We start from the raw sequence: 459,703 nt of genomic DNA, 5'->3' as shown, positions 1-459,703 counted from the left end.
CGTCCGCATCCGCATCCCCGCTGATAGTAACCGCCAGCTGAGTGTCGTCCGCATAGGAAACCATATACATGCCCCACTGCTTGGCGACATCAGCCAGCGGTCTCACGTAGAGATTGAATAACGTGGGACTCAGCGAGGAACCCTGCGGCACCCCTAGGTCCAGAGGATGGAATTTGGACTGATATGGAGGTATAGCAACGCAGAAGGACCGGTCGGCAAGAAAGGAACGGAACCACTGAAGGGCTAACTCACCAATGCCAATCTCCTTCAGGCGATGTAAAAGGATACGGTGAGAGACAGTATCGAAGGCGGCGCTCAGATCTAATAATATTAGCGCCGCCGTCTGTCCCCCATCCGGTACTGAACGCAGATGTTCAACCATGGCAAGGAGGGCTGTCTCCGTGCTGTGCCCAGCTCGGAACCCATTCTGGGTGGCATCCAGAATATTGGCACGGGTGAGATGGTCTACCAGAACCTGGTTGACATGGGCCTCCACCAGTTTTGCCGGCCAAGGAAGCAAAGAAATGGGCCGGTAGCTCTCCAGCCTTAACGGATCCAAAGAAGGTTTCTTCAGGATAGGAGAGACTACTGCACGCTTCCATTTAGCAGGAACGATACCCGTAGCCAGCGAGATGTTAATCAGAGCGCAAATCGAGGACCGACCCACAAAAGACTGATCCCTGAAAAGGGCAGAACTTGCCGGGTCCAGGGGAGATCCAGATTTAACCTTCTGGGCCAGTTTATCAAAAACCTCAGGGAGGAGCAGAGGAAAAGAATCCAACAAATGAGAGGCGGGAATAGTGCCCAACGACTCCGGGGGAGACTCCGTGCAGCGAAAGGCCTGATAAATGCCCTGCACTTTTTCCAAGAAAAAGGATGCCAAAGCCTCGCAGTGAGAAATAGAAGCTATAACCGGAGAAGAAATTTGTTTTGACAGAAGATCTTTAAGAGCCTTGAATATGGTTTTAGATGGATTCTTACTGTTGCGGAATTCCAAAGAGTAGAACGCCGCACGGGCTCTGCAGATGGCACGATGATAGATCTTCACGGAGGCCAAATACACCGCCTTCTTAGCCGTGTCATAAGACTTCCGCCATTCCCTCTCAGCCCGCCGGCAATTCCCCTTCAAAGCACGTAAGGCGCTGTCATACCAGGGATTCGACCTTCTAGGGCTCAGTTTACTTGTAGTGATCGGAATCAAAGAGTCAAGCGCCCTGGTCAGCCATTGACAAAACCGGTCATAACCCACTTCAGCGTCATCCAAGGATCCTAGCGGATCGATAGCCAAAAGATGGTGCAGGTCCTCTAACCTGAGTTTACTCCAATGCCTTCTAGGGACTGATCTAACCGGAGGAGTGAAGGGGCTAACAGGCAAGGGGGCCCGAATATCCACCAGGAAGAGATCAGTCCATCCTACAGGATAAAGGTATTGTGTTGTAATGCCTGCGTTGTAAAGAATGTACCCCTTGTCTCAGGTGTTGCTCAGTCATTTGAATCTGGGGGTTTGGCTGCTGAACGGGAGCTCTTGTCAGCTAAAAGTTGCTCTTTAGGCAGAGCAAAGGCTATTCAGCAGTCCAATAGGCGTTTACACAAAAGAATTACAGTAGGCATTAGGCAAAGTTTTGAGAAATGGGGTCTAACCAAGTGCTTACAGGCTTTTCTTTGTAACCCTGTTAGGATTTTGGATTACCTGCAGAATGGTTTCAGGTTGGGGTTGGTAGAGTCTACTATTCAAGCTCAGTGGGTGGAAATTCAGGTTTCCGCAGTGAAGTTACAATAAGACTGGCCCCATTAGATTCACGTCTATTAAGGAGTTTATTTCTTCAACTTCCTTCTGTTCATTCTCCGGTACCTCCATTAGATCTTCCAATGGTTCTGCAGGTTCTCTCTCTTCCCCCAATTGAACAATTAGATTCAGTGGATCTTAAATTATTAACACAAAATGTTGTCTTTTTGGTGGCCATTTTTTAGGACGATGGTTTGGAGACCTGGATGCATTATTTTCAGTTTCCCATTCACTAGTTTTTTCCTAGACAATTTGGTCCTGCATCCTAGCTCTTCTTTTTTGCTTATGGTCCCATCCTCCTTTCATTGTTCTGAAGATAATGTTTTTCCTGTGTTTCTTCCTAAACCATCATCCCCTGGGGAAGAGGCTCTTCATAATTTGGACTAGCATAGGGGACTATCTGTCTGTTAGGTCAGTAAAACCCCATTTGGGAAAGTGTATACATTGTTTGTTATCTTTGGTTTACCAAATAAGGGTTCTCTTTCTTCCATGTCAACACTGTTTAGATGGATTAAGTCCATCATAATCTAAGCTATGGATTGTTGCACACTCCTCTTCTATCTTTGATTGAAGGTAGATCCACTAGGGGGTTGTTTGCTTTCTGGGCATCCTTTTGGGGGTCCTCCTTGTGGGACATTTTCTGTGCCGCTATGTGGCAAACTAATGACACTTTCCTTTACCATTACAACATTCAGTTTGGAGAAGGCTTTTCTACTTCTTTTGGGGGTTGTTTCCTATCGTCTGTATCAGACGTATGATTTGTGCCAGTGTTATGAATAATCACCTTTATTAAACATTTAGATTTGCATCAATCATTTAGGGGTCTATTAGGATGGCGGTCAGAAAACCAACTCGACCGCCATGGTAGCAGAAATCAACCGGCCGCTGGAACCGCAGCAAACCCGGTGGTCCAATTAGGATCAACCGCCCAAAAAATCAGACCGCGGTGGAACAAGGCCACCAAAGACCACCCGTAGCGGGTGGAGAAGGCAAAAATCCATCCGTGGTGGTTGGATTTGTGGCGGAAACACACCAAACCACAGCCAGGACAGTGGAGACACCACACGGAAAATTAGGATATGTGACCCCGGTATGTTCCGCTGTTTCCGCAAACATTGATAAATTGGATATCTTGCGGAAGGGCTATAGCATAGCCATGGCTGCGGATGCTCCGTGAAAAAAAAAGGTAGCCGACTAAAAGAAATCACAACAAGGCCACCAAATTAAAAAAGTACCAATCCCAGGACAACCCACGCAACACACCTGACAGCAATACTCCATCTTGACATACCCACATAGCTGAGCACAACACCAGCCTCTTCCCTGACCAGAATCCTTTGCAATACTCCACAACTGAAGGGCCCAACGCCAGAGCACAAAGAAGAGGCAAACCTGCAGACATCATACCAGCACAACACACCCCCACACCACCTACACCACCCCCACCACCCTCACAACTGTACCCTAAAACATTAGCACATTACACACCATGGCACCACACAAAATGCCCAAATTCACAGAGAGTGAGTTGTCAGTCATGGTAGATGATATAATCACAGTAGAACCACAATTGTTTGGTAACCTGGTCCAACAGATACCATTAGCCACCAGAAATCAAATGTGGGTAATGATAGTTGACAAGGTCAATGCAGTAGGGACCACCCCGAACAACAAACAGGAAATCATGCAGCGGTGGCATGACCTAAAGAGTTTTGTTAAAAAGAAGAGAACAAGAACCATGAGCTGGCTCATAGGACTGGCGGTGGCCCTCCCATTCCACCAAGAACATTCACTGCATGAGAGGAGATGGTGCTTGGTGTCATGCTTCATCATTGACCAATCTTGGCCCTCCAGAAACTCGGTTTGGTGGAAGGCAGGCATACACCTGACGACAGGGATGTACTTCTAAGCTAAGTGTGGGCCCGTGTTAAGTGAGTGAAATTTAAAAACCATTCTAGTTACCAAATTAAATTTAATGTGACTGGCAGCTATATGGTGTTACAATCTGGTGAACGGTGGAGTGGGGAAATTATTGTCCCCCCACCGTCATTGGTGCGGTCGATATGTTTCTGCCGTGTGGCCCGGTCAGATTCGTGGCATTCATCAGGATCGAAAATAAATAATGGGCTCCCATTTATCAAGGTTGTTCTGTTTGTGTGTGAGAGGCCTGCACTTCCACTCCCACCATGCACCCTTGTTCCCCAGCTCATCAAGATTGAGCACTCCCTTACACCCAGATGCATGTGTCAGCCATTGCATTGTACACTTCAAACTAACAGGTAGGCATCCATCTTCCCAGGGAGGGCTGTTTGAGGGTGGGAAGCCTGCCCCACAACTCCCACCAGGCCCCCTGTCTCACCCCTGAGCAGGATGGAGCACTCCCCCCTCCCCACAGAAGCATGTGGCAGCCATTGCATGGTACACCTTCACCTAACAGGTAGGTAGCCATCTTAACAGGGAGGTGTGTGTGTGTGAGGCCAGCACAACAACTCTCAACAGCCCCTCTTGTCCCACCCCTGAGCAGGATGGAACACTCCTACACACAGAAGCATGTGGCAGCCATTGCATTGTACACCTTCACCTAACAGGTAGGTAGCCATCTTATGCCCTCCACCACACACACAGTGAGATGTGTCACAAAATCCAACCAAATTTGAAAACAGAACAGGTAAGTAGACCGTACATTCACCCAGCTATTCCTCTAAAAAAGCATGGTGTTATATGACAACACCAACCCTCTCATCCCACAAAAATTCACACAGATCCTATTGCCACTTACAGTGTGCAGACAGCTAAGCGAATGTAACTGTTATAGCAACCAAAGTGTGACTTACCAATTCACATGTTGAAGAAAGTCTGTGCACAATCATGCACAGCACTGAATGCCATGTGTAAGTGCCATGGGGCCAAAGCATCAAGGACCAAATGCATGGTTGGTAGTACAAATTGAGATTTGCACATGACATGACCAAGGTATGCATGAAATAACGATGGCTAGTTCATGCTCAGATGTAATGTCTACCAGGCAGAGTAATCAACAAAGATGCTTCACATAAAATCGTCGTGGGGCTAGTTGTTAGATGACAACATGTCCTTGTAATCACAAAATATTCACATGGCCCATGGTATGTATTGACATGTCACACCATGGACAAGTATTGCATGTCCCGCAACATCATATCAGGATGCACAGAAGTGTGCAGACAATAAATGTGACAACTAGTAAACTGTGTGGTGTATAACCTGTCAATAAGATACATCTAACACCAAGCTTGAGGGGTGCACTTCAATGACCATTTCCCCCTCTGTCCCACAGGTGACCAAGAACTGACTGCAGAGGACAACAACAGCAACCTGCAGAGCCAGTCTCTCCTCGGAACATGGACTCTCAGATGTTGACTCCTGAGGATGCGGAGCTTGAAGCCGGCCATCTGGTGTGCCAGGGCGCAATAGGTCCCAGGACCCCATTGTCTCCCCTCCACATCTGCAGCAACTCCAACTTCTGTGCAGACCCCTGCTGTAACAGCCTGTGCATCCTCCACCACCACCACCACCACCACCAGTGCTGCCTGCAAAACTCTTCTGGCCCGAGAGGATGACCACCCCACACCACCAACTGAGGAGGGCATGGAGAAGATGGATGTGCCTACAGTGGTAAGGCAACTGGTCCGTTGCAGCAGGGCAGGTGGGAGGGCAAGGGTCAGTCAAAGACAACTGGACACTGGGACTGAAGCCCTGGACAACATCAACAGAGTCCTTGGGGCCGATGAACGAGCCCAGAGACGAAGTGGCCGGGCTGAGGAAGATTCACGCAAGCTCCTCCTGCTGATGAGGTCCATGGACACCCACATGGGCCAAATTGTGGACCTCTTGGGCCAGCTAGTGGCGGTACTGAGGGACAGGCCTGTGCCACAACCAACACTTCCACCTCCCTCTGGTGGGCTGCAGGATGACAGTTCACCATCCTGCCCTGCGAACACAGCAGAGGCCCCCCCGCAAAACGATCAAGGGGCCGTCCCAAGAAATCCCAGGGAGGATCACGTGGCAAAGCACCTGCCAAACGCCAGTCAGGGAGCCAGCCATGATGGCAACACTCTTCAATACTGCATTGACCTTTTGGACTGTCCTTACCCACACTGCCTTGTGAATGGCATCTGTCTGTTGGACTCAGTCACTACATCAATGTGGTGACCACTCGATTGTCTCATGTACCATAACTGACAACTCACTGCTTCAATAATCACCTTCTTGTAATATTCACCCCCTCACACGTCCCCATTTAAACAAACACTCCTTACATACACACATGTCATTGTGTCTGCTCCGTGTTTATTCCAGGAAGTGCAGTCTTCACCATGATTACAATGTACCTGGAGTATAGAATGCATGTAGGCAAGGAGAGGCTGACGGGACCTAGGAAAACACAACAGAACAATATTCACTAGTCAGGCGTTGGCTAAGGGTGGGCGGAATTTGCGTAGTCATGCTACGCAAAGCTCTTCGAAACTGTACAATATCTCTGCGAGCACGCAGAAATTTCGCGAACACGCTGAATTACTTGTTCGCGATGCTCTTTTCCTGTGCACGAACTCTGTTTGCATGCTCGGGGGGAAATAGCTTGTGAACTCGCATTTTGAGAACGCGAACAAGCAAAGAATTCCGCGACGCCGTAGAACGCAAAATTTGGGGCAATTCCGTGCTCTCAGCGGAACACGAAATTACCCAAATTCGCAAATTCCACGAGTGGAACGGAATTTACCGCCAAGGCCTAGTGTTGGCATCACAGCCATCACACAACACTTGTCATCAAAGTACTCCAACCTGCACACATTACAATGAGCAACAGTGCTGACATAAACATCCTGTAGATGTGCCAAACTACACTGTCCCAGAAAAATCGGCAGCCACCACTGAGTCAACAACCGGCTGCAGTCATAAAGCTAACATACACCTTGCCAACAACACCAACATCATCAGATAATGGGTATACTATCACTCACCTTCAAGTAAAGTAGAGGTTGATGAGCTGTTGACGCAGGTCTACACCTTCCTCCTCTCCACTATCCTCGTCACTGGACATGGGTTGGTTTGCAGGCCAGGGTCTTGGCTGCTCATCAGCATCCAGGAGCAGGGGGATCTCCTTGCGCAAGGCCAGGATGTGGAGCATGCAGCATGCAACTACAATCTGACACACCTTCTTGGGCGAGTACATCAGTGCACCTCCTGTCTTGTTCAGGCAACGGAAGCATAACTTCAGGAGACCGACAGAACTCTCCACCACACAACGTGTCCTCCATAGGCATCATTGTAGCGGACTTCAGCCGGTGTCCTGGGATCCCGCAGTGGGCTCAGCAACCAAAGAAGGTTGGGATATGCTGAATCACCTAGGTGTGAGAAACACAGAGAAACCTTGTAATGTAACTGTGGCAAAGGACAGTATGCACACACACAGCATGCTACTAGATTCTTCGTACTCACCCACAATCCATGCATGCTCTGGAAGCAAATTATCCATCAGTCGTGGCACAATGCTGTTACACATGATGTACGAGTCATGGGCTGAGCCAGGGACTTTGGCACAGACGTGTGAGATGATCATATCTGCCTGGTACACCACTTGCACATTGATGGAATGGAAATACTTCCTGTTCCTTTAGTAGGCTCACGTGCCTGGTGTGGAACCAGGCCAACATGTGTGCAGTCAATGGCACCAACAACATTGGGGATTTGCCCAAGGGCATAAACATCTCCCTTCACACCTGCCAATTCATGCCTCCTGGGGAAATGGATATATCTGTCCTTGTAGTCCATCCTAGGAGACAGGACATCACGTAGCGCCATGTTGAACATAGGTTGCGACATCCCACCTGCGCTGGACACCATGTGCTGGAAATATCCAATAGCAAAGAAATGCATGGCCACCATAACCTTAGACGTTGGTGTGAAAGCCGTCGGATATGTTCTGCGAGGCTGCAGGTGGGGGTCCAATATAGCACATAGGTCTTGTGGGGTGACTCGATCCAGACGGAATTTCCGTATGACCTTCTCATCCTCCATGTGTGCCAGCACTGTGTAGGGACGATGCACATTTGGTCTCCTCCTAGGTGAGATGAAAGCAGACACAGGTCAATGCAATCCACCAGGAGATGTGTCCGAAATCTTACGTTTTGACTGACACAACGGCAACAATGACTAGCATCACAGTCCAGCTTACAGCACAACTTACTTGTAGGGACACCTTTAGCTACACCATATGTACACCTGTCCACTTTTCACACAGCTAGCATCTCACAAACAACATCTGACTATGTGAATGCCCAAAGGGATATGGCCACATCTTGCATGGGCATCCCTGAGAGTAGTACCAACAGCATACGTGTGAAACTGGCATACTACTGTCTCCTACCTAGCTGCTGTACCTGCCACACCTTCTTGCGTAAGTCACACAGGGCACACATCAACCACACAATGACCCAAGACTGTGCGTTCATTGACAAGTATGTGCATGAGCCAACAAAAGTAGACAGTCAAATCTGCACATTGTGTAATAATACATTAATCACTGTGAGTTGCATAGCCCTTTCACACATTGACATGTGTACCCATTGAAGAGTTCATCACAACACTGTTCTGCGTACATGCCCAGCTAAATCCCAAATGACATGTGAGTGAGTACATGCCATTGTTTCTAATCATATACAACAACATGGCATGTGTAGTCAGAAGTGGGGTAAAGGTTAAATTGGCATTGAGTGCACAAACTTGTGCCATGCATCATGTGTCTACTGTGCACTGTTGCGAACTGGCCATTGGCCATTACCACTGCATGACGTGTCCATAGGTGCTGTCAAGGTGATCTGCCACCCAAATCATGGTAATTCATAGCAATGTATGGCACACATGTCGCTGTAGCTACCACCTGGCCCCTGCGGTGTGTCACCGCCAATGCCCAAAACACAATTACGGCAATGATAGACATATACACATCGTCAAATGGCTGTTGACATGCTCCTCCACCCAAATCACGGTCATTCATAGCAATTTATGGGACACATATGGTGGTAGCTACCACCTGACACCTGCGGTGTGCCCAAAACACCAATGCCAATGCCCAAAACACAATTGTGGTAGTGATAGGCATATACACATGGTCAAATGGCGGTTGGCATGCTCCGCCACCCAAATCATGGTCATTCAGAACAATGTATGGCACACATATCGCGGTAGCTACTGCCTAGCCCCTGCGGTGTGTCACCGCCATGGCCCATGCCCTTACAGCCAACGGGAACCGCAATAGCGGTAGACTAATGAATTTTTAAAATCGCAGTAGGCGTGCTCCGCCACAGGGGTGCCGGTCATAGGATGCAATTGAAAGATGCACGACCGCCGTAGCGACCGCCTGGCCCCTGTGGTATTGTGGAAATATGGATTTTTATGATCAGTTATGTCCCCTATCTTGGACCCCAACGGTTTCATGTATAAATCACAAGTACATGTATGTTCCCTCCAGTTCCAGTTATGAAGACGCAAACACTTGTGCGTCCACCGTCAACATGTCCTCTTTCAGATCCGCCATGAATGGGCCGGATATTCTATTTCTAAGTATGAAAGGCCACCGGCTTTATATGGTTCATTTATCCCATTTTTCAGTCCAGGCGAGTAGGCCCTGATTCTGCCGTTAAGCCTTTTCCTGCCTTCTGCCTCTGAAAGCTCCAGTCTGAGCTCGCATCTGTATCCATGAACTTTGTCCTATTCCCTGCGCGGCTAACGGTGCCTGACTCCAGCCTGTTGCCTGCCAAAAACTGTATTTCACCTTCGAGATTATCTGCTCCGCTCCCTACCCAATGCATTCCTGTCTAGTAGTTTAAGTAAACATTCTTCCAGCTATCGAGCAAAGGGCCCGGCTTCTCTGTCTTTATGCAAGTAATTCATAGCCCTGTTACTATGGAAGATTTCTGCCCTCGCATCTAGTGTAGACACTTAGACGCTTGTACACGCACTCACAGTCAGTATAGAATAGATTTTGTTCGAGAGACCTTTCTTTTTGGATAACATAGTTCTTTAAACATAGGATGTTAGATATGATTTGGGATTAGGTTGACATAACCCCAGACTTTTGTCTCCACATGTAGAGCTAAATGTCAAGTCCCTTTTTCCCTCTAGTTGCACGTCTATCACACGTCATGCGACTGCGCACGCATCTCTGCCAAATATTTCTGCTGACATTGCAGGATTCTCCAGGTATCCACCCACACATGACAAATTACCCATTATCATCAAGTGGACGCCCACATGGACGCCCACCTTCACGCCTACTTACACGCCCACATGCTCTTATCTCATTCTCTCTTGCTCTTTTGCTTACGTACAATTGAGAAATGTATATATACTGTACTCTGTGAATAATGTTTTGAGAATATTGAGAATACTTTTGAGTCCCTTTCCAGATCCTTTTTTGGTGATGGTAATATTCTCCCTTTGACTCGAGTTATTGGAATAAAGCCCTTTTTGAACCTGATACCACAGACTCAGCCTCTTGCTTTATGTATGATCCTATTGATATTCTGAAAAATTCTGAGAGCGTAATATTTTATTTACCACATAATGGCGCCCGAACAGTTTAATCTCTTTCCCCACACGCCGGAGATGAAGGTCCAGTTTTGCCCCCTTCCATAGCCGTGACGGACTTCAAGCGCGCACGTCGCGGGTCTTCCCGCCAACTCCCTCAGGCCAACGAAGGGGACAGACTGCGACCAGGCATCCATACGAGGAGGTGAGGAACGCAGATTGTCCTACCCAGAGCCCACCTGCGAGAGAGCTGTGTCCGAGGTATACAGAGGCCCACCAGATTCCGAAGTTCCGAAGTTCCGAAGTTCCGAAGTTCCGCGTCGAGTCCAGTCCGGTCCAGTCCAGTCCAGTTCAGTTCCGAGGCCTTCCGTTCCGAGCTACCCGGTGAGTACCATTGCCGGGGAGGCGTTCTGACGTGCACATAGGTTGTGCCGGTCAAGACGGGTTTGGGTACACAAATCCGGTCTGCACTGTTTCAGCAGTGTATCTGTACTGTTTAGCAGTATATCTAGTATGTCTAGTATATAATTCAGAATTACCTAGTTAGTGTCGAGTATTATGCTAAGTGATTAGTTCCCTAATGGCCATTGTTGTTCGTTAAATGTTAAATGTTAAATGTTTTAAATACGTTCTACATATTGTGGTGTGAATGACTGTTCATTATTGTGTTTATTGTATTAAGTGTGTTCAAGTAATAAGGTCTAAAAATGCCGCTCTTTTCAAAATTAAGACAGATCAAAACTAGAAAAGGGGTACTCGAAGAAGCTGTTCCCATTCAACCTAGGGACACTCTAGGGTACTTTATGTATCATAAGCATGGCCTAGATGCCGTATTATTTCTTGATTTATGGGTGAACTACACCAAGGATTTACCAGAAAGTCAGAGGTGGCCCGCAGTTGGGACATGGGATGCAGATTGCATCATGAGAGTAGAAGAAGAATTATGGAAAAAGATAGCCAGACAGTAACAGAAAGATGCCATTGAATTATGGCGTAAAGAATAGCATAGACGCACAGAGTAAGCGCTCAGAAAAGAAGAGAAAAGTAGGGAGGATTCAGACAAAGCCCGAGAAAACGTGTTAGTTGAGGAAGGTATCCGAGTAAAAGCAGAACAAGTAGATAGACAACGAAACACTCTTATGAAAGAGAAAATGTAGACCAGCTTGGAAGGATGCCATTGAGTTTTGGCGCAAGGAGTCACATAGGAGGTCAGAGTAAGTGTTTCACGAAGCAGAGAGAAGTAGACTGGAGTCTGGAAGAGCCAAGGAAAAGATGTTACAGGAGGAAGTGGAGCAGGTAAAATGAGCGCAGGCTGACAGAGAAAGAAATACTGACGTTGCTGGTATTTATCCCGTCCTTTCAGAGGACCTAGCAAGAGTGGCCCCAGTAGAAAGACCAGTTAGAGTGCCACCGCAAGTACCACGATACATATAATAATGATATAGTAGCCCAAAGGTTCTTGAGCCACCCACCAAATGAACAGCGCATAGCTGGTGTTTACATGGTCCAACATTTGACTACGTTGTCAATAGGAAATTGAGAGGGGTGTAGCTAGAGAAGGAGCAACACCTGTGATTTGATGACACCCCTAATGTACAAAGTGTTAACGAAAAAATAATTAGTGAAAAGTTTAGCTTGAAAAAAGAATTGTGGGTATTTCGAATTTGCAAATTGTTCAAGAATACAGGTTTGTGTTCTTGGTGGTCCAGTGAGCCAATGTGCTGGGTCAAGTCGGTAAGATTATGACCCCCTGAGTGCTAATTGTATGTAAAAATAATTTTTCAATTGGGCGAATTATTGCAGTTTTTATGGAATTGAGTAGTCTTTTTGCCTTTGACAGCTTCAGAGTGAGGAGAAGGTGGGGGCTGTGTAGAGCAGAATGTGATACAGAAATCGGAGACAGATTCTGACCTTGTAGCCAGTGTAGGTGGGGGCCGGTGAGAGGAGCAGAACAGAGGCACTGCTTAGAAAGCTTCTCTGACATCGCATCTGTGTAATGCCTGCAGCCGGAGAGCCTTGGGGGCCGGGAGTAGGAAAACAAAAAAAAGATGGCTGGCAGCCCAGGCTCAAGCCGCGCTGAGGGGCTATTTTTAGCTTCTCTGATAAGACAGGGCAGCTGAGAAATGTAAGTCGAGAAAGATTCCCTTGTTCTATTCTGTGCAAAACCAGTGCCCCGAGAAATGTCTATGGAGAAGATTTGTTTTATTTTTTAGCAAATGTTATATTGCTTCTGGCCAGAAAGTAAAATGTTGCTCTTGCTTGGAATTTTAAGGGCTATGTGCCTATATAAAAACGATTTTCAAATTCAGACATTTTTGAATTGTGGCCACAAGCTGCCACCAGTTGCATTGGATAAATGATCCAGTGGTTACGGTTCTGTGAGGAAAGATGGGAGATGCATCTTCGACTAGGACATGAGGGTACATTGTGTACAAAGATGCATAGCTCATTTTTTATAAAAAAAAAAAAAAAGACAGGTTTGTGTGTTCTTCATTTTTGATTATTGTTGCTGATCCTGTGTGTCAGACTTGACACGGTCATCATTGGGATGACCCACTGCCAGATGGGGTTGTATAGGGCAGGTAAATCAGTTATTGATTATAAGCCTGACAAATTAAGCAGGCCAGAATGTTCGCCTCTGAGCTGTAGGTACTATAATTGCGCATCGCTGCTCATTTATATATGTTAGTGTAATTGTCTATGCTTTCTGTGCTTGGTATACTGATGGCTTGGCATATGTATTTTATATATGTTTTGTTTTTGTGTTGTATTGACCAGTCTGTTTAGCGTTTAATACAAAGTTCTCCTGTGCAGTACCGAGATAGTCGTGACGACGGCGATCTTTGCACAGCGCTTGGCTGGAACTTGTTCACAATTACTAAATTTCACAGACATGATATTACCATTATCATGCTGTCAAAATAGGAGACAACACGTTATCAGTGTATGTCTAATTGGTGTTGGAGATGAATGAAACAAAAGAAAAAGGCTATGCAAGACTAAAATATTTTTCACATAACTGCCTTTCTCTTATAGACAGGCAGCCTCGGTCATATGTTTCCAGATTGGACATTAAGGAACGATTATGATCTGTGCACTCGCATCTTAACTCTTGAAAGGCCTGTTTTAAATAAGGACTGCCACCACAGAGTGACAAATGAGGCTCGGTATTTAGGGTAATGAGAAAATATCTGACAGGATTTCCTTTTTAAAGTTTGCTTTAGTAAGCTCATTCTTGTAAGTGGTGGCCCCAAAAGTTGACTTGTTTTTAAATTAGGCTGTTTATTGTATAGGTGGAAATTATTGCAGAATTACTGATTTTTTTTTTAGCAGATGAATTATTAATTATCAACATTAACAACTGTTCTTAAACTTGGTTTTCCGAATATTTAGGTAATTTAGCATTCCTATTAGGGCCTCCTAGCATTAATATTGACTTCAGGTTGGTGTAGGTTCATGTAATAGGGACATTTGCATATGAGATGTCATTTGGCCAGCTTATGAGCTAACACAATGAGGTTTGTACATTAATTTGAAGGATTTCTCGCCGTTTCTAATACGCTGTGTATCTCCTATAATTTTGCTTACGCCCAGTAGCTACACACAGGGATTAATAGTGTTGACAAGACACAGGGTTTGATAGTGTTTGACAGCAGTGAAATCTGTTTCAGATTTCCTCCTGTCAAAAAGGGGGGGAAGGAGGAGAATATTGGCTTTCTGCTGGCCCCTGAGGAGGTTCGCTTCCCGCTAGCCCCTTAAGAAATTAAGCCCCTTAGAAATTAGCCCCCTTAGAAATTAAGTCGAGGAAATAGGTATGGTGCTTTCCCCTTTTTCTCATGTTTTATTGTGATCTTTCAGGGGAATTAGTTGTGGACACCGGAACGTATTCAATTGATTTCTGGTTTTTCACAGCCCAAGACACAAAAAGACTAAAGTCCTCAAGAACACACTGTGGCATTTGAAGAATTAAAGAGAGCTTTATGTCAAGCACCAGTTTTAGCAAACCCTGATTACAACAAATCGTTTATGCTTTTTGTGACAGAGCGGGATGGAACAGCACTATCTGTCCTAACACAAGATCATGCAGGAAAACACGAGCCCTGTGCTTATTTTTCTAGTACATTAGACCCAGTAGCACAGGCTTTGCCTGCGTGCCTAAAATCAGTTGCAGCAACGGCCTTAGCCATAAGACAAAGTGACTCGATAGTGCTGGGCCACCCTCTGACAGTACAAGTACCACACGCAGTAGAGGTTCTCTTGAACCGGACACAAACACAACACCTGACTGTAGCTAGACTGACAGGCTATGAGCCAACGTTATTTCAACCACACATAGAGATCAGACGATGCAACATACTGAATCCTGCTACCCTTTTGCCCTCCAGTACAGAAAGCGTTTCACCACACGACTGTGTTGAAGTAATACATACCGTGACTAAACCAAGACAAGACTTGACAGACGTTGCACTCCCAGACCCCGACCTAACACTATAAGTTGACGGCTCATGCATGAGGACAGGGGCGGGAGAATTAGTGGCAGCATATGCAGTGACTACTGATACTGTAATAATAGAGACTAAAAGAATAGACATATTGTCAGCACAAGCAGCAGAGCTCATTGCCCTGACACAAGCGTGCATAAGAGCTAAGCACCTGAGAGTAAACATTTACACCGATTCTCTGGCGAGAAAGAGGTTTCTTGACCTCTCATGGGGCCAAGATACAGCATGGCCCCCATATTCAAGCCCTACTGGAAGCAATACATTTACCAACAGCCATAGCTATCCTAAAATGTAAAGCACATACTAGAGCCACAGATACCATTTCCCGAGGCAATGATCTGGCAGACCGAACAGCTAAACAGACAGCTCAGACCCCACTAGACATGACAAAGTTACAGGTTCAATAAGTGTCCAAAGCCATGACAGTTAGGGATCCTTCCAAGGATGTACAAGACATACAGACACATGCTACTATAGATGAATTGAAGAAATGGTCGGAACAAGGAGGGGTACTGACTGATCAGGGTTGGATGAATAAGGGCAAATCCACATGGTTTCTTCCTGATTCGATGGTACAAGTGATTATAAATACCGCACATAGTCCTGCACACTTAGGAGAGAAAGCAATGATAGATAGCTTACAGAATATATGGTTCAACAAGCACCTGCGTGCAGCAGCGAAACAAAAGGTCAGAACATGTATGATCTGTTGCCAATTCAATCCAGGTAAAGGCATTCCGATGGAACAAGGTGGATTCCATCCACCTGACCACCCTTTTGAAGTGCTCCAAATGGATTATATCCAAATAAACAGATGTAGAGGTTACAAATATGTCCTGGTACTAATGAAGCAGGTGTCCCTTCTGTTAGGGTATACCTGGAAATTCCATTGTGTGCGACATCCTGAAGCAGCAGGCCTTGTAGAAAGACATAATCAGACATTAAAAATTTGCGCAGACAAAGGTGTAGATTGGATGGTAGCCCTGCCGGTTGCCCTCTTTTACATGCGAATGGTAGCTCATTCTAGAACAGGCTTATCTCCCTATGAAGTGGTCTTTGGTAGACCACCAAATATGTGGGCACTCCAATGCCTAAAAGATTATTGATGTTGATAATAACATGCTGACAGATTACCTGGCTTCCTTGATGTCTGCACTACTCTCTTGTTGTTCGCAGGTTGCTGCCGCCTTCCCTGACAATACCCAGGTCAAAGAATACTCCATCGCTCCTGGATGGAAGGCGCCAAAGTCAGTGCTCTGGACCACGGGGACGGCCGTTAAAGTCAAAGGGCGGAAAAGATGGTTGCACCTTCACCACTCTTTTACAAAGGAAAAAGACTTTGAACTTGGATTTTGGATTTTGAACACCATTTTCTAGAGGAGACTCCCCAGCAGTTTCCACAAAGCTAAACTTAGATCTAAAAAGTCAGAACCCGTTTGATCAATTAAGTCCACTAGGTGGTGAAGCGGTTGAACATGTATTCTGGCTTGCATAAGATCTTGGACAATAATATTGATAAAAAAGAGCAAGATGTGCATCACGATAATATGTATCAGCTTAATACTACATGCTATTTTTCCTCCTATTGCCTCACTCTTATACTCCTCCACTAATGATACCATAAAGCACACATTTAGTGATCTGCCATCCTATGAGCTATCATATCGACTTGCCTTACGCAACAATACCTTTATTCAGATGCTGCACCATTCACATCAGACTAGCAATGCTACAGACTGCTGGGTCTGTGGCCGACTCCCCCCCTATCAGAACTATAAGGGAGTTTTGCCCCTCTTTCTCTATCCGTTCACACACAATGGCTCCTGTGGAGCATGGTTTAGTTTGATTAATTCCCTAGATTAGAATTCCGCAGTTTATCAACACAACTGGGTATGGGGAAACCTGAACTTAGTTTTGCTTAAAGTCTGCTACCCTAACAAGGAGGGACTTCCCAAAAGAACAGGAACTGATCTAGAAAATGAAGTATATGGATTAGGTAATTTTACACTTAACCTCATGATCCTGAACGTTGAATCTGAAGCTACACCAATCTTGCCCGCCATGTCCGTATTCCCAGTAATAGGGGAATTATGTATAAGAAAGAATGGCTCCATACACATGGGCCATAGTAAATGCACCACTGTAATAAAATTCAGTGATCAAGGCAAGTCTACATTTAGAGCTTCTCGTCATTCCTACTTTATATGTGGCCAGACCGCATATATACGCCTACCTCTAGATTGGGATGGTACCTGCTACATCGGATTCCTTTTGCCACCTGTTTTCCTAGCTCCTCCTGATTATCATAGAAATACTCATTTAGTACACAATAGAGAACGGAGAGATCTCCCAATAGTCGATTACACTGAGACAGCATGGGAAAAATACACAGATTTCAATAAAGGTCTCTTTCCCTATATAGGTACAGTTACCAATAGTAAGCTGATACGTAGATTAACCAGAACCCTTGAAGCAGTAGTGAACGAAACTATTTCCGCCTTAGGCAATTTAACAGAAGAGCAGTCTGCTATGCGGATTGTTGTGCTTCAAAATCGTCTTGTCCTTGACGTTATCCTGGCCGATAGGGGCGGAGCTTGTAGGGTCATCGGATCAAGCTGTTGCATTTTCATACCAGAAAATTCGCCATCTGTATATAAAGCCATAACTCGCCTTCATAAGATTGTAAGCCAGATACACCAGAATACAGGCACCTGGACTTGGTCCGGTTGGTTTTGGAGTATATTATCTACCTTTGGACGGAGGGTCCTATCCTTCCTAGGTATTGGCTTTCTCATACTATTCAGTTGCTGCTTATGCCTACAATGTGGACCAGCGATTTGTGGTCTGTGTGCCACATCGTGTATTCCACCACCAAAATTTCATTCATCCCAGAAGAAAAAAGAAGAACAAATGATGTTATATGAACAGATCAACGGATTGATGAAGATTGATATCTCTTAAGGGCAAGTAGGGGACAAGGAGGGAATGTGGAAATATGGATTTTTATGATCAGTTATGTCCCCTATCTTGGACCCCAACGGTTTCATGTATAAATCACAAGTACATGTATGTTCCCTCCAGTTCCAGTTATGAAGACGCAAACACTTGTGCGTCCACCGTCAACATGTCCTCTTTCAGATCCGCCATGAATGGGCCGGATATTCTATTTCTAAGTATGAAAGGCCACCGGCTTTATATGGTTCATTTATCCCATTTTTCAGTCCAGGCGAGTAGGCCCTGATTCTGCCGTTAAGCCTTTTCCTGCCTTCTGCCTCTGAAAGCTCCAGTCTGAGCTCGCATCTGTATCCATGAACTTTGTCCTATTCCCTGCGTGGCTAACGGTGCCTGACTCCAGCCTGTTGCCTGCCAAAAACTGTATTTCACCTTTGAGATTATCTGCTCCGCTCCCTACCCAATGCATTCCTGTCTAGTAGTTTAAGTAAACATTCTTCCAGCTATCGAGCAAAGGGCCCGGCTTCTCTGTCTTTATGCAAGTAATTCATAGCCCTGTTACTATGGAAGATTTCTGCCCTCGCATCTAGTGTAGACACTTAGACGCTTGTACACGCACTCACAGTCAGTATAGAATAGATTTTGTTCGAGGGACCTTTCTTTTTGGATAACATAGTTCTTTAAACATAGGATGTTAGATATGATTTGGGATTAGGTTGACATAACACCAGACTTTTGTCTCCACATGTAGAGCTAAATGTCAAGTCCCTTTCTCCCTCTAGTTGCACGTCTATCACACGTCATGCGACTGCGCACGCATCTCTGCCAAATATTTCTGCTGACATTGCAGGATTCTCCAGGTATCCACCCACACATGACAAATTACCCATTATCATCAAGTGGACGCCCACATGGACGCCCACCTTCACGCCTACTTACACGCCCACATGCTCTTATCTCATTCTCTCTTGCTCTTTTGCTTACGTACAATTGAGAAATGTATATATACTGTACTCTGTGAATAATGTTTTGAGAATATTGAGAATACTTTTGAGTCCCTTTCCAGATCCTTTTTTGGTGATGGTAATATTCTCCCTTTGACTCGAGTTATTGGAATAAAGCCCTTTTTGAACCTGATACCACAGACTCAGCCTCTTGCTTTATGCATGATCCTATTGATATTCTGAAAAATTCTGAGAGCGTAATATTTTATTTACCACAGTATGTCACCACCATAGCCCATGCCCTTACAGCCAATGGGAACTGCAATAGCGGTAGACTAATGCAATTTTGAAAATCGCAGTAGGCGTGCTCCGCCACTGGGGTGCCCGTCATTGGATGCAATTGAAAGATGCACGACCGCCGTAGCGACCGTCTGGCCCCTGTGGTATGTCACCACCATGCCCTTACAGCCAATGGGAACTGCAAGCGTGGTAGACTAATGCTATTTTGAAAATCGTGGTAGGCGTGCTCCGCCACCGCGTAGCCAGTCATTGGATGCATTTGAAAAAGGCTGACCTGGAATATCAATTGCAGCAGCGTAGAACCACTGAAATTAGCCCAGGGGGCTATATACGTGTGGGAGAGAGCCTCACATTTCCACAGCTCACAGAGCCTGCTGCCTGCCACCCCTCAACATCAACTGCTGCTGCTGTCACCAGGGTCTGCTGCCTGCCAGCCCTTACCACCAATTGCTGCTGCTGCTGTCTCCAGGACCTGCTGCCTGCCACCCCTCAACACCAACTGCTGCTGCTGCTGTCTCCAGGGACAGCTGCCTGCCACCCCTCACTGCCAACTGCTGCTGCTCCTGTCTCCAGGGCCTGCTGCCTGCCACCCCTCACTACCAACTGCTGCTGCTCCTGTCTCCAGGGCCTGATGCCTGCCACCACTCAACACCAACTGCTGCTGCTGTCTCCAGGGCCTGCTGCCTGCCACCCCTCACTGCCAACTGCTGCTGCTCCTGTCTCCAGGGCCTGCTGCCTGCCACCCCTCACCACCAACTGCTGCTGCTCCTGTCTCCAGGGCCTGCTGCATGCCACCCCTCACCATCCACTGCTGCTGCTCCTGTCTCCTGGACAGAGTGATGGCAAGGACTGAGATGATTCAGGCCAGTCCCTTCACCACCGAGGAGTTGGAGGTCCTGGTGGATGAGGTGCTCACACAGTATGCGAGGCTATATGGTGCTCCAAATGTCGTGGTAAGTCTTTCAGAGTGGAAGTGAGAGTGCAGGGGGGGCACACATGAAGTTGATCTGCTGCAGCATGTGCCTGAGAGTGTGGCGTTGTGTCATGCACTGCCTAGCATGCTGTCTCCAGGGGAAAGGGGTGTGTAGCCTATTTCACACGTTTCCCTGAATGCACATCAAGATTGGAGGGACATGTATTGTTTTGTCAGCCATACAGTGACGCAGCAAGTTGGTAATGCAGGAGTCAGGACAGTAATTGCTTGTGTGAATTGAAGTGGGGGCCCTGATGTCCTTCACAGGCTCATCTGTGGCCTTTTCAAGGGTTTACGTCCAGAGGGTTGTGATGGAATTGTGTCTGACTCAAAATTTGCATCATCCATGGCTCAGCGCTATGCTCAGGACTTCTATACCAGAGGGTGACACTCTTGGTGGTCATTCACCTATGACACAGCAGATTGTCGTACTTTTGTGCACAGCCCCTTCCATTTCCACCAGCATGTGTACTGACTGGCATGTGTAGGCACTGTGTCCGCTCTCAAATTGTCCCTTCATGTGACATTTCTGTTACCCCACTTTGGACCTCAGTGTGATCCCACCTGGCCCGCACCGTCACTGCCCAATCTGAAAAGGACACATCACTGAATGTATAGAGTGTAACATGTGCGTGGTTTGCTGGACTCTCCATCAAAGGGACATCTCAGTCCTGTAGATTGCACATGACAGGACTTGTGAGAAGGGTGTGGGATTGAAAGATCATGTCCCTCAATGTGACCTCCATGACACAGTGAGCCATTCACAGGGCAAGGACATTGTTGGCTGTGCAGTGTTGGACACAGTGAGTCTGCCCCTAAACATATATTGAAATGTAATGTATGTCTTGCTCACCCTCAAACTGAATAGTAGATGTGGGCAGCCTACAGATAGCTTTCTGTGCTGGCATCCTGCATGTGTATGAGATGGGCAGGTACTGTGTCCACCCTCATGCCTGCATGCATTTTCTTATGATTCTCCCATGCTAATGTGCCACGTGAGATGCAGTATTGTCTCTGCTTGACATATCTGTGAAGTTGGGCTGAGTTAGTATCATGCCCCTGTACTGAGAGATAGTGGTACATAAAACTGTGTCACTGATTCTTTACCCCTCTTGTCTCCCATGCCTGCAGCTCAAAGTCCACCAGCGTAAGGCCGCGTGGAGGGCCATTGCACGCAAGGTGCGGGCTCTGGGTGTCTCCAACTGACGGCACACACACTGTCACAAGAGGTGGGATGACATCTGCCAGCTGAGCAAAAACATGGCTGAGATGACGCTGTAGCTGCTCCCTCGGACTGGCAGGTTGGCGCGCAGGAGCATGACAACACTAATGGCCCACATCTTAGCTGTGACACAGCCTGAGCTGGATGCACGCTTGAAGGAGCATCAGCAGCAATCTGGGGTTGAGTATTCAGGGAAGGATGACTTTGGTTGTGAGTGGCTGCATGTTTTCACAGCCTGGGCCAGCGCTGGGCTCTGTGATGTTGGTAGTGTGCTGCAGTGGCTTGTAAGTGGCCTCTGTGTTGTGTGCAGCTGTCATGCATTTGCCCTCCCTGTACTTTCTCGTGTCATTGGAGTAATGGCCCTTGACATTGCATTCAGAGTCGTGGCCTTCTGACATCGTCTGCATTGGGGTAGTCAGGGACATCCCATGGAAGGGAACGGCAGTGTGCATCATCGGAGTGTGCTTTCATCAATGTGTGCATTGCCAGACATCAGAATTGTGAGGACTAGACATCTGACACCAAGCGGGAACTCTGCCTCCTCTTCCACCACACAGCATCCAGTGCCCACCCTCTCACCTACTTCCACTAGTGCTGCCCGTGTTTGCACCAGTAAGAAGGAAAGAGTGTCCTTCACCCCAGGCACCGCTGCCCCTGTCCCTGTCCCCCCTGCTGCCATCAGTGCTGAGTGTTTGGACCTTTTGCACCAGCTGTGTATGGGCCAAACAACTCTCATCAATGCCTTCCTAGAACATGACAAAAAGTTGGTACAGGTAGTTGCTTTCATGGAGGGCATTCATTCAGACGTGGGTGGTCTACACCGGACTGTTCAGTCTTTGTTCTCCGCAGTGACGGCAGTAATTCAACTGGCACAATCTCAGAGTCCTGACCCAGTCCATTTGGCCACCCCCCTGCAAGTGGCTACATCTGACGATAGTGACCACACACCACGGACCTCAAGGGCAAGATACAGCACACGCAGCACAGAATAGCAGCAGACCAAGCGGTCCAGGGTGGAAACACCATCCCCACTGAAAACTAAAGCCACCCCAGAGCGCAAAGGAAAAAGCCCTTCAGGCGACACCCAGGGCCCTAAAGCCAAGAAGCAGGCCTTAGGCTCACATGCCTCAGAGGCATCCCCAGCCAAGGACTCTCCTGTACCAAAAGAGTCTCGCAAAGACAAGCAGACTGTTGCCGTGCCCGCTGAGAACCTGGTGCCTGCTAAGAGTGTACATAAAAAGAGCTCCAAGGGGGATTCACCCATGACCTCAACTCCCATCCAGAGCCTTGTGAAGCAGGAAAAAGAGTGCACTGTAGGGGGTACACCTGGTAAACAGGGGATGGAGGGGCAAAGGCAAAGTCAGGCCAAGCGTACCGCTGGACCCAGCATGTCCCCAGAGGGAGGGCCACTGGCTGCACCTGATGCAACTTTGGTGGAGAGTGTGCCTGTTGTGTCCGCCCCACTTACCACTACTCCCAAGACAGTGAAGCCATTTAGAATCCCCAAAAAGTAGAAAGGCACCCCTCCACATTCTCCCACCCACACTGTATCTCACGGCAGCATGACTCCACCTCCACGTGTTACCACACCACCCGGTCCAAGCAGCCCTCCGGCTTCCAAAGCTACTGTTGCCTCTACCTCAGCTGGGCCTCTCTCTCCTCTGTCCAGTCCTCCAACTGTCCTCGACACTCAGCCACCTCCCAGTCCGGCTGACAGCCAGGTGTGAGTGGAAGTCCCCCTCACACACCTGTCTCTCCCACAGCGGTGCCTAGACTGCCCATTGTGATCCCTCTAACTGTGTTGCTGACCATGGCAGGGTACAGTCTCACCCAATCCCTGTGTAGGATCTCATGTACCTCATCTGCACTTTGTACTGGCCACTGGCCTTGATGTTCACTGATGTTTGCCCCTTCCCTGTGCAGGATCTCATGTACCTCATCTGCACTTTGTACTGGCCACTGGCCTTGATGTTCACTGCTGTTTGCCTCTTCCCTGTGCAGGATCTCATGTACCTCATCTGCACCTTGGACTGGACACTTGCCTTGATGTTCACTGCTGTTTGCCCCTTCCCTGTGCAGCTTCTCATGTACTTACTCTGCATCTTGGACTGGCCACTGGCCTTGATGTTCACTGCTGTTTGCCCCTTCCCTGTGCAGGATCTCATGTACCTACTCTGCACCTTGGACTGGCCACTGGCCTTGAAGTTCACTGCTGTTTGCCCCTTCCCTGTGCAGGATCTCATGTACCTACTCTGCACCTTGGACTGGCCACTGGCCTTGATGTACACTGCTGTTTGCCCCTTCCCTATGCAGGATCTCACGTACCTAATCTGCAACTTTACTGCCCCCTGGCTTTGATGTTCACTGCTGTTTGCCCCTTCCCTGTGCAGGATCTCACGTACCTACTCTGCACCTTGGACTGGCCACTGGTCTTAGTGTTCACTGCTGTTTGCCCCTTCCCTGTGCAGGATCTCATGTACCTACTCTGCCCCTTGGACTGGCCACTGGCCTTGATGTTCACTGCTGTTAGTCCCTTCCCTGGGCAGCTTCTCATGTACTCACTCTGCACCTTCGACTGGCCACTGGCCTTGATGTTCACTGTTGTTTGCCCCTTCACTGTGCAGGTTATCATGTACCTCATCTGCACTTTGTACTCGCCACTGGCCTTGCTCTTGTCTACTTTTGGTGCCTATCTGTGTAATATGTGAATAAAGACAGTTACTCCTGTAGTCTGCCTTGTCAGTGTCCTTGCTAAATGAGGGGTTTTCTGTGTGGGTATGTTTTACTGTGACACATGCTCTATATGCCATTTCAACATTGCCAATGGCTTGTTTCATTTTTTCAGGGTTTTACAGAGGTGACAGGCACTTCAGCTCTTATTAACTCTGAGGCTTGGGGGTGCAATGATGTTGGTTTGTGATAAACTACCGTTATCATAATCACGCTTTGGTAAGGTTAGCTATATTGTACACATGTCATATTTGTATGCACTGCCAGCAGAAAGTGGGATTCTATCCACCGTATTACAGGCTGGCTGGCCAGGGTCATCATGTCTGTGTGATCTTTCTTGATGTGTGCACAGCAGTGTTGGTTTATGCTTATCTTGTGACGGCCAGGCATCCTAGTCACATGGGTAAATTTCAATGTGTGCACTTGGGTGGTCAAGAAGTGTGAAGGGGTGACTTTGTTAGTAGTGTTGATATGTGTGTGCCCCTGCAATGTCAACTGCACACATGTGTCACCCAGGAGTTGAGTATCTGTTATTTGGATTGGATTGGTCAGCCCTGTGCTTGTGATTGTGTGGGAGTTGTAGGTTGTGCACTGTGCCGTGTTTTGGTGTGTCCTTGCACTTCTGGGGGACACCTACTTGTGTGACTGGCAAGTCAATGTTATGTTTTGTTGATCAGCCATGTGTCTTGATACTGTTTGTACTCACTGTGCAGACCTGCTCAGCCACACTGACATTGTGGGTGTGTTTTCTCATTCATTGCTGTCACTTGGGGCTTTGTTGGATCCATTATGGCATGTGGGGTGTGGAATCATACCATCCCCTATCTGTGCTTCTGATGCCTACCCATTGTGAGTCTGCACTCCATCTATTTTTGTATGGGGCACTCCTCACCTGTCCACTACTGACGTCCACGCCACTTCATTCTCATGTCAGCTGTCCCCTTGGGTTGCCAGTGTGTGTGCCTCTCCATCACTTCATTTGTTACACTATGCTTTGTGGTGCTGATCTGTGCACTCAGGACAGTTTCCCAATTGGTTATATGTGATTTTCTTGTCTTGTTTTGCAGCCATGGTTGCTCATATGCAGTTCAACTGTTTGTGCTGCACAGTCCTCTGGTCATGTTGTTGTCACCTGGGGGTCCCAGACTTGTGCATCTGTGGGTGTTGGGTTAGCTGTATGTGTGTTTGCTGAGGTACTGCTTCACTTCCTCAGTGTGAGGTTGTCTGTGTGCTGTGCTGATTAGTGTTCTGGGGGTTCATGGAGTGTCACTCATATCTGTGTGGAACTGGTATGTTTGGTGTGCATACACTGCTTGTCATGCATGCAGTGCTGTGAGTGTGTTTTGCCTTGTCCTTGCCTGGTGTGCACCCCCTGAAGTCCTGCTGTGTTCGCAATGTGATGGTTTGGCATGTGCATCTGTTGTGTGTTTGGTGTGGATGTGTGCAGTGTGTGGGCTGTGTTGTCTCTTGCAGCTGACAGATGCTTTGTGTGTGATGTTCTATTTGCATGTCAGTGTGTGTGCTTTTTAGTGTGTTGTGATTCATTCAGATGTGTGTTGCCAGTGTAGTGTGCATTACTTGTGTGTCTGTCACATGCACGTAGGGCTATTCTTGTTCCTAGGCTTGTTTTGGGTGCATCCTTTGGGTTTTCTCCTCTCATATGTGACCTGTTATTTGTCAGGATTGTGCATGTGCATGCATGTGGTACACTATAACACCATGTTGACTTGATGGGTGGTGTGGTATGTCTGTCTGTGTTTTATTGTAGGCTCATTGGCCCCAGTTTGTGTCCATGATTGTTTTGATATGATGCACTTCTTGTCTGTGTTGTGGTATGTTGTCTGTGCATTGTTCCTGACTGAAGAGGTTGTGTTCTCCAGTTCTGTCTGGGCTCCTATTGCCTTTCCACAGTTTTGCTGCACAGGTCAGGCCTGGTCTTGTTGTACTTCTGTGTATGTTGTTAGTAGGTTTTGTGTTTGGCTGTTGTTTTTGTGCCAGCATTGGTTCAGGCATTCCTGTGTGTGTGTGTGATGTTTGTGTATGCCCCCCAGGGAGTGTGATTGTTTGTCAGTGTATTGACTGGACATTATTGGCACCCTTCTGTGTGTTTGACACTGGTGTTGTGTGCTGCAGGTGTGAGGTTGGGGGAGGTGGGATGTCTGAAGGATCCTATTAGTGTTTGACAGTCATGGAGTGTAACAATGTCCCTGTATGTTGTGCTGCTGACATACGCCTGTCAAGTAGTGTGATGCAGATGTGTGGCTGTTCACTGTTTGACTTCAGAGACTTCCTTTTATCCCTGTGCCGATGCATGGTTTGCCTTGCTGTCTCCCTGAGTTGTTGCACAGAGGTTATTGTCTTTTGATTTCACTCACTGTGCCAGCCATACGTGATTTGATGGGCTAAGGGTGTTGTTATATTTTCCTTCTTTTGCATGTGATGTACACATGCTTAGTGGTTGGCTCCCTGGCCTTCCATTTGGGTGCACCTCACTTTAGCTTTCCTATTTCTTGTCCTCCATTGCTGCTGACATCTGGTCTGAGTATGTGTCTGTGTATCAGTATGGGGTATGTCGGTGTGACTTGACAGGCTGTGTGTCCAATTGAATGATTGTTCATATTCTGTGTGAATGTTTATTTTGTGCTTGGACTCAGTTTTCTTGCCATGAGTGTGGTGTGGGTGTGGTGTGAGGGTTGCCCTGGCCCTGAGCTTCTGTGCTGTGTGTTCCTTTGCAGCCTCACCTGCTGAAACTGTCTTCCTGGTTGTTTAGTTTGTGGTGCAGGGTGTGGGTTCACCTGGTTGGTTGTTGTGCATGGGGGTGCACAGGAGGGGCATATAGCATGTCTCTTAATGGGGGGGCCTAGTGTGTGGAGGGTAGAGGTGTGTCCCTATGATCTTTGTACACTGCCCATGCCTGGCACTGGCCCTGCCTTCTGCACTGTGCGCATGTTTTCCCATGTCTTCACCGCTGCGGTGACGTGACCGGGACATTGCATCAGTATCGCGGTTGGTGGGTGGCCTGGGTACGGAGGGGGGATTTTGTGACAGGTAGGACATGGGTGGGTACACTTGTGGATGTGTTCCTCTCCCCACCAGGGTGTCTGGTGTGGACAGGAACCCTATATCTGCCCAGGTATTGTGTGTTGTTGTTGTGTGCGGAGTTGTGTTATTGCGTACCTGCGGCATCGTCCACAACGGTGCATGACTTGCTGGTAGTGTATCAGGTACAGCACCAGGAAGACGTGTAGAGCTGGATCCATTGCAGTCAGGACCGGGCAGAGTGGACCGGGACTCTGGTTTCACGCTCCGCTGTCGTGCTTTCGCCATCTCTGGTTCGGCGGTTGCTCCCCTGCGGTGCAACTGGCTGTTTGGGGCATCCTGATTTGTACAGCGGACGGGATGTCATTCCGCACGGCAGTGGGTCTCCATTGGCTCCGACGTCCGTAGCGGCGGGTGCATTTTAATGGCGGTTCGCGTCGCACCGTGGCAGATGGAAAAATTGGCTATGTTTGGCCATACTAATATGGCGGGCGTGAGGACACCTGCTGCAGTGCGGAAAATGGCATTTTCCGCCAGCACTGTGCTGGTGCCTCTGCCTGCCATCCTAATGGGCCACTTAGTTTTTTCATTATGGGTTTCTATAATCAATCTGAGTCTGCTTGGGTATTTTCCTGTAGGTAAGGATTGCAGTGGAGAAGGTGGACGAGGAGGTAATGCCCCCTTACTTACTGGTAATCTTTATTTCTCAGAGTCCAAGTTTTTTCCGATCCAGCCCTGGTATGAAGGTGGGATTGGTTATGTGTATGTTGGTTTCTCTTGGGGAAGCTTGTAAAATGCACAAGATGGGATACAATAGATCCTCTCATTTCTACTGCCTGATGGGCAGTGGCAGCCATGTTGGGAGGATTTTAGAGTCGGCTAGGGAACAGGCTTTCAGGACATAGACGGTATCCCACAGGTAATGACTGTATTGGGCAAAACTTGGAGTAATGAAGATTTCCAGTAAGTGAGCATGGCATTTCATTCCCCCAAATTTTGACAAATGTTTTCTCATTGCTTCTTGACCCAGGCATCTGCGGTTACATCTGGGATTTGCAGTTGTGACGCCCTACCTGAACCTGGTCATTCTCACAATATTTCCAGCCTCAGAACTCATACCCTAGACTCCTTCCGCTATGTCCCTTTCTTTAGTGTTTTAATGTTGCTCCTATGCTCCCTCACATACCTCAATGGATGCTTCTAATTTCTGCTAATTCCTTTAGTTACTCTTGAGAGGATTTTAGTTCCAGTTCAGCCACCTTGATTTCCCGTTCAATACCACCAGCTTTAGGGGCTTATTAACAGGCTCCGTGTGCCTCCAGAAAGCCACTTGTTATGACATTCCAGCAGCTCAATAGGCTTACCCATATCTACGAGGCAACATAAAGCCACCCTGCGTGGCTTTTCATGGCCTGATAGATATGGTGTGAGGCATGCCATGGGTGTTACGGTGGGAGTTCCCATTTAACACCCATGCCATTTGACACATTCCCAGATTTTAAAAAAATGCTGTAAGCCTGGGAATGCGTTGAAAGCCTACACCTCCCCAGGGGTGGCATAATGGTTGTTTTTGTGAATGAAGTTGTCCCTTCCTCAACAAAATAACCTGTTGACACTCTTGCACCATGGTGCAAGGGGGCCTGTGTTGGTGCATGGCAGCCATTTGTGTGCCAGCGCTGGGAAGGAGGACAGTTCAGGTTGGACTGTTCTCATGAGAGACGGGGTCAAGACTGATTTCCATATGGCTGGGTCTGAACTGGGGTGGTGAAGTGAGCTAAAGAACAATGATGGATTCCACCCAGATCTGTGACTGGGGGTGAGTGTCTGAAAAATTAAAGAGCTCCGTCCATCATCTCCTTGTGTTTACTTTCCACAAAATATGTGGCACAGGTTCATACCCTGTGTGTTCACCATGGTGAGCCAGACCGGAAACCTCTACAGAAATTTCAAGGCCTGTCTTCAGCAAGATAGTTCCCCAGAATTAGGTATGGGATTACCTACTGGTCCACTAATGCCTGAGGTGGTGTCTCTGCATACAATTATGTTGAAAGCTGCAGAGACCTTGGAATTACAACTGTCTTCCACAGAGACTAAAACCAGTGTTCTCAGTGAGATTCTCTTGCCCTCGTCAGCTACTTCAGAGCCCTTGTCTCCCTTTAATGAGGCCCAACTGGCACCAGTCCCGGCTCTGGTGAGAAACATGGTTAGACTTGTAGACCCTCGTTACCATTTGGCACCAGGTGACCCACCATTCCTCTACACACATTCTTCACCAGAGAGCCTGGTCATCCGAGCTTCTTGTTCAGTAACACATTTGAGTGGTACCTGCCCTACTGTCCCCTTAGACAGGGAGTCAAAGGGGCAGATGTATCATCATTGTATTTTGCGAGTCCTTAATAGCGAATTTTACCATTTCGCTATTAAGGACTCGCAAAATGCAATGTATGTAGGTTTCGAATTTTAAATAGCGATTCCTACGCATTCCTTATTTGTGACTCGCAAATTGCAAATCGCAAACAAGGAACGGCTTCCCATTCATTTCTATGGGCCAAGAGGCAGGATGAGAAATGAATGGGAATTGCATGCGCAATTTGCAAGTACCCAATAGGTACTCGCAAATTGCGCATGCAATTTCAAGGGTGCAAGGGTACTAAAAGGACCCCGTGTTGCCCCCCTGAAATATGCATGCGTGTACACATCTGGCCCTAAACGTCAAGAAGCTTAGGGCAAAAAGGCCTTTTCTGCTGGAAGTAGGGCCTTAAAAGCTTTAAATGACAATTTCCCTATAGCCTGCTATACCCATTCCTTGTAGGACATGGCCCAAATGATGCTGCCGCACATACCTGCTGCCACAAAGGATCACTTTCAAGAAGTCCTAGTGGATGATCAGAACACATCTAGACACATCATTAAATCTCGGCTCAACAACGCAGACGCCTGTATCCGGGGAACTTCCATGTCAGCCCAACCTAATGCCTGTCTTTGAACATCCAACTTTTTATCAGATGTCTAAGTGAACCTCATGGATCTCCCCTATGTCAGGGCTTTTCAGAGATAAAGCATACTTGGCACTGGATGGGTTTAAAGATTCCATAGACCCAGCCAAACCACTGGGCCTTCAGCTCCTGCCACTAGCTAAGGACTTTTGATCCTTTTTCCACTTTCGTAGCTTCAGAAAAAGGCTCTTCCTTTCGACCCTGGAAACATCAACCACTCCAACAGCGGCCTCATCCCCTCAACTGTCAATACAGGAGCTACAGTATAGGAAGGGGCTGTGGATCTGCATTGCAACCCCCCTCCTCTTCATTTTCTTCCTTACCCGCACCTCTGGAAAGCAGGCCTAGTTTATTTCCCCAATCTCACATGGAGTCTGTGGGAGGGCAGATGTCCTGCATTCTTCCGGCCTGGATGGCCATTATTGTGGACCAGTGGGTCCTTCAAATTATAGATAAGGTCTACACCCTTCCCTTCCTTCAGGTTCTACACTCCATACCACCTCCTCTCTCCTCCTTGCCACAATAATTTGTCCATTCTACTGCAGGAGGTGGCAACTCGGCTTCAGAAAGGAGCGATGAAGCTAGTGCCTGACAAGAAAACAGGCCAAGGTTGTTATGCATGCTACTTCCTGGTGCCTACGAAGGACGGCAGTCTGCATCCAATTCTAGACCTCAAAAGCCTGAACTTCTTTCTAAAAAAGGAAATGTTAAAAATGCGGACCCTAGTTCTACTGGCATTGGAACTTAGATACCGGATGATTTTCCTTGGACCTGCAGGATGCTTACTTCCACATCACTATTAGGCACAGGCAGAGACCTCCGCTCGGCCAGCGTAGTGAGCGGAGATTTTCCTACTCCGCGCTCATTTGAGAACGCAGAGTAGGGAAAGAAACTCCCAGCAAAATTGCACCCCGCCTCCACCCCCGTAATAAAATAATAGTGATAACTTACTTGAAAAAAAATAAAGTCACATACTTGTATTGCGTCATCCCCGGGCTGCCCTCCTTCTTCTTGCCGGACATCTTGCACAAACTGTGCATGTGTGGGTGCGCATTTCTTTGCGAGAAATGAGCAGAGAAGGAGGAGGGTAGCCTGGGGATGCCGCAATACAGTTAAGTGACTTTATGTTTTTTTAAATTAAGTTATCACAATTATTTTATTATGGGGTGGAGGCAGGTGGCGGAGCGGAGTTTTCCCCCAACTCCGTGGACCTCCACATAGTTGCACTCCGCCAGCTCCACCCAGGGTTAATCACTATCCTGTAGTCTTATGGGAAGCTCTGGCGATATGTGGTGGGTTCTACACACTACCAATTTGAGGTACTTCCTTTTGGTTCGAGATCAGTACCTTGAGTCTTCACGAAGGGGATGACAGTGGTTGCCGCCCATCTCAGAAGGTTGGGCATACCTATTTTTTAATATCTGGATGACTAGTTCCTCAAAGCCAACTCGCTGGGGATGCCTTGTGCCATCTGCAGTCAATGACGTTTCTGCTGATTGACTGGGGCTTTTTGATCAACAAGCCCAAATCCCACCTCTGGCCCTCCCAGTGATTTGAGGTCATAGTGTCAGAACTGGACACCACCCATGTCTGTGTCTTTCCTCCTCCACAGGGAATCCAAGACTTCCAGGAGATGGTTCAATCTTTCTATCAAAGCGTGAGAGTCTCAGTCCTGTGATTCTTAGGTCTGCTGGCTTCCTGCCTTTTCCTAGTTATGTATACATATTGGCAAATGAGGGCCCTGCAGTAGTGCCTCAGCAGGCAATGGCTCCAGTACGGGAAAGCCCTGTGGACTCATCATTATCTTTCCCCAGCACAGACTGGTTGAAGTTGGAAATCAAGGCTGCTTTCCTACCTAAGGTGGTCACTTCCTTACACCTTTTCCAAGCCATCACTCGTAAGACTTTCTACCCTGCACCTCATCACACAAAAGATGAGAAATGGTTGCATTGGTTAGACCTTAGAAAGGTGGTTAATTATAACCTGGACTGCACCAAGGAATAACAGTCAGACGACCAACATTTCCTGGGCTATTGTGGTGCCAAGAAGATGAAGGTTTTTCAGAAGAGGACCCTTTCCTCTGTTCTATGTGTATGTCCACCAGCAGGGAGTAGTCATCATTCCCAAGCCAATTACCCACAGCTATGGCTTTTTGTAACCAATATTTCTGCTATGACTTGCAAGCAGTCTGGTGGTTTCCGATGGGCTGGGGGACCACCAGAAGTAGTGGGCACAAGGCAACCATTCCTCCACAGTAAACCTCCGCAGGTAAGCCATTTCAAGTGGCCAGCTATCCCTGCAATCCACTTGTCTCCAGCAGTTGGCAATGAAGTGTCACAGCTACTGTCTGGAGCTTTTCCTGTAACCCTTGGTATCACAGTCCGTTGCACCTGCAGGAGCCTGTGTGTGCTAGCCGCCAGTTTCCCCAAGCGGCAACGGCAGTGGGAGTTTCAGTGTTGTTTTTTGCTGTGGCAGCACCCCTGTTCGTCAGCACTCAGGGGCAGCTCGGTGGGATTGGCCTAGTGGCACTGATGGGCTGCGTTGGTGCTCCAATGCCGCAGCAATCTTGTGGGGGTCCGCCATATTGGATCTTTACCCTCGCAGCTGTGCTTAAAGCTGTCTTTCAGATCTTTAAGGCAATGAGGTCACCAATGGCTTCTCTCCGAGGCAGACAAGAAGGGCACACTCACCCACACCATTCTGGGGCTGAGGGGGCAGAATTGGTGTCAAGATGTTGCCAGGAGGTATTGCCTCACAGGGAGCTCCTTGGTGTCAGTTTAAAACTCTTCACCCATCCCAAGCATCCAGCTCTTGTGGCGCACGAGACTAATGAATCCAGTCCAGGAATGTGTGTTTGGTCTTATGGTTACATGGTTTGTATAACCTCTTCATCACTTTAATCTGTTACTTAGCACTGATGTCCTCTGTCATTTTGTTTGAAGTGTATTGTGAGAGAAAGAGTGGAAATCGTCTGGCTTCTTTGATTGATGTTTTACTAATGACAAAACCTATACCTGAAGCAACTGCATTCGATCTGTGTGCAGAATGTTCCATACAGATGCACTCTATGCCGTACATGTGATGTACACCACGTGTGCACGAACAGTCACACACACCATACAGTGTGTACAATTTTATTTCTTGAAAAATGCCTTGCATAAAAATTTACTCATCATTTCTGTGTGCATTGTATGACTGGCAAAATATGCTGCAGGGATCCTTCCGGTATATTGATATAAAAGCAGGGCTATTTCTGTCTAAGCTCTTCACAGCAAAATGGGACCCTGCAAATTGAATAATAAGAAACAGTTCTACTATTAAGGATGCTGATGTTATTCTCTGCGGCGCCAGTAACCTAAGGGAATACAAACATTGCAATTGATTTCATGTTCTAAGCAACAGTAAGTAAGCAGAGAGCATGATACTTTAGCAGAATCAATACCAGAACAGCTCCTGAAAGCAACAAGTTCATCATCAATCCCAACTAACCATTCCTAGCCCAAGGCAATATCAATTGGCTTTGCCAATGCTTGTTTTCTTTGTGAAAATGGCCAGCTCCATTGAATATAAGTAGCTTTATACATTTGCACACAAGAGAAAAGTAAAAAGGAATTTTCTTTATGACAACGAATCAATACAAAGATTTATGCATTGTAAAAAAAAATTGATTAGAAAATAAAATAGCAATATGATAAAATACAGAAGAGCATCTTGGCATTAGGTCACACTTGTGTGATTAAAACCTTAACCATCTTATGGATTATTTTGGACCCCAATGTAAAAGGTGAGTGCAAATAACATTAGTGCAAGCACCAAGTGTATTACTGGGCCCACTTTACACAAAGGAGTAAAAAATGAGAGAGAAATGCATTTTGTGAACATTTATCAATAGTTTGCCATGCTGTAGAATCACACAAAGTGATGCAAAGTCTCACAAAGTGTGGTTAAAGTATTTACTTGCCAGTGCGAAACATATTTTGCTCTGGAAAGTAGTCCTTAAAGTAATGCAAACACCTCAATGCAGTTCTTTAGTTGAAAGTGGATTTTCATGGGTGGTACATGTGTATTCCCACTACCAACTATGGTTTTTGATGGACAGTCATATCTACTAAAATCGGTAGTCAGGAGTTTGCCCCATTAGATAACAGCACCTCGACACAGGCGCTAACATCAAATGTTATTATTGCTCCTATCTTTTCTTACATTACATGTTTGTTGCACTGTGCAACACACATCAAATATGTGCAGAGTTTTAAAGTTAGTCTAAGCATATAATTTTGTACTGGAAGGGTACCCGTTCAGTACGGACAAATCCTTCTCTAATCTATAGGAAGGGCAGTGTTAAAAAAAATTGTAAAATACCCCTCACACACTGAAACCTGATTCAGTGTCATGCTTCATCATTGGGGTCTTCCCGCCCCTCCACGGGACGGGGTGTGCTACTACCTACGTAGACGCGGGAGCACTTAATTTAGTGATTAGTGTGTATGTGTAGTACGTGGGATCGTGAAACAATATATATATATATATATATATATGTGATGATTTTAAAAATTCCCTGGCTAGTGGAAAAAAATTCCACTGCCCTAATTGGGTACATGGAAGAGTATGTGTGACCAGCAGGCATATGCACACTTACAATATCACCCAGTGAGGTGCAATAGGGATGGTTCTGGTCCTGAAGAAGTAAGCCAAGGGGATGGGTTCTGAAACATGTCGACCCTGTAGAAAATGACCCATCAAAGTACACCATCTACACCTCCCCACTTTTACTAATCTCAGCTAGGGAAACCAATAAAGTGATTTTTTTCCTCTAGCCAGGGAATTTTTAAAATCATCACATATATATTTTTTTTCACGATCCCACGCACTACACATAAACACTAATCACTAAATTAGGTGCTCCCGCGTCTACGTAGATAGCAGCACGCCCCGTCCCGTAGAGGGGCAGGAAGACCCCAATGATGAAGCATGACACTGAATCAGGTTTCAGTGTGTGAGGGGTATTTTACAATTTTTTGAACACTGCCCTTCCTATAGAGTAAAGAAGGATTTTTCCAGACATCGTCATTAGAGCACATTAAAAACACCTGCAGTAAAACTAAGTATACACATATACACATACATATCTTTATGTAGATAATGGTAGAATCCCTTTGTTGAATTACGATATCACGAGGAGGCCGATTCTACTTTTTCCTCTTCACTCCCCCCTTTGATTTTTTGATTACCCGTTCAGTACAACATGAACACACCTGCTAGAAATCCCCTGCGTGGCGCATGTCAGCCCATGTGTGCGTCAGAGCAGCAGCGCCATTTCTTAATAAGTGTAGCTGTGTAATGCTCGCTCCCTCAAGCGCAACACAAAGCAGCAACTTTGTTTGCTAAGATCCTTTTCAATAAAGCTGCCCCATTGGTTTACTTGACTTGCATATCAGAATATTTTAATGTGCATTGTTACAGACTGCGAAAAGCCAAGATTTCGTATGTTGCTCCTCCTTTCTCTTGTGATCTTGCTGGTATTTACATTTATTTGTATTATATTTTGTGTGTAGTCTCCCACAGTCCTGTTCATCTGCGCAAATGCAGTCTATGTCACCCCTGGCAGTGATACTCCCACAACAGATCGTCAAGTATGGTTCGTCGACAGAAGAAGGGGCTAGCGTCTCACGGTTGCATATTCCACCATCTCCTCTCCATGAGAGTCATTCGGAGAGGTTTCTGGCCTCTGAAAGTGATGGATTGTGGCGTAATTGAGCTCCTCTGAGACCTTGTGACAAAAAACAGGAGGAAAAACACAAAATTAGAAAGAGTGTGTTTTTCTACATTTCATCAGCTATCTACATCATTTTACATGGGTTACACGTGATGGGTGAAGGATAGGGTATGGAAACAAGTTTTCTGCCGTTTTAATATTTTATTGACATGTCTAAACTTTTCACCTACTCAACAACACTAAGAAGCCTAGAATCAGTAATCGCCAATAAAAAGCTTCATTAAAACTTGAAATATTTCCCCATAAGATAAGATCTTTAAGAATTTAATTGAGTTACAGTGATACTTGCTAAATGAAAGAGATTGTGGAAAATTAATCATTGTGCTGTTTTGTTCAGTGGGGAGAGCCACAGATAAATGTAGCGGTACATTTTGGAGGTTCTACAATATATTCTACCTACTATTTTTTTAATAATTTATGTATATTCAGTGGTGTTTTCAGACTGCTACTTCTTTATGAGATTCTATATGAAGAATAACATTCCATTTGTCATTTCGTATGATTGTGAAATCATATCTCGAATATTGTGACCACATTATCGTAGGACAAAATATTGAAAGGCAGGTACACAGAGGGACATAACGAGCAATTTACAATTCTTGCATCCACATCTTTGTACCTTGGAAAAAAAAAAAATATTATCTAGGTACACATATGTGGAGTTAGCTATAGAATATGTATAGAAACTTACCGTACGATAATTTGTCCCTCGATATTGTTGTAAAGATATTGTGTCGCATTTATATACAGGATTCGATATTTCAAGACTATAATATTTCTTGTTAGATAGGAGGTGACATCAGTATTTCCATACTTTTAGGCTGGGCCTGCTTCCTTCTCTAAACACAAAGGTAAAAACCTTGGCTGGTGCCTTCATGCTAACTTTGCCCTTGTTTCTCAGCCACTTTGGCTACTCCCATTTATGCCTTTGGAATTCTTAACGAGAGATTAAATTGCCTAATACACTTATAGGATAATTTAGACCAATGTATAAGTGCAAAAACAACTAACTGTTTAACACTAGCGCCTTGCGCCCATTAAGAGCCTTTCACAAATAATGCTGGATGATTTTTTGGGGTAAAATATCTAAAATATGGGGCACCCAATATTCTAAGCGAAAAGGTTATAAGACCATAAGACACTGTAGGGCATATTATCAAGGACGGTGTTAAAAATTATCGCTAGTTAACGGCGGAAAACTGCCTCTAAAGAGGCGATAATGGGCTTGATAATATGCCCGTGAGAATTCCAATAGAAGCCCATGTTGACACCAGCACATGGGCTTCTATTGGAATTCTCAAGAGCATATTATGAAGCCCATTATCGCCTCTTTAGAGGCAGTTTTCTGCCGCTAAACTAGCGATAATTTTTAACGCCGTCCTTAATAATATGCCCCTGTGTTCCCCTAGGAACAATTCAAAATGTAGTTAATAAATAGTACAAGTGGCCAAATTGTTTGCGTGAAAGGCGGCGGCGGGCGCCATCTTGGGTGTGGGCCGGGGCTGCGCTCCAGTCGCGCCGGCCTCTCACCCTCCTCACGCCCCATATATTGGAACCATGGCCAGACGGCGCAGCGGGCTGGCGCAGCGGGCGCGCGCCGAAGCCGCGCCAAAGCCAAGCCCGTCTGCGTCCGTCCGCGGCCGGACCCGGCCCAGGGCCACCACCCCTGGTTCCCGACTGCTGTACACTCCCCGGCATCTACTAGAGCTAAATCCCGGTAAGCCATGTCAGGCCTGTACGAGTGCCGTCCTGACCGCTGCGATACCCACTCGCCCTTTTATGTGCCCAGGCTGTAGCTATCAATTTTCCCTAACTTGTCTACCAGCCTACTCGGATCCAAACCATGGCATACCATATGTCAGAGAGAATACAACTTCACATGGTTGTCGAGCTGCGCTTATCAATGCGCGCTCGCTCCCATGTCACAGTTTTTACATTAGTGAGTTTATTGTCACCCATGACGTGGATTTATTATTTGTCACTGAGACCTGGGCAGATGCCGGGTCAGGCCCGGATTTCTGCAACGCTACCCCGGCTGGATATAGTGTCGCCAGACATGACAGGCCTATAGGACGAGGTGGGGGCCTTGCAATTATTTACAAGGATAAATATCGCACCACACTCGATCCTATAAATTCGGTTAACTGTGAATCAGCGGTTTTTGCTATCAGTATTAATCCCAAGCGGGCACTAAAGGGTATAATACTCTATCGACCCCCTGGCCCCCGTAACTCTTTTCTCTCTACCCTCTCTGACCTGAGTGACAATGTCATCTGTTCAGATAAATTTACTATATTGGGAGACTTCAACTTCTTTTTGGAAGATCAGGACAACCCAGACACCGCCCAACTCACGACTGATTTTTCCAATTTTGGACTGCACCAATTAGTCAAGGGTATCACACACCAAGCTGGACACTCCCTTGACGGGCTATTTACTAATGATCCTGACATTACTGTATCAGGCATTATTCCAATTACATGGTCAGATCATAGGGCTATTATTTTTCAACTAGATACACGATTTTCTGCCTTGCCGCACCCCAGACCTCGCACTAAGATAGGTACCCGGGCCTGGAAAACTGCAGATCTCCCTCAGATGTTGCATTCCTTGGCCTCCTCCTGTCCTCAGGGAGGAAATAGCTTGTCACCGTCAGCTTCAGAGTTTCAGGACTGGATCCGAAGTGCCGCTGATCTAATGGCCCCAGAGAAATTCACGCAACCCAATAGAGTATCTCCTTCGGCCCCCTGGTATAATGAAGATCTCCGTCTACATCGCCAACATTGTAGGAATTTAGAAAGGCGCTTGTTGGAAGGCGGACCCCGAGGAGTCGGTGCGACCACCAAGGGGGGGCCCTCACACTGCACGAAGTTGCCGAGCGCTGCCGAGAAGTCCCCTGAGAGATCCTTCTCCTATCACGTCCTAGCACAGTAACACCACCACACAGGACTCAAGGAGGTTGTCTTGTGACAAGCAATTCTTTATCAGCAATAAAAAGGTTACGAGGGCAATATTTACACGAAGGGATCGAGGGATCCACCAAAAGTCTCAGTGTCTCTTTGGAAGGGTCGGGGTAGCGGGACAGTCTTTGGCAGGAATGCGGTACGAGGGTACCTGGGGCCCAGTTCTTATCCTCAAGCTGGAGGACCTCCGGATCTCGGAGGGGTTGAGCCGCGACGGCGTCAGCAGGGCTCTGGCGTACAGTTCGTGGAGAGCCGCGATCCAATCAGCAGGGCTCTCAAGATGGTTTCTGCTCAGCTCGAGCCGCGACGTCGTCAGCAGGGCTCCGAGGGAGGTTTCAGCGAGGTTGGGCCGCGACGGCGTCAGCAGGGCTCCGAGGTTCCAGGTGGTTCAGAAAGGGTTCACAGGAAGGAGCCGCGACGCAGTCAGCAGGGCTCGTGATGGTTCCGACAAGAGTTCTTCTCCGTAGGGTCAGCCGCGATTCAATCAGCAGGGCTCTCGACTCCAGGATACAACTGCCGAGCTGTGGTGGGGTCGCCCCAGATATAGGTCTGGAGCCCTTTGATGTCCGGACCTATGCGCCCGAGGGGGCGGAGTGGCCGGGTGGAGGTGGCCAGACGCCCAGCAGGAGAGGCGCCAGGCCCATGGGAGTTGCAGGGCGATCACACCTCGAGAGGGGAGGACAGTTGGGGGTCCCATCGATACTGTCCTCCGCCGGGGGCGATGAATGGTTCCTGCGGCACCCCCTGGCTAGTTCGTGGTGCCTCGATGTCGGGGCTTCGCTGGGGTCGAGGCCGGGTTGAGCGGGGTCGCGCCGGCTGGTGCACGGTGTGACGTGGATGTCAACAAGATGGCGGAGCCACGAGGAGTATGCGTCCACGTGCAGCTCCGGGTGAAGGGCCTTGGTGCAGTTCAGACGGGTGGCCCGTGACGGCCGGGGCGGGGAACGGGCACAATCCAGGGGGTTAAGGACCACGCCACGAGGCCGGGTCCAACAGCGCTGGAGGAAAGCTTACTGTCCCACAGCTAGACAAACTTATAAAGACGCTCTTATGATTTATAAAAAGGCGATCTTGGCCCGAAAAACAGTTTTTTACTCAGCACAAATCGAGACTGCTGCCAACTCTGCCAGAGAACTTTTCTCCGTCGTCACCACCTTGTCCACCCCCTCCATTGGGCCTGGAGTGGAGCCCTCACACACTTTCTGCAATGAATTGGCCATCTTTTTTACCACTAAGGTTGCAGATATTTACGCTTCATTTGAAAATGACATCAGAACTGAACATAGAGGTGACAGCAGGAAAGAAGTACTGTCGCACCCTAATTCTGACTCCTTCCCTTGTTTCTCACCTGTTTCACATCAGGACGTGATTAAAATCATCTCCACTATTAAATCAGGCTCCCCCTTGGACCCCTGTCCTCCGTCCGTGATGCAGAAACTCACAGAAGTGATCTCCCTCCCTTTGATGGAAATCTGCAATAATATATTCCTAACAGGCCAATTTCCTAGTATATGGAAGAAGGCTGTTATTAAACCCCTCTTAAAAAAACCTTCCTTAGATCCTACTGTTGTCGCAAGTTACAGACCGATTGCGTGCCTGCCCTTTCCTGCCAAAGTATGCGAATATCTGATGAATCAGCAGCTCTCAGAGTTCGTCGAGACCCACCAACTTCTCGACGAAACACAGTTTGGGTTCAGGAAAGGGCATGGAACAGAGACTGCCTTGATAAAGGCCTCTGATGAGATCAGGACGATCATGGATCAGGGAGGGGCGGCTGTTCTTATCCTTTTGGATCTGTCAGCAGCCTTTGACACGGTCGACCATGTCACTCTTGTCGACCGTGTCACAGCTCTGGGGATAAATGGTCGGGCCAAGGATCTTATTTCATCCTTCCTGGCAAACCGTACCCAGACAGTAAGGCTCGGAGACTTTTATTCTCCCATCTCTGCACTCCCTTGTGGAGTCCCACAAGGCTCCTCGCTAAGTCCTATGCTTTTCAACATCTATGTAGCGGACTTAGCGAGGATAATAAAGGCCTATGGGATACAGTTAACATCGTACGCAGACGATACCCAGCTGGTGCTGGGTATCCATAAGGATGGCCTTACTGTAGCAGCCAACTTCCAGAAAGCTATGCTCGAGGTCAGTACTTGGATGGCCTTGAATTGCCTCAGGCTTAACTCGGACAAGACCGAGATCATGACCTTTGGAAAACTTTCTCCTGAATGGTCCCTCGGTTGGTGGCCAGAAAAGCTCGGCCATCCACCTGTCCCAGTGGAAAAAGCCAGAAATCTGGGAGTGATTTTTGACAACAAGCTGGTCTTTGACCTCCATATCAATAAGGTTGTGTCATCTTCATTTTACATCTTGAAAAAGATTAAGAAGCTGCTACCATATCTCCCTCCGTCAGCTGGGAAGACTCTGGTCTCTACCTTAGTCTTCTCAAAAATAGATTATGGGAACGCTCTCTTCCTCCATACTCAGAAGCGTGTCATAACGAAGCTGCAATCTATTCAGAACGCGGCTGCTAGGATTCTCCTCAACATCCCTCGCCGCAAATCTACCACCCTTGGTATTCGTCAGCTTCATTGGCTGAGAGTTGAGAGCCGTGTTAAATTCAAGGCCCTCTGTATTGCTTATAAGGCCATACATGGCACTGGACCCAGATTCCTGATCGAAGCTTTTCAGTTCTATACCCCCAGAAGGCAATTAAGATCGGCCAATACCAGCCTTTTGCCGGTGCCACGTACAAGATCAGTCTCCTGGGGTGACAGGCGCTTTCTCGTGGCCACTCCAAAACTTTGGAACCTCTTGCCAATTGCCATTAAAGCCGCTCCGAATCTGATTAGTTTCCGTAGGCTTTTGAAAACATGGTTGTTTAACCAGTGAGAAGACGGTAGGATGATGAACTTTAGTTGCTCCACAGCGCCGAGACACCTTCGGGTATTTGTCGCGCTATAAAAGTTGCGTAAATAAATAAATAAATAAACAAATATCAGTGTATGATTATGATAATCAACACAGTTTTGCCAGAATTCAGTATTTTATGTTGAATAACAAAGTATCATACCACGTGTCCATTTGACAGTCAATATATTCGATAATCAGAACCAAGTAGGTAGTCCAAGTGACGGCGCAGTGTAAGTGCAAATATGTGAGCCAAACACAAACCAACATATATATCAGTGATAATCACAACATGTGCAATGATCCAGACCCATAGGACAAAGAAAATTCTTAGGAACCAAATGCTATAGACATTTGGGTTAATACAGTCCAACAATCAATGATGTGTGTGGAACCAAATAAGTTGAAGTTTCGACCCCTTAGACTGAGTTAATTAGGGTCTTCATCACGATGACAAATAAATTGTGGCAACCTAACCAAAGAAATTCAGGGGCATATTATCAAGCACGGCGTTAACATTATCGCCGCTTTAGCGGCAGAAAACTGCCGCTAAAGCGGCGATAATGGGCTTCATAATATGCCGCAGAGAATTCCAATAGAAGCCCATGTTGACACCAGAACATGGGCTTCTATGGGAATTCCAGGGGCATATTATCAAATACATTATCGCCGCTTTAGCGGCAGTTTTCTGCCGCTAAAGCGGCGATAATGTTAACGCCGCTCCTTGATAATATGCCCCTCAGTTTCCCTACCTACATTTTCTCATAGCTTGAACAATGAGGTAAAAACGCTGCATTACGGGCTCGCTGATAAGTATCAACTCAAGGCTCTGTAACACCTACTTCGTTTTGATTTTCGAATATGCTGATGGTCTATTTGACTCATGTTATCGTTACTTTTGTGTTCAACATAAAATACTGAACACGGGCAAACCCATGTTCATTTTCATTATCATACACTGATATTTGGCTATGAGCTGTTTATTAATCACATTTTGGATATTTTTGTGTAGACATTTACCACAACTTATATCTTGGGTCCATTATCCAAGTAAAATTTCAACAAGCCAACATGTGTGTTATAACATGTGCTATAAAGTGCTAATGAATACAAATACAAACATGCACATATGTTGTGTGCATGAATGAGCACTGCTTGTTATGATTTCAGCTTGATTCATTCTTCTGCTGGTGCATCATACCTTATTTCTCATATGTATGATTGGCCTCATATAACATTTTCTGGATTTCCATTGTGATCCAGACGATCGACCAATCAGTCAATCAGGATTTATACAGCGCAGCTAATCACCCAAAAGGTTATTCATGTGCTTGCAGGTCCTTGAGGCTTATTTGAACAGTCAGGTCTTGGATTCCGGGAGTGAGGTGTAGGTCCGGAGGTTTGTGGGGAGGCTGTTTCAGGTCTTTGTTGCGATGTGGGAGAAGGAGCGTCCTCCACGTTTGCTTTGGTAGATGCAGGAAGTATGGGCAAGTGAAAGGAAGGTTGAGCGTAGTCTTCTTGATGGTTGGTGGAAGTTCAGGCAGTAGTTAATGTAGGCAGGTCTTTGGTTGTGTAGAGCCTTGTGTGTGTGGGTCCGTAGTTGGGGTGGCCGGAGCTTGCAGAGTTGCACTATGCGGAATTCTGTGTAGTTGCATAGAAACTCTTTGGAATTCTTTGGAGTACTACTCTGCCCTACTTTTCAGCCCAGAGAGCTAACATTGTGGGGTGAGCTGCACACTGTGGGCAGAGGGCACACTAGAGAAGACACTGTAGTGTGGGGACGCGGGCCACTGTGAGCACCGCATCTCCAGAGATGGCGAAGCACAGTGCATCTTTGTGCAGGGCATGGGAGGGGTGAGCAGACATGCCCTTGAAGCTGGTAGTGCAAGGGGGCATTTGTGATGGCAGCGTGTGAGGCCCCAGCAGCTGGCCTTCTGCCTCTCCTCCCTGCTTGTATGTCCAAATGCTAGAGAAGGATCATCTGGAGCTTCATTTTCAGACCGCCATTAGGGCACCCCTGTGCATCTGCAGTGTCCAGCACCGTGACCGTGCACTCCAGTACAAGCAAGGTATACTAGAAGCACACCAAAAAGAAGTAGAAGGGACACTAGGAGCAAAAACACAGTTACACTGGGAGTGTGCCCCCTTACATTCCAGCTTTCCATCGGTCATGCAGCCCCTAAAGACGGTTTATTTAATGTGCTTCTTATATGGAGCCACCTTGACTGTACGATGGTTAAGGTACGCTCCAAGCATTCAGTGCTGGAGGGGGTGCAATAAACTATTAGCAAAAGCTTTACCTTTCAATGGGAAAGCGAATCACTGGAGCCATCTAGTCAGTACCTCCTGCAGCAGGAGGGGAAAGGAAGGCATAGTTGCTTCTGTTGCTCAGTGAAACAGGCACAGGAGGAAAGGGAGGCGGCAGGCTCCAGGAGGAAGACTGGGCACTCCTGGATGAAAAGAAGTCTGACCACCTATCAAAACAAGGCCTAGGACAGTCAAAATAGCAAAAGGAGCTGGATAGGCTAAAATGTGAATCTTCTCAAGCAGTGGGTACCGGTAAACTCTGCAATGCGTCGATTGACAGAGTTTTTGCTACACTCCGCGCTCCAAGCAGAGCACAGAGTGGGCAAAACTCAGCAAACTCCACCAGTGATGTGAAGTTTACTGCCTATCTCTAGTCAGCAGCTTGAATTAACATCTCTTCTGTATGTTGAACCAGTGGAGTTGCCTGAGGTGGGGTGTGATGTGGGTTCATTGGGGAATGGCAAGGATGAGGAGGACTGCAACTTTTTTATGGTCTGAAATCTCTGTAGGAGGTGTGTCGCGATTTCTATGTATGGGGAATGTTTCTGTAGTCCATTCGACTGGTGATGAGGGTTTGTGTCACATTGTGTCTCGTGTGTAGGGGTAGCCACTTCTAACGTAGCATGCGCAGATTGAGGACGCAGGCGGAGGAGACAGCATTGATCTGTGACTTCAGTGTGAGCTTGTTGTCGATGATGATTCCGAGGTTTCTGGCATGATTGGAGGGAGTGAGTGCGGGTCCTGGGTCTGATTGTCACCAGGAGTCGTTCCAATTATTGCTGCTGTTAGCAAAGATCAGTACTTCTGTCTTGTCTGTGTTCAGCTGCAGGAAGTTACTCTTCATCTAGTTGGTGACATTTATAATGCATCTGTGGAAGTTGGTTCCAGTGGTGGTAGGGTTGTCACTGAATGAGAGGATGAGTTGAGTGTCGTCTGCATAGGAAAATATGTTGAGAACATGGGATCGGACAAGGTTGGCCACCGAGGTCACATATGGGTTGAAGAGTGTAGGGCTGAGTGTGAGCCCTGGAGGACACTGCAGGTGATCTCCTTGGGCTCAGAGGTGAAGGGTAGAAGGTGGATCCTCTGAGTTCATCCAGTGCGGAAGGGGGTGATCCATCTGAGCGCATCCCCTTGGATGCAGATGTGGTGGAGTCTTTCGATCAGCATGTGGTGGGATGCAGTGTTGAAGGCTGCTGAGAGTCCCGGAGGATCAAAAGCTGCTGTTTTTCGTCAGTCAAGGAGGGTTTGTATGTCATCGGTGGCTGTGATCAGGCTGGTTTCGGTGCCGTGATTGCTGCAGTAGCTGAATTGGGAGGCATCGAGTAGCTGGTTCTGCTCCAGGTGTGTCATTAGTTGATTGTTGGTGACAGTGGCGGCTCCTCAAAGGAGTGCTGCGAGGCCGTGGGGCGGGGCGGGGAAGGGGCAGGGTGGGGGGTAGTAAACTCGGGCATACGGCCGAACAGAGTTAAGGTAATAAATAAGTAAATAGAACGAATTACATTGCGCGCGCTGCATCACCATTTGGCGCTGCAGCGTGCGCAATGTAATTCATTTTATTTATTTATTTATTTACTTAACTCCGTTCGGCTGTATGCTTGAGTTTGCCACCCCCACTCTGCCCCTCCCCCACCCCACCCCTCCCCCACCCCACCCTACTGCCTGCAGCACTCCCTCAAGGAGCCGCCACTGGTTGGCGACCTTTTACAATACTTTCATTGGGAAAAGGAGTAGGGAGATTGGCCGGTAGATTTAGAGTTCGCTCGGGTTGGTGTTTTTTTTTTTAGGAGGGGTCTGACTTCAGCATGTATCCAGGCATCGTGAAATGTTGCGGGGTGATAGAAATGGTGAGTAGGGTGGTGTGCTCCTGGCCGATCTTTTGGTTTCCGAGTCTGAAGATGTGGTGCAGGCATTGGTCTGTGGGAGCCCCCAAGTAGATGGATTTTGATGGTGAAGGTGGTGTCCTGGGTGGAGAGGATGTTCCAGGTGGTCAGTGTGTGGTTTGTGTTTGTAACGGTGGTGGATTATCTGTTGAGTCCATAAGTGTGTGTTGGGGTTCAAAGTTTCTGTAAATGGATGCGATCTTGAAGTGGAAGAAGTGGGCAAGGTTTTCACACAGCTCCTGTGAGGGTGTGATGTTGTTTTCGCTGACAGTGGGGTTGGAGAATTCCTTAACAATGGTGAAAAGTTATTTGGTGTTGTTGGCACTGAGTTTTGATGCATGCAGCAAGGGCTGTCTTCTTTGTTGCCCTCAGCAGGTGGTGGTAGAGGTTGGGGGATGTCTTGAAGGCTGCCCTGTCAGTGGTGTCCTTGATGGTGCACAATCTCTTCTCCAACTGTTTGCTTTCTTGTTTCAATGTTCTGAGTTCTTGGGTGTACAAGCTGGCCTCTTTGGAAGATTTTCTCTGGATGTTGCTCTTGATTGGGATGAAGCTGTCTGCGCAATTGGTGATTAAGGTGTTAAAGTTTTTCACTCCCTGTTCAAGGTTGGTGGCAGTAGCAGGGTTGGAGGGTTGAGAGCGTTCACTCAGCTGGTCTCTTTTGTTCCACCTCTGGTGGGGGGCGTTGTTCATCTTGGGGTCAGTGGTGCAGGGGCTGGAGATGCTAAAGTGGATGATGGAGTGATCAGTCCATGTGAATTCTGTGACATGGCTGTATTTGATGCAGTTGCTGGAGGTGAAAATGGAGTCCAGCATGTGTCCTGTGGTGTGTGTAGGGTCGTGGATGATCTGGGTCAATCCGAGGTTGCTCATACTGTCGCATAGGTGTGCAGTGATTTTGTCTTTTGGGTAGTGGGTGTGGAAAGTTAGGTTACCAAAGAAGATGGAGTCTAAGGCTGACAGTGCAATGAAATCTGCGATGGTGTTGCAGAAGCTGGAGCGTGGGCCTGGGGTTTGGTATGCGAGTGAGCCTCCGATGGTTGTCTTGTCATCCATGTGGAGCTTGAAGTTGAGATGTTCCATGGGGGTGGTTGTGTTGTCGGTGGTAATGGTACCCCATTGGGTGTCTTTGTGGTTGATGGCTGTTCCTCCTCCCGGCTTGTTGGTGCAGTTCTGTTGAGTGATTTTATATCCCTTGAGGATCGCTGTGACAGTGTTTGAGGCAGATGTGGTTTTGAGCAAGTTCTTACTGAGGAAGACAATGTTGGGCACGAGGGTGGCTATGAGGTCCCATAATTCAGGAGAATGCTTGCATAGTGAGCACATGTTAAGAAGGGTGCATCCGAGTTGGTTTTTTAGTTCAGGTGGTGTCTGTGGTATGTTCGGGGTGGGGCTGGTCAGTGGGCTGGTTTATGTGCAGCGGCAGGTGAAGTGGCAGTGGGTGCAGGTGAAAGGTTCTACCGGTGAGCCTGGGTCGGCACGGTGGCTGTGTTTGGTGCGATGTCTGGGGTTGAGGGTGTAGAGCTTGGTGTATTTTCAGGGGGTCGGGAGGGCAAGGGATTGTGGCACTCATTGCACTGGGCACTTTCCAGGCGTGGACAGGCACAGGCAGGCTTGCTTTTGGTGAGCCTCTGGCACGCCTGTGGCTTGGTCGTGCTGCGGTCTGCATTAACTAAGTCCTGGGGTGGGCAGGGCTTCTGTTGGCAGGAAGACCGGTGTATGGGAAAACCCAGTCAGCAAAACCCCAGCGGGAAAACCCAGGTGGCTGCGGTGTCACTGAATCAGTCTTGAACAAGCAGGAACTGGAGCTACAGGCAAGTGGCAAGCTAGGTGCACAGGTGCCTACTCAGGACAAATAGGTAGTTTTGTTTTTTCAGCTCTCATCTTCCTGAACCATTCCTATTTGCACTTGCATTGGGGCAGTCGGCCCTAATAAAAACTAATTGTTAGATACTGCTTTATTTTTCTGCTATTTCTAATTGCCCTTGAAGGATGAAAGTCTGAGGCAGTCAAACGTAAACCTTAGTTCACTCCTGTGTAGCTGCGGGACAGAGTAGTCAGGCTTGACTCAAAGGAAAACAAGTATACATCATTTATCAGTACCAAAACAGTCAATATGTAAGACACAAAACACAATAAAACCTCATTCCATTTTATAAAAATAGAATATATTTTTATTTTCAAACAGCCACCAAAACAGCATAAATCTGCTGAAGGTAACTAGATTTATAATTTTTGCAAGGTATTCATAAATCACTACTTTTCACTACAAAAAGTTTTCAAAATTATGTAAATCACAGCTTTTCACACTTAGCCATTGTCTGTGAGCCTCAAGCAAGTAGGTCCCGGACAAAGTCAAAGTTTCAGGCTGACCTCAGTGATAGTGGGGACGGATGCGGGGGCTAGATTGATCCCAGTCGAGATTTTATCTTTGCACTTACAAACTGGTGTTGGGTTTGATGTCGACGGATCGGCAAAGTCCACTGGTATGATAAAGAGCTTTAGTTCTCAGCATCATTCGAGGCTACCAACAATATAAAGTATCCTATGAGCCTTCGACTCTATGTTCAATAATGTTAGCTTTTTGATTTGGCTCATAAGTTGCAGTTTTGTTGTGAGAAAATACACTCTAGCACTAGCTGAGGGTCCAGGACCTGGGAGGCACCTCTTGGTGGCTCGGACTTGATCTCCCCACTACACCAGTGGAGTCCAGGACAGGTCTAGTGCAAATTGGTCAGCTAGGCACTTTGCAGGTGAAGGGCTTACCTACCCTTTGTGTCCATGAAGCTTAACAGGAGGCTAACCAACTAGCCCTTGGAGTTGTTACCACAAGTGGGGGCAGGTCCAGTCCTTGGGATCTCTTTCCATAGATTAGCAGTTCGAAATGTGCCCAACTAGGTTGCAATGGCAGATCTAGAGCCATGTTTTTCCTGTGTCACTGTGGTGGTGGCACAATAAGTGCTACAGTCCACTTGTGGCATTAAAGTACTAGCCCTGGGTAAACTTTGTAACATTTACTAAGGACGTATAGATAAGTAAAATATGCCAATCAGTTATAGACCAATTGCACATACATATTGGGGGTCAGAACAAATGGACTGGGGCCTGGTCAGCAGGGCCCAGTGCACTCCAGAGTCAAAAAACAGCAGCATCAGTCCAAATACTTAAGGTTTGATTGTTAGACCTGTCATCCTCAAGATGGTCTTGCCCTAAAGTTTTTGCCTGCTTACCTCCTCTTTTTGCTGTATCGTTGTGTTGCCCTTAGGAATCTGTGTACTTTACCAGTGCTGACCAGTGTTAAATTGCAGGTGCTTCTCCCCTAAACAAGGTAACATGGGTGTATACACAACTGGCATATTTAGTTTACCGATAAGTCCCCTGTAAAGAGGTATACCATATACCCAGGGCCTGTATTCTAAATGTTACTAGTGGGCCTGCAGCAGTGATTGTGCTACTCTCACAAGTAGTCTTTCAAATCTGTCTCAGGCCTGCCTTTACAAGGCCTGTGTGTGCAGTTTTCTGCCACTTGGACTTTGCATTTAAAACCACTTGTCAAGCCTTAAATCGTTCGTCCATCGAGCAGTCTCACTCGGCAGGATGGATCTCCCTGAGACCGTTGACCATCACCGCCTAAACTACAATGATCATGACAGGATGGATTAACCTCCGACGTGTGTGCGTCGCCTCGTCCAGTGAGCGATGTGCCCTGCTTTCCCATCAATTCCGAAACTGCTGTTGTGAGGAGGCCCCAACCGGGACTTACAGCCTGGCACCGGGCCCTGCTGTGAAGAGAGATTGGCCCTCTAGCCTGGCTCACCGACCCAGCCGGATTCTGCTGCTTTCAACAGGAAGAAGACTCGTGCCCACTGAGCGGGGGCGGTGTGCCTGCTTTCGCCTATTCCGAAGCCGTCACTTTGAAGCGGTCCAACAGCCTGGTCTCACAACCTCGAGCCGGGCCCTGTTGTCGGTGGAGGTTGCCCCTCTAGCCTGGCTCTGTGGCTGCTAGAAGGGCTCTGCTGTATGTGAGCCCCCTGCCAGTTGCCCCGATCTGTAGGCTGCTGAGGAGGTCTGCAGCCCACGGCCTCCCGCGCTGCACCGGCTCTGCTATTTGTGAGCCCACTGCCACAAATCTATCCAATCTCGAAGAGGACTGTAGGCCGCTGAGGTTGTCTGCAGCTCACAGTCTCCAGAGACACTCTGGCTCCCCTGTTTGTGAGCCCGCTCCCCTGATCTGTCTGTCGACGATAAGCACGGCGGCCCATGTCCTCCCACGACGCACAACGCATTGGGCATCCTGTGGCCAGCTTTATTATGTTTCCTTAGGCCCACTCAGTTGATAGGGTAAATGACACCCTGATCTCCAAATCTGGAGCTGGCGATACCCACCCCCCCTTTTTGGAGCATGGTCGGAGATATCTAACTATCTCTGCTGCTTAGCCCAGCCTGGTGAGACGTTCTTCTGACCAAAGACAGTGACAGAGGTCTCCCATTATCAGGCCATGGCTTTTCAATACACAAGGCCTGACTAGCTCAAACTTTTGTCTGGCCGATGCTGGGGTGGCGTCCATCTTCGTTCTTGCTCCCCTGAATATCCTTGACTGCCTGCCTATCACCTGCCATTTAGTGATTTTCTTTTTTGCTCTCACGCAAAATGGCCGCTCTTTGCTGAATACTTACTACTGGAATGTATTTCTTTAACTGGCTCTGTCTTTCCGGGCATGTACCCTGCCTATAATTGGCTCACATATCTCTGCTCCTCCTAAACCTTTGTTTATTACAGCAGAGGAAACGGTCTCTTGTTTTAAGCTTGAGCACCACCTTGTGGCCTCAATTAGTATTCTAAGGCTAGCCAGTTTTCTCGATTCCAGTTGATTGGTGCTTCATTGCCTGTGTTTTGAGGGTGATAATAAAAAATTAAAAAATTATTTGCTTTTGCTTGTGTTGATGTTTCTCATAATTCGTAGTCATAACTAATTGTGGCTGCCCTATTTTTAATTGCTGTATTCCTAGTTTAATGTAATTGTTTTCTTTTTTACGCATTGACTAGAGTATTAGACCTGTTCCCGTACTTTATGTCTCCCTGTACACTCCCCCTCCTTATTCGCCATCCTTCAAATGTTGTTGTTCAGGTTCGCAATATTGAGGTTATCTTATTTTAGATATTGTTGATACGTTCGCAATATTGATGTTCTCTTATTTTAGATATTGTTAACTGTTTATTGTTCGGACAATTCATCCCTCTTATCTCCCAGCATTAGACTCTCCTCTCTCTCAAATTATTTACTCAGGGAAATTCACTCCCCTTATACTGTCTCTATATATCCTTCCTCTTCTTTCTGTCCCACCCCCTATCCCCTTGTGCGTTTTGACCATATGCCTCCCTCCCCAATTTCCCCCGCACTCCCCCTGATCCTGCTTTCTCCAAACATGGGCCCAACTCATGAAACAACTTATACCCGTCTAATCTTTCTAAATATGCCAAGAAAAACTTCAAACATAAATTATTAATACGGCACCCTGGATCATTAATAGTTGATACCTACCACAGCCTGTCCTCTCCAATTAAAACAAACTTTATTTTCTACTCCAAATGCCCCACTAAATTGAAAAACACTTTCCTTCTCCACTTAACAATCCTGAAAATCAAGCAAAATTCCGTACAGATTCAAAATGTCAACAACACCATCCCCACCCTTTCTCTGTGAAATTGACATTTCCATAGTAAAACTGTGAACATTCTTATTCAAGCATTGGAATACCACCTTAACATTTTCAATAACCATTTCAGTTCCTTGTCCTACCAACTCTCCCAACTAGTTCTTAACCCTTCATTAACCCAATTGCCTGACGCTGATAGGTCGTCTCTCGCCTCCCCGGTTCACCAAAGTACTCTGGATCTCTCCCCCACTCGTACCATTGTTTACTACGCTCCTGCTCCTTCCATCCTCCCCGACTGTCCCCCTAACCCTTTCCCGACTCACCTGACCTTTCCCGTGCCCCTGCCGGTACTCTCCCCTTTGTCAAATTCTTCTCCACCCCCTTCTACTCAGACCATAAATCCTTTCCCTCCTGCCCCAACCACCTTCCCTGTCTCTCCCCTTAACTATCTACCTATTGTCTTACCCCCTCTGAGGACCCTGATGGTACTCTCCTCTTTGTTAAATCCTCCTCCTCCCCCTCCTACTCTGACCATCAGCCCTTCCCCTCCTGCCCCTACCACCTTCCCTGACTCTACAGTCAACTCTACCTATTATCTTACCCCCTGTGGGATCGTCCTCCGCACTCTCTGCTATAACTTACACCTCGACCTCTCCTCTTTCCTTTGACCGACTCCCCCCTGACCTTTCCATTGTCCCAGAATCTCCCTCAAACACTTCCCATACTCACACACCTCCCCCTGGAACACCGCTTGTAGGATTGCCTTCCCCTGTCAACACTAACCCTTCCTCATCCCCTTCGCCCGCTTCAACTGGTCTCTTCCCCAATCTTATAGCACAGACTCTTATCAACATAGAATCCAAACTCTCAGCTATGACTATTGAAATAACTTGACTTAGAGGGGATTTCAACTCCCTCAACACCGGGACCTTCCCCAATCACACTGATACCTCTTGCTCTTGCTCCCATAACTTTTCCCAACACACCCGATGATTGACTACACCCCTCTGCAGTCACACACATAGACCACTATGTACTGTTAGCTACCTCTCCACTTCTGACCTAATTAACCTATGTAACTCCTACCTACCTAAGCCTCCAATAACTAATACCCCCTCCCTTACTCCAACATCCTAGTTATTTTGGGCATTAACAGAGTCCCTGTCTCACCCATCTCACCTAGACCTCCAATACAACTTACCACCATCCACTCTCTTAAGCCCATCAATGACAACCCAAATCACCTTTCTTGCATGCTTGTCAACTGCAGATCGGCAGTCCTGACATCGCCTTCCTCACCGAAACCTGGCTAAAGGACCACTCAACGGCCATTCTTAACTTACTCACCCCTCCCGGCTACGCCATCATTAGGCAAAACAGACCCGACAGAAAAGGGGGTGGACTAGCCATAATCCATAAAAATGAACATCAACTCTCCCTTTTAAAGAACAGGGATCACTTAACTTTTGAATACCTTGGCGTTGAGCTCAGAGTCAATGGATCCTCTCCGATTAGACTACATAACATCTAGCACCCTCCGAGTGAACGGCTCCTCTTCGCCGCCAAACTATCCAGTTTTCTCACACACTCCTCCCTTTCAGACGCAAAAAATCTCTTTTTAGGAGACTTTAACATCCACTGGAATAATTTATTTGATCCTACTGTAATGCGCCTCATCAACCTTCTAGACATGAATGACCTCAAGCAATTATGCCACAATCCAACCCATATCAAAGGGGTTGCACTTGACGCGATCATCTCCAACACTGACTTGACCTCCCTTTCCAACATCATCCCCATTGACAGGTCTGACCATCACCTCATTCTGTTTAAGATCGTAACCAGTGCCCTACCCCCCCCAATAACAAATAACAAACCCATGAAGTGGACCAGAAACCTTAAACAAATCTGCCCTGGTGAACTTGAGTCTAAACTCCAAGCTCCATTTTATCTCACCCCACTCTTCCAAAATGCTGCAGAGCTCACCAAACATTTCAATCAGACGGTTAGTGACGTCCTGGACCAAGTTGCCCCTCTTAAACTAAAAAAACAAAGAAAAATCCAATCCAAATCTTGATTCAATCCTGAACTGAATAACGAAAGAGGACAACTTAGACTGGCAGAAAGAACATGGAGACAACACCCTTCACCCTCCCACCTTGCCCCCCTCAGATCTCCTAGGTCAAATTATAGGAAGCGCATTTTCAAGGAAAAGGCTTTGTTCTTTCAAGCTCAACGTAATCATGCCAAAAATAGGCCCAAAGAACTGTTTTATTATTGTTAGAAAACAAACATCATCTGCCCCTCCAGAGATGGCGGCGTCAATCAAGAGATGTGAGGAAATTGCCAACTTCCTCTCAGATAAAATTGCCAAAATTGCCCAATCCTTCCCTCTAATCCAGGACCCGCACAACCCCGAATATGCCTTTGACTCTGCCATAGACATATCTCCTTGGTTGGCACCACCCCTACCATCTAATACTACCAACCACCTACCCATTCCAACCTAGCCAGTTAACATCCTTCCTAACTTACAACTGAAAAATAATGCCTCCTGGCATAATTTCCGTCTTATGACCGAGCTTGCGGTCTTTAATATCATAGCTAAACTAAAGCCGACTTCGCACACCAAAGGCCCTCTCCCTTCTACCCTAGTTCACAATCTGAACCACATCATTTCATCTTACTGGACCAAATACATTAATACCTCCCTTGCCACTGGACGTGTCTCTGACTCCCTCCAACTTGGACAAATCACTCCCATTTTTAAAAACTCACAGCTGACCCCAATGATCCTAACAATCTCCGCCCTATCTCGAACCTCCCTCTTCTTGCTAAAGCCCTTGAAAAATGTGCTTTGCTTCAACTGGACAAACACATAGGCAATTTCAACTTACTTGACCCCCTTCAATCCGGTTTCAGGAAAGGCTGCAGTACCGGAACCACCATGCTGAACATTGTGGATGACATCCACAGATCCCTCGATATTGGTGAGGCTTACATCCTCAATCTCCTCAACCTCTCTGCAGCATTCGATACAGTTAACCATTCTTCCTTACTTAATTTGCTTAAAACTCGCTTTGGCCTTAATGGTGTGGTCCTCACATGGTTCTCTTCTTTCCTCCTACACAGAACACAACAAATCAAAATCAATGCCTGCCTCTCTAATGCTACACCTGTCTCCATGGGCATCCCCCAGGGCTCTATTCTCTCCCTCGCTCTTCAACCTCTTTATGGAACCCCTTACACTCATTCTGAAACAAGCTGGAATCAGCTATCACCTCTATGCTGACGACACCCAACTCTACTACAAAATTGGATATTCTTCATTTAAACAATACCCTGAGAAAGATCCAATCCTGGTTCTACTCCAACCATCTTAAAATGAACCCTAAAAAAAAAAAGAAATTATTCTCTTCTCACCAAAAAACAATCGGCTTCCCATCCAAGGCTGGATCACAGATCTAAATTCCCTCAATTGTTTGTTCTCCCTATCTGACTCGGCGAAAGCCCTAGGTTTCACTCTTAAGGACCACATAAAAACTTGGCAAAAGGAGCACTTTTCACTCTCCGACACCTTAAGAAAATCAAACCCTTCATTCCTTTAGATGACTTCAAATGGGTCGTCCAATCACTAGTCCTATCGAAATCGAACTATGACAATGCTATTCTCACAGGAACCCCCAAAGTTCAGCTAGCCCCACTTAGAGCTGTGCTCCACTTGGCGACCAGACTGATCACCGATTGTAAACAATTTGACCACATCGCCCCAGCCCTTAAAGCCCTAAATTGGCTACCCATTGAAGGAAGATGCTTTTATAAGACTGCATGCATCACGCACAAAAGTTCTACACCAACAAACCCAGTTGTACCTAACAAACAAACTCAATAAGGCGGGCTGTACCAGACTGATGAGAAGCACCAATGCGATCCTCATGTTCCCCCGCTTTAAAAAAAGAAATGCACCGAATATCGCTCCTTCTCCGGGAACGCCCCAAACATCTGGAATGCCCTCCCGCAGGACCTGCGCTGTAACCACTCCTACCTAAACTTTAAAAAAGACCTAAAACTTCACTTCTCAACCTATATTGGGGTCCATAATCTCTCCTTTGACCTTACTTTCTATTTCCCCTGCATTGGTTATCTTCAGTTTTTTCCTGACCCTCTCTTCACTCTCCCTCTTTACATATCATCCTCTCTTCTCTGACCTTAATTGCTACACCCATGTATATGATTTATATGTTCATTACCCACAACCACCTGGAATTTCTGCCTCACTGTACATGAGATGTACCAGCGTGTTTTGTTACCCAGAAAAATTGTTAAAGTGATTTTTGCCCCTTTTAACTTTATATGAGATGTACTTGCTTGTTTTGGTTTATCCTGGACAACTTTTTTTCTTGATTTCCTCTGTTCAAGTAAAGCGCTCTGATACCCCCGAGTTTAGCCAGAGCTATATAAAACCTTTCAAATGAATAAATAAATAAAAAACTTTTATTGCACATACGTAACCCCTAAGCTGGGCCCTGGGTAGCTCTAAGGGCAGGGTGTTGTGTAAGTAAAAGGTAGGACATGTTCATTTATGTTTTGCATGTCTTGGTAGTGAGAAACAATGAAGTTTGTTTTTCACTCCTATGAGGAAATGCTCCTATCATGGTTTAAATTTGTGAATTCCTTAAAATACTTTTTAAGCTATAATTCCTGATCAGAAAGTAGTAGTTGCATTACATTTCATATCTTTTGAATGGTAATGATAAGTCCCCTTTACTGGTAAAGTTGGATATATCATTACTTTTTTAGAAATGCCACTTTTAGAAAGTGGACATTTTTCTGCTCTTACTGCGGTGTGCCTTGCAACCGCTCTTCAATACACGCTTAGGTTGGGTGAGAGCTACATTTTGTGCATTCCCTCTAGACAGCCACAAACACAGGAAGTCTAGGTGTGGTTGAGTACCCATCTACATACAGCTGCATTCTGATGGCCCTTCCTGGACAAGAAGGGGCTGACACTTGCACTTCAATAGGTAGAAGCCTGACCCCACACGAATGACTGATTACGTGCCACTGATTGCCTGGCAGACAGCACTGGGTTTAAAGGATACTTGTGTACTTCAAAGACCACTCTTTGAAGTCACCTCCACTTCAAAGATACATTTGGCTTTAAGTACTGGGCCTCTGACCCTACCAAGACAGTACACTTCTTGACCTGTGAAGACCTCTGCTAAGAAGAAGGACTGCTGTGATGTAACAAGGACTGGCACTCTGTGGAACAGCTGATCTGGAAGAGCTGCTTTTCTACTCTGATGTGCTGCCGGTTGCCTGTTACCTCCTTCTCTCTACCCTGCTGTGGAAAAGGACTGGACCCATCCCTCTTGAACTCAGAGTGACTCTAAGGGCTTTCTGGCTTGCCCCCTGTTCTGAAGTGATGCGAAGCAACACAAAGTGTGGTTAAAGTATTTACTTGCCAGCACAAAGCATTTTTTGCTCTGGAAAGAAGTCATAAAAGTAATGCAAACCAAACAGCTCAGTACACTACTTTCGCTAAAAGTGGAATTTTATGGGTGGTACATGTGTGTTCCCACACTACCACCAATGGTTTTTGATGTACAGTCGTATCTATTAAAATTGTCAGTCAGAGGTTTGCAACAAAAGATAACAGCACCATCACACAATCAATGTGTGTAGAGTTTTAACCCCTTGTGTGCCACGCCCTTTCCCCTCCCTGTGCCGGCCGTTACATTAGCGGGCGGGGTTCATGACGAGCTGGACTCGTCATGGACACAGCGCAACCGCGGCCCATGACGAGTCCAGCTCGTCATGGGCACACAAGGGGTTAAAGGGACTTCAAAGGTTTCCACATTCCTACAACACCACCTGGAATCTGCCATCTGTGAGTCCTGCTCTGTTAAGTAGTGCTAATCCATTCCTGGGCCCTTGAAATGGAGCTTTTGCTGATCCAACAAAACCAACGCATCAACAACTTTGTACCAATAGGAACCAACACAAAGTGCTTCAATGCTGATTCTGTAGGACTGCGTGGCTCAACGATGCATCGCCTGCATCATAAAGGGATTTGTCGATGAGGTCTCATCGACCTGCATGAGTCCTGTAGCCGGCATGCGCTCCATTTTGGTCCACCGGTACTTTGGATTTACCCCGGTCGACCTCAAGTAACCCCTAAGTACTATTTGACTCTAACCACTATATTTTTATGTATTCTTTCGAAATTCATAACTTCTGTTCTGCTTACTGGGTGCTTGTATTTTACTCCTAAAATCAGTATCTATCTTTCTAAACCTGTGTGGAGAATTTTTTAGGTGTTTTAATCGTGCTACTGTGTGTGTGTGTTACACAAATTCTTTACACATTGCGTCTTGAGATAAGCCTGACTGCTCTGTGCCAAGCTACTAGTGGGTGAGCACAGTTTATCTTTTAATGTGTATCTATCTTATCCTGACTATAGGGGTAGTGCCTGCCTGGCCTGGGTGCATACCTCTGCCAACCAAAAACTCCAATTCTAACAGTGATTTTGCAAAGCATTCTCTTTCCTTACACACACACTAAGCACATTGGTCTAAATGTTTTTCTGTAGGCAACGATCGAACTGAAAAAACATCTCTTTGTTAGTGAAATCTACCTTTTGGCCACCACCTTTGAAATAGGACCTGCGCTACCCTCAACCAACTGCTAAGAATGTGCTGCCAATGAGGGGGAGCAGTATAGGGTGCTGCTTCAGAGCATGCCCTCCTGTGTTTATGATCAATTTATTACAGAAATTGTACTGGAAAATGACCATTATCCACAAATTTATAAACCTTTTTGGGGGAGGTGAGTACTCCCCCAGAGCCGCCAGGAAAACATGAAGCTTGTTTGTTAAACTTGCCTGCGCGCCAAAGTTTGTTAACTGGTTTTGCACATCACTTTCAAATTCCACCTGCCTCTACTGCAATATGGTAATATAGCTCTTTCTTTTTTCAGTGGCCAGGTAAAATAATACTCTGAGATTTTCAAGTCTCATTAGAAAGTTATCTAATATTTTTTTAACTTTATTTTTTCTTTGATGGTTGACATGCCATACTGTGGTAGCTTTGAAGCACCCATTCTTCTCTTTTATAGAATTGCATAGTTGGAGTTATCAATGATAAGGACAAATTATTTAAAGGAAGGGAGTCCAGCCTCAACAGAGCAACCCAGCTTACCCTCTTAACTTCCTATGTGAGGATTCCATTTTATTACAGTTGGTCCCGGTGTAGTGCTAGAGGCACTCTTGTGGTCTGACACCTTGTGGTGACCGTTGACTACCATAATTTTAATTGACTTTGATGTGTTATTTTATCCTGGCCTGAATGTACGACGTCCTGCATATGCCTTGTTTCTCATATTGCAGTCTTACAGTGGGAGCTGTCACGGAATAGAACAGCCTTGCCAAGAACAGAGCGTGTGGGATGTTCATTTGAAAGCATGAGAGAGAGAGAGAGAGAGAGAGAGAGAGAGAGAGAGAGAGAGGTGTGGAATTTTGGCCTCAAAGTGCAGTGTCATGAGCAGTGGTGCACAAATGTGCACTGTGTTGTGCATTGAGAAATGAAGTATGTGATGCTATAGACAGTGGTGCACAAACGTGCATTATGCTGTACATTGGGAAGAATTATGAAGTTCTTACTATTGGCTTTGACATGGCCTCATGTCATCCTGAATTCTGACACGCTTGAGCTTTTCTGTGCGCACAGACAGGTTTGCAAGTTGTTTGAGTTAATCATGTTCAAGGATTGTTTTGTGAGAGATTGTTTAATGTGCCCCGGAAGTCTTTCATTAGCTTCATTAAAGGTAAAGGCTGAAACATGTGAGAATGTAGAGGGAACTCCTTCCTGCCATAAAATGCTTGCCTGGAAGCTGGCCAGTTCCAGTAAGTTTCCTTGGCACAGAGGGGAAGACTCTTGAACCTTCTAGTGTGTGTTTTGAGATTATAAAGCTGAGGGTTGTTGACTTAGAAACCGGGATTTTGGAATCAGAATGGGGACGGATGCGTCTACTTTGGTACAGCGGAACCCTGGTTGCTGAGGCTCTTGTCCCTGGCTGTTAAATCCCCTGTCAGGAGTGGGCTAAGATGCAGTGTTTGCACCAGATGAAGTGTTGAGTTTTGATTATTGCCATTGTGATGTGTGGATAGTGGATTTGATCATTTGAGGTGTTTTCTTTGTGATGTGTGAATGAGTCAGAGTCCACATCCAAAGTAATCATTTGATGTGTTTAGTGTATATATCTTTCTTATCTCTTGCAGGACGTCCAATATACTTGCTTGAGTTTCATCTCATATTATTTGCTGCTTGTTTATTCATTAGTATTATCCATGCATTTAACTTTTGCGTTTACCAAGTGTGTTATTATCGCTTGCATATTAATAAATATATAATTCTTTTTTTTTTTACGGAAATGGAAACCTCATTACTAAAGAGAGGCATAAACTTCTGCCCAACAAAGAAAATGGATTTGGCTCAAGTGAGAATAGATTTATATCTATACATACGGAAAATTAAATTAGCAAAATTCTTTGAGGAACATAAAATAAAAGAGAAAACAGATAAATTGGAAGATACAATATCAGACTTAACAGTAAAAGATTCGGACAATTTCTTGACACTACTAAATCTGGACACGAATGAGGGGGAGGAAATGTCACTAAGTCAATTAACTAAAAATCTGGAGCAGGCTTAAGTGGCAAAAAATCCAAATCGTAGTTCTACCCCCAACTACCACCGGGAAATAAAGTAGACCTCTTCCAAGAAGCGGTAATCCAAGATCTGTATAAAATCAAGGGCTCAAATTATGAGGACAACTTAATAAAACGGGAAAGAGAAGCATTGGTGCATTTGGCATTAGATGACCAAATTGAAATAAAAATTGCCGACAAGGGCGGCAACATAGTGATTTGGGACAATGGGGCATATATTGCTGAGGCACATCGTCAACTAAGAGACACCAAATACTATGTGAAATAAAAAATGAACCCAACAGCAGAAAGAAAAAGAGAATTGGATAAGAAACTAAAAAAATGGAGAACAAATGATCTAATTGATGAAGAAGAATATAAATATCTAGTGGTATCCCACCCAGTGACGGCTACAATTTACTTCCTGCCGAAGTTACATAAAGATCAGAAAAAAACACCGGGGAGACCAATGCTATCGGCAAAGGGATCAGTACTAGAACCAATGGCAAATTACATTGACCATTTTTTAAGACCATATGTTGAACAATTAAGCTCCTACATACAAGATACTAGTGATCTGTTACGAAGACTTGAAAATACACCTTGGCAAGAAACCTATCAGCTAATCACAATGGATGTAAAATGTAAATGTAAATGTCAAGGTACTTATAGAGCGCACTGTCACCAGACAGCCACCTTGCGGTGTCGCCTTTGCGGTTTCCTGGCGCTGATACTCATACCGCTGTGGAACCCCTCCTGGCTTTCCCTGTGAAGTGTCCACTCCTGGTCAGCACCTCCAGGGTGAAGCCAGGCATCCTTAGCGCTGTTGGGGCCGGTGTGGAGGCTAAGCAAGCTATTGCCCAGAGTTGCAGCATGGGGCCCGTGATTAGAATAGGCACCGAGGCGAGAATAGACAGGTCCGAGGAAATTGAGCCCGAGCCCCGCCGAGGTGGGAATCGAACCCTGGTCCCTGGCCAGAACTCTGCTTCAGGGTCTGCCGCTCTAACCATTGAGCCACACTCCTCCACTATCCCTATATACTAATATAGGGAATGCTATGGGCCTACAGGCATGCAATTTTTTTCTACAACACCGAAATATACAATACAAAAACCACAATCAAATGCTACTAGACATGATCTTAATATGCCTAACAAAAAACATTTTTTTATTTGGTGAGCAGGTGTATTGCCAAAACAATGGGACTGCCGTGGGATTTCCATTTAGTCCCAGCTACGCCTGTTTGGCAATGGGATGGTGGGAAAAGGAAGTGGCATGGAATGCAGGAAATGATCAGATGACAAATAAAATAATCAGTTGGATATGATTTATTGACGATCTACTCATCATTTGGGATGGGTCAACTCTGGAATTCCAAGAATATTTTGAAATCATAAATAACAGCACGTTAGGTTTGAAATTCACCTATGAAATAAGCAACCAGCGAGTCATTTTCTTGGATACAGAGATTTACATCAAGGATAACCAGATCCAAACCACATTACATAGGAAAAGTACTGCAACAAATGCCACCTTAGAAGCAACAAGCATTCACCAACGCACACTTATCTCCAGCATCCCAAATGGTGAATTTCTTCGTATTCGAAGAATTTGTAGCGAAGAGACAGAATGGCAGAAACACAGTGAGGCAACAATAATAAGATTTAATAAAAGAAAATATAACAAAGGCAATGTTGAAAAATGTTGGATAAAAACAAATGAAAAAAACAGAGAGGAATGTCTAATTCGGCGAAATAAAAAGAAAGGCAGTGACCCAGAACCGATAAGGTTAAAAATGGACTACTCACAAGAAAGTAAAGAAATTGCCCAAATTCTAATAAAAAATTGGAAAATTTTACATTTGGATGAAACAGTGAGTAAAATAGTAGGAAAACATCCAACAAAAACTTATCGGAGAGCGAAAAATGTAAAAGATCATCTAATTCACAGCCATCTAAAAACAAAGAAAAAAGAGGAAACATGGCTTAAAACGAAAGGATTTCGAAAATGTCATGCATGCAAGATGTGTCAGATTGCCAAACAAACAAAGGAAATCAAAATGGCTAACAACAAAATGTGGGAAATTCGTCAACTAATCACATGTAAGACACAATACACCGTATATGTGGTAGAATGTCCCTGCCCGTTACTGTATGTAGGAAGGACTATCTGTGAACCAAAAAATCGAATAATGGAGCACGTAAGAGCAACTATTCACAAGGATAGATCAAATGCAATTGCGAAACATATGGAACAACATCATGAGAGCAATTGGAAATGTCTAACGTTTTATGGCATTGAGACAGTCCCAAAGAAAGATCGTGGTGGTGACAGGGAGAAACTTTTAAGACAGAAAGAATCCCGATACATATTAAAGCTCCGAACTCTAACTCCACATGGCCTAAATCAATCACAAGAGTTATATATTAATTTATAAAAGTCTTCAGTACAAGAAATGAACACAAAAGAAAACAAAAGAGAGATAACAAACTAATGGGAAGCATAAGGAATATCATGTAAACCCACTGGAGGGGTAAAGACTCTAATAAAATGGAGGCTTTAAAGATAAATAAAACCCCACTAGAGGGGTGGAAACAGACGTAAAGTTACGGCAAAAGAGGAAAGAAAAGGAAAAGGAAAAAAAGGAAAAAAAAGAAGAAAATCAAAAGTCGTCGTCATAGGATGAAATTAAATGAGAACCTGCTTCCTTTAAGATGGTTATGATGAATCACATTATTATTTGATTAAATCACATATATTTTTCATGTATTTTTAACAAAAAACTACAGCACCCATAGTCCATTGCGCTGCTCCCATCACCTGACAGGAAATGACGTAATTCCATGTCTGTAATGTTTTTTTAAAACGTTGGGGAGGGAGCGGTCACTTGATCGTGAGCAAGGTATCTGTGATACCGAAACGCGTAGATCATCACGCTTTTTTTGACCTATGAAGATTAAATAACGAAAGCTGTGCATAACTCCAGGAGTGCGTCCCGTTTTTCTTTGCAAAAGGAATATGGTGAAATGTTGAAGCGGCGTGGTTCTGCCGCAGGGAGTCGCACCCATGGTGAGCGTTGAGGAGTCCTGGTGAAACGGAACCGATGTGGGAAAATATATAATTCTATATACATTTGAATGTGGTTCATTTGGCCTCTGGGAAATCCTTTCTGTTAGAGAGCTTTGCATAAATAAAACCCCAAGCCTTATCCTATAAATAGAGTCATTGCATTTTGTAAAGTAAAACCCTTTCTAGGTGTTGTTGTGTTTTATGTCTCCTGCTCTGCCATGTATGAGCCACCATGTGTAAGTGGAATTTGTGGGAGATTCTGTATTATCTGAAAGGTGGAGCAAGACACCCAGGCCATGCTTTCAAGTGGTTGTCCCAAATGTGTTGCTTGTCAGTAGAGTCTACTTACTCTTGATCTTCGTCTGTTTGACATTGCATGCCCACTACAAGAACCTCATATTTTCAGTGACTTGAACTTAGCGGCTATGTACTGGCAGTTGTCCTGTTATATTATGGTCCCAGGGAGCAGATGCGGTTATGGTGTCCCTTTTAAGTGCAAGTGGGCTGAGTCGTTAGTTATTTTAATCTTAATTCGTCTATCAAAAGATAGTCATAAAAGTACATCATGCAAAAAAAAAAAAAAAATTGTATATAGGTACAATCAAAACCATACATCCAAGTTCATATTAGTACATCACCAAAAATTCAAGCCATAAAAAATCTAATACTAATATTCTAAAATTCCATGGATCATGTCATTTCCTTTCTGCTAGATACTCATAGTTTTTCTCATTTTAATAGCTTTCAGGATAAACAGGGCAACACACTAACAAGTCAAGGGATCACCCAATGTCACCAAGAATTTCAACGCTTCTTTATGTGACCTGATATGATGGGTGAGAAAAAGAGGCTTCAGATAAAAACATGTAAAATTCTTATAAATATTACAAAATAGCAAAAAATACATTGTACTCTGCTTACTCCTGTTGTCACATGGGAATGGCATATCTTCAGGCGGATGAATCTGCATAGTAGGGAAAGCTACAAGATAATGGGCAATGTCACATCTTAATCTAATTAGCACAAATAGATGATGGGTGTAGGTCACGTATGACAGATAATTTTTTGTGCTTGCCTCTATGCTATTTGGTATATACTGTACAACTATCGATTTGTCCTTTTCCGCCTTAGATCTCAGGTCCAGCCTAAATTCTAGAAAGGTGTTTTTAATCTCTTTCTTTGTGTTCATCAGTGTTTTAGAAATTTCTTACCATATTGTTACCTTATACATGTTTTCCAGAGAGGAATTAATATATGACAACCATGGTATTTTAAGTGCAGCATGCAATTTAAGACAATATAAAATAATTTATTTTGTAAAAGCAGTTTCTTCCCTTTTCCATACTGAGACCCAGTATACTAGTGGTTGTACCAATAGTAGGTCTTCAATGAAGAGCCACCTCATAATGTGCGATGGTGTTTGAAACAGATGGTGGTAAATAAAGCAAGCGTTTCAGGAAGAGGTTTTCTTGTATTTGCAAGACCTTATTATTTGTGTAACCCTATAGCCCTGCCCCATAAAGGGCTGTACTTGCACCTTTGGCTTTATACAAAGCTACCATCTCATAAATTGTCCGGCTCCCTAGTTTGGAAGAAAATTTTAAAATTCCCTGGGTTGCCCTGTTCATTTTGGCTCTAATATTAGTAACATGTTGAGACCAAGAGCTGTTATCCATAAGAAGAATACTTAAATAGCAAAAGGAAGTGACAGTCTGGATAGCTCTTTTTTCAATAAAAAAGGTTTTGAGCAGTTTAGGTTTATGCCCACAGATCATGGAGTATGTTTTGGACTTATTTATAACCATTTTCTTCTGTTCCATAAAGGTAGAGAATGTGTACTTCAGTCTCTGTAAGCCTATCGCGTTTTTTTCTAACAATACGGCATTGTCCGCTTATAATAAGACAGGTATTGGATGACCGGCCACCATAGGGGCGCCTGCCTGTATTGTCTGTAGGTGGTTATCTATTCCATTATTGCATAGAGAAAATAAAATTGGTGCAGGAACACAGTCTTGTCTTATCCCCCGCCCCAGTCTAAATTTGGGTGTACATTCTCCTTGAGGGCCAAAATGGACCTGACTAAATAACGTCTCGCACAGCCGGGAAAGAAACCCTACAATCGCCCTAGGTGCTCCCATTAAAATTAGGGTTGTCCAGAGCAAATTATGGACCACCAAGTCAAAAGCACTGCAAAGGTATAAGGAACCTGCCTTTGCCCTGGTGTTTTTGCCGATAAGCAGCGCTAGATTTGTAAATTGCTCGATAGTCCCTATTCACTTTATGAACCCATACTGCATCGGTGTTAAAATTGAGTATTCGGTGGCCCATTACTCTAATATTATCAACAAGACCCTACTCATCACTTTCGTAGATGTATCAAGGAGTGAGATCGGTTTTTGGGATCCTCTTTAGCCCCCTTTTTGAATATTGGTATGATAGTTGATTCTCCCCTTGACTCTGGGATTCTATCTAAAGCTGCTATATTAAACACCCTAGTTAGGATTGGTCCCCACAAGGTAGGTGCTGATTTGAACACATCCACTGGGATGCCATCCGGCCCGGGAGCATGACCTCCGGCACTTGCATGGATTGCCTCAATAACTTCCTCATTGGAAATATTCATTGGGAGGTTTCTACCTTCACTTTTCAGACCATCCTGTATCATCCTCTGCACCATATTACTATTAAAAAATCCGGGAAAATGATTTACCCATTTGTCCTCAGAGTTTGAATAGTGGACAATTCTCTTGGTGATTTGGAAAGAGCATGCTTCAAATCCCTAAGGGCTTTAGTGCAGGCACCATCAAACCACCCCTTCCTTTTACTACATGACGGTCTGTGGGTTTTAGTGAGGATTGCCTTCATCGATTGTGTAATGGTGCAGAAATTCTTGGCCAATAACACCGATGTAATTTCTTCCTGTAGACAGTATGCGATTTCCCTTCGGTTAGAATCCACTATTTTCCTCATCATTAAACATGGGTCAACACCTGACCATTTTATTCTAGTCCCATTTGTCCCCGCTATATTTATATGATGTGCTATATCATAAACATCAGTCTTTTTACCCCAAAAGAAAAAGGATAATTGAAACAAATTATGATCGCTAAATGGGGAAGAAACTACATTAACCCCTTCCCCGCTCATGACGGAACCACTCCGTCATGAGCCACGGTTGCGCTGTGCTCATGACGGAGTGGTTCCGTCATGCTGCAGCCGTTGGCCGCCGCTCCGCCCACGCGGTGCTAATTCCCCACCTGTGCGGGCGATTAGCGCAGTGGGCGGAGACGTGACGGAACCACTCCGTCATGAGCACAGCTCAACCGTGGCTCGTGACGGAGCGGTTCCGTCACGAGCACAGCGCCACCGCGCTGCCCCCAAACCCCCCCCCCAGCGCCGCGGCAGAATTCCTGCCGCGGCGAAGGGGTTAAGATTACCACACAAAACAACAGCAAAAACAGATACCAATACATGGTCAAAAGTGGGTTGTGCATTCCCTCCTATAAATGTTGAGTATAAACACACGATTGCTGGCCCCCTTGAGGAGTTGTAAATCATATTTGGCGATCATTTGATTAAGTGCTTCTCCATAATCGTTATGGCTAAAATGGTCAATTTCCTCACTGACATTTAGGCGACCACAGGGTATCGAGTTAGGTCCTCTGCATGCAACTAGATTAAAATCTCCAGTTCAAAATATAACATACTCTGTATTGACTAGGGACAAGAATATTTCTAAGCCTTGATCAAGGGCTGCTACCAGGCTGAGTCAAAAACTGCAAATCACGATGAGACAAACCTTAACTTGCAGCCAAGTAAAGCGATTCCCATACTTGCCATGTGTGGAGAAAACCCTAACTTTTATTATTCAAGATGTTTACATCCTAATGGAGATCACAGAATGTGCTCCTGAGTGTAAAGATATGAGGTATAGGTGAATTTGCTGCCTCCAGCTGTTTCTACCTCAGGTACTATGTTAGTTCCAAATGTCTGCTGCCTGAGATCCCCACTGAAGAGAAATGTACCCTCATCACACACTCTAAGCAATGGTCCTCACCTGCTCTTCCTGCTTTCTTCCTGGAAGCTGACTGTAACCTTCTTCTATATTGCTGCCTTTAGGGTCGGTGAGCTCAGGATACCTACAATAGACAAACATGCAAAAAACATTTGAGCACTGAGCTGTTTCCGCCATGAAGTATCCATTGCATTTTTGCATACATATGAGCTGGTTCACCCTGTGGAATTTGAGGAAATGTACAACATTCAAATCCAAGCCTTCTGGCCATCATAACTTATATGACACTATTGGATAAACATGAAAGGCGCGGCAAGTGAAAGGCATGGTGATTTAGATGCCATCAAACTGGAAATGATCTGACAACTAAGTTTGAGACGCATGGTGCTGTCAGTGTGGCTTTATTGAATCTGCAGCCTGACTTTAAAAAGTTTGAGATTATTTTAATAATGAATAAAACATCAGCTTAACTATTTCATGTCAACAGTAGGTAGGATTTTGTGCTCTCGGTCTTTTGATAGAGTTCATGGCTACAGACAATTGCGCCCGATTTAAAATTGGCAATTAAACCACCTTTTTATTACTCTACTGGCATCTTTTCAAAGGCTAATGCTCAAGGAAGACAGCCTCCCCTTGGTGAAGTAGCTGAATGCATGAAGGATAACACATTCTTACACTGTGATACAAGTGCATATGATACACACATACTCACTCCTGCATGGGTCTCCTCTGATCCTGGCCTCTCACATGGATGTAGTTATCTATGTTTCCATAGAGCTGCTCCTTCATCGGTATCTCTTCATGATTTTCAACATGCTGTTAAACAGAATAAACAGCCATTGTATTTCAGAGGAGATCATCCATCAAATACAATGAATAGCAGAGTATGCTGGGTATAAACAATGCAAGAATAGCAACATAGTTATGATACATGGGAGCACAACTTATAATGTAATCAAGAGTTAAAGCCTAATTATCCTGACAAAATAAGAAAGCATTGTTGTTGAAATAAACACTTCACAGAACACTAAGTTCACAATAGCCATGAACAAGCTCTTCCAAAGCCATAGGTCTGCCCTTTTTTAGGGAACCTGCATGGTAATACTTGGGCGACTTTGGTTATGGTTCCCCCAGCTTTCCTATAAAGACAATCCTATAATAAAGAATTAGCTTATGTGGAAGCTTGGTGTATAGTCCCTTTGCCAAAGAATACCCTAAAAGAAAATTCAGAAGATGAAGTTTGCATTGTAAATGGTGAATTTGAAAGACATAAATAGGGCAATATTGAATAGGAGATACACTTGACATAGTAAGTATTTTTCTGCTATCTTCAATTAAGCCTTTTTGTGCATAAGTGTTTGCTTTGTCAACACAAGAAGCTGAAAATTCACCTATGTATTATCATGACAGCAAACAAAAGCAAATGAATGTGTGGATGAGCAATACATACCACGTGAGGTTATGACAAGTTAATGCATCGAATCAGCATGCATATTTTAGAAAAAATGCAATAGACCAGCAATCAATCAAGCTTATCATATTATGTAAAGTAATCAATCACTTCAGAAGATGGTAGTAGTAGTTCCCCAAGGGGAAATTTACCACACTTGAACTATTGTTATAGTATTCTCAAACAAGTAATGTGTGAAATATTAAATCCAATTGAGGTGCTATATAGGTTTAGCCACCTTACTACCAGAAGATGCTGGTTGCAAATTAGATAACTAATATGCTAAAACAACAAATATACTAGAACCTTTTTTGTAGCTCTCTCTTAAGTTAAGCATAAGACCATTAAGACAAAACATGTGTCGGCTAAAGTTTGAATTTGTGCTGAAAGACTTGGGCTGACTATTGCTGGATACATCAAGGAATAATTAGTTAACGTTTTGCACAGTGGTATTTATAATAGATGATAGGCGCTTATGGTGAGTACACCTGATATATGTAAACTTCATAAATCAGTGACGGTGCTAGAGGGTAGGGGAGAACCACCAGCCTCCCTAAAAACTGCGGTCAGACCACATAGAATCAAGATAAGGGTACCCAAGCACACGTAAAATCAAGGTCAAAACAGTTAGAATATACATAAACAAATAACACAAGTAGATCTTCGTCTCTTTCTTTCGAGTTTCTTCGGTTTAATATTCTTTTCTCAGAATGTATTTCACAGTCTTCAAAATGGTTCCCAAGCCAACACGTGTTTCGTCGCCTTTAGTAGTTTTTTACATGCGACTTGTTCACGGCTGAATACGGTTTAATATGCAAAGTGTCTAGTATGACGATATTTCCAGGTCATACAAACAAACGACGAGGGACGGGGTGGTTGATGAATTTTTTCTGGTTGAAACGCTTTCACATTTCAGCTGTGCTCCAAATTTGAGCACCTCGTCTATATATATATGCATGAGTGAAAAGTCACGTGACCGGAATTCCGGTCACGTGACTTTTCACTCATGCATATACTTGCCGGTTAAACGCACACCAGCAACTCTAATTTGGAGCCAGACGCGGTTGGGGGGAGATACACTTCATAGAACGAGAGACGAGGTGCTCAAATATTTATTTCGGTCACTATGGACCATAAAAGATGCAAAGAAATACAATATCAATTTAACAATAAAACATGAACAATGATAAGCTCATGAAACAATCTTAAAACATTTAAAAATGTATTATTATCTAGACATAAGGCGATTACGAATAAACCATGCTGCAGTTAAAAATTTGGCTACAGCACATACAATAGGGGCAGGCAGATCAGATTTTAAAATTCTAAACGCGGGACGATATTCCCTGAAGCCTAGGTTCCTAAGAAGTGGGACAAGCCAATATTTGCGTGGATTATTGTATACAGGACAAAAAAAGATCATATGTAAGTCATCTTCTCGCATAAGAGGGCATACCTGGCAATTAGATGTAGTCTGCGTTTTAAGCCAGTGCACTGTGTGAGCCCTCAAAGGGAGTGTTCCATAGCGCCACTGCAAATACAATTTTCGTGTTAGTGGTGGGCCAACATCATCAAGGACCAGTTCCAAATGGTAATGGTCCTTAACAGCAATGAAGCGTCCAGACAGCGAGTCTTGGCAAAGAGATTCGATTGCTGCCTGTAACCTATACTCGCGGTATGCCTCCGCCAGTGATCTACGAGAGATCCCTGTGCAGGCACTCCGCGGGTCAAGCCACAACTCCGATTTCCCCATCATTTCAAAGGTGTTCTTAATATATTTGAACCAGGGTATTTGCAGCACCTTAGGGAGGCGCAAAATTTCTTCTAGTTCCGCTCTGTAACTAGATAGCTCTGGAGAGCTCCACACTCTGCGCCAATACATCAGGGGCTTGAGTCCCAATTCTTCAATAATTGGTCTCAGGCCGAGGTCCAGTCTCAGAGGGAGGAGCGGGGTACTTGACGGTAGTGCGGTCAATTGTCTAATGAAGTTGTTCTCGGTTATCTGCAACTTTTGACATGCTGCATGTCCCCAAATCTCACCCCCATAAGTTACTGCCCCTCTAGCCTGAGTTTTATAGATGTGAAGAGGTGGGCCAAGTGGCTTGTAGGAGGACCTAGATATCATCCTAGTTATACCACCTGCAAGTTGAGCAAGTTTCAGATTTGCTCTAGTAATGTGCGTGTCCCAAGTCAAAGATTGATTCAGGGTGACACCTAGATATTCAAATGTGGAAACCCGGTCTAGTCTTTCATGTCCAATCGTGGGATTTGGGCGGGTTGAAGGGGGTGGGTTAAAGGTCATGAACTTGGTTTTGGTTGCGTTCACTTCCAGACCACGAAGCTCGCAAAAATTAATGAATCCATCCAAGATTCTCTGGAGGCCCATCGGTGATTTTGAAAGCAGGAGAGTATCATCCGCAAACATAATTGCGGGTACCCTCCTGCCATTCAACACCGGGGCATCGATATAACTTAGCCCTGTCAGGAAGTCTATGACACCGTTCACAAAGAGACAGAACAGGGTTGGCGTGAGCACACAACCCTGTCTGACCCCCGTGTCAACGGGAAAGGCCTCTGACAGAGCACCTCCCTTTCCACATCTCACTTTGGAGTAATTGCCCTGGTGAAGCCTCATCAGCATAGATAAGATGTCACCCGGAACGTCTAGGTCTTTAAGTACTGTCCATAGTTTGGCGCGCGGCACCAAGTCGAATGCAGCTCGCAAGTCGACAAAGACTGTATACAGCGTGCCTCTGCCCATAGTCACAGTTTTCCAATATAAATAATTGAATCTGAAGATCTGGTCTATTGTGGAGACACCCTCTCTAAACCCGGCCTGATATGGGCTCAGTATGTCCCTCTCTTCAATCCATATATGGAGACGGTTCAGTAACAGTCTACCAAACAGCTTTTGTGGGACGTCTATTAGACTTATTGGTCTGTAATTGGAAGGGAGCAGAGGAGATCCCTTTTTAAATATTGGGACAATCTCTGCTCCCAACCAAGTTTTTGGAACCTCCATACCGCCCAGAATGGAATTGAATAAGCACAGCAAGTATGGAGCCCAGACGACTGGTTCATGTTTAAATAAGTCGCCAGGTAGGCCATCTAAGCCAGGTGCCTTGCCGGGAGCTAGTCTATCTATCGCCTCATGTACCTCCTTTAAAGTGAATTGGTGCCCTTTAATTTCATCAATATTAAAATTGATCGATTCCAGTATATTTGGTGTGCTATATAGAGATTTAAAATGATTTCGCCATACAATGGGTGAAATATTTGGCTCAATTGCGTCAGATAATGTTTCTATCCCTGAATTTACATGGCGCCAAAATAAGCGGGAGTCTCCTTGTGCTAATGTGATTCTGAGTTTCTCCCACCTATTGTGCTCCCATTCCTTTTGTGCAAAGCCAGTCATGCGTTTGTAGGCTGAACGCCTAGCCCTAATGACCTCAATCACTAGGCCCTCTTTCAATGCAGTCAGGAGGTTCAGTTTGGCCTTCCGGCATGCAGAATTATACCATCTGGGACTGAGTGAGCGTTTAATAGGTCCATCCTGTTTTGAAAAAAGGATGTCAGATAGTGTCAGACTTAGGTCTATATGGAGTATTCCCCACTCAAACCGATTATCGGAGTGGTCATCTCGATCAATAATTTCCAGAGCCTTTATCAGTATGGGAATTGCCCGGGCATAAAGGCTAGGAAGCTTGTCTGGATTTGAAAGTAGTCTTTCCCATCTCACTCTCCGTCTATTATTAGCTAGTGTTAGACCTGTCCGAAGGGACAAGGTCTGATCCCTCCTGGCCGCGCAATCGGGAAGAATATATTCTGCTTCAAGAGCACGGTGATCGCTATCCGCACCTGGCAAAACCCTAAAGTCTTTAATGGAATGCCAAGATACTAAGGGAACAAGAATATAATCCAGTTTGGATTCCCTCCCACCCCTACTGTATGTGTGTTTTGATGGGATGTCGGATTTTTTCCGGCCGTTGCAGGCTCGTAAGCCGAATTTTAAAGTTAATGTTGTAATTTGGACCGCTAGAGGTGTCCATGCTTTTGGTTTGGACGCCTGCAGAGGAGGTATGGACCAGAGCGCGTCCTCCTCTTCGGCCAATCCGTCTAGTAGGCCACAGAGGGGCTCATAGTGACAATTAAAGTCGCCGCCAATTAAGTAGGGAATGTCTACAGGGATTTTGCTTAAAACTAAAGCGAGTTCCTCTATAGTACGGGATTCCAGCCCGTTAGTTACTGGGCGGGAATAGACATTTACCAGCATAAGTCTGTTAGAGTTAGGCCATTCCAATAATACCACAAGGATATCCTCCATGGAGAGTGAATGTAGAACAGCACTGCATCCCAAGTCTGCTGCTAGCCATATTGCTAGTCCGCCCGATGGTCGTCCTTTTCCTCCCCATCTCGCTTGCATGGAAAAGGACGCGTATCCTGGAAACACCACCTCGTCGCAAGCCCAGGTTTCCTGGAACATACAGATGTCCTTACTCCTGACAAATGCATTCCATTCTGGGCAATGCAACTTATTAGTGAGGCCCGCTACATTCCACGATAACACTTTTAGGACGGGGGGGTTGATGTTACCATTAGTTTCAGCTGCAGCTGGAGTGCTGCACAACTCGTGCATTGGAGATGTACTCGTAGCAAGAGCAGGGGCTACGGGAATCACCACCTCGAGTGACGGGATATCCAAATGTACAGAGTTATAGTCTACCAGATTCCTGATCGCGTCCTTCACAGGGTTAAGTTCCTTGTTTGGGGAAAGTGAAACACATTCCTCTTTACTGCTTATCCAAAGCAGTCAATCCACCCAATCTAGACTCCCAAATCTATTCTGCGTGGGGAAGTAGTCAAGGTGAGATAGATCATTCATATAGGGGGTACCCCTTTTCTCATAGCTCCGCCTGCAGCCTTTGCTGCGTACAAATTCCCAATCGCCCTCTCCCTGTGCTTGGACTAGGGGTGGGTAGAAAAAGGATAACGGTAGAGCTTGGATTGTAGTTCCCCTATCACGGTAGGGCCAGTTGGATATATGGGAGACTGTCCTAGGGTCCCTAAAATTGACCAAGACACAATCTCCCTGTATAGATTTCTTTAAGCCACCCAGTCATGAAACTCTTCTTACCATCAGAACCTGACTACTTATTCCAACAGGTAGTGGTCTATTGATTGTGAGCCAATTGATAACCTTGTTTTTGTGCGATTCAACTGACTCTTGCGTTGGTTCTGTTAGGGCAGGGATACCTGCTAGAATCACTGTATATGGACTGGCCTCGGGCGGTAAATTAATGATCGTTTGTTTCCCGCTGTTACTATTATTCAGGCCCTTAATACCAGACACAGGCAAATTCTCCTTTGGACTTCTATTTGATGCCTGGTCAGTAGCAGGTGAATTAGATTGGAGAGGGGGGATGTAGGGTTTAGTGGGAATAGTGGGGGGGTTCAGGTTTATAGCAGGGGGTGGTATTTTGTTCGTCGCACCACTCGAGTCAATAACTGGGGCTGTGGTATCTTTTACACAGGCAGATGTTAAATTAGCCAATTCTTTTACAATACAATTTAGGGAGATTTCGATTTTCCCCAGGCGTGCTTCCAAGGGTTTGAGCAACCGCCTCGTCAAATTGTAAATGTCAGAAAGTGTGATATCCTCCTCCCCAGACATTGGGCCAGTGTTATCAGATTTCTGCGATAACACGATAGGTGACAAAGACCCTTTGGATTGTGATGGGATTTGGCGTTTGTTAGTTGTCCCGAGTTTCTCGGTCTGTGGTGCAGTTAGCAGTTTGATGTTTTTACATTTTTTCCCCCGTGACGTCTGAGGCTTCTTGCTATTTTTAGGTATAGCTCCTTCCCTTGCCCCTACCACGTTAGAATCTAGGAGCGTGGACCCTAAACTATTTCCCTCCCTGCCATGTGCAGTAGTGCTGGAGCCAGACTTAGGTTGACGGGGCTTTAGTGGAGGAAGGGACAATATGCTGGAATCTGCCTGAGATACAATAGTACAATCAATATTGGGAGTGCCTGGTAAAATGGGACATGACAGTCTGCCTAATTCAGACATTTCAGATAAACCCTCTCTCCCAGCCGTTTGTTGACTGCCAGCGAGTCTCTGGTCCAGGGTTGTTGCTACGGCTAAAGGGCCCAACGATGATCTCCTTACCCATTCGATTTCTTGGGAGATGCGTCGTTCCAGTGTAGTAATGTCCTCAATTAATAATGAACCAGCTTTGGAAAAATAAGTGTCCAGGGTGCATTGAGAGTTCCCAGCAGCCATCAGAGTCTTGCTTCGTGTCTCTCTCATGGCCATTATCCCGGGGCTGTCCTCGGGCAAAAGTCAGGGGGCGCGAGAGGACAATGTAGCAGGGTTGCAAACCGGAGCCGCTCTCGACCGTCCTCGAACGGCCTCAAACGGCCCGCTCTTTGCCCGGTCTTCGCCCCGGGCTTCGTTCCGCGCGCGTTCCGCTAGCGCGATAGGTGTGGCCGGTAGATATGCAGGGAAGTGCTCGAGGGGGAGTGGCTGGGAAGAGGACCCAGCTGCGGCGATGTTGCTCCGGCCGCTTGGGAAGCTGGTCCTCGCAGTCCCGCCCTCCTCTGGAAGCACTAAGCGTGGAGGCGTGGAGGCAGCAATCACCAACAGTCAGGGCGCACAGGATACTGCTGGAATGGGAGTTTTTAAACTCCGAGCGGCTCCCGCGAAGCGGGGGCCGCGAGTCGCTGCGTCAATCAGGGGGAGAGGCTGGGAAGAGGACCCAGCTGCGGCGATGTTGCTCCAGCCGCTTGGGAAGCTGGTCCTCGCAGTCCCGCCCTCCTCTGGAAGCACTAAGCGTGGAGGCGTGGAGGCAGCAATCACCAACAGTCAGGGCACACAGGATACTGCTGGAATGGGAGTTTTTAAACTCCGAGCGGCTCCTGCGAAGCGGGGGCCGCGAGTCGCTGCGTCAATCAGGGGGAGAGGCTGGGAAGAGGACCCAGCTGCGGCGATGTTGCTCCGGCCGCTTGGGAAGCTGGTCCTCGCAGTCCCGCCCTCCTCTGGAAGCACTAAGCGTGGAGGCGTGGAGGCAGCAATCACCAACAGTCAGGGCACACAGGATACTGCTGGAATGGGAGTTTGTAAACTCCGAGCGGCTCCCGCGAAGCGGGGGCCGCGAGTCACTGCGTCAATCAGGGGGAGAGGCTGGGAAGAGGACCCAGCTGCGGCGATGTTGCTCCGGCCGCTTAGGAAGCTGGTCCTCGCAGTCCCGCCCTCCTCTGGAAGCACTAAGCGTGGAGGCGTGGAGGCAGCAATCACCAACAGTCAGGGCACACAGGATACTGCTGGAATGGGAGTTTTTAAACTCCGAGCGGCTCCCGCGAAGCGGGGGTCGCGAGTCGCTGCGTCAATCAGGGGGAGAGGCTGGGAAGAGCACCAAGCTGCGGCGATGTTGCTCCGGCCGCTTGGGAAGCTGGTCCTCGCAGTCCCGCCCTCCTCTGGAAGCACTAAGCGTGGAGGCGTGGAGGCAGCAATCACCAACAGTCAGGGCACCACATAGTGGATGATGTAACAAAACCAGGACCAGACTGGACACCAGAACCAGCCCTGGAAAACTGCTCAGCGGGCCCCCCTGGGGTGAGGAGGGATGTGCAACCGAGCTGTTTGCTAGGGCCGGTTTGGCTGATTTTATTGCAGGGGGGCAATATTCCTGGCCTCCGGTGACAAATAAGGCCCCCCAGCGGCCCAAAACTGGCCCCCACCCTGGCAGCCCATGGTGGAAATGCCCGGTGCCCGCTACAGCCAGTCCGGTCCTAAACAAGACAATAGGATGTGGAGTGTAGGATGGAATGTATATTTTAAAACCCTGCTGGGTCAGTTGTGGTAATCCAGCATCCCTGCCAGTGTGTACAAAGATACTTGGTTCTGAAGGTAGAAAGATTCTCAAACATTTACCTCATCAAATTATGTGGGATGGTGACTTTGAGGATGAGTATGCATCAGCTATAAATATCCTAGATGTTAGATTTAAACCTCACAAGAATGTAACACTCGAATGGCAGCTTTATAGGCGTCATCAACTGCCTGGTGAATCGATTCAAAGATTTGTGGGTACTCTAAGAGGACTAGCTTCTACTTGTAAGTATAAGAATTTTTCAGGTGGAGATAATACGAGAACACATTTTTTAACATACCAACAATAAGAAATTCCAAGAGACATTGCTGACTACACCTAATCTTACTCTAGACAAAGCTGGGAAAGTTGCGATTGGAATTGAGAGTACACCGACTTACTAAACAGAAAGGTCTATTTCTCCTCAAGGGTCAACTTCTCAAGATATGGTGGCAAATATTGAGGGCAAAGTGAAAAATATGTTGGAATTTTCCAAACCTAAGACTCATGGACATCATTTAGGGGTGGCCAGGGCTAGCAGTTGTGATCCCTGGCTTGCCCTTTGCTACCCCTGGTACTGCCTTTGTGCCACCTGGCTTCAAAGACACATTTTCATTTAGAAATAAATCTGCTATATATGAAAAAGTAAATAGAACAATTGATGGACAGAATGTTGCACACTGTCAAACATCCCCCCAGTACTGAGATCTGGGCCTAAATCCATCATTATTTTACTCCCCATGCCATTCCAGTTTAAACCCAGCCATATGCAAATCAGTCTTGACCCTGCTCCCCATGGGGACAGTCCAGCCCAAACTGCCAAGCTCTGTAAAAAGCTGGAAATAGAAAGTGATGGAAAGAAAGGAATAAAAAGAGAAATAAAAGGCAGGGGAAAGATGTTGTGAGACAGATATTATGAGAAATAGTTAAGATCAGAGAGTGAGGCACATAGTGTAGAGACACAGAGTAGTTGAGTGCATGTGAGAGAGGCAGAAGTGAGAAGGCCAACAGCTAAACAGAGAGCCAGATATAGAGATAAAATGAGCCAGAAATACAGATAGAGAGAGATGGGAGAGCGAAGGAGGGTGATATGGGGAGGGAAGGGTAACAAAGCTGGAGAGATAGAAAGAACACAAGAGTGAGACAGGAGAGGGGGAAGAAAGACAGATGTGCAAAGGTAGAGAAGCTGCTCCCTGCCCTGTAGGTACTGCTGACCTCCTGCTGGAACACCCCTTGTTTGTTAACCCTCGTCTCTGTCTTTCCACTGCTCCTTGATTTAATAAAGCTCAGTAACATGTGTTCCCTGGAACCCTCATCCCAACACTTCTTCTGGAACGTGCTTCAGTGGGATTTTCGTAACATCACCGTCCTCCTTGTTCAATAAATATAAACAATGAGCATTGATTATACTGCATTTACGTAGCACTTACTGCCAGAAGTGTGCAGCTCACAAGCACTGCTATTATATTTTCAATTTGATGAAGGTCATGTTAACTGCTGGTAGGTATTTTCTAAACTATTATGCCCCAAGAAGTGATCATTGCTAGTTGGATTGAGTATTTTTCACTTTTCATCTGGATTCAAACAAGAATAAACTATCCTGTAAATGGGCAATAAGAGAAATCATCTAAATAAATTGTCCTTATTTACTTTCTAGGCATTGATGAACTCAGATGTATGATGTATGACTTATCTTTACCCCTTTTGCTGGTGAAAGAGTCCCTGTGCAGCCTCCATCTTCTTTGCAGGCCATTCAAAGGGAGGATTAGATTTAAAAATGTTATTAATAATTATACATCCACTTAATTAAAGTCAATTTTTGTGGCTCTTTCAGGGCCCAACATCACACACCATTTCCCAGGATGTGATCAGGTCTTAAGGTTATGTGATGTCACACGGGGTCAAAGGGCATTTGATGTTATTCCCGCTACCCCTTCCATTTTGGTGAATTGATTGCTAAGAATCTCAGATGTTATAGATGTGGGAACAAAAATCACTTGGACATTCTAAATTATGACAAAGTTTGCATGAAATGTAAAAGAAATTACAAGGTATGCAACTCTGGCAATGGTAAAAAATCTGGATTCAAACAAGAATAAACTATCCTGTAAATGGGCAATAAGAGAAATCATCTAAATAAATTGTCCTTATTTACTTTCTAGGCATTGATGAACTCAGATGTATGATGTATGACTTATCTTTACCCCTTTTGCTGGTGAAAGAGTCCCTGTGCAGCCTCCATCTTCTTTGCAGGCCATTCAAAGGGAGGATTAGATTTAAAAATGTTATTAATAATTATACATCCACTTAATTAAAGTCAACGCTTTTCCTTGTGGGACCTGCCTGCTGCCATTGTTACTTACCTGCCGTGAGGGGAACGGCTGCTCCAGCGAGGTGTCTCCTTGCCTCTTTCCTCCGCTGTGCTGGCGGACGCCTTCAGAGACGCCGTGAGGGGAACGGCACTTCGGAACTAACCATCCCGGCATCCCTTGCGAGCGGCGCTTGCGGTGACGACACCTGGCAGCGCCGGATCACTACTTAGGCCGCCAGGTGTCACCGCAGCGCGGGACGCTTTTCCTTGTGGGACCTGCCTGCTGCCATTGTTACTTACCTGCCGTGAGGGGAACGGCTGCTCCAGCGAGGTGTCTCCTTGCCTCTTTCCTCCGCTGTGCTGGCGGACGCCTTCAGAGACGCCGTGAGGGGAACGGCACTTCGGAACTAACCATCCCGGCATCCCTTGCGAGCGGCGCTTGCGGTGACGACACCTGGCAGCGCCGGATCACTACTTAGGCCGCCAGGTGTCACCGCAGCGCGGGACGCGCGCGGGCGGCGCCCGGGCGAAGCCCGGGCCAAGGGCGGGCCCGTCCTTGCCCGTCCCTGACCGGACCAGACTGGGCTGGGCCATCCCTCTAACGTTGGCTCAACGATTTTTGTGCACAAAAGGGGACTTGAGCGACGCCATCACTGTGGGCACAGAGGTTGAGTCAGGTTCCTTAAGGGAGCTTGTCTTCCAAAAAGCGCCAACGACTCTCGACGCAAGAGAGCGCCCTGCAGACGTATCAACCATCAAGTATTGTCTTCTAGTGGACTTGCCTAAACCCGTCAGAAGTTCGGGTAAGACTGTTTTCGGACACTCCTGTTTGATAATCCTTTTTGAATCTTCTAACTTGGAAGTACTATTGCTCCGACTGTTGTTCTACTGATTGCCACTTCCTATTTGGTGTTTAGTTATCCCTTCTCTGAGTCAGATCTGTCTCAGCTTATCCAAGTAAAGCAGCACAATGATGACGAGGGGTAGCAAAAATGGTCTAACACACGTAACAGGTCCAATTGACCAATATATCACCAGAGCGAATGAGGCTATCAATCAAGGCATATCACTTCTAGAACGTAGGGTGTCCCAAGATCTGGCCATGGCAAGACGCTCTTCTTTAGGTGCATTAGCTCTATCCAAGTCTCCTGTAAACCCTAGGGAGTCTAGGCCTTTAATGTTAGTACAGGCCGAGACACATGGAGTTCCGAATACCGTCGATCTCTCGGCATCTTTGATATCCTTAGACTCGCAATCTAGCATGACCCTCGCGAGGACGCCAGCCCTCCTTAGGAGCCCTGGCCAGGCGCCCCCGACTACCGATGTATCAAGGGGCAATGGGGAAGGTGCTATCCCTAAAACCAAGAAGGCTAGGGAGGCAAACAAGCGTAAACGCAAACTGGTCAAAAAAGCCCCTACTACTCGCCAACACAGAAATAGTATTCTCACACAGGGAGGACCGATGGATGCCCCAGTTTCCACCTTGAATTCAATCATACCTGGGGTATCTACAAGATTGGGAGAGGGGTGCAAGACTTGTGAGGCCAACAACTTTCTTTTGTCCAGAATAGATGAACTTATTAAATCTTATTTACGACCTGTAGAACTGTCACTTCTGAACATTGAAAAATTGTTGTCATCTAGGAACATATCTTCGTCGATTATCCCTCTTAATGCAGGGTCAGGAGGCGAGATGACTGTATCTAGGGAACCCATCAATCCACCCACTGGGACGGGTTTACTACCACCTAACAATTCGAATAAAAGATCTGAGCCACTTGTGGGTGAACGTAAGAAGGCTGTCGAATCAGCCAAACCCCAACCCCCAATTGTACACTTGAATTCCTTACCATCTAAATCTCCTGGGGGAATGAATAATCCTGACAACGATAGGGATTTGAATGGTCAGCACTTAAACTTACCACCTGAAGCTGACCCCTACGTTGTCATATTGACAGGTGTCCCGGGCCTAAGGTCTAATACGGAGGAACCCCTGGGCTCCCTAAAAAATAAGGTCCAACACTGGCTTACCCATAACAGACCGCTCCCGCCTTCTTGCGCAAGTAAAATCTTAATGGTACGAAGGGTGTCCTGGGTAGGTAGTGGAAAAAAACGGACCTGTGGGGATTGTGTTGTTGTAAATTTTGACAACCCATACACGGCGGAATTTATCTGCCGCCGTGGCTTAAGTGCCAAGCAGGATGGAATTGAGACAAGAAGGCTTTCCTTCTTTTATCCCCCCTCTAATCGCTACCTTGACTCAGGAAGGGATGGCCCTGAGGACTCCAATAGGGTTGGCAGTAGGGCGTGGGATGGCTGGCAGGATCAAAGGGGTAGGATGGTACCCTCCAACTTAGGCTGGAGTGACTTGCCTTTGACCAATAGATATAGTTGCCTGGATTTGGTGGATTGACCATCACCATCTATAAGACAGGGCATGGTGGCTTCTGACCATATCCCCCACAGCCATTCGCTGTCTACTGATGGCCTTCAAAATACTTTTACAGATATTAATCTCATCCCCTCGATCCAGAACCCTGCTATTTATGATCTTCCGCAGGTTCCACACATAAGTCCATGTTCAACTTCAACAGCTGTTGTCCCCATACCTTCCAATGATTGTCCTAGCTTCCCTAAAATTTATTCTTATCCTTTGGATACGATAAAGATCCTAAGTTGGAACTTAGCGGGCATTCAAAGGAAATTGTGTTTACCCGACTGGAGTGCTTTTGTGGAGTCTCACATGATCTGCCTGTTCCAGGAGACATGGTCTCTCGAACCGACCTATCGGGTTGGTTACGTTACATACTTTGTCCCAGCCAATCTCCCCAGGAATGGCAAAGGCCGACCATCTGGTGGCTTGCTTATATGGGTAAACATCGCCCTGAATTGTCGAATAGACAGGAAAAAGATTAATTCATCAGACATCCTAGGCATTTCTCTAAGAGGCCCCCATCTGGGTCCCAGCCTTGATTTGTATAATGTCTATGCCAGAGGCACTAAATATGGAGCATTGTCCCCGACAGTGGCTTCCCTTGAAGGGGAACTCAGGAACAACATAGCTGCAACCCAAATCCTGGTCGCGGGAGACTTCAATTGTACTTATGAGCCTCTCACAACGGATGATTCTTCTGACCCCGGTGAAGACGATGCTAGATGGGGTATTCCAACCCTATCTATCCCCCCGATTAGAAAATGGACACAAGCAGCAATCCAGTTGAATGCTCTTACTTTGGAGTTCGGTTTAAGAGCTGCTAATGGCCGCACAAACTCCGATTCCATGGGAGCGGTCACATACAACAGAGACAAGCATACCTCAAGAATTGATTATATTATGCTTGATTTCTCCCTCTGGAGCTTTGTACGGGACATGATAGTTTTGCCCACAATTGAAAGCGACCATAATTCGCTTTCCCTTTTTCTTAAGAATCCCTGGCCTAATGAAGCGACTAAATTATCCTCCAGGTCGTCAGATACTATCTCTGTCGCGCCGTGCGGGAGGCGCTTAAAGTGGAAAATGGTCGCAGGGGATGAAGCCAAGCTTAATTCTATTAATGCAATGCTTATGGCTTCTCAAATTGAACTGGACATTATTGACCCAGCCCCTTCACATATAGAGAGGACAACATCTATCTTTGAGGGAACTCTGGAAACTATTGGAAACGTTTTAAAAAAAAACTGCGTGGGGAAGAAAACTGTAGTGCGAAATTCTAGGGGTAAGCAGGAATGGTTCACACCTGCCTGCAGAAAGGCCAAAACTATTCTAATCCAGGCTGTCAAAAGCAAAATTCAAGCAGAGGTTCAGGCAGCCAGGAAAAATTATAATGCATTCCTGGCACACGCTAAAAAAGAATGGGACTCAGAGTATTGGTCTACGTTAAAAGAGGCTAGTTCCGGGAAGGATTCTAGACGCTTTTGGGAAATAATTAGAACCAGAAACAGACCAGACAACGAGCTTATAATTTGCAATATCACTAGCCAGGCTTGGACTACTCATTTTGCCAAATTATATTCCAACCATGATGGTGATATTGCCTCAACTCCGTCTCATCGAGAACAAGTCCAGTTGTTGGAGTGTATCAACTCTGTTGCCCCTTCTAGGGGATTCGATCATCCCGCCGGCAATTTATCCCCGCCTACTCCTTGTATTGCCCGAGGGCCAGAGCTGGTGTTTCATGCTTTTTCCATTAAAGAAATTGAACATGCAATTAGCTCCATCAGGCCTCAAAAAGCCGCTGGCCCCGATGGCATTCCTGGGGACCTGTTGCGCTTTGACATCAAGAAATGGGGGAAATTGATCCACACTCTCCTTAATGCCATCAACAGAGGTGCACCCATTCCCGCCTCATGGAAAGGTGCAGAGGTCGTACCCATTTTTAAGAAAGGGGCTAGGGATGATCCATCTAACTACAGACCTATAAGCCTCCTCGATGTAACGCAAAAGGTCGTCGGTAAGGTGCTGTTGGTAAGATTACTCCACTGGATTGAGGAAAACAGCATCCTTTCCGACCTCCAGGCAGGCTTCAGATCAGGTACTGGCACAATCGAACAGGCCTTTAGATTGTTGCTAGTGTACTGGAAGGTCGTGGTCCTGGCCAAGGGCAGTCTTTATCTCGCATTTATCGACCTGAAGACTGCCTTTGACCTCGTACCGAGAGCGACCCTCTGGAGAGTACTCACTGATTTAGGGGTCCCGTATTACCTTTTATCCATTGTCATCAGGATGCATGAAAACACCTATGCACAGATCAGATGGGGCAGAGATGGAGAAAAAACTGATAGAATTCCGGTGGAGAGGGGGGTTCGCCAGGGTTGTGTGTTGGCTCCCACCCTGTTCTCCTTGTATGTGAATGGTGTGGTAGAGCATCTGCTGAAAGATCCTGCAGACGAACCCTCCCTGGCTGGGGATCGTATTCCGACCCTCCTCTTCGCGGATGACACACTCCTACTCTCTAAATCCCCTATGGGCCTCCAAAAGTTATTAAACAACTTCCAGTCCTTTTGTGGAGAAAGGGGTCTAGTAATTAATACGAACAAGACAAAATTCCTTGTGATGAATCCACCCAAGAAACCTGTACGTCCTCCAAGGCTGAATAATGTACCTTTAGAGAGGGTGGATGTGTTTGATTACTTAGGCATTCGCCTCTCACACAACATGCTTTGGGCCCCCCATTTATGTAAAATGCTGTTAGCACATAAGAGGGTGACAGGGGCACTCCTAAAGGAGCAGCGCTCTTGCGCAATTAGACCTATAGCCCCTCTTATGGAAATCTATGCAGCAAGGGGCGTCAGCTCCGCCCTTTATGGGTCTGAACTCTGGGGTTCATGTAACTCTAGTGAGTTGGCAAGATCGGAGAGAAAGTTCTGTAGGGCCATTATGTCTCTCCCCCAGGGTACTCCTACGACCCCACTGATGCTTGATCTGGGCTGCCGCCCAATTGATGAGCTGGCGAAATTTCGCCCCCTATTGCTATGGGCCCGACTATGGCGTGTCCCGGAATTAGTAAAATACGCTAATGGCCTCTCTGAAGTCTTGTCACTTCCCGGATGGTACAAGATCAAATGGTTAAAAGACATGAAAACCCTCCTTTGCAATCTTGGTCTAAGTACAGCATGGGAAAGCAGGTCTTCCCCTCCGAAAGCTACGCTAAAAACTCTGTACTGGAACTGGATTGCATCCCAGCAGAATTCTAATCATGCCTTGGGCAGACTTACGGAGGATTTTCTGAGCTTCAAAGACCTGCCGTTCCGGGAACCTTACCTAGATGTTATAGAGAGACCGTTTGATAGGACCCTTTACTTTAAATTTAGAACTGGGACCCTCCCACTCTATGCCTTTACATCTGGCTGGAATTTCCCTGCACAGACCACAGAATTTTGCCCTTTCTGTATCAATAGACCTGAAACTGTAGCACATTTTCTATTTGAATGTCAGGTTTATGTACTCCCTAGAAACAGATGGCTCAAACATTTGTGCCGCTTGTTAGGCACCCGGAAGCACACTGAGGCCCTACGTATTTTAAGGTCTGACTCTCGGCCACTCTACGCCTGTGTCCTTTCCAAATATTTATCTTGGGCATGGCGTATCAGAATTAATAGGCTTAAAATAACTGTTTAATACGTTTTTACCTATTTATGACATTTCTCACTTTTTAATGTAAATATAATGATGATTTTTAAAGCTGTGATGAACAATTTTCTTATTGTAATGCTTTTATGATATATTTTTTATCGAAATAAAGCCTTGATTGATTGATTAAAGTCAATTTTTGTGGCTCTTTCAGGGCCCAACATCACACACCATTTCCCAGGATGTGATCAGGTCTTAAGGTTATGTGATGTCACACGGGGTCAAAGGGCATTTGATGTTATTCCCGCTACCCCTTCCATTTTGGTGAATTGATTGCTAAGAATCTCAGATGTTATAGATGTGGGAACAAAAATCACTTGGACATTCTAAATTATGAAAATGTTTGCATGAAATGTAAAAGAAATTACAAGGTATGCAACTCTGGCAACGGTAAAAAATAAAATAATTGTCAGTTCTGTTAGTGAAAATAACATGGCACAGGAAGTTTCTTATTCCAGTGATGAGAGTGTAATGTCGTGCATGGAAATGGATATGGTTCCTTTGGAAGTTTAGTGTGGGAAGGGACAAGTTTTACAACTGGGTTGCATTCCTTTAAGATGACTGTGTGAGAAGTGGAGATGTTTTTTGTGACTGTAATGGCTGATTCCGGCTCACCATTCACTTGATTGGAACAAATGACTGGAAAAAGTTCAAAAACGTCAACTTAGGAAACTTTCTTATTAAACCAGTTGCAAATGGGAAAAAAACATTGAAGTTTTGGGTGAATATGATGGCCAAGTATCTTTCAGTCACTTTATGTGTGGTATCAATTGAGTCATCATTATTAAAATGGCTGATGTAAAGGAATCTTGGCATAAGTATGGATCTCATCAATCATGAACAAGTACTCCTTAAGAAGATATGTATGGGTGTGGTCTGTGCAGACACTGGAATGGGAGATGACATTTCCCAAGGTGTACAATGATGTGGTAGGCAGGTTGAAGGGTGTTAAGCACAGAATACAACTCAAAGATGGTCCAAAACCTGTTGTACAAAAGCTCAGAAGGGTTCCCTTAGTGGTTAGACCAGATTTACGCAAGGAGTTGGATACGTTAAATGCTCAGGGATTATTAAAACTATTGAATGTTCAAATATTTGTCCCCTGTTATGCTAGCTCTGAGAGCTAAGGGAAGTTTAAGGATGTGTGTAGACCTCAGAAATCTGAACTCAAACATTTGGGGGGACAGGCACCCATTGACGAACATCACAGAGATGTCAACCAGGATAAAAGGGCAAGGGTTTTTTCTACTTTGGATTTGGCATATCACCAGATTGTGTTGGATGAGGAGTCCTGTCACTTAACATAATTTGTTACTCCAGAAGGGGTATTTCATTTTAAATAAATGCCATTTGGCCTTGCTTCAGCCTCTGCAGTTTTTCATCATTTGATGGATATGATGGTCAGAGATGTAAAAGACGAGTAATTTGTTTTCACGATGATTTCTTGATTTATGCTGAAGATAGGGTATCTCATGACTGAAGGTTGGAATTTGTCTCAGCTACGTTTGAGGAGAAAGGCATTAGGTTTAGAAGTGGAAGTTTAGAGTGTCCTGTGTTGTATACATGGGTAGAAATGTGTCAAAACATTGAGTTGAACCAAAGGATAACTTGCTGAATCCTATTGTAGGAGCACCTGTTCCAGAGAATAAGGATCAGAGAAGCTCATGGAATTTTACTCCAGATTTATTCCGAGTTGTGTGGAAAAAACTAATTCTTTGCTTAGTCTACCCAAAAAAGGGGAAATATTTGTCTGGAGGACAGAGTGCATAAAGGTATTTAGTGTAACAAAAAATTGTATTGCCAAGGTAATACCTCCTAAACCTTTTGATACTAATGATACTAGTGCAGTCGTCATGGATGCTAGTCACCATTGCCTAGCGGTGGTTTTTGTTACAAAGGAGGAATGGTAGAGAGGATGTGGTGGTATTTGCCAGTCATAGGAGTGCTTTTATTCAGTGGTGGAGTAAGAGGCTTTAGCATGTTGGTGGGACATCAATCATTTTCAGCATTACTCCTGAGGCACCATGTTTGTGGTTCGGGTGGATCACAAACACCTGGTTGGCATTTTCACTACTAAAGGAGCCGGCAAACCTATACCCAGGATTCCTAAATGGTAATTTAGGCTGTAGAAATCTTGTTATTGCATGGAGTAGATTCCGGTAAACAAAAAAGTAATGTCTGATTGTCTTTCAAGATTGCCTTTGAGTCAACAGGAAAGAGAAGAAGAGGATGAAGATGATGAAATGGTGGTCAGTGACCTATCAGTTATAACCAAATAAGCGATAACAGAACATGAGTGGTCTATGGCCATTAAAAATGATGTGATGGTAAAAGTAGTCATGGAGCATGTGAACAAGGGTTGGCTAAAATCTAAAAATGTGAATGAGGGTGTGGATGTTTTCTGGCAAGTAAGCCCACAACCGTCTGTGGTGAATGGATTGCTTCGTCATGGTGAGAACCTGATTCCATGGGATAAAAAGTTGTGGTTTTGGCTCATGAACGACACACACATCTGCAGTCATTGAGAAGGAGAGTAAATGACTTATTCTGGTAGCTTGGTAAGGATGGGCCATAGAGCATTATATGAGACAATATTGGTTTTGTGTAGCCACTGACAAGTTACCGTACCTATTGCCATGTGTCCAGTACCGGTACCCGACCAAGTTTGGTGTAAAGATCCCATTGATATCCTTGGACCCATACATGTTGGGAGCAGATCAATTATGGATTGGACTGATTAATAATTATTCAAAATGGCCGGAGGTGGCTTTCATGAACTCGGTCACTTCTAGTAAGGAGAAGGAGGTTTTGGAAAATGTGTTTTTCAGAGAAGGAATTCCTGATGAGATTGTAACAGATAATGGGCTACAGTTTGTTTCAAGATAATTTGAAAAGTTCTTGCATGATCTTGGTATCAAATATGTGACCAAATCTTTCTATCATCTTCAAAGATTAATAGAATGTGGATGGAGAAAAAACTGCTTAAAGATGTTTTGGCTGTTGTGCTTGAGAAAAGGAGGAAGGCGGAGAGGAAGCATACAAGACGAAATGGTCAAGGTTTGGATGTAAAGGAGAGAAATACAGTGAGAGTCAAAATATCTTTCAAAAGTGTGAGAGGTTCCTGGTTTTCGGAGCCTTTGACGGTAGTGAGAGTGTATGATCAAGCAGTGAAACTGGAAGATGGTAAATCTTGGAACAAATGTACATTTTCCCTGGTGCTTTATAACTCTAAAAGGAATATTCCAAACAAAGGTTTCACAAGAACTCCCTCTTACTGTTGATGGATGCCTGTTGGTGCTGCTCCTCTGCTGCATGTGACTAGTTTCATGTCGTATGGTCTTCTCCTGATCTGGTATTCTACTGCCACTCTGTGTGGTAGACTTTCACTTCACTAGCTACATTCCCTTTCGGGACTCTGCCAAAGTGGCTCCGTTACACAACTTTATGGACATGGATGACGTCTCCTCACATTGGCAGTGGTGTCTGTCAAAATCCTAATAGCGGGTAAAATATGTATCCTCTGCCATTGGAGTTCTCCCTTGGGCCCACTTCTCAGAAATAGTTCACAGAGCTGTACCAGTTGGCCATGTGTGAGCTGCGAGTCTATAAAATTCAGGATCTTTTACATGTGTTTGAGGAGGTGTGGGGTCCCTTCTTATGTCTGTCAGAAAGCCAGTTGGTCCAAGTGCCGTGCACACTTTAAATTGAAGTGCACACACCTCCTCCCTGTTGCCTATCAGCAGCAATAAACCCTCCCTCTGACTCAGCTGCTAGAATTAAAAATAAAATGGCAATACATTTGTTTTATTAAGACTTTATTTTTCATGCTTGCTGCTCCCACAGCGGAGGGGCGACGCTACTCCACCCTAATGTAAGAACAGCCTCTGCCTCTATACTAGGTCCTTTGCTTCTAACTTAGATATTTTGAATCAGATTCATCTTATCCACAATTATTCTAAACAACTAACACCTTGAACTTTCCTGACTTCCTTCCATCGCTATATTTCCTATTCATCCACTCCCTGACATAAAGCCATTTTCTGCCTCGCTACTTTCAAATCCCAACAAGAGCTAAGCACCCTTTAAACATGGAGATTTGCACATACACCAGTCATTTCTTCTTGTTCATAGTTTCTTCTGACATATTTACATACATCGTGTTCTTTTATTAGTGCTTCTAACTGATGTGCCTTTACCAATTGAAGTCAAAATATCTTTCAAAAGTGTGAGAGGTTCCTGGTTTTCAGAGCCTTTGACGGTAGTGAGAGTGTATGATCAAGCAGTGAAACTGGAAGATGGTAAATCTTGGAACAAATGTACATTTTCCCTGGTGCTTTATAACTCTAAAAGGAATATTCCAAACAAAGGTTTCACAAGAACTTTCTCTTACTGCTAATGGATGCCTGTTGGTGCTGCTCCTCTGCTGCACGTGACTAGTTTCATGTCGTATGGTCTTCTCCTGATCTGGTATTCTACTGCCACTCTGTGTGGTAGACTTTCACTTCACTAGCTGCATTCCCTATCGGGACTCTGCCAAAGTGGCTCTGTTACACAACTTTATGGACATTATGTTCTTTTATTACTGCTTCTAACTGACGTGCCTTTACCAATTGAATGAGAACATGCCAAATACATCCTGATCTTCCAACCTCAGGGCTTGCCAATGAAACAAAGCTAGCTTTGGCAAAACAAATTCAGACTCACATTGCGCTAACTATAGCAAGTAAGCCTGATACTTAGGATTTGTTGTGGTTCCTCCAAAGAATATTGAAGGAAAGTATCCTGGCAAATGATACATTTACAGCACAATTTAGAGCAGTGCTTTAGAATCTCTGTCAGCACCAAGGAAGAATTAGACTACATTTAACACTAAACATCTCATCATATATGTGCTGCAGAATCTCATTCAACATTTAGGCAGCTTTGTTCCCTGAGATTCACCACAGAGATTAAACTACTATGGTTCAGCATTTTCTATTTACTTATTTTTTTTTTTAAAACTTCTTTCTTTTGAATATTTTAACATGAACATTACAAACATATCTTCACATTGCTATAGTGTTTCTTATAGCAAATGGTGCATGTAAAGTTCATCTTAGATCAATTGCACAAATGCCCTGCTTGAGTAGCCTTTTGGTTATTCAGTATGTCTCAATGCTAGTGTCACTGCCTACAATGTTTTGGCTGTTGTGCTTGAGAAAAGGAGGGAGGCGGAGAGGAAGCATACGAGACAAAATGGTCAAGGTTTGGATGTAAAGGAGGGAGATACAGTGAGAGTGAAAATAACTTTCAAGAGTGTGAGAGGTTCCTAGTTTTCAGAGCCTTTGACGGTAGTGTATGATCAAGCAGTGAAGATGGTAAATGTTGGAACAAATGTACATTTTCCCTGGTGCTTGATAACTCTAAAAGGAATATTCCAAACAAAGGTTTCGCAAGAACTCCCTCTCACTGTTGATGGATGCCTGTTGTTGGTGCTGCTCCTCTCCTGCATGTGACTAGTTTCATGTCGTATGGTCTTCTCCTGATCTGGTATTCTACTGCCGATCTGTGTGGTAGACCTCCACTTCACTAGCTGCATTCCCTTTCGGGACTCTGCCAACGTGGCTCTGTTACACAACTTTATGGACATGGATGACGTCTCCTCCCATTGGCAGTGGTGGCTGCCAAAATCCTAATAGCGGGTAAAATATGTATCCTCTGCCATTGGAGTTCTCCCTAGGTGTCCACTCCTCAGAAATAGTTCACAGAGCTGTACCAGTTGGCCATGTGTGAGCTGTGAGTCTATAAACTTCATGATCTTTTACATGTGTTTGAGGAGGTGTGGGGGTCCCATCTTATCTTCACATTGCTATTGTGTTACTTATAGCAAATGGTACATGTAAAGTTCATCTTACATCAATTGCACAAATGTCCTGCTTAAGTAGTCTTCTGGTTATTCACTATGTCTCAATGCTAGTGTCACTGATACCACATCGATCATTCACTGAAATAAGTTGCGTGGCAGTTCAGCTGTGGGCAGAATGGTGGTGAAGAAGATAAACCAAGTAAAGACCTTAAAAGACTAAACGTGAAACTAGTGGCTGTGAAGTCATCTATTTAAGCCCAGCAGAGAGAGATTACAACGGGCAAAACAAACAGGTGACAGGCGATAATGGACAAGGGTATGGTGTAGAACTTTGATCGTCTAGTGTTTGCTGTAGGCCCAGCATCAAGAAAGAAAAGGGAAGGTGCAGCTTCAGGACATGTGGAGGGGCTAGCAAGCCGTCAATCTTATCCCAGCATGCCTACCCGCGCGTAATGGGGCAGCTAAACTGAACTGTTAAGGGCAGTACTCTATGATCACAGCGAGGGTATGATATCACTTCTACCATGCATTGCAGTGCTTCTGGGGGACGGCTGGGGTGTGGGTCATCCCTAGCATTGTTCCAGAAGGCAATCCGCAATTCATCTGAGCCCTGTGAAAGAGACGCTTCCTCTGGCCTCTTCCTGTCTAAGCTCTCTGGTTTCCACCTCCGCCCATGCCACTGCTGACTGACAGTATACTGAGACCTGGGTGTGCACTTCCTGTTTCAAGTGTTGGGTCGCTATGTCCTAAGCCCGCAATAAGGCAAAGTCAATAAAAGTGGCCATGAGTTTGGTCTTAGTGTGCCTAAACAGGCCTAAAGGGGTCCTCCAAGATGGAAAGGATCACCAATGGTCATGTGACTCGGTGAGAGCGCTTCTGCCATTTGCTAAACTGAGGTGAGGAATAAGCTGGTGCAAACATAGGAGTTTGAGATGTGAGCTACAGGACTCTTTTAAAGCAAGCATAGGCACTTCCTAACAGCGGACCCAGCAGCGTAGCTGTGGCCAAGACAGCCAGCAGCAAACCCACTGCGGCTGGGAAGCTAAATAATGTAGTCAAAGTTTGGCGCACCTAGACCCCCACTATCAGTGAAGCACCATAGATGGGCAAACATGATCCACCCTGCTGTGTCCGTAGCCCCAGAGCATGTCACCCAGAAGAGCGTTCAACATATGAAATGGGCAGCTTTTTCTAGGTAAAGACAGTGCAGCGTCAGCATCCAATAAGTAATATTTCAAACACTAGGGACGTATGTAAAACCTTACTGTCATGCACATTTGTGCATTACCCTATATATAAAACACAATTGCCAAGTGCATTTCCATGCTGTGCACCACAACGTTTGGGCATACCTCATTCTTCAACACTCCTTCACATCAACAGCAAGATAAAACGCATACCAGCAACTAATTACCCGTCATGTGAAAAGCATGTGAAAGGCTATGGAAAGAGAAGTTCCCAGCCTTATGCCCTCATTATGATATCAAGCAGACTGCTACTGGCAGGCTGTTGGTGGGGGTCCACCCGACATCTAGGGCAAAGGGCTGACTGCTAAATTACAATACCGGCAGTCAGAGCGCAGGGGTGGGACTGCTGCCTCCAACAGGCCAAAGGAGCCCGTCAGGGTGGCGGTTGGACAGTAATCCCTATAATGAAGGCGACGCCTGTGCAGGCACCACCGTAGGGATTATGATGTCCATTTCCCACAGCCTTTTCATGACTGTCTAACCTAGCAGGGCCCCCGTCACCCATGTGCCATCGCTATGTGGCCAGGATAGCACATGTGGTGCCCCCCAAAACATCCATGCACCTTGTGCCAGAGACCATGTGGTGCCTTGCACAGGATGCATGGATATTTGCAAACATGCCTTTTACTACTGGAGCTTGTGGTGCAGCCCGCCCCTTTGTGGGCTGCAGCACAAGCCACAATAGTAAAAGGCATGTTTCCGACCATCTACAGCAGTCTAGTCAAAATATGGTAGGGGAGACCGCCAACTACTTGTTGGATGGGGGAAACATATGGAACAACGAGGCCAGAGCCACGAGTTCTAGAAACCTGTAATCGTAACCACGCTTTCCCGAACAACAACAAATGCACTCTAGTGTTCGGAATGGGCGAGAAAGAGAAGCATCTGGAAGTGGATATGGACTGTTAAGTGGGGCTGGGGCAGGGTCTGGGGGGAGTTTGTGGAAGTTTTAAGGGGTGGTGGGGGTTCGAGATAGTTGTATGGGGTAGTGGGGGTTTGTGGTAGTTTTCAGGGGTGGTGGGGGCTCGGGGTAGTGTTCCAGGGTGGTGGGGGTTTGGGATAGTTTTCAGGGGTGGGGGGGTCAGGGTAGTTTTTAGGGGGTGTTTGGGGTTGTTTCCAGGTGTGAAGGGGGTTTGGGGTAGATTCAGGGGTGGTGGGGGTTCGGGACGATGAGCCCAGCCGCCATTGTGATGAGGCCCATAACGTGAGCTGTTCTTAGGTCCAACAGGACCCATGAAGGGAAACTGATTTAAGTGTTCTTTGTTGGTAGCTTGGCAGAAGCTGCAATGCCTTCCTCAAGGGAAAATGTGGATGCTTGTTATACAAGAAACACTCAAACTGCAATAAATATTAATAAACAAAGAAGTAGAGTGTTAAATACGAAAACAATCACCCAAATGATGGATAGGTGAAAAAATAATTATTAATAAAAGGTAAAAAAACATAGAAAAACATCAGAGAAAGGTGTTAAAGGTTATCCTTTGAAACGATGCAGCAAAATATGTAAGAAATAAAATCACAATGCATCTTCCATTTAGTTGACTGGGAGCTAAGCATTGTCTGGTGCTGACCTTATTGTGAACATGGATGGACAGAATTTGGACCTTAGTCCCGTTGGAGTTTTTATCCCTTAGAAATGTTAACCTTTCGAGAGGTCTGAAGTGTTCAATGTGTCAAGCCTGGAAGTTGTTGATTAGAAAGTTAGTTAAGTGATCCAAACTGTCCAGATCATAAAAAATGTATTATGTTAGGGTTGTAAAGGTAAGGTATTTTACTGTGGGATTTCCTGCTTGTCCTAGTCCTGACCTAATCCTTATGTTTTGGTAGTAGTTTTATCCTGCTAAAAAATGTAAGTTCCCAAATTTGCAGGACTAATTTCTAATACACAATTTCATTTTGCTGGCGGCATGAATCCCTAGATTCAGATTCTCAGGTCTGTCCTTTTCAAATAGGCCCACTTCATTTCTAGTAGGCAGGAAACCTTTTCCCTTATCTCAGGGCCTTTTGCACCATTTATCCACAGGAGGTAAGTTCCTAATTGCCAACCATCAGAAATGTCCTGTTCCAACTGGTCCACTGGAAGTCTTCCACACAGGCAGCTTCTTCCTCTTCATCCAGACCTTCTGACTTGCAGCAGTTGCAGGGGGTGTTGGGTTTAGGGATTAGGCGGTCCACCAGGCATCTATGTGAGCTAAAAACTCGCTCTCACTGTGCAAGAAACTGGCATAATATGCACCATCCTAGCGAGAAGCGTCAAGGACTCTACTGAACAGAGCCAGTTGCTCCTCTGTCTCAACACTGCATTGATTAATCATTGCTCAGAGAGTTCAATTGAACACCTTCGGATTCATGTGACTGTGCGAGGCCAGCACTGTACCAATGCCCGCTGCTTCGGATCCACTGCTGGCCATCCATTGAAGGACGGCTAAAGATTTCAAAGGTTGGGGACTCTGGAGCAGGTGACCTCTGAGCTTTGGGTTGTTCTCCCTGTGCCTCTTAGATGCATTCCTCCCCATCTGCCTTTAGGGAAGTCTTTGCCAACCCAGTTCTAGACAGGAGGCACATCAGGTACAGTGGTGTCAGAGCCTCGGGTATCAGGGTACCCGGGCACCCCAATTACAGCTACCATTTACCTGTCGCCCGGGCTAGGACAGTCCATTTTGTTTTCTTGCAGTGGGGCCTATGGCACCTTCCTACATTGCTGAGTCTAACCAAGGGTCAACATATCCTCACTGGGTGAAAGATGTGCTTAACACAGAACATATAACATAACACAGGATGATGTTGCTCTAACAACTTTGGATTGTTCTGTCCTGTTCTTTTGTTCAAGGCCTGTTCGACATTACGGTTGCTCTTTCCAGAACGGCTTGTGTATTATTTGCCTATATTCCTTTCTTGCTTTACAGGATTTTATTGTAGGGCTTTTGCAGGTTATTTACACATAAAAAGTGTATTACAGCATGTGTATAACACTGTGTGTAGTTTACCTGTACATATACAATTTACAATTATATGGAGTATTGTGGGTGCATGTTATCACATATGTACTTTATGAAGCCTCTATCACCATGCAACACTGAGGTCATATGTTATTTACCTAAACGATCATATGTTACAAAATATGCATGTATTTCTTTGAGCATATGTTATGTACCTATGCTGCATAAGTTATAACAGCTATCATAGCTTGCTTGATATCTATTGCATAAGAAATACTTAGCGCTTGGTAATGCGTACATTCTGAAATCTCTTTTATCAACACTTCCTGCTTTACTCCTTAAGACAGAGACGTCATAAATTTAGAATGTATAAAAAATAAACGGTTGTGACATAGTGCACACATTCAACTTATAATCAACCAGCGAATAGTTTGAAGGTATAGACTGCCTGATTTATTTGTAAACGTGAACATACAAATATTGACAAAGTCCATAGTTCTTGGCTTTTACATTCTGAGTTATTGAAGTTACCAATGCTAGTTGATAATGGCATGCAAACTGTCAATCTATTGAAGGAAACCCATTTTAAGGTGGTGGTCGATGCAAACGAAAATGCTTTGATGCATGCACATGACACATGGCAGCCATTTTTAATCTACTGATGAAACATGAACAGATATGTTAGAATGGTAAATTACCATGTGAAAAATTAAAAAGGGGTATCGAAGCATTAAAACAAAGCAAGCAGTCCTGCAACTTTTTGCAGCTATCTGATCCCTCCAAAATAAATATATTTAAAAAATGTAAACTCAAGTAGCACGATGGGGGGGGGGGGGGTCAAGATGGAAAGCAATAGGGAAGGGGGGGCAAACAATAGCAGGTTGGGAGGGGGACAAAGAGGAAAAAGATGGGAAAGCATGTGAAGTAATGCACACCTGTGGAGTCCTGAACAGTAGAAAAAATGTGTAAGGATACAGCTAATGCCATGAAAACTTTGTGAGGCTAAATTGCTCTTAGGAGGGACAAACACAAGAGTAGGAAAGAAAGTCGTCAAATCAAGAAAAGTCAATTGAGAGAGATTACAAATACATGCATTAATGAACAAGGGGGCTAACCCAAAGTCCACTCTATGGGCCAGATGTGGTAACCTATTTTCCAAATGTAAACGCCTTGATTTCAAAATCAGAGTGGTTGCAACAGCAAAAAATATTTAAGGGTGCATTCGGATGGCGGGCGGACTCTAGTCCGTCCACCACCTTAGTGGTGCTGGGACCGGCCGCCAGTGGTGCGGCGGTCCCACACCACCAATTTGGATGCGACCGCCACCATGGCGGTCGCATCCCACATATCCAACATTGTGGCAGGCGGTACTGTGAACAGCACCCACCACAATGTTGTAAATGCATGTTGTGCATTGGCATGCACAACGTGACAGGCACCGCGTGGTGCCTGCCACCTTGTCCATGCCAATGTTGGGGGGTACCATAGGTACCCTCCAAGTGCAGCCCAGCCCTGTGGGCCAGCAACGGGCCCCCGAAACGAAAACTGCATGCCTTTCCATGGCAGAGTCTCCGCCATGGAAAGGCATTGAAAATTCCACATGCTAATATAGATGGCGTTGCTTGCAAGGCACCGCCACCATATTATGGGCCTTTTCCGCCCGTTAGGCAATCGTGATGATTGACTACCGGCGAAAAGCAGTGGACGGTCTTTCCGTCTGCCGCAGTATCCCCCGCCATGCTAATGTGGCGTGGGGTAAAAGGCCGTCTGGCGGGGTGTTTTGGCGGGCGGATCCCACTGCCAGTCGGACGGTGGCGATCTGTTTACCATGATAATGGGCCCCTTAGCTCGCATTTTAGAAGTCAGCAAACTATTACCAACTCAAGAAATGGGTTTCTGACTGGTTACTGATTAACAATTTAGTTGGGGCATGTTGTGAGCATCTGTTGCAAATTGCAAATCAGTAGCAGTGACCGGAATTCCAATCTCTAACCACTGAAAATGTCATGACTCCCAAGTTGAGGTGGTAACCTATTCACAAAAGAGAAGGGGTCCACTTTGGACCAGGGCCGGACTGAGAATGCAAACCGGCCCTGGCAATTTATTCGGGCCGGGCGTGGAGGGGGTGGGGGTGCGCGTGGAAAACACTGCAGCTGCTTTTGTTACAGGGGGCCGATATTGCCAGCCCCGGTAACAAAAACTGCCCCCCAAGGGTCCAAAACCAGCCCTCACCCTGGCGACCCACCGGGGAAATGTCCGGTGCCAGCTATGGCCAATCCGGCCCTGCTTTGGACCATCTCCCATTCACAAATTAGGGCTAAAGTTTTATGGGGAATAGCAGGAGTTCAGGGGAATTCAGGGACCAATGAAACTTAAAAAAAAACAATCCATACCTTCTAATTAAATTGGGTTGCTTGAAAAAATAATCTTTTTTAAAAAAAACAATCACAGACATGGCGGTTTTCTGACCCTTACAGGCCTCCATCCCTGTGATTGTGACCAATAAGACTGAGTTCCAATATGTGACCCATGTAATGAATATTAATGAGGAAGGTCAGATTGTGACTGAATCTGAATCCTTATTTGGCAAATTGACCTATTAGTACATGGGTTCATTCACAAAAATGGTTTCTGGTCTGTTCACAAATTTTAGCAGCTTTTAGTAATCTAAACCTTAACATTTCAGGCCCTATGTATAGGCAATGTCATTTTATGAGTGGATTACTCCTTTGTAAGGAGCCCCTTCAGGTACCCTTCCTTCTCCTCACCTTTTCTGTCTTGCTCTGTGTACACAGCTCTGATGCTGCCTTTGTGTCTATTAGTGGCATGCAGCCTGAGAAGGACGCATCATTGCAGGATGGGAATGAATGTACTCACGTACGACGCATTTTAATATTAGACGGCTGTAGTTGTGCATCAGTGACACTGTCATTGATCCTGGTGCATCAGATCTGTAAAGATATCTGTGCCTCACCGTGCCTGTGAGGTATAGACACAATGGGGGAACCCTTTGTCCCTCATAACCTGGGTAAGTATATGTAAAGCTACAATGGCTCTATCGGGAAGAAGGCAATTACATCCCTAATAAGGACGAATCTTGTAAAGAGTACTTTATGTGACTCTCTGCGTAATCAATATGCCAGAGTGTACTACAAATGGGATAAACCGCAGCGTGCAAGAACACAGATATTGGAGCACAACAATACAGAATAATGACTCAAAATTGCTTGCAAAAATTATTATTATTTGTTACTTTTGAGTTTTCACAAAACATTTTTTAGAAACACATTTTGCAAGGGCTGTCAAGATGAGGCGCAATTATAAAGAGACCAGTGTTTCAAAGTGACAGTGGGTGCTCGGTGCTGGTAGTGCAGTGGATATATACAAGAGTGAAGCTATATACAAGTATGTACAAGTTGAAGAATGGTCAGAAAACCAACGGAAACAATATCTCTGGTTGTGGCAGGACCGTTCAATGATATACACCAAGGGCCATATTATCAAGGAATGGCGATAACATTATCGCCGCTTTAGCGGCAGGAAACTGCCGCTAAATTGGCGATAATGGGCTTGATAATATGCCGCAGAGAATTCCAATAGAAGCCCATGTTCTAGTGTGAACCTGGGCTTCTATTGGAATTCACAAGGGCATATTATCAAGCCCATTATCGCCAATTTAGCGGCAGTTTCCTGCCGCTAAAGCGGCGATAATGTTATCGCCATTCCTTGATAATATGGCCCCAAGAGATTTGTTAAGACTGAGCCATATATTATCGTCGACGTTTCGACGCTGATAATGTGTTAAGAGAGTCAGATAAAATACTCTTAACAAGATTTGTCCTTATTAGCGATGTAATTGCCTTCTTCCCGACAGAGCCATTGTCACTGTGCCTGTGAAGCCAATGTTTTAAATAACATTATACTAGCCAGTGTTGCCTGTTTGAAAATTGTGGACAGAATGACTGCTTAGAAAACATCTATTCTTTCATAATTTTTATCCCATTATGACAGACTTTGCAGAATTCAATATTTCTGGCTTCCCATCATGACAGGCAAAGCACCTCAGCATTTATGACAAATATACCATTTCTTTTTACCTAGTCTCAAAAAACTGAAATAACTTTCTTAAATATAGCTTTATGGATATGTTTGAACCGAATAAAGTAATTGAATTGAATTAGATATAGCTATTCTGGCATCTGCCATTTCTAAGTGAGCGATAGTACTATTATTCACTTTGTGGTATTTAATTGGTATTTTAGCAACTGCTTTTTTGAGAGAAATCTGGTCCTTGAGAGCAGATTATTGTAATCCTGTGGTGCCTCTAAGCCCGTTTCTAACCTCTCACATCCCCAGTATTCATTTGAATGTCATTTTTAACAAAATTAGACTGGTTTGCAACTTTGATAGTGTGCTCACGTCTTCGGAATTTTCTGGCGTGGGCTGAGAATGTAAGGAATAATTCTGCAAACAAATGTATTAGAGGATAGTTTGATGAAGATTGTAGGAAGTAAAAAAAGAACTAAGGAAATTAAAATCGTGAGCTTCTACAATAGAAAATGTAGTGAAATGCTGGAACTTATCCAGGCAGGGAATCAGAAACAATTTTGGGGTTTGGTGAATAATGCAACTGATTCACCTGCAGTACCTCCCTCTTATAGGATTGTGTTAAACATGTGTATAAACTCTATGGTCCTTCTCCATCAAAAGATCATGTAATATTATATAATATTGATCCAGATACTTTTGGATTATACACTGAAGAACAGACTAAAAATACAATAGATGGGTTGATGTTAAGTAGGGCCTCTGGACTGAACTAAATCCTAGCAATTGTATTAAAAAATGACATAGAGGAGTAGGCGGAGAATCTGGAGTGTCTGTATCGATGGATAGCTGAAACAGGACTTTTTCTGAAGTCCTGGAAGGGCTCCGTGATAAAACCACTTTTGAAGAAAGGAGATGGTATAAATATATCAAATTTCAGGTTAATTAGTCTTTTGGATGTGTCAGCAAAAATGTTTACCAAAATTTTGCTCCAAAGTTTTGAGGACTGAATTTTAGAAAATAAACCTTTGCCCATTAAGCAAGGTGGTTTCTGGGCAGGCTATTCCATCAACGACCATTGTTTTGTCCTTTTGGCTTTATCAAAAAAATCTGAAGAAATAATTCAAAGATTGTGCAGTTTGTGGACTTCTGTACCGTGGTGTAGAGAAAGAATATCAATATAAAAATATTGACTTGCACAAATGTCGAGGTAAAAATATCATGGGTCAGAAATGTCGTCTGAAAAAATATCGTGGTCAAGAATATCGATTTTAGGTAAGTAATATCGATGTTTAAAATATCGAAGTGTTTAATATCATTTGCAAAAATATAGTTGTTAAAAATTTCGATTTTTTCATCAATGTTATGTATTTTAGTATATATTTTATGACTGTGATGTATGTTTTTTCATATAAGAATTGTTTATATTTTTATTATGTGTTAAAACTTTAGTAGTTATTAATTTTTTTTAATTTTAATTTTGCATTTTTAGTACCGTAGCGGGTTGTGGGTTTATAGGGGAATAGAGTGGAAAGTAATTTAATTATATTAAATGTATTGATTATTTTTAGTAGTTATACATTTTTTTACATTAATTGAATATTTTTTTAATTAATATTTGTTTAATTGAGATGGTATAGTGTTAAATGTGGAAAGTATTTTTTTATGAATTAATAATTTGTTGGAAATAATTTTAACTTATTAATTGCCAATTCATTATGGTAATTGTGTAGATAATTGTAGGTGTGTGTTGTGGTATGTATAGGTGGGAAGTGTGGGAAGGGTGGGAAGTAATTTATATTAAAATGGTTGAATTAATAATTAGTTGTTAATGAATTTAAATTAATTCAAAAATAAATATGGTAATCGTGTAAATCATTTTAGGTGTGTGTAGTGTATATTATAGTTTTAAAACATGTGTTTTCCATGATTTTTTTATTATTAATAATACTTATTTAATTGATAATTAATTATGCTAATTATGGAAATAAATGTAAATCCATCTTTTTAGGTGTTTTTTTTATTGGTGTGGTGTTATAGGGTATGAAATAAAATAAAACATTTATGTTTTACATAATTATTTTGTTTGTTAATATTTGCTACTTTTAAATAATTATTGTTTTTAAATGTATTTATTAATTTATTTTATATCGTATTTGTAGCTTTTTCTTATATGTAATTTATATTATAATATGAGTTATTTTGATATGTTTCATATTTTATTTTTAAATGTATATTTTTTTAATATTGTTTATTTTTATTTATGATTTTTTTTTTCTTTTTTTTTTTTAAATGTTATTAGTAATTTTTGTTTGCAATCCAGCACTTTCCCTACTGTTGCACTCACTGGAGTGGGAATAGTAATTTTTTTACCTTCGCTATCCAGCACTTTCCCTACTGTTACACCCACTGGAGTGGGAATAGTGATTTTTACACCTCCACTATCCAACACTTTCCCTACTGTTGCACTCACTGGAGTGGGAATAGTAATTATTACCCCTTTGCTAGCCAGCACTTTCCCTACTGTTGCACTCTTTGGAATGGGAATACACATTTTTACCCCTCCACTATCCAACCAACATTTTCCCTACTGTTGCACTCATTTGAGTGGGAATAGTAATTTTCACCCCTCCGCTATCCAGCACTTTCCCTACTGTTGCACTCACTGGAGTGGGAATAGCAATTTTTACCCTTCTGCTATCCAACACTTTTCCTACTGTTGCATTAATTGGAGTGGGAATAGTAATTGTTTCCTCTCTGCTAACCAACACTTACCCTATTGTTTCTCTTACTGGAGTGGGAATAGTAATTTTTACCCCTCCGCTATCCAGTATTTTCCCTACTGTTGCACTCACAGGAGTGGGAATAATATTTTTCACCCCTCTATCCAACAGTTTCCCTACTGTTGCTCTTATAGTAGTGCAAAATGTAAGTTTTAATTTGTTTTAATAATTTTATGTTTTAATTTATTATAGAATTATATTTTTATTTAAAAATATTGATATATATTTAATTTGTATATGATTTTAAAGTTTACAAAGTAAATAAAGATAATAATAGAATAAATGCATGTGTATAAATTATTATGTTTGAGTGTTTATATTTTTTAACTTAAGTTTATTTGTCATATTTAGTTAAAATGTATATTACATTTAATTTAGTTTGCTAACAATAATATCATTATTTAATATATTTTAATTTATATATATTTTTAATTCAATATTTTTTACATCTATATTTTTTACTTTGATATTTTTGAATCAATATTTTTGTACTTACCTGTATAAATATAGGACACAATATTTATGCATTCTATATTTTTACTTTGATATTTAGAACATCGATGTTTGTTACATCAATATTCTATCAGTGAACCTGTACTGCCTTTGTTACAGTGGATAGAGGGAGTCTGGTAAACTAACTAAGAAAATAGAAATAAATATTGGCTCACGCCAAGGCTGTGTGTTAGCCCTGATCCTCTTTAGTGTCTCCATGTGGCTGTCCTTTCAGCTAGCCTAAATAACTCAATTATTTTTCTCTAAGAAAATAAAAGTAAATATTGGCTCCTCGCCAAGGCTGTGTGTTAGCCCTGATCCTCTTTAAGTCTCCATGTGGCTGTCCTTTCAGCTAGCCTAAATAACTCAATTATTTTTCTCTAAGAAAATAGAAGTAAATATTGGCTCACGCCAAGGCTGTGTGTTAGCCCTGATCCTCTTTAGTGTCTCCATGTGGCTGTCCTTTCAGCAAGCCTAAATAACTCAATTATTTTTCTCTAAAATTGGTTGCAACCCATATCCCCAGTCTGATGTATGCTGACGACCTCCTAATTTTACAATATGCTTCGAAGGGTTTCCGGAAGAAACTTGACGCATTGACAGCATACTGTGCATCGAATCACCTGAGGATCAATTTAGTTAAGACCATTTCTTAGTTTTTGGAAAAAAATATCCAATTTCAATTGGTATATCATAATAGCATGAAAGTAGAAGAAATTAATTCATATTAATAGGTAGGGCTGCACTTTGTTGCCAATTTGAAGTGGAACAAACAACTGAAGGAAATAAAATCTAGACCTCTATTACAGGCGGGTTCCTTGGTAAAGATCAATGAAATGTATGGGAGGTTGTCACACACATCACTCATAACAGCTTGTTTGCACCAAATCCCCCATTACCATCTTACAGGTCTCAAATATTCATTATAGGTAAAGGGGATATTTTAGACCCGGTGGAAAATGTGTATAAAAAGAGTTTTAAAGAATTAACTTCAGGAAGCTGCTTGGATTTTCTCCAGCCAAAATGATAAGTTTTACTTTGCTCAAAAACCCTTTATCGATATGGTGGCCAATTCAGAAAAGTATCCATATCTCTTTTATCTGTCAGACACTTTACTTCACTAGGAAGTTATAAAATTTAGAATAGGTCTTAATCAATTCATGGGGATTCCTATCTTGAAGGAGAAAATAGGGGAAATAAAGGTCAATGTATATGCACTTTTAAAAGAAAATGCTAAATTATTCATGTATTAATTGATTGGCCCCTCCTTTTAAATAGGCATTGCCATTTTTTATAACCTTTATTCTTACAATATGGTGCAGTGTTTCATCTCCTTACAATTGATGTTTTAGCCAGTATTCAATTTTGAGATTTGATGGTGGACCTGTGGCGCTTTTTATGATCTGTGAGAAATATGGACATTCATGAATTGGGTTTATAGCGGATAAATAGTCATTTTTACTGTATTTGATTTTAGAATGTGATTGGTGTTTAATTGTATTTTATTAGTTTTACGGTCAAATGTCTAAATAAACTGATTATTTAATTCTGATTCTGTTAAAGTTATGTACTCTTTGTCTACTGTAAGCGGCAGTATTTCCAAGATTATATGAAACTTCCTTCTACCTCTCAAAATGTGTACCCTCATGTGTGTTGGAAATGACAGCAACATTGGTTGCAAATCAGAAATGAAGCAAAAAGTGGTCCTCAGCATCATGTGGTTTATTAAAGTTAATTTTCACAAAGCTGTGCTGTCAACCTTAAATGCTAAGTACTAGATTTACGAAGATTCCCCCCAACGCAGTGTGATCAGACCTGCACAGTATTTACAAAGATGGTACAGTTTAATACTCTCCTTGAGATGGTTCACTTTGGGCTCCATTCCACCAATACAGGCACTTTGATGCCATGGAGCAAGGGTGCCTGTATTAAGTTTGGTATAGTTTTTGTGCAAGAAGGGGTCTCTTCCTGCACCAAAACTATCCTTTTGCATTCAGCATTCATGCAAAGTGGAAGTACCAAGTTGAAATAATGATATTTCTCCTTGTTATGCCAGCCTTGCGTAGTGGCACCAGTTCGGCGCAAACCCCTGTTTAGTGACTTTAGTAAATATGGGTTTACATCAAAATACATGAATGGCTGCACAGGAACGCCCATGCTTCACCCACATAATACCTCCCAGGCACAAAGTAACACAAGGCAATGTTTTACAATTTATTCTGAAACTTTTGGGATGAATGAAAAGTGACACCCGGACACATCTTCGGGTAAATCTTGGCCTAAAACTTTGCATGTTAAAAAGTGCACCACAATCAAGATATCTCAAAATGAAACCAACATAACTAAGTTAAAAACCAAGGCCAGGATCTGCAGTGCTTTTATGTGGCAGGAATGAAGTCTAAATAAACAAGCACAGCTCTGTTTTCAAAGCAAGCTTTAAAAATGTCTTAAAAGAATCACTGGAGCATGCTAACGAATTTCAAGGCAGCCTATCGTTGGAAATGACCCTGCTGAGTGTGGGGAGGAGAAACAATATGAAGAGCAAGAGGTAGTAGGAACAAAGAGAAGGCAGAAGTAGAACACGAGGGAGAGAGCAAGAAAACACATGCAATGGAGTACAAAAAGGAAATAAAAGCGATAGATCCTCTAATGCAAGCAATGTCATCATGTAAAGGATACAAATAAACTAATCAGAAAACCATGAGACTGAAATGCTCCTGGGTCAGCTGCACAAAAAAAGTGCGACAGAAGCCATTAAATTAAGAACAACCAATTGAGATAGAGAACAAAGCCATCCATTCATGAGCAAGGGGCTGACCCAAAGCCCACTATATATATATTATCTACTGGCGGTCGCCAGTAGATAGTTATAGTTAGGACCGTGTTTCCATAGGAAATCCGCAACATTCTATTTGGAATAACTTTGGCGCCGGTTGACGTATCCTCGCGAAATTTTCAAAATAGGTGGGACGCTCTGCTCCGCTCCTACCCTGAAAGTCTCGGGGGGATTCGTCAAGCGGGGGCTGAGAAAAAAGGGGGGTCCCAAAACACGTTTTCCCCATGCAATTTTCCATAGGGACCTTTAGTCCAAGGTACAACCCGAACGGCTGAACAGAATTACTTGAAATTTGGCAGAAAGGTAGTCATCAGCTCAGGGATGTGCCTTCTGCGTATATGGAGTCAATCTGTTCAGTAGTTCCTGAGAAAATTGCAGTTAAAAGCACATACATATCTATTGCCGCGCACCGTGCGCGCACCGTGCGAGCACCCTAACGTGCACGAGCGTAATTCTGATTGGTGGTTACATGTTAGTCAACGTTCGAATCGGTCGAAATCAGGAAGTGTCGGCCGCCATTTTGTTTGTTTTCAGTGCGAGAGTGAAAAAGGAAGGTGGCGAACGTGAAAAGGGGGCAGGGTAGAGAGTTCCTGACCCCCTAGCCTTTGTCAGGGGGTCCCTGAAGGACCCCGAAGGCAGAAAATAACATTTTAAATTTTTTTTTTTAAATCGCGGGGGTGCGCGCACCGTGCGCGCACGGTGAAAACCCCCCAAAAAATAATATATATATATTTTTTTTTAATACGTAGTTTATTGTAAAGTAAATATATTAAAAAAATAATAATGCATACATAACTTAGCATTTAAAAAACCGTACAAATTCACTGAAAAAACCACAGGTTTCACACACGTTATAGTTAGGATTTAGCATTTAGAAAAACCTTGCAAATTCACTTAAAAAACCATAGGTTTCACACATGTTATAGTTAGGTGGATATTTGACTCGTGAAAAACCAATGAAATTCCCCCCGTTATAGTTAGTTCAGATAACTATAACTCGCGCGGCCGCCACTCTATCACAAGGATGATGTCATCAGTGATGTCATGAGTGATGCCACTGGCCATGTCATGAGTGATGTAATATGGGACGTCATCAGCAGTGGATTGCGGGCGCGCGAGTTATAGTTATCTGAACTAACTATAACGGGGGAATTTCATTGCTTTTTCACGAGTGAAATATCCACCTAACTATAACATGTGTGAAACCTATGGTTTTTTAAGTGAATTTGCAAGGTTTTTCTAAATGCTAATTCCTAACTATAACGTGTGTGAAACCTATGTTTTTTTCAGTGAATATATATATATATATATATATATGTATATTAGAAACAACAAGTCTAGCCGACAGAGAGCTAAAACTGTCTGTAGCTGAGGCCTAACAAAACAACAGTTTAAGTGAGCTTCTATATACTGATAAGAAACTGTGGCTCTAGAATAATGCTCCCCATTATTCCATTTCACATGAAAATGGGGGAAACACAAGTGGAAGTGGCTAAGACATCACACAGGAAGTCCCACCCATGTTAAATGCTGCCTCCACATATTAAAGCTATTTGGCTCTGAAAAATAGGCTTGTGTAGCCATAGTGACAAGTACTTTATGAACTTTGGACCTGTAGTTTTATTTGACCTGACTAATGATATTACTATACAAGGACTCTACTACTCACTCTATTGTATCCAGTAGCTGCAGTAGGGTGTTTTTCTTTCACTGCCATTGTCACCTTTTTCTTCCTGTCCCTGATGAAGGAAGACACAGACATTGAGATGATGATGTTTATCCAAAACTAATGACACGGTTCCAAGTGTTCTGGGAGCACTGTACCTTATTATAATGAAAATCACGAGTAGTAGCAAAATAAGGAAAATGACAGCTGCAACACCTCCAAGAACACCAAAGGTTGAGATCAAAGAGGCAGCTGCAAAGACAGAAAAGGAATGTAATTCAGGTAGAAATCAAACTGATAAATAACTTGCAGACTGGGGAAGCTCAGTATGAGATGCCAAAATCAGTGAGATTGTCTGTGCTTTGCCAAACTATATACAATTATATTCGTATATCCTGACAGCAGCGCAAGTTGAATATAGAGATATTTCCTTTTGGAGTGTTATCACTTTTGCCCTCCCAATCATGTATTGACCTCTTCTCATGATGGAGCAGGCTCTCCCTAGATCAATGTGTTTTTTTCACCAAAAAGGTTTGGTTAATGTCTGTCATTAAACCTGGAAATGACTTTGTAATGCTGATGGTGGTACCATACTTATCTCATTCGGCACTACCGTTGTGGATTTAATGTTTTTAAAGAGTAGATGTCATAGAATTAAGTTAATTTGCCATATACTGTTCAGTCTAAATATTGGCATGCTCCATGTCATTATTAATTTGTATAATGCCTAGGTCAGCTAAGGAAATTTCAGAGCAGTAAAAGCAGCTGTCCAGTTTAGTGGATTTCCAAGGTCATACTAAACATGAAGGATCTGTGACCTCGTCACTTGAAGCCCAGCCTCTTGTTTCATCTACATTTGCTCTGCGTTTTGGTTTCCTAAGCACTATGGAATGCCAGCATCCAGAGTTCTCCATGTATTTTCAATTTCTTTTTCTATGTTTAATTATTCAGCAAGTACATGATCCCCCTATTCACTTACACATCTTATCTCTAGTTTCTCCTGTCTTTTTCCTCTTCTCTTTCTCTGATTTATCCTATTGTATCATCTGTTCCAAAATGAAGCTCTCCTATGTATGCCCATATACTAAATAGAATCTCCCTTGAATATTTTTGCCTCTCAGAACCAAGGGTCCTTTCAGGTATTGTGTCTGTGATTCTGTAAAACAATCAGTTAGTCAATTTGAGAGATTCTAGGGCCATGATGAATGAGACCTGTCACACTGCAGGAATTATCTGGAATACTTCTGGATGAGGTTCTTTCTTTCATCATCTGATCTCAGTGCTAAGGTTCTCACTAAAATCTACTATTGCATTAGCCTTTATCTGTGTCTCCTGCATGCAGCACTGAAGAAGCTGCAGAGGATCCAGAACTCTGCAGTCTTCATTGGTTACCAGTTAAAGTTGCCACCTCTATTTGCTGGCCTCCATGGAAAATACTAGCCTAGGCTGGTAAAAAATGGTTGATGTTGCAACCCTTTTACCAATGCATGTAAAGATTATCTTTAAGGTCCTCTGCCTAACGGCCTAAATCATCTATGGTCTTGACATTTTCTATCTGAGTGACTATTTTTCTCCCAGTAAACATATTACATCTCTGTGCTCTGAATTCTGCTCTTACCTTTTGTGTCCAAGAGACTAGGCCCTCCCATTTAGGTAGCCATTCTTGAACACATTAAGGTTAAGTGCTCCCATATTTAGTAAATCTTTGTAGAGCTTGGCCTGCCAATTCTGGCTTAATTGTTCCCATAAGGAGCAGAGTCAAGACTGATTTGCAAATGGCTGGCTCTAAAGTGATTTGGCAAGGTGAGTAAACAAACGAGGGGTTGGGGATGCTACCCTGAACAATTGCCAGTGGTAAGACAAATTGTAAGCAATGCTCGCACCACCTTTTATGTACTGCCTTCAGTGGCATGACTATGCCCAGACGTGGACCCCATGCTCACTGTGTCCCTAGAACCAAGCTGTACCCGGCTCACGAGCCCATAACTAGTTGGTCCTAGTTTGCTTGAGTTCTGGTACAGGGAGGACCTGGCCTGACAGTTTGAGCTGGACTGTTCCCATGAGGAGCAGGGTCAAGAATGATTTGCATTTGGATGGGTACAAACAGAGGAGGCATGGTGAGCAAGAGAACAAGGAGTTTGGATGCTATCCTGTACAACTGCCAGTGGTTAGACAAATTGCAAGCATTCCACCAATCACATTTTGTGTGTCTATTTAGTCCATGCCTCACTAGCTCAGCATCCACACCTACTAAACTCACAATTAAGCATACCTGTCTACAACATAATAAAACTTGCCACTCCACACTATGGGGCTCATTAAGATATTGGGCGGATCGCCACCGCCCATATGGCGGTGGCGATCTGCCCGCAGAAAACTACCGCCCGCATATGAATTCACCCCGCCACATTACCATGGTGGGGGGGGGCCCCGGCGGATGGGAAGACCGTCCGCCGGTTTTCTGCCGGTAGGCAATCCGCCCGATTGCCTACCGAGCGGAAAAGCAGTTAATATGGTGGCGGTGTCTGGTAGACACCGCCATCCATTTTAGTATGCAGGTGGGGTGTTGCCTTTCCGTGGCGGCGAAAGGCAGGCAGTTTTCGCCATTGGGGGCCCGTAGCGGGCCCCCAGGAATTCTGGGGGCTGAGGAGGTACCCCCCTGCCTTTCAATGAACAAAAATGCACAACCTGCCTTGGTGGCATTGCGGCAGGCGGTACTCTCTGCACCGCCCGCTGCAATGTTGCAGATGCGCCATACGCCCACCACACGGGGCGCATGCTAATCGGGAGTGAGGAACTGCTGCACCCTCAGCCGGCCGTCCCGTTTCCCGAGGGTATGGTGGGTGGACAAAGTCCGCCCGCCATACTATTGGGATCCTATATCTCAGTACACCGCACATTGATCACCACTTCTGATGTTTAAAATATCACACATTAATAAATGAGAGAATACATCTTCACATCCATAACAAACTATGCAACAATATATTCCACCACATTAGACCATAATTTTTCATCTCACCGTTTTATTCCACCACATTCCACCACACTTTTTTTTATCACAACCTAACATCACTTCACAACTTACCATAGCTCACAATCTAACCAACCTCATATTCCATACAACTTAATGACAGAACACACTATTCAACATCTCATAACTTAATGCAATTCGACTCCACCACAGGATACACTACATCCCTTGATAACATACCAGCCTACACACACCACACTATAACTATTCACACTGCACTACAACACACAATGCATACAATACAGCAAACCAAGGCACATCACATCGGATCACATCCTGAGAGAAAGCTTGTTACCAAATGGCATGATACAAAACACTACACTATCCAGTGGTACAACTGTGGGAGGCATGTTGCTAAAATATAATCACACTATAAAGTAAAGAAAAATTAGGCACTAATAGCAAGCAGCATGATAATAGCATGCAGCATGAATGCCAAGTCCAAGGCAGAAAGAAAGTCACGTCTGCCGATAGAGAAGCAAAACAGAAACTAAACCAAGCATTACGGGCCTACAGGAAGCTCCCATCCTCCAACTGCCGTCTTAAGAAGGTAGGGACAACCAAAGAAATTATGTAATAAGCACCTATGGAAGGACAGGGGGCTCCAAATAGACTCTTATTTGGCTAAGCTACTTCATGATAGTAACCCCATTAACTCAAAAAATCTCTGGAAAGAATTAAATGAAATCACAAGACCAACTTGTAACACAACCAACTGTAATATAACCGAAAATATTTGGGCTACCTACCTGACTGATGAATTTGCCAGAAGCTCACCATTTGCTGAAGGTACACACCAAAATCGATCCAATATGACGGCACCTCCAAGCATGAAATATAACCAAAGAACATCTTCAGCTGGAACTTTTGCATTCTACTGTTCCAGCGACCCAGGGGAGCCTCAGATAAAATTCAAATTTCATAAACTTGAAATCAAAAACTTATCAGAACGGGAAAGTGTGATGTTGCCTGGTATAAATAGCAAATTTGCCCATTTGCAAAAAAAAAGCCCCCAGTTTTGGCCTGACAAATTCACTATAATTTTTAACCATCTCTCCATTTCAGGAACAATTTCAGAAGGGTGGTGTGGTTCCATATTAAACCCAATATTTAAATGTGGAGATCGGTCCAAACTAGAAAATTGCCGCTTCATAGCCTTATTAGATATGGAGGCGAAATGTTTTGCGTCCTCTCTACTGGCTGAACTAACCTCTTGGTCATGCCCAATATAACATTGTTACACTAAATCTAACAGGGTTTATGAAGGGGTCAGGTACAAAAACCAATATTCTGGTCTTAGGGCTCACAATCAAAAAACTGAAAAAATAAAGCAACCCCTTCATCTATATTTCTTTTATTTTAAGTCTGCTTTTGATCACGTTAGTCAAAGCTTGCCAAATGTGATATGCCTCGACCCCTCCTGAGAGGGATACAACAACTGTATAATAACACTAGGAACTGAATAAAAATAAGCAATGAATCTTGTGTCTCAAGAAATATGTGGACTTATCAGGACCTCAACCAGGGTTATGTCCTAGCACCCTTTTTTCTTTAACCTTTTTCCAGCAAACTTGACTGAAATCACTTGATCTGATAAATTGTCATCCCCCTAGTCTGGGTCCACTCACACACAGTCATCTATTATAAGCAGATTATGTGTTCCTTTGCAGTCTATCTCAGGTTGGACTTCAGTGCCTTCTGGATACACTTTTTCAATGTGAAAATATATTGGAAATTAACAGAAAAAATAAAATTTCAAATCATAACAATTGTCTCCAAAAAATGGTCTCTAAAAGGGAAGCCTCTAAAGCACATGGTTGTATATAAATATTTGTCAATAAAGGAACCTTTTCACCACAAAAACAAGAACTTATAAGAAAGGGAATTGCATTAACAGCCGCCTTCCTAATCTTACATAACAACTTAAAAGTCCCCACACTCATGTCAATGCTGACAGTTTTGACAGCAAAACTTCTTCCAACCCGTACCTATAGCAGTGAGGCTTTGCGAGGTCGAGATACAGCCGTGCTTGAAGGAATAATAATGAAAATATATAGAAAGTATTCAAGATCCCAAGAACCTCATCACCGGCGCAGATCCACTTGAACTTCGGCCTTACAAAGGAAACTATTGCCAGACAGTGTGCTTTTATCAGGAGATGCTACAGACTGCTGCACTCAAATGAAATATCTATTAATAAAATACTGTGGTCAATAATTGCTATCTTTCTGCTGACGCCTTTAAAAGCCTATTCAGAAAAATCTATAGCCACTATGCAAGAACAAGCCTTATGGGACCAGTCATAGTATGCAGCATTTATAAAAAATAATTAATAAATGCATGAGGAAAAAGTAACTGCTAAAGGACAAACTAACAGCGGCTTAGGTATCTCATGCCTGGATATTGATCAACAACTATAACTTTCTGAACCCTGCACCTAATTTTGGATCCACCTATTCAGTGTTCACAAAACAGAAACGTTTGAATCTATGGTTGGGATTATTCCTGCCACTAGCAGAGAAACCACCCTGACTTGCAAATGAGGGAATTACCTGTGTGCTTTGTGAGGCACTGAAAGAAGACCTAATCCATTAGGTTTGCATCTGTCCACACTTAAAACAAGAAAGATGAGAACTATTGATAACCCTCTTTAATTCAAAAGGCATACGAACATGTAGGCAGACCATTATTGCCTGTCTAAACCTGAAGGATACTGAGCAGAACTGTCAATTTATTACATTTCTCACTAGGTTTTAATTAATTATGGAGAAAAAGATGTAATTAGACTGAGCAGCAGTTCCAATAAAATCTTAGTAAAGTATATATTAGCTTCACTTTTTTGCCTTTTCCTGTTTTAAATGAACTTAGCACTTTGTCTTCACATTTTTATTATTTTTATTGTGTGTGAAATGGTACCCACAAATGTAGAATTAATTGTGATGGCTCTAATTAACTAATGCAAATCAATATTCTATTCTATTCCACACTATCCAGTGTGAAAAGACATCCTACCACACCAAAAAATATCCCACCAACTTCATATCACATCATCGACCGTCATCCAGAACAAGATCCTCGCCAACTACAGCAACTCTAAGGAACTCTTCAGCATCATCCAGGAATTCACCAAACCCCCCCAAGCAAAACCACAGACATCACCCCAGGACCTCCGCAACAAGCTCGGCTCCCACTTCCATCAGAAAATCAAGGGCCTCTATGAAAACTTCAACGACCAGACACCATCCCCCCCAGCAACACCAGCCAGCCCACCATCTCCTCCTGGACCCCAGTCACCACCAAAGTTACTGCATCGACCATGAAAGGCATTCACTCAGGAGCCCCCATGGACCCCTGCCCCAACACATCTCCCACAGAGCCGCCGCCACCATCGCACCAGAACTACGATGCACTCTCAGCCCCTCCTTCAAAACCATTATCTTTCCCGATGACTGGAAACGTGCAGAAGTCAGACCCCTACTCAAGAAACCTTCAGCAGATCTCTAGATCTATCTGACCCATCTCTCTCCTCCCCTTCAAGGCTAAAGTCACCTTGAAGACCGCCAACATACAGCTAACAAAATTAATTGAAGAGAACTCCATCTTCGATCCCTCCCAATCCTGATTCTGCAGCAACCAAAGCACTAGGACCGCGCTACTCACTGCCACAGACGACATCCACATCCTCCTCGACCAAGGAGACACCGCAGCCCTGTTCCTACTCGAACTCTCTGCAGCCTTCAACACCATCCCCCACTGAACACTCACCACCAGACTCCACAACACTGCCCTCCACTGGATACATTCATTCCTCACCGGCAGAACCCAAAGAATCAGACTTCCACCCTTCCTCTCCAAACCCACAGAGACCAAGGATTGTCGCTCAGCCCCACGCTCTTCAATATCTACATGGCCCCCCTCGCTGCCATCGTCAGACAGCACGGACTCAACATTGTATCCTACGCCGACGACACCCAGCTCATCCTCTCCCTCACCAAGGACCCCATCACCACCAGACTCAACTTCCAGGAAGGAATGAAGGACATCGCATCCTGGATGAGCAGCAGCTGCCTAAAGCTCAACTCAGAGAATACAGAGGTCCTCATCCTCGGACCCTTCCCCTCTGCATGGGACAACACCTGGTGGGCCACTGCCCTGGTCAGACCCCTCACCCCAAAGACCATGCCTGAAACCTCAGCATCGTACTTGACTCCTCCCTCCCCATTACTTAAGGGGTCAATGCCGTCGCCTCCACCTGCTTCAACACCCTCCAAGACCTTCAAATGGATCACTCCCAAATCAAGGAAGACTCTCGCCCACACATTCATAACCAGCAGACTGGACTTCAGAAATGCCCTCTACACCAGGATTAACAAGTCTCTGCTGTGCAAACTCCAGCCCATACAGAACACCACAGCCAGACTCATACTTGGCATCCCTCGACACAAACCCATCACCCAACGCATGCGAAACCTCCATTGGCTCCCCGTCGAGAAGAGAGCAACTTTCAAGATACTCACCCACGCCTACACATGCCTTCACAATTCAACAATATCTCAACGATAGAATCTCCTTCCACGTACCCAGGAGGAACCTTCGATCTGCCAACCTTATACTCGCCGAACCCCCCGCATCTGCAGAGCAAGAACGGGTGGAAGAAACATCTCCTACATCGCGGCCAAGACCTGGAACGAGTTCCTGATCGACATCAGATGCGGCCTCACCCAGCATATTTTCAGGATGACCCTCAAGACCTGGCTCTTCGACTGACTGGAGCTGCCCCCAGCGCCTTGAGACCTTCAAGGGTGAGTAGCATGCTTAAAATTCCCTGATTGATTGATTGATCGACTAACACTTCACTCTACACTATTTAAAATGACCCAGTAGCATACCACAGCATCTCACACCATGTATGAAATAATAATATACACACATTTTACCTAGTTCTGTGACTACACAACATCCACACTAAGCATATCAAGATCCCATTGATTCATACCACTAAATATCATACCACATCATATCATAACTTGGGATATAATTGTTGGAGTCGAATCCCCATAATCCCTAGAACCTCGATATTTTTTCACACCAATATTTGCTAAAATATTTTAGCTGGAGAATCTCTAGTTGATCTAGTGGTTAGAGACTACACTACTGATCAGGAAACACAGAGTTAAAAGGAATAAAATATTGGAAGGATTAAGGACTGAGTTCCAGATCAAAAATAGGGCAAAACAATATTTATTACAGAATAATTAAAACTGCCATACAAAGGAAAAATGCATTGATTGCCACCAATGCCCAATACAGATAAATACAGAGTGTTAAAACTATATAATCCCTAGTTTGCATATTCTAAATAAAAACATCTAAGTATCAGACTCATAAAGAGCACTTACAGCATGCCAAGTTGCCTCCAAGAAAATGGCAAAAGAGTCCCGGGAAAAACAGAATAGAGGAGAGAGTGGAGAAGTGTGGCTCAATGATTAGAGCGGCAGACCCTGATGCAGAGGTCTAGCCTGGGACCAGGGTTCAATTCCCAGCCTTGGCGGGTCTTGGGCTAAAAAATTCCACGGACCTGATAATTCTCGCCTCGGTGCCATTCCAATCATGAAGTCCCACTCTGCAACTCTGGGCAATAGCTTGCTTAATCTCCACAACGGCCCCCACAACGCTAAGGATGCCTGGCCTCCACCTTGGGGGTGCCCAGGAGTGGACGCCTCACAGGGAAAGCCAGGATGGGTTCCACAGCGGTATTCGTACAAGCGCCTTGAGACCCTTGCGGGTGAGTAGTGCGCTATACAAGTATCGATTTACATTTAGGTTTAATAGACAAATCAAACAAGCCATTAATAGATTTTGTGTGCTATGAGTATAGTTAGGGTTGCATTTCACAAATCAGATACTCCAACATAATGATTGAAAAATATGCAATAATTAAGCATAACCCATTTCTTAAGGTAAGACAAATCTTTCACTTACTTCCTCAGCAGCTGCACGCCAGAGATGTATAATACAAATTAAACATATCTTAAACATTTGCCCATAGAACCAACACAAACCAGGTCTTCAACATAAATTGCAGTGAGGAAGTCTTTGAAATGCATCATGGAAGCCTTACTCACAATACACGCATTCTCACAAGTGTTAAACATCGCTAATATATTGAAGCCATTTACCCCATGCTCCATGGAAACAAGGGGAAAGGTGGCTTTGCAGCGGGACAGTGATTGGAAGGGGGAATAAGCAGGAGACGTTGAACAGGACTCATGAAACTGCATCCATTTCAAAATAATGCCACACTACATGAAAATGTGCCAGAACTATTCGTAGCATTGTTGTAAATTGATCTTTTTGCAGGGTTATCCCCAAACGTTTTGCTACTTCTTCCTATTTTTCCTGACCTGGTTTTGTTGGCTATAGGATTCAGGGCTCTTTACCACTGCTGATCAGTGCTAAAGGGCATATGCTGTCTGTGTGAATTATGATTATAATTTGTTATGAATGATTGTCATGTTTGATTTACTGGTAAGTCCCTAGTAAAGTGCACTAAGTGTGCCAGGACCTGTAAATCAAATGCTATGACTGAGTTTGCAGCACTGGTTGGGCCATCCACCTGAGTGGCCCAGTAAATGTGTCTCAGACCTACCACTGTAGTGTCTGCATGTGCACCCACTTCCCAGGCCCTAAACTTCCCTTTTTACATGTAAGACATCCCTCAGGTAGGCCCAAGGTACCCCCCTGTACAGGGTGTAGTGTATGTGAAAAGCAGGAAATGTACTGGTGTGTGTGACATGTCCTGAAAGGGAAATACTGCCAATTTCGTTTTTCACTATATAAAGGCTATCTGTCCCATAGGATAGAATGGGAGATACTTTGTAACATCTTACAAGTATAACTCCCCATTGGGAGAACATAGAAGTATAATGTTTAGGGTCTCTGAACTAAGGACTTAATAACACATATTTAAGTAAAGATGGTTTTTAAATTATGCGTTTGAAAATGGCAGTTTTAGAAAGTGGGCATTTTCTTGTTTAACCATTCTTTCTACCGCTGCCTGTTTGTGGATAGACTGTCTGGTTTTGGAGTGACAGGGGCTGAGGATGTGCATTCACTGTAGACAGCCACTGGGGTGGTGAGGTGTTCCTGGATGACTCAGAGCTGAGCTGAATAGACCTTGGCTGCATGTAGAGCAGTGGGAGGAGTTTTCCTTGCACCTGAATATGGCATGCCTCCCTTACACAATGCTGTCTCCACCCCCTGTGTCCATACTGCACCAGGACAGAACTGGTTTGGAATGGGATCAGAGACCCTTGCAAAAAGAAGAACAAAGACAAAATGGGGTATAAGTAGTGAACCTTAAACCCCGGAACATTAGATCACTTCTGGACTCAAGAGGAACCTTTGCCAAGGAGAAGAGCTGGAGAGGTATGATGGTGGAGAAGTGCCCCTTTGTTGTGTGCTGTGTGTGGTTGTCCTGCAGTTGTTGCTTCTGCAAAGGAAAGGACAGAGACTGGAACTTTACTGAGAAACCTGTTTGAAAAAGAATCTCCAGGGGGTTGTGTGTGCTGACCCCCTGTTCTAAAGTCTCAGGGACACAAAGACTTCACCCCAGATCCCCTGAACTCTATTGCTGAGAGTTCTGACCTGTCAGGGACCCGCTGGGGAGAGCAGACCACCAACGCAGAATTCCTTTCATGCTGGGAGGCTGAACCGAGTGCTCGCTATGGGGCACTTAAGGAGCTGTGGACTCCCACTGTGTGATACGTGCCACAAACAAAGCAGCAGCTATGTTTGGGCCACGAGGGAGAGCATACCACCAGCTTCAGAATTCCTTTCATACCAAGAGGCGGAACAAAATGCTTGTTTTGGTGCACTTAAGGAGCAGTGGACTCTTGCAGCGCGGTCTGTGCCCGAGCAAAGCCAAGGCCAAGGGCAGGCCCATCCAGCTCCTATCAGAGCCCGAAGAAGGCTCAGCCACCCCTCTTAGTTTTTGCTTTCGAGGTAACGTCTATTTTTTCAGTATTCTGTGTATATTCAACTGTTTGCTTTGCCATGAATGGGTTTGTTTGTCCACCTACCTGTTCCAATGGGTAAAAAAGAAACTTATTGGGCGCCAACATACCGTCACTCCCCCAGTGAAAAGTTCCTCCAAGAACCAAATGTTTGAAAATGCCATGGAGGTTATTAGTACCAAGATAGCTCTCACTGAGAGAAGGCTATCCCTGAACTTGTGCACAGCTACAACCCTACTCCCAATGAGTCTTTCATAGTCAATCCCCCTGGTGCCTTGTCTGACATAGCCCAAAATTCTAACACCGAGCATCTTATCAAAGCTGCCACTCCCACTTCAATTGTGTGTGATACTGTCAGCCCCAATTTTGCAATCAACCATAAAGCCAAGAGGGGAACCGACTCAGGAATAGAGTAACCCTGAACAAGATAAACCAGGAAAGTCAAACCCTGGTTATGGGCTCTGCGTCTCATGACCTTTTCCTCTCCTCTCCCTCAGCAGGATCCTTGGGAAGTTTTAAATTCCAGTTCTGCCTATATTGAACACTTCATGGAGGATTGTTGGGCAAAATTCAAAGCACTGCTTCACGATGAACTTTCCCCTCTAATCAATCATCTCAAATCAATTAAAACTCAGCTTGCGGGTCTTCCATACCATCTCTCACAAAAAGCTGCTGACATCAAAACCTCAGTCATGGAGAACACCCTAATATTTGCCCCCAGCCTCTCTCGTGCACTACCTTTACTTTGATCTTCTCTGGAACATGTGGAGGGACAATTTTAGGCACTAATCCTGTCAGTCTCCTTGCTTTGGTGCCTGAGGGCAACCTAGTTCTCGGGTCAGAACCTCTTCTACTTAGTGATTGAGGAAATGGTCTGCTGGGTAACTTGCCCAAGCCTGTACAACCCCCAAGTGAGCCACCTTCCAATACCAAGCAGATCTCTATCAACCTTCCTTCTGCTTCCTGCTCTTATGGGGCTTCTCCTATTGGGGTTTCTCGCATTCGCTGTGTACAGGAGTCCTGGGAGGAGCTATGTAGCAAAGTTCTTGACTGTCTTGCACGTCACAGAGGGTTGCCTTTTCCCTTTGCCAATGACATCTTGTTGACCGGCAGGTGTGGATGAATTGGTCTGGTCCTGTTGATTATGAGGGGATTGTGAGTATTAGATCTCCATCTTTGGTGCAAAGTCTTCTATTCGGGCATATGAGCCATATTGATGCAAGGAGTAACATCACTTCGGTTCCGTTGGGGTATTTACATAAACACAGTATCCCTTCCCGGCAAACAGGTAACCACCAATATGCAATCTTGCTCAATGATGAAGACAGGAGATGTGAGCTCAACTCCATCTTTGAATCTCGCCCCATTTGGCTAGGCTGGTTCCTGGTCCTCCGCACACTCAGGGGATCAAGCTCTCTTACACACAGCTAATCGCGATGAACTTCTATCCAGCTTAGGCTGACTTTTAGATGATATTAAAGCATCCATTCCTGCTGACGATTCCTTGGGTAACGGGGTTTCAAAGAAGGATATTCTAGATGAACGAACAATCTGTCCCTTCACACTTTTCGATAGAACACAGCTGGAATCAAAGACAAGATTACTAACCCCAAAAAGAACAATTGGTGGACAAAATGCAGAACAAAGTCTTACATTCACCCCACTACAGAGATCTGGGCCATCGTTTTTTTGCTCACCATGCCATTCCAACTTGGACCCAGACATATGAAAATCAGTCTTGACCATGCGCCCAATGGGAACTGGGGTGCCGTGATGAGAAAAATAACGATGGATTAAACCCAGATCTGTGACTGGGGGTGAATGTTTTGCCAATGTGCAACATTCTGTCTATCATCTTCTGTGTTTTGCTGTTCGCCCTATGTGGGAAGGGTATGCCCAGACGTGGGTCCCGTGCTCACTACGCCACAGGAGTCAAGCTATCCTGGCTGAAGAGGGGTGAAACCCCGACACCGGTCCTAGGATGCTTGATTCCGGTCCAGTGTAGACATGGCTTGGTAGTTCGGGCTGGACTGTTCCCATGAGGCACAGGGTCAAGTATGATTTGCATATGGCCATGTCTGAACTGGGGTGGCGTGGTGAGCAAAATAACAATGTATTAAACCCAGATCTGTGACTGGGGGCGAATGTTTTGCCAATGTGCAACATTCCATCCATCATCTTGTGTGTTTTGCTGTTCGCCCTATGTGGGAAGGGTATGCCCAGATGTGGGTCCCGTGCTCACTACGCCACTGGAGTGAAGCTATCCTGGCTGAAGAGGGGTGAAACCTCGAAACCGGTCCTAGGATGCTTGATTACAGTCCAGGGAAGACATGGCTTGGCAGTTCGGGCTGGACTGTTCCCATGAGGCACAGGGTCAAGACTGATTTGCATATGGCCATGTCTGAACTGGGGTGGCGTGGTGAGCAAAATAACGATGTATTAAACCCAGATCTGTGACTGGGGGCGAATGTTTTGCCAATGTGCAACATTCCGTCCATCATCTTGTGTGTTTTGCTGTTCACGCTATGTGGGAAGGGTATGCCCAGACGTGGGTCCCGTGCTCACTACGCAACTGGAGTCAAACTATCCTGGCTCAAGAGGGGAGAAACCTCAAAACCGGTCCTAGGATGCTTGATTCCGGTCCAGGGAAGACATGGCTTGGCAGTTCGGGCTGGACTGTTCCCATGAGGCACAGGGTCAAGACTGATTTGCATATGGCCATGTCTGAACTGGGGTGGGGTGGTGAGCAAAATAACAATGGATTAAACCCAGATCTGTGACTAGGGGTGAATGTTTTGCCAATGTGCAACATTCCATCCATCATCTTGTGTGTTTTGCTGTTCGCCCTATGTGGGAAGGGTATGCCCAGATGTGGGTCCTGTACTCACTACGCCACTGGAGTCAAGCTATCCTGGCTGAAGAGGGGTGAAACTCCGAAACCGGTCCTAGGATGCTTGATTCCGGTCCAGGGAAGACATGGCTTGGCAGTTCGGGCTGGACTGTTCCCATGAGGCACAGGGTCAAGACTGAATTACATATGGCCATGTCTGAACTGGGGTGGCGTGGTGAGCAAAATACCGATGGATTAAACCCAGATCTGTGACTAGGGGTGAATGTTTTGCCAATGTGCAACATTCCATCCATCATCTTGTGTGTTTTGCTGTTCGCCCTATGTGGGAAGGATATGCCCAGATGTGGGTCCCGTACTCACTACGCCACTGGAGTCAAGCTATCCTGGCTGAAGAGGGGTGAAACTCCGAAACCGGTCCTAGGATGCTTGATTCCGGTCCAGGGAAGACATGGCTTGGCAGTTCGGGCTGGACTGTTCCCATGAGGAACAGGGTCAAGACCGATTTTCATATGGCCATGTCTGAACTGGGGTGGCGTGGTGAGCAAAATAACGATGTATTAAACCCAGATCTGTGACTTGGGGTGAATGTTTTGCCAATGTGCAACATTCCGTCCATCATCTTGTGTGTTTTGCTGTTCGCCCAATGTGGGAAGGGAATGCCCAGACGTGGGTCCCGTGCTCACTACGCCACTGGAGTCAAGCTATCCTGGCTCAAGAGGGGTGAAACCTCAAAACCGGTCCTAGGATGCTTGATTCCGGTCCAGGGAAGACATGGCTTGGCAGTTCGGGCTGGACTGTTGCCATGAGGCACAGGGTCAAGACTGATTTGCATATGGCCATGCCTGAACTGGGGTGGCGTGGTAAGCAAAATACCTATGGATTAAACCCAGATATGTAACTGGGGGTGAATGATTTGCCAATGTGTAACATTCCGTCCATCATCTTGTGTGTTTTGCTGTTCGCCCTATGTGGGAAGGGTATGCCCAGACGTGGGTCCCGTGCTCACTACGCCACTGGAGTCAAGCTATCCTGGCTGAAGAGGGGTGAAACCCCGAAACCGGTCCTAGGATGCTTGATTCCGGTCCAGGGAAGACATGGCTTGGCAGTTCGGTCTGGACTGTTCCCATGAGGCACAGGGTCAAGACTGATTTGCATATGGCCATGTCTGAACTGGGGTGGCGTGGTGAGCAAAATAACGATGGATTAAACCCAGATATGTGACTGGGGGTGAATGTTTTGCCAATGTGCAACATTCCGTCCATCATCTTGTGTGTTTTGCTGTTTGCCCTATGTGGGAAGGGTATGCCCAGACGTGGGTCCCGTGCTCAATAAGCCACTGGAGTCAAGCTATCCTGGCTGAAGAGGGGTGAAACCGCGAAACCGGTCCTTGGATGCTTGATTCCGGTCCAGGGAAGACATGGCTTGGCAGTTCGGGCTGGACTGTTCCCATGAGGCACAGGGTCAAGACTGATTTGCATATGGCCATGTCTGAACTGGGGTGGCGTGGTGAGCAAAATAACGATGGATTAAACCCAGATCTGTGACTGGGGGTGAATGTTTTGCCAATATGCAACATTCCTTCAATCTTCTTGTGTGTTTTGCTGTTCGCCCTATGTGGGAAGGGTATGTCCAGACGTGGGTCCTGTGCTCACTTCGCCACTGGAGTCAAGCTATCCTGGCTGAAGAGGGGTGAAACCCCGAAACCGGTCCTAGGATGCTTGATTCCGGTCCAGGGAAGACATGGCTTGGCAGTTCGGGCTGGACTGTTGCCATGAGGCACAGGGTCAAGACTGATTTGCATATGGCCATGTCTGAACTGGGGTGGCGTGGTGAGCAAAATAACGATGGATTAAACCCAGATCTGTGACTGGGGGTGAATGTTTTGCCAATGTGCAACATTCCATCCATCATCTTGTGTGTTTTGCTGTTCGCCCTATGTGGGAAGGGTATGCCCAGATGTGGGTCCCGTGCTCAGTACGCCACTGGAGTCAAGCTATCCAGGCTGAAGAGGGGTGAAACCCCGAAACCGTTCCTAGGATGCTTGATTCCGGTCCAGGGAAGACATGGCTTGGCAGTTCGGGCTGGACTGTTCCCATGAGGCACAGGGTCAAGACTGATTTGCATATGGCCATGTCTGAACTGGGGTGGCGTGGTGAGCAAAATAACGATGTATTAAACCCAGATCTGTGACTGGGGCGAATGTTTTGCCAATGTGCAACATTCCGTCCATCATCTTGTGTGTTTTGCTGTTCGCCCTATGTGGGAAGGGTATGCCCAGACGTGGGTCCCGTGCTCACTACGCCACTGGAGTCAAGCTATCCTGGCTGAAGAGGGGTGAAACCCCGAAACCGGTCCTAGGATGCTTGATTCCGGTCCAGGGAAGACATGGCTTGGCAGTTCGGGCTGGACTGTTCCCATGAGGCACAGGGTCAAGACTGATTTGCATATGGCCATGTCTGAACTGGAGTGACGTGGTGAGCCAAATAACGATGGATTAAACCCAGTTCTGTTATTGGGGGTGAAGGTTTTGCCAATGTGCAACATTCCATCCATCATCTTGTGTGTTTTGCTGTTCGCCCTATGTGGGAAGGGTATGCCCAGATGTGGGTCCCGTACTCACTATGCCACTGGAGTCAAGCTATCCTGGCTGAAGAGGGGTGAAACCCCGAAACCGGTCCTAGGATGCTTGATTCCGGTCCAGGGAAGACATGGCTTGGCAGTTCGGGCTGGACTGTTCCCATGAGGCACAGGGTCAAAACTGATTTGCATATGGCCATGTCTGAACTGGGGTGGCGTGGTGAGCAAAATAACGATGTATTAAACCCAGATCTGTGACTTGGGGTGAATGTTTTGCCAATGTGCAACATTCCGTCCATCATCTTGTGTGTTTTGCTGTTCGCCCAATGTGGGAAGGGTATGCCCAGACGTGGGTCCCATGCTCACTACACCACTGGAGTCAAGCTATCCTGGCTCAAGAGGGGTGAAACCTCAAAACCGGTCCTAGGATGCTTGATTCCGGTCCAGGGAAGACATGGCTTGGCAGTTCGGGCTGGACTGTTGCCATGAGGCACAGGGTCAAGACTGATTTGCATATGGCCATGCCTGAACTGGGGTGGCGTGGTGAGCAAAATAATGATGGATTAAACCCAGATATGTGACTGGGGGTGAATGTTTTGCCAATGTGCAACATTCCGTCCATCATCTTGTGTGTTTTGCTGTTTGCCCTATGTGGGAAGGGTATGCCCAGACGTGGGTCCCGTGCTCAATAAGCCACTGGAGTCAAGCTAGGATGCTTGATTCCGGCCCAGGGAAGACATGGCTTGGCAGTTCGGGCTAGACTGTTCCAATGAGGCACAGGGTCAAGACTGATTTGCATACGGCCATGTCTTAACTGGGATGGCGTGGTGAGCACAATAACGATGGATTAAACCCAGATCTGTGACTGGGGGTGAATATTTTGCCAATTTGCAACATTCCATCCATCATCTTGTGTGTTTTGCTGTTCGCCCTATGTGGGAAGGGTATGCCCAGATGTGGCTCCCGTGCTCACTACGCCACTGGAGTCAAGCTATCCTGGCTGAAGAGGGGTGAAATCCCGAAACCGGTCCTAGGATGCTTGATTCTGGTCCAGGGAAGACATGGCTTGGCAGTTCGGTCTGGACTGTTCCCATGAGGCACAGGGTCAAGATTGATTTGCATATGGCCATGTCTGAACTGGGGTGGCGTGGTGAGCAAAATAACGATGGATTAAACCCAGATATGTGACTGGGGGTGAATGTTTTGCCAATGTGCAACATTCCGTCCATCATCTTGTGTGTTTTGCTGTTTGCCCTATGTGGGAAGGGTATGCCCAGACGTGGGTCCCGTGCTCAATAAGCCACCGGAGTCAAGCTATCCTGGCTGAAGAGGGGTGAAACCCCGAAACCGGTCCTTGGATGCTTGATTCCGGTCCAGGGAAGACATGGCTTGGCAGTTCGGGCTGGACTGTTCCCATGAGGCACAGGGTCAAGACTGATTTGCATATGGCCATGTCTGAACTGGGGTGGCGTGGTGAGCAAAATAACGATGGATTAAACCCAGATCTGTGACTGGGGGTGAATGTTTTGCCAATATGCAACATTCCTTCCATCTTCTTGTGTGTTTTGCTGTTCGCCCTATGTGGGAAGGGTATGTCCAGACGGGGGTCCTGTGCTCACTTCGCCACTGGAGTCAAGCTATTCTGGCTGAAGAGGGGTGAAACCCTGAAACCGGTCCTAGGATGCTTGATTCCGGTCCAGGGAAGACATGGCTTGGCAGTTCGGGCTGGACTGTTGCCATGAGGCACAGGGTCAAGACTGATTTGCATATGGCCATGTCTGAACTGGGGTGGCGTGGTGAGCAAAATAACGATGTATTAAACCCAGATCTGTGACTGGGGCGAATGTTTTGCCAATGTGCAACATTCCGTCCGTCATCTTGTGTGTTTTGCTGTTCGCCCTATGTGGGAAGGGTATGCCCAGACGTGGGTCCCGTGCTCACTACGCCACTGGAGTCAAGCTATCCTGGCTGAAGAGGGGTGAAACCCCGAAACCGGTCCTAGGATGCTTGATTCCGGTCCAGGGAAGACATGGCTTGGCAGTTCGGGCTGGACTGTTCCCATGAGGCACAGGGTCAAGACTGATTTGCATATGGCCATGTCTGAACTGGGGTGACGGGGTGAGCCAAATAACGATGGCTTAAACCCAGATCTGTTATTGGGGGTGAATGTTTTGCCAATGTGCAACATTCCATCCATCATCTTGTGTGTTTTGCTGTTCGCCCTATGTGGGACGGGCATGCCCAGATGTGGGTCCCGTACTCACTATGCCACTGGAGTCAAGCTATCCTGGCTGAAGAGGGGTGAAACCCCGAAACCGGTCCTAGGATGCTTGATTCCGGTCCAGGGAAGACATGGCTTGGCAGTTCGGGCTGGACTGTTCCCATGAGGCACAGGGTCAAGACTGATTTGCATATGGCCATGTCTGAACTGGGGTGGCGTGGTGAGCAAAATAACGATGTATTAAACCCAGATCTGTGACTTGGGGTGAATGTTTTGCCAATGTGCAACATTCCGTCCATCATCTTGTGTGTTTTGCTGTTCGCCCAATGTGGGAAGGGTATGCCCAGACGTGGGTCCCAGGCTCACTACGCCACTGGAGTCAAGCTATCCTGGCTCAAGAGGGGTGAAACCTCAAAACCGGTCCTAGGATGCTTGATTCCGGTCCAGGGAAGACATGGCTTGGCAGTTCGGGCTGGACTGTTGCCATGAGGCACAGGGTCAAGACTGATTTGCATATGGCCATGCCTGAACTGGGGTGGCGTGGTGAGCAAAATACCTATGGATTAAACCCAGTTATGTAACTGGGGGTGAATGCTTTGCCAATGTGCAACATTCCGTCCATCATCTTGTGTGTTTTGCTGTTTGCCCTATGTGGAAAGGGCATGCCCAGACGTGGGTCCCGTGCTCACTACGCCACTGGAGTCAAGCTAGGATGCTTGATTCCGGTCCAGGGAAGACATGGCTTGGCAGTTCGGGCTGGACTGTTCCCATGAGGCACAGGGTCAAGACTGATTTGCATATGGCCATGTCTGATCTGGGGTGGCGTGGTGTGCACAATAATGATGGATTAAACCCAGATCTGTGAATGGGGGTGAATGTTTTGCCAATATGCAACATTCCGTCCATCTTCTTGTGTGTTTTGCTGTTCGCCCTATGTGGGAAGGGTATGCCCAGACGTGGGTCCCGTGCTCACTACGCCACTGGAGTCAAGCTATCATGGCTGAAGATGGGTGAAACCCCGAAACCGGTTCTAGGATGCTTGATTCCGGTCCAGGGAAGACATGGCTTGGCAGTTCGGGCTGGACTGTTCCCATGAGGCACAGGGTCAAGACCCGATTTGCATATGGCCATGTCTTAACTGGGGTGGCGTGGTGAGCAAAAATAACGATGGATTAAACCCAGATCTGTGACTGGGGGAGAATATTTTGCCAATTTGCAACATTCCATCCATCATCTTGTGTGTTTTGCTGTTCGCCCTATGTGAGAAGGGTATGCCCAGATGTGGCTCCCGTGCTCACTACGCCACTGGAGTCAAGCTATCCTGGCTGAAGAGGGGTGAAACCCCGAAACCGATCCCAGGATGCTTGATTCCGGTCCAGGGAAGACATGGCTTGGCAGTTCGGGCTGGACTGTTGCCATGAGGCACAGGGTCAAGACTGATTTGCATATGGCCATGTCTGAACTGGGGTGGTGTGGTGAGCAAAATAACAATGAATAAAACCCAGATCTGTGACTGGGGGTGAATTTTTTGCCAATGTGCAACATTCCATCCATCATCTTGTGTGTTTTGCTGTTCGCCCTATGTGGGAAGGGTATGCCCAGATGTGGCTCCTGTGCTCACTACGCCACTGGAGTCAAGCTATCCTGGCTGAAGAGGGTTGAAACCCCGAAACCGGTCCTAGGATGCTTGATTCCGGTCCAGGGAAGACATGGCTTGGCAGTTCGGGCTGGACTGTTCCCATGAGGCACAGGGTCAAGACTGATTTGCATATGGCCATGTCTGAACTGGGGTGGCGTGGTGAGCAAAATAACGATGCATTAAACCCATATCTGTGACTGGGGGTGAATGTTTTGCCAATATGCAACATTCCTTCCATCTTCTTGTGTGTTTTGCTGTTCGCCCTATGTGGGAAGGGTATGTCCAGACGTGGGTCCTGTGCTCACTTCGCCACTGGAGTCAAGCTATCCTGGCTGAAGAGGGGTGAAACCCCGAAACCGGTCCTAGGATGCTTGATTCCGGTCCAGGGAAGACATGGCTTGGCAGTTCGGGCTGGACTGTTGCCATGAGGCACAGGGTCAAGACTGATTTGCATATGGCCATGTCTGAACTGGGGTGGCGTGGTGAGCAAAATAACGATCGATTAAACCCAGATCTGTGACTGGGGGTGAATGTTTTGCCAATGTGCAACATTCCATCCATCATCTTGTGTGTTTTGCTGTTCGCCCTATGTGGGAAGGGTATGCCCAGATGTGGGTCCCGTGCTCAGTACGCCACTGGAGTCAAGCTATCCAGGCTGAAGAGGGGTGAAACCCCGAAACCGTTCCTAGGATGCTTGATTCCGGTCCAGGGAAAACATGGCTTGGCAGTTCGGGCTGGACTGTTCCCATGAGGCACAGGGTCAAGGCTGATTTGCATATGGCCATGTCTGAACTGGGGTGGCGTGGTGAGAAAAATAACGATGTATTAAACCCAGATCTGTGACTGGGGCGAATGTTTTGCCAATGTGCAACATTCCGTCCATCATCTTGTGTGTTTTGCTGTTCGCCCTATGTGGGAAGGGTATGCCCAGACGTGGGTCCCATGCTCACTACACCACTGGAGTCAAGCTATCCTGGCTCAAGAGGGGTGAAACCTCAAAACCGGTCCTAGGATGCTTGATTCCGGTCCAGGGAAGACATGGCTTGGCAGTTCGGGCTGGACTGTTGCCATGAGGCACAGGGTCAAGACTGATTTGCATATGGCCATGCCTGAACTGGGGTGGCGTGGTGAGCAAAATAACGATGGATTAAACCCAGATATGTGACTGGGGGTGAATGTTTTGCCAATGTGCAACATTCCGTCCATCATCTTGTGTGTTTTGCTGTTTGCCCTATGTGGGAAGGGTATGCCCAGACGTGGGTCCCGTGCTCAATAAGCCACTGGAGTCAAGCTAGGATGCTTGATTCCGGCCCAGGGAAGACATGGCTTGGCAGTTCGGGCTAGACTGTTCCAATGAGGCACTGGGTCAAGACTGATTTGCATATGGCCATGTCTTAACTGGGATGGCGTGGTGAGCACAATAACGATGGATTAAACCCAGATCTGTGACTGGGGGTGAATATTTTGCCAATTTGCAACATTCCATCCATCATCTTGTGTGTTTTGCTGTTCGCCCTATGTGGGAAGGGTATGCCCAGATGTGGCTCCCGTGCTCACTACGCCACTGGAGTCAAGCTATCCTGGCTGAAGAGGGGTGAAATCCCGAAACCGGTCCTAGGATGCTTGATTCTGGTCCAGGGAAGACATGGCTTGGCAGTTCGGTCTGGACTGGTCCCATGAGGCACAGGGTCAAGATTGATTTGCATATGGCCATGTCTGAACTGGGGTGGCGTGGTGAGCAAAATAACGATGGATTAAACCCAGATATGTGACTGGGGGTGAATGTTTTGCCAATGTGCAACATTCCGTCCATCATCTTGTGTGTTTTGCTGTTTGCCCTATGTGGGAAGGGTATGCCCAGACGTGGGTCCCGTGCTCAATAAGCCACTGGAGTCAAGCTATCCTGGCTGAAGAGGGGTGAAACCCCGAAACCGGTCCTTGGATGCTTGATTCCGGTCCAGGGAAGACATGGCTTGGCAGTTCGGGCTGGACTGTTCCCATGAGGCACAGGGTCAAGACTGATTTGCATATGGCCATGTCTGAACTGGGGTGGCGTGGTGAGCAAAATAACGAGGGATTAAACCCAGATCTGTGACTGGGGGTGAATGTTTTGCCAATATGCAACATTCCTTCCATCTTCTTGTGTGTTTTGCTGTTCGCCCTATGTGGGAAGGGTATGTCCAGACGTGGGTCCTGTGCTCACTTCGCCACTGGAGTCAAGCTATTCTGGCTGAAGAGGGGTGAAACCCCGAAACCGGTCCTAGGATGCTTGATTCCGGTCCAGGGAAGACATGGCTTGGCAGTTCGGGCTGGACTGTTGCCATGAGGCACAGGGTCAAGACTGATTTGCATATGGCCATGTCTGAACTGGGGTGGCGTGGTGAGCAAAATAACGATGTATTAAACCCAGATCTGTGACTGGGGGTGAATGTTTTGCCAATGTGTAACATTCCATCCATCATCTTGTGTGTTTTGCTGTTCGCCCTATGTGGGAAGGGTATGCCCAGATGTGGGTCCCGTGCTCAGTACGCCACTGGAGTCAAGCTATCCAGGCTGAAGAGGGGTGAAACCCCGAAACTGGTCCTAGGATGCTTGATTCTGGTCCAGGGAAGACATGGCTTGGCAGTTCGGGCTGGACTGTTCCCATGAGGCACAGGGTCAAGACTGATTTGCATATGGCCATGTCTGAACTGGGGTGGCGTGGTGAGCCAAATAACGATGGCTTAAACCCAGATCTGTTATTGGGGGTGAATGTTTTGCCAATGTGCAACATTCCATCCATCATCTTGTGTGTTTTGCTGTTCGCCCTATGTGGGAAGGGCATGCCCAGATGTGGGTCCCGTACTCACTATGCCACTGGAGTCAAGCTATCCTGGCTGAAGAGGGGTGAAACCCCGAAACCGGTCCTAGGATGCTTGATTCCGGTCCAGGGAAGACATGGCTTGGCAGTTCGGGCTGGACTGTTCCCATGAGGCACAGGGTCAAGACTGATTTGCATATGGCCATGTCTGAACTGGGGTGGCGTGGTGAGCAAAATAACGATGTATTAAACCCAGATCTGTGACTTGGGGTGAATGTTTTGCCAATGTGCAACATTCCGTCCATCATCTTGTGTGTTTTGCTGTTCGCCCAATGTGGGAAGGGTATGCCCAGACGTGGGTCCCAGGCTCACTACGCCACTGGAGTCAAGCTATCCTGGCTCAAGAGGGGTGAAACCTCAAAACCGGTCCTAGGATGCTTGATTCCGGTCCAGGGAAGACATGGCTTGGCAGTTCGGGCTGGACTGTTGCCATGAGGCACAGGGTCAAGACTGATTTGCATATGGCCATGCCTGAACTGGGGTGGCGTGGTGAGCAAAATACCTATGGATTAAACCCAGATATGTAACTGGGGGTGAATGCTTTGCCAATGTGCAACATTCCGTCCATCATCTTGTGTGTTTTGCTGTTTGCCCTATGTGGAAAGGGCATGCCCAGACGTGGGTCACGTGCTCACTACGCCACTGGAGTCAAGCTAGGATGCTTGATTCCGGTCCAGGGAAGACATGGCTTGGCAGTTCGGGCTGGACTGTTCCCATGAGGCACAGGGTCAAGACTGATTTGCATATGGCCATGTCTGATCTGGGGTGGCGTGGTGTGCACAATAATGATGGATTAAACCCAGATCTGTGAATGGGGGTGAATGTTTTGCCAATATGCAACATTCCGTCCATCTTCTTGTGTGTTTTGCTGTTCGCCCTATGTCGGAAGGGTATGCCCAGACGTGGGTCCCGTGCTCACTACGCCACTGGAGTCAAGCTATCATGGCTGAAGATGGGTGAAACCCCGAAACCGGTTCTAGGATGCTTGATTCCGGTCCAGGGAAGACATGGCTTGGCAGTTCGGGCTGGACTGTTCCCATGAGGCACAGGGTCAAGACCCGATTTGCATATGGCCATGTCTTAACTGGGGTGGCGTGGTGAGCAAAAATAACGATGGATTAAACCCAGATCTGTGACTGGGGGAGAATATTTTGCCAATTTGCAACATTCCATCCATCATCTTGTGTGTTTTGCTGTTCGCCCTATGTGGGAAGGGTATGCCCAGATGTGGCTCCCGTGCTCACTACGCCACTGGAGTCAAGCTATCCTGGCTGAAGAGGGGTGAAACCCCGAAACCGATCCTAGGATGCTTGATTCCGGTCCAGGGAAGACATGGCTTGGCAGTTCGGGCTGGACTGTTGCCATGATGCACAGGGTCAAGACTGATTTGCATATGGCCATGTCTGAACTGGGGTGGTGTGGTGAGCAAAATAACAATGAATAAAACCCAGATCTGTGACTGGGGGTGAATTTTTTGCCAATGTGCAACATTCCATCCATCATCTTGTGTGTTTTGCTGTTCGCCCTATGTGGGAAGGGTATGCCCAGATGTGGCTCCCGTGCTCACTACGCCACTGGAGTCAAGCTATCCTGGCTGAAGAGGGGTGAAACCCCGAAACCGGTCCTAGGATGCTTGATTCCGGTCCAGGGAAGACATGGCTTGGCAGTTCGGGCTGGACTGTTCCCATGAGGCACAGGGTCAAGACTGATTTGCATATGGCCATGTCTGAACTGGGGTGGCGTGGTGAGCAAAATAACGATGCATTAAACCCATATCTGTGACTGGGGGTGAATGTTTTGCCAATATGCAACATTCCTTCCATCTTCTTGTGTGTTTTGCTGTTCGCCCTATGTGGGAAGGGTATGTCCAGACGTGGGTCCTGTGCTCACTTCGCCACTGGAGTCAAGCTATCCTGGCTGAAGAGGGGTGAAACCCCGAAACCGGTCCTAGGATGCTTGATTCCGGTCCAGGGAAGACATGGCTTGGCAGTTCGGGCTGGACTGTTCCCATGAGGCACAGGGTCAAGGCTGATTTGCATATGGCCATGTCTGAACTGGGGTGGCGTGGTGAGAAAAATAACGATGTATTAAACCCAGATCTGTGACTGGGGCGAATGTTTTGCCAATGTGCAACATTCCGTCCATCATCTTGTGTGTTTTGCTGTTCGCCCTATGTGGGAAGGGTATGCCCAGACGTGGGTCCCGTGCTCACTACGCCACTGGAGTCAAGCTATCCTGGCTGAAGAGGGGTGAAACCCCGAAACCGGTCCTAGGATGCTTGATTCCGGTCCAGGGAAGACATGGCTTGGCAGTTCGGGCTGGACTGTTCCCATGAGGCACAGGGTCAAGACTGATTTGCATATGGCCATGTCTGAACTGGGGTGACGTGGTGAGCCAAATAACGATGGATTAAACCCAGATCTGTTATTGGGGGTGAATGTTTTGCCAATGTGCAACATTCCATCCATCATCTTGTGTGTTTTGCTGTTCGCCCTATGTGGGAAGGGTATGCCCAGATGTGGGTCCCGTACTCACTATGCCACTGGAGTCAAGCTATCCTGGCTGAAGAGGGGTGAAACCCCGAAACCGGTCCTAGGATGCTTGATTCCGGTCCAGGGAAGACATGGCTTGGCAGTTCGGGCTGGACTGTTCCCATGAGGCACAGGGTCAAGCCTGATTTGCATATGGCCATGTCTGAACTGGGGTGGCGTGGTGAGCAAAATAACGATGTATTAAACCCAGATCTGTGACTTGGGGTGAATGTTTTGCCAATGTGCAACATTCCGTCCATCATCTTGTGTGTTTTGCTGTTCGCCCAATGTGGGAAGGGTATGCCCAGACGTGGGTCCCATGCTCACTACGCCACTGGAGTCAAGCTATCCTGGCTCAAGAGGGGTGAAACCTCAAAACCGGTCCTAGGATGCTTGATTCCGGTCCAGGGAAGACATGGCTTGGCAGTTCGGGCTGGACTGTTGCCATGAGGCACAGGGTCAAGACTGATTTGCATATGGCCATGCCTGAACTGGGGTGGCGTGGTGAGCAAAATACCTATGGATTAAACCCAGATATTTAACTGGGGGTGAATGCTTTGCCAATGTGCAACATTCCGTCCATCATCTTGTGTGTTTTGCTGTTTGCCCTATGTGGAAAGGGCATGCCCAGACATGGGTCCCGTGCTCACTACGCCACTGGAGTCAAGCTAGGATGCTTGATTCCGGTCCAGGGAAGACATGGCTTGGCAGTTCGGGCTGGACTGTTCCCATGAGGCACAGGGTCAAGACTGATTTGCATATGGCCATGTCTTAACTGGGGTGGCGTGGTGAGCAAAAATAACGATGGATTAAACCCAGATCTGTGACTGGGGGAGAATATTTTGCCAATTTGCAACATTCCATCCATCATCTTGTGTGTTTTACTGTTCGCCCTATGTGGGAAGGGTATGCCCAGATGTGGCTCCCGTGCTCACTACGCCACTGGAGTCAAGCTATCCTGGCTGAAGAGGGGTGAAACCCCGAAACCGATCCTAGGATGCTTGATTCCGGTCCAAGGAAGACATGGCTTGGCAGTTCGGGCTGGACTGTTGCCATGAGGCACAGGGTCAAGACTGATTTGCATATGGCCATGTCTGAACTGGGGTGGTGTGGTGAGCAAAATAACAATGGATTAAACCCAGATCTGTGACTGGGGGTGAATTTTTTGCCAATGTGCAACATTCCATCCATCATCTTGTGTGTTTTGCTGTTCGCCCTATGTGGGAAGGGTATGCCCAGATGTGGCTCCCGTGCTCACTACGCCACTGGAGTCAAGCTATCCTGGCTGAAGAGGGGTGAAACCCCGAAACCGGTCCTACGATGCTTGATTCCGGTCTAGGGAAGACATGGCTTGGCAGTTCGGGCTGGACTGTTCCCATGAGGCACAGGGTCAAGACTGATTTGCATATGGCCATGTCTGAACTGGGGTGGTGTGGTGAGGAAAAATAACGATGGATTAAACCCAGATCTGTGACTGGGGGTGAATATTTTGCCAATTTGCAACATTCCATCCATCATCTTGTGTGTTTTGCTGTTCGCCCTATGTGGGAAGGGTATGCCCAGATGTGGCTTCCGTGCTCACTACGCCACTGGAGTCAAGCTATCCTGGCTGAAGAGGGGTGAAATCCCGAAACCGGTCCTAGGATGCTTGGTTCCGGTCCACGGAAGACATGGCTTGGCAGTTCGGGCTGGACTGTTCCCATGAGGCACAGGGTCAAGATTGATTTGCATATGGCCATGTCTGAACTGGGGTGGCGTGGTGAGCAAAATAACGATGCATTAAACCCAGATCTGTGACTGGGGGCGAATGTTTTGCCAATGTGCAACATTCCGTCCATCATCTTGTGTTTTTTGCTGTTCGCCCTATGTGGGAAGGGTATGCCCAGACGTGGGTCACGTGCTCACTACGCCACTGGAGTCAAGCTATCCCGGCTGAAGAGGGGTGAAACCCTGAAACCGGTCCGAGGATGCTTGATTCCGGTCCATGGAAGACATGGCTTGGCAGTTTGGGCTGGACTGTTCCCATGAGGCACAGGGTCAAGACTGATTTGCATATGGCCATGTCTGAACTGGTGTGGCCTGGTGAGCAAAATAACGATGGATTAAACCGAGATCTGTGACTGGGGTGAATGTTTTGCCAATGTTCAACATTCCGTCCATCATCTTGTTTCTTTTGCTGTTCACCCAGTGGGAACAGTCCAGCCCAAACTGCCAGGCCAAGCCCTCCCTGGACTGGAAACAAGCATCCTAGGACCTGTTTCGGGCTTTCAGCCTGATGGAGCAACGACTCGTATGAAGGGAGACTTGCTCGGAAGCAATTCCCTCATAACTCCGTAATAATTGTGTTTGTAAGTACTAATCTGCACCAGAATTCGGACATTTGAATCTAGGGGAAGCTTGCCTATGTGTATTATTAACAAGTAACCCGTGTGTCTCTAAAATGGCTGCTAAACGCGTGAATCTGCATTGTGCATGCGCCTACTGCATCTATGCAGTCTGATGTACTATCGCTTGGAGGGAAAATCTTTGCAGCTGCGCAGTTGCTCTTAAAATGGCCGCTTGAAACCCACATGATAATGCATATGCTTTGCTGAAACTAAACCATGTAAGTTTACTAAAATGCTAATGCGAAAGATTATTATAAGTAAATGGGAGTAGAGTAGAGATAGGTGGTATACAGTGAAACAATTTTTTTTAAATTTTAATATTCTTTTCTTTGACCTCTCTATTAGTTCGTATTTGGGCCTCCAAGAGGGACTGAAGCTCGTGTATCATGTGACTAGTTCACATGTGCAGTAATGACAAACCAGGAACCGCGATGCAAAGCCTTGTATGGCATCCAAAAGAACACAACAACATGTCTTGGGAACCAGCATGATGTCCTGTGAACAGGAACCAAATAATATACAATGTATTAATTAAGATGTGAATACGGGGGGGAAATAAAGCATACGGGGGGGAAATAAAGCTTGGGAAAGTAAATTAAGGGGTGGGAACATTAGACAATAAGCTTTAGAAAAATATTAAAACTTAGCATGGTGTGATGATCATCTCCCCTTGCTTGTCCAATCAAATTAAGCGTTTCATGAACTTGAAACATTTATTGGTGTTGGTTACCATTAGAAGAGTATAATTGAGGTAGGTTAGTTAGTTAGATACTTCTCATGCTGCAGAGATGCTGAGAGACCGAGATGCTGTCCGAGAATTGAGCAGATTCTAAAGAAGAACCGAACTACAGAACTTAGAACCAAAGCTAAATTAGAAGAACATCGCGGAAGAATTGAGGAGGGAAGTAGGTAAAGAACTAGAAGAACATTGCAGAAGAATCGAGGAGGAAGAGAGTATCAGAGAGGGGTGCGACTCAGGCGTCAGATCTAGAAGAGATCACCTATCCTGTCCTAAATCCTGTTCTGAATTCTTTGGTCTCCTGACCTGTCCCAGGGAACCCACTACTGCTCCTAGGCCAAGGGGTTGGTTTCCACACCATTCTAGGTAAATATAATTCTGTGTAGTATGTCATTGTACTGCTCTCTCAGTTTTCTCCTTTTTCAGGTACTGTCATTTATTATAAATCTCTGACTTAATTTGATTTTCCTTCCTTAAAGAAAGATGTACTTTGTTTTTCTTTGATTCACATGAAATTTACTAAATAAACATTTAAAACTCTCTTTAGTCAGTGGGTATTTAAAGTACATAGTTGGATGGTATTACTCCTATACTGCTAACAACAAGATCCATTGATCAGAGGAAATTATATACGGACGAAGGGTTGGTAAGAATTGGCAAGGTAAATTTACCTCGCAGGTATCATCACACTAAATTGATCCGAGCAGAGATTACTAGCATTTGTATGAATGTTTATGGGCCCAGGTGAGTATGTGGATTGTGTGTGTATCTCTAGCTGGTAACCGCTCCACTCCATCAAGCCCTCATCAGCCAGGATAGCTTAACTCCAGTGGTATGGTGAGCACGGGACCCACGTCTGGGCATACCCGTCCCACTCGGGGTGACAAATGAAAAAAGAACAATGGATGGACAGAATGCAGAACAATGTCATACATTCACCTCAGTACAGAGATTTGGGCCTAAATCCATTGTTTTTTTTGCTCATCATGTCTTGGAAAGTGGGTTATTGGTAGGGGTGAATGTAGGTCTGCCACTGGCAATAAGGCCACTAACACATGATTGGACGCATCATAGCTCTTAGAAAATTATTCCTATGCTCAACCCTTGGTAGCTTGGCTGTGAGCAGGCAGGCTTAACTTCAAAGACCTGTATGTAAAGCATTTGAAAGCACCATTTCAGTAAATAATTAAGACAAAACACCTAATAAAAATCCAACACCAATTTATAAACATATGAAAACTTTTATCTTTAAAATGACACCAAAACAACAAAAATCCAATGAATTTTCAAAGATTTAGCAAAATATAGCACTTGGAAGATTATAGCAACATGTTGGGATACCTGCTCGCGATAGACCGGGCCAAGGTCAAAGTTTCAGGCTGACTGAGATGGAGCCCTGGGTGGCTACAGCTCGCGGCAGGTCCCGGTCTCAGTTTCTACCTTCGCACTTAGAAACTTTTCTGGAGCTTTTCTCCCCCAGGTCCCCCGAAGCTCCCAGCCAGTCTGGGTTCAGTGAGGGTTTGCCGGATTGCCTTTCGACGAGCTCCCGGTCAACTTCCCTGGAGTGGACTTAGAAACTTTTTCTTTAGCACTTCAGCGGGGCAACCCAGGAATCCAGGCCAATATGCGATGGAAGGCAGGTGGCATGGCGTTCCCGGTTGCTCCCGGTCACCTTTTCTACGAGCAGACTTAGAAACTTTTCTGGAGCTTTTTCTCACGGGGTCTCTCGATGCTCTTCATGTAGCCGGATCCGGTGAGGGTTCGCCGGCTTCAGATTTCTTCTAGTCCCGGTCAAACTCTGGAAGTTGGACCAATGGAGCTTTAAGCGGGACAAACCTGGATGGCTTGGACGGCTCGAGGTTGAAAGCAGGCGGCCTGGCTGGCCAGGTTGAGTCGGTCCCTCTATAGAGCTTTTTTCCAAAGTTGCTCCAAAGTTCTGCAAACTTCTTGAACTTCTTCCTGAAGTTCCTCAAGGGGTCCCAAAGTGTCTCAAACTCAACCCAAGGGTCTGGAAGCTCCAAGATGGTCCTTGAAAGTTAAGGACTTCGTTTCCCACAATCCACAGGTACAAAACCCTTACAAATCCACTGATGGTTCTCCGAGGTGCAGATTTAGTTGGTGATGTTCCAGATTAGCTCTTTTAACCTGTAGCTTTCAGGGAGTCCACAGGGCTGTAGTTTCAGATGGTGCAGTCTTCAGAGGTCAGGCCTTAGAAATCTTTACACAGCAATCTTCTTCAGCTTGGCAATGTCTTGCTTCAGTAAGTTTCAAGCAGCAGATCTGAGAGGCTCTGCCTCTCTCAGATACTTATTCCCAGTTCTCTGGGTCAAGCAGGAGGTCACTGCTGACCAATGGAAGCAGGCCAACTCCCCAAAAATATGACCACATCCTGTAGAGTGTGGCATTATTTTGTCCCAGAGTGCACCAAATCCTCCAAATTCATAATGGCTGATCTTCCAGCAGAGATTCAAGAGCTGGCTAAACACAACCCCTAGGATGGCCTATATCCATAGACTTTCCCCCTACCATCTGCACATACCTTCCCTAATCCTAGGTCTGGTTGGGGTCAAAAGTGTGGAGTGGAGACTGGCACTGAGGCCCTCCCTCTGCCTTTGAAGATCATGGTTTATGACTCCTCCCCCTGCTCTGGCATTCCTTAGTAGCAGCACACTGCCCTCCCAGCAGAACTGGTTAACCCCAGGGGCCCTTTATCACCTCTTCAAAGCAGCCTGGTTAATCCACTTAACTCTGCCCAATCAGGGCAGACCACTGGAAGGCTGAATTTGGACTTACAAACAAGAAATTCTTATAACTTCTTGTATATACACTTTAGGAGAAATTCAACAATATGTTATTGTTGGATGTATTAATACCATTCTGGGAAGTCTTTGAATGGTATTTCTAGCCTGTTCCTATCAAGAGTTATTAGTTACTAACCTCTTGTCATGTTAACCTATGTGGCATGGGATTTTCAATGGGGAAAATGACTTTGGCTGTTTTTCCAGCACTAGGGCTTATTAAAACATTTTATAAGTACTTCCCTGATTTCTACAGGACCCCCACCCCATGTGCATCTAGGGGAGAATTTAGGGGTTAGGAATCTGTAGAAATATTGCAGATCCTCCCTCCACAGTGCTCCTAGCATCAAAGTCGAATTTGAGCAGCACTTTACCTCAATGTGGGGAGTGAAATGTGAAATTTAACTTAACCCAGGGTATATAAAACTCATTTTATAAGGGTTTACCTTATAAATATCTGAACCCCCCCCCCACCCCTGGGACACCTAGGGGAGACCCTGGGGGTTCCTAATATGCCAACACGTTGTAGGGTATCCATTTTTAAGTCCCCCAACCCCCAAAGTCGACTTTGGGCACAATTTACTTTTTAAAAGCAGTCCTGGCACCGAGGGGTGCTTTTAAACTGACCTCAGGCTTCAGCAGTGCACACATAAAAGTGTAAAAAGAGCTGCTGGCCTCTAAACTGCCATGCCCTAGAGTACTAGGGACTTCTAGGTAGTTTTAATCCCCCTGCCCTATTATATACTAGGGGCTTATAGGGTAGGTCATGCCAATCACAGGGGTACCCAACCATACCATTGTGTACCCTAGTGTATGTAGGTGTTTTAACTGTATTCTAATGTGTTTCTTTCAGCGTAGCACTGGCACTGGGCCTGGTTAGGCAGAGCCCAGGGTCAGTGAGAGTCAGTTACCACCAGTAACAGTCAGCAAAAAGTTGGGGGGTGCCCAGGGCACAGGACGACTTTGCAACACAGCCCCCCCAAAACGAAATGTGATAGGTTACTAACCTACACCCTAGTAGTCATCCTCAGCTAAGTGGAAAAACCGGGAAAGTCATTTGCATGGGCAACCCCAGTTCTGTGTTCCACTGTAAAGTCCATTCCCTGTTGGGAAATGGACCACCTAAATAGCTTGGGATTCTCCCCTCTCATCTGCATGAGCCATCTGAGAGGTCAGTTTGAACAAGAAAGTGAGTCCCAAAAAAATATGGCCTAAACTTTTTCAGGGACCACACCACCGCCAAAGCCTCTCTCCCAATGGCACTCCACCTCTGCTCTCTGGGAAGAAGCCTCCTACTAATATAGGCAACTGGCTGATCAAGGCCCTATTCATTTAGCTGTGACAATACTGCCCCAATCCCTTGCTCTGAAACATCTGTCTGACCCACAAATTCTTTTGTGTAGTCAGGGGCCAGCAGTACTGGTGCTGAACAGATAGCAGCTTTCAGAGTGGAAAAAGCCTTCTGACACTCTGGGGTCCAATACACCTTTTTGGGCCTCTTCTTAAAAGTTAGTATTGTTAGGGGCCCCACAATGGTCCCATAATATTGAACATTCCTTCTATAATACCTTGTCAGTCCAAGGAATGCCCTGACATGAGTCAGGGTAACAGGAGCTATCCAATCCAAAACAGTTTGGATTTTCACTTGGAGAGGCTGTACATTGCCCACACCTACCAGGTGGCCCAGGGACACAATTGAACTCTGCCCTATTTGGCACTTACTTGTCTCAACAGTCAGACCTGCTGCTTGCTGCATGGCCAGAAGCACTTCCCTTAGGTGGTTTAAGTGATCCCCCCAGGTAGAACTGTATACAGCTATATCATCCAGGTAAGTTGCTGCATGGCCTGAAGCACTTCCCTTAGGTGGTTTAAGTGATTCCCCCAGGTAGAACTGTATACAGCTATATGATCCAGGTAAGCTGCACTGAACTGTTCCAACCCAGACACGGCCCTGTTCACCAACCTTTGGAAGGTGGCAGATGCAGTCTTTAAGCCAAAGGGCATTACCTTGAACTTATAATGTCCCTCTGGTGTGGCGAATGCTGACCTCTCCTTTGCTTCATCAGTGAGGGCAATCTGCCAGTAACCTGAAGTCAAATCAAATGTACTCATGTACTTAGCAGCCTCTAACCTATCAATGAGCTCATCAGCTCTAGGTATACGGTAAGCGTCAGTCTTTGTGACTCCATTCGGTCCTCTGTAGTCCACACAGAACTGTAACTCCTTGGGTCCCCCCTGAAGATTAGGTTTAGATACCAGCACCACTGGACTGGCCCATGGACTCTCAGGCGGTTCAATTACCCTCAATTCCAGCATCTTAGCAACCTCAACTTTAATGCTGGCTCTGATATGGTCAGACAACCTGTACAGTTTATTTTTGACAGGGAGGCTGTCACCAGTGTCAATGTGGTGCACACACCACTCAGTGATGCCTGGGGATAAAGGGAACAGGCCAGCAACTGCTCCAGCACTTGCTTACAGTCTCTGTGCTGCTGGTTGGTCAATTTGGGAGTGAGTACAATGTTGTATTAAAAAATCACTGAAAAGGCTTATTGATATCCTAAGATGTAGTTTATTAGGAGCGTCAGAGAAACATTGGTGTTCCCTGTCCAGCCAATAGACAACTGAGGGGCAGGTAACACAGCTATGTCAAGGTGCATAACAACACTAGAACATACAATGGAATGTAGTATTTAAAGCACCAGATACAGTAATAAAACCCACCTGAAAATACAACATATACTCTCTCCTTTAAATAACAATAAAATAAATAAATAAATAAATAAATGCATTACCATATACATTACCATATGAGAATTAATAGCATGCCACATTGACTTAAAAGTAAACAAATAAATAAATAAATACATTACTATGTGAGAATTAATAACATGTCACATTGAGTTATAAAAATATGAAATCTTTTGTGGGACAATAGGTTGACGGCTAAAAGTCTCCACATACATAGATTTGAAGATACCTGGGAGGACATCTGGTCCTTTGTGAAGCACCTCTATTATTAACCTCTCCTAAGCCATCACCACTGTCTCTTGAGTGATCACTAAGCGGTCTTCTAATAATCTCTTCATCACTCATGAATAAATGAGGATTGAAATTACTAATATTCTTAGACGTACTACTCTTCTCATGGTCACTGTTTTTTTTATATAACGCAACTCTCCTCAACTTCCAATTTTCACCATTGCACAAAGTAACATACCCTTTATGCTTCCATTAGTTCCTCAATCACAGCAACTGCACCCTCACTCTCATAAGATTCCACTATATTTTATCAACCTCATACCAAGGAAAGGGTAATCTTGACAGTCCATCCGCCTGACAATTTTTCCAGCCTGCAATATATTCAACCCTCTGTATAGCATAATACTCTATAAGCCCAAGAAAAGACCTAAGTTGGTCTTTGTCTACGGGTGCAGGAGCTTTTCTTATAGCCTCAATTAGATCGCGTTTAGGTTTAATTCCTCCAGCAGACAACGTGTCATCAAGATATTCTACTTCCTCTACACAAAATTTGCATTTTGCTTTTTTCAGAGTTAGTCCAGCATCATTCATTTTATTTAAAACTTCCTTTAGAGCTAAGTTATGATTTTATTTTGTGTCCCCAAATACTAACACATCATCTTAGAAATGCACAACATTTTTTGTACCTTTTAGGAACAAACCCATCATCCTTTGGAAGACTCTAGCAGCGGATGCTAAACCAAATGCATCCTGTTAAACTGGAATACCCCTCCTGTAGTTATGAATGCAGTTAATGGTTTAGACTCCTTATGTAATTTAATTTGGTGGTATGCTCTGAGAAGGTCAAATTATTTCGAAAAAAATATCTTCCACCTTTTAATGACAAAATGAGTTCACTTATGTTTGGTAAAGGAAAATTATCAACCTCAATGTTTTGATTCAGAGTGCGAAAGTCCACACAAAACCTGTAACTGCCGTCAGGTTTGCCTGTGATCACCACTGGTGAAATCCACCTGGAAGTTTCCATTTGTTCTATTATACCTTGTTTTACCATCTCCTCAAGCATACATTTTACGTCCTGTCTGGCAATAATGGGAACCTTTCTTACCTTATGCTGCATGGGAACAGCATTGGGTTTGAGTACAATTTTGTGCACATAACCTTTGAGCTCACCAATCTCCTCAGAAAATAGATTACCTACGCTTCCAACATTGGTATCAGTGGTGATCTCATCAACAACCATAACCTTATGTATAGCTTTGGGATTTATGATAATATGTAAATCATATTGGTGTGCCAAACCTAAAATTGGTGGTCCTTTTTCTGCTACATAGACCTTCCCTTTCACACACCTGTTTTGGGATGAAATTTCGGTTAACATATACCCAATAGTATCAATTATCTCACCCTGATACCCTCCAGGATTGATATCTTTGGGAAGTAATTCAGTAATCGGCCAATTATATTTAAACAACTCTTGAGGAATAATAGTATAAAATGAACCAGAATCCACCACCAACTCAATTTCTTTTCATTGTACCTTAAAAGTTGCTTTAGGTCTGAATCTCCTTCCAGGAGTGGATGTCATATCATCCTCATTGACACAGAGCATTTTGTCTTTACCTTCTACATCATTCATACTTATTTCTTTCTCCACATTTTGTACCACAACCACCTTCGGCTTATTGTATGTTTTACACATCTTAAAGAAATGACCCTTTCAACCACATTTTTTACACACTTTGTCAATAGCATAACATTTTCTATAATATGCTGTGTGATAGGTGCTACTACATCTAGTACACATTTTCTCGTCTGATTTACTATAATCTATATTCTATGTTGCAGGATTATTATACTTTTTACTAGGTATACTTTTCTTTCCAGAAGCATCACCACTTTTATTTGCATTTACTGCATTAACCTCATCTTGTTCTATACTTGAGATTCCGTATTGTCTTTTTTCTCCATTTCCTTCATGCAAGCATCTGATTGCTCCACAACTTTAGCTATTTCTATGGCATTACTCAATGTCGGGTTTTTCACAGCCAATAACCTTTCTTGCATTTTTTTATTACAACACTGAACTATCAGATGATCCCTGATCATTTCATCTCTCATCCCACCAAATTGGCATTTGATGGATAACTCACGTAAACATGTTACAAACTGATCTACTGTTTCATCGCTTCTTTGGGGCTGCGTATAAAACTTGTGTCGACTCTACACATGACTGAAAAAATGGAGTACGGTCGCACTCTCAAGTATCTGAATTTTTTTTGGATGAATTGTAATCTTGAAAAAAACTCTTTGGTGCTTGTGAGTACCACCTCCTAATCTCCTGAGGTTTGTTTCATATAAACGGCTAGCATCCTTTGGGGCAGAACGTCCTCACCTAGCACTCACTGAATAGCGATGGACTCGCTTAAATGAAGATCATTAATCCAATTTGTTCAGTTAAATGTAGAATTTAATCATCAATATGTAATCCTCATATGATAAATCTCATATGTTAGAAGTATGCGAAAAAATGATTGAATGTCGATGTGGTTCACATATTCAATATAAATGCAACCGAACAGGTATCCTGAATTCCCCGATGCATTTCGGGTCTAACCCTTCGTCAGGGGGAATTTCCTAAAAGCAATAGGAAAAATAGTGGATTGAGCTGAGATCCAAGAGCCCAGAAATGCAGAACAGAATATGGTGCACATATATCTGAAGTAGAATGCCAGGGACATTTTTGCCCGTCACCAAAATGAAAAAAGAATTCAGAAAAGACGATTTATAGCCAATGTTTAGTAAGAGTGAAAAACGGCGATGTACATATTACGAAGAATCGTGATAAAAACAGTTCTACGAACGTAAAAAGTGGTAAAGTGCCAAGGAGTCAGTAATCGTGTATACGTTAATATGAAAGATCACCGAAGGTGTGAGCATATGGAAACACCCACGAACACTAATAGGAACAAGTAAAAACAAGTGTTCGCAACATATCCAATGTTACCAAAGTTACAGAACGAGCGTGAAATACAGAAAAATGTTCCCACTACCATAAACTAATATACCAGCGCGCGCCTGTGAGTGCAATAAGAACGAGTGCTCTCAACATTAGCAAAGCAACCAAAGTTATCGAACGACGGTGAAATACGGAAAAACCCGCTACCATAAACTAATATACCAGCGCGTACCTGTGAGTGTGATAGGCCGGGTGTAGACAGAACCGTATCAGAATACTAATACCGCGTGTGTTGACACCAGAAATAAAATAGGAGGAAAACCCGGAAGTGTACGCGCCTAAGGTGCAGCCATGGTAAAAATACTATGTGAATGACAGGGATAGAAAAAAAAAACTAAATAAATAGAATATTAACGAAGACAAGTGCAAAATAAATTAAGAAGGATCCGTAATAATCAAAAGGAAAAAAAGAAAAAGATGAACATAACGCTAAAAGCAATAAATGTGTAGAAATAATGACCAAAATTGAAACGAAATGCAATGACAACCATGTAAATGAAACATGCAGAATACAGGGAAATAAAAATAGCACAGGTCACTGAAGAACAAAATTATAAATAACAACTGAATTCAAGGCGTTCATTAAGCCCCCTGGGGTGCACTGAATTAAGTTTGTTTATCCAATAAAGTTCACGTTGTAAAAGGAAACTTCTGTTATCTCTGCCTTGTTGCACAGTGATTTGTTCCAATACCATGAATCTAAGTTGACTGATATTATGGTTAGACTCAAGGAAATGTGCCGCCACTGTAGACTTGGTGTTCTTAGTCCGTATGTTACTTTTGTGTTCCTGGAGACAGGTCTTGATTTTGCGCTCCGTTTTACTCACGTATGGTAATCCACATGCACATTTTAATTGATAGACAACGTTGCTAGAGTCACAAGTGACCATGACGCGTAATTTGATAGGTGTACCTTTAGTGGGATGCATTATGATAGTACCCTTGATGATGGTATTACAGCTGCCACAATTATGACAGGGAACAGTACCTTTATGCTGAAGGTCAAATTGTGGAGGGCTCTAATTGAGGAGTTGTTGTAGATCATGAGTGCGTTGATAAGCAAAAATTGGAAATTGATGGAAAATACCCTTAAAATACGGTTCAGCTTGTAAAAGTGGCCAATATTTGCAAATAAAATTCTTGATTTTTACGCTTTAAGTTGAAAGGTTTGATACGAATGTCATTCTTGTGTCTTTGAAATCATTTGGAATTTTTGGTTTGAGAAGGTCAAGTCTGTTCTTAATCCCTTTGCATTGGGTTGGCTCAGGGCCTTCCCCCTCCTTGTGCAGGTTTTTGTGGGTCTTTGGAGGACTCCTTCTGGTTTTGACCTTCCTTTCCCAGGGCCTTCCCCTGGGGAGGGACCTGTCCTCCTTTCTTCTGGTCACACTCCTGGTGCTGAATGGAAACCCGGGTTCTCACCCACTCATCAGCTACTTCCCCCAGCTGTCTGGGGTCTGTCACGTTAGAGTCCACTAGATACTGGCGTAACTTCTCTTCTGCACAATGAGTCAAAATATGTTCTTTTCAAAAACAAATTATACAATCCCTCATAGGTGTCAACTTTGTCACCAACAATCCAGCCTTCCAGTGACTTCACTGAAATGTCCACAAAGTCTACCCAAGATTTTGAACTCTGGGTGCCTCTAAACTTCACCCTGTACTGCTCTGGAGTCAGACCAAATCTCTTAACTAAGCATGCTTTCATCTGTTGGTATGATTCTGCATCATCTCCCTTCAGGGTCAGGAGCCTATCCTTCCCAGCTACTGGAATCACACAGGAGTGCACCCCAATACCTAGAGTGGACCCTACTCATTCTAAGGGCCCTCTCAAAGCTGCTAGCCACTTGTCAATGACATCCTCCTCAGTGTACTTGGGTACTATACCCTTGGGAAGTTTGGGACCAAATCCACCACCCTTGTACATTTCAAAATATTCATCATTTTCACTGCCACCATTTCTTCTCACTTCCTCCCTCTTCCATCTCTTATAAGCCAACTCCAATTTCTCCTTCTTCAAGGCAATCAAAGCTAATTGAGCCTCAAGCTGTCTCTCTGCAAGGGACAGTAGTGATGCCTGAGTAAGGGACTCTTCCCCACTTCCACCATCTGGATTCACCTGGCTAACATTAGTCACAATGGAAGAGGTCTCACCCCCCCCCCTCTTGGGTGAGGTTGGGGGAACATCCTCCATCCCCCTAGGTTCTCCTCAGCTTCCCCTGCCCAGGCCTGTAGGGACTCAAGCAACCCTGCCTTCCTCATCTTCTTGGCAGCAGGCAGCCCCCTAAGCCTACACTGTGCCCTAAGATCAGCTATCTAAAACTGGGACAGTTTAGCCGGGTCCAGCTCCATGGTTCCCTAGTTTTGGGTCACAACAAATAGGCACAACAGACTTAGAACAATTTGGAAAAATCAAAACAATGGATTAAAAACAGTTTAGTTCAAATTCCAAAAATCACACTCAAAAGTTTTGTTCCAAGGCAATTTAGAGGATTTTTATAATCTTAATTCACTTACTGAAAGGTGTACTTTTTAAACACAAGTCCTCATCCACACTGCTAAGCACCAAATGTTGGAAAGTGGGTTATTGGTAGGGGCAAATGTAGGTATGCCACTGGCAATAAGGCCGCTAATACATGATAGGACTCAGCATAGGTCTTAGAAAATTATTCCTTTGCTCAACCCTTGGTAGCTTGGCTGCGAGCAGGCAGGCTTAACTTCAAAGACAGGTATGTAAAGCATTTAAAAATACCAATTCAGTAAATAATTACGCGAGAACACCTAATAAAAACACAACACCAATTTATAAAAATATGAAATATCTTTAATCTTTAAAATGACACCAAAACGACAAAAATCCAATGTAGGGAACCGGAGATATGAATTTTCAAAGATGTAGCAAAATATAGCACATAAAAGATTATAGCACCATATTGGGATACCTGTTCGCGATAGACCGGGTCAAAGTCAAAGTTTCAGTCCGACTGCGATGGAGCCCTGGGCGGCTACAGCTCGTGGCAGGTCCCGGTCTCAGTTTCTTCGCACTCTCCCCGAGGTACCTTGAAGTTCCCAGCCAGTCCGGATTCCGTGAGGGTTCGCCGGATTGCCTTTCGACGAGCTCCCGGTCAACTTCCCTTGAGTGGACTTAGAAATGTTTTATTATCGATTCAGCGGGGCAACCCAGGAATCCAGGCCGACATGCGATGGAAGGCAGGCAGCTTGGCATTCGCGGTTGCTCCTGGTCACCTTTTCAATGAGCGGACTTAGAAATTTTTCTGGAGCTTTTTCTTGCGGGGTCTCTCGATGCTCTTCATGTAGCCGGATCTGGTGAGGGTTCGCCGGCTTCAGATTTCTTCTAGTCCCAGTCAAACTGTGGATATTGGACCAATGGAGTTTTTAGCGGGATGCACCTGGATGGCTTGTCCAGCTTGCGGTTGAAGGCAGGCGGCCTGGCTGGCCAGGTTGAATCAGTCCATTTATGGAGCTTTTTTCCAAAGTTGCTCCAAAGTTCTCCCAACTTCTTGAACTTCTTCCTGACGTTCCTCAAGGGTTCCCAAAGTGTCTCAAATTCACTCCAAGGGTCTGGATGCTCCAAGATGGTCCTTGAAAGTTGAGGACTTCAGTTCCCACAATACCCATGTACAAAACCCTTCCAAATCCACTGATGGTTCTCGAAGGTGTAGATTTAGTTGGTGATGTTCCAGATGAGCTCTTTTAACCTGTAGTTTTCAGGGAGTCCACTCTTTAGTTCTTTTTTCAGCAAAATAATCCACAGGGCTGTTTCAGATGGTGCAGTCTTCAGAGGTCAGGCCTTAGAAATCTTTGCACAGCAATCTTCTTCAGCTTGGCAATGTCTTGCTTCAGTAAGTTTCAAGCAGCAGATCTGAGAGGCTCTGCCCCTCTCAGATACTTATTCCCAGTTCTCTGGGTAAAGCAGGAGGTCACTGCTGACCAATGGAAGCAGGCCAACTCCCCAAAAATATGACCCAATCCTGTAGAGTGTGGCATTAATTTGTCCCAGAGTGCACCAAATCCTCCAAATTCATAATGGCTGATTTTCCAGCAGAGAATCAAGAGCTGGCTAAACACACTCCCTAAGATGGCTTATTTCCATAGACTTTCCCCCTACCATCTGCACATACCTTCCGTAATCCTAGGTCCGGTTGGGGTCAAAAGTGTGGGGTGGAGACTGGCAATGAGGCCCTCCCTCTGCGTTTCAAGAGCATGGTTTACGATTCCTCCCCCTGCTCTAGCATTCCTGTGTAGCAGCACACTGCCCTCCCAGCAGAGCTGGTTAACCCTAGTTTTCCTAGCATCAACGTCGAATTTGAGCAGAACTTTACCACAATGTGGGAAGTGAAATGTGAAATTTCACTTAACCCTGGGTGTATAAAACTCATTTTATAAGGGTGTACCTTATAAATATCTGACCCCCCACCCCTGGGACACCTAGGGGAGACCCTGGGGTTCCTAAAATGCCAAAACATTGCAGGTTATCCATTTTTAGTGCCGCAAACCCCAAAGTCGAGTTTGGGCACAATTTACTTTTTAAAAGCAGTCCTGGCGCCCAGGCCGGCTTTTAAACTGAGCTTTGGCCTCAGCAATGCACACATGCAAGTGTAAAAAGAGCTGCTGGATCTAAACTGCCATTCCCTACAGTGCTAGGGACTTCCAGGTAGTTTCAATCCCCCTGCCCTATTATATACTAGGGGCTTATAGGGTAGGTCATGACAATCACAGGGGTACCCCACCGTACCATTTTGTACCCTAGTGTATGTAGGGGTTTTAACTGTATTTTAATGTGTCTCTTTTAGCATTGCACTGGCCCTGGGCCTGGTTAGGCAGAGCCCAGGGTCAGTCAGAGTCAGTTACCACCAGTATCAAACAGCAAAACGTTGGGGGGTGCCCAGGGCACATGATGATTTTGCAACACCATGCCATTCCAGTTTGGATCCAGCCATGTGCAAATCAGTCTTGATCCTGTGCCCAATGGGAACAGTCCAGTCCAAACTGCCAGACCAGGTCCTCCCTGGACTGGAAACAAGCATCCTAGGACCGGTCCCAGGATGGTTGTTTCCTGTCTAGAGAAGACATGGCTTGGCAGTTCGGTCTGGACTGTTCCCATGAGGCACAGGGTCAAGACTGATTTGCATATAGCTGTGTCTGAACTGGGGTGGCGAAGTGAGCTAAAGAACGATGATGGATTCAACCCAGATCAGTGACTGGGGGTGAGTGTCTGAAAAGTTTCAGCGCTCTGTCCATCATCACCTTGTGTTTGCCCTAAGTTGGCAGGGTATGCCCAGACGTGGGTCCCTTGCTCACTTCGCCACGGGATCCAAGCTAGCCTGGCTGATGAGGGCTGTTAGCCCGAAACCGGTCCCAGGATGCTTGTTTCTGGTCCATAGAAGACATGGCTTGGCAGTTCGGTCTGGATTGTTCCCATGAGGCACAGGGTCAAGACTGATTTGCATGCAGCTGTGTCTGAACTGGGGTGGCGAAGTGAGCTAAAGAACAATGATGGATTCAACCCAGATCTGTGAGTGTCTGAAAGGTTTCAGCGCTCCGTCCATCATCTCCTAGTGTTTGCTTTGTTAGCCCTAAGTTGGCAGGGTATGCCCAGACGTGGGTCCCTTGCTCACTTCGCCACGGGATCCAATCTAGCCTGACTGATGAAGGCTGTTAGCCCAAAACCGGTCACAGGATGCTTGTTTCTGGTCCAGAGAAGACATGGCTTGGCAGTTCGGTCTGGATTGTTCCCATAAGGCACAGGGTCAAGACTGATTTGCATGCAGCTGTGTCAGAACTGGGGTGGTGAAGTGAGCTAAAGAACAATGATGGATTCAACCCAGAACTGTTATTGTCTGAAAAGTTTCAGCGCTCCGTCCATCATCTCCAAGTGTTTGCTTTGTTCCCCCTAAGTTAGCAGGGTATGCACAGACGTGGGTCCCTTGTTCACTTTGCCACTGGATTCAAGCTAGCCTGGCTGATGAGGGCTGTTTGCCCGAAACCGACACCAGGTTGCTTGTTTCTGGTCCAGGGAAGACATGGCTTGGCAGTTCGGTCTGGACTGTTCCCATGAGGCACAGGGTCAAGACTGTTCTGCATATAGCTGTGTCTGAACTGGTGTGGCGAAGTGAGCTAAAGAACAATGATGGATTCAACCCAGATCTGTGACAGGGGCTGAGTGTCTGAAAAGTTTCAGCGCTCTGTCCCATCATCACCTTGTGTTTGCTTTGTGTGCTCTAAGTTGGCAGGGTATGCCCAGAAGTGGGTCCCTTGCTCACTTCACCACGGGATCCAAGCTAGCCTGGCTGATGAGGGCTGTTAGCCTGAAACCGGTCCCATGATGCTTGTTTCCGGTCCAGGGAAGACATGGCTTGGCAGTTCGGTCTGGACTGTTCCCATGAGGCACAGTGTCAAGACTGATTTGCATATAGCTGTGTCTGAACTAGGGTGGCGAAGTGAGCTAAAGAACAATGATGGATTCAACCCAGATCTGTGAATGTCTGAAAAGTTTCAGCGCTCCGTCCATCATCTCCTAGTGTTTGCTTTGTTCCCCCTAAGTTAGCAGGGTATGCACAGACTTGGGTCCCTTGTTCACTTTGCCACTGGATTCAAGCTAGCCTGGCTGATGAGGGATGTTTGCCAAAAAAAACTGCACCAGGATGCTTGTTTCCTGTCCAGGGAAGACATGGCTTGGCAGTTCGGTCTGGACTGTTCCCATGAGGCACAGGGTCAAGACTGTTTTGCATATAGCTGTGTCTGAACTGGAGTGGCGAAGTGAGCTAAAGAACAATGATGGATTCAACCCAGATCTGTGACAGGTGCTGAGTGTCTGAAAAGTTTCAGCGCTCCGTCCATCATCTCATTGTGTTTGCTTTGTTTGCCCTAAGTTGGCAGTGTATGCCCAGACGTGGGTCCCTTGCTCACTTCGCCACGGGATCCAAGCTAGCCTGGCTGATGGGGGCTGTTAGCCCAAAACCGGTCCCAGGATGCTTGTTTCCGGTCCAGAGAAGACATGGCTTGGCAGTTAGGTCTGGATTGTTCCCATGAGGCACAGTGTCAAGACTGATTTGCATATAGCTGTGTCTGCACTGGGGTGGTGAAGTGAGCTAAAGAACGATGATGGATTCAACCCAGATCTGTGATTGGGGGTGAGTGTCTGAAAAGTTTCAGCGCTCCGTCCATCATCTCTATGTGTTTGCAAGATTAGTAACCCAGCCTGACTTAATTGCATTGCAAAATTAGATTTTGTTGCTTTGCATGAAACCTGGGACTCATTTTCTCAATCTTGTGTTGGTTTTACCTGTTTTCCTTGTCCTACCACCCCCTCCTCATGTGACAGAGCCAAGGGTGGTCTCTCCTTTGGGTCAATCTGAGTTTGAAAGTGGAAGCAGCTTTCATTGATTCCGGGAGTTCTACCATTTTAGCCCAGTTTATTAAGGGTAAACTGACCCATTTTTATTTTTTATCTCATTAGTTTTTATATTAATGATTTTTTTAGCTCTTTAGGCAAAGGGACGCCCCAGCAAAGCATTACTGTTATGCAGTGTTTCAGGATTGGAAAGGGTCTTGCATTTCAGTGCTGTGTATCATCTGGAGGTAGAGGAGAGTCTCAGGGAACTACTCTGGGGCAAAGTACTTCACTCGCCACAATTTCAGTAACTTCAACAGAAGCATTTGATGCCAATAGGCAAAGGCTAGGTGGCAAAGCCCCAGGACCTGACGGGGTCCCTATGGATATCATTAAGTGGAATTCTGACCTCTGGTGCCTTTTGATTATGAACATATTTAATAATTCCTTAATGATTCCACGTTCATTGAACTTAGTTTCAAAAACGAGACTGCATGTTGCCCAAATGTTGTCGCGTCATCTGACTCATAGATAGTACTGTTAAAATAATTGGAAGGGTGTTTTTTAACTGTCTTACATCTTGGACAGAACATACCAACATTTTATGTCCCTTCCAATTTGGTTTCTTACCTGGGCTGGGTACAGAGGAACAGTGCTTGAAACTAAACCTGAGTATGGGCAAGTATACATCACCAAGCGCGGCCTACTGTACCTGGCCTTTATGGATCTTTCAGCAGCTTTCGATTGTGATAACAGAACCAAGCTGTGGTTGATGTTTTTGGATCTAGCGGTGCAGATGGCCAGGTTCATTCATGCAAAGGTTCATTTTGACCCGACAGGAGAAATGCTTGATGTTTTCCCCTTAGCCCACTGCTCTTTATTATTTACATCGATAGACTGTGTCCCTGTCTGACGAGTACTTAAATGGACATCCTGAAGATTGTCCACTCGCTGGTACCAGCGTTAATATACACAAGTGACGCGCTACATATGGTACAGACCTTGAGGGCTCTTTGTTCATTAGTGGAGTCTTTCACATCTTTTATGAGTAGTTTAGATTTAGTGACAAACAGCTTACAGCTCTAAAACCTTGAATGCACTGGGCTTACCCACTATGTTTACTGTTCTCTTCACTTTAAAAAAGGATGACAAGTTGAAGGTCGAGCAATGTTTTGCGGATCTTTGTCTATCACAGAGGTTGAGCAATGAATTGAGCAAAAGCTCTGTTAAAGATGACTTTAGGCCAGATGTACGACCGTTTTTTACTGTTGCAAAGGCGTTTTAGGCCCGTTTGCGACTGCAAAAAATGTGTGGCCATGTACCATCCCTATTTTGAGAGTCGCAAACAATTTGCATCTCACAAAATAGGGTTTACCGACTTGCTATTAGAAAGGGGAGTTACTTTCCTAATAGCGACTCCTAAAGCTATGTAAGAATATTTTGCAACCACAATTCCGATTGCAAAGCACACGCAGTTTACCACCCGTCTCAGAAGGGTGGTAAAGCACTCGCAAATGGGAGGGGGTCCTCAAGGAACCTCTTCCCTTTTGGGAATGGATGCACAAACATTTTTTAAGGGCAGGCAGGGATCCCAGGGACCACTGCCTGCCCTTAAAAAATGAAAACGAAAAGTTAAATTTTTATTTTTCAAATGCATCCCGTTTTCTTTGAGGAAAAATGGACTGCATTTAAAAAAAAAAAACTGCCCAGACATCGAGGTCTGCTGACCCCAGCAGGCCACCATCCCTGGGAGTGTCAGCCATTTCCAATGAGGTTGCAAATTGTGACAGCCTAATTAATATTCATGAGGAATGCAATTTGCGACCCTATTGGGAATCTCAAACAGTGTCTCTGACACTGTTGTACATTGATGATTTCGACTTTCAAATTGTGATTCGCAATTGTATGCAGTTTGCGAGTCCCCATCATCAACGATTGTACATCAAGCCATTTGTGTTTCAAGCACCTGCAGAACCAGTACTGGTTCTGACCATGGATCTTACACACTAGGTGGTCTCTTCTCTTCTGTTTCTGGACCGGTTGAGTATGATGGCTTTTGTGTTTTCCGTAGGTTTGTTGTCCCTTCGGAGGTTCTGTCCTGGATGCCAAGGTGATGCTTCGTCTGATCAAACACTGATGCATTCTATGTCTTTTTGTAAAAAATGTTATCTCCTCTTTTGTCTTTTTTAAGCCTATTTTAAAACTTTTAGCATATCCGAAGTTTAGGGATGCGCTATTTCACCTTCACTAGTAAGCAGCCACAATATTTTTTTTAGGGTGGGTTCTTTCCTTAAAGCAGATGTGCAGTGTAAGAAATTAATGGCGGGCTAGGCTTTCCGGATGAGGTTAGGGCTCTAAGAATGTGTTGCACCCTTCATAGCACCATCACGCCGGACATTGGTTGGAACTTTATTCTAGTGTGGTGTTTTTACCTCTGGGACCCAGCCGAATGGAGCATTGCGTGCCTTGGCTATTATCTTTATGTGGTTTATAATGATCTGACCCGCAGTGTATTAGACACTTGCAAGAATGTAGGTGGGTCTGGACCTGGTTTATACTTGTTGCAGGGATTCTGCTCATGCACAGAACTATGCGCAGGAAACCAGGACCTCAGTGAATTGCGGTGTGCCAAAAACTCACCTCAGTACCCAGAACCCCTATCCGACCAGTGTCTCATTCGCTCTTCATATCATCTCGAAGCTACCAATGATTAGACAACCCAGAACATGCGACTTAGAGTACTCTCAGGAATGGTGGGAATCAGAAATACCTGTTCGTTATTATTCTCATATCAGTCCACAACAAGAGTATTCGGAGACACAGTAAAGTTTAAAATGTTTATTTTATAAACTACGTGTCCTAAGATGCAGTACTTTGGCTAACATAAGCAGACAAATGATTAAAATTAAAACCATCAGCACTGTTACAATACCATAGAAAATGAAGGGAGAAATCATATTACAAATGATAGTGGAATACAACCACCCTCCCTTCGCTAGTAAGCTAGTATTATTAGACTAATAGAAGGTCTCTAGGTTTGAATGGGGAACCCCATACCGTAAAGATCAGCCTAGGTGAATCACATCACAGGATCAGCTTTGCTCTGCGCCTGGAAAAGTTTTTCTCCAGAATGTGTGTCTAATGCATGCAAACTGCAATATTAAAGGCTCTCGACTTTCAGATATTTGCAGCTGTGTGCATGTTATGGCTAGAGTGTGGGCCGATCAACCTGAACTCAAAAGCATACATTGTTTGTTGGCCCAGACTGTTTCTGCACACAATGTTCAGACCAAGGTCGCGGTGCACGTCTAGGGATGTGAACAACAGACCATTTTCATGTGAGGAAAAGGCAGACAAGCAGTTTTCAAATAATAACATCTATCTGCCGTGTCGTGTGCAAAAGCAGCAAAAAGTGGCAAGATGGCGTTTCTAACATCTAAGACGATTATGCTAACATAGCAATGTGTGCATCTAAAACTCCGCCTCCACTACATCCTTTGCGCCTTCTTATGTTGAACACACTTTACGTCAGCTGTACTTTGTCTGCACTGCTTTGACTCTTTGCTGCTTTGCAGGCTGCATTGTGTGATTTTATTTCCATGTTCAAACTTTTCATGTATCTTTTATAGGCACCTTTCGCCAACTAAAGTTAAAAATCATATTGCTAAGTTTTAAATTATTTTCAATATTAAAAGGTATGGATGAAACCATGCTCACGTTTGACGTTGACAGTCACAGGTGCAGAAGAGGTGCTGCCCATTGCATTGTGGGCCACACAGCGGTAGTCCCCGGCATCATCCATGGTTGTACTCTCAATCTTCAACGTATTACCATCCTGCTCCTGTATCACCTTCTCATTCTTATACCAGGTAAAATGAGTCTCTCTTGGGTTGCTGCTCTCCGTCGCACATGACAGTTCCATTGGTTTTCCTACCTGTGGGTCCTCAACTAGAACAGCATCTACACCTTTGGGAGCATCTGTGATAAAAGGGGAAAATAATTACATTGATGTCTGCAAGTCTTTCACAGTCTTGAATGATTGACTTTACTCTTACAACTCACCACTAGGATTTTATTTCTGGCCATCCTGTGCAAATACATTTTCAAGAGGTGATCAATCTGGGAATCTGTTTCGGATGAGCCTTGGTCTGCAGGGATCTTCGGCAGGCCTGCATGATTTTACTATTTACATTCATATGTTACATGCCACAAGCTTTCACTCAGGGCCCGATTCACATTTGTGGTGGAGTTTCTGCACCTGTGATGGAATCTCCCAATGAGAGTCTCTTTTCAGAGATTCTGACATGAGTGCAGAGACTCCGCCAACACGTTGAGGCTCCTTGTGAAACTGGCCCTCAACGCCTCAGTCATATTCAGTTGAATGTCAAAATACTAATAGCAAAAATATTGCCTGACAGATATTGAGTCCTGTTAGACCTGGCAGCCTTGGCGTGGGTTTCCCCTGTATTTTTGCCTTTGCCTCCTGTGTTTTTGCTGTTTGTTGAAATTCGTCTTGCTGGTCTGGATGCTTTGGGCACTTTGCCACTGCTGTTCAGTGTCAAAGTGCAAGTGCTCCCTCTGTAAATTGTTACGAAGGATTAGTGGTTGCATGATTGGTTTATTTGGTTTACTGTTAAGTTCCTAGTACAGTGCACTCTGAGTGCCCAGTGCCTGTAAACCAAATGCCTCTAGTGGGCTTGCAGCACTGATTGTGCCACCCACACATGCAGCTGTACAACAGAGTCTCAGGCCTACCAACGCGGTGCCTGTGTGCCATGGCCCTAACCTTCCCTTTTCTTACATGTGAGTCACCCCTAAGGTAGGCCCAAGGTACCCCTGTGGGCAAGGTGCAGTGTATGTGAAAGGTAGGACATGCCCTGATGTGTGTGACATGTCCTGATAGTGAAATACTGCCAATTTTGTTTTTCACTATTGAAAGGCTATCTGTCCCATAGGACAAAATGGAGTTCATTTATAACATTTTATAAATATAACTTCCTATTGGGACAAGATAGGAAGTTAACGTATAGTGTGCCTGAACTCAGAATATGAAGATGCATCTTTTAGTGATGATGATTTTTACATTCTGTGTTTGAAGATACAATTTTTAGAAAGTAGGTTTTTTCTTGCTTAGCCGTCCAGTGTGCCTCTGCTGGGTTTGTGTATTGACTGTCTGGCTTTTGAGAGACAGGGGCTGGGGATGTGCATTCTGTTCAGACAGCCACTTAGGGGTTTAGGTGTGTCCTGCCTTTCCAGGGTGAGTCAGTGCTGGGCTGAATAGACCTGGGCTGCATTCAGAGTAGGGGGAGGAGAGTTCCTTCACACCTAAATGGGCCTGGTCAGCCTTTGACAATGCTGTCTCTACCACCTGCCAGGGAGCTGCATCAGAGAGGACAGAACTGGTTTTGGCTGGGCAAAGAGCTTTGCTGCCACCAGAGAACAAAGGAATTTGTACTATAAAGAATTGGGCCCAGACCCCTGAACTTTAGATTACTTCTGGGATTCATGAGGAACCTTTGCCAAAGAGAAGAGCTGGAGAAACTGAGGAGAAGTACTGCCCCATTGCTGTGTGCTGTCTGGGGTTGGCCTGTGGTGTTTTTTTCTGCCAAGGAAAGGACAAGGACTTTGCAGTGTAGTGTGTCCCCTGCTTGAGGAAGATCTCCAAGAGCTTGAAGTAGAGCTTGCCTCCTGTTTGAAGTCTAACGGACACAAAGACTTCACCACCAGCTTCCCTGAACTTCCTTGCTGGGAGTTCTTAGCTGCCAAGAGGTGCCTGTTGCTGTATTCGGCCTCTGGAGGTTGTTTTACCGCTGGGAGCTGGAAAAGTAATGCAACTTCGAAAAGCGAGATGCATCCGCACCTGTTTCTGATACATCGCCGCAGAAACTGAAGCAGCGCCTGCCCGCGGCTCGAGAAGTCGCCACATGCTGAATCCCGTGCACTGATCTCCGATCACCACACCGATTCCGCCACAGGCCCTGCTGTGCGGCTGCAATAACCAATGTATTGTAGATTTTTGTCGTTTTGGTCTTGTTTGGTTTAGATAAAGATTACTATTTTTTTCTAAACTGGTGTGGTCTCCAATTGTAGTGTTTTCACTGTATTACTGTATGTGTTCACATATGTTTTCCACACTGCCTATGAGATAAGCCTGTCTGCTTGTGGCCTATAGGGTTCCACTGTCTAGCCTCTTTGACTTCGCTCGTGGCAAGCTACCAAGGGGGTGTGCAGGGGTTATTTTAGAAGTGTATCCCCCTTACCCTGACTAGGAAGAAGGGTCCCTATTTGGACAGAGATGCAAACCATTGCCAACTAGAGACCCCATTTCTAACACTGGTGGTCAGCGTTGAGGACCTGGACTTGCATTTGTATCTTACATACAGTGATTGGTGTACACTACTAGCATAGTGCAGACCTGTTGGAAATGGCCCTTTTTGCAGGGTCATCCCTAAACTTTTTGCCTTCCTCCTGTATTTTTTTCTGACTAGTTTGTGTTGATTTTATGACTCTGGGTACTTTACCACTGCTGATCAGTGCTAAAGTGCATATGCTCTCCCTTTGTAAATATGACATGTGAATTGGTATATCCATGATTGGCTTATTTGGTTTACCTGTTAGTCCCTAGTAATGTGGCCGGTGTGTGCCCAGGGCTGGTAAACCAAATGCTGCTGGTGGGCCTGCAGTGCTGAGTTGCGCCACCCACAGAAGCAGCTTGTAAAGTCTGTCTCAGACGAGCCACTGCAGTGTCGGTGTACAGTCTAGAACTGCCATCTTGGCTGTGAAGTGCACCCACTTCCCAGCCCCTGAACCTTCCCTTGGCATAATGTAAGCCACCCCTATGGTAGGGTGCGTTGTATGTGTAAGGTAGGATATGCTCTGATGTGTGTAGCATGTCCTGGTTGTGAACTACACCCAATTTTGCTTTTTACTACTGTAAGGCTACCTGTTCTCATTGGCCAGAATGGGCAGTTTGACTATTACACTCTATAGTCCTAACTGACCCCAGGAACATGGTAGAAAAACGAATTTAGTATGCCTGAGCTCAGAATATTAAAATACATCTTTTAATGAAGGTTATTTTTTATATTCTGTGTTTGAAAATACCACTTTTAGAAAGTAGGTATTTTCTTGCCTAAGCCTTCCAGTGTGCTCTGCTGTTATGTGTATTGGCTGTCTGGGTTTGGAGTGACAGGGCTGGGGAATTCCAGGAGACAGGGTGAGGTGTCCCAGTGGTGAATGGAGAGATCTGCATCTTGATGGGTGGGAGGAGTTGCACCTGGGACAAGAATAGGGCTGTGCCTTCCCTCCACAATGCTGGCTCCACCTCCTGTGGTGCGTCTGATGTCTCTGCCCTGCACCCTGAAAGGAAAGAAGCAGCCTGGTAAACAAAGTGCTCCAGGACTGAGCAGAACTGGTTTTGGCTGGGTTCAGTGACTTGTGACTCTTTAGAACAAAGACTTTTGGGGTATAAATATCTGTGCTGAAACCCCTACAATTTGTATTGCCCCTGGATCTCAAGACCAACCTCTGTCCGTGGAACTGAAGAAAGCTGCAGGAGAGGACTGTCCTGGTGTTGTGTGCTGTTCCCTGGATTGGCCTGCAGTAGTTTTCATTGGACTGGAAAAAGGAGGGAAAAGGAGCTGTAAGAGAACTTTTCAATCTTGAACCTGCAATCACCCAAGGGCTAGAGAGAGAGCTAGCCCCCTGACTGAAGTCTCAGGACCAGTAGACTTCATTTAGTCGCTAAAGCCTCAAAATTGTCGCTGAATCCTAAAAATCATCGCCCCGCACGTTTGTGGCCAGAAAATCATCGCTACAGCTGCTGAGCGTAAACAAAATCGTCACATCACTGCCGCTGAAGGCTCGCTGGCCTGATCATCGCCCTGCACGTTTGCGGCCAGAAAATCATCGCTACAGCTGCTGAGCGTAAAGAAAATTGTCGCATCACTGCCGCTGAAGGCTGGCTGGCCTAATCATCGCTCCGCATGTTTGTGGCCCGAAAATCATCACTACAGTGGCTGAGCGTCCGGAAAATCATCGCTAACCCCCGTTAGCGAGCGGCCGTGACCAGAGCGTGAGGAAAAACATCGCTAACCCGCAGGAGCGACATTTCTTGTGGATTATTTGCCAACATCTCAGAGCTGTGAGTAAGAGGGGTCGCAGAGACCACTGGCCTGAACTGAACTTTACCTTACCCATTGGAGCTATTTTTGAAGCATCCAGAGAGAACTATTTTTGTACAGTATTTTCCTCGTTATCTGGTCTTGTGATAAGTCTCTATAAATATAACTATTTTCTTGGATATCTACCAGTGTTGTGTCCCTTTGTAGTGTTCCTCACTGTATTTACTGTGTATGATCATAAACGCTTTACACACTGCCTCTGAGATTGGCCTAACTGCTCGTGCTACGTTACCACAGGGTGGAGCAGGGGTTGTCAAGGGGGTGCAGCCCTTCACTCTGACTTAGAAAGAAGGGTCCCTGATTGGACAGTGGCCATCCACTGCCAACCAGAGACCCCCATTTCTAGCAGGACCATTACGCAACCACATACTGTCGGTCAACTTTTCTTTTTGGATTTTATGCAACTTGAGAGCTAGCAATTGTTTTCATCATGACCAAGTCAGCCTCTATTGCATCTGTGGATATTAAATTTGAAGAGGGTAGGGTTAAAACATACCCTGTGCAACAATCGAAATCTTTCTGCAATACATTTTAAATCTCAGTAAGAGGCCTCACCAGGAAGGAGGAATACCAAAAGGCGCAGAGGGCCTGATTGCAATCAAGTAATGCCATTGAGCATACCGAGGAGCCTATGGTGGAGACAGAGAATTTAGATGGGCAGCATGATGTGCTATTGGGTCGACCTAGAGGGAGGGTACCTTCCAGGGGGAGTAGCAGTGTATCTTCAAAGGGGCTGTCTCCAGTGGAGCTGGATAACAGAGAGAGAAGCAGAGTGCATGAGTTAAACTTGCTAAGCTCAGGTTGGGGAAGGAGAGTGAAATGGAGGATAAGAAATCGGAGTTAGAGAGGCATAAACTGGTCATGGAGGAAAATTGGATGCTCTTAGAGGTTTGAAGGAGCTGGACATAAAAGCCAAGAGTGCAGAGTCCAGTTCCAATGGTGGCAACTTGTTGCCAGTGCCTGGAGAAGGGAAGGTATACATCCCGAAGGAAGTGATTAAGGATTTTGTAAAACATGAGGATATTGGTCAGTGGTTTAAGGCTATGAGGTAGCAATGAGGTCCCATAGAGTCCCTGAGAGAGACTGGGGAGTGGGGTTGTGGAGCTCCTTCATAACAGAAGGGAGGGAAACTTTGCTAGCCTTACTCAGCGAGGATCAGATGTCTTATACCCCCATGAAGGAAGTCTCAATCAGAAGGTAGGGTTTGAACCCAGAACGATACAGGCAGAAGTTGAGGGCATGTAAGAAGCTTGAGTCAAGCACTTGGGTGGAGTATGTTTCTTATGTTTACAGAGCACTGGATGGTTGGGTGAAATGTAGCCAGGTAAATGATTTTCAGGGGCTCTCTGATTTGATTGCATGGAAGAACTTGTCTGGTAGTTGTTTTCCAGAGCTATGGCAGCATTTGATTAACAGTAGGCTGACTGACCTTGGAAAGCTTGCTGTGAAGGCGGACCTTTGGATCAGTACCAGGGTCCACAAAGGTCCTGTGGGAGACTACACCAAGGGTGGGTGGGATCCCAGCAGAAGAGTGGGGGGGACAAGGGTTAATAAAAGGAGTTCTTAAAAGGGCCCCAAAGTAGTCCCCAAGGGAACCAAGGGAAATTTTCCCAGCTCCCAAGTGAGAAGAAGTCATGGGTCCCTACAGGTAAGCCTGCTCAGAAGGGGCCTCGCGCATGGTATGCTTGTGGTCAGGTGGGTTACTTTATAGAGGATCCTAAGTTTCCCAACAAGACTACCCCTGCACTCATAGGTGCACCACCCAGCCAGTTGGCTAGTGTAGCCTTGGGAGAAGAGTTGGATTCCCAAGGGTGGTGAGAGCCCTCAGAATTGATCCTGGTCTCGCTAGGAGACAGTGAGATGGTCTAAAGGGCTTATCTGCCTGATAACACTAAAAAATACAAGCAGTGGGTAATCATCAATGGCCATAGGGTGGAAGCTCTGAGAGACACTGGAGCCAGTGTGACAGCTGTCAGTTGTTGGCTTATGCCTGAAGAGCATATAGTTCCCAACGTCCTTACCCAGTAGTTGCAGCTGACAACTCAGAGTGCCTTTGCAAACTCGGGGGGGGGGGTTCAGGTACCTTGAAAGTAGTTGTAAGACCAGCCATGCATGTTGACTGTCTGTTAGGAAATGATCTGGAGAGTTCCCCTTGGGAGAAGGTGGAACGTAAGTCTCAATTGGAGATGTTGGGTCTGCCTGAGAGGGTGTGTGTGACCACTTGGTCTATGACAGCTGATAAAGGCAATAAAGAGGACCTGGAGCCTGGAAGAATGACCCAGGTGCCTGCCAGAAAGAGAGGAGGCAGGGGGCACGGGAAAATGGCCCCGAAGTTCCCATGTTTCAGGAGGAGGCAGACCTTAAGGAGGATGCCCTGGAACCTACAGGGGAACAAGTGGCCAAATTGGGGGACCTGCCTGAGCTGACCCATTGGCAGCAGGAAGGGAGGCTGTCCAGGGAGGAATTCTGCAAGGAGCAAGAGGAATTCCCCTATCTTTTTGGTTTGCAGCAGCAGGCTACAAGCCAGTCAGCAGGTGATCAGTCTGGGTCACATTGGATTGACTGGGAGAATGGTTTCCTATATAGTGAGCCTAAGGTTGCTGGCACTGGGTCACCCCAGTGCTTCAGGGCCTTCCTACTGGGTCTGGCTCATGATGTGCCTTTAGCAGGACATCTGGGGCAAGACTGGACATTTGAAAGGCTTTTCGCCCACTTTTACTGGTGCCGGATGCGCAAGGATTCTGACACCCATTGTAGGACTTACCAGACTTGCCAAGCAAGCGGCAACAGTAGGGGGCACTGTAAGGCACATCTCCAACCTTTCCCTGTCATTAGCACCCCCTTTGAGAGGGTGGGCATCGACATTGTGGGGCCTCTGGACCCCAAGACAGCCATGGGCAACACGTTCATTCTGGTCTTGGTGGACCATGCCACACGGTACCCCAAGGCCATGCCTTACTGGACTGTGACGGCCCTGTGGTGAGTCTACATTGATGGGTATATTCTCCCGTGTGGGATTCGTCAGAGAGGTGATGTCTGACCAGGCTACCAATTTCATATCTAGATATATGAAATCCCTGTGGCAGGCGTGCGGTGTTTTAAACCAGTTATATTATTGTTTTATTTTTCGGGTGGGGGCGTGGGGCGGCGCTTCTCCACCCTAATGGAGGGGCCGCCACTGAATTTTTGTTAATGTACAGCTGTGTGATTTACAATGTGAAACACTTCTGTGAATTAGTCAACATCAAATTTATACCGTGACTCATGCTGAAGATACGTTTCTCCTTCAAAGATCTGTTTAGGGACTGTGCAGTCAGAGACTCAGTCATCTGTCAGGGAGAAGTGATAAAATCCCACGCCTAGTCTAATCACAGTATTGCAAATATACCTACCTCGATGTTTTAAAAAAAATGCAAACATGTGAATCGAGAATGCCTGTGTTTTTTTACAATTCTGTGAGCAAAAAAATGGAAGTAGAGCAGTCAATTGGGTTTGCAATATTAACCTTTGGAAACAATGCGTGGAAATAAAAGGAGATGGTATTAAAATAAGAATGACTGTCAGATTCCATAGCTGGCAATTAGAACTTAAACATGATGCAATCCGTGGAAGTTTTATACCTTATGACTCATTATGTGAGCAGGTTGTTTCACTTTACTGTTGTTAAAACAATTGAACAGACCTATCCCGAGTGTTGTGTTTAGTGTTTGTGTAACTCACATTGAATGTTTAGATGCAGCGGTGGTGACTCTCCTGTCCCCACGTCATTGGTTGCGGTGCAGACGTAGGGTCCGCTGTCCCAGCTGATGTTCTTCAGGGTGAGTACCGACCAGGAGCCCAGAATGGGGGTCTTCTGTGGACTCTCGAACCAGCGATAGGTGTTCGCTTCTGGATTTCCTCGACTAGAACACGATAATGTCACGGTGTCCCCTTCTTTAATGCTTTGATGAGGATAATATTCAGCCGCGGTGGTGTTCCTAGGGGCATCTGTGTAACAAACATACAGCATTAAAACACTAAAAATGATCAGTCCTACCTGTGATGGGTGATATGTAGGGGCGATCTGTGTAAAGGATACAACCCTAGAACCCAGGAATGAAGCCTTCTATTGAGAGGGCTGAAAAGGAGGCCCGTGTTCTGCTGTGCCTGGTGGAATCAGGGCCTGTCACCTGGAGTGAGTGCTCGTAGAGGACTCAGTGCACCCCTCACACATTTGTGATCCACATTCTAAGGACACTTGTACTCGTCCTCTCTCTTCAGAGATCCCCCACCATGGAAACTTCATTATTGACTCCGCTGCTTCCCTTTTATTGTTTCCTTCTTTCCACTCTCCCACCCATATATATGTTTTCAAGCTTCTCTCTCTTTCTCTTCTCATAATATCAACACATTGTTTCTGTCACACTCACTCTTGCTATCACTCCCGCTTTGTCTCAGTATCTCGATGTGTCTCTGTATCTTTCTCTCCCCCTTCCATTCTTGCTTTCTCTCTCTCTGTGTCACCATGCTCTATCTGCCAGCCTTCCTATCTCCTTCCCTTTCAGTCCATCAGTGCCTGCTCTCATGCTCCTTGTTTGTATCTTTCCCTTTCGTTTGTATCTTCCACCTTTTATTTCACTACTCTATTGTTACGTTATGTGCTGTTTTATTGGGTCTGGCTTTCTACTCAGTGATTGTCTCACTCTCTTTCCAGTTAGTTTATTTAATCACTCATTCTTTCCCTTACACACCGCTTTTCTTACCCTAGCTTCTTACCTCGTTTCTCAATTAGTATGCCCAGAATATAATTAGAATTATACTTTGCTCTCATTCACTTCCCTTTGTGCAGCTTTGCTTATCTATTTCTTTCGTCATTTTTATTTAATTAATTTATTTTTTTAGTTCTACCATCACACTGTCACAAAGCAGTATTGTGATAACCGGCGCGCCGTGAGTGGTACTTTACCTGAGAATATTTTTTGGCAGCCTACGCAGCAACCCTACACACATACCTACTCCCTGCTGACGAGAGGCAACTACCTCGAAACACGTGTCCAGGGATGGCTAACGCGACACTTATTTTCATTTTAAACTTTTGGCATAGGCGTACCCGCCGACGCTACTTCATGGACCACAATTCTTTGGGGTAACACGCTGGTAGGACGAGCAGAGTGCGGCCAATCGGATTTTATCTTGATATTTGTATTAGATATTTTTTGAATCACTTTTGCTCCCCACTATTCATTACTTTGAAGGTTAAACAACACTTTGAGAGCATCAGGCAGACCAATGCCATTCCACCCATCCCTCCACACGACACACCCAAATGCTCACTTTCAAGGCATTGTCGTTTGTAGAAGTCAGAGACCTGGTTCAGCTCTCAACACAAACCCTCAAAAACACAATGTGATCCCCTTTAAAGCCGCAGCCATTCCCAAGGACAACGTGCTCCCTTCGAATTCCTAAAATCCTTCACCACTCATAAAGACAGTTTTCTCCCCTTAGTGCTGAATTTGTAAATGAATAAGTGCCAAGGCCCTCGACAGGAAGCTAACGCACCTTGCACCACCCACTGCACCTACAAGCGCTGCCAATGGCAATACCAGCACAACAAATAACTATCATACACCTATAAGTGTGACATTTTAGACTATTAAGGCCCCCAAATCTAGAAGAATGACTTGGGAGGCAGGTATCAGCAACTTTTAATGTCATAAGTGCCATTGTTGACACTGACGTGCTGGTGCCATGTACTGGAAACCACCAGCTCAAGTTAAGCACTGGCTTCCCCTGAAATTCTAAATTATTTCAGCCACTTATAAAGATGAAGTGCTTCCCTTGATATTCTACAATCCCTCAGCACTCATAAAGACAACCTACTCCTCTTGAAATTCCTGAATTGAGAACTACTCATCCCAGTTCCAAAAATAGAGAATGCCTTCTTCACATAAATGTCTTTCCAGATAACTGGATAAATTCCTCCACTAGAAGAGAAAGCCATTCTAGACCATGCTAGGATACTGCTATATAACCCATCGTACCATTCGTTGGAAATAATAGAGAAATAGCCAGATTTGTACATGGGTTCCCTGCTTCTGTTCAGGATACTGGTGCTATCTCACAATGCACTATCTAAGTACACATACATACATACATATCATCCAGTGACTAAGAGCAATCAATGCAAAATGACTTCCACCTGGCTGTGAATCCAATGACATAGGGAGTTACAACAGCATCCTCATCACATACAGTGACACTCTCAGAAGCTTTTAGCACATTGTTCGTTAAGCATTCTTTACTATGGTCTTGTGCTTGGGATTCACCAGCACCTCTATTGCCTGATTCTCATCAGACTTTTCAAAATGACACTTAAGCCAACAAGCATCTACCAGTCCTAGCAGCTACCAGTAACTTGCAGGGTTTCACAAGGATTCATCGCCTCTCCTGTGGTGTTGAATCTTTTCAATGTAAGTACAATGTCGAAGTCAAAAATCATACAATTAATTCAGTTTCTCTCAGTAATTCAATATTGAAAGCATTTTCTCTCTTAAGCTTTCTACATTAACTTTGGAAGAACAGCTAAGGAATGATAGAACTCGGTCACTTTATTAATGTTTGTGTGATATCAAAAGCCTCTTAATTGTATAACGAAGTGGCTCAGGAGAGTGCAGACAGGGGGATCCAACTAAATTCAGAAGCAGATAGAACTGGCAAGGGCCTCTATCGTAAAAGGCCATTGTTCATGTTCAATTGCCTAAGCAGGGAAGCCCATCTATGTATTGATTAGTCTCCCCTGGCTTCTGGCAGAAGACGGGTGGTCATGTTGTACTTGCAGGGTCCCCCCAAACGTTTTGCCTTCACCTCTCCTATTTCTGGTGAATTCATTTTTGTTGGCCTGAGGACTTTGTGAACTTTACCCCTGCTAACCAGTGCTAGAGTGCCTGTGCTCTCTCCTTTGAACATGGTTAAATTGGCTTACACCTGCTTGGCATATTTCATGTACTTATAAGTCCTTTGCAGAATATATACATATAGTCAGTGCCAGTAAATTAAACACTGCTAATGGGGCTGCAGCACTTACTGTGCATCCCACTTAAGTAGCTCCTTAAAACATGGCAGAGGACTGCCATTGCAGCCTGAATGCAGTTTTAAGCTGCCAATTCCATTTGCAATAAAAACCCTTTTCCAAGCCTTAAACTCTCCTTTTAATGTATACCCCTAATGTTGGCCCTGGGTACCTGTCGAGATCCACACCAAGACTGTTGTTTTTGTGCATAAAGTTTAATATATATCAAAAGACCCATACCATAATGCATCCTCTGCTCAATCAGTCAGCCATCAACTGACTTTGCACAGAATCCTCCCCACGCATCTTTCCACCTACCAAATCAAAATATTCACACAACCTCACAAGGCAGACTGACTAATGCAGAGTCGCAGCACAGCAAGAGCATACAACAATATACAACAGTTAATAACGTGAGGTAACACACTACACCTTTACACAAATATCCTGCCAGATATAATACCAGCATTTTCTTTTACCACGTCCTTGCCTCTTTCATGAGAAGATTTAAAATGAATTTGTCTCCTCAACCTATGATAAGTAGCACCACCTAAGACTTTTGTTACTCCATCACTTTCCTGTAAATGACTGGTACCACACAACAGACTCATTCCAATGGCCTTGTTATCTGACCCACAACACAAAATGTGTGCCTAGGAAGCCGTGATTACTTTATTCAAGTTCCACCAGCCCCTATCATTTAGAAACACTGAAACATTTCCCACTTTTTCAACAAGAAGAGGTTTTTGAAATTTGGAAAGGCCTTAAGGAGCCCTACTAGTCTTTTCTATCAGTACCCAATCCCCAACTTGAATGTTTTTACTTTTAATCTTGTATTTCTTTTCATAGTATGCCTTCCTCTTTGAGTGAATTTTCTGCACCTTGTTTCTCACTTCTAAAAGACCATTAAGTGCTTCATTTTTTTCAGAAGCCATTCATGGTGGAAATGTTTTTGAGAACCCTACTTTTGTCCGCAAAAACTCAAACGGTGTTACTCCTGTTGTTGAATGGGAGTATTGTGATAACTAATCTCGCGTTTCAAATATTTTCATACATCCAAATTAGCAGAGATAGTGATTTGAATCCCCTCTTTAATGATTCTTTTTGCCCTTTCCACAAGTCCATTCGAATGTGGAGAATAAAGATCAACTTTGTAATGAGCTATAAAATTAATTCTAAGAAACTCACACATTTTAGTTGATACTAGTTTTGGGCCATTGTCCAATACTAAGATCTTCGGTACCCCTTCCAAAAAAATCCACATCATCCAGAAACTCAATCGTCACATCAGGAGTGATCTCCGCCACACCTTTAAAATGTATCCATTTAAAAAAATAGTCAATCAGGACAATACAATATATCTGATCAGTTTGCGGTACGTTTTGTTGAAAATTCAGCCTTGCACCAGAGCCTGTAAGAAACGTTGTGCCAGATGTGATGACACCACACTGGCAAAAGACTGTGAGGAAAGGTGCTCATGAGGCAGAACAACACTGCACTTCCAATGGCCACACGGTGCTCGTGGAGCAGAACACAGACGGGGGCTTGCCCATAATAGCCACTCAGCGTATGCTGACTCCAGCTGCCATGCCGATCCCAGTAGGTACAAACGAAGGAAAAAATAAATTGTTCTCTGTGCCCGATCAGCAAGCCCCCATGGGTGTAGCACCCAATGGTTCCAAGTAAAATCCTGTAACAGGAAATCTGGTAATCTTCCACTGCACTGATGTGTAAAAACAGATAATGATCTATGTTCAAGGCTTCTATACAATGGTTGGGTCCAATCCATCCCATCCTTGTCATCAATAATTATGTAGAGATTCACACCGAGACTGTTGATGTCTTTGTGCGTAAATTTTATTTTATATCAGAAGCCCCATACCATACTACGTCCTCTGCTCAGTCAGCCAGCCATCAACGGCCTTTACACAGAATTCTCCCCATGCATCATTCCACCTACCCAATACAAACACTGACGTATCCCGACAAGGCAGACTGACTGATGAAGAGCCACAGCACTGCCAGAGCATTCAACAAAATGCAACAGTTAATACCATGCAGTGACATACTACACCTCATCCTACCACAGTATCCCATAGGACAGGACCCATTGTAAGTAAAATGTTGGACATACATTTTTAAATCTGAAATGCCCTGGTATTTGTTATTCATTGCTGCGAGGCCTACCACTCCAATAGGATAACATTGGGTTGCCTATTTACCTTTGATACATGCTAACTTCTGATTGTGAACAGGTAGTTCATGTTTGGTGTCTGAGATCTTTAAATTAAAAATCCTCTTTAATTATAAAGTTGGATTTTAAGTTACAGTTTTGAAAATGCCTCTTGTAGAAAGTTGGCATTTTTTGCCCTAACTATTTGGTGCCTTCAGCCTGTTACTGGGACACATGACTGGGCACATATGGCAGTTGGACTTTGTTTATTCCTCCCAGACAGCTACACATATAGAGGGATTAGGTGTGCCTGGATGGGCCATCAACTGGAAGGATGGGGTGCCATACTCGGAGAAGCCCCACTTGCAACTGAACAGGTTGTGCCCTGTCTTCATACAAAGGACTTTTCACCACTGCATTATTTGTGCAGAGAACTTGTAGCCAGTGAAGGGGAGGCAGGAAACTTCAAGAACTTTGAAGAGAATTCTCTAGAAACATGTCCTACTTCTAAGAAGACACCAGAAGAAATTGGATACTCAGACCCACACTCAAGTTCACCTTCTGGACCTGTGGAAGGAGTCTGAGTCTTCCTGCTGCTGTGGACTGCTGTGTACTCCAAAAGACTACTTTGCCGCTCCTCGAATGGCCTGCTTTGCTGTCTGGAGTCTGACTTGAACCCTCAAAGGCCTGCTTTGCTACTTGAGCCCTGTTCCACTGCTTGAACCCAGGACTGCCAGAGTGCCTCCAAAGGCTTAGTGGCTGGTCTTCTGATCAGAGCCTCAGGAACAGAAAAGGCTCCAACTATCTTGGACCCGCAATTGAACCCAGCCTGAATGAGTTCTAGCCCCCCCAAGTGGTGCCCCTTCAGTCCTGCCAGCCTCAGTCAGCAGAAGATTTTCGACTTTCAAAAAAGGTGTTTAGGGCCTGGTCTAGATCTTGGCGGTCTTATCGCCAGTCTGCCACAGCGGGGGTCCCAAAATACTCCATTGAGCTGACGGCAGTCTGCCCGCCATATTTAGATGTTGCGGCTAGAAACAGAAGACCGCAGTGGCAGCAGTCTTTTCTGCCGGCTCACAGAACTTAGTCTCCTCAGGCCAGAAGTATTGCGCCAAGCCAATTTAGATGTTCCTGTTTGTTTGGCGGTGTCCTGGTGGCGAGTCCTGATGGAGTGAGGATCCTTTGGGGGCATGGAGACAGGTAAGTACAACCTATTTATATCTCAATACACATATATGTTGTGTATATGTCAATAAGTACATGTAGTTAATGTGTACTGCCCATTGTTTTTACATATAGCATAGGACACCAACAACAAGCACACACCATTGACTATACACGCACATCCATTACAAAAGTTTACCTTAGAATCTGGCGAAAATGGGGAGGCTGAGCAACGAGGTCAAGTAGCAGCAGCACAGCGAGGACCTGGACAATGGTGTTGAAGACGGAATAGGTGGTGGGATCCCAAAAAATGATGAGTTTTCACCCATTTTTCTTAGTTTCTGCCAACCCAAACTTTAAGGTTTTTCGCCACTGTTGCTTCCACAGAAAGGCACTTCATAATCTGGATGGTGGGAATCTTTGCGGGAATGCTTCCAAAAGCCGCGTCAGCCTCTGGCGCCATCGATGGGGAAGACAGATCCTGGCTGAGTGGGATGGACTGCGGCAGTCCTCAGGTGCCCAGCCAACATCTAAACTGGGAGAGTGGACCGGCAAGGTGGCGGGTGCGAAGACCGCAAAAATTTCACAGCAGGACCGGTCGCACCAAGATCTCAATTTGGCCCAAAGTCTGAACTTGGAAATTTTCACAACATGATGATGACACCTCCTTCTCTGACACCACCTGCCACCTTGCCCCGCGGAACGTTACATTCTCAGAGAATTTTCCTTCAAATTGTATCCAACTAGCACTTCAATGCGGTTGGCCATATTTTTCGACTTTGACCTGGTCTTGCCTGACTAGATGTCTGTGGTTGATGCGCTTGTAGGCGCTAGTTTTTACCTTAAACTTTAGAAACTCATACCTCCAGTCCCACTGATTGGAATTTTGTTGTTTTGGTGTCAAATATTGTATTAAACTCTATGTTTTAGAATTGGTGTGAGATTTTTCTTGGGTTGTGTTTCCGCTTTATTACTGTCTGTGTGCCTTTTAAGTTAGGGCTGCCTGCTTCGTGCCAAGCTACCAGAGATTTAAGCGCAGGTTAATTAATTAATTAATTTCTGTAATTCACCCTGACAGGGATTGTCACTGTTGCTTGATCAGAATTAACATCGCACTCAACTAACAACCCAATTTCTCATGTTTGAAAAAATGAAGTTTACAAAATATCTATCTATCTTTCTATCTATCTATCTATCTATCTATCTATCTATCTATCTATCTATCTATCTATCTATCTATCTATCTATCTATCTATCTATCTATCTATCTATCTATCTATTTATCTATCTATCTATCTATCTATCTATCTATCTATCTATCTAATGTCATCTTTCCAGTTTATACCTCTTAAATTTCAAAGCCTGTGTTTTGGGGAAATATTATTTAATACTGATGCTCATACCTAATACTCATGTGCAACCCTCTCAAAATATTGCTTTGCCTTATATATGAAGAGAAAGACTGATAAGCGTTCATTTCATGAGCATCTTGAAGATAAGACCTGTTAATTTCTTGTTGTGGTCTTCACATACAGACTGTAAACGAACACACCAATAGAATAGGACATAGAGCCTCATTACGAAAAGGTTGGAGTAGTATTCTGTCGTGTTTTGTCTGCTTTTCCACAATAAAACTGCACCACTTGATACCGAGCATATTTTTACGACATACAAAAATAATGCATGAATTGAGATTTTGCTGAAACAGTAATTCCAGCCATTCTAAGTCACTTGGGCATGATACAAATGGGAGGAGATACCTTGGAAGCATCTTCCACCTCAAAATATGATAAATCATCGAAATCACACACACAAAATTATGAAAACAAACATGTTGCCCAATAAATCAATGCGTTTTGCTGCCTTGAAGACCAGTAGGTAACACATGAATATTATTAACCCTCAACAGGTAAGTCCAGGGGACCAGAGCAACACACACAGCAGATGTATTATGTTCAATATATGTACAGAATGCCATGCCTTCAACAAAAAAGACTCTCATTGGAAGTATTAGTTCCCACTGGTGCATACCATAACTTCTTGGGCCTGATGCATAACATAACACTGCCTGCTTTTCTATAGCTCCTCAGACTGAATATGTGTGTCTTGATGAATTTAGTGGCCCAGCACTTGCAGTCCTACAGTCAGAACAGGATTTCATTCAATGTGAGAATGAGAATAGGTTCTAGATACATACTGATCGTTGCTACCAGAGCCACAGAGCTAGTGTACCGATAGGTAGATGTATAGGTGGTTCGTGACACAAGCCTGACATTCATATATTGCTGTGCCAGGTTTGTAGTGTTCACTGTGATTCCATGATGCAAAGGACAAGCTGAAGACTTTACAGCATGGAGCTACACCAGATGCCCTGAAGGTGGCTTCTTGATGAGTACTTCAGCACTCCCTCCCTGAAAGAAATTTACATTATGGACTGATAGAATGCAATGGGTGAAATCAGAGTGTGACCACACTTCAAAGCATATTGACACTTGCCTGCTGTCATCAAAGACAACATTGTCACTACAAACTTTGAAATCACCAACAAACCTAATGTACTGTGTAATAATATATAACATATTGCACAAAAGGTTTGGGGCCCTATTCAAGAAGGGAAATTTACTCTGAGTAAATAAACTTGAGAGTTCACTCTTACACTTTGGAGTAACTGTACTACTTTGGGCTATTCAACATTTATGAGCGGAAAGCTATACGTCTCCACTCCCTGAAATGGTTATGAATGTAAAGGTATTACTACTAAAAAGGAGAATTGTAAGTCAGCCCTACACATGGCCAAACCATTGATACTACAAAGCCCATCCACAGAACATAATGGCGCAAGGGGCTAAATATAACATCCCATAGAAACTAATGTTAAATTAAATTAAATTATTTAAAATATTTCAAATATAAATACATTGCATTTATTATAAAACATATTTTTACTTTATTTCAAGATATTTTTATAACCCTTTTACATGTAAAATTATTATACCATTATTTTTTATTAAACTATAAATATAACTTAATTTAATTGTATACATCAAATTGAATAATGATTAATATATAAAACACATATTTATTTACTATAGATCTGATTTGTTTGGTAAGGAAATCTTTACAAGTAATTGTAATTTATATTTAATATAGTTACATTAATTAAATATATAATTCAGAATTAATTAAATAGTGCTGGAGCATTTTTTTAAATTATGTTCTATATTTACAATGAATATCATAAAAATATTTTAAATATTGTTTTCAAGTTTTATAATTGTTTCTATCCTCTAACCTCGATAATCAGGACCAGGAGGTGGAATCCCCGGGTGGTAGCTTCCCACGGCTAGAAGATATTCTTGCTTTGGACTTAGATACATTATATCAACTGTTCTCCAAATTTAAATCAGGCTTCCCCCTGGACGTTGCCCCCATGCACATGCTGCACAAGGTTGGGGAAATCATTCTAGCTGTACTATTAGAAGTATTAAATTCTTCTCTAGCAACGGGTCAAGTGCCCAGGTCATGGAAACATGCCATGATAAAAGCACTTCTAAAAAAAACCAGCCTTCACCCAGATGTTTGGGGCAACTATCGGCCGACTCACTCCTTCCCATGAACAGTAAAATCCTAGAGAAACATGTAAATAGAACCCTACTGGAGTACTTAGAAACCCACTCGATCTGCATCCATCCCAGACTGGCTTTCGACCAGAGCATGGAACAGAAACGGCCCTGTTAGCAGTAGTGGAGGAATCACGAAAAATCTTAGACCAGGGAGGCACGGTGGCAATCATCCTGCTTGACCTAAGCTCCGTTTTCGACACAGTTAACTACAGCATTCTCGTCGATAGATTAAGAATGATCGGAGTATCAGGAAACGTTTTCACCTGGATTAAATCCTTTCTGAAAGACAGGTCATACCAGGTATTTGAGGGCAACCATACTTCAAGAAGAGTGCCACTTACATGCCGAGTGCCACAAAGCTCCTCACTGAGTCCTACTCTATTTAGTGTATATTTAATACCCCTTGCAGAGTTAGTTCTGCCATATGGAAACCATATTATAACTTACGCAGATGACACACAACTAGGGGTGGCATTAAGCCATCCAAAGAAAGCACCAGCTAATCTAGAATCCTGCTTAGGAACGGTGGCCATGTGGATGGACCAGTTGTGTCTCAAGCTTAATGGAGACAAAATGGAGCTAATGATCCTGGGTAACTGCTTTAGTGCCATGGGAGGCCTGAGTTGGCCTAACTGTCTGGGACAGGTGCAATAGCCAAAAGTAAAGATTAAGAGTTTGGGTGTTTGGCTGGACAGGTCGCTTAATTTTGACCATCAAGCAGTACAATTAGCAGCAACATGTTACGGCATCATTAGGCAGATGCGAAAAATTCTTCCATTCCTTCCTGAATCAGCATGCAGGATCATGGTCCAGGCACTGGTGTTATCCCAGCTGGATTACAGAAATTCCCTCTACTTGGGGACTCCAAAGTCAACAACGAAACTACAAGTGATCCAGAATTGTGCAGGCAGGTTGCTGCACAACATCCCCAAAGCCAAGCAGGCATTAAAAGAGCTACACTGGCTACCAAACAAGGAACGCATAATGTTTAAGTCATTATGTATAGCACACAAAACACTCTGGGGTAGGGGCCCTAAAGTCAACCTCTCACTTCTAGCTTTCCATCGCCCCTCGAGAAGTCTGCGTTCAGCGAATTTATTTCTGGCGCATGTGCCGAAAATCAAGAGAGCACGTGCTGGAGGCCATATTTTTGCCTACAATGATGCAAAGCTTGAGAATATGCTTCCCATCGATCTCCGGTCAATGACCCACCACCTAAGATTTCGGAAACAGTTAAAAACGTGGCTGTTCCAGACAGGAGCGTGAACTGCTGAGATGCCTTAGGGTAGCCATGCGCTCTAGCAAATGTTAATTGATAATATTAATAATAATAATATTTTCCCTATTTTGTTATCGCAGAGAGAGCTGCGTTCCTTTGCTCTAGCTATGCATTGTGCTGGGTATACTGATTTGGCTGGTACAGGGGCAATTATGTTATGGCTATGTCGACTCTGAAAACCCTTGTGAGTGCTAAAGCCTGGGTGGTCAAAGTCCCTTCTTCTTCCTATCCAGTGTCATTTGCAAAGGAAGGTGTTTTTTATTAGGTCGAGCTTGACAGCGCAGCTGTCTCTCCGAGACCTGCAGTAATCAGTCTGTGTACTTCTAGTCCATCCCCTTTCTTGGCAATGCCTTTTATTTGTCTATGTCAGTGTCCTTTAAAAAACCCTGCTTGCTAGTGCTCAGTCCTGCCTCTGTGTTCCCCCTTTCTCTCTTCTGTTCCTCCCACAGAGCATGAACTTAGTACTGACTCTGCCATTAAATTGGATAACTTTAACAACAGCTTTTGTATTGTGCCAAGAGGCTCCATTGGGATGAACGTGTTTTTTTTTACAATTACACAAGTTCTGTTTTTTGCGTTAAATCCATTGTCATGACAATGCCTATGCAGGTATTATTTATTTATTTACTACGAGAGCTCAGTTAAGCTAAATGCAATAAGTGGCAATATCTGCTGCCCACCCGTTCATTCAAGCGCATCGAAATGTCTCCCGCCATAATTTAGCGATTTCCACATACTTGTGATTGGTGACTGCTGCTTCCCACCTTTACTCTATTCCTTTAACCCTTTCAGTACTCATGACAGAGTGGTTCCATCATGAGCCACGATGGGCGTGTGCTCATGACGGAACCGCTCCGTCATGGCACCCATGGGGGATGCGCTGGCGCTCCCCCCATGGGCAGCCCAACATCATGCCACAAAGGGGAATGGCAAGAAAACAACAATGGGTGTGGCTCTAATCAGTAAGGCTGAGCCCCTTTAGCAACAACAACAAACCTCCTGCCAATACTGATAATTAGTGATAAATGCCAAGTTGAAACGGCGCAAGAACAATAAATCAATACATACCGTCACTATTTATTAGTGTTTATTCAAAAAACATCACTTATTTTCTCAATTGTATTTTCTCTCAAAATCCTTTATATACAAAAACAGGACACCACTACAATAATACAAAAAGTTTTTTTTAAAAAAGAATATTTTTGACCACTTCGCACACATACATTACTGTCAAACAACGTCCGACAGTCATACTACATTCCACATTCAACAACCAACTGACATCCTACAAAAACTCACATGCCCACTCCTTAGGTCCTTTACACAATTCCCTACTTTATGGACCAAGGGATTTGAGCCAAACAAAGGAAAAATATCTAAGACAATTAGTTGTGCAGGCCTTCAAATCTCGCCACAATATCAAACATGAAAAACTCAGTTGTTTTTTGGGGGAAAGCACAACAAAAAGGACATATTTAACAATCCAATTGTTTGGTATTAAACAGAAGGTCTACGCGTTTCGAACCCACTTTATTAAAGGGTTCTCTTCAGGACCAAGACACTATTCATGTCTCACCAAATGAGGAAAGTACAAAGAACTTCTGGTGCAATTCTATTAATTGCCAGAAGTGTTACCAACAAAACATGATGCTGGCAGAAACTTTTGCAGGTAATGGCTTTTTCTTATATCCCAGGACTGGATGGATGTTGAGACACGATGTCTTATCAGCGTATTTTTAGCGTGTTTTTAGAAGTGCCCTTTTCTCTGATCAAGAGGCTGTTCCATTTTACTGGCGGTACAAGTCGCAGTACAAGTTGCGCGTTCGTCTGGTTTTGCGCGTTCGTCTGGTTTCGTAAACCAGACGAACGCGCAACTTGTACTGCGACTTGTACCATCAGGAAGCGCTGGGACGCCTGGAAGCCATTTGCTTCTAGGCGTCCCAAGGAGGAAGGGTGAGTGTTTCTGCTCCGATGGGGCAGGGGGGCCAGATCCATTGAGCCATTGGGGAGAGTGTTTCCTCTCCTCTGATGTCTCAATGCAGGGCATTCCTGCTGCGCGATCGCGCACAGCGTCACAATCGTGCAGCAGGAATGCCCCCACTAGACACCAGGGATGTCTTTTGTCATGAAAGGAAGTGCCCCCTTGGGCAAGGGTCGCTCCCTTAGGGGGATATTTAATTTGAAGACTTTTCTACCACCCCTGGGGACAGATTACCCAATTGTTTGGGTGTTTCTTGCCCCAGGTGGGCAGAAAAGCCCACTAGAGCCAGGGATTGTTTTTTAATTGAATTGGGAGCGACCCCTTGGGTAAGGGGTATATTTTGTTCCCATTTCAGAAATACATAGATGTCTTTCATACCGATTTTTCCATGTATGCATTTTCCCAGAATAATTGCTTTATACACGGTGCATAATAAAAAAACATTGCGAGTCGCTGCTCAGTTTTTGGCACTGGGTTCGTCGGGTTCTTGGTGAACCTACAAGTCCTATATATCCCCACAACCAATAAGATCCAGCGGATGTAACAGCATATTGCTTTCAAAGAGCTGTCATAATTAAAAGAAGTTACAGGTGAAAACATTGACATAAATAGCTGGTTTTTTCAACCAATTTTCAATTTTTCCTAATAGTAACTGCTTGTTTCTAATAAAGAAACCTTGAAGGATCTACACAAATGACCTCTTGCTGAATACAGAATTATGTCTACTTTCCTAAAATGTATAGCTTTCCAGGATCCATTATTTCTTTCATACCCATTTCTACCATTAACTGGAAGGAGTTTGAAAGCACAAAACATAGCAAAAATAGGCTATGTTCCAGAAAAATGCCAAAACTGTGTGAAAATTTTGGTTTTCTGACAAAAGCTTGTCATCCCTAAAAGCTGGGAAAATGGTGATTTCAGCCCCACAAACCCTTTTTTCATACCAGTTGCAGGGGAAAAAACAGACGCTTTAATTTGCAGCACTTTTTTCCCATTTTTCCCCCCAAAAACTAAATTTAGCTGTATTTTGGCTAATTTCTGGGTCCCCTCCAGGGGAATCCACAAACACTGGGATGTTTACAAACATCCCCATGATGTTGTAAGAAAAGGACGCAAATTTGGTGTGGATACCTTATGTGGTCAAAAAGTAACAGGGGCCTAAGCGCAAACTACCCCAAATAGCCAAAAAAAGGCTTAGCCTAGCCTAGCAGCGAAGAGGTTAATAGTCTTTAACCTCATCCAGGAACAGGTAGTATGCAAACAGCACTTCTTAGCCTTCAGCTGGATATAATGGGGACAGTGACAGAATGAAAAGCTCTAGCTTTCAGTGAATATTTTTTGTGTTAAGTCCATTGTCATAACTTGTGTTGTGCAGCAATCACACCACACTATTGTCAGCCACACGTGTAGGGCTTCAGAAGTCATATTAGGAACATGCTAAGCAGAGGAGATAGTGATGTTTGCACCGCTGCCTCATATGATTCCTAAAACAGATGATATTGCAAATTCACCAGAATCAAATGATGGAATATCCATGTAACAGGAGCATAAAGTATATTCTTCACATGTTTGCTTTAAAATCCTTTAATGGCCAATGCTGTTCATCAGGGTATGTGGCCTTTGTTAACCGCTGATGTAATTCTACCAAAGCCAATCCAGCCTTTCATCTTCCTGGTGTTGATATACTAACATTACACTGGACAACTCTAACACCACCAATTTGTAGCTTAATTCAACACATGAAAGTTATGTTGTGAAATTCTGTGCACAAATAGAACTTATTTTGATATGCTTAATACCACGTTGTTCAGTTATTGCAACCATAACTACAACTACCAAATGCACCAGTTTCTAAAGCACAAGGCTAGAAATTGTGTTTCCTGATGAAATAGAAACATATGGTAAACTTAGGCCACACAGCTTTGGATCAAATATGCACTGAGCTGCATACTCATGCGTAAAAAATAAATGGCATGCTCCTAGCTGTTTGCGCCACACAGGTGCAAAATAAAGGGAAAATGGGGAGGACAGGGGGCACCATCTCCTCTGGTAGGTGGCACTTTTGCCTCTATCACTACTCCAACCTGCCCATAAACATAATACCAAAGAGACCCACAAGGTCTCCATTTATATGTTCAAACATAAGTTTTTCATTATTTTTAACACCGAAAGAAAAAGCAAAGCTCCTACTTATTTGTTTTTTTGTCACCAAAAATACAATGCTATCCACACAGTTCCACACAACATAATGCAAATCCACACATTTCCAATCCACACCACATAATTCACCAACAAAGAACATAAATAAAATCAACACAACGATTACACTACTCCACACATACGCATGCCACAAAATCCCACATCATGCTAAACAATTCAACAACACACCACATAATTAACCTACATTGCATACCATTCCACAAAGCAAAATACCATTCCACATAATTACACTCCATAACACACAATCCCACTCCACATAATTGCAATACATTAAATACCACATAACTATCCACATAATTCCACAGCACACCATACCACATAATTTCACTATACAAATTCACTCTACACCACACATTTCCACACCACACAATTACACAACTAATACAATACAACCCACATAATTCTTCTACACACCACATAATACACTCCATTACACAGGGAAAAACCATTGCCATTTAGAATGGCAATAGCTCTAACTCAAACAAATGTGAGACCTATTGCATTTCCAATGCTTGTTACTATTTAGCTTTTGGACAGAAATCACAACCGCCCAGCGACATTTTACACTGTGGTCTGAATGCATAATGCATAGTACGCGGATGTTTCTTTGTGGTATAATCTGTGGTTTTTACTCACATCCTTATATGCTGTCCTTTTAATATGAAATCAGACACATTAATGGGACAGGTTGTTATCCAAAGTTAACCATTTGCCTATACAATGGCAAGTTTACTCCAGAAAATTCTGAAATTCCGCAAATGCATAGGTCTTCCATATATGGTTGCATGACGAACCCAGGGTGCATTTTCACCTCACTCACAGTACCCTGCCACATTCATACTACTCCTGCATCCCCAGACATTCCATAATCCCCTCCTACACAAAGCTGATTTTCTCATAGATCCTTTCACTCTCCTCACAAAATATGACATGCCCTCACCCTCCCATGCTTACATATTATTAATGACCCTTGGTATTGTCTGTTTTGATCACTGTTCCATATCTAACTCACATACATATATGTTTTAGACAGGCTGCTCAAATCTGGTAACACAGCCATTTTTCATATTCAAAGTTGTTTCCATTCTTTCCAATTCCAATCCTATCCGACCCACATGCCCGTTGGTGCATATGATAGCTTGGAAGAGACCGGATGTAGGTAAAACGTGTGTTATACATTAATGCCAATACATATTCTGCACCACACACTACAACGTAAAGGAAAGTCTGTTAGAAGGATGTAGTGTACTGTACGCTGACCCCTGGGTGATCTTGCTCAGCTCACACTAGGTGCCTTGTGATGTTGCATCTACATCATGTGGCCATGTAGTATATCTTTTGTGCACTTACTAGGCTGAGTGGTCCCTACAGTTTTAACTCTTTAAATGATAGTTATGATGCACAAATACTCATGAGATTCATGATGAAGCAAACTGCCTCCCACCAGAGTCACAAGTGTAGTTTGGAGGAGAGGTGACCACCCTCTAAAGACCATGATTTCATGCTTGTGTTGTCGCTCTGATCGAGTATCATCTGCTTGAATCTGTTAACCTCTTCTTGATGTCCTTGTTCTTGCAGGTGAAGACTGACATAGCACTAAACTTCTCAGTCACCGGCTGCCAGAGGCTTAGGGGGTCTTCATCATGAGAAGCCTGAGTGACCAATTCTTTTACTTCAACATCTTCCCAGTCATCTTGAACTCTTTATCAGAGAATGTCACCTTCCTCTACCTTCTGGACTCCATAATCTCAGAGGTTCTCTGCAAAGGGTAAAGAGGTAGAAATTGCTGTCTAAGCTTTAATACTAAATAAACCCAACAAAGGCCTAAATATCTGCAACTTTCATAAATACCAACTAGCCTTTCTAATCAAACAATCTCCCTGCTTGATCCACACTCATACCAAAGAAAAACCACTCTGAGTATATATGGAAGAATTTCTTGCTAAACCATACTCCCTAATCTCAATGCTAACTATGAAACTGAGTACACTACAACACTCCCATGCAATCCTCAAATAAACCATTGTTGTCCCTAAAACACTCGATAAAAAACTTCCAAACAAAATCCAACTATCAAAATAAACACCCCTTTGGAATTCTAAAATAAAAATCGATTGTATTTCCCCTTCATGGACATCCTGGGCAATGAATACCATCTTATACCTCAATGACCTGGGATTGATGGCATAACCTGAGGCATTTTCATAGTAACAGAAATCGCACAATTAAAATAATATTGACTTTAAATGTCCTTAAATTGAAGGTCACAGTGAAAAATAGCTTTGGCAACACAAATCGGACCTTAACCCCTTACTCTCAAAATGATTCACCCTTCCCCATGCAGCAGCCACGACATACAAGATTTTACACTCCCCAATATCAACAACAAAATCACTTCTGAAATCAAAAACAAATGGCTAGAAGCAGCGTCTACTCCCCAACTTAGAAAAAGATATGGACTTACGCCCCCCAAAACAAAATAACAACCATTGTTTCGCAATAAAGATATTGGATACTGCACAAAGTATATTGGACCCCCGGAAAACTCTCTAAACTAGGAATCCTGGAATCCGACAAATGCTGGAACTTCCAAGAGTCGCCAGATACCCTCAGCCCTATACTATTTAAATACAAGATGCTACACTCATTCTGGAATGAAATTCAAAACATAATTAATGCTGTCTTCAACATTGAGATCTCCCTCAACTTTCATTCAGTAACTTAGGACCTTGGGTTCACGTGCCTGCTTTAAAAGTAAACACAAGGGACCAGTCTCATGGATCTCCTACTAACAATGGGAATATAAAAGATTCATTGTGAATGGAAATCATTCCAAAACCTATCCCACCATAACTGGTGGGCGTTGGTATGCTTAGCAAGAAGTGGGAATAACACACTATCAAAAACAACTTCAATTGCCAGAAATCACATAGGCTTTGGGAAAGACTTAACCTACATATTAAAAAAAATTAAGCCTTCCTGAGCTACCCTCATTTCCACCCTGACATCCCAATTGAGGGACATTAACCACCTCTCAATACAATACAATTAATGTGTAATTTTACTCTACGCCACACCAAAATGCATCCTCTACTACAACCCAGCTTTAACCACTGACACCATACTACCTTTGAAATCACTCTCTTATCTTACCTCCATTCTCTTCCTTTACTTTCATTGGGATGTCTTCGTTTCGACCCCCCTTTACACCATTTTCCCATCTTTCCTCAATTAGAGCTTACAAGCAATAATGCTTTACTACATGCAACTGAGCTGTAGCTCTGTTCATACACTATGCATGTGATGGAGCAAGGACTTGTAGAAATGAGACTTTCTCAGACGAAGTCCGCTCCTTTAACCTACTAACATGTTATTAATTTTGTTTTGGGCAAAACTAATACACACCACACCAAAATGCGGGTTAGTGAAGCTTTCCTATGAGTTCACTAATGATAATAACACGGGCGAAGGACTAAAATGGCTTCTAATGGGGAAATCTTTACTGCGCATGCGTTACTGCATCTACGTAATATGACAGACTAATGCTTGGAGGGAAATTGTCGCGCATGAGCAGAAGGCACTAAAATGGAGTCTTAAAGGCTCATGTGCATGGAACCTGCTTAGTTGAATAGAAAACGCGTAATTTTACTAAAGCTAATGCGGGGAAAGTATTAATAAATAAAGGGGAATAGAGTAGAGATGGGTGGTATACAGTGAAACCATTTATTCTTGAAAGTAACATCTGTCTTTCTGACTTTATTATTAGTGCGCATTTGAGCCTCTCGAGTATGACAGGAGAAAGCAGAGTCATGTGATTGAATCGTTCATCTGTGCATGCCTATTGAGAGTGAACCCGGAGTGATGACTACAAACTTGAATACCAGCCAAGGCCGCAGAGTGCCCTGGCCTTGGAACTAAGCAGTGAAAAGTTTACTGGAATGAAAGAATATGTGGCAGTTATTGTAAATGTTGCAAATGTAATATGAATGCGGGTGGGAATAAAGTTTTAGGAATACAAATTAAGGGGATGGATGATCTTCCCCCTTGCCTGACAAATTAGATTTCGAGTTTTTACAATATTTAAACTTTAGTGGGTGGAACATGAAGAATGGAAAGGTATAACTGAGGTAACTTTAGTTAGTTAATTAGCATAGCTCGGGATGCTGAAAGAGGAGATGAAGAGCGTGAATTGCTGAATGCTGAAGAGGGGAGATGCTGTTGGTGTAGCGGGTGGTGCTGATGCTGAGAGAGATGCTGTGAGATGCTGATGGAGAAGTTGAATGCAGAACCTACTATCCTAATTTATTTTGGGTTAGAAGAAGACTTGCGGAGGAATCTCGAGGAGGAAGAGAGTGTCAGAAAGGGTGGTGCAGCGCAGTCATCGGTATCAGAGAGGTCAACTGTCCTGTCCTGAGTCCTGTCCTGAAGTCTTTGTCGCCTGATCTATCCCATGGGACACTTACCAGCCCTTTGGCCAGGGGGTTGGTCTTCACACCATTCTTTGTAACTATAATTTCGTGTATTTACACATGCTCTTTTCTCTCTATCCTCTCCCTTTCAGTGCATAAGTCATTGCATGAGTCCGAAGTTAGTGATTGATGATTAATAGATTGGATTTTTCTCTCCTAATGATTGACGGTGTCTGAGCTGTATTTTGGAAGTTGTTCACATGCTCTAAAAATTAGGTAAAGCTTTAAAATCTAAAAAGAAGTCTGTGGTTATTTCATTTAAATAAAGTTTTGGTAAGTTAGATTTATGTCATTATCACCATCAATTAGTTCAACTAATGGTCCATCGATCAGAGGAAAGAAATGTTTGATCAGTGAAAGGTTAGTTAGGAATGTAGAATAACTAATCTTGGTTATTGTGAAATCACATAAACTTTGACTCCAGCGGTTTACTGTTTGATACAAGTGTGTTTGATGGGCCCAGGTGAGTATATGGTAGTAGAGTATCTGTTTTTGGTACGCCGCTGGATCAGTTTTCTGGTAGCAGAGTTAGGTTTATTATTGACTAGCTTGGTTATGAGTATTGATTATTGATTTATGTTTTAATAAAAGAGTTGGCGTCTTGTTTTATGTTGTCCAGAAATTCCCGGGGAACGAACAGCGGGTGGTGACAGAAGCCATACTGCAGTGAGGTTACTCGTCTGTTGGAATAGCACTGAAAAGCTATGCAGGGCTGGCAGTGTTAAATTAGGGACTATTTCGTATAAAAGTTGAGTGTGAATGATAGCAGAGAGTTCGCTGGTGAAACTTTGGTCTTATATTTCCTGGTAAGGGTAACACTGAAGGAGTAACAGGTTCTTCCGAGCTTGAATGAAGGGTAGACAGAGGTTTTCACTCGCAGAAAAAGAGGAGCAATTCTGAGACTCTGGAATAAATTGAAATCTATCCTTTGTTTAGTGGAACAGGCGGAGTAGCGAATGTTTTTATGTTGTTATTAACGAAGAATTTAATGGAAAAGTATTAAGAAATACGTTTTCGTATTACCTTGTGAAGGAAGAGTCAGTTTCCGGAGTTGCACTGACGTCACAGAGAGCGGCACTGGGATTGGTTGAAACAGCGGGCGTGTGACAAGTAGCAGCTTTGTAAAGGTGGGGTCAGTAGTGCGGAGTAACACTGACGTCACAAAGGGCCATGCTGGCATTGGTCAGATCACGAGCGTGAGCCTGAGTTTGATTGGATGATTAGTTAGAAGCTGCACTAGGATTGGTAGAAAAAGGAAATTGTATGCGGGATTCTGATTTGATTGCCAGTGTGAGACGCGAAGGTAGAAGATTTCAAGGGTTTGCAGAATAGAATTTTATATATCGCTCATCCAGAATGTATGGAGAAAAGAGAAAAATATCACTAATGAAGAAAATTAATAATTTCTTTAAGAAAAATAAGCCTGTATTGACTAGAGAGGGACTTCCTATTTCGCCACCGAAAACACCTGCTTCTTTTATGATGATGGAAAGAGGATACCACACTTGTGAATGGTTAGAGAATTGGATACAATATACGAAAGGGGATGGAGTGCTAGCTATTCCAGAAAATGGTTTAATGGGAGAATTCTTCTGAATTTGAGAATGCACATAAATGATTTGGAACCAAGACCTAGATTAACTCAGTATGAGTCTTTGGAAGAATGGGAGACTGAGGCATATGAACGAGAAAAGTGTTGAAGTGGGAAATATAGAGGATTTTTTCCCAGATATTTGCATGAGTCGCGTGAAGGTCAGAAGAAAAAACAGAAAAGAGCTATGGTGTCAGAAGGTCTATATACAGTGTTAATGGCAGAGGAACAGTCTGAAGGCAAGTGTAAGGAGAAAATGAAACATATGAATGTGACCGTATATGGTGAATCAGATGATGAATTATTAAAAGATATTTTAACAAAAAAATCCACCCCCTTACCAAGAAGGACCCAGTAGAGTAGTTACGCAAGTGCACCAGTAATGGGAACACCCTTAGGGTCATATTCAGAAGGAGCTATCGCCGAATTAACGCCACTTTATAGCAGCCAAAGTTGTGATAAATTTACCAAGCCCATTCACAAGCTGGTGCTAACAGCCATTATTATCAGTTTACATGCGATAGCAGCCGCAAAAAACATCACCACAGAGGACCCCTGCAACTATCGCTAATGAGAAGCAGGGTAGGCGTTCCCGTGCCAAAAGCCGCGACCACACCACTCAACATTCACAACGACCAGACAGATCTGCGATAAGAACACAAATCCAGTGATAAGGCACATTAGCACCAGGAAATCTACACCTGCTCTGACCTGGTGTTAAGTCGGACGGCAGCCTGCACCACAAAAGGGAGACCAGACCCAGGCAACATCGGAAGTGCAACAGATGCCATGGAGCCACCCATCATGCTGCCCGGACACCCAAGAGGGCCTCAACAACCACCGACAGCAACCCATGACCCCAACCACCACCCAGAACACCCCCTCAGACCACCACAGACGCAGCGCAGACAAAGACAGCGGAACCCCAGGAAACCTACCAGCTGCACAGACCCAACATCAGACAATGTCACCGTCCACTACAGGCTGAAAGGGACAACCATCTTACGCATCCTGACCATCCTCGCCCAACAGGCCTACGGCACCAACACAGCGGGCAACCAACATCCCACCCCACACAATGCTGCTGGCTTTGCTGCACATGTTGGCCCCTGGTACCCCCCAAACAACACCCGCCTAAGTCGGAGGAGTCTCACAGCCACCCACATCCAAGTCCCTCACACCTCTCCTGGATGCCATCATCAGCCTGGTACCCCAGTACCTATACGTACAACACAATGGGCAGGATCCGCTGGAGATCAAGCCAGGACTATACGCCATAGCAGAACGCACACACGTGTTGGGGGCAATGCACAGCACACATGTACCACCTGTGCCCCCTGGTGACAGAGTACACAATTACTGCAACAGGAGGCACATGTGTATGCAACAACAGAACACCTTTGAACCTCCAACAATGTTGCCTTCAAATACCCAGCCAGTGTGCACAATACCTTCATCCTCCGACAGTCCATCACCAACCAGCGTACCCAGGATGACAACAAGGGAAATGCACAGCCCCTTGGCAAGTTCAGAAATAACACCCCACACACCTCAACTCCACAAACATGCGAATCACAACTCTGGCAATGCACACGTCACAAAAGCACATGCAACATGCACAACAATATTCACACCCACCAAACACCACAGAACAACTAACAATGCCACCTGGGCAAGCCCTGAACATGAGCCATCAACGACATGGCACCTCAGCCACGCAACAGTCGAATGTGGGGAGAGGTGGCAACCAGGCTTGTCTGAATGACGCAGCAGAACCATGATTAGGAAAGTATACAATGCCAAGAGTGGCGGAAATGTGCTGAACAGACCTCAGTATGCAGAACACACCCTGATCTAAGCAACATACACCTCTGGTGTATGGAGTGCAGTGGACAGTGGACTCAACCATGTCACCCCAGCCAGTGTGGGACCTCGTGGAAATTTTGCGTGTTACCCCACCCCCCAAGCATCACCGGAGTGCGATGGCCCGGCATACGCCACGCCAGCGTAGGGGTGTGGATAAAAAGCACTTAAGCCTGGGTGTGGTCCTCTTCCAGAAAGACCCACGTCTCTGTCAGGGCGGTGCCTCTCACCCCGACACGAGGCTGACGCCGTCCTTGTGAGTGGAGTTGACTGCGATGCTGTGCACCTCCTGTACCCCGGACTGCTGGACCAAGAACCCGTCAGGCCCGCAACTGCACAGCCATGCCACACTGATCACCTGCTGACACTGGTGTGTGTCAAGGAGGGCGGAACACATGCCGGCGCAAGCCCCAAGCCAGAGTCCCGCGACCTGGCAGCCTCCTCAGACCACCACGGCCTTCACAACACAGGCCCGCGTCACTCCTTTCTCGTTGACATACTCGACTGCCGCCTTCGGCCTACTCATCGGACCATTAGGTCCTATATGTGAAGATTTGTCCTGAGTCATGAATGGCAGTGACCCCAAATCTGTGACAGCGGCCACAGCACCAGACCCCCCTGGACTGTTATGCATAGTTCCATATGAGCATCCTTCGACACGTGGTGCCACTAACCCTGTTTAACGCCAACCGGCGACACGTGGTGCCACTAACCCTGTTCAATGCCAGCCGGCGACATGTGGTGCCACTAAACCTGCACTACGCAGGCCGGTGGGGCCATCCAACTTATGTTATGTTATGTTATGTTATGGTATTTTTATTTGTACCGCGCACAGCTGCGACACTCGGTGAATGGGCCTTGCTGACCACTGCCTCAGGCCTACACCATAGTCAGGTAGGTCACACATGTGGAGCTGAGTCCTGATTACATCATGGCAGTGAACATCATTTAAGGCATAGGTCAAGTCACTATACTCCCTTCGATGAGGTGCCAACAAGTTTGTGCATGGCATCACAACCACACGTGTCTGTTGGCCTACGCTGACTACTGTCCTCGGCCTACGCGGCGCAAGAGTGGGTCACAGATTTGGAAAGGAACATCAATCACTCAAAGGCAGAGTTAGAATCATTGCACGCAAGGAGAGGCATAAGAGGAAGATGGGGTTCAGCCAGTAGGAAAATAAGGACCATTGTCACAGAGGTGATCGAACACTACCGACAACTGCCCTTGTGTCACTGACTCTGTGCCTCGCGAGCTAACAACATGTGGCTGTGGCACACTGCATGTGTCCCTGTGTTCTTGTTGTATGCATGGGGGCCCTGGGCCCGACGACATTACATTATGCTGTATGTTGCGGATGCAGACATGTCACCGCAGGCAGCGGGCTGGGACCTGGACATGTAGCTTTGTCGTTGGCCACTCAATTCGTGAGGGGATTGGTCTGTGCCATCGTACGCAGAGCCAATGTGGGTGTGTGACTGATGTGTGCGTGCCCCTGGACGTGGTTCTGTACTGTGTATGTGCATCTGCATGTGTCTCTATGGCGGTGTGGGTCTCCTTTGTGGGGTGTGGTTGGTCCCTGATGGCTATTGGGCACACGTGTATGTGTTCTTGTTCACAGTCCATATGTTCGGCCACACCCGCACCGGTTGGGCCACCTCCTTATTGCGTGCCATCGTACGCAGAGCCAATGTGGGTGTGTGACTGATGTGTGCATGCCCCTGGACGTGGTTCCGCACTGTGTATGTGCATCTGCATGTGTCTCTATGGCGGTGTGGGTCTCTTTTGTGGGGTGTGGTTGGTCCCTGATGGCTATTGGGCACACACGTATGTGTTCTTTTTCGCATTCCATATGTTCGGCCACACCCGCACCGGTTGGGCCACCTCCTGATTGCATTCTGACACCTGGCATTGGGGTGCCATGTGTGGGTAGGTGATGTGTTGTGGGCCAGCCGTGATTGCGGTTGCCTCGTGCAGTGCGGTCTGTTGCAGGGGCTGTGTTGTCCTCTGAGTTGCCTGTGTGGCCTTGTCCTGGTGGTGGGTTGCATGGGCTGTCCATGGGCTGTTGTGAGGTGTCAGTGTCGGTGGTGTGGTGGTCCTCTCCGGCATCACAGATGTGTTGTCTTGTGTGCTCTGCTGGAGGTGTTGTGTGTCACTCTGCAATGTGTAGGGGATGTGCATGTGTGCCATTGTGCCTGTCTCCCCGTCCCCCCAGTCCCTGTTCGTTACACTCCCTGTTGATGTTGTATCAGGTCCTCTCGGGCTGTGTCCATACTCTCTACTCCTTGCACCATCTCCACACTGATGACTGTGGCCTGTGTTTCCTCCAGCTCCTCCTGTGGCACTGGCCTGCCACCTCCTGTCACCGTAGCTGCCTTCCTGTTGTCAGTGGATTTGTACCTTTCGTTGGGTTTTATGTCATGCCAGTGCCTCTTGGCATACGCTGTTAGCCTCCTCAACACTCTGGCTGCATTCAGGGTAGTCTGGTTGTGGGTCAGTTGGTGGTAGTGTTCTGCGACCTCCGTGATGCTTGGCTTGTATTCCTGCGGCCTGCACCCCGTCGTCCTCTCCCTTTACTCATTGTCCTTTCCTGACCCCTTTGTTCCTTGCTGGTGGTCTGTGGGTGTTGTGGGGTTCACATTGTCCTCTGTGCTGGGTCAGGGTGCATCCATGTTGCTCCGTGCTTGGCTTGTTTCTGGTGTGTTGTTTCTGTGGTTTTTGTTGTGCATTTTCCCACAAGATGCGTTGAATTTGCAGGCCTGTGGCTGGTTTTCGCTACTGTTTGTACCGCGACTGGCCTCATCGCATGTTTTTTTGTGTTCACGTTTCACATTTTAGCTGCGTGGCGTTGATTTTAATGTGGACATTTGACACGTTATCTGGTGTCTATTGCATGGTACCGCCGTGCTGTGAACTCCTCGTTGAGACGGGGTTATTTTCCCAGGATGGGCTGCGATATTGAAAGTTGCGTTACGCTACACATGCGGTAGTTATCACGAGTTCTTGTGAATATACCCCTCAGTCAATAGGGTACTTCATATTAAGGAAAGAGAAGCGTTAACCCCTTCCATGCTCATGACGGAACGGTTCCGTCATGAGCATCGGTTGAGCTGTGCTCATGACGGAACCGTTCCGTCATGGCCCCGCCCGCGCTCGAACCCTTCAGCACCGCGGGGGAATCCGCACAGCGCTGAAGGGGTTAAATAGGAATAGAGAAGAGTTAATGAAGAAAATAAATCAGTTGAACTTGAATGCAGAAGCTTTGACAGTGCCAGTGACTATAGGTCCTGTTATTCCATTATATGGAGATAAAGTAAGCTGCTCAAACCCTCAAACTGTAAACATTCCTTTGAATAACCCTAGGAAAAAAGTAGTAATAATAGATGATCAAGCTAGTGAGTGCGATTCAGTCATTTCATTGAAGGACCTCCCTATAAGGGAGCCTATGATTGAAAATTCTAAAAGAGTACCACCTTTAAATTTTAAAGAAAAGGGGTCTATAACTCCTATAAGAACTAGATGTACAACAGCGGTCACTCCAGACGATTTGGAAAGATGGGCACAGAAAATAGAAAGATGAAGCTCCGTACCAAAGATTTTGGACATTTACAAATTAAAAGTGGAGCTAGAAGAAATTATAGCTGGAAATGTGGGAATAGATAGGTGAATCTTTATAATGAGGAAGAGTTGTTGTTTATATGTAGGAGTATAACAAGAAATGCAAAGGTGTATCATGAAAAGTTGACAGAAATGGCTTTAGAGATTGGAGTGGAAATAGGAAGATCAAAGTTATTGCAGAAACCATACAGAGTGGAGTTTACTGACAAAGATTTTCATAATATGAATGTGTCTGGTAGGAAACTACAGGTGGAGGAGTTGATGAATGTTTTGCAGAAATGGGGAGACATTGACAAGTGGAGAACTAGGTGGACAAGGAAGAAGGAGGAAGCACAAGCGAAGGAAGCATCATCTGCATTCTTATTAAAAGAATCTGAAAAAGCAGAGAGATTGTGTCCCATGAGAGATGTTCCTGGTGGTGAATATGTTAATGTGCCGTGGAGCAGTAAGGACATTTTGTCATTTACAAATGACTTCCCTAGGTTGTGAGAGAAACCAGTTGAATGGTACAAACAGGTTGATAGGTTTGTGAAAGTTTCGAAGGTTCTGTTGAAAGATTTGGATGGTCTGTTTGATATAGTGGTACCTGCTGATTTATGTACAGAATGTAAGGTTACAGTTGACTGGCCAAGTGAAGGGTATCCAAGAGATTCGAAAACAGGAACACCCTCAGGTGATGTGATGAACAAATATCGCCAAGTAATTACTTTTCTGAAAGGTAAAATCCCTCCTAAAGAAACAGATTGAATGAAAATAGAGTGAACAACTCAAGAGCCAAATGAGCTGGACATGCGTATTATGAAATATTACTACAGGTGTTTAAGCAGTATAGTGGTTTTGAGAACATTGGTGATAATGATATGGGATATTTTGTGGATCAGTTTGTGTATGGGTTGAAACCGGAGATTAGTCAGATGATTCAGCAGCACATGTTGTGCTGGCAGAGCAAGATGATAAATGAGATTTTGAAGTACGCAAAGTATTGCGGGGACGATATTGAGGTAAGGTATAGAAAGCTAAAAGAGACAATGATGTGAAAATGGTATAATATTAGGAAAGTAAATTAAACACTCAGACTGATAGTCAGGGGAAAGAGAAAAATCAGAATGATTATGTGGCGAATGGTGGAAAATTTAGAGGACGAATGAATAGAGCGGAAGCGAGAAAGAAGTTTCCTTGTTATGAGAGCGGAAAGCTTGGACATTGGAAGAACGAGTGTAAGAGTATTCAGAATATTAATGGGCCTAATCAAAATTTGAATACACAGATGCAGAATGAAGTGAATATGAGTCAGTTGCAGCAAGTAGTTACTCCACAGTATCAGGTGTCACCAGCTCCTATGACAAATTTTGTGAACAAACCAAAATACAGTGCGGATGCCGGATTTAAAGGAGGAAATGGTATGAAAAATTCTGTAGTTTCACAATTTCTTTTACAGAAAAATATTGATGAAGAGGAGTGCTTGCAATGATGGTGCCTGAGGGTGGATGAACAGAAGTGCGTACTTGGCATATCCTTGCTGGTAGATCAGTCAGGTCCATTTATTGATGGGAATGTGGAAGGAAATGATGTCACTTTTCTATTGGATACTGGTGCTACCCGTTCTACTCTGAGAACAGCAGACAACCCAAACCTACCCCTCTCGGGAGAAAGCATCCAAGTGGTTGGAGTGTCGAGTCAACAGATTAGAACCCCAATCACAAAGCCAATGGAAGTACATATTGGGAATTTTAAAGACATGCATTGATTTGTAGTATGTGATTCTAGTCCAGTAAATCTGTTAGGACGAGACCTGCTGTGCAAACTGAACTTCACAATCTATTGTACACCGGATGGTGTCACTTTCCAAACCTGTGATGAAGAGTGGGTCACAGATTTGGAAAGGAACATCAATCACTCAAAGGCAGAGTTAGAATCATTGCACGCAAGGAGAGGCATAAGAGGAAGATGGGGTTCAGCCAGTAGGAAAATAAGGACCATTGTCACAGAGGTGATCGAACACTACCGACAACTGCCCTTGTGTCACTGACTCTGTGCCTCGCGAGCTAACAACATGTGGCTGTGGCACACTGCATGTGTCCCTGTGTTCTTGTTGTATGCATGGGGGCCCTGGGCCCGACGACATTACTTTGTGCTGTATGTTGCGGATGCAGACATGTCACCGCAGGCAGCGGGCTGGGACCTGGACATGTAGCTTTGTCGTTGGCCACTCAATTCGTGAGGGGATTGGTCTGTGCCATCGTACGCAGAGCCAATGTGGGTGTGTGACTGATGTGTGCGTGCCCCTGGACGTGGTTCTGTACTGTGTATGTGCATCTGCATGTGTCTCTATGGCGGTGTGGGTCTCCTTTGTGGGGTGTGGTTGGTCCCTGATGGCTATTGGGCACACGTGTATGTGTTCTTGTTCGCATTCCATATGTTTGGCCACACCCGCACCGGTTGGGCCACCTCCTTATTGCGTGCCATCGTACGCAGAGCCAATGTGGGTGTGTGACTGATGTGTGCATGCCCCTGGACGTGGTTCCGCACTGTGTATGTGCATCTGCATGTGTCTCTATGGCGGTGTGGGTCTCTTTTGTGGGGTGTGGTTGGTCCCTGATGGCTATTGGGCACATGCGTATGTGTTCTTTTTCGCATTCCATATGTTCGGCCACACCCGCACCGGTTGGGCCACCTCCTGATTGCATTCTGACACCTGGCATTGGGGTGCCATGTGTGGGTAGGTGATGTGTTGTGGGCCAGCCGTGATTGCGGTTGCCTCGTGCAGTGCGGTCTGTTGCAGGGGCTGTGTTGTCCTCTGAGTTGCCTGTGTGGCCTTGTCCTGGTGGTGGGTTGCATGGGATGTCCATGGGCTGTTGTGAGGTGTCAGTGTCGGTGGTGTGGTGGTCCTCTCCGGAATCACAGATGTGTTGTCTTGTGTGCTCTGCTGGAGGTGTTGTGTGTCACTCTGCAATGTGTAGGGGATGTGCATGTGTGCCATTGTGCCTGTCTCCCCGTCCCCCCAGTCCCTGTTCGTTACACTCCCTGTTGATGTTGTATCAGGTCCTCTCGGGCTGTGTCCATACTCTCTACTCCTTGCACCGTCTCCACACTGATGACTGTGGCCTGTGTTTCCTCCAGCTCCTCCTGTGGCACTGGCCTGCCACCTCCTGTCACCGTAGCTGCCTTCCTGTTGTCAGTGGATTTGTACCTTTCGTTGGGTTTTATGTCATGCCAGTGCCTCTTGGCATCCGCTGTTGGCCTCCTGAACACTCTGGCTGCATTCAGGGTAGTCTGGTTGTGGGTCAGTTGGTGGTAGTGTTCTGTGACCTCCGTGATGCTGGGCTTGTATTCCTGCGGCCTGCACCCCGTCGTCCTCTCCCTTTACTCATTGTCCTTCCCCGACCCCGTTGTTCCTTGCTGGTGGTCTGTGGGTGTTGTGGGGTTCACATTGTCCTCTGTGCTGGGTCAGGGTGCATCCATGTTGCTCCGTACTTGGCATGTTTCTGGTGTGTTGTTTCTGTGGTTTTTGTTGTGCATTTTCCCACAAGATGCGTGGGATTTGCAGGCCTGTGGCTGGTTTTCGCTACTGTTTGTACCGCGACTGGCCTCATCGCATGTTTTTTTGTGTTCACGTTTCACATTTTAGCTGCGTGGCGTTGATTTTAATGTGGACATTTGACACGTTATCTGGTGTCTATTGCATGGTACTGCCGTGCTGTGAACTCCTCGTTGAGACTGGGTTATTTTCCCAGGATGGGCTGCGATATTGAAAGTTGCGTTACGCTACTCATGCGGTAGTTATCACGAGTTCTTGTGAATATACCCCTCAGTCAATAGGGTACTTCATATTAAGGAAAGAGAAGCGTTAAATAAGAATAGAGAAGAGTTAATACAGAAAATAAATCAGTTGAACTTGAATGCAGAAGCTTTGACAGTGCCAGTGACTATAGGTCCTGTTATTCCATTATATGGAGATAAAGTAAGTTGCTCAAACCCTCAAACTGTAAACATTCCTTTGAATAACCCTAGGAAAAATGTAGTAATAATAGATGATCAAGCTAGTGAGTGCGATTCAGTCATTTCATTGAAGGACCACCCTATAAGGGAGCCAGTGATTGAAAATTCTAAAAGAGTACCACTTTTAAATTTTAAAGAAAAGGGGTCTATAACTCCTATAAGAACTAGATGTACAACAGCGGTCACTCCAGAAGATTTGGAAAGATGGGCACAGAAAATAGAAAGATGAAGCTCCTTACCAAAGATTTTGGACATTTACAAATTAAAAGTGGAGCTAGAAGAAATTATAGCTGGAAATGTGGGAATAGATAGGTTGAATCTTTATAATGAGGAAGAGTTGTTGTTTATATGTAGGAGTATAACAAGAAATGCAAAGGTGTATCATGAAAAGTTGACAGAAATGGCTTTAGAGATTGGAGTGGAAATAGGAAGATCAAAGTTATTGCAGAAACCACACAGAGTGGAGTTTACTGGCAAAGATTTTCATAATATGAATGTGTCTGGTAGGAAACTACAGGTGGAGGAGTTGATGAATGTTTTGCAGAAATGGGGGGACATTGACAAGTGGAGAACTAGGTGGACAAGGAAGAAGGAGGAAGCACAAGCGAAGGAAGCATCATCTGCATTCTTATTAAAAGAATCAGAAAAAGCAGAGAGATTGTGTCCCATGAGAGATGTTCCTGGTGGTGGATATGTTAATGTGCCGTGGAGCAGTAAGGACATTTTGTCATTTACAAATGACTTCCCTAGGTTGTGAGAGAAACCAGTTGAATGGTACAAACAGGTTGATAGGTTTGTGAAAGTTTTGAAGGTTCTGTTGAAAGATTTGGATGGTCTGTTTGATATAGTGGTACCTGCTGATTTATGTACAGAATGTAAAGTGACATTTGACTGGCCAAGTGAAGGGTATCCAAGAGATTCGAAAACAGGAGCACCCTCAGGTGATGTGATGAACAAATATCGCCAAGTAACTACTTTTGTGAAAGGTAAAATCCCTCCTAAAGAAACAGATTGAGTGAAAATAGAGTGAACAACTCAAGAGCCAAATGAGCTGGACATGCGTATTATGAAATATTACTACAGGTGTTTAACCCCTTCAGTGCCCGCCCCTTTCCCCGCCCTGTGCCGCGCCTTTCATTAGCGGGCGGGGTCTATGACGAGCTGGACTCGTCATGGGCACAGCGCAACCGCGGCCCATGACGAGTCCAGCTCGTCATGGGCACTGAAGGGGTTAAGCAGTATAGTGGTTTTGAGAACACTGGTGATAATGATATGGGATATTTTGTGTATCGGTTTGTTTATGGGTTGAAACCGGAGATTAGTCAGATGATTCAGCAGCACATGTTGTGCTGGCAGAGCAAGATGATAAATGAGATTTTGAAGTACGCAAAGTATTGCGGGGACGATATTGAGGTAAGGTATAGAAAGCTAAAAGAGACAATGATGTGAAAATGGTATAATATTAGGAAAGTAAATTAAACACTCAGACTGATAGTCAGGGGAAAGAGAAAAATCAGAATGATTATGTGGCGAATGGTGGAAAATTTAGAGGACGAATGAATAGAGCGGAAGCGAGAAAGAAGTTTCCTTGTTATGAGAGCGGAAAGCTTGGACATTGGAAGAACGAGTGTAAGAGTATTCAGAATATTAATGGGCCAAATCAAAATTTGAATACACAGATGCAGAATGAAGTGATTATGAGTCAGTTGCAGCAGGGTTACTCCACAGTATCAGGTGTCACCAGCTCCTATGACAAATTTTGTGAACAAACCAAAATACAGTGCGGATGCCGGATTTCAAGGAGGAAATGGTATGAAAAATTCTGTAGTTTCACAATTTCTTTTACAGAAAAATATTGATGAAGAGGAGTGCTTGCAATGATGGTGCCTGAGGGTGGTAAACAGAAGTGCGTACTTGGCGTATCCTTGCTGGTAGGTCAGTCAGGTCCATTTATTGATGGGAATGTGGAAGGAAATGATATCACTTTTCTATTGGATACTGGTGCTACCCGTTCTACTCTGAGAACAGCAGACAACCCAAACCTACCCCTCTCATGAGAAAGCATCCAAGGGGTTGGAGTGTCGAGTCAACAGATTAGAACCTCAATCACAAAGCCAATGGAAGTACATATTGGGAATTTTAAAGACATGCATTGATTTGTAGTATGTGATTCTAGTCCAATAAATCTGTTAGGACGAGACCTGCTGTGCAAACTGAACTTCACAATCTATTGTACACCGGATGGTGTCACTTTCCAAACCTGTGATGAAGAGTGGGTCACAGATTTGGAAAGGAACATCAATCACTCAAAGGCAGAGTTAGAATCATTGCACGCAAGGAGAGGCATAAGAGGAAGATGGGGTTCAGCCAGTAGGAAAATAAGGACCATTGTCACAGAGGTGATCGAACACTACCGACAACTGCCCTTGTGTCACTGACTCTGTGCCTCGCGAGCTAACAACATGTGGCTGTGGCACACTGCATGTGTCCCTGTGTTCTTGTTGTATGCATGGGGGCCCTGGGCCCGACGACATTACATTGTGCTGTATGTTGCGGATGCAGACATGTCACCGCAGGCAGCGGGCTGGGACCTGGACATGTAGCTTTGTCGTTGGCCACTCAATTCGTGAGGGGATTGGTCTGTGCCATCGTACGCAGAGCCAATGTGGGTGTGTGACTGATGTGTGCGTGCCCCTGGACGTGGTTCTGTACTGTGTATGTGCATCTGCATGTGTCTCTATGGCGGTGTGGGTCTCCTTTGTGGGGTGTGGTTGGTCCCTGATGGCTATTGGGCACACGTGTATGTGTTCTTGTTTGCATTCCATATGTTCGGCCACACCCGCACCGGTTGGGCCACCTCCTTATTGCGTGCCATCGTACGCAGAGCCAATGTGGGTGTGTGACTGATGTGTGCATGCCCCTGGACGTGGTTCCGCACTGTGTATATGCATCTGCATGTGTCTCTATGGCGGTGTGGGTCTCTTTTGTGGGGTGTGGTTGGTCCCTGATGGCTATTGGGCACACGCGTATGTGTTCTTTTTCGCATTCCATATGTTCGGCCACACCCGCACCGGTTGGGCCACCTCCTGATTGCGTTCTGACACCTGGCATTGGGGTGCCATGTGTGGGTAGGTGATGTGTTGTGGGCCAGCCGTGATTGCGGTTGCCTCGTGCAGTGCGGTCTGTTGCAGGGGCTGTGTTGTCCTCTGAGTTGCCTGTGTGGCCTTGTCCTGGTGGTGGGTTGCATGGGATGTCCATGGGCTGTTGTGAGGTGTCAGTGTCGGTGGTGTGGTGGTCCTCTCCGGCATCACAGATGTGTTGTCTTGTGTGCTCTGCTGGAGGTGTTGTGTGTCACTCTGCAATGTGTAGGGGATGTGCATGTGTGCCATTGTGCCTGTCTCCCCGTCCCCCCAGTCCCTGTTCGTTACACTCCCTGTTGATGTTGTATCAGGTCCTCTCGGGCTGTCTCCATACTCTCTACTCCTTGCACCGTCTCCACACTGATGACTGTGGCCTGTGTTTCCTCCAGCTCCTCCTGTGGCACTGGCCTGCCACCTCCTGTCACCGTAGCTGCCTTCCTGTTGTCAGTGGATGTGTACCTTTCGTTGGGTTTTATGTCATGCCAGTGCCTCTTGGCATCCGCTGTTGGCCTCCTCATTGTCCTTCCCCGACCCCGTTGTTCCTTGCTGGTGGTCTGTGGGTGTTGTGGGGTTCACATTGTCCTCTGTGCTGGGTCAGGGTGCATCCATCTTGCTCCGTGCTTGGCATGTTTCTGGTGTGTTGTTTCTGTGGTTTTTGTTGTGCATTTTCCCACAAGATGCGTGGGATTTGCAGGCCTGTGGCTGGTTTTCGCTACTGTTTGTACCGCGACTGGCCTCATCGCATGTTTTTTTGTGTTCACGTTTCACATTTTAGCTGCGTGGCGTTGATTTTAATGTGGACATTTGACACATTATCTGGTGTCTATTGCATGGTACCGCCGGGCTGTGAACTCCACGTTGAGACGGGGTTATTGTCCCAGGATGGGCTGCGATATTGAAAGTTGCGTTACGCTACTCATGCGGTAGTTATCACGAGTTCTTGTGAATATACCCCTCAGTCAATAGGGTACTTCATATTAAGGAAAGAGAAGCGTTAAATAAGAATAGAGAAGAGTTAATACAGAAAATAAATCAGTTGAACTTGAATGCAGAAGCTTTGACAGTGCCAGTGACTATAGGTCCTGTTATTCCATTATATGGAGATAAAGTAAGTTGCTCAAACCCTCAAACTGTAAACATTCCTTTGAATAACCCTAGGAAAAAAGTAGTAATAATAGATGATCAAGCTAGTGAGTGCGATTCAGTCATTTCATTGAAGGACCTCCCTATAAGGGAGCCTGCGATTGAAAATTCTAAAAGAGTACCACCTTTAAATTTTAAAGAAAAGGGGTCTATAACTCCTATAAGAACTAGATGTACAACAGCGGTCACTCCAGAAGATTTGGAAAGATGGGCACAGAAAATAGAAAGATGAAGCTCCGTACCAAAGATTTTTGACATTTACAAATTAAAAGTGGAGCTAGAAGAAATTATAGCTGGAAATGTGGGAATAGATAGGTTGAATCTTTATAATGAGGAAGAGTTGTTGTTTATATGTAGGAGTATAACACGAAATGCAAAGGTGTATCATGAAAAGTTGACAGAAATGGCTTTAGAGATTGGAGTGGAAATAGGAAGATCAAAGTTATTGCAGAAACCATACAGAGTGGAGTTTACTGACAAAGATTTTCATAATATGAATGTGTCTGGTAGGAAACTACAGGTGGAGGAGTTGATGAATGTTTTGCAGAAATGGGGAGACATTGACAAGTGGAGAACTAGGTGGACAAGGAAGAAGGAGGAAGCACAAACGAAGGAAGCATCATCTGCATTCTTATTAAAAGAATCAGAAAAAGCAGAGAGATTGTGTCCCATGAGAGATGTTCCTGGTGGTGGATATGTTAATGTGCCGTGGAGCAGTAAGGACATTTTGTCATTTACAAATGACTTCCCTAGGTTGTGAGAGAAACCAGTTGAATGGTACAAACAGGTTGATAGGTTTGTGAAAGTTTCGAAGGTTCTGTTGAAAGATTTGGATGGTCTGTTTGATATAGTGGTACCTGCTGATTTATGTACAGAATGTAAGGTTACAGTTGACTGGCCAAGTGAAGGGTATCCAAGAGATTCGAAAACAGGAGCACCCTCAGGTGATGTGATGAACAAATATCGCCAAGTAATTACTTTTCTGAAAGGTAAAATCCCTCCTAAAGAAACAGATTGAGTGAAAATAGAGTGAACAACTCAAGAGCCAAATGAGCTGGACATGCGTATTATGAAATATGACTACAGGTGTTTAAGCAGTATAGTGGTTTTGAGAACATTGGTGATAATGATATGGGATATTTTGTGTATCGGTTTGTGTATGGGTTGAAACCGGAGATTAGTCAGATGATTCAGCAGCACATGTTGTGCTGGCAGAGCAAGATGATAAATGAGATTTTGAAGTACGCAAAGTATTGCGGGGACGATATTGAGGTAAGGTATAGAAAGCTAAAAGAGACAATGATGTGAAAATGGCATAATATTAGGAAAGTAAATTAAACACTCAGACTGATAGTCAGGGGAAAGAGAAAAATCAGAATGATTATGTGGCGAATGGTGGAAAATTTAGAGGACGAATGAATAGAGCGGAAGCGAGAAAGAAGTTTCCTTGTTATGAGAGCGGAAAGCTTGGACATTGGAAGAACGAGTGTAAGAGTATTCAGAATATTAATGGGCCAAATCAAAATTTGAATACACAGATGCAGAATGAAGTGATTATGAGTCAGTTGCAGCAGATAGTTACTCCACAGTATCAGGTGTCACCAGCTCCTATGACAAATTTTGTGAACGAACCAAAATACAGTGCGGACGCCGGATTTCAAGGAGGAAATGGTATGAAAAATTCTGTAGTTTCACAATTTCTTTTACAGAAAAATATTGATGAAGAGGAGTGCTTGCAATGACGGTGCCTGAGGGTGGATGAAGAGAAGTGCGTACTTGGCGTATCCTTGCTGGTAGATCAGTCAGGTCCATTTATTGATGGGAATGTGGAAGGAAATGATATCACTTTTCTATTGGATACTGGTGCTACCCGTTCTACTCTGAGAACAGCAGACAACCCAAACCTACCCCTCTCGGGAGAAAGCATCCAAGTGGTTGGAGTGTCGAGTCAACAGATTAGAACCCCAATCACAAAGCCAATGGAAGTACATATTGGGAATTTTAAAGACATGCATTGATTTGTAGTATGTGATTCTAGTCCAGTAAATCTGTTAGGACGAGACCTGCTGTGGAAAATGAACTTCACAATCTATTGTACACCGGATGGTGTCACTTTCCAAACCTGTGATGAAGATGTTGTATATAAAATTTTACTAGCTAAGCAAGGTACAGAGGTAGATGGAATGTTTTCATTAATGACTGAAAGTGAAATGCCGGAAGAAATATAAAACCACAGTAAATCCAAGTGTATGGGATTTTACAGGAAAATATATTGGACTCATGTCAAATGTATAGCCAGTAAAAGTAACAGTAAAGTAAGGAGCAGTTTATCCAAACACCCGACCATAAAAAATGAGTCTAGGAGTAAAGGCAGGAGTTGCTCCAGAAATTGACCGAAAGTTTAAACAAGGCATTTTGAAAGAGAAAATGAGTAGTCCTTGTAATTACCAATAATGGGACTTAAAAAGCCTAGCGGAAAATATAGAATAGCGCAAGATCTGAGGAAGATTAATAAAATTGTGGTGCCCTGTTGCCCAATAGGGCCCAATCCAGCAGTGAGTCCTTACCAGATACTATGGAATGCAGGCTGGTTTTCTGTAATTGACTTATGCCAATCCTTCTTTTCTATGCCTTTGCACCCAGACAGTCAGTATTTGTTAGCTTTTAAGTTCGAGGACCGTATTTTGGCATGGTGCCGAGTTCCTCAAGGGTATACAGAGAGTCCTTCGATTTTCAATCAGATCCTGAAAAAGTGTCTAGAGACATTGGTCATGCCCAAAAACTCAGTTCTGGTTCAGTATATTGATGACCTACTAGTGGCATCAAAATCATGAGATGATTGTGTCACTGACACAATTGCATTACTGAACCATTTGGCCGATGGAGGACATAAGGTGTCTCCAGAGAAGTTGCAATTTTGTTGGCAAGAAGTAAAATATTTAGGCCACAAAATAGAAAGAGGAGTGAGAAAAGTTACACCAGAAAGAATAAAAATAATAAAGCAAATGCCATTACCAAAGACACAAAAAGAGATGAGAATGTTTCTCGGAGTAATGGAGTACTATAGGCGGTGGATTTTGGGATTTTCCCTGCTAGCAAAACCATTGATTCAATTGACCCAAAAGAGAACAAAATATCCGATTGTCTGGAATGATGAGTGCGTGGAAGCATTTGTGAGGTTGCAAAATAGTCTGTGTGAGGCCCCTGCCTTAGGTATGCCTGATTATATCAAAGAGTTTGCATTGTTCTGTTGTGAAAGAGAAAATTGCGCACTTTCAGTGCTGACTAAAAGACATATTTCTCTGCTACTTTGGATCCTGTGGCTTCAGCTCTACCTGGCTGCTTAAAAGCAGTAGCAGCTACTTGTATGAGTCTGGAGCAAAGTGAGTCAATTGTGATGGGACATGCAGTCAAAGTTTATGTTTTCATTCAGTTGAGATTCTTTTAACAAGAACTCAAACACAACACTTTACCCCTTGTCGCATGACTAATTATGAAACAGTGATTCTGGGAGCAGAAAATGTGGCAAAAATCAGGTGTACAATTCTGAATCCTGCTACCCTATTACCAGATCTGTGTTGTGAGGAAGTGAAAGATGAAGTGGATCATGATTGTTTGGATGTGACTGAAATATGTACCAAGCCCCGTCCTGATATAAAGGAAGAGCCCCTGAAAGAGCCAGATCATGAATTATTTGTAGATGGCTCTGGCATGAGAATAGAGGAAGGAGGACTTAGTGCAGCCTATGCTGTATGTAAGGTTTCGGGAGTCATTGAATTATCCTGTTTACCGGGAGTCAAGTCTGCACAAGTAGCCAAATTGGTGGCCTCAACAAAGGCATGAAAATTTGGGAGAATAACCATATTTACGGATAGTCAATATGGTTTCGGGGTGGTGCATGACTTCGGCCAGCTTTGGATGCAGTGGGGATTTCTGACTTCTTCAGGATCTCCTAGTCTGAACGGCAAAAATGTAAAAGAATTACTGGAAGCCATACAATTGCCAAAAGAAATCGCAGTGGTTTAGTGTGCTGCTCACCAGTCAGGAAATGACTATGTGTTGGCAAGTAACCGATATGCTGACCAATTTGCTCAATATTGTGCAAGAAATAAAATGTCACTTAACCGAAAGATTGAAACAGGTGAAATCAGCTGCCAACTTATGTGTTTCTCAGCACTAGAAACATGGGATGAAGTTAAACAATTACTGGAAGAAGTTGAGGCGAAAGAAAAGGAGATCTGGATAAGGTTAGGTCGTGAAAAGAGGACAGGAGATGATGTTTGGGTGTACATTGATGGCAGAACTGTCATGCCAGATTGCTTACTTTCCCAAATGGCAAGAATGTATCATGGGGACACCCATGTCGGTAGGGATGCTACGATTAAACTATTCAGACAAAATTGGTATAATCCAAAATTTAGGGTAGTTGCAGAGAGTCTTTGCCAGAGATGCCTAATTTGTCAGCAGCTAAATCCAAGCAGAAAACAGTGGTCAGTTGAAGAAAAATTGGAAAGGCAGAGGGCCCATTCACAAGATTGCAGTTAGATTTTATTGAGTTACCACCACACCAAGGATTAAACTATGTACTTGCCATAGTGTGCCGGTTTTCGAAATGGGTAGAGGCATACACCACCAGAAGAAATGACAGCCTCACAGTAGCTAAATTACTGTTGAGGGAACTGATACCTCGGGTTGGTTTCCCAGTGACTTTGGAATCAGATAGAGGACCTCATTTTAATAATGAAATAATTTGATTATTCTGTGAAACATTCAAAATTGAACAAAAACTGCACTGTGCATACCGCCCAGAGGCTTCTAGAGTGTTTGAACAAATACATGGCACAACCAAATCAAGGTTAGGAAAAGTGTGTGCTTCAACATCACTGAAATGGCCAGATGCATTGCCTCTTGTATTGATGGGACTCCGAAGTATTCCTGACAGAAACACAGGATTGAGTCCTCATGAAATAATCATGGGAAGGGCAAAGAGACAAGCATTTGTTCCTGGACATAAATTAATGAACATAAGTGATGATTTGGTAATGGACTATTGCAAAGGATTGGCTGACCTAGTGCGTTCTGTCTCTTACCAGGTTGGAGAAGACGCAAATGCCAGGCAGCCAATGCAGGTGCATGATTTGAATCCTGGAGACTGGGTAGTAGTGAAGAAACACGCCAGAAAGTCTTGCTTAGCACCCAGGTGGGATGAACCACGTCAAGTCATACTAGTCACTGCTACAGCAGTGAAGTGTGCAGGTTTACCCAATTGGATACATGCGAGTCATACCAAAAGAGTTCCAGACCCCATTGAAAAGGAACAACAACTGAATGATCAGTTGAGATTGCTGAAGGTTGTGAAGTCAGAGAATCTAGAGTGATAGATTCCGAAGTGATAAACGAAGAACAACCGAGCACAAGTCAGTGGGAATGGATACCAGTGATGACACACCTGAAGTTGTTATTGAAATGAGAAGCAGAACCAGATTAGAGAGTCAGGAAGGTAATGAGGACCAGATAGGTGTAGAAGAACATGCTCAAGTAGAAGAGAACGAAATTACCCGAAACCTTGAGCAGGACCAGACAGGGAGAGAAGAACATACTCAGGCAGAACTGAACAGATGCATTCAAAGACCTGAGGTGGGACAGACAGGAGAAGAAGAATACGTTCAGGCAGAAGAAAATTGTAATAAGACCCGAACAGGACCAGTTAGGAGAAGAGCAAGTTTGGGTAAAAGAAAAAGATCAATTTGAACTAAAACTTGAACCAGACCAGATAGAGGAAGAAGAACAGGTTCAGGTGGATGACATAAGGCCTGAACAAGATCAGGTAGAAAGTGATTCAGAAGAAGAAGAACGGATTGTGCCTAAACACCCTGAAAATAAGAGAACTTTAGAAAAAGACGAGGAGGATGAGAGTGCAGTTCAAATTAAAAGGGTCAGAAAAGGTGACCACTGGTGCAGTGAAAAGATTAAGATACTATCTGAGGAAAACAAGAGAAAGACCAGAGCAAGTGACTGAGGTCACTAGTCAAGCTCAGTCAAAACAGGCGAATGTGAGAAACCATCGAAGAAGTCCAAGACTGAGAAATCTGAACAACAAATACAAGGGTCCCGAGTGGACCTATGTAATTCTTGAAGAATTTGAAAATTTAGACTTAAGTGAAGAGTCTGAAGAAGTAGATGCTGCACAGATTGATGAAGGGAAAGTGAGGCCACCTTAATTTTTTTATTTTAATTCCTAGTGAAATAAAGAAAAGAAGAGAAATATTCTTAGACTAAAAGTAGCTAAAAATGAAGTCACTGAGCAACCAAAACGAAGTTTAAAACAAAGATGCCGTAGAACTTGCATATGTAGCATTTTATTAGTGATCTCAATATGGCTATTATGAACAGTAGCATTGCCTCATTTAATGATAACAAGTAGGAAGAATGATACAGTTACTAATGGAAGAGCAGATACAGTGAAAGGAGATAGAGTAGAATTAGAAGCATCAGATGAGACAGAGTTCCATCGCACAGTATTAGATAATCATACATCTTAAAATGTTTTCACAAAATTGTTGTTTCAGTATGTAGATACAATGGAGATTAGTGATTGCTATGTTTGTATGAAATTATCAGTATCAGAAGGTGTCACATATCACCATTTACCTCTAACATATAGCATTTCATGTAGTGTATTAACAAGTCTGTTTTATTAAACAGGAAAACTTCAGTATTATAATTAAAATTTAGATGTAGTATTCCCAGAAATTCCTATTTGAAAAAATATGAATCCAGTATTTAGTAGTAAAGATGCACAGTTTATGGGTGAATTTTTCTTAACAATGAAATCAATAGATATAGTAGAAGCACACAAGAAGAACATGTACATTACATGAAGAAGAGAAAGTATTTTTGAATTTAGTAGAAGAAAGGAGACAGGATTTACAAAAGAAAGCTGCTGAACAGAAAACCCATGTACCACCATGGGCTGAGAAAGAGGAAATGTCTACAGCTGGGAAAGCTCATGCCGCAATGTCTCTAGATTTTGTGAAGAAAGGGAAAACCTGCCTCCATAGATTAAAGACAGATTATAATAACGTATTTATTGGTTCCAGTGAATGTAATCATAACTTCCTAATTTTGGGAGATTGGGGACTAAAAAGGGGAACTAATACTGTATTTCCTGGGGTTTACTAAATGTGTGGGAATAATGCTTAATACAAGTTGCCTGCACGGTGATACGGGAGCTGCTACTTTGGGATAGTATTTCCAAAAATCTACCATCTAAAGAAAATCACTGGAAGCAATGAAAACATTAATGGACTAACGCGAAGAAAGAGAGCTAGTTTTTCAGAAATAGTAGGAGATATATTTGGTGCATTGATACCTTCAGTGGGAGTCATTTTGAATTCAGACAGAATTTGTAAATTGTCAACAGTAGTTGATCGTCTTGTGACTGATACTGCTGGGGGTTTCTTGAGGATTAATACTGAAATGGTTGCGATTTGGTCAATGGTTTTACAAAACCGACCTGCACTTGACATCTTATTAGCAAAAGAGGGCAGAGTCTGTAAAGTACTGAAAATGCAACATTGTTGTACTTACATTCCTGATAAGAGTTAGGAAATTAGACGATATATTAAGAATATTACAAAACTTCATGAAAATTTGAAACCACTGGAGGTTGACAGTGTATGGGAAAGACTAACAAAAAGTATTTCTTCAATAGGGACTTGGTTTTCTGATTTAGGGAAAAGTATTTTAGGTCAAATAATCATCCCAGTAGTTGGAATAACCATGATTGTTTTAAAAATAGTGATTTGGTGTAAATGTTGCAGAAACAAAGGAAGAGTAAGAAAATATGAAGTGAATGGAGAAGGAAGGAAAAGAAAGAGTGAATATGAGGAAATACAGATGGAGGAAATGAAAGGGAGAATGTATAAGAAAATGAGAGATTTAGAGAACAAAAATAAAAATGAGAAAGCAAACGAAGAAAATGAGAGTGAGAAGTGCTGAAAGTTGGCATCTGGTTTGGGATGGGTAATTTTGTGATGGCTCAAAATGCCTTCTGAGAGGGGATTGATGGAGCAAGGACTCGTAGAACAGAGACTTGCTGGCACAAAATCTGCTCCCTTAAACTTCTAACACGTTATTAATTTTGTTTTGTGCAAAACTAATACGCACCACACCAAAACGCAGGTTAGTGAAGCCTGCCTATGTGTTCGCTAATGTTAATAACACAGGCGAAGGACTAAAATGGCTTCTAACTGGGAAATCTTTACTGCGGATGCATTACTGCATCTACTTAATATGACAGAAAAATGCTTGGAGGGAAATTCTCGCGCATGAGAAAAAGGCAAAAAAATGGAGTGTTAAAGTCTCACGTGCATGGCACCTGCTTAGCTGAATACAAAATGTGTTATTTTACTAAAGCTAATGCGGGAAAAGTATGAATAAATAAAGGGGAATAGAGTAGAGATGGGTGGTATATAGTGAAACCATTTATTCTTGAAAGTAACATTTGTCTTTCTAACTTTATTACGAGTGTGCATTTGGGCCTCTCGAATATGACAGGAGAAAGCAGAGCCATGTGATTGAATGGTTCATCTGCGCATGCCCATTGAGAGTGAACCCGGAACGATGACTACAAACTTGCATACATGCCAAGGCCGCAGAGTGCCCTGGCCTGGGAACTAAGCGGTGAAAAGTTCACTGGAATGAAAGAATATGTGGAAGTTATTATAAATGTTGAAAATGTAATATGAATGCGGGTGGGAATAAAGTTTTATTAATAAAAATTAAGGGGATGGATTTATAGACAGTGGGCTAACTGAAAAAGGTGACATGTAAGCATGGTGTGATGATCTTTCCCCCTTGCATGACCAATTAGATTTCGAGTTTTTACGATATTGAAACTTTAGTGGGTGGTACATGAAGAACAGAAAGGTATAACTGAGATAACTTTAGTTAGTTAATTAGCATAGCTCGGGATGCTGAAAGAGGAGATGAAGAGCGTGAATTGCTGAATGCTGAAGAGGGTAGATGCTGTTGGTGTAGCGGGTGGTGCTGATGCTGAGAGAGATGCTGTGAGATGCTGATGGAGAAGTTGAATGCTGAACCTACTATCCTAATTTAATTTGGGTTAGAAGAAGTCTTGCGGAAGAATCTTGAGGAGGAAGAGAGTGTCAGAGAGGGGTGCGGCGCAGTCGTCGGTATCAGAGAGGTCAACTATCCTGTCCTGAATCCTGTCCTGAAGTCTTTGTCGCCTGATCTCTCCCGGGGGACTCATACTAGCCCTTTAACCAGGGGAGTGGTCTTCACACCATTTTTGGTAACTCTAATTTTGTGTATTTGCAGATGCTCTTTTCTCTCTATCCTCTCCCGTTCAATGCATTAGTCATTGCATGAGTCCGAGGTTAGTGAATGATGATTAATAGATTGAATTTTTCTCTCCTAATGAGTGACAGTGTCTGAGCTGTATTTTGGAAGTGGTTCACATGCTCTAAAGTTTAGATAACCCTTTAAAATCTAAAAAGGAGTCTCTGGGTATTTCATTTAATTAAAGTTTAGGGAAGTTAGATTTATATCTTTATCACCATCAATTAGTTCAACTAATGGTCCATCGACCAGAGGAAAGAACTTTTTGATCAGTGAAAGGTTAGTTAGGAATGTGGAATAACTAATCTTGGTTCTTGTGAAATCACATAAACTTTGACTCCGGCGGTTTACTGTTTGATACGAGTGTGTTTGATGGGCCCAGGTCAGTATATGGAAGTAGAGTATCTGTTGCTGGTACACCGCTGGATCACATGTGTCTTGATCTACATACGGAAAGTATTCCACAGGCTGTAAGTATTAAATCTACTGCAAATGATTCCTACCCCTTTCTTTTGTTTTTCATTCAGTACCCTCAAAACTAATCAAATATTTTGAAATTTGAAAAAAATTACACAAGTGGGTAAATTATCTTAAACTGGAAAACCCTACGAACATAAACTTATCTGTACTTCACAAGTGTCTCTGTGCTATTGATGAATCGATGATGACCAATCACCTCCAGCTCAACTCTGCTAAAACTGAAATCGTGACAATTAGACTTTGGAACAATATCCCACCTAGAACAATCTGGCCCAAAGAACTGGAGACTCGACCTGTGACATCAAGGAAAGTGAGAAACCTCAGGGTGACCATGGACATCACCCTATCTCTGATCAGGTGGGTACTGAACGCAATGTGGACCATGCAAAGCATTTTGCCGTACCTGAGGTCGTCTTAGTAACAACAGGTATTCTGCCATGAGAGCTCGAGTGCCTTATGCAAATGGCCTCGGAGGCCATTGATTCCTACTAGGCAAACTGCAAAGGAACCAAGCCGTGCAACAAGACTGTTACTGAACCTCCATCCAAGCGAACACATAACAATGGTACCTGGCGCAGTACAAAAACTACCAACAGCCAGATGCTTGGGGGCTTATTTACAAGCCCCTTGAGCCGTCGGTGCATCAATTTTAATATGGGAAAAAGTGATGTACCGGAGGTGCAAGGGGTTTTGTAAATAAGTCCCTTGACCGTTGAGGCACTTTTCATCATCCAGAGCGCCATCCAAGTCAAAGGTCACTGTGGGACAAACACCTACACACTCTAGATGCTGGGGCTTGCCCCTCGATGATTGCTGTTTATATATTTATTTTTTTACAGGGGGTGCCCTTCTGTGCCGCCACTGCCCTCCTCTCCCTGCCCACTGGCATTTTACCACCTACAATTATAGCTCTGTTTAATTAATTGCTGCAATGCAGGCTGGGAAATGGCCATTGGCATAATAAACATGGCACAAAGTCTGCATACAAAACATTCTGCCCCAGCTTCCAATAACCAGAAATTACTACAGCTTCCTATTCCATGTTTACACCTGCAGAATAATCATCTCAGGCAGCCTGAAATCAAAAACCCATAGGACATGCCTACTATTTCAGGCAGCCTCCACCAACCTACCTACAACACTGATGAATACAAATGAGGACATGCACCAAACGTACATGAGATCTGTCCAGTAACCACTCACCTTGAATGACCTTCGTATAATACGCACCTGCTGATCCCACTCTCCTCCCTCATCAGCTTCAACACTGGACATTCTAAAGCTTCTAGAAACATTTTCTCTGTCACTGACCTGTATGTGGGATGGCAGTAATGCAGACAATCTCGGTCGTTCTCACTCCTTTTCAGGCACTACACATGATATCAGATGTATATGTCTTATTTGTTGTGTTGACAGGACTTGAGTTGAATGCTCAGTAGGTACTAAGCACTCCATATATGACCTGAAGCTTAACTCAAAGCTGGCGACTATTGTGAACTGTGAGCACTGTCTCTGACTCATTTTTCCTTCATCTCACTGCTAAACTCTGTGCCTCAAGACAGAATAATGCAAAAACAACAGTTGATGGACAGAATGCAGAACAATGTCATACATTCACCGCAGTACAGAGATCTGGGCCTAAATCCATCATGATGGATTTAACCCAGATCTTTTGACTGGGGGTGAATGTTTTGATTTGTTCTGCATTCCGTCCATCAATTGTGTGTCTTTTGCTTTCTCGCCCTAAGTGCGCCAGGTATGCCCAGACGTGGGTCCTGGGCTCACTGTGCCACTGGAATCAAGCTATCCTGGCTGAATAGGGGTGAAACCCCAAAACCGGTCCTAGGATGCTTGTTTCCGGTCCAGGGAGGACCTGGCTTGGCAGTTCGGGCTGGACTGTTCCCATGAGGCACAGGGTCAAGACTGATTTGCATATGGCCAGGTCGAAACTGGGGTGGCATGGTGAGCAAAAGAATGATGGATTTAACCCAGATCTTTTGACTGGGGGTGAATGTTTTGATTTGTTCTGCATTCCGTCCATCAATTGTGTGTCTTTTGCTTTCTCGCCCTAAGTGTGCCAGGTATGCCCAGACGTGGGTCCTGGGCTCACTGTGCCACTGGAATCAAGCTATCCTGGCTGAAGAGGGGTGAAACCCCGAACCCGGTCCTAGGATGCTTCTTTCCGGTCTAGGGAGGACCTGCCTTGGCAGTTCGGGCTGGACTGTTCCCATGAGGCACAGGGTCAAGACTGATTTGCATATGGCCAGGTCTAAACTGGGGTGGCATGGTGAGCAAAAGAATGATGGATTTAACCCAGATCTATTGACTGGGGGTGAATGTTTTGATTTGTTCTGCATTCCGTCCATCAATTGTGTGTCTTTTGCTTTCTCACCCTAAGTGCGCCAGGTATGCCCAGACGTGGGTCCTGGTCTCACTGTGCCACTGGAATTAAGTTATCCTGGTTGAAGAGGGGTGAAACTCCGAAACCGGTCCTAGGATGCTTGTTTCCAGTCCAGGGAGGACCTGGCTTGGCAGTTTGGGCTGGACTGTTCCCATGAGGCACAGGGTCAAGACTGATTTGCATATGGCCAGGTCTAAACTGGGGTGGCATGGTGAGCAAAAGAATGATGGATTTAACCCAGATCTTTTGACTGGGGCTGAATGTTTTGATTTGTTCTGCATTCCGTCCATCAATTGTTTGTCTTTTGCTTTCTTGCCCTAAGTGCGCAAGGTATGCCCAGACGTGGGTCCTGGACTCACTGTGCCACTGGAATCATTCTATCCTGGCTGAAGAGGGGTGAAACCCCGAAACCAGTCCTAGGATGCTTGTTTCCGGTCCAGGGAGGACCTGGCTTGGCAGTTCGGGCTGGACTGTTCCCATGAGGAACAGGGTCAAGACTGATTTGCATATGGCCAGGTCTAAACTGGGTTGGCATGGTGAGCAAAAGAATGATGGATTTAACCCAGATCTATTGACTGGGGGTGAATGTTTTGATTTGTTCTGCATTCCGTCCATCAATTGTGTGTCTTTTGCTTTCTCGCCCTAAGTGCGCCAGGTATGCCCAGACGTGGGTCCTGGTCTCACTGTGCCACTGGAATTAAGTTATCCTGGTTGAAGAGGGGTGAAACTCCGAAACCGGTCCTAGGATGCTTGTTTCCAGTCCAGGGAGGACCTGGCTTGGCAGTTTGGGCTGGACTGTTCCCATGAGGCACAGGGTCAAGACTGATTTGCATATGGCCAGGTCTAAACTGGGGTGGCATGGTGAGCAAAAGAATGATGGATTTAACCCAGATCTTTTGACTGGGAGGGAATGTTTTGATTTGTTCTGCATTCCGTCCATCAATTGTGTGTCTTTTGCTTTCTCGCCCTAAGTGCGCCAGGTATGCCCAGACGTGGGTCCTGGTCTCACTGTGCCACTGGAATTAAGTTATCCTGGTTGAAGAGGGGTGAAACTCCGAAACCGGTCCTAGGATGCTTGTTTCCAGTCCAGGGAGGACCTGGCTTGGCAGTTTGGGCTGGACTGTTCCCATGAGGCACAGGGTCAAGACTGATTTGCATATGGCCAGGTCTAAACTGGGGTGGCATGGTGAGCAAAAGAATGATGGATTTAACCCAGATCTTTTGACTGGGAGGGAATGTTTTGATTTGTTCTGCATTCCGTCCATCAATTGTGTGTCTTTTGCTTTCTCGCCCTAAGTGCGCCAGGTATGCCCAGACGTGGGTCCTGGGCTCACTGTGCCACTAGAATCAAGCTATCCTGGCTGAAGAAGGGTGAAACCCCGAAATCGGTCCTAGGATGCTTGTTTCCGGTCCAGGGAGGACCTGGCTTGGCAGTTCGGGCTGGACTGTTCCCATGAGGCACAGGGTCAAGACTGATTTGCATATGGCCAGGTCTAAACAGGGGTGGCATGGTGAGCAAAAGGATGAAGGATTTAACCCAGATCTTTTGACTGGGGGTGAATGTTTTGATTTGTTCTGCATTCCGTCCATCAATTGTGTGTCAAGACAGAATAAGGCACTACTCTGGTCACTCGCACATGACACCAAAATGTTTCCCACATAGGACTCATTGCAATTACAAAATCCTTCCAAACAACCATGTTGTAGCATGCTTCCTGCCCGATAATGTGCCTTTCTGCCTCGCAGTGGGGCATGAAGTTCTATACAAATCCATCTCCAATTAGAATAACAAGATACACCTTTCTCTTCACTCAGACGCTGAAGAAAACTGATGTTTAAGCGGAAAAAACTATAGAGTCACAAGAGCAAACCAAGACACTAAGGGCCAGATGTACGACCCTCGGGCCAGATGTATGACCCTTTTTTAGCATCGCAAATGGAAAATCGGGGCGTTTATGACTGCTAAAAAGGGTTGTAGCATGTACAAACCCTACTTTGCGATTCGGTAACCTATTATCGACTCGCAAAATAGGGTTAGTAAGTCACTATTAGGAAGAGGCGTGCCAAGGGCGTCCCCTCCTCACAGGGGGATGTATGATTGTTTTGCAACCACAAATGTGGTCGCAAAATAATGACAGTGGTGGTAAGCCAGTTGCAAACAGGAAGGGGACTCCTTCCCTTTGTGTTTGGCAGCAGAAAGCTTCTTAAAAAACACATCCCATTTTCACTAACAGAAAATAGGCTACATTTGAAAAAAAAAACTTTGCTTTATTTAAAAAGCAAGCACAGACAAGGTGGTCTGCTAACCTCAGCAGGCCACTATCCCTATGATTGTAGCCCATTCCCAATGGATTGCAAATTGTGACCTGTCTCGTGAATATTGATGAGGCAGGTCTTTTGCGACCCCAATAGGAATTGCTAAATGAGTCTGGGACACATTAGTACATTCCAATTTGTGAGTCACAAAAAATCGCAATTTGTGACCCGCAAAACAGAATGGTCGTACATCTTGCCCTCAGTGTTTGCATTTTTTTGCAAGTCGCATTTTGCAAGTCACAAACACTGATATACAACAGTGTCTGAGACTGTTTGGAATTCCCAAATGGGTTGCAAAAGACCTGCCTCATTAACATTCATGAAACAGGTTGCATTTTACGACCCATTGGGAATAGCCGGCACGCACAGGGATGGTGGCCTTCTAGGGTCAGCAGATCACAATGTCTGTGACTGCTTTTTCAATAAAGCAGTTTTTTAGGTCTCACTGAGCCCAGCGCATGTGCTGGCTCGGAGAGACATTTTGTATGTGAGCTTTCAAAGTGCTGCTGGCTGGCCTAGCATTTGCGTTCACGCGACCGTGCACGCGTGAACCGCTAGCCTTCAGCAGCACTTTGATAACTCGTGCGTCATCACGATCACTTTCGCTTTCAGAGCGATCGCGATGACGCACGCTTTCAATGCTTGTTTTTGTTTTAGCGCGCGCGGCCAATGTTTGTTCCTTTTGCAGATAAGCTTGCGTTTCTGTGTGTGCATGCCTGTCACAGCTGGTCCATGTGTTTGCCAAACTGATGACGTCCTTGGTTTGTTCTGTGTTTGAGGTAGACACGTTTTTCTGTATTTCCTAAAGCTGGTTCTGTCCTGTGTGAAGAAAGTGTTTACCGCTGCTATACATCACCCTCCACTTTCGCTTACATTTTGAATGTTACTCCTTCTCTAAATAGAACCTTGCATGGTTAATTCTTTTTTTAATGCAGTTTTATATAGCACGAACTTTACCCAAATGTGTCCGAGCGTTTTACAAAATAACCAGGTAAGTTACATAAGGTACACATGATACACTAAACACGCCAACAAGTTACATATATACAGTTACACATAAACAGTTGCCGTTTACCCTGGGCATTTTCTCTATGTGGGGTACTCTTGCAGCCCTATTAGCCACATAGAACCAGCTTTCTGGAAAACCTTTCTTCCATCTAAAATCTGAATCCATTGCCGCCGCCTTTGCCCCTGTTCCTGGAACTAAGCCAGGGAAACCAGTAGATTGCCGAGTTAGTAAAACAAGGAGCTTTGTCACTAAGATTATTAGTCACGGTTGGTGTGTCCTGTTCATTATTCTGACCGGACTTAAGCCACCGGCCTTCATTGTGAACGCTGAGCTGGAATTAAGCAGCCTGATAAGTATTTTGCTGTGCTCGGCATGTAATCGGTTTGCTGTTACAGACATGTATCCTGGAAATACAAATGATACGTTGATTAAAGTTAGTGCTGTTATGCTTAACATTAGGTACATGAGGAGTTACATTTATACTTTCTGGCGTTGCTGTCGCTGGGATGGCAGGCGCCGTGCTGCTGGAGCCCCAGGGTTGTGAGGTGCCTTCTGCACACCAATCACAGCAGTCGTTGCATATACAACCCTGGTTCTCCACTGTTTAAAGGAATGGGTTCACCGAGCATTACCTCTACGTCCCTCGTCCTCGACCCAGTCATCACTAATGAGGTATTCCACAAGACAGGAAACAAAACAGGAAACGCTTTTTAGGCTCCACCCACCCTCCCGTCAGGGGCTATAAGAACCCAGCCAACCAAAAGCACATCCTGTTTTGTTTCCTGTCGGTGGAACTGACGGGGACGCTGGGGTAGGTGCTGGGCACTTACCTGCTTCGTGGGGTCTTGTGGTGTCCTCCTCTGCGGGGCTTTGGGGGCGCTGCTGGGCCTCCGTGGGACGTCGTTGAGTCGGGCTGCTGGGCTTCCTGGACTCTGCAGGTTCCTGGCTGCTGGTCCTGCTGGGCTGTGCTGGCTTCCTGGGTGCCTGTTCTGCTGGTCACGTGAGTTTTCCCTTGCCTTTGAGGAGCGCCCGGGGTCTCTGTGTTCCGGTTTTTCTTCCCAGGTTTGGGTCTCTGTCCTCTGCTCTGTTCTGGCAGTCATGGCGGTTGGTTGGGAGCGCCCGGGTTTGTGAGGCCGGGCGCTCCGTTTCCTGTCTTTCCCTGCCTTCTGGGTGGGGCGCCCGGGGTGGGGTCCGGGCGCTCCATTCTCCGCTGCTTCTGGCGCGCTCGGGTTGGGGTACCGAGCGCTTCCTGATTTCTGGGGCAGTTCTGGCATGCCCGGGTGAGCTCCGGTTGCGATGCTCGCCTCGGTCCTGGGAGCGCTCGGGTTGGGGACCGAGTGCTCCTTCGTTTTTGGAACTGTCGACAGCGCCCGGGTGAGCTCCGGTTGCGCTGCTCGTCTACGGCCTGGGAGCGCTCGGGTTGGGGGCCGAGTGCTCCTTCGTTTTTCTGCATGTATGGCAGCGCCGGGTGGGCTCCGGTTGCGCTGTTTTTTCTTCTTGGCTTTGCAGCGCCCGGGTGGACTCCGGTTGCGCTGCTCCAGTTCGTGGTTTCTCTGCCTTCGGCGGCCGCGCGCTGCCTTATTTTCTAAGTTCCGATTTTGGCCACGCCCCCTTTTGCCTCGGTTTCGGGTTTCTGCCGGGTTGTTGGGGGCGGGGTTTTTCTGAGGTTCCTCTTCTTGAAAAAGGGGTTGGTAGTCTGTTCTCTGTGCTTCGCTGCTCCTGGTTGATCTGCTGTTTTGCTCTTGTGATTTCTTTGGCTGCTGCTTTAATGGGGAAGCATCATAGGAAGAGGAGGCATGTGTCTCCTGTGTCTTCTTCCTCTTCTCCTCAGGACAGTGCGGATCCTGTACCCCCTGGGAAGCGTCCCAAGCTGGATGATGTCCATTTGAAGCGTCTTATTTTGGAGACCTTATCTGACCTGAAGTCCTCCAAACAGTCTGCTGGGGGTCGTTCTGGTGGAAACGCGGCCCTTTACTCTGACATTTCCTCTTCGGGATCCTCTGATGATGCTTCTTTGAGTGCGGTGGATCTGAAGGGAAAGTATGTCTCCAGGGAACTGTTGCCGGACTTACTTTCTCATGTGCGTGAGAACATGGGGTTCCCAGATGACGCTGTGGCCAGTACTTCTTCGGATGCAGTTCTACCGCAATTTAGGAAGCCTGTTACGTCTTCGCTTCCTGTACATCCTTTTGTGATGGATGTACTCTTGAATGAGTGGAAAGACCCTGATCATATTATGTTGCCGCGCTTCATGTCGAAGCTCTACCCTTTGCAGGACATGGAGGAGTCCTTTCCTGAGGCTGTGCGTGTGGACTCCATTGTCGCTAGTTTGGTTGGTCGTCCTTCCATGGCTGATGATAACATTCTTCGCGATGGAGTGGATAAAAAGATTGACACTGCTTTGCGCAAATCCTATGCTGGTTCTCACCTTGCCATCCGTGCTGGTATTTACGGTGCTTATGTGGCGCAATCACTCTTGACTGACTTTAAGACTTTGTTCTCGACTATGCAGGAGGGTGGTTGCTGTCCGGATTTACTGGAATCGATGGAACGTCAGGCTGAGTTCCTATCGGATATTGCCTTTGATTCCGTACGTGCTTCTGCTCTGTCTTGTGGTTCCTCTATCGCGGCTCGTAGGAATCTGTTGTTGAAAGGTTGGAATACTGATGCCGCACAGAGGTCCATGGCCTTACGTTTACCTTTTACTGGCCCTCGTCTCTTTGGGGATGCCTTGGAAGACAAACTGCATAAAGTGTTTAAAGAACGAAAACATTCCTTTTCCTTCCGGAGGCAGCCTTCCCGTAAAGATTTTTCATCTTCACAGGCCAAATCTTTTCGTCAACCTTCCCGGTTTCAGCAATCCTCCTTTAAAGGTTCTCGTGGTGCTGGTCGTGGTTTCCCTCGGAAGTTCCAGAAGAAGCCTCCTCGTGATGCTGGTCCTGGGCCGCAGCGTTCCTGACTATGCCCCTCCGTTCGTGGATCCCACTGGAGTGACGCCCATGGTTGGTGGGAGATTGAGGTTGTTCCTTCCAGCCTGGCGTCTGTCAACCTCGGATCAGTGGGTGCTGGATGTCCTGGACCGGGGGTATCGGATCGAGTTTCTGTCCCCTCCGCCTCCCTCGGGTGTAGTGCGGACTCCGACTCCCTTGTGCCACTCCCGTCGCCAATCCTTGAGGGACGGTGTTCAGGCCCTGTTTTTCAAGAACGCTATTGTTCCCGTTCCCTGGTTGGAGTGGGGTCTGGGGACCTATTCGATTGTTTTCCTGGTGCCGAAAGTCGGGGGGTTCCGGCTTGTCATCAATCTCCGGAGTCTGAACCTATTTGTGAAGAAGATCCCGTTCAAGATGGAGACCTTGCAGCGAGTGGTCCCGCTGATTCAGGCCGGATGGGTGTTTACTACTCTGGATCTCCAGGACGCCTACCTTCATGTGCCGGTGGCCCGGGAGGATCAGATGTTCCTGCGTTTCTGCCTGGAGGGTCATCATTGGCAGTTCTGTGTCCTTCCGTTTGGTCTCCGGTCCGCTCCCTGAGTGTTCACCAAGGTGGTTGCTCCTTTGGTGGCCCTTCTTCACCTCCGGGGGGTGTCTGTGTTCCCCTACCTGGACGATTGGCTGCTCCAGGCTCCCTCCCCAGAGGTCATGTCTCAGCACCTTTCATTGACCATCCTTACGCTAGAAAGACATGGTTTTCTGGTGAACTTTCCAAAGTGCCAGCTTGTTCCTGCCACTCGACGGACTTTCATTGGGGCCATCTTCGACTCCGTCCTGGGCAAGGTGTTCCTGCCGGATTCTCGGATTCGGCGTCTTCAGTCCCTGTTGCGGATCTTGTTGTCCCAGGCTACGGCCCCCCTTCTTCAGTGGCTCGAGGTTCAGGGTTATATGGCCGCTACTGTCTTCACGGTGCCCTGGGCCAGGGTTCATCTGCGGCCTCTGCTGTGGCATGTTCAGCGTTGGGTGCCGTTTCCAGTTCAGGACTATGCTCTGTCTGTGCCTGTGTCCTTGGGGGTGGTGTCGGATCTCCAGTGGTGGCTGGATTCCGCGAATCTCTCGAAGGGGATGTGGATTCGCCTGCCGCCCCCTTTGGTGTTGACGACGGATGCCAGTGCGGCCGGTTGGGGGGCCACGTTGGGACAGTGGTCTGTTCAGGCTCGCTGGCTCCGGATGGAGTCCCGTCGCTCGTCCAATTGGAGGGAACTGTCTGCTGTGGCCAGGGCTCTTCGTTTCTTCCATTCCCGTCTGCTGGGGTGCAATGTCCTGGTGAGGTCAGACAACACCGTGACTGTGGCTTACATCAACCACCAGGGCAGTACTCGCAGCCCTTCCTTGAATTTAGTGGCTTGTGCGATTGCAGGTTGGGCGGAGCGTCATCTTCTGGCTCTCTCGGCTCAGCATATCCGGGGGGTAGACAATGTGGTGGCGGACGCCTTGAGTCGCAGGTTTCCATCTTCCCTCTCCCTGTGTCTCTCCCCCGGGGTGTTCCGGTTGATCTGTCGGAGGTTCGGGACTCCCAGGCTGGACTTGTTTGCCTCCCGGGCGGATGCTCAACTCCCCCTGTTTTGTTCTCGGACCCCGGAGTTGGGTGCTTGGGGGGTGGAGGCGTTGTCTCTTCGGTGGCCCCCTTGGTTGCTGTACGCCTTCCCCCCCTTCCCCCTGATTCCTGCCTTCTTGCTGAAGGTCCAGAGGTTGGGTGCCCAGGTGGTAGCGGTCTTACCTCACTGGCCGCGGAGGTCCTGGTTCCCTTTGTTGTTGAACCTGGCGGTGGGCCCTCCTTGGATTCTGCCACGTTATCCGTCTCCCCTGAGGTCCCCCTCCCCTTCCCTCCTGGTCCCTCTCACCTTGGCGGTTTGGAGGTTGAACGGTTGTCGCTTGGGGTCCGGGGTTTGCCTGATCACCTCATCTCTGTGATGCAAGGGTCTCGTAGGGGTTCCACTTTGTCCTCCTACTCTAAACATTGGGCTTCTTTCTCCTCTTGGTGTGCGGGGCTTGATCTCTCTCCTGTCTCTTGTCCTATCGCTTCCATTCTGCAGTTTTTCTTGGATGGGTTTCAGAAGAAATATGCCTTGTCTACTCTGAGGGGCCAGTGGGCTGCTCTTCGGGCTTTCCGGGATCCGGCTTCTCTTCCTCCTGCGGATGGTTTGTTGGTTTCCCGTTTGTTCCGGAGTTTCTCTCTGTCATCTCCTTCTTCCCGCTCTCCGGTTCCTCCTTGGGATCTCTCTTTGGTCTTGGGTGCTCTGCAGTCTGCTCCTTTTGAGCCATTGGAGTCGGTTGACCTTAAGTTTCTGTCTTTTAAGGTGGCGTTTTTGGTTGCTGTGACTTCTGCCAGGCGGTTGGGTGAACTCACTGCTTTGCGTTGTTCTCCTCCCTTTTTGCGTTTCTTGGATGACGCGGTGGTCCTTTCTTTGGATCCTGGTTTTGTTCCCAAGATTCGTTCTCGGTTTCATTGCTCTCAGGAGTTGATTCTTCCTTCTTTCTGTCCTTCTCCTTCTTCCCCTGCTGAGTTGTTACTTCACTCTTTGGATGTGCGGCGTGCTTTATCCCTTTATGTTGCACGGTCTGCGGGGTTCCGTTCCTCGGACTCCCTTTTTGTGACTTTTGGTTTGGCTGGTCAGGGTAAAGCTGCGTCTCGGCTTACTCTTGGTCGCTGGATCAAGTCTGTTATTTCTTTGGCTTATCAGGGATCTGGTTTGCCTTGCCCTTCTGGTGTTCAGGCCCATTCCACTAGGGGTGTTTCTGCTTCCTGGGCTGCTTTTCATGGGGTTTCCCTTGATGAAATCTGTCGGGCTGGGACGTGGGCCTCTGAGTCTACTTTTGTGAGGCACTATCGCTTGAATTGTGCTCTGTCTGACCGACCCAATTTCGGTAGTGGTGTGTTGCGTGCTGTGGAGGTTGTTCCGCCTCCCTGATTCTGTGTTTTTTCATTAAACATATTTTTGCTGCACGCCTCTTTGTGTTCGGTCTCTGTTTTCTGTGTGGTTTGCCAAAGGCCTGTTGTTGGGGGTGCTTTGGTATGCCTCATTAGTGATGACTGGGTCGAGGACGAGGGACGTAGAGGTAATGCTATGATTACTTACCGGTAATCCCCATTACTCTTAGTCCTACTCGTCCTCCACCCAGTCATACTTCCCGCCCGCCCTCCCTGTCCAGGCCTTTGTTGCTTGGTATGTCAGGATGTGCTTTTGGTTGGCTGGGTTCTTATAGCCCCTGACGGGAGGGTGGGTGGAGCCTAAAAAGCGTTTCCTGTTTTGTTTCCTGTCTTGTGGAATACCTCATTAGTGATGACTGGGTCGAGGACGAGTAGGACTAAGAGTAATGGGGATTACCGGTAAGTAATCATAGCATTAGTGTGCAAGCGTGAGCACGTGAATATATATCTGTAATGTTGTCTGGCTCCTGGTGTAAAAGGGCGTTGGTTATCTGTTTAAGACGATTTTTCTAGTACATTATTGTAACTTTTATTTGCAAAATTCACTAAACCTACATTGTTTTTCGTTTCCTGCTATATTAATGACACCTATTAGCATGAATCTTATACTTAGATGTTAAAAGTTTCAAGTGGAGTGCAGCATTTTATACGCATCTCTGTTGCATGTTGAAACAACAGAAGATTTTCTGAACTGCCACAAAGTCTGAAAGGGCTAATTTACTCACACAGAGACTCCACTCACTCTCACACACACACTCCCAAATATATTCACTCTCAAATACACTCACTTCCAAACATACTCACTCTCAAATACACACGCTCACTCTCAAATACACACGCTCACTCTCAAATACACACGCTCACTCTCACATACACATGCTCACTCTCACATACACACACTCTCTCACACACACACTCTCTCCCTCACACACTCTCTCTCTCACACACACTCTATAACACACTCTGTCTCTCTCACACACTCTCTCTCACATTCACACTCTCACACACTCTCTCTCTCACTCTCTCACTCACTCACTCTCTCACTCACTCACTCACTCACTCACTCTCTCTCACACACTCACTCTCTCTCACACACTCACTCTGGTGCTGGCTGGGTATGATACTCTGTGATATCAACTCTTGACCATTTTTATGGAGTTCCTGGTGAACCTGTTTCAAGGTTCGGGAACCTCTACTCACACCAGGTACTTCGGGTTTCGAAGGGCAGGCTTAATACTCAGAACCATATGTTAGCGAATCAATGTTTAAATACGCTTCACAGAGGCTCATAAACGTTTTGGGGTCGGTTGAGGAAGGGGTCATTACTCTATGTTTACTTGTCAGGTATCACCTCGTCAGTTGTTGCAGTATCTCATCCATCAGAAAATGACACTATTTCTGATAGCTGATGATGCTCAGGGACGATCTTTTGGCATGGTTACCTTATTGCTTTTTGTAGGGCGCTTGCACTCATTAGTAGCATTTTACAGTGACTGCGATGTAACATGTATTTTGCATCCACCGCCCCATCCTTTAAAGTGATTGCTCTAAGTCACACATAGTGTAGTTAATAGCCACTGCAAAGAAATTGTTCACAAGTTGCTTTACACAAAGTGTTATGTTTAGCTTTTGCCTACACAGAGCTTGCAAAATCTCTTGTGGCAGCAATAACAACAAAACAAGCATTGGCATAGCCAATAGGTCTTGCCTTTGGGACCTTATAAGTGTTTAGTTATCCAGCACAATATCCTTGGTGCAACAACATCAAGTGTTGCATGGCTAAACACTTATAAGGTCCCAAACGCGAGACCTATTGGCTATGCCAATTCTTGTTTTTAAATGCAGCCTGTTTTACTGAAGGGAAAACAGGATACATTAAAAAAAATGAAAATGAAACGTTTCAGTTTCATTTTTTAAGATCAGGCAGTGGTCCCTGGGGCCATTGCCTGCTCTTAAAAAACATTTTGTCTGTCATCACAAAGGGGAAGGGGTCCCCTGGGGAGCCTTTCCCGTTTGCGACTGCATTTGTAGTCGCAAAACAATTTTACTTCCCGCGGAGACTTACTATTAGGAAGGGACGCCCTTGGCACGCCCCTTCCTCTTAGCCACGCGAAAAACCTATTTTGCAAATCGGTATCTCGCAAAATAGGTTTGGAACATGCTGCAACCCTTCTTAACAGTCTCAAACGGGCCGATTTCCTGTTTGCGCTAAAAACTGTTGCACACCTGGCCCCTAGAGGAACACTGAGCACGCGGCCGAGGAATGCTTCACTACATGCACCTATTTTAATGGTTAGAAGCTTTCTGATTGGCTGTGCAGGTCTCGCACTTCTAAAATGGATGATTATACATTTTAACATAATATTGTTGCAATTTCTGTGTAATGTCCATATTCATCTCGGATAATTAAAGTTAAAAGACTTACATCGAATGGACAATGTAATAGATTGAGACGCTGATTTGTCACCGGGGTAAGTAGCTGAACACACAAGCCGCTCCATATGATGCTCTGCGGCGGGGGTGTAATTCAACAGCAACTCGGTCCTCCATCTCCCGCCCAGAAGTTCTTTGTGGTAAACGCTGACATTGCTATGAATCTTGCCCCATGCCAGGGTAGGTGGGTGGGCGGGACAGGTGTGCTCCACTGAGCAGGTGATTGTTATTGGGACCCCTTCAGTCATTGTTCGAGGGTAGGTCACTGTTGGCTGCGCTGGGGTATCTGCAGAAAACACAAACAAACACTTTTGACAAAGTTCCCGATGAAGGAGCTCCCTATGAAAGCGTGTAAGGGCCGTATGTGATGCGTGCAACAGAATCAAACAAGGCAAAGTGTATTTGAGATGACTTCACACAATGTGATTATTTTATTATTTCCATGTCAGAGCGCCATACTCCTTGAACAAAGCACTCGTTAGTGTAAACTCCGTGGTGCGCACAATTAGTAATGTCCATTTTGAATCTTTCCTCATGCAAATGTACCTCTTGGACCTCAGAATAAACGAGTCACAACCTTCACCCCTGCCTTTCAGCTTCTAGGCACAACAACAACTGGTGGCCTCCAGCCATGACGTGCTCTCAGCATCCATGTACGCAGTACGGCACGGCTGGTTCCTGCTGGGCACTGCATTGGCTCCGGTCATTCACCTCATCCCCAGTATTTGCAGGATCAGTGGGCAGAGGGCATGGCCTTCAGCCACAAAAAGTGGGTGTTCATTTGTATTCACCACTTGGTCACCATGTCCTTTGCCATGCCCTGTGGGTGTTGTATATAGGGCATGGCCTTTAGGGAAGCCCGGCTCTTAGAGACCCCAAAACTCTGCGCAGGACCCCACCTCAAATCCCCTTCCAAATTCTTACTGTGCACAACCTTTGGCCATGCTCAGCAGGACTCTGAGAAAATAATATCTTTCTGCCCTAGTGTCAGCCGGGCAAAACAAAACTGCGACCCCACAAGCTGTCACAGGGCAGTAATGACACCTTATGCACAGCACATGGCCTTAGTACCTGGAACTTATGGCTGTGCTTATCAAGTGACCAATGCGTGACTTGGCTTTTGGCTGCATTCTGCGACTTGTGTATCTGCAGGAGTACTGACTGGGTTTGGCCCTTGGGTGGGAGTATTGCTTTCTCGTGCATTCAATAGAATATATGACCTTAGGGAGTCCAGTGTAGCTTCCTCCCCCTTGACCAAGCTGCACACATCTTACTGAGATCAAAGAACTGTACAATATGGGTTTTTAAAGGTTCATGAAGGCTCTTCATAACACTGAGAAGAATTTCCCAAAAAGCTTTTTCAGTAGCTGCTGCTGCAGATAGGACCACTATGCCCCAGTTCTAACTGGAATTGCAAACTGGGACTGGCCATCGGCCAAATTCTTCTCAGTACAAACTGGTACCAATGCAGACTTCGAGTTAGGCCTATAGATAAGTAAAGTATTTGTCTGTAGATGTAGTTTGCTTACTAATGGATCATTTTAACATTTGTTTCTGTGGAAAAAGGCATCTTCAAGCTCCTTATAGCTCTCCAGACGGAAGAGGTTTTTCACACTCACCTGACATCATCTTACATCAAAATGGCGAATGGAACAAGCGGTCAACCCTGAACAGTCAGGCAGACTACACATCCTTCCATGCTTTGTAGACGTTTGCAGACCTCTGTACACTTCAAACACCTTCTCGTCGGGATATACACAAGTTTTCTTTTGAAACCTACTGTAATGCTCCTGAATATGAAATAAGTACACAGAAGAAATGTGTTTCTGTAGGTACACCAATTTGGTTTCCAGCACATTTTTTGATAGTTTTTTTCCTAAAAAAAAAGTATATGGAAATCAAAAGTTCGAAATAACATATTGAGCCTCTCATAAATGTTGACCGTTTCACAATCTGCTCAAAACTTTCAGATCGAGCAAAAGTGAGGGTTGGTTTTTAAAAACTTCAATGAATGCTGTCCTCTCTACCACTGGGAGGTAACCCCCCTTTTTACTCATTTTCCCATCGATTGAAATGCTTACTCTAGCCCGGCGATCCTGCATGTGGGAAGGTCCAGGGCACGGCGTGATTTAGTTTATGAAAATTAAATACAGATCGGGCGTGAAAGCTCGAGGGAAATACTTAAAATGGTGACTTATAGCCCTAGTGGCAGCTGGCAGCATGGTTTAGGGGTCAGGATGGGAGAATGTCTTGCCCATTGTCAACATTACCCTGGAAGAGACAGGACAATGTATGAGAGATGGAGAATTGAGCAGGTCACTGTTGGAGATAAAGCAGAATTGTAGAGACCTCACGCCTCGCTCCAGGCCAGTGAGACTCACACATTTGAAGTCTGTGTTAAAATGTCACTCATAACAGGCTAAATGCCGCACATTGCGAGAAGGGCTAAACAATGACATTGAAATGCAACTCTTTTCAGCACTTTGCTGTAGAGCAGGCCCGGGCTGCTACGGAGGCATCAGAAAGTAATCCCACCCATGTTGAAGTCCATCTTTTTATATTTATTTTGATTTATTTGATCATTTTGTTGGAAACTTGTCATGTTGTTCCTCATGTTCAAGTTTGTGTGTCATCGCTTTCTATGATGTCATCAGATATGCTAATTAGTTCTTGCTCCTAAGACTTCTCAAAACTTGAGAGAGCTCTGGGACTCCATGTGCCTGTTTGTAATCAGTGCGGAGGGGTTTAATTACTGCAGGAGCCGGGCTGCCAGGGTACATGAATGATAAGACCATCCCTTATTTTTAGCATGAAAAGAACACACTTTATGCATCAAGAGTGGATTGATGGAACTGAGTATACAGTAACATTTTTCAAATAACATGGAGAGAATTACTTGTATATTTAAAAATAATTAACTTCCAGGGAGTTACTAGTTACAATATGTTGAATTAAACGACACGGGTCAATTCTCACCCGTTAGGCCTTGTTGGAGCAATATCACTAGCTGCAGATGGAACAGGGGGCATACTTACCAGGTAACTGTCGGAGCACGGCGTTAAGCCAAGAATGCTAACGCCACGCTGCAACAGTTTCCAAACACAGGGATGCTCCGTATTCACAAGAATGCAGGTCACCCCTGCCTTTCCCTTAGTAATTTTAAAGAATTCCCATAGTCATTATGACAGAAGTGTGTGGAGTCCACCACATCTTGATCGGGGAGTCCACACACAGATGACGCCATGAAAGGACAAACCTGAAGGTTAAAATCACCTGCCAAATGGAATAGGCACATGGCGACTATATGTAGTGCATCGAAACTGTAGAGATATTGTAAATGTATTTATTTATTTCAGAATTTGTATTGCGCATAGCTGCCCCAGCAACGGGGCGTCCCAGGGCCGCCAAAGACCGAGGCCGTGGGCCTAGGAGGAGACTTAAAATTAGACAGGGAAGAGCCAGGTTTTTATGGCTCTGCGAAAAGCAAGGTGGTTCTGGATCCCTCTGATGGAAACAGGGAGCGAATTCCAGAGTTTCGCAGCGAGACTACGGAAAGAGCGGCCACCCGCTCTAGCTTTCAGAACTCGAGGAATGCAGACCAATGCTTGGTCAGCAGATCTAAATCAACTGCTAACTTGTGGGATCTTGACTGTGTGAATCGATTTTGTATAGATGTAACTAACAAAAAGGGTTAAAAAAAAAAAGTCACCAGCCCGAAGAATCACATAATTGGAATTAGTAGAGCAGAGGAAAACTTCTAAGCCAGAATCAACAGCATGAACCACCTTTCTACATGTTGAATCAAATACGTTATTATAAGTTGATCCGGACCAAATCACTCCCTCCCTTAATAGTAAGCCACATGACCTGGGAATGAAGTCCGACCAATAGGCTCTTTTTAGCAATTACAGGGAGCCTTTTAGAGATTAAAATCTGTAAACCTCCTTTGGCTCGCCAAGCACAGGAGGGTCTCGCGCCTAGGAAATGTGAGGAAAACCTCTCAACATGCACTCTACATGTTTCCTGTAAGCAAAGTACATCAAAGGCAGATATAATACATACCGACTCAAGACTTCCTATTTTGTTCGATAACCCTCCAACATTCCATAATGCAAAATGGTAACAACCGTCTATGCCCTTGTTGGCGGTCCTTATGGCTAGGGTAGTAAGGGGCGAGCACCTAAGGCTAAGATTATCAACACATTTAATATTAGTAGAAGTGTCAATGCTATGAGTGGACCTATGGGATCCACTGGTATTGTGGTATCCCTTTGCAAGCAACCCAGGAATTGGTTCATAAGCTCCAATGGCACTACAATGGTCTCTCCCAGCCAGTTCGATGGTGGGTGCATCTATCCCCGCATTAGCCACCTTTCCTCCTTTGAAGGCTTCCCTACCTGACCTCGCGATAGAACTACTTTGCGTGAGTCAATCATTATCATGGAGAGAACTCAACACCTGGAACTTATTGGACATAGTCAAAGGGGAAAACAAGCATGTGACTCGACCAGACCATCTCTGAGACTAATAGCTCACTATGTGTGTTCTATCAGAAGGACGTACATGGCGATAAAAAAAAGCCCAGTGGGTACAGAGCCATCGTTCTAGCAAACGGGGAGGGCAAATATGATTTAGCCAAACTATCTCTGGGATAACTAGGATGGCAAAAATGTATGATAATACAATCCCCTTTAAGACTTTTTCTGATTGGCCCAACCCACCCCACTCTCCTAACTAAAAAATGTAGATGTTCACGCTCCGTGAGTAATTGAAGGTTTATATTCACCCAGTGCACAACTTTGCTCTTCAGGCTTGCTCTAGATCCCTGTTGTGTTTTCAGATTGAGTACGTTGACCAAGACGGCCACAAATGGGCAGCATGCAGGTGGCAAGTTAATTATTGTGGGGTCACAAGGGAACGATTGGTCGTTAAAGGCAGCAGGGCTCACCCCTGAGTTAGGCAGGTTCAACAAGTTCAATTGCTGATGGTCTAAGAGGGAAGGATAATTCCTATGTTGATTAACTGTAGCTGTTGGCTGCACAAGTGGGGTGCCAGGAATGGGGGAATAGAAGTAGAAGTAGTCCCCCAACACATACCTAGGTCCAGACACACCCACAGGGGGCCCAATAGAGCCACCACCCCTGGAGGATACCCCAAAAGGTTGCCTCGAGGATATTAAATTAGTGGCAGAGCAAATCTCATCTAGGGTTGTAGGTGGGGGTACCACTATATTAGTGCTGGCATTAGCTGTGCTTCTGATAACCATAATACTACATAGTAACGTTACTTTATCGATTTTCTCTTCCAGATGTTCCAATTTCTCCTTAAGAGGTAGAACCAAATCCTTGATGACAACAAAGTTACATTACGCAGTTCAGGGCCCCAACAAGATTAATCCATAGAAGCAGGATGGTCATTGGTCCTGTCAAAAGTTTGTACTATCGGGGGCGTGGCTTGGACGCCGAGGGAAGATGGCGGATCTCCGTTAGCTCCGCTTGGACGCGGTGCTATGTAGCTGTGTGGAAGGCTTCCCAGCGAGCTGCGGTTGCTGTCTCCAGAAGAATTTGCCAGCGGAACATGTCGTGATCCGGAATTGCCCTTCGTCGGCTGTTTTTATCATTCCTTTCACCCGGAGACGTGGCGGTTTGATTCCTGAGGTAATACTCGGCGGCCGCCATTTTGTATAGCGGCGCCCGTATCTTATTCCTGCAGCACCGCGCACGCACTTCCTGGATTTTTCTCCGAGAGGGAGTCTGTTCTAAGTTCAACAGTTGCCACTATCCCCTGGCCATGCTTGTTCTGTACCGTTTTTCTCTCAGGAGAAGGTTTCATAATTCTGTCTTTTCTTCAGAGGAGCCGTGATTAACCCCTATGTTCCGGTATTTTCAGAGCTACAGGCTGGAGGCGATACAGCTTTACTTATTTTATTTGTTCTAAGGTGATGCTGTAATGGCTCTATGAGACTCTTCGTCAAATTTTACAACGTATGAGAGAATTACGCATACTCTTTCCCGCCAAGAAGGTGTCTAGTCAACTTGCCAAGATGTCTAGTGACTCCCATCCTCCAAGCAAACCGTCTTTTTCTGGCGCAAAGCCCAAAAGGCAGAAGAATGATCCGCCTTCACCTATTCTTTCGTCACAAAGCCCAGTTCTAGATAGTATACTAGAGGAAGTGCGTGGTCTTCAACCCTTTATGGTCGCCACAAACGAAAAATTGCAACAAATAGAGGACCGATGGATTGTCATGGAAGGTAGGGTGACTGAGTTAGAACAGCGCGTCAGTGACGTTCAAGATGTTGCCACAAAAATACCGTTATTAGAACAAGAGATTCACAAACTAAAGCTCCATACTGAGGACTTGGAGAATCGTAATCGAAGGAATAACCTCCGTCTTTTTGGCTTGCCAGAGAATATTGAGGGTCCTGATATGTTGCTTTTCCTTCGAAAATTCCTTCATGATCTCTTGGGCCTTCAGTCATCTACACCCTTGAATATACAGAGAGCTCACCGCTTAGGTCGCCTTCAACCGAATTCCACCAAACCTCGTGGTATTATCATGCTTTTTCTGGAGTTTACAGAACTTATGACTGTACTTAAAGCAGCTAAACTTAAACGTCACCTATCATGGTCTGGACACAATATCTTTATCTCACAAGATGTCTCTAATGCGACCAACGCTCGACGCAAAGAATTCCTTGCATTGCGTCCACAAATGAGACACTTGAACGTCCAGTATGGCATACTCCATCCCTCCATCTGCAAGATCACCCACGACGGCCAGACAAGATCTTTTGATGACCCGGGAAAATTGAAACTGTTTCTTAATAACATCTCCTCTCGGAATATGGACACAAATCATTGAGTGCTTCTTTTTGACTGCCTTAGTGTGGTGTTCTCAACAGCTTTTTTCTGGTTACCTTAGATACTTTGTATACATAGTTTTCAGTATGCTCTATTGCTTATTGTATGTTTGTTAATCACGTTTCTTCTTCTTCGTTATTGGCTCTTACCTGTTCAATTCTTTCTTCTTTCCCTCATATCGTCCTGTCTTTGCTCCTTTCTTACAATTACCAGGTTTATTCCTGCTTCCAATCTTATCCATGTGGTATTTACCGCTGTCTTCTCTCCGGTCTCATCACGCTCCAACTTCACTTTTTTATTGATGTCTTTCAGGTCTGGACTCTCTTCCTTGACCTGTTTTCCTTCTCTGCTTTCCTATACTCCCTACGTCTGCTTACCTTCTTTCCTTCCCCTGCTCTTTCTCACACTTCCTTACTTCAGTCTTCCTTTGGTTGGTGCGTCACTCTTTTTCTCTTTCGAGATTTCCCATGTTTCCTCTTTGCTTTTTTCCCTTCATTTCTCCTTGGTTGTGGCGTTTTTAGACCTCTCTTTATTTATTACATTGCCATAGGCTTGTTCATTTTTCTTAGTAATGTGGTTTTATGTTTTGTTGCTTCCTTTTGTAACCTCTATGCGCATTTTGTCTTCCAGTGTCATTTTGTCTTTGAAGTATTCTCACACCATGTGTATCTCATTCCCCTGACCCTCGCGTATGTGTAATTTTGTTACGTGGAACGTCCGTGGTCTTGGAAATCCTGTTAAAAGACAAAAGGTAATTTCTCATTTATCTAAACTCAACTCTCAAATTTCCTTTCTTCAAGAAACTCATTGTAATGATGTCGAGTCGCTGAAATTAAAAAGGCAGTGGGTGGGCCAAGTTGTTTTTTCCCCTGCTGTTAACAAAAAAGGGGGGGTTGCCATATTGTTCCACAAAACCTTATCTGTGCAAATTATTTCCTCTCAAAATGATGATGCAGGTCGATGGGTAATGGCCAAGATTGTTTTATACAATAAAACGCTAGTTTTGTTAAACATTTATGGCCCTGTGAAACCGGATCCAAAATTCTGGAATGATATCAAAATTCTCCTCTCCACTGCTGACTCTCCTAATATTATTGTAGCAGGCGACTTTAATCAGTGGTTGGATCCTTTTTCGGATCGCTTATCAAAGTACAAATTTCAACCGGATAAGACCCATAAATCTTTTCAATCGGCCATTGCCTCTCGCCCAATGTATGATGTCTGGAGAACCTGTAACCCTGATTTGTTGGAATATACGTTCTTTTCTAATGTACACCAAACCCGATCCAGAATTGATTATATCTTGGTTAGCAAATCCCTTCTTCCAACTATCCAAAAATCTGAAATTGGCTCTATCTTTATCTCAGATCACGCCCCTGTCTATGCTGTTTTTGACCTTTCACTTACCTCCACCAAATTTAATCGCTGGAAGTTTAACACTCACCTGTTATCGGATACAGTTTATCTTAAAGAAGCCACCTCCTTTATTAATGAATTTTTTACCTTTAACAACCCATCAGACACTTCCATTCCTAACAACTGGGATGCCTTTAAGGCGGCTCTCCGTGCTTTCACTATTTCCTTTGTGTCCCGGAAAAAGAAGGCCAATGTGAAAAAGTATGAGGACCAATTACAACAGCTGAAAAAATTAGAGCATGACTATTTCTCCTCCAAAAATGCTGACTCACTTAAGAATTTAATTACAGCCAAAACCAACCTTAACAAAATTGCGACTGTTGATGCCTGCAATGTTTTACTTAGAATTAAGTCTAAATTTCACGGAGGGCAAAATAAAGCAGGTAAAATGCTAGCGAATTACTTAAAAGTTCGCTCTGAACGTAAGTCCATTGGTCCGATCATGGATGAATCCACCAATAATCTGGTGTCCTCTGATGAGGAAATTGCAGCGGTCTTTCATGACTACTATCGATCTCTTTATTCAGATGATACATTCCCTTCCTCTCATAACCTCGATAAGTTTTTCTCTGGACTTCCTGCTCCCCCGTCTCTGAATGCTGAGTTTTCCGCTTTAGAGACGGATATTACTTTACAAGAGATACTTACTGCCCTACAAGCTTTAAAGAAGTCAAAAGCCCCTGGTCCGGACGGATTACCGGTGGAGTTTTATTGTACTTTCAAATCTTTGTTTGTCCCTAAATTATTGCAGCTGTTTAATTCCTTCATTGCTGATGCGAAAGCATCTGGCTCCTTTATGGATGCCTTGATCGTCATTATCCCTAAGCCTGATAAGGACCACTCTTTCTGTAAAAATTTTCGCCCAATCTCCCTAATCAATTATGACTGCAAGATCTTCGCTAAGATTATTGCGTCTCGGCTTGACTCTATCATACCCCTTCTGATCAAGACTGACCAGGTGGGTTTTGTCAAAGGTAGATTGGCTTCCGATAATGCTAGAATGTTCATGAACATCCTGTCCCACGGTAAAAATTATAAAGATCCTCTGGCTGCTTTGTCTCTGGACGCTGAAAAAGCATTCGATCGTATAAATTGGCAGTTTATGTTTCATACCCTACAATGGTTTGGTTTTGGCCCCAATTTTATTTCTTTTATCAAACTGTTATACTCATGTCCGAGGGCTAGTATTTTTGTTAATAACCAATTTTCTCAATTTTTTCCCCTAACTAGAGGCACCAGACAAGGTTGTCCTCTCTCCCCATTACTTTTTATCCTGTGTTTGGAACCCTTCCTTGAGCGTATTAGAACCAATCCCAAAGTTAAAGGTTTTGCCTCTGCTTCTGTTGAAACTAAAATATCTGCCTACGCGGATGATATATTGGTATACATGTCCAATCCTAGTGAATCCCTTTCCCCTTTTTTAGAGGAAGTCCGCCTTTACTCTTCCATTTCTGGGTACAAACTTAACCTATCCAAAACGGAGGTTCTCCCTTTAAATTCGTTATGTTATCAATTTATGTTTGCGGATACTGCCTTTGCATGGTGTCCTTCCAAAATTAAATACCTTGGCATTTGGTTTGCCTGTAATATAGCGGATACTATTAAATTTACTTTTAACGCACTAATGAATAAATTGAAATCTCTTCTCCTCGTGTGGTCCCCCTTATTTTTATCATGGTGGGGTAGACTAGATACTATTAAGATGATGGTCACTCCTCATATCCTTTACACGGTTTCTATGCTCCCTGTCAAAATCCCTAACACATTTCTTTCCCAATTAAACTCTCTATGTATTAAATTTTTGTGGAACGATAAACATTCCCGCATTGCTTTGAACAAACTTATTCGCCCCAAAGAAGAGGGGGGAGTGCGCTTTCCTAATTTTAAAGTATACCACTCTGCTTTCTTGATTAAACAATCTTTCTCATTGGCCTTCGATTTCGGGGATACGCCTATTCCTCGTTGGATTATCTTTGAGCGGTCGCTTCTAAAAGAGTTTCAGTTTCAGCATGTTACATTTATGTCCAACTGCACCTTTTTGTCTAAAAGCCCTGTATTTAAATACTCCCGTGAATTGCTGTGCAATACATTTCTTAAAGACCTATCCCCTATCCAATGTTTTTTAACCTCCACCCTATGGTATAACAAATTTCTTAAATATAAAGGTAGATCTTTCTATTACAAATACTGGAAGGAAAAGGAGATCTTGTTTGTGCATCAGTTTTTGAATGGGTTTTCTATCATCTCCTTCCAAGAACTTCAGACACGATATCAGCTCCCTGACTCCTTTTACAAGGAATACATTATTATCTCTAATGCTATACAAACCCAATTAGCTACTTACTCTCTCCCATCAGTTTCACCCCCTTTAATACCCTCTTCACCATTATACTCTCTATTCCCGGCGCATAAACTTAAAGCTGCCACTGTTTTAAGTTATTGTTATCTAATGCCAATGTTCGCTCTAAATCCAACATTGAGAGTGCATGGGAAATGGACCTATCCATCTCTCTTTCTATTGATAGTTGGGACAAATTATGGTCGAAATTATTTAAAGTTTCGGCTGCAGCCAGGATAACCCAATCTCTGTTTTTTCTGTATCATAGAGCCATTATTACTCCTGTTGCTATTTGTAAGTTTTCCCCTACATCTTTGCTGGTCCTGCTCTACCGAAACTGATACATTAGTTCATCAGTTATATGAATGTGCATCTGTTCTATCTTTTTGGAATTCAATTTGGAATGTATGCATGTCAGTTTTCAACTTTAATGCAACCTTAACTTTTGTAAATATCCTTTTAGGTTCTTTAGCTCCTGATATGGAAACTGTTTTACCTAGTTCTAGGTTATTTGATCTTTTTATTGCATTAGCATTTAAAGTGATCCTGTCTGCATGGAAAGACAATTCTAAACTGTCGTCAATTACTTGGTGGAATTTTATTTGTGACGAACATAGGATTGCTTCCGTTTCCTCCTCTTCTGTTTCCCAAAAAATCAAAGCTGATCTTCTTTGGCTCCCTTTTACTACTTATCTTTCCTCGCACCCTCCCATGTGATAATTCATTTTCTTTTCATTTTCTTCTCTCTCTGGCTTTCTTTTTTCTCTTTCCCTCTCTTCTCTTTGGTCTTTCCTCTTTTCTTTCCCCCTTTTCCTCCTATCCCATTTACCAGTGCCTTTTCCTTAAATTACCTTATTATTGATCCGTTTTTGTCTGCCCAGTTATTGTAAACCAATTTTGTTTATATATTATTTCCTTATGGCGCTATATTGGAATATTTGTTTATTGTATCATTTGTTTTTCTTTTTCTTTTTTACTCTGAAAATTCAATAAAAATTTCTTAAACAAAAAAAAAAAAGTTTGTACTATCGATATAGAAGAATTTGGACTGGCAGACACCACCCTCTTAGGCTTTCTCTTGCATTTGGCTACTGGCAACCATATCACAGAAGCATGGGCCAGAGGGGAAGAGGCTACCTCTGGTGCTATAACAGACTCCTGTGAAATATTACGGGTCAACGCCTCATTACTAGCATACGGTCCAGTGGTGGATGGTACACCTATCAAATCAGGTTCTCCGGTAGTTTCTGCCTGCTATACCCTAGGATAAATGGAGTTCAGCCAGGTCAATCTCTTTGGAAATAACTCCCACAGCTCGGGCTAAAAATTAGTCAGTAGTGGTACGTTTTGTGTTCACTGCTTCCTTGAATCCTCCAGCCTTGCATTTTTCCATGTTGTCAATGGGAGATACAATTAAGCTCGATTGATTCCATTGGCACCTTTAATTAAAAGATATTAAAATACTGCTCATTAAAACTTATTAAAACTAGGACTAGTCAATGTTAACCAGGGTCCACTTACTTCCTGAGGTAGATGAAGAGTATGAGGGGTCCTACTATTCTGACATTGCAATACTGTCACACCACATCCAGGAGGCAAGTAATCCTTGAAGTCGTAAGGGTAGGCCCAGCCTAGTCCAGTCGCAGATGGGCAGAGATGACTGGGCATGTCCCACATGTGTCCCAGGCTGCGGGACTCCTCTAGAGGATTTATGGTGCTCTGGCGCCTCCCGTCACTGCCGCAGCCTCCAGGAGGGAAATGCTGAGGCTGCTGTAGTTCTCTCCCCCCAGCAGGCAACCAGGGTCCATGACTGCCGCAGGCAGAAAACAACGTTCCGGAGAGGTGGAGTCAAAAATGGGTCAACATGTTTCCTGCCATAAATGAAGCGAAAGATGATCTGTGACTATTCATTAGGACATTATAATATCCTAATCTACAAGGATCTGGGACAGAAATCCTAATTGGCAAAGTTCCTAATCCAATGTACCACCTATAAAGTGTGGATGAACTGGACTCTCTTACTGAAATTGTCATGAAGAGACAGAAAAAAAGGAAAAATTCCAACTCTATTCAGGAAATGCTCAGGCCCCTGAGATATTGCAGAGACAAGGAATTGCGTTGTGTGCGGTCTGGTCTAATGCGCGGTCACTGCTGGATAACCTACCCCATCTCTGCAATCCTGGAGGTGAGGAAAAGTTTTGGGAAACCATGTCCTTGGTGACATGAAGGAGAATGGTAAAAAGCTTGCAGATCCTTGTGCCCGGATCACTGACAGAATATCGAGGAGCTAAATATCGACCTGCAAAAATATTGGTGACAAAATATCGACTACAAGAATATCGAATTCCTATCTACAAACAGGTAAGTAAAAAAATATTGAATCCAAAATATCGTTGTAAATAATATAGTTTGTTAAAATATCGAATTTTTTAAATGTCTTAAAAGTAATGTAAAATTTATGAAATAATAAATATAATTAACTAAAACATCATTAAAAATACTTAAATAACCTTAAAATGAATAAATAATTAATGTAAGTTGAAAAAAATAACCATGCATTTTTATTTTTTAATACATATATATTAACTTAATATTATGAAAAAATATTCAATATTTTTAGCGTAGGATAGCAGGAGGGTAAAATTTACTGTTCCCACTCCAGTGAGTGCAACAGTAGGGAAAGCGTTGGATAGCGGGAGGGTAAAAGTTACTATTCCCACTCCAGTGAGTTCAACAGTAGGGAAAACGATGGATAGCGGGTAGGTAAAAATTACTATTCCCACTCCAGTGAGTGCAACAGTAGGGAAAGCGTTGGATAGCAGGAGGGTAAAAATTACTATTCCCACTCCAGTGAGTGCAACAGTAGGGAAAGCGTTGGATAGTGGGAGGGTGAAAATTACTATTCCCACTCCAGTGAGTGCAACAGTAGGGAAAGCGTTGGATAGTGGGAGGGTGAAAATTACTATTCCCACTCCAGTGAGTGCAACAGTAGGGAAAGCGTTGGATAGCGGGAGGGTAAAAATTACTATTTCAACTCAACTGAGTGCAAGAGTAGGGAAAGCGTTGGATAGTGGGAGGGTAAAAATTACTATTCCCACTCCAGTGAGTGAAACAGTAGGGAAAGCGTTGGATAGCGGGAGGGTAAACATTACTATTCCCACTCCAGTTAGTGCAACAGTAGTGAAAGCGTTGGATAGCGGGAGGGTAGAAATTACTATTCCCACTCCAGTGAGTGCAACAGTAGGGAAAGCGTTGGATAGCAGCAGGGGAATTATTTAATATACCCACTCCTGCAATATAATTAACATTAATTAACAATTCATTAATTTGTAAAAAATAATTTACCTCCTACCATTTTCACTTATAAACATCACCTACAATATTGTAACATATTAATAAATTACCATAATTAATTAACAATTAATTCATTAAATAATTAGAATTAACAATATAATTAATTATCATATTTACAAAGTAATTGTTAATAATTAATATCGAATTAATTGCTAGTTAATACAAAACACACAATTAACATAATTACGAATTAATTATTAATTGTCATTAATCAATCATTAATAATTAATAATAAATTAATTAACTTAATTAACAATATAAAGTATTACATATTAATTTATTAAGTAATAAAATAATAAATTAATTCATTTCAATTAAATTACTTCCCACCCTATTCCCCTATAAACCCACAACCCGCTACAGAATTAAATTATGCAAAAAACGTTTTAACATATAATTAATTATTTCTAAATAATGGTAAAAACATATATTATAATTAAATTACTTCCCACCCTATTCCCCTATAAACCCACAACCCTCTACGGCACAGGTTTCCAAACTTTTCATGCTGGTGACACACTTTTTTGACATTCCTGCTTTAGTGACACGGTAATGCGAGCGAGCGTAGCGAGTGAGCCGGAATCACCACAGAGGTGTTCGGGGGGGTTTAAAAAATAGTGGGCAAATGGTGCATTTTCAATCAAATTGGAGAAAGCAAGAAGGTTTAATAAAGCAATTGTGAATCTGTTTTTAACAAAGACAGTGACTGGCAAAACAGGGAGTAAGGTTAGGTTTGTGCCTGAAACAAGAATATAATCATGCACACATCGACACATGCCCCAGTGATTTACAGCACAAAAAGGGCACCCCCACAGCATATGGAGTGTTGGTTTTGGCAAACGTTTCTTCCTTCTTAAATACTAAAAAGAAACATGTGAATCAAATTAGAATAATTCCCAGTTAAAAAAAACAAGGCAGTACATTAGATCAACTGTCGGTTGGGTTGTGGAGTTTTTGTTTCGCCACGTTATCAAAAGAAAACCTATTTCCTGTATTGGGCCAAATATTAAGTTGCTGGTGAGCTATTATATAATAATCAACTTTAAGCATGTTGGCCTTGTTTGTCATATTCTGTCCTTTTTTTTTTAGGTCCCGTCTAGGCTGCGCATGTGCTGTCTCGAACAGCATGTTTTCAATCTGTGGGCTTCAGCCCGCCCATTGCCTTACCACTTGTTTGCTCCATCGTGCTCTCATATCCGTCGTTCCCGTTAGTCCATAGCATAAAAGCGTCATGCTTCTTCCTGTGTTTGACCCTCCCCCTGAACATGGACCAAGTGCTTGCGTCCTTCCACTACTCCCGTTATAGGAGCTACTATTTTCTTTGTCTTTGAGCACTCCACACGAGTGCTGGTGTTTTCACTCACTCCATCTCCTCCCGCCCGCCACAACCCTGTTGATTCGTTTTCTTTGTAGATCGGCTTTATTATTCACCTCACTCACCGAGCCAGCAAAATGATAAGTGATGTGTACTTACCCCTTTGAGCTCATCCACTTACGCACAGATCAAGAAAATAAATGGCCTTCCTGCTAGTTAGGAGCTTGGGCCTCAGTTTTCTAAATGCACCTGTTTTAACTAGCATATTAATAATTTCCTAAACACCGCTTCATGGTTCGTTGTAAAGGAAATGTACTATGTACCTATCTACTAACTTACACTGCAAAGATCTCTTGCCCTCGCTTTTCAGTATTAGGGCACACAGGTGAACTAGCAATAGCTGCTACATAGCGTCAAGAGATGCACATGCATCTCTTGGCACTATGTAGTAGACCGGGCACAAGTTGAGGGTAGACTGAGTCTATCCACTCTTTTCACAGGGTGATCGCAGTCTACCCTGCTATGAGATTGGGCCCCACAGAAATATGGTAAACTTGTCTTGGTGCAATTTTTAGACACCGGGACACATTCAACAGTGCCTGCACATTGTTTGCTTTTGTTCCAAGCAGCAATGTACAGACGGGGAAGGGGCTTATCAGATTCCAGCTGGGCCTATAACAAAGGTCGAAGTTAAGGGGCCATCAGGTCTCCTTTTCTTGGAGTATCCAGGCTGGGAGCTATCAGGAGCCTCACATCTAAATGAAATGGAGGAGAAACAAAGGCACATAGCTTATCACATCACATCACACAAGAGGCAGGCATGCTTTTGACTTTGTTCAGTCCTTTTATATAAGAGATATGCATGTGTGTAGGAATGTCAGATTTGTTAGTCTGTCCCAGTATTTACACAAACAATTTAAATGCCGCTATTTTGTTTTGTTTCTTTTTCAGCGCTATAGTGCTACTAATCCCATTGTAGTGTCAGAGTGCTTTATACATACACATTATACATTGACAATAAATGATGTGTGTAAATCAAGGGAGTGTTACATAAGATGGGGAGAGTTACAAGGTGTAGGAGCCACATGTCCTTCTTGGCTCACTGTGCTATATTAGAAGAATTACAATGTATGAACTGCAAGTAACAAAAGGATCTCTGTGTTCAAAGCGCTAACTCACTTGCCCATTTACATACAATAAAAATCTGTCATCTGCGCGTTACATAATGTGCTTTCCAGGAGACCTATTAACCCTCAATGCTACTTTGATCCAAAACTGGGACTAGACAAAACACAAACCTCTCCAGCAAATAGTTATTTTACCATTATTATTATTCCCTGAGCTTTACTGAGCACACAAAGATCTCTGCCACAGGTGCCTTAACCCCATGATATTTTAAAATACAGACTTTGCAACCAGTTGAGTAGAACAGATTTACTGCCACATTTCTCCTTGTTGCCAGTTTCTTTGTGGCAGGATTTAAAAAAATAAATACATGTTAAGGCCCTGATTTTGCATCGGGGTTGCATAATTTTTTTGCACAACCCCGAAGCAAAATCTAATTTGTTAAATATTGTAATGAGCTCAAATGTACTTACGATAGTCCTGCTAAACAAACATATAACTTTCATGTTTGGTTTCTTGTGCTACTGGCAGTGACTAATATTGATTTTTAGTTTTTGTTTTCAGCGGCAGTCATTAAAGCTGTGAGATAATTGAGAGGATTTGTTAAATAATTGATAGTTGTCATTTTGCTTTGTCGGGTTATTACCTGGTAAAAGTAATACAGTTGTTCAACTCATCGTTCAGTGGGAAAAGCCTGTTGTTTAGTTCAGCTTTTTGTATACAGCAGGGTGCAGGGGTGAGAGTATTGCCTGAAACAGCTTGCAGCAGTGACTGCTAAAGAGCAGTGAACATGTTGCATTAGCCATGCGTTAGGGATTGTTTAATGACATGTCTTAACCAAAAGGGTTGGGGTGTTGGGTGTGTGTAAGTGAGAGAGGGACATGGAATAAGGTAGAAAAGGGCTGGTAAAAATGGCCCCATGGCCTGCGACCTCTTATTTAATTATCCTGATCAGGCCCGGCTCCAGGAATTTTTATTTGGGTGGGCCAAGGGTGCATTTGGGGGGGCCACTGCGGGATCGATTTGTCGCATATGTGTCTAGGCAGGCCTGCTTCAGTGCCCTCCTTTATCTCTTCTTAGTCTTACAAGGCCCAGTAAAACGCACTCTTTTCCAAATCTCTTTCTAAATATTATCACTCTCAAAAAGTGTTTTTTCTATGAAATGTTCCTTTGATGGGAAAAGGAGGTTCCTGAGGTGGTAGTATCAGGCAATTGACACTACTCGGGCTCCCTCTGAGCGAGCCTTCAGGGAGAATCCCTCTTCATTACTACCTCCACCTGACCCCGGACTCTGCAACGCACTCCCTTACAGGCTTGATTATCCACTACTCCTCTCCAGTGCACCTTATCTCACAGCTGACCTTGGGCCCTAGCCCCATATCAGGCACCATCGGGCTCCACTTTCATTTTTCCCGGTAAAAACAATAGTAAAATCACCTTCAAACTTAAAACATTGAATAAAGCTGTAAATATAATTAGCACGCACTTTAAAGTATGTTCCACAGTAGCCTGTATGACCAGACTGCTAATTAAACAAAAACAGAAAGGCCATGACAGGGCCGGGTTTAGCGCTGATGCGAAAGTCTTTTTTGGCGCCACACTAATAACCTCTTTCTCCGTAAATACCTTTACTACCACCTTCCAACAGTGCCCCTCATCCCTCCATGGCCCCCCTATTGACCTCTTCCTCGGATTCCCTCACTGCCACACTCCACAAGTGCCCCTGATCTCCCCATAGCCCCTCCCCCTCGTGACCTCCTCCTCGGATTCCCTCACTGTCACCCTCCACCAGTGCCCCTCATCTCTCTGTAGCCCCTCCCCCTCATGACCTCCTCCTCAGACTCCCTCTCTACCACCCTCCACCAGTGCTCCTCGTCTCTCCCTAGCTCCCCCCCTCCACCCCATGACCTCTTCCTCGGATTCCCTCACTGCCGCCCTCCAACAGTGCCCCTCATTGCTCCATAGCCCCTCCCACCACCACCTCCTCCTCAGATTCCCTCGCTGCCACCCTCCAACAGTGCCCCTCATCTTTACGTAGCCCCTCTCTCATATGCATTTCATTTGTTGTACAGCGCTACTCATGTCAGTGTAGTGTGTGTCAGTACTTTACACCACGCACACATTATACAGAGACAATGAGTCATACAAGTATGTAAATCAGTCTACAGGGAATGTCACATAAGCCAATGAGGATTACAAGGTGTATGAATCACGTCATACATACTGGTGGGCAGTATATTTTAAGAGGGTTTGGTGTGGGGAAACAACTTCAGGATTTAAAGAGTATTACATGGGGGTCAGCTTTACTGATAAAAATGTATATCTGCCCAAACATACTCATTTCAGCAACATTAGAATAATGAAAGACTGAGGAAGTTCTAACTATATCACAAAACAAAAATAAGCGAAGTTCTAACTACACCATTCATGTTTGTATGCAGCTCTTTGGTGACAGTTCATTGGTCACTGTCCTATGTTAGGATTGTAACTTCTGAACTGCAAGTAGCACAAGGATCTCTGTGACAAAGGCAGTAACCCACTGAGCTTCCACATAAAATACAGTTGATCTGCATTTAAAAACTACGGACAGACAAACGATTGCCCTCCAGCAGGATCATTAATCACCAGCGTTATCTGGGCATGTTGTGTTGTCTTATTTTATCCTGCATCGGTCATGATAATGATAAAAAAATTGTTTAAATGAAGCACGCACAAAGTATGTGTCCTGCTGGTCCTGTGCACATTTTAAATCGAAAAACAAATAGTGACAAATTCTCCTACCTACTTTATTAGTCAAACTGTGTCACAACCTGGTGTGATAAACTGCTGCAGGGGTCGGGAAAGGTGACAGGAATAAACAAACTTCTTTTCTCCTGCACTGCATAGAAAAGGAAATATCCACGCAGCAGGACAGTCGGCAAAGGTTACCGGTGACAAACAAAGGATTTGTCCCTTTCGCCATGTGGAGATGGAGGGGTGAAAAAAAAAACAAAGCCTCGTTAATGGTCTTGTAAAGACCTGTGAAGTACCCGGGTGCGGCTGCGATAATCTCAAAGCTGTCTGTGTGTGTGGGAAGCTGTCTCAGCCTGGGCGCGCGCACACACAGACAGCTCTTTGAGCTCAATTCCGTTGCGCCCCTGCCTTCAAGCCCTCACTGCGAGGGCCAAGGCTCCTGTTGCGCGACACACCCACGAAGGTCAGGCGACACAGTAACGTGTCGCGACACATACTTTGGAAAGCTCTGCTCTACGGAATTAAATTACACAAAAATTAATTAACATAAAATTCATTAATTTTACAAAATTCTAACATACATTAAAAAAAGAATACATACTTTTAACACATATACTAACAATTAAAACACTAAAAAAAATCGATATTACTAACTTCGATATAATGGAAATCGATATTTCTTACCTGCATTTCGATATTCTGCACCACTATATTTTTGCAATTCGATATTCTGTCCATTCTATATATAAAACTTGATATTCTGTCCAGTCGATATTTTTTTTTTGATATTGTGACTAGTTATCCCTTGTGCCCTGAACAGAATGGTTATAGGTGGTAGTGTAATCCCACACAAAAGAATTTACAAGGCAACGTGGGCCAACTGCTATTAAAAATACCTTCTAGAAGAAAAACTCAAAAGGTAGAGCTCTCCTTTAGCTATTTAGGTGAAAACTCTGCAACCAGCATCTGCTGTCTGTAAGAAAAATTTCCAATGCCTTCGCTTTCGCAAAGCTCTGAAGTCCTTTCTTATTTGCCAACTGCCTTTTTCAATATAGCTACACGAGATGTATGATCTAGTTCTCTTCTTCAGTTCTATACAATGATAGCCTGTTCCATAAGCACCTAAAATCAAACCAAATACCAATTACATATTGTAAATAATTTCCTCTGTCATTAAGTACTCTCTCAGAACTGGTACCATGCAATATTGTTCTATACGTGGCGGTGTGACTACTTAAGGAACATATATTGTATTGTAATTGCATTTATATAGCGTTTACTACCCCTGATGAGGCGTCAAAGCACTTTTTTGGAGAGTGGCATGCTGCTCCGGAACCCATAAAGGATTAGTGTTGAATTAGTATAGTGAAATATGAATGTAATTTGAGTGTTGGAGAAGATAGTTAGTTATTTGGATTCAGAAGGATAGCGTAGGGATAGAAGAGGGAAAAAAGTTTGTATTTATATAGCGCTTGTTACCCCTGATGGGGTGTTGAAGCGCTTTTTTCGGAGAGTAGCACGCTACTCCAGAACCCATAAAGGATTAGTGGTGAATTAGTATAGTGAAATATGAAAGTAATTTGAGTGGTGGATATTAATCAGTTATTTGGATTGAGAAGGATAGTGGAGGGATAGAGGGAAAAAGGTTTGCATTTCTATAGCGCTTATTACCCCTGATGGGGTGTTGAAGCGCTTTTTTGGCAAGTAGCACACTACTCCGGAATCCATTAAAGGATTAGTGTCAAATTAGTATAGTGAAATATGAAAGTAATTTGAGTGGTGGATGTTAGTCAGTTATTTGGATTGGGAAGAGTAGCAGAGGGACAGAAGAGGGAACAAAGGTTTGCATTTTTATAGTGCTTGCTACCCCTAATGAGGTGTTGAAGTGCTTTTTTCGGTGAGTAGCATGCTACTCTGGAACCCATAATGGATTAGAGGGGGGAAATAGTATAGTGAAATATGAAATTTGAGAAGTGGACATGTTAGTCTGTTATTTTGATTGAAAAGGATAGTGGAGGGATAAAAGAGTGAAGGATTTAGACTTTTTTCTTTTTTTTTGGGAGGTGATAGCAGTAGTGGGAGGCTTGGGATGAGTAAAAAGGGATGTGGAGGGGAAGAGTCAGAGGGAAGAGCTTAGAAAGGCTTGTTTTGGGGATAAGTATAGTAAAAGAGGTTTCAATGGTGCAAGGAGGGGTAGAATAGGGGAGAGTTTAGAAAGGGCTATTTTAGGGATCATAGTAGTGGTATGGGGTTTGAGGTGAATGAGAGAGTGGATGTAGAGGATATATTGATAGAGGTTTAGGGTGAGAAATAGGGTAGTGGATTGGAAAGAGTAGTGGAAAGAGGTTTTTAGATGAGTCAGAGAGTTGAGGTAGAAGATATATTGAGAGAGGTATAGGGTGAGAAATATGGTAGTGCATTGGCTATGCAGAATTAGAAGAAAGTAATAAATATATAGATCCATATGTACATGGAACGTTTATAGATGCATAAAGGAAGTAAGTATTTGTAGAGTAAAGATATTGATAAAGGTATAGGGTGAGAATAGGAAAGTGCATTAAATATGCTTTTTTTTTGGGGGGGGGAGTAATAAATATATAGATCCAAGTACATGGAAGGTATATAGATGCATTAAGGAAGTAAGTATCAGTAGATTAAAGATGCATTCGATAAAATCTGGTTTTCAAGTGTTGTACCTAAAATTATTATTTTAAAAAAATATATAAAAATTCAACATGTTTATACAAAGCAATACACATATATGGCGATTTTGCCATTAAGCTAATAAATCATTTGAATCACGCTGACTGATCTGGGCTCCTTTTTCTTTGGTGAGGAATATAATACCGAGAGTGGAGTGCATATATATATTACCTATTGGCAGTCGCCAGTAGGTAGTTATAGTTAGGACCTATTTTCCATAGGAAATCCGCAACATTCTATTTGGAATAACGTTGGCGCCGATTGACGAATCTTCGCGAAAGTTTCCAAACTTTTGGCCAGCTCACGGTGATTCGTCAAGCGGGGGCCGAGAAAAAAGGGGGGTCCCAAAACGCGTTTTCCCCATGCATTTTCCCATAGGACCTGTTGACACAGCTACAGCCCGAACTGCTGAACGGAATTACACCAAATTTGGCAAAGAGGTAGTCCTCAGTTCAGACTCATGCCTTTTGCTTAAATGGTGTAAATCCGTTCAGTAGTTCCTGAGAAAATTAGAGTTAAAAAGATAGATATATCTGGGCAGAGCCTAACAACACATCTCATCGTGAGATCTGATTGGCTGTCAGTACTTCATCCAAGAAGTGTTGGCAGCCATCTTGGGACCAATATACATGATGATGACACCTCATTAAAAAGCATTGCAGTTAATAGAAGGTTTTAAGACTTTAGTTACATTATACATCATTTGTTGGTGATACCATACTCATTTTAGGAATTGTGGTGTGTTCTAAGTTGATTTTACCATGTGAAAAAATCTTATGCTGTGATATCATGAATCATGTTTGAGAGAAAACTATTTTCTCATGCTTTTCCCACAGAGGTTTGGAAGGTGATCTATAAGCTAAACTGAGAGCATATTTTCTGTAAATTCACATTGTCTTTCTCAGCCATGTGAGAATGAAGTCTGACATTCTCAGTAAAACATGTACATCCAACAAGGGCAGAGACTGTCAGTTGATTCCTTTGTGTTCTACTGCATCTTCCCAGAGTGTTCTAAAGAACAACTAGAGCGCTAACAGTCCTACTTATGACAAACGTATTGCACACCTGAAGCCATCTTGATTGGAATAAAGTGGTAACTCTTAAAATATTTAATTTAAAAAGTAGCAAAATGAGGGGGTTCATTTTGCCATAGAAAGTATGATTAGTGCTGCAGAAAGAAAAATTAGGGCACATTTTGAGTGACTTCTCAAATCCTCTTCTATTTCATTAAAACATTCTGACAAGCAGACTGAAACATGCACTTTCAATACCAGCAGCAGACTTCCCTGGTGAGCAGTAGCTTTACTACAGTGATCTAATAAGCAACTAGAGTGCTAACATTCTGAATTTATGGCAAATGTGTGACACATCTGAATGCCTTCTTGATGGAATCAAAGTAAAAACTGAAAGTGTTTCCTACTGAGGAGACTGTAGTAAATGAGGAAATTAGGAAACTTCATAACAAATAAGTCTCCCAAAATGGCCACCAGAGACAAAAGAGCCCAAATGTAGCCCAAATATCACCCAGATGTAGCACAAGTATAGCCCAATGACAGAATGTCCCAGAGTGTTCTAACGAACAACTAGAGCGCTAACAGTCTTACTTATGACAAAAGTATGGCACACCTGAAGCCATCTTGATTGGAATAAAGTGGTAACTCTTAAAATATTTAATTTAAAAAGTAGCAAAATGAGGGGGTTCATTTTGCCATAGAAAGTATGATTAGTGCTGCAGAAAGAAAAATTAGGGCACATTTTGAGTGACTTCTCAAATCCTCTTCTATTTCATTAAAACATTCTGACATGCAGACTGAAACATGCACTTTCAATACCAGCAGCAGACTTCCGTGGTGAGCAGTAGCTTTACTACAGTGATCTAATAAGCAACTAGAGTGCTAACATTCAGAATTTATGGCAAATGTGTGACATATCTGAATACCTTCTTGATGGAATCAAAGTAAAAAACTGAAAGCATTTCCTACTGAGGAGAATGCAGTAAATGAGGAAATTAGGAAACTTCATGACAAATAAATCTCCCAAGATGGCCACCAGAGACAAACTAGCACAAATGTAGCACACATATCACCCAGATGTAGCCCACATGTAGCCCAATGACAGAAGTGTGCAAAATACTTATTTTTTGTGTATTTGCAGTTTTATATAGTGCAGACTTGTCAGGTATTGGAATGCTTTACATGAGCATTGGTTACATCACACAAGATCAAATTCATTTTGGTTGTAGACATGGGGAGATTAAGAGATTTGACCAGAATCACAGAATGTTGAGCTGAAGCAGAAACTCCAACCTGGTTCCCCAGTTGCAAAGTCTGCAGCTCTGGAAGTAACACCACATCCTCTCCCCTAGGTGCAACATTTAATCAAGTGGTGTACTGGATAAAAAAACATAAAGATTACAAATAATTTAAAAGTTCTTTGTCGCTATTTGAAAACTCTGAAAATATGTCCTCATTTTAGTTTTTTAGAGCACTGACCATAATTTTGATGCAAATAAGACCGTCTCATATATGTAATTTCTAAAGGAAATGCTCTAGGTATTACACTTTTGATTACATCAAGATGACGTCAGGCGTTCCACACTTTTGTAATAAATATAGAATGTTAGCAATCTAGTTGTTCATTGGGATACTGTTGAGAGGCAGAGGCCAGGGGCACGGACTCTGAAAATTGAAGGCAGGTAGGAGAGTGCAGAGGCAACAATTTGACCACACTGGGCAGGCAGGAAGGGCAGTGGCAGCTCAACAGACTATGGAGGGCAGTGGAAAGGGGGGCAGGGGCAACAAACCAACAATACAGGACTGGCATGAGAGACAGTGGCAATATAATAGACCATTGTGGGCAGAAGGAAGAGGCAGTGGTAGTACAACCATACATGCCAACAGACCCGTTTGAGCCAGGAAACGTCCAATGTTTTTAAGCTCAAATGAGCTTTATTTGATCTGTCTCCTGTCTACAATCTCCTCTTTTTCAATGTAACTCAAAGGGGAAAATCAATACCCCAGTTTTTTTTCAAAATCTCCCTCTTACCAAGTTCAAAATGTTAGCAAGTATGGTAAATTGGATCATGGTAGGCAGGAGGAATTGGGGTAGGGACATGGACTCGGATAACAGAGGACAGGAGGGACATGGAGATGTGCACCAAACTGACCCTAAAGGGCAGGCATCAGGGTTTGCAGCAGCTCAATACACCACACAGGGCATGCGGGACGGAAGTGCAGCACAACAATCCATAGAAAGCAAAAAGGAGGGGACAGGACCATGCACATAGACAACAGAGAACAGAGGGGAAAGAGGCAATGGTAGCTAGCTGACCATAATGGACAGACAGGAGAGAAAGCTGCAGCATAACAGACCATAAAGGGCAGGAGGGACGGATCAGGGGCATTACAATGGAACCGACAAGCCAGGAGGGAGGGAATAGGGGTCTGCACATGGAAACAGAGGGCTGAGGGCAAGGGGGCAGGGCAGGAGCTGCAAGATGACCATGGAGGTCAGGCAGGATGGGCACTAGAAACAAGACACACCATGGAGAGCAACAGTGAGACTATGATGGCATACACACAGAACATGGAGGGAAGGTAGGAGGGGGTCAGGGGCAGCTAGCTGACCACACAGGGAAGGTGGGAGGGGCCATGGCGGCACAGAAGACCAAGCATGGCAAGCGGGAGGGTTAGTGGCAGCACAATGGCTATGATGGGCAAGAAGGAGGGTGCAGGGGCATGCACAAAGGACCATGGAGGATAGAAGGGAGGGTCAGGACCTGGGCACAGACAGGAGAGTTCAGGGGAAGGGGCCTCACAACAGACCGCGCGGGGCAGGCAGGAGGAGCAGTTGCAGCACAACAGACCAAGGAGTGCAGAAGGGTGTGGCAGTAAAATGGACCATGGAGGACAGGAGGAAGGGGATAGGGCCATGGCATGTGGACAGGCAGGGTGGAGGTGGCAGGGACAGGTTACAGTCATCTGACAATGCTAGGCAGGTGGGAGGGGAGTGGCAGCTCAACAGAACACTCAGAGTAGATAGGAGTGGCAGGTCCATGGAACATGGTGGGCAAAAAGGATGGAGCAGGGGCATGCACAAAGTCATCGGAGGGCAGGGGGAAGGAGAATAGGGGCAGCAAGCTAAGCACAGAGGTTAAGCAGGAGGTCAATGACGGGCCATAGAATTGGGCAATGGAGGGCAGGAGGAGTGGACTGGTAGAACATGCTAAATGGAGGGCAGTGGCAGCACATCAGACCATGCATGGCAGGAGGGAGGAGGCTAGTCCATGGATTCAGACAACAGAGGATAGGGAGGAGGTGGATGGGGCAGCAAGCTAACTGTTCAGAGAAGGTGGGTATTAGGAACTTTATTGTTTTTAAAATGTGTGTCTGTGCGAGCTACTTAAAATTTGAACAAGTATGCAGCATAATCTCACTTTTATTCAGGAAGAAGAGGACGTTTGTGACTGTGACTCTGGGCTCAATAGGCAGAAACACCCCCTGACCCTCCACCCCCATCACAAAATGTAATGCCTGTGAAAAGGGTAGGTGGACGCAGTGTTATATAGATCATAGACCTGAGAGCATGATTGAAAATGAAAACTAGATATAGTATATGGTATAAACTATGCACCAAAAAGTGTGATATAAGATGAACTGGGGCGTGAAATATAATATGCAATACATTATGCGCAATGACAGATTCATTGGAGCGTGCAAGATAGCACAGGCACTAGCGCGTGCTATGCGATATGCGCCTTGGAGTGTAATATGCACAGGGCAGTGTTGTGTAACCTAACTAGTCTCTAAAGTTGTAATATAAAATATGTGCTGGGGAGTGTAACGTTGCATATACACTGTGACAAAGATATGGATCCCAGATTGTAATATGTATGGCATAGCGCTGTGCGTTATAACATAGGCATCGAGGAAGGCACGTTAGATGGAGCAATATAACCCTTGCGAAGGCAAGTGTGGCATGACATATTCACGGGGTGGTGTTACAGTGCACATGGGCTAGAGAGTGTCATAGAATACGCACTAGCTGGTGGAATACAACACAGAGGTGTGTGGCACTCGGCGGGCACTGGTGGGTGTAACACAGCATTGGGCTCAGCCAGGAGCACGCTGTAACTCTCAAGTGAGGTTCGTCTCCTTTCCAGAGAGTAAAATAAAAAGTATTACACATCCGGCGGTGGATGTGTGTTTTATTAACCGTGAGGCGGGTTTCTTGCATAGTTTGGTTGAATGTTTGTTGAATCCCCTTTGAATGGCTTGGTGTGCATGTGTATTAAATGTGCCCGTCAATAGCTACCCATGTTTGTATAAATAAACAACAAGGGTGTCTACTTGCAGAGTACCCACCGTCGGGGGCGCCGGGATTAGTCACGGTAGGGCATCAGACACGTCAGAGCTTCACTAGCGGTGTAAATACATTCCACGTGGATTCATTCTATGCATAGTCGCCTTTTAATGAATATCACGCAAATCGTCATGGTGTGAGGTACATACGGTTTGTCCAGCATGTCATAGGTGTTTCTATAAATATATATTTTTTAAAAATAATAAAAAACAATGGCCGGCCCCGGGGGATGGGGTCCCCGGTGCCATAAGTGGCCTGAGGAGGGGGGCAACGCAGCCCCCCTCCTAAAGAATAAAAAAAAAAAAGGCCATGACCCGGGGGTTGGGGTCCCCGGGGGCGATTACGGCCTTGGGAGGGCCAAATTTATTTTTTTCAACAAAAAAAACTTAGGATGTAGGCCCTGGGGGATGGGGTCTCCAGGCCCAATAAATTAGAAAAAGAAGGGGAGCCACACAGCCCTCCTTCTTAAAAAAAATAAATAAATAAAAGACCGGCCATGCCCCCTCCTTGCAGCACTCTGCAAACGCGCCCCCTGGCCAGTTGTAAGTTGGGGAATTAATTCCCCTTCAATACTGAGGGTCCCAGAGGGCCAACTAGCCCAACAGGCATCTCCAGTATGCGCCAGGGAGCTGCGTTGCAGACAGGTGTTCTGAGGCCACGCCCCTTTTTACACCTCTATGCAACGCAGCTCTGTGGCACTTACTGGAGGTACCTAGTGGTCTAGTTGGATTCTAGGGACCCTCAGGATTCAAGGGGACTTAATCTCCCAACTTAAAACGGCCACAGGGCGTGTTTACACAGTGGGGAAGGGAGGGGACGGAGCCTGAGGTGACGTGTGCAAACACGCCCTATGGCGCGTTTTAAGAGGTAGTTTTAATCCCCTGCCCTATTATATACTAGGGGCTTACAGAGGAGGTCATGCTAATCACAGGGGGCTCTTTTCTTCGTCTTTGTGGACTTCTGTTGCTTCTTTCTGCATTTCTTTTTTTTCTTTCTGTGTGTTTTTTCTTCTTTCTTCACATGTCCTATCTCTGTAGGCTTAGTTAGAAATTAGCATTTAAAAACCTTTGAAATTCACTGCAAAAACCATAGGTTTCAGGCACTTTATAGCTAGGAATTAGCATTTAAAAAACCTTAGAAATTCACTGAAAAAACCATAGGTTTCAGGGGCGTTATCGTTTTTTTTTTCCATTTTATTTTTTTAACCAACCAGCAGTTACATAGCATACAAATGTTACAGTCATCGATATTCAGGAGCACACAGCATTTTGTGATGGTAGTCATTAACATACACATCTTGGCTGTCTCAGCTCGCAGTGCCCGCACCAGCAGATAGTATCCCATCTTCTATGTGCCCACACCACCCGGCGCCAGCCCGCCCCTCCACACCACCCCAGCAGACCTTATATATGCGGTTCCCTTAGGTATCTGAGGTATTAGATATGTCATGGGTCAGTTTGTGATTCAGATTCTTGCGCTGCCTGCAAATAATGAACAATCGGCTCCCAGAAGTCCCTTGGTCGCGAAGCAATGGGAATGTCATCAGCGTAAGTTTCCAGTGTAGTTTTGCAATAGGCCATGTCCGTGATCCAGTCTTTGAGCCTGGGGGGTCTCTTGCTCCCCCACTTCATCGCTATTCGTCTTTTTGCCAGCAGTAGTGCCACCGCTAAAAATTTCCTGCGTCTAGCATGTTTAAGTCTCCTGACGCCCAGTATGCACACCAGAGGGGTGTTGGGGATCTGCTCCGCCAACATTTCAGATAGTGTGGTTGTGACTTCATCCCAATATGCCTGCAGATGAGGGCATGACCATGAGGTATGTAAGAAGTCAGCGCATGGTGCCATGCACCTTTGGCAGTTATCCGTCTCTCTGAGGCCCAGTCTGTGCAGCTTGGCCGGCGTGTAGTAAAGTTGGAGTAGGAATTTGAAATGGATGATGCGTAGGTTGCCGTTTGACGTGAGGAGGGAGAGTTGCGTGCAGCTATATTGCTAATCTCGTTCATCTATGGATACGCCCAGCGCCCCCTCCCATCTGCCCAATGCTGCATTATGTTTCACGGCATGTTCCTCCTAGGCTGCATTATAAAGACGTGTTACCAGGTGTCGGCGGTTGGGGGCTGTTAATAGTATTTGTAATGTCTGTAGTTGTGGGGGTTCATCCGGGAATGTGTCGTATAAGGACCGGACCGCCGTTCGCAATCGTAAATATGCAAAGTGCTTTAGCGGGAGCCGGTGGGCACAGAGTGAGGGGTCTGTCCATTCATTGAAAACGTTATGAGGGTATAGTTGTCCCATAGAGGTTAGTCCCATTTCTGTCAGCAGTGCATGCATTTTCTGTTCATCTGTAACAGTGAGCTTGGGATGTTTCGCCGTGGGTAGCGCTCGAGCATACACCGGCAGCTTACGTGCCCTGTGCGCCAGCGCATGCCATGCCCTGGAGGTGCACTTGGCTGTATGAATCACGTCCCTCGGTGTATGACTTATTGGGTCAGCTATAAGCACAATCAGCGGCAGTGGGGCCACACTGTCTGTTTCTACCGCGATGTGTGGTATGTATGCATGTGGCTTCGTCCAGTAGTGGGCATGTTGCGCTTGAGCGCACAGGTAATATAGTTGAAAGTCTGGAGCCCCGAAACCCCCCAGGTGATAAAGTTGGGTTAGGACCTTCCAACTAATTCTGGCCTGTTTACCTGCCCATGTTAACGTCTGTAATATGGATCTTAGTCTGTCAAAAAAAGACGCAGTCAGCCAAATTGGAATGTTCCAGAAGAGGTACAGAAACCTGGGCAGTATAATCATTTTTTGTAATGCTATTCTGTCCGCCATTGAAAGAGGCATTTTTATCCATTTGTCTACCTGATTCTGCAGCCTCACCAATGCCTTTCCATAGTTCTCCCTAATAACCAGGTCCGGGTCCCGATGTATCCAGACCCCCAGATACTTAACTGGGTCTGTCCGCCACTGGAGAGGGTATTCTAGTGAAGGCTCCACTGTCTCCGCTGTTAAGGGCACCACAACTGACTTGTCCCAGTTTATCCGGAGGCCGGCATATTGTTCATATCTAACATATTCCCTAATAAGCGGGTTTAGGTTTCTGTCTGGGTGCGTGGTGTAAAGGACCATGTCATCCACGTATAGTGCTATACCAATAGGGCGGAGGCTAAATTGTAGAGCCGAGGCAGAGTGTTTCTGGCGGATTATACTGGCCAGTGGTTCTAGTATTAGTGTGAACAGCATTGGTGACAGTGGGCAACCCTGTCTAGTGCCGTGCGTTATTACTATCGAGTTGGATGTGGAACCATTTATTCTGACCCGTGCCTTGGGTGCAGCGTATAGGAGCGCTATCCATTTCAGGAATGGTTCTGGGAACCCCATTTTGCGGAGAGTGGCAAACGCTCACTCCACTGAATCGAACGCCTTGGCAGGATCCAAGAGGGCTGCAGCCGCCGGTATATCTGGGTCCAGTTGGTGAAAAATTGCTCGAATATTGTGGTTGGTGGACCGTGTCGGCATGAAGCCCGCCTGATCCGGTAGCACCAGGTTACATAGGAGCGGTTGTATTCTATTCGCTATTATTTTTGCTAGGATTTTAGCATCAATGTTTATCAGAAATAGGGGTCTATATGACTCACACTCAGTGGGGTCCTTACCCGGCTTAGAGAGTGCTATCAAGAGTGCTTCATTTAATGAATTCGGGAGTACCCCTTACTCGTAAGCTTCTTCAAGCACTTCTGCGAAATGTGGGACTAGCAGATCACGGTATGCTTTATAGAATTCGCCCGGAAGGCCATCTAGCCCGGGTGCTTTATTGTTAGGGAGGGAGTTAATGGCCTCTACTATTTTATCTTTTGTTATATGGTGACAGAAATATTCTCGATGGGCGTCAGATAACCATGCCAGTGTCACGCCCTCGAGATAAGCACGTATTTCGGACGCAGACGCCTTTGCCTGGGCAGTGTACAGTTTGGTGTAGTATTGAGTGAAGCTGTCCAGTATGGCTGGGGTGTCATATACTGTGTTGTGCTGCTCATCCCGGATCTTTATGATATGTGCCGGGGTATGAGCAGGCCTAATTTTGTATGACAGCGCCCTGCCTGGTCTCCCACCCTCCCCGTAGTTCCTCGCAGTGTATTTACGCGAGATATAGTTTATCTCATCCCCGGCATATCCGTTGTATTTATCAATCTGTGTTCTGATTTCAGCCAATAGCGTGGCGTCATCTGTCTCTTTGAATTCACGTTCCAGTCTGTGTATGTCAGCTTCTATTCTCCCCAGTTGCCCCTGAATATCTTTTAGTATACCCGCGTGTTTGCCGATACAATGACCTCGAATCGTGACTTTGAATGCCTCCCATAGTGTTTTTGTGCTTTGCACTTATCCGGAGTTATGTTCAAAAAAGTCTATTATACCTTGGCGAAGCTCTTCCCGAAATACCTGATCCTGTAGTGCCGTTTGTCTCAACCTCCATGTGAACTGCCTCGGGGTATGTGTCGGGACTTGTAGTGTGATACGAACCGGGTCATGGTCTGAAAGTGTTTTGGGTAAGTGTTCTATGTTAGTGGCCCATGTGCATGCATCCCGGGATCCCAACCAGTAATCAAGTCTAGACCACGTGAGGTGCGTTAAGGAGAAGCACGTACCCTCCCTCCGGTCCGGGTATCTATTTCACAAAAATATCCACTAAATCCCAGTTTGCCATCCCATCTCTCAAAACCTTGGCCAACTGTTTACCGTATCTATCTGTCCCAGTCAAGCTGTCCAGTGTGGGGTCCAAGCAAGTGTTAAAGTCCCCACCCCAGAGGAGAGTGCCGGGTTGGAATTCTCGTAATTTCGCCCAGATTTGAGCATAAAAGGAGGGATCATCATTATTCGGCCCATATACATTCACAATCGTTATCACTGTGCCCCCAAAGCATCCCTGTGCTATAAAATAGCGACCTTTGTCATCTTTTTCTGATTTAATTAGCGTGAAAGGTGTGCTGCGTTTCACCCAGAGCAGGACCCCCCTTGCATAGGAGGAGTAGGACGACGCCAGCCTGTATGCAGCCCATCGGGCCCCTATATGTGTCTCTCTCAGTGCGGTTAGGTGTGTTTCTTGTAGGCAGGCTACATCTATTTTGTGTCTGTCCAAATATGCTATAACCTTGCGTATCTTCTGTGGGTTATGTAGACCTCTAACATTCCACGTTAGGAACGACAACGGTCTGCACTGACCCACAACATCGGGCGTCTGCCTAGATTCCACCATCTATCCCGTGTATATGTCTACAGTCTTAGAATGTGGCTCCCATTGTCTGTTCGCTACGCTACCGTTGGTCAGAATTTCCAGATTTTCATCCTTCCCCACCCCCCCCATTCCACTGACCCCCTCCTAGTGGAGGCACTCCCAACGTTAACAATCAACATTATCCCGCAAAAATAAGAAGAGAAAAAGAAACAATATAACAATTCGTGTGGTACACTTCTAGGGAACAGAGCTACCCCCCGTTGCTTGCGGCTGTAAGCCACATGGGTTACAGCCCCAGGTGTAAATAGTACAATTCCAACACTACACAAGATTGCGGAGCCGATCACAAAGGGATTACACCACGCGGAAGCCAATGTTCCTGTCACATATTAGATCACCCAGTGTGTTACAGTACATTGCAACTAGATCATTAGTTGTATAAGTTGAGCGGTGACTTATCTGGACCAGTAGGTCGTGGCTTCCAGTGTCTCGGTTGCATCTGACCGGCTCATGGTGAGGAACATCCCACAACACGCCAGCGAACCATTTCTTTAGCGAACTTGTGCCCCAAGAATATTGTTTATTCCACGTCCGAAGTGGTGGATTGTTCACCATGTGTACTCCTCGGCGATCTTCTCCTCGCACCAGTCTGACCCTTTTGTTGCACAAACTTCAGTGCTTCTGAAGGTTCAGCAAATATTCGCGTCGTACCATCAACAGTGATTTTGAGTCTGGCCGGGTACAGCATTGCATATGGGACATTCAGGTCTCTCAACCTCTGCTTCACTGCTATAAATTTCTTCCGCGCTTCTTGTACCGAGGACGTGAAATCTGGGTATAGCGAAATGTCCTTGCCTTCGTGGGATAGCTTGCCTAGCTCTCTGGCCTTGCGGAGAGCAGCATCTCTGTCCCTGTAATTTAGGATTTTAGCAATGATCGGCCACGGCCTGGACCCAGCAGGTGGTTTGGGCGCCAGTGACATGTGAGCTCTCTCCACAATGAAGACTCCTGAGAAAGTATCACGTCCCAACATGGCGATGAGTATCTGCTCCACATATCGTTCCATTGGGCCTGTGTTTGTTGTCTCCAATACCCCCATTAAGCGAATGTTGCTTCTTCGGGACTTAGCTTCTAAGTCCTCAGTCTTCGCCGTCATGGCCGCTAGTTGTTTCTCCATCCTTGACTGTTTCGTGTCGATATGCACTTGGCCATCCTCAGCTTCGGAAATTCTTCGCTCCGCTATGTCCAGTCTTTCAGTGTGTTTATCAATCCTTTCCGACATCCTGTCCACTCTGTATGTCAAGGAGTCAATTTTCCCGTCGATGTTCAATAGCGCGGCTTGTATTGTGGCAAACATTGACTGTATGTCGTTGCTCGTCACCCCGCCTCCGGCTCCCGCCGCCACCTGCGCCGCCGGTTGGTCATCAGCACTCGGGTCCTGATGTTTCTTAGTTTGGTCAAAGTTGATTTTGGGTTGGGTGCGGTCTGGTTTACCCATTTTGCAGATTGTCAATTGACCAGTCCACAGATGTGGTGAGTTCAGAGTCTCTGGAGCGCCGACGCCACCCGGCCGGGACTCTCAGCTCGCCCCGTAACACAAGTGTCGACAGCACCACGTGTCACATCCAGGGCCCAGCAGCGCCCGCCAATTCTGGTAGAATCCCGGTCGCGCCCGGAGTTCTGCTCCCGCGTCTCCCAGAGGTACGGCAGCGGGGGGATTGTTCCTTACTCCCTACATTGGATATCAGCCCCCAGAGCCCACGCCCAGGGCGACAGGATAGCCGGACCAGCCCCCCTCTATCACGACCAGCGTTCTCCACAGGGTGTGCCGAAGTGTGCTCGCTGATCAATCCTTAGCGAGTTCCACCTGCGCAGGTCCGACCGCCTCCCACCGGTCACCCCTCCTAAGCAGGTACTCAGCCCATGGGCACAAGGGTGACTCTCATATGCACTGTGGTGTCTGGGCAGAAGAAGCAGTGTCTTCCGGCCGGCCCCCTGAGCGACAGTGTGCTTATCTTCAGTGGTGTGGCTTGTGTTCCGACGCAGCGAGGCCCCTGACCCCTCCTGCGGCGTCCTTGTATTTTCAGCCTCACTGCATGGACGATGCCCACTTCAGCTACCCCCTGCGGTCCGGCTCCACTCGCGCCACAGCAGCTTGTTCTAGTTCACCTGCAAGGCTCCACCCCCGGGCTCCAGCCTCGCTCCAGGGGGGGACAACAATGAAGGCCTGAAGATCCCGTCGGGGCCCCACCGGTGCCTCTCCACACCTCACGCCGTGTGGGTTTGCACCACGGCTCGCTCCGACACTATGTTCAGCCGCAGCGGGTCCCGTCTTTTCCTCTGGCCGCGCTGCGGAGCCTGCGTCACGGCGCACTCACCAGTCAAGCCCCGTGGCTTCACTTGCGCTTTCCCCGCACAGGCCGTTATCTGCACGTTATCTGCACACTTCCCGATTCAGGGCATCCGGGTGTCTTTCAGGGGCTGATACAGCACATTGGTCAGTCCGCTAGTGCCCCGCTCGGCCCTCCAGCTGGTGCAAATACGTGTATGTCGCGTTGGAAGGATGTTTCTTTAGGATTGTCGGGCAGTTGCGAGGAGCTCGCTTAGAAAGCGGCCATCGCGCTTCAAGGCAAGCTCCGCCCCCCCTTCAGGGGCGTTATAGTTAGCTAAACTTTTCACTAATACAAAACCATTGAAATTCCCCCGTTATAGTTAGTTCAGCTAACTATAACTCGCGCGCCCGCAATGCACTGCTGATGACGTCACATATTACATCACTCATGACATGGTCAGTGACATCACTCATGACATCACTGATGACATCTCAAATGACATCACTGATGACATCACTGATGACATTATCCAGTGAATGTGTGTTTTTCTGAAAATTACATATGTTTTATATATGTATATCTCAAGGTCGATGGAAGAATAAATGGGTATATAAGTGTCTAAATGGATGATTTGTTTTTGAAAAATTGATTGTATAACTGACTGATTAAGTGAATACATGGCTTAGTGAGTAATGTTTAAATATGTAAATATCTGTATCAGTCTCTCACTTTGTGTATAAGTGGCTGCATGGGTTGGTGAGTAGCTAAATGAGTGTCTATATAGGTTATTAGTTGGTTTTTTGAGTATCAGTATGAGTGTCTGAGTGTGTGTATGGTATATATATATATAGGTACATGTCTATAGGACTAATCCATGCTTATATACAGAGAGATATGCTGTATGTTTCTGTTTGAGTATGGTGCTTATGTGGGGATGAGCCAATTCTTGAGTAGGTTTCTGAAGATAAGGTGGTTGTTGGTGGACCTTATGTTGGGGGGGTAAAGAGTTCCATATTTTGGATGCTTGAACAGAGAAGGATTTGCCACCCATGATTTTTTTCTTGTATCTTGGGATTTTGAGGGGAGGCGCCACTCTAGAGCGGAGGTTCCTATGATGAATGTGTTTGGTGATTTTATTCCTGATGAAGAGCGGTCCTATTCCATGTATCACTTTGTGGGTGATACAAAGCAGCTTGACCGTGGATCTTATGGAAATCGGTAACCAATGCAGGCCTTTCAAGGCAGGGGAGATGTGATCTGGCGGTTTGATATGCAAGAGTAGTCCGGGAGCCGAGTTTGGAATCCATTGTAGTCTTTTCATAGTCGTTTGAGGTGATCCTTGGTAGAGTCTATTGGTGTAATCAAGTTTGGATAGAGCAAGGGAGATGGTAGCTTGGACCTTGTGTGGAAATCCCAAATAGGGAAACATTTGTCGCAGAGCATTTATAGTAACAAAGCTTGATCTTGCTAGTTTGTCCACTTGGGAATTCATCGATAGCTTGGAGTCCATGGTCATTCCAAGGTTTCTTACTTCCTTCAATACTTTAGACGGTGATCCCAGTTCATCAGGACAGGCAGAAATCGGGTCATAATGTTTCCAATCGCCAAACATGAGTATTTCCGTTTTGGAAGCATTCAGTTTGAGATGGCTCCAAGTCATCCATTGATCCACAGCTCTGAGACAACCGAAAATTGGCGAGTTTCCAATGTCTTTGGGGCATTCCAGTTGAAGGAGTATTTGCGTGTCATCTGCATAGTTATAGCACATGAGTTGAAATTAATTGATTAGTTCCAGTAATGCCTTCATGTAGATGTTGAAAAGCATGGGCGAGATGATAGAGCCTTGAGGGACCCCAGCTTTTGTGGAGTACGGTTAGGATGAGAAAGTTGGGGTATGGATGACATTAGTTCTGTTTCGAAGGTAGGACGTGATGCAGTCCAAAGCAGTGCCCTTCATGCTGGATTCGTAGTCTTTCTATCAGAGTGTCATGGTCAACAGTGTCAAAGGCAGCCGGGAGATCCAAAAGGAGTAGCACAGCAACCTCGCTGCATACGACTGTGTTTTTCAGGTCATCCCAGATGGCAAGGAGGGCAGATTCTGTGCCTCTTCCTGGACGGAATCCTGTTTGGAAGTCTGAAATTATGGCATTGTCTTCAATGAATTGTGACATCTGGGCAACGCTGCTCTTTCTATCAGTTTGCCCAGAAAAGGTCCATTTGTTATGGGTCTGTGGTTGTCAGGGTTTCACGGTGAAGTTTGTTTTGTTCAATAAAGGGCATATGTATGACTTTTTGAGTTCTTCTGGAAATATTCCAGTGGTTAAGGCATCATTGATGATTCTTCTTACTGGAGTGGCAGCAGACATTGTTAGGAGAATTGTCTTGAAAGCTTGCGGTGCACACGGGTCAGAAGGGCTGCCAGCAGACCTGCTTGCGCTGACCAGGTCCATAAATTCATCGTGTGAAATGTGTTGGAAGGAACGGAGAGGTTGAGTTAGCGTATTCTTGGACTGTTGTTTTGCAAAAGGGTTAGTCCTGGTGCTTTGTCTCTGGTTTAAGTAAGAGTCCAACGTGTCTGCTTTGTCTGTGTATTGATTTTCCAGTTTGTCTGTGAAATCTTGAGTAACAGGATGAGTTCCCTCTAGGCAATTTGATTTACGAAATTCATTGAGTATTTTATAGAATTCTTTAATTGCACAATTAGCATTTTTGAATTCTGTCTGAATAGTACCTTTTTATTTTGCTTTTTTGATAGCTGACTTGTTTAATCTATTAATTTTCTGTGGGTGCAGCTTCGTCTTGTTGGTTTTTTGTTTTGAGCCAGGCACGTTGCAACATTCTAATTTGTAGTTTTATGTATTTTATCTCTGTATTTCTCCAAAGTGCTTGTTTTCTTTTGCTCTGTTGTGTGGTTGTGAGTGGTATCAGGATATCAAAAGCCTCCTGTAGCCACTCATATAGCTTTTTAACAGAATTTATTGTTTCCAGATCTGTACTGGATGTTAGTTGTGTTTCTAAGTGTTTCAAATTGAGTTTGTTCCACGGTCGATAGGAGGATGCATGTAAGGTGGTTTTAGGTGAGTCACTTGGGTTGTTTTATGTTGGAAAGCAAGCAAATGGTGGTCTGACCATGTGACCGGAGTAATAGTTTGAAAGGTGACTAGTTCGGTATTAGCAAAAATCACATCTAGGATATGTCCAGCGATGTGTGTGGGTTTGTGGACAATCTGATGCAGGTTCAGTGCATCTAGGCCAGTGAATATTGTTTTTGGATGGGTCATATTGGGTTTGTCAAACCAAATGTTGAGGTCAGCCAGAATGCATAGGTTGGAGTGTATTGTCATCAGATTTGAAACCGTGTCTAGAAGTGTGTCTGAGATAGTCGCCTTGCTAGGTGCAATATATGATTGGGCCATGGGTACCTACCAATAACACATTTTAAGAATAGGTAAGTATTTCACTAAACATCAGATCAACCATGGTACCAGTACTTCAGCGTGATTACTGTGATTACTGAAGAATTACTACTTTGCCTGCTCATAGTTCCAACCTTTACCCTGAATTTGTGCTCTATGGACTTGCTACTTTAGGACAAAGATTCCTAAACAGACTCACAGGAAAGTGCTGGTTTTGGTCTGGATAGTTGACTGCATCATGTAAGCCTGGGGGCATTGAAGATTGGAAGATGGAGAGTTCCCATATTACAGGTGTGCTATTGTACTATTTTTTGGTGAGGGATCTGCAACTGTTTCCAAGAGTACTGTAATTAGTGAAAGCTGTCCTGAAGAAAGCAACATAATTGAACTTCACAGAAACACAGTTTGCATCAAAGGTTTCATTTTGAGTTAATGTTTGCATTTGTGTGGGGTAAAAGTACCATCCTGGCCATTCCTAGCAAACCATGTGTCCCATGTGCATAATTTTGAAAATCGTACAACCTCATCTGACACAGTATCTTTTTGGTCCCTCTTTGAGACTGTTTAACTCAGTAATTCCACTAGGCGAGTCATCTAGCCAGAGGTATACAACTTGAAACTGGACTCACTGGATAAAGTCCACAGTTCAACAACTGGCTAACTCAAGCTCTAGGTCCATTACATATATGATTTGTTTGCACTGAGTATTAACTTTTGAAAGTTCCTTTGTCCCATTTAGAACTTTTTATATACCCCAGGACTTTGGAGCATTACTCAGACATGACCTCCAGCTTTGTCTCCCTTGAAACTCCTGGGATCTAAAAGATTTTCAAGTGTGCATATACAAACTATTGGAGATCTCCCAGCTTCAGCCCGAATACATGGTGCTAGACATGACACCCTTGGTGTGGTCTTCTCCCAAATGTTTTGACTTTACCCCTACGGTAGGCCCTGAAGACCCCCAGGGAAAGGTATACTATATTTAAAATGTAGGACGTGTTCTTAAGTTTTACATGTGCTGGTAGTGAAAGACTCCTAATTTAATTGTTCACTACTGTAAAGCCTACCTCTCCCAGGTGCTAACATTGGGTTATCTTGTTACTTTTAATGAGTGTTAACGTTTGATTGGGAACAAATTGTCATTTTAAATCCTCATTAATGGTAAAGTTGGATTTAAAGTCACAATTCTGAAAATGATGCTTTTAGAAAGTTGGCAGTCTCTTGACCTAACCATATGGTGCCACCTGCTGCCACTGTCCTGGGTCACCTGACTATGAATGGATCTGCTGTTGGACTTTGTGTATTCCTGACAGACAGTGAGACAAAGGGGACTAGATGGTGCTTTTCCCTGCCCCACTTACACTTCGAAGGTCTTGCCTTCAGCGCATAAAAAGGTACTTGACAATATTCTTTTGTCACCCCGGACTTTTTGAAGCCTTGGCAGGCGAAGAGAAGAACTTTCCAGAACCAGTTGTGGGGGGGAGCATAGGGAATTGCCACACTTCATAGGCTGGTATCAGGTATACATTTTGGACTCTCAGAACACCTATTCGGTACACTCGAGGACCTGTGGATGACTTCAGAAGAACTGCCTTGTTACCCAGATGACTGCCCTGCAGCATGAAGTCGGGCTTGTTCACCAGAGGACTGCCCTGCTGCTACCAGAGAATGGCCCTGCTGATTGAGACCTGCCTTGCTCCCCAGAGGACTGCCCTGCTGCTTGAATACCTGCCTTACTGCTTGAAGGAGCAATGGACCATCTCCTTGAACTCAGGACCACCAGAAGTGACACCATGGGATTCTCAATACCGAATTGGAAGCAAGATGGCGCCCTCTTGAGGTCGTAGGAGCGGGCTTGCCAAATCAGCACCATGAAAATGTCTCTGACTGAACGGGGAGATGACTAAAATATATGGCACATACCTGTCTGATGTTCTTCGATGCTGGAACCTTCGGCGGTGTTGCGGAAACCTGTCCGAGATTCGGCAGCTGTTCGGGAGACGGGCAGCCGCAGGAGCACAGTGCGGCATTGAAGCTGTTGGTGGAGCGAGTTCTTGCTTCTGTTGGTTACCGATGCTGCCGGCAGAGAGTAATCGCGCGGATAGCCCTAAAATCGCCAGCTCAGCTAAAGGGAAGTCTGGTGTGGCCCTGACTGAGGACCCTGCTGGCACCGAGGTGAGACAGGGTGGTAAGCGGACACCGCAGACAACGACGCCGGCATTAGGGAAAGTGAGGGAGCCGGCTTCAGAAAGGTGAAGAGGCGGGACCTCGTCCGGACGCCGTGTGCCAGGGGGCTCAGTGCTCGAAATCCTGCATGCTGCCAGTAGAAAGCAGTCTGCAAGCACAGCCAAAGTTACAGGTGCTGCTGAGATTGAGGAGGAGGCTCTCCCTCAGAGACCAAGACGGGGGAATGACTCAGTGGCAGCTGGAGAGGTTAGTCTTCACACTCATCCGGCTGAGCTGGGAGCCAGATTGTAAGTACTGAGCTACAAAAAAAGGGGATTGTATCTGAGCTCGGAAAGGTAGACGAACTGAGGCATAGCAGGTTATCTCTAAGCCAAGATGGGGAAAATGAAGAAAAACAGACGATAAGTGAAGGGGAGATAGGTGGGGTTCCAATGGGTAACAGGCCCTTAACAACAGAGACAGTTGTGCAAGTGGACCCTAGAGATCAGCCCAATTCTCAAATCCAGGGGCAAGAGACACTTCCTATAAGCACTGAGGCTGAGATAGATCCCAATGACTGTTTCTTTTCTCTGTCTGATGGCCCTGAGTGGTCGGTCGGTCGGCGAAAATGAAAGCGACCCAGAAAAAGCAGGAGACTTTATCTTTATGACGGCCTGTCGTGTTGGGGGAAACAAATTGGGCATCATATACAAAGGGCAGCGAGCCTGAAATGGGACTACTTACTAACTGACTCGATTAACACCGCCCAAAACGTAGTATCCCAGGACATCCCTGGCTCGCAAGCCCCGACATTGGAAACTGTCCTGCAGACTATCATAGAGCACAGGGAAGAGACACAGGCAGACTCCCGTAAAGCCCAGAGTGCGTCACGGAAAGTCCAGAGTGCAGTAAGGAAGTTAACAAAGACATGTAACACTATAGGTGAACGTCCTACGGAGCTCGAAACTAGAGTCAGTAATGTCGAGACGGAGGTCACCGAAAAGCTTATACAATCCAAGGAACAAGAGAAACAGATCACCGATATCCAATGGAAATTGGAGGAAAGTGAGAATCGCCAGCAGCGTAATAACTTGAGGGTCTTAGGAGTCCCTGAAGGGACGGAGGGATCAGATATTCGGACCTAGGTGCTGAATCTTTTTCTGCAACCATTTAAGGAACTCTCAGACTGGAACTGGCAACAAGAGGTCCAGTGAGTACATAGGACACCCTTTACCCTGAGAAATTCAGCTAGGGAAAGGTCAATGCCAAGAGCCATCTTGGTATATTTTGGAAACTTTCTTTTGAGACAGGCGGTGTTTGAAAGAGCCAGGCCAGAGGCCAGGAGAAGTGTTGGCGATGTTTCTTTCTTGACTTTTGTCACGTCACCGTCAAGAGGAGGTGGCGACTACATCAGTTGATAAAACCTTTTCAGGACAAAGGCGCAATTGCTTTTTTGAATAATCCTGCCACCCTGAAAGTAGTTTGGCAAGGCTCAACAAAGTTCTTTACATCCAAAATAAAGGCTAAAGAGTTTATGGCAGGGTTGAAGCCTTAGCATCCTAGTGGACTGGGGAGAAGAGTGAATAGCAGACGGGGGGAACATCGGGATAGCTTTTTTGTATCTTGTTGGCATTTTGGTATTCTGACTTTGTGTTGTCAGGAAGGCAGTTGTCTCTTTCTAATTTCCTCTTCCCATTGTCTTTTTTCGAATCCTTATCCTCTTTGGTAGGGTTTTCCGCTATAAGGATAGTGTGGTGTGTATAGTAATTCACGGTGTTGGCAAACCGCTCTCCATCTCCCAAACAGACCGATGTCCTGTCTGGGTACTTCCCGAAGATGGGAGAGAGGGATGGAGGTGGGGACAGGGGAGTGGAGTAGGGGAGGGATCATGGGAGGGGGAGGAGGGATGGTCTGGGGGGTCAAGGGGTTCTGCGTGGTGGGGACAAAATGGGGTGAAATAATTCAGAGAGATAACTGGTAAAATTTTCAAACAAAACTGCAAAGTGTTAGGAATAATGACAGAACTTGGAATAAACTGTTTCAACCTGGGACAAAAGGGGGAACGGACTAAAGAAGGACGATATACTAGTGTAAATGGGTAAGATGACTATTTGGTTGGTTAATATAGGGGGCTTAGGGGATAGGAATAAGCTAAATCGGACTGTGGAAATGCTCAAATCTAATAATACAGACATTGTCACTTTTCAAGAGACACATTTACCATGGGAAAAGAGGGGTTTAATTATGATAAAGGGGTACTCTTTAATGGCCTGTTCCACGCAAACTTCTAATATTAGGGGGGTGGCCATTTTAACCAAGAATAGAATAGGACCAGCTAGGCGGACATTGGTTGATGCAGGAGGGAGATGGGCGTTGGTGGAGCTAGAGCTCGGAATAACAATAGTAACGGTGTATGGTTCAAATCAGGACGAGCCTATGATATTTGAAGATCTGGAAATGGAGCTGGCAGCTTGACCTACCCCTCTAATTATGTTTAGGGATCTTAATAGACATTTAGGAGTAGGCAGTAGGATGCCTAGCAGGTATCAAGGACGGAAGCCTAAAGTTCATAGAGCATTAACATCATTAATTAAAAGCCATGGGTTAATAGATGTATGGGAATCTAGGTTACCATCTGATCCTGGATATACATATTTTTCCCACGCTCACCAGAAATACGTAAGGCTGGATAATTTTTTCATCTCAAAGCAGAACTCCGGAGGGGCCAAGATAGAAATGCTACCAAAACGAATGTCCAATCACAATCCCTTGATTTTAGGGCTAAGATTGCAGCAAATTGTTATGCAGCAAATCACAATGGACGTTCGACTGGAAATTGCTGGTGGATCAAGAATATATTTCTCATTTTAAAACGTGGGTAACAGAATTTTTTATTATGAATAGATATAGTGCCTCGTGCAATACGGTTTGCGACGCGTTTAAGGCAGGAGTAAGGACAAAGGGAAGAAGATTAAGCAATCGCACGCTAAGCTTCGGGATTTAGAGAGAGAGCACCTGGGTAAGATAGTGCGGGGGATGGAAGCAGCCGCAACTCAGCTAGACATCACTCTGACTAAAGCTGAGATAGGGTCATGCTATTCTCAAAAGGCCTCAGCAGGATATCAGACTCATAGGGCGAAGAGTTGCAAGTATGGGGAAACAGTTGAAAAACTTCTCGCCTTAAAGGCAAGACAAAAAACAATAGAGAGCCAGATAACCTCCATAACAAGTGGGGGGGCCACATATACAGACCCGGGGGACATAGTAGATGTATTCCATAAATTTTATCAAGGCCTCTATACGGAGGAGAAACAGGACCGCCACGGAAATGTATTTGTGAGGACCAGAGGAGATACAAACTGCGATACAGCAGCTGGCCTCGGGCAAGACAGCAGGCCCTGACAAGATCCCATCAGAATTTTATAACATTTTTCAAGGATCTATTTCTGGGGGTACACTATTCTGGAAACCCACCAGATTCTTGGAAGGGCAACAACATCGTTATTTTCCCTAAGAAAGATAAACCATCGGATAAGCCTACTTCATACAGGCCCATCTCTCTAAATATTGCGGATGCAAAAATCTACTCCAAAATCTTGGCGAATCTTCTCCAAGGGGTCATAGCCAGTCTTGTGTCGCCCTGGCAACACAGCTTCGTACCCGGTAAAAATACAACTGACCATGTAAGACGAACCGTGGCCCGATATTGCCAGGGAAACTAATGGCAATCTGGCTATGATCCTCCTGGATGCGGAAAAAGCATTCGACCGGGTGGCATGGGAGTACCTGTGAGGAATTTTGGCAGCCAAGGGATTTGGCCCCCTAGTTGCAATTAAAGCAATGTATAGGGCTCCATACCCCAAGCTACAGTTGATGGGTAGAGAATCAGACACTATAAGGGTGTCAAGGGGAACAAGGCAGGGATGCCCCTTTTCCTCAATCTTATTTGCCCTATATATTGATCCATTTATTCAATCGATAATTGAGAATCAGGAAATTATACCAGTGACAACCCAAGGGTTCAATACTAAAGTATTAGCCTACGTGGATGACATTACGGTACTAACACCTAACCCTGAGGGAGCAATGAAGGAAATAGAAGCCATGGCTACCACATTTGGAATGGAGTTGGGGTATTTACTGAATAAATCCAAGACTCAAATAGTCTGTACTGAAAATGTTATCTTTCAGGACAGCTGGCGAGTACCTACGGCTACCTATCTCGGGGTCAGGGTTAGTCCAGATATGGATCAGATCGCCCAAAATAATTTCAGCCCCGTGATTGATAAAATAGCCACTGATCTCAGGCGAGTGAGTTCACTTAACCTGACCGTCATAGGGAGAGTTAACGTTCTTAAAATGGTAATGCTCCCCAAGATACTGTATTTGTTCAGGGCGCTCCTGGTAGAAATTGAAAGATCTATAATCAAAAATCTAGACTCCATATTTAGAAAGGTTATCTGGTGATATGGTAAGGTCAGGAGATCCCTAGAGTTACTTACTCTGCCACAAGCACAGGGGAGGTGGGCTGCTCCTAATCTAACCTTTTATTATTGGGCAGCTTCATTACAACATATGAACATACTCTTCTTTGAAAATGTTGGTAGAGCTAATGGGGCGCTGGCCGAGGGTCTCCCAACAATCAACGAGCTGGCACTTTGGGAAAGGGCAAGAGCACTGTTGCTCCGCGAGGTGGAACCTAGTTACTATAAAAAGGCTTGATTTAAGATTATTATGAATGCAATGAAAGTTTGGAGTAAAATGCAAAAACATATGAATATTGAGAAATTTACAAAGTATACACCCATTCGGAGATCATCACTATGTCTGCCCGGACTCAATGATGCTATAAGGAAACAATGGGAGCAATGTGGCTTAAGGACAGTAGGGGATATCCACTCAAAAGGCCAATTATATTTATTTGCTGAGCTACTAAAAGAATATGGAATTCCGGATGGTCACTATCTTAAATACCTAGAATAGGGGCTTTTTGGTAAACGGAGACAGGCAATTTGAAGTGCCAAAATCTTATTGTTTGAGACTATGGGGAGGTCCTTCTGTAAAATTAAACACCTGTATGGTATGATGATGGAGCAAGTTCTGGATGATATAAAAGAAATAGAAACTAAATGGGCCAGCAAATTAGAGAACGATGATTTAGATATTGATATGTCATTGCGGCTAGTAGAGAAAATGCTCTTATCAGCTAATCTAAAGGCACAGCACTATAAAACGATCTATAACTTGTACTTTACCCCTGCCAAATTATTAAAATGGGGGAAAAGGGAGGATCACAAAAACACCGGTCGGTAAGGGGGTCTGGGGGAAGTTTAAAGACCTGCATAGAAAAAATCCCCTATTCACTATATCTATATCAACTAAAAGTCCGCGGGTCTACTAAAGCAAAATTGAGAGCTAGTGGCAACAACCCAACATGTGCAAAGAAAAGTTCTCATAAAGAGGACAAAGTCCCATCACCCACAGAAGTGGCATGCTTCATCATTTGGGACCTCCTCTTAACCGCACCTGGTGCAGTTAAGGAGCTACAACTCCTTTGCTAGTGTCGAAAAAAGGAGGAGCTCACAGATGTTTTAAGGTATAACAGCAGAGGTGTGGTTCTCCTAACGATTGATGAAGCTACCTAGGGTGTGATGAAACTATGTGTAAAGAAGGTGCAGTGTATATAAGCAGTGTGTTAAAATTGACTACCTGAAGAAAAATATGTTTATTATATATCTACAGGTGTCAAAGAATAAAACAAAGAGCGTGTTCTCGAAAAATCTCTGAGCACACTAATAACAGACATGGTCAACATGTTTCAGCCAACTGTGATCTAACATTGTGATCATGGCTTTCTTCAGGACCGAAGGTGGTACTACTGCATCAAAAAATAGATTTCTCCCTTCTCTTTCTTGGCTTGTTTTATTTTTTTCTTGCAAATCTCATATGTAATAAGTATTAACTTGGATTATTTGATAATAATTGATATTGTATCACGAATGAATACGTTTTGAACAATACTATATGTATAATACCACTCTGAACTAATAAAAAAGTATTGTTATCTTTCTACAATGATAAAGATTAGTTGGGAGTTGACTGCCTGGTTGTATGGCGGGTGTTGTGCTGTTCTCCTAATAAATACTCAACAACTTTTACTTGGATGGACATTTTCATTGTGCAACACTGGCGATGAGATGAAGAGGCGCTTTCTACAATAACACAGCATAGGAGTGGGGCCATCTTCTTGGGAATTTTTTGGACCTATTTGTGTATTTGTTTGCTTTCACATTTATGGATTACATTGGTTCACTTAAAATTTCTGGATATGCATTCCTGATCCTTGTGGATACCTTTTGCCCTGTACTCATGACCAAACCTCAGATGTAGTACCTATTTTGAACTATTTGGGGCTTAGCATTGTGTGGCAGTTTTTTTACATCATGCATGCTCTTCATCTTGTGCTCCAGAGAGAGGAACCAGCTGGTTACTAAGGACACCGGTGTCTACTGCTTACACCGTATTGCCTGAGGAGCCTGATGTGCCCCTCTGTGAAGTATCCTAACTGCACAACTGGATCACATCAACAGAGGAGCCGGGACACGCTCCTACGTGGCATGCCGATGTCATTACGCCAGCGGCGCCACTTTGGAATTAGTTTTGAGCCCTTCAGCTCTAGCTTTCGGCGTTTCGGCACTTTGACGCACTGACAAAGTGGGATCCCATCTGCAGCATTGGGCTGCAGATGTCGTAAGTTGTGTTCTTTGGTGTTGTGCCTTTTGCGTCGATGCACACAGCTGAGAGGAATGGGTTGCTGAGCTCTTGTTACTGCCGTATATCCACTTACTTGTTCGGCAGCGCTGATGGGCACAGCCATTGTCAGATGATATAGTTGCATGTGCGCTGAGGCGCATGGACTTGAGGAAAAGTTGCAGATCACTTGTCAGTGTACTTCTACATGTTAGGTTGCAGCGCTCATGTTCACAGCGGTCTGGCTTTTGAAATCTGTAAGTTCTGTTCAGGTTACCTACACATACTTTTGGACAAGAGTCTGTTTTTGTGTCTCAACCAAGTTAGGTAGGGACAATGCAATTTGAACTCCCTGCAAAGTTCCTGCAAAACAAAAGGGATCCTCCCATACGCTGGGCTAGATGGAAAAACGTGTATCACTGCACTGCTTAGAATCAGAAGGCCAGTTGACTTTTAGAACTTGGCCATAGGTTCCTCCCAAAGGAGAGGGAGATTGCAATGTGTATGAAGAGACCCTATTAACAATGGAACTCATGTATGAACCTACTTCTGGTGTAGTGTTGAACAGATTTAAGTTTTACACCAGAGCTCAATGTGAAGGGGAAGTTTTCGATGACTTCCTTACAATTTTGAGGGTGATTTCTATGCATAGTAAATATAGGGGGATTACCGATTAAATATTTCAGATCAAGTTATAGTGAATGTTAGGAATAAGAATGTACAGGGACAATTATGGAGATGGAAGACCCAAAGTTGCAGGATGCCACCAACACTGCGAAAGCAATAGAACAATCAGAGAAATAGATGAGGTCTGTATAAGAAAATGTTAGGAAAAGTATGAGGATGACGTATAAAGTGTGTGTGTGTGGTAGATAATGCTGTAAGCAGAAACGGATACGCAGGTAAGAGGCAAGATAGAACATTGACATGTTATAGATGTAGCAGCTTTGCCATCTAGCCTTATCACCTCACTGTCCTGCTATTGGTAAGGAATGTTATAAGTGTGGAATGACAGGACACTTTTCATGAGTATGTAAATGGAAGAGGAAGAAAGTTACTGTCACAGCCAACTGCTTGTGTGAGGGACGTATCTTGTGAAAGGTGCGCTTCGGATGGTAGCGATAAGAAAGAAAAGGGAGTAATTATATATCTAAACCCGCTGTATTGAGAGGATGGGGTTAGCAAGTCCCCTAAGTGCAAAATCCAGATTCTTGGTAGGAATCTGAAACTTATGGCTGATTCAGGGTCACCTTGGACCATAATTACTATACAGTATTTTGAAGAGAAGTTTGGGGACATCATGAAGCTAGAAGATTTGAAGGTGTCAGATGTTGTGGCACAAAGTTGTGGTGGGTCAGCCACTGAAATGGAAGGTTATTCTGAGGTGGGTTTTACTTTCAGCGAGAGAGAGGCACACATTAAATTGTATTTGGCAGTGAAAGGTGTGAATGTGTTGGGATGGAAAGACCAATGGAAGCTGTAAATTATTTTAAACCCGCGCAGCAAGGAGCCTGTTTTAGTAGTCAAGGGTCCTGAGGATTTCATCTGGATTGTTTCTCAGTTTTCTGATGTGTTTACAGGGAAGTTGGGCAAATTGCAAGGGTATTCTCACCGTATCAAACTCAAGGGTGGAGCAATACCAGTTAAACATAAAGTGAGATGGGTACCAATTAATGTGAGAGATGAACTCAAGTGTATTCTGGATGGCATTGGGAGTGAACGAATCATTGAGGAGGTGGATTCTTCTGAATAGGTGTCTCCCATAGTTTTGGTGTGCAAGGCTGATAAGTCCTTGAGGTTGGGAGTTGGCCTGAGAGCGCTCAATGCTAACATAATGGTGGAGTGCCATCTATTACCAAACATTAACGTGGTGGTGAGTATGTCGGAGGGTGCAGCCATTTTTTCTAAGCTGGGCTTGTGCTCAACCTACCACCAGATTGAGCTTACCGAGGATTCCAAGGGTTTGACTGCTTTTAGCACTCCACAGGGCTTACTCTAATTTAAGAGGATGTTGTTTGGCCTTGAGTCTGCAGCATCTGTGTTCCAATCGGCGATGTTTCACATCTTTAGAGATATGGAAGTCTATGTTAACTTCTTCCAAGATGACATTTTGAACAAGAGCATTTAGAGCACTTGAAAGAGATATGTGGAGTTTTGGGAAAACAAGGGTTGACGTTGAAGGAGGACAAATGTAAGTTGTTTCGGGAGTCGGTGGAATATTTGGGAAAGGTGCGCTTCGGATGGTAGCGATAAGAAAGAAAAGGGAGTAATTATATATCTAAACCCGCTGTATTGAGAGGATGGGGTTAGCAAGTCCCCTAAGTGCAAAATCCAGATTCTTGATAGGAATCTGAAACTTATGGCTGATTCAGGGTCACCTTGGACCATAATTACTATACAGTATTTTGAAGAGAAGTTTGGGGACATCATGAAGCTAGAAGATTTGAAGGTGTCAGATGTTATGGCACAAAGTTGTGGTGGGTCAGACACTGAAATGGAAGGTTATTCTGAGGTGGGTTTTACTTTCAGCGAGAGAGAGGCACACATTAAATTGTATTTTGCAGTGAAAGGTGTGAATGTGTTGGGATGGAAAGACCAATGGAAGCTGTAAATTATTTTAAACCCGCGCAGCAAGGAGCCTGTTTTAGTAGTCAAGGGTCCTGAGGATTTTATCTGGATTGTTTCTCAGTTTTCTGATGTGTTTACAGGGAAGTTGGGCAAATTGCAAGGGTATTCTCACCGTATCAAACTCAAGGGTGGAGCAATACCAGTTAAACATAAAGTGAGATGGGTACTGTTGGAAGGCGGACCCCGAGGAGTCGGCGAGACCACCAAAGGGGGCCCTCCCACTGTACGAAGTAGCCGAGCGCTGCCGAGAAGTCTCCTGGGAGATCCTTCTCCTATCACGTACTAGCACAGTAACACCACCACACAGGACTCAAGGAGGTTGTCTCAAGACAAGCAATGCTTTATCATCAATAAGAAGGTTACAAGGTCAATATTTACACGAAGGGATCGAGGGATCCACCAAAAGTCTCAATGTCTCTTTGGAAGGGTAGGGGTAGCGGGACAGTCTTTGGCAGGGATGCGGTACGAGGGTACCTGGGGCCCAGTTCTTCTCCTCAAGCTGGAGGACCTCCGGATCTCGGAGGGGTCGAGCCGCGACGGCGTCAGCAGGGCTCTGGCGTACAGTTCATGGAGAGCCGCGATTCAATCAGCAGGGCTCTCAAGGTGGTTTCTGCTCAGCTCGAGCCGCGACGTCGTCAGCAGGACTCCGAGGAAGGTTTCAGCGAGGGTGGGCCGCGACAGCGTCAGCAGGGCTCCGATGTTCCAGGTGGTTCAAAGTGTTCACAAGAGGGAGCCGCGACGCAGTCAGCAGGGCTCGTGATGGTTCCGACAAGAGTTCTTCTCCGTAGGGTCAGCCGCGATTCAATCAGCAGGGCTCTCGATTCCGGGATACAACTGCTGATCTGTGGCGGGGTCACCCCAGATATAGAACTGGAGCCCTTTGATGTCCGACCCAGGCGCCCGGGGGGGGCGGAGAGGCCGGGTGGAGGTGGCCAGACGCCCAGCAGGAGAGGCGCCAGGCCCAAGAGAGTTGCAGGCCGATCACACCTAGGGATGGGAGGACAGTTGGGGGTCCCATCGATACTGTCCTCCGCCGGGGGCGATGAATGGTCCCTGCGGCACCCCCTGGCCAGTTCGTGGTGCCTCGATGTCGGGGCTTCGCTGGGGTCGAGGCCGGGTTGAGCGGGGTCGCGCTGGCTGGTGCATAGTGTGACGTGGATGCCAACAAGATGGCGGAGCCACGAGGAGTATGCGACCGCGTGCAGCTCCGGGTGAAGGGCCTTGGTGCAGTTCAGACGGGTGGCCCGTGAAGGCCGGGGCGGGGAACGGGCACAATCCATAGGGTTAGGGACCACGCCACGAGGCCGGGTCCAACAGGCGTCCCCCCCAGCCGAAGGCATGGAGAGTCACCCATCTCCTTGGGGATTCTACTCGTCAAGGCGGTAGAAGCGGGACAGGCCGTCGGCGTTGGCGTGGTCATTGCCGGGCCGGTGTTCGACGTCAAAGTCCATCCCTTGTAGCGAGATGGACCACCGCAGCAGCTTGGGGTTCTCGCCCCGCATTTGCATTAACCACCGCAAGGGCCGGTGGTCGGTCTGGACCCGGAAGTGGGTACCAAAGAGGTAGGGCCGGAGCTTCTTGAGGGCCCACACTACAGCGAAGGCCTCACGCTCAATGGTGCTCCAGCGTTGCTCTCGGGGCAGTAGTCGTCGGCTGATGAAGGCCACTGGTCGGTCGAGCCCCTTTTCATCGGCTTGGGATAGGACAGCCCCGATCCCATACTCGGAGGCGTCCGTCTGTACCACGAACTCCTTCTGGTAGTCCGGGGCTTGCAGCACCGGAGCAGTGCACATGGCTGACTTTAAGGTATCAAAGGCTGTTTGGCAGCGGGGTGTCCAGTGCACCTTCTTGGGCTGCTTTTTGGACGTTAACTCTGTGAGGGGGCCAACAATGCCCCCATAGTCCCGGATAAACCGCCGGTAGTATCCGGTGAGGCCCAGGAAGGCCCGGACAGCGGTCTGGGTAGTGGGGGGTTCCCAGGTCTGGATGGCATCTATCTTCGCTTGGAGGGGGGCCACCTGCCCTCTCCCCACTTGATGGCCCAGGTAGGTCACGGATCCGTGGCCGACTTGGCATTTGCTGGCCTTGATTGTGAGCCCGGCCCGCTGGAGGGCGGCCAGGACGGCTTTCAGGTGAAGGAGGTGCTCTGCCCAGTGGTTGCTGTACACGGCAATGTCATCTAGGTAGGCCGCGCTGAAGGCCTCAAGCCCGGCCAAAACCTTGTTCACCAGTCTCTGGAAGGTGGCCGGGGCGTTCTTCATTCCGAAGGGCATCACCCGAAAGTGGTAATGGCCATCCGGGGTCGAAAAGGCGGATCTTTCTTGGGCGCCGGGGGTGAGCTGGATTTGCCAGTACCCGGCGGTGAGGTCCAGCGTGCTCAAGTAGCGAGCGGCCCCCAGGCGGTCGATGAGTTCGTCGGCCCGGGGTATCGGGTGGGCGTCGGTCTTGGTTACAGCATTCAGGGCTCGGTAGTCCACGCAGAATCGCAACTCTGGGGGGTGACCGGGAGCTGCGGCCTTGGGCACCAGGACGACAGGGCTGGCCCACGGGCTGTCGGAGGGTTCGATGACCCCCAGGGCCAGCATCTTCGTTACTTCGGCCTGGATGCAGGCCCGCACTCGGTCAGGCACCCGGTAGGCTCTGTGTCGCACGGGGGGGCTCTCCCCGGTGTCGACGTCGTGGACGCACCAGTGGGTCACCCCCGGGGTGAGGGAGAAGAGGGCTGCGTAGTCCCGCAGCAGTCACTGGCAGTCATTGCGCTGTTCTGGAGTCAGGGAAGAGGCGAGTTGGACCCCTTCGATCGATCCATTCTGAATGCTGGACTGCAAGAGGTCGGGCAGGGGTTCGGAGTCGTCCTCACCCCCCTCGTCGGTCGCCAGCAGCAGGCTCAGTTCGGTCCGGGCAAAGTGGGGTTTTAGCTGGTTCGCATGTAAGACCCGGAGGGGGTTCCGGGGGGACTCTAGGTCGACCAGGTAGGTGACGGGACTTTTCTTCTCCACTACCTTGAAGGGCCCGGTCCACTTGTCCTGGAGGGCGCCGGGTTCGACCGGGGCCATGACCCATACTTTCTGTCCGGGCTCGAATTCTACGGTAGAGGAGTTCCGATCGTACCACCGCTTCATGTCCTCCTGGCTAGCCTCGAGGTTGGCTTCGGCCATGGCTCGGAACTTGCGGGTCTGGTTCCGGAAAGTCAGGAGGTATGGTAGACATCAGGAGGGGCGCCTTGGGGCTTCATCTCCCAACCCTCCTTGACCAGGCTGAGCGGTCCGCGGACCGGGTGTCCATACAATAGCTCGAACGGGCTGAACCCCAGGGACTTCTGCGGGACCTCCCGATAGGCAAACAGGAGGCACGGCAGCAGAACATCCCATCTCCACCTGAGGGGCTCTTCCAGGCCCTGGATCATCCCTTTTAATGTTCGGTTGAACTGCTCAACCAGTCCGTTCCCCTGAGGGTGATAGGGGGTCGTGAACTTGTATGTGACCCCGCACTGCTGCCACAGGGACCGCATGTACCTGGAGATAAAGTTCGTGCCGCGGTCGCTCACCACTTCGCGGGGAAATCCCACTCGGGAGAAGATCCCCATCAAGGCCTGGCCTACCACAGGGGCCGTTATAGTTCTTAGCGGGACCGCCTCCGGGTACCTGGTGGCGTGGTCCACGAGGACCAGGATGAAGCGGTGGCCCAGGGCGGTTCGGGGGTCCAGGGGCCCCACAATATCGATTCCGACCCGTTCGAACGGGGTGCTGACGGCTGGAAAGGGCTGGAGGGGGGCCTTGACCCGACCCCCCGTCTTCCCGCTGGCTTGGCAGGTCTGGCAGGACCGGCAGTGGTTGTCCACGTCTTTCCGCATCCGGGGCCAGTAGAAGTGGGTCACCAGACGACTGTACGTTTTGTCTTGCCCCAAGTGTCCGGCGAGGGGCACATCATGTGCCAGGTTGAGAAGGAACTCCCGGAAGCGGAGGGGGACCACCAACACGCGGCTGGCCCCGAGTTCTGCCACTTTCTGTTCACTGTACAACAGGCCCTCGGCCCAGTAGACCCAGTGGGTGCCGGTCTGGTCACCGTTGGCTTGCGCGGTCGCCTGTTGTCGGACCCCTTCGAGAGAGGGACAGGACTGCTGTTCTTGCTGGAACTGCTCTCGGGTGGGGCCCCCTTCATGTCGCCATTGTGTCAGTTCTGGTAGGGCGCTCGGGGACGCCATCTCTTCGGGGGAGGATTCGCTGGGCCCAGGGTCGGTGTCCGCCCCCTCCTCGCTGCTGGTGGGGGGGGTGTGAGCCCCTCGGCTGTGGCGGCCCCGGAGGTTGAGGATGAGCTGGAGGCCCGGGCGGTCATGGACCGGGTGATGGCGCAGGCCCAGTCAGCCAGTCCCAACATCCGGAGGTGCTCCCGTCGCTCCACTTGAGCCCAGGGGGAACTCTCCAAGTCGTTCCCCAGGAGACAGTCGACAGGGGCGTCGTCGCGCACCGTCACTTTCAGCAGGCCTGTCACCCCTCACCACTCGTAGGGGACCAGGGCCATCTGGCACAGGCTTTCACTGTTGTCGGCCGTCCGTACGGGGCACAGGACATTCGGTAGAATCTGTTCAGGGGTCACCAGGTGGCAGCGGACAGCGGTGATACTGGCGCCTGTGTCACGAAGGGCTTCGGCCCGTTGTCCATTGACCGTGACCTGCTGCCGGTACTTCTGGGTGTTGCTTGGGATGGGGGTGCAGGGTACCATTTCTCAGCTACCCAGGCAGACCAGGGACATGGCTGCCGGCTCCCACTCAGTGTTTCCTCGGTCGAGGACCTCCTCTTCCTCTTCTCCTTCTCCCAGGGCGGCGGCCGCCAGCTGTCGGGGCGGGGGCCCGCCGGCCCCGTTTCTTCGGTTCAGGGGGCAGACCGGATAGCTGGCATAGTGTCCGGTTTGTTGGCAGCCGTAGCAGGTCACTGGTGGCCGTGGTCCGGGTCTGGCCGGGGGCGCCCCCCTTCGGGCTAGGCTCGGGGAGAGTTGTTGCTGCGGTGGCCCTCGAGGGGGGCTCCTGGGGGCCCCGGCGGAAGGGTCTCGGTTCCTGTTCGGCCCTCCCCCTCCACCGCGCTGGCGGGGGGGTCCAGTGGGGTTCCTCTGGTACTCCCCCATTGAGTTCCGGGGGACCCGGGAATTGACCCATCGATCGGCCTCGACGGCGAGTTTTCGTGGGTCGGTCATTTTGCTGTCGAGGAGGTGCTGTCTCAGTTCCACAAAGCAATTGTTGGAGAGGTGCTCCCACACGATGAGGTCGACCAACTGCCCGTAGGTAGTGACTTTGCTCCCTTTGATCCACCCTTCTAGGGCCCGACTGAAAAAGTCCACATATTCCACCCATGTGGTGCCCGGGATTTTCTTGCAGTCTCTGAACCGCTGGCGGTACATTTCCGCGGTGAGCCCGTAGCGGGTGAGCAAGGCCTCCTTCATGTGGTCGTAGGAGGTCATCACCTCCTCCGGCAGCTGGAGCAGCGTGTCTCGACCCTCACTCAGGAACCGCCCCCACAGGCCCGCGCCCCAGTCTTTTCGGGGCACCCGATGAGAGGTCATGGCCACCTCGTAGGCCTTGAACCATTGCTGGATGTCGTCATTCTTGTAATACTCCTTGACGACCTCTTTCGGGATATGTACCTTGGTCTCGGAAGGCGGTAGAGTGTCTCTAGTACTGGGGGTGTTGGTCCCTCCGTTCTTGGCCTTGATCTCGAGCTCCTTGAGACTGCGCTCGTGCTCAAGAGTCAGTTTCTTCTCCTCCAACTCCCGGTGTCGTCTCTTCTCCTCGATCTCCTCTTGAAGCCGTAGTTGCTCTAGGGCCAGTTTCTTTTCCGCCAGCTGGAGTTCGCCGTCCAGCCGCAGTCGTGCGAGCTCTAGCTCGTGGCTCCGGACCTTCTCCCGCTCTCGTATTTCGTCTTCGGAGAGGCCGGTTTCTAGGCTCTTTCTTCCTCCGGTTGCCGGAGTCAGTGCGGTTGCTGTGGTCTCAGTCAGGGGCAGGGGACCTTCTTCCTGGGAGGGGCCTGCCCCGGCCTCCCACCATGCCCTTAGAGCCTTCTGCATCTCCTCTTTGGTACCTAGGCCGGTGGTTGCAATGCCTTTGTCCTTGCAGAACTGCTTTAACTCTTTGTGCGTATATTCCTCCAGCCGTTCGGGCTAGAACTCCATTGTCGCTTTGTTTTCCTGGCTGCTCATGATGCTGTTTGTTTGGATGGGTAGCTAGTGGGTACTGGCTGGTACGTATTGCGTTCGGCTCGGATCCCGTCGCTGGCCACCAAATGTTGGAAGGCGGACCCCGAGGAGTCGGCGAGACCACCAAGGGGGGCCCTCCCACTGTACGAAGTAGCCGAGCGCTGCCGAGAAGTCTCCTGGGAGATCCTTCTCCTATCACGTACTAGCACAGTAACACCACCACACAGGACTCAAGGAGGTTGTCTCAAGACAAGCAATGCTTTATCATCAATAAGAAGGTTACGAGGTCAATATTTACACGAAGGGATCGAGGGATCCACCAAAAGTCTCAATGTCTCTTTGGAAGGGTAGGGGTAGCGGGACAGTCTTTGGCAGGGATGCGGTACGAGGGTACCTGGGGCCCAGTTCTTCTCCTCAAGCTGGAGGACCTCCGGATCTCGGAGGGGTCGAGCGGCGACGGCGTCAGCAGGGCTCTGGCGTACAGTTCATGGAGAGCCGCGATTCAATCAGCAGGGCTCTCAAGGTGGTTTCTGCTCAGCTCGAGCCGCGACGTCGTCAGCAGGGCTCCGAGGAAGGTTTCAGCGAGGGTGGGCCGCGACAGCATCAGCAGGGCTCCGATGTTCCAGGTGGTTCAAAGTGTTCACAAGAGGGAGCCGCGACGCAGTCAGCAGGGCTCGTGATGGTTCCGACAAGAGTTCTTCTCCGTAGGGTCAGCCGCGATTCAATCAGCAGGGCTCTCGATTCCGGGATACAACTGCCGATCTGTGGCGGGGTCACCCCAGATATAGGACTGGAGCCCTTTGATGTCCGGACCCAGGCGCCCGGGGGGGGCGGAGAGGCCGGGTGGAGGTGGCCAGACGCCCAGCAGGAGAGGCGCCAGGCCCAAGAGAGTTGCAGGCCGATCACACCTAGGGATGGGAGGACAGTTGGGGGTCCCATCGATACTGTCCTCCGCCGGGGGCGATGAATGGTCCCTGCGGCACCCCCTGGCCAGTTCGTGGTGCCTCGATGTCGGGGCTTCGCTGGGGTCGAGGCCGGGTTGAGCGGGGTCGCGCTGGCTGGTGCATAGTGTGACGTGGATGCCAACAAGATGGCGGAGCCACGAGGAGTATGCGACCGCGTGCAGCTCCGGGTGAAGGGCCTTGGTGCAGTTCAGACGGGTGGCCCGTGAAGGCCGGGGCGGGGAACGGGCACAATCCATAGGGTTAGGGACCACGCCACGAGGCCGGGTCCAACAGGTACCAATTAATGTGAGAGATGAACTCAAGTGTATTCTGGATGGCATTGGGAGTGAACGAATCATTGAGAAGGTGGATTCTTCTGAATAGGTATCTCCCATAGTTTTGGTGTGCAAGGCTGATAAGTCCTTGAGGTTGGGAGTTGGCCTGAGAGCGCTCAATGCTAACATAATGGTGGAGTGCCATCTATTACCAAACATTAACGTGGTGGTGAGTATGTCGGAGGGTGCAGCCATTTTTTCTAAGCTGGGCTTGTGCTCAACCTACCACCAGATTGAGCTTACCGAGGATTCCAAGGGTTTGACTGCTTTTAGCACTCCACAGGGCTTACTCCAATTTAAGAGGATGTTGTTTGGCCTTGAGTCTGCAGCATCTGTGTTCCAATCGGCAATGTTTCACATCTTTAGAGATATGGAAGTCTATGTTAACTGCTTCCAAGATGACATTTTGAACAAGAGCATTTAGAGCACTTGAAAGAGATATGTGGAGTTTTGGGAAAACAAGGGTTGACGTTGAAGGAGGACAAATGTAAGTTGTTTCGGGAGTCGGTGGAATATTTGGGACACACATTGTCTAAGGAAGGTGTTGTTCCTAAGAAATTATTGGTGGATGTCATTGTCAAAGCACCAGCACCAGACAATAAGGAGAAGTTGTTCTCAATTGCAGGCCTCTGAGAATGATATAGCAAATTTACCAGTAACGTTGCTACAAAAATGAAACCTTTGAGGGAGCTCACTAGGAGAAATGTGAAATTTGTGTGATCGGATAGACAACAGCAGGATTATGAATTGGTCAAATCCAAGATTGTGGGAGCACCTACTCTAAAGCCCTTTTGTGTGAAAAGAGAGTGTATAATAACTGTGGATGCTAGCCTGTATGTTTTGGAAAGCGTGTTGTCACAAAGATGTGGTAGTGGAGAATGGAACATGGCGTTTGCTTCCTGCACTCTGAACGATGCAGAAAGAAGGTATGCCGTGATTGGGAAGGAGTTGCTGGCATGTGTGTGGGCAGTAGAGCATTTCCAAAAATACATGTCATGTAGGTCTCTCGTTTCATCCTCAAAACTGATCACAAGACTCTGGCTGGGGTTTTGTGCCCTGGTGGGGGACGCAATGCCACTGCACACATTGCAAAGTTGATGTCCAGGATTCAGTAATACAATCTCAAGGTGGAACATGTGCCTGGGAAGAGTCATGTTACTGCTGATTGTTTATCTAAGCTTCTGTGTGAATATAAGGAAGGGGTGGATGGAGCAGAGGAGTGAGAGGTTATAGCCAGCATATCTGAAGTGATATCCAAAGAGCTTGAAAGTGTTGATGAGAAGAAGTAAAGAAGGGCTGAAGAGGAGCATGTGTTGTTGAAGGATTTTCTGGAATGTGTGAGAGAAGGGTGGCCCAGAAGGAAGGAGATTTCAGCTGAGCTATTTCCATATTGTAAAATGTCTGGGTAATTGGAAATAGAAGGTGGAATGTTGTTTAAGGTTGGGAAGTGCATACCACCAGTGGGCTTGCGTGATCTCGTTTTGTCTTTAGCCCATGAGGATCATTTGGGAATGTCGTCCATGAACAGATTGGTGAGGACTACATTTTGGTGGCCCGGTCATGATAGACTGGTGTATAGGGTTGTGTGAGAATGCGAGGTGTAGTTCTGGTGTCTTTGTGTCCTGTAGAATGGCCAGAGTTTCTGTGGCAGAAAGTAGGTATGATATTTCTTGTCCCTTTAATTTTCTGGTTCTGGTGGACTACCACCCTAAGTGGGTGGAAGTTAGGTTTGTGTCCCAAGTTTTCATGGTGGTGTTTATTGAATTTTTCAAGGAACTGTTTGCTCAGGAGGGATAACTGGAAGTGTGCTTCACAGATAATTGGGGGCAGCTGACATTGCATGAAGTGGAGAGTTTTCTTAAGTATTGCAAAATTCGCCACATAACCACGGCATTGTATGAACCACGGGAATATGGACATGTGGAAAGGTTCAACCGTGTGTTGAAGGAGAGCATTTTGTGGGCACAGGGTTTTGGAGGCGAATGGAAAGACAAACTATGGGAGACGTTATGGTCGTACCGGATCACACCTCATACTATCACAGAGGTTAGTCCATTTAAAATGCTCAAGGGTAGGGATCCTGTGTCAAAGTTATTTCCCTGGTGGTTCAAGAGGAAGCATCTAGAGAAGAATGTGAATAGAGTGAAGGAAGGAGTAGCCATAAAAGTGGGAGAGGAACAAGAGAATTTTAAAGCCAAGGGTACAGTTAAGGAACCTGATTTTATGGTGGGAGATTGGGTCAGGATTCGCAAGCCAGTGGTTCTGTTAAAAAATGAGTCCAAATATGGCAAGGCTATGAGAGTTGTTAGAGTCAATAGGAATAGTGTTGTCACTCAGGATGGTAGGGTCTGGAATGTCAGAAGGGTGGCCAGGTGCGAAAATTATGAGGAGGGTGTCCTGTTTGATGATCTGGGTATGATAGACCGCCTAGGCCGCAGCAGAAGAAGTCAGTGCGTCCATCTGACTTTCTGGGGGACATAGCTTCCTCCTGCAATCGGCTGCTGTCTCGTCCGTCCTCTCCTCTTTCCGCTGCATCTTCTTCTCTTGCGGTGGGGTCTCGCAAAGACCATTCTCCCGCAGTGTTTCTTCTCCCGGCATCTCCTCACTTGGCATTTTCTCTCTCGGCGTCTTCTCCTCCAGCGGTGGATTCTTGATGCACCACTTTTCACGCATTGTGATGATATCCACTTGGGGGGCGTGTCTACCATCAATGGTCTCTCCGCCCTCTGCTATTGTGCCGAGTAGAAGAGGTCCACCGCTGGACCACAGTGTGGTTGTTTGTGCCTGTTCTGTGTGGTCCTGTTGTGTGGGTATTCTGTTGCTCCCAGTAGGGTACTTATGTGTGTGTGTATTTGTTTGTAAGGTTATAGGTATGTTGCATAATTACAATTGTATTTTACCTTTCCTGTATTTTATGGGCTATTGCTTTAAGGCAACCTCTCCATATATGTGTGTGGTGCTTTAAGAGAATTGTCATCTTTTCAATGTGCTTCTACTGCCATTTGCCCTGTTGGTTCTGGCTTTAGAATGATAAAGATTAGTTGGGAGTTGACTGTCTGGTTGTATGGCAGGTACTGCGCTGTTCTCCTAACAAATACTCAACAACTTTTACTTGGATAGACATTTTCATTGTGCATCAAAGGGCTAGTTTGCTGAACTCCTGTGTGAGCTACAGGGATATAACAAGCTCCAGAGACCTTGAACACTGCACCTGTCTTCTGCTGGAGTGAGTCCTAACTCCGCAATTGGTGCCCCCAGGGTCCTGAATCCTTAGAAGTAGTGTTAGAGGTGCAGTTTCTGCCTAACCCTAAATCCTCAGAAGAAGAACCAACAGAGTTTCGGACCTACCTGCCAGATGATCCACTCAAAATGCATTGCCAGTCAGCCTAACTTTGCTGCATCTCCTGCTATGTTCTTTTCTGCAACCACAAATCCTGTTCAGCGGTTTCTCAGCGACGGTATCCAGCCTTGTGGAGCCCTCTTCGGATACAGCTTGCAGTTTTGTCATGCGGAAGGTTTTGGAATTGCAAAAGGTTGTCTAAGTCTGAAGGTAAAAATCTTCACTGGTCTTGACGGAGACAGACACTCCATCGACGACAACAATGTCCTCGACTTGGATATCCAGGTTTTTGCACTTTGAGCTATGTTTTGCCATTGTCAACGCCTTCACCGACACTTCGTCCAGCAGCTCGACGACAATGACTCCAAAACCTGCTGCCTTGCCTCGCTGAACTCTGCCTTCTCCTTGACTTTTCTTCAAGAAATTGTCTAAATCTGAAGAGGAGTCGAGACCGGACTCAGTCCACCTTTTGTATCCGTCTATGCTCCGTTGCGATCAGCTTTAACTTTTGACTTTGCCCTGTTCTCGGTAAACCCGAAACTAGAGTTCTGCGAGTTAACCTTTCAGATGCTATTTTTTAATAAAAACCTTTAAAATTCATAACTCATGCTTTTCTAAATTAGTTTGGTGATTTTTCTTGTGTTGTCTTTTCACTTTATTATTGTTCCTTTGCTGCATAAATACTTTGCACAGTGCCTCTAAGTTAAGCATGACTGCTTTTGTGCCAAGCTACCAGAAGATTAAGGCCAGGTTAATTTAGTGACTGTTGTGGTTCCCCCTAACAAGGATTGTGGTTGTTGCTTAAGTAGGGTTTCATCCCTTATCAATATCAATAACATGGTTTCTTATAGATGCATTTGCTGGCTAACTTCAAAGTCGCAGTCGGTCTTCAGTAAAGACACAAATGGCCGACACAAATGGCCCGATTTAAAATTTGGCTAGAAGAATTTCCATCCACCAGTTTAGTGAATTTACATCAGCAAAGCCAGTTGATGACAGTTTAGCATATTTTGGAGAGTTTGCTATAGTGGCAGAAGTTTCTCCACCAAAGTTGAGGTATGAGCAAAGGGAATGTATTGAACCAGAAGAGAAATGGGGATTCTGGATTTCTTGGTAAGGTTTCTGTTACACCTCTTGTCTAAATCAGACGGTTAGGCATTATTTCACATTTCTTTTGGTTTCTCACATACTCTGTTTAAAAATATTTTCCTATGGATCAGATTGGGGGGTTTGTCCTAGTTTGATTGAATCTACATGTCCTCTTCATTTCCTTCATTTATGTGACTTGTTTCATATTTATTTTTATGTGAACGTTTATATTGTCTTTATCTCCTAAAAAAAACTTCTAATCTTACTAAGTGACCATAGGTGTGTCAAGGTTACCCTTCGTAAAACCTGTTTGCCTTCAGGTTTAAGCATTGTAGACCACAGCGACATCTCACATCGACACTGAGGCCTACTGTCTTTAAAAGATGGCCCATTTGCTCACATCTCTGTTGCCGCCCCTTGTTTACAGGTGAAAGAAGCAATGTGTTTAGGATGGTGGAGCTGCAGCCATTTCTTTTGTTGAAACGGTCTTGATGGTGCTGGCCAGATGTGTTTTTTACTATTGATATCTGAGCGCCTGAGGGCCTGATCTACTGTTAAACCTAAACCTGAGTACCAGGGACATCCTTCTAGCACTTGGTCCTCTGAGTAACAAAGCAGAGTGATTGAAGACTTGCTCAGTGAGGTAGTTTGAAGTAAGAAACTCTGAACATGAGTAAAGTTAATAGCACATAAAAAACCAAACAAAACGCTGTGGTTATCTTTATCCAAATACAACCATTTTATTCTACTATTCACATCATGGCACAGGACAGTATATCTACAACCAGAGGGCTATGAGTAGTGGCATGATCCTAAATCTGAGCCTTCAGCTGCAATAGTTTATGCATGTCCTACACCCACAGTCTCTAACAGCTTCAGGATAGTTGTCCTGGTGCAAATTGGGATCAATAGTCCAGGCAATACACCTCCTGTTTGTTAGGACCCATCCATGGGTCATACTACCTCATGAAGCTATGCTGCACTACAGCCCCAACCAAACCAGAGAGTCTTTTAGATAAAGTTTATTTTTGGTTCTTATTGAGTTCTCACGCTTCATAGCTGTCCATGTGGTGGTCGTGACTGTGGTCGCAGCTGGCTCTGATGCTCCATTGCAGTGCACACTGTGGAGCAGAGGTTAAAGTGACTTTGGCGACTTGAAGGAATGCTGGTTGCAATTCTTCAGCTCTGCAGATGATGCAGGTCTAATTGTTGACCTCCTCAGATGGTCACACTGGCCCAATAAAAAAAAAACACCCTAACAATTGGAGAGCCCATCAGAAAGGCAACTGGATTTCAGATCTGTTGATGAAGTTGTTGCTGAGATCCAAAGGGGAAATATAGACCCCCCCCCCCCCAAGTCATAGCACAAATGATTTAGATATGATCCAAGCAAGTTTGTAAATCACTTCTCGGTCTTTGGAAACTTCAGCAGTTCTGCCACGATTCAAGTTTATGAACCTGAAACTACAGCTGAGAGCTAAGCACGGCTTATGTTGAAGGGGTCTCTCCTATGAGATAACACTTCCCGAAGTTAAGCCTCTGATCCAGATGGTGCACATGCAATCGAGGTGAGTGACAACACAGCTAATCAAAGCTCCAAGCAATACCTTCTCCACACCTTGTTCACTGCTTAATGCTCTTATTTGGTCATTATTGCATAGCTTCCTCTTTCTCCAGGCAGCAAGACTGCGGGTTGCTCTTCTACTCAGGCCTAGCTGTGGAGATACCTTAAGTACCACCTTTTCCTCAGTGATGGCCCCTTTCTTCTAGGCTTCTCCCATCAGTACTCCTAGCAAGGTCGTAGCAGAACTGAAGGTCATGTTCCTGATCTGAGAAGAGAGCTTGCTGCTCAGAAGCCCCAACCCTGGGACTCAGATATATTCCTCTTTCCACTGATTTGCACTGCCTGCCTGTGCTCAGTGATACACTCCTGGAACAGTAATATGGGCACGCTGTCTGAGATTTATGCTTGGTTTGTAGGTTGGAACACTGTATTGCCCCAGTCTGACTTGGTATTGGTTGTCTAGTCTGGTTTCAGGGGAGTGAGGCTCGCCTCATTCTTACCTATGCAGCCCCAGGTCATTGTTCTGTAAATTTTGCAGATAGGAGGCAGGAGATAGAGGGACCCTGACAGGGACTTGCAGGATAAACAGCACAAAGTGTGACTGGTTTATGCACAATTGGCCCGATTCACAAAGGTAAACTGAGAAGCAAGTCTAACTTTACGATCTGCAGCATTCACAAAGGGCATTTACGAGTGGTACAACTAGACTTTTGTCTCGGTTAAACTTATGTTTTGGTCTTAAGTTTAACTCAGACCAAAAGTCCTTAGACTAAGGACTTTTGGTCTCAGTGATACATTTGTCAGGCTCTCTCCATCCTCCATTTTGTAAACCACTCTAACAGAGGTGCACCAAGATAGATTCCTTAGGTGCTGTGGTCACACACACCTCACACACCCACATGCTCTCACACACGCACACACCCACATGCACTATCTGTTTCATATATACAGAGCAAACATTTATGTGACATCCGTGCCCCAAATAGATGGAGCAAAGAAGCCGGGTAAAAGAAACTGCCAGAATCTTTCCTTTAGCAGGTGTTGCCACTAGACCTCTTCCCATGTAGGCAACGCAAACATGCCTGGCCCCACTATTATATGGCTACCTGCTCCCACTACTGCCAGTATTTCCTAATCCTGCGAAATGACTTCAGTCCCTGCCAATAAAGAGAGGGGTGCAGTTGGTGTGTTCCTTCGAGCCACAGAGCTCTGCTCTGGGATTCAGTCCATTGTCAAAGGCCTTCAGTGTATATGAGTGTGTGCAGAGACATGGATCACACGACTCTTTCAGCCATGCAAGCACCATTCCCACCAAAATACATAGCGCCACGGCTCATAGCATCCTTGCTACGCTACTATTACATTTGTGTATCAGGCACATCACCTGACCTAGCCATAAAGTGCTGCGGATTTTCTGTTCAAAACATTCCAGTTTTTGCTATGGCTAACTGCAGAAATCTTACCTGAAACTTTAACATATACGGTGGGGTCGTACTGCCATTCAATCATAGGGTAATATTGATCAGCATCTTCTTTATTCACATTGTTTATCTGTAGGGTGCAGTTGTTATCTAACAAGTCACCCACGAGAAGCGCGCGTCCTTCATACCGAGGTAACACGTTCGTTGGATCCTTGTTGTTGTAAACCTCTGGGGACGTGCTTATCCTCCACAGGCGCCAGGTGAATGCCAGACGTCTGTCCGGTCTAAGGATTGAACCGGTGAACGTGCAGGGGATCACCAGGCAGGAGCCCTCGAGCGCCGTGATCTCACGTGGCACAGAGAATGACCACTGCATTAGGACCGGCTGCCAAAGAAGCGCTGCAAAAGGAAGAGGAGAGAAGGCGGCTGTGGTTAGATCACTATATTACACTCTTACACCCCCACACATGTACAATGATACTGCTCGCTGTCGGCATCAGCTTTCAGTCCAAAACAGGGTAGCAACGGGAGAACGGTTTGATGGTCGAGTCAGAAAATGGCAAAGCCTTTCCTGTGCTAGTTTTCTAACTTCCGGCCACATAATTTACATAATCTAAATAAAGAAAAGACACTAACATGCCAAGAAACAACTTACTGCACCTAAACCCAGCAGTCAATACCATTAAGAGACCTCATTGCAAGATGAACTAAAATGGGTCAGTAAATTCCGAGCCCAGTATTTCCTTTAACGAGTTGAATTACCCCCTCATTTGCTGGCGATTGTGAGTTAGAGATACTGATTGGGAAATAACATGTGCGTCCAGGTCTTTTACAGCATGTTTCCCCAAATTACAGACGCCTTTCTATTCGCAAAGTTTACCTGTTTCCCAGCAGGTGAAATTTGTCAGCGGAAAAGCAATGGGTATTATTGCTGTGTGCAATATTACTAGATCACTTGGTAACTACTCACCTGGTGATGTTAGTAATTGTGTGGAGTTGCCATACCTTAATAGGTCACAAAAAACAACACCTTTGAATACCAAGCTACACAATGACAGCCACAAAACACAACATGTCACACTTTTCGAGCCCCTTGAACAGCTTGCCCCACATCACACTATCGCAACATACGCCACATCAAGGAATACCACTACAACAAAGCTGATGTCCAACACCACAAATGACCATTTCGCCGCTAACCATTCCAGGCAATGCCATAGTGCCTCATTCTATACCCTCTATGTCCCATTAGGACACGCTATATAACTTCAGAATGCATCTCACCATTCAAGACAATTCAATGTCATATGTTATTCTGCAACACCACAACAGTCCAACATTTGCATAATGAAAGGGAGGAGGCCAGATGTTGGCTTAAATCCGTGCAATGGAGCAACTACTCTTTACTCCAGCGCCTAGGGCCTCAGAGATATTGTACAGTGCCATCAACAAGAAAAGCCCATAAACCCAAGAAGGACAAATCAAGATTTGTATGTGGGTAGCTGCGATGCGCGAGCCTGCACTCGGCTGGCATTTAAGGAAACCTACTATCTCCCTACATTACTGAACAACTGACACCCAGGAGAGTCCACAGTCATGTAACATACAGTTCCTCTGCCACCAAGAAAGGGAGTCGCATCATGGGGGATTAACCGATTCAGAGCCGGACTGGGAACCCAAAGCAGCCCTGGCAATTTTTTTCGGACCAGCAGTGAGTGACCCTGACCGCTACAGGGGGGCTTGGTGATGGGGGTTCTCCCCCCAAGAAAAGTTTGGAAAAAATTGTGCATTCTACAACACATTTTTCATTATTTATTCAAATGTATTAGTTTTTAAGCCATAGTAAATGGTGACCTCACAGTACACTAGGATACAAGAATCTTTGTTGGGGCTCTTCCATGATTCCCTCACTGTCACCCTTCAACAGTGCCTCTCATCTCTCCATAGCCCCTCTCTCACATGCATTTGATTTGTTTTTTAGCGCCTTTCATACCAGTGTAGGGTGTTGGAGCATTTTACATCACACACACATACAGAGACAATGAATCATACGTGTGTAAAACATCAGTGTATAGAAATTGTTACATAAAACCAAGTGGATTACAAGATGTAGGATTCGGTAATCTAACATTACTTCGCGGCCACTACTACGACTTACCATTACTACGCATTTTTTACTTTGCAGAATCTTTTACTTCCATGCTTTAAGTTCACATGCTAGGGTAGTGGTGTTTGGGTAGTGTAGGGTAATGTAGTGTATGAGGGTAAGGGTAAAAGAGTCAAAAATGCGTCGAAGTTGTATACTTAGTAATATACTGCAAAGTAAATGCATATTTAGTACTTTTAAAAGTATTTGCGAACTAAAAGCATGCACAGTTAAATCTTGTGTAGTAATGGTATTTGCGATGTGAAAACATTGTAGTAAAAACTTGTGAAGTAATGGTCTGCTAAGTAACATCATATATTCGGGGAAACCACCTGGCTTTCAGCGTAAAGACAGAGTTTGCTACATACCCCATAGTTTCCCTCAGCAGGCCGAGGCTACACTGGTAACTGAGCACCACAGGGGCATCGTCTCAATGCGGTGAGGATTGTGCTGTCTATTAATCTTTTCATGGGGACCCCCCTTCATGGGGACCCCCCTTCATGGGGATCCCCCCAGACCCTGTATTATGATTTAAATGGGGCTGTTGTGAAAGTGAAATGTCCTGAGTGACCATTTTGAAATGCAGTGGATCTGCCTCATGCTGAACATCTTTGAGCTCTTCTTGCCATTGATAATAACTTTTAAAGCAACATTACGTACTTGAGGTACAGTGTAGTGTGCAGTGGACCCAAAGCCACGACATTGATATGACGATGCCGAACTACTGCATCATGGGAGTGGGAGTCCCGCAATAGTCCATTGATGATGTATGGCGAAGCCCAGGTGTGCTGTCTATACTGAGCTTCACGTACTGCTGCATAAGGCCTGGACAATGGTCTTTGTGCTTTGAACTTAGTTGCTGCATCCCGTGGCATTGGCTTTATTCTACATATTGATGAACTGCCAAGAGCTATGGATCAGTTTCTTGCAGCAGCTATTAAGCTAGCAGAATGTTTATCTTCATCTCGGCAGTTACGGTTCTTTAAATGACTCTTGATATATCCAGCCCCATGATGACTATCAACAATGTATTTTGTTTACAAACTATATACGGGAGGTGATTGAAGCCATGCGAGTTCAGAATGAGATGGTTGCAATGTATTTTAAGCGCTCTGCTATATTTTGAATGTTGACACATTGGCATATTTTGCACAATATGTTGGTTGCACTAAGCAGCTTGATAAATTGCTAACTTTTCTGTGATTGGTTTAGCAGCTTGCGCAGTATGTCTTCCATTTCCATGATTTAGACATTATATATTCAATGCATAACATGGCATCTGTTAGATTTATAAAGACTGTCAAAGCCGAAACGCGTCTCTCCTTCACATGCTGGGTCCCGAGTAGCCCTTTTAATTAAAAGAAGTCGTATTCACACAAGCTTCCTGTACGCGCCTTTTTCCTGTTGGAGTAAGGATTGTGTCTATACATGGATATATATCAGAGCAAATCCTGGGTCGTTACCAAACCTCCACGGCGCACAAACACAGGTATGGACCACTCGAGGGCCAAGTGAAAACTGCTCTGCTTTATTTAAATTTCATGAATACAGCAACCAGTCAGTCCTAGCCAGTGCCTCAGCATGACGCGTTTCGACCGATACGACTCGGTCTTGTTCACATAACGCGCTACAAGAAAGCATGTGTTTAAATAGTGAAGGTGTTTGAAAAGAAAAAAAGTGAGTGGAAAAAAAAGCACCTGTGTACAATTAAGCAAAAGCTACATGACATATAGACATAAAAGACATACTATAGATAGTAACACGATGAGTAAAAAATACATGAATTGCATAAATAGGTGGGATCTATATTTAAAATCTCATTGATACAAATATAAATATTAGAAATGTAGAAAGATAAATATTTAAAAAACACATTTAAAACCGGAGGGAAGATGAAATTTACATAATTAACGCCTGTACCAATAAATATCAACTTAAACGATAAATACATCGTACATGAAAGTAGTCGGCAATAATAGAAATAATATTTCCTCACAGATATATTGTGCAAAATTATGCATGTAAACAAATATTCATGTGCAAAATATTCCGCAGCTGCAAAAATTATCTGAAGTCTCAGAGTCACTTAATATTGGTGCGTTCTTTGTAAAGTGCAAGAAGTGCAAATGTGCAAGTGCATGAATAATACCTAAATTTGATACTTTAAAAAGAGGACAGAAGCCCATAAAAATCAAATGAATCAAGTGACTAGCAGCATAACAGTTAGGATATCGGGCAAGTGCCCTTACTAGACCAGGGCATATACTGAAAAAAGAATAATACCATGGTTCTCAACTAGGAACCACAATTTCTCAAGCTATGGGCAGTAAACGTGAGAGAAAATATACAGGGAGAAACAGGAAGGGAGTCAATATACAAGTAAAAACTCAGGGCTGCTATGATGGTATCAGCAAACTGGGGGTATACAGGATAGAATTATAGGAAATTGTGAAAATCCTCCCCCATATTGAGGCCATTCGGCATCTTGGTGTCGAGTTCTAGGATAAATTTAGATTCAAGTTGTTTTAACTGGCATTCTCTATTGCCTCCACTAGTAGATTTGGAAACTGCCCCAATAACGAAGTAATCTAAATCATTTAAATTGTTATTATGGGCTAGTTTCAGGTGTCTTGCAACGGAATAGTTGGGATCGGAATTTACTGCGGCTCTGAGGTATTGTAGTATGCGGTTGTACACTTGGAGCTTAGTGTTCCCTACATACTGCAAGCCACACGTACACCGAAGCACGTAGACTGCGAAGTCTGTACGACAGGTGAAATGACCCTGTATCTTAACAGGGACATTACTAAAGGCAGTCATGTATTCTGTTGTGTTCGTCCCAAATTATATATATGTTTGTGTGTGTGTGTGTGTGTGTGTGTGCGTGTCTTATCAAGGTACATATGTGTGGAGTTAGGTATAACTAAGGAAAATCTATAGTTACCTTTCAATATTTTGGCTTTGATATTTTTCTATATTTAGGGAGCACACACTTTGGAGTGTAGCATCAGAATCAAAACAAGGTCTTTAAACATTATATTATATTATATTACATTATATTACATTATATCATATTAGATTAGATTAGATTAGATTATAATATATTATAATATAGTATAACTATTTGTAGAGCTCCCATCTCATCAGGCAGAGGATCGAAGCGCTACAACCGAACAAGATGGGGGCAGAACAAACAGGTATTTATAATTTAGCACAATGGCAAGGACCAAACTCATTTGCAGGATATATACAGACCCTTGTTTTTACATTTAGAGATATTGTTCAGCTATTTATTATATTGTTCAGGTATTCATTATAAATTGTTATAATGAGGATTTCACTCCTTCTAAATCCACCAGCGTCAAAACAATCTGACCTTATTGATTAAAAGCAGAATCGGTGCTGGACTATCCATCTTCATCTCTGGTGATTTTAATGCCAAAATTGACAGTTGCTATTGGAAGCCTGGACCTTTCTACAAATGTCCGCTTATTACTGATAAGTCGGATTTTAAATCTGACAAGGGGAGTTTCTGTCTGAGTTGGTAGCTAAATGGAATCTTTCTAATGTCAATGAGTGTCATGTCCACTCTAGCTCTCAGACTCCCACTTATGTTGCCAGAGTTTGCTCCAGCATTATCAATTACATGTTCCTCTCTGTGGTTTTTCTGGATTGAATGTGCTATAGCATCATTCCAGGATTTTGTTCTGTCCTTTGAGGTTTCTAATAGCTGTCTGTCATGTTAAATGCTTTTATAATATATGTGCCTCAGTGTAGGATTTACTTAGCTCTTATCAGCTAAAGAGGTTAGTTAACAAGGACCACAGATGGTTTGAGCATTTTCACCCTAAGCTAACAGATTCCTATGATTAGCTCTCAAGCAACAACAATTAAATACGTAAAAAATTGTAAGATGGTGGTTAGGAGAAACGTCTGCCGGTCCAATGAAAGATTTAAGGGATTTTTGGTACCCTGTGAACAGTTTTCTCTTTCGAAAAGATAATACACTTTTGATGTACAGATTTACAGCCGATTTGTGAGTATCGAATTTGTGAGATCAATAAATAGATCAGACATGATGGGCAGTGATGTAATAGAGCCTTTGCTTCTGACACCAGTTTAGATGTTTGCCTGGATGAGGTTACAGAGGCCATTTGACTCCTGGTCCAAATTTGTTCCCTTGGATCTCTTTAAGAATAAACTGATCTTATTAGGCTCTTTAGAATCCTAAAAGCCAATTGTAAATCTTTTTTCATACAACATTTATATTGCAATTTTAACTTGACAACCACAATACACAGGCAGCAGTGCAAACTCGGTATCTCATCCTGATATAGCAGATTCCGTGTATATACATGTGCTCCCCCAAATTCTTATAATTACATATCCTTTAGTATATTCATGCACATAAAGCAAAATCGAAATATTAAAATAAAATATTATTTTATTATTATTATTATAATTTGTAGGGTGCAACAAATCATTCCCAAGGGGATCTCTCGGCGCCTGGGTAGTAGTCACCTACGAAAAAATAATTATTATAACATACAGGTTTTCAGCAGTTTCTTGAACTGTGCCAGATTAGAATAGGCCCGGTTCTCATCTGGAGGTGAAGCATGCTCAATTCCTGACTTCCAACTTCAAAGCAGGGGTACCTCTCTGGAGTTCCATAGTCGTGCAAAGTCTCTTTTGGCCAGGATGAGTTAAAACTCCAGTCACACCTATTCCCTGCCCACTCCTCTAACACAACAACAATGCCATATTTGGGGTGAGTTGTATCTGCCTGCCCCACCCTGCACAGGTTCTAGACTGTGTGCATTTTGTAACCAGTATGCCTGATTAGTGGACAACCCCACACCATGTGTCCAAATGTCCCTTCCTCAGCCAGACACTTGGTGTATTTCAGGTCAGATTTATGATTCATAGCTTTCTTAATCTGTAATATATTCTACATAGATACTTTAAATTGGATCAGCCGCAGACCGGTCAAGGTTGCCAGTTCTCTAGGAAATAATTTGCCCTTCCCACCCATTCATCTTCATCAAGTCTAAGTCTTTCTTCTATACCCCCTATAGACCAAGTAAAAAGTCAGCGACATTTAAAATGAATGAACTATATAATTTTGATATACGTTTGGGATGCATTATTTCCAGTACAAGCTGGCCTCTAATGGGTTAAACTCTGGCAATGTCTCCTTTATGGACAAAGCCGATTGGTAACTTTGTTTCCTTTATATTTTATCGTGACCTAAATCCCAATCTCTCAATGATGTATATTGTGTTCTGGGCCCAAAATCCATGAAACAGAGAAACTTTTTTTATAGATAACCAGATTGTAGAGATTATGGTATAAATTTTGAGATTTTTTGTTATTGGTTATACCTGTTGCAATCAAAGTGGCTAATTTAACATTCATTCAGTCACATTGGAAGGGGGCTCCCTTTGATTGTGCAACTAGATTAGAAAACAAATTGCTTAAACACATATTGGAAATATATAGAAGCAAATGTGTATTTGGGGCTTTACTGATATCACAAGCCTCCAGGTGGAATAAAATATGTTTTCAAAATGGCTTCTGGGTCTCCCACCTCTCATTTTTCATGTAATGAAAAGCATCACAAGTTGGAGACATAATGTCTTATACATGCAGCTACTATTGTGCCTTTGCCATCTTGAGGAATGTTTTCTGAATCTTGCAATCTAAATTAGGCTGATCTTGGTGAAGTTTATATTAGTTGTTTGATGAATTCATTAAGATCGGTTATTGTTTTATGATGTGTATATATTATTGTTTTAGGTTTGTACATATGAGTTTATAAGCCTGCTTTTTTAACTAAAATAAACTAATTAGACTGCAACTATACTGCACACACACAGGTATGAGAGGAAGAGTTGGAAACAACAGAGAAATCAATTCCAAAGATCATCTACTTCCCTAATTGTATCTGTGTAAAAAAAACTTTTAGGCAACAATTAACAATAACCTACACGGGTCTTGCTAGGTGGTTGCCAGTGCAGATCGGTTGGCTTTGATTTTTGGCTTTTGCCAATGCTGTGCATTGCAAGAAAAAACTGCATAATGACGCTCATGCACATGCATGCACATGCATCTTGAAACTACTGTGGCTCAGCAAATGGAATGTATATTCGTTACTACAAATGCATATTCATGCAGACAGACACCATTTTTATTTTTTTATCTACCCTTCCAAGATAGAAAAGCCAATCATGGACTGGTAAAAATAATTGACTTAAATATGCTTCAAAGCACATTTTGTAAAATGAGCAAGCTGGTAGCAAAATTTCAGCCATTGGGCCCTCCAAAAAGTTAAATAAAGAATTTTTTTTTTTAAATTCACAGCTGGAGAGTACTAATGGAAGACCGACTGAAGGGAGTAATAGAGAATGGGGGATGGTAAAGCAAAATAGGAAAAAGAAAGTGGAATTAAACTAGTAAAAAGCAAAAAAAGCTGGGAGGGAGGAGTAGGGAAACAATGGACAAGCTTTGGGCCAGGGGAGGGGCAAAACAGAGCATATGTTGGTGGGTATTTGAGGTGGTAAACTGCACAGAAGGGAGAAAGTAACGAAATACATGCACATACATGAGTGTCAATCAGTGGTAAGCAAAGGGGTCGCCCAAAGGCCGCTGTAAGTACTGGCATAGTTCTTAATAGATCTTCAAAAACTGACAGCTAACTTCCTGTAGGCAAGATCTAAACATAAGTTCATATCCATTGTTTGCTGTACAGAAAAGGACAAAAGAATATCTAGCGATATGCTTGACAGTGATGATAAAGTACCTTGAAGAAGAGTGCACAAGAAAACTCCCTGCTTGTAGTCCATTTTTAGCTCTTTTATAATGCACCTCTGGACGTACTTGTCTGAAGAATGCTTAGATTAAAGCCTCATTATTTTACAGTCCTGGAAAATAAAATAGACTGAATTAAACAACTTATAGATACCAGAAAATGAAACACACTGTAGAGCTGACACTGCACTGAACATTTATTCCTGCTAAATATCCTGAAAATATGGCATGGATTAGCCTCTTCAAGCAATGCTGGACACTGGACATAAATGTAATAGGACTCATGTAAGCTATGCACCAGAGAGTCCCAATACAGGCCTTCGGCATGTATACTGCTTAGTTAAATGACTGTTTACCCTTCAAACAATCCTTTACATGGTGAAGGCAATTGGATTACAAAAGTGTGTAATGTGTGCATTGTAGAGTAAAAATATTTTTTTTAAAACAAAAACTAGGGGTTTGGTGTAATAAAAGCCATGCTGGACCAGACCAATTGGGTTTACATAACCCTAGAAAACCAACCCTATTGCCAAAAGTTCAAGAACCATTTTAACAATAAATGTTACAAATTGGTGGACAGTCCAAAAAAGAAAAACATATAAACACGCTCTGAATTAAGGAACAAATACATTTAGTTCTGGAGCATATCAATACAATATTCATTTCATTAGTTCTTCATTTTCATTTTGCAAATTTGTATCTTTATGCATGAAACACTGTTTCCAAAATTCAGTGTTGCTTGTTTAAATGTCATTGATTTAGAACAGCCAAACAATTCTAGATGTCAATAGGCACTTTCACTTCATATCAAGTGCAATAATTGGTTTCTTAGATGTTGTGGAGCTACCATCTGTTTCGTGGCTTAAAGTGAACTGCAGGTTCTTCAGGGCTGTTAAACAATATTATTTTCAAAATAATTAGAAAGCTTGCATTAATTGATCAAAAACACACAATCTCATACATATACAGCAATGTTCTCAAATTCATGTACATTTATTTACTTAATATTCAAAATTAAATGGAGATTATAAAAGCAAAGAAGATTGAACAACCAAGGCGTCATTGGAAATAAGCATTCACTTATTTACCATTTTAGTTGATAAAAAGCCCTTTTGTGAAAACGTATTTTTTTAAAAGAATTGCTTACCTGTTCCCTGACTATTCTAAATGTATCCGCTTGCCTTGTTCAAATCACCTCAAATTAGTTACAAGGATTGATAGGTAATTGAACTCCCTATTTATTCAACCTGGAGTACTTTCCTGTGTTTAACCATTTCGCTATTTACTCAAATGCTAACACACAATGACTTGACTATATCTAAGACACCAAATTCTGGGTTTGAGATTCTAACATATTTTTTGACCAGCTTACCCTAATGACATCTCCTCCATAGTTAATAAATTAGGAATATCCTTCCAAAAACTGCAAATGTTCTCTTTAAGTTCCACATCAAATTAATCCTTCCAACACAAGACGATTATAAAAAGGCTCTAAAGTGACAAAATAAACTAGAAAAGAAGATACAAAGAGCCCTAAATCAAATGTATATAAAATTCCATTACTTTAAAAATGTCTTCCTTATAGAAACATGGGAGGGGTGGGGAGGGGCACTCACACACTTCAAAGAGAATACATTGCTCTTTCAAAGCTTTAGTCATCAATTACCTTAAAAATACAACATTCTCCAATTCATGATCCTGAATTTCAATATCAGGTTAAATGCCTCCCAACTTTTCATTAACTAAAATTCATTCTTCAAAATCAAAGGAACAATTAGAACTCAATTACCTTTGTTCTATCAAATCCACCAGAAGATAACTGTTATCTAAATTATTCACAAACTCTCTAAAACTCAAACTTTTATAATTCCCTTATTCATTCAACAAACCCTCCAATGTTCAAAGATCCAATCACAATATTATAGCCTTATAGCCCGCCGTAGCGGGCTATACCGGCTGTTAATGGCCCGCTGCAGCGTTAAAGGCCCGAGCCGAAGGCGAGGGACTTTAACAACAGCAGCGGGCCATTAACAGCGGTATAGCCCTGCTATGAAGGGCTATAAGGCTATTAGAACATTCTGCCACTAGAGGGCAGAATGTTCTACCAAAACAAAGCCCTTCAGGGAGCGCGAGGGGATTGAAATCCCCTCAGGCTCCCTGAAGTCTTTGTTCACAGCCAGAGCTGTGAACAAAGACACATTGGAATGTTGGTGCTCCGGGCTTATACCGGCCAGTATTAGCCCGGAGCGCTCCATTGTCTTCAATGGAGCTCCCAATGTTCCAATGTTCTAATAGTGATTCTTATTCAAATTTCCTCAAATTATTAGAAACATAAATGATAATCATAGTTTAAAGTATCCTTTGTCATATTTCTTTACACCTACACAAGACAAGACAAACACCTACTATAGTTAAGGTATACAGTAGCAAAATCTCTGTGGTCTTAATGTCTCACCTGTTGATTGCTCTGATCTCCACCACATGCTCATCATACCACCAACCGCTCATGATGGAGGTTTTCACAATCAGAAAACCCTTTATATACTTGCCTAGTAGTTCAGAATGAGCCAATACAAACATTGTTTTATGATAGACTAGAAATACACCATAAGGAACCTAAAGTGCAAACACTGACTCCTCAGTTGACTACAAGTACACCAATAGGGACCTGAGTTTCATAAGCTCACAAGTTAGCCCAAAATTACCCAATAAAAACACTGTTTCCATATTCGACCTGGAGTACACCAATGAAAACCTGAGTTTCTTTTATCTCAATAAAAGATACCAATTGGGACCTGAGTTTCGTAAACTCACCAGGTAGCTCAAAATTGACCAATAAAACATGCTTTCCTTATTTAGCTTGAAATACACCAATGAAAGCCTGAGTTCCTTTTATCCAATCAACTTCACAAGCCTCCACCCATTACAATTCCTTTACTTCACCTATTTCAATTTCCCTACTTTAAAAAAAAATACAGATAGGTTTGTGACATTACTTAAATGAGACTTACCAACAAAAAGTTATCACTTGCATAGTGAAAACAAATCAGTAGCAAACATCACAATAGAACACAAGAACACAATCTCAGGGAAGCAAGTTATAGTTAGCTCTGCTAACTATAACTGGCAAATGTTTAGGTATTTTGAGTTTAAAACGTTAATGTTGTCAGTGACATGCTCACCTAACTATAACGTAGCCACGCAGCCTTGCCCCCTTTATAAAAAAAAGCAAAAATAAAAAAGAAAGGCTGAGTTCCAGGGGATGGGGTCCTCGGGGCCGAAATCAGCCTTAGGAGGGGGGCCATGTAGCTCCCTCCCCATTATTAACATGCCTGACCCCGGGGTTGAGGCCCAGCTGCCGAAATTGGCCCAGGGAAGCAGGTTATGCAGCCCCCCTTTCCTTTGAAAAAACAAAACAATAAAAGCCCGGCAACTCGCCGGAGGCCCTGCCACCTTTCTCCACAACTCTGCAAACACACCTCCTGGTGTGCTTCTGGTTGGGGATGAAGTCCCCTTGGCTACTGATGATCCTTAGGGTCCCACAAGACCTCCTGTTACCTTCAGGCACTGGGCTGGAGTCCTTATTCCTCATCATTGCATCTGATATTAAAAAGGGTTTTGCAACGTTGGAATCAAATCAGGGGGATATTAGGCTTTTTTGCGAAACCTTAGAAAAAAAGTTAGACATTTTGAACTCCAGGACGGGAGATCTAGAAAACTCGGTAGAAGAGCTTAAGACAGAATTGGGAGGAACGAAAGATGATATTACTCTACTTAGAAAAGAGGAAACTGCACTCAGAGAACGAGTGGAGTCGCTATAAAATTTTTCTAGGCGCATCAATTTGCGTCTTTTGAAGGTGCCGGAGGGGAAAGAAGGAGAGGACTTAAAATCCTTTATTGTAGCCCTCATCAAAGAAGTGGTGCTGATTGATACATCAGAAGAGGAACTGAGGTAAGACATCCAGAGGGTACATAGGGACCCCTATAGGAAAAATCCAAATCGTACAAAGCCAAGGAAGATTCTGATTAACTTTCTTACTTTTGAAATAAAAGAAAAAATCCTAATGGCGGCCCTTAAACTAAAATCTTCCAAATCAAGAGACTTCATCTTTGAGATTAGGTCTGATCTCTCACGTGCCACTCTGGATCGTCAGTGGGAGTTGGGGAGGAGAATGGAAGACTTCAGGAAATTGGGGGCAGTGGTCCAACTCAAGTTTCCAGCTCAACTGAGGATTATGTTGAATAACAGGATGCACAATGTAAGAACAGTGCAGGAGGCAGATGACCTGTTAGATAGTTTTAAATAAGTTCCCTTCAGATTATGGCGAATAATGCATTACCATGTTTATAGCCACCCACCATAAGTTAAGTAGCGCTTCTTTATGGTCAAGTATTTGTTGAAATGTTACGAACTAAATTCTATATCTTATAAGTACATATATACCAGCACTGTCACAAACAATCAATTAAATAATAATAATAATAATAATAATAATAATAATACACATAATAAATAATAATAAATTAAAAGGCAGAGGAGGCTACTGGCCGGCAAAACCTGGAGACTCCAGGTAAATAGGGGTGGGGTTCTCTAAGGGGGGTGGGGTAGGTGCAAGGGGTGAGGTGGAGGGGGCACTGGGGAGGGAGCAGAGGGGTAAAATAAAAATAAAAGAAATCCTCATTAGAATTCTAGCCCCACTATGTTCTTTTTTATTAGCCTTTTATAGCTGTAGGTTAATAGTACGCCCTGTACAGGATGGGGTAGGCCTAAAACTGCGGTGCCGTTAGGTTGCCATGAAAACAATACAATGTCTATCATGGAACATAAATGGCCTCAGAGTCAGATGTAGAAGAGAAAGAATTTTGCAATATTTGAGAGATTCACCAGCACAAACCATCATTCTGTAGGAAAACCACCTTATTAAAAAGGAATTTATTGAAATATGCTGTAAGCTTAGGTGGGTGGAACATTGCCTCTGTTCTGGTCAGCTATCCAATGTTAGGGGGGTTGCTATACTAATTAAGAAACAAGCCAATGTTATCGTTAAAGACACCAAGACAGACTCCAGTGGCAGATGGGTCATAGCAAGGATCTTAGTAGACAACACCCCCTTCTCTATAGTCGGATATTACGGTCCTAACCAGGACGACCCCTCAACATTAAAAATTATTTTCTCACACCTATTAGAACTCCCTGATGAAATGATTTTTGCTGGAGACTTTAATATAGTTTTACATCTGCAATGGGACAAATCACCAAACAGTAGAGCTAACATTCCGTCCAAATCTAGAGCCTTCTTAAAATCCACGATGAAGCAAAATGCTTTAACTGATATCTGGAGGGAGAGGTCTGGCACCCAATTGGGAGTGTCTTTTTATAATAAAAAAATATAGACACAAATCCAGGATAGACTATATCTTAATCAGCAATGATTTGAGAAGTAATATCAAACATATAGACTACCTGACTCCTCATCTTTCGGATCATGCAGCCGTTTGGATCGAATGGGATCTAATAGAGAAACCCCAACAAAGATTTTGGTCTTTTGATCGAACTATTCTTTTAGATACAGAGGGTATTATTTTTCTGTCCCAAGAAATTAAATCTTTCTTAGATATCAATATTGGCTCTGCCAATATCGTAGTTGTGTGGGACACTTTAAAAGCCTTTTTGAGGGGGCTGGTTACAAACAGAACCTCATATAAAAATAGGATGTATAGGGAGGAAATTTCAAAATTAGAGGATCAAATGAAAGAGCTGGAAAAGGATATAATCCAAGGGGGAGATCAGGAGCTAATTCAAAACTCTATTGATAAGCTAGAATCTCTCAAAGTATTTCTAGAAAGCATAGTTCAGGCGAGGATTTACAGCAGATGGGTGGTCAGTAAACAAGCACATTTTGAATATGGTGAAGGGGCTGTAAGATTATTAGCTTGGAAGGCTAAATCGGATGGGGTGCGAAATTTGATCAAGGAGATACAAGATGTAAACTCTAATATAATAACAGCTAATGAGGATAAAATACGAGATGCTTTCCATACGTATTTTGAGGGACTATATGACGAAGATAACTGTATAGACAAAACTGCAGCCATAGACTGGTTAAGTTCAATTCATCTTCCAGTTTTAGAAGTCACTAAAAGGCAAAATCTAGAGGCAGAAATTTCGCAGCAGGAAGTCAGGAAGGCTCTTTCAGCCTGTAAAACTGGCAATGCAACAGGGCCGGATGGTATTCCAGTGGAAGTCTATAAATAAGTGGGAGAAGTCACAATTCCATATATGACTACACTTTTTAATAAAGTCCTTTCAGAAGGGGTTAAACCACCTTCTTCGTGGGGAGAAGCAAATATCACCTTGATTCTAAAACCAGGTAAATCCCCTATAGATTGTGGGTCTTATAGACCCATTTCGCTCCTTAATTCTGACTATAAGGTCTTTACCAGAATCCTCGCTGATAGATTAGGAGCAGTTGTTGGAGATCTCCTTAACTTAGATCAGAAGGGGTTCCTAAAAGGTAGAAATCTTTTTGACCTTACTCATGATTTGATAGGAGCGATTGATTTTTCGTCTAGTTTTGCTCTTCCATTGGCGGCCATGACCCTTGATGCAACAAAGGCATTTGATAGGGTAAATTGGAATTATCTCGCTGTAGTCCTGGAGAAATTTAATTTTGGCCCGGAGTTTTGTCAAACTATAAAACTTCTCTATAGCGATCCATCTGCAAGGCTGGTAGTTGATGGTAACCTGACAAAGCCTTTTAGTATTAAGAGAGGAACACGACAGGGCTGCCCTCTCTCTCCCCTTCTTTTCGATCTATATATAGAGCCATTTGCTTAGAGTATAAGGGAGGAGAAAACTATAGCACCATTCAAGAGTGGCTCATGGGAGAGAAAGGTAGCCCTGTATGCAGATGACATTTTAATTTTGTCATCTGACTTGGATACATCATTTCCTCAAGTCATTAGGCTGGCAGAGGTTTTTGGCAGAGTGTCAGGTTATGAAGTTAATGCTGGAAAAACTGAAATTATGACATGGAACCTGCCAAGGGGTCCCTACCAAACTACGGACTTTATGAGGTACTTGGTGGTCAAAACTGTCTCCAATATCGAGGAGATAGCAAAGGTGAATCTTTCAAATATTCTTAAAGAGAGCCAAAATCAAAGGAAATCTTGGGCTCATCTCCCCTTAACCATCTTGGGTAGAGTACATTTGATAAAAATGGTTATTTTTCCAAAAGTAACTTTTCTCTTCAACACTATCCCTTTACATTTTGACAAGCAACTTATTGACAAATTTCAGCAGGCTATAAACTCATTTGTATGGGCCTACAAGGCAACCAGGATCTCGTGGAAAAAATGTAGACGAAGAAGAGAAAAGGGTGGTCTCACACTCCCGGATACCCAGTATTATGCATGGGCATTTCAACCAACCTACTCAAGAATGCTGTTAAAACACCCAGATGATTCGGATAGGGGGAAAATGTTTAAAGCAATGCTTGACCAATCAGAGCATCCGCAAGAAGGCTTCCTCTTTAAATATGAAGATAAAAAATTCTTTAATAAAGTCAGGTTGAAGGTTTTAAGGGGAGCAGTCCAATTGTGGGCTAGAATAAAAACATAATGGGACTGGAGTATTATTCAAGATTAGCCCCGTGGTGGGACAGCCCAGGGTCTCCTAGTTGTCTTAAAGATGCGCTTGTCATACCATTAAAAACAGCAGACTTAACAACATGGGGAGACTTAACTGAAGATGGTTTTTTACTGCCTTGGGCAACTCTAAATGATAAAATCGAAGGTGGTATGTCAAGATTTAAATATATACAGCTAAAAAGTTGGTCCCAGAATCACAAAAAGCCTATCGGTTTGGGTAACGATCTTGAAGAACTTCTGGTCAAAAAGCCAGTGGGCAAGAAGGAGGTAGCCTGTTTTTATTGGGCAATTGAGGGTGCAATAGACGAAGATTTCAGATTAGCCGGTGAATTATGGGATGAGTTGATTGTGGAATGGGGACAATACTGATTTATGGCAGATTTCATATAACACCCTAATTTCCGTAGTGAAGCCAGCTTGGCTGAGGAGAAACCATAACTTTACAACGCATAGAGCATATTTGTCCCCTGACAGACTCTCCAAGATGTCTAATGATCCACCGGCAAGATGTAAAAAATGTAATAAGGAAAGTGTACCAGACACACACATGTTTTGGTCCGGTCCGGACATTTTTGAATTCTGGCAAAAGGTTTTTTCCACCCTATCGTCTATCTTAGAACAGCCAGTTCATATCACCCTTAGCCTAATAATTTTTGGTATCCAAATGGAAATTACTGGACATTTTTGAAGCTTTCTTTTCTTTGCAATTCTGCTGGCTAGACGATAAATATGCAAAAAATGGGCAGAGGCTTCGCCTCCCATATATTCAGAATGGCTTTCATCAGTATATAAAACATCGATAATGGATTTAGCTAGACTGAAAAACAGTAAAAAGAAAGCAACTTGGGACTGTCTATTAAAATGGCATTCAGCCCATACAACAACAGAATAAATAACCTATTCCATTTATGAAAGTGGTAAAGATCATTTCTTTTCATATTCTGTGTCAAATGATTAGGCCTCGCGGAAAGCTCCTTGACTGAGACGGCTGGTTTCCCCCTCCGTATCTTTGGGTCAAAAGATAACAGTATTCGGAGGTGGGTTCTGTCCATTACTCTGGTCTCTGGTTTTATTAAAATCAGAAGAGAGCATGACCACCCTCTTACAAACAACAAGAGGTTAGCAACAGGTCGGATGCAGAAGTACCACTGGTAGGTCGGCGAAAGAGCAATCTTTCTAAGTTAACAAACCTACTTCTCCATAGCGAGTAACAGTGGAGACCTGCAGATTACCAGTTTTCTGGGGTCAGAGGCTAATGAGGAAATCAAAAATAAAATAAAAAAAAGACCTGTTACCCCCAGTGATCCCCACACAGTGAGATTTCTGTGAGGTGGTCAGAGGCCATGCCCCTTTCTCTACCACTCTAAAAACACACCTCTCCACGCATTACTGGTGGGGGGATGAGGCCCCTTGCCTCCTGAGTGCCTCAGGGCTAAAGTGTATTTCTTCCCCCAAGCAGCAGTGCGCCAGGAGGCACATTTGCAGAGTGGTGGATTGCACTGCTTATGACTTCACATATTACATCACTCATTACATCATCAGTGACATCACTGATGACATCACTGATGACATCATCCACTGACTGTGAGTGATTTTTAAAAAGTTTATGAGTGCTAAATTAACATTTAAATCTCAAAAGGTGGTACAAGGGCCTAGTAGGTCCAGCATAATGGCCCCATGGGATTATGGTAAGACAAGAAAGTACGCTGTTCCTAGGAGTGCGACAGGCCAAGAATATTGTGTCAGTTACGAACAGGTGCTAGATAGGACAATAGGTGATTGTACAGGGATAGCTCCTATAAGGAGCAAGGGCCCTCACACACCCCGAGAGGTGTCATGCTCTTCATTGGGCCAGTGCTGCAATGCCCAACGGGCCACGCAGGGGGGCTCTTTGCCATAGGTCTTCTCAGTTTGCTGTCATGAAGGTAAATTATGTTGTGGAGGGAGCCTTTGTGTGGTGAGTAGAAGTGGGATGGTGTGTGTGTGTGGTTAAAAATGGCTACTGGATTCTCCAATGATTATTTATTCACGGAGTACCTGGGCCATGAGTAAAAACACCTACTAAAGAGTCGTAGACTGGAGTGGGATGTTTAAACCCGCTTCAGTTTTCGAGTGAGTGTGTTGTGCAGGGGGTCAACATGTTTCATGCCCTATTAAGTCTGTGTGGATCTAGGCATTTATTCAGGACCCAAGTATACTCATCTACTCATAGGTCGTGGCGTGTATTGGGTTTAGAATAAAGAAAAAGTCACGTCCAATTATCTCGGGACTCAACAGTGGTCTTAATGTGTGGTGAGGACGAAAGGTATATTATACCTTCTGGAAAAGAGTGCACCTGTAAGAGATGAATCAACAAATTATTGATACACATCATGAGGTGGCCGGGTTCAGAGTAGTGAAAAAACATTGTTATATTCCATATAGATACCCCAATATCGACTCCGATACTAATTGCACCTGTCACCTACATTGCCCTCATATTGCACTACATAACGGTTCTTAGAACTGACCTTTTACATAGTTGAGGTAATGACTAGAGGACCTGGGCTTTTTTCTGAAAGGCCTAAGCCTCATTCATTATGCATGAGGATTCTTGGAATCACAGCTGAACAGCAGGCCGAACGTTTCCTGCATAAAAGCTCTGTACAAGGGTCATTCCTTCCATCATGACACAGCAAGGTATATCCCCAGGGGGTATCACTTTGGGTATATATACACCATCTCTTGCTAAGGTAGAGAGAGGAGAAAAAGACATCCACGATGACACACTGACACGAGAAGATGAGGCTCCTGCATGCAGATTCTCCAGCTCACATTGGTCTGACATCCCTTGCGGGATATCCACCTCAAGACCAGAACAGGGTCCCACAGTCTCTCACTTCAGGTAATGGGGTTGACTTTTTCCTAGAGGGATTCTTGGCTTCCACACGTACATACATGCTAGGTACACTTAGGTACATTTAGTTAGGGTCGCATCGTAAGAGTACACTTTTATTACTGTCATGTATTTTTATACTTGCCTGTATTTATCGTTTTAGCACTATGATAGAAATCTACCATCCTTTTACTCTGTTAGTGCTTATAATCATCTATTTCTGGTAATGTCTAATAATTGTTTCAGCACATCTGTTTTACACTAGAATAACACTGGTTCAATAAATACTTATTTGAAAACGTCCCCATCGTTTATTCTGTGCATGTCTCTCAGAGAGAATGTGACCACGGATGACTGAGCGACTAATAGCACTGTTTCCATGATTCTGAGGGATCGGGGTTGTCATGTTCGATAGTTGCCGAGAACTATTCTCTCCTTGGTAAGAGGGGTTTCTAGTGGCACTGTGAGCTAGCTGGTATACAGGCTGACATACTCAGTGGGGGTGTCCGGAATCAGATTAGACACCAAGCCCTCAGTGTTTGTTGTCTAAACGTGCAGATCCTATATAGGGTTATAGGAACTACACAACATGGTGCCCAAAGTTGGTTTTGGTACTTATTTAACAGTCAAATCTGAGTAGTTAAGTTGTGCTTTTCTCAGAGAGCGCGACTCACATTACTTCTAAGACGTCTGAAGTGAGAAGGGAACTATCCTGACACAGCTGAGTAGGCAAACACTCCCATTTATCGGCTGTGGGTTTATCAAGCTTGAAGGACAAACAGTTGCTATATTTGTGCATAAAACTTTATCTCAGTTTCCTTGAAACTCTACCTTGACATTTTTTCTTCAACAAAATGACAGAAGACGCCGCTGTGCCAGCAAAACGCATTTTAGTTCAGGAAGAAGAAGGGGAAATTAACATTTCAGAAAATGTTAGAACTGCCCTTACCTTAAAACTAGCAGAATATGATTTCCCAACTAGAGGTGGGATCAGTAACGTTCGTGATCGAGGATCACAAATAATATAGAACAGAGGTATTCTATTCATGGGTTTCATTCCCGCAAGCAGATGCACTAACACATATATTTCATTCTTATACTGAAGAAGAACCTTCACATGAATACAGTACATATGAGGACATTGAAATTCCGCTCACCTACCAGGAGCACATACACTGTTTTAAAGGTGCCGTTCCCCATATTAGAAATAAAGCAAGACTAGGTCCGCTCGGAAGAGATGGAGCCACTTGGCTTACACACCGTATCCAAACATTGAGACAATGTCAGAAGCAGACTTACGTACACTTCACAAAGAAATAATACAATTTTACTGAAATTTAACACCATCTGTGATGAGAATACTCACAATTCAGCCAACAAGAGCTGCACAAGTAGGTCCCATTCAGAGAAATTCAACTAAAACAACACCACAAATACTAAACACATTTATGGGTAAAATACCCACTAAATGCGAACAAATACCATTCTGGATAGCTCCGAAAATAACACAGCTAGAGGCAGTATTTCTACATACACACAGAATGCTGACAATTTGCTTACCAATGGGGATAGCTCTCCAGACAGAGGATTGTACCACTTGGGGTACAGTTTCCGTTGTAATATATACCATAACTCATGGTATCCCTTCATTAGCAGTAGTACCTGATGTATTAATACAAATACAAACTGAGTATGAAGCAGAACCTGCCCTGAACTTAGGGATGAAATTGCTAGGCAATTTTGCTCAGGTATCATCTATAATATTAGCAAATATAAAAGATGAGGCAGCAGCAGTGGCGATGCGCCAACGCCTAAGGGATTTCACTCCTTCACAACAGGAACGTGAATTACTTACAATTATCACAAGCACCTATGCTGAGTTAGGCAGGGATAGTTTGGGAGCTAGAGTATTAAACATCAACTCAGGAGTGGTGCTGAGAATCATAACATAAAGCAAGCACCTGATTCTTCCAGGAAGACATGGGACAAGATCTCAGTCCAGGAGTGGGTCTCCTCAACAGGAGCCCTCCGAAAGTAAATACACCCTTAGGATTAGCAATAACATTAAAAGACCTGATAGGTATCAGGATACTGATACACGTTCCTCTCGTTCCTTTCAGGATTCACCAAGAAACTCTGAGAGAGAAAGAAGGTCAGAACACAGACAAGAAGAGCGTACGAAGTCAAGAATCACACCACTCGCTTCAAGCTATACTTCTAAAAAATAAGACAAGCAACAATCTAAACCTCAATTTAAAAAGAAGAAAGTAGCAGGTCCAAAGTTAGACATGCCCAGAATTCTGAGGACCCAACTACTCAACGGGGAATGGGCTCTGACGATGCTAGACAGCACAGCAGAAGTAACAATAGCTCCCCAGAACGTAATGGAATTTCTGGTGACAGCGGAGTAGAATGAGTACATCACGGTAGAAACACCTGATACAAGGGTAAGTGTCCCACATAGGTTGCATGAGATAACACTCCAAATGGAGGGGGACAAACCAAGATAAGTTAATGGTCTCTTTTGGGAGAACTTGACTTATAGCTATGACATCCTATTAGCTGAACAAGATTGTCCGCCAGCAATTGTTATGGATTGCCCAAAGGGAGAAACGGTAATTTTAACATCTTTTTCCAACCACGTTCCAATTTACTTAAAACATACCTACGCGCGGGAGTGGGCCATGACCATTGCTCCAGCACTTTATCACAACCGTGTTGGGTGAGATACTGAGTCACATAATCCCAGTTAAAACTAATCCAGTTCCACAGAGACAGTACCCAATAAAACAGGAAGCAAAAAATAGGTCAGGGAGATCTTAGATCAACTTGAATACCAGGGTGTAATAGAAACTTGCACCTCCTCAATGAATAATCCTCTGTTTTCAGTTATGAAACCCGACAATTCATATCATCAAGTTTTAGATTATAGACATCTTAACTCATGCACAAATACATTTGGAGTGCAGAATGCACATAGTGCCACAATAATGAATAACATAGTGCGGAAAAAATTCAAAACAACACTAGATATCTCAAATGGATTCTTCTGCCAAAACATAGCACCTGAAAGCAGGTATCTGACCACATTGTCCGTGTCAGGTTCCCAGGGTCAATTTTGTCAACTCCCTCAAGGGTATAAGAATAGCCGCGGGTTGTTCAGTGCTAGGGTAACAGAATAACTTCAAAATTTGGATGAAGAGGCATTGTCCGATGTGGATGATATTTATCTGACGAGCGATGATTTAACAGAACACTTGACCAGGGTGTGCAACATAATTTTGGGATTCGCCTCTGAGGGCTACAAATTTAACTTTAAAGAATCAAAATTAGCCCACCTCAATGTCCTATTTTTGGAATTTAAGCTATCAAGTGAAGGTAAAAGCCTGGCAGCTAACTTTTTAGAAAAATGTGCGCTGCTCCAACTTCCCAAATCTTTGAAAAATGTACAATCCATATTGGGATTTTAAAATTTTGGCAGAACATACATTTTGGATTACGCAGAAAGAGTAAAACCTTTCTACGACTTGGTAAGACCTGATTTCTCAGTTAGGCATTGGACGCAGGAGCATAGATATCCTTTGTGCCCTACAAGCTGATATGATAGCTTCAAAACACTTACAGACACGTGTAAACGTATGCAATCTGATGATCCACGTTGTAGCGGGTCAGTCCGGGTACAACTACCTAACCTTCAATGAAGGAAACGGTACCCATAGCATACAAATCACACTTGTACACAAACGCAGAAATGCAATTTACATCTCCAGAAAAAAGTCTGACAGCAGTTCAGACTGCTGTAGCGAGAGAAAGAGCACTGGCTCAGGGGAAACGCATAATTGTTGCAACGCTACTACCAGCTTTAGAGGCTGTTACAAATGCTAGCATTCCTAATGCTAAAGCTTTACATCCAAGATGGATACAATGGGCTAATTCTCACACTGAAACGGATGTAGAATACAGATATGATCCAAAGCTAAAAACACAAGCATTTCTGCAATATGAACAAGAATATCCTCTCCCAAATGAAATCATACTTCTAGATCAGTATGAATGTATAATTTAGACTGACGGATCTGCTCAACCGGCCGCAGGGAGTAAACAACAAGACAGTGCCACTTGTGCGATTGTAAAAGGTTGTTTGCGGGAAGGCAAGTTCCATCCCAGTGATACAAAGACACAGTTTCTAGGAGATTGCATGGCTCAGCTAGCAGAATTAAAAGCCTTATTACTGTCACTAATTAATACGGATCGGAAATTCCCCTCACTCATTGTGTGCGATTCATTTTACTGTGTCCATTCATACAACCAATATCTTCATTACTGGGATCAGAATGGGTTTTAAGAACTCAAAGGTGGTACAATTAAGCACAAAATGCTATGGGAACAGGTAGCTGAGTTGGAAAAAGAAAATACCGAGAGCTCATGTGATACACACACTGAGTCATCAACATGATGGCGTTCACATTGCAGGGAATTTCTTGGCTGATGAAGTTGCGAAAGGGGCTGTACGTACAGCTTCTGTAGCTGCAAACACTTGTTCAAAAACGAGAATAGACAGAGACATTATGGTTGCTGTCAGTGCTACAGGCAATAACTCAGCTGTGCTGAGAACATTTCCACTCAAGTACTCCTACAAGTTAGATGCAAACAACATTCCGTCTGCTCAGATTCCTGGTGTGGGGGATAGAGTAATACCAAACATGGATCGCAAATTACGTTTAAATCTAGCCGTACATGAGGGTCTAGGTTCTGCACAAGCAGGAATGACAGCCACAAATTCATAACTGAAACAATTCTATAGGTGGCCTGGTTTAACAAACAGACTAAGAATTTTGTCTTAAAATGTGACATCTGCCAGCAGATGAAGGTTTCCACCATAGCACGTCCAGGGCAGACACCTTTACTAATATCAGACAGACCACTCGTATGTGTCTAGCTGGACCACTGCAGCCCCCTACATTTGCATTGGGCTTACAAGTATATCTTGGTGGCAGTGGATTCATGCTCGAGATTCCTATGGGTATGGCCTCAGTGCTCGGCTGACGCTCAAACTGTTATAAACGACTTGCGTGTCTTTATAGGGACATATGCAGTTGGCACATTACATTCTGACCATGGCCCCGCGTTTAGCTCTACGGCTTACAAGGAGGCCATGGAAAGGTCGGATATAGCACTGCGGTACTCTCTGTACCATCCTGAGGGAAATTTGGTTCTGGGGAGAAAAAAACATGACTTAAAGCAGTCTTTAACAGCTAGGGTATTAGGTTTGGGTGATAGTTGGGTCAATCACCTATATGGGGTACAGTGTGCCCTTAACAATTTGCCAAGAAGTTCTCTAGTGGGGTCAATCCTTATGAGGTCCAGTTTGGGATGTGAATGTGGCTACCTGATCTCGATTGTTAAGGCACAGTGGTGGATGAAAAACCTTTTGACATCAAGAAATGTTTGGCTGTTTTACAGGATCTGAATGAATCCACAGCACTACAAAGTAATGTGCAGGTAAAGCGGACTGCCACTGGGAAAGTCAAATCAGTCACGGCAAGACATGTCTGGATCCCAAAAGTCGGGGATCTGGTCAGAGAAAAGATTGAGGACAAGAAAGAATTTGGGCCATCATACAGAAAGCCAGTACCTGTCCTGGCTGTTGAAGGAACAAGAACAGTACTTCCGCCTCTTGCTGGTAAAAAAGAAAAGAGATTTGTCTCCATTGAACTGATCAAACCACACTATGTGGCTGATACTGAAAAGTAGGCCTCATGGGCTCCTGGGTAGGCGGTGCTCTCCTCTTGCTACCATACAGGAAGTTCAGACTGAAAGACTCATAACATTCGAAGAATCACCAATTCGAAGTGAAGACATTTCCAACAATGAAATGGAACTCATTCCTGTTCAAATTGAACATCAAAACTCGAGTGAAATACAAATATTAATTCAATCGAATTCTGAAATCTACATCAATATGCCTCAAAAAGAGACACCTGCCAGTTCAACAGCACCTGGTGAGCTACCAAAGATAGATTGAACTGCATCTGGCTACTTCATCAATTTTGAAACATTCTCTCTTAATCCCAGCTAACCTGAGACACCGCCAACTCCAGTTTCCCATAAGCACCGAGTTTGTGAGTTCTACACTTTTGTGAAAAAGACTTACTTAGTATCACCTTGGCTCCAGTTCTGCATAATATCTGTAATATTGCTTTTTCAGTTCTGGATTGGCCTAGTGACTGTCGTTTGCTTACTAGTGAATGGAAAATATCTCTCAGAACACTCTGCAGTATCCAATGTAAACTTGGTCTTGAAACCACATACATCATCTCATCCTGAACAAAGAGACTTGTTTTCCGTGAACATTATAGCTGTTCCAATTCCTAATGGTATTGTTTGGGACAAAGTTGATTATGATGTATTTGGCCCAACAGAACTTTTGAAAATACCACATTTATTTAAAATATCTCTAAATGATATCATTACCTCCAGTACATTTTCTGACGATTGGGATTTTGGAACTAGCAATAATAAGTTGTCTGATTTAGAAAAATCTGCTGCATTTTCCAGCAATGAAATGTTAGAAGACACATCTGATTTCGATAATATGTACTGTTATCATAATTATTGTCATCACTTTTTATACAAATTAAGTATCCCTAGAAATGTTTACACATACCATCAATGGGAACATTGTCCAACACCACCAAAAGGTAGTTCGAAAACTTTCACACAGAAATGTTCACATTTTTCAGGGATTAACACTTCTGACCAGATCTCAATTTACTATAAGGTTGCACCTACACCTGCACAGAAAAATATGCTGACTAACACCAAACAGATGTATTTTGCATCTTTTATTGCCCAACTGTCTGAACAGGGTTTCGACTTATGGAAAGACACAATAGACAAAAAAAATTGTCTAGGGTTGTAAGAAATGGCAAGTTCAGGGAACAGAAGCACTATTTAGAGCATGCCTCATTCCGCAACAAATAATATTTCTGAATGAAACTGTGCAACAGACTTCCGGTCTTGGACTAGCCAAGAATAAAGATTTGAACACACCACGGTTCCCCACACCGTCACACATCAATTTTACGTCATACAGTAGATGACATCATGTAGTACAATACATCAGACCCTATTGGAAAGTATGGTTAGTTTGGCCCACAGACACAAATAGATGTCAATCAAGATTTAGGGGTACAATCGAAGGTTTCAGTATCCATAGGCCAGACCCACGATATGTGCAGAGGGAACATCCAGGGGGTAGTGATATCATACAGTGTAGGGACATTGTGCCTTGATTGGCTAAAAACCTTGACACTGTCCTAGGTGAAACAGCACCTCTCCTTATACTTTTTATTGGGACCCCAAAAGCCACGTCAGAAACATTTCAATTATACTGTCTATAATGAAATATGGAAAATCTCTCAAAAAGAAACTGCATAGAGGCTTCGAGAAATAGATAGAATTAACTTAGAAAAAGCATTAGCTGTAGTAGACAATGGTATGACTACATTAACATCTAGGATTTATTCAATGGGCAACATTGTATCTTCTGCTATTGACATACTAGAACAGGACTTGTCCATTCTACAACACGTACGATCACAACTACGTTCTATTATGGTATTAAGCTAGACGCTGCAATCTTTGAGCACTGGTTATGTGCCTTGGCGATTTATCAACAGTACGTCTCTATTTTCAGCATACAATCTGACTGAAAAACAAATTACAATTGCAAAGGGGAGCAAAATATACAGTGCTGCATATTGAAAAACTTGACAAGTTACTTTTTACTAAGGCGGAGTCACCTTCCACAGAATGGTAATTCATTGCCATATAATGATACCGGTCACAACCTTCCACTTTCAATATTGCCTAGAACAATGCCAGGCAGGCAGATATGAAGTGCTGGGTAAGGAATTCATCAAGAACTCTTGGGAATTGCTGTACAGATTTCGATGCCGGAATGGGGACAGAGAAGTGTTTCTTAGCGGTACTAACTGTAAGAGTGATTTAAGCGGCTCTCTTATATACCAGGCTATTATGCTTTTTGGAGCCTGTTCAGTTGCAAACTTATCTGGTCACTCGAAAGGGACTCCAGCTGCTGTGATTAATTCGGTATTCGAGTTACTTCCCAATGGAAGTTACTTGATGCTGAATGATCAAGGTTGTTGTGGTATGCATCCTGGCATCGCACATCTTGTCACTGTAAACTCCAAGGTTACTTGCTGTATGCAAGTATTGTTTCCACTGACCCACACAATCAGGGAGGTGCCTTTATGGAATTCTTTGAATGTTTCCTTTATACGGTTTGATACTCTGAGCCGAATGAAAGCCATGCTTCTACAGCAAACCATGCCCTTAACCTCCGTCCAAGAAACTTAGGATTGTCAGGTTGCAAGGTCTTCGGCCGAGATACAGGCACTGATACAATTAAACTGCCCTTTCCATTTCACAGAAATAGTACAACATATTTTTAACAAGTCTGATATGACGGGTACTGTCCACCTATTTAAGACCATAGGTTCTGGACTGTTAAGCACCTTTCAGACAATCCTCGGAGTTGGTCCCAACTTTATACACTCCGTATTTAGATGCATTTTTGGAGGGTTTCCAGTGATACTGTTTCTAATAGCAGGTATCCTCATTGTCCTTTAGGCTTTTTATATTTTTTAAGGACTATTTTTATAGACTTATTTTACATACTATATTTGGACTATTTTTATAGACTTATTTTACGTACTATATTTGGAATTTTTAGTATTGGTCCAGTCGGATGAGGAGTGGGTGTTATATTCCCTATTGGTACCCCAATATCGGCCCAGGTACTAATTGCACCTTTCACCTACATTGCCCTCATATTGCACTACATAATGGTTCTTATGATTGATCTTTTACCTAGTTGAGGTATTGACTAGAGGACCTGGGGTTTTCTCTGAAAGGCCTACGCCTCATTCATTATGCATGAGGATTCTAGGAAATACAGCTGGACATCGGGCTGAACATCTCCTGCATAAAAACTATGTACAAGGGTAATTTTCCGTCATCATTGTTCTACATGACATAGCGAGGTATATCCCCAGGAGATATCACTTTGGGTATATATATATATATACACCCTCTCTTGCTAAGGTAGAGAGAGGAGAAAAGGACTTCCATGCTGACACATTACCGCGGGATGCAGAGGCTCCTGCATGCAGATACTCCAGCTCACAGTGGTCAGACATCCCTTGTGGGTTGTCCACCCCGAGACCAGAATGGGGTCCCACAGTTTCTCACTTCAGGTAATTAGGTTGACTATATCCTAGAAGGATTCTTGGCTTCCACACCTATATACATGCTAGGTACACATAGGTACATCTAGTTAGGGTTACATTGTAGGAGAACCCTTTTATTACTGTCATGTATTTTTATACTTGCCTGTATTTATTGTTTTAGCACTATGGCAGACATCTACAATCCTTTTACTCTGTTAGTGCTTATAATCATCTATTTCTGTTACTGCCTGATTGTTTCAGTGCATCTATTTTACACAAGAATGACGCTGGTTCAATAAATACATATTGGAAAACGTCCCCATCGTTTATTGTGTGTATCTCTCAGAGACAAAGTTAGAACGAATGACAGAGCAACTAGCAGCACTGTTTCCACAATTCTGAGGGAACAGGGTTGTCATGTTCGATAGTTGCCAAGAACTATTCTCTCCTTGGTAAGAGGGGTTTCTAGTGACACTGCTAGCTAGCTGGTACACAGGCTAACATACTTCGTGGGGGCGTACGGAATCAGTTTGGACACCAAGCCCGCAGTGTATGTTGTCTAAACGTGCAGATCCTATGTAGGGTTATAGGAACTACACGACGCCATGAGATCATGGTGGGTAGGAAAACAAGATAGTGATCATCTTCAAAGAATACAATATAAAAACACAATGGTCATGAGGATTAAAAACTCCACATTTGAGCTATTCTATATCCCAAATCATGCATCACATCTATGATAGTGTGGCAGAGCCATGTGGTGATGTGTCTCTAGATGGGCTGTCCAACGTGGGAAGGAGTGGTGTGCCCCCGTGATTGTGTACGCAGCACGCAAGTACACCGACTCTGTGCTGACGACTGACCTCACTTCTATATGCCTGTGTGGGTCCTTGCAGATTCTCCATCACGGTTGGCTCCTAATTTTATTCAAGCCAATCCCTACCATTGACCCGAAGTGTGGGATAATGTTTCCTTACCCTTCAGCCAGTCTTATTGCCCCTGGCACCATCAAGGATCATGACCAATTTACACCCCTGTACATCATGCTCGCATTCGGCATCCACATTTGTCTCCTTTGAACATGAGCCGCAGTAGAACCTAACTTCCCCTGATCCCCCATTTATTTTCCCACTGGAACACTGTTAATAGATTGGCGCCCACCATTGACTGCTGACTCAATAGTTCAAGATGGCCGCCACAAAGTCTTTTTTCCACGCGTAAGCGATCACTCTAGGCTTCTTAGCCTTTGCATTGCTTCCTGCAATCCTAACCCACACACCCCGGGATGGCCGGGCATGGATAGGTCCTGCACTAGGAGCTATCCGGACTAAGTAAGTACCTCATGGATATGACGGGCATCCTGGGAACGCACCCTATTTTTCACCGATCCAGCCATATTTCAGGGAAAGTCACCGAACTTAGCAGCAAACCATTAAGGGCGTAAGTTCCTCACCGATACTACTGGCGTCCTAGGTAGTGGTAATCAGCTATCACCCTAGTTTTAGCTGCACGGTCCGCCATCAGCAGCGCGATTAGTCACCACGTTCGTGCAATTTCCTAAACTTGCTCCTGCAGGGAACAGCACCCACCAATTGACGGTCCGGTAAATGTGCTAGCCTGCATCTTCACCATCATGCCCCAGCGGTAAACAGCCACATCCATAGTTTCAGCAACACGGTCCGCCATCAGCAGTGTGATCAGACAGCGCGTTCACCACTATTTACCAAACTTGCTCCTGAGGTGATCCACATCTACTGTATGAGAGGAAATAGACGGTACATCAGTAGCGGCGCAACATGCCCAGATTTCTTAGAATCCCTACGCTACCGCATTCTTCTCTTGCCCAGCGGCGAATACCACCCCTGCATGCACTAGTCACCCCCTTTTAAAATACACCACAATGGTTCAATATATGAGCAGCAGCAATTCATCAAATGGACCTCGCACAGTTCAGGGACCTCGGTCCATCCACATTGGCGCGGTCTTTACTTGATTCCCACATCACAACCCCAACCGCAATTACCAACATGCCCCAGTGGTTTACACCTCCCTTCAGGGCTCAGGCAACGTGATCGACAACAGCAGGGCAGTTTGTCTTTGACTCTTTGGCTCACTGCGCCTACCGCCTCTCCTAATTTGCCCTAGCGATCATCATATATACACTATCAGCGGGTACCCGATACCCCCCTGCCGAATAACCATCAGAATCTTAGGCCATCTCTCACCCCGGACGTGAGAGGCCAGCGCACTCTAGCGGCTTGTAATACTGGCTATTGTTAAGACTGGATTACATGTTCCCCTCCCCCTTACGACAGCTACCTACTGGCCACGAATTATAGGCCTTGCTATTCTCTTTATTTTTTCCTCCTTTACATTACAGGTTGGTCTCTTTCACAACACCAGCGAGCAGCCCGACCTGTCCCTGATGGGGCAGAATGCTTCCCCCATTTAGGTGAGTTTTTGTGATGGAGAACCCTGCAGAGGATACACGCAAGGGCACACAATCAAGGGGGCACACCACTCCTTCCCCGTTGGACAGTCCATCTAAGGACGCATCACCACGTGGCTCCGCCACACTATCATAGATGTGATGCATGTTTTGGGAAACAGAATTGTTCAAATGTGGAGTTTTTAATCCTCACAAACATTGTGTTTTTATATTCTATTATTTGAAGATGATCACTATCTTGTTTTCATACCCCCCATGATCTCATGGTTTCTTCACCACTTTGAACTAGGCCTCCTCATGATGTGTATTAATAATTTGTTAATTCATCTCTTACAGGGGCATTCTTTTCCAGAAGGTATAATATAGCTCTCGTTCTCACCACACTTTAGGACCACTGTTGACATAAGGGGACATTCATTTTTCTTTTTTCTAAACCTGATGCACGTCGCCCCCTATGAGTAGATGAGTATACTTAAGTCCTGAAGAAATGCCTTGATCCACACGGACTGAATAGGACATGAAACATGTCAACCCCTTGCACAACTCATCACTCTAAAACTGAAGCAGGTTTAATTTTCCCTAGGGCTGGGCGAATTTGTTTAAGGGGTCTACGCGGAGAGGCGCAGAGATGGAACCGATCTCTGCACTCTCCGCATAGCTCCATTACGCGCCACCCTACTCCTGCCCGCAGTATAAAAAAACTTTTAAAAGCATTAGAAATAACATTTAAAATAACCTTACCTTATCAGCGGTGTCCCCGGGCTTCCCTTCGTCTCCATCGCGTCTTCTTCTGGGAACTGTGCATATGCGGGCGCATGCGCAGTTCCCAGAAGAAGACGCGATGGAGACGGAGGGATGCCCGGGGACGCCGCCGATAAGGTAAGGTTATTTTTAATGTTATTTCTAATGCTTTTTAAAGTGTTAATTCTGCGGGCGGGAGGAGGGCGAGAGGCCAACTCCGTTACGTCCGAGTGTGCGGAGATTTGCCTTGATTCTCTGCCTACATTGCGGAAGGCGGAAGGGGCAAATCTCCGCACTTCCGTGGGCCGAACGGAGTTGTCCGCCCACCCCTAATTTTCCCACTCCAGACTACGACTCTTTAGTTGGTGTTTTTACTCATGGTCCAGGTACTCTGCGAATAAATTATCATTGGAGAATCCAGTAGCCATTTTTAACCACACGCACACTATCCCACTTCTGCTCACCACACAAAGGCTCCCTCCACAACATCTATTAGCTTCACAATGGTAAACCGAGAAGACCTCCGGCAAAGAGCCCCCTTGCGGGGTCCGTTGGGCATTGCAGCGCCGGCCCAACGAGGACCTGACCTATGATAAAGCATGATACCCCTTGGGGTGTGTGAGGGCTCTTGCTCCTTATTGGAGCTATACCTGTATAGTAAGGTATTGTCCTATCTAGCACCTGTCTGTAACTGACACAACATTCTTGGCCTGTCGTATTCCTTCTGTCAGGGTTCCAAGGAGAATTCCTGCTAAGGGTCATACCATGGCTAGCGTTTCCATGAGAAGAACAATATGGAAAGGAAATAATCCTAAATCTGCAAACAACTGAAGATTGCACTGGCAGCTCTGGAAATCCAGTATGGTTGCAAGCTCAACTTCTCCCTTGGTGCTCTAGTGTTTATCCTCTCCCTAAGTCCGTTTAAAATGGGAAGCTCACGCAACATAACAAAGACACACTTCACCTGTGACAGTTGAGGAAGAAGCTATGAATTCTGTACCCTCTGTCAAGTTAGCTAGTTAAGATAGGATTCATCTAGAGCATCGTTTAGTTCCTTTGATACCAGTTTGAGAAGAGTCTCATTTTCAAACATGTCAATTGTGAGGAGAGATAAGTGTCTCCCTCACGAGTCGTTGTACAAGTCTCCTCACAACAGTCTGGGACTCGTACTCCCCTGACAGCCATTTCACTGACTTTCCCAGAGAGCAGTGTCTCAGATTTTTTCCCTTTCAATAATTAAAACCAAAGTGTTATAATTGGAATAAGAATTCAGAGTAAAAGCACATTAGATAAAGAGCGTCTCCCACTTGGCTCTGGGTCTAAATGCTAGTGCTAGAATTTCATAATAATTAAATTCTGAGAAGACAGCTAAAACGTAGTGACTGATCTTGAAACAAGAAACACTTCACGATTTGCTTACACCTGTTAATTTGTTCTCTCGAGTGTACTGATCATCATCACAAGAGTTCTCTTCACTTGCCCGATGAAGTTCTTGATTCTTGGACGAAGTTCTCCAGACGCGCAAGTACTATCTAAGGAAGAAAAAGTTTACAGTGCTAAAGAACATACTAATGCTAAAAAAATAATTGCTTAAGAATCAACATTTAAGAATACGTTTTTACAACAATAATAGAAGAGGAGCAATGGCCTAAAGAAGTGGGGTATGTACAGTGACAGTAGGAAAATACAAAATAAAGAGAACTAGATCTAGAAAGAGAGCAGGATAATTATGTATAACATTATTTTGCAGTTGATGTTCTAAGAAGGTAGTTACAAAACAAGAAAATAAACTGTTCCTTCCTGACGACCCGCCCAGTGACAGTCTCTTCTCTTCCCCGTCCCCTTTCCCCCCTATGACCATAGCTGCACCTTGATTACATAATTTCTAGGTCACTGTGTTCCTGAATGTGAATTGGGAACAGACGTCTTCTGCTCCTGTGCAATTTTGGGTAGAGACCTGACAGAATGAAGTGCCCACGTGAATAAATGCACCTGAGCAGAATGGCTGAAGGAATTGATCTAAAAAGTTTAGAAGAAATCCTGGGAAGCATTCAAAAGGAGCCAGTGGCAGTGAGGGAGGAAAATAAAACCTTACGTCAGGAGAGAGTCAGTTCTAGAAGAGAAACCTCAGATTTGGCCAGTAGAATGAGGCAGTTAACAGTGGGACCCAACTTAAAGACTCATGCCACTTAAAACACTATTATTATTATTTATTTGTTCGACCAATAACATGATCATACACAAAACAAGGATAATCATATTGTATATAAAATTCCGTCAATGAAATACATACGCATTATTAATATATAAACAATGTTCGAACAATCATATAACTATCATCCGAAAAATGAATTAAAAGTAATCACATCGACTAAGTTTAAAAGTTGTGGTATAAAAATATAACATAGAGTAAAATTTGATTTAGGTAAAACAACGCAATACCATTGTTTCTACATCATTCTTTTGAACTTGGAAGCCCATTCGAACTACAGCTACAGTGAAACTTCTTTAACCACTTGAGACCTCTGCCACCAGGCGTAAAGAAGATACCTGGATAAGGTGAAGACAAGCCACCTTGTTGTAGCAGTACTTAATACATGTAGGGCATCTGAGGGACGAGTAAACGACACCAGCCTACAAGCGGGGATAATCCATATTTTCCTCAAGTTGGCATATGCAGGACAGAAAAAAACATAATGCTCAATGGTTTCTATGGAGGAATTGCAAGACGGGCTTGGGGTGGTTCAACATCATCCATATAAATATCAAAGTTAAAACTACTTTTAACATTTAAAAAGCATGATGATAGAGTGCCAAGTGCCCGGGACTCAATGCCAGAAGTATTAATAAAATTCCAATAGGTTGCTTTAAACTGTGGTATCATATTTTTTGTAATGGACCGAGGGTCATCCCACAGATTTCCCAGGCCCAGTCTATGGAGCCATTCTTTAATTTTCCCAAACCAAGGCAGGCAGCCTGATTTTCTTTGGAGGATTAATAATTCCAGAAAGTGAGCGCCTTGAGAACAGAAAAGTGAGTAATTGACTTTAGACCATGATTAAGGCGTAAAGGTAGTATGGGTGTGTTCTTAGGAAGAAGTAAAAGAGCTCTTTAAAATTTATTTTCTGTGACCTCCAGCTGGCTAATATTCTACAGCCCCCATAATTCGGCCCCATAGAGAGCTGCGCCCAACGCTTTGGCTCTATTTATTTCTATGGTAGGAGAGATTGGATGAAAGGTTAGGGTTTGACTCTCTTTACAATAGCACAGTCCGCATGCTGGAGAGTCAACATGCTTTTCTGGATTTGGGGGTACCACGCCAGATTGTCAGTAATTATTATGCCCAAATAGTCAAATGCCTTGACCTGTTCTAGTAATTGAATTTCAAGCCTCACCATCCCTTTGGTGGATTTGTAGTTTTTTTTTCAAATAATTAATTTTTAGCCGTTATATTTACAGGCTGTTGCGAACTTGATTAACACATTTTGGATGCCCATTGGAGTTTTTGATATGATATGTCTGCAAATAACAGGGCTGGTATTAACCTGCCTCTGAATTTGGGCGGATCAACTCCACAATCATACAACTCACTTATAAGCCCATTCATAAATAATGTAAACATTGTTGAGGCCAGCACACATCCCTGATGCACTCCTTTCTTGGTGGGTATACTGTTGGTTAGACTCCCTTCAGGGTTCAGCGTGACCTTGGCATAATTGTCCTGATGTAGATGAATTATTAGTTGGAGCAAATAAGGGGAAAGTCCCAGATCCCTAAGGGCGACCCATAGCTTAGTACGATCTATGGAATCAAATGCCATTTTAAGGTCAACAAACACTACATAGAGGTGACCATTCTGTAGTTTAACCTCCATCTATATAAGCAAGAGAAATCGAAACACCTGATCAATGGTGCTAGTAGGGGCTTTAAACCCAGCTTGCAAATGCGAGAGTATGTTGTTGTCCTCTATCCAGCTTTAAAGCTGTAGAAGAATCATTTTGCTAAAGATTTTCTGGGACACATCTATAAGACTAATTGGCCAATAGTTTGCAGTGTCCCCTTTTGCCCCTTGTTTATGTATTGGGATTATTTCAGCGCCCTTCCAAGTTGCCGGGATGTCACCTCAACGTGTGATGGCATTAAATATTGTGTGGAGCAAGGGGCTCCATATGTTGAGTTCGGATTTATAAAGATGTCCCAGTAATCTGTCTAAGCCAGGGGCTTTTCACTTTGTAGTGAGTTGATTGCATACATAGTTTCCTCTAAGGAGAAACTGACTGCCTCCAGAACATCTGGCTTTTTATTATTGGCCTCAACCAGCTCAACTACCTCACCACAGTATAATTCTTGGAAGTACTCTTCCCAGAGATGCAGTTGAATATGAAAAGCTTCTTCGCTAACCTGGTGGGTTATCCCTTTGAAAAAAAGATGCCAAAATAACCGACTGTCCAACTGCTTGGAAGCCTTAACTAGAATATGCCAGTTATCTATGTCCCAGGCACGTTTAGCTTCGGCGTGCATTCTCTTGTAGAGCCTTTTTTTGTTAGTTATGTCAGACTGGAGCCCTGCTTTTACTGCTACTAAGACATCTATCCTAGATTGTCTACAATCTTCGTTATACCACAGGGCATTATTGCGCCTAAGAACGGTGGCCTTCCCTGGTTACTGAAATATGACAGGATGTTATTTGACAATTCTTGGTAGGCAGTCAGAACGGTATCATCATTTATATTATTATTGCACAGTTTCTCTAGTACTTGAGCAACCTCACTATAGATGTGTGAGAGGAGTTTTCCACCAGTCACTACATTTGCCCACTTGACTCGCCTGTTATTATTAGTTGTGACCAATGTCACATTCATTGGAGTTGGCTGGGTCTGAAGGGTAGGGAGCCCAGAAAGCATTAAAAGCAGTGAGTTATGATCACTGTAATTACGGTTAAGAATGCACGTGCCGCTAACTTTTTACCAAATATCAAGATCTCCCTTGGTGTAGTCAATCCTGCTTTTGATATTCCCCCTCTTAAAAGTGTAGTTAGCGTTGGCATCTAACTGCCCAACACAAGTGCATCTTTTAAGGGTTGGTAATTGGAGCTTTTTGAAACCTCTTGCTTGTTCTTTATCCTGGATAATCTCCTGGACATAACCAACGGACTCGTAGGTTGTATTAAAATCGCCTGTTAGAATGAGGTGGTAGTAATTTTTAGAGCTATCCAGGAAGTTTGTAAGTGATGAAATGGTGTCAGAAGGCTTGTAGGGACTTTTAAACCGATTATATATGTTGATTAATCTGACACAAGAGCGCCCTTTAAGCGGTACCAAGTCAATACCAACAATCTCCTGTGAATCTATGTCTAGGCGCTTGATTTTACATGAAATTGCGGTCTTAACCCAGATCAACATCCCCCCGCAGGTCTACCAGCGGATGACCGTCTGGCTTCTAAACTAAATGTAGAGAAGCCAATCCTATGGATCTGTTCTGTTGCCCAAGTTTCTTGAACTAAACAGATGTGACAATTATCACTAACTTACCCCACTCGGGGCCATTAAGATTGGAACGTATCCCTGCTATATTCCAAGACATAATGATCACTTGTGAGTCAGTGAACGTTTTTCCCTGAAAAAGATGTCTTAATGGAGGGCTGACCCTTGAAGGATTTGTTATAGTAGCATTAATCACATTGGAATGATGATCTAGGTGTGACAAAGATCCACGACCGCGAGGTAAATGCACTATGGCACTCACTAGGATGGTGTTGGAGTCCAAAATCAGAGGAGTGGTAGCTAATGGATGCAAAAACACACTATCTAGATGTGGGATCCCAACCCTTGGTCGGATTGCATTAGTATCAGATACATTGAGTCAATCTACTTCCTCCAGAGACGGCAAAATGCCAAATCGATTGAAGGTAGAAATGCCATAAGAATGGGATACAGTGACTTGGGGACTGCTCCTATGAGTTTTTAATCGCTTCGAGATAGGAGGTTGATAGAAAAATCCCAGCGGTACTATGTTAATATCAGTACCCATACTGGATTCAGTGCCGGCCCTGAAGAAGATCTCTCGTATCAGTTGTAGTGATTCAAATGTAAGAACTATACAGTCAGCCGGAAGCGTCTTGAGATCCCTCCAACCCAACCAACCCTTTTTGCCATTTTAAATTCAGCGAATAATGCCTCCGTTATCCCAATTTTGGAGCCCAGCCAGGAACCGTATAGGAGATTACAGCAGGTGGTAGAGCTAACCTAGGACTAACTGCATCTGGTTTACTTGCTGTCACGTGATGATTCAAAGGGTTTGCCATTATTCTTGGACAAGCCGAAAACCTTAGATTGTTATCTATGTTTTGTGATGTGCCGTTTTTGCTTCTGCTAGGCGTTAATGGGCCTGTTGAAGTGGGTCCAGAGTTGGAGTTGGAAGAGGAAAGATTCCCTATCTTCCTGCGTTGCTCCTCGAGGTAAACCACCCCTCTACTCTGTACATCAGACTGGGCGTCTTACAGTGTTAGGAGTGTTAGTCTTAATAGAATTTTGCTGTACTCCTAGGAGCTTAATCAACATATCTTCTATAAGAGCAATCCCGTCAGATAATTTAGTGAAGGCATCACTTATTATTTTTTGCAGGACGTCTATTTGTGATGTTAACTTTGTGGATTCCACAGGCACGTTGTTGGTTTGGTTATTAGAAGGTGTGAGAAGTTGGCCTGGTATATGCTGTTCACTAGTTAAAGTGGACACCTTGCACCAGTACAATTCGACTCTTATAGTAGTAGGTTTAAGACAACCTTTCAAAGAAAGCTATCCTAGTGGTAGATGTGGAGAGCAGCCTTCAGGCTAAGTCTTTAGAGGAATATAAAGCAGCTTGTTTTACCTTATAATCTCTTGAATTACTAAATGAAACAACACCACACAGGTATATATATAAAATATAGATGTATTTATTACTAAGAACTCTCTGCTAATCTCTTTATGAGATTAGAAGTCAAGGACATATGCACAAATCAACATTTCACACAACTTAAGAAGAAATATGGCTGGGGTCCTAGGGGCGTTGCAGACCATTTACTAAAAAAGAGACTTAGAGATAACGACTTGCTAGGGGACAAGGCCTAGGGCCTTCAGAAGCGCTGGGGCCTCACTAATCCACCCAAGGTAGGTAAGTAAAGGACCCACGGGAGACGCATGCAGTGTGAGAACACAGCTGTGAATCCCAATTGACTTCAAAGGAGCAAGTCGCGATTGGAAATTTAGAGTTTGAGGATACTTCGGGAGAGTCTACAAGCAAGTCACTTACAGGGTAAGTAGTTCTAGAGCCAACACCCACAGGAGCACCGTAGTGCTGGAGTTACCTCACCCGGGGAAGCCGGGTGCATAGGTGTCTTTTGGTGTCGGGTCGCGGCGTCGTTTTCAATGGGAGCAAAAGAAGACTTGCTGCTTGAGAAGTCAGGAGAAGTGTCCGGTGGAATCCAAGGCTGGATTCAGAAGAAGGAAGACCTGAAAGCAGAGGGGACAGTGTTCAAAGTCACTTGACAGTGACCCGGGGCAAGGAAGATGGATGCCCACAGTCGTCGGGCGATTTCAGGTGATCCATGGGTGTCTTGACTCTTCAGCCACGAGGTCCAGGAGGCATCGACGATGACCAGGAGCTGGATTCGGTGTGTCCCACAAAGTTTGCAGTTTACTGCGGTGACGGCGACCAGATTGGAGCCAACAAGCCTTGGCAACAGCAAGTCTCATGGAAAGTGTAAAAAGTCAGCGGTGCAGACCAGCAAGGTCTGAGGGACTCACCCAGCAAGGGTAAGTCAGGGCAGGCCTGGAGCGACCAGGGGAGCCCTTTGGAACTGTAGACAAGTCTTCTGGGGACCCACAAGCCAACCGGCAAGGGATCGCAAAGATGCCTTGGGAGGATTCACTCAACAGAGGCCCACAGTCACTCGGGATGGGGTAGGCCTCTGATCTTCAGTGGAAATCCCGCTGGTGGCATGAACCACACGTGGTCTAAAGCACAAGTTCGTAGAATGTTGTGAAGGGGTTGCACTCAAAAATAGTGCACGGTACCCAGGGATTGTGGTTCCTCATCACTCGTGGGGTCCACTTGCCTCAGCGTCACTGGGGACTCACGATGGCCTTGGAGAAGTCAGGAAATCCTCTTCCTGGGATGCAGAGACTTCGAACTCCGGCGGGAGCAGGAAAGTTTGTGACCATTGATTGCAAGATTGGGTGCCTGCCAAGCAGGGGAGTCACTCCAAGGGCGATTCTTCCATCTTCCAGAGGTAGTCGAACATCGAAGGTTCAGGATTCTTCTTCAGAGCATCGTCCAGGGATATCTAGTTTGCAATGGCAAGGGTTCCCTAACTTATACTGAAAGGAAGGGAGGAACTAGCTCTATGACCCCACCTATGGGAGGGTCAGGAGAGTGGGTGGCTACAACCACTTCCCTTTGTCCAGTTTCACACCAGAGCAGGGGCAGGTAGCCCCTGAGCCAGTTTGAACTGGTGTATGCACAGAGTAGCCTACTGCTCCCCCAGTGCAGGACTTCAAAGCACTCTAGGAGTGCACCCACCCAGCCCCAATACACTAAACACTGTCTGGGAGGTGGTTACACCTCCCTGTGACAGGATGCCTATTGTTGGGCCTCCTCCACTGCGAGTTTTGGTCATCAGCAGGAGGGCAGCCAACTGTGTGTGACTGGTGTCATCCTTTTTGTGATGCCAGGGCTCTTCAGGACTCTACCGTGTTTCCACAGTGGGTACATGTCTATCCTTCTAGAAGGGTGGGATCATACTCCCATCCAGTTACTGGTGTGGGGGTATGATTCCAAAGCGTTTGACACCAAACACGACATGTTTTTATGCAGCTGTTGGACTTGGCCCTTCTGGCAGGTTCACCCCTGAACTTTTTTTGCTTTTATTGGTGACTTGGTGATAGTACTTTTTGGTTTCTGCGCACTTTCCCTGTGTCCCAGGGTAAAGTGCGTGCGCACTCTGAGTGCATGTGGGGAGATAGGCCTGCCCTCCCATAGGAATGCATGGGGAATGTATGTGTCCCTGGTAGTTCCTGATGCGTGGGGTGTGCAGGCCCGAGTTTGGTATGTGCGGACTCGTGTGATTGAATGCTGCGCGATGATGTGTGCGGCGTGCATGTACCTAGTGTGGAAGTGCCACTTCTAGAAGTGGGCACTTCGGTGTGTAGTGTAAAATGTGTGGCTTGTCTGGCGATTGGCTGGTGGAGGTCATGTGACGGACTAGGGAAATCCCCAGGGTCAGGAGGAGTCACCCAGTGGTGAATGGGGAGTTTAGCATACTGATGGCTGGGGAGGAGTACACCTGGGTCCTGAATAGGACAGGGCTTTCCCCACACAATGCTGGCTCCGGCCCCTGTGGTGCGTCTGATGACCCTGGCCTGCCCAGTGAATAGGGAGAGGGGCTGAGCAAAACAAAGTGCTCAGGAACCTGTTGTAACTGGTTCGCCCCTTCCCTGCACCTTCAGACAAAGACTGTTACTGTATAAAAAGGGGCTGTGTCCCCTTACAATTTGTTCTCTGCCAGGATCTTACCTGAGGGGGGCTGCTGCTGCTGCTGGACCAGAGGACCGCCACTTGGACTACCTCCCTGCCTGGAGGCCCAGTGAGCTGGCTCTGGGTCCAGCCTAGCCCCCCACCCCTGCCCTGCTGCATGCAGGGAAGAACTTTGCTGGACTTTGAGTTCTTTGTCCCTAAAGCACTGGGAGCGCTTGATTTGTGGGACCTAGTGCCTGGGAGCGCTTTTTGGCAACCTTTGAGGGGTAGCGCTTCTGTTTCCCTGCAGCCTGGGGCTGCGCGCATTTTGAAAAGGAGATTCCCCCGCTTTTGGTGCTTTAATTTATAGCGGGTGCCCACCCCGCTTATCTCCTCATCTTGGACGTTAATACGAAGGCGGGAGCCCACCCCGCGCTTCGGTGTAAGGAGAAGATCACCGCCGCGGCCGGGTTCGAGGGAAGTCAGGCAGGCCGGGGGCGGGACTCCGGGACAACCAGAGTCGGAACTAGGAGGGCGGGAGCCTACCCCGCCTCCTTCCAGAGAATCGCGGCTGGTCTGAGCCCCGGAGCAGGCAGGAGCCTACCCTGCGCCCCGGGGCCCTCGTCCGGAAGACAGGAAGCGGACAAGAAAGGAAGCGGACGGTAGCGAGGGAGAAGCGGGGCTCCCGTGGCCGGTGAGAGCCCCGCTGCATCTGCCTCGTGAGTGACGTCCCGGTCCCGGAGACGAGAGCCCCGCGTGTCGTCTGCGCCGACGGAGTCCCGGTGAGTGGGGGCATCCTCGTGTTGTGTGCGGAGCGAGTGCGCTCCACCGGGGGCATCCCTGTTCGTGAGCCCAGTGAAGGCTCCAACAACCGGGGGCATTTTGTTTCAGAGCCGGGAAGGCTCCAATGACCGGGGGCATTTTGATAGAGCCTGTGAGGCTCCAACACGTAGGCACATTGTTTGCCAGAGCCTGCGAGGCTCACGAGTCCCCCGCGTGGGACTCCAACGGTTGGGGGCAGTATTTCCGAGTCCAGAGGGACTCCAACGATGGCGCATTGGTTGCCTAGAGCCCACGAGGCTCCCACCACGTTTTAGGGGCACATTTGTTTATTGAGCCTGTGAGGCTCTAACGGGGGCATTTCTTTATCGTTCAGAGCCCAGAGGGGCTCAGGGGACAGTCCGTGGACAGAGCCTGCCAGGCTCCAGCGTTGGCCCCATCATTGTCCTACCGCTGCCCAGCACTTAGTGGGCAGCTGCAACGTTTAGGTTGTGGCCTCTGTGTTTTGGCTTGGGCAGCTTGCGCAGCTGTGCCCTGACTTTTCTGGACACAGGGCGTCCTTGCCCCTTTAAGGCCAGTTGGCCTAGGGACTGCCACAGGTGGTGGCTCATGTGAGTTCTTGTGCTATTGTTCCTTTCCTTACACCTCTGAATTTTTATGCATCATGTGCCTTGTGTTTACACCTCTGAATGTGCTTTTAGGCGTCATGTGTAATGTGCTTTTACCCCTACAGGTATGGTGATACTTAGGTGGTTGTTTGTTTTCTCCTAGTACAGGTGGTGCTAGTGAGGTCCTAGTTCCCTGCGTGACATTCTCCTAAGGTGGTTAGGGTTGCGTAGGTGGTACTTACCTGTTACCAGTAATTACTGGTTGTGTGCTATATATATTTTGTGCTATGTTCTAACAGTATTATTCCTATGTTCTAAAAGTGCTAATTCCTGACAGTGGTCCATGTGGCCCTGTCCCCTGTACATATAATCCCTTGTAAATTCTGCCCGTGCCTGTTGGCACATTGTAAAGTGTGTGTTTTTATCTAATGTGTTTTGGTAATACAAAGGCTATTTTTATATAATACCTTGTGTGGAGTTTCTTTTGTGGTGGGCCTTGGGTGTTGTTGCTGGGTGCGCGCACAAACGCTTTACACATCGCCTCAGAGATAAGCCTGACTGCTCGTGCCAAGCTACCAAGGGGGTGAGCAGGGGTTATCTTTGGCATGTACCTTCCTTGCCCTGACTAGAGTGGTGGTTTCTGCCTGGCTTTGGCGCAAGCCCTAGCCAACCAGAAATCCCATTTCTAACAGCAGCCAATCCCAGAGTTAGCATTTACCGCGAGGTTATAATGCAATTAAGAGTATATGGTTTGACTGCATTCACAAACAGCCCCAGAGAATGGACTCTGAGATCTGCAGAGGGGCTCTGCTCAGGCAGAGGCACCCCCTCACATGGAAACCAAGCTCCCTGCCCTCAGGATTGATAGGGCCTGCCTTAGGGGGGACTGATAGGTTTAAATGTGTGTGCAGGGAGAGATATAGTGAACCTATATCTCAGTGAGGAGTGCTAACACTACCTCACCCATGCTGCAGTAGCCAGCCTGTGGTGTCAGATTTAGTCTGCTTCCCAGGGGTGGTATAATACATGCTTCAGCCCCTGGTAGGCCTGTGAAGTACCTATGCCCTTGGTACCTAAGGTACCATATTCTAGGGGCTCATAAGGTACCACAGTATCCAATCACTAGTGCACCTAATATGCACTCCAAGTTGTTTAGAGAGAACAGAGAGGCTGGGGCCCTGATTAGCAGGGTCCCAGCCAGACTATAGCCAGAAACCAGGGTAAACATCAGAAAAAAAGTGGGGGCAACATAAGAGGCAGATCCTACTCTTCTACAGAAGGGTGCTGGCCCCTTCTCCCAGTCCTAGTCTTACTACATTTAATTATCTTCTTCCGTTTTTTAGTTGGGGTATCTATTCTAATTACTGGGGGGTTTTCCCCTGGGGTGTCTGACACTTCCTCTGGGTTTCTGGGACGCTTGTGGGGGGGGTTTGAGACTCGTGCTCCTGGACAGACACGTATATGTGGTCTAACACATTTTGCACACAACCGCAACCATCGCCGCCATGGAAAGGCCTCGATCCCCACCCATCCTAATATGGATGGCGGCGCCTCCTAGGCACCGCCACCATATTGAGGCCCAATTCCGCCCGGCAGGCAATCGGAACGATTGCCGACCGGCGGAAAAGTGGCGGAGGCACTTTGCGTCCGCCGCCATACCTCCGCCATTATAATATGGCGGGGACTAAATCGGGTTGTGATGGTGGGTGGATAGCCACCGTCAGGCCGGCGGTGGCGTTCTGCCCACCATCCGAATCAACTCCTCAATTCTCTCAGTCATTCTTAAATTTAGACATGTGGTCGTCAAACAAGTGTCTGTAATGATCGATTCAGGAGCCACGGGCAATTTTTGTGACCTAAAATTTGCAGATATAATGGGAATAAGAGCACTCAAGAAAGACAAAAGCGAAGCATTAAGAGCAGTGGATGGCACCAATCTTTCATCAGGATGAATAGTGAGCCACACAGAACCAATGCTATTGCAATGTCTAGGAAAAGACCAGGAACACTCCAGTTTAATCTAATCGACGCTCCACAATTTCAACTGATCTTAGGCCTTCCCTGGTTGAAGGAGCACAATTGGAACCAGGCTCCAATTTACCCTGTAGTCACATATATGCCCTAACGGAGAAAGAAAAACAAAATTTGTTAAAAATTGAATCATCAGGACCTCCTAGTCCCTAGTGGCATCACCTCTCTTCTTCGCGCCGAAGAAGGGAGGGGATCTGAGAGCTTGTATAGATTATAGAGCGATTAATCAAAACAAGAATCAATATCCTTTACCCCTAATTTCTGTACTAATTGATAAAGTAAAGGAGGCAAAAATTTGCACCAAGCTGGACCTTAGGGGGGCTTTTCATTTGATCAGACTTCGAGAAGGAGATGACTGGAAAACGGCATTTCGAACAGAATACGGGCTGTTTGAGTATCAAGTGATGCCGTATAGGCTGTGCGACGCCCCGGCCGCTTTCCAACACTTCATAAATTACGTCCTCAGTGATTTTACTGACAAATGTGCAATAGTCTATCGAGACAATATTCTAATCTATTCAGCTACAGGAGAAGAACAGCGAGAACAAGTAGGAGCGATACTACAACGACTGAGAGAAAATGCCTTATATGTGAAGTTGGAAAAATGCTCTTTCAACACAACCTCAGTAGAATTCCTTGGGTTTGTTCTACTTCCTTTCGGAATAACCATGGACGAACAAAAGGTTAAATGCGGTCACCGAGTGAAAATCTCCAACAATGGTAAAAGAAGTCCAAAGTTTTATTGGTTTTGCCAATTTCTTTAGAAGGTTCATCCATGAGTTTTATCAGATAATTCCTCTTACCCAATTGTTGAAGAAGGGAGCATCGTTGAACTGTTCAGAAGAAGCTGAAGAAGCCTTCAACTCCTTGAAGAAAAGTTTTAACTCAGCCCCAGTACTCCTGCATGCGGATCCATCAGAACCTTTCTACATAGAAACGGATGCTTCGGATTTTGCTATTGGAGGGGTGCTGTTACAACGACACAAGAAGACCAGACAACTGCCCCCAGTAGCTTATCATTCCAGGAAATTGACTCCAGCGGAAATAAATGACACCATTACTCAGGGACGGACTGGGAACTGAAAGCAGCCTTGGTAAATATAGCCAGATGAGCCCCTGTTTGGCACGTAGCGAGCGAGCGTAGTGAGCAAACCCGACGAAAACTACAGGGGTTTGGGGGGTTCTCCCCACAAGAACATTTTGGACAAAGACAGACCCAAATGGTGCAATTTACAGCACATTTTTCATTACATATTTATTTGTATTAACTTTCAAAGCAGAGTAAATAGTTGATGATGACCTTTAAGATCACCAGGTTGCCTAGTCAAATGTACCCATGGACATTCTTACAGAGAACACCAAAAATAGACACAAGAGTAGTGAATAAGAGAGCACAAAGTACAAGTAAGACCAGCCCCCATACGGTGTATAGCGAGCAAGCGCAGTATGCGACCACTACTAAGGGGCTTTTGGGGGTTTGCCACCGAAAATGTTTTGGAGACAGAAAGGCCAAAAAAGTTTTTTTTCAGCACATTTCTCCTTACATGTTTAATTGTATTAACTTTTAAAGCATAGTAAATGATGACCTTATGGTGCACCATGATACCCAGTCAAAACAGACATAAATCACAGACATTCCTACAGAGAACTCCTTGATAAAACCCAGAAAATAAATAAATAATGATAGACCAGGTACACAGGGCTGGGTAGCGCACCTGTATACCATGCAGGGGCAGTCCTGTCCCAGTACCCATATGAAACTGGCACACCTGTCTGTCTCAGTAGAGAGGCTGGTGCTGAATGAACACTGACTGAAAATCTTTCTCCTTTCACAGCAAGCATGATGCTAACTGTTAGTAGTGTATTATTCTGAAACCTTCATCCCCTCGGGCCTTAGGGCTTTGAGAGTGGCTGCTTTGACTCCTTACCAGTTTTCAACTTACAAAAGTGCATAGAGTCATTCAGTTTTCAGTGCATACTTAGCAGAAAGTGCCATATAGGACGCTGAATATTTTTTGAAATCTATGCTCCCTCACTTACAGAGAAAAGGACACAAAAGAGAAGTTGGCAATGAGTTTGAATTGTTCACACAAAAATAATGCCTAGCAACCAAAATATGAATTTAAATTGGTTTTCCTTGATAAAGCTAAACAAACATTGCGATTATACTTTCAGCACGCCTGTGCATTTGAATCTATTGTTATTTATTCAGTGAGGAGTGAGCGCATCACTCTAGGACTCTTTCCTCTCTCAGCTGTGCTGATAGAATGCAGAGATAGTGGAAACTCAGAAAATATTTTTGTGGGGTTCGAACACCATTAGTTCTCCGAGCATAGGCAGACTTGTAGAGAATCTCATTACGACGACATTTTCTTATGTTATCTCTGTAAGGGGTGGTCCATCTCTGTATTACATTTCTTTTTTGAAACAACAGTCAATCAAAAGACTTCTTCCGAAGGCATCCAACACACTACCTAATTTTATTCACTTTCAAGCTGACAGCATCCAATTGGATATATATATATATGTGTGTATATATATATATATATTATCTACTTGCGGTCGCCAGTAGATAGTTATAGTTAGGACCGTGTTTCCATAGGAAATCCCAAAACGCGTTTTCCCCATGCATTTTCCCATAGGACCTTTAGACACAGCTACAGCCCGAACGGCTGAACAGAATTACTTGAAATTTGGCAGAGAGGTAGCCATAAGGTCAAGGAAGTGCCTTTCGCAGGTCTGGTGTAAATCTGTTCAGTATTTCCTGAGAAAATAGCATTTAAAAGCATATCAATATCTATACGCGCGCAGGGTGCGCGCACTAAGCAAGCCCTGTGCGCGCACCCTGCCGTGCACGAGCGTAATTCTGATTGGTTGTTAGATGTCAGTAAACATTCGAATCGGTCGAAATCAGGAAGTGTCGGCCACCATTTTGTCTGTCGCACTGAAAAGGAAAGGTGGAGACCATGAATAGGGGGCAGGGTAGGGAGTTCTTGACCCCCTAGCCATTGTAAGGGGGTCACAGTAGGACCACGAAGGGCAAAAAAAAAGATTTTAATTTTTTTAAAAAACATCGTGAGGTGCGCGCACCCAGCGCGCACCCGAAAAAAAACATTAAAAAAAATAGAATTAAAAATCACGTTTAAGTGTTTAGATATTAGGTGGCTCTAAAAAGAGCCCTTGTGTTTATTGAGTGTTTTTCGGTACCTACAAGTAAGTACCGATGCAGAGTCTAAAGTTCAAGAGGAAGACTCTGTTCCCTTCATCATTGAAATGTACACCGTCTCCTCTATAAATGTCTTGCATGTTGTAACGCAAGTTGTTGTGGTATATAGAACCCATACCATAGTCTCTGAGGAAAGCAGAAACAGACTTATTGACGTGCTTTCTTGCTTTGTCAATCTGTGGACAATAATGGTTGGACCAGTTCCACTTTTGCCTTTGGCATATATTTGAATATACAAAGGCAGTTTGTGGAAAAAGTGACATCAATTGCAGAAAGGTGTCCTTAATAAGCATTTCCAGACCTACCCCAGTTAAAGTGCCTAGGTCATTTCCACCACAGTGCACAATAATAAGGTTAGGCTGTGGGAGATGTAGAAAGGTTTTCACCAAAGGCATTAATTGGTGCCACTTTAACCCTCTCTGACCAATCCATTTAATGTCTACATTTGGCAAAGCAAGGTCTTTGAAAATACCTCTTTTTTCTGCATACTTTTCACTCCAGAAGACATAGCTATGACCTACAATCCACACTGTAAACATCTTCCAAGGAGAAGAGGATGCACTCAGGAGGTGTCTTTCAGTAGAATGGCAATATGAAAAGAAAGACAGTTGAAAAATGGAGGCAGACATACTTTTTTTTTAATAAAAATAACTCATTGGCTGATTCAAACCATTTTACAGTTAAAACTAGGCTGTATGTTTAAATTTTTAAAAGCATGTTTTGGATTGGTACAGAAAAATGTGTTCTCACTGAACATTACTTTGGATTTGCTGTTAGGTTTGAAAAGTCAAGCACTTTTGCTCTTTGGATTTGAAACATTGTGTGCTGAACTTCTGACCTCACTGCTCACACCTGTGTTCCATGAGCTGTTGCTATGGTAGCAGGCAGAAGTCATGTTGGGGGAAGGGATGATTTGGAAAGGGGTTGAAAGTTGCAACCAATAGACATGTGTGATTCCATTTGAAAAAATGTGGGAAGGACTGTGATTTTACATTAACATGGATATGTGGGAAAAAAGAGAGGGAAAAATTGCCATTTACTGGTTGTGGAGAGAGGAGAGAGGTGTACAGCTCTGAGATTCTGGCTCTGATAATCTGCCGTTTGAGTGCCACATTTCTTTCTCTACTAATTAATTTTAATGGTGAGTTATGAGTTTGAGAGGGGAAGTATGTGGTGTATTTTGATATAAATAATAGAATTGTCATTCTTGATTTAAAGTTGTGTTTTACATTTTGTGATTTAGGAGAAATTTAACTGTCTTGAACTAGTAAGATATTATGGAGTATGTTTTCACTGTAAGTTAAGGTGTAGTGGTATCACTGAGGAATACTGTTTTGTGCCTAGAATCACATCATGAGTGTGTCTGCACACAGGATTTGTTGTCAGAGATTTAATTTGTGTTGCTGTTGTTCTGTTAGCCTTGCACTCGTAGAAAAGTGGCAGTTTGTTAGCTTAAAGTGTGATGGTTAGCATTCAGCAGAAATTAGTTACTCACAAAAAAGAGGCAAATGCAAACACATTTGAAAATTGCATGGTACATTTTCCTACCACTTTAAAAGTTGTGTTTTACATTTTATGTTAAGGAAGATATTTAAGTGCCTTGAACATGTTAGATATTATGGAGTATGTCTTCACTATAAGTTAAGGTGTACTGCTATCACCCAGGAATACTGTTTTCTGCCTAGAATCACACCATGACACAGTGTGCACACAGGAATTGTTATCAGAGATTTAATTCGTGTTGGTCTTGCTCTATTACCCTTGCACTTGTAGGAAAGGGGCAGCTTGTTTTTTGTAACATATGCTGATGGTCTCAAGTAGCTGTTAGGACATGTGCTCTTTTTTGCCTCTCTAAAATATAAGGGAAATGTGTTAGGCTGTCTCAGTAACTATCACTTGCTCCATCCACAGTACTAAATGTGCTTTCAAATTGCCAAAGGAAATATTGTTTTCTGCCTAGAATCACAGCATGAGTCTGTGTGGACACAGGAATTGTTGTCAGAGATTTTATTTGTGTTGCTGTTGTTCTGTAAAACTTGCACTTTCAGGAAAGGGCCAGCTTGTTTTGTTCAAATGTAATGGTTAGCACTCAGCAGAAATCACTATCTCACAAATGAGAGGCAAATGTTAACACATTAGAAATCAACAGGGTAGATTTTCCTTTCAATCTTGTAATCTGTGAGGTAGTTCCTACATGTAAAAAACTCTAATTAACCTTTACCAAAGATGTACTCTTACACATATATCTGCAGTCTTCATGCACTTGTAAAAGTCTCCATGCAGATTTCTCTTGCAACTGACAATACACAGTCACCAGAAACACACTGTTTGCACACATGCAGCAGCTTCTCCTATACTCCCATGCATAATACTCAGCTCTGTGTTGTATTTCAGATAGCAGTGTGTAACGCAAACACATTCAACGTCATCAAGGCTCATTTCCTTTGCTTTACTCTAATCACTCACCCTGTAACACATGCTGATGGTCTCAAGTAGCTATTAGGAGATGTGCTCTTTTTTGCCTCTCTAAAATATAAGGGAAATGTGTCAGGCTGTCTCAGTAATTATCACTTGCTCCATCCACAGTACTAAATGTGCTTTCAAATTGCCAAATGAAATATCATTTTCTGCCTAGAATCACAGCATAAGTCTGTGTGGACAGAGGAATTGTTGTCAGAGATTTTATTTGTGTTGCTGTTGTTCTGTAAAACTTGCACTTTCAGGAAAGGGCCAGCTTGTTTTGTTCAAATGTGTTGGTTAGTACTCAGCTATCGTTTTCTGCCTAGAATCACAGCATGAGTCTATGTGGACAGAGGAATTGTGGTCAGAGATTTTATTTGTGTTGCTGTTGTTCTGTAAAACTTTTACTTTCAGGATGTTGTTCAAATGTGATGGTTAGCACTCAGCAGAAATCACTATTTCACAAATGAGAGGCAAATGGGAACACATTTCAAATCAACAGGGTAGATTGTCCTTCCACTCCTGCAATGGGTGAGGTAGTTCCTACATGTACAAAACTCTAATTAACGTTTACCAAAGATGTACTCTTACACACATATCTGCAGTCTTCATGCACTTGTAAAAGTCTCCATGCAGATCTCTCTTGCAACTGACAATACACAGTCTCCAGAAACACACTGTTTGCACACATGCAGCTTTTTTGCCTCTCTAAAATATAAGGGAAATGTGTCAGGCTGTCTCAGTAATTATCAGTAACTATCACTTGCTCCATCCACAGTACTAAATGTGTTTTCAAATTGCCAAAGGAAATATCGTTTTCTGCCTAGAATCACAGAATGAGTCTGTGTGGACACAGGAATTGTTGTCAGAGATTTAATTCATGTTTCTCTTGTTTTGTAAGACTTGGACTCGTAGGAAAGGATCAGCTCATGTGATAGGATTTGAAAAGTTGAAAAAAAAATTTGTAATGAATTAAAATTACATAAAGGTATTTTTTTTTTAGTTTTTTCCAGGTATTGCTGAGCAACACTGAAAAAATATAAAGATGCCTATAAATTCAAGAAAGAGAAAAGAAAAGAAACAACAATTATATTTGAAGACGACTGGTAAAAAAAAAATAGGAGGCAAGCGTGTGTTGGAAAACAGAAAAAGTCTTCTGGTAAGCAAACTAAAGAATTTTTAAAAAATATCTTCCAAAAAAAAAAATGATCGAAACATAGATTCAAACAGTGTTTCAAGTACAAAACAACAACAGAGTCGACAGCAAAAAGAAAATGCTAATGTAGACTCAGAAGTAAGAAAGAGTAACTTAACACGGAAAATAGATTTTAAAAACATTAGTCGAAAAATGTTTCAGAGAAGAGTGATGTTAAATTTGCTAAAGGATGTGAAAAAGTATAAGAAAAAAACCAAATTTTATAAGAAAAAGAAATTAATAGAAAATATTGTTACCAAGGCATTAGAAATAAAAAAAAAACTATTCATTTTAATTTTGAACAGGATGCGTAGATTATATAAATTAGTCAATGCAATGAAGTCGCAAAAGGAAAAGAGAAGTAAAGAAAAATTACTTTTGTAAAGTGTTCTTAGGAGAATGGAAGCATAGTTCAAGTACTGAACCATTTTTTAATGAAGAGAGTTATCTTCAAAGTAATAGTTTGTTGCATGCAGTTGACACCAATGCAAGAGCATATGAAGTTAAGGATGGTTGTGTAATGGAAAAGGAGAAAATGGTTCCAAGAAATGAGGAAGAAGTGATGGCTGATGAGGTTATGGGGAGACGTCCTAAAGCCCCAGTGTACACTTGGAATTGTAGTAGTATTTGTACTGTGCGTCAGGAATCTATTGCTAAATTACGTGACTTTCTAAGAGAATATAGTAAAAAGAGTGTTAAACAGAAAATTAAGGTACTTCAAAGACTAGATCCATGCAGAGTGAGAGAGAATACTGGTTTGCAAGGACATTCCCTGGCTTGTCTATCTAGGAAAGTGTGTCAAAGTGTTTTTCACCATTTTAGGATGCTCGCTGTTCATCATACTGAAATGAGAAAGTTTGTGAGAACATTGTATTTTGCTAAAAGTCCAGCACTAAAGTTGAATGAGTTGAATAATGCTCTGTTCCGTGGATCTGTATCAGATGTAGTGAAGGTTACTGATGAGATTCAGTTTTGTTACTTTGGTCCAGAACAAGAAAGTGCAGAAAATGACACAGTTATTGATGAAAATGTAGAAGAGAATGTAGAACTTACTGTTAGTAAAAATTTTGATGATGAAATGACAAAATTTGCTATCATCTCTAATGAAAGACCAAATATTACTTGTATTTGTTGCCGGAGAAGCCATTACAAAATTCAAACAAAGAATGTTGATCTGTATAAAAAAAGTGAAAATGAAGATAATTATAAGTGGAAAGATTTTGCAACATATATATTTCTGGAAAATTGTTTTGAATTGGGTGAAGATCAGCGTATTTGTAAATACTGTTATAACAAGTTAGAAGAAAATAGAATGCCAGCAAGAGCTGTACATAATAAATTAGAATTGGTTGAAATTCCTCCAGAGCTTTCGGATTTAAATACGTATGAGTCTATACTTATTCAATGTGTCCATCCGTTTCAGACCATAGTGCGTATGGAGCCAAAAACTGGTAAATTACCACCTTCGGATTTACAAAGAGGTTTAAAAGGAAGAGTTGTCTATTTGCCATTGGATTTGAAAAAAAATATGGAAACAATTGATGCAGATACTTTGGAAACTGAACCATTAGTTATTCTGGTTAATGGTGTACCTACGAAGAATAAGAAAATTTGGCAGGAGCTGGTGGATGTACGAAAAGTACAAAGAGCAAATTTGTATTTGAAAAAAAATAATAAATGGTATGAAGCCATTTATATGGATGAAGATGAAGAAGAAATACTAGAAGACACAGGAATACCAACTGGGCAAATTGAAAAAGTGGATAAGTCAAAAGAAGAAGAAATTTATGAACATTTCAGCATACATCCTCTTCATTCTAAAGAAGTTATGGAAAACGCTATTGATCTGTTTCAGATGAAGAAAGCAAAAGGAACTCCTGTGAGTGTATGGGAGGAGAGCTTGGAAGCTCGTTGTTTTCCCCAACTGTTTCCTACAGGAGAAGGTGGACGATATGATGAACGTCCAGTACAGATTCCTGCTTTGGAGTATCGGACTACAAGATTATATGCAGAAGATCCAAGATTTCGTCAAAGTATTCCTTATTTGTTCCATCTTTTATTTGAAAGTGACTTGTCTGCACTATCTTATGCAGTAAATCACATTTTAAAAACTGGAGTACATCTACATAATGTGTCTGCAAAGGATTTTATGAACAAAGTGCAACAGCGAGATGATCATTTGGAATCTCAATTGATCAATCTGATGGCTTGTCAGCGTGGAACTAATGAATATTGGTACCGATGCCATGGAGAATTGAAGTGTATGTTACAGAATTTAGGAACTCCTACATGGTTCCTTACCCTGAGCTGTGCTGAGTACGCTTGGGATGATTTACTGGATTTTCTGCGAGAGGCAAATTCAAACATTGAAAACATCCAATACAAGACAGCAGGAGAATTGTGCTCATTAGATCCGGTTAATGTTTGCAGATATTTCAATCACAGATTTGAGGCTATGATGTCCTTCATCTGCAATAAAAAAAATCCACCTCTTGGAGAAGTTGTGGATTTCTTTTGGAGAAAAGAGTACCAAGCAAGAGGTGCTCCACATATTCATATGCTGTTGTGGATCAAGGATGCCCCAAACCGAACCGAACAGATGCTGATGAAGCAGTTTTATCTTTCATTGAAGGATATGCAACATGTGCTATACCTAAAAGCACAGAAGAGAAAAACCTAAAAGAGAAAGTTTTACGTTTCCAAAGTCATCGGTGTGGAAAATACTGTCGACAAAAGTACAAGAGTAAAGATAAATTCTACACAAAATGTCGATTTGGATTTCCACGACCTGTTCTTTCAAAAGAAAGTGTAAACAGTTTTATGTCAGCTGTGCGACATACTATTACAAGAAAATCGCCTAAGAATACCTACAACCTAAGAAGAAAAGGAGAGTCAAAATATATAAATGACTACAACCCAGTCATTTTATCCATGTGGAATGCTAACATGAATATACAATATGTGGCTGACAATTCTATTGCTGTTGCTTGGTATGTCACGTCTTACATCACTAAATCTGAGAAAACGGAATTGAAGGAAATGTGGGAAGAGATTTCTCACGAGAAGACTGTCAGTAAGAAGCTATACAGTTTCAGTTTAAAGATGTTATCGCATCGAGAAATTGGATCCTACGAATGCTCAGATAGGTTATCATCTGCAAGCCTGTACTCGAAATCCAGAAGAATAATTTGGGTAAGTTTAGGCCTTGCAGGAATACGAAATCGGGTACTGAAATCTATTCGAGAAATTGAGTATTTAGCAGAGTTCGAACCAGAAAGTACAGACATTTTAAGAACAAACATGTTGGACACATATTACCCACAAAGAAGTCATCACCTTGAGAACATGTGTCTTTATGAAGTGCTGCAGATCTTCATTTTTAAACGGAATGCCACAGAAGATATCAACAATGGAAAATATAAAGTCAGTGGTGAGGAGGGATGTTTGGTGAAGCAAACAAAAGGAAGTTTGATAAATCACCGGAAGCTGAGTTGCGACACTCCTGACAAAAAGGAATTTTACAACTTGGCACTTTTGCAGCTGTTTAAACCATGGCGTTCAGAGGATGAACTACTTGGAGAATTCCAGAGTTATGAAGATTCCTTCAGTGCTAGCAAAGACAGCATAGAATGCAGTACTTTCACAACTTATGTTCAAATGTTAAATGAAGAAATTGAACAAGAAGCAACAATTGCAGCTGAAGTAGCTAGAGACAGTTCTCAAGATAGTCAAAGTTCTGGGACATTCAGTCAAGATCCTCTAGGACAACCAATCGTAGAAAATGAAGCAGCAATAGCCATGAATGAAGTGGAAACAGCTATGCATCAAGCTCAGGAAGAATTAGTAGACTTAACATATTTGGAGCAGCAACTGAATGAAGAACAAAAACAAATTTATGAAGAAGTCAGGAAAACAATTGATCACGGATTACTACATGAAAAGAAAGAGTGCTCATGCGCATCATTTGAACCAATCAGGATGTATGTGAGTGGACAAGCTGGAACTGGAAAAAGTTTCTTAATTAATGTAATTAGAAGCTACCTACAGAAGAAAATGGATTCCATTTTGTCTTGTGTTGTTACTGCTCCAACTGGGTTAGCAGCGTATAACATAAAAGGAGTTACCTTACATCGTTTGCTAATGTTACCAGTAGAGCATGAGAACAAAATACAGTACCACAAACTAGCGGGAGAAGCATGCTTGGAAGTTTCAAGAGTATTGAAGAAATTGAAAGTACTCATTATTGATGAGGTAAGCATGGTATCAAACTTAATGCTTGCCTTTGTGCATTTAAGAATGCAGCAAATTCTGAAGACAGAGTATGACGTGTTATTTGGAGGAAAACACGTCATAGTTTTTGGGGATCTTTTGCAACTTACTCCAGTTAAAGGACAACCGGTATTCCATAGTCTTACACATGAAGACACGAAAAAGTCGTTAGGAAGTATAGGCAATGTAAATATTTGGACATATTTTGAGTATAAGGAACTCATTACCAATATGAGGCAAGCCAATGATGAGGACTATGCAAGTATTCTGAAAGATATAAGAATTGGACTACTCACAGAACATGGCAGAAAAGCATTACAGAGTCGATTGCTGAGTAATTTGTTTACAACAGAAGAAATAGTTCCTGAGAAAATATTCAAGAAAATTGCTGAAAAAAATACTGTAATCTGCTTAATGCCAACACTACATGAATGCTCTGTATTCAATCAAGAACTTTTGAAATTGGAAAATGAAGAGATCATAAAACTGGAAGCTGTGGATAAAATTCAACATGAACAAATAACTATTATATTGACAGGCAAATTGGCTACTAAATTGGATTCTCTGGAGAAAAACATTTCAAAAACAGCTGGTTTGGAAAAGAATCTTTATGTGTGTATGAACTGTAATTTTAAGACGCAATTTGGATGTAGAAAAAGGTTTAGTGAATGGAGCTATGGGTAAAGTTGTGGGTTTTGTAAAGTACCAGAAAAAAGATGGAATTGAATTCTTAAAAATAAAATTTGATCAGATTGAAGAGGTTAAAGTGATTAGTCGTTGTTCAGTTCGTTTTTTGCTAGTGAAAGACTTATATGTACGTAGGAAGCAGTTTTCGATTTCTCTAGCATATGCTGTAACTATTCACAAGTCTCAAGGATTAACTGTTGATAATGCTTTTGTAAACATTGGGTCTACTGTGTTCAAAGAAGGTATGGCATATGTTGCTTTGTCACGCGTGAAAAAATTATCTGGTTTATTCATGATAGACTTTGATGACTCAAAAGTAAGTGCTGATGCAAACTGTGTAAAGGAGTATAATAGATTAAGAAAAAGCTATACTCCTCATTTAGGTCAGTGTCCTGTGTTTGAAAAACGTGTTGTTTGTCGGAAAAGGAGATTTGAGGATATCTGTAATGAGGATGTACAGAAGAGAAAACAAAAAGACAGTGATGGGACTGCAAGCAAAAAGAAAAAGGACAGTGTGGAAGAGGTTGTTGGTTGTCATTTTGAAAATAGCTCTGGTGTCAACTGCTACGCAAATGTAGTGCTGAATGTTGTATTTTATCTTGAAACTTTGCAAGAGCAGATAATACTAAATCATGAAAAAAGATTCTGTTCTTTGCCGAGTCTCCTTTATGAGAAGCTGAGTAATGATAAAAATAAAATAGAAAGTGCTTCTGATGTTAGAAATCTTTTAGATGTATGTTCTGGATGTACACAGTTTACACAAAATGTCCAGCAAGATGCACAGGAATTCTTGATGTATATCCTAATGGTACTGGAAGATGAAGGAGTAGAAGTAGAAAATGTGTTTGGTGTCTCTTATACATGGGAACATTGTTGTGATAACTGTATGAACACAAGCAATAGTAATGTAGATTCTGAAAGGTTCATATATTTACCATTACCAGAAAGTAAAACAGTGACTTTTAGTAAATTAGTTAAAGATGCTAATCACAATATGGAATGTTCTGAATGTAAATCTGAAATGTTGTCAACGTTATTTTTAAAGAAATATGGACAGTATGTAATTTTAATGGTACAACGTTGTAGAGCTGATGGAACAAAATTGGAAACTTTACTAAAGAAGTTTGTTGGCAACCAATTATCCATATCTGGGAAAACTTTTGTTACAGTTGCAATAATTTTTCATGATGGTCCTTCTATAACTTCTGGTCATTACACAGTTTATCTTAAATGTGAAAAAGGATGGACACTGTGTAATGATTCTCAATTGATTTTCAAGCAACGTTTGCCTTATGATTTACCCAATTCTTACTTAATTTTTCTGAAACCCAAATTTTAAATACTAACATCATCATCGGAAGAAAGCATTATTAAAATTTAAAAGGATTACAATTGGATATTTCACTCAAAAGGGATTTTAAACTTACCATTTGGCCTTAAGGAAAGGTAAAACAAACAATTGTGGACTTCTTTGACAGATATTATTTTGGAAAATGTTCTTCTGCAACAAGGTTTACAGACGTTATTTCTTGAAAATTGTTATTGTTCTTAAAGGGTATTTTTGACATTCCTATTAAGGTATGTTTTAGTGAGGATACATTTGGGGCTTTTTTAAACAATGTTTCAGATTGGCTTTTTTTTGCCCGCTGTTAAATGATGAATATAATTGATTTCACTATTTTCAGTGAAAATCAAAACATTCTGAAAACAGCAAAAAAAGGGCAAAAAATTGCTTTGCTAAATATGAAAAAACATGTACTGTTTAATAAAGTGTATTGTTGAATATTAATACTTTTTTTCTTTTTTTCAGAACTAGAAAGAAAATTTAGAAGATGTTATTCAGTTTTCTTTGCAATTAAATAAAAACATTTATTTCTAAATAATTTACTTTGATGGTCAGGTAAGTTTAACATATCTGTATGTGTCACTGCTTTCGTTTCATGCTTCCTTTTCTTCACCTCTCCTTACTCTGCTTTTCTCATTTCTCTTCTCACTCTCTCTTTCTGCTTTACTACTCTTTTGTAACTCCCTTACTCCTTCTCTACTAGTCCCCTACCTTTACTACCTCCATCACTAATTTTTCATCCATGTTTCTTTCTCTGTATCCATATGTCTTAGTCTTTTTAACTGCCTTACTCCTTCTCAGTTGTTTGCTTTCTGTCTCTGGATCTGTCACTCTCTGTTTGTCTGTTTTACCCTTAACTTCCTTAACATCTCTGGGGCAGATTTACAAGCCACCTGCACCACCACTACGTCACTTTTCTTGACGTACTAGTGGCGCAGGGTGCTCTTCCATATTTACAAGGAGAGGATAAGCCACTCTGTGTGTCTTTTCCTCTCCTTGTAAATACAGCCAATTCAAATGCAGCACTAAAACGAGCTATTATCTTTTTTGATAGGTTTAGGGTTTAGGGTACCTATAGGTAAGTACTGATGCAGAGTTTAAAGTTTAATAGGAATACTCTCTTCCCTTCATGTGTGAAATGTACACCATCTCTTTTTTAATTACTTTGCCACTCCCCTCTCTTTGTCAGGGAGTCCCTGAAGGTTTACTAAAGGTGAAAAAAATGTTTTTTTTTTTTTTAAAAACCCCATTGGGTGCGCGCACCCAAAAAAAAGAAAACAGAGAAATAGATTCAAAAAACAAGTTTTTGTGTTTTGATTTTAGGTGGCTCTAAAAAGAGCCCTTGAGTTAATGTAGGGACAGAGGAAGAGAAAAAGGAAAAAAAATATATATATATTATGGCCATTCGCAAGGATGCTCCTCAAATTTTCTTTGAATGAGATCAATACTGCTCTCACCCAAATTAATAAGAGTACCACAATCCATGCAGTGTGTACTCATCCTCCCAAAACAAGGACGAATATCCAGAGGTGTGGAAGAAGGGGAAAGCACCATTGCAGAAGAAGTGCTTGCCTGAGCTGCCGAAGATGTGCTCGGCTGAGCTGCTGCAGATGTCGTCGGCTGAGCAGGTGGAGGGTTTGCTCCAGAAGCTTGACGAAAAGTCACAGGATGCATTGCCTCAACATGCCTCATCATAGTGTGGATACTAAAAGAGTACTTCTTATTAGCATTCCCACGTGACAAATTGCGCTGACACAGTATGCAGGTGACCTTTGGTGCATTCACCTTCTTTTGTCCCTCAGGAAAAGTGAAAAACTGCCATATAAAGGAGTCTTTCTGCTTCCTCTGCCTCTGTCTCTCAAGAGTGTCCTGTTCACTCTCAGAAGGTGGCTGGTGCTCTGCCATTGTCTCACAAAAACAGAGTAGCTCCTTCTCCAAGGGAATCAGAACTAACAATGAGGGGGGTGGGTGTGATTTTGGAAGAATCTGGAACTGAAAGTACTTTGAACCAATGAAAAGTGATGTTTCTTGATCACATGACTTGCCATGAGGGGATTGGGTGTGGTGTTGAAACAATCTGAAACTGAAAGTAATGAAAACCAATTAAAAGTGTTGTTTTATTATTCACATATCCCGAGGTGCGCGTCCTGAGCAAGCTCCGAGCGTGCACGGTGCAATTACGCATGCGCGTACGCGCGCATGCGCATACGAATTATGAGCGTACGTAACGCGCATACGCAGCACGCGCGTATGCGCGAACGTCAGCGCGAGTACTCTACGCATATACAGAAGTGTACCGCGTGGAGCACGTACTACGCACGCATGCGTACGTACGCATGCGTACTGGGTGCGCGCTCCGAGCGCGCATTAAAACGTATGTATGCGTACGTAGATAACGTACGCCTGCATACATGAAAAACGTACGCAAACGTACTAGGTGCACGCTCTGAGCGCCCACCCTAAGAATTTATAGAAAAAAAAAAAAGTGGACATAACTTAATAGAAGATATTAACTATGCTGTTCAACTTTATCCAGATTCAAAGTAAAAAAAAAATTAGCCACACCAAATTAAAGGATACAGATAATTTATAAATGTATATATAAGGAAATTTTTGAAAAAGAAATATATAAAAAATATAATAAAAAAATAAAAAAATTAGCATTTAAAAAACCTTTGAAATTCAATGAAAAAACCATAGGTTTCACACACGTTATAGTTAGGAATTAGCATTTAAAAAACCTTGCAAATTCACTGAAAAAACGATAGGTTTCACACACGTTATAGTTAGGAATTAGCATTTAAAAAACCTTGCAAATTCACTTAAAAAACCATAGGTTTCACACATGTTATAGTTAGATGGTCATTTTACTCGTAAAAAACCAATGAAATTCCCCCGTTATAGTTAGTTCAGCTAACTATAACTCGCGCGCCCGCAATCCACTGCTGATGACGTCACATATTACATCACTCATGACATGGTCAGTGACATCACTCATGACATCACTGATGACATCTCATAAGACATCACTGATGACATCACTGATGACGTCATCCATGAGAAAAATTACCACATCTTCTCACACCTTAATATAACCTTTGATACACCGGCTAAAAATTTAAGAGTTCCATTCTCAAAACCATATATACTGCAATACCAATCATTACATACCCACTTTTGGTCTTCATATACCTCCACTTGCTCACCTGTACAGTCACTCATACTTACAGTCACTCCATACAAAACTATAATATACATTTAAACACTTATATAGACACTCACACACTAACAAGTATCCATAGAGCTACTGTTACACCAACTCAGTCATGCAAATAATCACACTCCCATTTTCTCACCTATGCAGTAAAACACACTCAAGTTCACTTACTCCTAAAAATAGTATCACATTCTTACACTCTTATAGAATCATTGATACAAGCACACACTCATCCATACAGTCACTTTCACAATCACACACTCTCATATCTACTCACTTATATACTCTTACACGCACATATACTGCCTTTCACATATGTAGTTAGTCACAAATGTACTACTGAAATATATATTCAATCCCTAACACACCCATACATACACTCGCTCAACCATACAGTCCATCACAGATGCACTCCTAAAACCATTCACCCATAGAATCACCCACTCACACATCTATGCATAGAGTGACACACACCCTACCCACACAAACACTCACGAACCCATACAGGTACTCAGACAACCAATCAATTACCCATATAGAGACTCATATAGCTGTTCTCAAAACCATGCAGCCACTTATACACCAACATACAGACACATACACACATTTACACAGTTTAGTCACTAGTCTGCAGTAAGATACATTTAATGACTTACTTAAAGAATCATGTTATGCACCACAGAAAATCATCCATTTACACACTTGTACACCCACTCATTCTTCAACAGGCCTTTCCCTATATATATAAAACATATTGAAATTCTTGAGAAACACATACTCACTGGATGACGTCATCAGTGATGTCATCAGTGATGTCATTTGAGATGTCATCAGTGATGTCATGAGTGATGTCACTGACCATGTCATGAGTGATGTAATATGTGACGTCATCAGCAGTGGATTGCGGGCGCGCGAGTTATAGTTAGCTGAACTAACTATAGCGGGGGAATTTCATTGGTTTTTTACGAGTAAAATGACCAGCTATCTATAACATGTGTGAAACCTACGGTTTTTTAAGTGAATATATATATATATATATATATATATATATATATATATATATATATATGATTCGAACTCCTCTTTGGTTTGTCCAATCCTTTTGACAGAAGGAGCGTAGACCACAAAGTATAAGTGGTGCAAAATAGTTTATTCTTTCCTCAACACAGCGATGGAACAGCCATTACGCGTTTCAGCCCCGGAGGGCCTTGATCACATGACGCGCTCAACAACGATCACATGACTTTTAAACCATTTTTTTCTCCATTTTTTTCTCTCCATGCTTTTTTTTCCCTTCTTTTTTTGTGCAAGTGTATTTAAAGTGACAGTGCTTTATACCAGTTTGTTACAATAACAACAACGCAATAAGTTTCTGCAAATGAGCCTAGTACCAATGTTGGATGACCCAGATAGTTGTAAACTGTTTTTTGATTTCCATTACAGACACAACATCGCCTATCTTGTGCAAAATAGCAAAACAGTGCAAACAGAATAAATATTTTGTGCAAATACCATTGAGTTGAACTGTGCAAAGATGGCAAATAAAACAGGTTGACCTTAGAGTAGTGTTTCTTTTAAAATTATGGCTTAAATGCCGCATAAAACAACTTGATTGTTTCCCCAATCGATTCAAAACTTGATAAAAAATAGGTACATTATCCAATTCATTAAAAAGATATTCCAATAAAAAACGCTTTTAAATAGTTAAAAGAAGTTTTGTTTAGCATTGAAATTTTGCCCTATAGAAATGATCTTGGGATTTTGGGTCAGGGGTCACCACAATAATTGGTTGTAAAGGTAGATGTAGAATTAAAAGGCATTGTTGTTCACCCAATAAAAGTGCTAAAAAGAATAAATGTAATAAATAACGTGTAAGTGTAAAGCAACTATTCTTTGTTGTGTGAATAGTTGTCTAGAAAAATTGATTTTTTTAAAAACATGTCATAGTTAAATCAACACCATAGTGGTTTTATTCATACGTGATCATGGAGATCAGCTACCAAAATGTTTGATGTCTATAGCCAATTATTTGTTATTACAGGTGTAATACCTTAATAACTGTTTTAATTGAGCCTGCTTATGACTAGAGATATGTGTGGAGGTCTTCCGTCATGTTCAGGCCTCCCGGGTGTTTGGAATGTAGTTCCAAAATGTATCTGGTTTCAAGTCTGCGCAGTGCCTTTTCTCTGTCGCCACCTCTTTTGGAGATGGGGATGGCATCAATCACAAAGAATGTTAAAAACTTGGGATCGGAATGATGCGTCTCCTTGAAGTGGCGGGCCACTGGATATGTTTGATCGGCGTTTTTGATTGCCCGGATGTGCTGTAATATTCTTTTGTGTCCCTGAAGCTTGGTGCTGCCCACATACTTCAAACCACAGGGACACCCAAGAACATATACTACATGATCTGTTTTACATGTTAGGGCCTTATCAATTTTGATTTCCTGTGAGTTGAAGGGTGTGGTGTACGATGTTGTGTTTACACCATTCTGACATGCCTTGCAGGTTTTACATTTGACAAAGCCTTTTCTGCTGGAGAGCCAGTTGCTTGGTGGTTTATCAATGGGATTATTCTGCACTAGGTCGTCCTTCATTGAAGGGGCTCTACTGTAAGTTATGGTCGGTTTTTTGGGCAACAGATGGCCTATCACTGGATCGTTAAGTAGGAAATGCCAATTTCTCTTGATGATTTGGTAAATCTCTTTTTCTTGTTGACTGTAGCCCAAAATCATCCTGAAATCACCCCTTTGGGGGTTAGCATTTGGAGAGGAAAGGTCGGGTTCAATAGATGGCGGTTTGACTTGGAGCAATTGGGCCCTGGTGTGTTTCATGCTTTTCTGTATAGCCTTTTCAATACATTTCTGAGAATACCCCCTCTCTAGGAATCTGTCTTTGCTAGCTTGTTGTGCCGCCAGTAAATCACTTGAGTTGCTACAGATTCTCCGCAACCTTATCATCTCACCATAGGGGATGCTTTGATATAGATATATATATAGATAAATATTGCGTAGTTCCAGCCGGAATCCAACTCTCTGGAATCAAGAAATGGCGGACACGGACCCAGATTCGTGCTCAATTATTTTTATTCCCTGATGTCAAGATGCGTTTCAGCTCACACAAGCCTTGTTCACTCGACAAGTAATAATATATATATATCTTTTTTAAACACAATGTCACAATGACGTCCTTAACCGTGATCATCGCGCCTTTTCCATAAAGTTTAAAACACATATAGCCACACGTTACAGTATTTTACACACTAGGGGTTTGTTACAGTATTGGAGTTACAAAGAGAAAGGTAAAAAAACATTAAAAAGTAAGAAACGGGGGCAGGGTAGAAACACCCTGACCCCTAGGCCTGCTCAAGGGGGCCCAAAGGGATCCCTAGGACCAAACAAAGCATTTGTTTTAAAATTTTGAGCGGGATTCACGTTGGATCAGCGAATGGGACCGTATTCTTTTTTTTTAAACATCACGCTTTGTTTTCTTTAATCCCCCCGGGTGGGCCTGGTCCAGAGGGCAATGTGATGCAGGTTTCTGCCCCCCCACACAGCCCCGGGGATCGCCACCTCCCAAGGGCTAAGTATATAATTAGGCTTGGGGGGGCTTGAGCTCCCCACGCAGCCCTGGGTACCACCACCTCCCCGGGGCTATGTTGAAAATAATGTGTCTGGGGGCTCAAGCCCCCCCACACAGCCCCAGGGACCACCACCTCTGCGGTGCTATTTACAAATTGGAAGGGGGCCTCCTGCAGCCCTAAATGGCCTTGTGGACCAGCAGTGTCAGGGGATTCCCACCCCCGGGACACTGCAGTTTGTTATGGGATGGCGGGAGCACCGCTACCACCATCCCATAGCAAAAAATATGCTCTTGCTTGTTTAAAGCAAGTACACTTCTTTTTACCCCCAAGGAGCTGCATGTCAGCAGCTCCTTGGGGGTACAAAGCCATGCTGGCTCCCGCAGGAGACATGAACCAGCTGGGACCATGGGGGCCTTCAGGCTCCCCCTGTGGTCCCCAATCAGCTGGCCATGCCCCGGGGATAGGGTCACCGGGGCCAAAAATTGCCCTCCCTTTTTTATCTAAAAATAAAAAAATGGCCAGGCCCTTTCCCTTTTACATGAAAAACAAATGGCCATGCCCAGGGGGATGGGGTCCCCAGGGCTGAAATCGGCCTGGGAAGGGAGGCTGCTCAGCCCCACTCCCTTTTAAATGAAAGCACCTGAAATCAGGCTGGGCTTGCCCCCTACTTGTACGGTCCTGACGCGGACGTGCAGCGGTCAGCACCGGCCTGTTACACTTGAGGTGTCTGCTTGCCCCAGCCAATGACGTATTGTTGATTGTTTTTAACTTTTGCTGTTCCCTGCACTTGCACTTTTTGCTTGCTGCTACACGGTGTGATCTGTATTACAGCCCGATACCCACATTTTAGCTTTGATAGTTTGTTTTTACGATGAGCTGTTTTTCTTAATTGCACCTTTCTTAATTGTACTTACTGTACTTACTCACACTGCTCTCCGGTCCACCGCAGCACCTTATGGCCGTTTGTGTGGAGAGAGCAGGCAAGAAGGAGCTTTCAGCCGCATCAACGGCCACCATATTGGGGCGTTTGACGGTCTAGCACCTGAAATCAGGCTGGGCCTGCCTCTACTTATTCGGCCCTGATGCAGACGCATAGTGGGCGTGCCGCTGGCACGCGGAAGGCGTGCCAAAGGCAAGCCCATCTGTGCCCGCCGTGCACAGCCCACGCACAGCACCAGCCACGCTGCCGGTTTCAGGTAAGCCCACTCTCATCATGTTAACCTACTCCCAAGAGACTTTGCTGGCCCTGTCCACCTCTAGTCTGCGCCGTGCAGATCCTATTCTTAATTGTGTAAAACACTCACACCCCTGGATATGCCACATATGCAACCTAGAGTTCTCTAACTTCAAAAGCACATTCACAGGGAACTCCCATAAGGTCCAGTCAAGGCTCCAGTGTGCGCTTATTAATGCATGCTCGCTTATCAAACACAAGTTTGAATTTGCCATCTTTGCTGAAGAGCAGAAGCTTGACATCCTGTTCATTGTAGAAACCTGGGCAGATGAAACTTCATGGCCTGACCTGGTGGTAGCTATTCCACCTGGTTTCACCATCTTTAGGAAAGACTGCAGAGGGAAAAGAGATGGGGGGGCAGCAGTTGTTTATAGAAACTACTTAAAAGCCACCTTCAATGATATTCCCGCAGGAGCATCAGGAGAGGTACTCGCTTTCCAAATAGCTATTAATCACACTCATTCTATTAATGGGATGTTAATGTTAATGTTAATGTTAAAAGGTTCTTATAAAGCGCCTATCACCACCGGTCTCTAAGAGCTAAACAGAGGACCAAGAACACAATAACGCCTCAGCAACCATCTACCTGCTACAATTAGACCGAAGATGTTGCCTTCCCACTGATCTATCGCCCCCCCCTGGACCCAGGGACAACTGTTTACAATCCTTGGGGCAACTACTGGAACATAAAGTTAGCTTCCAGGATTACACTGTCCTTGGGAACCTTAAACTTTCATCTAGATAACGCACAGGACAATGATTCAATTGCCCTGATGGACCTTCTTACTAGCATTGGTCTGACACAGCTTACCGAAGGTCCTACTCACAGAGCTGGTCCCCACCAAACCCTGGTTTACGGAAGAGCTTAGACTGCTCAAAAGGCAGTGCCTTAGGCAAGAAAGGCGCTGGAGACTTAAGTATGAGCCCAAGGAAAAAGAGCGCTATAGGGAAATACTCACTCAGTATAAAGGTATGATCCACACTGCAAAAATCAAATACTTTTCAGAAACAATTAGCAAAGCCAAGAATAATTCCAAAGAACTGTTTGCCACACTTCAAAAACTTAGTCAAGTGCAGGCCCACAAAGAAAATATCTTGGATCAAGCCTTTTGCGATACTTTGGCTTCCATCTTTTGCAGCAAGGTTTGTGACATCTACAACAAATTTATGCTGAATTGTCCTCTATCACCCCTCCTTATCGCCCTCTCCCTAGAACCTCTCACGTCATGGATACGTTGGAGTCCCTCTATGAGAGGACTCAAGTGGAAGGCGGGATAGGAGGACCGCATCTCGTTGTATGCAGACGATATCCTCCTATACCTGGCCTCCCCTAAGTCTTCCCTACGAATTGTACTCAATATCTTCACCATCTTTGGAAGATATTCCGGGTACAGGATTAACTGGGGTAAGTCCCTTTTGTATGTTCTCAGCAGTGATCCCCCCCGCCTCGCGACTGCCCTATGCAAATAGCAAAGGAGGGTTTCCGCTAGCTGGGCATCTTTATTACGTCTGACCCCAAACTCAGATTCGAACGCAATCTATTCCCCCCCCACTGAATAGGCTTAAACGTGATATCGCCACCTGGAAGAAATTTCTGCTCTCGCTATTAGGGAGGGTGGCATTGTTCAAAATGATGTCACTGCCGCGCTTCCTATACGCATTACAAAACTCCCTCAATTTAGTCCCAGCCAGATACTTTGGCGAGATAGAGAACTTGCAGAGAGATCTGTTGTGGGATGGACGGCCTCGCATTGCACTGCAAAAATTGGTCTTGGGTTGGTATGACGGGGGTATCGGTCTACCTGACATAAAAAGATACTATTGGGCTGCACACTTGGCGGCAGTCTATCACTGCATATACCGACATGGGGATGACCCTGCGTATAGAATGGACAAATGGCTGTTACCGGGAGGTACTTATTACAGAGCTCTGTAGTCTAGGCCCCAGAGATATCACCTTGCGGGCCCGACCAAATACTCAGTGGCAATTTGGCACACTGCTAGGAAAAGTCTGGGGTGGGGTAAGGAATTCACCCTGGCCACCCCCCTATGGGACTCGGAATGACTGGGCACAATGGGTACCACCAAAGGGTTTGACAAGTGGGACCTGATTGGAATCTCTACCATTGGGGACCTATGGAAAAAACTGTGGGATGATTACGTTCTCCACTCTGCAGCAGAGCCATGAGCTCAAAGACTCCGAGTACTTCCGATATATACAAATCAGACATGCACTACAGTCAAACCTACCCAAAGACACCTCCCTACCTGACGCTTCGCCGCTAGAGGACAGACTATTAGACAGCTATTTGCCATATGGAGCTATATCTTTGACGTATAAAAGACTGAAAACTGTCCAGATCCTTTGACACTCTTGAGACAACGCTGGGAAGGAGATGGGCTGGAACTGGATGACGAGGAGTAGCAGGAGGCTCTGGCCTCCCCAAAGGAGGTTGCAATCTTCCAGATTACGCCTGGTCCAGTTAAAGATCCTTCATCGCGTATATGTTTCTGGACCAACCCTTGTAAAAATGGGAAAGGTAGATGAGGGTAATTGTAGGCGTAAATGTGGGCAGTTTGGCTCCTTCATGCATATAATGTGGGAATGCCCACTTATTCAGTCCTATTGGTCATGAGTGTACAAATGTAGGATTCATGTTTTGGGGGTAGTCTTACGGCCAGAAGCTAAGAGATGTCTTTTGAATATATGGGGGCCCACTGACCTCAACAGTAAGGATAACATCTGGGTCACACTGGGCCAAATGATAGCCAAATGAAATATTGCACAGCTGTGGGGAGCGGGGGAAACCGCCCAGGGTGGACTTTTGGAAAAACAACATGTTCAGGGGAAAAACGGTCTATGTTTCCTGTGGATGTCCCAGGAAATGGTCCTATATATGTAATAACTATTGTGGAAATATCTGTATTCCCCCCTTGTTTCTGTCTAGGATGACCAACTTACACCATAATCATTGTTATCAGTTGAAAATACCTGTATACTTGTACCCATAAATGCTCTAGACTCAAAGTATGTATACATTTTCAGTGCCTTGTAATGTCGACTCTTACGATTTAATAAAAAGAATTCTTACAAAAATGTTTTTTACGCTGAATCCTATCCATGTGGCAAGTAGTCTAGATCTCCCTGTGCTGAAGCACTCCAGCAGTCCAGATTCTGTGCATTTCTCTGAGTTTCCACCAATAACAAACGAGCAGGTGGTCAAACCTCTTTCTGCTGCCAAATCTGGTTCTCCGCTGGACCCGTGTCCCCCCAAAATCTTACTCTCTGCAATCCTGCCGATAGCCTGCCATCTCTCGGAGCTATTCAATCTTGTTCTCCAATCTGGTACTTTCCCCAAATTATGGAAAAAGACCTCCATTTTACCACTATTTAAAAAAAAACAATCTGGATAAAGCAGACCCAGGTAACTATCGTCCGATAGCTTGCCTGCCACTGCCAGCTAAAGCTCTTGAAAAATATATGAATCAAGACCTCACCGCATTCATTAATAACAACGACATTCTGGATCCGTCCCAATATAGTTTTCGAGGTGGTCATAGCACTGAGCTTGTTTTGATCATGGCTGCTGAAGAAATTAGGCGCTCGGTAGATAAGGATGGCATGGCGGCACTGATCCTGTTGGATCTGTCTGCAGCATGCGACACAGTAGACCATGGCCTCCTACTACGTCGCCTCCAAGAAACAGGCATTGCCGGCATCGCCCTACAATTGTTTAACTCCTTCCTTTCCATCCAGGAGAACAATTTGTGGAGATGGATGGCCTGAGCTCTCAGAGTTTTAATCTTACGTGTGGGGTCCCAAAGGGCTCATCCCTCAGCCCCACTCTTTTTAATCTGTATGTGGTTCCCCTAGCTAGGCTCATCAAATCCTTTGGATTCACCATGGTATCATACGCCGATGACACCCAGATTATAGTGTCCATCTCAGAGGACTCGCGGAACTCTAGTCACAACTTTCACACCTGTATGGGACAGGTGAGTATATGGATGTCAGAGAACTGTTTCAAACTGAACTCCAATAAGACAGAGGTTCTTCTTTTTGGCAGAGATGTCTCCCACTGGTCCTCGGGCTGGTGGCCTATCAGACTTAGCCCTCTGCCCATTCCATTCCCCAAGGCAAGGAATCTGGGAGTCATCTTTGACACCACTCTTTCTTTCCTTCATCATGTGAATGCAATCACATCAGATATTTGTTACACCTTAAAGAATTTGAGGAAAATCTTCTTCTTTGTACCACCTGACCTACAGAAAACAGTGGTTTAGCATTACTTCTGTCAAGGCTGGACTACTGCAACGGCCTTCTGATCGGAGTTAATAAAACTCTCCTCGTCAAAATGCAGATTTCAGCCGCCCGCTTGCTATTTGAACTACCAAAATATGCTTCTGTAAAGGCTTCCCTTCACTCTCTTCACTGGCTCCAAGTGGAAAAGAGGATCAAGTTCAAGGAACTTTGCATCACCTTTAGGTCTCTGCACAACCAGGGCCCTGCATATCTGATTGACCACTTTCACTGATTCACACCTTCCAGAATGTTGCGGTCCTCTTCCCACCAGCTGGTGGAAGTTCCCAAGGCACGTCTTTCCAACTAGGGTGGCAAAAGCTTCCTATACATTACCACCAGATTTTGGAATCAACTACCACTCTCACTGAAAAACTCACCAGACCTGTTATCCTTCAGGAAGGGTCTGAAGACTTGGCTTTTTAAAGCCTAGTAATAAGCGGCAACTAGTTTCTTTTCCTTTCCTTCTTTTCTTGTTCTCAGTCTTTGTTCCCCATGGCTGGCAGGTGGTTGGATGTTAGCACCTATACGCCTCCGGGTATTAGTTGTGCTATATAAATTGATAAGTAAATGCATAATTTTTTTTTAAATGGCCATGTCCCGAGGGATGGGGTCCTTGAGGCCAAAATTGGCCTCACGTGGCCCCTCTCCTTTTTTAATTGAAAATAAAAAATATGGGTCAGGCCCCAGGAGATGCGGTCCCTGAGGCCCAAAAGCATCAAAGGAAGGAGGGCCACGCAGCCTCCATTCCTAAAAAAAAAAAAGCTGTCAACTCGGCAGAGGCCCTGCGCCCTTTTCCACTACTCTGCAAAAGTGCCTCCTGGCACGCTCTTGCTTGGGGGATGAAGTCCCCTTCGCTCTTGAGGGTCCTTGTGTGCCAACTAGCCCAACTGTTACTTCCAGTATGCCCCACATAGTGGGTTTGCTGAGAGGTGCTCGGAGGCCACGCCATTTTTTACATCACTCTGGAGACACACCTGTCAGCGCACTGCTGGTGGGGCTTTGAGGTGCCTTTACGTTCTGAGGGTCTTTGGACTAAAGTGGACTTTATCCCCCCAGCAGGAGTGCGCCACGAGGCATGTTTGCAGAGTGGTGGAGAAAGGGGGCGTGGCCTCTGAGCAACTCTCAGCAATCCAGCTGTATGGGGCTTACTAGAGGTAGCAGTAGGGCTAGTTGGCCCCCAGGGACCCTCAAGAGGTAAGGGACTTCATCCCCCAACCAAGAGCGCACCAGCCTGCCGCCCGCTCCAACTGGGACCAGACTGCCTGCAACTGCCATAACCTTTCTCAGCTGTTTTTTTCCTTAATTATTCTCTGTTGTGCCACTGTTATTTATTTTCTCATGTCTACCTGTTCCTTTCGCCTTTCGACGCTGCTGCCCCTGCGGCCCCTCCCCCCGGAATTCTCCCTGGGAATTGTCCCCTGGAATTCCCCTGCTCCCGCCTCCCAGCCTCTTCTCCCTCCCACCTCCCCTACTTAATGACAGCCGCTGTGCTGAAGGCGCACCAAAGGCAAACCCGTCTGCGCCCATCCGTGACCCGACTGCAGCCAGTGCCAGGAACCCTGGAGCTCCCACTACCCATCTCTACGACACCACCACCCTCCTCGCACTCAACCCTGGAAGACTTAGAGAATGCCAACAGGCCTTGACGAACACGCCATGGAAATCTGGAACCTACACGACTCTCTCTCACCTGACATCACCTTCTTCACAGAGACCTGGACCAACACATCCTCCGCCCCAAATATCAGCACCACCTTCCCAGACGGATAAAAGATCCAGGGGAAAGACCGCCCCAACCACCCAGGAGGGGGCCTCGCTATCACCCACAAGAGCACCCTCTGCCTCACCACCTCCAGCGAAACCTTCCCCCTCATACGGTGTCGCGAATGGAGCCGTGCTATTATGACATAGTCGTCGGCGCGGGAGAGCTAGGAAAGAATTTCCGGGGAATGCTGGTGCAGTGGATAGTCACCTAAGTGTTCAGGCTAGTCCTCTGTCAGCAACTGTTTATGTTGCCACTCCAGAAACCAAAACCAGAGATCCAAGGGCAGTGGCCCTGCAGATGGCACACGAGATGAGGAGCCCAGTCGTATGCACCGGTGGGGCAGCGGAGTGACAAGCACCACTACCCACAAAATAGGCAACGAGGGCACTGAATAACACAGGATCTTCTCTTTGTATCCATCAGGAACAACAAGGTTAAAATTCCCTAGTTCCAAAATGTAGAATTAGTGCTACAACGGTCTTCAAGAGGACCTGCGATGTATGCTGCTTCTGCCTTCTGTACATTGGAGGCAGCACATGGGTCACGCGGTACGGTCATACTGCGGTGGGATGCACACTTGTTGACCTCTCACGGCACTGCTCCACACTTCGGGGACAACGCTTTCCATTAGCTGTGTTTTCTGATGACGTGTCGCACCGGCCCTGTCCAACAGCAGAACCCCTTTAGATCCAAACAGACTCTTCCACTCTCTCACCGGAAGTGAAACCAGGCCACGCGGACACTTTTACAATACAACAGCCGGGAATGCACTTTTCGTTAAAAAAAACACATTCCTTCTTCCTACTTTATCAAATAAAATAAACGACACACTGAAGAACAGGGGCCAGCTTCGATTGGTAAACAGCCGTTACAAAGACTTTTTTACTTCACGATACCATTACAACGCATGCATTACCACGCATGCGTTGTACATCGCAAAGTCATAACTACGCATTTTTTTAGAACGCATGGTCATTTACCACGCATGTCTTTACAACGAATTTTGTTGTAAAGGTATGTATGGTAAATCAGCATGAGTTCTAAAAAAATGTAGATGATCCACGTCGTTGTAAGGAAACAGAGGCTGTTCTGTTTCCTCACAACGACGTGCACCGCCCCTTAGAGACGACATGAAGTAGGAACCACGAGGAGAGAGGAACCATGAGGAGTGAGAGGTAAGGGGGATGGGGCATGGGGTGGTGGTTACTTATCTAGGGTTTAGGGTAGTGCAGTGGTGTTTGGGTCGTGTAGGGGGTTGTGCTGAGGGTAGTGTTTTAGGGTTTAGGGTAGTGCAGTGGTTGTGTAGTGTAGAGGGTTGTGCTGGTGGTAGTGTTTTAGGGTTTAAGGTAGTGCAGTGATGTTTGTGTAGTGTAGGGAGTCGTACTTGGGGTAGATTTAGGGCTTAGGGTAGGGCAGTGGTGTTTGTGTAGTGTAGGGGGTCGTGCTTGGGGGTAGTGTTTTAGGGGTTAGGGCAGTGCAGTGGTGTTTGTGTAGTGTAGGGGGTCATGCTGGGGGTAGTGTTTTAGGTTTAGGGTAGTACAGTGGTGTTTGGGCAGTGTAGGGGGTCATGCTGGGGTAGTGTTTTAGGGTTTAGGGTAGTGCAGTGGTGTTGGTATAGTGTAGGGGTTCGTGCTAGGGTTCTTTTTTAGGGTGTAGGGTAGTGCAGTGGTGTTTGGGTAGTGTAGGGTTCATGCAGAGGGTATATTTAGGGTTTAGGGTAGTGCAGTGGTGTTTGGGTAGTGTGGGGGTCATGCTGGGTGTAGGTTTAGGGTTTGGCGTAGTGCAGTGGTGTTTGGGTAGTGTAGGGGCAGTGCTGGGTGTAGATTTAGGGTTTAGGATAGTGCAGTGGTGTTTAGGTAGTGTAGGGAGTCGTGCTTGGGGGAGTGTTTTAGGGTTCAGGGTAGTGCAGTGGTGTTTGGGTAGTGTAGGGGTAATGCTGGGGGTAGTGTTTTCGGGTTTAGGGTAGTGCAGTGGTGTTGGGTAGTGTAGGGGTCGTGCTGGGGGTAATGGTTTAGGGTTTAGGGGAGTGCAGTGGTGTTTGGGTGGTGTAGGGGGTACTGCTGGGGGTAGTGTGTCAGGGTTTAGGGTAGTGCAATGGTGTTTGGGTAGTGTAGGGGTACTGCTGGGGGTAGTGTTTTAGGGTTTAGGGTAGTGCAGTGGTGTTTGGGTAGTGTAGGGGGTACTGCTGGGGGTAGTTTTTTAGGGTTTAGGGTAGTGCAGTAGTGTTTGGGTAGTGTAGGGGGTCGTGCTGGTGGTAGTGTTTTACAGTTTAGGGTAGTGCAGTGGTGTTTGTGTAGTGTAGGGTGTCATGCGGGGGTTAGTGTTTTAGGGTTTAGGGTAGTGCAGCAGTGTTTGGGTAGTATAGGGGTCATGCTGAGGGTAGTGTTTTAAGGTTTAGGGCAGTGCAGCGGTCTTTGGGTAGTGTAGGGTTTCATGCGGGGGGTAGTGTTTTAGGTTTTCGGGTAGTGTATGGGGTCGTGCAGGGCAGTGGTGTTTCAGGGTTCAGTGCAGCGGTGTTTGGGCAGAGTAGTGGCTCATGCAGGGGGTGGTGATTCAGGGTTTAGGGCAGTGCAGCGATGTTCAGGCAGTGTTCAGGCAGTGTAGGGGGTGGTGTTTCAGGGTTTAGGGCAGTGCAGCGGTGTTCGGGCAGTGTAGGGGGTCGTTCTGGGGGTGGTGTTTCAGGGTTTAGGGCAGTGCAGCGGTGTTTGGGCAGTGTAGGGGGTCATGCTGGGGTAGTGTTTCAGGGTTCAGGGCAGTGCAGTGGTGTTGTGTAGTATAGGGTGTCGCGCTGGAGTAGTGTTTTAGGGTTTAGGGCAGTGCAGTGGTGTTAGTGTAGTGTGGAGCACATGCACTGCGTTCCTAGGCGAGACCTAAAAAGCATTGCACCAAGATGGCTGCCAACACTTCCTGGATTGAAGTGTTGGCAGCCAATTAGAGCCAAGCTCGTGCTTGTGTAGTTAGGTCCCGCCCAGATATATAAAGATTTTTTTCCTTTAATATCTCGAAAACTACTGAACGGATTTACCTGATTTAAAAAAAAGGTCACTTTATGAACCAAGCACTACCTTTTTGCTAAATTTGGTGTAATTCCGTTCAGCAGTTTTGGCTCTAACCGTGTCTAAAGTTTCCTATGGGAAATTGATTTTTTTACCTCTATTTTTTTATTTTCTCCGCAACTGCTGAATGGATTTACACCATTTAAAAAAAGGGTGCTTTCTAAACCAAGCACTACCGTTTTGCCAAATTTTGTGTAATTCTGTTCAGCAGTTCGGGCTGTAGCCATGTCTAAAGTTTCCTATGGGAATTAACATGGAGAAAACACGTTTTGGGACCGCCCTTTTTTCTCGGCCCCCGATTGACGAATCACTCCGAAACTTTCAAGACAGGAGCTCACCGGAGCACCCCACTAGTTTTGAAACTTTTGCGATGATTCGTTATCCGCACCGAAGTTATTGGGAAAACAATAAACACTTTAACGCTTTTCCTATGGAAACTAGGTCCTAACTATCACTACCTACTGGTGACTGCCAGTAGGTTACATATATATATATGTATATATATGTATATATATATATATATATATATATATATATATATATATATATATATATATTTTTTTTTTTTTTCCACCAATTTCCTCCAAGAAGGAATCACTGCACACCAAGGAAGTATATAAGATCACGGGTTTTATTCTTTTACGTGCAAATTCTCACCAACTCCACCACCATATATATATACACATATATTACCTACTGGCGGTCGCCAGTAGGTAGTTATAGTTAGGACCACGTTTCCATAGGAAATCCACAACAATATATTTTAAATAACTTTGGCGCCGGTTGACGAATCCTCGCGAATCTTTCAAAATAGGTGGGGCGCTATGCTCCGCTCCTACCCTGAAAGTCTCGGGGGGATTCGTCAAGCAGGGGCTGAGATAAAAGGGGGGTCCCAAAACGCGTTTTTCCCATGCATTTTTCCATAGGACCTTTAGACACAGCTACAGCCCGAACGGCTGAACAGAATTACTTGAAATTTGGCAGAGAGGTAGTCCTCAGGTCAAGGAAGTGCCTTTTGTAGGTCTGGTGTAAATCTGTTCAGTAGATTCTGAGAAAATAGCCTTTAAATCAATATATATATCTGAGCCAGCTTACGGTGCGCTTACGGTGCGCTTACCGTACGCGTACGGTGACGTGCGCGAGCGCGATTCTGATTGGCTGTTAGATCTTAGTAAACATTCGAATCGGTCGAAACCAGGAAGCGGCGGCCGCCATTTTCTCTCTCGCACTCTGACAGGGGGTTGAAAAACAAAGCCCCAAAACATGTAAAGGGGCTGTTTAGACAGCTCCCAAGCACCTAGCCATGTCCAGGGAGTCCCCAACGATCCCCCAAGGGAAAAAAGGCAATTTTAATTTTTTCGAAAATTTCGCCGATTACGCTTACCATACGCGTACGGTAATAAATTAAAAAAAAAAAAAATATATCCACATTCTCCCCACCCCGTGTGTAAAAGGTGACCGAAGGGCACCTTTTGTGCATGGCTTATCAGAGCTAAAACTAACATATATTTTACCTATCACAGCGATGCTCAACATATTTCCTCCATGTGTGCACGGTGCGTGAAGCGCATCGTGCGTTCATGGCCCATGTAGCGTAACGTGGGCACGCGGTGCGCGAAGCGCACCGCGTGCTCACTGTGCGCGGACGGTGCGCGAAGCGCACCGTGCGCGCATGGAACGAACTGCGTTAAGTGGGCGCGCACGCCACAAATGGCGTAAAGTAACTTAGCATTTAAAAAACTGTACAAATTCACTGAAAAAACCATAGGTTTCACACACGTTATAGTTAGGAATTAGCATTTAAAAAACCTTGCAAATTCACTGAAAAAACCATAGGTTTCACAAATGTTATAGTTAGCTGGACAGTTTAATGATAAAAAACCAATGAAATTCCCCCGTTATAGTTACTGTAGGCAACTATAACTCACGCGACCGTAATCCTCTGCTGATGACATATGTGTCTTTATGAAAAAAAAATATTTGTAATATATGTATAGCTAAAATTTAATGGAAGAAGACATGGGCAAATAAGTGTCTAAATGCAGTATTAGCATCAGCAGAAGATTGCGGTCGCGTGAGTTATAGTTGCCTACAGTAACTATAACGGGGGAATTTCATTGGTTTTTTATCAGTAAAATGTCCAGCTAACTATAACATGTGTGAAACCTATGGTTTTTTCAGTGAATATATATATATATATACACATATATATACACATATATATATATATTGTGGTACTTCCTCTTGTGCTTCCTTCTGACAAGAACGGAACGGACTCCAGTTATTAAGGGCATTCAATTTTTTTTATTTTGCTTGTGCCGCCATTATGCATTTCGGGCTTCCCAGAGCCCTTGATCACATGACATGCTTGGTTTTACCCAAGTTTTTAAAGTGACACAGTGCATGAAAGTGTTCATGAATATAAAAAACAGACTATTCATCTTGTTCTCTGTTTGTAGTACTATTGCACTCGTCATTCATCTTAGTGCATATTTTTGAATATTTAAAATATTTCAAAGTATTTAAAATATTTAAAATATTTAAAAGAAACTTCATCACAATATTTATGTAAAATACACAAATAAATAAGTAAATAAATATGTACATACTCATTTATACAACCTTCTATACATATTCCAAACTGATGCCGAATATTTATAAATGACACCAGTTAGAATTTTGACTTTTAAAACACATACTTGTTCATTAAAAGCCCACCCTTGATTGCACTGGACCACAATTTTATCTGGGTCCCTCCCTTTTCTACATATCCACATAAATGTGTTTGTTTGTTGTATATACATATAATTCACAGCTGCTGATTTCCTAATAAATATGCTTTGTAAAAACTACTTGTTTCCTTTATGCAGATATATACAACATGACATATGGACAAATTTATTATTACAATCGGGTCATCCATTTAACCTTTGGTGTCATTATTCTGTTGTTACTGGCTAATCCGTATCCGCCCCTTTCAGTCATCAGTATTGGAACCCACTAATCTGGTTGTTTGGAAGTTCTTAATACAGTACATGACCTGTGCAAAGTACGCTACAAAAAGTGCTAAAGTGCTTATTTAACTAAAGTGACACCGTGTTGTAGTGCAAAAGATTATTATCTAAAATGTTATTGTATACCATGAGACCATGGTACTACTAATAAAAACCATAAGATATTATAACAGGTTGAAGGGGCAGATAAAAAAAGGGGTCTCAATGTATTCATACCATTGTTGATATTGTTTTCATTCTAAATTGTCTTGAATTTAAAGCCAGGTGTACAAATCTTCAGTGGTATTTAATCCGTGCGGACGCTTACTGTCTAGTTCTAAAATATATTTAGTTTCTAGACGTCTGAGAATTGCTTCCCTATTACCACCTCAATGGGGGGACATTGTCGATTACATAATACTTCAACTGATTCAAATCTTTATTGTGTGATTCGCTGAAGTGACGGGCTACTGGATATGAACTATCATTGTTAGTGATAGCCCTTAAGTGTTGAAGTATCCTCTTGTGGACCTGGAGAAGTGTGCTACCAATATATCTTAGTCCACAAGAGCACTCCAATATGTAAACTGCAAATTCAGACTTGCACGTTAGGAATTTACTGATAGGAATAGGTTTGTCATTAAAAGGTGAGAGGTACATGGTTTTACTTTCACCATATTTACATGCCTTGCATGTTACACACCTTACAAAACCCTTACGTTTAGTCAACCAATTGGAATTGGTGGGAACTTCCGAACTACTGCTGACTAAGTGATCACTCGTACTACAAGCCTTTCTGAAGGTGATAGTCGGAGAGGCAGGCATTTTATCCCCAATAATTGGATCACTCCGGACCAGATGCCAATTATTTTTAATTATATTCCTAATGCTGTTATTTTGGTTATTGTATGTTAAAATTAGTCTGGGGCTATTTGTGACATTTTTACTCTCATTCACTTGTTTCTTCATTTTGTTACGTGAGGGTTTGAACAGTAGATCACTTCTAGTTGTTGTTTTAGTACGAGCAATAGCATGATCCAACACCTTATGTCCATAGCCTCTAGCCAGAAATCTAATTTTGCACTCCTGTTGTGCTATGTCTAGGTCATTGTCATTGCTACAGATCCTGCGTATACGCAGCATCTCCCGATATGGAATACTTCAAATTGTATGTCTTGGGTGGAAGCTGCTACTATGCAAAATCGTGTTCCCTGATGTAGGTTTTTGATGTAATCGTGTTTGTATACTATTGTTTTTTATGTATACTTCCACATCTAGGAAACATATGCTACTTGTGCTAATCTCTGATGTAAATTGCAAATTCATGTCATTTACATTTAAATCCATAATGAACTGTTCTGCACTGCTTTTATTACCTCGCCATATTATAAACAGGTCATCTATGAATCTAATCCACTTTACCACTTTGTTGTTCCAACAGTCAAAATGTTTGACCTTCAAAACTTTCTCTTCCCACCAACCCATATGGAGACAGGCGTAGCTGGGCGAAAAACTTGCGCCCATAGCTACGCCTCTCTCCTGGTGGTATATCTGCTGCTGAAAGATAAAATAGTTGTTGTTTAAACAAAAAGTGGTAAGATCCATCAATAATCTATTGTGTGCATAATATTCTATGGGTCTTGTGCCCAAGAAATACTCTAAAGCTCTCAAACCATCCCTATGTTGGATTGAGGTGTACAGATTAGAGACGTCCATTGATATGAGCACATAATCATCTTCCCATTTTAATTCATGCAGTTGTTTTAAAAAATCCGTAGTGTCCTGGATATATGAGGCCTTCATGTGTTCTTGCAAGAATGAATCGATGTAGATTGACACATTTTCCAATAGACTGTCTTTCGCGGATATATATATATATACATATATATATATATTTGTTAGTCGTCTAGTCACGATAAAACACACTCTCAGGCTCCAAAGTGAGTACCCAGTGGGATGTTTATTTCCACGCTACGCGTTTCGGCTAAACAGCCTTGATCACACGATGGAAATACATGTCTAAATCACCATTTATATAAACAAAACGTGTTCCTTCAGGTGGTAAACATAAAAAACGGTTATGTACAAGTGGACACTTGCAAAAGTAATGCAAATGCCGCGGCCATTTTGGCATGGTTGAAAGACTGGGAAATCCCAACTGTAATTGCATTGTACTCTGCATGGTGTGATTGCCAATAAGAATGAATACATGAATTTAACAGAATAACCAATGTTATGCAATAAGAGTCTCACGACAAAATTAGTACCATTTTCTACTGTACAATAATGCTGGTCGGCATATGTTGTGCGTGAAGCATATCAATAAAGTTGAATGAAAATACGTGACGCAAAACATATTCATGTTACAATAACAAAATAGACTAAATAAACATGCATGATGTTTGTTTATAGAGTGAAAATTCATAAATGTTAAGCCTTTCGGAACACGAGAAAAATAATAATGAATGGTTGGAACAAGTACATTCCGTGAGGTTGTGGATGAATCCGAAAACTGATGTGATTGGGAGTAGAAGATAGAATAGTTCTTAGTCAGATCTTTCATTGATCCCCACGTGCATGTGTCAGCTTAGTGCTAGATAGGGGAGACTGGGTTGAGGCTGTGGCATCGTATGAGAGGGGTGGTTAAGAGAGGTAAACATAGCGGACAAGTGCCCATGTTTTCTAAATCATCGATAGAATGAGGACCACCTCTGTTGATGTGACACATGGCCTCGACCTGCTGGAAAACTAGGTATAGACTCCGTTGGCCATAGTTAGAGGTCGTACTAGGGAAATCAGTAAACATGTGTTCGTACCTGGTTTCAATCACAAGACAGAGTCTAAGAACTCCACAACGGCCAGAAGGGCTTCACGGAAAATTGTACTACATTGACATTAGTGAAATTTGAAGAAGATACCGCATTACGTTGTGCCTTCGGAAAAAAAGGTTGGGGACCCGTGAATGTGATGCCACCCCTGTGGTATGGGTCCCTGCCTTTCCTCCTGTAGTGAAAAGAAGAGAAAAAAGAAAAAAGAAAACAGAAAACAAGAATTGTAAATGTGAATATTTGAAATTCTGAGAGTGCATTAACAATAAACAGATTAAAAAGTTCCTAAGAAACTTCATGTGTCCAAGGGATGGTAATGTTTCTTTTTCATTTTCTAATGCAATTCAAATTGATTCAGTGAATACATGCACATAGAAAACATTTCTTTACGAAAAATGGAAGGAAAGCAAGAGTGACAAGTACATTAAAACTATTTTTCGTGTAAGTGTATTCGTAACTCTTCGTCAATGTTGAGCCCCCCCGGGGATTTGGTCTGGAGGTCAATAATCATTTTTGATTCTTTCTGTCTGAGTTTTAATACCCTGTTGCCGCCCCTCGGGGATCTTGGGATATGTTCCATGGCAAAATAGCTAAGACCTGAGTTGTCGGAGAAATGGTGTTCTTGAAAATGACGGGCTACCGGGTACTGTTGGTCACAATTACTGATAGCCCTCATATGTTCCAATACACGTTTCATTTTCAAGAACACCATTTCTCCGACAACTCAGGTCTTAGCTATTTTGCCATGGAACATATCCCAAGATCCCCGAGGGGCGGCAACAGGGTATTAAAACTCAGACAGAAAGAATCAAAAATGATTATTGACCTCCAGACCAAATCCCCGGGGGGGCTCAACATTGACGAAGAGTTACGAATACACTTATACGAAAAATAGTTTCAATGTACTTGTCACTCTTGCTTTCCTTCCATTTTTCGTAAAGAAATGTTTTCTATGTGCATGTATTCACTGAATCAATTTGAATTGCATTAGAAAATGAAAAAGAAACATTACCATCCCTTGGACACATGAAGTTTCTTAGGAACTTTTTAATCTGTTTATTGTTAATGCACTCTCAGAATTTCAAATATTCACATTTACAATTCTTGTTTTCTGTTTTCTTTTTTCTTTTTTCTCTTCTTTTCACTACAGGAGGAAAGGCAGGGACCCATACCACAGGGGTGGCATCACATTCACGGGTCCCCAACCTTTTTTCCGAAGGCACAACGTAATGCGGTATCTTCTTCAAATTTCACTAATGTCAATGTAGTACAATTTTCCGTGAAGCCCTTCTGGCCGTTGTGGAGTTCTTAGACTCTGTCTTGTGATTGAAACCAGGCACGAACACATGTTTACTGATTTCCCTAGTACGACCTCTAACTATGGCCAACGGAGTCTATACCTAGTTTTCCAGCAGGTCGAGGCCATGTGTCACATCAACAGAGGTGGTCCTCATTCTATCGATGATTTAGAAAACATGGGCACTTGTCCGCTATGTTTACCTCTCTTAACCACCCCTCTCATACGATGCCACAGCCTCAACCCAGTCTCCCCTATCTAGCACTAAGCTGACACATGCACGTGGGGATCAATGAAAGATCTGACTAAGAACTATTCTATCTTCTACTCCCAATCACATCAGTTTTCGGATTCATCCACAACCTCACGGAATGTACTTGTTCCAACCATTCATTATTATTTTTCTCGTGTTCCGAAAGGCTTAACATTTATGAATTTTCACTCTATAAACAAACATCATGCATGTTTATTTAGTCTATTTTGTTATTGTAACATGAATATGTTTTGCGTCACGTATTTTCATTCAATTTTATTGATATGCTTCACGCACAACATATGCCGACCAGCATTATTGTACAGTAGAAAATGGTACTAATTTTGTCGTGAGACTCTTATTGCATAACATTGGTTATTCTGTTAAATTCATGTATTCATTCTTATTGGCAATCACACCATGCAGAGTACAATGCAATTACAGTTGGGATTTCCCAGTCTTTCAACCATGCCAAAATGGCCGCGGCATTTGCATTACTTTTGCAAGTGTCCACTTGTACATAACCGTTTTTTATGTTTACCACCTGAAGGAACACGTTTTGTTTATATAAATGGTGATTTAGACATGTATTTCCATCGTGTGATCAAGGCTGTTTAGCCGAAACGCGTAGCGTGGAAATAAACATCCCACTGGGTACTCACTTTGGAGCCTGAGAGTGTGTTTTATCGTGACTAGACGACTAACAAATATTGGATTACCGGGTGCTCTTCCGGAGTACACACCACCCTCCACGGGTCCGTGGTCTCACAAGGAGCGTTCTTCTGGTGGATATATATATATATATATATATATATATATATATATATATATATATATATATTCACTGAAAAAACCATAGGTTTCACACATGTTATAGTTAGCGGAAATTTTACTGATAAAAAACCAATGAAATTGCCCCGTTATAGTTAGTGCTGGCAACTATAACTCACGCGACCGCAATCCTCTGCTGATGCTAATAATGTATTTAGACACTTATTTGCCCATGTCTTCTTCCATACATTTTTAGCTATACATATATTACAAATATTTTTTTTTATAAAGACACATATGTCATCAGCAGAAGATTGCGGTCGCGTGAGTTATAGTTGCCAGCACTAACTATAACGGGGCAATTTCATTGGTTTTTTATCAGTAAAATTTCCGCTAACTATAACATGTGTGAAACCTATGGTTTTTTCAGTGAATTTGCAAGGTTTTTTAAATGCTAATTCCTAACTATAACGTGTGTGAAACCTATGGTTTTTTCAGTGAATTTGTACGGTTTTTTAAATGCTAAGTTACTTTACGCCATTCGAGGCGTGTGCGCCCACTTAACGCAGTTCGTTCCGTGCACGGTTTTTATCAACTTTAATAAGCCCTGTACATTGGGTGGCCTTCGGCCACCAAAAGCACAGGGGGTGGGGTCAATGTGGATAGTGTTTTTTTTATTTCGATTTTATAATTTCATGTTGCCGAAATTTAGTTTTTTTGAGCAGCAAAAAGCACTGTACGTTTGGTGGCCAGCGGCCACCAAAAGCACAGGGGGTGGGGTGAGTGTGGATAGTGTTTTTTTTATTTCTATTTTTTTACCGTACGCGTACGGTAAGCGTACTCGGCGAAATTGCCGAAAAAATAAAAAAAACGTTTTTGCTCATGGGGGATCTTTGGGGACTCCCTCAACATGACTATGTGGGTGGGAGTTGTGAAAACAGCCCCTTTACATGTTTTTGGGCTTCATATTTGATAAATAACACTCAGTGCGAGAGACAAAATGGCGGACGCCGCTTCCTGGTTTCGGCCGATTCGAATGTTTACTAAGATCTAAGAGCCAATCAGAATCGCGCTCGCGCACGCCACCGTACGCTTACGGTAAGCGTACGGTAAGCGTACCGTAAGCGGGCTCAGATATATATATTGATTTAAAGGCTATTTTCTCAGAATCTACTGAACAGATTTACATCAAACCTACAAAAGGCACTTCCTTGACCTAGGGACTACCTCTCTGCCAAATTTCTAGTAATTCTGTTCAGCCGTTCGGGCTGTAGCTCTGTCTAAAGGTCCTATGAAAAAATGCATGGGAAAAATGCGTTTTGGGACCCCCCTTTTATCTCAGCCCCCGCTTGACGAATCCCCCCGAGACTTTCAGGGTAGGAGCGGAGCGTAGCGCCCCACCTATTTTGAGAAATTCGCGAGGATTCATCGACCGGCGCCAAAGTTATTCAAAATAGAATGTTGCGGATTTCCTATGGAAAAGGGGTCCTAACTATAACTACCTACTGGCGACCGCCAGTAGGTAATATATATATATATATATATATATATATATATATATATATATATATATATAAAACACTCAAAACGTTTTTAGAAACACTCACAGTTACTGGATGATTTCACCAGTGATGTCATCAGTGATGCCATTTGAGATGTAATATGTGATGTCATTAGTGATGTCACTGACAATGTCATGAGTGATGTAATATGTGACATCATCAGCAGTGCATAGCACCGGCGCAAGTTATAGCTAGCTCAGATAACAATAACAGCTGAATTTCTCTGGTTTTGTATCAGTGAAATGTCAGCCTAACTATAACATCTCTGAAAACTTTGGTTTTTTCCATGACTTTCTAAGGTTTTTTTTAAATGCTAATTCCTAACTATAACAACCCTGTAATCATTGTTTTTTCAGTGAATATATATAGACATATATATTTATATATATGTGAATTTAATATTTTAATATATATATAGATTTAATATTATATACATATTATTAAATCTATATATATATATTTATTTTTTCACTTAAAAAACAACGGTTACAGGGTTGTTATAGTTAGGCTCACATTTCACTCATATAAAACCAGAGAAATTCAGCAGTTAAAGTTACCTAAGCAAACTATAACTAAAGCCCCCGCAATGCACATGGTCAGTGACATCACTGATGACATCTCAAATGACACCACTAATGACATCTCAAATGGCATCACTGATGGTACCATCCAGAGATTGTGAGTGTTTTCTTAAAGGTACTAAGTGTTAAATATATATACTAAGGTAAGTGGCTGTGGGATTCCCTGTATGGCTGAGTGAGTGGGTGTGTAAGTGGTGTATATAAGAGTGAGTGGGTATGAGAGAGACTGTATTTATGAGTGAGGGGATATGTGCGCTTTTGTATGGGTGAGCGAGTGGGTGAGTCACTGAGTGTATGAGTAAGTGAGGGGCTGTGTGAGTATCTGTATGAGTGAGTGAGTGGGTGTGTAAGTAGCTGTAATGGTGAATGGAAGGGTGAATCCGTGGCTGTATGGGTCCATGATTGTGTGTGTAAGTGGATGGTTGGGTGAATTAGTGGGTATGTGAGTGGCTATATGGGTGAGTGAATGGGTGTGCGTGTGACTGTATGGGTGAGTAAGTGAGTGTGAGAGAGGTTGTATGGGAGAGTATGTGCTTGTATCATTGACTTTTTAGGTGAATGACTACATCTTAGTATATGTAGGAGTACGTGAGTAGGTGTGTGATTAACCATGGTGAATGAGTGGGTTTGTGAGTGACTGTATGGGTGAGTGAGTAGGTGTGTGAGTAGCGGTATGGGTAACTGATTCAGCATGTGAGTGTCTGTATGGGTATATCAGTGGGTGTGTAAGTGCTTGTATGTCTGTAGGATAGGATGTGTGAGTGGCTGTACTGGTCAGTGAGTAGCTGCATGAGTGACTGTATATGTGAGTTACTGGTTGTGTTAGTGGCTGTATGGGAGAGTTGATGTGTGAGTGGCTCTAAGGATCAGTGAGATGTAAATGTAAATGTCATGGTACTTATAAAGCGCACTGTCACCAGACGGCCACCTTGCAGTGTCGCCTTTTGCGGTTTCTTGGCGCTGATACTCATACCGCTGTGGAACCCCTCCTGGCTTTCCCTGTGAAGTGTCCACTCCTGGGCACCCCCAGGGTGAAGCCAGGCATCCTTAGCACTGTTGGGGAGGTTGTGGAGGCTAAGCAAGCTATTGCCCAGAGTTGCAGCGTGGGGCCCGTGATTAGAATAGGCACCGAGGCGAGAATTGACAGGTCCGAGGAAATTGAGCCCGAGCCCCGCCGAGGCGGGAATCGAACCCTGGTCCCTGGCCAGAAATCTGCAGCAGGGTCTGCTGCTCTAACCATTGAGCCACACTCCACTGTGAGTGTTTGTATGAGTCTGTGTCTATGGTTGTATGGGTGTGGGATTGGGTGTGTGAGATGTTTGGGGGTATAAGTGGGTGTGTGAGTGGTTCTGTGGATGATTTCATCAGTGATGTCATTTGAGATATTATCAGTGATGTCATCAGTAATGAATTTTAAGATGTCATCATTGATGTCACTGATCATGTCATGAGTGATGTAATATGTAAGGTCATAAGCAGTGCATTGCGGGGTGTAAGTTATAGTTAGCTCAGGTAACTATAACTGCTGAATTTCTCTGGTTTTGTACAAGGAAATGTAAGCATAACTATAACATCCCTGTAACCTTTGCTTTTTTCAGTGAATTTCTATGGTTTTTTAAATTCTATTTCCTAACTATAAGGTTCCTGTAACCTTTGTTTTTTTAAGTGAATTTCTAAGGTTTTAAAATGTAATTTCCTAAGTGAAACCTGTAACCTTTGAGAGTGAATGTGTGAGTGAGTGTGTGAGTGCTTCAGTGGGTGTGTGAGGGAGTGTGTGTGTGTCTGAGTGGGCCTGGGAGTGGCTGTATAAGTGTCTCACTGTATGTGGAAATAGGTATGTGACTGTCTGAGTGGGTCTGTGACTGTTTGTGTAGGTGTCTAAGTGGGTGCATGAGTGTCTGAGTGGGTTTGTGAGTGACTGTATGACTCTCTGAGTGAGTCTGTTAATGAGTGCATACCTTTTCCAGTGGGTCTGTCACTGACTGCATAGGTCTCTGAATAGGTATGTGAGTGGGTGTGTGAGTCTGAGTGTGTCTCTGACTTGTGCATGAGTTTTTGAAATGGGTTTGTGAGTGAGTGCATAAATGTCTGAGGGGGTCTGTGAGTGGGTGCATCTCTCAGTATGTGTGAGTGGATGCATAAGTCTCTGAGTGGGTCTCTGAGGGGATGCCTGCGTCTGTGAGTGGGTTTGTGAGTGTGTGCATCTGTCTTTGACTGGGTGTGAAAGGGGGTGCATGAGTGTCTGAGTAGTAGTACGAGTGCCTGTGTGGGTTTGTGAGTGTGTGCTTGACTGATAATGTCTTTGGGTGGTTTTAATTAATGTAAAGTGCACATGACCATCTGATTCAAATTTAAAAAAATAAGAAGAGTATACACATTTTTGGGGGAAATTGTGTACACAACTACATTACTATGGCCTGTCATTGTGGAAATACACCAGCATAATAGTCCATTTATTGTATTATTTCTCTGTGTCACTACTTGTCCTTTACTTAATGCATTATTAGCCTTTTCTTTTTTTAAAAACAATTTCATCATCACAAAGTCGCTGTGAAACCGTCACGAATTCACAGTGACATCATTGTGAATTATCATGATACGTATATTCTGGTTTCACAGAAATGTCACGAAGACCGATTGTTTTCAAAAAGTGTAAAACACAGATAAAGAGATATTTTAAACAATGTTTGTCAATAGCTGATTACTAAGATACTTTAAACTATTCTTTCTATAGTGATTTTCAAAGAAAACCACTTTTAAATTGTATTTCCAGTTTCTGTGATGACGACGGTAGTCGCAAGGACAGTGATAGTCATGAAGACCATGTTGTTTTGCAAAAGTGTAAAACTCATATATACAGATCTAGGGGTTTACTAACTATGGGCCTCATTTACAAGGAACTGACGCGGCTGCATAGGTGCGTCAGTTTCCTTGCGCAAGCACCAAATGTCCTTGTGCTACCATGGATGCTCTTACAATTCAGTGCTCCATGGCACAAGGATTAACAGATGCGTCAGAAATTCAGACGCATCTGTTGGCACAAAAGTGACGCATTGCTGGAGTAGTTCATGAAAGTGATGCAATTCCAGCACTGCGCCTCAATAGATAGATGAGTCCCATTCAAAAAGCCCTGTGTCATTCCTTACGCCTGGTCTTACCAGACATAGGGATTTTGATGCAGTGAAGGCGTACAGTGATGCAGATATGTTGTAAATTTCACAGAGTCAGTTCTACATGGCTTTTTGTGTGGGAACGCCCACCCTGCATACATTATACCTGATGCATGTATAATGTGGTGCTGGGCTTTACAACTCGACACATCTCCCTAGAGGCTCACGTTGTAAATGGGCTGCAAAGTGGCGCATTGTTTATGCTGCCGTTACATCACAAAAAGTGATGCAATGATGGCACGAAAGTATCGCAAGTGGCTTGAAAATCAGCCCCATAATGTTTAAACATCTCCATCTGTGATTATTTTGAAAGAAAACTACTTTGAAATTGTATTTCCCATTTCTGTGATGTGTTGGTAGTCACAATGACATCTGTAGACGCGAATACCGCATGTCCTGGAAATAAAGAGATGTGATTGGACAAGGCAGTTTTTAAGTATCTTTATAGGAAGTTCCCACCCATTTACTGTTCTTGAATTTTCCATTGATTATAGGGCTATTCTCAGCAGCTCTCTGTGATTATTCTGCAGCACTCTGTTCAGAGTTTGACATTTGATATTTTTAAACAGCAACATGGCAATGGTAGGTAGTCTGGAAGATGAGGTGTCGCAGCAGTCAGAGCAGGCGGTGGAGCAGAAAATGGAAGAGCAAGACTAATGATGAAGGGCCTGTACCTAAGAAGGGGAGTATTGTTTGGGACTTCTTCTCAATCCCATCAGGAGAGTCAAAGAAGGGGGCCAAATTTGGTAAATATTGTCTCTGTGATAAGACCCTCTCAAGAGGATCTAATAAAAAATATCTGTGTTGTGCATCATCAATGTTATACCATCTAAAAACCTACCACTCTAATCTGTTGAAGAGTACAAGGAAGCATGGAGAAAGTGTGGGCCCTTAACTTCCTCGGCATCATCATCTGTTCCAGGACAGAGAGTTCCTGCAGAAGTTGAGAAGCATCGTCCCAAGATCACCCCTGAATTGAGATCTATGGGCATGTACTGTCTGGACTGCAGTACGACCATCACAGCAGGAGAGCAGTCTATTAATGCCATCCTTCAAGCTGTCAAACAATACAAATGTTAATTTGTTCTTTATCTTAGTTTTTGCTTTACTTTTGTGCTGCTTGTTCAAATATTTTATGCCCCTCGTTGCCATTTTGTTGGAATAAAAATACCAAAAAATACAAAATGTTAGAAAATCAAAAAAAGTTCTACAAAAACAAAAAAAAAGGTACTTCTAAGGACCGCCTTTTACAGTTAAAAAAATAAAGTTTGCTGCATGGGTTAGTGAGTAGCTATCTGACTGGCCGAATAGGTGACTGAGTGATTACGTGAGTTGTTGTGTGAATGGGTTTGTGATTAATGTTGTAGGTCAATGAATGAGTGTGTGAGTGGATGAATGAGTGAGTGGCTATTTGAGTGGTTATATGGGTGAGTGAGTGCTAGTGGGAATGGTTCTATGGTTGACTGGTAGTGTGAGAGACTATATGTGTGAGACAGTGGTTGTGTGATTAGCTCTATGGGTGTCTGGATGGTTGTGTGAGTGGCTGTATGGATGAGAGACTATCTGCATGAGTGTTTATGGGTGAGTGAGTGAGTGAGTGAGTGACTATATGAGTACGTATATGGGTGAGTAAATGAGTGCATCAGTGGTATATGGACGACTGATTAAGTACATGAGTGTGTGTATGGGTGAGTGCATGAGTGCATATATGGGTGAGTGAGTGCATGAGTGATATATGTGTGAGTGAATGAGTGTATAAGTGGTATATGGGTGAGTAATTGAGTGCATGAGTGTGTGTATGGTTGAGTGAGTGTGTGACTGCATGTATGGGTGAGTGAATCAGCACATCAGTATGTATGGGTGATTGCGTGACTGTATGAGTTTGTGTATGGGTCACTGAGTTAGTGCATAAGTATGTGCACGTGTGAGTGAGTACATGAGTGGTATATAGGTGAGTGACTGAGTACATCGGTGTGTGTTTGGGTCAGTGAGTTAGCGCATAAGTACATATATATGTGAGAGAGTTGATGCATGTGTGGAAATGTGAATTTTCACGATCCATTGTGTCCCCTATCTTAGACCCCAACGGTTCCATGTATATGTTACAAGTACATGTATGTTCCTTCCAGTTCCAGTTATGAAGACGCAAACACATGTGCGTCCACCGTTACATGTCACCTTTCAGATCCGCCATGAATGGGTCGGATATTCCGTTCCTAAGTACGAAAGGCCACCGACTTTGTATGGCTCAGTTACTCCATTTTGCAGTTCAGGCGAGTAGGCCCTGATTCTTTCCTCTTCCCTCTGCCTTTGACAGCTTCAGCTTGAGCTCGCATCTGTATCCATGAACTTTGTCCTACTCCCTGTGCGGCTAATGGTGCCTGCCTCGGCCTGTCTGCCTGCCAACAACTGTATTTCACCTTCAAAGATTATCTGCTTCGCTCCCTGCCCAATGCATTCCTGTCTAGTAGTTTAAGTAAACATTCTGCCAGCTACCAAGCAAAGGCCCGGCTTCTCTGTCTTCATGCAAGTAATTCATAGCCCTGTTACTATGGAAGATTCCTGCCCTCGCATTCAGTGTAGACACTTAGACGCTTGCACACGCACGCACAGTCAGTATAGAATAAGATTCTATCCTAAGAAACCTTCCTTTAGGGATAACATAGTTCTTTAAACATAGGATGTTAGATATGATTTGGGATTAGGTTGACTTGACCCCCCAGACTTCTTGTCTCCACATGTAGAGCTAAATGTCAAGTCCCCGTCACCCCCTAGCTGTACGTCAATCACACGTCATGCTGCTGCGCGCGCATCTATGCCACGTATTATCTTATAGATCCACCTATATATGACATCATATGACCTCATAACCAATTATGTTTCTTTTTACTCCTCATTACGCCCATTTTTGGTTACGCATGTAAATTGTCACTTTTCTTATCAATTGTTACGCCTTCTGCATTTGTTTCATTATAATGTACATTCTATAAAAACGACTGACTATCAATAAAATATTGTACTTCACTTCCTGAACCCCCGTGGTGACGGAACATGAAGGCCGCGACTCGAGTCGGCCATTTTGAATAAAGCCCATTCAGAAACCTCTTATACCACGGATTCTGCCTCTTATTTCACTGAGCTGTTTTATTTAAATTCCGTATTAAATTCAGTCCCGGTAATAAAATATTTACCACATGATTGGCGCCCGAATAGGGACACTTTCTCATCTCACGCGCCGGTGGTGCGTTGCAGGCCCGGTCTCCTGCCACAGCTGGACGGACCATAACGCGTACCAGCAGGATTTCCTGTAGCTCCCTCCGGTCAAGCGGGGGCGACTGAGGCTGCGATCAACCCAGACGAGGCGGTGAGAAGTGCGAAGTATCCCGACCAGAGCCTAGCAGAGAGAGAGCAAGATCCGAGGTATACAGAGGCCCACCAGATTTCGAAGTCCCGACGTCCAGAGAGTTCGATGTCCGCAGTGTCGAGTCCAGTCCAGTCCCATTTCGAGGCCTTCCGTTCCGAGCTACCCGGTGAGTACCATTGCTGGGGAGGCGTTCTGACGTGCACTCAGTTTGTGCCGGTCAAGACGGATTTGGGTACACAAATCCGGTCTGCACTGTTTTAGCAGTGTATCTGTACTGTTTAGCAGTATATCAAGTATTCCGAAGTATCTAGTTATTGTCAAGAATTCTGCTTGGTGATTAGTTATGCAGACGATCATCATTGTTGGTCATTTTAAAGGTTAAAGAAAAATGTTTAGTGTTTAATGTTTAAAGTGTTAAACGTCTTGCATATTGTGGTATGAATGATTGTTCATTGTTGTATTTTTTGTACTAAGTGTGTTCAAGTTCAAGTATCAGATCAGTTGTCAATATGCCGCTCTTTTCGAAGATAAGACAGATCACTACGAGAAAAGGGGTACTTGAAGAAGCAGTTCCTATTCCTCCTAGGGACACTCCAGGGCACTTCATGTATCACAAACATGGCTTAGATGCCATATTATTTCTTGATTTATGGGTGGACTACACCAAAGAATTACCAGAAAGTCAGAGATGGCCCGTAGCTGGGACCTGGGATGCAGAATGTATTATGAAAGTAGAAGAAGAGTTGTGGAAGAGGAAAGCTAGACAGTCACAGAAAGACGCTGTTGAGTTATGGCGTAAAGAATCGCATAGACGTACCGAGAAAGCACTAAGACAGGAAGAGAGAAGTAAAGAAAGTGCAAATAAAGTCAGAGAAAGTTTATTGATTGAAGAGGGTACACGAGTAAAAGCAGAGCAAGCCGATAGGCAAAGAAATGCCCTTATGAAAGGTATGTATCCCCTTCTGGCCGAAGGATTACCTAAGGCTACTACGGAGATACCAAAAGACTTGCCACCCCCATTGTTTCCAATAAAAGTACATCCTAAAGGACATCCCAGAACCGCAGAAGATGTTTTTCTTTCCTCGTATTTAGATGATGCAGCTCCCGAGTATGCTAACCCCGCACCACATAGACCGTCTGCTGGGGGGGCTCAACGTCAAGATCAGGTATCTGTCTCTGTGCAACAACAAACTCCGACACAATCTTCGGCAAGCACATCTGTTCCCGCATCTGTCTCCGCAGCCGATTCTACAGTTGCGTCCACACCTGTAGTTGCTGTAGCACGTTCAACGAATCCTTTCGCGCCCAGTACCCCAGATGGGGCTACCGGAGGTGCTACTAGCATTTATTCTACGCCACCCCGAATAAGTAAACTTATTTTTCAAGAACCAGTACATACACGTACGCCCAAACTTATAAATACTCGCATGCTTAAGGACCTGTTAGTAGATTGTAGATATGACCCGGTGCCCGGCAAAGAGGATGAAATGGTCATGGCATCACTACGTATCAGAAGAGCTGCAGGGTTTTTAGGGAAGTTACCAGGAATGGCTATGCACCTGGATGACATATATCATTTTGTCCAAACAGGGAGAGATCCTGAATGCATTAACAGAGCTATGGAATATCAGAAAGTGGAGATACAGGGGGAATTGCTACGTTTTCTCGTAAATTGTGTGATCAGAAATCAAGACCGACCGGGGGTGGACCCGGAAATAATGCAAACTCTTACGAGATGGAGTCAGAATATATCAGACGGAAGACATGATAAACAAGGAAGTATAGTAGCCATGTGTCGGAAAATAAGGAAAGAAATAGAACGTATACATGAAGAGAGATTGGAGACAGACGAGTTTGAACAAAACGAGGTGCCCGAATCAGGGGATCCCGTAAGACAGTCAGATACCATAGCCTATGTAGGTAGAGGAAGGTCCTGCAATAATACTAGATGTTTTACTGATCCGATTCATTCGATATGTCCAGATAATAACAGAACTTATCCGACACCTATCATAAATCTGAAGTCTCCCGAACATTCGTTTCAAGCTGCTGACAAAATACTCCGAGAACGAAGGGGTTACCACCTCCTCGATTCTATGGATGAGCAAGAATTAGCTAGGTCAGCCGTTCATTGGATTGATAGTCCCGGAAAATATGGTGATGACACAGTAGCACACACGTTTTTGAACCTCAGTCCAGATGAACAGCGTTTGGCTGGAATTTACATGATTCAGCAACTTCTTATATTATATAAGAACCAACATTCCGATCCTGGTCCTTTACCTGACATATTAACTGAATTACTCACAAATAGATGGAAAGGTTCAGGTAATAAGTTAATCAAAGAAATACTCGTATCCAGAAAGCAGTACATTCTTTTTGTAAGCCCAGATCCTTTCTCGCTGCCTCACAAGGAAAGAACGCCGTATTACATGGATAGACAGAATCCTTTACGAGAAGTCCACCCAATAAAAGGCGAGGATAATCAGTTTCACCGTGTATTTGTATATACACCCATATCTAAAATGGAATTGTTGGAAATGAAAAAGGTGGTACCCAGTCACGACAAGGACCCAGCGGGTTTCCACCGAGAAATTAAAGACATGTTACTGATGGGAGAGTATACCTATCCTGACATTATGACGATATTAAAGGTGCTAATGCATGCAGGCATTTATGAAAAACTTAAGGAAAAAGAGTGGGAAGTGGGGGACCAAAAGATAGACTGGACAGCATTAGAAACCGAAGAAAGAGGTCGAACTGCAGGTTCAGGGCTTGGGGATAAAGTTAAAGCACTACCAGGTTTGCTAGTACAGGTACTGCCACGTTTATTAGCTACGAAAAAGGAAGATTGGGGTGCAATATCAGCCTGTAAACAGAAACAAGATGAAGACACTAGTGATTTCTATGCCCGATTTGAAAAATGTTTTGGTATAAATAGTGGGATAAAAGCAAATAGTGAGTCATATCCACATTTATTCGTGACAAAATTAGTGGAAAATTCCTTGTCTCAAGTGAAGAATAGAGTATTGAAATTCGAGAGTACATGGCAGGGTAACACTCCGTCACAAATGTTGCAAATGTTACAGTACCATCACAATAGAATTAGAGATGAACAAGAACACGAACAAAGACGTATGAAGGACACTAAAATGAAAATGCTAGTTTCCCAGACAGTACCAGCGGATGGTCACAAAAAGGGTGTGACACATTCCGGAGATTCAGCAATTCCTATAAAAGGAACATGCAATTACTGCAAACAACTAGGTCATTATGTACACGATTGTCCAGTCCTGAAGCGTAATATCGCTGTAGGTATTGCAAAAGAAAGACCACGGCCACTCAGACAAGATCAGAATGAACAAGGAGCTCCGCAGCATGCACAGGCCATGCCAGCCGCACAACAGCCAATACAGTTTGTGCCGGCTGCACCACCGCAACCTATTGCTACTACACAATCCACGACACGACAGATGTATCAGACCGCACAGTATGATTATCCTGATTATCAACGGTACTCATGAGACAGCCTAGAGAAGGAAGTTGACTTACCCCTTATCGAGGTTCCTGTAGATCAGGAAGGACCTTATGTACACAGTGAATTATTAGGCCAAGACAGAAAATTTTTACTCGATACAGGGGCAAGCCGAACAACAATAAAACGTAGTGAAGTTCCAGGGGTACCCCTCTCAGGCTCTCAAAATGTTTCCCTTGGTTTTTCAGGAAAACCTATTGTTAATGAAGTATCACGGCCACTTCCACTTACGATTGGTCCCTTGACACGAACTACAGATTTATTGCTTACCAAATCATGCCCAGAAAACTTGTTAGGTATAAAGACATTGAAAGCCCTAGGGGCTATTATATGTTGTTCTCCGGAAGGAGTAAGATTGTTTTTACGAGATTTCAAAGGTCCAGAGACATGGATCACCGATTACAGACTTTACCCGCACATTTATGGGCACAAGGCCCTACTGATGTTGGTTGCATGAGCATTACACCATATCGAGTCACACTGAAGGCAGGAGTGGTATTACCACGAATGCGACAATACAAGTTACCACCAGATGCTGTAGTGGCTTTACTGAAAATCATTGATGAGCTCATTGCCCAAGGAGTGGTTGTGGAAACCGACTCCAATGTATGTAATTCCCCGATAATTCCGATTCTTAAACGAACTGATCCAATGGCCCCGCCAGTATATCGACTGGTTATTGATCTGCGCGAACTAAACAAATGCATTGTGCCACAGTTTCCTGTGGTCCCCGATATCTCATCATTACTGACAGCCATTGATTCACAAGCTACATTCTTTACAGTAATTGATCTCAAGAATGCCTTTTTTAGTGTCCCAATAGATCCGGAGAGCCAATATCTGTTCGGATTTAGTTTAAATGGACGAAGTTTTAAATTCACACGCGCACCTCAAGGATTTACAGAAAGCCCCAGCATCTATAGCCAAGCACTAAAAAGAGAACTTGACAGTATACACATGCCAGTCAATACTGCACTGTTCCAGTATGTTGATGATCTGCTGATCACCGCTCGAAGCGAACCTGAATGTGAAAAAGCATCACTGACGGTTTTACAATTTCTGGCCGACAAGGGGCACAAGGTGTCCCCTTCTAAGCTGCAATTCTGTGTCCAGCGAGTTGTTTACCTTGGTCACTCGCTGTCCAAGGAGGGAAGGCAGCTTACACCCGACCGCATTCAGTTAATAGCTAACATGCCAATACCCAAGACACAAAAGGAGGTGCGGGCCTTTATAGGCCTCACTTCATTCTGCAGGCAGTGGATCCCTCAATATGCATTTCTAGCAAAACCACTCATCCAGTTGACAACACAGGAGGCAGCCACATCGGCTGTCCTCCCTTGGACTCAGGAACATACACTAGCTTTTGAAAGCTTGAAGAAAGCTCTATGTCAAGCACCTGTTTTAGCGACACCATGTTACTATAAACATTTTACACTTTTTGTTACAGAACGTGAAGGTACTGCTTTGTCAGTGCTCACTCAGGAACAAGCAGGATCACGCAAGCCATGTGCTTATTTCTCCAGTACATTAGATCCCGTAGCTCAGGCTTTGCCTGCATGCCTGAAATCAGTGGCAGCAACAGCTTTAGCAATAAGACAAAGCGATGCCATAGTGTTAGGACATCCGTTGACAGTACAAGTACCACACGCAGTAGAGGTTCTTGTGAACAGAACGCAAACACAACACTTGACCATAGCAAGACTTACAGGGTATGAACTGACATTGTTTCAGCCACATATAGAAATCCGACGTTGTAATACATTGAATCCTGCCACACTTTTACCTGTAATAGGAACAGACCCACTAGCTCATGATTGTGTTGAAGTTATTACAATAACAACGAAACCTAGACAAGACTTGACAGACGTTCCATTGTTAGATCCAGACCTGACGTTGTATGTAGATGGATCATGTATGAGGACAGGTACAGGGGATTTAGTGGCCGCGTATGCAGTCACGACAGATACTGAAGTCATCGAAACAAACTGTATAGATACTTTGTCAGCTCAAGCAGCAGAACTTATTGCTCTGACACAAGCCTGTATTCAAGCCACAAGTAAGAAAGTTAACATATACACTGATTCACGCTATGCATTCGGAGTTGTACATGACTTCGGGGTGCTTTGGCGAGAGAGAGGTTATTTAACTTCTCATGGCACCCACATTCAGCACGGGTCCCTCATTCATGCTCTGCTAGACGCAATTCATCTGCCCACTGCTATATCGATTATGAAATGCAAAGCACATACGAAAGTCATTGATATCATTTCTCAAGGCAATGATTTAGCTGACAGAACAGCTAAACAGACTGCTCAGACTCGCACATCCGACATGACAAAGCCAATAATTCCGACACCAACACATTGTATGACGATTAAGGATCCCGCACTTGACATAATTGACATACAGACACATGCTACCGCAGACGAAATAAAGAAATGGACGGAATTAGGAGGGATCCAGACGGACCAGGGATGGATGACGAAGGAGAAATCTGTATGGTTCCTTCCTGATTCTATGGTCCAGGCTATCATAACTACAATTCATAGTCCGGCACATTTAGGGGAGAAAGCTATGCTAGACAGCATTCAACACATTTGGTTCAACAAACATTTACGAGCAGCAGCTAAGCAAAAAGTCCGTACCTGTATGATATGTTGTCAGTTTAATCCAGGTAAAAGCATCCCCGTAGAGCAGGGTGGATTTCAGCCCCCTGATCACCCTTTCGAAGTCCTCCAGATGGATTATATCCAGATGGAACGTTGTCGAGGATTCAAATATGTTCTCGTAGTTGTATGCGCTCTTTCCCGTTGGACAGAGGCGTATCCCGTCTCAGATTACACTGCCCCGACTACTGCCAAACAGTTAGTTCGAGAATTCTTCCCACGGTACGGTTTACCACGTGTCGTCTACTCAGATAACGGCCAGCCGTTCTCATCCGAACTAATGAAACATGTTTCACTTTTGCTAGGATATAAATGGAAGTTTCATTGTGTCCGACACCCCGAGGCAGCAGGTCTCGTGGAACGACATAATCAAACTCTGAAAATCAGATTGTCCAAAATATGTAGAGAGAAAGGTGTCGACTGGGTAGTAGCTCTACCAGTTGCACTCTTTTACATGAGAATGGTAGCACACTCTCGAACAGGGCTATCCCCTTATGAGGTGATCTTTGGCAGACCACCAAATATGTGGGGGACGCCTATACCTCGTAAAATAACTGATGTTGACTGTAATATGCTGACAGATTACCTGGCTTCCTTGATGTCTGCACTACAATCTTGTCGTTCACAGGTAGCTGCAGCTTTTCCTGACAACACCGAGGTGAAACCCCATGACGTAGTCCCGGGGGACTTGGTCCTCGTAAGGAACTTTGACCGAAAGACCCAGCTGGAACCTAGGTGGAGGTCACCTCAGCTGGTGCTGCTAACAACAAGAACAGCCGTGAAGATCGAAGGCAGAAAGGGATGGATTCATTCAAGTCATATCAAGAAATTTCATGGACTACCAGCCGATGTGAATACCACACCTCGTGTGCCCTCACCCATTGACTCAAAACCTCCTTTTGTTGAAAAAAGTAGTTCTGAACTTTATAAACTAAAGCTTAGGTCCAACCAGTCGAGCAATTTGATTGTTTAAGTCCTCTCCAAGGTGAAGCGGTTGAATTGTCTCTGACATGTATCCCTTGGACCTAAATAGAGAAAGCACCCGGAAAATGTTGAAACGACAGGCGTACTGTAAATCACTGCGTAGCCATTGCATAATGACGTTATTAATTTTGTTTTTCTTGAGTCTTTTTATAATAGTTGCAAGTATATTGTTGCACATATATTATCCTATTTCTAAACATGTTTACAATGTCACTGCTGAACATTCTTTTAGTGAATTACCACCGCATGAATTGTCTTATAGAGTTGCGCTGCGCAATAACACTTTCATTAGTATGTTACATCATTCCCATCAGACCAGCAATGCTACCAATTGTTGGATATGTGGCCAACTCCCTCCCTATCAGGATTATAAAGGAGTTTTGCCTCTCTTTCCATATCCATTTACACACAATGGCTCCTGTGGAGCATGGTTCAGTTTAATCAATTCTTTAGATTCAAATTCAGTAGTTTATCAAGACAATTGGGTATGGGGAAACCTGAACCTAGCTTTGCTTAAAGTCTGTTACCCCAACAAGGAGGGACTCCCCAAAAGAACAGGAACTGATCTAGAAAATGAAGTATATGGATTAGGTAATTTTACACTTAATCTCATGATCCTGAACGTTGAATCCGAATCTACACCACTCTTGCCCGCCATGTCAGTATTCCCAGTAAAAGGGGAATTATGTGTAAGAAAGAATGGTTCCGTACACATGGGCCATAGTAAATGCGCCACTGTGATACAATTCAGTGATCAAGGCAAATCTACATTTAAAGCTTCTCGTCATTCCTACTTTATATGTGGTCATATCGCATATATACGCTTACCTCTAGATTGGGATGGTACCTGTTACATAGCATTCCTTCTGCCACCTGTTTTTCTAGCCCCACCCGATTATCATAGGAATATTCATTTAGTACACAATAGAGAGCGGAGAGATCTCCCAATTGTCGATTACACTGAGACGGCATGGGAAAAATATACAGATTTCAATAAAGGTCTTTTTCCCTATATAGGCACAGTTACTAATAGTAAGCTGATACGTAGATTAACTAGGACCCTTGAAGCCGTAGTGAATGAAACTATTTCCGCCTTAGGCAACTTGACAGAGGAGCAGTCTGCGATGAGGATTGTTGTTCTTCAAAATCGTCTTGTCCTTGACGTCATCCTGGCCGATAGGGGTGGAGCTTGTAGGGTCATCGGATCAAGTTGCTGCATATTCATACCAGAAAATTCGCCATCTGTATATAAAGCTATAACTCGCCTTCATAAGATTGTAAGCCAGATACACCAGAATCCAGGAACCTGGACTTGGTCCAGTTGGTTTTGGAGCGTGTTGTCAGCCTGGGGATGGAGAATACTATCCTTCCTAGGTATTGGCTTTCTCATACTATTCAGTTGCTGCTTATGTCTGCAATGTGGGCCAGCGATTTGTGGTCTGTGTGCCACGTCGTGTATCCCACATTCAAGTTTTCGTTCAAAATCCCGGATAAAGAAAGAAGAACAAATGATACTATATGAACAGATCGATGGATTGATGAAGATTGATATTTCTTGAGGTCAGTAGGGGACAAGGAGGGAATGTGGAAATGTGAATTTTCACGATCCATTGTGTCCCCTATCTTAGACCCCAACGGTTCCATGTATATGTTACAAGTACATGTATGTTCCTTCCAGTTCCAGTTATGAAGACGCAAACACATGTGCGTCCACCGTTACATGTCACCTTTCAGATCCGCCATGAATGGGTCGGATATTCCGTTCCTAAGTACGAAAGGCCACCGACTTTGTATGGCTCAGTTACTCCATTTTGCAGTTCAGGCGAGTAGGCCCTGATTCTTTCCTCTTCCCTCTGCCTTTGACAGCTTCAGCTTGAGCTCGCATCTGTATCCATGAACTTTGTCCTACTCCCTGTGCGGCTAATGGTGCCTGCCTCGGCCTGTCTGCCTGCCAACAACTGTATTTCACCTTCAAAGATTATCTGCTTCGCTCCCTGCCCAATGCATTCCTGTCTAGTAGTTTAAGTAAACATTCTGCCAGCTACCAAGCAAAGGCCCGGCTTCTCTGTCTTCATGCAAGTAATTCATAGCCCTGTTACTATGGAAGATTCCTGCCCTCGCATTCAGTGTAGACACTTAGACGCTTGCACACGCACGCACAGTCAGTATAGAATAAGATTCTATCCTAAGAAACCTTCCTTTAGGGATAACATAGTTCTTTAAACATAGGATGTTAGATATGATTTGGGATTAGGTTGACTTGACCCCCCAGACTTCTTGTCTCCACATGTAGAGCTAAATGTCAAGTCCCCGTCACCCCCTAGCTGTACGTCAATCACACGTCATGCTGCTGCGTGCGCATCTATGCCAAGTATTATCTTATAGATCCACCTATATATGACATCATATGACCTCATAACCAATTATGTTTCTTTTTACTCCTCATTACGCCCATTTTTGGTTACGCATGTAAATTGTCACTTTTCTTATCAATTGTTACGCCTTCTGCATTTGTTTCATTATAATGTACATTCTATAAAAACGACTGACTATCAATAAAATATTGTACTTCACTTCCTGAACCCCCGTGGTGACGGAACATGAAGGCCGCGACTCGAGTCGGCCATTTTGAATAAAGCCCATTCAGAAACCTCTTATACCACGGATTCTGCCTCTTATTTCACTGAGCTGTTTTATTTAAATTCCGTATTAAATTCAGTCCCGGTAATAAAATATTTACTTAATGCATTATTAGCCTTTTCTTTTTTTTAAAACAATTTCATCATCACAAAGTCGCTGTGAAACCGTCACGAATTCACAGTGACATCATTGTGAATTATCATGATACGTATATTCTGGTTTCACAGAAATGTCACGAAGACCGATTGTTTTCAAAAAGTGTAAAACACAGATAAAGAGATATTTTAAACAATGTTTGTCAATAGCTGATTACTAAGATACTTTAAACTATTCTTTCTATAGTGATTTTCAAAGAAAACCACTTTTAAATTGTATTTCCAGTTTCTGTGATGACGACGGTAGTCGCAAGGACAGTGATAGTCATGAAGACCATGTTGTTTTGCAAAAGTGTAAAACTCATATATACAGATCTAGGGGTTTACTAACTATGGGCCTCATTTACAAGGAACTGACGCGGCTGCATAGGTGCGTCAGTTTCCTTGCGCAAGCACCAAATGTCCTTGTGCTACCATGGATGCTCTTACAATTCAGTGCTCCATGGCACAAGGATTAACAGATGCGTCAGAAATTCAGACGCATCTGTTGGCACAAAAGTGACGCATTGCTGGAGTAGTTCATGAAAGTGATGCAATTCCAGCACTGCGCCTCAATAGATAGATGAGTCCCATTCAAAAAGCCCTGTGTCATTCCTTACGCCTGGTCTTACCAGACATAGGGATTTTGATGCAGTGAAGGCGTACAGTGATGCAGATATGTTGTAAATTTCACAGAGTCAGTTCTACATGGCTTTTTGTGTGGGAACGCCCACCCTGCATACATTATACCTGATGCATGTATAATGTGGTGCTGGGCTTTACAACTCGACACATCTCCCTAGAGGCTCACGTTGTAAATGGGCTGCAAAGTGGCGCATTGTTTATGCTGCCGTTACATCACAAAAAGTGATGCAATGATGGCACGAAAGTATCGCAAGTGGCTTGAAAATCAGCCCCATAATGTTTAAACATCTCCATCTGTGATTATTTTGAAAGAAAACTACTTTGAAATTGTATTTCCCATTTCTGTGATGTGTTGGTAGTCACAATGACATCTGTAGACGCGAATACCGCATGTCCTGGAAATAAAGAGATGTGATTGGACAAGGCAGTTTTTAAGTATCTTTATAGGAAGTTCCCACCCATTTACTGTTCTTGAATTTTCCATTGATTATAGGGCTATTCTCAGCAGCTCTCTGTGATTATTCTGCAGCACTCTGTTCAGAGTTTGACATTTGATATTTTTAAACAGCAACATGGCAATGGTAGGTAGTCTGGAAGATGAGGTGTCGCAGCAGTCAGAGCAGGCGGTGGAGCAGAAAATGGAAGAGCAAGACTAATGATGAAGGGCCTGTACCTAAGAAGGGGAGTATTGTTTGGGACTTCTTCTCAATCCCATCAGGAGAGTCAAAGAAGGGGGCCAAATTTGGTAAATATTGTCTCTGTGATAAGACCCTCTCAAGAGGATCTAATAAAAAATATCTGTGTTGTGCATCATCAATGTTATACCATCTAAAAACCTACCACTCTAATCTGTTGAAGAGTACAAGGAAGCATGGAGAAAGTGTGGGCCCTTAACTTCCTCGGCATCATCATCTGTTCCAGGACAGAGAGTTCCTGCAGAAGTTGAGAAGCATCGTCCCAAGATCACCCCTGAATTGAGATCTATGGGCATGTACTGTCTGGACTGCAGTACGACCATCACAGCAGGAGAGCAGTCTATTAATGCCATCCTTCAAGCTGTCAAACAATACAAATGTTAATTTGTTCTTTATCTTAGTTTTTGCTTTACTTTTGTGCTGCTTGTTCAAATATTTTATGCCCCTCGTTGCCATTTTGTTGGAATAAAAATACCAAAAAATACAAAATGTTAGAAAATCAAAAAAAGTTCTACAAAAACAAAAAAAAAGGTACTTCTAAGGACCGCCTTTTACAGTTAAAAAAATAAAGTTTGCTGCATGGGTTAGTGAGTAGCTATCTGACTGGCCGAATAGGTGACTGAGTGATTACGTGAGTTGTTGTGTGAATGGGTTTGTGATTAATGTTGTAGGTCAATGAATGAGTGTGTGAGTGGATGAATGAGTGAGTGGCTATTTGAGTGGTTATATGGGTGAGTGAGTGCTAGTGGGAATGGTTCTATGGTTGACTGGTAGTGTGAGAGACTATATGTGTGAGACAGTGGTTGTGTGATTAGCTCTATGGGTGTCTGGATGGTTGTGTGAGTGGCTGTATGGATGAGAGACTATCTGCATGAGTGTTTATGGGTGAGTGAGTGAGTGAGTGACTATATGAGTACGTATATGGGTGAGTAAATGAGTGCATCAGTGGTATATGGATGACTGATTAAGTACATGAGTGTGTGTATGGGTGAGTGCATGAGTGCATATATGGGTGAGTGAGTGCATGAGTGATATATGTGTGAGTGAATGAGTGTATAAGTGGTATATGGGTGAGTAATTGAGTGTGTGTATGGTTGAGTGAGTGTGTGACTGCATGTATGGGTGAGTGAATCAGCACATCAGTATGTATGGGTGATTGCGTGACTGTATGAGTTTGTGTATGGGTCACTGAGTTAGTGCATAAGTATGTGCACGTGTGAGTGAGTACATGAGTGGTATATAGGTGAGTGACTGAGTACATCGGTGTGTGTTTGGGTCAGTGAGTTAGCGCATAAGTACATATATATGTGAGAGAGTTGATGCATGAATGGTGCATGGGTGATTGACTTAGTGCATGAGTAGTGTTGAGTAACTGAGTGCATGAGTAGCTGTATGGGTGAGTGAGTGGCTGTATGAGTGCCTGTTTGGCTGAGTATGTGCCTGTATTATTAGCTGTATGGATGAGTGAGTGGATATGTCAGTGACTTTATGGGTGAGTGAGTGGCTATGTCTGTGGCCATATAGGAGATTGAGTATTTGTGTTAGTGGATTTATAGGTGAATGAATGGTTGTTAAGTGGCTGTATGGGTGAGTTACTACCTGTGTCAGCAGCTGTATGGGTGAGTGAATGGGTGTGTGAGGTGACTGCATGGGTGGGTGAGTGAGTAAGTGGCTATGTGACTTGCTGTACAGATGAGTGAGTGGTTATGTTAGTGAGTGTGTGGATGAGTGGTTGGGTATGTAAGTAGCTGTGGGGGTATGTAACTGGCTATGTGAGTGTCTCTAAGCTGTTTGAGTGGCTGTACGGGTGAGTGACTGCTAGTACCAGTGGCTATATGAGGGACTGAACAGGTGTGTGGGTGGCCCTATATGAGGCTGTATGGGTAAGTGTGTTCTACTATCAGTGGGTATATGGATCAGTGAGTAGCTGTGTGAGTGCCTGTATGGGTGGATGAACACTACTGTGAGTGGGTATATAGGTCAGTGAATGCTAGTGTGGGTAGCTATATGAGTTAATGATAGGGTGTGTGAGCACCTATTTGAGTAACTGTGTGTTAGTGTTAGTAGCTCTAAGGGTGAATGAATTGTTCTGAGAGTTGCTGTATGAATAAATAGGAGGGTGGGTAATTAGTTGTATAGAGGAGTGAGTGCCTGTGTGAGAGACTGTATGGATGAGTGAGTAATTTTGAGAATATGTTTTTTCGTAAAATAGAGAAAATAAACAAAATGGAAATTAACGCAATAGCAGTTTACATTTATAGAACACTTTCAATGCTTATGTATAAGCAAAATGTCTGTGATAGGAAAAATGTTGTGAGATATCTAATGATATTTAACATCTCCTTGTATGGAAAAATAAAAAGAACATTATGATATGTTGATCTTCTTTATTATACAATCACATAAACATGTACTACTTATTCAGTAACATTGTATTATAACATATTAAAAATATAATTTTCCCTTTTTTGCTGTTCTCAGCTTTCATACTTCCTCACCATAAACAGTGGTCTGTATGAAGTGTCATCTTCGAACAGCGGGGACAAAGAATCAATGGATTGTAATAAAAAAAAGTACATGCACAGTGCAACACCATGATTAAGTAAAACTATGCATTGCACTCTCTACAATTATTTAATTAATTGCTCTTACTATAGTTACTTCACTAATATAAACAAACGTTAGTGAAAAATATTTATATAATTAAAATAAATAGAAAGTACTGTTCTGTTTTAGAGATACTTGTAAAAGCATTACTCCTGGTAGGCCGAACGATGTTTAAGAAATGGTGATCCATATAGAGAACATCCTAACATGTACTTTTAATTCCACAAATAATATGTAGAAATTTGGTTGATGAAACAAAAGGGGTACATTTTTAGTTGCAAAGATAGGTTTTATTTTCAACTTAAAGCCGCTGTAGTTGGATTATGTCCATTCAGTTTCTCACTTCAATTACACAGTGTAGTACTGAGATGTGGCATTAACTCATTTGCGAATGACAAAACAACTGTTGAATTTTGAAGAAGGTTATACAGACAGTATCCCCATTAGGCTGAATAATGTCTAAAAGACTGATGAACCACTTAGAAGAAACACTGCACACCACTTTTATATTAATAATTCTTCGTTAGAACTTAGGTTTAATTAAGAAAAGATGACATCTTGGTTTGAATCTCATTACGTTCCATCTATCCAATTTCACTCTCTAAAAAGACAGTGTAGTGTCCAGAGGTTGTATTAATTCCTTCATGAAAGATAATAGCTGAAGTAGTAAAGGTTCTTCTCGAAATGGATGTAGGAGAGTAGGATCTGCTTCACATGGGTACCCCCACTGTTTGCTGGTGTTTCACTGTTTCTCGACCTTAGTCTGGCTGTGGCACTGCTAATCAGGACCACAGCCTAGCTGCTTCCTCTCTAAAATGATTTCCATGTACAATAGGTACATATCTAATTGGATTCTGGAGTGCCTTATTACTGTGCTATAGGCTACCTATATCACTACCCTATACAGACACATATAAACCTATAAGCCACTCCTATGGCAGGCCTTGACAATCCTAAAGGCAGAGTGCTCAGTTTTGTGTGAGAGTGTGCCCAAGCCTGAGCTGAGCCTCTCTGCAGCTTTCGGAAAAAACGTCCTTATGGCTGATCTGTGATACAGCCATACCACATACTCTTAAGTGCATTATAACCTCGCGGTAAATGCTAACTTTGGGATGGCTGCATCAAAACATGTCGTGTTTGGTGTCAAACGCTTTGGAAAACTACCCACCCCCCCCTGCCAATTCTGGCAGCGGGGGTGGCATTCCACCCTTCTAGAGGGAGAGACATGTTCACACTGGCTAAACCCAGTAGGACTTTCCTGAGCCCTGGCATCACAAAATGGATGCCTCTGCCACAGACACGGGTCTGGCCTCCTACTGCTGACCGAAACTCTGGCAGGGGAGGCCTGGACAATAGGTTTCCTGTCGAGCGGAGGTGTCCCCACCTCCCCAGACAGGCTGATGTGTATTGGGGCTGGGCGGGAGCACTCTCTGGTGCTTTGAAGTCCTGCACTGGGGGCACACTTGGTGTCCCTGTGCATACTCCAGTTCAAACCAGTTGCAGGGGCTACCTGCCCCTGCTCTGGCGCGAAACTGGGCAAAGGAAATGGATGTAACCACCCCTCTTTCCTGGACCACCCATAGGTGGGGCCTTAGAGTTAGTCCATCCCCTAAACTTACTATAAGTATAGGAATTCAGTCCCTTGGACTTTAGATTACCCTGGACGAAACCCTGCAACGTTCATCCTGGAGCTTCGATGTTCTATTCTGACCAGAAGACTGAAGAGATATCCCTTGGGGTCAAGGAGTGACTCCCCTGTTGGCAGGCACCAAAGAAGCAACTGACCGGTCTGCAATTCTGAAGCTCTCGCCAGATGCCAAAGTCTCTGCATCCCCAGAAGTTGATTTCCAAACTTCCCCGAGGCTACCCTGAGTCCACAGCAAAGCTGAGGCCCGTGGCTATGGTGGGTGACGTGGAACCGTGACCGCTGGACACAGTGAACTTTTGCAGCAACACTATCTTCCTGGTCCTCCTCAAAGTTGTGCTTTAGGCTCCAAATAGCCCCAGCCTTGAGCACCTCCTGCACCTAAGATTGTTGGCCTCCACTCCACGAGTGACCCGTGGGCCAGCTTCAAGTGCGACTGCTCAAGGCTCCTTTGCGATCACAAGCCCGTTGGGTAGCAGGTCCCTACGAAGGCGACTCCTTTTCTGATTGGACTTACCTGATTGCTCCAGATGTGCCCCGACTTACCCTCACTGGGTGAGTCCCTCAGATCTTGCTGGTCTGCACCGCAGTCCTTTCTCTAAATTCCAGTGACTTGCCGTTGCCAAGGCTTGTTGGGTCCTTTCTGGTTGCTGACACTGCAGCACTCAACAGACTTCATGGGACAGCTCGAATCCAGCTCATGGACTTCGTCAACGCCTCCTGGACCTCTTGGCTGAAGAGTCAAGACATCCATCATCTCACCTGAAGCACCTGACATCTGTGGGCATTGGTCCATTCTGCCCACGGTCTCTGGCTAGTGACCCAGACTCTGTCCCCTCTGCTTTCAGGCTCCTTACATCCTAGATCCAGGCTTGGATCTCTTCGGACACTTCTCTTCTTCACAACTGCAGCAGTTCTTTGCAGGCTTCCATTGAAATCAATGACGTGACCTGACACCAAAAGACACCCATGCACCCGGCTTCCCTGGGTGAGATAACTCGAGTACTCAGGTACTCACGTGGGTGCTAGCCCTAGAACTTCTTAAGCCCAAAAGGGTTTGGTCCAGACTCAACTAGAAGTGTCCCTAATCTTTAAATTTCCAACCGCGACATTGCCCATAGAAGATAATTGGAACCCGCGGTTGTGTTTACACACTGCATACAGTCCCCGTGGGTCCCCTGTGTCACTACCTTGGGTGGTTCCTTGGGGTCCCAGCGATTCTAGAGGCCTAGTGCCTGTTCCAGTCGTGGTTCTTATACCACTTTTTTGGTATATGGTTTGGTACGCCCCTAGGGCCCAAACGTGTATTTGTGCTTTTACTGATGATTGCTATCTTGTAACTTAAGTACTTCGAACTCCAGTCTCATAAAGAGACTAGAGGGGTATGTTTTATCCTAAATACATAAATTTTAAATATATACCTGGTGTGGTTGTCCTTGCATTTGATCGTTCAAGAGATTATAGACTGGGAAAACAAGTTGCTTTACATTCCTTCAAGACTTAGCCTGAAGGCTGCTCTTCATAGCTACCACTAGGATAGTTTTCAATAAAGGTTGTCTTTAACCTATCACCATAAGGGGTTGTTTGGACTGATACAAGGTGCCCACTAGAACTAGTGGACAGCATATATCAGGCCACCTTCTCACAATGGATATTTGTACAGCTTTGAAGTTTGTAATTTGGAACCATCTGCTCTGCATCATTGTAGCATTACTCTATGATATTGTTAACTTTTTGTTAGGATTAAAGTAGAGAAAATATATTATCTACACTTTGGGAAGCTCATATTTTGGTTAGCATTCTTCAACAATTTCTCAAAAGGCACAGTTTTGGAATCTGGCAATGTTAAATAAAGGAAACGCTCAAAATGTATTTGAGTGGAAGTGATTAATCACAATCTTCGCAGTTTCTGTGTGAAACTAAGTCTGAATAAATCATCAATACTTACATCTTCTCCTTCTAAAGCTACAAACATGACTATATTAAATTCCTGTGCATCTTGTTTACTGTTGAAAGTAAACATTACTGATCCACTACATATATCTTAAAGGTCTTGAATACATGAAGTAGAATGTGTCACAGTTCTGTGAGTCATTAAATGTTGGAGCAAGTAATATAGTGCCCCAAACAACCTCTTATCTGGTTTTCATTCAATTTGGTTCAATAGATATGGTAAATGAAACAGTACATTGAGAACTACATGTGAATACCAGTTGACACATTCTACTTTGTCCTTGTTGTTTCTTTTCTTCAGCATCTGTACACTCTTTTGCAATCGTCCATTTTGGACAGATTATCCATTTCTCATAAAAAGGGTACTGGCCTAAGTGAGGAGCATATACACTTCTTCAGCAATTGTATTCTCTCACACAGCTTGCATTAGCACTAACTTTCCTTTCCTCAAAATCAATCAAAAAACAAACCAGATAATATTCTAACTAGCGACAATGCTACATATGACATTCCTTCTTTAAATACAGCACTTCCAATATTAACGAAAGCTGTATCTACACCAAAACCTTATGATTTATGGACAGTTACAGCATATGCTAGAGACAATGGGAACTGCTGATGGCGCACATTTAGGTATTTCACTAGCAAAAAACATACAAAACAATGGCCAATCTGCTTCATACCATTCATCTTATCCAATTTTATAGCCAAGTATTCTGCCTCATTTCTGTTTGGGAAATTAATAAAATCAATTACTTTGCCCATTGCACCATTTACTAACCCTTCCTCTACATTTAAATTACGGCTCAAAATTACTCGACAGCTTTTGCTGACATGTAAAATCTTTTCTAATCCTGGAGTTTTCAAGACAGACTTTTCCAAAGCATTCAATTTTGCTTGTAGTTTATTTGTGAGTTGTATTGTGACTCCCTGAAATTCCATTTTATCAATAGCTGTAATTTCCAAAATATCTTCTTTCTCCAATTTTAATAAATCAAATTTTGGTGGGCGCGAACTTGACCTGAAGGTATCAGAGCGCTTTACACGAGCACCAGTTGCGTTACACAAGGACACATTCATTTTTTTGTTAGGCGCAGGAAGATTAAGTGATTTGCCCAGAATCACAGGATGTGGAGTGTCATTGCTGAGACTTGAACCCGGTTCCTCAGATTTGAGGTTGACGGCCCTAGCGGTTAGGCCACATCCTCTCCCCATAATTGTTAATTAAGTTTCAAACACTCTTGAAGTTGTGATATTAAATACACTGTAGACTTCTGTTATTCAGTGAAAATGTGCATTAGTTCAACTGCTGCATTATTAGATGGAAAAGGTTTATTGATAAGATGACTTTCCAAAGCATGTTTACCCTCTTTTGTTAGAACTTCTATTCTAATGTCCTTCAGTATACCTGCATAACATACATCACATGCTTGACACATAGTTTTCGCCACTTCCTTGTATTCAAAATATAACCAAATATTTACATTGCCAATACTGCACAGAGAATTTAGCATTAGTAGGCGATGTAAAGTAACTCTGTTAATGTTATGAGCAGCTTATCCTGTTGGTGCTATTACTACACATGATAAATTCGATTCCAAAGTCTCCTGTAGACAACCAGTGAGAACTTTAATAAGGAAGCTTTTTCCAGGACCAGTTTGACCACTGATGTATAGTAATATTGGTTTGTATAAAGGACAATCACACGGTTTCCTCTTGTGGAGAAATCCACCTCTATTTTACCTTCACCTTGGTTGTAAATTTCTTTTTTGCTCATTGTTCAGTTGTTCTATTAAGTCTTCAAAATGCAGTTTCCTCTCTTGCTTGCTGCATTGCAGCCTCCCCCTCATTCATAGCTATAGCTGCTTCATTTTGAATAAGTGGTTCTCCAAGAGGATCTTGACGTGCTAGTACAGACCTTTGGCTGCTTTATGAACTCTCCTTGGCTATCTCAGCAGCGAATGGTTCATCCTGTTCATTATCATATTTCAACATTTTTAGGTAGGTTGGAAAGACTGAGCACTGAATGGTGTGTTTTGCAGCGTTGAAAGAGTCTTCATAACAGTCATGGTGTCCAAGCAATTCTGATTCTGCACGCCATGGCTTGAACAATTGCGAAAGTGTCAAGTAGAAAAACTCTCTTCTCTCTTGGGGTTGGTAACTAAGCTCTCAGTGGTTAATTAAAATGTATACACATAATCAGGAGACAGAAGTAGTTTAAGGAAACCAGAGCTATGATGTTTCGTAGTTGAGTAGTTATAAATCTACTGAGAAATATTAAGAAGTATAGAAGAAGGACACATGCAGTGAAACAGAAAGAACGAGTTGAGAGAGTAGTTGATAAGGTCTTAGCTTTGAAGGTGAAGGTTTTTGTTTTGATTATATATAGAATGAATACTCTTGACAAAATGGTGTTGTTCTTGAGGAGATAAAACCAGAAAAAATGATTAGTGAATGGAAGTAACTTTTGTAGAGTTTTTAGTGGAGAATGCATACATACTTCTAGTACAGAATCTTTCTTTACTGAAGAAAGTTATCTTCAGGTTAATAGATTAGTTCATGCTATTGATTACAGAGGATGATGTTATAAAATGAAGAATGGTACTCTTATAGCGAAAGAGGTGATGGGGCCTACAAATGTAGAACAAGTTATTGGAGAACAGGTACAAGGAAGGCGGAGTCAAGCGCCTGTATAGAAATTGAATTATAGTAGTGTTTGTAGTATTCAACAGCAATTCATTGATATTCCAAGACAAAGTTTAAAACAGAAAATAAGCACTTTACAAGGAGTTGATCCTTGCACGATTAGAAAGTATATACGTTTGCAGGGACACTCACAAGCTTAATTATCAAACAAAGTGTGTCAAAGCACTTTTCATTATTTCAGGATGTTAGTTGTATACCACTCAACAATGAGAACTTTAGTTAGGAGGCTGTACTATGTGAAACCTTGTGCTTTATGTTTAGGAGAAATGAATAGAGCAGTTTTTTATGGTACTGTGGCAGATATTGAAACGGTTTGTTATGATGTGCACTTTCGTTTCTTTGGTCCACAGCAGGATTCTAGGAAAAATGAAGAGTTGGTCAGAAGAGGAGTTGTAGAACAGGACATAGATATTACAGTTGATAGTTTTGAAGAAGAAATTACAGAATTTTACAGTGTGGTCTAAAAAACCAGTGTATGTTTGTATATGTTGTCGGCGCACTCACTAGAAGATTTAAACACAGACTGTTGACTTGTATTTAAAAAGTGAAAAAATAAATAATGCATACTTGCAAAAGTTAGCTGTGTATTTATTTGTAGAGAAACGCTTTGACTTCTCCATACAGCAAGTTATATGTAAGTAGTGTTACAATAAATTAGAAGAAAATAAAATGAAAAACACATAGATATTAGATACCCATTTTGTAAGAAAATAAAATGCGTGCTAATGTAGAAAAACTTTGAAGGCTCCAGAGCTCTCCAGTTGGAATTGGACTACTGAGATACAGCGAGTCCATCGTACCCCCTTTAAACTTCGTAGGAATGCAAAGGAAGGCGATAAACCAAGAGCTGTATTGTTTTTTTCGGGAAATTATATTTTGAGACAGTCCATTGCAGAAAAAGCGAGACCAGATGCTAGGAGAATCAGCGAGGGGGTCTCGTTTTTTGTCCGTCCAGACTATTGTCATACGACTGTAGAGCGAAGGTGGAGACTGAGGGAGATGATCAGGCCCTTCCAGGATAAGAAGATCCAAGCTTTTTTGATAAATCCAGCTCAGCTGAAAATAATCAACGATGGCAGGGTTTTATTCTTTGCTTCAGAAATTAAAGCAAAAGAGTATTTGGACTCTTTAGGCAAATAGACTTGGAACTGTGTTTTTTTGTTTTTTTGTTTTTTGTTACTTCCTATGGAGATGGAATACTAGATTGTAATACAGTGGTATCCTCCTCCGGTGCATGCTGGACTTGTCTGATATTGGACCAGGGGTCTTGATAGTGGTATTGGTTTTCTTTTTATAGTCTTAAAATGTTTGCTCTCACTGCTAGACCATCACGTGCAAAGACTAGGTCTGAGCGCTTCACAGAGTGGGTTACGTTGGGGTGGGTGTGGGATGAGCGGGAGGGGCTGGTTCAGGGGCTGGTTCAGGGGGTGCTGGGGGGGGATGGGTGGGGGCGGCTAAACTAGGAAATGGGGAAAAAAATTGCAGTTTGAATTATTTTGGATGTCTTAATAGTCAGCGTAAGGACTTAGTAATTGAAAATTCACTAAAGACTCAGGTAGATCCAGGTGTCCAAGCAGACCCACAGGATGGCGAACATTAGAGTGTGTTCAATCAACATCGGCGGGTTGAATGATTGGAGGAAATGTCAGAAATTGGTCCATTTTGTGAAGTATAACAGATTGGACGTTATTTGTTTGCAAGAAACCCACCTCCCCTGGGCTAAAAGGAATCTTATGTCTATGAGTGGTTATGAGTTAGTGGCCTGTACAACACAATCAGTGATAAATAGGGGAGTCGCAGTCTTAGCTAGATCATATCTGGGAGGGGTGAGGTGGACCAAAGCAGATAGTAATGGGAGATGAGTTATCGTCGAGTTGGAAAAGGGATTTACGTTGTGTGCAGTTTATGGATCTAATAACGACGATCCCGAGATCTATGATTTCCTTGAAATAGAGTTACCTACTTGGTCAACCCCTGTAATTTTTTGTGGCGACCTGAATATTTCGGCGGATTGGGGACATAATGTAGTATATTCAGGACGGAAGCCAAGAGTTTTTCAGGGCTGTCAAGTCTCTTATTAATTCACACGGGCTGCTAGATGTATGGGGGGTCAAGGACCCTCAAAATGCAGGCTTTACATATTTTTCAAACCCTTTCCAGAGATACACCAAATTGGATTATTTTTTTGTTTCATCGTCAGAAATAAATAGGGTAGGAATAACCAAACTTCCGATGGTATTATCGGATCATAACCCATTGATATTAACTTACGAATTGAATGGGCTTGAAAAGTCAAGAACAAGATGGACTTTTGAAAGGAGGCTATTGGTGGACAAGAGGTTTGTAGAACATATTAGGAAATGGGTGGGGGAATTTTTTGCCGCTAATAGATATAGCACGTCGCGAAATGGGGTCTGGGAGATGTTTAAAGCAGCACTACGAGGCGAATCAATAAGCTGTGCGGCTAGACTGAGAAGAGAGGATAGGTGCGAGGTGGAAAGACTAATGAGGGAATTATTAGGGGCAGAAGAACAGCATACAACAGATATAGTATTTGGGGGGATTAGCGTTGAGAGCCAAGGGAAATTGCTGGTAGCTAAAGCAGAACTACAGAAGTTGTTAATGCAGAGGGCGATAGGCGAATACCAAACCTCAAGGGTTAAACGATATGAAACTGGTGAACAAGCCGGCAGATTGTTGGCTCTACAAATCAGGCAGGAAAGAGTTAAAAATATTAATTCAAGGAGTATGTAGATAATGGTCCTGGCTTGATAATACAGTTAGGGAAGAGTTGGAGACGGAGATATGCGAGAGTGAGATTTCAGCAGCTCTGCAGGAATTATACATCGGCAAGGCCTCCGGCCCAGATGGGATTCCTCTGGAGGTCTATAAATGTATTGAAACTGAGATTATCCCACTTCTAAAAGATTTATTTAAGGGCATCATCTGTACAGGGGAAATCCCAGATTCATGGAGGGAAACAAATATAGTGGTTTTTCATTAGAAGGGCAAACCTAAGGAGAAACCGGGATCGTACCGCCCTATCTCACTGATTAATGCAGACACAAAACTTTATTCTAAGATCTGGGCTAAAAGGTTGGGCAGAATCATAGGAGGTCTTGTCTCCCCGTGGCAGCACGGGTTTGTACCTGGGCATGGTACCACGGATCACACTAGGAGGGCAATAGCTCTGTTTGATGCCCAGTCCACTGTGGGGGACGGGATGGCCATGATTCTGCTCGACGCCGAGAAGGCTTTTGATCGAGTGGTCTGGAATTATATGTGGGGGATTTTAGCGGGGAGGGGATTTGGAGAAAAATGTATAATATTATAATTTATAATTTATTTGTATGTCAACCCAGTCTCCCGAGTGGTGGTCATGGGTGAGACTTCCGAAAAAATAACAGTTAATAGAGGCACGCGTCAAGGTTGCCCTTGCTCCCCAATCCTTTTTTCTCTTTATATTGACCCGTTTATTCAGAAGATTTTAGGCTGTCCAATGATCAGTCCTGTGGTATGCAATGGGTACGAAACCAAGATTTTGGCCTACGCGGATGATCTGGCCGTGACCACTATGGACCCACACCAGGCACTTCTGGATCTGGTACAAATGGCAAAGGATTTTGGTAGACGTTCAGGATACTTATTAAATGAATCAAAAACTCAAATAATATGTACTAAAACATCATTAAAACGGATATTAGATTTGTGGATTCAGCGAGCTATCTGGGGGTTAGAATTAACGCTTCAATAGATAAAATAGTAGCCGAGAACTTTGATCCATTGAGTAAATCTATAGAAGCCGATCTGAAATGAATCGATGTATTACACCTTTCGCTGATAGGGAGGGTGAAAGTATTAAAAATGTCAATGTTCCCCAAAATTCTTTACTTGTTCCGTGCCATACCCCTTCTAATCGAGGAAAAAGTAATTAAAAGTCTTGAGTTTATTTTTATAAGGTTCATTTGGCAGTATGGGAGGGTTAGGCGATCTACAAATCTCTTGTCCCTCCCCAGGGATAGGGGCGGTTTGGCCTTACCAAACCTATAGTTATACCATTGGTCGTGCTTATTGATGCAAATGTCCATTCTCTTTCAGTCAGAGCCGTATTCTAGTTAAGGAAATAATGATATCCAGACGCTCCCCTCAATTTATTACCTACTAGTGGGGAGAACAGCAGTAGGCCTCTTAATGTGCGAAGTCGACCGTAGGTATTATAGGAAGGCCCGTTTTAAGATACTGGGGGGTGTATGGGGGGTTTGGAGGGCTATCTCAAAGTTTTGTAAAATCCCCAAGGTAAATAAATACCTTCATTTACGCAATTCCAGCTTATTCCCACAGGTGGCAGCTGATAGGAACCTTCAGGCATGGAAGGAGTTAGGAATTAAGACATTAGGGGATCTAATGAGAGGAGATGAGATTTTGGGGTTTGAAGTTCTGCAGCGCAGTGTCGGTATCCCTTCAAAACATTGGTTGTTACATGTCCAATTAGTACGTCGGTTGAAGGCTTTAAGACCAAGGATAGTACCATCAGCCGAACTCCCCATTAATGACCTGTTGATTAAAGGGTGTAAGAAGCTAAAAGACATTTATATTTTACTTATTGGAGAAATTCAAGATGATCTCGAAAAAACAGAACGTGCTCTGGCTATAAAATTGGGAAATCCCGATGTTGATTTAGATTTGGCCCTTTTCTTGAATAAAAAAATATTTCGCTCCACTAATTTGAGGGCGCAGCATTACAAAACGTTGTTTAATTTATATCACTCGCCAGCTAAGTTATATGCTTGGGGGTAAGGGAAGATGATAGCTGTCCCAGATGCAAGGTTGGTCATGCAGATTTGCTCCATATGTTTTATAACTGCGGGTCTTTGGCAGGAATTCAGAGGGAGGTAGAAAAATTCTGGGAGGGACTACTAGGTCAAAAGATCGGTTTATGCCCTACTCTTATGTTATTAGGTATTGACGACAGGCTAAAACTGGGAAAAGTCGAGGAGGCTCTGGTTTTTCTGTCGGTCGCAGTACTCCGGATCTTAATCACCGCAGGGTGGAAGGATATTGTGGCGCCCTCATTCCAAATGTGGCTTTCCAGATTACTGGGTATGCATAATAAAGAGATTTCTCTGTATCTACAGAAAGGGAAGAAAGTAGGAGATTTTGGGAAACGTATCTGGGCTCCCATTTCGAATTGGAGGGAGATTAGAATTAGAGAGGGGGAGAGAATCTAGCGTCTCAAATGATGTTTATAAGAGGGTCTTCTGGCTTTTCTTCCCATCATAGCTGGTTCTGAGAAGTCAAAGGGTGGATTGCTATGTTATTATTTGTATTTTTTTTTGCGTTGACGTGTCAATGTAATTGTTTGATAAATGTATAAACTGCAAATCAAAAATTAAATTAAAAAAAAAAAAAGAAAAACTTTGAAGGGTCAAAAATAAAAAACACATCAAAATTTATGATTCTTTTCAGCATTGCGAAGGGCTCTCCAACACTCACTACACCTCCACAATCCATGCAGTATAATGCCATCTGGGAAAACTGTAGAGCCAAATCTGGATGTTGAGATTGGACCTCTGAAGGGACTCTCTGTTCCAGTGTTTTTGTGGCTGGTATTGAAGTTCAGGGTCCTTCAGCCTTTCATTGCCTTCTTGCTGCTTTGACATTATTGCTTTGGTATGTTTTTAGATGGTAAAGCATGGACGTAGACCCAGAAGTATATTTTTTATGTGTACCCCTTGACAATGTCTTGTGACATATTGTGCATTGCACAAATCTGCTCACTATGAACTCCTCTTAAAGAATATTCAAGATAGATAAATGGGCGTCTTCTTTTTATTTTTTTTGTGAAACATTGTATTCCCTGATTATATTCCTTTATTTCACAGTGACATAATTTTATGTTTTGCTTTTGCTTATTTTTTTGTGTGTTTTTTTTACGTGCCCATTATTGAAAACTCTGGAGCCATATCTGTTGCAGTAGTCTGCCCCTCTCCAAGGACTTTCTGAATGAGAATTGTTTCAGGTGCCACTGATGTAGATGGTCCTCCAACTTCCTTCTACTTGATTGCCAGTTAGAGATGTATTCTATGTTAGGTTTTAAGATAGACCATGGGCGTCATCCCACATGAATAGTTTTTGTTCCTCCCTCTTGAGTGTGTCTTTTTACAGAGTGCGCATTGCACTAGTTTTGGAACAGTTTTTGATTCCTATTGAGTTTGGGTAATTTGATGGGTGTTTTGTAGTTATGTTCTATTTGTGAGTTCAGATGTTAAAGGTTATTTTTTGAAATTGTTGTTTTTGTTAAATGTGTTCTTAAAATAAAGGTAAACACTTATGTAACTAAATAGCTAGACTCAACTTTGTGTAAAGTATGTTTAAATAGCTGTTTTACATTTTGTCATTTATATTTGTGACTACTGATGTCATTGCGACCTTTGATGCAGTTATTTTGACAAATGAATACAAAGGGGAAAGTTAAATTAGTATCTTACTAAATAGCTACACTGAAACTTTACGTAAAATATGTCTATATATGTGTTTCACACTTTGTCAACAACACCCAGTATTCGCAGTTTGTCCTTGGCAATTGCACTCATAGAATCACACAGGCAGTATCTGGGCAATCATCAAGGAGATCCTTTTTCCACCATTCGGCAAACGTGCCTCCTGGCACACGACTAGTTGGGTATGAAGTCCCCTTGGCTATTGAGAGTTGATGAGGGCCAACTACCCCTCCTATTACCTCCAGCAAGTCCCACACAGTGTGGTTACTAAGAGGTCTTTGGAGGCCTCTCCCACTTTCTGCACCACTCTGCAAATGCATCTCCTTGCATACTACCGGTTGGGAAAGGAAGTTCTCATGGATGCAACCGGACCTTTTGGACCAAGAACCCCTCCTGGTACTTTCTGTAAGTCCGACTTTGGAAAACAACGGGGCCCATGTAAACAAGATATATTTGCCAATAACAAGGAAAATCGCAATTGAAAAGAAAGCCGAGGCGATAAACAATACAAGTGTGGGCAGAAACACCTAGTACATAAATAATATAGTGAATACCAAATGGAGAAACATGTAATGATGCTGATATTGTCAAATTTATTTGTTAAATATATTATTTCTTTTTAAAAACATATACATTTTCAATGAATATGAACAGTTTTCTGAAAAACATAACAAATATCAAAACAAAATCCACAAATATACACGAAATATTGTTTCTGTTGTCACAGAATTTCAGTGAATACAAATGTTATACATCAATCCTAGATTTCTTCTAGTGGTTTGTTGTTATCCGTCATGATTAGACAACCATTTCTGATGTAATATACATTCAAAATGACATGATACAATAGAACAAATGGTGGTATGTTGGCACTACGCGTGTTTCGGCGAAGCCTTCGTCAGGGTTCTGTCACAGTATACACTGAAAAAACTAAAAGCAACAACAGACCTAGATTTTTAATGCCCACTACCTGTACATGATTGATATGTCTATATATAGTTCGATAAAACCCATTAATGCAACACTAATCCATGCGTTGTGTGCCACATAAACTTGCATGTGATAAAGAACAGAATACCTGCAACATTTAGGAGATTCAGCAGCATTCCTGAGAGTTGGTCAGAAGCCTACCCCTTTCCCCACCACTCTGCAAACACCCTTGCTTATTAAAAAAACATTGAAATTCACTGAAAAAAACAAAGGTTACAGGGACCTTATTGATAGGAATTAGCATTTAAAAAACCTTAGAAATTCACTGAGAAAAACAAAGGTTACAGGGACGTTATAGTTAGGAAATATGATTTTTTTCAACATAGAAATTCACTGAAAAAAGCAAAGGTCACAGGGACATTATAGTTAGGCTGACATTTCACTCGTACAAAACCAGAGAAATTCAGCAGTTATAGTTAGGTGAGCTAACTATACCTCGTGCACCGCAATGCACTGCTTATGGCCTCACATATTACATCACTCATGACATGGTCAGGGACATCACTGATGACATCTAAAATGATAGCCCTGTGCATTTATATCAAGTCACAATTGTTCTATTTAAAAAATGGACTGGCACTCCAGAATTGCAGTAGAAGTTGTTTAATCCAGATGGTTACACATTTCGGCTATACAGTCTATGTCAAACCAAAAGTGTTCCCCACCGCCACTAAAAACATATTTACAGAATAACTAGACATAGGAAACATACTGAGGGCCTAATTCTGAGTCTGGTGGGTTGAGGACCGCCAGACATGTGGGAGCGCGGCAGTGGCAGTCAAGCCACTGCCACACAGGCGGTCCTACTGCCCCATTACAAGTTGGGCGGTTGGACTACTATCACACCACCACTGCCACAGTTCCCTGGCAGTGGCGCTGCGGTCAGGGCCTCAGTAATATCCTAGTGGCGCTGCTGTGGCATCGCCATGCATGTTACAAATTTCATGAGCGCCAGCGGTGTCTTGGAGGTCTTTCCTCCATGAAAAGTCTGGCAGTCCTGAAATAAAGGGGACCCTACTAGGCTCCCTGTTGCTCCCTTGTGTGCATGCACTCCAGTTCCTGCACGGCATAGAGTTTGTAGTCCAGGCCATCCACTATCTGTTTTTGGCATCCCATTGTGGTGATCATTTTCAGAGGCACCGCCGTGGGACCACCAAAAACAGCCTGCCAGATGTGAGGAAACTTGTAATCTGGCAGGCGGTGTGACCACGGGTTTGTATGCCAGAGTTTCCCACCAGCATGGCAGTCTGCTCCAGCACTGGCAAACTCATAACCAGGCTCTAAGGGTTTTAATTTGTTGAATTTATGGAAATGTTAATTGCACATGCTCGCTTTGCACTACAGCATTTTTCTTTTACAGTCATGATGCCCATCACTTAGGAGACTTATGATTTCATTGAATGTTGGCTTGATATATTGTTAAAGTACTTGTATTAAGAATACATGATTTCAATATGCTTTATATTCATTATAGTCATTGGAGGCTGTTCGACCCGTCAGCCTTAGAGAGGTTTTCACCTAAACATTTTTGCCTTCCTCCTCCATTTTTTATTAATCACATTTTTGCTGGCCTTTGAACTCTGCGCACTTCACCACTGCTGACCAGTGCCAAAGTACATGTGCTTACTCTTTAATCAAGGTAACATTGGCTTTTCCCCAATTAACATAATAAATTTACTGATAAGTCCCTAGCAAAGTGGGACTACATGTACCCAGGGCATGTAAATTAAATGCTACTAGTGGGCCTGCAGCGCTCGTTGTCCCACCAACTTAAGTGGGCCATTAAAGCATGTCTCAGATGTGCCATTTCAGCCTGTGGGTGCAGCTTTAAACACTAATGAAATTTATGAAGGGCACTCACTGGTTTATTGTTAACTAAATCTACTAATACTGGTGTGCTTACGAGGAAGGCATGCTGTCAGAACATGCCAAAAACTAAATTAGGAACAATGCAAGTAGGTCAGGACTTGCCCTCAGAGCAACTTACCCTATTCGCTAATGCTTAGCACTTGTTCTGAACAATGATAACTATAATTTTTCAATTGGCCATAATAAAATCAACAATCGAAACAATTTATCATAAATTATTCAAATACAGATTGACATTTAATTTTGTTGAAGTCACAAAATATGTCTTGTTCATATTAAAAAATACAATAACATGTCAATTGACAAATATCTATCCTTCAAAATAGTGATTTTTTTTGCAGTGTTTGTTCAGTAGAACAGATCCTTTTAGGTCGTAAAAACTGCGAGAAAGGAAGATTGTGTAACAGCTTTTGCGAGTGGAAACTTGTGAACAATAAAGCATTATTCTTGTCTGTAGGTTTATGGTATACTTCTGTGGCAATCGTTCCTCTTTCTACAGTCACTAGTACATCCAAATATGGTAGTGATTTTTTGTGAATCGTTTTGGTGAATTGTATGTGTTCATCTTTTAGATTCAACTGAGCTATTTTTCTCTCCAAAAATTCGGGGCTGTTATTCCATAATATGAAAATATCATCTATGTATCTCCCGTACAGTAAAAGGTTGTCCATCCATTCATTGTCATTGCATATATTCTGTTCTTCAAAATGAGCCATATAGGTATTCGCGTACGCAGGTGCTCCCGCAAAACCTATTGACGTGCCTTTTAATTGTAAATAGTATTGATTGTCCCACTCGAAATAGCTATGGTGCAAGCAGAAATGCAACATTTCCAATAAGAAAACTTTATCTGCCCTTACAGTAGATTGTTTCAATAGTGCCCATTCCACTGCCTCCATCCCTCCTGAATGAGGGATAGAGGTGTATAACGATTTAACATCCAGAGTGCAAAGTAAAGTATTGTTGGTGATTTGTATTTTATGTAGCTTTTGAAAAAAATGAGTGGTGTCCTTGATGTAAGATGTCCATTCTTGAACGAATGGTTGCAAAAAATGATCTATGTACTGTCCAATTGGTTCGAAGATGGTCCCGCAGCCTGTGACTATAGGTCTAAATGGTGGGTCATGAAGGTCTTTATGGATCTTTGGTAGCATATATAATCCCGGTCTATTAGCATTCTCTTTTGTCAAAAACAGGCGAGTGTTATTCGTAATCCATCCCATATCAATGGCTTTGTTTAGAATGATATTAAAAGTAGCACTCAATTGTTCCGTAGGATCCCCTTCTAATAAAAGATAAGTAGTGGAATCTGAAATATGCTCTTGAACCTTCCGTCTGTAGAATACCTGGTCCATGATTATAATTGCTCCTCCCTTAGCTGCCTTTTTTATAATGATATCGGTATCATTTGCGAGGGTTTTTAGAGTGAAATGATCTTGTCTGGTGAAATCGGTGTGTTTGTGTCGCTTAACGTTGGTTTTAGATAGGTCTTTTTTGACCTGGTTTTCAAATGCATCAAGAATTTTATGCGATACTGGAGCTTGAAAAGTAGATCTACGTTTAAACTCCTCAAATTCTCTTTCCGAATGATCTGACTCTGAGATATTTAGTGTGGAAAAGAAATATCTAAGACGTAAAATCCGCATGAATTTGAATAACGTTATTTCGTTTTAAAGAGCATTTGTTTGGTATGTAGGGACAAATCCAAAGCCTTTGTTTAAAATCTTTATTTGATGAGTAGTTAATTCTTTGGTGTAGATGTTGACTACTAGGTTGTTTTATGGCTTCTCAGATTTTGTTGCAACTTTTCTTTTGCTTCTCCTTGTTTTCCTCCTGTTTTGCCTGGTGGTAGATTGCTGTCTGTAGCCTGGGCTAAAAAAGACCTTGATGTTGAAGGATATGCTTCTGTGTCTCCTGTGGGTTCTGTATGATTTTTATCACAAGCTTTTTCAATGTGTGGCGGTGGTCTATGGGTGTTGGTATCCGTTTCTGTTGCTAAACTTTCCTCGGATGATACATTGGGATTTTTCTTGAAAAATACTCTTCTTTGGGCGTATACATCCGCCCAAGTATATACCTCGTTCAATTTGTAATCAAGCGTATCTCTTTTATATTTTCTTAGTTTACCCTCCTGCAATTCTTTGGAGTAGTTGTCTAATTTATTATTCATTTCTTCCAGAACTTTCTTCCAATCTTCTACGTTCATCCTGGTTTCAATGTCAGCACGGATGACTTTAATTTCTTCTGTTATTTCTTGTATAACCACTGCAAGTTCTTCAATCAGTGTAGAATGAGATCTAGTGAACACTTATTCAATACAGCGTACCATCGATCCATGAAGCAAAACCTACATAAAATACAAATCACCAACAATACTTTACTTTGCAGTCTGTATGTTAAATCGTTATACACCTCTATCCCTCATTCAGGAGGGATGGAGACAGTGGAATGGGCACTATTGAAACAATCTACTGTAAGGGCAGATAAAGTTTTCTTATTGGAAATGTTGCATTTCTGCTTGCATCATAGCTATTTCGAGTGGGACAATCAATACTATTTACAATTAAAAGGCACGTCAATAGATTTTGCGGGAGCACCTGCGTACGCGAATACCTATATGGCTCATTTTGAAGAACAGAATATATACAATGACAATGAATAGATGGACAACCTTTTACTGTACGGGAGATACAAAGATGATATTTTCATTTTATGGAATAACAGCCCCGAATATTTGGAGAGAAAAATAGCTCAGTTGAATCTAAAAGATGAACACATACAATTCACCAAAACGATTCACAAAAAATCACTACCATATTTGGATGTACTAGTGACTGTAGAAAGAGGAACGATTGCCACAGAAGTATACCATAAACCTACAGACAAGAATAATGCTTTATTTTTCACAAGTTTCCACTCGCAAAAGCTGTTACACAATCTTCCTTTCGCGCAGTTTTTACGAGCTAAAAGGATCTGTTCTACTGAACAAACACTGCAAAAAAACATCACTATTTTGAAGGATAGATATTTGTCCAAAGGATATCCAGAGGACATCCTCAGAGAAGCAATTCAAAAAACAGAACAAAGAACACGGGAAAATCTCCTCAGTATTCAACCGAAAAAGAAATTGACCAGACAAGTCTTTGTATCCAAATATTCAACATGTTCCAGACAAATTAAAAAGATCATCAATACAAGATGGGAGATGGTGCAAAATGAAGAATATTTTAAAGACTTATTCAATGAGAAACCTCTATTTGCCTACAAAAGGTCAAGGAATGTAAAAGAAATACTTACCACCACCCCGAAGTCCAACACCACAGAATTTAAAGGCACTCAACACTGCCAGAATTGCGTGCATTGCAACAACGTAATAAGTGGAAATGAAGTACATCATCCATCAACCGGTGAAACTATTAAATTACGACATAATGCAAACTGCAATTCCACGAATTTGATTTATGCCATAAAATGTCCGTGTGGACTTCTTTACATAGGCAAAACCGAGAGGAAAATTTAGACTCGCATCTCGGAACATAAAAGTACAATTCGCAATGCCAATATGAAAAGCAGTCTGGCAACCCATTGGATTAAATCCAAACACTCTATATCACAACTTAAATTCCAAGTCATTGAGCAAGTGGTCCCAACCCCTGGTAGGAATCTAACTAAAAAGCTTTTACAGAGGGAAATTTTTTGGATAAGAAGGTTAAACACCCAAGATCCCAAGGGGATTAACAATAAAGTTGAATTAGGATGTTACTTATAGCCCGATATACTGTACTATGTTGGAAGTTATGTAGACCCACTGAATATACTTGTGACCTTTGTTGTATACGATGTATTAGGAATTCGAAGCGCCAAATGTTTCCTAGTATTTTCTAATAAGCTTTTATTTCGTTTTATTGTGTTTCTGCATCTTTCCTTCTTCACTCTTTTTTTCTTCACATTTTCTCTTTAGTATTCATATTCATTACATTTTTCAACACAGTCTGTTCTTTGTTAAGTGTTATTTTTCTTGGACCACTTACAGTTCGTTACCCTTCGGTTTTCAGTCATTGCTATTCTTGTAGTGAAACGCAGACTAGAGCTTCCTTGGTCTCCCATTCTAAGATGGCGTGTAATAAGACGAGTGAGTAGCGAGAAGTAGTCAGTTTTTTATCACGAGGTCCATTAGCCTTATATGGAAGACGCCGAAGCCAACAAGTAAACTCACTGAGGGTAAACGAGTTGAACAGATCACAGTCGTTATCGTAAGGACAACGGAGGGTTCGGTTGAAGGTGAGCAGGAGACCAGACATTTGTGTATCTACCCAGGCTCTACTTATATATACGGGGACGGTTACTCATTTTTTAACCATTCCGTTTTTTTCTTGTAGCCATATCGCTCAACGTCGTGAAATAGCAAGGTGGTATCCGTACAAGTTTACCATTTGAAGTTTCAAGGTTAGTTCTGGCAGACTTTCAAGCTGTCATTATAGGGTATCGATGTTTTTTTCATGTCTAGTAATTTTTGGTGTTGACTCATTGTGTTTTAGGAAGTCAATGAGAACAGATTATCCAGGTACTTCCTTTGCATTATTTTCGTTCACTTATCACATTTTTTCCATTTTTTTGGTCATGTTATCTTCTAGCAATATCACACATGGTGATTGGTTTCTTCTTGGTTTCATTATTCCTCAATGTTACATTTTGGCTTTTTCGTTATTTAAGAATCAAAGTGAAGAATAAGATAGAGATGTCTTGTGTCAGTATTGTTCTTAAAAAAAAAATTCTTGATATCAGTGCTTCCCTGCACGCGCAAATTATAATGTTTATATCATTTAAATTGTTTTCAGATCATTTCCCCTGAAGAAGGGCCACAGAAAGGCCCGAAATGCATTGGGCAGGCATGAATATGATCAGGAATTGACATGTTATTGTATTTTTGAATATGAACACGACATATTTTGTGACTTCAACAAAATTAAATGTCAATCTGTATTTGAATAATTTATGATAAATTGTTTCGATTGTTGATTTTATATTATGGCCAATTGAAAAATTATAGTTATCATTGTTCAGAACAAGTGCTAAGCATTAGCGAATAGGGTAAGTTGCTCTGAGGGCAAGTCCTGACCTACTTGCATTGCAGCTTTAAACTGCCATTTCCACCTGGGAAATTAAACATTTTTGCTAGGCCAAACCCATCCTTGATAATACTTGTAAATCACATTAAGGGTAGGCCCTGGACAGCCTGGAAGGCAGGGTGCAGTGTATTTAAAAAGTAGGACATGAAATGTGTACGTTTTGCATGCCTTGTTAGTGAAGAACTCTTACATTTGTATTTCACTACTGCAACCCCTACCTCGCCTATGGGATAACATTGGAGTTACCTTATTACATATATTATGCTGTAATTTCCAAATTAGAATAGGTGACCCATTCATGTTTGGTGTCTTTGGAATTGTAATGAAAAATCCTCTCTTATAGTGAAGTCGGATTTTAAATTACAATTTTAAAATTGCTACTTTTAGAAAGTTGGCATTTACCTGCCTGTAGCCGGTCCCTCTGTCACATGATCGGGTGTTGCTGATGGTTGATCTGTGTATTCCGCCTAGACAGCAACACACACTAGAGAACGTAGGTGTGCCTGGATGGGCAATCATTGGCAGGATGGGAGAGCGGAGCTGGGCATACCCCTTCTTACAAGTGTCCTGGCTTCTCTCAAAGGGCTACATACCCTGTAGGCAGTCTGCAGTCAAGACAAGAAGAGCAGGATGCCTGGGGACTTCAAAGGGAAACCTCGATAGGCTTCTTCCACCCTCCAGTGAAAGGGAACAGGTATAAATATTGAACGTCAGACACCACCACTTCGGTACATTTCTGGACCTGTGGATACTCTTCCAGGAAAAAGGAATGCGGTGCTGCTGAAAGAACAGTCACTCTGCTGGACAGCTGCCCTGAAGGAACTGCTGGCCTGACCTGCTGCCAGCTGCCCTCTTTGCTAGGTGAGAAGGACTGGACCTGAAACTGTAGAACCCAGAACTCCAAAATTGACTGTTTTTGTTTCACAGTTCTTTATTAGAAGAGCAGAAAAATAGCAATGTGTAAGGGAAAGGGGGGCATAAGGCATGATATGTAAAACAATAATAATGTACAAAAAAACACAGAGCAAAATGGCTCACAGCACTAGATACATAGCATGTGGAGGTCCCACAAAGCTAGGGCCCTTGGGGATTAAGAAGGGAAACAGGCAAGGAGGGCACATTGGTCCATATTTGAGTACAGGATGAACAGTGAGAGTGAGGGAAGGGGAGCACAAAGATTAGACAAGACAAAAAAGAAAAAACAAAAAAGAAAATCCCACTTTCACAAACATGCATGGGGAGTGAGAGGTAGAAATGGTGGGAAGGCAGGGGATGAGGGGGGAGAGAAGAAAGAGGGGCAGAGAAGAAGAGAAATTTGGAAAAGTCAGGAGTGGAAGAGGGAAATTGGAGGTGGGGGGAGTAGGCACACACCCTCGAGGATCATGACCAGACAGTGTCCCAATGGCAGTGTGATATATTATCTGGTTATCCCACTAAAGGGTGTCAGAGGTACACTCAACTAAGAGCTAGTGAGCTGCGTCCTGGAGAAAGGGTGCCCAGGTAAGGAGGAACACCTCTGTCTTATCCTGTAGGTTATAGATTACTCGCTCATAGGAGGCAGTCTGGTACATAGTTGAGAGCCATTCATCATGGGATGGTGGGTGGGGGCACCAGTGAAAAACAATGCAGATCTTTGCCGTGGTGAGTGCCATATGCAGTAGACAGCCTTGAAGGTGGGAAAGGTCCTAGGAGGTCGCAAGATCTTGTAGAAGGATCAGGGGGAGAGGCAGGGGTGTCATAATTATTAAGGTCTTGTTCAGAATGGTGCCAACTGCCTCCCCAAAATGTCTACCAAGGGTCAATCACAGAAGACGTGTATCAGGTCACAGCAGCCATGGGCTCAGCACCAGCAATTTGCTTGAGGTAACAGGCCCACTGCCCTCAGTTTTACGGGAGTCTAGTGCCAGCATGCAGTACCTTAAAGAGACAGAACTTCAAATGTGCCTCCTGGGGCCCACAATCCAAAGCCTCCAGAAGGTCTGCCCAATCCTCTATTTCATATTCTCCATGAAGTCTGGTTTGCCATGTGATACAGTAGCTATTTATAATTGGCAGGGAGAAAAGATGGCGGATCAAGAGGAATGGTAGCCCGAATTCTTCTCGGAGTGCCGAGATTATTTAAGGGCACCGTGTTCAAGGACTTGATCAAGGCTGTAGATGCCGGCAGAATGCCACACCACCCAGGTCAATATCTTGCCACATATGTGGATGCCAGAGTTGCCCCATAATGTGCGTGGTCATGAAGAAGAGGATCTACCCCGAAGAGGCGGTGGGCCCGCCGCCATGATTTGACCATGGGTTGCAGCATTGTGTTGGTGGGGCTTGTCATAGGTGCACCTTGTGGAGTAGATGCAGTCCCAGTAGGAAACCCAGCAGGGTGCACTCATCTGCACCCACTGCTGTGGTTCTGAGTTCCCGGTAAGCATGCAAGTGAGGTGTGCCAAGTTCAGGGCCAGAACATAGTGCTCAACCGAGAGGAGGCCCAGGCCCCCACAAGATCGATGATTCCAAATTTTGCTACTGGCTAACCGGGGATGGGAGTTCCCCCAGACAAAAGATCAAATACTCCAGTTCACCAAACACATAAATGAAAGAGGGTCCAGTAAGGTCAGCATGGCAAGGATGTAGGTGTGTCGAGACAATGTCACTATACAAACCACCTATACCCTGCCCCATACAAAGAGTCTGAGGTGGGCCCACTTCTCGAAGTCCAACTTCATAAGCAGGGAATCAAGGTTACACTTTGAATCCAGCATGTGGACTCTGGCATCTGTGAGTCCTACTCTGCCACATGGTGCCATACCAGTCCTGGACCCTTCGAAGTGGGCCTGAATGTGGCCTGCCATCCCATATGTGGACCCAGCAGAACCAATGCATCTCCTCTGCTGTGCGGCGCCAACCCCAGCAGAACTGACACATTGCCTCTGCTGCGATGGTTCATCTGACGCAAAGGACTCTGCATCGACCCTCCACCTGCATCGAAACTGTCTCCTGTGCATAGCTTTGCCGATAAAACCCTCACATCTCCTGTAGACGGCAGCCTCAATGACGACACAAGTTCTAGACTGCAGCCTCACAGCTCCTCAGAACCAACGAATCGCCTAGACTGCATGACACATCCATGAGGCCGAACTTCGCATTGCAAGCCCTCATCGATGGGATCCTTGGTGATGATGCAGGACCTCGCATTGTATATCCGCACACCTCTGAACCAATGCATCACTTCAGCTGCATGACGCATCCTCAGCGACTTTGTTCAGCTGGCCTAACTGGGTCCCTGTAGCTGACCTGAGCTCCATTGCGGTCAGCCTGAACATGAAACTTTATCCTAGTCTGGCACAACCAGATATTCACAGTTAACGCTTTCTGCTTTTTAGCGATACTTTCACTAAAATTGTTAAACTTGCGTATCTCCGGTTCTACTGGTTTGATTTTAGTCATTTTGGTCTTGTTTTATTTATAGAAAAGTATTCTATTTTTCCAATTTGGAGTAGGATCCTTTTGTGGTGTGTTTTCACTGTGTTACTGTTTGAAGTGTTGCACAAATACTTTACACATTGCCTCTCAGTTAAGCCAGACTGCTCTGTGCCAAGCTACCCATGGGTTGAGCACAGGTCAATTTAGGGTTCGTTTGTGACTTCACTTTGACAAGGATTGTGGTTTCCGCTTGGCTTAGGTTTCACCCCTTTCCAACCAGTACCCCACTTTCTTATGGAGGCATATCGTTTGTGTCCGTATACCACGAAGTTCATGATGCATGTGAATTTTTAAACATTTGTGAAGAATTTAAAACTAAGTTGAATAATGCAATCCAGGTATGTTAAGTATATTTTCTATGTCTAGTCCCTGTGGGTAAATATTTTGTGAGGTGGTTGGGCATGCTATTGGTTTAGCAAAGGCTGTAATGGCATAATGTGTAATCATCTGGATTAAACATCTTGTACCAGTTCATTTATTTAAAGAGAATGATTATACTTATATATATACATGTATAAAGGATTTAAAATTGACAAGCCTTTTCCAAGCATTTCTGCAAGTAACCTGCTTGTTATCTCGCTTGACATGTGACTTTTCAGATACTAATATATTGATGAAGACAAAAGATTTCAATTCTTAAACACGTTTAAATTTGATAGTTGAATGATAATTCAAGCTGAGTTGAAGAGACCTATTGCTGTAGTTATGTCCTTTGTGCCAGACGGCACATGCTGCTTTGGTTGTAATTTCATTAGTTAGGTTGAGAGATTTAATATTGATAAGGTTTTTCTTGGTGATTCTGCTGGAAACCTTGCCTGTAATGCTTAGGTGGTCATTACTCATAATCGTGTGTAGGGTGTTCCTAGTGTACATTAAAATATGTGTTACAGTGATGAAATTTGCTAGTAGCTCAGGTGGACTTCACTTGAGCGAAAGTAGCTCTTGCTTCTGAAAAGATTGGTGGTTCTTGCGCAGGTCACTGCTGGCACTCTTGGTTCATTGTTTACATGTGGTGCAAATAATACAGCAGGACCTACAACATGGCTAATTTTCTTGTGACTTAGCTAGATTTAGAGTGGACACAGTGTTTGTTTTATTGTTATCATGAGACCATGCCATTGGTTTTACTGGCTGTCACTGCCAGGGTCTTGATATGAGCAGTGCTGCTTTCTCTATTGCACGCCGACTGTCTGAATGAGGTACTGGGCTTGGATTCACCTCTGAGAGCTTCCTCATGGGGGCTAGAAAGCTTCCAGTATCTCCTGAGCTACTCATTGGAGATCCCTGCTCTAGATATAAAGGATATGATGTATGAAAGATTTCACCCATTTTAGGTCTACAGGGAAACGCATTGATACACAAATCCCAAGATTATGAAATGACTCATGATCATTTTCAGTCATGTGCTTTTCACTAACATCCTCATGCTCTCAGGAAGTTGGAGTCCTGCTTCTTTCCAACTGGTCTGTCTTTGTTAACACATAAGCAAATAAGCAAATCCCTTGCCCCAGATTGTTTAGTGAGTGCGTAGGGAACAGGCAAGGTACTATGCAGCCAACATAGTTTCATGTGATTTCTTTCTTTTCACTATAAAACAAAACCAGCAAAGTGTAGCCTCCTGCCTCTTCAAGGCCTGTTGTTGCTTAGAAATGTCTTGAGGCAAACAGAAGCAATGTTACCTCACTCTTGTGTGTCCAACCATTATCAGAGGAGTGCAATTTCTGGTGCACAATAAATAGCACAGTTGCATGCTCTATGTGAGAGGTTTACAACGTAACGTTCATTTTATTAATCACACTCCTTCTTTTAAGATATACATTTCAGCATTCTTTTAAACAGTCCTTCTAGACTGAATAAAGACATTTGCTTTTTCATTTTGAAGACCTGTTGAGCATGTCTGGAAAGAATGTTGTAGATTGGAGATTATGTCAACCAAGCAAAATTCTAAAATGAACCACACTTAAAACATGGTTCACTTTTATTATGCATTATGACTAATGTTTGTTTTTAGAATATGGAGACATTGTTGCATAAACAAGAATGGAAGGCTAAGTGTTGGCATTAACTATTTCTTCAAATGGGTCTCAAGCAAAGCAAGAAAAACTGCCACTCACTACCTAGTCACACAGCAAGTGGGACTACAGGAGCACTCTATATGCTGGAATCACCAAGCATCTCACTAGAAGACAAATCCAGAACTTAGTAGCTAGACTCATCATCATCCTCACAGAACTCACAACACACCACACCTCAGGGAGCTCCACTGGCTCCCGATACACAAATACGTTCAATGCATAGTCCTCACACAAACATTCAAAGTACTAAATGACTTAAGCCCTAACATATGGAACAGCCAGATCTCCTTACACCAACCACCCAGACACCTCTACAGGCATTACAGTCACACACATCTCACGTATATACAGAACCAGATCAGGATGTCAGGCTCTCTCTCCTAAAGCGTTGAAAGACTTTTTTCCTGGGGTGTAAAAACTACTGATGCAGTACGTACAGTGCACCAGGGCCAATATCCCTGGGGAGGGCAGATTGAACCATGATAATTGATGTATTTTACTTTCTCAACAGCAGTCAAATGGGCCCTTTTCCTTGTTTGCTGGTGGGCCCATGGCATCCTTTCTATGGTACTGCCTCTCACTCCACATCTGAGCTTCCTCCCCTCGTCTTGAATTCCTCAAGAAGCTGAAGATCTGATTTTTCAATTAACCAACCTATCTTAGGCAGAGCTAGGTACACATACCTGCTTAACACCAGTACACTCTCACAGGTGACAGTATGGTTTACAAATTAACATAACATAACTCTGAGAAATTGGGTTGTTGGTTGAGGGGTTGTTAGCCCTTCTAAAGCACCTGCCAAAATCCTTGTCAGGGTGAACAACGAAAGTCACTAAATTAGCCTGTGCTCATCTCTCTGGTAGCTTGGTTCAAAAGCAGTCAGGCTTAACTTGGAGGCAATGTATGCACTTAAATGGTAATAAAGTGAAAAAACAACACAAGAAAAATCCCACACCAATTTAACAAAATAAAGTAAATGTAATACATCATATGACACTGATAGAGATCAGGGTATCTAAAATATGCCCACTACCACGGATAGAGTAATTGCACAGTTGCACGCACATACATTCATCATACGCTAGGGCCCATTTCACTAACACACGCTCAAATACTCTACTGGCAATAAACCTGTGGGAAGAAAACACCTAAACACCCTGCATCTATATCGAAGACGATAGGACCTAATTATAGTGATTGTCCTTAAACATACTCTATACAATCTATACAATAATGATCAAAATGTACACAATAATTGACAAGAAAGAAGAATATTCAACACCATGTTTTAAAGTTATATTGCTTTATCTAAATTAGTCAAAGTAAATCAATCAGAATAAATCAGTTCTCATAGTTACCTATTCTAACTAAGTGTCAGAACGGGTCAGGACAAGTCTCTCAGTAAAGTCTCTCAAGACGGAGTCCCTCAGCATCGATCCTCAGCAACGCAAGTTCACGCGGCAAAGGTAAAATGGCAAGTGGCAAAACCCTCCCTAAGCTAACAATTCTTATAGTGGAAATTACAATGGAAACACACATAAAGTTTGAAAAATAAAATGTATCACTGAGCAGAGCGAGAAGGAAGGGATGTAACATTGCTACATCTGAAAATCTTCGCTCAGGAAAAGTCACAAGACGTGAACTACGGAACAGGAACCAAGAAACTATTAAAGTATCCAATTTGTTCAACTTCCCTCGGCAGCCGAGCCACAGTTCATTGTCTGTTTCTGAAGCTCCTTTGTTTGCCAAGGACGTTCCATTTCTTTTGGAGATCCTCCAAACTGCTGATGTCCTCATGGAAAGTTTTACAACAAGGACCATGGTCAGTTGTCTTCAACCTTTTTCCAGCAGGGGTCTCCCTTGCCACATCACAGAATATGCCACAGCCAGGCTTCGAAATACAGTCAGCTCGGTTAAGGCCTTCATAGGCCACAATAGACCATCTTAATTAAAGAGACAAAATAAACGTTACTACAGCATAGTGATTAAACAGTGTTAACCCCACTAATACCCTTATGTGTATGTATTTATCTAGCTTTTGCAACATAAAAAAGCATTAATTCAGACAGCGTTTTGTGCTCAAAAATAAACAGCACACAGCAACGTTTAAACATGAAAACTTGCACGTTATTATTAAAACAGAAACAGCACAAATAAGCTAACCCTCATGTACCTTTCTCTTATGTTAAGACAAACGGATTGGTTAATAAAACACACTCGCACAAGACAAATAATTAATTGTTAATTATTAATAAATTAATAAAACACATAGACATGCCAGAGCTTCAAAAGCCCCTGAATTTTCTAAAAGAAAACTCTGCTCCAGCAATCCCCCCTTTGGTGATTTTATCACCAAATAAACCCAAAAAAAAAAAAATTTGTGAAAATTTAGTCCCATTTTAGGAGAAATCAGAAATGTCTTTTCCCCTTACACAACATTAAACACCAGTCACTCTTTCATCATCCCTTTTTGTCTCTAAGTAAACACTCTCCCTCAATTCTTCTAGTTCAATGTGTTTCACGATCATGTCTCCTCCCAAACATATGCCTGTAGTACCCTCCAGATCTTTGCTTTTCTCGCTCATGAACTTCCTCTTCCCATTCCACTAAAGCCTCGAACTGCGTAGGTCTCGGCTTCGGGTCCAGATGTGCCATCTTTTCCCGTAAATTTCTCAACACGGCCAAATTAAATGAACCATGTTCTGGAAATGCTAGAACACCATCTTCTTTAGTATACCTAACCCAATTCTGCAACCATATACAGGTATGTAATCCATATTTCGCAGCCATGAAGGATGCAGGTGTTTTCGCTGGAGGTAGCAACTCACCCTCTCTCGTTTTAACCTCTTTATCCTTGCTAAACCACTTTTTAACTTTTCCAAAGAATGTTTTCTTTTTCTTCTCTTCTTGGTAATACATTTTAGCTCTTACCAAAACTCTCTACTCTTTCCGTATTATAAATATACAATACGAGGTTGAAAAGCTCGACTTCACACTATCGCACCAATCCTGGAGCGCCTACGTCACTAAACAGCTCTACCAATCCTTGCGCGGCTCACACCAACACACCAATCCTAGCGTGAGCACTATTCTGATCCACTATCCAATCAGAGCGCGGTCTCTATGACGTCAGCAGCCGCTTCAGTCTCTGTCTCCTGTCTCTGTCACTCGTCTACCCCTCCTTTACAAAATCTCTCAGTAGACTTCGTGTCAAGATTTTTACAAATCTATTAGTTACAACATTAAAACATCTCCATTGTCTGCTTCGCTAACCACAGAATAGTAAAAGAGAGTCTATTTCTCAAGGGTCAACAAACTTTCATACATCTCATAACTGTTTCCTCTAGGACTTATCCAAAGAGTCTTACAATCAATAAATGTATATACATCCACGCACATTCATACAAGGAAAATATAGTACATGCACACAGAATCCTGCTTCCCGAGAACAGCGCACAATCTGTCCCACTACAGAATTATAACATACATTAACTAAGCAACTTTGCCCAGTCCTCAAACAAGCTCAGAGAATACCTATTACTCCTCCCGCAATAAGCTTTAACGGAAATCCTTTACGGATCCCTGGGACCTAAGACCAGAGTTTCACAGATAACCTTCACTACCATACACACTCCTTATATACCAGAAATATATTCTAATAGTAACATACAATAATGTCACTGATTCCGAACCCAGACAATGTGAACGCGCAACTTCAATTGTCACACGCAATTCCTTACAATTCCGTCTTTCCCGAGAGCAGCATATACTTCCCTCTGCCCTACTACGGAACTGCTACCAGCTTCCAAATTCCAGAAGCACTACATATAACTCAACAAGACGACTCCAACATATAGTATTAGTACATATACCAACATCAACAAAAATAAATCAATAATCAATAAGCTAATGTACAAGCAACCTTATCTTATCAGATCATGACAACCATCTATAACCATCCTCTGCTACCAGAGAAATTGATAGAGATCAGGGTATCTAAAATATGCCCACTACCACGGATAGAGTAATTGCACAGTTGCACGCACATACATTCATCATACGCTAGGGCCCATTTCACTAACACACGCTCAAATACTCTACTGGCAATAAACCTGTGGGAAGAAAACACCTAAACACCCTGCATCTATATCGAAGACGATAGGACCTAATTATAGTGATTGTCCTTAAACATACTCTATACAATCTATACAATAATGATCAAAATGTACACAATAATTGACAAGAAAGAAGAATATTCAACACCATGTTTTAAAGTTATATTGCTTTATCTAAATTAGTCAAAGTAAATCAATCAGAATAAATCAGTTCTCATAGTTACCTATTCTAACTAGGTGTCAGAACGGGTCAGGACAAGTCTCTCAGTAAAGTCTCTCAAGACGGAGTCCCTCAGCATCGATCCTCAGCAACGCAAGTTCACGCGGCAAAGGTAAAATGGCAAGTGGCAAAACCCTCCCTAAGCTAACAATTCTTATAGTGGAAATTACAATGGAAACACACATAAAGTTTGAAAAATAAATTGTATCACTGAGCAGAGCGAGAAGGAAGGGATGTAACATTGCTACATCTGAAAATCTTCGCTCAGGAAAAGTCACAAGACGTGAACTACGGAACAGGAACCAAGAAACTATTAAAGTATCCAATTTGTTCAACTTCCCTCGGCAGCCGAGCCACAGTTCATTGTCTGTTTCTGAAGCTCCTTTGTTTGCCAAGGACGTTCCATTTCTTTTGGAGATCCTCCAAACTGCTGATGTCCTCATGGAAAGTTTTACAACAAGGACCATGGTCAGTTGTCTTCAACCTTTTTCCAGCAGGGGTCTCCCTTGCCACATCACAGAATATGCCACAGCCAGGCTTCGAAATACAGTCAGCTCGGTTAAGGCCTTCATAGGCCACAATAGACCATCTTAATTAAAGAGACAAAATAAACGTTACTACAGCATAGTGATTAAACAGTGTTAACCCCACTAATACCCTTATGTGTATGTATTTATCTAGCTTTTGCAACATAAAAAAGCATTAATTCAGACAGCGTTTTGTGCTCAAAAATAAACAGCACACAGCAACGTTTAAACATGAAAACTTGCATGTTAATATTAAAACAGAAACAGCACAAATAAGCTAACCCTCATGTACCTTTCTCTTATGTTAAGACAAACGGATTGGTTAATAAAACACACTCGCACAAGACAAATAATTAATTGTTAATTATTAATAAATTAATAAAACACATAGACATGCCAGAGCTTCAAAAGCCCCTGAATTTTCTAAAAGAAAACTCTGCTCCAGCAACACAAAAACAACAAAAATGTAAGAGTCATGAAAACTCACCTGACCTCTGCCCTCTCGCCGTCCCTCAGGGAAGAAGCGGGCCGTTGGAATCGGGCCGCGAACCATTTACGCGTAATGCGGGTCTTATGGGAGACTACCGATGCTGCCAAGGAACTACGCATCCCAGCAGCCTCTAGGCCAGAGACGCGCGCGCACAGGAAGTGACGCGGCGCAAGAGACGGGAATCCATTTAGTTGGGAACCACAGAGAGCCGCTCGCAGATTATCCTGGAGCCTGACCTGACCGTGTTGCAGAAATTATCGTGGAGTTCCCCGGGTGCGGTAAGGGTGTCAGTGACACCGCCAAGAGTCCTTTAGGGCCCACGTTCGTGCTTCCGTGCTTTCGTGATACCAGAGACTGCCAAAACGAAGAAGCTTATGAAACTTTGTTCCAGGAATTTAGAGAACCTGAGTGAGTGCGTGGAGCGCTCGAAAATAACGATTGACATTTACCAGGTGGTATGACCCTAATACTACGCTGTGAAATTCTTTATACAACATTGTTCTGCCTTACCAGATGTCACAGCTGACCATGTATTGATGAACTGTGTATGTGTTTGTGTTGTTTTCTAGCTGGGGGTTTGTAGAGGGGCAGCTAGGCTACAGCATAAGACCTTCCTTCCCCAGTGAGGCCTACCAGCACACCCTCTTTGGTGGGTATATGGTTATACCCTATATTGGAAACTACGGTATATTCTTCTGCTGTTATAAGATAGGGGGGGGGGTTCTTATGTGTTGTTTGTTTATCCACAGTCGTGCCCTTTGAGTACATATACAGAACTGCGACATCCCTGAGCACACTGCATCTAGCTTGCGTTGAAGCGGCTTTGACAATATTTAATCGCCCTTCTGCTGTCACAGCTAGAACTGGTTATTTTTCTTTACAGGTAGACCTAATTGTTTATGTGAGTCAAGTGGGTGAAAAGTTATTTCAGCTACAGGCGATAGTGCTAACCAAACCTGTGCTTCCTTTACAGATCTCCCTCCCCGCTGTTCCCATCCTTTCCTTCCCCTCGATTGACCCCCTTAAGCTTCCGTGCCTTTACGGCAATTCGGAATTAAGGTTGTCAATAGGGGGGCCCCCATTGAGCAACGAACCGATCCTGAGAGGCCTACACGGGACTTGACAGTAAGTGCCAAGGACATCGATTTGCACGAGACTAGGGAAAAGTAAAAAGTTACGACTGATCATGATGGAGGGCAGGTCAGATATACAAAGTGAATTGAGCTCAGTGTCTGCATCCTTCAGACGTAAAAGAAGTTTCAATGAAACATTTGTGAGGAAGTAAGAATTCAATGTGGCAAGGCAGCTGGCGATGTCCGAGGAGGAGCCATTGTCACCAGGGAGTCGCTGGACGAAGTCAAGGTGAAGATTTCTATGTTAGGACTTAGTCTCCTAAGTCGAAAATCTCCAGGGGGTGAAGCTGCAGGCTGTTGCCAACGAGGGAACCATAATGCCGGTTACTCCTTCTGCGAGGAGCAATTGAACACGATTTGCTGCTGCGTAGTGGCAACTGCAGTGTGGTCAGGCTGACCAGTGATGCACATTGGGCAGATAAACGAGCAGGTATGTCCAGGCCTCCTTTCAGTTCTCATAACACTTTTTGGGCACCTGTAGCATCACTTACAAGGGTCCAGGACTGGAGAGGTACCACTCAGAGGGTCAGGACTCAGTCAGGCAGGGTCCAGATGTAGGTTCAAGATAGCTGGAGCCTTTTAAGTGCCTGAGACTCTGAACAAGAGGATAGCGAACTAGCCCTTGGAGTCACTCTGGAAGGCCTGGGCTCAAGTAGAAGAGCAGAGCTCTCGCAACAGGGCGGATCTCTGGGGGCTCAGAGCAGGCTTCTGGCAGCAGAGCAGTCCTTTTTGGTGCAGTAAAGCAGTCCCTCTGAAGTGCACGGCATGCCACAGCAGCAGGCAGTCCTCTGAATCCTTCTGCTGGTCCAGGAGTGAACTGAAGAGTGGGTTTGAGGGTCCTATTTTATTTTACCTGGTGCCGCCTTTCGAGTGGTAGAACCTTCTGGAGGCTTTCTCACAGACATGTCTGGAATTTCCTGTCTCCCTGCACTGGTCCCAGTATGTCAGCAGGCACAATAGACTAGTGTGAAGTTCTTTGTGTCAGAGCAGGGCACATTCTAATGAAGTGCAAGTGGGGCTGTGCACAGCTCCACCCCCCCCATCTACCTGAGATGGCTTGCCCAAGCACGTATAGCCATGTATTGTGTGGTTGTTTGGGAGAAATACACAAAGGAAAACCGACAATTACACACAGTCATGTGACCCTGGAACAGGCTGCAGGCACCAAATGGTTAAGACAAGAAAGTGCTAATGTTCTTAACATGGTATTTTCGGAATTGTGACTTAAAAACTGATATTACCTTAAAAAAGGTTTTAAATTACAATTCTTCAGAAACCAAACATGACTTTTCCATTTCCTCCTAATCAAAAGTTAGCACTTATTAAATGTAATAAGATAAACCAATGTTATCCTATGGGAGAGGTAGGCTTCACAGTGTGAATTTTTCACTACCAGGGCATGTCAAACCTAGGAGCACATGTCCAGCTTTTTAATTACAATGCACCCTGTCCTATGGACTGTCTACTTTAGGGGTGACATATGTATTAAAAAGGACATTTTAGGCCTGGGAAAGGGGTTATTCTGCCAAGCAGAATTAGCAGTTAAAAAGTACATACCAGCTGTAATGGCAGACCTTGGGATATGTTTTAAAGGACTACTTAGGTGGTGGCACAATAAGTGTTGCAGCCCCACTGGTAGCATTTAATTTGCCAGCTCTGGGTATATAGTATACCACTTTACTATGGACTTACAAGTAACTTAAAAATGCCACTTAGTTGTAAACCAATTTTACCATGTTTGAGTGAGTGATCATAAGCACTTTAGTACTGGTTAGAATTCAGAAAAACCGGAGTGTGAAAGGCACAAATTTGGGAGAAGATCACCCTACGTCTGACAAGTCTAATAATAACTATTTATTGATAAAGTCACTTGAGAGGACCTAACATTTCCCCACTACATTAAAAACTTCAGAACCAGAGTATCCTCACTTCCCTTTTTGGGTAAATGGAAAATATTCTGCCATTTCCGGAGTTCAATTATCTGCCAAAAATGGTGGAGTGCCTGGAAGCAATTCTGTTTGCACTAGGGGCTATGCATGACAAATGTCTGAAATCACATTGATGCAATGTCAAGTCCAGTGGACCTATTTCAGGAGTGGATAGATCATATAAAATAAAATAGTAATAGCTTATTTTTTCGTAGTGCATTACTAAACAATCTGCTGTGTCTAATCACTAGAAATTGCAGATGTTCCTGTTACCCAACTTAATGGTACTCAATGTACTGACCTCGGAAGGATGGATAGCTGAGTTAGCCTTGCTGGTATTTGAACTCGAGACCTGCAGATCACTGCATATTTATGCAGTTTTCATTGTAAATGTAATACATATGTATTTTTCTTTTTGCATGTACAAAGATAAGGTTGTGTTTTTTTTAGCCTGCATTACTGGCACCATTTGTAAAAAAAAAATCTTTGGTCAGGAGAACCTGTAACACTCCTGGAAAACATCATGGTCAGACTAGTAAAATTGTAACATTCCTTTTGTGGCAACATGTTTTTACATATTTTTTGGGTCACCCCTGAAAGCAACCCAGGCTCCCTTGCTTGGTGTAATTTTGAGATGGTATTCATAGACCACTACTCTCAAAGACCACCTGTTATGTCACATTAACAGAGGCCTATATAGCGCTGCATTGTCATTTTGCAGGGCTGTGGTGCATTACATCCCTGGAGAATACACCAAAGGATCTTTACGTATGTGCAAATTAAACCATATCTTAAGACAAATAAGAGTAATTTTAGCTGTGTCTGAAATGAATGACATAGTTTCATAGATATTGTGCAGCAAACACCAATTTAGCTTTACAAGCCTTAATAACAATTATTTGTTTCCAAGCAAAGTTAAGGAGAGGATTTGTTGACTTGGCTGGGCAAATTGGTACAGTAATAGATGAGAGCGGAGCCTTAGGGGTAGAAACAGGGGACAAAACTCAAAAAAATCAAAAAAGACTTAGGGCCATATTACGAGTTTAGTGGTCCATGCTCCGAGCTCGGTGGTCTGAACTCTGTATTTCGAGTTGTGCAGATTGGCTTTGCTAAGACCGCAAGCAGACCACCGAACGCCTGGGTCGCAGCTGGAGAAAGGCAGCTGCCATCATACGGTACTGTGAAGATTCACTACTGTCCGTATTACAAGTTGCCATTTTAACGAGATGACTGTGGCGGTCTATTCTCCAGCTTCAAGTTGGCAGAAACGAAGGCTTTGGAGTTCATATTCACCTTTTCTTGTTTTTCCTGGCATAGTTTAAGCTGGATCCCTTCCTTCAGGTCCCCCCTTCCCAACAGCATCTTCACACCGAGTATTATGACCCTGTTTGCGGCGATATACAGGTGAGTCCTTTTTCTATCATATACCCATCGCTTGGGCTGCCCACATATGGGCCCCACGCCGGCAATGGGTAGGTGGTCTTTTTCCACATGTATCATGCATATGAGCGCATCTGACACATATGCAGTCAAAATGCTCACACAGGCATTAATACACGTGGAAAAATAATCACCACTGCAAAATCTCCACAGCCACACCACGGTTACCACAGTAAATTCATAAAACGGCGGTCTATATGCCATTGGCACTGCAGTCTCCTAGTGGCAGCGGCAGCAGTGTTTGGGTGGTCATACCGCCAAACTTGTAACAAGGCCCTTAGGTTTTTGTGGGTAGACAAAACAAAACAAAGTCTCCTTCTGTCAGTTGCTATTGGTTATCAGTTTTAGTATGAGCTCTAAAAGTAGAGTCTTTGCTCCAAGCGGTGCAGGTAGAAGCAAATAATAGGGCAATATTGTTCTCGGACATGCATATCGACCTTGGGCCATCTATAATTTTAAGTTTATTGGATTTGTAGAGCGCACTTATCACTAGAGAGGTATCCAGGCACTGGGTTGGTGAGTATGCCAATCAGGCTTCTAGCTGAATAGCCAGGTCTTCAGTTTCTTGCAGCATTAGAGAAGGGATTGGGTGGTCCTGATGTGGTGTGGAAGGTCATTCCAGAATTTGGCAGCTAGATAGGAGAAAGAGAATTCCTCCGACTTGCTCTTATGGACATGCAGTATTTGTGCGAGGTGGAAGGACACTGAGCACAGTTGCCTGGTGGTCTGATGAAAGTTGAGGCGGTGGTTGAGGTGGGCAAGTCTGATGCCCGACTCGTCCTGGACATCCCCCGACACAGCCACATCTCCTGCCACCTGAGAGACCTGCACTGGCTCCCCGTCAGCAAGAGGATCACGTTCAGACTCCTCACCCACGCACACAAGGCTCTCCACGACCTGGGCCCCAAGTACCTCAACAGCCACCTGACCTTCTACACGCCCACCCGCCAGCTACGATCAACCAGCCTCGCCCTCGCCGCCGTACCACGCATCCACAGAGCCACCACCGGAGGAAGATCCTTCTCCTACCTGGCAGCCAAGACCTGGAACTCCCTCCCCATCCACCTTCGGCTGACCAAGGACCATCTCTCCTTCAGGAAGCAACTCAAGACCTGGCTCTTCGAGCAGTAACGAACCCCTCTCCCCCCAGCGCCTTGAGACCCTCCGGGTGAGTAGCGCGCTATACAAATGCTATGATTGATTGATTGATTGATGTTGTAGAGGGCTTTGAATGTCTCAGTGATCAGTTTGAATTTGTATTGCTTCTGGATTGGTAGCCGCTGTAGCTCTCAGAGGAGGGGTATGATGTGTGTATTGCGGGGAATGTTGAGGAAGAGTCTGTCGGAGGCAGTCTGATTGGGTTAGAGTCTTTGTATCAGTTGATTTGTGATGCTGGTACAGCATGCATTGCCGTAGTCTTGTCTGCTGGTTATGAGGACCTGTGTGACCGTATGCCTGGTGTCGGTGGGGAGCGAATGGAAAATCATGCGCAGCATTAGCAGAATGAAGAAGCAAGAGGAGGTGGCAGAGCTCACTTGTTTGGTCATTGTGAGTCTGTTGTCAACTTGCACACCGAGGTTTTTGGCTCAAAGGTGCCATTAATATATAAAATGGAGTCTAGAGCAGTAACAGTCACTAGAATGAGACATAGTTAGAAATACCACCAAACACCTGGCCACAAAAGTCCTGTCTCAGGACTTGTTCATTCAGTATTTCTAAGGCCCTGATGTTTACCCAATTACGGTGGAATGGGAGCAGTGGCCAGTGAAGCCCTGGGCAATGGAGATGTTCTGCATTTCCAGACTTGCCACCATCCTTTCACCTGTGTGGCCTGGTCTACAGACACTCAGGTGGTAGTCCACATACACAAACCAGCTCAACAGGTAAGTCCACCTGGACCACAGAGATGCTATCATCTAAAGCAGTGTGTGAGAAGACCCTTTAGCATGCAGGTCCAGCAGCACCAGAAAGCACTGCCAAATGTTCTGCCAAGTCCTCACAAAAACCCCAAGGCATGACAGGGTTTTAGCAGAATCCTGAACCTGGTTGACACTGACAGCAGCCACTGACATTTGGTAACACAGGTCACTGCTTTTTAAAGCAGCTTGGAGGGTGAAAACAAAACTGGCTGTTGTAGAGAAATGCTCTAGTGAGAGCTTCATCTAGCAGTACCTTCTCATTACTAGAAGTACCCACCAGTGTGAGCTTCTCATTTCTCCTAGCTTTGACTTCTTAGGACTCAAGGTCTCAAGCAATGTGAGCTTATAGCAGACGTGTCTTCAAAGTGTTATGGGATACCAATGTGAAAGGACAAGCGCAGCATGGATGCCAGGGGCCCTGAAACAAACAGGGAAAATGGCTCCTTTGCCTGCTGTTGGTGAAGCAAAAATCAGCATCAGTTTTCAGCAGTTATCAGGGTTCATGCTCCTCACGGCTCTAACACTGGTGCCACTGAATCTGTTGCACCAATGGTAGCTACGCTCCTGTGTGAAAGCCTTTGCTGTAGTTTTGCGATCCCAGGAACTATTAGCTTCCTCCAGCAGTAGGTTCTCGGGCTGTAGGACACATGCACTGCAAGCTTTTCTTGAGTAACTTGTCAATGTTACAAGACAGCCTTAGTGTGACCTTCTACTAGGTGTCTTAATATACCAGCTAGGATCCCAGGTAGTATCAGATTTCCTCAGCAGTGCCAGATGACCAGTTCATAAATTACTGCTAATTGTTAAACTATTACTATTTTACACAGATTTCCTTTCAATTTCAATTTCAAGAAGCTTAATTCAATTATTAAAAAATAGTCATAAAAGCACAAATAAAATGCAGCACATTCCTTATACAGCTATTAACAATAAAATATTCACATAATTTTAATCACATTAGTATGGATATTCTACAAGTTAAAATGTTCTTTAAAAACACTAGGATTAATTTGGCGATATAATCTTTGTCTAGTAGTTGTAAAAACAGGAAAGCGGGGCGGCATTGTCCTAGTCCAATTTGCCTTAAAAAGGGAAGAATTCATCTCTTCCTGTGCAAAGAGTAAAACTTACAGAAAATACAAACATGGATAGTTGATTGAACTGATACACTATCACATGGACAATTGCACAACACTCTCGACCAATCATCCTGCAGCGGGAACAAAATCAGTCTATGAACGATTCCCAATCTAAAACGTATCAACTGAAATCTATTAAAATCCCCTGGGATGCGCCTTATATAGGGTTCGATTTTAAATGTGGTCAGAGTAAGATAGTGTGCTTGAACAGTTACTTTATTCATCTAATTTTTTCTTCTCATTTCTTCCATGTGATATGAACATCTATCTTTTACATCTTTCCTTTGTACTAGGCAAAGATTTGTAGGATCAGAAAAATATTCGGGATAACCTAGGCTAAACATAAAATTTCTATCATACTCAAGCCATCTAATGTGTGTCGCCCCGTCCAGCCTACAACTATCTTCTAAAATCTGTCTACTTAACAGCATCTGTTTAGAGGTCCAAATCCTATGCCACAACAGGACTGGTTGAATTTTGCAAATATCCATTTTGTAGGGCATACCTAATTCGGAGTGGCAAATAAAAGTGGAGGTACTCTCAGGAATGGATACAGAAACCTAAGAAACCTGTTCTACACGAGTTGCAGGGGTTAAACATCCTCATATCCCCAGATACCTGCACCATATGTTGCAATGCTAATACATTTAGCCTCGTATATTAGCAAAAGTTCCTCTGGGGCCACCTTTCCCAACTACCAACTAAAATTAATTCAATCAATCAATCATGGAACTTATATCGCGCACTACTCACCCGTAAGGGTCTCAAGGCGCTTGGGGAAGGGGGTCTGCTACTGCTCGAACAGCCAGGTCTTGAGCTGTTTCCTGAAGGCCAGGTGGTCCTGGGTCATCCGCAGGTGGACGGGTAGGGAGTTCCAAGTCTTAGCTGCCAGGTAGGAGAATGACCTTCCTCCAGCGGTGGCTCTCTGGATGCGAGGGACGACGGCGAGGGCGAGGTTAGCGGAACGTAGCCGGCGGGTGGGCGTGTAGAAGGTGAGGCGGCTGTTGAGGTACCCTGGGCCTAGGTCGTGGAGGGACTTGTGTGCGTGGGTGAGGAGTCTGAACGTGATCCTCTTGTTGACCGGGAGCCAGTGCAGGTCTCTCAGGTGGCACGAGATGTGGCTGCGTCGGGGGACGTCCATGATGAGTCGGGCGGAGGCGTTCTGAATACGCTGAAGTCTTTTCTGAAGCTTGGCCGTAGTACCGGCGTAGAGGGTGTTTCCGTAGTCTAGTCTGCTGGTGACGAGAGCGTGGGTGACCGTCTTCCTGGTCTCGGTTGGGATCCATCGGAAGATCTTTCGGAGCATGCGGAGGTTGTGGAAGCAAGCTGAGGAGACGGCGTTGACTTGTCTGGTCATCGATAGGGAGGAGTCCAGTATGACGCCCAAGTTGCGTGCGTGGTCCGTCGGTTCAGGTGCGGTGCCTAGTGCCGGGGGCCACCAGGAGTCGTCCCATGCGGAGGGTGATGGTCCCAGGATAAGGACTTCTGTCTTGTCCGTGTTCAGTTTCAGGCCGCTGATGTTCATCCATTCAGCGACGTCTGTCATCCCTTCGTGCAGGCTGGCTTTGGCGGTGTCGGGGTCTCTGGTGAGGGAGAGAATTAGCTGGGTGTCATCGGCGTAGGAAATGATGTTGAGGTTGTGTTGGCGTGCGATGGCAGCGAGGGGTTTCATGTAGATGTTGAAGAGAGTGGGGCTGAGCGACGATCCTTGCGGGACGCCGCAGATGACTTCGGTGGCCTCGGAGTGGAACGGAGGGAGGCGTACTCTCTGTGTTCTGCCGGAGAGGTATGAGATGATCCATTCCAGAGCCTTCCCTTGGATGCCGGTGTCGTTGAGGCGTTGGACTAGTGTGCGGTGGCAGACAGTGTCAAATGCTGCGGAGAGGTCTAGGAGGATGAGTGCCGCTGTTTCGCCGTTGTCGAGCAGGGCTCGGATGTCGTCGGTGGCTGCGATGAGGGCGGTCTCGGTGCTGTGGTTGGCTCTGAATCCGGACTGTGATGGGTCGAGGGATCCGTTCGTCTCGAGGAAGGCTGCCAGTTGCTTGTTGACGACCTTCTCGATGACTTTGGCGGGGAAAGGAAGGAGCGAGATGGGGCGGAAGTTCTTGAGGTCGGTCGGGTCCGCTGTTGGTTTCTTCAGCAGAGCGCTGAGTTCGGCGTGCTTCCAGCTCTCCGGGAAAGTTGCTGTGTTGAAGGAGGTGTTGATGATGTCTCGGAGGTGGGGTGCGATGGTAGAGGCTGCCTTGTTGAAAACATGATGGGGGCACGGGTCGGTCGGAGATCCGGAGTGGATGGTGTTCATCATGCGTGACGTGTCTTCGGGGGTCACCTCGGTCCATGTCTGGAGGGTGGCGGCGGGGTGCGAAGGTACGACCGATGGGTGCGGGGGTGAAATGTCGAAGCTGTTGTGGATGTTGGCGATCTTGCGGTGGAAGTACGAGGCGAGGGAGTCGCAGAGGTCCTGTGAGGGAGTGATGTCGTTGTTGCCGGTGCTGGGGTTGGAGAACTCCTAGACGATGTTGAAGAGCTCCTTGCTGTCATGGGCGTTCTTGTCCAGTCGTTCCCGCAGAGATTTCTTCTTGGTGGTGCGGATGAGCTGGTGATGTCTGCGAGTGGCGAGTTTCAGTGCTGTTCTGTTGTCGGCGGTCTTGTTGAGGAGCCAGGCCTTCTCGAGGGTGCGGCAGGCCTTCTTGGAGTCCTTCAGTTCGTCAGTGAACCAGGGGGCCTTCTTGCTTCTGGGCCCCTCTGATTAAGGCAGCCATAGCTTTTGAGAACAGTAGCCTCCTAGCCTTGATCGCCTGGGTCCAGGACCCTCTTCTATCAAATAAAATCCCAAGATAGGAAAAGGTGTCAGTGCATCCAATTTGTTTAGTGCCTAAAAATTGGGGCCTGCACAGATTTCCTTTTTTTTTCACTTCAAGTCTTGTGATTTATAATTGCATAGATGTTTCTAAGGAATTCCAGATCTGAGATGTGTCGGTACAAAAGTTTCAAGTCCTTCACCAGTGGCGCTGCAACATTGTCAGAGACCCTAATAAATATAAGGAAAATTGGCACCCATAACCTGTGGCACAAAGTAAAAAATCAGCAACAACCGAGGTGTAAAGGGAAAATTACAGCTCTGAGTTCTGGTGCTACTACACCTGGCTGTCCCTGTTTACCTCAAACATTTAGGGCCTGATTTAGATCACAGCAAATGGGTTCCTCTTCACAAATATGAATATCATGATATCCTATGGGGTTTATATTTCGCAGGATAGGATATCAGTCACCGGTATGACGGAGTAACCAGTCCGCCAACATCTAAATCAGGCCCTTTGGTCGAAGTGAGAGGGATCACCAAGGTACGGCATGCCCCAACTTTTTCAATTTAAAATAGAATCAGTTCCCCTACTTTTTCATCGTAAAAATGCCAGGATGACATAAAATAGCCATGGCCTATAGATAACGCTCGGCCGTTCAGGGACGGGCAGGGTGGGCAGAGAAGGAAAAGGACTCTGTCTTTTCGTGGTCAGAGAAGACAAGGACAGTCTCCACTTCTCCTGTTTGCCACTGGCAGCTGCCCCCCTCTCTCTTTCTTTCTTTATCGTATTCCCTCTCTTTCTGTCTCTGTCTTCCTCATCCTCACTTGCTGAAAACCGTAACTTCAAGAAATGGCTCTTACTCTCTCTTATCTCTCCTTTCCTTCATTCGTTCCCCTGTGAAATATATCCAAAATAGAAGAGACACTTTTGCTGAACAAAAAAGGTTCAAAATATGAAAAATACAGTAAGACAGAGTGGCTGCAAAATAGCCAGATTGGTTTTATTCACACCCAAACACATTAGCGCTACTTTACAGAGTTTGCCAGTGAAACGCTACTTTCGTTTTCTCGTCTTTCTTTGAACAGAATTTTTTGCTCCATTCCTGGAAGTACTGCAATACTTTGTTGATGCGTGGAGTGGAAAACGTTTAATGTTATCTTATCCGCTGTTTTCCTAATTATAGTTTATAAAATGTGTACCACAGCTCTGTGCTCCATACTCAGGGATGTGGTCTTTTTAACCATACTGCTTACGTAGTGTAAGGATATAAGCAATGGACATTGAAACAGGTCCCAACTGGGCCCTGTAGTCATGTCCTTAGCATTTCAGGCAATACAGTCACTGATTTCTGAAGAGTAAAAGCGTTAAGGTAACCATGTTGTTCCTGCTTACATTTCACATGCTTTACTTGATACTTTTTTTTTTTGTAGCCAGCATATTACTCTTGCCAAGTGCATAATTGGAATTGAGTCTCATCCAGGTGTTTATGGGGTGTGGGGCACAATTGGGTTGTAGCTGAAGGCAGTGCGAGTTTATCTCAGTGGAGTAGTACGGTGTACGGTGTTCAGTGGGGGAGAGGATGTGGCACTATGGCCAGAGCTGCCGAATTTGGAACTGGGGAAAAATGTTCAGCCTTCATGACCAGACCACTGTCCTGAGGGAGGACTCTCCCAAGCTAGATCTTAGAAGGCCCCACTAGACCTTAGAACCCCCCTGTGTTGTAGCACCAGCAGGTGGACCCTAGCGGTGGCAAGTGTGAGTTAACCTTGAAGGCCTGTCCACCACAATCCATACTGAAGTCCACCTCCAGTCTTGTGGGCAGTCCTACAAAGCAGAGCACCCTAAAGCAACAGTGACCCCTTAACCTGGCTTAAGAGCCGCCTCGGAAATAATTCACGCAGCACATAGTGTTAAAAGAGGTGGGCAATGGGTGTTGTAGTGGGCGTTCCGCCGCAACAGGCATTGCTTTTTGATGATGCCCCTATTTACAAGGTATGGGGCAGCATCAAAATAAGACCAGGGAATACCGGTTCTTGAACAGGTGATACGAGGAGAAATGTTTTATTTCTCCTTGTATTTTGCTCTTTCTACATGTGCTGCATTCTGCAGCACACATGGATAGAGCAAATCGCCTGTTAATATTGTTTATGTGCAGGAAGATGTTTCTTCCTGCACATAAATAATTGCCCCTGCAGCACAGGCACCCTAGCAAAATGGTGTTAGGGTGCCAGGGCTGGCACGAGGCAGCTTTTTTAGCGCCAGTGCTAGGGGAAATGCAGGGGTGTGCCGTATTTTTGTAAATATGGCGCATCCCTGCATTTTAAAACTGTCGGAGCGGGGCATTACCAATTTTGGAGTAACACCGTGCTCTGACAGTTTATTGAATATATGCCCCTGGGTTTTCAAACTTCACAGTCTCTCTGCTTCATGCACAAGCACTCTTAACATGTGATGTTTGCTTTGGGGCCATTTGAATCATGCAGCAATGAAGGAAAAAATGATGTCACTGTGTTGACTAAATTAAGCAGCAAAAAAAAGGCTGCAGCATAATGCAGTGCATTTTCTGATACTTTATTATTTTGAAATTGTTACACATACTAACAGTCTCTGCAAAGAGTTTGCCTCATTAGTAAAAGTGATACATACAAATGCAGCAGAGAGAAAGGTGACCACTCAACCTTTGCAAAGGGCCCTCCCTTTCACAGCAACACAAGTCACATTTATTCGTACCCTTTGTATCTGTTTGAGCTACAAACTGTTTTTTAGTTAACATCATCAGATTATGCAGCAGATGATTTATTATGTGGCAAATATGGCAGAGGCATAAATATGTGCAAAACATTTGCAAAGTAGGCTATTTTGCTGTTCAAGTTTGAACTGCTCTTATGGAAAAAGGGAGGAGTGCTGATTACAGAAACTGGCACTGACACAAATGACTTGTGATTCCACTTTTAAGCGTATTTGGTACATTCTGCATTGGAAACCTATCCCTCTTTGTGAATGCATTTTAATGTCAATAACTCACAATAAACCTTAAATAAACAAGTGCATCCATTGGTTACTTAATTAACGTAATAAGCTGTAGCTGGTCAGTGAAATGGCAAACAAGTACTAAAAATTGGGATGTTTTGCTCTCTCTCTGGCCACACCTCTGACTCCACCCACTGACCCAATCCCCAGGTTATTCCCACCCTCTGATTCCCCATCCACAGTTCCCCTACTTTGGTGGGTGAGAAGCAGCGGGGGTGTGGTGAAAGTTGGCAGGAGATAGAAACAGCAGGGAACTGTACACCGCCCATTTTTTGCCACTGCTACTGTAAGAATAAGATCAGACAGTATCAAAACGTGTTAAATTCACAACATTGTAAAGCTTCTTTCTGTTTAAAATACTTTGAGATGGCAGAGGCGGCTGGTGACATTTGAAAGTGGTGAGGTGTAAAATGATTGGTACACTGCACCATTGTGAGCGAGCGTAGCGAGCGAGCCCGAACCACCATAAGGGGGGGTTCGTTGAGATTCTCTTCCCGTGAAAATGTTGAAAAAAGAGAAGAAAAATGGTGCATTTTCATGAAAATTTGAGAAAGCAGGAAGGTTAATAAAGCAATTGTGAAAGTGCCTCTGTGAACTGTCACTTTTCTCTTTACCTATCTCTCTCCCAGAGTTCACCGCCTTCACCTGTAAGTGGCTGCAAGCTGCTCTATCGGTGTCACTCTCTTCCAGTGACACTCTCACTTTCCTATCATCTAAGTATCCCTTCCTACCTTATCTCTTTCGCTATCTCAGCATCTCCCCTCCTCTGTCACTGGCTGGGTGCTGCTGACACTGCCCGGTGACTGTCTCTTGCTGCCCCTTCCATTGTCTCGCAACCCCCCCATGCTCTACTCTCTCCCTATCTTGCTATCTCTTCCTATCTTGTTGCTGTCACATCCATCTTGCTTGCTATCCCTCCCTACATCTCAGTATCCCTTCCTCCCTCGCCTCTTTCTCTGTCTCCGCACCTCCATTCCCCCGTTATAGCAAATGACAGGTAGTTACGACAGAGCACATCTCACACAAGAATCGGATGAACTATCTCTAGACTCTACTATAGCGCCTAATATGTACCGGTGATTGCAGGTGGTGGGCCCTTAGCGCTGCCACTCTTTTAAGGTCCGGCTTCCGGTCCGGGCGCATTTCTCATCATCGGCCTTCACCCCCAGAGCAAGAGAGAAAAGTCAGTTAACCGGGGAATAGAAAGAGAAGGAAACAGTGACATAAGGGAACAAGGGTGCACAAAGGAACGTGTGAGAGTAACGGAGCTGACCTAATGCCCATTGCTTTTATCATTACAAACCGAAAGCAGAATGGTTTAAAAAGACCACGTTTGTGAATACAGAGCCGCAGTATGCATTTTGTTTTCCAATGCACGCACCCAACAAGCAGGTATTTCAGTACCTCCAGGAATAGTGTGCTTTCCCACCCAGGGAAAACATGGTTGTTCAAACTGAGGCGACAAAAGTAGGGCTTCACTGGCAAACACTAATGTGGCGCTAATGTGTTTAGGTGTGAATAAATCAATATGGCCACCTTGCTTTAGTTAGTTAGTTATTTTTCATATTTTGAATGTTTTATTTCTCTGTACCCTGAGGCTGCACTTAGAAATTGAAAAATGTCAGCAAAAGACTACCTTTCCAGCAAGTGTTTTTCTTTTTTGGATCCATTTCACAAGGAAGCAAATAAACGAAAGGAGGAAAGAAAAGGTAATACCTGTTTCTTGAAGTCTCCGACCGGTTTTTACTGCATGAGGAGGAGCGAGACAGAGAGGGAAGAGGGGGAACAAAGGAGGGGGGAGGCAGCTGCCAGCAGCGGGAGAACTGGACTCAAGCAGTAACTTACGACAGAGCACATCTCACAATCGGTTGAACATCATGAACTATCTAGCTATAGCGCCTAGTGAGACCTAATGCCCATTGCTTATATCATTAAAAAACGAAAGCAGAACGCACCGCCTCTGCAAGACGGGCTTCACAGCAGTTATGAAGAATAAGCGAGCCAAGTACTGTTGCAAATGCAGTTTAAGACAGAGAAAATGTGCACTCACTGAGAAGACTTATACCATGGGTCCTTTGAAAATACACCACATAGAAACAGCACAAGGTGCTCAGCATGACAGCCACCGCGAGATGTAAAAAAAAAAAAATCCTCACGGTCGGAAAAATGTAATGCATGGAAACTTACATATTAATCACCTTCAGCGCTGCAAGTTATATATTTACAAATTTCTATCTGCCGTCATGTCAAAGGGAAGACCCCACGAACACTGGTAGCTGTTTTTTGAGTTACTGTTTACCAGTGACCTGAAAGTTGCCTGTCCATGTTTACAAGTAAGTAGCATGCTTATTGCCGCCACAGCTGAGCAACCCACTCATATCAACAGAAAAGAAAGGCATGGCAGTGACCTGTAACTCTGTGTGGGAATCACTCCTGCTTCCTCCCCTCTTCATGCTCTCCATGCTGTAAATTGGGCCCCGTTCCCCTCCTGCTTTTTATTCGCCCGTTGCCCCGTTGCCTTTAGCCTCTCCCTCCCATCCTCATGCTTTCCCTGGTGTAAATTCCCCGCTCCCCTCTCGTCAGTGTTAACCAGCTACCTGGTCCCCTCTGTTCACCCTTTTTGAGGTGTTTTATTTATTTATTTAATAAATGTCATTTCCACACACTGTGAGTGATACAGTTTCCATCATAAATACAGCGGGGTGGGCGCGGCAGATCTTTTTTGCAGGGGGCGTCAGTCCTAAATGAGACTCTGTGATAGGCAGCGGCTGAGGGCAGGAGGGGCTGGGGAGTCTCCAGGCAACGGAGCACATGGAGTCAAAGCCAGCATCAGCTAGGAGTCAGTATGGAGCTGACAGCAAGAAGGGGCTCTCACCGAAGCAGCAGTTCAGAGTACGGCAGGAGGGGAAAGGGGCCCAATTTACAGCATGGAGAGCATGAAGAGGGGAGGGAGGAGCTATAGGCAACAGGCAAATGAAAAGCAGGACCCAGACGGCGCTCGTCTGGGTCCTGGCAGTTTATGAAAGCTGCAAACGATTGTCCCGGCAGCTTATGAAAGCTCGCAGAGCTCTCTGAATGTAAATAAAGTAGTCGTTGTGCCTCAAGTACAACAAACTTAATAAATAAAATAGTACATGTGGCGTTTGACAACCAAGTAAAGGGGCCAGTAACCATGGGAAGACACAAATGACGACATGGCCGTACTAAGGCGGAACTAACAAGCCTATTAAGGAATCAGATGCCAGCATTTAGAAAGGACAGTGACACAAGCCAATGAAAAACATGGGTGGGACTTCTCCTCCGTACAGTACCTACAACAGATCGCCAGAGCAACTCTTGCGTGCTGACTCTGTCTCGACCTAAAAACTAAGCCTCGGTGTCCAGCTTACAAAGGTATGTAAGTGCTTTAAATGGGCCAATACTCACTGGTACTGAGTACCAACACTTTTATATTTTCTCCCCCTGAGTACCGGGACCTTTCCTCCAACAAGGACAGTACCAGTACTCATAACGGGCCAGATTTGATACAGTTGCCGCTGAGCTGGTTCAAACGCGTCAGTATGCAGCTTGACTTCAGTAGAACGCAGAGACCTGCCTGTGCCTCCCTGGGCGTTAGGAGAGGTGGAGTATCGCTGCAGGGTGTTTTTCAGAGGGGTCGGAAGGTGACCAAAAAACTAAATGGGCACGAGTGTGGGACATATTGTTCAGGGCAATACAGCTTGTTAGTTTGCCTATTGTTTTAAATGCCCGCAAATCTTCGCCCATCAACAATTTAAATGAAAGGGATTTGCATAAAAGGAAAATCCCTGCCCTCTAGATTTAAATCAATGCATTCATGCTTTTCCAAAAACTGGTCCTAGGAAGCTTGTTTCCGGTCCAGGGAAGGCATTGCTTGGCAGTTCGGGCTGCACTGTTCCCATGAGGCACAGGGTCAAGACTGATTTGCATATGGCCATGTCTGAACTTGGGTGGCAGAGTGGGCTAAAGAACGGTGATGGATCAAACCCAGATCTGTTGACTGGGTGTGAGTGTTTCATTGGTTCTGATGCTCCGTCCATCACCACCCCCTTTTGTTTCCAAAAACTGCAGCACTGGTATTGATTTGTCAGTGCGCCATTTATAAACATTTGTCATATAACTATAAACTGAGGTGATTTGCAGCACCCAAATCCCGTCCTAAGTATCTCTGCTCCAATGAGACATGCCTGTGGCAGTCTCTGAAAAGGTTTCAATATACGAATACGTATATCGCACAAAATGCGACCCCCGCCTTTGTGCTGCATCTGTTAAAGATTGGAAGGGCTCCACTGTCGGGCACTGCGTGTAAAAGAGAAGTGTGAGGGCCAGGAAGTAAAAGCAATAAATACGTATGTGAGTTTGCAAGTGTAGGTATGACTGTGAGAATGAAAAGTAGTACTGTGCGTTTGTGTGAAACTAAATGTGATTCAGAGAGCATGAAATGGGCTTTTAAGTGTGTGGGGGGCGTGTGTGTGTAAAAGGGGGCAAATGTATCTAAACAGAATGTAGGGAATGTGTTTTTTTCAATCCTGGCTCGACCTGTAAGTAGCTCACACACCTCTAGGTAAATGTACTTTAAAAATAGCTACTCATCAGGCCAACTCTAGCTTTATTTATCGGGCAAAGCCCAAGGATTTGCAGCAGAAAGTGGGTGCAGTAGCAAAAGCAAAGTCTGAACGTAATTATTTTTTAAAACTCTGCCCCAAAGAATTTGCCAATAAGACAAATGTGAAAATAAATGTACTCTGCCTTGCCCAACTCATCACAACACGCTGCATTTCAAAATATTACCTGGTACAGAGATCTTTGCGAATCCAGTAAATTCCTGGGTACAATGGCACTTTAAAAACTCTGGCCGTTAATGCACTTGCTGGAAATATCTGTGTGCATTCTTCTAATCAAAGGTTTGACTGAAAAATAAAATTGCTTAGAGGATCAATTTGCCTGCTGTAAAGCACAGCATGAAAAAAAGAAGATCACAGAGTTGTTTTTAGGTCTCGCATAGGGCAGCGCATGCGCTGCCTCTCCGAGGCATTAAGTAATTTGTAAATGTGTTGAATCTCCGCCTACTGCAGCTCTTTGTCAGTAATTGGTTCCTGAGCTTGTCTGTTTTAGTGTGTTGGTTTCTGACAGGCTAATGCCCTTTGTCGATCAGCCTTTACTTTTTTAAGAACGCCCACACAGCACCGCCTAACTACAGTAAACATGCTTTATGTGGCATGAAGTGTTCCAGTTGGAACTCTTTTGTTTCTTTTCGTGGCTATTGCTGAAAGAGTTTAGCTGTGTTTAGTTTGAGGCATTGGAATGAAGTGAATTGGGTCAGTAGCGTGTTTTATTATTATAGCTGTGTTTACTTTGAATTGGGTCCATAGCGTGTTTTATTAGCTGTGTTTTCTTTCAGGCATTGGAATGGAGTGAATTGGCTCCGTACTTTTAGTGTACGATGGTCCGTTTCTGCTATTTATTTTGTTTTCATTTTTTTTTTCAGAACAGTTGCACTGTTATTTAGCGCGTTTTACTTATGTAACTAGAAGGGTTTAGCTGTGTTATTTTGCTGCATTGGAATGGAGTGATTTGGCTCGTACTTTTAGTGTACGATGTTCCTTTTTCTGCTTTTTTGCTTATTTTTATTTATTTTCCCGGGAGAGTTGCATTGCTATTTAGAGCGTTTTGATTTATTTTCCCGGGAGTTTGGCTGTTTTTTTACTTTGTGGCATTGGAATGGAAAAGACCTTTCGCATCACTCTGTGTCTTCATTTGCATCTCTTTGAGGCTGGGAACGAAGAGATTACAATCTATACTGCCCATCTTAATGTACTTCATTATCTTGGCCTGGTTTCGGTTCTCAGCTGTCACAAACAAGTTGACGCTTGACACCATACCAGACTTTCTGTCTTCCGATTTTTTTACCCTTTTCACACATTATTCCCAATTGAAGGGCACTGCGAAGTGGCTGTGTGCGCGTAGCGTGGATGCGGGTAGGAAACCCTTGAATAATAGTGTACATGGGCGCAATGCTTCAGGCTCTTTTATAGTTGTGCCTTGTGCCTTTATGAATATATAACAAATGGCACACCATGTACTGACTTCGTAAGGATAGCAGGATGATTTGATGTGTGAATGAAGTCCCGTAAATATACGATCATACTTGATATCAGCAGCGAGCCTGAAGCGTGTTGATGTGTAAAATGGTATACATTTGCCCAAAACAAACGTTTCTTATTTACAACTGTTCTCGTGTTATAAGGAACATCAGTTTAGCCTTTGGTGCTGTTTTGTTGTTGTAACCACATGGGCTCACTGTTTTCGGGTGTTTTATACTTGCAAGCTCTAACTTTATTAATCCCTCTCGAATCTCATCCCATGTTCTAAGTATGTAAAGACGGCAGGATGATTTCATGTTACAATTTCGTGCTGTAACTATACTATCGCAGCTGATGTTAGCAGTGAGCGTGAAAATTTATCATTTTGTAGACAAGCACGCCGTCGTGCATAAAACTAAACATTTGTATTTGAAACTATGCTTGTCTTATAGTGTATATGGGCTCAGTGCTGCAGGCATTTTTTTTAGTTGTAACTTCTGCCCTTATTAATTCTCAATAAATGTCACATTATATTCAAAGTGTGTAAGGATAGCAGGATGAGCTGAGATAACAATTACGTGCTGACATTATACTATCACACCTGATGTAATCTGCGAGTTTTGCGAGCATTGGAATGGAGTGATTTGGGTCGTAATTACTATCGCAGCTGATGTTAGCAGCGAGCGTGAAAATTCGTGATTTTGTAGACAAGCACGCCGTCGTGCTTAAAACTCAGCATTTGTATTTGAAAATATGTTTGTCTTATAGTGTATATGGGCTCAGTGCTGCAGGCAGTTTTTTTAATTGTAACTTCTGCCCTTATTAATTCTCAATAAATGTCACATTATATTCCAAGTGTGTAAGGATAGCAGGATGAGCTGAGATAACAATTACGTGCTGACATTATACTATCACACCTGATGTAATCTGCGAGTTTTGCGAGCATTGGAATAGAGTTATTTGGGTCGTAATTACTATTGCAGCTGATGTTAGCAGCGAGCGTGAAAATTCCTGATTTTGTAGACAAGCACGGCGTCGTGCTTAAAACTCAGCATTTGTATTTGGGAATATGCTCGTCTTATAGTGTATATGGGCTCAGTGCTGCAGGCAGTTTTTTTTAGTTGTAACTTGTGCCCTTATTAATTCTCAATAAATGTCACATTATATTCCAAGTGTGTAAGGATAGCAGGATGAGCTGAGATAACAATTACGAGCTGACATTATACTATCACACCTGATGTAATCTGCGAGATTTGCGAGCATTGGAATGGAGTGATTTGGGTCGTAATTACTATCGCAGCTGATGTTAGCAGCGAGCGTGAAAATTCCTGATTTTGTAGACAAGCACGCCGTCGTGCTTAAAACGCAGCATTTGTATTTGAAAATATGCTCGTCTTATAGTGTATATGGGCTCAATGCTGCAGGCAGTTTTTTTAGTTGTAACTTGTGCTCTTATTAATTTGAAATAAATGTCACATTATATTCCAAGTGTGTAAGGATAGCAGGATGAGCTGAGATCACAATTACGTGCTGACATTACACTATCACACCTGCTGTAATCTGCGAGTCTTGCGAGCATTGGAATGGAGTGATTTGGGTCCGTAGTTTTAGTGTGCGATGGTCCGTTTCTGCTATTTATTTTGTTTTAATTTATTTTTCCGGAAGAGTTGTACTGCTATTCAGGTCGTTGTATTTATTTTACTGGAAGGGTTTAGCTGTCTTTATTTTGCGGCATTGGAATGGAGTGATTTGGGTCGTAATTTTAGTGTACGATGGTCCGTTTCTGCTTTTGGGTTTATTTTTATTTATTTTCCCGGGAGTTTGGCTGTCTTCACTTTGCGGCATTGGAATGGAAAATACCTTTCGCATCACTCTGTGTCTTCATTTGCATGTCTTTGAAGCTGGGAACGAAGAGATTACAATCTATACTGCCCATCTTAATGTACTTCATTATCTTGGCCTGGTTTCGGTTCTCAGCTGTCACAAACAAGTTGACGCTTGACACCATACCAGACTTTCTGTCTTCCGATTTTTTTACCCTTTTCACACTTTATTCCCAATTGAAGGGCACTGCGAAGTGGCTGTGTGCGCCTAGCGTGGATGCGGGTAGGAAACCCTTGAATAATAGTGTACATGGGCGCAATGCTTCAGGCTCTTTTATAGTTGTGCCTTGTGCCTTTATGAATATATAACAAATGGCACACCATGTACTGACTTCGTAAGGATAACAGGATGATTTGATGTGTGAATGAAGTCCCGTAAATATACGACCATACTTGATATCAGCAGCGAGCATGAAGCGTGTTGATGTGTAAAATGGTATACATTTGCCCAAAACAAACGTTTCTTATTTACAACTGTGCTCGTGTTATAAGGAACATCACTTTAGCCTTTGGTGCTGTTTTGTTGTTGTAACCACATGGGCTCACTGTTTTCGGGTGTTTTATACTTGCAAGCTCTAACTTTATTAATCCCTCTCGAATCTCATCCCATGTTCTAAGTATGTAAAGACGGCAGGATGATTTCATGTTACAATTTCGTGCTGTAACTATACTATCGCAGCTGATGTTAGCAGTGAGCGTGAAAATTCATCATTTTGTAGACAAGCACGCCGTCGTGCATAAAACTAAACATTTGTATTTGAAACTATGCTTGTCTTATAGTGTATATGGGCTCAGTGCTGCAGGCATTTTTTTTAGTTGTAACTTCTGCCCTTATTAATTCTCAATAAATGTCACATTATATTCCAAGTGTGTAAGGATAGCAGGATGAGCTGAGATAACAATTACGTGCTGACATTATACTATCACACCTGATGTAATCTGCGAGTTTTGCGAGCATTGGAATGGAGTGATTTGGCTCGTAATTACTATTGCAGCTGATGTTAGCAGCGAGCGTGAAAATTTCTGATTTTGTAGACAAGCACGCCGTCGTGCTTAAAACTCAGCATTTGTATTTGAAAATATGCTCGTCTTATAGTGTATATGGGCTCAGTGCTGCAGGCAGTTTTTTTAGTTGTAACTTCTGCCCTTATTAATTCTCAATAAATGTCACATTATATTCCAAGTGTGTAAGGATAGCAGGATGAGCTGAGATAACAATTACGTGCTGACATTATACTATCACACCTGATGTAATCTGCGAGTTTTGCGAGCATTGGAATAGAGTTATTTGGGTCGTAATTACTATTGCAGCTGATGTTAGCAGCGAGCGTGAAAATTCCTGATTTTGTAGACAAGCACGGCGTCGTGCTTAAAACTCAGCATTTGTATTTGGGAATATGCTCGTCTTATAGTGTATATGGGCTCAGTGCTGCAGGCAGTTTTTTTTAGTTGTAACTTGTGCCCTTATTAATTCTCAATAAATGTCACATTATATTCCAAGTGTGTAAGGATAGCAGGATGAGCTGAGATAACAATTACGAGCTGACATTATACTATCACACCTGATGTAATCTGCGAGATTTGCGAGCATTGGAATGGAGTGATTTGGGTCGTAATTACTATCGCAGCTGATGTTAGCAGCGAGCGTGAAAATTCCTGATTTTGTAGACAAGCACGCCGTCGTGCTTAAAACGCAGCATTTGTATTTGAAAATATGCTCGTCTTATAGTGTATATGGGCTCAATGCTGCAGGCAGTTTTTTTAGTTGTAACTTGTGCTCTTATTAATTTGAAATAAATGTCACATTATATTCCAAGTGTGTAAGGATAGCAGGATGAGCTGAGATCACAATTACGTGCTGACATTACACTATCACACCTGCTGTAATCTGCGAGTCTTGCGAGCATTGGAATGGAGTGATTTGGGTCCGTAGTTTTAGTGTGCGATGGTCCGTTTCTGCTATTTATTTTGTTTTAATTTATTTTTCCGGAAGAGTTGTACTGCTATTCAGGTCGTTGTATTTATTTTACTGGAAGGGTTTAGCTGTCTTTATTTTGCGGCATTGGAATGGAGTGATTTGGGTCGTAATTTTAGTGTACGATGGTCCGTTTCTGCTTTTGGGTTTATTTTTATTTATTTTCCCGGGAGTTTGGCTGTCTTCACTTTGCGGCATTGGAATGGAAAATACCTTTCGCATCACTCTGTGTCTTCATTTGCATGTCTTTGAAGCTGGGAACGAAGAGATTACAATCTATACTGCCCATCTTAATGTACTTCATTATCTTGGCCTGGTTTCGGTTCTCAGCTGTCACAAACAAGTTGACGCTTGACACCATACCAGACTTTCTGTCTTCCGATTTTTTACCCTTTTCACACTTTATTCCCAATTGAAGGGCACTGCGAAGTGGCTGTGTGCGCCTAGCGTGGATGCGGGTAGGAAACCCTTGAATAATAGTGTACATGGGCGCAATGCTTCAGGCTCTTTTATAGTTGTGCCTTGTGCCTTTATGAATATATAACAAATGGCACACCATGTACTGACTTCGTAAGGATAACAGGATGATTTGATGTGTGAATGAAGTCCCGTAAATATACGACCATACTTGATATCAGCAGCGAGCATGAAGCGTGTTGATGTGTAAAATGGTATACATTTGCCCAAAACAAACGTTTCTTATTTACAACTGTGCTCGTGTTATAAGGAACATCACTTTAGCCTTTGGTGCTGTTTTGTTGTTGTAACCACATGGGCTCACTGTTTTCGGGTGTTTTATACTTGCAAGCTCTAACTTTATTAATCCCTCTCGAATCTCATCCCATGTTCTAAGTATGTAAAGACGGCAGGATGATTTCATGTTACAATTTCGTGCTGTAACTATACTATCGCAGCTGATGTTAGCAGTGAGCGTGAAAATTCATCATTTTGTAGACAAGCACGCCGTCGTGCATAAAACTAAACATTTGTATTTGAAACTATGCTTGTCTTATAGTGTATATGGGCTCAGTGCTGCAGGCATTTTTTTTAGTTGTAACTTCTGCCCTTATTAATTCTCAATAAATGTCACATTATATTCCAAGTGTGTAAGGATAGCAGGATGAGCTGAGATAACAATTACGTGCTGACATTATACTATCACACCTGATGTAATCTGCGAGTTTTGCGAGCATTGGAATGGAGTGATTTGGGTCGTAATTACTATCGCACCTGATGTTAGCAGCGAGCGGGAAAATTCATGATTTTGTAGGCAAGCACGCCGTCGTGCTTAAAACTCAGTATTTGTATTTGAAAATATGCTCGTCTTATAGTGTATATGGGCTCAGTGCTGCAGGCAGTTTTTTTAGTTGTAACTTCTGCCCTTATTAATTCTCAATAAATGTCACATTATATTCCAAGTGTGTAAGGATAGCAGGATGAGCTGAGATAACAATTACGTGCTGACATTATACTATCACACCTGATGTAATCTGCGAGTTTTGCGAGCATTGGAATAGAGTTATTTGGGTCGTAATTACTATTGCAGCTGATGTTAGCAGCGAGCGTGAAAATTCCTGATTTTGTAGACAAGCACGGCGTCGTGCTTAAAACTCAGCATTTGTATTTGCAAATATGCTCGTCTTATAGTGTATATGGGCTCAGTGCTGCAGGCAGTTTTTTTAGTTGTAACTTCTGCCCTTATTAATTCTCAATAAATGTCACATTATATTCCAAGTGTGTAAGGATAGCAGGATGAGCTGAGATAACAATTACGTGCTGACATTATACTATCACACCTGATGTAATCTGCGAGATTTGCGAGCATTGGAATGGAGTGATTTGGGTCGTAATTACTATCGCAGCTGATGTTAGCAGCGAGCATGAAAATTCCTGATTTTGTAGACAAGCACGGCGTCGTGCTTAAATCTCAGCATTTGTATTTGAAAATATGCTCGTCTTATAGTGTATATGGGCTCAGTGCTGCAGGCAGTTTTTTTTGTTGTAACTTCTGACCGTAATAATTCTGAATAAATGTCACATTATATTCCAAGTGTGTAAGTATAGCAGGATGAGCTGAGATAACAAATACGTGCTGACATTACACTATCACACCTGGTGTAATCTTGGAGTTTTGCGAGCATTGCAATGGAGTGATTTCGGTCCGTAGTTTTAGTGTACGATGGTCCATTTCTGCTATTTATTTTGTTTTAATTTATTTTTCGGGAAGAGTTGTACTGCTATTTAGGTCGTTGTATTTATTTTACTAGAAGGGTTTAGCTGTCTTTATTTTGCGGCATTGGAATGGAGTGATTTGGCTCGTAATTACTATCGCAGCTGATGTTAGCAGCGAGCGTGAACATTTCTGATTTTGTAGACAAGCAGGCCGTCGTGCTTAAAACTCAGCATTTGTATTTGAAAATATGTTTGTCTTATAGTGTATATGGGCTCAGTGCTGCAGGCAGTTTTTTTAATTGTAACTTCTGCCCTTATTAATTCTCAATAAATGTCACATTATATTCCAAGTGTGTAAGGATAGCAGGATGAGCTGAGATAACAATTACGTGCTGACATTATATTATCACACCTGATGTAATCTGCGAGTTTTGCGAGCATTGGAATGGAGTGATTTGGGTCGTAATTACTATTGCAGCTGATGTTAGCAGCGAGCGTGAAAATTCCTGATTTTGTAGACAAGCACGCCGTCGTGCTTAAAACTCAGCATTTGTATTTGAAAATATGCTCGTCTTATAGTGTATATGGGCTCAGTGCTGCAGGCAGTTTTTTTAGTTGTAACTTCTGCCCTTATTAATTCTGAATAAATGTCACATTATATTCCAAGTGTGTAAGGATAGCAGGATGAGCTAAGATAACAAATACGTGCTGACATTACATTATCACACCTGATGTAATCTTGGAGTCTTGCGAGCATTGGAATGGAGTGATTTGGGTCCGTAGTTTTAGTGTACGATAGCTCTAAAATTTACAAATGCGAGACCTGTTGCATTGTAAATGCTTGTTTAGATAGAGACCTCTGCTGGTTACTGTTTTTGCTGCAGACATCATTGGGCTACCTGCAGGTCGCAAGTTCAAATCTTTGTCATATAGTTCAGTGATTCATGATCCTGCATCAAGGATGTGCATGCAAACTACAAGGCGTTTGACTATAAATGGCTAGACATTCTTACAATGCATGCATATGTTTTGCACACAAAGTTTAGAAAGGTAAAAAAACATAGCACCGCCTCTTGCCCACTTCCAGTCCACTGCTTATTTTTGGTGAGTACCAGCACTTATGTTTTTCCATTTAAAGCACTGAGGTATGTAATTATGTAAATGATCTTAAAAGACTTGTAAAAGAATGTGGCATGCCAGAGATTAGACTCCAGACACTGCCCAGCCGAGCCCACAGCAGCTCGAGCTGCAGCAGTCCGTGCTGAGACACACGACGGGGGGCTGGGCGTTGCGCGTGCATGGAATCATCTGGTGACCTTACTCTAGAAAGCTTGTAGAACCTGCATTACACGGGCACAGTACTGCATAGCCAGCCAGGCCTAAGTAAGGAACAATCCAGACAGAGCGTTCAGTTTTTCTGTTGTACGATTTTATATAGCGCAAAATCGACCCGAAGCTCTTTACTTGATTATATTTTATTTGCTGTTGTATCTTTAAGACCCGGGGAAATTGAGTGATTTGTCCAGAACCACAGGATGTAGAGCCGATGCCGAGGCTCGAACTTGGCATTCCATATCCCAAAAAATGCAGCTCTGGTCGTTAAGCCACACCCCTCCCATTTAATGCGTATTACCCTGGCAGAGAGAGTTACCCCTCTGGAAACTGGCCCTGATAGAGAGACTGCTATCAGTCATTCGTTTCACTACTTACAGCGTCCGCCTGCAGACCCTGAAGTTGCATTCTGCAATGAAACTCCTCTTTAAACTTTGGAGCGTGTTAGAACCGGCGGTCTCTAGTTGGCAGAGGTATACACTTCTGACAAATAGGGACCAACCAACTCTAGTCAGGGCAAGGGGATTACACACTCAGATAACCCCTGCTACCCCCTTGGTAGCTTGGCAGAGCAGACAGGCTTATCTCAGAGGCAGTGTGTTAAGCATTTATGACCACATACAGTAATAAAGTGAATACACTACAGATGGACACGACACAGAAGTTATTATAAAAATAGTATTTTTATATAAGGCTTAGCACAAGACCAACTAACGACAAAAATATACCACAGTCTTAATAAATACTCTTTGGAAGGAAAAATAATAGTTCAAGTAAGGTTTCTTCTTGGCAAATAGTTCTTTAGCAAAGTATTCTTCTGAGCACAGTTCTTTGGCAACAATGTAACCCCCACAGGAGTCACACGACGTCGAGTCTACAAGATTCCCAAGGTTCGGCGTTGACCGCGAGGAGCGCTACGTCGAGCCTGGAGTCGCAACAGACCCCACAAGTACAGTACCTTGAGAAACGAAGAAAACGAGGATCCACGGCGTCGAGATGTCGGCGTCGAGGTCGGCGTCGATCGTGCCTCGGAGTCGGGTCAATCCGCAGCGGCGTCGAGGGATGTCGGGCCGGAGCAGCGCTCACGGCGTCGAGACGGGCATCGAGTCGATGCGATCAGCAGCGGCGTCGGGACGGGGTCGCTTGGAGGCAGAGCCGATACTCACTCCTCACTGGCGTCGATACCGGCGTCGAGACGGGGTCACTTGGAGCCGGGGCCGATACCCACTGCTCACTGGCGTTGCTGCTGGCGTCGAGACTGCAGATTTTCCCTTGTGTACTGGAAACAACACTTTCCAGCAATTCAGCAATTCAGTAAATGGTGAAGTCCTTTGGCCCTGTGACTTCAGCAGGAGACTGGCACTCTTCCAGTCCTTGGAGATTTCCTAGCAAGTGTTCAGAGAGTACACACCAAGTTCCTCTCTCCTTGTTCCTTGGCAAAAATAAAGAAGCAGCTTTCAGGTTCCTCCACAGCAAAACAGCACTCTGGCAGAAAGGGGAGGCAAGTCCTTAGATCAGCAGGCTTCTTGTCCTTGGTACAGGTTTCCTTGTCAGAAGTGATCTGAGTTCTTGGTTCAGGGGTCCTTCTCTTATACCCCTTTTCTCCTTTGTTCCCTTTGTCCAAGCAGGGAAATTCCCACCATCTCAGGTTTGTTGTGGGTGTTGCCAGGCAGAGGCACCTGGCCTATTCACTGAGCAGGGCAGAGTCCTCAGCCGCCCAGCAGGAGGCGGAGCCAGTATTGTCACTGGCAGGAGCAGGGCTATCAGTCGCCCAGCAGGAGGCGGGGCCAGTATTGTGTCAGGCAGGGCAGGCTACTCTTCCCTCACTCTACGTGTAAACGCCCCATTCACCCCACACTGACTCACTCAGACCTCTGGAGCCACCCAGCCCCTGACACACACACCAAACCAGCAGAGACCGGTAGATAGTTGGACAAGAAAATAGCCACTTTCTAAAAGTGCTATTTTCAAACATAGAATTTAAAAACCATCCATCCTAAAGGGTGTGTTATTAAATTCTGAGTTCAGGGATACTAAACTCGACTTGCTACCAGGCTCCCTGAGTCAGATAGATTATAATGGAGTTAATAATCAGTCTGCCCAGTCTGGCCTATTGGAGGCAGGTAGCCCTTCAATAGTGAAAAAACGAAAATGGCTGTAATTCACTATTAGGTCATGCCACACACATCAGGGCATGACCTACCTTTTACCAACAATGCACCCTGCCCTAGGGCCTACCATAGAGGTGTCTGAAATGTGGCAAAGGGAAGGTTTAGAGACTGGTAAGTAGGTTTCCTTACCAAGTCGACATGGCAGTCAGGGACTGCACGCAGGCGCCGCGGTGGCAGGCCTGAGACACATTTTGCACGCTGCTTCTGTGGGTGGCACAACCAGTGCTGCAAGCCCACCAGCAGCAGTTAACTTACACGCCCTTGGCACACTCAGTGCACTAGACTAGGGACTGAACAGTAAGTCAACCAAGCCAATCATGGTAACACCAATCAATGTAACAATTTAACATAGGGAGCACTTGCACTGTGGCACTGATCAGCAGTGGCACAGTGCCCAAAGCAATAAACCAGCAAAAACATCGTAAACAGAGGAGGCAAACAGTAAAAAAATGGAGGAGAGACTCATGCCAATGATGCCAGGTCTAACACGTGTCCCCTCCAGCTGAAATGTGGGGAGAACTACCCTTCACCCAGGGAGTCCTCATCACTAAGGCGGAAAAATCTGGACAGACCATCAGCATTGGCGTGATCTGTACCAGGGCGGTGTTCCACCGTAAAGTCCATCCCCTGTAGGGAAATGGACCACCTCAACAGCTTTGGGTTCTCACCCCTCATCTGCATTAACCATCTGAGGGGCCTGTGGTCTGTCTGAACCCGGAAGTGAGACCCAAACAAGTAGGGTCTTAGCTTCTTCAGCGCCCAGACCACAGCAAATGCCTCACGCTCTATCGCACTCCACCTTTGTTCCCTGGGAAGTAACCTCCGGCTGATGAAGGCTACAGGTAAGTCTCGGCCCTCCTCATTCATCTGTGCTAGAACAGCCCCCACACCATGCTCTGAAGCGTCTGTCTGGACAATGAATTCTTTTGAAAAGTCGGGTGCCTGGAGGACCGGTGCTGTACACATTGCAGTTTTCAGGGTGTCAAAGGCTTTCTGACAGGCGTCAGTCCAGATCACAAGTCTCGGCTGCTTCCGGGAAGTCAGCGAGGTCAAGGGGTGCACAATGTTGCCATACCCCTTGACAAACCTCCTGTAGTAACCCGTGAGACCCAAGAAGGCTCTCACCTGAGTCTGGGTTTTGGGCGGTTCCCAAGCCAGGATGGTATCTATCTTGGGTTGCAGGGGGGCCACCTTGCCGCTCCCTACTTGGTGCCCCAAGTACACCACTGAACCCTGCCCAATCTGGCACTTACTAGCCTTGATTGTGAGGCCTGCTCTGCGCAGGGCCGACAACACTTCCTGGAGGTGGCGCAAGTGTTCCTCCCAGCTGGCGCTGAACACTGCTATATCGTCCAGGTAGGCGGCGCTGAAATCTTCCAGCCCGGCCAATACCTGGTTAACCAACCTCTGGAATGTGGCAGGGGCATTCTTCATCCCAAAGGGCATCACACGGAACTGGTAGTGCCCATCTGGTGTGGAGAATGCAGACCTCTCTTTTGCCCCATCAGTCAAGGCGATCTGCCAGTACCCAGACGTTAGATCAAACGTACTAAGGTACCGGGCAGCCCCCAACCGATCGATGAGCTCATCAGCTCTGGGGATGGGGTGCGCGTCAGTCTTGGTGACCGAATTGAGTCCTCGGTAATCCACACAGAACCGAAGTTCTGGTGAAGCACCAGGCGCGGCAGCCTTTGGGACCAAGACCACTGGGCTGGCCCAAGGACTGCTAGAGGACTCAACCACCCCTAAGGCAAACATCTTGGAGACCTCCTCCTTGATATATGCTCTGACCTTTTCAGTCACCCTGTAGGCCTTGTGCCTCACAGGAGTGCTGTCCCCAGTGTCCACATCATGGACACACCACTGAGTGACACCAGGGATTAAGGAGAACAGATCAGGGAATTGTCCCAACAGATGGCGACAATCTTGCTGCTGCTCAGGGGTCAGTGTGTCAGAGAGGACAACACCATCCACTGACCCATCTTTTTCTTTTGCACACAGGAGGTCAGGAAGAGGCTCACTCTCCTCCTCCATCCCAGCATCTGTGGCAAGGAGCATGCCCACTTCGGACCTTTCTAAGTGGGGCTTTAACCGGTTGACATGCAGGACCCTTAAGGGGTTCCTGGGAGACTTCAAGTCCACCAAGTAGGTGACATCGCTCTTTTTCTCCACAACCTCAAATGGTCCGGTCCACCTGTCCTTGAGCGCACAAGGTTCCACAGGGGCCATGACCCAAACTTTCTGACCAGGTTGAAGCTCAACCAGAGTGGCATTCTGATCGTACCACCGCTTCATCTCTTCCTGGCTGGCCTCCAGATTTGCCTGAGCAAGATCTCTGAAGCGCCGAGTCTGGTTCCTAAAGGCCAGCATGTAACTATATACATCCTGGGGAGGTTTCCTGGGAGATTGCTCCCAGCCTTCTTTGACCAGACTCAAAGGTCCTCTTACCGGGTGACCATACAAAAGCTCAAAGGGGCTGAACCCTAGAGACTTCTGTGGCACCTCACGGTAAGCAAACAGCAGGCATGGCAAGAGGACGTCCCATTTACGCCTCATTGGTTCTTCAAGACCCATGATCATGCCTTTTAGGGTCCGGTTGAATCTCTCAACCAGCCCATTACCTTGAGGGTGGTAAGGAGTGGTAAACTTGTAGGTTACCCCACACTCCTTCCACAGAGACTTCATATAATTCGAAATGAAGTTGGTGCCCCGGTCTGACACCACCTCTCTGGGGAACCCCATGCGGGAGAAAACACCCATCAGTGCCCGTCCCACCACGGGGGCCGTCACTGTGCGGAGAGGGATGGCTTCCGGGTACCGGGTGGCATGGTCCACCAAGACCAGGATAAACCTGTTGCCCATGGCTGTCTTGGGGTCCAGTGGCCCCACAATGTCAATTCCCACTCGCTCAAAGGGGGTACTGACGACGGGAAAAGGTTGGAGGGGAGCCTTCTGCTTCCGCCCACTTTTCCCACTTGCCTGGCAAGTTTGACAGGTCCTACAATGGATATCTGAATCCCTTCTCATCTGGGGCCAATAAAAATGGGTGACAAGCCTGTCATAGGTCTTGTCCTGCCCCAGATGTCCAGCTAACGGAACGTCATGAGCCAACCCCAGTAGGAAGGCTCTGAAGCGCTGGGGTACCACCAGCACACGGGCTGACCCAGGTTCAGCAGCCTTAGGCTCGCTATACAGGAGATCGTTCTCCCAGTAGACCCAATGTGATCCTGACTGATCACCTGTCGTTTGGGCTGAGGCCTGCTGCCTCATACCCACAAGAGAAGGGCACACTTTCTGTTCAGCACAAAATTCCTCCCTGGAGGGACCCCCATCCTGCTGCCAATGGGTCAGCTCGGGCAGGTCTCCCAGTTCGGCCACTTGTTCTCCTGTCGGTTCCAGGGCATCCCCCTCAGGGTCTGCTCCCTCCTGGACCGCGGGAACGATGGGGGACGGTTTCCCGCGCCCCCTGCCTCTTCTCTTCACGGTTGGGACCTGGGCCATACTTCCAGGCTCCGGGCCCCCATCAACACCCTTACTGACTGACATGGACCGGGTGGTCGCACACACCCACTCAGGCAGACCCAACATTTCCAGATGCGCTTTTCTCTCCACCTTAGCCCAAGGGGAGTCCTCCAAATCATTGCCCAAGAGACAATCAACAGGCATGGCGGGCCTCACAGCAACCTGAAGAGTACCTGAGACCCCCCCCCACTCAAAAGGAACTTGAGCTACCTCACACTTACTCTGTGAGTTGTCAGCAGCTACAACGGGGTAGAATGCATGAGGGATCACCTGCTCTCTGGACACCAAGTGACACTTGACAGCTGTCACACTCGCTCCGGTGTCTCTGAGAGCTTCCACCCTATGGCCATTAATGGTCACCCACTGCCTATATTTCTTAGTGTTACTAGGCAGAGGGGTTGGAGGGACCATTTCCACGTCTCCTAAAGAGACCAGGGACATTTCTGCGGGACCCCACCCACCGGGGGCACCCATCTCCTCCCCTCCCAGGGCTACACTCGCTACCTGACGAGGGGGTGCACGCGGCGGTGCATTCGAATCCTTCATGGGACACTGGGGATCATAATAACGGTGTCCCACCTGCTTACAGGCATAGCAGGTCATGGGGCCCCTGTGAACAGGTTTACCTGTCGGGGCCTCTGGTTTCTTTACAGGGGGAGGCTGGGAACCCTTCCCTTGGTTCCCTTGGGGACTACTTTGGGGCCCTTTCTGAAACTCCCTCTGTTTACCCCTGTCCCCCCCACTCTTCTGCTGGGGACCCTGCCCACCTTTGGCTGAGTCTCCCACTGGACCCTTGTGGACCCTGGTACTGACCCAGCGGTCCGCCTCCTCAGCAAGTTTTCTAGGGTTAGATAGCTTGCTGTCAACAAGGTGCTGGCGTAGCTCTGGAAAACAGTTATTAGACAAGTGCTCCCAAGCAAACAAATCATAAAGAGCATCATAACTATCTACCTTGCTACCCTTTATCCAACCATCCATGGTTCTGCAGAAAAAAGACACATATTCAACCCACGTAGTACCAGGCAACTTCTTACATTCTCTAAAGGTTTGTCTGTACTTTTCTGGGGTTAAGCCATATCTCAGCATTAAAGCATCTTTCATATGAGTATAAGACATCCTATCCTCAGCAGGAAGGCTCAACAAGGTATCTCTCCCCTCGTTTGTAAAGCGGCTCCACAACCCCGTTCCCCAATCCTCTCCAGGGACCCGGTGGGCCAACAATGCTAACTCATACGCTTTAAACCATTGGCTAATATCTTCATTCTTACTGTAATCCTTGATCACATCTTTAGGAAAATAAAACCTACTTTCTGCAGGCACAGATGGAGTGCTGCCACCAGAGGGATTCAACTCTAAACTCTTAGTTTTAAGCTCCATCTCCCTCACCATCTTCTCACGTTCAAACGCTAATTTCTCTCTCTCAAAATCTAATCTTTTGCTCTCCATTTCAGCTTCTCTCTTGCTTCTCGCATTCTCTAATTCCAACTGCCCTCCTAATTTAAGTTTCGCCATTTCTAACTTGTACCCCCTCTCCTTCTCCCTGTCTTCTAATTCTTCGGGGGAAAGGCTCCTAGAGGACGCACTACTGCCTGGAGATGACACTGGCCCACCTGTGGGCTCTTCC

The 459,703-nt window shown here is 44.2% G+C and overlaps 1 protein-coding gene across 1 annotated transcript; it reads right to left on the bottom strand.

The window, feature by feature from the left end:
• Nucleotides 1-35,230: 35,230 nt before the first annotated feature.
• On the bottom strand, nucleotides 35,231-296,949 carry LOC146809073 (B-cell receptor CD22-like). The gene is made up of 10 exons (XM_085614824.1): nucleotides 296,880-296,949; nucleotides 287,977-288,333; nucleotides 223,323-223,616; nucleotides 163,819-164,085; nucleotides 155,633-155,893; nucleotides 107,070-107,163; nucleotides 106,915-106,984; nucleotides 68,007-68,110; nucleotides 67,337-67,418; nucleotides 35,231-35,782 (listed from the first exon to the last, which is right to left on the bottom strand). Exons 1-10 carry the CDS (start codon nucleotides 296,920-296,922, stop codon nucleotides 35,672-35,674), a joined length of 1,683 nt encoding a protein of 560 aa, XP_085470950.1. The 5' UTR covers nucleotides 296,923-296,949; the 3' UTR covers nucleotides 35,231-35,671.
• Nucleotides 296,950-459,703: the final 162,754 nt, after the last annotated feature.

Source organism: Triturus cristatus, chromosome 7 (assembly GCF_964204655.1).
Source record: "Triturus cristatus chromosome 7, aTriCri1.1, whole genome shotgun sequence".
NCBI classification, from domain to species: Eukaryota; Metazoa; Chordata; class Amphibia; order Caudata; family Salamandridae; genus Triturus; species Triturus cristatus.
Note: the sequence above shows the minus strand (reverse complement) of the source record. Positions and strands in the feature narration are given on the sequence as shown.

Excerpts from the sequence above, each read along its gene's own strand:
- LOC146809073 (XM_085614824.1), bottom strand. The coding sequence starts at position 296,922 with ATGGACTACAAGCAGGGAGTTTTCTTGTGCACTCTTCTTCAAG. Across the intron at positions 223,617-287,976 it reads CGTATATGTTAAAGTTTCAG|ATACCCCAGCGCAGCCAACA; the intron begins GTAAGATTTCTG and ends TGTTTTCTGCAG. Across the intron at positions 155,894-163,818 it reads GCTGCATCTAAACATTCAAT|ATGCTCCCAAAGGTGTAGAT; the intron begins GTGAGTTACACA and ends CTTTTATCACAG.